The 423,196-nt window shown below is 39.3% G+C and overlaps 23 protein-coding genes, 2 long non-coding RNA genes and 1 pseudogene across 50 annotated transcripts; 13 read left to right on the top strand and 13 right to left on the bottom strand.

Moving 5' to 3' along the window:
- Positions 1-9,861: 9,861 nt before the first annotated feature.
- On the top strand, positions 9,862-27,020 carry LOC117983552 (transient receptor potential channel pyrexia-like; annotated as a pseudogene).
- On the bottom strand, positions 15,369-19,493 carry LOC117983550 (dynein light chain roadblock-type 2-like). Its single transcript, XM_034970131.2, has 4 exons — positions 19,301-19,493; positions 18,440-18,518; positions 15,709-15,809; positions 15,369-15,476 (listed from the first exon to the last, which is right to left on the bottom strand). Exons 1-4 carry the CDS (start codon positions 19,322-19,324, stop codon positions 15,369-15,371), a joined length of 312 nt encoding a protein of 103 aa, XP_034826022.1. The 5' UTR covers positions 19,325-19,493.
- A 3,883-nt stretch (positions 27,021-30,903) lies between the features above and the next one.
- On the top strand, positions 30,904-35,893 carry LOC117983936 (dynein light chain roadblock-type 1-like). Of its 2 annotated transcripts, XM_034970579.2 has the most exons (6): positions 31,252-31,268; positions 32,402-32,520; positions 33,064-33,178; positions 33,353-33,440; positions 35,200-35,300; positions 35,649-35,893. In XM_034970579.2, exons 3-6 carry the CDS (start codon positions 33,122-33,124, stop codon positions 35,805-35,807), a joined length of 405 nt encoding a protein of 134 aa, XP_034826470.1. In that variant the 5' UTR covers positions 31,252-31,268; positions 32,402-32,520; positions 33,064-33,121; the 3' UTR covers positions 35,808-35,893. The 2 variants fall into 2 exon arrangements, with proteins under 2 accessions (XP_034826469.2, XP_034826470.1); XM_034970578.2 differs by lacking the exons at positions 33,064-33,178; positions 33,353-33,440; positions 35,200-35,300; positions 35,649-35,893 and adding exons at positions 30,904-30,945; positions 31,660-31,760; positions 34,239-34,294 and having other exon boundaries at positions 31,187-31,268.
- Positions 35,894-36,509: 616 nt separating this feature from the next.
- Positions 36,510-47,149, top strand: LOC117983547 (KH domain-containing, RNA-binding, signal transduction-associated protein 2-like). Of its 9 annotated transcripts, none has more exons than XM_069499924.1 (9): positions 36,510-36,841; positions 37,537-37,661; positions 38,657-38,766; positions 39,594-39,805; positions 41,600-41,656; positions 42,332-42,472; positions 44,403-44,602; positions 45,313-45,553; positions 46,528-47,149. In XM_069499924.1, the coding sequence occupies exons 1-8, from the start codon at positions 36,631-36,633 to the stop codon at positions 45,526-45,528; spliced, it is 1,272 nt and encodes a 423-aa protein (XP_069356025.1). In that variant the 5' UTR covers positions 36,510-36,630; the 3' UTR covers positions 45,529-45,553; positions 46,528-47,149. The 9 variants fall into 9 exon arrangements, with proteins under 9 accessions (XP_069356025.1, XP_034826015.1, XP_034826014.1 ...); XM_034970124.2 differs by having other exon boundaries at positions 45,313-45,538; XM_034970123.2 differs by having other exon boundaries at positions 45,313-45,524.
- Positions 47,150-49,387: 2,238 nt separating this feature from the next.
- Positions 49,388-52,271, bottom strand: LOC117983551 (dynein light chain roadblock-type 2-like). Its single transcript, XM_034970132.2, has 4 exons — positions 52,152-52,271; positions 52,006-52,084; positions 51,797-51,897; positions 49,388-50,204 (listed from the first exon to the last, which is right to left on the bottom strand). The coding sequence occupies exons 1-4, from the start codon at positions 52,152-52,154 to the stop codon at positions 50,094-50,096; spliced, it is 294 nt and encodes a 97-aa protein (XP_034826023.1). The 5' UTR covers positions 52,155-52,271; the 3' UTR covers positions 49,388-50,093.
- Positions 52,272-52,772: 501 nt separating this feature from the next.
- Positions 52,773-62,066, top strand: LOC117983544 (SH3 domain-binding protein 5-like). The gene is made up of 9 exons (XM_034970121.2): positions 52,773-52,990; positions 53,759-53,950; positions 54,693-54,878; positions 55,455-55,576; positions 58,136-58,317; positions 59,095-59,270; positions 59,425-59,644; positions 60,273-60,420; positions 61,027-62,066. The coding sequence occupies exons 1-9, from the start codon at positions 52,940-52,942 to the stop codon at positions 61,154-61,156; spliced, it is 1,407 nt and encodes a 468-aa protein (XP_034826012.1). The 5' UTR covers positions 52,773-52,939; the 3' UTR covers positions 61,157-62,066.
- Positions 62,067-68,686: 6,620 nt separating this feature from the next.
- LOC117983548 (proton-coupled zinc antiporter SLC30A2-like) lies at positions 68,687-96,387 on the bottom strand. Of its 2 annotated transcripts, none has more exons than XM_034970129.2 (10): positions 96,050-96,387; positions 82,652-82,780; positions 81,351-81,513; positions 78,920-79,111; positions 78,155-78,329; positions 77,476-77,569; positions 77,010-77,134; positions 74,654-74,769; positions 73,689-73,869; positions 68,687-73,382 (listed from the first exon to the last, which is right to left on the bottom strand). In XM_034970129.2, the coding sequence occupies exons 1-9, from the start codon at positions 96,179-96,181 to the stop codon at positions 73,721-73,723; spliced, it is 1,275 nt and encodes a 424-aa protein (XP_034826020.1). In that variant the 5' UTR covers positions 96,182-96,387; the 3' UTR covers positions 68,687-73,382; positions 73,689-73,720. The 2 variants fall into 2 exon arrangements, with proteins under 2 accessions (XP_034826020.1, XP_069355885.1); XM_069499784.1 differs by lacking the exon at positions 96,050-96,387 and adding an exon at positions 91,905-92,040.
- A 2,395-nt stretch (positions 96,388-98,782) lies between these two features.
- On the bottom strand, positions 98,783-110,480 carry Sac1 (Sac1 phosphatase). 2 transcript variants are annotated; one of them, XM_069499765.1, is made up of 15 exons: positions 110,466-110,480; positions 110,316-110,433; positions 109,869-109,963; positions 108,414-108,532; positions 107,727-107,819; positions 107,163-107,294; positions 106,533-106,641; positions 106,117-106,232; positions 105,125-105,349; positions 104,525-104,692; positions 103,884-104,090; positions 103,298-103,465; positions 102,746-102,847; positions 101,956-102,092; positions 98,783-101,356 (listed from the first exon to the last, which is right to left on the bottom strand). In XM_069499765.1, exons 2-15 carry the CDS (start codon positions 110,351-110,353, stop codon positions 101,272-101,274), a joined length of 1,794 nt encoding a protein of 597 aa, XP_069355866.1. In that variant the 5' UTR covers positions 110,354-110,433; positions 110,466-110,480; the 3' UTR covers positions 98,783-101,271. The 2 variants fall into 2 exon arrangements, with proteins under 2 accessions (XP_069355866.1, XP_034826009.1); XM_034970118.2 differs by lacking the exon at positions 110,466-110,480.
- LOC138402599 (uncharacterized) lies at positions 106,668-162,064 on the top strand. Its single transcript, XR_011236957.1, has 2 exons — positions 106,668-106,708; positions 158,878-162,064. It is a non-coding gene; the product is annotated as an uncharacterized lncRNA (long non-coding RNA).
- Rs1 (Dead-box helicase Rs1) lies at positions 110,867-124,337 on the top strand. The gene is made up of 15 exons (XM_034970117.2): positions 110,867-111,111; positions 112,085-112,171; positions 113,838-113,976; positions 114,281-114,381; positions 114,646-114,832; positions 115,559-115,707; positions 117,721-117,804; positions 118,280-118,407; positions 118,961-119,158; positions 120,642-120,786; positions 121,109-121,291; positions 121,756-121,936; positions 122,626-122,820; positions 123,307-123,458; positions 123,978-124,337. The coding sequence occupies exons 1-15, from the start codon at positions 111,019-111,021 to the stop codon at positions 124,311-124,313; spliced, it is 2,358 nt and encodes a 785-aa protein (XP_034826008.1). The 5' UTR covers positions 110,867-111,018; the 3' UTR covers positions 124,314-124,337.
- LOC117983939 (uncharacterized) lies at positions 125,170-162,064 on the top strand. 5 transcript variants are annotated; one of them, XM_069499732.1, is made up of 18 exons: positions 125,170-125,680; positions 127,815-128,321; positions 129,149-129,265; positions 139,898-140,113; positions 140,717-140,778; positions 141,518-141,715; positions 142,172-142,269; positions 142,654-142,801; positions 143,216-143,349; positions 152,159-152,324; positions 152,870-152,986; positions 153,340-153,485; positions 154,098-154,251; positions 154,644-154,838; positions 154,945-155,070; positions 155,589-155,684; positions 156,062-156,280; positions 157,023-162,064. In XM_069499732.1, exons 1-18 carry the CDS (start codon positions 125,524-125,526, stop codon positions 157,146-157,148), a joined length of 2,982 nt encoding a protein of 993 aa, XP_069355833.1. In that variant the 5' UTR covers positions 125,170-125,523; the 3' UTR covers positions 157,149-162,064. The 5 variants fall into 5 exon arrangements, 4 of the variants coding, with proteins under 4 accessions (XP_069355833.1, XP_069355834.1, XP_069355835.1 ...); XM_069499733.1 differs by lacking the exon at positions 129,149-129,265; XR_011236943.1 differs by lacking the exons at positions 152,870-152,986; positions 153,340-153,485; positions 154,098-154,251; ... (3 more) ...; positions 156,062-156,280; positions 157,023-162,064 and adding exons at positions 146,095-146,224; positions 147,060-147,203; positions 147,512-147,754; ... (1 more) ...; positions 149,130-149,168; positions 151,875-151,898 and having other exon boundaries at positions 152,159-152,217.
- Positions 162,065-162,771: 707 nt separating this feature from the next.
- On the bottom strand, positions 162,772-173,362 carry Mtpbeta (mitochondrial trifunctional protein beta subunit). The gene is made up of 11 exons (XM_034970119.2): positions 173,149-173,362; positions 171,878-172,049; positions 171,363-171,550; positions 170,757-170,944; positions 170,151-170,325; positions 169,644-169,774; positions 168,056-168,157; positions 167,460-167,573; positions 166,388-166,462; positions 164,953-165,030; positions 162,772-163,788 (listed from the first exon to the last, which is right to left on the bottom strand). The coding sequence occupies exons 1-11, from the start codon at positions 173,210-173,212 to the stop codon at positions 163,654-163,656; spliced, it is 1,422 nt and encodes a 473-aa protein (XP_034826010.1). The 5' UTR covers positions 173,213-173,362; the 3' UTR covers positions 162,772-163,653.
- Positions 173,363-174,009: 647 nt separating this feature from the next.
- LOC117983941 (vitellogenin receptor Yl-like) lies at positions 174,010-205,850 on the top strand. The gene is made up of 36 exons (XM_069499820.1): positions 174,010-174,165; positions 174,740-174,936; positions 175,190-175,356; positions 176,080-176,194; positions 176,727-176,900; positions 179,322-179,576; positions 180,411-180,508; positions 181,935-182,042; positions 182,672-182,856; positions 183,348-183,540; positions 184,254-184,416; positions 185,011-185,160; positions 185,837-185,986; positions 187,430-187,555; positions 188,223-188,367; positions 189,462-189,571; positions 190,423-190,515; positions 190,905-191,066; positions 191,913-192,251; positions 192,669-192,779; positions 193,408-193,585; positions 194,012-194,097; positions 194,326-194,468; positions 195,754-195,830; positions 198,097-198,278; positions 198,546-198,695; positions 199,173-199,374; positions 199,931-200,080; positions 200,809-200,923; positions 201,901-202,026; positions 202,406-202,632; positions 203,013-203,340; positions 203,837-203,988; positions 204,055-204,144; positions 204,793-204,874; positions 205,463-205,850. The coding sequence occupies exons 2-36, from the start codon at positions 174,741-174,743 to the stop codon at positions 205,574-205,576; spliced, it is 5,442 nt and encodes a 1,813-aa protein (XP_069355921.1). The 5' UTR covers positions 174,010-174,165; position 174,740; the 3' UTR covers positions 205,577-205,850.
- LOC138402586 (uncharacterized) lies at positions 186,380-403,577 on the bottom strand. Its single transcript, XM_069499767.1, has 2 exons — positions 400,395-403,577; positions 186,380-186,389 (listed from the first exon to the last, which is right to left on the bottom strand). Exon 1 carries the CDS (start codon positions 402,688-402,690, stop codon positions 401,026-401,028), a length of 1,665 nt encoding a protein of 554 aa, XP_069355868.1. The 5' UTR covers positions 402,691-403,577; the 3' UTR covers positions 186,380-186,389; positions 400,395-401,025.
- Rpt6 (26S proteasome regulatory subunit Rpt6) lies at positions 206,535-207,972 on the bottom strand. The gene has a single exon (XM_034970130.2). The coding sequence runs from the start codon at positions 207,816-207,818 to the stop codon at positions 206,610-206,612; it is 1,209 nt and encodes a 402-aa protein (XP_034826021.1). The 5' UTR covers positions 207,819-207,972; the 3' UTR covers positions 206,535-206,609.
- LOC117983546 (MTOR-associated protein MEAK7) lies at positions 208,327-229,549 on the top strand. 5 transcript variants are annotated; one of them, XM_069499777.1, is made up of 12 exons: positions 208,327-208,411; positions 210,205-210,367; positions 218,988-219,120; positions 219,610-219,701; positions 220,812-221,008; positions 221,491-221,627; positions 222,156-222,302; positions 222,846-223,072; positions 223,621-223,715; positions 224,692-224,782; positions 227,834-227,946; positions 228,364-229,549. In XM_069499777.1, exons 2-11 carry the CDS (start codon positions 210,206-210,208, stop codon positions 227,942-227,944), a joined length of 1,392 nt encoding a protein of 463 aa, XP_069355878.1. In that variant the 5' UTR covers positions 208,327-208,411; position 210,205; the 3' UTR covers positions 227,945-227,946; positions 228,364-229,549. The 5 variants fall into 5 exon arrangements, with proteins under 5 accessions (XP_069355878.1, XP_069355876.1, XP_069355879.1 ...); XM_069499775.1 differs by lacking the exon at positions 208,327-208,411 and adding an exon at positions 208,567-208,742; XM_069499778.1 differs by lacking the exon at positions 208,327-208,411 and adding an exon at positions 208,569-208,742 and having other exon boundaries at positions 210,205-210,334.
- Positions 233,454-237,041, bottom strand: LOC117983942 (protein escargot). The gene is made up of 4 exons (XM_034970584.2): positions 236,895-237,041; positions 235,264-235,894; positions 234,236-234,401; positions 233,454-233,589 (listed from the first exon to the last, which is right to left on the bottom strand). Exons 1-4 carry the CDS (start codon positions 236,976-236,978, stop codon positions 233,454-233,456), a joined length of 1,017 nt encoding a protein of 338 aa, XP_034826475.2. The 5' UTR covers positions 236,979-237,041.
- LOC117983540 (NACHT and WD repeat domain-containing protein 2) lies at positions 238,463-283,873 on the top strand. Of its 2 annotated transcripts, none has more exons than XM_034970115.2 (25): positions 238,463-238,697; positions 261,090-261,256; positions 261,734-261,922; positions 263,707-263,874; positions 264,441-264,591; positions 265,331-265,487; positions 266,025-266,174; positions 266,598-266,779; positions 267,301-267,393; positions 267,769-267,897; positions 268,467-268,572; positions 269,109-269,271; positions 269,708-269,916; positions 270,243-270,501; positions 270,633-270,811; positions 270,934-271,010; positions 271,538-272,086; positions 272,390-272,507; positions 273,136-273,265; positions 273,965-274,037; positions 274,720-274,856; positions 275,318-275,518; positions 275,674-275,808; positions 276,252-276,428; positions 276,779-283,873. In XM_034970115.2, the coding sequence occupies exons 1-25, from the start codon at positions 238,630-238,632 to the stop codon at positions 276,838-276,840; spliced, it is 4,029 nt and encodes a 1,342-aa protein (XP_034826006.1). In that variant the 5' UTR covers positions 238,463-238,629; the 3' UTR covers positions 276,841-283,873. The 2 variants fall into 2 exon arrangements, with proteins under 2 accessions (XP_034826006.1, XP_034826007.1); XM_034970116.2 differs by having other exon boundaries at positions 261,111-261,256.
- Positions 284,287-286,356, bottom strand: LOC117984069 (cytochrome c oxidase subunit 6C-like). Its single transcript, XM_034970719.2, has 3 exons — positions 286,229-286,356; positions 285,282-285,451; positions 284,287-284,434 (listed from the first exon to the last, which is right to left on the bottom strand). The coding sequence occupies exons 2-3, from the start codon at positions 285,449-285,451 to the stop codon at positions 284,371-284,373; spliced, it is 234 nt and encodes a 77-aa protein (XP_034826610.1). The 5' UTR covers positions 286,229-286,356; the 3' UTR covers positions 284,287-284,370.
- On the bottom strand, positions 287,304-309,064 carry LOC117984067 (uncharacterized). The gene is made up of 11 exons (XM_034970717.2): positions 308,845-309,064; positions 308,313-308,378; positions 303,347-303,521; positions 302,347-302,542; positions 301,606-301,866; positions 301,029-301,312; positions 300,523-300,728; positions 299,877-300,051; positions 297,492-299,610; positions 294,257-295,876; positions 287,304-293,563 (listed from the first exon to the last, which is right to left on the bottom strand). The coding sequence occupies exons 3-11, from the start codon at positions 303,518-303,520 to the stop codon at positions 293,496-293,498; spliced, it is 5,103 nt and encodes a 1,700-aa protein (XP_034826608.1). The 5' UTR covers position 303,521; positions 308,313-308,378; positions 308,845-309,064; the 3' UTR covers positions 287,304-293,495.
- LOC117984068 (coiled-coil domain-containing protein 102A-like) lies at positions 311,669-316,238 on the top strand. 5 transcript variants are annotated; one of them, XM_069499504.1, is made up of 2 exons: positions 311,669-311,805; positions 313,000-316,238. In XM_069499504.1, exon 2 carries the CDS (start codon positions 313,018-313,020, stop codon positions 314,155-314,157), a length of 1,140 nt encoding a protein of 379 aa, XP_069355605.1. In that variant the 5' UTR covers positions 311,669-311,805; positions 313,000-313,017; the 3' UTR covers positions 314,158-316,238. The 5 variants fall into 5 exon arrangements, with proteins under 5 accessions (XP_069355605.1, XP_069355606.1, XP_069355608.1 ...); XM_069499505.1 differs by having other exon boundaries at positions 311,717-311,871; XM_069499507.1 differs by lacking the exon at positions 311,669-311,805 and adding an exon at positions 311,901-311,922.
- Positions 317,557-324,505, bottom strand: LOC117983943 (snRNA-activating protein complex subunit 1-like). The gene is made up of 8 exons (XM_069499515.1): positions 324,322-324,505; positions 323,551-323,707; positions 322,661-322,754; positions 321,736-321,979; positions 320,720-320,851; positions 319,910-320,035; positions 319,272-319,410; positions 317,557-318,841 (listed from the first exon to the last, which is right to left on the bottom strand). Exons 1-8 carry the CDS (start codon positions 324,326-324,328, stop codon positions 318,070-318,072), a joined length of 1,671 nt encoding a protein of 556 aa, XP_069355616.1. The 5' UTR covers positions 324,329-324,505; the 3' UTR covers positions 317,557-318,069.
- On the bottom strand, positions 325,300-331,147 carry LOC117983664 (cytochrome c oxidase subunit 5B, mitochondrial-like). The gene is made up of 4 exons (XM_034970282.2): positions 330,986-331,147; positions 328,286-328,459; positions 326,230-326,273; positions 325,300-325,600 (listed from the first exon to the last, which is right to left on the bottom strand). The coding sequence occupies exons 1-4, from the start codon at positions 331,068-331,070 to the stop codon at positions 325,538-325,540; spliced, it is 366 nt and encodes a 121-aa protein (XP_034826173.1). The 5' UTR covers positions 331,071-331,147; the 3' UTR covers positions 325,300-325,537.
- On the bottom strand, positions 331,956-334,430 carry LOC117983665 (uncharacterized). Of its 2 annotated transcripts, XR_011236950.1 has the most exons (4): positions 334,157-334,428; positions 333,755-333,892; positions 333,334-333,498; positions 331,956-332,908 (listed from the first exon to the last, which is right to left on the bottom strand). XR_011236950.1 is itself a non-coding variant. In XM_069499817.1 (3 exons), exons 1-3 carry the CDS (start codon positions 334,280-334,282, stop codon positions 333,418-333,420), a joined length of 345 nt encoding a protein of 114 aa, XP_069355918.1. In that variant the 5' UTR covers positions 334,283-334,430; the 3' UTR covers positions 332,916-333,417. The 2 variants fall into 2 exon arrangements, 1 of the variants encoding a protein (XP_069355918.1); XM_069499817.1 differs by lacking the exon at positions 331,956-332,908 and having other exon boundaries at positions 332,916-333,498; positions 334,157-334,430.
- Positions 335,856-410,715, top strand: LOC117983944 (uncharacterized). Its single transcript, XM_069499825.1, has 13 exons — positions 335,856-336,085; positions 359,332-359,541; positions 360,951-361,138; positions 361,834-361,929; positions 380,270-380,419; positions 389,580-389,675; positions 392,494-392,607; positions 393,569-393,732; positions 393,996-394,203; positions 398,240-398,398; positions 405,308-405,378; positions 405,898-406,071; positions 407,277-410,715. The coding sequence occupies exons 2-13, from the start codon at positions 359,370-359,372 to the stop codon at positions 407,461-407,463; spliced, it is 1,779 nt and encodes a 592-aa protein (XP_069355926.1). The 5' UTR covers positions 335,856-336,085; positions 359,332-359,369; the 3' UTR covers positions 407,464-410,715.
- Positions 410,716-412,794: 2,079 nt separating this feature from the next.
- On the top strand, positions 412,795-413,791 carry LOC138402595 (uncharacterized). The gene is made up of 2 exons (XR_011236953.1): positions 412,795-413,147; positions 413,279-413,791. It is a non-coding gene; the product is annotated as an uncharacterized lncRNA (long non-coding RNA).
- Positions 413,792-423,196: the final 9,405 nt, after the last annotated feature.

The raw sequence follows: 423,196 nt of genomic DNA on the forward strand, positions 1-423,196 counted from the left end.
TTAATAAATTCTAACTTGAATTTCTCGAATCTCTCCTTCAAGGAAGAAATAACACAAAAGTAGCATATAAAATAAGCCTATTTAATATATTTTGTAACAAGAACATTTCGTGTTTGAAAGAAAATGTAAACTTCGCAAGAAAATAAAACAATCAATCTTCCCTTGTTTGTTTCTGCTTTGTCTTTTAACAACCCTTCTAAAGCTGTTCGCATATTTACTATCAGTGGCATTGAAAGATCCCTTAAAGGCGCATGAACCACTTCCAATCTTTTCTCTTCTTATTAATTTAAAGACTAGCGCTTGACTGCACTCAGACCTACTGGCAAACGATGATGCAGCCTAAGATCGGGCGCGCTTGCCTAGAAATGCCTATTAGGAACTCTTGACTTGAAGATACACACATTAAAATTGGAAAGGAATTCTTATGCTGGAAGGGCGTTTCATATCCAAGCGGTTCGAATTAGAAACGAGGGGGTGAATCGCTTCGAACACGTATTCCGCCCATCATAGAAAATAAGAAAGACAGCTGATGCAACTTGTAATAATTCTTCGCTGCATCTGTTGTTGCCATTTTTACTTTTATTTCGCCTCAAGCGTAGTATAATTGGGTCCTTTGCAAAACATTTGATGCCCCATTATGTGATACTTATAACGAATTAGCCCAGCGTGCGCGGCACCCTGAACTACAGTACGCGGCAGAAAATAATGTAAGTTCATCGACCTTTAAAATGAGATTTCGGCTGTATATAGAGCGTTGTACTTATACCTATGTGACGTTTTGTCGGTCTCAACAACAGAGACAATGCTCTACAAAACTGCTATCTCTTTCATAAGGTACATTATTTTCTGCCGCGTACTGTCCTAGGTACATTTTGTCTTATGAGGTCGACGGGAACATAATATGGTGTAAACTTGCTATATCATGTGACGTGTCATTTTCCTGTATGCCTTAACTGTTTACCGATATTGTCGCGTACTCGTGTCAGCTGCAACGGTCACACATCGCATGGCTTTGTGATGCTAGCAATCCTACAGTATGAATAGTAGCTACAGGCGGCTAGCAGTGGGCGTAGAGAATTCAGACATACGACTCTTGCGCCTCTTTTGCGTACTAATATACGATCAGCTTTACAAACGTCTTGCAAGTTTCCCTCTATTTTGTTGAATCGTTTCTTCCAATTAAATTGATCCTTGTCTACGTTGTACCCTATTTGTAGGAAGGAATTTTCGGTGCCTCTTTAGTCTTTTACCTATAACAAGCTGTATCCCGCGACTTCGTTACAAACGTAGGCACCTAGTAGCATAAGATACACTAGTAGTCCTACATGAAGTAAGTAAATGAGTTTTGATTTAGATTTTTTCGAATTTCAGGAAATCCTTTCGTAGATGTTACTAAGATAATTTACATGCGAAATCTCAATTTTCTAGACCAAAACCTCTCACTAGACAAAATCTGTTTATTTCTAGCTTATTTTCCCAGTATTTTTCAATTATTTTTATTGTAAATGTTAAAACTTAAAGCTAACCTTATCTACCTCATTACTGTATAAATCATACCCGGTGGAATACTGTGCCAAGAATACTAGCTGCATTTCCACGCTGGCCAGCCAGGTTGATTCTTTACGCAAAAAATTAGCAAACCCTCTGTCACCAGATGACGCTAACCGCGATTAAATGTCTCGTAAAAAAATATAAAACTGAGATAAAAATGAAATAAATAAGTACTTAGTTTGACCTTTAACACAAATGTCAATGGTATTCAGTCCACAATATGTAAATCCTAAAAGTTCTGAGAAGATTCCCGAGCTGAACAGGTGAAGAATGGCCAAGTGAATTTAATGGAATAGTTTTGAATAGCTGAATTCCCAATATGTCGCAGTTAACTCGATTTCTGTAATCCGTTTATCTGTTACAAACACGACTCAATAGAAGCGTCGACTTTGTGATTCAATAACTTCAACCTAGAATGTTCCTGGAACGTAATTACCCAGTATGGTTAGGTACATTCTAATTCAATTGGCAAGGGGTCAATAAATTATTATTAAAGCCAATAAATACTAGTAGATTAATACTAGCATTTCACAAACAGCATGTGAAAAATCACGTGAATTTTTTTTTAGACAGATACAAGTTAGCCCTTGACTGCATCTCACCTGGTGGTAAGTGATGATGCAGTCTAAGATGGAAGCGGTCTAACCTGGAAGGCAGTAGCGTGCAGGTCATAGAGGCATAAATGCACTGCTTACCCCAGTTGTAAGCTCAATGCATATTTTGCATTATGACCTGCCAGTAAACAGGATCCTACCTAACTAATGCCTACCCTGGCTTCAAACCCTGTGCACGCCACTGCGTGGAAGGGGTATGGCAGTTTTCCTTTGGTTTCTACACGGCATCGTACCGGAACGCTAAATCGCTTGGCGGCACGGATTTGTCGGTAGGGTAGTAACTAGCCCCGGCCTCCCACCAGACAAAAGTCTTTTCATTTGTGCACTAAAAAAAATATATGTACTAAAAATGCTGTCGAAAAAATACGACTGTAATATGGAACCCTCTGTGCGCGAGTCCGAGTCGCACTTGGCCGGTTTTTATACGATGTAGGTGTAAATGTACTAAAACAGGTAAGTATCTAAGAAAATTTTAAATGTAAATGGAGAAAAAGCCCCTCAAACGAACCTATCTTTCGCTATGGATTCGACTTTCCCTTCACCTTGCGTATCAATCTTTTAGGTACGTGAAGGGAAGAGCACGTGTTCAGAATTGAATATTCAGAGTCATTCTGAGCTCCCATAATTTTCAGCCGTCTTCAAAAAAGGAGAATATTTTTCAATGTAAAATTCTCAACTCGACGTGATTTTTTATAGGGCTTTTTAGGTACATAAATCTACGCGAAGTCGCGGGCATCTTCTAGTAGGTAAGTACCTAATCCATACTAATATTATAAATGCGAAAGTGTGTCTGTCTGTCTGTCTGCTAGCTTTTCACGGCACATTCGTTCAACCGATTTTGATGACATTTGGTACAGAGATAGCTTGCATCCCGGGGAAGGACATACGCTACTCTTTATCATCATTATATCTAGTACTAGATGATGCCCGCGACTTCGTTCGCGTGGATTTAGGTTTTATGAAATCCCGTGGGAACTCTTCAACTTTCCGGGATAAAAAGTAGCCTATGACCTTCCCCGGTTTATAAGCTAACTCTGTACCAAATTTCATCAAAATCGGTTGAACGGTTGGGCCGTGAAAAGCTAGCAGAGAGACAGACACACTTTCGCATTTATAATATTAAAGTATGGATATGGATTTATCTCAATCAAAATAGGGCAAAGTCGTACCGGTTACTTTAAATTTATCTTAAACACCAGTAAAATAGAATAATTTTTCCCAACAAGTTCGAAAAGAGCGATGCAGGAGTCGAATAATTTACACCCGCGCTACCTACGGTGTTCCAGCTGAGACCGAATAGAGAATTCTTAACGTGTTCGCAAATTCCGGAACACAGGAACACGTATCCAACAAAAACCGCAGTCAGCCAGAGAGGTGCCATCTACTAGAGGTAGTAATGTCCCGAAAACGATGATCACGAAAGCTATGAATAAGTATAGAAAGAAAAAAAGAAAGAAAGAAAAACGTTTATTTTTAAAGCTGTGCCATACATTATCAGTTAGACCTACTTAGTTATGTTATACCGGCGCCGCTAATACTTGAGCAGTTAAGTCAAAAGACCTCAAGCAGAAGAAGCGCCGGAATAAACTATGTCATGTGGGGCACAACCCGAAAAAAAGGTACCGACTCAGCATAAATGCTATATGTCTTGTACAAGTACAAAAAATATACAGCGCTGGTTTTCAGTAGGAACCCCGATTTGGGTGGCGCCACGGAATCCTTTTTAATTGTACTATACACATTCACTATTCTTTTAATTGTACTTTGTTTTTAATATCACATTTATTATTCTAATACAAGTTAACCCTTGACTGCAATCTCATCTGGTGGTAAATGATGATACAGGACGCACCCGCTCCCACCTGGGCCGCAGGCCGCCTCTGATGTATGACACCTACATCTCTATGGTCTATATAACTCAGCTTTAAAAGAGCCAAAGCTTTTACCAGGAGCTTTAAAAGCGGTATTAAATTGCTTTAAGAGCAAATAAACTGGATTCTAACACGATGCGGGCGCATTGTTTTAATTGAGACTCTAAATCTCGTGATACTGTTTAGGAGATTTGTCCAGAATTCAGCTGACCAAACGTACTTAACTATTATTGTTTCCCTGAATAGGGGTGGAGTTATCAAACTGGTTCATTGCAAACAAAGTTTCTGTAATGCATACATAATAATTATATGTCTGTCTGCTAGTGTTTCACGGCCCATCTTTTTCAACCCCTGTTTAACCGATTAGGATGTAATTTAGTACAAAGATAGCTTGCATCCAAGGGACGGAACTTATGCTAATTTTTATCCCGGAAAATCGAACTGCCTACGGGCTTTAAAAACCTAAATCCAAGTGGATTAATTCGCGGGCATCGTCTGTTTGGTAGAGAGATAGCTTGCATCCCGGAAATGGATATATAGGCAATTTTTTATCCCAGAAAATCAAAGAGCTCCTATGGGATTTTTAAAAACGTAATCACACAATGACTAGTGGCCATACTATATATAACGAAAATTTAATAACGTATTGAAATGTCACAAAAAAAGTCTAAGGAAGAAATATATCTCTCTGCAGGATAAGTCTTGTCTGACCGCCGACGATTAGCGAGAAACGAGTTGAATTAAAAACTAGAAACCAGTTGGCGAGCAACGAGAAGCGACCATGTGGATTTGGGGTAGTTAAGTTACTGGGCTACACAAAGAATTCAACCTCAAGAGTACGCATATATTGCATGATAATAAAATCGTAAAATGTTGGCGGGGGACAGGGGAGAATGCTTTATTGTGATTGGTGGACTCAAAAGTCACGTAATCAAGACAATGTGCAGAATGAGGCTACTGAACGGGCGTGGGCCGACTTTTATGCTAAGCAACTGCCTAAGCTTGACGATTGGGGGTGTCCGGCTATTAGGTGGTGGGCTGTGCTGGGCTACAAGCGAGTGTGCGAGTGCGACAAGCAATTACTCGCACAGGTCGATCGGATACTCAGCCGAGAGTCGAGACATACCTACATTTAACTCCTGCATTAATTCCTGCGCAAACTGTGCGAGTGTCTCGATCGCCAAGAGAGCGTGGCTTAACGAATTTTTTTTGATACCTCTTATCGCTGCGACAAACTAATGGAGGGAGAGTTCTTCACACTCAGCAAACTATTACTATAAAATCAAATCAAAAATTTATTTATTTCATGTAGGACAACTTGTGTCTCATATGCTATGTATGCGACTCTATCACTCTACCCGGCTCCCGGCGATTGTCTTAAACCTGCATCAATCATTAATACAATCTCAATTGTTCTGATTGGCTGAATTTGAGCGATTCTTGTTGCAACAATGCATTGTGGCCAATAGTGAGCGAGCATTAACCAATCAGAGATGATTGCGATCGTGACATTGTAGCTGTCAAACAACCGCGGTAGGGCCACTGATTATATTTCATCTCTCTTTGACACGGAGTCATACACCGATTGTACGTTTCTTGTGCGAGAAAATAGTAGATATAGTCGCTTCTTCGTCAGCGGTGGGCCAAGTACCTTAGATTCTATTTTTCATTCAACATTCAATATCAATCGCTTAGACACGTGGTTGGCGGAGGCTCGTGCTCGGAATTCAATATTCTACTTGACTACTATAGAGCTATACGTTAAGGCTTTTCAATTTCCACAAGAATTTTCGTATCTCTTTTACTTTACGTATTTAGGATTTTCACATGTTTCCTATACCTACAGGACCAGTGTATTTCTTCGCACGGGTGGACTTACTGTAGGCAGAATATATTATACCTTTGCCTTAGACTCAATCGGTTTTATAAAATCATAAAAACTGATTCCCATAGTTGCCGCCTGTGGACCCTGTGGTTCTTTCTCTCTGATCCGTCAAGATGTAAGCCTCCAATTTTTTCTGTACCTACCTACTTAATATCGTTTGCTAAATTATTTTAATAAATATTTCTGGACATTTTATTTATTTATTCAAACGTAATAGGTATTGAATATTTTTCTTTATTTTTTACTAGATGATTTAGGTTTTTAAAAGTCCTATGGGAACTCTTTGGTTTTCAGGGACTAAAAGTAGGCTATGTTCATCTCTGGGATGCAAGATATCTCTGTACCTGTTAAAATCAGTAAATAATATTAGTATGGATATAGAAACAGAACTCCTTCATAGGAAGAGGACCTATAAAGGTACCTTTTTTTCTTTTCAGGCACGGAATCCTAAAAATGGCTGTGCAATACAATGCAATGTCCAGGACTAATTGCGAGACTAATTGCACCCTACTGAGGGATACAATATAAGTCTCAGTAATTCACAAACGTCGGGTCCAATTAACCAATTTCGCAGTGTAACCCAACCCTGGGGTATTATGACATGTCCACGTGAGGCATCCCGTTTTAAAATGCACCGAGAAAAAGCCGAGCATGCAATATTTACTAGATGTCTCGCCTCTGTACATAAATTCAAGCGCAAAATTTCTAAGCTACCATCGGCGCTATGTTTTATTGAAAGAAGTACAGATATAAAGACAGTTTTACACTGACTGCCAAGGTCTAAGAATATTATTATTTTAAAATAACTTAGAAACTTTTAGAAAACACATGCAAACTGTGGAATCAACTCCCTTCGGCGGTGTTCCCATTAGATTACAACATGGGGTTGTTCAAGGGGCGGACCAACAAATTCCTGAAAGGCCAGCAACGCATTGATGGTTCCTGGACGGCGGTAATCATTTCAACATCAGGTGACCCGCCTGCTGGTTTGATTAATTATTAGAGGTTATAATTAGTGGTTAGATTAATTAGTAAGTATACAAAAATGGTAGAAGTTGACTTGCTGCAAGTGTTTACATAGTGTAAAATCTGACTGCAAGAAATTACGGAAGTTACTTGTCAGTGCTCACGCTTACGATCTGACGCTTGTCTTGGATTATAAAAGCTCGACCCACAATTAGAATATTTAAAATTATTTTAAGCTACATTTTCGTGAAATTAAACAATTCTACAGCAACATCCGTGGCCGGGCTGCCATATTATTGGTTGGAAAGTACTTAAATATAACAATATTATGTTAACATTTCAAGAGGACCAAATTCGGTAACGTCGATGAATAGATTTTAAAGCTCGTAAAATAATAATCCCATAGAATGGTACGAAATGGGTGGTCGGCAAATAGGGTTATTCATTGTGCGTAGGAGACCTCCTTGCCTAAAATAATATTGTCCGTAGGTAACTATGTGGTATCTGCGATGCCTTTCAATAGTAGGTAGGTAGATATTATCTAATTATGTAACGGCGTATTCAACATAGGATCTAACGTTATTCGGTTACCTTTAGATGGTTACCAGGTCTGCTTATAGTCTGAACATTCATACAAACCCATAGGTGTAGATGAGCCAATAATTAATGATTATCCCAAAGGATTAGCAAGCTGATACGGCAAAATCATCATTCTCTCTAACAGTATCAATTAAACTTAACTACTGGTGCAATGTTTATGCACCTTCGGGTAAAACGACACCTAGGAGCATGCTTTAAAGCATGGTGGCCTCTGTGAGAGGCGTGTTCTGGACTGGAGAACGCGTACCGGCAAACACCGTCTGGGACAAGCCTGAGATGTACTGGGAAAGTGGCTAGACAAAGAAGCCTCTGTCTTCTTTGTCTTGTACAGTACGTGGCCAAAAGTAATGTACACCGGCCTTTAGAATGACATGACACGGCTTTGTAGAGCGTTGTCTCTGTCACTCATACCTATATGACGTATTGTCGGTCTCAACGACAGTTCTGTAGGTATGTAGTGGCGTGATATAGGAAAGTATACCTACTTCAGCTGTCATCATACGTACTTATAAAAAACTAGCTAATGCTCGCGACTTCGTCCGCGTGGACTACACAAATTTCAAACCCCTATTTCACCCCCTTAGGGGTTGAATTTTCAAAAATCCTTTCTTAGCGGATGCCTACGTCATAATAGCTATCTACATGCCAAATTTTAGCCCGATCTGTCCAGTAGTTTGAGCTGTGCGCTGATAGATCAGTCAGTCAGTCAGTCACCTTTTCCTTTTATATATTTAGAAAAATGTTAGGTCAATGTACAAGGTTTCTAAGCCTCATGAGATATGTAGGTAATTGCAAATAAGTCCACCGCTAGGTCAGTTTATTCCTTGTGACTTCGAGGTCCGGGCTCCGAGAATTTCACATCTTTATTTACACGTTGAAATAAAGCCTTTCTACCTTTTGTGTACACCACAGAACTCTTGAATAGGGTAACCTAGGAGAAAGAGATGTTTGCTATTTCTTATACCCGGAAAAGCATGTTGCCGGTTTTTAGCTATTTTTAAGGTTCCGTACCTCAAAAGGAAAAAAGTTATAGGATCACTTTGTTGTCTGTCTGTCCATCTGTCCGTCTGTCTGTCGTGTCTGAAAATCTATAGGGAACTTCCCGTTAATCTAGAATCATGAAATTTGGCAGGTAGGTAGGTCTTATAACACAAGTAAAGGAATAAATACGAAAACCGCGGATTTGTGGTTACATCATACAAAAAAAATTAATTTTAATTTATTTTAAATTTAATTTTAAAAAAATTCACGGTTTTCACGGATATTAGGGTTCCTTTTCCCTTTTGAGGTACGGAATCCTAAAAACTATATTGTAACACAACATTAATCATAATCAATTGTATCATACCCCTTCTTCGCGTTGTCTTATCTATAGATAACACCGTCTTAACATAGACTTCAAAACATAACAGATATGACAAAACGATATAATTATATTATTATATGGGTCATCATCTCAACCCATCACCGGCCCACTACTGTGAACGACTTTATTCTCAGAATGAAAAATTCTCAGAAAGAAGGATTTATTCCACCACGCTGGTCAAGTGCTGATTGGCAGACTTAATACGTCTTTGAGTACATTATGGAAACTCTCAGGCAAGCAGGTTTTCTTGTGCTGTTTTCCTTCCCCGTTAAAGCAAGTGATATTCAATTGCTTAAAACATAATTCCAAAAAGTAGAAGTGTGTGCTGGGATCGAACCCAGGGCCCCCAAAAAAGAGGCCAAGGTCTTAACCACTAGGCTATCATCGCTTTTACACGGTGATAACATAGATCCCTTACGTGATTAAGATGAATCACGTAAGGGATCTGCCTATGTTTGATTATGACTTTATCTAAAAAGCTGGATTAATTTTATCGTCAATTGATGCATTTATATTGAACTTTATTAAACACTAACTTATGCCCGTGACTTTGTCCGCGTGGACTGCACAAATTTCAAACCCCTTAGAGGTTGAATTTTCAAAAATCCTTTCTTAGCGGATGCCTACGTCATAATAGATTTCAGCCCGATCCGTCCAGTAGTTTGAGCTGTGTGTTGATAGATCAGTCAGTCAGTCAGTCAGTCACCTTTTAGTTTTATATAATATATTTAGATTCAATTAAATTATAATGTGCCGCCTTGCTCGACTTGGTGGTGGCACTCCCGTGCCACCAGATTTTAATTTGACCGCATCTAAACATTATGAATTCTATGTACGCAAATGTCTATAAGGCAAACTATTTCAAGAATTGATAACCCTAATCATTACTTATATGTATACTTAGTTTAAAACATATTTTCACGTTTTCTTGTAAAAGTGTATTCGAATAAAAAAGATTTTTATTTTATTATTTTATTTTGATGACACTGCGTGGTGGATTACTATGAGTAAATAAAACAGTGCAGTGCAGTGATGCCTAGAAAAATAGGTATGTGACTGTGCATTGTAGATTGTAGTACATAAAAATGCCTAAATCTAGAGGTAGGTGTACCTACTTTTGAAGCCCGATTATAACTTCGTGACAACCCGCGATCGCCTTCAAACAATAATCTACAATAGGGTCTTAGACTATCGTAATAAAATGATGTGATTTTTTTGTATAGCGGTAGTTTATGGGGCTCGAATTCATTATTAAAGAGAAATCACGGTTCGATCCCGGGTACGAACCTCTTGTTTTTCGGAGCTATGTTCATTCGAAGCAATTAAGTATCACTTGCTTTAACGGTGAAGGAAAATATTGAAACAGGAACAGCACAACGACAGAACAACAGGAAACCTGCATGACTGAGAATTTTACATAATGCTCTCAAAGGTGCGTGAAATCTGCCAAGCCGCACTGAGCCAGCATGGCCGAAAACCTTCTCATTCTGAGAGGAGACTCGTGCTCAGTACCCAGTGGGTCGGCACTCGGCAGATGGGTTGATGATGATGATGATAATATTAGGTACTAGATGATGCCCGCGACTTCATCCGCGTGGATTTAGGTTTTTTAGAATCCCGTGGAAACTTTTTGATTTTCCGGTATCAAAAGTAGCCTATGTCCTTTCCCGGGATGCAAGCTATCTCTGTAAAGTGTAAATAATATCAAATTCATCGAAATCGGTTATACGGGATGGACTGTGAAAAGCTAGCAGACAGACCGAGACAGACAGGACAAACACACTTTTGCATTTATGAGTATGACATTATTATGGATGTGTACCTACCTTAATATTTTGTGTAAAATGTTAATAAATGGAACCAAATAGATATGGTCATGCATCACTGGATACTACCTAAATGACCTTCGACTCGGTTGTTAGCACAATCTCAACTGCTTACCATAACATTGTTTATCTTTCCTTATAGTCACAAGTCTGTTACACTGTTGTATCTACTAAAATCTTAACCTAAATACAGTTTCCTCTGTTTAAAATAGCATAAAACAACAAAAAAAAACATTAGTGCACGCGATTTTCTACACAAGTTTGAATTTAAGTAACAAATAAACACATTTGATGCTGATTAAACTTTTACCCCAACATGTTCACATATAAACGTTTTAAATGTTATCAAAAAAGTGCAAGTGGAATGTTAAACAGTGGCGAATTAATTTATAACTACCCAAAGTTACCAAAGTGTTTTATTTAAATGTCGAAGAAATCTATATATTATAATGCGTTATTTTTAAAAGGTACGTACATAAAATGTCTAAATATAGGTGTTATGTAAAAAGCCAAGTTCTGACTCATTCACTGACTAACTCATCAACGCCCAGCCCAACCTTTGAACCTAGAATGCTGTTTTGCATAGAGGTTCCCTTTATTATAATGTGGATAAGGAATAAGGCTGGATATTGGTAATTCCCACGGGAGCAAAATCGCGGGCGGTCGGTAGTAAAATAATATACCTAACGCATAATAAAATATTCACTAACCCATCACCAGCCCATTACTGAACACAGGTCTCTCAGAATCAGTAGAGTTTAGACCATAGTCTAAGACGCTGGTCAAGTATGGATTGGCAGACTTTCCGCCGTACTCAGAGTCGCAAATCGTTACTTAAGATTGAGTTAAAACGAGACAGATTTATGTGAGAGATAGGTATAGCTCTGTCTCGTTTTAACTAAACTTTAATAACGATTAAGCGACTCTGAGTACGGCTGTTAGACACTATTTTGAAAACATTAAGTGTAGTAAGTCGAGAGTCGAGATTCGTCAAGGAAATTAAAACCCATAGGGTACTTCCCGTTGACCTAGATTGATGAAATATAGCAATACATATTAGCACACGTGAAGAGAAACATTTTAAAACCGTGATTTTGTGGTTACACCATAAAAAAGTGTCATTTCTTGTACGATGGTATGAACCCTTTATGTGAAAACCCGACTCGAACTTGACGGATTTTAAATGTGTCAGGAGTAGGGTTTCTACAACTATGTAAAAAAATATAAAAACACTTTCTCTCATCCGGCTATACTCACGTGTTTAGTCGACGTTAACCCGACTAGTTTCGAACCCATCCGGAGTCCTTTTTCAAAGGGAGTCAGTTCAAGCACGCGTCGCGGTTAAGACTGCCCTGCGATGCGACAAACATCGACTAAACACGTGAGTATAGCCGGATGAAAGATATTACGTACAGTGGAATTCACCTACGATAGTTTAAACACTAAAACACTTTCAGATGTAGAACAAGCGATTCCCGAAGAAGACGAAAATGCAACACTCCTGTCTCAACACAATAACAGGCAACTGCGATCGCCCAGGCCGAGAAAACCTGTTCTTAAAAATAACGGAACCACACCGTAAGTTACGTTCCTTATCGACAAAATAGAAGATTAACTTACTACTTACTATTGGAATATGATCTCGTATCAGTAGGTATTATTGTAAATGCGAATGTGTGTTTGTTTGTTGGTTTGTCCTTCAATCACGTCGCAACGGTGCAACGGATTGACGTGATTTTTTGCATGGGTATAGATAAAGACCTTGAGAGTGACATAGGCTACTTTGTATCCCGGAAAATCAAAGAGTTCCCACGGTTTTAAAAACCTAATTCCACGCGGACGAAGTCGCTGGCATCAGCTAGTAAACTAAAAATTTTAGATCCCAGACCTGAGACAATTTAGAAAATATAAATTTCTAAATTCTGCTGGTAATAGGACCCGGAATGTCCCACTTATAAGACCACAGGCGCTAACCACTGCGCCCGGGAGGCCGCCAAATCAATCAAGGATTCTTGTTTTATTACCTTCACTCTTATGATTTCAGTGCACCTCCCGCATACACACCACTCCAAATACAGCCAATCGGGTCATCATCGACAATCTACACACCAGACTCGACGCCAGCGCCCGACTCCGCAGAGTGGTCTAAGAGATGGCGACGCAACGACCGCCGACTGGGCCGCCTGAACACCGAACTGCTTGAAGCTATTGAGGCCCATAATGTGGAAGAAGTAGATAGGTGAGTGTCCATTAAAACCCAGGGAAAACAATCGAATCATCATATACACTATACCTACACTACACAACACCAGAATCAATGCCTGCGCCTCATTTAGCAGAATGGTCTAGGAGATGACAACAAACAAGTTATGATAGGGGTCACCTAGTGCAAGCTTTGTGAAAGAACCTGATTGCCCACCGCATTTAGGCTTCAAAAGCTCAAAAGTTAAGGAGCGAACTGTAATTCGAATTAACGACGCGAAATGCCTTCTTCTAGCACGTCAGAAGAGAAAGAAGGAACGGATAACATCCTTTTTGTTTAAATTACCTCACGTAACTTGGAACCCGAAACATTCAAAGACGATAAAAAAGAGTATTGCGAATGCAGTTGACCCAAAAAGTTTTCAGTCACCCACCTTTCAGTCACTAAAATATTATGACTATTGTTCTAGATTACTCCAAGCCGGCGCTAACCCCAACGCAACATGCCGTCAGGACCTGGTATCAGCCTGCCACATGGCAGCCATGCTGGGAGGAGACTCATTGGAGCTTCTCCTCAAATTCGGCGCAGAGAAGTGCCGGCAAGACAGGCTCGGCCGCTCGCCGCTACATCTGGCTGCATTTGCGGGGGAATGCCAGACAAATGGCCATTTTACTGGATTTTCCGGAAGGGTAAATTGTACTGTCATCTTGAAAGCGACCTGAGATCTTAACACTTATTTTCATACCTTTTTTCTTTGTTAGTTGGTAGGTAGAGTACGCGACATGTCGAGATGACAATTGGAGAGGTAACGCCCCGCACACCCGCACAGCACCCGCGCTAATCTGGTGCGTGCGAGCGCGGGTGATGTGTGGGTGTGCGGAGCATCCCCCCGCGTCATACCCCGATTGCCATCTCAACCTGTCGCGTACTATACCTCCTTAGATTTATTTCGCAATCTAGCTCCACTAAAAAGAATGCCAGGATGTTGAAGTGCCATTGTAATAAAAAACACTGTACGGTAAGGTAATATAACAGATACTAAGTTCCTACTCAGAGAATTCCCTAGAGAATTTTTAATTCTGAAACCCATACTAATATTATAAATGCGAAAGTGTGTCTGTCTGTCTGTCTGTCTGTCTGTCTGCTAGTTAAACCGATTTGAATAGGGATAGCTTATATCCCGGGGAAGGACATAGGCTACTTCTGATCCCGGAAAATTAAAGAGATCCGACGGGATTTTAAAAACCTAAATCCACGCGGACGAAGTCGCGGGCATTATCTAGTTCTTTATATTTTGCAGAATCACTTTTTACAATAAGATGTTAGTACATAATATATTGCAAGGTTGCTAGTTCTATTTGCTATAGGTACTTAACTAATTGTATTTTTCTGAAAGGTGTGTGAAGTCTGCCAATCCGCACTTGACCAGCGTAATAGACTTTGGCCTAAACCCTTCTCATTCTGAGAGAAGACCTATGCTCAGTAATAGGTCGGCCACTAGAGTCGGACACTAAATGAAAGTTTAATTACTGTATTACATAAGGTGATCTATAATATAAAAATGAATCATTAAATGTGTTGGTCATCGCAAATCTCGAGAACAGCTGAACCGATTTCGCTAATTCTTTTTTTATAATATTCCTTGAAGTACGAGGATGGTTCTTACGGAGAGAAAATTTTAATTCAATCTCCCCCTCAATTTTCTAAACTCCACCCGAGCGAAGCCGGGGCGGTTCAGCTAGTATTTTATAACAACCAATTGCCAGAGGTATTATTTTCGCAACCAAGATTTCTTCGAAGTAATCGGAAAAACAATAGCCTAGCTCAGCTTTAAGGCTCAATTCATCGCCAATAATCGAATTGGTATTGTGAAAAACAATACCAATGCGAAAGAAAGTACAAATCTTCATGATTTATTACGTAATCCTAAGTAAGCAAAAAGTTAAACGAAATATATTTTTCTTTGGCTATTTATCAATGATATGATATTATGGCGAAGAAAGATGATTTTTTTTGGAGAACACAAGCCCAGTCACGTAGTTTTTGTAAGAATATAAAAGAAGTGAAAAAGTTACATTGTAATATTATACGGTCCATATCGCAATCCATACTATAATATTATAAATGCGAAAGTGTGTCTGTCTGTCTGTCTGTCAGCTAGCTTTTCACGGCCTATGCGTTCAACCGATTTTGACGTAATTTGGTACAGAGATAGCTTGCATCCCGGGGAAGGACATAGGCTACTTTTATCCTGGAAAATCAAAGAGTCCCTGCAGGGTTTTAAAAACCTAAATCCACGCGGATGAAGTCGTGGGCATCATCTAGTCTAGTATTATATAAAGCGCTCAATCGTACGGACGGACGGACGGACAGTGGAGTTAGTAATAAGGTCCTGCTGGCACCCTCCGGGTACGGGACCCTGAAAAATAAACGATTCTTTTTCCTACTACAATTTTCTGTCATTTAATTTTAAAATATTAAGAAATCTAAGTTTTCCTCATAACGACAATCAAATGAAATTCATGGTCTGGTGCCACCACAGCTTCAGACTTCTTGCTGACGAGGCGCAGCACCACCAGCTCGTCTGTGACATCCTGAAAGGTTAAAAACTATAATACTTTACCTTTTTTTAACTTTTTTTCGACAAAAACTTTTAAGGCACACTTATCAACACAAGTATTCGCCGGGAACTGCCATCTTTGTGGTATAGTCTATAGTGGCTAGTGCTGACTTAATTCGGTCAAAAACTGTAGCTAAAACAGACACTGACCATTTCAAAACGCGTCCGCTTCATTGCGTATCTCCTATACATCAAAAAATTCTTACTATTTCTTTTAAAGCATTAGATGCATGATGCGACAAGTTTCTCATGTGTGTGGAATAGGTCGCTGCTGTCAAGCTGTCCAACGTTGTGGTCTCCGGAAAACCTGTAACAAAGTTACCTACTCCTTAAAACGGCGTATCCTACTGTAGAGGTGATATACCAGCTGTATTCGCTGCTCACGTGTTGTTGGCCGCAAATAATACTAAGGAATATACCTAAGTGCGCTGCGTGTCTAATGTTTGGAACGAGATTTGCTAAAGTAAGAGTGAATAAAATAGTAAACCTTCAAAGCAAGAGAGTGGATAGGCATCTATTAGGCGGTAACCTAGACCTCATCATTGCTTTTTTAAGCATGATTGTCGTCGAACGCAAGCCTGATAAAAAATACACAGTTGCAGCAAGAATACCACATATTTGGCCAATCACAACCATGGCAAATGTAGCAATCACCACTTTCGTGCTAAGGAGGCAGCACCGCACTTTATTGACACGGAAACCTTATTTTATCCAACGTTTAACGGTTTTGTTAGTCTATGGTTTTACTCACGTACTAAGCATGTCTATTTAACCGACTTTAAAAAAGGAGGTTCTGTATTTTTATAAGTGCTTAAGTGGACAAGAAAAACCCAATTTCTTTTGTGCAGGTAGGTTTCTTATGCAGTTACTTGTGAAGACACCCGTTTTTACTTGTCTGACATAGAAAGGTCAGTCAGAAAACATTGGAAATCTGTAGTTGCTTTTTCTAGAATGCATCCAAGGTATTAAAAAAATATCTAGACTACTATTTATTCAAGGAAAACTTCCCGGTTAAGTCTTAAAAGATAAATTCCTTGATAGGTACATTATGAAACGCGAAGTCCCATTTTATTTCACAGTTGTACAACAGATAACCGACGAACAGACGGTGCCAGATGCTCACTCCCGTCTGTAGCTGCTGTAGCGCGGGAAATGACTGTCATAATTTCTTGGGAGACAGTTTATTGCTGCAACTATTCGTATTATGGATAATGTAGCTCTTTGTTGACCGGCGAGTCATTTTATCTCTGACCACCGTGAAGTAAAAAAGTTAAGTACATACTAAGATTACACTTCAAGGTAGAATCTTTTGTAAGATCTTTTTGAACCAGTGGGAAATTAGCTGTGAACAGACGGAAAACTCTTGGAAATTCACGATTTAGCATTCCTACAATCTATAAAAACATGTTCTAACTGACTGATTGGCTGATCTGTCAACGCACAGCACAAACTACTAGGATTAGAAACTTGAAATTTTGATAGTACCTACTTAGGTTTCTTTTATAACGTAGGCGCTCAGGTTTTTAGAACAGTTTGTATGAAAATTCGTTATGTTTTAAGTTAGGTAAATCTTGAAAGTTATAGTTCAAGTTATAATTATCGACGACCTCCCTGGCGCAGTGGTAAGCGCTGTGTAATTCTTATTAGTGGGAGGTCCCGGGTTGATACCGGCAGGGGGTTGGAATATTACAATTTCTCAATTTCTGGTCTGGTCAGGTGGGAGGCTGCGGCAGTGGCTAGTTACCACCCTACAGGCAAAGCCGTGCCGCCAAGCGATGAAGCGTTCCGGTACGATGCCGTGTAGAAATCAAAGGTGTAGTATGGGTTTAATAAAAACAGCCATACCCCTTCCAGATTAGCCCACTTCAATCTTAGACTACATCATTCACCAGATGAGATTGCAGACAAGGGCTAACTTGTATCCGAATAAAAAAAATAAAAAATAGAAGGTAGGTAGGTAGTAGGTACATTAGCTTTCGGTTAAAAATGAAGAAATGTTTCAGGATCAAAATCTGGAACAGGACATTTCAGAGTCATCGCCCGCAGTACGGAGAGCAATCCGACTCGACAACATGCCCTAACGTCCCAAGCCAAGAGTGGCAGGCCTTAGCCAGCGTGATACCGGCTTAAACACCATCACCGGGGCGCTAAGTTACCCTGCGTCCCACCCGGGTCAAAAGGCCACGCGTCGAGGCCCGTATCTCCGTCTGTACCCGTAGTATAAGATTTTACGTCTCACCAAACGTTGCTAGAATTCGAGAGTCGAAATACTTCCGCGTTATAGTAAACTGGATCTTAAAAGCCTTGTTTTAAAGCTCAAGTTTGTCTACACATCTACAGCCAGCGCTCCAAGCGGAAACGTTGCGAAATTAAAGTCAGTGGCATTGAATTTTTGACTTCAATTCAAGGCCCTTTAGGTCCATTTTACTTTGATGTTATTTTGTTTCGATTCTCGAATTCTAGCAACGTTTGGTGAGACGTAAAGTCTTATACTACAGGTACTGGTCTTAGGCTAACGGAGAAGACTCGCACAACATATTTCAGGATTTCTGAAAATTCCACTCCCAAGGGATTTTCTGCAAATCTTCAAGGGCGAAGCAAAGGCAGTACTTATTATACCAAACCTTCATAACCAAAGTATGGAATCAATATTTGCTCCCCTCTTGAAAACTTGTAAAGCCATTCGCGCACATTAATTTAAAACATTAATTTAATGAGAAAAAATTTACAATGAACCAAAAGCTTAATTTGCTATAATCCGCTGAAATAGGTCGAATAGGACCTACTTATATAGGATAGGAGGAATATGAGTATAGGTGGAATAGGTTCGACCTATTTCAGCGGATTATAGCAAATTAAGCTTTTGGTTCATTGTATATCATGGACTTCCGCAAAGTAACGCCTGCTTCTATACAACGAGAAAAAATCTGTCAATACCTTCACGGTTGACAATAATAGTTCCTACAACGTTTCCATTTTCATTAATTCGGGTCATAGTGTTGGTAGCGAGGGGGCCCTGAAATAATTCATTTATTAGGTAATTTATCTATATATACAAAATTCAAAGTCCTGACTGACTGACTGACTTATATATCAACGCACAGCCTAAACCACTTTTCCTAGAGACATGAAATTTGGAGGATGTGTTCTATGTATTTACATAGAACACATCCAGTAGCTGTATCCTCCACTAAGAAAGGATTTTTCAAAATTCTACCCCCAAGTGGGTTAAATGGGGGTTTGAAATTTGTGTAGTCCACGCGTATAAGCTAGTTTTATCAAATATCAAAATTAAAGTAAGTAACAACTACTTATTTTTCATCTCATTAGCTCGGAAAGACTTTTTTTCCCCTTCGAGCGTGGAAAATTTCTAGGCTAGAAAAGGTTTGGGAAATTCGCTGATCTTGTGTATTATCGTGTGTAGGTACCTACCTAACTTTTTTCTTAAGTGTTAGGATGCCTGTCCACTAAAGTGGTGCGGAGTAGAGATGTGTTGAGCAAACCAATCAGATTGTCAGTAAATAACATGATTTTATTGTGACATCTGACAAAACTCTGATTGGTCAACTATACCCATCTCCGCTCCGCTCCGCTTCAATCATCGATGTATCAATAGACAAGCACCCTAACACGGCTTCTCGGCACTTTTTAAATGCGTTTAAAAACCAATAAATAAAAACGCCTACGCGTATTGTAGTATAATTAAAAGTGGAAAATAAAATGAAAGGGGCCAATAATGTTTTACAATTTAAAATTTACGACACCACTAAACCGAGCCACTCTCTCTGAAGTACTAACCATAAAATTCTGGGCTATTTCCATGATTTACCACCAACGGCCCTACTGCAGGACTTATAAAACGACAGCTTTATTAAATTCCACGTCTTAACAACCTCACTAAAGCACCCCAGTATGCTAATTTATTATAATAAAATAATTATAATACTGCTTCTGTTCGCACGAACCATATCAAAACAAATACAAAACAAGCTGACACTGGTTTGTTAACATCTGCCAATAAGTAATTTTATTCTCTATCTCAAAATTTTTCAAAAGAGAAAGCATAGAGCACGAAGATTTCTTAAATGATTGGCCTTGTATAGGTCCCGCAAATTGCTGTTGCGCTGGAACCATGTCTCATTAACATCGAAATGACGACATTTGACGTATATTTAAGTAAAAATCTTTGGTAAAAATATACCTACCATCAGTTCGAAACTTCAGTCTAGTGCTGATGTCACTAAAATGGCGGCCACGCGCATTAGCTATTTGCGGGACTTACTTGACCTACACTAATTATTTATTGAACTGGCATACATAAGGTAGTTGTAAATCTTATCATCATAATATTATGAACTCATCGCCATTAGGTCATAGTCCACCACGCTGGCTAAGTGCCAATTGGCAGACTTCACACACCTGTGAGAACATTATAGAAAACTCTCAGGCTTTCAGGTTTTCCCACGATGTTTTCCTTCACCGTTAAAATAATAATTAATTGCATAAATCGCACAGAAATCCTAAAAGTTAGAGATGCGCAGTGACGTGCAGGTCATAGAGGCATAAATGCACTGCTTACCTTAGTCCTAATAGCTCAATGCTTATTTTTTATTAAAACTGAATAGGTATAAAATGCATACCCCGGCTTGAGCACGCCACTGGAGATGTGTGCCTAGGATCGAACCTCAGACCCCCGGAATAGGCTTTATTGCAAATTTGCAAACCCCAAGGGTGATTTTCCCAAATAACTTATACAGATTTTTAACATTTAAAGCTTGTAACCTTAATGTCGATTTGCTTACTAACTTCAGAAACATATTATGACTTTCGTAATGCTTTCATATAACCTTTCTAATGGTTCCACATTCCTAATATTCACAATCTCTTGACCTCGTTCATTTTGGTACAATAAAAATTATGTAAAATAAATATTTCTCTCATGTAAAACATGTACCTAAACAATAAATCACAAGCGAACCAGATTACACGAACTCGTAACCCTGGTTGTGATTCTTCCCACGCTCGGCGGCATACGAAATTATCTCACACCGACCTTCCCTTTTCCTAAACTGCCATTGCTCTCTAGAGACGTACCTATGTCGCTTCGCCGATGACTGAAATTTTAGGACATTCATCTCTGTAGCATCTAGAGATGTATCACTACTTTAGATACGAATAAAACTATATTTGAGCCATTACAAACGTGCGAACTGAGTCATAAATCAGTAAGATGTGAAAATGCTGCAGAAGTCGTTATCGATAAAGAGATGCCGTTCGGATGCCGGGAGCAGTAGCTATGACAGATCCTTTTTTAGGGTTCCGTACTTAAAAAGAAAAAAGGAACCCTTATTGGATCACTTTGTTGTCTGTCCATCTGTCTGTCCATCTGTCTGTCTGTCTATCTGTCCTTCTGTCCATCGTGTCTGTCAAGAAAACCTATAGGGTACTTCCCGTTGACCTAAAATCTTGAAATTTGGTAGATAGGTAGTTTTATAGCACAAGTAAAGGAATAAATGCTAAAACCGTGAATTCGTGGTTTTTAATTTAATAACAGCACCATCTATATAGATAGCGATGTTGTCTAGGCTATTTATCTTATGCCACCACATTGTGATACTGTGAACAAGAATTAAAAAAAAATAACTTCTTTTATAAACATACCAGAAGTGACAGACGCACAGGCTTATCGAGAGTTTACCTTTTATAATAACTTAACTGCAACATCACTTGATTAGGGCCCAATTGCTATTGAGACCACTCAATCAAAATATGGCGACCTAAACACAAAAAGCATTTAATAGTCGGTCGAGTCTTACGTCGGAACAAGACTAACTCAAAAACCATCAACCACCCGTATTTATACACTCGACTCAAGATGGCTGCCTCGCCACGCAATAGGTCATGCGACTTCCATTTCAAAAGGCGCCAAATACAAAAACGATAACACTTTTATCAGATATCCAACGAAGGGTGGCCAACGACGACATGTCCTCCGACGCGGAGGAAGACGTGAAGAAGATCAGCCAGTTGAGCAAGGAGATGGTGAACGTGCGGTGTAACGTGGTGGGTGTCGAAACCGTCCTACCCAAGACTTGGAGTGACAACATTGATCACGACTGCATGGATATCGAAGGGACTGTAAGTGATGATTTTAAATGCTTTTTTTTTTAATTTATTAGTCCTGCTGCAAATTGACCTGCTGGCAGGTGATGATGCAGCCTAAATTGGAGCGCGCTTGCCTATAAGATGCCTATTCACTCTTTACTTGAAGGTACATATAAAAGTAGGTTTAAGTTTAAAAGTGGAGGTGTAAACTGATGGTGGATGGGCGATCAAAAGACTTTATATCTTTTAGCTGCCTTTGCTCCAAGCTGGCTGGACGCCACTCCACGTGGCAGCTTCATGCGCTCGTCGCCACTGCACGAGACTCCTGCTGGCTGCTGGGGCCAACCCTAATATGGAGGACGAGATGGGCCGAACGCCACTTGACGTAGCCGGCTCAGGATACTACTATGGCCAGGATATTAACAGCAAAAAGTAAGAATGAAACTATACAAATGAGTTTAAGCTTATTTCGTGGCTTAACGACATATTGTATTGTATAAATCGGGTACGTAGTACATACCACCATTAATAATAATTAGTCCCACGATACTAAATAAATTCATATACTTACCTCAAAAAAATCAGTTAAATTACTCACCTTAATTATTTTACGGTTAAAAGCTGTAACAACTAGGTAGAACGTTACGTTAATAAATAATTTAGTCTATCTTATGCCGAAATAAAGTCATGCAGGTCAAGTCATCGGTAATGGTACCTAATATTCAAAATGAAATTGGATTATTAGGTACCATTACCGATTTCGACGGGTACAGTGATACCTTGCATCCCAGGGACGGACAAGTTTTTAAGTAGATTAGAGTTTTAAAAGATTATCTTATACATCTCGATTCTACAGATTCTGCAATATTAAATTCAGAATTTTCCAACAGTCTCGGACGTCCATAATTATCCATTACTATCCATTATTCTTTCTCAATAGAATAGAACTGACGCAAATCAAGAGATTTGCGTCAGTTCTATTCTATTTATGAGTTTTGAGCGTCTCGAAATAGTTATTACCTTCGAAATAAAAAGGCTACTTTTTTCCACGTAAAATTAAAGAGTTCTCACGGGATTTGTAAAAAAAAACGAAACTTACATGGACTAAGTCGCGGGCATCATCCATTAAAATTTAATATGCTACTCCATTTTTAGTTTTACAGACGTGGTCAAACGGCTAGTCACCGCTGGTGCTCAATATTACAGCATGAAGAGTTGTGGAATGAACCTAGACACTCCTTTACATACAGCTGTAGAACTGTCTAACATGGATTGTATCAATCAACTGCTGGAAGCTGGAGCGTCTATTGCTTGTCTGAACTCTCAAGGGCTTACGCCTCTGCATGTATGCGTTAATAAAGAGCTTGAACAAACTCTCAAAGTATGTATATCTTTCCACTTTTAATAATAGATAGTTTATTTTTTATTTAGATAAAAGTTAGCCCTTGACTGCAACCTCACCTGATGGTAAGTGACGATGAAGTCTAAGATGGAAGCGGGCTAACCTGGAAGGCAGGTTTTATTAAACCCATGCCCCTTTGGTTTCTACACGGCATCGCACCGGAACGCTAAATTGCTTGGCCAGTAGGGTGATAACTAGCCATAGCCGAAGCCTCCCACCAGACCAGACCAGAAATTTAGAAATAATAAAATTCCAAATCCCTGCCAGGAATCGAACCCAGGACCTTCCACTAATAAGACCACAGCGCTTACCACTGCGCTAGGGAGGTCATCAAGTTGGTAAGTGAATAGGTGAATAGGCATCTTACTAGGCAAGTGCGCTTCATCTTAGACTGCATCATAACTTGCCAGCAGGTCTGGTTGCAACCAAGTGCTAGTCTCTAATATATTTTTAAAAACGATAGAGAATAGTTACAACAACTTTAAGTTAAAGCCTAGCGCTTGGCTGCAATCAGACCTGGCAAGTGATAATGCAGCTAAGATGAAGCGCGCTTGCCTAGAAAATGCCTATTTACTCTCAAATTGAAGCTATATTAAAATTTGAGAGGAAAACTGATGCCGGGAGGGCTTCATAATAGGCTACTTGACAATTTTTTTAAGTTGGTCTTAAATGGTTAATATTTGTCCTATTATATCAAAAAAATTAACACTATATTTTTTTGCGCCCTAAAAACCGTAAAACTTTAATTTAAAAAAATATTTTTCTTAGACAGGTGAAAACACTGTCGGCCATGTTTGGCCGATAGATTATCTGTGCTCTGACGTCATGCATTTGTAAACAACAGTATAACCATCGGCCAAACATGGCCGACAGTGTTTTCCAAACATGGCCGACAGTGTTTTCACCTGTCTAAGAAAAATATTTTTTTAAATTAAAGTTTTACGGTTTTTAGGGCGCAAAAAAATATAGTGTTAATTTTTTTGATATAATAGGACAAATATTAACCATTTAAGACCAACTTAAAAAAATTGTCAAGTAGCCTATTAAACTTAACTATTAATACGGTTTCATTATTACAGATCTTAGCTAATTATCCATATAAAGATGCGGATCCGTTAAGAGCTATGGTAGATGTTAAGGATAAAGATGGCTTCACAGTATTGCAGGCAGCTGTCAAAGCTGCTTGGGTTGCGGGAGTATGCATTGCTTTGGAAGCAGGAGCAGATGTCACTATAAGGGTAATTTATAAAACTAAACCATACAATATAGCTAGAAATGAATCAATATGTCGTTACTTAATACGGTTAATTTCAGGCAAATGATGGTGAAACACCGATGCACTGTGCAGCAGCCCTAGGTAATTTGGATGTACTTAATGAAATTTTAAGTGTAACCAAACAAAAAGATTACATAGACTGTCAGAATAAAGAAGGAGAAACGCCCTTGTTTAAAGCAGTTTTATTTGGAAATTTAAATTGTGTAGAAGTACTTCTCAATGAAGGTGCGTCGATAAAATTAACTATGCCAGGAGATGTAACTGTTCTGCATATAGCAGCTGAATTTGGTGACGTAAAAGTCTTAAAATACTTATTAGAATACGACGATGGTATCGCAGAAGATATGATAAATAATTTAACAACAGCAGACCGAAGGGGTTTAGGTCCGATACATTTAGCAGTTTTAAATCATCGCGTCGACTGTGTCCAATATTTACTATCAAAAGGTGCAGATGTAAGATTGAGAACAACGGATAGCCCTTTTAAATCATCTACACCGTTACATATAGCAGCGTTAAAAAACTTCGAGGCTGTAGCTAAAGTGATTCTGATTAATGACAGGACAACTATGCATGAAGTAAACAACATGGGTTGGTATCCTTTACACACGGCTGGTCATCATGGCAGTAGAGATGTCATATCGCTCCTTTTACAAGAAGGAGCGGATTTATCAGCGTATACAGATGGTCCTAAAAAGTTCAGAAAGTCGGCTATGGACATGATCATTAATAATATTTCGAAACCTACGGGTTTCATGGAAAAAGTGTTCGATGCCTACATATCATCGAATTCTCAAAATTTTCAAGATTCAAAATGTGAAGTGACTGTGGATTACAGAATATTAATGCCAACAATTTGTGAAATGGAACAGATGAAAGTTATAGAAGCTCTCATAAAAACGGGTAATAGATTTGGCCAACTGAAACTGCTGGTCCACCCTTTAGTTGAAAGTTTCTTATATCTAAAGTGGAAGGCTTTACTACCATTCTTCTACACTATAATTGCTGTTTATGCTCTTTTTGTTGGTTCCTTAACAATTTTTACTATTTCGGTTTTCTTCTACAAAGACACTCAAGACAATCCACCTGCAATATTAAACCCAAATTTTTGGGGTTATTTTATTTATTTTACAATTTTTTTAATAATTCTACAGGTAAGTCAAGAAACAGTAAGAAATCCTATACATTTGTACTTTGGTATAGTTTTTCAAAACTCATTTTAATTTCAGGAAATCCTCTTCTACATGAACGTAAAGAGCATAAGATATTTCTTACAACTTGAGACTTGGATCAAATTCTGGTCAATAGCCCTGGCAGCGATTCTACCACTAACAGTTGCTATTGATACATCAATAGAAACAACCGAATGGCCCAGACATGTTGCAACTTGTGCTTTACTATGTTCCTGGATAGAACTCATGTTTCTATTGTCTAGATTTCCAAATTGGGGTTACTACGTCCTCATGTTTGGAAAAGTGGCTTCCAATGTTGTTAAGGTAATAAGTGCCTCCCTTAATAAATTGTTTTCTTTTTTTAATTTTCATCTTTTTTATTTAGTTATGTGTATTATTTGCAGATTCTCTTAACCTTTGCGTTTTTGGTCGTTGGATTCTCTCTCAGCTTCATGATACAGTTTCGTTCTGAGATACCATTCGATGGACCCTGGGCGGCCTTTGTCAAAACAATGGTCATGATGACTTCAGAGTTCGATTATTCTGCGTTATTCGACAAAGAACATTCCCGGGAACTCGCAACCTCATTGGTTATAGTTCGTCTAATATTTCTCGTCTTTCTAATTTTAGCTGCGATTGTCCTTATGAATCTAATGGTCGGTGTTGCCGTCAATGATATCAATGACTTAGAAGTCTTAGGAAATATACGGAGACTGGTTAAGCAGGTGGAATTCCTGAGTACACTTGATAACTTGGTTTACAATAAATTTTTCACTATGATACTACCTAGACGTGTGAATAACCGTATCAAAAGTAAAAGAAATGTAACAGGAGTTATAACATTCTGCCCTGGTATATCAAGATTTCGTTTCCATAAATCTTTACCTTCTTACTTAAAGAACGCAATCATAGACAAGGCCAATGCACAAAAGAAGCAACTTGAAGAAGAATTTCATTTGGAAGCTTTCAGAACAAAAATTGATGAGATGCATGAAGTAATCACGAAGAGGATAATCGGAGAAGTTGAAAAAGTGTATGAAAATAAAAAAGAGCAACAGTCAATACAAAAGATTAAATTTGAAGACATAATGAAACGTCTTAACAGTTTAGATGAAAACTTAACACAAGTCAAAGGAGAGGCTGAGACTCACGTAGAAGACACAAAATCTATAGATGAATTAAATGTTAAAATGGACCAAATGTCCTTAGATATAGAAACTATCAAACAGTTCTTAAGTAGATTGGAAAGTAAACTTGGTAGTTTATAAAAAAAAGTACATACTTAAAATCAGAAACTTGTGTATTATTATTATACGTAGAAAATAAACCTATCTTTGAATGACTTAGTGCAGGTAGCTACATACCTACAAAATAGTCAATCCTTGCTTAAACATTTATCTCGATTCTGCAGATTCTGCAATGTTAAATTCAAAACTTTCCAAGATTCTCGGACGTTCATATATTATTCTTCAACTTAGCTGCGTCAGTTCTATTCTATTCATGCTACTTGAGCGTCTTGAAATAGTTATTAGTTATGAAATAAAAAGGTTTTTAAACTTTTAATTCTATATTCATCATCATCAACCTATCGCCAGCTCACTACAGAGCACGGGCCTCCTCTCAGAGTAAGGAGGGTTTTGGCCATAGTCTACCACGCCTGACCATGTGCATTTGGTAGACTTCACACACCTTTGAGAACATTATGAAGAACTCTCAGGCCTGCAGGTTTCCTCACGATGTTTTCCTTCACCGTTAAGGCAACTGATATATAATTACTTAAAACGCACATAACTCCGAAAAGTTAGAGGTGCGTGCCCGGGATCGAACCCCCGACTTCCGACTAGAAGGCGGACGTCCTCGCCACTAGGCTATCACAGTTTTTAATTCTATATTACGTACGTAATATTCAAAGTTGTAATTGCGCTGCTGCAGCTTTTCCGTAACTATAAATTACGACATTATTTTCAAGAAATAATTTTTCAAGATAGAATTAGTGAGAACTCATCTAAATATATAAAAGGAAAAGGTGACTGACTGACTGACTGACTGACATCAACTGATCTATCAACGCACAGCTCAAACTACTGGACGGACCGGGCTGAAATTTGGCATGCAGATAGCTATTATGACGTAGGCATCCGCTAAGAAAGGATTTTTGAAAATTCAAACCCATAAGGAGGTGAAATAGGGGTTTGAGATTTGTGTAGGCCACGCGGACGAAGTCGTGGGCATCAGCTAGTGGACTATATTTCTTTTTTGAGGCAATCGTGTAAATAGGCTCTTACGGCTACGATTGGGCGGAGAACTTGCGATATCTAACTTCTCTAAGTCCGTGCAGACACTGTCAAGTTTCAAACATATCTCGACGAGAAAGTCATTCCAACCGCCATCTTTTACGCGTAATGGGCCAAACTTTATAGTAGCCGTAAACGGCGAGATCGCCCGCATCTGTAAACATCTCGAACCTCGAACATAAAATAGCATTAATTGCGTAAGTACTGAGCGGGAACTATTAACAGATTATGCTCCTCAAATGCCACTGGATCAGGAATTATTTTTATTCACAAGCAAAATAATAATTAATATAATCCGCTAGAACCAGATTTAAATTAGTACCCTTATTATAAATGTGAAAGTGTGCTTGTTTGTTGGTTTGTCCTTTAATCACGTCGCAACGGTGCAACGGATTGGAGTGATTTTTTGCATGGGTATAGATAAAGACCTGGAGAGTGACATAGGCTATGGCTATAGGCTTTTTATCCCGGAAAATCAAATAGTTCCCACGGGATTTTTGAAAAACCTTATTCCACGCGGATGAAGTCGCGGGCTAGCTTGTGAATAAATTAAATTATTACGGTCCAATTTACGTTTAGTGAATCTACCACTGCACTGGTTCGAAATATCCTTTGTATCAAAAAAACTAAAAAGATACTCAGTGGTTGCTCTTTTTAAAAACATGTCGGGTTGAAAGATATCCAATAAGCCATGTAGAAGGATTTCTGTTGTAATCATTAAATTATTTTATTGCTGATTTTCCTGCATGTTAAATAGGGAGCACGGTGCGTCACACTTTGATATAGTACGCGACAGGTTGAGATGGTAATCGGGGTATGAGGCGCTATCCCGCGCTGGGTTAGCGCGGGGGCTGTGCAGGGTGCGGGTGTGCGAGGCGTCCCCACCCCGATTGCTATGTCGACCTGTCGCGCATTAGGTATAGGTACAAAACACACTCATAATAATTAATAACCTATTATAAACGTAGATCATTAAAAAAAATTTTGCTCTAAAATTTACATGATTATGTACAACCAAAATGATTAATTATTGTACCTAATCCAAAATTCTTCATGGAATGGCCTTTTAACCTCTATCAATCGTGAAAATGTATTAATGTTAATAGTTATAACATAAATACCTAACTAAACCAAATCCTAAATCAAAATGTTTCTCGGCCAAATTCAACCCAAACTTAAATAGTGATTATATTTTGTGCCACCCACCAGCGTGAATAAAAGCAGAAGTTTTTTAATTAATATTCGTTTGCTTTTAATCGCACTTTGGCTCGGAAACTCGTCACTACGCTTTAAGCTTCGCAAATTGCGACCCACACTGGACGTGGCCATTTAAAGGTGATTGCATACCTCGAAACGATACCCAAGTGCCGCCAGAGCCAAACGAATGCACGAAATGCACCAAAATCACGCTAATATTGCAACATATTGTGGCTGCCTATAGTAAGCGACAGGTCGAGATGGTAATCGGGGTGGGGACGCCCCGCACACCACCCAGCCTCCGCGCTAACCCGGTGCAGGATGGTAAATGATTTAATAATAATCTAAAATGCAAGAAAAGCGCCGCGCCGCCCCGGAATAGAATTGTATCTGTCATGTGTGGCATAGTCCAAAATAATAATTTCGTGCGCTTTTTGTGCTTGCGGTTCTTGCGCATATACTCGTATGTGCGATGTTCTTTCATAATGTTCCAATTATTTTATAAAAGTAATTAAAACTCGTGTCGGAACTGACATCAAGCAATTGTAGAATCGAACGAAAAATGGGCGAGCGTGAGATTTTCGGCTTGTTTTTATTGCAAGGATGAAGTTAAAGTTAATTTACACGACGAACAATATAAAAGTGTCATTTGTCTCCTGTTTATTTTTCTACCTACACTACAATTTGTATTAATTGGCTGACTTTTTCCAATGACTTCTACTGAGTAACTTCACGTAGCCTACGTACAGTTACGCAATGCTGTGCGTATTTCTTCAATTATTTAGGTCATCATCAAACCATCGTTGGACAGTGCACGAGTCACAAAATGAGAAGGTTTTGGATCTGTACCCATGCTTGCCAAGTGTGGATTAACAGGCTTCATACGCCTTTGACACTATTAAGGTGAACTCACAGGCGCATGCAGGTTTCCTCACAATGGTTTCCTTCACGGTTAAAGCAAGACGTGATATTTAATTGCTTAAAACTCACGTAAAATTAAACCCTAATTCCCCAAAATAGCGTAACGTGTTAATTCCAAACCAATAGGTACAACAGTCTACTATATTTTTAAATTGTTAAAACAGTTTGATCACTCTTTTGAAAAAGCAAATTTAATTATAAAGAGTGCTCTGAGTTGAGTCGCCTACTTCAAAAAATAAACAACAAAGTGAATAAAAAGCTTCGAAAAATTGACTTTCAACACTTGCACGATAGTTTTTAGTTTTTATTGGCTGTCCTTGTTTTTGTAATAGATGGTAGGTATCGCATCTGAGATCCATTACTGTAAGTGCTATGCTTCGAATATTCTGTGGCACGGTTTAAGTAAATTTGAATTTTGTGCTTGCTTTTCTCAGTAGAACCTGAACTCAACTCAAATTAAAATATTTCTTCCAAAGTCCGAGGTAGAGTTTTAACCTTGTTTTAACAGTATTTTAACAGGCAAAGCGCTTAGTCTGCGGTCCGCAGGCGGTCCGGGTGGGAGCGGGTGCGTCCTGTGGGGCAATCAGTATGTAAAACAAACTCTTCTTTAAAAGAAACTGTTAGGAAGATGCGGGGACGCGTCCTGATCGAGAGCGTGTAGGAGAGTATGGTATCGCGCCCGCTGACGGCCTTTTGTGAGAGATATAGCTCTGTCTCGTTTTAACTCTATCTTAGGTCTAAGCTAAGTCAGAGTTCGCTCTATAGATCTCACCCTTACTCTAAAGCCTTACTCATTTTACAGTTGAGTCGGATTGGAGTTGGCGTCGAGTTTGGGCAACTAAAGTAAACTGCGGCGCAGGTAGGTTTGACGTAGTATTTTATTTACACACATACTTTATTTTCAGACTATATGGTACAATTTTTACACTGTTTTTTGAAACCAACCTGATTTTTTATAACGTATATATACTTACTGACAATTTTAATTTAATATACCTTATATTTTTAGAAATATTTAATTTTTACTTACAATGGATGATTGCAAAAAGATAATTTCTAAATGGGAAATGCCAAGTGTGAGTAGAAGAAAAATGAATGAAAGTGCAAACAAGTGCTACGAAGTGTCGTAGCACACGTAGGAAGTGTCCTAGCGTAGCATGGTGCTACTAAAACATGGTACGTCGTAACCATGTCGTAGCGCCCTAGCTCACGTCCAAACTCCAAAGACGCCACAATGTACTCTGATATTTAACAGGTTTCCCCGCGATGCGAGGTAGTTTCTCCGTTTTTATAGTATACCCAGGTGTTTAATTACAGGAATTCGACGAGCCTACAGCTGATTCAGTGGCTCGCATAGAAAACAACTCAAATGTATTGGGAATCATGTTTTTCCGCCAAAGTATGTACTTAACCTGTGTATTAACATTAAGTAGATATCGTGAATTATCGATTCATGAAAACTGCAGCTTAAAATGCTATAGCTTGATGCACTCCTTTTGGAAAAATTATTTTGACTAAAGCCACCAGTACCCTTATTATAAATGCGAAAGTGTTTGTTTGTTTGCTGGTTTGTTGGCTTGTCCTTCAATCACGTCGCAACGGATCCACGTGATTTTTTGCATGGGTATAGTTAAAAGCCTGGATAGTGACTTAGGCTACTTTATATCCCGGAAAATCAAAGAGTTCCCGCGGGAATTTGAAAACATAAATCCACGCGAACGAAGTCGCCAAAATCAGCTAGTCAAAAACGACTGCTCCACTCCACTCCCTAAAACATCACATTTTAACAGATCTTGTGGAAATGTGCACGGCCCCAGAGAACATGGCGCAGACATTGTCAACCAACCTGCCAGCACTATCATCTACCGTCCAACAAGCCATTGGAGAAATTGTAACTGATATTATTATTTCTAGGATTCCGTACCTCAAAAGGAAAAACGGAATCCTTATAGGATCACTTTGTTGTCTGTCTCAAGAAACCTACAGGGTACTTTCCGTTGCCCTAGAATCATGAAATTTGGCAGGTAGGTAGGTCTTATATTAGACAGAAGGGGAAAAATCTGAAAACCGTGAATTTGTGGTTACATCACACAAAAAAAATTAAATTGTGGAAATGTGTGTGTAAATGTACTAATAATTAGTGTTTTCAATTTTCAAAGTCAGATAACTATATCAAGTGGGGTATCATATGAAAGGGCTTCACTTCTGCATTCTAGAACAGATTTTTATTTATTTTGTGCACCCTCGGTGCGCGAGCCTGACTCGCACTTGGCCGGTTTTTTATAGACACTAAACAAACCCTATAGTAGGTACCCGGCAGTAAATATCGAGCTTTGGAAAGAAAATAAATATCGACAGTTTATCGGTATCTATCGGTATTTATCAGCAGAACATCGTCTTTGCTGTTGAAACTGAAAAGTTAAGCGATAAAACGTCACATTGGTATAAAGTGACAGAGACGAAGCTCTACAAATCCGAAGATCCTGATCATCTCTTTCTTGATTTGATGTTTGATATTTGGTACCTTGACAGGACGTACTAGACGAGTTGGTCGCGTACCGTGTCTTGACCAACAAGATTGAAATCTTAGTGGTCGTGGATCAGCTCTTCGCCGCTTGCGTCGTGCAGAAACACCGTAATAAGAAACATAGGTAGGTAATATGAGAAATAAGTGCTTACTTACTATATTATTTAATTACTAGTTGTAACCAGGGATGTTACGGGAGTGGTTATATCAGAACCGAATTTGGAACCGGAGTTTTTAATTTGGTTATATCGGAACCGGAATCGGATGCGGAGGCAGCAGATAAGATGTGATGGCGGGTCATAGAAAATAAAATTACACACATTTAATCATCAGTTATTTCTAACTAAGTATCAGTTCAAAACATAATACAGATAGGTGTATACTGTATAGGTACCTGTAAAATAAAAATCGAATCTTAAAATCTTAAACAGTACCTACCTACTAGTAGTGAAGCTAAGCATCATCAGCATATTCGACCTCCGATATATGTAACTTCCGATTAAAATTTATTGGAAACGAAATCGGAACCCAAGGTGCAAAATCAATCAGAAGTTCCGACCTTTCGGAATCGGAATCGAACGTCCGTAACGTCTTTAGTTTAAACTAATAATAGTAATAGAATCACTTGGCTGTTTAACCAAAAAAATTAACTATAATGTTTTTACAGATAATTATATCTACCTAGCAGCTAAATACTTATATCAATTGTACAATACAACTTTGCTATGAAGATATTAACAAATCTATTGAAGGATTCACACGATGAGTGGCTCGTTCAAACTGTAAGATTTGTATTTTATTAAACTTTTTTGTGCTTTTCCTTATGAAAGTTAGGTTATCTAAGTGAATTCAGTGAATATAATAAATGGATACTGATTTATTCCTGCCCTTGATTGTTAATTCTTGGATTTGTAAGATAATGATACGTAGTTAATTAAATTAATACAACCTTACAGACAGCGTCTCTGAACAAGGTCAACCCTGTAGTTGACAGAATTATGGAGGACGACTCCGTTGAAGGGGTCATCATGACTAATAAAGAAGGTTTTTTTTATATCTATTTTCTATATAAAAAAATGAGTTGTGTTTGTGCTATGCGTTGCTAAACCATTGATCAGATTGTGATGAAACTTTGATAGGGTGCTCTGAGGACGCCCGATAGGGTTTCTGGTACAAAAAATCTGCACTGATGATGCAGGGGGTACACGTACAGCACTCCTAAACCATAGGGATTCAGGAATTGTTTCTGGTGAAATAATAAAAATTATGTTTCACTACACATCTCAACAACAAGCTCATGCGTCATTACTATTTCTATAACTGTTCAAATTTCTGTGATCTTAGCCACTTTTAGGGTTCCGTACTCGAAGGGCGCTAACGGGACCCTATACTAAGCCTCCGCTGTCCGTCCGTCCGTCCCATGAACCCTACCTACTTAGTAAATATACTTAGAGTTGAAATTTTCACAGAATGTGTTTTCTATTGCTGTTATAACGAGAAATAAAAAAAAAACATAATGGCTGACTTGAAAATTAAAGTGTTATTTCTTGTAGGTGGCTACGAGTGCGAGTCCGACTCGCAATTGATCAGATGTTTTTTTTTTCTATTTAAAAGCCACAATTTACTCAAAATCTTAATATGATTAATTTTACTAGGTAGGTACCTACCTAAAAAAAAGGTGATAAACTACTGATTTGCAATATTCCTACCTAGACATAACTCAGTAGTTATGGAATCTTTCCAAAAATTACATAAAAGTGTTGCTTCGAATTAGCTTTGACTTTAATAACAATTAGGTAGTTGGTAGAAGAAATCTCTCCTTAATCATAATTATTGTCACAGAGTTCGTGAACAACTATCGTCCCATTGAAACTTTTGTTTTTCCGCGGGAGAATAGGTAAGTACAGTACGCAGCCGAAAGTAATGTACATCGACCTTTAGAAGGAGATAGCAGATTTGTAGAGCGTTGTCCCTGTCGTTGAGACCGACCTAACGTCATATAGGTATGAGTGACAGAGGCAACGCTCTACAAAACCGAAATGTTATTCTAAAGGCCGATGTACATTACTTTCTGCAGCGTAATATACCTACTAACTTTTTAATGAAATTGCCAAACATCTTCCAAGTTTGCTTGCTTCCATCTTAGACTGCATTATCACTTACCACCAGGTGAGATCGCAGTCAATGACTATCTTGTATCGGAATAAAACAAATTAAATCGGTCAAGTGGGACTCGGACTCGCACATGAAGGGTTCTGTACCATCGTACTAGTTTTTTTTTTTTTGTGATGCAACCACAAATTTACGATTTCCGGATTTTTCCTTTCCTATTTTTGCTATGAGACAGTGCTACCTGCCAAACATGATTCTAGGTCAACGAAAAGTACCCTATAAGTTTTGATACCCTTGACCGGTCTTGACAGACACGACAGACGGACAGACAACGAAGAATGGTCCTATAGATGTTCCTTTTTTTCTCTGGAGATACGGAACCCTAAAAATTACTCAAATAATATTGGGGATTTCTTGGGATGATGCATTTGTTCTTCAGCTCATCTAATCTAGTTGGCTAGTTAATATGGTTATAATAATAGCTAGTTACCACTCTACCGGCAAGGCCTTGCTGCCAAGCGATTTAGCGTTCCGGTACGATGCCGTGTAGAAACCAAAGGGTTTAATAAAAACTGATACCCCTTCCAGGTTAGCCCGCTTCCATCTTATACTGCATCATCACTTACCACCCCACCAGATGAGATTGCAGTCAAGGGCTAACTTGTATCATATTTTTTTTAATCTGTTTCAGGAGCGCCAGTGCTTACCAACATGAACGTGGTCGGCGCCACCCACTACGGCTTTGCGATGCGACGCCTCGGCTACATGACACACCTCAGCGTCACAGAGATTGTAATCTATTTGTTCTTACAATATGCGGCATAAAATAATGTACAGTGCGACAAGGCTTTCTTGGCGCGCAACGAAAATCCGAACTAACGTTGCCGTCAAGTGTTCTCTTAAGGATATCTTTCCACCAGAGATGTGCTATACAGCTATGCTGCGAAGATGTGAAATCTACGCTAGAAAAATATGTAGGTAACCGTTTTCATCAATACTAAGCTATGTACTTGTGCGAGGAAGATGCGCTATACCATGCTATACACATTAATATAATTGGAATTTGGAGGGGAAAACTGATGCTGGAAGGGTAGAGGGATACTTGTTGTATTGTCTTATTAAAATAATAATATTTTACAGGACCCATTCGACGAAGTGTTAGTTTTAAGAATAAAAACGAAAAAATTGGAAGTGATGGTGGTGCCCTACTCAGAATTCAACATCCTAGTACTGCAGCACGCAAGAGCCAGTAAGAAAATGCCTAATCGTACAAAACAAAATGAAAAAAAGACAAAATGATCAGAAAGTAAAGAACTATATTTTAGTTGTAGGTACCTACAGTTGATCCTAATTTTGTATTTGCTTTATTTTAAAAATAAATAATAATGAACAAACCAAGAAATTATTTACTAAATAATGCCCGCGACTTCGTCCGCGTGGATTTAGGTTTTTAAAAATAACGTGGGAACTCTTTGATGTTACTCTCCGTCCTTTCAACTATCTCTACGCCAAAAATCAAGTCGATTGGTTGCTTAGTTAGGGTGTGAAGGAAGGATAAACAAACAAACACACTTTCGCTTTTATAATATTATAGAATAGATTTACTGTTTTTTTCTAATACATATAAATTAAATGATGTATTCCGTCGTCTGAATCTAGTACTATTATCTCTTCTGTGTATGAATATTATAATGAATTAATTTAGCTGTAATATTCAATATTCCTGAATTCAACGTCCTATATTACAAAGTACTCTGTGGTCCAACCCTAGATTGTGGCACACAAAATGACGCACGCACACATCCAAGGTTGAACCAATATTGTGACAATTGTTTGTCCATTATTCGCACCAATGTTTGGCAATAGTTGCCAAGCAATTGGTCTCAATGTTGGTTCTTGTTAATAATATTTTTAATTCTGGCAATAATTTAATTTAAAATGACCAATCACATCGCGTCAGATATGCGTCGGAAGTTCCGCCATATTTGCGCTTTCCTCTATTGACTCTATGACATTTCGGCGTCACCCGGCTGACTGACGCCAACAGTGTAATTTTAATTATTTAGGTGAATATTTGCAGTGGTATCGATATTTATAAGAATTTAGTGAATAAAGTACAAATATGGCAGACAAATACGATAAAAACGGATACAACAGCAGCGATTTCAAAAGAAACGCTGGTCAAGAAGCGCCAGACGAACACCTAGAACAAGATGGCGAGGAGGGGGCAAAAATTAATGAAAAAGCCGGCGAATACATTCGGGAACTGTTGAGCGAGAAAATTAAACTCAACGCTGGAAAATTTCCAGTGTCGACCAGACTTATTGACCAGGGTACGTTCAAATTTACCTCCATGTATTTATGCACTTATCGATAACGTCAAAAGATGTCTTGCTAAAAAAAACTATTAAAAACAGAAATAATAAATGTTTTGTTACACAAAATCATAATAATCATATTGCTCAGTAGGTCCCATATTTCATCCCCAAAACAAGTAAAGGTACTTAGCGAAGCTATTTCCCGCGTGCTTATGTGACATGGTGGTGAAACATGCATCAAGTTGATTTTCTTAAAACCTAGGAATTCGCTATGTGATAAATATGCTTGCTTGACTGAAATGCAAAGGTCTAATCTCAAGTCGCATTATTGTCTATCAAAAGAATCCTTAACTTGGAAGTTTATATCAAGTTAAAATAATGAGGTCACTGAACTTATTTTCTGACCTTCGTGGTGTTATGGTGACAGGTGTATATTGTAGGGGAAGTGGGGCAGATAGATGCAAGGGGCACGTTTACACCAAAGATATATGTCTCTACTATAGAGTGCGTACCCACTATTTTGATATTATAGCGGTAATATTCACTGAAAAGAGTTTCATTTGCACTTTACATATTATTATCTGTAATTTCTAGTTGAAGGAATCACGAAAGCATGGGTTAGTGAGGCAATTGGCTAGTATAATATCTATCTAAACAATTCTATTAAATCTAATCGAATTAAACAAAATATTTTTCATATTTTGTTGTAGAAGTAGCAAAAGTACAGGCAACAGGCAGGATACCAGCCAGAGACCTGAAATATGTGGACGTGTACAGGGAGAAACCTGTCAAAGTTGCTGTCAAAGTACTGGTGCCCATTAAAGAACACCCTAAGGTATAAAACTATTTCTTAACATTTATCTGTACCTATACTGTATAAAATTCAAAGTCCTGACTGACATATATATCAACGCACAGCCGAATGCTGGTCCTAGGGACATGAAATTTGGAGGGTGTGTTCTTTGTGCGAGACTAGGTGTCCACTAATAAAGGATTTTTCGAAATTCCACCCTTTTGTGGGTTAAATGGGGGTTTGAAATTTATGTAGTCCATGCAGATGAGCAGAAGCTAGTTTATAATCTATACACTTTACTATTATATAAAGAGGTAATGTTGTTAAGTTTGTTTGTAGGGGGTAATCTTTGGAACTACTGAACCGATTTTAAAAATTCTTTCACCAGTAGAAAGCTACATTATTCCTGAGTGACATAGGCTATATGAGATCTTTAAATACCTAAATCAACTATTTTATTTTAAAAGGAAAACTGACTGACTGGCATATCAACTTGCTACTCAAACACTGAAACTAGAAGAGATGCCATTCGGAATAGAATTAAAATTTTATTGATTCTGTCTAAAAAAGCTGTGGTAGCATAATGGTTAAGGCGTCCGCCTTCAAGTCAGGGATTCGATCCCGGGTATGCACTTCTAACTTTTTGGATTTACATGCGTTTTTAAGTCATTAAAATATCACTTGATTTAACGGTGAAGGAAAACATCGTGAGGAAACCGGCATGCCTGAGAGTTCTCCATGATGTTGAAGAACTCGGCCGTGTGAAGTCTGCCAGTCTGCACTTGGCTAGTTTCTCTCAGAACGAGGAGGGTCTAGGTTAGTTAGGACATAGTCTACCACACTGGTAAAGTGCAGACTTCAAAGTTCACACACATTTAAGAACAAAAGAAAATTATGAAGAAGTCTCAAACTTACAACAAAAATTGCCTAAAACGCTCATTACTCTGAAAAGATATTAAGTCATTTTCCACTACAATAGTTAAACAGCATAATATGTAAAAGCATGAACTGTACTAACATAGTTAATTTTGTTCCAGGTGAACTTCATAGGCAAGTTGATGGGCCCCAAGGGCACCACCATGAAGCAGCTGCAGGAAGAGACCATGTGCAAGATGGCAGTGCTGGGCAGGGGCTCCATAAGGGACAGGTTAGTTCCAATAACTTGTAAGTCCAATTTTATTTAATTGAATTTTTTTCCAAGGATTATACACAACACAATATGACCTGTTGCTTGTACATTCTTCTATAGGTAATGATTTCACAACTTGTTTTTATATAAGTCACTAGCTTATGCTTGCGATTTCGTCCGCGTGGACTACACAAATTTCAAACCCCTATTTCACCCCCTCAGGGATGGAATTTTCAAAAATCCTTTGTTAGCGGATGGCTTTGTTATAATAGCTATCAGCATGCCAAATTTCAGCCGGATCCGTCCAGTAGTTTGAGCTGTGCGTTGATATATCAGTCAGTCAGTCAGTCACTTTTTCGTTTTATATAATTAGACTAGCTTATGCTCGCGATTTCGTCCGCGTGAACTACACAAATTTTAAACCCATATTTCACCCCCTTAGGGGTTGAATTTTCAAAAATCCTTTCCTAGAGGATGCCTACGTTATGATAGCTATCTGCTTGCCAAATTTCAGCCTGATCCGTCCAGTAGTTTGAGCTGTGCGTTTATAGATCAGTCAGTCAGTCGCTTTTTCCTTTTATATATTTAGATAATATATACTAACTTATAGACTACTATCCACGTGGACAAAGTTACAGGTATCATTAGTCATGGCTAGTATTCCTCTTTTTCCGCCAAATAAGCATTAAGCTTATGAGGCCTGTGTTAGGAGAAGGCACAACTGTGGTGCAATGGCTAAGACTTAAACTGTCAACCTTTGGGATAAAAAGGTTCTGGGATACTACCACATTATCCCCTGATGATGATTACCATTATCTTTGGACCATTATCATTATCCATTTCAGACAAAAAGAAGAAGAATTGAGGAATTCACTGGACCCCAAGCACGCTCACCTGATAGACGAGCTGCATGTAGAGATTTCAGCATTAGCGCCACCTGCCGAGGCGCATGCGAGGATCGCATATGCACTGGCAGAGGTCAAGAAATACCTCATACCAGACCCTGCTGATATGATGCGACCTCCTCCGCATATGCATCGCGAGATTATGGAGAGAGGTAATAATTTACTTAATAGTCATCATCAACCCATCGCCGGCGCACTACTGAAGTACAGGTCTCATCAAGATGAGAAATGCTTAGGCTATAGTCTGCCACACTGGCACATTGAGACCTCACACACCTTTGAGAACATTATGGAGAACTCTCAGGCACTTCTTCACCATCAAAGCAAGTGATTAGCTCTGAAAAGTTAGAAGTGCATGCCCAGGATTAACCCCCAACCTCTAGTATCTACTACAAGCGAAATAATTGTATATATACCAGTCGGTATTATCCCTCCCCACACCCCACAGGATAGCTCTGTCTAGATTATATTTTCAGTCATTCAGACTCCATCAACAGTCTAAACTATTTCTTTAGATTGTAGTACTGAAAGATCATTCGATAACTCCGCGTCAATGGTTCATATAAAATGACTGCTCACTGTGTACTTGCGGAGTAAATTATTTATCACTTGGTGGTTGAAGTGAGCCACAACTGCCTTCTTTCTGTACCGGAAAGAGATTTTTAATACTTTTTACACTTCCAGGTATACCCCTGCATGTTTTATTTGCCTAATAATAGTTATACTCATTAGTTTACTTTAACATCTTCATTATTAATTTAGTTTACATTATTTATTTTCATCTTTGGTTAATTACTATTATAGAACTTTTGAGGGGCCAAAAATAATTCTATACCCAACTATAGGCCCTCAAACTTATGTGTATGTCCATCTAAATGCATAACAAAAACTGGACAAATCAAAATATACTGTGTTATAAAAACTATCAAACTGCCATTTATTAAATACAAATTTAAACTAAACAACATATAAAAAGTAACTTATAAACTAAACTCAAGAAACTAGTAATCACAAGGAAATGTAGTTTCACTCAAAGACAGTGAAGAATATGGTGTACTAAGTGATCAAATATTGGTAAAATTTAACCTAGTGTACAGCATAATAGAAACAGTAGGTGAGATTTTGAAAATGCAAATTCTTCACCAGACTTGGCGACACAACGACGACAACTACTACAATCGCCCCAACAGGGCAACAACGCCACACTTAAGATAATACAGGAAAAAAACTACACTTAACACTAAAATTATCAAAAAAATAAATTCTTCAACAACAATAAAGTATGGGTGAAGATAGTAAGCACAGGGTAATCAAAACAATAAGATTATAAATGGATGTTGAAGAATATGTGAACTAAGTAATTAAATGGGTGTACAGAGTAATCAAAGCACAATGGTAAAGTTACACTGGCAAATTTGGTGACGAAGAACATGAGGTAAACTTAGTAATCAAAGTGGTGTACAGAGTAATCGAAGAACAGTAGTTAGGCTAGATTGACCTATCTATTGGGTGATAAGGATAAACAAAGTAATGAAATGGGTGACCACATAATCAAATACACTGTAGTTAGGTACCTACTTTGAATAACTTATTTGATTTTGAAAATGGAGTGTATGAAGTAACCAAATGGATGACCAAGTAATCAAATGGGTGTACAAAGTAAACAAATGGGTGTACAACGTAATCAAATGGGTGTACGACGTAATCAAGTGGATTAATTACCACGCAATCAAATGTGTGTGTACAAGTAATCAAATGGGTGTACAAAGTAATCAAACGGGTGACCAAATAATCAATTAGGTGTATAAAGTAATCAAATGGGTGACGAAATAATGAAATGGGTGTATAAAGTAATCAAATAGGTGACCAAGTAATAAAAGGGGTGTACAAAGTGATCAATGCACAGTAGCTAGGCAAAATTGAAACAGTGCCACTTTTTCCGCCAGATTTTGGGACACCGCGCCGGCCCCTCCTACAAACGCCCTCCCAGGGCCACGCAGCACGTAAGCTCACACTAATTAATAAAATTGATCACACTATTACAAACTAATCTACGTACATATATCATGTCATTGAATTGTTACAAAATGAAAGCTAAAATCGAAATACATATCGAAAATTGCAAACGCGGCAGAAATCTAACCCAAATCAGAAACAAAAATAAAAATTTCGGAAAGGTCTTCCTCCGACCTTTGTTTGAGTCATCAAGAAGTTGATAAATAAAATAAGAACACTGCTATCTTACGCTAAAATGTATTATTGTATCAATAGGGAATATGCGTGTAGTGCACAAATATTTTTTCCCTACTTTTATCCTGGCAAATCAAAGAATTCCCACCCTACCCTATTGACTGATTGAGAATGAATGCAGTGCAGTGATAAAGTGTGGACAGTTCTGGTACAGAATCTTTAAAATAAACTGAAATGAAGGTTCCAATGTATTTCTATCCTTTCCATAATACTCCCTGCGGAAAAGGATAGCACTAGATTTGGACCTGTCAATTCAGTTTTGAGATTGTGTAAAATAGAATAATTAGCCACTACAGGCTGACAAGAAGGTTTATATACACCCGGCGTGTAAGTTCAATTATTCAATCCGATATGTATTTCGACTTTAAAATTCCCTTCGAACTTTTAGAAAACTAATAGTCGACTGAATGGGCGCATTTGTCCGCCAGATTCGAGGCCCGAAAGTCCGCCAGATACAGGGGCGGAGCGATGGGCCCTTCTCGAAACGCCCCAGAGCAAGAACGTGGTGTACCGCGCTTGCACCGTCACAAAACGCTCCTATTCCTACCAGAACCCCGTAGTTAGTGCAGGTGCGCCCTTGACTTGACACTTTTACTTGAACGAATTAATGACTGGACACGTTTTGCTTCAAAACACGGGCAAGTGCGAGTCGGACTCGCACACAAAGGGTTCCGTACCGTCGTACAAGATATACTTAACACTTTAATGTAGAACACTGCAAGTTAATGACGGACTGCGCCACCTATAAGTTTCTTGACGACACGACAGACAGACAGACAACAAAGTGATTCTATAAGTTTTCCTTTTGAGGTACGAATGAAATGATTTTCAAGCCCCGCAGAATTTGTTCCCGTTCCCGTTCCTGTTCTCAGAATTTCCCTTGGGGAATTAGAGACCCAAATTACAGTTGAACCAAATTAAAAAGTGAGTATTTTTAAGATGGATGGTGTATGATATGAATAGCCGCTGTCAAACTGCATTTTTTTTATTTATTTTTTATTTTATTGTAAAAGGCCCCTAAATTAAGATAAAATTGTACTCAAAAGCAAAATATTAACTATAGGTTGCTAGAAATTTTACAATTTCGTCATTATTTTCGGGTTTTTATTATCTCCAGACAATGTTTTGACAGTCATTGTGCGTTGGTTAGTGGTAAATGCGAAAATGGTTGAATAACGTGTCCTGTAGTTAATTCGTTCAAGCCCTTTAAAAACGAACACGACACTGGGGGACCATTCTTCAACTAAATACTTTTTCACATAAACCAGGGACCAAAATTCACTCACGAACACATACACTAAAAAGCCTGCAAATTGGCTTATATTGAAAAAAAAATTCATTCATATACTTATACAAATTAAATAATTTAACTGCTATAACACACCAATGACATTCAAAATTTTATTGTTGTTTCCTAATTTCGTTTTTATTTTATTTTTTGTTGATTTTAATTTTAAAATAATTAACAAACACTACTATGTTTTAAACTATGATAATTTTAAAATACAGATGACTGTGAATGCCATTTCTTAAATGATGTCTAAGGATATCCATTTGTTATAGGAGATAGAGGTTATTGAAAAATTCTCTTCCTGCAAGTTTCACACAATCATAAAATAAATAACCTTACACAACTAACCACCAAACACTACAATGGTAAAATTACTTGAACAGGCCACCAAATGTTTGAATGAAATCAAGAAAAAACAGGTTACCTCTTTTCTAAATTTTGGTTGTACATAAATCTCAAAAATAAACTGACGACTTGAATTATTTATTAGTGCTACTTTAAGACCTGCCAATTTATTTTATAAGTTTATGTACAACAAGGATAGTTGAATCCAATTATCCTTTAAAATGTGATCTTGGGGAGCACATTGAGCCATCTATCCTTGGATAAAACACCTGATAATAATTATATTAAACCTGAATCAAAAGCCACAGTATCTGGGAGCCTACTACATTATTATTGAGAACTGCCTCGTTGGTGTGGTAGTCAGCTTCTTATCATTGCAGATCATGAGCTTCTGTGTTTGAGTTTTGGATTGGGTCAAAATAAATTGGGTTTTTCTGATAAGAAATTCTCATTAGCAACCCGGAATTGGAAGTTAGCATTGTTGCACTTTTGTGCATCAAAGAGTATGTAAAGCCGTCGCTCCTGCGCCTAATTTTTCTTCGGATCATGTCGGATTGAGAGTAAGGGAATAGAGAGTGCACCTTTGTTTGAGCACACACTTGTGCACTATATGTCCTGCGCATTGGTCAATGTACGTTTTGATTAGCATGGGCAACTACAGATGACGATTGACGAGGGCCTGGGTGCAATCCCCAGGTTGGGCCAAAAATTGTTAGGTACAGGGTTTCCTCAAGAAAGAATTGAGTTGACTGCCGCCGTGGCCGACACTCGGTCAGGTAGACATTATCCCAAGAAAATCTCTTCCATTACGTGATTGAGTCACGACCCTATAAAATGAAGAATACGACGCTATTATGGCACAGGTTTTGTTCCAGACGCGCCCCCGCATGCGCCGCAGCGGCCACCGCGCCCGCCCACTGTTCCCCGCATGCCGCCGCAGGGCATGCGCGGCATGCCGCCTAAGACCAAGGTGCTCAGCATTCTTGACAGGGCACGCTCCGCCATGGAGACGTCCTACCCGTACGAAGACCCGTACGCGGCGCCGGAACCGCATGTCAGACAGGTGATCTTGTCATTTCTATAGGTTTCTAATAATCTCAGTGCCGTTTATTAACAGACTTCGGCTGCCAATTTGAGGTATGTAATTGTTTGCCGTTTTGTTTTTGTACACAAATCGCCAAACTGAATTAGATGAAAAGCAACTAATCCCACTAGCCACTTCCCACCTGTCATTCATGTCACATTGATTGTTGGATAGAAGCAGGCATACCTCTGCGGAACTCCATAATATTATACAGGGAACTACAAGCTACCAATCTATATGGTACAAGGTGCAGTATGCGATATGTATAGTACACGTCAGGTCGAGATAGCAATCGGGAAATTAACGCCCCGCACGTCACTCGCGCTCGCCCGCACCGGGTAAGCGCGGGGGGCTGTGCTGGTGTGCGTCGCCCCGACTCATACCCCGATTGTCATCTCGACCTGCCGCAGACTATACCGTCTGTTCTCCCACTACTACTAAAGAAGCAGGAAAGGCAAGCAATACTCCACCATACACCACCACACATGTTCCAGAATACATTCTACATTACGTTTCATTCCAACAATGAAGCATCGTCAGGACATGTAGTGCATTGTGGAGTGAATTTATTCCTCAGTTGCAGTTATTTTGCAATTAAGAATCGGCCTTAAATTATATATCCACTCAGATATGGAAATAGTCCTGCTGATGTTTTTGCTGTGCTTGAATTTGTTCTCTACAATTTCCAGGGGCCGCGTGGTCCCCCGCGCGCGCCTGAGCCGGACTACTACAGCTACGAGCGTGGCCAGGACCGCTTCTACGAGGACGATTCGAGCTATTACAAGGACGAGCAGCGTGAATACAAGGCCTCGGCCCGCGACGTGGGGACCCGCCGCCCGGGCCCCGGGCCCTCGCACGCGCGCCACTACCAGCGCGCCTCGCCCTACCAGCGCGCGCCCAAGTAGTACCCAGACCGTTCGTATTTTACTAGTGCGTCGATCGGACACGGTTCAAGCTTTTAACGTACTAAACTTTGAAATTAACGCGGTTGAAGTTTTAAAAAATTGAGTAATATATTCCGTTCCCTCCCAATCTGATTATGACTAAAGAAAACGGATTGCATAAAAAATTAAGTCACTAAAAACTTATAAGTTTCGCGATTGCAAGGCCTCCGCGCACTACGTAGGGGCTCGCTGACACGCGTACCAGCGCGCGCCCGGCAAGGGAGCCCTGCGAGTACAAGGCCTTAAGCGCGCGACGCGACATAGGGACTCTTCGACGCACGTACCGTTCACGTCCAACTAGTACCCGGACCGTTGAAATAGTGCGTCGATCGGGCACGGTTCATTTTTCGACGTACTAAACTTTAAAATTAACACAGTTGAAGTTTAAAAAATTTAGAGAACTGTATTTCCATAAGTAGTTCCCTGATAATCTGATTATGACTGGGGGAAATAGATTTTATGAAAAAAACATGCATAGGAAAAAAATAGAGTCACTAATACTTAGAATTTAAAAACTAATAAAAAAACGTTTGAAGAATGTGCAAATAGCTTGGTAATCTCAATTTAAAATTTCGTACCCTTTTACATTTAAAAAATATTTAAAATCAAGTTGAGCTCAAGTTCATAAATAAATTAAAATGATTAAAAAAAATCCATGAGTTAACTATTGAGATGAGTTGAGATAACTATTTGTTAATATAAGAACATTAATAAGACTAATTTATTGATAGATTTATTTTGTGTGAAACAAAATAAGTCACTTTTGCTTTCTAATCAACAACTAAAAATATTAACATTGATTTTTTCGAGTCAAAAGTCCGATTCGAGGCACAGATTTGATTTGCTTCTTTTATTATGTTCACTTTACTTTTGTTTTATTTGCCATTTTCTTAAGTTACAAATTTCAATGGTTTTTTTAGTGATATTTAAGTTTTTTAACAAAACTGTGTCAATTTTCAGGCCAGCCACACCTCAGAAGAAACGCTCTCAGTAAGTAGCCGGTGAGTAAAAATTACTCAAAATAAATCAGAAAACTGTAATCAAACTAAAAAATTGGAGACAAATACCTGCAGCAAAAAGAAGATTCCAAACTTATGTAATTTAAATATAGAACGAGTTTATAGCATTTAAAAACCCATTGGCACCATACCAATAAAATATGTACTAACTTATAAATCTGCACCATTACTAGAATAATAAAACGCAAACAATTAAAAAAAAATTGTAATATCAATTTTTCTCACCGAAGGAATGAGAGCCATAAACTATAAATGTATGCAACTATGCAATATTCTAATTCTAATATCTTATAATCCTAGAATGGTAGTTATATTAAAGAACAAAAATTATTTTGAAAAAATCGTCTGTAATCTTAAGATCAGTAACTATAAAATGGAATTTTAAAAAGTGACTATTCCTACATGTTTTGATTTAGGTATAAAAACGAAAAAAGCTTAGTTTATAATTAAATATAGTTTCTTAAATATGTAAAACTTAACTTGAGATGGTTTCTTTATTTCGAAACTTTAATAATGTACGACAAACTTTGTGTGTCTTAGAAATAAATAAAATCAAAAACTAATTACGAATTTTAATTACCAAAGTACTGACAAATGGTAAAGGGGAGTCTCTCCAGTGATTCATAAAAAGACTTTATGCCCTATAGATATAACTTTATGAGGAAAAATAAATTATTTTTCCAGTGCAATATCCCCCAAACCCTATTTGAGTAGGGATGTTACAACATAATTTGATTAGAGACTTTCTTTTATTAACAAATTCTGTTTGGTATAAGGTCCTTACTTCATCTGTTAAAACAAAATTATTGCCTGTCCTACCTACGCCGTATACACATTCAAATGAAATAATTAAAAATACAATATAATGGGTACATGACTACTAAAACTGTACTTGACGTACAAACAAATTAAATGTTACAACTTAAATAAGACTTAAAATTATAACACAATAGGAGATCCGGTTCGAAGGACCATGTAATTTCAGTACACCTGTGCTACTACGGTCAAAATAAAGATACGAAAAATGGCGATTTCCAATAGTGTGGAATACCCGTGAATAAAATAACGAATATCGATTCATAAACTTAATAACAAACTGTCTTAGCGGGCGGTAAATGCACTGCTAAAGCCATTTACATTACAAGCACGGAACGACTTCGTTTATATTTGCATTATTAAGTCATTAATCATGTACCCTATTATAGATATTTAAACCTGCATAGGACACAAAAAATGGCAATTTCTCAAGTTTTTTCCCAAAGTGAGACTATTAATAAGCGGATTTGCATCCTTAAATTAATACCGTAAAAGAATCTTAAATTGCACCTTGTCTACATTTTTGATGCATTATCAAACATTAGTATGAATTTGTTATGATTTTCCCCTTAAAAATTTTAAGAGCAAATCTACCGCATGAACGAAAAGGTAATTAGAAGAAAGATCCTTTTTGGTAAACCAAGCCAATCTTAATAAAAATAAAAGAGTAAAAGCATGAAATGATATTATATTGGCTGATTTTAAAAAGGTAGCGCAATAATATGAAATTAAAGACTGAAGAGTTGAAGTTTAACCATTAAAGAATAAGTTAACAAAATTAAGAAACAACGAAAATGGGACGTCGCCGAAGAATAATGGACTGTAAAGAAAAGGTACAGGGTAAGTTCTTAAAAGAAATAGTAAGGTAATAAAAATACGAAAAAATCGGAATGCCTAAGGAAAATTGTTATCATAAATGTTGCTGTATAGTACTTACCAGTAATAAAATACATAAACTTCGGTACAATTTTTTTTTGCAAAATAAAGGTAAACCAGAAGTCGTATATGCAAAGCTGAAATTAAAACCGATGCAAAACTCGTGTTAATGGTGCTAGAGAAAAACAAAATCTAAAACTATAAAATAAAGCCTGAAACGAAAAATACAACATGGACATCTAGTACCTCAAACATACTGTTTTTGAACAAAATCAAAAGCAATCGCCGATCAGTTTACCTAAGGTACTATGTTTCTTCAAATAAACTTGTGATAGTAATTAAGGATGACAATCTTAAGGAATGCAACTTTTTTCAAATTACTTAACACTATTTTGTGTGTAAGATGAAATTATTGAGAAAACACTGAACTGATTTGTATGGAAAACACTGAACCGATTGCAATTTTAAAAAAATAGGGTAGATAGATAAAACTTTGCACTAACTTAATGAAATTCTTGAAATTTTCAGCTCCAGCTTCTCTAGTAATGGTAAGTAAATATCTTGTGTTCAATGATTATTTGACTATTATAATAGAATAAGCCTATTGGTGAAACACCCACAGATCAAAGAATAATCTTGGTAACAAGGGTGCACAAGTTTACATACTGGGCACCAAGATGCACCTAACGGCCAGGATCTCGCGGACTAATAGCCCAAGTCCATTTATGTCTTATGTAAGACTGACTGGAACAAGTGCGCGAAAATCAATTTTTCGCGTGACTCCTATTATAGGTATACCGTTTCACCGAGACGGCTCGTGAGGTAGGGCACGGGTTACGGAAGGGTACCTTTGACGTAAATATCAAGGATTTAAACTTCCTGTCACCAACTCGCACCCTAGCCGAGGATCCATCTCAGTCAAGCGGTACACCGTAGTTTATGTTAAAGATATGTCTTACTACACCGGCCATTTGCATTACTCCAAACTTTTACTTTTCACTAATAGTCAAATATTCTATAGGTACTTTTTAATATTCTATCTATATCATATGCGAACTGAATAAAAAATTATTAAAATTTTGTGGTTTTATTTAAAAAATGGGGAATTCTGATTTAAATTAAAGAGGTACAAACTTTTTGTGCATAGATGTTTTATTGATTTTTTTCTTATAAATAAATGATCAGTTATTAGTGTAAAATATAACTGCTACATTGTGAAGAACTTAATACTAAGAGCTATTTTCTATTTTTGCAGAACAATAAAGTATGTCAGGTGTACTAAGGCTGAGATTTATAGAGCCCTAGCTTATGCCAGCGACTTCGTCCACGTGGACTTCACAAATTCGAACCCCTATTTTATCCCCTTAGGGATTGAATTTTCATGCAGATGTCTACGTCATAATAGCTATCTGCATGCTAAATTTCAGCCCGATCCATCCAGTACTTTGAGCTGTGCGTTGATAGATCAGTCAGTCAGTCACCTTTTCGTTTTTACATATTTAGATGCTTTAGCTTTGCTCAGACTTAAGATATAGATCTGTCTCGTTTAAACTCAAGTCTTAAGAATCCGCAGTCTCTCTAGATCTCAGCCTAAGTTGTATTTTAGAACTACAAAAAATACCTATTAGTTTAATAAATGTTTGAAAGACATTCTAATTTTTTTCTATACATATATTGCATTTAAATTAAATAGATCACAAGCTTTAATATACTACCTAAAAATGGGAACAAAAAAAATTATAGCACATATTTAACAAGTAGCGATTAGATGATTAATTAATTATCCTTATGAATAATAAAATATGAATACATGGACTAGTCTGAAGTATTCTGTATGACTATCAGAATAAATTCACGATCTGGTGCAATCAATATCTCGTGTCTCCTGCTTCTCACTCTCAGGAATGACAGCTCATTTGTGGAATCCTGAAAATTAGAATAACTTCAACAATGGTATTAATTACACTCTAAACTTATCTAAATAGGTCTCAATCTAGTGCTATACTTTTCCACAGGTAGCCTTATGAAAGGGATAGCAATATACAGGGTGTAACCAGAACGCTAGCAAAAACGAAGGCAGGTGATAGTACTGATGATAACTGATATACCACAAAACGCGCGATATTTTTTTAATCGGTACTCTTATTATAAATGCGAAAGTGTGTTTGTTTGTTGGTTTGTCCTTCAATCACGGTGCAACGGATTGACGTGATTTTTTACATGGGTATAGATAAAGACAGGCTACTTTTTATCCCGGAAAATCAAAGAGTTCCTCCCACGGGATTTTTAAAAACCTAGGACGAGGTCGCGGGCATCAGCTAGTATCCTATATTTTGTAAAAGTTCACGATGCAAATAATACATCTGACTGTCAACGGTAAACCAACGTTGCGTAAGTAGGCCATTGGGAGTCATGCCACATCGTAGGTGGGGCATTGACCCCAGTTTTAAACGCTATACATTGCGGGTTTGTAAAATACTAAATCACTTAAACAACAAAATGAGGCAAATGGTTATTGGTATTGGATTGTGTTTAGGTAGTATAAATTTTTGCTAGCTTTCTGGTTACACCCCGTATCTAGATCCGTCATTAGTTAAGACTTAAGAGGCGTACAACATAATTAGCCAAACTTAACTATAGGGTAAGGGTACCTGCCCACTGAAAGTGGAGTGATGTGTTTAGCAGACCAATCTGTTTATTGAGATACCTTTCACAGTACCTAAATCAAACAGGTTTAACAAAAATATTGGGTTTAAATGAAAATGGATTGCTGGTTTATTCTGGATATTTTCATCTGCACCATCAGGTATTGAAGGCTTGAAGGACAGATTGTAAGTAAGTACCTTTTTATAAATATTTAAGTAATTTAATGTTGAAGTATGGGCAAAGGCTTTTACTGAGAAGAGCTATGGACCAGAAAAACTGATTTAAATCCAGATATAAGGTGTGCAAAAGAAAAGTTGATACATAAAAATTTATTGCATACTAGGTACCTGACCCACTCATGCTCCCGAATGTATAAAGGCTGGTGCTTCTAATACCCACCTATCGCTATTTCAGTTTGACAAAAAAAAATAGAATGGATACAGTTTCTGACCTTTCACTTGACTCTTGCTCAGCAGTAAGTGTGAGTGATAAGTTGTTGTTACCCTATCTGTAGGATATGTATAGAACCATGCTCAGTTGGTTCGAATTTCTGAAGGTTCTTAGTGGGAGGTCAGATTATAAAGAAATCCTATAGAACTCAAGTTTCCAGATAAAGAATTTATATTTTATATGGTTAATTGTACAATTAAACTTAGTGCATCACATACACCTAGACCCAAAAAGACAAAACTAGCTATTAAAAGTACTTATAGGGCTTCCATTACATAGATATAGGTACATACCTACTGTATCAAATCTGTTAAGTAAAACCAGAAATGCATGTGAATTACTGAAGCTAGTGTTATGTAAAATAAATACAATAGCATTTGTAATCAATGTTTTTCCTAAATTATATTGTAATTGTAAATTACCATTTCGCGTACTACATTCCTCGCTTTCTCTGTGAGCTGACCAATGAGACCCGCGTACAACACCGATGTAGCATTATCTAATGAACTTTTTATGGGAATGCCTGAAAGGAAACAATCACTTAATGTACCGACACTAAATAACTGTATTAACAAATAATTTATAGCCAAGTGAACTGTTTCCAAACCAATAAATAAAACATCGATCAAACCTTCATGGTTTACGATGACGACACCCATAACACCTTTGTGTGCTTGTATTCTTTTAATAGTTTCCTCGACTTCTGTTGCCTAAAACACGTAATTATTAAACACAAGTTCACAGAAATCAACAAATTATGCCATTGTTACTGTTTACCATCTCGTTATTTTATTTTCAAAAGTTTATGTGAAATTGTGAATCACACTGCTGCCGTGCACTTGTGCACTTCTTTTTGGTTTTTTGACAATTGTCAACTGTCAACGTCATCAATTGACATTTTGGACATTTCAACTTCCAAGCACAGACAATAAACTACAGAGAATTAAGGACAATTTTTACAGTTCCGTACAAAATTGGTAAAAATGGAACCCATGTGCGATTTAAAAATTAACATCAAACCCTCCCCCCGCCCCCTTATATCAAAGTTTGCCAATCGAAAAATCTGAAATAATTATCGTCAATAACTATACAGTATACATATATTATTACAGGAAAAGTAAAACCAACGCTCTAACTAGTCAGCATAGTTCTTTTGATATTATCAATAAAACTCTACAAACAAAGTTTTGCAGTTCGTTATACAAAAGTGATTCGTTTTACTTCTGTAGTCTGTACTACGGAACCCTTGGTGCGCGAGTCTGACTCTTACTTGGCCAGTTTTTTATTTTTCCCTATGGTAGCACCAATTTTGAATCTATAAAATATTGATATTTGTCACCTGTCACTTTGTTTTTACCATAGATGCCATAGATAAAACAATTAAGTTTTTGGTCTGGTCGCAAGTGGAAAAAAGCTATGCTTTGTGTTTAATTTTTACGCTTTTAAAATTCGCGTTTTAGCGATGGCGATACGATGTTCAGCTAAACAAAAGCAATAAAACTTAATTTATAGCTTTACTTTGAATATAAATTTGGTTAAAATGTGTAACAACATTTGAGAGGACCATGAGCGAAGGCGCCGCAGAATGTACGGAAAAGCTAGATCCCAGGGTCCAGGTAAAGATAATAATCAATATAAAAGACATGCGATTCGAACAATTAGCTTTTTTATATGTATGCGGTTGTCATCGCGGATATTATGCTCGAACACGGCAGAACTATCCACTACTTTTTACAGAAAACATGCTTTGTTAAAAAAAAACTAATTTGATTTTGTACCTAGACTTATTTACCGCTATTTGAATAGCCATCAACTATCACTAAAAACAACAATATTCTAAAACAAATCTTCGATAAGGATAACTTAAAAAGCTTCAGAAAAAAAATCTTTTTATTCAAAGTTTTTTTTTGTTACAATTTACATAGCACTTTCTGAAAAAAAAATTATTATAAAACTAGCTTCTTCGTACCGCCTAACAGTCGATTCTTTTTCAGGATTTTTTTAAAATTTTTCTCTCCGTAAGAACCATCCCCATACTTCAAGAAATATTATGAAAAAAGAATTAGCGAAATCGGTTCAGTCTCTCGAGATTTGCGATTCAAGCAGAGCAACACATTCAGCGATTCATTTTTATACATAGAGATAGAAAAAGTCATAATATCCTTCCTTGCTTGCTGCATTTACAAAGGACAAAATTCATGAACATAAATTAAAAATTTAGATTTTGGAATTCTACAAACAAACGTTTATTAAAGCCGCGCGCCATAAAACAAAATTGAATTGAATTGAACTATGTAGTAGCTAATGTAAGTTTGTCAGTAAAATTACTAATAAAAGATACTTAATTGGAATACATAGGTAATAATTTAATTTGTCTCACTTAGATTGAGCTAGAGCGCCTGAACACAGCAACAGATGAAATCAACCGCCTTGAAGTTGAACTGGATGAAGCCCGGCTTGCTTTCCGTCGGCTCCTGGCTGAGGGCCACCTGAGGATACAGCAGCTCACCAAGAAGCTTGGGACAAGTGTGCACAAAGCACGGCCATATTATGAAGCTAGATTCAGGGCCAATATTGTAAGTAGATTTCTTTGATGCTTGAAAGAATAATTTAATAAGCTTGTACTTTTTTTTAAATAGAGATAGTGAACAAGCGGGCCACCCAACGCTAAGTGATTACCGCCGCCCATGAACATTTGCAGCACCAGAGGAACCGCTGATGCTTTGCCGGCCTTTTAGGAATTTGTTGGTCCACTTCTTGAATAACCCCAAGTTGTAATCTAGTGGGAACACCGCCGATGGGAGTTGGTTCCACAGTTTGCATGTGTGTGGAAAGAAGGATCTGGCACAGCGGACGGTTGAAGTGCACCAGACACCCAGGTGGTGAGGGTGAAATTCCTTACGGCGCGCGGTGCGGTTGTAGAAAAACTACTTACTTAAAATTTCACAAAACTAATATGGTAAGAAGTAGAGAAAATCAGTATGAATGTTTCTATCAAATAAATTCAATTTTTAAATAATGTATATCATCATCATTAACCCATTTTTGGCTCTCTCCTTTCAGAGTCAGAGGAGTTTGGCCAAAGTCTACCACTGCCAAGTAGGAATTGACAGGCCTCACACACTTTTGAGACCGTTATAGAAATCTCTCAGGCATGCAGGTATCCTCACGATGTTTTCCTTCACCGTTAAAGCAGTGATATTTAATTGCTTAAAATGCACATAACTTGAAAATAATTAAAAGTGTGTGCCCGGGAAACTCGGCCCCCTGACTCTGAGGCCAACATTTTGTTCTAATTTCTCCAAAATTTTATTCTAGACCTCACAAGAGCTTCATACAGCAAACCTCGCATACGACAAAGCGAACAGCGCCCACGCGGCGGCGCGAGAGATGGTCTACCTGGCAGAGCAAGGGCTGGCAAGACTGGCCGAGGGCTCCGGTGGGCTCACGCTGGACCCTGCCTGGCAGGAGATGCTCAACCATGCCACACATCGCGTCAACCAGGTGAATACTGCAGCTCACTGCTTCATAAACCACACAGCATGTGACAAAAAAAAAATCAATTAATATATGCTCAGTTTATTGTTAGTTTTTAGTTTAGATATACCTATTAGATACAACATTGTACATACTACTAGCAGTAATGAAAACAATAAAGCATATTTATTATTATTATTATATTTTTTCAGAAACTAGTGAATAACAAAGCATAGAAATATTCTGTATACTCCATTGTAGTATAAAGAAATCTCTACCGTGGTGGATGATGTATATACGTTAGTTTTAGTTGACTCGCTCGGCTCAAATCAGCTGGTGCATGCGGTCGTTCAACTCTGTGTTCAAACTTGCAGGATTTAAAAAATATTTTTTGGTCTAAAAATAAAAATGATCGAAATAGATTCTATTACTGATTCTCAACAAACTACTTTCAGGTTTTGGGTATACTAAAACTAAAATTGTATATACTCTACCGCACATTAATCTTCAATTTGATTTTACTCCATAACTGTCACATTTATGCGCCAAGTACTGTCGTTTCTGTCGAGTGTTCCACGATTCACCACTTGTCTGGTTGCAAAGGCGGAGTCGGAGCGCGCGTCGGCCACGGTGACGCAGCGCTCGAAGGCGGCGGCGCACCGCGCGGCCGCCGCGCTCGTGCAGCAGCTACAAAACGGCCTCAAGCGACACATCACCAAGTCCAGGTCCGTTTTTTTACTTTATAGGCTTGCTCTTGACTACAATCATACCTAAGACCCATTACGCACAGTCTACTAGTCGCCCGGTGTCGTCGACGGTGACCGTGATAATCTGTAAGTTATATGAAACTCGTCGTGTGTATACGCACACGCAGTCTGCGCGACTTCGTGCGCTTACACGCGACTTCCATATAAATTACAGATTCTAAGAGTCGCCGGGCGACCAGTCGACCTTAATTGACCGACCTTATTCGACCGTAATGGGTCTAAAGGTAGGAGATGTGCAGCCTAGCCAGGTAAAGCACGCCTGCCTAAAAAGTGCCTCTTCACTTCTTCTTTTGAAGGTATCAATACTAAAGTTATCAATATTATACTACAGTCCACATGGATTGTGATTTAAACTGCTTCATGTTAAAGTATAGCAATAAAAGCAATACTGTATAATATGATATTCATTATCGCTGCATAATATACTGAACCCTTCGACCTGGCAGCATTTATAAAATAACTAACCGGCCGTAAGCGCACGACGTAATTCATTACATGACAGCAGTAGGGCCATTGTCTAAAACCTGCATCAATCATTATTACAATCTCAATTGTTCTGATTGGCTGAATTTGTGCGATTGTTGTTGCAACAATGCATTGTGGCCAATAGTGAGCGAGCATTAACCAATCAGAGATGATTGCGATGGTGACATTGTAGCTGTCAAACAACCGCGGTAGGGCCACCTGCGGGGCGATTGTCTAAAACCTGCATCAATCATTATTACAATCTCAATTGTTCCGATTGGCTGAATTAGTGCGATTCTTGTTGCAACAAGAATCGCACAAATTCAGCCAATCAGAACCGCCCTGCTGGTCGATTTCGTAAAACCTGCATCAATCATTATTACAATCTCAATTGATGTGATTGGCTGAATTTGTGCGATTCTTGTTGCAACAATGCATTGTAGCCATTAGTGAGCGAGCGTCAACCAATTAGAGGTGATTGCGATCGTGACATTGTAGCTGTCATTCAACCGCAATCGAGCAGCTGGTCTAAAGGCGGAAACAAAGTATGGGCTGTGTCCGTAAGCCGTGACTGATAGGTGTGCACACTGCACAGACGTTTGGGATGTGGCTTGCGAGATATTCCCCTGATGCCCAAGCACTCAAGGTTACGTCCACAACTTTACGTCTAACAGTTTGCACAGTTCAGTGTACTGTGTATTATCCAGTGGGCCTACCGCGGTAGTTTGACAGCTACAGTGTGACGATCGCAATCACCTCCGATTGGTTGACGCTCGCTCTCTATTGGCTACAATGCATTGTTGCAAGAAGAATCGCACAAATTCAGCCAATCAGAACAATTGAGATTGTAATAATGATTGATGCAGGTTTTAGACAATCACCCTACAGATATCTTTAAGCCGCGGTTTACAGATGCGTCTGTTAGTCTCGGCTTAGATTTGCTTCCGCCTTTATCCTGCCATAATGCAGCAAGATTTATAACAAAAAATCATTTTAAAATGCCATGTTGTGCTGCGCCCATCTGTAAGACGAGACAATCTAATATGAATAACTTCATGCAATGTCATATAACTACAATTTTTTCAACTGGCGTCCACAAATTCGTCAAACTTAATTGTTAATTTTCTCATCTTCTAGTTTCTGCATATTTTCCCCTCATTTCTTAGTAGTGTAGTAGTAGAGCTTGTAATCTATCTAACATGTACATATCGTCCGCCGACTTCGCTTGTTTAGTTGCACTTATCTCTTTCAGGCACGCCGCCGCTCGCCGCATCACTTTTGGTAGATAATTTTTCTTTTATTAGTATTTATACTATACTATTATTTTGCCTCTTTTGTAAATGACTAGAAATTTGCATGCTCGCTACCTCATTGTATTAAGAACATATTAAGAAACACATAAAGCTTAAAACACAATCTACAACATATTTTGTTAAATAAGGAACTCTGAAGCATGAAACCCTAAAGCACACGACACCGCTTCACAGTGTGAATACCTATAGTATAAAGTATACTATACAGTTCCTTGTTGACTGAGTGGAGTAAGATCTCTCGGGTGAACTTGTCCGTTTGTCTACCCATCTGTCAGAGCCTCATAACTTCTAAAGAATGAATATATAGATACTTCAAATACACAAATGATATGTAAATTAATATTCCCAACTAAAATTAGTCAAATATAAACAAAATTAATCCCTGCGAAAAAGAGAGAGAGAGAGAGAGATCGCCTGTAGTGTAATTTGTCCCTGCAATTTTTTTTTGACATAATTTGCTAACACAGAAAATTTAAACGAAGTAGGTCCGAATTCTTAGGACATGAGGTCTTAGTGTGAATTTGTAATATTGGATAATGGATTACTAATTTTAGAAGCTGCGTAGGATATTAATATGTCCATTTCTTTCAGGCTTAATCTAACCCAAACTTATTTTTCTCAACTAAGTATCATGCATGATGAAATTAACGCACTTTTGATATATGAAACTTGTAAATATTAACCCTCTTTGTAAGCTTTTTGGTCCTTCGAGCCGGATAAGGTGAAAGTATTTTTTTAGGCCGTACTTCGAGGAGAAGGCTCGTATAAACTCAGCGCTGGAAGCCCAAAAGGCTCGAATCCAAACCCTGGAGGAACAAGTATCTGATGCCAAGCAGAAATACTCGTCTGCTCTCAGGAACTTGGAGAGGATATCTGATGAAATACACCGACATCGGTCGAGAAGACAGTCTACTAGGAATGGTGAGCTATCTTCAAATAAATATAATTGCTTACTTTGCTCGAGTTTTAAAGGTCTACTGGTAAAGCCGTACCGCCAAGCGAATTAGCGTTCCGGTATAAGTCCCGCTAAGTGCTAATGCGCGTGGCTGCCATTTCAGTGACGTCAGCACTAGACTGAAGTTTCGAGCTGATGGTATATTTTTATTTCGGCTGACGTCAAAATGACGTTATTTCGATGCATGGTTCCAGCGCAATAGCAATTTGAGGGACTTATACTATGTTACATTGTGACCAATGTGATATGTTGCATCCTGTGCTATTTCGTTTGCGCCTAGTTTGTATCAAAAATCTTTTTTCATTTCATTTATTCATTTGCTGACTATTAGGTATAAAAGCAATTATCTAAATATATAAAAGGAAAAGGTGACTGACTGACTGAATGACTGACTGACTGACTGACTGACTGACTGACTGACTGACTGACTGACTGACTGACTGACTGATCTATCAACGCACAGCTCAAACTACTGGACGGGTCGGGCTGAAATTTGGCATGCAGATAGTTATTATGATGTAGGCATCCGCTAAGAAAGGATTTTTAAAAATTCAACCCCTAAGAGGGTGAAACAGGGGTTTGAAATTTGAGTAGTCCACGCGGACGAAGTCGCGAGCATAAGCTAGTTGCTATTATAAAACTTGATAATGCCTTTTTTGGTTGCGCGTACAAAAAACTTTATTTAAGCGTCAAAATAAATAAATTATTTTGGAATTACAGTTACACCTGTTTATTGATTTTAGATGTAGATCGTTCAACGATCACGGACACCGCGAGCGACTCCAACACTAGCGAGGCTCTAGAAGAGCTCTGTGCACATCACAACCATGAAAACGTGCGCGAGTGGTTGCGACGGGCTGACAGAAGCGATCCTGACACTTGGACCGAGATCGACCTGGACTATTCCAGTCCGGAGGAGGTGAGGTTTTCATCATGGGGAATGGGGATTGTCCGGCTAGGCTTTGTAAAGTTTCGTTTCATTTCCATAATGAGTGAAGACAAACAGTATTTCAGAATATAATTTTCAATGCTGTTTTTGTCTTCCAGTGTTAATTTTGTAATATATTTCTCAGATAAGTTTCGAAAAATGCTCCCTTCGACCCCGATCAACCCCAGAAAAATCATCACCCCCAAGTCCCATGGAAACCAAAGTATCAGCGGCTTCCCCGAGGCGCATCATCAGGACTGGAGACAGAAGCGCGGCCATACGAGCTGAACTAGAGAGAGGAAGACGACAGAGTCTGGATGCCTTGCTTCATGACACAGGAGAAAAGGTCAAGGAGATGTTCCAGGGTAAGTTTATGACTTGAATAAAAGGATGCTGTTCCAGGGAAAGTTCTACTTGATATCACAGCTTCAGAAACTTTAAAAAGTTGACAGCTGTGGTTTCAATTCAAACTATAGTTGCTACAACAGCAAATTCGTGAAAGCTTATCATCTTTTCCAAGATTATTCAACGTTTTAATGAAAAAAACCATCCTAATGCGATTCAGGCTCGCAGAGGATTCCGTACTACAGTCGTATTTTTTCGACATTTTGCACGATAATTCTAAAACTAAGATGCATAAAAATAATTAAAAATCTGTTTTAGAATGCACAGGTGAAGACATTTCATATGATACCCCACTTGATATAGTTATCTGACTTCGAAAATTAATTATTAGTTCATGACCACAATTTTTTTTTTTTTGTGTGATGCAACCCTAATTTCACGGTTTCAGATTTTTTCCCTTTATGTCTGTTATAAGACCTGCCAAATTTCATGATTCTAAGTCAACGGGAAGTACCCTGTAGGCTTTGACAGACCGACAGACAAACAAAGTGATCCTATAAGGATTTCGTTTTTCCTTTTGAGGTACGGAACCCTAAAAAGGAATGAAACATTAATAAGTTTTCTACATGGTAACATGTATTTTGCCAGGTCTATCGCTGTTCGGCGAGCGGCGCGGCTCGGGCTCCGCCCCGCGGACGCCGCGGAGGTCTTCGCCCCGCTCTCGGAGGTCTCCTGCACCCGACGGCGCTTCATCTACGTCTGACGAGAGATACTCTGATACTGACAGTTTAACGAGGTCAGTACTCTTGTAGTTGTCTAAGTACCTACCCACATTTTAAAATTTTAACAACAGTTCCCCTTTTAACGATCACAAAAAACCCAATTATATTGACAAAAAAATAGTCCTAGAGCTGAGAATTTCAAAAATTAAAATAGTTTTTATGACTGAATTTCATTTATGAAACACTAGCTTATGCTCGCGTCTTTATCCACGTGAACTACATAAATTTCAAATCCCTATTTCACACCCTTAGGGGTTGAATTTTCAAAAATCCTTTCTTAGCGGATGCCTACGTCATAATAGCTATCAGCATGCCAAATTTCAGCCCGATCCGTCCAGTAGTTTGAGTTGTGCGTTGATAGATCAGTCAGTCAGTCAGTCAATCAGCTTTTCCTTTTATATATTTAGATTGACAGACATAGCGTACAGCAAGACGGATGTGGGCCGCAACGCAGCAATGGATCGACGTGATGTTTTAGATGAATAATATGATTATAGAACTAAAGAGTGTTATTGAGGCTTTTTTTGCCCTAGAAAACCAACATTTTAAAAACCAATATACCACACGAAGTAGCAAACATCATCTAGCTATAAGATATAACGTATAAAAAATTGTTCCAGTATGGAAATGCTGACCGACGACCAGATAGCATCGCTGATGTTGGACGCGCAGCTGGAGGCCGTGTGTGAGCGTCTCGCCGGCGTCGTGCGCATACCGCGCTCCCCGCACTCGCCCGAAGCTCGATATTGAACCTTAACGTCATATGTTTAAGGTACAATTCACTAGGAAGTTGTTTGAAGGTTGTTTTGGTCATCTGCAGCTAGATATTGAACCTTAACTGCTTATTTTTAAGGTAAAATTTACTATGAAAAAGTTTGAAAGTCATTTTAATCAGTTGAACCTTTGGTTTTGGATATTGAACCTTAGATACTTATGTTTAAGGTACAATTTACTATGAAATTGTATGAAGATCGTTTTGGTAGTCTGAAGCTAGATAATAATAATAATTTTTACTTTTTTACTTGAATAAATATTTTTTATTCAAGTAAACTTTCACAAGTGCTTTCGAATCGTCGGATGCATCTACCACTGGTTCGGAATGCCTTTCCTACCGAGAAGAACCAGCAAGAAACTCGGCGGTTGATTTTTCAAATATTTGATATACCATGCCATGCCATGTATAAAAAAGTGTGTGCAGTCCTGTGCGTTGCTGGAACGAGCTGCAGGTCAAATCCACGCTCTTTTATCATTTAGATAATCTTCAATTGTGTAATACGCTTTTTTTTCAGGAGCATACTTTTAATAGATTTTTTAAACTTGTGTAAAGGCAATTCCAAATTCCACGACCCCAGGCTCTTAATTTAAAAGAAAATTAACTGTAATATATAATCATTAGGAAATAAATTATATTGTATTAAGTTCTCCGTGCGGTTTACTATAGATAGCTAACTCTTGCCATAGTTGAGTAAACTACACCATTTTGGTTCAATTAGGGATAAATGTGAATAATGTTATAATTTACCACAAAATAATGCTCATTAATTTTCTATTTAGGCACTGAGTTATGTGTACGGATGTACTTTTTTATTTTACAAAATATTAAGAAAATTTTACGTACTGAATTCCTGCTTCTAGTTCCATAAAGAGAGTTATAAGTAAATGAAAGGACACTTAAATTAAAATTTATATTCAAGGTATGATTCCGAACCACGCTGCACGCAGCAGCGCTGCCGCAACAGTGCTGTCGCAACAGTGCTGTCACCAGCTGTCACAGTCCTGTCGCGGCACTACTGGTCCCCATACAATCTCTATAAGCTTATATGACATTACATTGCTGGTGACAGCACTGTTGCGGCAGCGCTGCTGCGTGCAGCGTGGTTCGGAATCATACCTTAATGAAAAACTAATATGAAAATTTGGGATACTTTGAGTTTTCCCTCATTTTGGTGAATAAAAAGATACAAAATTAGTTTTATTATTATAATATTAGACAAATTAATTATAATTGAAAGGAATTGAGCGCTTATATTAATTACAATAAGATTCACATTAGCTTTTACACTAGCTTAGAAGATCACTTGCAATAAAATGATAATAAAACTGTCTGTGCGTCTGTGTTTAGATTTGCTAAGTGCTTTAGGATTAATAGGCCTATATACTAATACTATTAGTAGAAAACGTAATGTGACAATAGTTATATCGGAGAACTGACGACTGTATCCACGGAATGAAAAAAATATAGCGCTGTCTCTGTTACGCAATCCCATACAAATGATAGAGACAAAAATCTCAGTGGCGTTAACCATTTTGAGTCGCCAACCAACCACAAACATATTTTCAAAAAACATTCGAAATTCTTTTAGTAAACATAGTTTCGTTTGTGATTGGTCGGTGACTCAAAATGGGTACCGCCCATTGAGGTTTTTGTCTCTTTCATCTGTATGGGATTACGTAACAGAGAGCGCTATACTAACTTTTTTTTGCGGATAGAGTGTAATAACATGCTAAGCTTTCGCACATTTATCATTTTTTACTTTAGTGTGCCGTTGTCATAATAAATTAAAAATTAAAAAATAATCACAATATTTTTAGAGCAGTATTATTACTTTACTTTTGTACATTTAACAAATTCTAATTTTATATTACTTTAAGTTGAATATATAATCCATATACTAATATTATAAATGCGAAAGTGTGTCTGTCTGTCTATCTGTCTTCTAGCCTTTCACGGCCCATCCGTTCAACTGATTTTGATGAAATTTGGTACAGCGATAGCTTGCATCCCGGGGAAGGACATAGGCTTTTTATCCCGGCAAATCAAAGAGTTCCCACTGGATTTTTAAAAACCTAAATCCACGCGTCGCGGTAATCATCTAGTTAAAAATAAAACCTTGTGATTTTGTCAAATGAAATCTTTAACTCCCTAAAAATAACTAAAATTACTAATTTCTTGACTAAATTGCCGAAATCTTTTAACTCTCATATTGTATAAAATTTGGTTGATTGTCTTCCAAGAAATCCCTAATTATCCTTGTTAACTTTTCATATATTTAAAATTACAAAATCTCTAATTTAGAATAATTACGAGTAAGACGTTGCAACTTAGCATCTGGACTGAAGAACTTATCGCCTAAAATTGTCGTATGGTAACAATAAAATTTTAAGTCGTTAATTATATTTAGTGTTTATTTTCCGCTCTTTTTTAACAATCTTTTAAAAAAGATGCATATTTAGTTTAGAGAAAGACATATCTATGCCATTGTACAGACTATTCAGCTCCAATATTAGTCATTAAACATTTATAGTACAGTACCCGGCAAGTAATATTGTACAATCGACCTTTAGAAAGAGAGGTATCGTGGAGCGTTGTCTCTATCGTTGAGAGCGACAAAACGTCACATAGGTATGAGTGACAGAGACAACGCTCTAGGAAGCCGAAATCTCTTTCTAAAGGTACTGTAATTTAGTGAGTATTCAAAAATGAAGAGGGCATTGGCATGCCCAAAGAATATTACTATTTTAATGCGTTAAGTTTTAGGCATTAGTTCCTTGGTTTCGGATGCTAATTTACCAATTGTATTTTAAGTCAATTCATCGATTTTCTCCACATTAATTACTACACATTACTACACATTAACTTAAAACCATTATAAGAATCTAATAAACCATCTTACCTATTAATGTGTCAGTCAACAAGGCAGTGCTAACCTTTTCACACTTGTTGTAAAACGTCGTATTTTTTTACCAACACAAAATAATTTTAGCACGTAGCATAATAAATTAATAATTAAATCAATAAAATTGTCTCGTGTAAAAAGAAAGCAGTTGTAAAAAAATTACTCCTCACACGCCATTATAAATTTGTGTCAAATATCATCATATCAAAAGTATGGGTCAGATCCATAGAGTAAATGGCGCGCGAGAAGTCATTTTGTACGGACTATATCTAATAATTATAGAGAGATACATGAACATGAATACTACACGGCAAGAAATATTGTACATCGACCTTTAGAATGAGATTTCGGCCTTATGGAGCGTTGTCTCTGTCACTCATGCTAATGTGACGTTTTGTTGATCTCAACGACAGAGACAACGCTCTACAAAACCGCTGTCTCTTTCTAAAGGTCGATGTACAATATTTTCTGCCTCGTCCTGTAGTTGTTCTATTTCATGATGATTGATGATAATTTATCATTGGATAAGTATAATTTTCTCGTTATGATAAGAAGTCGATTGTTAACTAGTAAAATGAATAGCTAGGTGGCTAGAACGTTCGTTCGTAAGGATTTTGCTTAAATACGCTTTAGATTGTGCTCGCACAAAGGTATTGTGATGCAGTGACGTACTTTTAGATTATATCAAGCTGATAATAAATGTAGTAGGTAATGAATGATAATGTATTCTCTTCTGTTGTCCTCTTAACTAAAAGGACAGTGTCTAAGGCTGAGATCAGGACGATATTGCCTACACCATGTATATGATACCTCGAATAAACATTATTCTATTCTATAGATCTATAGAGCGCACTTTGACTTTGCTCAGACTTAAGATTGAGTTAAAACGAGACAGATTTATGTGAGAGATATAGCTTTGTCTCGTTTTAACTCTGTCTTAAGTATAAGTTAAGTCAGAGTGCGCTCTATAGACCTCACCCTAAATCTAGTGATATCCTTTTCCGTAAAGAGCATTGTGAAAGAGATAGCCATAGGTTTGACCTGTCAGTTTAGTTTAGAGATTGTGGACAACAGAATCAGCCACGATGATAAATTAATTTAGCACTATCAGTAAAAAAAAGTTCACAATGCAATTAGTCGATTAACAATCCATGACAAAAAGGGTTTTGTAAACTACTCTTTTACTTTTTAGTAGGTACCTATTTTATTTTTAAGTTAAAGCTAAGGGCTAGCTAAACTGCTAATTTATATTAAAAAATATAATATTTTTAATTTAAATTTTAACCGTTCTTTACTTCAAAATAAATCAAAACTTCCGTGTCAGCCGCCCCTGATTCCGCATACGCAAAAAAATTGTGACGTTTCATAATAAGGTATAGTCCGCGACAAGTTGAGATGGCAATCGGGGTGTGATGCGGGGGGCGCCCCGCGCACCAGCACGTCAACCGCACCGGGTTAACGCGGGGGCTGTGTGGGTGTGCGGGGCGTTCCCTCCGCGATTGCCATTTCGACCTGTCGCGTACTATAGAGTAGACATCACAAAATGCTGTTAAATGTTACCCAGTGTATTCAAAGAGCACCCACCATGTTATGAGCTTCAACAATTGGGTATTTGACTGCAATTTTTTTATTACTTTATTATAAACTAGAATAAAAATAATTACGTAAATTGAAAAAACTAATTAAATCGACCAAATAACAAAAAGTTATAAGCATTTAAATATTTCTGATTAGACAGAGATAGCGAGTTTGACGTCACACCTACTAATGCCATAGTAGCTTCGTGCGGTTTCATACAAATTTTCGTTTTGCGAGAAAGGGATAGAAGACCCTCCCACTCCAAAATTAAAATGCCTGTAACTTTATAAATCTTAGTTGGATTTTAATATTTTTTTCAGTGAACGTCATTATTTTTATCCTAGTTTATAATAAAGTAATAATATTTATCAAACTCAAAAATAGGCAAATACCCAATTGAACACTTAATACTGTAGTATAAGCAAAACATATCTAATATATATTTAATAAATAGAACTTTTAAGAGCAGAACATTAAGAATTTTTATATTTTATCTCAAAATTTGGTGAATCAGACAGCATTATTATTATACAGTTTGTTATGAGTCTCATTTTTTAGGTTTTCCTACTTTATGATTGCAATAATTTTATAATTGCAATAGTGAGCTTCGATTTAAGTTCTAATACTCATTTTTATAATTACCTAATTATTTTTATGTTGACTTTCTAATAATTTTATTTATAATTTACTTCATAATTTATACCTACTTATTAAAACTTAGTCTGTTGGAAGAAAAAAATTATAAGTATTGTATAACGTCTTATTTTTGCAAATTATTTTAACCATTTTTCTTTTACATAATATGCTATTTTAATATACCTACAGTGTATTTATTAAGTACCTAAATATTATTTATATTTTTGTTATTTTTTTTATCATGCAATAACAATAATTGATTGTGCCCTACGTTTAATTTTTAACTATCATAAATATAGCTTTAAAAAGTTATTTGTTTTGGGCGTTGTGATATTATCTGTACAAACGTTAGCCATAACACAGAGTCGTCAAGCTAATGATAGACGTACAAACTTTATGAAACTATGTAAACATATAATATATGTATACAGCTATACTATGTATACAGCTGTAACGCATATAAATGAATACAGTACGCGACAGAAAGTAATGCATCGACCTTTAGAAGGAGATAGCAGATTTGTAGAGCGTAACGTCATATAGGTGTGAGTGACAGACAACGCTCTACAAAGCCGAAATATCATTCTAAGGCCGATGTACATTACTTTTTGCCGCGTACTGTACGTTCCTGCGGTAGAGGAGCGGTGCGGGCGGGGTGTGATGATGTGGCGGTTGCCACAGATGCAACTAGATGGCGCTGTTCAATCGATGACGTAGTCCCGAACAAATGTACCGCCGACAGAACTCGCACTAACGGAGTTTTCTACAATCTGGACTATATATAGAAGTTTCAAGATACAACCGTAGGCCCAGCTGGCGCTACCGAGCACAACCAACCGCTCGGTGGGAGTTCTCCCTTTGGTACGGTCGAGCCTGCACAATGCACATCGCTCCCGTACAATGACGTGACGCGAGAGCTCAGTGATCTGTCAACTTGTAACTGTCACCCTCCCGCACCGCTCGCTCCACTATCGCAGGAGCCTACTTAGTTATGCGTTATTACCTATACCTAAGCATGGTCATAACATAAATTCTAATTTCTAGTACGACCTATAAGTTTGCGCGTTTATTATTAGCATTCCAATGTGTACATATTGTGTTGAATGACTTGCCTTCAGATGAATAAATGTAGTTATGAATATATTGTTTTATTAATTTAACAGTTCTTATAATTTATTGATTACTAGCCGATACCCGCGATTTGCTCGATTACGCTAGAATGACAGCAAAATGTCACGATCGCAATCACCTCTGATTAGTTGACGCTCGCTCACTACAATGCATTGTTGCAACAAGAATTGCACAAATTCAGCCAATCACTACAATTGAGATTGTAATAATTATTGATACAGGTTTTATAAAATCGACCTACAGGTCTGACTACACCCATGCAAAAAATCACGTCAATCCGTAGCGACGTGATTGAAGGACAAACCAACAAACAAACACTTTCGAATTTATAATAAGGGTACCTACTGATTATTGGACTGTGGGCCAGCGCGTGTCAGACCTTCGGTATTTTATAAAAGCTGAAAGTTTCCTCTGCGTATTGTCGCCAACACGAGGAACGATCAGTGACTATGAAGTCTGGATAATGGTGGATTTGGGAGATAACAGGTAATAAATATATAAAAAGGCCCTTTCTTCTTCTTCCTGCGTCGCTCCCTCAATTTTGAGGATCGTGGCTCCCTTTTGATATAATCTTTGCTACGATGTTTTTCCATTTTCCTCTGTTTCGCGCCGCGTGGATTGCAACGCGCAAAAAGGCCCTTTATCGTGTTGCATATTAACAATTATAGGAAAGGTCCCCGGGACAAGATGATACACCTTGGAATAAAATGGTGTCTTACCTAATAAAAAAATTACATGACCTGGTGTCCTATCACTAAGATACAGATTTTATAGTAGAAGCTGGCGTCATCATCATGATCAACCCATCGCCGTCTCACTACAGAGCACGGGTCTCTCAGAGTGAGAGGGGTTTGGCCATAGTCTACCACGCTGGCCACGTGCAGATTGGTGGACTTCACACACCTTTGAGAACATTATGGAGAACTCTCAGGCATGCAGGTTTCCTCACGATGTTTTCCTTCACCGTTAAAGCGTGTGATATTTAATTAAGCTGGCGTACCTATACTTAATATCTGGTTCTATGGCTGAAATCTACAGAGCGCACTTTGACTTCGCTCAGACTTAAGATTGAGTTAAAACGAGACATTTATGTGAGAGATATAGCTCTGTCTCGTTTTAACTCTGTCTTAAGTCTAAGCTAAGTCAGAGTGCGCTCTATAGATCTCACCCTTTGAGTATCTTTGTTAAAGCCGGCCTAGCTTCATACTGGAACGAGAGAAGAGGGAAATCTTTAGTCGATCAAATAAAATTCCGTAAAAATATTTTACAATTATATTTTCAGTAGGTAGGTACATAGGTTACAACAGAATGCGTACACGGACGGCAAACACATCAACAGTCATACATATTGCACAGCAAAACAACTACAAACTACCTAAATCGAGCGCCATAGTAAAAAATTATACAATTTCAAAAAATAGATTTTTGGTTTTGCAATTTGGCTGAGAGCAGAAGCAAAAAGCGTAGAGATAAACCAAGTTCTAATGATTACCTGATTCTATATTAGACATGCTACTTATATTTTAAATTATAAAATAGCGCATAATAAGAACAAATAAGTATTTTACGCTTTGCAAATATTCGCGAACTAAAAATTTACAATAGACGCGCGCAAGTATTTTCTTAGAACATCTCTACGCTTATTGCAATTAAAGTTTAAACTCGCGATTTAATAATATAACGACCATTATTGCTACCTTAGCCACAAGTACTAAATAAAACTGGTTTAATAATCTTACAAAATACAATGAAAGTTTGACGACTAAATTTTAGAATATTCGCATCTCTTTCTTACCAATGTAATTCAAAGAAAGGGACGAAAACCCTATTTTAGTTTACAAGTGTCAAAACTTAACTTTAAAGCCTGACCAGAAAAATAAAACACCTCGCCTACTCATACTCTAAATTTAGTTCAGAGAATGACATCAATTCGACGTTAGTGAGGTTTTTTCTCTTCAAATCTAGCGCTAACTGTACGAAGTTTAAAGATCTTCGCACATTACACAGACTCGACGCCGACTCGACTCACAGTAAAGCATGGAAATATTAGCTTTATATCATGTGCCTTACGGTGGCGATTTCAACATTGAAGTTTGTAAATGTGTACAACGGCGTGGACCACGCGTTATACACTTCTTTCAATAAAATATTGAAAGTTCCACCGTAACACAATATAATAAAGCTTACATTTTCATGCTTTACTGTGAGTCGAGTCAGAGTGGAGCCGGCGTCGAGTCTGTGTAGTGTGTGAACACCTTTATAGTGGGAACAACAAAACTCTAAACACTACTACAAACAAAACAGGGCTATTTCCAAGCTATCACAATAAATTCACTATTTTGAGCACGTAATTGAATATTTTACAATATAATAGTTAATGATAGTAATTTGTTTGTGCACAAAACTTTAACCTGTGAAAATGTCTATAAAAGCGTACACACTTATAAAAGCTAGAACACCTTTATATAAGTTTTCGCTAGAAGTTCGAAGTATGTACAAGGATCTTTTTTTGTGTTTTGACGTCCTCTCTGGAGGAGTGGTGAGCGCTGTGGTCTTTGTAAGTGGGAGGTCCTGGGTTCGATTCCTGGCAGGGGCAATTTAGGATTTTCTAAAATAGACTCTGGTCTGATTGGAAGCTATAGCCGTGGTTAGTTACCACCGTACCGGCAAAGCCGTGCCGCCAAGCGATTAAGCGTTTTTGTACGATACCGTGTATAACTATAAACCAATGAGGGGCATGGGTTTAATAAAACTGACATTTTTTTATTCCGATAACCTCTTCCAAGTTAGCCCCCTTCCATCTCAGACTGCATCATCACTTACCACCAGGTGAATTCGCAGTCAAGGGCTAAGTTGTATTAGTATTAAACAAACTTCTGTGAGGTTATGTTTTGTATACTCGCAATCAAATTACCATCATTATCTTACACTTATAACAATTACTTAAAATCTATTATTCTAATTTCTAACATTAATTTTCTTTGGAAACTAAAAAAGCATCTAATAGTTTTTTTTACATTTTATAAATAATTTAAAAAAATACTTATTATGCAAAACAATTGTCGCTTATTCACAGTAAAATAACTTAAATGATGTCACTTAAACTTATTATATTCACAATAAATTACAATAAAAGTTAAATATTTCCAATGCATTATATTGTAATTTACAAGAAAACTTTCTATTGCACTTCTTCTAACGCATATAACGTAAGTGTAAAGCAAGTATTTGACGCACAACTTTGATCTATATAAATATTTTTTGTATGAGCATATTGAGGAATCAAAATAATAATTTATCTTTGGCGGTAAAAGTTTTATGTACCTATATAAATCGAAATTTATTTTTCTAGGAGAGTTTAAACACTTGAATAACAAAGAAAAAAATAGAATAAAGTTGATTATTTAACGAGTTAAAATAAATTCACCTATATGTAATAAAAACTTAACCCTTCCATATTTTAGGTTTTACAAATATTTAAAATTTTACAATCCCACAACCTTGATACTAAACGAAATGACAGGTCTAACTAAACCTAGTGGTATATCCTTTTCTACAAAGAGCATTATGAAAGGGACAGCAATCATGTTTAGAGCTGTCGTTTTAGTTTAGTTTAAAGATTGTGCACAACAAAGTCGACCACAATAGTTTTAACTTAACAAGGTTTATTATTAGGGAAGTAAGTTGTTATGGTTTTTAAAATCTATTTATTATTATACTAATTAAATTTGCATTTCGCACAGAATTCTTCTAAAATAACCATTACATGATCCACCATCACGACTGTCAAAATTGTGCGTTTTATTTATTTTTACAATTAATAACTTTAATACTTATGTCGAACATTTCTAAGGCTGTTTTTCTTTTCACGCTGATTGTCTTTTGTTAGTTTTAAGAGTAATAACCATTTTAAATTATCGATTAAACTAAAAAGCACGTCAAAGCAATGTGGCGTCACATCCTAGTATTTCATAGAAGCTAAGCGCGTGTTTTGACGTTTGATAAAAATACTTTTGACTAGATGTCAAATACCGGATTTAGATAGATCTTCACCGTTAAAGCAAGTTGCTTCAAATGCACATAACTCCGAAAAGAAAGAGATAGCAATCTCGAGAACGAATCCTGCCCCCCCCCCCCCCCTTCCTCCCGAATTTAAGCCGACCATTAAAGCTTCATATAGTAATGCAAACATATTGGCCTGTCAGCGCCGACCGTCAACGTGAGAAGAAAGCAATCTATCCCTAATAGTGCGCTTACAGGGCAATTGGTTTTACTTTTAAGCAATTGTCGTTCGGCAACATGTATGGATCAATCATTTCGCATGACATTGCTGAAATTTTCAGGTATTGGGTATTGCAGCGAATTGCTTCATGTGGTCAAGACGTCATAATTGACCAAATTGCCTGGAATTGCGAAATTTCAATTGCCCGTGTGCGCGTACCTTTATACATAGTTTGTATTAGACTAGCGTAATGCGCGTCAACAAGTGTTCAGTCAAATATCAAAGCTTTTTTAATAATTCGAATAGAATACTTACATTTTTCACACTACTAATATAATTGGGTATTTGACTCCAATTTTTTTATTACCTTATTATAAACTAGGATAAAAATAATGACGTAAACTGAAAAACTAATTAAATCGATCAAATAACAAAAAAGTTATAAGCATTTAAATATTTTTGATTGAGAGATAGCGATATAGCATTTTGACGTCACACCTTACTAATGCCATAGTAGCTTCGTGCGGTTTCATACAAATTTTTGTTTTGCGAGAAAGGGATAGAAGACCCTCCCACTCCAAAATTAAAATGCCTGTAACTTTGTAAATCTTTGTTGGATTTTAATTTTTTTTTCAGCGTAGGTCATTATTTTTATCCTAGTTTATAATAAAGTAATAATATTTATCAAATGCAAAAGTAGGAAAATACCCAATTCAAACTATACAATCTTAATACACGATAATATAATAATACATTTAATTCGTCCAATATATTAATACATTTTATTATTTTAAACATTTATACAGTCCAACACTTTGGCACTTTCTTAATACTATTTTTTCTATTATGAGCTTTAATAAATTAAAATGTCTTTTGTACAACAACCTCTCGAAAGGAAAAATAAAACTTTTACTATACATACATAATATATAGTCGTAATAAAACAATTAACCCCATTGCCTCCCCCTCCCATCCCTTAAATGAATAGTCCATTCCATATAAGTCAATTATTTAAATCATTACCCCTCCACAAATTAAAAAAGTCCCTTCCATATTATAAACAAACTACCCTATTGCCCTTCAATTAATTGAATAGTCCATTTTATTTAAGTAAATTGATTATTGAAGTCATTACCCCTCAATAAATTAAAAAAGTTTCTCCCATATAAACCAATAAGTACCCTATTGCCCTTCCATTAATTGAATAGTCCATTCTATATACGGCCATTACTCACTACCCATCCTTAAATTGAATAGTCCCTTTCAATATAAGGCTGAGATCTATAGAGCACACTTTGACTTTGCTCAGACTTAAGATTGAGTTAAAACGAGACCGATTTATGTAAGAGATGTAGCTCTGCCTCGTTTTAACTCTGTCTTAAGTCTAAGCAAAGTCAGAGTGCGCTCTATAGATCTCACCCTAAGACTTCATCACTAATTCTAAACACCTAATACATTTACAATTATTAAACTAATACTTTTTGGAATGTTGCGTACAATACAAGTCTAATTAATATTATTTATTATCTTACATTTTGTCAACAAAACTCATTATCATCACCATCATCACCTTCCATCGTTAAACATAATACTAACACATAAATAAATAGTTAAGTCGCGGCTACTCTAGAATATCACCTCGGTTTCGTGTTGCATTTCATACGCTCTATATTTTTGTCAATTAGTTTGCGATGTCTGTTCTGTCATGGCTCAGCCGCGTTAAATCCACAATCTGAAATATAATTTTATTTTTTAGTGAAATTATTTGCAACCAGTTATTTCCTTTAACTAGGAAGAGGGATCAGACGTAGTAAAATATGATGATATACAAGGAAAACCCGAAGGTTTAATAAAATTAATATTATGCTAAACAATGAACAATGCACTTTGGTGGAAAGGAATGAGCAATTTTTTTATTAATTAAACTTTATACCGGAGGAATATGTGTATTAAAAATTGTAAAAAAGATAAAGGAGAAATAATGCAAGAGCGCAGCGAGCGTAAAATTTTATTTGGTTAATTATTGAATTGAGCGTACTTGGGCGGCTAGCGGGTGAGCGTGCGCAGGTGTCAGGGCGCGGCGGAGGGCTGGCGACAGTCCACGCAGCTGGCCATGCAGTGCGAGTATCTCTCCAGCTGGAACACGCCACTCGCGGCGCCGTACTGGCGCGCCAGGCGCTGGCAGCTCGCCAGCACTGCCTCCCAGTCTGCTAGCTCGTCTGTACGAACAATATCTTTTATGAACAACAGAGTACAACAACCCTCCTAATAAAACATTAATTTGCTTGAAAATTTCTATTTTCTTGTGCCTCTCCACTATTTGGAGGTTAGCCATCGTCTCGTCATAAATTTCCTTTCCTTTGGCAAACGAAAAAGATGTACTACGTTGGCTATCTCGGACCAATCTCGGATGTTTCTATGACACGACTTCCAGTCGTGTAGTCGTAAGTAAGTCGTAGCATAGGAACATCCGAGAATGAACCGAGATAGGGAATGGTGCAAGAATCTATCGACGCCTCTTTTCCTCAATTTTGCCCATCATGATGGTCTAAAGGACACACTATCGGTCATGTTTGAGAACATGTCCCTGATAACTGACCTTTTTGCGATCAATGGTCAAAATAAAAATAAAACGTTTTTTGTAAATCTCCCCGATAATTTAACGGGATGGACTATTCAGCTTTTGAAAAATCTATAATGACCATAAATAATCATTAACCAATGAGGGCACTAGCCGAATAGTCCTTCTAATAAAATAGAACTAGATATTAATTTAATACAATTAGAATACAATTTACAGATCTCGCGGAATCTTATTCAATGAACCATATTCAATTTTTGAATAGTCCATTTTGAATAAATTAATAAATGAATCCCTTTATTCATTATTATCCTTCGATAAATTGAATACATCTTTCCATATAAACTGTTGGAGAACTCTTAATTTCTGTCAACCAACCATCAGAAATTGACGTAGTTTCTACCATATAAGAATGTACTTACCTATGGCGACGTGGGCTGTGAGAACAGTGTGGTGCGTGGACAAGGCCCACGCGTGGACAGAGTGCACATGCCTCACTCCATTCAGAGCTGATAAAGCGGATACACATTCACGATACCTGTAATGTTATAAAATTAAAGCATTTTGTCTCTCGTGTCTTCCACAATGACACTATTATAATACGAGTACCAATGTTCAGATCATGAAGTAGAAATCGAATGGAGAGTTCACTTCCAATACTTGAAGCAAATACCTACTTATCGCGATCCCACTTCGACTAACAAACTAGAGCGAGAAATCGGACTCCGGGGTGCGACCTCTTACTCTCGTTTGGCAGTTGAAGTGGGATAACTATAATTAGGGTTAGCTTCAAGTAGGTATTGTGAGTATGCAATTGTTCTATGCGGCGTTCGATAAATAATAACAATTCATCATGTGTGTGTGTGTGTGTGTGCGTGTGGCGTATTTGAGTGTGTATATCGTATGTGGTGTTATTAGGAACACATAAATTATTAGGTTCACATGTTATTTTGAGTGAAACCTGGAGTGTATAATAAATTCATTATGTGTGTGTATTCATTATGTGTGTGTATGTGTGTGTGCGTGTGCGTGTGTGTGTGAGCGCGCGTGCGTGTGGCATATTTGTGTGTGTGTATGTGATTGATGTGGTATGTGTGTGTGTGTGATGTTGTGTTTATTCCGTGTTGGGGTGGAGTGTAGATAACTAGATATGGAGGAATGGGGTGTGAGTTAGAGGTGTCAAAAAATAATGTACCTAATAAATTTATTAAATATATAAATGTATTCAAGATATTCGTTTTTAGATTAAAACAAAATTGAATACAATATATAATAAGTAGTGAAAATTTGAGAAAATCCTTCCTAAAAAATAACTCAGGCGTTCGATCTTTGATACGCCGCGCGCGGCGCGACCGAGCGACGATATTAGAATAAAATATATTAGGTAGGTACAGCTGAATACAAATATCGTCGCGATTCGACGGTGAATAATTATTAGATCGAATTTTCGTATTGGCCTGTTACATGTTGACTGTGATGATACGAGTATGCGGCTAGTATTTTTATCATTTTGTTTGTTTCGTAATAAATTTTGAATGCAGTTTTATTTATTTGTGAACTTGAGTGTCGATAAATATTTAATGCGAATAATTGTAATGTAGATTAGGCAAAATAATGTAGATTAGGTACATTTTTGTGTTGTGATAGATTTGTGTCGCGCGTTAATAATACCTATTATAGTAGATTTGTTCTTTTTGGAAATACTTGCGTCATTTTATAAATCGTATGAGAAAATGTTTTTCAAAGTGTAGGTATTATCATACATTTAAGTATTATAGGTAATAGGTTAGGTACGTGAAGTGGTATTGTTCTTTTTAGAAATCATCATCATCATTTTATAATTCGTATGATAATAAATATGTAGAAATGTATGATAATAAATATAGTAGTTACCTACAAAAAAGATTTTTTTATAGGTAACTAGGTAAACTTACCTACCTATTGTATTGTAGGTATCTACTTGACATTGCTTTATCGTTCTACTTGTTTTTATTTTTACATACATAGGTAGGTACTAGGTACTGTATTCCGCGACAGGTTGAGATGGCAATCGGGGTATGAGGCGGGGGTGACACCCCGCACACCCGCACGTCACCCTCGCTCGCCCGCACTGGGTTAGCACAGGGGCCGTGCGGGTGTGCGGGGCATTCCCTCCCCGATTGCCATTTCGACCTGTCGCGAAGGTATGCATTGGGTACCTATTAAGAGTAAAATTTAAAATTTAAATCAATCGAGTTAAATACAAGCTATACCCTAGTTCTCGACCTTATTGACGGTTATGAGAAAGTTGTTTTTTGTCATATTCTTGTTCAGTACCTAGGTATCATTCATAGATTGTTAAAATGTTGTTCCCTATGTCAATAAGGTCGGAAATCGCTTGCACCCATTTATCTGCTTGCGCCTCATGGTGAAATCGGTGCAAGCAAATCTCGACCTTATTGACGGTTATGAGAAAGTTGTTTTTTGTCATATTCTTGCTCAGTATAATTCATAGACTGCTAAAATGCTGTTTTCTGACGTATGTCAATAAGGTCGAAAATCGATTGCACCCATTTTTCTGCTTGCGCCTCACGGTTCAAGCAATTTTTTTTTTTTGTAACAAAATAATGTAACGTTAATAATTATTAAATATTTGTCTGTAACACGTGATAATGTCTGTAACACGTGATAATATTGTGATACACACATGAACCTGTATTTGACACCTCTAGTGTGAGTGTGTGAAGGGGTGTGGACATGGAGGAATGGGGTGTGTGTGTGGAGGGGTGTGTGTTTTACCTAAAGTTATTAGGAACGGCCTGCATAAGCATAGAGAGCGCGTCGCGCACCACGCGCGCCGACGTCAGCAGCACCAGCACGCTGAATATGAACGTGCAGATCGGGTCTATCACCTTCGCCTCCGGCTACAACACAAACGACAACTAATATACTATGACTATTATTTCTCTACTTAGTACTAAAGACTATGTTGTTCTGCATAAAGATGAATGTATGTAAAAAAAAATGTAAAAAACTATACCTAAATATACTAAATGTATAAATCCAGACAGACAGAGAAAACTTAAGATGCTTTAAAATATATGAGGCAACTTTAGTTCTTTGAACCAAAGTCTAGAAATTCTTCACAGGTTTCATTAGAACCTTTCAGCAGAATGTTTCAGACCACTAAAACAATGCATTAGGCACATCGTCGGCGCTCGTTGGGTATCCGCTAGTCTAGTACAAAATAGATAGGAAATCTTACGTATATTTTGATGAGTATGGCAGCGAGTAGAACCCCACAGCTCTGTATGAGGTCGCCGATCACGTGGATCAGGGCTGCGCGGAGATTTATATTTCTGAAAATGTTTGTCTTGTTAAAGTTAAAGCTTTTTTCTTATTTAGGAGTGCTCTCCGTGCTCGCTCTAAGGCTGAGATCTATAGAGCGCACTTTAACTTTGCTCAGACTTAAGATTGAGTTAAAACGAGACAGGTTTAATGTGAGAGATATAGGTCTGTCTCGTTTTAACTCTGTCTTAACTCTAAGCTAAGTCAGAGTACGCTCTATAGATCTTACCCTAAATCGAGCGTAAGAGCATGCTTATGAGATCAACATTTACGGGCGGGACATACCTACTCAAGAGCGAAATGCGTAATTAAGGCCAAGTCCTTCATGCCGCAATCGTTTTTGGGCAGCGCGCCGTTTTTGGTCTGCTTATGGCCGAAGTGCCGGAGTGACTCTAAGGATGAGATCTATAGAGCGCACTTTGACTTTGCTCAGACTTAAGTTTCAGTTAAAACGAGACAGATTTATGTGAGTGATATACATGTCTCGTTTTAACTATGTCTTAAGTCAAACCAAACAGGCTCTATAGATTTCAGGCTAAGCTTTCTCACAAGGCCCATAGATGCTATTTTCCCAAAAGCCCTTGCTATTCACTGACCTAGCAGTGGATCCAGCAACATGCGTGTCGGCAGCGGCGAGATCCTTCATGCCGTAGTCGCCGTTGGCCAGAGCGCCGTTGGCCTGCTTGTGGTCGCGTCGCCGGAACAGGCGGAAGCCGCGCTGCTCGCTGTGCGCGTGCGAGCACGCCGCGCCGCCGTGCGAGTGGTAGTGCGCTGGACCACAAGAAATTTAATCCATACTAATATTATTATAAATGCGAAAGTGTGTCTGTCTGGCTGCTAGCCTTTCACGGCCCATCCGTTCAACTGATTTTGACGAAATTTGGTACAGAGATAGCTTGCATCCCGGGGAAGGACATAGGCTACTTTTTATCCCGGGAAATTAAAGAGTACCCTGGGGATTTTTAAAAACCTAAATCCACGCGGACGAAGTCGCGGGCAATGTCTAGTATTATATAAGCTTAGTTTAAAGGTCTCGGCATACGTAACGTGCACGGGATGGGAGTCGGGATAGGAAGATTTCTTGAACTACTATTGGAACTCGAAAACGGACGGGACGGAGCGTTCTAGTTATCCAATAGGTTCAAAAAATTCTCCCGTCCCGTCCCGTGGCACGTTACTTATGCCGAGGCCTTTAAATAGGGGCAGCGGCGAGTGTAAAATAAATGACGGGTTTTACCTTACTTAATACTAAAAAAAGACTTAAAACTATAGTACTTTTATTAAATACGCTGTGGATGTATGCCTAAGCGCAGGAGTTCTACCTACCTACTGTTCATAGACTATATAAGCACTTGTCTTACAGATGTCCGAGGCGCACCCGTGCAGCACCAGCGCCAGCACCACGTTGAAGACGACGCCGCAGCCGGACACCAGCATCATCATGTCGGGCTCGATGTCGTAGTCGCCCGTGCGTATGCGCGTTGCGGCCACGTACACGAACACGCCCGTCAACGCCCATATCAGCAGCACCGACGTCATCGCGCCCAAAACCTCTGACGACAACATTCAACTGTATCACTGTACTTTGTACGGGGGATTTGACCATTCAAATCTAAATATAAAAGGATTGACTGGCTGACTGATCTATCAACGCACAGCTCAAACTACTGGAGGGATCGGTCTGAAATTTGGCATGCATCCTATAGCTATTATGACGTAGACATCCGCTAAGAAATGATTTTTGAAAATTCAACCTCTAAGAGGGTAAAATAGGGATTTGAAATTTGTGCAGTCCACGCGGTCAAGCATTTTTTTAAAATTGTATTGCATGCTATTTAGTCGATGAGAAAATTTGTCGTAACATAAACAGAAATATGTATTATATATTGTAATTTGTAAGGTAAAAATTGTCCTTCACACGCAGAACAATATGAAGTCGCTTCATATTGTAAGAACGCTTATCCTAGCAAATCTCCGAGTATTGCTGCTAAACAGGAAATGATAATTTTACATTAGTAGGTATCATTACTGACGATTAACTTAATTTGCATCATTCTCGTATACGAATTGTATAATAATGTAACTGGGTTTATTTAAAGTTCAAATTGTTTGTCTAAATCTCTATATATAAAAATGAATCGCTGAATGTGTTGCTGATCGCAAATCTCGAGCACAGCTGAACCGATTTCGCTAATTATTTTTCATAACATTAGTTGAAATACGGGGATGGTTCTTACGGAAAGAGAATTTAAAAAAAAAACCTGAAAAAGAATCGACTGTTAGGCGGTACGAAGTTCGCCGGGGCAGCTAGTAATATATAAAAGGAAAAATGCACAGCTCAAACTACTGGACGGATCGGGCTAAACTTTGTCATGCAGATATCTACCTATTATGACGTGGACATGCGCTAGGAAAATATTTCCATAGGCTATTTTATATCCCGGAAAATCAAAAAGTACCTACGGGATTTTTAAAAACCTAAATCCACGCGGACGAAGTCGCGGGCATTATCTAGTATGTAACTTATATTCAGACTTCTCTTTCTGCCTCGATCGCAATCACCTCTGATTGGTTGACGCTCGCTCACTATTGGCTAGAATGCATTGTTGCAACGAGAATCACACAAATTCAGCCAATCACAACAATTGAAATTGCAATAATGATTGATACAGGTCTTACGAAATCGACCTAAGGGTTATCATTTGCTTGTGCAAGTAACACGAACACGACTATATACAGTGCGACAAGGCTATCTTGGCGCGTGGTGAAAATCGGAACTAAGGTTGCCGTCAAGTGTCCCCTTTGTTTTTGTTTGAATATTCTAAGCCTTTGTTCTCCAACAGCGCCCCCCTGTCAATGTCATTCAAGTGCCAAGAGAGCCTTGTCGCACTGTAGTATAGTTAACAACCCACGCTTTAGACTTTGAAAAAGTCTTTGGAGTCCTTCCTTGATAATATCGCGGCATATATTTTTATTGTTCTTATCCTGTTCTTATCAGTCAATAAAGGAGATCTAACACGATATAGCTATCACAAATACCGCAACGTAGGTACACACTAAACAGTAGGTGATTATTGATAAACAATCAATAGGTACCGATAACACGTGTGCAGTGTGTACGCATTACATAATCTCGCGTCTCGTGGCTGGCGGAGGATTAAGCAGTAAGCTATTTAAACTAGCTGAGAAATGTGAGCTAGTAATGGTGACAGGCTTCTATGCTTGATCGGTCACACATTGCGACACGTGCCATGGCCCACAAGCAAGGCATTTAAAAGTTACCACTGTTATAGTACCACCAGTTATGGTATAAGTTTGACTGCTTTGTCTGTTTTGAAGACTATCAGCTCTTTTCATGGATCTTTCTTTAAGTGTAATTTATCCTTTCTCGTGCTTAGCATGTGTGCTGTGTCGCAACACATATCATCATCATGGTCAACCGATACAAGTCCACTGCTCTCTCTCTCTCACACACACACACACACACACACACGCACATACACACACACACAAACGCGCGCATCTGACACAGGTCTCTTGTAGAGACTTCTACCTGCGACTCGATTGACGTCTGTCCACCTAGTGGGGTTCTTCTGGTACGTAATCGCCATTCTAACACCTTGAAACTCCAACGTCTATCAACTATGCGCCCTGCCCATTGCCACTTCAGCTTCGCAATCCGTTTAACTATGTCGATTAATTTGGTTCTCCTACGGATCTCCATCACCGATATACTTACTCAAGCGGAATTTACTGGTCTTGTACTTATCTTAATCGTTGGTGATAGCTTACCAGCTCTTCGGTATCCGTAGGACATGTTGGCAGTGGGAGGTCGGGCGGCGCAGCGGAACGCGAGCAGGGCAAGTGCGAAACCACCGCAGTCGCTCAGCATGTGCGCCGCGTCGCTCATCACAGATATACTGCCCGCCAAGTAGCCGCCCACGATCTCGCATATCTGGAAATTTACAAGATCTTGTCAAGTCCATTTCTACTAGAGACCTGAAAGAGTAAGGACGTACTACTCTTAAGCTGCATTTCTACTAGGAATGTGCACGGATGCAGCGACATGGATAAACTCATTGAAATCAATTTACCACTACAGCTAAAGCTGATTACGATTGACAGGAGTGAGGGCACATGGTCGTTGGAACATGTCGTTACCATGAAACGCCACATCTAGTGGAATATTTATATCACTGAAGTAGGTAAATTCAAGCTAGGCATGGCATGTCGCCTGTTGTTTAGCTCACTGGCTAGACAACACCGATTAACTAAACAAAAAGACGACACAGCGTCGACGAGCGATCAATGCCCCTGATACATCCACGTGCCAATGGCTCCTCGAGACTAAATTCATCGAACTATCTCGGAAAAACGACATCTAAGTAGGTACATGTCTGAACTGAACAGAATAGACGATCGAAGCTTGGCAGACAACCAATTATTCAATGCTATTGTCGTCTAGATAAATCTGTTCCGTAAAATTCACATCCAGGATAGTTGTCCAGTGGAGTTGTGGATTTTTAGTTGGGGTAAAGGAAAGATTGTATCCATAATACATTCTGACTCTTACAATGCAAATCTCTGAGCAGAAGGAGGAAGCCTGACTCTTGAGAAAAACATCTCCCGCCCTATAGATGATAAGCTTGCCGCCGTGCGTAGTGCTTTTAGCATATCTCGGGTAAGGTATCTATGTCCATACATATATCAAGTGGGGTATTATATGAAAGGGCTTCACTTGTGCATTCTAAAACTGATTTTTATATATTTTTATGCATAATAGTTTTTGATTTATCGTGCAAAAAGTCAAAAAAATACGACTACAGTACGGAACCCTCAGTGCGCGAGTCTGACTCGCACTTGGCCGGTTTTTTTAAACCAAAGTAAGCCTTTGACTGCAATCTCATCTGGTGGTAAGTGCAGTCTAAGATGGAAATGGACTAACTTGTAACAGGTATGGAACAACTCCCATGAGTTTTATTAACCCCACATCACATCGGTTTCTACACGGCATCGTGCCTTAACGCAAATTCGGTTGGCGGCACGACTTTGCCGGTTTGTGGACGTCTATTCGGTGATCAAGGAATACTTACCATAAAAATGGCACATAGTACTAGCGCTGCCAGCAGCTGAGGCACTGCACTGGGCGGCTCCGGTCTCTTCCAGTGGCAGTGCTCGTCCGACTCACTAGCTGGCGCCACCGACACTTCCGTGTAACTCTCCTGAAACAAGGAAAAGGACTTATTATTTCATATTGTAGCGGTCTCCTGCACCTACAAGTACTAACGCGATAGGTCGAAATGGCAGTCGGGGTAGGAACGTCCCGCACACACGCACAGCCCCCGCGCTATCCCCGTGCGGGATAACTCGTGTGACGTGCGGGAGTGCGAGGCATCCCCCCCCCCCCCGCCTCTAACCCCGATTGCCATCTCGACCAGTCGCGTATATAGATCGAAAATCACACACGAAGGATCGGGGATCTTCACAGAACAGAGTTTTATGCCGCATGTGTCTAGCGGCTCCCAGCTATTCGCTTGAGATCGTCAGTTTAGCTAGAGGAGGGTCTTGGCTGGCCTTTCTTGTATCGCCATTCAAACACCTTGGGATCCCAATCGGTACTTCGTGCTACGTGTCCCGTCCATAGCCACGTAAGCTTCGCTACTCTTTGAGCTGTGTCAATTACTCTGGTTCTCCTACGAATCTCTTCATTGGTGATTTGATCGTATAGGGATACTCTGGATTGCTCTTTTCACACGGGCTTTAGGCTCTAATAGGGCCTGATAAAAAAACTAGGCGACCATGTTTCGGAGCCGTTAGTCATCTTCACTGCATATGCACATGTCAACATGCACTGTACGAAGACGTGGAAGCATGATGATGACTTGTTTTCTTAATTGCTGAAATAACTGATGGAAATTTATCCAGCATCATAAAAATCAGAATAAAATTCGATCAAAGTGCCAAAAGTGGACGCATTTCATCTTCCAGCCCAGCGAAGCGTGGATAATATCGCGTGGAGAATAATTTGCTATGGCTCCTTCGATATTCATAATAAGCAACACGGTTATGGGTGTATAGTGCCTGGTAGTTAATCCGTGATGGTAATGCATTCGATATTGCCATGGTTTATTTATTAAAGTGGTCGTTATCAATCTTCCATAATATATGAAAATGAATCACTAAATGTGTTGGTCATCGTAAAACTCGAGAACAGCTCAACCGATTTCGCTAATTCTTTTTTTATAATATTTCTTGAAGTACGAGGATAGTTCTTACGGAGAGAAAAATTTAAAAATTTGAATCTACTGTTAGGCAGAACGAAGTTCGCCAGGGCCGAGGGCAGCTAGTACTTAATAAGTATACCTATAAAAATAATTATCAGTACCCTTATTATAAATGCGAAAGTGTGTTTGTTTGTTGGTTTGTCCTTCAATCACGTCGCAACGGTGCAACGGATTGACGTTATTTTTTTCATGGGTATATTGATAAAGACCCGGAAAGTGACATAGGTTACTTTTTATCCCGAAAAATCAAAGAGTTCCCACGGGATTTTTAAAAAACTTAGTTCCACGCGGACGAAGTCGCGGGCATCAGCTAGTAATTTTCAACGCTCGAAATTCAATTTTAGTTATTCCGTCTCTAAGATAAAAACATGATAAAAGAACTCACCTGTCAACCCTATCTCAGGGAATGATAAGAATACAAATTCTGGTCATTCAAAGAGCTCCTTATCTGATTCTTGTACCTACAGCTATTCTACAAAGGGAAGGTCGGGCAAGATAAGGGACTGCTCCCTCACGGAGTTGTTCGTAAATCGTAGTCATTAATCACAGAGATTTGGTGACCCTAACGGACCCTTTAGACCATGTTGCCAAAAGGAAAAGGGCCGAAAAGATCATTTAGAAAAAAATGTTTATTGAAGACCGTTTTGGGCAAATTCTTTAGCGAAAAAAGGTACGAGTACATATTACTTATTACATGGTGTTCACACTTGAGAACCAGATAAGGAAATAGGCACCAACGAACATCTCCAATAAGTTGTAACATAAAATTCACACACCGGAGCTTTCGAAATTAGGCCGCCAAGGCCTTCGAAAGAAAAACATAATACAATAAGTCGATGTAATGTTCCGTAAGAGTTAAGACAGTTACAATAACTACTCGAGCGTTAAAGTTTACCGATAGAATATAGTCGGTAGTCCGACCGGTAAATGTTTGAGACCAACAGGACATGACATAGCAAGCTTTACGCGCGGTCGACGTAAAACTAAACTGAGCCTTTTTAAGTTTTTGCTCTGACATTCTTACTCCAGAAGCCCTACTTCTGGTAGAAATCTCTTAGAAAGATAAGTTGTCCTTGTGTATAATGTGTATGCCCTTTCAATGGTTATGGTTTAATTATAAGTTTTGGTACAAAATAAATCACTACCCATATTATAAATGCGAAAGTGTGTTTGTTTGTTCTGCCGTGTAAATACAAAACACTGTATCTTAGACAAAACCTTAAAACACAGTTTCTCAAAAACGGTTTGTCTAAGATACAGTGTTTTGGATTTACACGGCAGTGTTGGTTTGTTGGTTTGTTGATTTGTCTGTTTGAAGGGGTATGGCAGTTTTTATTAAACCGATATACCCCTTTGGTTTCTACACGGCATCGTACCGGAACGCTAAATCGTTTGGCGGCATGGCTTTGCCGGTGGTGGTAACTAGCCACAGCCGAAGCCTCCCACCAGACCAGACCAGAAATTTAAAAATTACAAAATTCCAAGCCCCTGCCGGGAATCGAACTCGGGACCTCCCACTAGTATGTAGAATTGTATCTGTCCAGTAGTATGAGCTATGCGTTGATAGATCAGTCAGTCAATTAGCGTTTTAGGCCCGGTTTCTATAAGCAAAAAACGATTTGCTTTTCTTACGAATACTACAATATAAGCTGTGATATAGCCTAGTGGTTAGGACGTCCGCCTTCTAATCGGAGGTCGGAGTTTCGATCCCGGGCACGCACCTCTAACTTTTCGGAGTTATGTGCGTTTTAAGTAATTAAATATCACTTGCTTTAACGGTGAAGGGAAACATCGTGATGAAACCTGCATGCCTAAGAGTTCTCCATAATGTTCTCAAAGGTGTGTGAAGTCTACCAATCGGCACATGGCCAGCGTGGTAGACTGGGCCAAAACCCTTCTCACTCTGAGAGGAGACCCGTGCTCTGTAATGAGCCGGCGGCGATGGGTTGATCATGAAGATGACCACCATTTTCCACGAGGCGTAAGGCAATACAGTTAAACGTTTGTAAAACCTATGTAAAACGTTTCATGCACCTGATGACAACACTGCATGCCACTGGGCATAGACCCTGTTCGTCATCCATAGTTTGAAAACTAAGCACATAACGAAGATTTGCCGCGGTCCGCAGTGCATAGTAATTTATGTAACCACAAAGTCCTTTGTATTACGGAGCAATTCTATTGTATTACAATCAATACATCAGCGCCGGCAGTTGTACGAGACGTGTTCGTATTCCCAATCGATTCTGAATAGTTTGAGATGTTAGTATCTAATATTTTATCTTGATGAAGTAATGTATTGACTATAACTCAAAGTAGGTACAAGTATGATTTGATAGTATTGTCATCCTATAGCCAATTTGGCTATAGGACGTAGGTACGTACCTAGTACCTACACGCAAAACTAAACAAATATTAAAAAACCGGCCAAGGGCGAGTCAGGCTCGCACACTGTGGGTTCCGTACTACAGCGGTATTTTTCCACATTTTGCACGATAATTCAAAAACTATGATGCATAAAAATAAATAAAAATCAGTTTTAGAATGCACAAGTAAAGCCCTTTCATATGACACCCCACTTGATATAGTTATCTTACTTCGAATATTGAAAATACTAATTATTAGTTCATGACCACAATTAATTTTTTTGTGTGTGATCTAACCCTAAATTCACGGTTTTCAGATTTTTCTCCTAAAGCCAGCTATAAGACCCACCTACCTGCTAAATTTCATGTTTCTAGGTCAACGGGAAGTACCCTGTAGGTTTCTTGACAGACCGACAGACAGACAGACAACAAAGTGATCCTATAAGGGTTCCGTTTTTCCTTTTGAGGTACGGAACCCTAAAAACCGACTTCCAAAACCACTACAAAGTAAAAAATAACTTTTGTTTCTACACGTGTATGTATGTTGAAGTCGGTCCGAGCTTTATACTTTGATTTCTAGTTTCTGTTATTATGCTCACTCGACTTCATTGATCCTCAAACGTATCCCTGCTTCCCTGGGCAAAGGACTCTTAAAGAGCGGAAACTGCCGAGACGCGCAATAAACTAAATGGAGTTTCTATTTAAAAGTATGATAACGAAGTAAGGCCTTGTATGTTATTCATTTTAACATAATAGTAACTTAAGTACCTTATTCATACAGATGGTATTGACCTACTATTTTATCAACCTACAGTCTTAAGAATAGCAATAGATACAAGGAATTACGGATAGAGCCTTTTTGCTAAGAATTTTGTACTTATTGCCTAGCGACCGCCCATTATATTGTTCGCGAAAATAATACGTAAATCCTCTTTATCCCCTATTAAAATAAATAAATAAACTTTTATTTCAGGCATAAGTACACCCATAATTGTGTGTTAGTAGGTACAGAAACAATTCCTTAACCTATGTTAGTACCTACTTATTACTAGCTTAAACTTAACTTAACAACTAATTCTACTACTATTAAAACTAATCCTATTTATAACGCCCGAGGGAGTCTCTTTGCGCCTATGTGCGCACCACTCCAGCACCTCCAGAGAGGGCTGTCCAATTTCATGGACAATGCGCTGAGGAGAGTGTTGGTACTCCTCAACAGCCTGCTCATCATGGACGCGGTACGCTTGCGCATGATCGCGTAGAAATCATCCACGCGAGCATCCGCAAACATTGTCGACGCACTGCAGTGTGGAGGCTTCCTCAACACCGCCCTCAGCACATTGTTGTATTGAACGCGCAGGGCACTGCACGTATAAAATGACTGGCAGTAAACCCTAAATAAGGTCAGCTTTACCCGTCCAGTACATCGCACAAATCTGCGGGCCAACATTTTTCCTCGGACCGACAGAGCCCGGCGCTCACGTTCCATGTCACTGTCGTCCCTCAGGCTGTCGGTTACTACATGTCCGAGATACTTGAACTCAGTCACTTGCTTCAGGGGATTACCACATTACACTATTACGTGAAAATTTCAAAAATCCGGGCTTATTCCTTGTCTACATTATAAAGGGAACAACTATACGTACAACTTTCTAGATTTCGGTTCTGTTCGGGCTGGACGTTGATGAGTAAGTAAGTGAGTCCGGGTTTTTTAAGGTTCCGAACCCGAAGGGTGCGAATGGGACCCTATCACTAAGCCTCCATTGTCCGTCCGTCTGTCTGTCAGTGGGCTGTAGCCTGTATCTCATGAACCAAATTAGAGAGTTTAAAGTTTCACATGTGTATTTCTATTGCCGCTATAACAAAAAATAATAAAAATTCCAAAATGGCCGCCATTTTTTTTTTCAAAAGTAGTTAGTATTTCTTAGTACGGAACCCTTCGTATGCACCTCCGACTGGCACTTGACCGATTTTTATAATTAGTATGAAGTGTAATTTATAATCTCTAGAATATAGGTGCACAACATAGATATAGGTCAAGCGAACAAAATTTTCACGGTTTTGGAACGAAATAAATCAGCACCACCTCTGAGATACTAATGAACGACCCGTTTGAAATCCAAACGTCACTGAGGTCGCATTGGTGCTAAGGCACCACTGAGTCGGTGCCATTTTGTTTGTTCAATAGCCCTGTCCATACGAAGTAATATATAAGTCAATGGTGCACAATTATTATGGCACATTGTAGGTAGGTACAGTCGCAAACGAACTTTATTGGAAATCGTTAGTTTACACTTTATGGGCGATGGCGGGTGTTGCAACTTGCAATGTATTGACTGAGGGATGACGTCACGTGGAGTAGCCTTCGCTGGACTTGGAAAAACTAGTAGCGCTACTATGTGAACAAATACCTACACTAGTTACAAGGTTTACAGTAAGCTAGTCTAGTTATCTCACGTTTACACGTATGATATTAGTTTTCACAGTAAATATAATAGGTATACAGTGGGATGACGCCCTAAATGTTTACATTCGAACCGGTTTTAAGCCCGGTTTCCACGTAACCGGAGCGAGCTGCGAGAGGAGATATTTCCATCATAAAGTTCCTCATAATGTTCTCAAAGGTGTGTGAATCCTGAGCCAGCGTGGCAGACTATTGCCGAAACCCTTTTCACTCTGAGAGGAGATCCGTGCTCAGCAGTGGGCCGCCGATGAGTTGATCATGATGAAGTGATATAAAATTGGTAGGTACTCGTACTAAAATGTGAACCAGGCAATGTTTCTCCAACCGGTAGTTCGTTGTGATAAGCTCATTAAAATAATGCGTTACACATAAACCCTACAATTATAATATCTATCTACTGTATAATGGGTAATATACTAACTATAGTACGCGACAGGTCGAGATGACAATCGGGGTATAAGGTGGGGGGACGCCCCGCACACTCGCATGTCACCCGCGCTCGCCCGCACCTTGTTAGCGCGGGGGCTGTGCAGGTGTGCGGGGCGTTCCCATTCCGATTGCCATCTCGACCTGTGGCGTACTATACGTATATATAATGTTAGTAGGTAGGTATTATTCTGAAAGCTGAGATAGCCTAGTGGCTAGGACGTCCGCCTTCTAATCGGAGATCGGGGGTTCGATCCCGGGCACGCACCTCTAACTTTTCTGAGTTATGTGCGTTTAAATTAATTAAATATCACTTGCTTTACCGGTGAAGGAAAACATCGTGAGGAAACCTGCATGCCTGAGAGTTCTCCATAATGTTCTCAAAGGTGTGTGAAGTCTACCAATCCGCACATGGCCAGCGTGGTAGACTATGGCCCAAACCCTTCTCAGTCTGAGGGGAGACCCGTGCTCTGTAGTGAGCCGGCGATGGGTTGATCATAATGATGAGGTATTATTCACTTTCCTCAAATTGGGACAAAAGCGGGTTATAAAATTGGTAACTTTATGGGTGGGTAATTGGAATTTTCCATCTGAATAAGGCTTACCGGCCAATTTAAGTTCGAATTTTCCGTCTACCCTCGCCAGTTTAATTTGCCGCGCCTTTGTGTTGCGCAACATCCAGTCTGCCAAGTGCGGCTAAAAAACTAGACTGAAAGAGCTAAATTGGACAGTCCTACGATAATTAAAGTTAGGTACCTACGTTATACGAGATATTTCTGTAATTAGAGAAGTGAGTAGAAAGAGTTCTCTTTTCATTGCTTTGACTGACGGATACCTAAAGTCTAACACTGGGCATACATGATCCAGTTTGCCGTCAAGTTTGCAGCGGGCTTGAAGCGGCGTCCAGTCTCATCTGATAGTCTCATCTCAGAACTTATAGCCATACACCGTCACATGCACACTGATAACCATACTCCGTCAAGTTTACTGGACGCCGCTTCAAGTCCGCTGCAAACTTGACGGTAAACTTGATAATGTATGGCCAGCGTAACGCGACTGATGCAGACAATAAGGACGCATTAGGCAATATTACTAGATGATGCCCGCGACTTCGTCCGCGTGGAATTAGGTTTTTAAAATCCCGTGGGAACTCTTTAATTTTTCGGGATAAAAAGTAGCATAATATGTCTTTCCCCGGGATATAAGCTAACTCTGGACCAAATTTCATCCAAATCGGTTGAACGGTTGGGCCGCGAAAAGCTAGCAGACAGACAGACAGACAGACAGACACACTTTCGCATTTATAATATTAGTATTGGTTCAAATATGGTATGTTATACCAATAATAACCAGTCTTAACATAATATTATTTTAAAAGAGGGTAGGTAGTGGAAGATTATAATCTAGTTACGTACACAGACAGTTGGTGGTGTTTGTCAAAATATGCAAGCTTTTAGTCTACATCGATCCTTACATCGATGCTAGTATTTAATGAATATTAGCATTTAATGGTTATAGTGTCCTGCTTTTCGTTACTATACTATGGTCACTCTATATTTGACATGTTAATTAACGAGATGCAGGTTAACAACCCCACGTGGAGTTGCGCGTACATAATATGATTTGCAATTAATAATGTGAGCATACAAAGACTACAGCATACCATACAACGCTTATTGTAGGTAGAGGTACTATTCATCCATACTAATATATTCATCATGATCAACCCATCACCGGCTCACTACAGAGTACTACTAATATCATGAATGCGAAATTGTGTCTGTCTGTCAGTCTGTCCGTCCGTTTGTATATCTGCTAGCCTTTCACGGCCCATTCATTCAACCGATTTTGACAAAATTTGGTACAGCGATAGCTTGCATCCCGGAGAAGGACATAGACTACTTTTTATGTCGGAAAACCAAAGAGTTTCCACGGGATTATTAAAAACCTAAAACCACGCGGACGCAGTCTCAGGCATCATCTAGTTGTTAATATTATATCAGCGTCCTTTGTACTCTAGTTACCTATTTACTCGTACGTAAAAATGTTCAAAGTAAACTCATAATCGGCTTTTGCATAAAGCTATTAGATACGGAAGACTCGCGAAACGCGTATCGTAAGCTTATTACAAGCACCTTGGAAGTTCTCTCAAGGGACTCGTTCTGTTGAGTGGAATTGACATAGGGTTGGAAAAGTAAGGTGGCAAGGCAAGGAATTAATTTAAGTAGTGGAGACAAAAAAAATTATAGCCCGACTTGACGGGGTCCAAAACATCACAACCAAAATTTTACACACTGAAGTTTGTAAAATTTTACCTTTCAAAATGAAATCGGTTGATATCGGATAGGCCGTGAAAGGCTAACAGACAGACAGACACACTTTCGCATTTATAATATTGTTATGGAGTATGGATATGGATTATTGTGTAAATAAAAAAAGAAGACATACGCGTCTTCAGTAAAGACTTTGGAATTGTCCGAGATAACGGGTATAAAGTCCCGCAAATTGGTAATGCGCGTGGCTGCCGTTTTAATGACGTCATTTCGATGGTAATGAGACATGGTTCCAGCGCAATTTGCGGGACTTATAATAAAGGATTCACAGTTGAGAAACCAGATAGGTTAGAATAGCTTTAGGTTTTAAGCTCATTTCACACTATGGGATATAAATTATATTGTAGTCCGGTCCAAATAGACATTCAGACTCAGATAATATAATTTATATCCCGTAGTGTTAAATAAGCTTCATTTTGTGACGTGTTTGAGAACAAGTAAATCGTTTGAAATTAAAAGTAACAAGCACTCACTTGCAATGGCTTCATGTTGGCAAAAAATCAAAATTCCCAAGCACTCAACACAATTTATGACAATACAATACTCAATCAATATACACTGACCTACTGTTGGTCGCGCTTTGCCCAACGGAACTGAACTGTTGCACTATTCATGCGACAGCGTAGTTGGACCACGATGACTTTGCATAACGGTTCGAAATGTGACGGTAGACAAAAAAAGATTGCAACAACCGAAGTTTTTTTGTATTGTCACTTGAAAAACGAAGTTCGATCAAATATATTCAAAAGAAATAGCACGAAAGAAAAGAGTTGAACCACCAGCCAACCAGAACGAGTGGTTTTTTCCGCAGTTAAACAACTTGAACTTACTATTAATGTACTAAGGTCCCGGTAGCATCACAGGTTACGTTACGGATTAAACTTTGACCGCCAATATACTTAAGTTAGTAATATATTAAGCTGTGATAGCCTAGTGGTTAGGACGTCCGCCTTCTAATCGGAGGTCGGGGGTTCGATCCCGGGCACGCACCTCTAACTTTTCGGAGTTATGTGCGTTTTAAGTAATTAAATATCACTTGCTTTAACGGTGAAGGAAAACATCGTGAGGAAACCTGCATGCCTGAAAGTTCTTCATAATGTTCTCAAAGGTGTGTGAAGTCTACCAATCCGCACATGGCCAGCGTGGTAGACTATGGCCAAACCCTTCTCACTCTGAGAGGAGACCTGTGCTCTGCAGTGAGCCGGCGATGGGTTGATCATGCATGCAGTAATATATAAGTTCCATTCCGCGAGTCATTAATCATACGTCCATGAGGAAGGATGCTGAGACTAGTCGAACTTGTTGCCGCCATACGTATTAGGCTCCTGCTTCCGTCGCTCTCTCATCATTACTGAGCGTCGTGACTCTTCGTTTCTGACAACACCCTCTTGATTTTTTGCCAACCTCCCTGGCGCAGTGGTAAGCACTATGGCGTTGTCTCTGGCCGTGGCTAGATACCGTCCTACCGGCAAAGCCGTACCTCCAAGCGATTTAGCGTTCCGGTACGATGTCGTGTAGAAACCGATCAAGGATATATATGGCTTTAATGAAACTGCCGTACCCCTTCCTAATTAGCCCGCTTCCTTCTTAGACATCAACATCACTTACTTACCATTAGGTGATATCGCAGTCAAGGGCTAACTTGTATCAGAATAAAAAATAAAATGATAATATTTCTCCGCCGAGTAATAAGCACAGTAGGTAGATGTCAAGTCAAGTGCTTCCTTCACGGTCCCTCTAACGTCTTGAGCTACGTCTGCGTGGCCTTCTATGCATGTCGCATCTGTCTGGCTAAGTTGCATGACGCCATCAAGCGGTGTCATACAAACCTGACAGTGTATGGCTTCATATATGCATGACGTCATGCAAACTTGACCGGTAAACAGTAAACTGTTAATCGTGTTGGCTAATGGCTAGTGTAAGCATGAGCTTTACTATGTTTGTGACATCTTTCCTGGATATGTAACCGAAGTACTGAACTCTTTAAAGGACTCTTTAGATACCTATATCGGCACCGACGCAGCTACGCTAGAGCTGAGATCACCTATCTTACAAAGTTGTCGCTCGGCGCCAATATTAAGAGATTTTGCAATGAAAACTTGTTTCAATAACGCAATTAGATGACGTAACGTTACGTCCGTGGCAACTGGCAGGGCACATTCTTACGTTTTTGTTTGTCGTAAAAGTACAGCTAAGTGAGAGCAACTGGTAGGTATTATTTTCCACACCACATAAACAACCATGAGCAGTAATATATTAAAGTTGTTGATTATATTATAACTATTATAAGTAACTACCTGCTTAGCACGCACAGGGTATGCTTAAGTTCCTATGTGTTTATGACCTATGTAACTTATCAATCAATAACAGATCAATAAAGTGCATAAGTATCTTTTATCAGTACCCTTATTATAAATGGGAAAGTGTGTTTGTTTGTTGGTTTGTCCTTCAATCACGTCACAACGGTGCAACGGATTAACGTGATTTTTTGCATGAGTATAGATAAAGACCTGAAGAGTGACATAGGGTACTTTTTATCCCGGAAAATCAAAGAGTTCCAACTGGATTTAAAAAAAAAACGAATTCCACGCGGACAACGTCGCGGGCATCAGCTAGTGCACGCATATTCTCGTAATGCAAAGATTAAGGATAAGTTTAGGCTGGTATCCCTAATCTACTTTGTTACTCTAATGCGGCAAGTCTAAATAAGGTATGTAAGTACATATCATTAATTTCTACATGAATGAGAATTTTCTTCACAAAGTTTATACAGACATGGTTAGTTATCACTTACTGGCAAAGCCATGCCGCCAAGTGATGAGTGTTGGCTGAGGCATGTATAAGTACCTAGTATATCACATAGCTGTGATAGCCTAGTGGTTAGGACATCCGCCTTCTGATCGGAGGTAGGGGGTTCGATCCCGGGCACGCACGTCTAACTTTTCGGAGTTATGTGCGTTTTAAGTAATTAAATATCACTTGCTTTAACGGTGAAGGAAAACATCGTGAGGAAACCGGCTTGCCTAAGAATTCTCCATAATGTTCTCAAAGGTGTGTGAAGTCTACCAATCCGCACATGGCCAGCGTGGTAGACTATGGCCAAAACCTTTCTCTCTGAGAGGAGACCTGTGCTCTGTAGTGAGCCGGAGATGAGTTGATCATGATGATGATGTGGCAGAGTACAAGTCATAAGGGTTATTTGAATAAACAATTTACATAGCATGTCAATTAGTTATCTTAAAATGTAAAATTATTCTACATAGTTAGGTGTAATGTTGTACTATTTGTGTAGGTACATATTATGAAGTTATCAATGTAAACTTGCAGAGATAAATTCCTCCCTGCATGCTCTCATGTCGTGCAGCGAGTAACATATTATTTTAGCACCATTTTCTTTATTTTATTATTTTATTTGGAAAACCAACAGCTTAAATTAACATATTATAATCTTAAAAATTAAATAACTAGAAGCTAATAATAGGTTCTCACAGGTAGAAATTTTTAATGTGTACTAGAACTAAAAATCCCCCATGAATTCGTCCATGTGGTAACTTCACTTTAAAAATCCTGTGTGAACTCTATTATTTTCTGGGATAAAAACTAGCCTATATATCTTTGTTCAAGATACTAGCTACGTCTGCACAAAATGGATTGTGCCTGCAACTTTATCTATAATGGTGATGGATTTAGGTTTTTAAAAATCCAGTGAGAACTCTTTAATTTTCCAGGACAAGAACTAGTTTATGTCCCGTCCCCAGGATGCAGGCTACCTCTGCACCAAACTTTACCAAAATTGGTTAAATGGATGGACCATGAAAAGCTAGTAAACAGACATATAGATACACTTTCGCATTTGTAGTATTAGTATGGATATGGATTTCACTTTTTTGGTAGGACTTTATAGTGATACCATCATCATCATCATCATCAACCGATAGATGTCCACTGCTGGACATAGGTCTCTTGTAGGGACTTCCACACGCCACAGTCTTGCTCCACCTGAATCAAGCAGCTCCCTGCGACTCGTCTGATGTTTTGACTCGTCCACCTAGTGGGGGTCTTCCAAAGCTGCATCTTCCCTTGCAAGGTCACCATTCCAGCACCTTGGGACCTCAATTTCTATCGGTTTTCCGAACTATGTACATTACCCATTGCCACTTCTGCTGCTCAACCCGTTGAGCTATGTCGTTTACTTTAGTTCTCCTTTGACAGATTGGACCTACCCAACTGGATTGTGTTCTAGGTATATACTCATCTACAATTTCGAGTATAAGGATGTGGTCTCATGTTATTGCATAGTAATGCTAATCATTTCTTTATTACTAAACAGACATGCATTAGATGTAATCTGTCTTTACATATTTACCTACTTAGAAATTACTAGCAGCTACTTACCTACTGTTCTGGCACTGAGGCAATTTTCTTTCATGAAGTTATACTTTTCATGAAAAGTACACAAATAAAAACATTTCGTTTTTAACTGTACTTAGAAACAGATAGGGTAGTTACAGAAACAAACAAGCAGACAAATATTTGGATAACAAATTAGCAACAACAATAGGTACCTCTCAAAAGCTATTTAGATTTAAAAACAAATAATTATTATATTCGCACTCACTTCTGATAACAAAGGAGCCCTATCTAAATGCTCCGAAGATGCGAAGGCTGACTCGAAATACGCCCCTCGACTCCGAGACTCGTATCTGGACCCTCCTTCATCCCACATTCGAGCTTCAAGTTCATCAGACATTCTGGCGCTTAGTCGCACTTGGCACTTTTCAGTATTTACCGCATTTCTATCACAATAAACACTAAAGATTAGTATATAGCTGTAATCTTCATTAACATTTTAATGTATATGTGCTATGTAGTGGAAATTCGTTCTATTTTTATATCAAAAATATTATTATCAAATAAATTAAGCGCGAACAGTCAGCTTAACCACCTCCAACGAAAGAAAACGCACTACTAAAAAAAATGAATGGGAAGAAAATTGAAAATCCCTTTTGCGTTCGAAAATATATGACGTTAAGTTAATATAAAACAATTTCTATAAAAAGAATCATGTAATAGATACATATTGTGTACTCATGCTACGAAGTAGTCTTATATTAATAACATTTAATTGTTTTCTTAATTAATAATCTACCATAAGATAAAATTCAATTTAATTTTTTGTTTTCAAAATCGCATGGAAGTCGTAAATTCTTAAACGAATATTCATTGACAGCACTGTTTTTTCTGTAGTTGGCTTTGGATTCCAGCTTTTTGAATCCACACCCCACTATAACCAACCATAGATAATACAATGCAAGCATGGATATTATGTTCTTGCATTTTAATAAAATCAAAATAATACAATTATCGTTTTTTATTTTAAAAAGTAAGTTGTATGTCACCCGACAAAAGTAAAGCTCCTTAGGAGGATCTCGGTAGATCACGGGTAGATACTATCTTATCTATGGTAGATACAAAATAGTAGTACCTACATGGAAGTTCTTTGTACAAAATATCTTGATTCTTGACATCGATGATTGCATCCGAAGTATTATTACTTCCTACATCCATGCTATAATATTTTACGTTCACGTACCCGTGTTCCCGTTCACACACACAAAAATGCCCACTACCCAAGTCCCAAAGACCTCATAACATGCAATAGACGTTTCACACCACATTCGTTCGTTTCACTTTTTGCGTGCATGTAAAGCATGTGTAAAGATCCCTATCTTATCCCAAATGCCCGCTATGAAGCTTCGTTTGAATTATTATTAATTGTATCCCTTAAAATGAAAATCCTTTACTTGAAAAATATTTATTTGGACCTCCTGTGTATACCGACAATGTTCCAGATATTCGCATCCGCATCCGCGGATGTCAAAATATATAATTTTATTGAAATAAAACCAGACATAAAATTAAACATTTAATTATATTTATAAGATAAACAATCGTTGGACAACATTCGCAGGTCATAGTACAAACACATTAGCATAAACTTACACATTGATATGAAAAAATAAATTAATTTTAAAAAGACAAATACACAACAAAGTGACATCTTTGCAGAAACAACATTGTTTTTGTTAACAAATAGTAGATTCCATCTATCCATATTATATTTGGATCCTCCACCTTCCTCATCTACCCACTTTCCGCCATCTTTAATTTTTTAAACAAAACATGGCTACTCTTCTTACAGACCATTATCTGATTAAGACATCATGGCCCGCTGGGTCGCGTCACCGTGGTATCTTGAGCTATCTACCAAACAAGAAACACCAGAGCAGACACTAGAATCGTCAGTTTCAAAATGGACGTCAAAGAGTTAAAACACTGCTTTTACTACACATACAACGTACGACATCCCTAGTAACGCAACCGGTGGTCGATTGAGCCAAATAGCTATACATATTAGTGATAGCGCCACCAGCAGGTGATCTCAGCCGCCGCCACCAAATTGGTTGCGCAACCAAGCGGACACCAAGTGAGGTACCTACCCTCCATAGAGTTGCTAGCGCGACTGGTTCCGCCGCTACTCGTTTCCTAATTTGATAATGGTCTATAAAAATAACGACTACCCCTGAACAATGTTTTTCCTACAGATATCACAAACAAATGCCGGCTCGAGCGTCGTCTACCATTCGCTTCTAAAATTTATTCACCCAAATGAAATTAGAATGCGTATAAAGCAAAAAAAATACATATTAAATTAATTTTAACACTATTTCATAAGGCTGGAATTCAGAACAATAAAGCCAATTAAATTAAAAAAAAATAAGTTCTAAGAATTCATTCAAGCGAAAAGCCCATTATTTTGAATAAATAACACATTCCAACGAAATGAAGATACAGAATGCGTTCCGAAAGTGTAGAATTAGCTGCAACCACAGAATTCCAAGGGAATAGTAATGAATAATATCTGCTTTCGTGGCGTCACCCGGTTCAGGGTACCAGCTGAAAATCAGCGCTGTATGTTATTGTGCAACAAGGCATACATCATAATGCTGAGCTGGGACCCTTTTTCGGGTTATGCCACACATGACAGTTTGTTACGACGTTTCTTTTGCTTGAAGCGCGTTGGGCTTATGCTCAGGTGGAAGAAGCGCCGAAATAACCAGCTCTTAGTTTTAAGATGTGATGTGTGGCACAATTTGTAAATAAACGTATTTTCTTTCTTTCTTTATTTCTAGCAACTCATACAAAAATAATCCAGACGAACATAATCGTCTAATTCAGTTGTACACAATCACTAAACTAAATTTGTATTTCTCAATCTGGTGCTATGCTTTTCCGCAAAGAGCATTATAAAAGGGATGACAATACATATGACCCGTCATTTTAGTTGTCTGTCAAAAATATGTCTGTTTTCGTGCACTGATGTTTCACTACACATCTAGACGATAACAAGCTTTTATACCACTTCTATTTTGCATTCTGTGATCGGAACTAAGCGTTTACACCGCGCCTCATATGATACTCTAATTTCATTTGTATGAAACCATGAATCTATGATATACCTATGGATATAGCACTCTTAATGCCTACTTAACGCTATCCCACTTCGACTGCCCAGGCGAGAGCGAGAGATCGTACACCACTGGGGACCGACCTCTCGCTCTAATCTAAGTCGAAGTAGGATAGCGATAAGTATAAGTCCCGCAAATTGCTAATGCGCGTGGCCGCCATTTTAGTGACGTCAGCACTGTTTGGAGCTGATAGTATATTTTTATTTACCGTCAAAATGACGTCATTTCGATGTTAATGAGACACAGTTCCCGCGCAATAGCAATTTGCGGGACTTATAGATATTTACTTCAGGTAGATATTAGCAGCGTCTGATCCACCTTTTTTATACATTCATGTATAAACCACTATCCCAATATTAGCTATACACTTCACTTCACTCTTCACAATACAAAGATTTAATTCAAAACATTGACTATAATTTATAATTTAGATATAACAAAGTTAAACGCGAAAGTGACTTTTTAACTCACTTTATGCCATTTGATTCACTTTTTGACATTTATAGCTAATTTTGTTTCACACAATCTCTAAACTCAAAGCACAGGTCCAAATCTAGTGCTATCCTTATCCGCAGCAAGCATTATGAAAGGGATAGCAATAAATGTAGACCTGTTATTTTAGTTTTCAGATAGCGTAAAACAAAATTACCTCCAATACCGACCTTATGTGGTAAGAAATAAGGTCCATATTTCCAAAGATGATTTAAAGTGATACACTATCAAAAAGTGAGTCAAATGATAAGTATGCAAAATGGAATGACTTTCAAAACATTTCTTTTTATCATAATAAAAAGCAACAAGTCAGAAAAATATGCCCCTATATTATTATCTTACAAATTACAATACGAAGCATTCGTTGATAGGATGAATATGAAAATGCACTCTAAATCCTGAGGTATAAGGTTCACATTCATAGAATATGTAAAAAAAGTTTTTTTATTACTGTCTCACCTTATAGTAAGTGATGATGCAGTCTAGTATGAAAGAGAGATAGCGTGGAAAAGGTATGGCAGTTTTATTGAACCTCTGATTGTTTAACTACATGGCATCGTACCAGAACGCTAAATCGCTTGACGGTCATTTATGTCGGTAGAGTGGTAACTAGCTACGACCGAAGCCTCCAGGCTAAACCTGAGCTAATTTGGAAACTTTACAGTTTACCACAAAAAAAAACAACAACAACTGACAGTTTAACCATACAAGCACTTAAACACACATTAGTTAAACTTGTTTTATTTTTTGTAGTAAGACGGAAAAAAATTCAAATTACTCCAGCGGGGAGTCAAACCCCGGACCTCCCACTTAGACCATTGCGTCATCTGGCTTGAATCTCAAGACTTATGTTACATATTCATGTAAAGTACTACCACTTTTGTAAGTCGACAAAGTTCATTTGGGCAGAAAAGCACAACCTAACGCCGACTAAAACCGAATGTACACCAATGAAATGTAGACCTTATTGCTTGACGTTAAGATTTTAAACACAAGAACAACAGAGGCTCATGCTATCTCGCTCATAATTCGCGCGTACAAATAATGGCGCGTACGCAACAACTAGTAGCGGACGGAAAAATAAGATTTCTGCGCAGGTACATCGGCGTTACCTATAAAAGTGGTAGCACTGTACATGCGATTTGTTCAATAACAACATTGATAATTTTCTTCATAAGATGGAATTACACAAATATTATAATCTGATAAAGTTCTAAAAGTACAGTATGTAGTTAATAATTATTAAATTATATTGTAGCAAAATATTTGATTCAGAAAAATATGCAAAAATGTAGTTGGCATCTTTATATTACATATAAAATGACTCTAGCGAATATTCTTAGTAGATTAAAGTAGAGATGAATTTGAAAAAGATTACGACGTATCGATCAGCTCTGAATAAACTAGGTGTTGCAGGAATGTTTTTGAAAAGATGTTTTTGATTGGTAACTTCTTTCCGCGGATAGGGTATGGAAGATGCCTCTTGCTTAAAAGGTATTTAGGTTGTACGTGGCAGGAAACACGGACGCCGGAAGGGCATTCCACACTCTCTTTAAAAGAGCAACCGCCGAGATTCTTGCTGGTTCTTCTCGGTACGAACGACATTCCGAACCAGTGGTAAATTAAACTAGTTGACGATTCAAAAGCACTTGTAAAAGTTTATTTGAATAAAAATCTACTCTATTCTATTCTACACCTCAGCGGTTCGTATCAGAGACGTTCGTGTGATTGCCAGTTACTGTGAAGAGTGTGGTGAGTGGTTTAGTGTGGAGTGGAGGGGAGACGAGGGGTCAGACGACGACTACGAGCGGCACGTGGATCATAAAGGCGACGGCGGCACGCCACGGCTCGTGGCCAGGCCGCCGCCGTCCAGTCGAGGCCAGTCCACGAACTCCGTGCCGTGTCTGCGTACACACAGAAAAATACATTTCTTTTATATTGTTACCATTATTCACACAAAATAAAATAACTCCCGTGTAATAATAATAACCGTGGGAACTCTGATTCCCTGGTTTATAAAGTTGCCTTTGTCAAGTTTTGGGATGCAAGCTACTCCTGTACCAAATTTCATATAAATCGGTTAAATGGATGGGTCTTGAAGAATGCCATGGGAACTCTTTGATTTTCCGGGGTAAAAGTAGCCTATGTCCTTCCCTGGGATGTAATGTTGGGCCGTGAAAAGCTGGCAGACAGACAGACAGACACGTTTGCATTTATAATATTTGAATTTATTCATACTAGGGTGTGAGATAAAGCCTGGTCTCCACCTATGCGGAGAGCAGAGGAGATCTGTTCAGTCAACTAATCAGATTCATAATAAATTACGTGAAAAAATTATCACGTGATTTTTTTTAAATCGAGCTTGTTAAACTACATGTTTGTAAAGATATTAAAGATTTTATTTATTTATTTATTATTTATTTAAATCTGATTGGCCGACCGCACACATCTCCTGTCCGCTCCGCTTAGGTGGAGATCGGGCCTAAGCGTGTCTGCCAATCACCTGAATATAAAGGTGAGCGTGGCTCCGACGGCCGCGCCCCAGAACATAAGATACAGCAGCACTTCTGTGGAGCTGCGCGAAGGGAGCGCGGCACTCGCGCAGAACATCGACACCGCCACCAGCAGCACCGATGGGAACTGACCAACAAACACACAGGTTTACTACATTTCTTTTTAGTGTTCCGTCACCAACGTCCACTTAAAATATGGACACTGACAGTTTGCCTCGTCCACAAAGTAAAAATCGAGCAAGCGAGCTATGTTCGTATGTATGTCGTTCTGGATTTTTCCCTGAGAATGATACCAGAAAAAAAAACCAGAACGAGGAAATTCGCAGAAGAACAAAAGTGACCGACATAGCTCAAAGGATTAGCAAGCTGAAGTGGCAATGGGCAGGTCATCTCCACACAGGACTCCACACTTTCAACTGTCTTGTCTGCCCTACCCCTAATATTTTTGTAAAGTGCGAAGCCAGAAGCTCGTAAAGGAGGACTTGAATGAGAGCCGAGTGGAGCAAAGGGAGAAGGTGGCGAAGTGAGCCCGTCACCTCCATAGCGGAACGAAGATCGAGAAGGTAGCAACAAGGACTTCAGGGACAAAATCAGCAAAAATGAAATATAAGAGAGCTATAACTATATTATTATTTGCTTAAAAATGGTCCCAACTTTAAAATTATTATACTAAAATATAAAAAGATTCTTTTTAATTAAAATTATTCGTTTTTTTCTACACTTCTGATATTTTTTCATAAAATTCATATTTTTTTAATAAAATGCTGTCCAATAACTCACTGTAATATATTTCCAGTCACGATCTCGCCGCAGAGGACACAGCACGGTGTTGCCTTCACCGTCCACTACCACGTATTTGCCTAGAAACAAGTCGATGGCATCCTGAAAATATAATATTATATTTAGAGCCTCCATAGATCAAAGGTTAAAGGAGTGGACTGAAAACCGAAAGGTTCGTCCCCGCCTGTTGCACTATTGTCGTACCTACTCCTAGCACAATCTTGACACTTAGTTGGAGAGGAAAGGGTAATATTAGTCACTAGCTTGTTTGCGACTTCGTCCGCGTGGACTACACAAATTTCAAACCACTACTTCACCCCCTTAGGGGTTGAATTTTCAAAAATCCTTTTTAGCGGATGCCTATGTCATAATAACTATCTGCATGCCAAATTTCAGCCCGATCCATCCAGTAGTTTGAGCTGTGCGTTGATAGATCAGTCAGTCAGTCAGTCACTTTTTCCTTTTATATAATTAGATTTAACATGGCTAATATTCATTAAAAAAACTATTATTTAAGACAGAAATATGTCTTTGGTATGTCATCGACTATACCTGACGGAAGCCGTCGCTGAAGTTGTTCTTGTAGTATCGCGTGAGAGAGTTGATCCCATCCCTGAGCAGGCCCAGGCGAGTGCGCTTGCCCGTGCGAGTGAAGTCGGTTTTCAGCGCGCCAGTGCCCGAGTATTGCACCGAAATCATATCAGCGTGGTCTGCCCATACCTATGCCAAACAAAAATAATGAAACCCAAGCATCAATGTTATCCATACTAATATTATAAATGCGAAAGTATGTCTGTCTGCTAGCTTTGCACGGCCCATCCGTTTAACCGATTTTGAAGAAATTTGGTATAGAGATAGCTTGCATCCCGGGGAAGGACATTCGGCTACTTTTGATCCCGAAAAATTAAAGAGTGCCCACGGGATTTTTAAAAACCTAAATCCACGCGAAGTCGCGGGCATCATCTAGAGTTTAATTAATTAATTAATTATTTTAATTAATTAATTAATATAAATAAAATATAATAATTTTTAAAAAACGGAACACCAGCAGTGAAGAAGGAAGTAGAAACCCATAAGAGTGAGACCATAATTCTCTCCCCGGAATAAATGATCTGTATTTCAATTTGAAAAAACTTACAGTGTTAAACAAATTGTCTAAATGCGGATGCTGCTCGTCTCCCGAGCTGACCGCGAGCAGCTTCAGCACGGCCAGCAGCTGCCTCTTGGCGAGTAAGCTCTGGACCACATTGGTGCGATCCAGGCAGTCCACGCAGTTGGTTCGGAACACGCCGCTCTGACGGAGCAGCACTGTGCCGCCTCGGGACAGGAAGTAGCCGAATTCAGTCTAGGAAGATATTAAAATGTGTTACAAAATAGTATTACAAACAAATTCAGGTATCGCAAAACGCCCGACAGACGCACAGCTTATACACATTTTTCAGTGAAAGTAATTTTCACCGGACTGAAAAATCCGGTACGATCCGGTTTTGACCGGTCTGATCCGGTTCGATTTTTCCATTTTAATGGCCGGCAGCGAAGCGTCCGTAAAAAGCTTTACTTGAAAACTCAATGCGAGCGTAGCTAGCGCAAAATGTACGTAGAGAGAGCGTAATTACTGAAATATATTTTTTCCCACTCTGGCAATTGAATTGTTATGATATGATTCATGCTAACCAATAAACTGCAAAGCTATACCTTTCACATCACGCTACAATTCAATGTTTTAACGCGGCGAAAAAGAAAAGGAAGATCTTGGTTCATGATCGAACAAGTCCATACCTGTTCATGCGCTATTCGATCGATGAGCACGTTGAGTCTATCGTATCTCATGCCGCGGCACTCCGCATGAAAATCAAAGGGTTCGTAGCGCACTGCGGGCAAAGCGGCCGCCGCCACGGCCGCCCTGTAGCCGCGCTCCAAGTCCTCTTCTTTGCCGTGCTGGTCGATCTGTGCAAAATTTTAAAATATTTTTTTTAAATAATAAACTACTATAAACGGTTAGAGCACACATGAATTATTGAAATATGTCCGACTAGATTCGAACCCTGTATGCCATGCCTACATTACATCGATGTAACGTTGACCAGCTGGAATCGTCATGAGAAAGAAACACATCCCTCCAACTTAAGCCTCCCTCCCCACTCACAATGCGCCTTACGCGCCCGTTCCGCATCTAGTATGCTTCATGCCGCGCTGCGAAATTCTGGCCATGATTAAGGATCATGGATGGAGGACTAAATAAATAAATGTATTCTTCTAAGGAACGGAAACCTCGTAGCGCGAATACGACTTGTTTTAATAACATTTCAACTTTCCTACCACTATATACGACTCATCGATCTCTTTAGTTTGACAACCATGTCATCAACTGAAACTTACCAAATTCAGGAGCACTTGATTCCCATATCTCTGCAACTGGTCCCTCAGATGCCTGGTGTAGGCCGCGACGTGATCTTCGGGTGATAACGCGACGGCGGGCTTGTACTTGAGGTTAGGGTACTGGCTCCAGTATAGAGGGATGGACCCTCTGGTTTGGACGAAGGAGGATTTCTCGCCACCCCGCTCGACTATTTGTTCGGTTTCCACAAAGTTTGCTACATTGCCCTGTGATTGCGAAGATTATTTTATTATCAGTTTTTCATGTAAATCAATATTTAAAATATAAATTGTGGAATTTTATTTTGGCTGATAAAGATTTATATGGGAGCATGGTCTTTTGATTCAAATGACAATAAGGGCCAAGGAATTGGTCTTGTGCTAGTCTACACTTTAAATGTAAAGATATAGAAAAAGATCACGAAGGCACAAGGCAGAATTTAAACCTGTATTTTTTTTACTATTTTAGCCCAAATGCCCAAAATATTCGGGAATTTTACAAGTATACTAATTAGTAATTGTATTGTTCAAACTTCAACCGTTGAACAGTGAAACCACTTTTATAAGTCGTATCGGCAAAATAATTCGTTTGCGCAGAAAAGTGCAACCTAACGCCGCGCGAGCGCAACCTAAACCCAAGAATGTATGCCAATGAAATACAGACACAAAGTCTGATTGTCTAAAACCTGCATCAATCATTATTACAATCTCAATTGTTCTGATTGGCTGAATTTGTGCGATTCTTGTTGCAACAATGAGCAACAATGCATTGTGGCCAATAGTGAGCGAGCATTAACCAATCAGAGATGATTGCGATCGTGACATTGTAGCTGTCAAACAACCGCGGTAGGGCCCCTTATTGCTTGACGTTAAGATTTTAAACACAAGAACACCTTTTCTTTTTCCTCTCTTTATTTTCTTTTGGGGGTTTAGTCATAGGGTAACTATGTCACCCCAGTAAGTTAGGAATCGGGACTCAACCTTGTAAAACCAACCTGTGCGTCAATCCCACGTACAAACAGCCTGGTACCAGCTCTGTCCACACTGCGCCGAGACACAAGCGACCACGACAACTGGTGGCCGTTTACTGTCACCCGGTTTATTGCTACAACTGAGCATATTGGTTAAGAAAATTGTTATTCGCGTATAGAGAGCGCAGAGCTAATACCTGCGCAGTGGGCGATCTATCGTACATTAGGTAGTATGAACAATGGTGATAGTATCTACATCTAGTATATGCCCGTGCCTTGGTTCATTCAGGCATTTCGTTTTGCGAGTAACTTGTTATTTTTTTAAGTGCATAGAACTAAGCCACCCGGAAATTCTTTTACCCCTGTTCAATGACTGTTCAGTGAAATAACATAGAAATTGCAAAAGAATTGTATGGATGACAAAATGTGCAAAAGGATACATCCTTCAATGATGGGAAGCGCAAATCTGGAGAACTGGTGGTGCAAGTACTCCTTGAGGAGGTGGCCGTTCCACAGGAAACGGGAGTCCGCGCGACTCGCTAGCGACATCTAACAAAGAAAGAAACGTTTATTTAGAAACTAGATGATGCCCGCGACTTCGTCCTCGTGGATTTAGGTTTTTTAAAATCCCGTGGAAACTCTTTGATTTTCCAGGATAAAAGTAGCCTATGTCCTTCCCGCACGACGCACTCAGCAGCACCATGTCATCTGCATAACTTAAATTATTGACGCAAACGCCGTCAACATGGCAACCGACACGCTGCTTGCTGTGTGCGATGATCAAATTCATCCATATACAGGTTAAATAGAGTTGGAGACGTTAACCCACCTTGCCTGACACCACATTCGAGCTGATATGAATCCGACATTGCCCCCGCCCAGCGAACATTGTTTGACTGATGCGCATACCAATATTGAAACATATTGACAAGTTCGTGTGGTAATTCTACACGCTTAAGTTTTTCCCACAGTAGATAATACGCCACCATGTCAAAAGCCTTGGATAAGTCGAGGAAGCACGCATACACTGGTGTCTTGCAGTCTGTGTAATATATATTATAAAACCTTACCTTGTGAAAATCTGGTGGAACAGAGTGCAACCTCTGCATGGAGTGAGAGAGGTCGTAGCCGTATGAGAAATATATTCCGGGCGTGTCCAGCGCCGCGCGGAGCAACCGCTCATATGTGTTGTTGTCTTCAATCTGTAAACAAGTAACTTAAATAATGCAAGCCACCAAAATTTTGGCCTGCACGAATATAATATACATGGAATATTAATTATCAAAACCCGGGTATCTTTAAAACAAAAGTGAATAGGCATCTTCTAGGTAAACGTGGGACATCTTAGGCCTCATCATCAATTTCTATCAGGTGTGCTTTTGGACAAGTGTTTGCCTATAATTAATAAAAAAATCTGCCTCAGTGATAAAATTACAAATTGATGACTTTTAGGTACATTTCAAAATCCACAGTGCTAAAATGGCACTGGGCTTTCTCACACCAGAAAGTGCAGGCTTGCGAACGTGTAGCAGTCCCTGGAAAAGACCTATGTTCACTGCTAATAAAGAATTGTATTTATCAGTTAATGATGATGATGAATATATCTGTGATGTCATATATAATAATAACTTCACCTGTTTATTGGTAAGATGGTTAGTGGAACGTGAGTATGGTATTATATCAGTGCCTGCTAGTTGGAATACATCCTGACCATTTATTTTACCAATCTGGAAATAAATAAAAATTTGAAAATTTTATTATATGTATACTATATTTATTATGTTTGGTCTGTAGCATCTAAGGCCAAAGATTTATTACTCAGGTCTTGATATCTAAATTTATAAAAGGCAAAGCTTACTGACTGACTGATCTATTAACGCAATGCTCAAACTATTGGATAGATCAGGCTGAAATTTGGTGGTGGCGGTGGAGTGTTCGATACACACAAAATTAAAAATTAAAAGAGCAACCGCCGAGTTTCTCGCTGGTTCTTCTCGGTAGGAACAGCAGTCTGAACCAGTGGTAAATTAAAACTACCCGACAATTCAAAAGCACTTGTAAAAAGTTTACTTGAATAAAACATATTCTATTTTATTCTACAGTGCAAATTCAGGCAAAGAAAACGAATTAAACAAGTAGAGAATTTAAGGCAAAAGCTGAACGATTAGATTTTGTAATATATATCATAGAAATATTAGAAACAAACATAATATCCAACATATTTTTTACGTAAGTATATCAAAAAGATAATGAGTAACATGTCATATGATCCCTTACAAAAATAACAAGTTGAGTAAACAATTATTAAAATATAAACATACCAATATCCTATACTTTGCTACAACTAGATACATTCCAGATATAAGTTTGATGGAGCCTAGAAACCCACACACTGGTTTGTATGCATTTGCTGGTATTGGTATCTTCACTGTTTTTATATCTGAAAAATATTAACTGTAAGAGATATAGACTATCTTATCCTACCCAAAACTAGAACAAATTATGGCAGAAAAACCCTTACCTATCAGGGAGCTAAACTTTATAACCAAATACCTGCACATATAAAAAATGTACACTCATTCAATGCATTTAAAACTGAATTAGCAGCTCACATTATGAGTAATGCGAATCACTTCGACAAATGAATTGAATGAGTACCTAAATGGCAAATATTTGTAAACTTTATTTTTAGAATTAAGTTCTCATGTAAGTGACTTTGTCTTTATGAGAATAAACGTCTTTAAACCTAAACCTGACTATGGGTAGAGGTATGTGGTATACCTATATAATATTGCTAATGCGCGTAACCGACATTTTAGTGACGTCAGCACTAGACTGAAGTTTCGAGCTGATGGTATATTTATATTTCGGCTGACGTCAAAATGACGTCATTTTGATGTTAATGAGACATGGTTCCTGTGCAATAGCAATTTGCGGGACTTATAACAAAAATTATAATTATTGATTTGATTGATTCATATAAAAATACTTCAATGACTCATCCATAAGAACATTTAACAGGAATAATTGTCACATAGGTGGGTCTAGAAACATAGATAGCTTTTGAATTACACATTTATGTGTGACTGGCATATTTTTGCTGTAAACATTGCGCTTGATAAATTATTTAACATGACAAATGAGTATGAAGTACCAAATAGTTAGTGCCACAGATTATTTCAGTCTTACTACTTTAAATGATATGCTACTTAAATAGACTCATTGATATAATATAGTGCAATTCAGTTCAGCTCACACAGCACTGTAGACTAAAATCTAACAAACACCTCTCTTTCTATCATATAAACTCTTATCTCTACTCTTGTAAGGAGTTAATGAAAGGTTGCAATACCAGAAGTATATTTCTCAGTTCACATGACCAATTGAGTCTGGCCTGGTTATAGATAGTTTAAAAACAGGTTAAGTATGAATCAGACTCACACATGAAGGTTTCACACCATCCTACAAAATATCTTAAACCAGTATAGTAAAAATTGACACGTTAATGCTGGACAACACAATCTTGATGTGATTTGATAAACTAATTATTTCGGGAACACAAATCTACTTTTTTATGATGGTACCACAAATTCACAGTTTTCGGATTTTTTCTTTTACATGTGCTATAAAACATTGCTATCTGTCAAATTTCATGATTCTAGGTTAACGGGAAGTACCACATAGGTTTCTTAACAGACAGACAACAAAGGTTCTTTTTTTCATTTTGAGGTGCAGAACCCTAAAAATAACAGAAGGATTGTCCAGACATTAAGTACCTTTGACTGAAGCCTCCGCAGTGATTCTGTCAATGACCAAAACCTCTGTCGGATTGATGGTTGGTTCAAAATAAAATTTATCAGCTGTTGTGTACCTGGAACAATAATTATTATTGTTTTTGATGTTTCTTTCTTTTTAGACATTTTTCAGTGTTGAACTAGTGGTAGTCAGTACAATAATAGTACTTAATAATAATTGGATACAACAAAATTGGTAGGTATTCTATAAGTATGTAGGTATTTAAACTTAGGAATGTAAATATCTATGTCATTTATTTAATTTGATTAGAAAATTATGTACTAAAGTAGAAATTTAAAGTAATTTTCTACTTGAGTATCTAAAACTTCAGAAATATGGTTAAAACATAAACTAGGAAACACCTGTTAATTTTGACAGCATAGCTGATTACACTGTAATTAAATCAGTGTTAAATAATTATTACTTACAGTTTGATATCATCGTGTATTAATAGTTGTTCAGCCATTTTCACTGAGTTTCCCCTATTAAATACTGAATTACTTAAATCATAGCATTTACAGACAGTGGTTTCTGTTTCTGTGTAACCTGAAAATCACAGATTAATAGGGCTGAAAATGCTGAAAATTGGAACAAATTACCAAAACCACAAAATCCCTAATCAAATGACAAAATGACATTGATCGGTGACATTGATTTTGATTCATCTGTCATCAACAGTGAAGTAGGTATCTGTGGCAAAAAGTAAATGAATATTTTGTGAGTTGTAAATAAAACCGTTTCGATGTTTATTGAACGAACTTTAAACTCAGTTTACGGGTTTGTGAATTGTGAGCTTTATTTTAGGTTTTACGTTTTTTTTATTTTAATAAAAACATAAAAGCAAAATATTTTACATTATTATAGTGTGCCTCATTACTGAATTTCTGAACGTTAACTATAATGTCATAGTCACATTGATATTTGTGTGAAACATGTGCACGGACCAACCAGACCAATAACATATAGGAATTAGGATACATGTGTTTTTGAAAGCTAAGCTAACCTAAAAAAACTTTTCAAAACCGGGATTTTTAGTATTGAATTTTGTGTGTAATGTTTATATTTTTAAGGCAGTGAAAAAGTAAAACTTGAAACTTTTTAAATCTTATCAGTGTACAAATTATAATAGTGATGGAGGTGGAAGGATATCCAGGGTTGATAAAAACAATCACTGATGACCAAGAAGTTGAGGATTTCTCGGAAGAATCCGACGTGGAAGAGGATGTATGCTTACAGAAAATTGTTACAAATTAAAAAAAAATCTTTTGCTTTATGGTTTTTTGGGGACCACCCGCAAAGCCCCCAGTTGAATTTTCAAAAAATCCTTTCTTAGCGGATGTCTATGTCATAATAGCTATCTGCATGCCAAATTTCAGCCTGATCCGTCCAGTGGTTTGAGCTGTGCATTGATAGATCAGTCAGTCAGTCAGCTTTTCCTTGTTTATTGTTATAAATTATTAGTTTTCACTAGCACTTGTTTTAGCCTAAGTGTATCTTAATTTTTATAGTAAAAAATATGAATATAATTGCTACCTCTTACTTATATCTCCTTTTGTAAGCTTCTATGAACTATTATTCAGATCTTAACAATCAAGCTTTAATGTCTATTCATTGCATTTCTTTAGAATGTGTTGTTGAAGATGATATTTATATAAATGATGTCCAGTAAAACGTTACAGTCTCTTTGTAGACAGAGAAGGTCAAATGCTATCAAATGATATGTGAACACCTATGGGCGAAAAGGGCTTAGTTTTTCAGTTATTGATTTTCATTCAGAAAAAATATGTATTTGTTTTCTTTCTTTATAATTTAATTTAAAAAAAGTAAGGCATATTGCCAACTTTTTATTAAGTTTTTAGAAACTTAATCATCCTTAATCAACATACAAAAAATAGTTTGTTCTTTGTATAAAAATACATATTTTTTCTGGAAAACACAAAACGATCAATAACTCAAAAACAAGCCCTTTTTGCCCATAGGTGTTTACAGGTCATTTGATGGCATTTGACCTTCTTTACAACGTCTTAAAAAGATGTCACATAATAAATATCAAACATATGCCCCTTTTCCCTGCTTCAAAATGTTGCTGATTTTAAATACTATATAAAAAACAATAATTTAAAACAAAATTATCAAAATCAGAGCTGTTTCTGAGGACTTCTGACTCCACTATAAATCATCTCAAATTATTTTCCAGTATCAACCAACAAAACAAAAAGTGAAAAGGAAAGCTGATTTTGATCCAAAATTTAAATTTGTTGGTTCAGTTGAAGAATACAACAAGGTGAGTAAAAAAACCAATATTATTTTTATATCTATACTCTTCATCATCATCACCATCATTGTTGACTTGTAGATGTCCAGACAGAGGTCTATTTTAGAGACCTCTACATGCACACAGTCTAGTGCCTGATTATTCCACCAGCTCCCTGCAAATACTTTGATGAAGTCTGTCCACCTAGTGGACGGATCTGTAACTAATCGTAGCTTTAGTTTTAAGTTAACGTAACTAAAAATATCACAATTAATACAATCACAGGTTTAAACATTATTTTAAAAAAATGATTTAAAATTATCACCACTATCATCTGTAATTCGACCATCAAAAAGAGTACCTACAATAGTACTTACTTTAAATAAATGATTTAAATTAATTGAATTGAATCTTTAACTGTATAATCAGCATTGACTGAGAGTCTAGTATAAAAGATTTTTCTTCTAGCGATTATAAATTTAGAAAACACCAAAAGAATTGCCACCATTATGTGTCTAAATAATGTGAAAACTTAAAACTACTGCATGTGGGTCACATTCATTAGACTCTCATACATTTTGTATCATCTATCTTACTCAAGAATGGATTTAATATTTCACTAGCTTTTTACGCAACTTTGTTAATGTGATATAATAATATATTATATCCTATAACGCTCAGAGGTAATGTAGCTATCTATCAGCAAAGATAATATATTAAACAAGTACAGATCGCTAACTCTCTATTTAAAATTGTAACTAGTTCAAGACTATTACTAGATGGCGTCACTTGGTTCGTATGAAATATATTTTTTATGGATTTGACGAAATATCATATTTTACTTGTCTGGTTCATCAAATTTATTTATATTTAGTAACAAAATACAAAATTTTCACAACATCACCATCGGAAAAAGTTAATTCTTAATTTTAATTATTGACTCATTGAACTTTACGATATCCATAGCATTTTGCTTTGGATAGCTGAAGTAGTATTACAAATTTCCAGTAGATGGCGTAACAAAATGACTTGTTACTTGAAAATAAAATTATTATTTTGCCTTTGGATTGGTGACGGTTGAATTTGACGGTGTGTTACAATTTTCTGAGTGCTTTTATTTCTTTTCCCTATTTCGTTTGTGAATTGTTTCTGCTATATGGACTCCGAGATTCTGCTAACCCGATTACTTGTGCTTGCTCCTGGATTTTTGATGATGCCAAACTGCTGACCTACGCTTGATAGCGGACCCTTTGATGATTGCCTGTGATTTTGGATTTCGTTTATTATTTGAGTAAAATTTGAGTTGGCTCTAAATAAAATTGAGTTTCATCAGCTGTTCGATATATGCCACTAAATAAATTCGATAACTCACATTTTAGCTTGCACAATAATGCCATCACACTATAAGGAGTTGACCTACAAGGTACCGGCGACTTAAAGGAGTTTTACGCAAGCTTTAAATGAATGTATGACGTTAGCGATCTTACTTGTATATATTATCTTTGCTATCAGTGAAAGAATTTTCAGAATTGGATCATTAGTTCTGAAAATTACTCTTTTAGTATACAAGCTCACAAACTAACTACCTCTTTATTAGTATAAAATAGAAGATGGAATATGAATGTAACTTCAATAGTTATAATAATATTGAAGTCAGGACTTTCGATTTACTAATGAATTGTCTAATATCTTTTAGAACCCATGGGATGACCTACAGAAATATGTGCGAAGAAATGTGAAGAGAACCCTAGACCAAAAGATTGAGCAAAAACGAGCGGAGGCCAAAGTTAAGGGGAATGTTGATGTGGACACAGATTCAGAGGCTGAAACTAAAGGTTTTGCTCCACTATAAATCATCATCATCATCATCATCATCAACTGATAGACATCCACTGCTGGACATAGGTCTCTTATAGGGACTTCTACATGCCATGGACTTGCGCCGCCTGAATCCAGCGGCTCCCTGCGACTCGTCCGATGTCGTCCGTCCACCTAATTCGAACTGGCTAGACTGGACAAATGGTTACCTTTTATTCAAAGCATCTTGTATCATTGAGATGATGATGCAGAATATAGAATTCTATTATTTCTTGTGTAGTAAAGATTTTTTTTTACAATATACTTCCATTTATGTTCTAGATAATGAAGTGGATGAATTGGAAATATCTGACGATGAGCTGAAGAAGGATGAAATCAAAACTAAAGCGAAGAAATTGACAAAAAAGCAAAAACTTAAAGAGGTATTTATCAATTTAGCTATTTAAACTCAGCATGAGTTAAAACAGCACTTTGTCTATATGTTATATCTATAGAAATTGTTATTGTATAATGCACAAAAATGACTTCTCACGCGCTTCAATTTAGCTGTAGTATGATTTTAGTTCTTATTTTAAAGGTGAACCCATAGAGATTACATCAAAAGGTGGTGAACCATACTTTTAACATGACAGTTGACTATACTATTTTTTAAATTGCACTGCACAAAACATTCAAATTTCTTTTAGGATTTAGAAGATGAAGACACCAAAATAGAATATGACGCAAATTTCTTTGAGGAGCCACCACCGTACGATGAGCAGGCATCGTTCTATATGATGAACCTGTCCAGACCTATGCTGAAGGCGATAGGCAGCCTCAACTACGTGCACCCCACACCAGTGCAGGCTGCCACTATACCTATAGCTTTGTTAGGTATGTAACACCATTCATTTATCCAATATCAATTTTTTTTTACAAAGAAATAGCCCTGAGGTATCACACCTATCAGAAGTGATGCTTTTTACCAGCTTTTTCTATTTCATACGGTCTCGCACAGTTATATACAGAAAAAATTTGCCACATTTGTTAGTTTAATCTATAAAAGGAAAAGCTGACTGACTGACTGACTGATTGATCTATCAACGCACAGCTCCAAGTACTGGACGGATAGGACTGAAATTTGGCATGAGATAGCTATTATGTTAGGAAAGAAAGGATGAGAAGGGATGTTTGAAAATTCAACCCCTAAGGGGGTGAAATAGGGATTTGTAATTTGTATAGTCCATGCGGACGAAGTTGCGGGAGTAAGCTAATCAGTACCCTTATTACAAATGCGAAAGTGTGTTTGTTTGTTGGTTTGTTGATTTGTCCTTCAATCACGTCGCAACGGTGCAACGGATTGACGTGATTTTTTGCATGGGTATAGATAAAGACCCGGAGAGACATATGCTTCTTTTTATCCCGGAAAATCAAAGAGTTCCCACGAGATTTTTAAAAAACCTGATTCCTGATGAAGACGAAGTCGCGGGCATCAGCTAGTTTGTTAATATAATTAAAAAATCTTTTAATTGTTGTTGTTGTTTATTGTGTGGCTTTTAGTAGTTTATTATTAGGAGTAAAGTCTTCTTTCTTGACATTGTCTTTCCTTTTCCCACCCAGGGAAGGATATATGCGCGTGCGCAGCGACTGGCACGGGTAAGACAGCCGCCTACATGCTGCCCATACTGGAGCGACTGCTGTACAAGGCGGGCGGGGAGAGAATCACTCGCGTACTAGTGCTAGTGCCCACGCGTGAATTAGGTGCTCAGGTATAAGCCATTTTAAAATTAAAGCTCGTGATTTTTTTATTTATACTTTACTTTAGTGGACTGAAAACCGAAAGGTCGACGGTTCAAACCCCGCCCGTTGCACTATTGTCGTACCTACTCCTACCACAAGCTTGGCGCTTAGTTGGAGAGGAAAGGGAAATATTAGTCATTTAACATGGCTTTAAAAACAACAAAACAAAGGAGAAAACGGGTTCTGTACCTCCGAAGGAAAACAGGAACCTTATCCTATAAGGATCACGTAGTTATCTGTCTGTCAAGAAAAGGGAATCAAAACCTATAGGGTACTTTCCGATGACCTATAATCATAAAATTTGACATGTAGGTAGGTTTTATAGCCCAAGTAAAAACGAAAAAAACCCGAAAACCATGAATTTAGGGTTACATCACAAAAAAAATTAGAATCTGTCCCTGAACAAAGATTAGTTTACTTAAATCACATGTACACGGCGCTGTCCGTCATTAACTTGGAGATGGTACGGAACCATTCGTGTGCGAGTCCAACTCGCGCTTGACCGGTTTTGTAACTAATCTCACTTAAAAAAACATGGCAAAATCAGTCATATTATGAGATGATGTTAATTTTTTTGTAATCTCACCTAATCTGCTGACTATGCCAGGAGTGTGATGAGACTCCGATGTACGTAATTTGCTACATGCCCCGCTCTAATGCATAAACGTAACATCCACGCTCTTAATCCCAGTGCTCTACCTGGAGGCCACAAGTATTGGCACGGGACTATAAAATAGGCTAGTTGACACTTTTTTTAAGTAGGTCTTAAATGGTTAATATTTGTCCTATTAGATCAAAAAAATTAACACTATATTTTTTTGCGCCCTAAAAACCGTAAAACTTTAATTTAAAAATATATTTTTCTTAGACAGGTGAAAACACTGTCGGCCATGTTTGGCCGATAGATTATCTGTGCTCTGACGTCATGCATTTGTAAACAACAGCATAACCTCCCAAAGTTTAATAAACATGACTTCTATACTAGTTTACATGAAAAATATAGTAATTATCGTTATTGAATCATCCGAGAATGTAAAAAACGCATCGATAAAGACCACAGGAAAGTTGTGGACTAGAGTGCCCAGTGAAATAAATATACGTAACACGCGAAGACTTGCTTAAAGGGATCCTATATGACTAACGACTTCAACCCAAATTTATTATTGCAAAGATCACTTTGTTGTAAGTCTTACTTAATAACTTATTCAGTTTATAAAGAGAAAACGATATTTTTTCACGTTTACTATGAGTTTTCAGAAATATATAAAAACTAGCTTATGCTCGTGACTTCGTCCGCGTGGACTTCATAAATTTCAAACCCCCATTTAACTCACTCAGGGGTGGAATTTCAAAAAATCCTTTCCTAGTGGATAGCTTCTCTTTACCTACAAAGAACACACAGACCAAATTTCATGTATCTAGGACCAGTTGTTTAGATGTTTAGGCTGTGTGTTGATATATAAGTTAGTCAGGACTTTAAATTTTATATATATGGATACTACGTTAGTCCCCGCGTGACATAGGGATGACATTTCTTTGTTTACATATTTAATGACGTCACATCATGGCTGACAGCGTTTTCTGCGTTTCAAATAAAAATAAAAACTGTATTTTTTTAAATTGGATTTATATATCCATCCTGCGTTTTTAATAATTGTTATTGATATATTTCGTTGTCTTAAGCAAAATACTATAATAAATAATCATTTATTGGACGAAATTAGATATGAGTCAAGTAGCCCATTGTTTCCAATCACAATGGATCGGAAAGGCTCGAAGAACAGGCAGTTCAACCTGCATAACCCCAAAAAAGATATCTCCTAATTTGCCCAACGAAAATATATCGGCAATCTATTTTCAGGGATATACACAGGAAATTCAACCTTCATAACCCCAAAGAAGATCTCTCCTAATTTGCCCAACGAAAATATATATAGGCAACCAATTTTTTTCAATTTTCAAAAGATTCAATTTTTTCTCAGGTTCATTCAGTGACGAGACAACTATCGCAATTTACATCTGTTACCATCGGTTTGTCTGTAGGAGGTCTAGATGTGAAATACCAGGTATGTAACATTTGGGAGATTTAAAAAAAATATATTTATCACAAAGTTCAACATGTTTTAAACTTTGAAAAAATTAAATATTATGTTTTTGTGCAAAATCGGATAGTAAAAATGGGACTAATTAGCGTTTAAACTTTTTATCCCGGAAAATCAACGAGTTCCCATGAGATCCAGGCGAACGAAGTCGTGGGCATCAGCTAGTCTATACATGTAAAAGAAAAAGCTGACTGACTGACTGAATGATCTATTAACGCACAGCTCAATTTATTGAACGGATCGGGCTGAAATTTGGCTTGCAGAATAATAGCTATATTATGACGTAGACATCAGCTAAAAAAGGAGATTTAAAAATTCAATCCTTAAAGTTAAAAATTAAAAATTATTATTATACCAGTAAAAAATTTGTGTAGTCCACGCGAACGAAGTCGCGAGCATAAAGCTAGTTAGTTATATTTATAAAAAATGTTCCTCCCAGGAAAGTGTGTTACGTCACAACCCGGACATCGTGATAGCGACCCCGGGTCGTCTGATAGACCACATCAGGAACACGCCGTCCTTTGGCTTGCACTCCATTGAGGTGCTGGTTTTGGATGAAGCCGACAGGTCAGTCAACATTTACAGTTTTATGTTCCACTGATGATTGATGATATTGGGGCCGATTCTCTTGTACACAATCTCTAAACTAAACTAAATTAACAGGTTTAAATCTAGTGCAACATTATGAAAGGGGTAGCAATAGATTTAGACGTGTCATTTTAGTTTAGTTTAGAGATTGTGTACTAGAGAATCGGGCCCAATATCATGAAAACTGGGTTACACACTTATTATGTATTGTTTGGTAGAAGGCTTCGGCCGTGGTTAAATCGCAGTCAAGGGTTAACTTGTAATCAATAAAAAAAATGTACAGGTGGTGGGATGATATTCCACATATTTGCACCAGATTCACCTTTTCAGCCACCATAAGAACTTCTTGACTCTTTCGACTTCGATTGGGTTTTTTAAAAATAAAAATGGCGAGCTAACGAGCAGGTGGGTCACCTGGTGTTAAGTGATTACCGCCCCATGAACATTTGCAGTACTTAATTGTGAGTATTTGTTATTCATGAGCTTAATGCAAAGTGTAGACATTATTGAGAGAGTACACTTTCATCACTAGAATGCTGGACGAATACTTCGCGGAACAGATGAAAGAGATAATCCGGCAGTGCTCTCCCAAACGACAGACGATGCTCTTCTCTGCGACCATGAGCGACGAAGTCAAGGACTTGGCGGCCGTATCTCTCAACAAGCCAGTCAAACTGTTCCTCGACTCCAACAAGGATGTTGCCTTCAATCTGAGGCAGGAGTTCGTCAGGTGAGTTATATATAGTTGTACCTATTTGGGGGTCCTTAATAAAAGTATATAGCATATCTGAGTAGGCAGTAGGGGACAATCCTTCACCTCCCATGGCCCCACCAACCTCTCGGTTATATGGGCCGAATTGCGGGAGGGTGCCCGTTCGGTACTTGCTCTTGGCATTTTCCCGGGGCGCCTTCTTGACTCCTTACAAATTATTTTGTCTCTTTCTTGTTCCTTATGCTCACTCTCCCCCCTTGGGGGCTAGACGTCACTAACACAGCTGTGATCTCCGCTGCTGCTCCTCCGTGGTGCCGGCCTGGCACCTGTACTCTCCGAGCTGCTTCGCCTCTTATGCCAATGGTGCGCGAATTCCCGTAGCCGGTTGTAGTTCCCCGCCGATGAGACGAGGTCCGTGTAGAAGACGGGCCCCGCTTCCCCGCGTACGATCCCATCCAACATCGTCACTCGCAAGTCCTCATAAAGGGGACACGTGGACAGGCGGTAGGGGAAACTAAGCGTTTGCTCTCAGCTAATCATCATCATCATCATCAGCCTGTGGACGTCCACTGTTGGACATAAGCCTTTCCTAAACAGCGCCACCACAACCGGTCCTCAGCCTTCCTCATCCAGCCACTTCCCGCCAGCCTCTTTATATCGTCGGCCCATCGTGCTGGAGGGCGTCCCACATTATGCTTGCTTAAACGCGGTCTCCACTCAAGGCCTTTCCGGCTCCAACGGCCATCGCCTCTACGACAGGCATGACCTACCCACCGCCACTTCAGCTTGCTAATAGTTCAGGCTATGTATGTAGTTCTCCTGCGGATCTCCTCATTTCGAATCTTATCTCTTAGGGATCGTAACATAGCCTTCTCCATAGCTCGCTAAGCGACTTTGAATTTGTGAACAAGGCAGTTTGTCAGTGTCCACGTTTCAGCACCACAGGTGAGGAAATACTCTCAGCTAATACTATGAAAATATCGTTGCATTTAGAGTAAAAGGTCATCGTGTGCCAAATTAAAGCTAAAGTCACATTGTTCTCCACTTCGCTTGTGCTTTTTCTTCAAAATCATTGCATGGTGCCTAATGCACCATACAGAATTCTGTATTCTCGCTCTTACTGAAGTGTTAAGTTTTATTTTATTTGATCAACCCATCGCCGGCTCACTACAGAGAACGGGTCTCCTCTCAGAGTGAGAAAGGTTTTGGCCATAATCTACCACGCTGGCCATGTGCGGATTGATAGACTTGACACATCGTTGAGAACATCATGGAGAACTCTCAGGCATACAGGTTTCTTCACGATGTTTTCCTTTACCGTTAAAGCAAGTGATATTTTAATTACTTAAAAACGCACATAACTCCGAAAAGTTAGAAGTGCGTGCCCGGGATCGAACCCCCGACTTCCGATTGAAAGGCGGACGTCCTAACCACTAGGCTACCACAGCTTGCTAAGTGCTAAGTAATAAAATCTAATATTAATCAATGTAAAATGTCGTAGGATCCGCAAAGAGCGCGAGTCCGATCGCGAGGCCATCTTGGCGGCGCTCGTGTGTCGCACGTTCAGAGATAGAGCGGTCATATTCGTGCAGACCAAGAAGCAGGCTCATCGGCTCCACGTGGCTTTGGGGTTGTTGGGCGTTAAGGTAAGTATCAACCACAACATAAATCACCATCATCATTATCAACCGATAGACGTCCTTTGCTCGATATAGAGCTCTTTTAGGGACTTCCACACGCCACGGTCTTGCTCTGCCGCCACCCAGCGGCTCCCTGCAACTCGTTGTGTTGTCTGTCCACCTAGGGGGGCGGGGGCGGGGGGGGGGGCTTTGAACGCTACGCATTCCGGTGCGAGGTCGCCATAACGGTTTTTTTTTAATAAATCCTATCACTATGATGCGTAAACGAATATGACGAAAGAATTGACTATGGCTCACATTTGCGATATATTTTATATATTTGTAACAGGTAGCAGAATTGCACGGCGCTTTAAACCAGCCACAACGTCTAGACTCCCTCAAGCGGTTCAAGGACGAACTAGTCGATGTACTAGTAGCTACAGACGTTGCCGCCAGAGGTCTAGATATACCCGGTGTGAAGACTGTGCTTAACTTCACCCTGCCCGCCACTTTGGAACACTATATTCATAGGGTGAGTTGAACTTTAGTACGTTGACATAAAGTTTATTTTAGCGTAAAAAATGATGTAAAAAGTAACTAGTCGATGTACTAGTAGCTACAGACGTCGCCGCCAGAGGTCTTGACATACCCGGTGTGAAGACTGTGCTTAACTTCACCCTGCCCGCCACTTTGGAACACTACATTCATAGGGTGAGTTGAACTTTAGTACGTTGACATAAGGTTTATTTAAGCGTGAAAAAATGATGTAAAAAGGAACTAGTCGATGTACTAGTGGCTACGAACGTTGCCGCTAGAGGTCTAGACAGATCTATCATCCAGTGTATGGACACTGTGTCTCCTCTTCTCCTCCGCGCCGTCTGTTTGACTACAGTCTGACGATCGTAATCACCTATGCGTGGCTGGCATTCTCTCGCAGTCTTGCAGCAAAACAAAGATAGTATGTAAAGGGGATGTTACCCTTATCCGTGTCTGTAGGTGGGCAGAACAGCGCGCGCAGGCCGCGCCGGTGTGTCCGTGTCTCTAGCGGGCGAGGCGGAACGCGCGCTGGTCAAAGCCATCGTGCGGCGCGCCAAGCGACCCGTCAAGTCGCGCCAGGTGCCGCCCGACATCGTCGCCAAGTACAGGGAGAAGCTGAACAGGCTGGAGTCCGAGATTGGTAAGATTCACATCCATACTAAAATTAGAAATGCGAAAGTGTGTCTGTATGTCTGCTAGCTTTTCGCGGCTTATCCGTTTAAACGGACAGTGGTACTAATTCTGAGCACAACCTAATTTTCGCAGTAGTCGAGTATTCGCATCCTCTTCTTACTAATGTAATTTGAAAAGGACAGACGCAGTTTGACAGTTTTAAATTGAATTTTTAGATGGTAAAACCCGTGATTTTAGCGCACAGTCGCGAGCCTACTGTTTAAATTTGTAGCGTGCACTAAAATTTAGAGTCTTTAAATGTAAAGTTCATGTTCTGTCCCTTTTTAGCATTGTTGTTTAGCAAAAAAAAAAAAAAAGATGTAATCGGGCCATTTCTGGCCTGCATTTTTTTTCATAATATCACTTCAATAAACTGACCGGATGTCGATTATTCCGGTCGGACATCCGGTCAACATAGTCAGTTCACATATCGAATCCACTAAAGGTCGGTTACTGGTTATGGACAGGTCGAGATGACGCTGGGGAGGGAACGCCCCGCAAATCCGGACAGCCCCCGCGTTAAGCCAGTGCGGGTTAGCGCGGGTCACGTACGGGTGTGTGGGGTGTCCCCCCGCCTCATACCTCGATTGCCATCTCACATCTCGACAGCAATATATTGCGTATCAAATTTAAGCTGTCACATTATAATATTCACAGCGACAATCCTGGACGAGGAATACGCGGAGAAGCAACTAAAGAAAATGGAGAAACAGACAACCAAGTTGGAAAGCGCCATCAAGAAGGATGACGGGCCCAAGGTGGAGGTGCAGCGGCCGCACGATTGGTTCCAGACTCCTAAGCAGAAGAGGGAAGAGAAAGAACGGTTGGCGTTGACACTGCATCCTGGGAAAGGTCTATATCAAGCTCAATACATGATTCACATTCTTTGCCCTCAGCTTTGAATTTTCCAAAGCCTAGCTGGGACTCGAACTCGGGACTGCTACTTATAATAAACACGATTACTGAACCAGAAAGATCTTATAGTAGTTCAGCGAAATTTATTTCTGTTAAATTATTATTTTTATAATTTTTAGGGTTTCGTACCTGAGAAGAAAAAAGAACCCATTTATTATAGGATAATTTCGTTGTCAATCTGTCCGTCTGTCGTGTCTGTCAAGGGTAGGGTGTCTGTAATAGGGTACTTCCCGTTGACCTAGAATCGTGAAATTTGGCAGGTAGCAATGTCCTAATAGCAAAAGAGAAGGAAAAAATCCGAAAATTGAGAATTTGTGGTTACATCACAAAAAGATTAAAAAGTGTTATTTCTCGGACGATGGTACGTAACCCTTACATGGTGCGAGTCCGACTCGCACTTGACTATTTTTTTTTGTTTTGTAGTGGATAAATGCCAAAAGGGAAAAGGCAAGAAACGCAAGCACGGCGACGACTCGGACGACGACGACGATACTAAGAAGAAGAAGAAGAAGAAGCAAACTAAACACACGCCCAAAGACTCGGCGGAAGAACGAGTCAGGCGGGAAATGGAAAAGGTACTTATGTATTGCGAACTACTTGATACTAGTTCACATGTGAAAAGAAATCTTCTTTGATTATTTCACTTGAGAACAGCTTGACTTGGTTCGTATTTTTGGATGAAAATCTCTTCTCATTTTCTTCATTAGCAAATTGCATCCATGTGAAGCAGGGGCGGGTCGCTAGTGAAATAATATATTTATTACACTGATATGAACATAATAATATACAAGTTCTCTGGAAAAGTTGTGCCACATTAAATGTCAGTTATTTTTTATGTCGATTCGAAGCGCTTTACCGAGATAAATTACGTAAAGTAGACACTAGGGAAAAAATACCAAAAACAACTCAATGAACTCGTGTGTTCATTCCGGTTTATCTAACGGTGTCTGCAAGTGTCTCTCAGCCATCTGCCGTAGATATGAATACTAGTGCTTTTGCTATGTCTGCCACGCTGAGCATGCTGACCTTTACTCTCAAGCAATCACCCAAATCGCGCCTAAAGATGTTTTACTTTAATAATATTCTTTTATCAGGTGTCACTTCTACAATCAAGAATGGCTAAACGTAACAAGAAGCAACGCAGGATACGCGCCGTTGAAGACGACGACGACCGTCCGGCGAGAAGTGCCAACAAAAACTCCAACAAAGCCAGGAAGAAACAAACTAACTTTGCAAGCGACCTCACCGATACTTCCAGAACCTCCACTAAACGTTTGAGATACGAGGCCAATAGGGTACAGAAAGGCAAGCCCTTACAAAGAGGCAAGCCTATGCAAAAGGGCCGAGGCAAGGCTATCAAGGGAAAGCCAAAAGGCAAGACGTTTGGTAAACCGCAAGCGTCTAAACAAGGACCACGTCGAAAAAACTAAAATAAAATTTTATTGAATATGTGACTTGTGTTTTTTATTGAATTTATAATCAGTATCGAAAAAATATTGTTTTTTACAATACTAAATGCGAAAAGGGTGTCTGTTGGTTTGTCCTTCAATCACGCCGCAACGGATTGAAGTGATTTCTGTTTTCTTGCATGTCCATATTGTACACCGGAGAGCTCCCGGAGAGTGACATATGCTACTTTTTAATATCCCGGAAAATCAGAAGCTCGCGCGGTGTTTAAAAACCTAAACCAAGACAATCGATATAGAAAGTAATAGTTCAGAATTATGAAAAATGTACATTAATCTAAATCCTTATTATAAATGCGAAAGTGTGTTTGTTTGTCCTTCAATCATGTCGGAACGGTGCAACGGATTGACGTGATTTTTTTGCATGTACCTAGATAAAGACGGAGACTGACATAGGCTATATACTTTTTATCCCGGAAATTCCCCGGGATTTTAAAAAAAACTAATTCCATGCGGACGAAGTCGCGGGCATCAGCTAGTTTGAAATATATTTCTAGCTAGACGTCATAATACTGAAACTTTTTCCTGATGTTCCTTGTTTTTACTTTTGTTCTATTTAGCCTAGTTCGGTGGTTCAGGGTGGTTCGGACCGCGATTTCATACAATTTGACAAATATTTGTTACAAAGCTTGACTCATCTAAGGCTGACCCGACCCACCAACATTGGCAATTGGACCAAAATCTACGCCAAGGCTTATGTTGATAGTGTGTATTTTACGTTAACCTCAGACAAAAAATGCCCTAGTGAACCATAAACCAACGTCATACATACCATAAAGTATAAACCATAGTCATCGACTAGACTAGAAAAAAGTTTGGCGTCGTCTGAGCGGATGTTGTTTATGACCGACATTTTCCTGTGAAAATAGTACTTTTGTTGGACTTGAATTGTATGTAACTTCGGTATTTTACCAATTATCATACAATATTTTGCGTTATTCAGAATAAAAATATGCTCTCACGAAAAGGAAATACAAAACTATGCTGTTGTTGAATGATCTGAGGACATTTTTAGACTAAGTTTTTTTTCGTTGCCAATATAGCGGGAAATCTACGTTGTGACGCGCACAAACTCTCTTAATTTGTAGCAAAGGCTGGTGAAGTGTCGTAACATATTGTTATGTGGTTATTTACGCTCTGACAGTGGATCTTGGTGGTATATTTAGATTTGACAATGTCAGACGAAATGGCGGTTGGTGATAAGGGACCAAGTGAAGAAAATAAAGTTGGTGACGAAGACGCGGAGATGGAGACGACAGCTTCCGTGGCGGCCTCGGAGCCTCCCATAGAAACCGCAGGGGCCGAGCCTCAGCCATCTGCTCCTGTGGAAGGTATTGTGACTTTCACATAACCTCTTATCTCTGTGTTGACATACATTCAATAAAATTCTTACTGGCACAAATTTTTCCAAATTTTCTTGTTAATGTGCTTTAAAATCACTATTTTTAACGAAATCGGTACATATCATTGCCTGTTTTAATTGATTGAACACATATTTTCATGGGTAGGACAGTAAAATACATGAGATTGTTAATGCATTATGCATTTCTATTGAATAGCAAAATGTTGCTTACAACATTTTGTTTTAAAATATTTTTCTTAAAATTAAATATCATTTGTGTATAAATCTATTACACTTTGGCTATTGCGAGTTGATAATACAAAAATATTTGATCTCGCATCAAGCGAAAGTATTTGAGTTTTTATGGTGATTCAGCCTCTTTTTTTGTTTTGTTGGATTTTATTTCTAATACTTATGTATAGTAAAGCTGTGCAAATGATATTTTTTGTTTGTACGTTTCCATCATGCCAAAGAGATAAAATTATTTGAAGCAGTATGGTATGCTCAAACCAACTAATCTGGTCTAAAGTTGCAACATGGTGGTTTGCACAGGTCATAGACTAAGGATTAAACACAAACCCAGCTGAGATCTGGGTTCAACAATGCACAGCCTATGCCTCATAGTAAACCGTAATTGGAAAAGAACTTACACTTCTGTATTATTACAGTGAAAGATGAAAGTTTTTACTTATCAAAAGCGTTGAAGATTCAATAGCTCTTCTTTGAGTTGGTTTGGTATTGGCCCTTAGCCCTATTTAATACTATTATAACATTTTATCACTAAACACAGGTTGGGGTATATATCTACTCTCATGCCTGTGTACAAGATAAATATATATAAAAGCCAAAAAGAAATATAATACACTTACATATACATAAAAATATATAAACTTACATACACGTTACATAAATAAATATTATTATTATTCTGATCATCTCTGAGCCACATGTAACAAGGGAAATAATAGGATTCATGTTATGATGATTTTGAATTATCTGTATTCCAAGTTTCCATCTTAGACTGAGATTGTAGTCAAGGGCTAACTTGTAATGGCATAAAATTAAATAAAAAATTCAACCCAATCGCATGCAATCACTGCAGTGCTGCGAAAGATAAAGATTGGGCTATCACTACCCGTTAACTTAACAAACTTTTTTAAACTACCCATTGTCTTGCTCATTTCATTAGAACTTCACAAATATTAAGGAATTCAAAATCATTTAGGCGAAGGCTTAATGTTCAATAAATATTGTAATTCACGTCTTTTTAGCGTTTAAACTACCGTAAGTGATTTCCATTCTAAATAATATCTGTCCCGGCTGTACTCACGTGTTTAGTCGACGTTAGCACGTCTATTTATTCCATATCCTGATATTTAAGGCCGGCAACGCATCAGCGGTTCCTCTGGCGCTGCAAATGTTCATGGGTGGCGGTAAGCAATTAACAGACCTGCTAGCTCGTTTGCTCGCTATTAAAAAAAATGAGCGTGAAAACCTAAGTATTGACGGATCGCAATATAGATCACAGGATTTCTAGATTTCCAAATTCCATATTGTTATTCCATGGATTGTACTAAATATTGAACATGTAGCCTGCGCCTTATATTAATTGTGGTTAAGAAAATAAGATCAAATATAACAGTGTTATTAGTAGAGCAGTAGTAGCTCTTATTTTAGTAGTTAGTATGCAACAAGATGGCGAGCTGTTGAAATTAAGTAGGAAGACTTCACTTCACAAAATTTTCTAGAAATGAACAACTTTTCAGGGTGTGGTCCTTAAAAGCTTCATAGTTGGGTTCGTGCCCTTCCAAAGAGGCAGGAAAAGAATATATTAATCCCAAAAAATTGTTCCCAGAGATTTTTAAAAGCTTAAATTTAAACAAATGGTCATGGGTAAATAAATCTAGTATCTAAATCTACAACTTTCCTTGGAAGGGCATGGACAGCGCCATGTATGATGCTTCTAAGGAACACACCCTGGAAAGTTCACTATTGGCAATCCATCTAAAGGCATGAGTATAATTTTTGCAAAGCGTACTACGTACAAACTATGAACTTTCAGCTCTTCTAATTATGCTATGCAAAACAAAATAAACAGAAACTAACCTCTCAATTCTTTATAGAGCCACTGTCTCCCGATGCAGAGGATGATCCTCCAGAAACCATTGCGGCTATCAGAGAAGAACTGGGAATCAAAGATGACAGTGTACCCCAAAGCGACAAAATTGTAGTAAAAAATGACACTGACACAAAACATAAGATTGAACTGGTACATGAAATCACAGTGGAACATAAAAGTGACGAAGAAGTACAAGACAACGACATATACACAGATGATGTGTTTAAACAAGACAATGACGTCCAAGCTATACTTGAGGATGAGGGAAAGAGTATAGTCCACGTGGAAAACACTGAAGTTGAGGCCAAGACAGCTGATGAGGAAGAAGTTACAAGTAAGGTAGATGATCAGGTAGAAAAAGAGGTACAAGATGACAATATCCCTCCCATAGAAGCTTCTAGAGGCATGAAGCGTAGAGCTTCTGCTGCATTCAGTGATGATGGCATGGAAGAGTTTAAGGGCTTTGATAACTGTGAGCCAAGCAGCCTGGCCGACTATAGTCGCATTGTTGGTAAGTGTATAATCTTTATTTAATCTTAGCATTATTCCACCAATTTAGTGTTAAGTAACTAAGAAAAAAAACACAAATTAATGCTTGGGCTGTACTAAAAACGAATAGGTGAAATGAAAGTTACAGTTACAGTAAAAGTAAATAAAACAAGTAAAGTTACTTTATTTCTCCAGTAAAATTTTTAGCTATAAATATCTTACACAATCTGTAATGCCCGCTCTTCACTTGCGCGCAAATCGGAGCACAAAAGCACATTAACCATTCGTGAAAGGCAGGAAACGCTCATCCACACTTGTTCACGCCGTGCACGGCCTTTCGCGCTGCCATTCGCTCGCGAATGAAGAGCTGACATAAGAATGTAAACATATAAATGTGACATATAAATGTGACATATAAATGTAACATGTGACATATAAATGTTTTTCTGCTTTTAGTAATAAACAAATTTTTGATAAAATTATCCCATCTATGACACACAAAACTCACAATAATTTGGTCTGACTTTCTTATAAACAAAATAAGACTAGGTATAGCGCAAAATAGAGGAGGCTTCTGAGGTAGTGAGCTCTCGCGTCACGTCATCACACCCCTCCCGCACCGCTCAACTGCCGCAGGAATCTACTCAATTATGCGTTATGACTTTAGTTTACATTTTTATACCTACTGCACAGAGAAAATCTTAAACTCATATTTATGTAAACAAAAGTTTAGTGTCAAATGTTCATTTCATGTATAACATCCTGCACAGACTACTATATTACACTGAAAAATCTTACTCATATGTAAACAGAAGTTATAGTGTAAAATGTAAATTTCATGCATATCAGAAGAGGAGAGAAGGGTAAAGCGCAGGCCCTCTGTGTCCAGTGAGTCTGGCGAGGACGGGTTCAAAGGTTTCGACCTGATCCAACACAGCAACTTGACTGGTTACTGTCAAGTCTTAGGTAAGACTTAACAGTTAAGTGGGCACCATGCTTGTTTTTGAGGTTCTGTGGGGTGTGTTTTGTAGAGGTTTTAGAGGACTGAATCTATCAGACTTAAAAAATCGGCCAAAGCTTCTAGCTGACGCCCGCGACTTCCGTGTGGATTTAGGTTCTTAACAATCCCGTGGGAACCCTTTGGTTTTCCGGAATAAAAAGTAGCCTATGTCACTCTCCAGGTCTTTGACTATACACATGCAAGTCAATCCGTTGCTCTGTTGCGCGCGCAAAACAAGTAGTCCAATCTGAAGTTGCAACATAGCAGATTACAAAGGTCATAGAATAAGGATTAAATAATAAATAGACAAGCCAAACTGATATCTGTTTTTGTACACTTCACAGTCATAAGCCTCGTGTTCAGATTGGAATACTTGTTTTGTGCACACTATTCATTATCAATCTAACAAATGTCTCATCTCATCTTTACACCAGGAATTATTCTGTAAACTGCACCTCTACTAATAAAATAACACTTGTCTAACATTGTATATTGATTTAAAGTTTATTTGTACATTATTTAACTAATATGAGACGTGCTGTAAGGGTGGTAAATTGGTCGGAATAGAAATATACCCGGATACGGAATAATCTACCACCTTACAAAGATTAGAGGAAAAAAAAATAATTTACTTGATCTATCTACCTAGTAAAGAATAGAAGCTAGCCGTCGACTCCCTTGTAATGTATATGAGGTGTTATAAATGAAATTTGCTAGATGTTAGGCAAAATTGTTTTTAATGTAACTTTTACCGGGGTCGCTTAATACATAGTGATGGCTAATAATGCTTAGTTATTCTAGCTTAATGCCAAGACTTAATTTAGATACATTAGAATGCCTTAGGTAGATAGTACATAAAATCTATGTTTTAAATTTAAGATGCCATTGGCATGGAATAGACAATGACACAGTAAAATTCATAAAATTGTTTCAAAATAAAAGCTCAGTAGTAAAGACAGGGTTCTTACTGTACACATACACTAAGAAGGTTCACTAAACGGTTCCAGGATACAAACATTTGCTTACTTGTAGGTGCGAAGACTGCAAGGTAGCTGGACGGCATCGGCCAAGATCCAAAACTCAATTTATTTGATTCTTCACAACCGAAATGTTTCATTACAAAGATTTTCACCAAGTCTTATCCATAGAAATTAAGTTGTCAACGTGAATGTGCAAAAGAAATAAATACGAAAACCGAAAACGTAAACGTAAAACTAAAACGTAAAACTGAAGCTAAACGTAAAACGTAAACGTAAATCGTAAACGTAAACCCTGTAACAAAGAAAAACAAGATTATAATTTGTGCTGTGTGAAAATTTCGACACGTGGAATTTTCCCGATCAAACACAACTCACCTATTGAACTCCTGGCCACCAATGGTTTTCAGAAGTCCACCCACAACCCATTTTCCTCATTTATTTGGGAAGATAAAATAACTGGAACTGGAATGAAATCATAAAATTAGGATTTTCTCTAACCAAACCGCCATTTTGTCGAATCCACATTACTTGATTTTTCACTCACCATAATTGATGAAACATTGAAAATACGTTAGGATGACTAAATTTATCACTATTGTATTTTCCCAGGCGAAGCCATGGGCGAAAAGAGTGAGATTTTCCTGGAACGAAAAAAATTCGTCTTCACATGTTGACTCCAGGAAAATTCTAAATCTCACCTATCGGTGTTGCCAGACGCAAACCGAGTGTGGCCGCTCTCATTTAGTTTGATCATGAAGCCAATTCATTTTTGAATATTTGCGGAACCTAAGGATATATTATAAGAACCGTTTTGTTAATGACTTAACAATAAACAAATGATATTATGGTTTTATTTAATTATTTTGTTTTATTTTTACGACAATTGACAACGAAGCAAACGCCATCTATTGTGGCTCGAATGAACTCTGAACATCGACCCACGCGTAGTTCTGCACCTTGATGCTAGGTGGCACCAACATACTTTGAACAAAATAGATTTTAATTAAAAGCGAAACGCTAATTAGTAGTTCAAAATTTACAACGTCACAATACTTCCCCTCCTACGAAAAGGTTCAACAGGTTGAACCACGCTGCCCTCAGCGTCATCCAACAACTACTAACAATTTGCCTGAAACAAACAAACAAAAAAAACACAGAAGTTACGCGTGAACGCACATCTACTACTAACAAGGAAAATTGTCTAACAAAATAAATATACTGAAAACAGTGTAAGGTTTTATACATTATACTTAACTACACAACCCTAACTTCTAAAAAGAATATATACAAAACTTCATGGTGTCTAAGACACTTGAGTGGAAACATCTTGGCATCATTCTTCAGCTGACTGATAGAATGCGTCTAGGCCTACGGTGGTTCACTCTTTTAAACTACCATCTTAATATTTGTTACTCAACAAATACGGAAAAACTGGTTGTGAACGGGTCCATCTGATATGGCAACCGTTCTCTATCCCATTCGGAAAAATAAAACCGAATCAAAATCGGAATATGAGAAAAAAAAAACGAAATAACTCTCCTAGAAAATAGATCTCGGAACAGAATCGGAAAAATAACAGAAATGATCCATTATCTAGAAGGAAAACGAAAACAAAACACAAAACCCCCCCTTTTCGTTATCCCCAAAGTACGATATTTGCATTTTTACTTTCTCAACCGGTTGGTCTACCACAAGCATTCCAATCATCACATATTCATCCCTACATACATCCACTACATTCATCCTCAACTGAACCATGGTAATGTTACTGTTAATTCAGAACATCACTACACTCATACAAATTCCTAATTGAATATTGATAACTTAAATATTCAAACAGTTTAGACCAAACTAAGTAATGGCAAATATCTACTTCTTAATATCCTTAATATGCCAAGTGCCTATTGGGTGGTTGTCAGCTACTCTAACTAGTTCGTAAACCAAAGGTGACAAAACCTTGACAACCCTGCACTTTTCATACTTAGGTGCCAGCTTAGCTGCGAAAAAATTTGTAGCGTCGCTTTGTGGATAGGTCTTTTTCCACACTATATCCCCAACAGAATAGCTTGCAGACCTACGCCTTAAGTTGTAATGCGTTGCATACTCTGCATGAGCCTGAAACAAATTTCTCCTAACCTGACCAAATATGTCCTCCAAAGTTCCAAACTTTCCTGCGTATTCCTCCCTTGGAATTCCGGCCTCGTACTCCTTATCCGTGTCCTTATAGAAGGAACCATTTAAAACCGGTTCTCTAGCGTGGACAAGGAAGAACGGGGAGAATCCAGTGGATTCATTAACCGCACTGTTTATGGCGAACTGGACCTTGTACAGGTTTTCGTCCCAGGACCTGTGGTTATCTTTCACAAAAGCGGCTACAGCAGTCATAACAACCTTATTGTACCTCTCAACAAGGTTAACTTGCGGAGTGTACAGTGGTGTGTAGTGTAATTTCGGAATATTATAACGCTTAATGAGATTACGGAATTCAGATCCTGTAAATTGGGACCCATTGTCCACAATCACAGTCTCTGGAACACTATGGTTCAAAAATACAAAATTCTCTAGCGCTTTAACAACAGCGGCACCTGTGGCACGCCGTAACGGAAACAACATTGTATATTTCGAAAAACAACACGTCACCACAAAAAGAAATGTAAATCCTGATTTAGACCTAGGCAAAGGTCCGACTAAATCAGCCGAAATGACCTGAAAAGGTCTCTCGCAGACTTTAGGCTTCCCAAGCAGACCTGGAGTGGCTGATGTCGTGTGTTTATACGCAGAGCAAGTATCACAATTCTTAACGTACTCAACCACGTCCTTATACATACCACGCCAAAAATATCTGAGGGATAATCTGCGATGAGTTTTGAACACACCAAAATGACCTGCAGTTGCATCTGCATGGTTTTGTTGCATAATTCTAAGGATGTCGTTCTTGTGGACTACCTCTTTCCAGTCGAACTCACTGAGAAGCTGGTATTTACATTTACTGTAACGATATAGTTTATCGTTCAAAATACAAAAATTCGGAAAATTTGCTGGATTGATTTTACAGCCATTAAATGTTTTGTCATACCAGTCATCTACCAAAACTTGTTGACTAGAGTTATCATTACGATCACCAACTACATCTACGTGTATGAGTCTCGACAAGGTATCCGGAACTACATTATCACAACCCTTCCTATGTTCGATAACAAAATTATACTGTGATAATCTACAACCCCATCTGGCGAGTCGTCCTGAGGGATTTTCTAAATTTAAGAACCACTTTAGGGATGCATGGTCTGTGATAATTGTGACTGGCTTGGAACCAAAATAAGCCTGAAATTTCTCCACTGCAAAAATCACAGCTAGAGCCTCGCGTTCCGTCGCGCTGTAATTCCTTTCGTTTTTATTTAGGCTCCTACTGACATACGCAATGGGATGATCGCAACCATCGGTTTCTTGCGTTAGCATACCGCCAACACCATATGCAGAAGCATCACAATGTATTTTGAATGGTTTTTCAAAATTCGGTACCGCAAGAACAGGTGCGGTTACCAACGCATTCTTCAATGTATTAAATGCTACCTCTGCCTGTTCGCTCCACTCAAATTTAGGTGCGTTCTTTCCTTTACTCGTTAGTCTATTGAGTGGTGCAGCGATGGTTGAAAAATTTCTAATAAAGCGCCTGTACCAAGAACAAGTGCCTAGGAAAATCTTTACCTCCTGTGCAGTTTTTGGGGTCGGAAAGTTCAAAACTGCGGCAACTTTTCCAGGATCTGTGCGTAAACCAAATTCATCCACTATATACCCTAAATATTTCAAAGAGTTTCTAAAAAAATTACATTTTTCAAAATTTATGGATAGTTGAGCCATTTTTAGTTTATCCAGAACTCTGTTTAATAAAATTAAATGGGTTTCAAAATCAGCAGAACAAATAACAATATCATCTATATAACAAAATACTATTCCATTTTCAATATCACTACAAAAATTTTGATTAAATAACTGGTCCATTAACCTCTGCTGTCGTGCTGGTGCACCGCATAGGCCAAACGGCATGACTTTAAATTTGAATAACCCTCTACCAGGAACTGTAAAACTGGTTTTTTCCTGAGAGTCGTTAGCTAACGGAATTTGCCAGAAACTTGAACTTAAATCAATCGATGATAAAAACCTTGCCTCTTTCAAGCTATCTAGAATTTGTGGAATGTACGGTATTGAGTATGAATCCCCCTTTGTCACTGAATTTAATTTCCTGCAATCTAGGCAAAATCTCCAGTCTCCATTTGCCTTTTTCACTAAAATTGCTGGGTTATTCCAAGGGCTTTCACTCGGAGTAACTACGTCCATTTCCAGCATCCTATCTAACTCTTTACTTAAAGCTTCCTTCTTTTCGGGAGAAAGTGGATATTGTTTTATTTTTATTGGCAAGGCATCACCGGTGTCAATAACATGTTCAATTAATTTTGTTCTACCCAATCCAATTTTCTCTGAAGAAATATCTAAAAATTTATTTACTACAGATTGGGCTAATTCTTTCTGTTGAGATGATAAGTTTTCAAAAGAAGTGATGGTATGAATTTGTTCATTGTCAATCGCACAAATATTGTAAAATTGAGAAGGTGCCTTAATTAATTCTAAATTATCAAAAATGCCAGGGGCTAACTGAAATGTTTTCCAAAAGTCACAGCCAAAAATAACATCCGCTATTATAGAGGGTACTACAAAAAATTTTATTATGTGAGTTACGGAATTATAAGTAATCGGAATACACATATAACCCATGCAATCAAGTTTGTCTCCATTTGCCACTGAAAATGTGGTATCAATACTGCTATGCAATTTATAACCGAATCTCAAAAAAACCTTGTGCGCCTGGTTACCCAAAATTGACGCGCAAGCACCGGAATCTAGTAAACCTGTAATCTCAAAACCGTCAACAAAAACCTTTAAATGTGGCCTAAAGTCTCGTTTATCCACTGAATACAGAACTGTGTCAGGTAAAAGGGATGTTTTGTTGTTAATGACCAAGTTATTTACTTGTGTCTCTGCACAGTTCTTACTAATTAGTTTTTTGAATTTTTGTCCGGAGCGGGTTTACTAATCGCCTTTTTACTACAACTTGGACATGTCTTTACTGTAAAGTTCTGACGTCCACACGAAAAACATCTAATAAATTTCGGAACTGTCCTGCAAAATTTAAAGGAATGGTTACCCTTGCCGCACTTGTAACATAGTTGTTTATTTGTTTTCGTAAAATTAGTGCCTTTACTTGTATCAACCTTAGGTGCAGGTGTGACTGAAAGTGTGTTTATCTGTTTTGTCACTTGTTTGTAAGCAAACTCTGAACTTAAAGTTGCCTTACTGTTAGTAGGCTCAGAAAATAAGGCGGAACGCTGCCTCGCAGCCTCTAGTTTGCGACACTTTTCCTTCAACATTGCGACAGACTTAATGTCAACAAGAGCTAATTGTTCTGAGTAAAAAGGGCGAATATTATGTAATAAAATTTGTAACTTTTGTTCTTCGGAAAGTGGTGTTGACAACCTTGAAAACATGCAAAACATTACAGCGAAATAGATAGACACAGGTTCTTCAGAGCCTTGTGTTCTTGCTCGAATTTCACCTAGCAACCTGTAGTCATAATCTACTGCATCAAATTCCTCTAAAAATAAGGTTTTCAATTCTGACCAAGACGAAACTTGACATTTGTTGCCTCTGTACCATAACAATGCTCGGCCTGTAAAAAGATGAAATGCAGAAACAAATAATTTTCCATCTGAAACGCCATAAGATCTTTTATATTCCTCAACGCGTTCGATGAAACTGCGAGGATCACCCTGTCCGTTGAAATTTAACTTCCACTTGGCAACATTTTTATCACCAGTGCAGTCAACGGCGGTACTCTCGGAATCCAGTGATTCGTCGTGAGACGACTCATTGTCAGCATCTAATCTGGAAATCAAACTCTGCAACTTTGTATGTAATTCACTCTTCCTACTTATTAAGCTGAGTTCGGAACACTGTATTCTCAAAATTCTAAAGTACAAATGTGAAGCTAAAGCTTTAGACCTACAGAGGGCATGTCTATCTTTAGTGTCAGAACACTTTTTTAATAAATCTTCTAAGTCTTGAAGTTTTTAGTAATAACCCCTAACTCACTTTCAGAAGAGAAATCTGTCTCTAAAATTGATTCAGAAGGAATTTCCTGAATTAATTGTTTTAACTGTTTCTTTAAACCTAGCACTGTAGGTGCTGGAGTTTCGGAACGAATGGATACCTCATAACACAATTCGTCCTTCAAAAGTGAATGAAACTGGGCAAAAGTCTGTTCCATTGTGTTAAGTCAAAACACATTTAACAAAATATCGAGCTTGTGTAACTGTCTATGTTTAGCCTTATACCAATTGGTTAAACACAAACACAAAAGAAGTTATTTAAACTATTAAATATACACAAGCAAAATACACAACAAAAACAATATTCTTAAGTCTATCCTAACCTATTTTATCAATTATGTTCCTATTCCAAAATATTGTTAATAATACAAGCACATATTATTACTATAGTAAACAAAATATAACAAAATAAAACTTCCCAAAATTGAATAAATGATTGTAAGGTGCAGTATCACCTTTATGAGTACACAGTGTGTTACAACCTTTACAATTACAAAAGTAAACAGGCAACAAAGTTGCAATGAACTCTGACTAGCATATTATCTTTCAAAAAAAACAAAGAGATTGTGCAATGGTTTGATGGCTGTTACTTTACACTTTTAACACATAACCTAAAATACAACAAAATCTGTTTCTAAATGTCACTTTAAACTACCAGCATTCACTTAAACTTAACATGTTTTGTGTGTGAAGTAGCTTTTATCATAACCTTAACACAGCTCTAAACAAAATTTCAACAAAATAATGAAGTATCAAGTCAGTGAAAAAAAATTGTTCATAACTTCATACTTGAACTTAATGTAATCTCTGAATATAGTTTATATATTTAGTTTCACAAGTTGTAACTCTTAGTATTTATAAATGTATGTGTGTAACTAGTTAACAGGACATAGCGTTTCAAAACTTTAATTATACTAAGTTACCGGAATTTTCAAACATAAGATGTACTTACTATTGAAAGCAATACCCAACAACAACTCAGTTAAGCAATGTTTATTACTAAACTGAAGGCAAACATTCACTTATACACCTCCAAGGTAAGTCAAATAACATAATTGAACGGCATAAACACCATTTATAATGTGTTATTTAAATAAGAAACAACCACTGTTGGACTATACTCAGAAAATTACTTAAACTATCAAACAAAATTTCTAACTATTAGTTATTATTTAGTTAGTTAACCATAAAAAACAGCTTAGTGCTCTTTGCAATGTGTCACTACTTAGAAAATTGTACAATCAGCGGAGTACATTTCATAAAATTCACAAAATTTCTCAAAATATACTGAAATAACTATATAAAAAAACGTTCGGGCGCCATTTGTAAGGGTGGTAAATTGGTCGGAATAGAAATATACCCGGATACGGAATAATCTACCACCTTACAAAGATTAGAGGAAAAAAAAATAATTTACTTGATCTATCTACCTAGTAAAGAATAGAAGCTAGCCGTCGACTCCCTTGTAATGTATATGAGGTGTTATAAATGAAATTTGCTAGATGTTAGGCAAAATTGTTTTTAATGTAACTTTTACCGGGGTCGCTTAATACATAGTGATGGCTAATAATGCTTAGTTATTCTAGCTTAATGCCAAGACTTAATTTAGATACATTAGAATGCCTTAGGTAGATAGTACATAAAATCTATGTTTTAAATTTAAGATGCCATTGGCATGGAATAGACAATGACACAGTAAAATTCATAAAATTGTTTCAAAATAAAAGCTCAGTAGTAAAGACAGGGTTCTTACTGTACACATACACTAAGAAGGTTCACTAAACGGTTCCAGGATACAAACATTTGCTTACTTGTAGGTGCGAAGACTGCAAGGTAGCTGGACGGCATCGGCCAAGATCCAAAACTCAATTTATTTGATTCTTCACAACCGAAATGTTTCATTACAAAGATTTTCACCAAGTCTTATCCATAGAAATTAAGTTGTCAACGTGAATGTGCAAAAGAAATAAATACGAAAACCGAAAACGTAAACGTAAAACTAAAACGTAAAACTGAAGCTAAACGTAAAACGTAAACGTAAATCGTAAACGTAAACCCTGTAACAAAGAAAAACAAGATTATAATTTGTGCTGTGTGAAAATTTCGACACGTGGAATTTTCCCGATCAAACACAACTCACCTATTGAACTCCTGGCCACCAATGGTTTTCAGAAGTCCACCCACAACCCATTTTCCTCATTTATTTGGGAAGATAAAATAACTGGAACTGGAATGAAATCATAAAATTAGGATTTTCTCTAACCAAACCGCCATTTTGTCGAATCCACATTACTTGATTTTTCACTCACCATAATTGATGAAACATTGAAAATACGTTAGGATGACTAAATTTATCACTATTGTATTTTCCCAGGCGAAGCCATGGGCGAAAAGAGTGAGATTTTCCTGGAACGAAAAAAATTCGTCTTCACATGTTGACTCCAGGAAAATTCTAAATCTCACCTATCGGTGTTGCCAGACGCAAACCGAGTGTGGCCGCTCTCATTTAGTTTGATCATGAAGCCAATTCATTTTTGAATATTTGCGGAACCTAAGGATATATTATAAGAACCGTTTTGTTAATGACTTAACAATAAACAAATGATATTATGGTTTTATTTAATTATTTTGTTTTATTTTTACGACAATTGACAACGAAGCAAACGCCATCTATTGTGGCTCGAATGAACTCTGAACATCGACCCACGCGTAGTTCTGCACCTTGATGCTAGGTGGCACCAACATACTTTGAACAAAATAGATTTTAATTAAAAGCGAAACGCTAATTAGTAGTTCAAAATTTACAACGTCACAGTGCATGTAGGTAGTCGAAGAGATTTTGATGTTATAATTATTGTTATAGCTTCATCATAGCATTTCAGCACCACCTAGCATTTTCCGTGGTAGATTCACTTGACGACTTGTAAAAGATTGTTTAAATAAACAATCTTTCTATTTCTATTAAAGATGGATTAGGCAAAGATGAAACGATCTTCTTGGTGGGTTTTACATCTCACACATATCTGTAGCAGTGGTGTGCAGGTCATTGAGGCATAAAAGCAAGCTAACCTGCCCTAGATGTAATAAATTATTGCAAATTTTTTATTATGACCTATCTGTGAATAAGTATGGTATCTATAGATATCCTCCTGTGGTAGTGGAGCGGTGCGGGAGTGTGACAGTTGTCACAATTTGGCGAATCACTGAGCTGTCGTGTCACGTTATCACACCCCTCCTGCACCGTTCCACTACCGCAGGATCCTACTAGTTATGCGTTATGCCAGTAATTGCTTACCCAGTCCTGTGGAATCCTGTAGATTCCACTATCACATCTGTGGCTATCCATCCTCAGTCCTTCCACTTTTGTGATATAAAGGTTGCCTTGTAGAAAACTACAATAAATGTCAGTTAGTTAAATACTATGTCAGTTAGTTAATAAAGGGATTATTCACAGAACGTCTAGAAGCGGAGGTGTCTGCAGCTGTGAAGACGTACAAACCGTTGAAGACGGTAATGGCCGCGCCTACGCCTCGCGCCAGCAAACGCGCGCGCCAAGACATGGGGCGAGCCAAATGGTCAGGTCCTCTGGAGGAAGAGGTCTCTGCCTTCGTGAAGAGCTTCTTCGACGAGGGCGTCGTTAAAGCGGGCAAGAGGCAACGTCAGGGCACTGGTGAGTTTCGCAGTTTAGTTCTAAGTTAACGTAACTAAAATTATCACCACTATCATTTGTAATCCCGAACATCAAAAAGAGTACCTACAATAGTACTTTTGTAATTTTACCTTAATTTGAATTGAATTGAACTAAAGCTTTTCCGTTGATAAGATAAGCTGACAGACTGACTGAACTGGAATAGAACAGAGGCTGGATCGCATTGGATTGCAATGGACTGCTGGTCTAAACTAGACCAGACAAAATTAAATTACTTTCAACAAAAAATTGATACTTTCGGCTCGGTTTTAGTCCGTTTGAAAGTGTCAATTTTTCAGCATCTCAAAAAGATAACCAAGTATGATAACTTGGTTATGGAACTGTGCGAGACTCATGGCAAGCTCAATGGGTGTGAGGTAGCCATTTTAGTACCTTGGACCCCAACATCTATCGGTTATTTGAACTATATGTGCCCTGCTCATTGTCACAACAAGTTGAGATATTATGTTGGTTCCTCTAGTTCTCCTACAAATATCCTCATTTCTAATATGTTCACATGAGAAATTAAAATAAGTAACATGGTTCATCGTAATTTTTAATTAATAGGTTTTTTAATTATTATAGATAGCTCGAGACCATCGTCAGCTCTGTCATCGAGATCGGACGAAGCGGCGACGACCCCTGATGTAAGAAATCTTTATTTTTAAAATCTCTTGTGCTAGCTCACCAAACCCATAGAGGGTCCATAGCCTTAAACAGTCTGTCTTAAGCCTTACTTGTGGCCAATCCGGGGGGTGATTACGTAAAATATTGCAATAGCGACAGCAACGCTACAGCAGTAGCAATACTCTAGTTCATTTCCTGTCCCTCTTCCTCTTCTTATTTTGTAATGTGGCTATTGCTGTCTCTCTCTAGCCGGACGTTTGACAGCAATGATCGCGAGAGTTACGCCTGTCGCAAGATACGTAATCACCCCGCCGGTCTTCCGAGGCTGTGCAGGAATAGAATAGAATAGAATGTTTATTTATTCATGTAAACTTTTTACAAGTGCTTATGAATAGTCAGGTAGTTTTAATTTACCACTGGTTCGGAACGCCGTTCCCACCGAGAAGAACCAGCAAGAAACTCGGCGGTTTTTTTTTTTAAATTTTAAATTTACAATGTTATTATACCGTACTATCAGTCAGGTTAAGTCGTCATCAGGTTATCGTCAGGTTTTTGCGAGTTTGGTCACTCCTTTGAAGTAGTTTGAACCTTTATGCTTGTATTATATGACATTCAAGGTATTTCTGTCAACGTCGAGGCGCGTAAAAGCACGTGCTTTTCGTTGTCTAATATCAATCAACTTTTCAAAAGTATAAATTTTAATAAAGCCAGATTGAATGTATCATATTAACCAGCAGTGTTGTCCATTGCGTATGTCAGGGGTCGTCATCCGCGGCCCGCGCGGCGCGGCGCCCGACCGCCGAGATGTCGTCGCCGCTGTTGCGTGTGCCGCTGGAGCGCGGCTGGAAGCGCGAGCTGGTGTACCGCGCCGCGCAGTCCACGGCCGACCCGCCCCGCCGCAACGCCGACATCTACTACTACACGCCGCAGGGCAAGAAGCTGCGCTCCACCAGAGAGGTATGTTGTTCAGGTGCAAACTGCCATCTTAGCCGGGGTGTTGCCGGCGGACCTGGAAGTGATTCGTGCTACCAGGGTAGACGCGATGCGTAGGACCACGGCCAAAGATAGATCAATTCAGGTTATGTGGTCTCACAGGTTCTTATAGGCCATGGGCCGCTTTATTTATCGAATATGTTCAAAGATTCAAAGATTCTTTATTTGCGGAAACATTTTACAATGAGATGTTATTACATAATATTGTCCAGTAGAATTGTTTCGCCTTACATATAGGCATGCAAAATAATGAGTAAAACCTAGTAAAACAATAACTATAAATAATTTGACACACATTGTCTTTGTATATGGTAAAATTCAAAAACAAGTGTTCTATGACACTAGTTGGTGAACACCAAAATGAATGTATATAAACCAAAAGAGACTACATTCGTTTATAGTATGTATTATTTGTTTTAGGTCTCTGAACACTTATCTGGCACTGGCTTAACGATAGAGAACTTCTCATTCTTCAAAGAGCCACTAGGACTAGATGATCCCGACAAGGAAATTATACGGTAAGTGAAAAATTGTTAAGAAATGTTCAAATAAGTACCTAAATAAAATAAATGCTTGATCTATAAATGAATGATTTTCGGATTTTTATATATAAAAAATAAGTCGACGTTAGCCCGACTAGTTTCAAAACCATCCGGGGTCCTTTTTCGAGGGAGTCAGTTCGCGCACGCGTCGTGTTTGAGACTGCGTGCCGCTGCCCGCAGAGCCCGTTGTGAGGGTGGCTGAGGTGGGGAGGGGAGACAGCTGCAGATTGTCTCCCAACAGTTCTTGCTGATCTTCATCAGCAACGCTTCCGATTAACGATTTAAACGCTAAAATAAAAAATAAGGCATGAAAGTGTTGTATGGAAATGTGTCCCATTGCAATGAAAACTTTTGTCCCAGGGATGCGAAAGTGAACCGGCGCGTGGAGTCCCCGGTGCCGGCCGCGGCGCCGCCCGCAGTGGAAGGCAAGAGGACGCCGAAGCCCAAACCGCCCAAGGGGGCCAGCCCTGAACCCGCCACTCCTAAGTCTCCGCCTGCTAAGATTAAAGTAAGCCTACAAGAAACACGAGACATATTGAATCTCACATGCTGTTTTAATATTTATTAGTCTAGCTAGCTGCCCCGGCGAATTTCGTACCGCCTAACAGTCGATTCTTTTTCAGGATATTTCTTAAAAAAAAATCTCTCCATAAGAACCATCCCCATACTTCAAGGAATATTATAAAAAAAAGAATTAGCGAAATCGGTTCAGCTGTTCTCGAGATTTGCGATCAGCAACACATTTAGCGATTCATTTTATATATAGAGTGTTACATGATTTTGTATCCTTCCTTCAAATTCGATGTGTATGCAACCTACATCGATTTATTGAGGAGTTGCATCTTATGTTACAGTTAATGTTAACATAGTTACGATCAAACTATGAACTCATACATATTAACAAAGAATCATTTTATTGAAGGTAAAATCTATGGGTTCCCGGCTAAGCTCCAACGGGACAACGCCAAAGACTACAAAAAAGCCGCAGCCGCAACCGCAGACGCAACCCGCCACGCCTGCGGATAACAATAACACAGCCGCGTGGAAGAAACCCAGGTGACTACTATACTAGTGCTGATTCATTATAGTATAATTATAGTTATTCCCTAAACTTACCTCAACATTTTTTATGTTTATGATAGTGCTTTTTAAATACATATCAAAAATTGCAGAACTGGCAGGATTGTAACCTGCGTCTGTGGTCGAAGGCGCTCTGGGCGCAATACCCAGGGGAGACGCTAGCTCGAATTGGGTATTTGACTCCAATTTTATTATATTATTATAAACTAGGATAGAAATAATGACGTAAACTAAAAAAAAATTTTACAAAAAAAATAAAAACCGACTTCGTTACATAAACACTAAAAATTGAAAAATAATTTAATTTATTACCGAATATATTATGTATACAAGAGTTAATATAGTTCCCTAATAATACTTTTTGGTGCCGGTGCCAATTAGCTTTAGCTGCGCGAATCGTCTAGACTTCATATTTTTATGGGACTCCACAATGGCACCTCATTGGCACCGACCCCAAAAAATATTATTATGGAACTATATTAACTCTTGCATACATAATATATTAAATTATTTTTCAATTTTTAGTGTTTATGTAACGAAGTCGGTTTTTATTTTTTTTGTAAAAAAATTTTATTTCACAATTTTTAGTGGCCCCATGAAATTATGCTATGACTGGTTAAAAATCTACTGTTTACTAAGCTATTACACTGATCGCGAGCAATTTACTCTTATCCGTTGAGGAGTTCCAGTATCTATCTTCGAAGATGTTCATCAGATCTTCACCAAATTGAAATGGGACCAACTTTGAAGTATACCCTTTCAAACAAAAATAGAATTTTCAAAATCGGTCCAGGCGTTTTTGAGTAATCGGGGAACATACATAAAAAAAAAAAAAAAAAAAAAAAAAGATTCCGACGCATTGAGAACCTCCTCCTTTTTTTGAAGTCGGTTAAAAACTAATTGAATCGATCAAATAACAAAAAAGTTATAAGCATTTAAATATTTCTGATTAGACAGAGATAGCGATATAAAATTTTGACGTCACACCGTACTAATGCCATAGTAGCTTCGTGCGGTTTCATACAAATTTTCGTTTTGCGAGAAAGGGATAGAAGACCCTCCCACTCCAAAATTAAAATGCCTGAAACGTTGTAAATCTTTGTTGGATTTTAATATTTTTTTCAGCGTACGTCATTATTCTTATCCTAGTTTATAATAAAGTAATAATATTTATCAAATTCAAAAGTAGGAAAATATCCAATTCTGCCGTTTCCGTGAGTTTTGATATGTATTTAAAATTATTTACCTAAACTGAATTAACAGGACTAAAATTAGTGTCATCCTTGTCACATAATCACCTGTGGAAAAGGATGGGGACACTTTATTACCCCTGTTAGTTTAGTTGATATATTTTTTGTTACGATGTTGTTGAGATAAAATATGGAACAATTCAATACATTTTGATACAACAGAGTTGACGAAATACATCAAAAAATTCCAAAATTATTTTACATTCTCAACAATATCGTAATTTAAAGGACTTTTATATTTAACATTTATTACTGAGTGGTACACGGCATATTGTTCTTATTTATAATTTAAATTGCGGAGAAATTTTATAAAATATTCTGCAAGATTTGCAGTCTAATAATAGCGCCATCGTTCTCACAATATTCCTGAAGAAAACGGCAGCGATATCTTTAGTTCCGTCAATTTGATTGGATAGCTTTTTTGGTGTTTTAGTTGAGAATAAAATATGCATCTATTTAATGACATCATTTTTATACAACAGAATTTAAAAAACACTTCAAAAAATTACTAATAAATTCTAGAAACACCTTTTTTATTCTTGACTACCCTAATTTAAAGTTTTTCATTGGCTTCTATATTACATTTATTGAGTGGTACATGGCATATTATTGCTATAATTTATAATCATATCGCGGAAGAAGTAAATTTTTATGCGTATTTCGTAAGCTATGCGATTTTTCTATTTTTTACATAACATAGTTTTTTACGATTGTGTATTTTGATAATACATGTTAATTATTTGAGTACGTAAGTGAAAAATTAAATACGTATATTTTAGGATGTGAAATAACTTTAAAAAATGCGTTTTATTTATAATTAATTATATTACTTTGTAATACTTATAAAATAAGTAATGTTCAATGGGGTTCTGTGGGAAAAAAATGATTTTAGCGAGCATTGGTGTCCTTCATCTTTTTTGACATTTCGGAACCTAGATTAATGTCTCCATGTCCTCCTGGGACTTGACCTAAGGGTATCTGTGTACTAAAATAACTTTGCACACGGTAGTGAAACGAGGAATGCCTTAAGTGCCTGATAAAGACATGTGTTAATCTGTTGAATGTTTTAGGCTTGTTATGTTCAAATCAGAGCTAAAGTGTTCATAACAGACGCGCGGCAGTGTCTTATCTATATATATATAATGAAAAGCTGACTGACTGACTGATCTATCAACGCACAGCTCAAACTACTGGATGGGTTGGGCTAAAATTTGGCATGCAGATAGCTACTCGTATTATGACGTAGACGTCCGCTAAGACAGGATTTTTGAAAATTCTACCTCCAAGGGGGTAAAATAGATGTTTGAAATTTGTGTAGTCCATGCGGACAAAGTCGCGGGAATAAGCTAGTAATAAATATTCATGACGCATCTATGTAGGTCGCCAGACCAGATGTTATTTCACGTCCTAAAAGCGAAGTGTGGTATTCGTGGTGTCGTAATGGAGGGGTAATTGTCCGGACGGCAATTAGCCCTCCGGTGCGGGTACTGAGCGCCGCGGCGCAGGTAACACTGTGGTCCGGCAGGGGCCCGCCGCCGCTGCAGCCGCGCCCCGCGCCGCCGCCCGCGCCGCAAGCTGCAGCCGCACGGGACGCCCTCCAGGTGACTACCACTCCTATGCTGGTAACATTTTGAAAATCCCGTGGGAACTGTTTGAAAATCAAAAAGTTCTCATGGAAAGATTCCTATGTCCCCAGGATGAAAGCTATCTCTGTGCCTGTCAAGATAGGTTCAGCGACTGAGCCGTGAAAAAATTACAAAAAGACAATAATTATACAGAGCTACTTTTGAAATCCAAATCCATGAAATACTAATAATTTTAGATTAATGTACTTACATCGCGATATACAAGGTGTAACCAGAACGCTAGCAAAAACTTAGGGAGTTATACTATCTAAACACAAAATGCCAATAACCATTTGCCTTATCTTGTAATTTTAGTAATTTAGTATTTTTTAAACCCGCAATGTATAGCGTGCAAAACTTGAGTCAATGCCCCGCCTACGACGTGGCATTGACACCGAGTGGCCTATTTACATAATGTTTGTGTGAAGTTAATTCGCACTTGGCCAACTATAGTGGCCAGCGGGGGACTTTGACCAAACCTAGTCAAGTCTCATTCTAAGTTTGCTGTGGGCTCTTCTCAGAACTAGGCGCGTTTCGAACCCTCGTAGCTTTAGTTTTAAGTTTACGTAATAATTATCACCACTATATCATCTTGCAAATCCAACAACTGGCAATCAAAAAAAGTCGAAAAAAAAAACCGGGCCGAATTGAGAACCACCTTCTTCTTGGAAGTCGGTTAAAAAGTGTGCAACAGTACCTACATTGAATAAATTATTTGATTTGATTTGAGGAGACCTGTGGTTAGTAATGAGCTGGCATTGGGTTGATGATGATGATGAAACTATTCGTTGGTAATGTGTATCGCCTACAGCTAGGTCGTCAGGTGCAGCAGCCGTGCTCGCTGACGTGCGGGCGCGGCGTGCCCACGCTGGCGTGCGCCGCGTGCCTGTGCCTCTACCATCCGCCGTGCGTTGGCTTCGTGTGCATCCCGCCGCCGGACAGATTCATGTGCAAGGTAACTTTCTACCTGACAGCTCTTTTACTCTAAGCATGAAATGGGATCCACAGGCAAAACTGATCTCAGAGGGCGCCACAAGAGGTCCGACCAATGTCAAATTAAAATCAACATTGTTGGTTTTGTTTGTTTGCTTGTTGTCGGGATAAATTAGCAGTGTGGATCCCTATTGATAAAGCGTACTTTGACTTTTCGAGACTTGGTCGCTAACTCTGGGCCTCATCGTCGTTTCGTCTCCTATTTATTTGTTCTCATTAAATAAGGATGCTCTACGAGATGTCAAGCAATTTTTCCTTTTATTTTTGCAGAATTGTCGTAAATCATCATCACCGCCTCTCGAACCGCCTCCTCTCGTACACAAATCTGGAGTAACACCGAGCGTACACCATCCGCAAGTGCCGAACATGCCCGCCAACACATCGGCCAACATGTCTGCCAACATATCCGCAAACACGTCCACTCCACGGCGACTGCCCGTGCCCGTACCCGTACCCGTACCAGTGCCCGCTAAAGTGCCGAAAAGTGACAAGCGTGTGCTTTTGAGAATGAAGGTACACGTTGCATTATAATGTAAACTAGCTTATGCTCGCGACTTTGTCCGCGTGGACTACACAAATTTCAAACCCCTATTTCACCCCCTTAGGGGTTGAATTTTCAAAAATCCTTTCTTAGCGGATGCCTACGTCATAATAGCTATCTGCATGCCAAATTTCAGCCCGATCCGTCCAGTAGTTTGAGCTGTGCATTGATAGATCAGTCAGTCACCTTTTCCTTTTATATATTTAAAAAACGGGTACGTACCACGATTCATACGATGATTTTGAGACATCGATTTGAATTAATTAAAAATATATATAGTGCACATTTTTAAAACGCCGAAGTTTTTTCGGCACTAACTAAACAGGACTAGCTTTTTGTTTTTTTTCAGGGTTTTTGCTTCATAAAATTAAGTACGATCCCGACTGTATTATTGACTATAATACCACACGAGTAGATATATAGACCAGAGGGGAAACTTCATACTAGCGGCTGGCTGTAGGTTCACTCACTCATAGCGCAGCTCACGCACACCACAACGTGTCACGGACGCTCCGCTTGCCATCGAACTGGGCGCAAAAGGAGCGTCCGTGACACGTCGTGGTATGCGTGAGCTAGTGTGAAGTTTCCCCTCTGGTCTATAATATCTACTCGTGTGATAATACTATGTATTTTCAATTTTATGTCATCAGGTGGCGGGTGGCGGACCAGACGGCGAAAGAGTATGGGCAGTCGCCAAACCATCGACTCCCACGACATCTACCCCCGTTGCCCCTGCCCCCGCCCCGGCGCCCCCTCCCCCCGTCGCCCCGACCCCTCCGGTCCCGATGCTAGTGCCCGCGTTGCCGGCGGCGCCCCCGCCCGCGCCGGCGCCCCTGCCGGTGTGCAGGCCGTCGCTCCCGCAGTCGCTGGCCATACTGAATGGGAGGCGGTTCATCGTGGTGTCGAGAGCTTTGCACCGGTAACGTATTGCCATCCTACCGTCCTATATCTCGAAGGCGATTAACTTGCAAAATGTAGTTTATCCGGGTTCGGTTCCCGAAGGGTACCAACAGGACCCTATCGTCCGTTTGTCTGTCTATCGGCGGGCTGAATCTCGTGAACTGTAATAATAATAATAAATGTTTATTTGTTCCAATTACAATTTTGCTTAAGATTACCCTCGACCCCTAAACTAGGTTGATCCGTGTCATGGGGGTCAGTTTCGTCCCAGATGTGCAATTATATATGTGTATAGTTGAAATTTTCACAGAATGTGTATTTCTGTTGCCGCTATAACAACAAATAATAAAAATTTCAAAATGACTACCATAAAAATTCAACTTTGAGCGACCACGCAGAGCACTCTTATTAAGAAGCTTCGCCTCAAAAGCGTTTTTCGTTTCACAGATGACAGCAGAATTTCCGTGGTGATACGAGCGCAGCATCGTAAGAAACAAATAACTATATTATCACAATTATTTATAGTTTCTTTTAGTTTTTCTGATTAAAATTTCAAAATTATTTTTTGGCCCGTGTGAGCTTCTTTACGTAGATTAATATTTGAATTTGTGCCGAATTTACGCCGCATGCAGCGTTTACACTCATTGGTGTGGACACAGTTTTTTAATTATTTTATGTAAATAAGAGCACTATTATTATCTTCGTTATAAGTTATTCCAAGGTATTTAACCGATAGTTTAATTCCACAATATTTTTCCTACATATTCCATTGTAAGCAAAAGTCCTACAAAGACTTCTTAGGTGTTAGTTGGGTAGTTGGTGTGAATTAGTCGTTAATCTCTGTTTTGTTATTTTGAGTTGCTACTTTAGGCCTGGTATACACTAAAGTGAAGATGTGTTTAATTGTTAAGCAGACCAATCATATTATTGATAGGTAATGTAATTAACACTATCAATAATTTGATTGGCCTGCTAAACGTATCTCCGCTCTGCTTAAAGATGTACTTTTAAATCGAGCGTCAGTGACGCCGCGTCGATGACGCCACAGATAAATGTACTATGCAGATGTAAGGAACGTCACTAGGCCGGTCTCGTAAGATCCATTTTGGATCGCGATCCAGGATCGACGTGGATCGCACTCCTCCGATCCAGCTTTAAACTTGCGATCTTGCCGCGCCGCTCAACATAGCTCCAGCCGGATCAAGTCAGCCGCAGATCCGTTGCGGCAAGAAGCGCGTGCTTCAACACGTGCGTTTAGTTCGCGCGTGGCAAGTGCACACTGAACGCGCTGCCTGCTGATCGTCTAATGAAGACCCAGCTAATCGAGCGCTGCGCCACAAGATGCTGGGCGTCAGTCAGTGTCACTCGAATAGCGTAGTGTATAGCGTGCAAAACTTGGGTCAATGCCCCGCCTACGACGCGGCATTGACACCGAGTGGCCTATTTACATAATGTTTGTGTGAAGTTAATTCGCACTTGGCCAACTATAGTGGCCAGCGGGAGACTTTGACCAAACCCGTCTCATTCTAAGTTTGCTGTGGGCTCTTCTCAGACCTGGGCGCGTTTGGAACCCTCGTAGCTTTATTTTTAAGTTCGCGTAAAAATGATCCCCACTATATCATCATCTTACAAATGTAACAACTGACCATCAAAAACTGTAATTTATTTTATCTATTTTGTATAAAACATTTGATTTTGCTTCGACGTTCCCTACATTTGCATAGTGCATTAATCTGCCGTTCTGGCGCGACTTGCAGCGTACTGACGTCACAGACGCTGGACTCGAAAGTTCAGCTTTAGTTAATACCCAGTTTTAGGCGTCCATCGGACAATAGATTCTGTATCAGTCAATTCCGTCAATCATGAGTGATGAATGAATGATGGAGGTATTTGTGATGCAAATGTCAGCAATAAACGGTAGGACGTAGGTTATTAATTGTCAATCACAAAGACTGTAAGCAAAATAGCTGCGCGATTGTGGTAGAATGACAGCTACAATGTCACGATCGCAATCACTTCTGATTGGTCGACGTTCGCTCACTATTGACTACAATGCAGTGTTGCAACAAGAATAGCACAATTTCAGCCAATCACAACAATTGAAATTGTAATAATGATTGATGCAGGTTTTAACAAATCCACTGACTACAAAACCTGTCGTGTTATGGACGCCTAAACTATAGGCCGCGATTACACCTGTAAGTTTTACTCGCGTAAGTAGCGTTTGTAATTAATTAACACAAAAAAAAAAAATTAACACTAATGTAAATGTACTTATAAGAGTGTTTACATTAGTAAAATTGTCGTAAGCTAATTACGTAAGTAAAACTTACAAATATATCCGTGGCCATAGAGCGGTTATATTGAAATTAGCTTTCGTAATTAATTGACACTTATGTAAATGTACTTATAAGAGTGTTTACATTAGTAAATTTATCGTAAGTTAATCATGTAAGCTACTTACGTGAGTAAAACTTACAGGTATAACGATTATGTTGAAATGTGACCGGGACACATTATTATGCAACATTACTTATGCATGTGATAGTTTCAATAAGTTAATAACTTGGATGGATATATGTAGATAACAGGGCTGAACACTTATGGACCTCTCGCACTACGCGGCCACGGCCACGGCCAGTAGTCGCAGCGGCCAGGTAAAGCTGGCCAGTCGTTGAAGCCAAGTGTGCGATGCGTAATGGGTATGCGCAGTACGTAAATGCCTGGACGTTGCGGCCAACGGTAGTGCGCGAGGTTCCTTAAGCGTAGTTATCTAGAGCCATGCCACTAGGGGTAGTGCTCTATGTCACATTTACTGGTTAACGTACGTGCGTTAAGACTCCTTACAACAGTAGTATGCTATGAAAAGTTCGTAGTCGCCGGCGATGGCTGGCGGGTGGCTCGTTTACGCAGGCCCTTACGCTGGCCATACACGATCTTAACCGGTCAAGTTTGCAGTGGACTTGATGGCTATCAGTTGACTGGACGCCGCTTTAAGTCCGCTGCAAAGTTGACGGTAAACTTGATCGTGTATGGCCAGCGTTACATCCATGTATAAAATATAACCATATAAATCAATTGTAAGTGATTATTACCAGTTGTCTATACTTATAAATTTCGTATATTATGTTCCATGTTATGCAAAAATAAAACATATCCGTATGGGTTTACTTTTTTATTTCTTTTCTCTAGAGATCGTTCTGGAGGGAATCCGAGGTAAGATTTTATTTTTATTTTATTGTTTTAGCGGTTTACTTGTTATAGGTAAGTTGTCACGATTGTTTAGGCGTGCAGACTGTATAGGTAAGGTGTGTTTTGTATATTTGTGTTATGAAAAGCTGTATAATATGCCGTGTACCACTCAATTTTTGAAGCAAAATATTTTTTTAAGGAACACGTCTGCCTATAGATGTAGAATATGGACGTTATAGAGGAATGTATGTAGGTGTAGGTAAATGTTAATCTAACGTGTGCAGCGAAGGAGTGAAAACCCTGCGCAGTCGCATCGCCAACGGCGCGGCGTCGCCCCCTGCGCCCCTGCAGTCCCCGCGCCGCCGCGGCCGCCCCAAAGTCGACGACACCGACCATTTCACGGCCTTTCACAGTAAAGCGCAGGAGCACAACTATAACATTGCAGTACAGGTACGATTCTTTACCAGTGACTAAATTCCGTAGGACATTTTAGTCCTGCACATGAAACAGTTGCCATTTGCAAAAGTTTCTACACATGGCAACTTTTTCACGTACCGGTGAAGCGCGTCAGACGCAACTGAATCGATCTACGCCTCAAATACTGTATCACAGACTTTATTACACGACGGCCGTTTAAAAGGAGTAAAATATTGTCAGGGTTCATGTATGTACCTATGTGAGTTTTTTTTTATTCCAGCATAAGTTTTAAATGCCTAAACAGATTTGGATTTATAGGGTAGGTTACATCCTCCCCAGTAATTCTGGCTATAACTATAACGGTGTAAACTGACAGAAAGTTCTCGGACGTAAGCTTCTGATATTGCCAGAGTGTGTACAGAGACAGAAAGTGTTCTGCCAGACAATTTCTGATAACAATTGAGTGCGGTAACTGCCTCAGTTGTTGAGAACTACGAAATTATAGACAGTCATATATTTGTAACGATTTTAGAAAGATTTGTGCAGAAATTGTAATGTTTGTATAAATTGGTGGTCAGATCTTTCAGTACCTGGGCATGCGCGACCTGGCGCGCAGCGCGCGCGTGTGCAAGCTGTGGCAGACGCTCGCCGCCGCGCCCGCGCTTTGGAGACATGTGCGGATGAAGAACTCGCACGTGAGTGCACCTATACTATCTTTTCATAACGTCTATCGGTTTTTCGAACTGTGCCCTGCCTATTGCCACTGGAATTGGGTATTTGCCTGTGTCAAAAATAAATTATTTCTCAGTGATTATTAAATAGAGGGTCTTCCAAAATATGTAAAATCCACGTCCTTTGTTAGTTTTAAGTGTAAAAACCATTTTAAATTATCGATTCAACTAAAAAAAGTACGTCAAATTATTGTGACGTCACATTTCATTATTTCATAGTAGCTCGCATACCAAGCGCGCGTTTTGACGTTTGATAAAAAGTTACTGATTTGACTAGTTGTCAAATACCGAATTTAGATAATATAATTCCGTCCCAGGTTAGCGACTGGGCAGGCCTGTGCACCGCGCTGAAGCGCCACGGCACGCGCTGGCTGGACCTGCGCAAGATGCTGTTACCGCCAAACGATGCTCTCTTCTGGGACCACTTCGCGCAACACATTGGTGCCGTCGACACGCTCGAGAGGTGAGTATTCGTGAATGAGTGGTGCCCACAGAAATCCTTATAATAAGGCACTAGAAATGCTGTGTACGCGTGATCTTGATGCGGACGTCGCAAGTGCAACGATGTGTGAGGTAAGCGAACGGATGATGCGGCGCATTTGCAACCTTAACGCGCTAATCCTACGACTTAATTATGTCTGCACAGCATTGAGCGTAAATGTATTTGCGTGATTGCGTATAACTGTGTTTGTGTATGAAGTAAGGCAGCGACATTCGTTCTGTATAGTTCGAAGTGGTACACAGCAGTTCTGATGCATTATTATTAGGATTTCTGTGATGGGGCCCTTGTAATGGGCTTCCGAGATGGTCAAGCAGCTTGACGTCAAGGACGTAGATTTTTGCTTGACCGTTTACAAAGTTTAGCTTAATACTTGAGGATGCATTTATTTGCTTTGCTTGACGCGACTTTAGGACAGTGTTCGAGATATGAAAAAGTGTCGTTGGCATGATCAAGCTACTTGCGACCGTCAAACAGCTTAATCAAGCAAGACAAAACTACGTGCTTGACTGTCTCGGAAGCCCTTAAGGGTCAAGATCTTTATACATGACGCCAAGTGTGGTTTTGCTCGTGCAGGTTAGAGCTGTGCCGCTGCCCCGCGCGCGCGGTGCAGGCGGCGTGCGAGAGGCTGCCCGGCCTGCGCGCGCTGGCGGCGCCCGCCATCCGCGACGCGCGCCTCGACCCCTCGCCCCTCGCCCTCCTGCCCAGACTAGAGCTGCTACGACTCAAGGTTAGTTGCGGTATTCTACAGGATATAATTCGGAAAGTATGCTCGAGAACTTTTTGACCTGGTTCATCCTTCGCCTTCTACTATTACCACAAGGCATCGCCAAGGTCTGCCCCCGTGCGTAGTTGAAATTCCACGGACACGTACGAAGCGATTTGTCTCCTCGTTTCTAATTGGAACCTGAAGGATATGGAACGCCCTTCCAGCATCAGATTTCCCCTCCACTTTTAATATAGGTTAAGTCAAGAGTGAATAGGCATCTTCTAGGCAAGTGCCCTCTATCTAGGCTGCATCATCACTTGCCAGCAAGTCTGGTTGAAGCTAAGCACTAGCCGCTGTTGGTGCGAGAAACCAGAATCTGTGCATCTTCCCTAAACCGGCTCTTACTGTTTCAGAGTTTGGCCGGTCTCTCCCTCACACGCGACCTGCGGCCGCTCGCGGCGCTCACTCGCCTGCAGCACCTGTCGCTCACGTCCATCAAGGAGCTGGGCTGGTGCGCCTGCGAGGTGGTCGGCCAGCTCGAGCAGCTGGAGTCCTTGGAGCTGGGCGAGTGTTCGTTCGGCGGATCGTTCGCCGCGGCACTGGGCAAGGTATCGTCTCTCACACGCCGACTCGTGCTCACTGGAGCTGGGCTGGTGTTGTCCCTCTGTCCCCTGGCGCCTGGTGCGTGGTGTTGTAGCGTGTCCTCTGTTGCAGCTGGTGAAGCTGCGGCGGCTGCGGCTGGAGCGTGGCGTGGCGCACTGCGCGGCGCCCGCGCTGCTGCGCGCGCTGGCGGCGCTGCCCAAGCTCACGAGGCTCGAACTGGTCAACTTCGACGTCAAGGTGAGATGTGATGCAGACATCAACATCATGATCCGGACTTAGTAATAAACTGAAGAACGTGTTGAGACACCTAAATTATGTAGCTACTGAAACGCTAATTCATTAATATCTACTTATATTAGGAATATCTAAATATATAAAAGGAAAAGGTGACTGACTGACTGACTGACTGATCTATCAACGCACAGCTCACTACTGGACGGATCGGGCTGAAATTTGGTGTGCAGATAGCCATTATGACGTAGGCATCCGCTAGGAAAGGATTTTTAAAAATTCAATCCCTAAAGGGGTAAAACAGTGGTTTGAAAGTGTAGTGTGTAGACGCGGACGAAGTAGCGGGCATAAGCCAGTATTTATTAATTAAAAAAGATCTATATACACATTTTCACTCACACACATATACTCACACACATACACAAATGCTATTTTTCGATTGCTTATTTCTAATACATATTTTGTGTATACATATTTAGATTTTTTCTCGCTTGGTGTAAAATACCGTATTGTATTGTTCGCAGGTCGGCTTCGACGACGCGCTCGCCGAGTGCACAAACATCCAGAGACTGCTCATCATCCCCACATACGTGTCACAGTCCGCCACCACTAACAAGCAGGCACGTAAATACTAATATTGTAAATGCGAAAGTGTGTCTGTCTGCTAGCTTTTTGCCCACGGCCGTTTTTGACGAAATTTGGAAGATAGCTTGCATCCCAAGGATCGCATAAATTACTTTTTGCCCTGAAAAATCATAGAGATTTGTCCCGGAAAATCAAAGAGAATTGTCTCGGAAAATCAGAGATTTGTCCCGGAAAATCGAAGATTTGTCTCCGAAAATCAAAGAGATCCCGCGGGATTCAAATCCATTTGATGAAGTCGCGGGTATCTAGTGTACGAGATAGCTCGTACACTAGAGCCCTGGGACTCACAATTTGTACGCAAAAGCACGTAGCCTTAAGCGTATAATTTTACATAAGTTAATGTAATTGACAGGTGCTAAGCGGCGTGCTGAGACTAAAGGAGACACTCACTCACCTGATGTGGGGCGTCACCATCGAGCTGCTGCGCGTCACGGAACTATTCATAGACCAATGCGAGGCCGGCGAGGGCGAGAGCAAGCGGCGCGACGTGGGCGAGTGCATCCCCGTGCTGAAGCCCGTGCCCGGCTGCAGGCTGCCCGACGACCATCGCACCGTCGCCGGACCGCCGCAGGTAACAGACGCGCATCGACGTTCATCATCATCAACCGATAGACGTTCACTGCTTGACATAAGTCTCTTGTACGGACTTTTTCACACGCCACGCCAGCGGCCGCTTGCGACTCGTTTGATGTCGTTTGTCCACCTAGTGGGGAGTCTAATACGAGATCGCCATTCTAGCACCTTGGGACCCCAATGTTTATCGGTTTTTCGAACTATGTGCCCGGCTCATTGCCACTAGTTTCGCAACCTGCTAAGCTATGCCGGTTACTCTAGTTCTACGGATCTCCTCATTTCTGACTCGATCATGTAGAGAAACTACAAACACCTTTTCAGCTCTCTTCAACATCCGCTGAGAGTGACTCTGAGCTTACTTATGAAGCCCATATTACTAAATTGTTAAATAATAAGCTAACTCATAGCTGTGATAGCCTAGTGGTTAGGATGTCCGCCTTCTAATCGGGGAACAGAAGATCAAAATAAGGAGGTCGGGGGTTCGATTCCGGGCACGGACCTCTAACTTTTCGGAGTTATGTGCATTTTTAAGTAATAAAATATCACTTGCTTTAACGGTGAAGGAAAACATCGTGAGGAAACCTGCATGCCTGAGAGTTCTCCATAATGTTCTAATCTGCCCATGACCAGCGTGGTAGACTATGGCCAAACCTTTCTCACTCTGAGAGGAGACCCGTGCTCTGCAGTGAGCCGGAAATGGGTTGATCATGAAGCTAACTTAATGTTGTGTTCGGTTGCAGGTGGAGATCTTGCCCATACCGACGCTACAGCGCCTGCTGTCGGCACAGCTGCCCAATACCAAGCTCAAGCTGCTGCGCATCCCCTTCCATGCCACCTGGCGCCAGTCGCTGGCGGACTTCCAGTAGCACCCACTCCATCTTGTACGCTACCTCCGCCTACCGCCTACGCGTTACCAACAGCTTGACAGAAGATGATGATGGGCTTGGATTTATGCCCATTTTGACCATCATTCTTTAAAAACTTGAAGTTGTGCACGATTACGCGCATCGACGCAGTATCCGCTCAGTCGGTCTTGTAACTCAAAAACGGCCCATAACCTACCGTATACGGAGACAGGTTATGGGCCCAGACTTCTAAATAAAAAATAAATTTAATACCGGTACAGCATTTCGCCGAATTGTTAGCATGTTACTCAAAAACTTGCCTCAGCTCATAACCTACCCTATAGGGCGGTAGGTTATAGGCCCAGACTTCTAAATAAAAATAAATTTAATATCGGTACAGCATTTCGCCGAATTGTTAGCTTGTTACCCAACAACGTGCCTCGGCTCATAATCTACCCTATCCGGTAGGTTTAGCCCGGACTTCAAAATAAGAAGAGGTTTGATGCCGATAAAGCATTTTGCCGATTTGTTAGCTACTCAACATCCAGAAATGAAAACACCCCTACGTACATGTTGCGAATACGTCTACTTGTGCAATACCGCGCACGGCGCTTCACTAGTCTTCTGCGTTTATACAAGTTGTATAAAGTAAATAAGCGTGAGCTTAATGAAATTATTTTGAACTAGATGATGCAAGCGACTTCGTTTGTGTGGATTTAGGTTTTTGAAATCGCGTTGCACTGTCGCGACGTGATTGAAGGACTAATAAACATTTCGCATTTATAATATGGATAGTGATTTCGTGATCCGTTTTGCACCGCGTCGTTTGCCGCTCAAGCAAAAGCCAGCCCTTTGAAAACATTACACGTGAAAAATATACCACAGAATATGTAATGGTAATAGTACCTTACTGGTACAGAAGGCTCACTTCCCAAAGACGTTTAAATAAATACTCTTGTTACGATGCAATAAAGGGCAATTGAGCTCGCGCAGCACTGCGGTTTATAGTTACATACATGAAATTTGACACATGAAGCTAAAATGGCGCTTGAGGAGTTAAATTGTACGTGTACCTATTCACTCATTATACCTACTTGAAGCAGATGTGGTCCGACCTCTCGCTCTAATTTGGTAGTCGAAGTGGTATAGGGATAATTATTATGCATCCAAAATGTCATTATTTTAAAGATGAACCGTACTTTTGACATTACAGTTGACCCATAGAGTTAAAATGGCACGTGAGAAGTCATTTTGTATGGACTATATTACAATTGACGAAATTTCGGTGCCGTAGCCTCCCACCAGACCAGACCAGAAATTTAGAAATTATAAAATTCCAAATCCCTGCCAGGAATCGAACCTACACTCAATGATGCTTTCGAGTGTAGTAAAACTTCAACTTAGTTCTTGTGTGTTTACGAAATAACCAATTCGCAAATATAAAAACCCGAGGGTGTTCGATAGTGTTAAGACGTAGTGAGAGAGAAATATTTTATCCAATAACCCGATTCATATGAAGTAACTATATTAATTACTGTTTAATGATATCTAATTATTATTCTAGATTTATTCTCGTTGTAAGGCTGTAAATATTATCTATGTCTAGTGATCAGTGCCTAGATTTTGATTTTTGTCTCGTTTATTTTCAAAATGACTTTCTTTCGTTTTTATCATGTATGTATTCATTATGTTGTATCATGTATAATTGAAATGACATTTATATAAGAAACTGTGAAAGAAATGGTTTTAGGTTTTTTAAAATCCCGTGGGAACTCTTTGATGTTCCTGGATAAAAAGTAGCCTATGTCCTTTCCCGGGATGTAAGCTAACTCCGTACCAAATTTCATCAAAATTGGTTAAACTGTTGGGCCGTGAAAAGCTAGAAGACAGACAGACACACTTTCGCAGTTATAATATTAGTATGGATTATTTTATGCATGCACTACGGAGAGGACACTCCATAGCATGCACTAAATTACTATACAATCATAACAATTGTCTTAGAAAACTAAACGTCTGCACTAAAGTACGATACAAAAGCATTGAACCTGCGCAGTGGGCGATTTATCGATCCACTAGCAGCTGGCTGACGCCAACGATTTCGTCCACGTGGCTATAGGGTTTTTCGAAGTCCCACGGATTTTCTAGGCCAAAGTGTCACCAACTCCGTACTACTCTATCCACGGAAACTAAAATACAGGCTCGTTTGTGATTGGTTGATCACTCAATATGACGTCCACTGACTTGTGTTCGTCATCTGTATCTGATAACGTATTAAGCGTTATATTAACTTCTCCCCGTGGATAGAGTGTACAGTACGCGGCAGAAAGTAATGTACATCGACATATAGAAGGCGATAGCAGATTTGTAGAGCGTTGTCCCTGTCATTGAGACCGACAAAACGTCATATAGGTACGAGTGACAGAGACAACGCTCTACAAAGCCGAATTTTCATTCTAATGGCCGATGCTTTCTGCTGCGTACTGTACATTTGTCTAGTGTTGGCCAACTACGTAATAAAATTGGTAATCAATATGTTGGACAATTTCTGTTTGTATATAACGCGTCCAAAGTAAAAAAATGAAACCGTGTCCGCCATATTATAGAATGTAATAGAATAGAATAATGTTTATTCGAGGTATCATATAGGTGGTACATGGTGTAGGCAATATCGTCCTGTACAGCAGTGCAACATCTCAAACAGGTAGGCCACTCAGCTTGTATTGAGACGTAGGCACCTCAGACACAAACCTCAATACCAAATATCTGAGGTACCAGACGCCCCAACGCTGATATTGTGATGTTCTTGCTCTAAAATAATATTTTCGATGGATTTGCCCTACAAATTCAATTGGAAATTTGTCCTACAAAATCCATTGAAAAAAATTTGAATCGAAATATTATATTTGTAGCTAGGACGTGACAATATGGCGGACACGATTTTCCTTTCTTATTTTGGAGGCGGTGCAGTTTTGTTGCATTTTGGTTTGAATTAAAGAAAAATAAAATTATGTTTGTAAATTTCGCTAACAAATTCCGAAATAAGATAGTAGTAAAATGTATAAGTACATTTTATTTCACTTCAGATATTCTTTATAATTTGTGGGTAGACAGATTTAACTAGAATCTAGATACAAAGCGGACGCCAAATTATAATTAGAAAAATAATGTGGCTAATTCCGTTGTCCACAATCTCTAAACTAAACTAAAATGACACGTCTAAATCTATTGCTATGCCTTTCATAATGTTGCTTGCGGAAAAGGCTAGCATTAGATTTAGATTTGTTAATTTAGTTTGGTTCAAGAGATTGTGTACAAGAGAATCGGCCCCATTGAAGAGCTATTTATAGCACCAATTTGTTTTGTAAAGTTTTTCCTGCCTACCCTACACTACATACACCATCAACTTTAGAATACAGGTATAATTCCGAACCACGCTGCACGCAGCAGTGCTGTCACAGTCCTGTCGCGGAACTACTGGTCCCCATACAATCTCTATAAGCTTATATGACATTACATTCCGAGCTAGGCAGCAATGTTCCGCTACATTGCTGCCGCGACATTGCTGCCTAGCTCGGAATGTAATGTCATATTATAAGCTTATAAAGATTGTATGGGGACCAGAAGGGCCGCGACAGGACTGTGACAGCTGGTGACAGCACTGTTGCGGCAGCGCTGCTGCGTGCAGCGTGGTTCGGAATTATACCTTACATGTAACACAAATTACTATTACGTATAAGTGACCTAAATTTTAATAGAACGGTTACACTTTCGTTTGATCTCGATTGGGCTAGTACATGTAGAACTTTGTTCAACTTTAAAAATAACTGATTTGGATTACCAAAGTATTCATTTAAAAATAACTCATTTGAGTTGCAAATGTATCATCGAGAGTGTAGCCCTCCAAAATGATTAATATTAGGCTTAGATGTTAAAATCTTTAATTTTTCACATATAGGGCCCGCGCAGACGACGGACTATTGTCCGCGGAGGACAGAATTTGATTACCTTAAGAAAATCAACGCACACAATGGACTAAGTACGTCGAAAAATCGTAGTAACAGATGACGGATTTTTGTCCTCCGCGGACAATAGTCCCTCGTCTGTGTAGGCCTTTAGTAGATTTTATAGGAAAATATGTTGCGATTGTTCTATAAAGGTCAGCGCAGACCGACCGGAGCACTACGCTCGTATGTTTGAGCACAATTCCTCAGACAATTTGATCCCATTACAATACGAGTAAAACTATGAAAGCTCGGTATTTGCAATGCAAAAGCATGATCGCACTGATCGCTGCCTGCATGTCGAAATTGTTTCGATGTAGCTGATGCCCGTGACTTTGACCATGTGGATGTAGGTTTTTAAAAATCCCGTGAGAACTCTTTGATTTGCCGAGCCTATAAGTCACGCAAAAAAATCATGTCGATCCGCTGCGCACCGTTCCGTTGCGTTGCGGCGTGATTAAAGGACAAACCACAAACACACACTCGTATTTATAATATTCGTAGTGATTGGAGGACTATTAAAACTTAGATGGAGGAGATCTGCGGAGGTCTGCGCTGACCCTAATTAAACAATATGGAACACCAATGTATGGCGAAACTGTGACTAATTATAATAATAAAGATATATTATATAATTAAGGTGGAATTCACATATTTTGAAGGCGTATAAAATTGATATATGTACATGATTTTGAGTACACTCTTTGTTATGTTAGAAAGCATAGCTTTTTTTAGACGCTGGTCTATTGTTTATAATCTCCTTTTAAAAGATGCTTGGTGTATTTTTATTGTAGTTACTAGTTGAACGGCCGCGGGGCTCGCTTGTGTAAAAATTGTGCATAATTTGTATCGGCGCCCCGACGCGGTCCTAAATTAGGTTAATATAAATACTTGATAGTATTGGCGACTTAATAAAACGTTGCCTTGTAATAATTCAGTTGTTTTATTTTGTAACCTTTGTTGTTGTAATTGATATTTAGCTACAATAGTATTAAACTATAGGGTCTATAGGTATTAACTGAGACTGACTCTTGAGGTAGGGCGTGGCTTGCAAGAGCACAGACGAAGGGCAGTCTTCGGGGTACTCCTCTTTCCGTCAAGATAGATCGGTTACAACTACATCAAATAACGCACACGAGGGGTTACAGTTCCCCCGAATAGCAGAGTACATTCACAGGCCGAAGCGATTTATTTTGCTAGGATTACGTACACAAGAAACAGAGATGCCTCTTAAAACGCACTAATTCATGGACCTATTTTTTTTCTCGTACGTCCATTGGGAAAAAAATGTGTAGCTGGGATGACGTATTCCTGGCAAAATGCGTTTTTTTCAAATATCTACTTATTGGTTGGACGCACAAATTTAAAACTTTCACGCACAATTACACGACGTTACGCACTAAAAATCTATCCAACTCAAATCCAGAAATTCAACATTATTTTGCTGGGATTACGCACACATCGGGGTATGAGGCAGGGGGACGCCCGCGCCGAATTAGCGCGGGGACTGTGCGGGTGTGTGGGGTGTTTCCTCTCCGATTGCCATATCAACCTGACGCATACTATACACTAGATTGTTTACATGTTTGACCTAAGGAAAAAACCTATTACAATGGGAAAAATAAATGAAACTAAACAAATTCGTAACAAACTTTATTGACGGCAATAATGTTACAAAAATACATACTTTTTCTTATTAACTAAGTAGGTAGGATATACACAAATATTCTATCGAGTTACAACAGTACAAGTAATAATAAATTACTTTATATTTTAACCACTTATAAAAAGTGAGCCTTTTATTTTATTAATAAAGTTAGCATTTTTAAATAATCAGTTATAAGTAAGAGTTTAATTTGACTTAATTACTTGATCGAAAATAAACGGGTTGAAATCCTGATAGATTCACATCTACATTATTCAATTGAGAGAGGATAAATTAATTTTTCAGAATTAAATTTTAAAAATTAACGCTTTCATTTCTAAAAATTGAACACTCAATTAATAGTAAGTAAAGTGTGTCAGTGTTGCAAAAATATTTTCAAAAGTACCTCAAATTTACAAAAGCAAATAAACATTCTTATTTATTTTTGCTTTAGAATTTTTTTTTGACTTTTAGCAGTAATCAGATTTCTTTATAAATAATCTTTATTTTAAATAAATCTTATGCCTACAATATGATTTCTATGAGCTTACAAGTTGGTACGCTCAGTTGGGCTACGATCCCACAAACCTACAAGTTGGTACAGTGGGTGTCGCTCAGTTAGGCTTTGATCCTGTAAGCGTACAAGTTGGTACAGTTGCTTACGCTCAGTTAGTTGGGTACAAGTTGGTAATTGGTATGCTACAAGTAAGGATAAGTAGTTACAGTTGGACTGTTCCTATAAGGTGCTCCGCTTACGTCCGACTTTTTGTAGGTTCGATAATAATCGGGCGTCGATTTTTTTCATACATTTTTTTGTCGAAGAATATGGGTCGTGGGCGGAGCACCTAAGCAAACAAGTCGGTAAAGTGGGTGTCGCTCAGTTGGGCGTGGCGTCGGGATGCCTCTCGAGCAGCATGGCGACGCCCTGGCCGCCGGCCGCGCACGCGCTGATGACGCCGATCTGCCCGTCCTCGCGCACCAGCCGGTTGGCCGTGTGCATCGCGAGCCGCACCTGCCCAACGATACTTCAAGTGAATCTTTGTTACACAGATCGCAAAACAAGTAGTTCAATCTTTAAGCGAGGTTTTGATTAGCAACAAAACTTGCAGAAGTTGACTTCCCCAAGCTATTTCTACCGTGTAAACAATCACTTCCGCAAGTTTTGTAACTTGCTGGACTTGCCGCAAGTCACAAATGTATGTACATGAACAATATTGCTCGTAGTGTAAACGATTATGCAAGTACTTGCGGAATAACTTGCAAGAAGTTCTTGCTAGTCTAAACCTCGCTTAAGATGGGCCATGGCGGTTTGGCAGGTCATGGACTAAGGACTAGAGTGCGGGGACGAGGGACTATTGTCCGTGTAGGACAAAAGTCCCTCATCGTTCACATCGCACACACACACACAAAGCGGTGTCTTCTGACACAGGAGTAGTTCTCCTACTCCTAAAAGAAGACTCCAACCTCTTAGAGCTACCAAACACTTAAGTTATCAGAAATAAACTATTTCATTTTATTATAGACACTAGCTGACTCGGCGAACTTCGTACCGCCTAACAGTCCATTCTTTATTTTTTTAATGCTTATAATTTTTTAAATATTTCTCTCCGTAAGAACCATCCCCGTACTTCAAGGAATATTATAAAAAAAGAATTAGCGAAATCGGTTCCGCTGTTCTCGAGATTTGCGATCAGCAACACATTCAGCGATTCATTTTTATATAATAGAGATAGAAAGTGTTCAGTAAAGCCAGTTGTTTTTCAGGATTTTCAGCTAGCAATACAAGCCACTCTCGCGCCGAACACCGGACTATCCTGATTGGTGGATAGCACTGATATATTCGCATCACACGTCATAAGTGATGCATTAACGGTCCGTTGCAAGTCACCGTGCGTCACGGTCGTACAGACATACAGAGTTCTTCCCACGCCGTGCGTAAAATATACAACTACAAAAACATTCGAATCCCACGTTTTACCCCACCGGTGGACAATTGTGCTGTGCCGTGCCCATCCCTTTGTGTGCTGGTGATTTTTGGACGTTCCAAATCAAGCGGTAAGTGGTAGTTTTGTAAGTTGTAGATTTTGGGAAACTCTGAGCAACTGAACACCCTTTTTCCTAATTTTGATAATTATAACAGGTCCTTCGATAGCTCTCCAACAGAAAGATAACTTACGCCGGTGGCAGCGAACGGGTGTCCGATGGACAGGGAGCCTCCCCAGTTGTTCCACTTGCTCATGTCCGGTGAGCCCACCTACCAAACAAAACTTATTTATCACTCTTACACCTTTCCAAAATTCATTATTTACGACTTCTTAGGGTTCTGTACCTCAAAAAGAAAAAGGAACCCTTATAGGATCACTTTGTTGTCTGTCTATCTGTCGTGTCTGTCAACAAAACCTATAGGGTACTTCCCGTTGAACTAGATTCATGAAATTTGGCAGTTAGGTATGTCTTATAGCACAAGTACCACTATTCCAGCTATACTTCTTGCATTTCACGAAAGCCACTGACTCATGCTTGTGTTTAAGTCGTATCGGTATTCGGTATACGTAAGGTACACTAAATGTGTGCGTTTAACAGCGCTTGCTCGTGTACGGGAGCGGTGTGCAGGCTCGACCGCACCAAAGGGGAGATCTCCCACCGAGCGGTTGGTTGTGCTCGGTAGCGCCAGCTGGGCCGACGGTTGTATCTTGAAACTTCTATATATAGTCCAGATTGCAGAACACTCTGTTAGTGCACTCGCACTAACAGAGTGTTCTGCAATCTGGACTATACAAATGTACCGCCGACAGTACTCACTGTCGGCGGTACATTTGTTCGGGACTATGTCATCGATTGAACAGCGCCATCTAGTTTATATTGTGGCAACCGCCACACTCGCGACGGATTGGTCCGACGTGCACGCACACTTACGCGCTGTCCGTGTATTCGACATTACCACAAGTAAAGTTCACTAGCCTTCGTGAATTGCAAGAACTGTGCCTAGCTACCTAGCTACCATCCTGGAGACGGACTAGGCTACTTTTTATCGTGAAAATCAAAAGAGTTCCATGGAATTTTTAAAAAATCTTAGTCCAAATGAATGAAGTCGCAGAACTCATGATACAAGCGACTTCGTTTGCATGGATTTAGGTTTTTAAAAATCCCGCGGGAACTCTTTGATTTTCCGGGATAAAAAGTAGCCTATGTCTTTTTCTGGGATGTAAACTAACTATGTTCCAAATTTCATCAACATTGGTTGAACTGTTCGGCCATGAAAGGCTAGCAGAAAAACAGACAGACACATTTTCGCATTTATAATATTAGTGAGGATTCCTATGACGATTTAAAAGCACTAGTACAAGTTTATGTGAATAGAAATCTATTCTATTTTATTCTAACAAAGTAACAGTTACCACAAGTAAAGTTCAAGCGTTCAAAGTTCAAGAGCCTCGATAGCTCAACGGTAAAGGAGCGGACTGAAAACCGAAAGGTCGCCGGTTCAAACCCCACCCGTTGCACTATTGTCGTACCTACTCCTAGCACAAGCTTTACACTTAATTGGAGGGGAAAGGGGAATATTAGTGAGGAATTAACTTTGCTATTCTTTATAATAATAAAAAAGTTACCTTCGCTTGGCGGCCAAGGTAAGTTTGTGCGAACCAGTCAGAGTCCAACGCCTTCAAGTTGGCCAAGATTTGACCCTGCAACAATTAAGATATTATCATTTCTAACTACATATTCTATAGCATTATTTCGAAAAATGTTACGTCTCAAACAGTGCCAATTAGACAATGTATAATTTCGTAATCAATAAGTATCCTGAACCTTTTATAATAAAATCCCGCAAACTATTTTGGACTTACCTTTACACAAGTTTAAAAAATCTATTAAAAGTATGCTCCTGAAAAAAGCATATTACACAAAGATTATCTAATTGATAAAAGAGCGTGGATTTGACCTGCAGCTCGTTCCAGCAACGCACAAGACTGCAAATACTTTTTAGGGTTCCGTACTTCAAAAGGAAAAACGGAACCCTTATAGGATCACTTTGTTGTCTGTCTGTCTGTCCGTCTGTCTGTCAAGAAACCTACAGGGTACTTCCCGTTGACCTAGAATCATGAAATTTGGCAGGTAGGTAGATCTTATAGCTGACATTTGGGGAAAATTCTGAAAACCGTGAATTTAGGGTTAGATCACACAAAAAAAATTAAATTGTGGTCATGAACTAATAATAGTAAAACTAGTAATAGTATTTTCAACTTTCGAAGTGAGTGACAATATCAAGTGGGGTATCATATGAAAGGTCTTCACCTGTACATCCTAAAACAGATTTTTATTTCTTTTTATGCATCATAGTTTTTGAATTATCGTGCAAAATGTCGAAAAAATACGACAATAGTACGGAACCCTCATTGCGCGAGCCTGACTCGCACTTGGCTGGTTTTTTGGCATAATATTGTATATCAAATATTTGAAAACAGCAATCGCAGAGTAGAACCAGTGGTAGATGCATCCGACGATTCGAAAGCGCTTTTGAAAGTTTACTTAAATAAAAAATATTTATTATTATAACCACTGACCTCTGAATGATGAACATTATTTTCTGCCGCGTACTGTTGTACAATGTACATACTTAAAAGAACCCTGAAAACATTATTTTCCTATTTTTGGGCAGTTGTGTGAAAAGACTGGACTCACAGCGAAGGCCTCGTGTATCTCCCAGGAGTCCACGTCGCTCAGCTTGAGGCCGGCCTTGTCCAGGATCTTGGGGATGCCGTATGCGGGCCCCAGCAGCAGCTGGTCCACGGGGTCCTAGGAATAGGAACTTGTTTAATCACTACCCATATTATCACTACCTACTACCTCAGAATAAATACCTTTAGAAGTAGCCTTATTCTGAATTTTACTGTTAAAGCGAGATAGCTAAATACATTTAAGCTCTTAATAGAACGTGACAAACGATTATGTTTTGTCCTTATCATGACGCTGAATTTTACAACCACTAAAGATGAAAAATAATACCTATATCTATATGATCTATGCTTTAATGTTTAGGTCGTGTCAAGAGTAAGAGCTAGCGTGCACTGCAATTTTCCTTACGTTTTCTTCCCCCCAAAATCTGTGAACTATAATAGAAGTAATTATTTAATTTCGCATCCGATTTAAATTTAAAAATTTAAAGCATAGATGATATAGATATAGATTTTTCATCTTTAGTGGTGGAAGTTTTCAGCGCCATCTATGAAAATTTTCTCGAACGTTGCCTGGAAACCTATTCATTATATTTTTGTTACCTGAGCGACGTAGGTGAAGTCCCGCAGATAGGCCTTCGGCTTGAGCCCCAACTCCTTGGCCTTGGACTCCGCCATCACCAGGCAAGCCGACGCGCCGTCCGTCTACAAGCAAATTTACTATTTTACATATTGTACATATTACTGTTTTACTTTCATTACATCTATAAAGGCTAAGATATATAGAGCGCACTTTGACTTTACTTAGAGTTAAGACACTGTTAAAACGAGACAGCTTTATACCGCCGTCATAAATCTGTCTCGTTTCAATTGAAACTTAAGTCTAAGTAAGTTCAGAGTGCGCTCTATAGATTTCAACCTTACACTTTTAGAAATCCCCAAATTGCCCCAAACAGAAATCAAACCCAGGGTCTCCCGCTTGTAAGGCAAAGCACTCATTTATTAAAATTGGTGGTAAGTGATGATGTAGTCTAAGATGGAAGCGGGCTAACCTGGAAGGAGTATGGCAGTTTTTATTAAACCCGTGCCCCTTTGGTTTCTACACGGCATCGTACTGGAACACTAAATCGCTTGGCGGCAAGGCTTTGCCGGTAGGGTAGTAACTAGCCACGGCCGTAGCCTTCCACCAGACCAGACCAGAAATTGAGAAATTGTAAAATTCCAAACCCCTGCCAGGAATCGAACCCGGGACCTCCCACTAATAAGACCACAGTGCTTACCGCTGCGCCAGGGAGGTCGTCAAAATGTCCAATGTCCAGCAGTGGTTGCATACAGACAGACAGATTTGATGGCTTCCTTTCAATCTCTAAAGTCAAGACAAATAAAACGGTTTGAATATTTTTGTATGGAGCCTGGTTTACCGAATAGTCTGCCATCAGTACCCTTATTATAAATGCGAAAGTGTGTTTGTTTGTTGGCTTGTCCTTCAATCGTCGCAACGGTCTAACGGATCAACGTAATTTTTTGCATGGGTATAGTTAATAGTAAGGTGGAGAGTGACATAGGCTACATTTTATCCCGGGAAATCAAATAGTTCCCACGTGGTTTTTTTTAAACCTAAATCCACGAGTACGAAGTCGCGGGCATCAGCTGTTTTTAGCAAAATAGCAGCCACACATAAAACATGTATTAATCAATAGCTGGCATCAATACAAACAAGTACTGTATATGTCAAGTTTCCGTGATTAGCTATCACACTGTGGCCCTACCGCGGTTGTTTGACAGCTACAATGTGACGATCGCAATCATCTCTGATTGGTTAATGCTCGCTCACTATTGGCCACAATGCATTGTTGCTCATTGTTCCAACAAGAATCGCACAAATTCAGCCAATCAGAACAATTGAGATTGTAATAATGATTGATGCAGGTTTTAGACAATCGCCCCGCTGATGACGCCACCAGCTGCTCGATTGCGGTAGAATGACAGCTACACTGTCACGATCGCAATCACCTCTGATTGGTTGACACTCTCTCACTATTGGCTACAATGCTGCAACAAGAATCGCACGAATTCAGCCAATCACAACAATTTAAATTGTAATAATGATTGATGCAGGTTTTACGAAATCGACCTACGTAAAACTTTGATCGTTTATAACTCGGAAATGAAACACTTTGGAGGCACTCACCAAGAAAGAAGCGTTAGCGGCGGTGACGGTGCCGTGCGGCTTGATGAAGGCGGGCCGCAGCTTGGCCAGTTGCTCCGGCGTGGACACGCGGATGCCGTTGTCCTTCTCCACCAGCCCGTCCTTGCCTTCCACTGTACAGAAAAGCTTGCGTGTATTCCATGCGTACATCCTCAGATATCCTCCGTCATTCAGCGGGCGATGGAGAGCGATATGCTTGGAGTTTCTCTATGTAATCAAATCAGAAATGAGGAGATCCGTAGGAGAACTAGAGTAAGCGACATAGCTCAACGGGTTGCGAAGCTGAAGTGGCAATGGGCAGGGCACATAGTTCGTAAAACCGATAGACGTTGGGGTCTCAAGGTACTGGAATGGCGACCTCGCACCGGAAGACGCAACGTTGGAAGACCCACCCACTAGGTGGACGGACGACATCAGACGAGTCGCAGGGAGCCGCTGGATTCAGGCGGCGCAAGACTGGCGGCTGACTGACTGAGGGAGATAGCTAACCTTTGACGGGGATGAGGTCTGTGAAGTAGCCCTTCTGCTGCGCCTGGTGCGCCTTGGTGTGGGACTGCAGCGCGTAGTCGTCTTGCTCCTTGCGCGAGGCGCTAAACGCGGCGGCGAGGCGGTCCGCGCTGTGCCCCATCGTCTCGCCTGAAGAGAACTCCGCCACCGCCGGCAACTGAGGAGTCAAGTAACATATACCCACGTGTATGCCTTAAAAAACAAAAATTTACCTGAAAGGTAAAGATATTCAATCTTCTAGTTCTGATACATTTTTAGGGTTCCGCACCTCAAATGGAAAAACGGAACCCTTATTGGATCACTTTGTTGTCTGACTGTCTGTCAAGAAACCTACAGGGTACTTCCCGTTGATCTAGAATCATGAAATTTGGTAGGTAGGTGGTAGGTCTTATAGCAGACATTCGGGGAAAAATCTGAAAACTGTGAAGTTGTGTATCATATGAAAGGTCTTCACCTGTGCATTCTAAAACAGATTTTTATGCATCATAGTTTTTGAATTATCGTGCAAAATGTCGAAAAAATACGACTGTAGTACGGAACCCTCGCTGCGCGAGCCTGACTCGCACTTGGCCGGTTTTTTGGGCCTACCTCCGGAGCAAAGTAGTCAGGTCTAATGCTGGCCAGCAGCGAGAGCCTCTGGCCAGGCGTCTTGGCTCGGTTGAGTCGGAGCAGAAGCGCCCTCATCTTGCGCGAGTGTCGGATGGGCACATCGGACATGAACTCCACTCCGCCCGCCACGATGATGTCGTACGCCCCAGCGGCTATCATACCAATGCCTGCAAACAACAAAAAAATTCAAGTCTGTCAAGTCAGAAGCAAGAAAATCGCAAAGATAGATTAGGTACATAATGGTACTAATTCTCTTCTCCTTTCTCCTCTTCTTACTAATGCATTTAGAAAGGGACAGATACAGTTTGACAGTTTGAAGTTTAATTTAGAGCTGTCAAACCTCGTGACTTTAGCTGCCAGCCTATTGTTTAAAGTAGCGTGCACTAAAAAGAATCTTTAAAGGTAAATTCATGTTCCGTCCCTTTTTAGCAATATTAAAAAGAAAAAGATGCATATAGTCTAAATTTAGTTTGAAGAAAGACAAGAGAATTGGCGCCAATATTGTCCTTCTGAGTAGGCTCGTGGCCCAATGTACGTCTTCACTTGCTGATGATGGTGCCTACGCTATACGGTCTCCACACTTACCAGTGGTGATGGCTTGGTTGGACGATATGCACGCCATGGTGACAGTGTGCGCCGGCGTGCGGTCGCTGAACCCGGCCGCCAGGGCCGCCTCCCGCCCGATGTTCGACGTCTTGACCTCTTGGATGACAGTGCCATACACTATGTAGTCTATTAGCTCTTTTTGTATGCCAGTTTTTTGCAGTAGACCCCTGCAAAGTAAAAAATTAAAGTTAAACAAAACAAATAAATAGATTTTGATTATTTTTTTAGTTTTTATTTAAATTAATTTAGCCTACTTGTAACTTTTTACAGTGCATATCTGCCAATTTTTTGCTGCTTAAGTATCATTGACTCAAACTTAGCCCTCAGCAAAGATTAGTATACAGCAATGTATCTGTAGACTGTATGTGTTGTAAATTCTAATTCTCACTGGCATTATCAATTTTGGAAAGTTGTAGTGACGAACAGACATGAAAGGTCAAGATTCTCTTTATGTGACTGAGCCAGCAAGTATTATACTTACTACATTTACTTACAGCAATGAGTGTCTGGCAAGTTCGTGGGGCATCATCTTGGCATAGTCGGTAAAGGATACAAGAAAGGGTGTCCTGACTCCATCCACCAGCACCACATTTTTACCAGTGCGATCTGGAAGGGTCTTCTTTTGGTGTAAGGCTGCACCCACACTGAGGGCTCGCCGGGCGGAGTCTGACGATACAGGGAAAATAAAGATACTTTAATACAAGTGATACAGGGAATTCAGGGTACTGCACAACTCTAAATAAAAAAGAAGACCTGTGATATTATGCCCAATGAGAGGCAACATCTTAGGCATCCAGCAATTCTTAACTTATATTATTATACCTACCTATTTATTATTAATCAGACATTGAAATTTTACATCATGTATGATTTCATATTTGAATTTTTGATAAATATCAGTACCCTTATTATAAATGCGAAAGTGTGTTTTGTTTGTTGGTTGGCCTTCAATCACATCGCAATGGTGCAACAGATTGACGTGATTTTTGGCATGTGTATAGATAAAGACCTGGAGAGTGACATAGGCTACTTTTTATCCCGAAAAATCAAAGAGTTCCCACTGGATTTTTAAAAAACCGAATTCCACGCGAACGAAGTCGCGGCGTCAGCTAGTAAATTATAAATCTTAATTTGTAATATTTATATGTTGTAATAACCTAGTGATTAAGAAGGCCTCCTAATCGAAAGTTGGAGGTTCGCTCCCGTGCAGTTGGCACGCACCTCTAACTTTTCGGAATTATATGCGTTTTAAGTACCTAATTAAATATCACTTGCTTTAACAGTGAAGGAAAACATCGTGAGGAAACCTACATGCCTAAGAGTTCCCCATAATGTTCTCAAAGGTGTGTGAAGTCTGCCAATTTGCACTTGGCAAGCATATGGCCCTAACTCTTCTCATTCTGAGAGGAGACCCGTGGTCTGTAGTGAACCAGTTATGGGTTGATCATGATGATGATGATGATACACTGTAAAGCATGCTAATAGTGAAAATATTTACGTATTATAGTGGACAAAGTCCAATTTGGTATTATTTAATATTGTTTATTAAATAATTGTACCAATGCCAACTTTCCAAGTCCAAAGTTTACTTCCCTACAAGTAGGTAATTACCTACTTCGTTCATAAACAATTGCTTCAAAGTTTAAATTGTAATAAATTGGATCGAATTTTACCACCCATATTTAAACTCTATCAGAATTCAAAAAAAGAATTACCTAGTGTATCTATAAAACTTACGAAAACTAAAAGATATTAATAAAAATACCGAATTTAGCGGTGGAAGTAGGGCGAGCCGCTTTTATGAAGGATTTCGCGACTTGTGATGCCATGACTCCTCTCAAAGTAATGCCGGCTTACACTGAAGTAAATAATTGAACTTTATTAAAATAATAAATTAAATTCTTTACATAAATCAAGGCAAAAATCTAAATTGAAAACTTTATGTGAAAAAAGGTTGGACTCTGATCTGTCAGTGACGTCAGTGACAGTTGACAGTAGGTCGATGCAAAACCCCGCAAAACCATCAATTACTAATATGAGTGCAAATTGTTTTGATTAGTAGAATTAATGGTATTCCTTATGCAACAATGCATTGTAGCCAATAGTGAGTAAGCATCAACCAATCAGAGGTGATTGATATCGTGATATTGTAATAATTGACAAAACGTGTGCTATCACTGACAGTTAACCAACCTTTGACATTTATTATGTCGTTCGGAAATCCTGTTCCATAACAGTGAGATCGGGTAACTTTAGAAACACGAAAACATTATCATTGAATTTAAAATGGTAATTAACTAACTAGTTAGAACTAGAAACTTGCCAACTATAAAGTAAGTTCACTAGCCAAGCAGATTACCAAAATACATATTTTAATACTTAATGTGAATCTCATGTTTAGCTTAACTATATTTTCTAAAGTTAACTGTTTTCCATGAACATATTATGTTAACAACAAAATAAAATTCTTTGAAAACAATATGATTATAAAATAATAATAATAATAATTAGATTTTAAATGCACTACAAAGAATAGTAAAACTTGATTGAAACTTTTGGAAATATTTTATAGATTAATTTTTCCATAGATTTTCTAGATTATAATTATTTTAAAAGTGGGTAGGTAGCTGAAGATTTCGATCCTTTTCCGGCTGGACACGTAACTGCAAAAGCCAGACTTGCCTAGAAAGTAACTAAATTATTTTAAAGTAAAGCCACGTAAACGTTTCTAATTTATTATTCAATTTAATTTAAATGAAGTGCCAATTATAGATAAACTAAGGTAAGCATTTTTATCATATTTTGTGGTCTATTGTACTGTACACGTGTCCTGCAGATTCATTTTAATTCATGTAAATTTGTATGTTTTGTTAATATTTTCAACATATTTTTAGTAACTCACTTTCATGTGTACTTTAAATGACAAATTTAAACAAAAAAACTATTTTCAAGATAATCTCACACGGGTCTAGGTCTGCCTATACGCTCCGGATCGCTAACATTAGATTTTATTTTTGCTTAAAAAGCTCTTACGATCTCTCGCTCGTACATATGTCGTTTCCAAGTTCAATCCCAACTACCTACCTACCTTTTATAATTACTAAAAACTTGTTACTAATTTTTTGAACATTATTGCAATTCATCCACTTGGATATAGTTAGTTTGAAATATCCCGTAGGAACTTTTTGATTTTACGGAATGCAGTTTGCATCTCTGTGTAAAATTTCATGAAAATTGGTTAAATAAATAGGCCGTGAAAATGTTCTTACCTAATGACCGGACGCCTCGATAAACAGACTGCCACACTTTCGCATTTGTAATATTAGTATGGATGATCAGCTTGTATTTCTTTGTAGGATGACGCTCTCAGTAGTGATTTTTATCTCGTGGCTCACCATGTGTTCGGCGCAATTCGTCGACGAGATGCAGACTTACGAGTCGGAGTGTCTCGTGGAGGGAGCCTTTACCTGCTTGGCGGGAGGTTGCGTGCCGCAGGAGAAGTACTGCGACGGGAACTACGATTGTGAAGATGGAAGCGATGAGAATTTTTGCGGTAAGTTGATAAATAAGGTCACAGGGAGCCGCTGGATTCAGGTGGCGCAAGACCGTGTCGTGTGTAAGTCCCTACATACAAGAGACTTATGTCCACACTAATGAGGTGCAACCGTAACGACCGTGCGACTGCAACCGTGCGGTTTCGTACACTCGAGTCGTCGATACACTCGGATGCTAGCTCACGTTGTGTATTAATGGACTAATTAAGTCACATGTTTCGTAATATACTTAAGTACTATTATTTGTTTCAGTAAACCACCGTCCCGACGAACAGTACTGCAACGACACACACCAGTTCCTATGCGCTGACAGTCGCAAGTGTCTGCCCAGCGCTTGGGTATGCAACGATGAGATCGACTGTTCAGACGGCAGCGACGAGGCTAACTGTCCGACTGCAGTTGTTGTGGATGTTGCAAACGTAAGAACATTTTGACTATCATCATCATTGTTCCGACGTAGGTACAGTATTGCAACGATATACACCTGCTGCGCGATTGCGGCAGAATAACATCTACAATGTCACGATCACACGACTGAAAACCGAAAGGTCGACGGTTCAAACCTCGCCCGTTGCACTATTGTCGTACCTACTCCTAGCACAAGCTTGACGCTTAGTTGGAGAGGTAAAGGGAATATTAGTCATTTAACATAGCTAATATTCTTTTTAAAAAAAAAAAAAAAAAATGTCACGATCACAATCACCTCTGATCGGTGGACGCTCGCTCACTATTGGCTACAGCCTACAATGCATTGTTGCAACAAGAGCCGCACAAATTCAGCCAATCAGAACAATAATTGAGATTGTAATAATGATTGCTGCTGGTTTTTCGAAATTGACTTACAGTCATCGACATAGGAATACGTTGTACTACGTAGTAGTACTTGCAAATTGTTTGCCTACAGTTCATGTGCACTGACAGGTGCAAGTGTCTGCCACTTGCGGCTGTCAGTGCAGAGGAACTGGGTGTATACTTGTATAGCGCTTAGGTGTGCAACGCAAATGCGTTTGGAGCTTCATAATAATTCAAAGTTTTAATTAAAGCTATCAATTTTAAAACAAAAATGACCTTCCCACTGTTCCATTTAGTTACTTGATGATAGTTTGGGCTAAGTATGTCTAAATAATCTTTTATTATTTTAGCCGGTGTGCAAAGGATTCCAATGTGATGGCAAAAGGTGTATTTCGAAACTGTGGACGTGCGACGGCTATTACGATTGTAATGACAAAACCGATGAAGATGTCAATCACACCTGTCGTAAGTTCTACATATTGTGCATGGACCATTATAGCTGTTATCTGTTGAGTTATTGCAAACATCCGAACTGAGTCATAAACATTACGATTAAAGGGTTATGATAATGACAATGCTGCAGAACTCTGGGAGTCGTTATAGGAATTAGTGATATAACGAATATTCGCATTAACATTTGCGGATATTCGCACATTTTTGCACATTCGCATTCGCATTCGTACCGCCTGACAGTCGATTCAATTTTTTAAATTTTTTTCTTCGTAAGAACCATCCTCGTACTTCAAGGAATATTATAAAAAAAGAATTAGTGAAATCGGTTCAGCTGTTCTCGAGATTTGCGATCAGTGATATACTTATGAAAATGTCCACACTCCACACTTATTTTATTTTCATGCAATGCACGCGCGTTCATGTTCTATTTTTAAACTTTCAAAAAAGTCCTTTTTCACGCCCAACCAGCAAAGCTAAAACTTTTTCACGGTTTATGGAAACGATTTTACGCCCAAAAGCTGCCACGTACTCTTATTATTTTCAGGCCATGCACAACATAATACCTTGCACGACTTTGACCTGCGCGATGTATCAAACTGTGCGTACAGGGGAAGATATACTTGTCCAGACAAGTCATATTGCTTGTCACAGGAACACATGTGCGATGGAATGAACGACTGCAAGGACGGTGGTGACGAGGGCGCGTTTTGTAAGCATTGTGAGTAATAAAACACTAAAGTTACGTTCTGTTCTGTAGATACCTATGTAATTTAATATAATATCCTTCATCTGTATTAAATGCGAGTGGCAAAAGTGTGTCTCAAACTGAAAAGTGATAAAACTTTGTTATAGCTGAGCTCGTTTCCTTTAAAAAAAATCTGTATCCTGTTTTCTGTATTTTCAGTACATTTAACTAGTTATTTAGTGATACGGTAAAGAAATAAAAATAAATCTAGAACTTTGCTTAGGTATCTATTTTCTTTGCCTATTTATACCAAGAAAATAGTAGGTACTCTGTGAATATCATAATATAAGGGCCCAAATTATCCTAATGTGCCCAGGGCCTACAATAGGTTAAAGACGGCCATGGGTACATCTCTAGACTAGTAGGTATAATATAGTGATCTGTGACAAATTACTTGTTATTGGTCTGTGCCACTGCCGACTGCGTGGTGTTTTGTCAGTCTATATTACTTTACAACATAGAGTAAAGTAATACTGCTTTACAAGTTTACTTACTCTATGGTGATTCGTGTTTTGGTTTTGTGTTTTGAACTTTTATTTCCTTTTGAAATTATTGTTTTAAGCGTGGTGGTGATTATTTCTCACTCTTGTTATACATGCAGTTTTGTGCTTTTTCGAAGTATCTCACAAATAATTGAGTGTTAAGAACTTAAAATTTAACGCCTTTGTTTTATTTCTAAATAACATTAAACTTTGCATAAACATAATGCCTCGTCCTCATCGGTACACTTTATCGGAATACAATGACATGGTCCAAATTTACGAGGAATGCCAGCAAGACGCGAAGGCAGCGCTAAAAACATACAAGGACAAGTATGGCGCTACTCGAAAGTGTCCTGGAAGCGTGCACATTATTCAACAAGCACTACAAAAGGTGCGAAAACCCCCGCAGCACGACAGCGATGCTTCTGATCAATCAGAACCGATGCAGAGCGATGATTCAGGAGACGATTGGTTGGATGAGCTAAGTGGTGACGACGTCCCGAACGTATTTTGTTCGCGAAAGAAGGCTGGCTGGCCTAAGGTTGGTAAAGTTACAAAAACTGTGCAAACATCGTCCTCACGACTTCCAAAAGCCCAAATAATGACCAGTAATAATCCAACTAGAGAAAAGTTTTGCCATTGGATACTTAATAAGGTATCTGAAGACCCCAACTTTCTTTCCAATATTATGTGGACGGGCGAGAGTAACTTTACAGTCAACCATGTCCAGCCTGCAGCAAACCGATACTATTGGGGTCATGCTCCACCAACTGTATGGCCAGAAGATTCAGCTCCTACTTACGTGCACGTCTGGGCCGCAATTCACCAAAACGAAGTGATCGGGCCCATATTTATAAATGGAAATTTAAATGCAACAAAGTTCTTGGATTTACTTAGCGGCCCTGTTGATGACTATGTAGATCAGCTACCATTAGATGCGAGGAAGCTGTTGTGGGTTCAATTAAATGGGCTGCCAGCGCATTCCGCCCCTGCAGTGAGGAAACGAATGATGGAGATGTTTGGAGAACAGTGGATAGGTCGTTACGGTCCATGCAAATGGCCAGCCAAGTCCGCGGACCTGTCTCCCCTAGAACTGTTCCTTTGGAAGTTTATTAAAGATGAAACATACGCCAAACGAACGAAGGATTGTGCAGAGGAACTCAAAAAAAGAATCATGGCCGCCTTTGATAAGTTGAAAAAGTTGATAGTGAAAAGTGACTTTCTGAATAAAGAAAGAAATAAAGTCTTGAAAAAATACAAGATTAGCATTGGACAGCAGGATTAAGAAAGAGACATTAAAAAAACGAAACTAATTGCATTGCTGCAGCTGTAAATAATTACACTTCCATTCATGATCAAAAAAACTTTGTTTGCTTTAATTTTTCTTTAATTTTTTTGTATTCTAAGTAATTTGAATAAGAATGAAAAAGTTGAAATGTTTATTGTAAGTCTTTAATTTTGGAATCCTCAATGACACTCCTCATGGGCTGGAATTTAGAAGGTAGTTTTTTAAAATCTACTATTAATTAATAATTACAACCTGGGTATCTTTAAAGCGAGTGAATGGGTACCTGTTAGGTAAACGCGTCCCAACTTAGGCCACATCATCACTTTCCATCAGATGTGATGGTGGTCAAGCGTTTGCCTATAATGAATTTAAAAAAAAGATTCGCCATAAAGTACTCTAGTTATCCTACATGATGCTGGAACACCCTTCCAGCATTAATTTTCCCCTCCAATTACAATATGGGTACCTTCAAGTCAAGAGTGAATAGGCATCTTCTAGGCAAGCGCGCTCCATCTTGGGCTGTATCATCACTTGCCGCCAGGTCTGATTGCTGCCAAGCGCTAGTCTATAAATTAAAAAGAACTGAAATAAATAAAGTTTGATTTTTGATTTGTACTATTTCAGGGCATACCATGTGCGACAACTTTACATGTCCTCAAAACACATACTGCAGGCGTCAAACTACTGGTGCTACCTGCATCTGTGAAGACAATTACATGAGATACAACTCCACGAGCAAACTGTGTGAAGAGACCGACACCTGTGCAGGAGAAAAGCCCGTGTGCTCACACATGTGCGTGAGCAAAGGGGACCACTACAAGTGTGTGTGTGATCATGGCTACATACATGACATGATGGAATATTTGTGCTTTGCACCAGGTAAGTCTTTCTTCTTTCCTTCTTGAATCAATTTCTGCTGCATACATCTATGGAGTCTACCGATGGCCGATGGGGCAGACGTGTTCTGGAGTGGAGACCGCGTATCAGCAGGCGCAGTGTGGGACGACCTCCAACCCGCTGGACTGACGACCTTAAGAAGATAGCGGGAAGTGGGTGGATGAGGAAGGCGAAATCAAAAACGATTACGCATAAAAATTATTAAAAACCAGATGATGCCCGCGACTTCGTCCGCGTGGATTTAGCTTTTTAAAAATCCTGTGGGAACTCTTCAATTTTCCGGGATGAAAAGTAGCTTATGTCCTTCCCCGGGATGTAAGCTATCTCTGTACCAATTTTCGTTAAAATCGATTGAACGGTTGAGCCGTGAAAAGCTAGCAGACAGACAGACAGACAGACACACTTTCGCATTTATAATATTAAGTATGGATTTGTTTTAGAATGTACAAGTATAGGCCCTTTCATATGATACCTACTTTGAAAATTGAAAATACTAATTTTTGACAATGAACACATTTTAATTTTATTTCTATGATTGAACCACAAATTCACGGTTTTCGTAATTTTTTCCTTACCTGTGCTATAAGACATAGGATCAGGAAAGTCAAGTACGTAGGTCGGTACTTGCCTTTCATGATTCTATGTAAACGGGAAGTACCTACCCTATAGGTTTCTTGATAGACACGACAGACAGACAGACAATGAAGTTATCCTAAGTGTTCCTTTTTTCCTTTTGAGGTATGGAATCCTAAAAATGTTAGAAAAGCACACGTGCTTGCATAAATCATTAGGTATTTTTATTTTTCCCTGTTTTAGATCCAGAAGCCCTTTTATTCTTCAACACGCGCAATGATATCAGATATGTGTCGGTTAAATCGAAACACCAAGTCATCGCAGTAACAGGAGTCAAACAGGTATGAAATGCGACACATTTTCTTCTTCTTCTTCTTCGCTCTGGGCTGGTTTCTGCACTTAAACGTTTCCGTCTGTTGTGCGTGCATTGCCCCTCCGCAATGAAGTCTTCAAATGCGACACATTTGAAACAAACCTGAATTAAATCACTACCCATCTATACTAATATTATAAAGAGGTAATGTCGTTAAGTTTGTTTGTAGGCGGTAATCTCTGGAACTACTGAACCTATTTTGAAAATTCTTTCACCAATAGAAAGCTACATTATTCCTGAGTGACATAGGCTATATTATATACACGCGGGCGAAGCCGCGGGGACCAGCTAGTATATTATAAATGCGAAAGTGTGTTTGTTTGTTTATTGGATTGTTGGTTTGTCCTTCAATCACGTCGCAACGGAGCCACGGATCGACGTGATTTTTTGCAAAGGTATAGTTAAAAACCTGGAGAGTGACAGAGTTAGCTTACGTCCCGAGCATAGGCTTCTTTTTAAATTTTAAAGTTTTTTATTTAGTTAGGTAACTAAACTTTAATATTTCTCATTCTATTCAGTTCTATCATTAGAACAAGGTTTCTTTCCTATCAGTTTGTTGTAATCTAACTCCTCAATACATAATCCTCCCAAAATATTATATAGGTACCTACCTACATATAAGTCCCGCAAATTGCTAATGCGCGTGCCGCCAGTTTAGTGACGTCAGCACTAGACTGAAGTTTCGAGCTGATGGTACATTTTTATTTCGGCTGACGTCAAAATGACGTCATTTCGATGTTAATGAGACATGGTTCCAGCGCAATTGCAATTTGCGGGACTTATACCTACATTTAATTTTATTTCGGACGCCATTTTGGATTAGATTTTTTCTTTAGTGTACCTATTGGTATTCTTAAACCTGTTCATTTGATACCCATGTTGAAGGGATAGAAAAAAGTAACCCGCCATTTTGTGGTGGTTGGCCATCTTGGATTTGAACGTTTTTCATAGTGTACAGTATTCTACTAGCTAAGCCATCATAAGTAGATAAATATCATATTTTGATACCCATAAAATTTATGTAGGTAGTTTGAAAAAAAAGCCTCAATAGCTCAACGGTTAAAGGAGTAGACTGAAAACCGAAAGTTCGGCAGTTGAAACTCCGCCCGTTGCACTATTGTCGTACCTACTCCAAGCACAAGCTTGACGCTTAGTTGGAGGGGAAAGGGGAATATTAGTCATTTAACATGGCTAATATTCTTTTAAAATAAATTAGCTTTATGATTGGGTTGAACAAAACTGTGTGATCCGCGATTTTGTGGCGGCGGCCATCTTAGATTTACAACGATACGGAATATACACAATTGTATTTTCATCAGAACTACAGAAATCGGTTAAACGTACAGACACGTTTTATAATATTGGTATGAATAATATTAAATTCTGTCGTGCAGGCCCACTCGGTGTCTTACGACGGCTCCTACCTGTATTGGGTGGAGACTGCGCAAGGGCATCAGGCTATAATGAGGGCGAGACTAGATGATGTTAAGGACTCTAAACAGGTAAAATTATAATATGGAAGGTTATAGAAAAACAGTTTTTTAATTTTTTTAATGACTAAAACATACTAGACAAACTAGTACATACAACCCGTCGGAAATATCTGAGAACCTGGCTTAGTGACGTCTTGAAACGCGCTTGCGTTGGCACCGGTACCGGATAGGCGAAAACGGACGAGCTGCGGGGTAGCGCGAGGGGAAACGCAATCGAGCGAGGTGCTCAGATATTTCCGACGAGTTGTATTATATCCTATTCATATAGTGCTAATTACAATACCCAAATTCTACACTAAACTGTAATTTTGTTTTGTTTTAAAGCTGTCAATTTATTGACAGGTCTAAAACCAATGCCCCCTTTTTTAACAGGGATAACATGCAAATAGTACTCGATTAGGCTGTTCTTTTTTACGGTAGATTAAGATGTGTCAATTTAGTTTAATCTAGGATTTGCCAGAATTTATCAGAATTAACGCCGTGAATACTAACTGGTTTCTAATTGTTTCATAGAAAAAAAGCTAGTTAATGGAGTGTTTTGGATGAAAGGCATTCAGAACCAATGGTAGATGCATCCGACGATTCGAAAGTACTTGTGAAAGTTTACTTGAATAAAAAAGATATATTATTATTACCAGGTTATAGCAGCTCTAGGCCTAGAAGACCCAGGCGACATAGCAATAGACTACCTAGCGGACAACATATACTTCGGTGACGCGAAACGCGGCGTCATATCGGCGTGTCGCTCAGATGGGTCGGTGTGCACCACGCTGCGTACTGACGCCAGGCATCCGCGGTTCGTCACCCTGGACCCGAGGCAAGGGTGAGTGAAGTGACAGCGAAACATTATTGAACAGACAAGTTATATATATTTAGGTTCAGTATATTATTATATAGTATAGTAAAATGTATTGTGTGCCTTGGGAAAATATTACCCAGAGTGTGTCTCAGTATTAGTTCAATGTAAATTGCAAGTTTACCTCTCTTACAGAGAATTACTTACTTGATTTTATTTTATTTTATTCGTTTTTGTTCTGATTGCCGAGGAGACTCTGTGGCCATCGAGGTGCTAAAAAAATGCTAATTTACGATACATTTGACAGCGCATTTTTTGCGCAAAATTTCAGCCAGCGCGCAAATGCAGCCAGTATTCTTGGCACCGTTCCACCCGGGCATGATTTGTACAGTAACTAAATAAGGCTAGCTTTAAGTTTGATTTTAACATTAAAAAAAATACACTGGAAAGAATATATTATGTGGAATGTTTGTTCCAATAGTTGTTCAAACATTTACCCAATGTTTTTTCTGTTGTAGCAAAATGTACTGGGTGGATTGGTACGACCGGGAGGTAATCATGCAGGCCAACATGGACGGCTCGGGCGCTTCAGTGCTGGTCGACAACTTGAGCTCCGTGGCCACCGGCTTGGCGTTGGACGCGCCCAACGGAAGATTGTATTACGTGGATCAAACTATCAAAGTTGTCAGACTCGACGATAAGAGGGTTTATGTGAGTCGAATTATTTATTTTTTAACCGACTTCCAAAAAGGAGGCGGTTCTCAATTCGGCCCGTTTCTTTTTTTTTATGCATGTACCTACCTACATCGATTTTTTTGAGGTTTCTGGACCGATTTGCAAAATTATTTTTTTCTCCTGAACGTTTTATATGCAGTTTGTGATTCTGTGCCACTTGGGTCAAATAGTCTTTTTTTATTTTCGTCAGTTCGTCAGCATTGATTTAGATTAAAACTTACGAATAAAAAAATCTACAAAGTACCTATCTAGGGATAATCATTTAATGTGCTAGGAAGAATCGTGGGTTTTCTCTGAATAAAAAGTTTACTATGCCTATTATCTAGAATGCAAGTTGTATACACCTAACAAAAGCAAGCTAAGCATTGTTTATGAAGTGCGCTGCATATTTGATTTTTGTCTCGCTCATTCATATGGATGCAATGCCCTGTCAGTGTGGTGCGTTTCATTGCCTTCGGGACATAATGTCATCTAGCTTCAAAGGTTTTTTATAAATAAAATAGCAAGCAAACGAGCAGGCGGGTCACCTGATACCGATTACCGGCGCCCATGAACATTTGCAGCACCAGACGAACCGCCAATGCATTGCCCGGAATTTCAGGAATTGTTTGATGTTTGTTTGATGATGTTTGCAAAAATGAGCAGGCAATTTTCGTGACGGCTATAATTCGCACCACGCACTTTTTTAGTCTTTCTTCGAGGAGCCTTTCCACCATCCATACTCGCTGGCCGTGTTCGAGAGCACGGTGTTCTGGAGCGACTTCACGTCCAACACGATACAAACGGCCGACAAGATCCACGGCACCAACATCAAGCGAAACATTCTGCTCGGATTGGACGTGCCGGTATTCGGTGAGTAAACCAGTAGAGTTTCTTCGAGGAGCCTTTCCACCATCCATACTCGCTGGCCGTGTTCGAGAGCACGGTGTTCTGGAGCGACTTCACGTCCAACACGATACAGACGGCCGACAAGATCCACGGCACCAACATCAAGCGAAACATTCTGCTCGGATTGGACGTGCCGGTATTCGGTGAGTAAACCAGTAGAGTTTCTTCGAGGAGCCTTTCCACCATCCATACTCGCTGGCAGTGTTCGAGAGCACGGTGTTCTGGAGCGACTTCACGTCCAACACGATACAGACGGCCGACAAGATCCACGGCACCAACATCAAGCGAAACATTCTGCTCGGATTGGACGTGCCGGTATTCGGTGAGTAAACTATTAGTTTCTTCTCAGTAGGAACGGCATCCCGAACCGTAACAGCTTTTTTGACAATTCTAAAGTACTTGTAAAAGTTTATTTTATTTAAACAAAGTGATCCTATAAGGGTTCCCTTCTTCCTTTTGAGGTACGGAATCCTAAAAATACCTCTCTATTCTATTCTTTAGACTGCCTGCATGACATATGTATACTCAGCCAGTATAATTGAATTTTGTTGGTTATAGACATGCACATCTATCATCCATCTCTGATGAACAAGACCGCAAGCAACCCTTGCTCCAAGCACGACTGCACTCTCTGCCTGCTCGCCTCCAACACGAGCCACGTCTGCGCCTGCCCCGACGATATGCAGATGGTTGACGGTCGCTGCCAACGTGAGTTCTGAACATACTCTTGCTCCATACAAGATTACATTCTGTTTCTCAGTATTCCCAATAAGTCAGATTTGAGTCGAATACCAGGAACGATACAGAAGTTGTGATCATTATTGTGATAATCACGAGGATTCCGGTGACACAGCGCTAGTAGCATAGATAAGCACGTGTTTTTTATGGCTTTGTGAAAGTTTTTGAGTGTGTGTGAGTGTGAATGAGTAACACTAATTCTCACTCACACTGTGTGGATGTGCATGGATGGTGCCGGTGTGGCAATAGTATAGTACGTGACAGGTCGTGATGGCAATCGGGGAGGACGCCCCGCACACCCGCGCTAACCCGGTGCGGGCGAGCGCGAAGGACTTGCGTGTGTGCGGGACGTCCCCCGCCTCATACCCCGATTGCCATCTCGACCTGTCGCGTACTTTAAATATGAATTCATTTCTCGAGCTATATGATACACACAACATTATGTTATTATAAGTCCCGCAAATTGCTAATGCCCGTGGCCGCCATTTTAGTGACATCAGCACTAGACTGAAGTTTCGAGCTGATGTATATTTTTACTTAAATATACGTCAAATGACGTCAAGATGACGTCATTTCGATGTTAATGAGACATGGTTCCAGCGCAATAGCAATTGACGGGACTTACACAAAGTATACATTTTCACAGATATCCCAGGCTATCGGCCCCAGTACCTCATAGTGGGATCAGGTTCGACGTTCACCCGGGTGTACTACAACCGTATCGGCAACCCCGAGACCCACGGCACCAACCTCGACATCGGCAGGGTACAAGCTATGGCTTATGACTCCATTAGAGGTAAGTTTTTCTAGAAGTAATAGCATCAGGCACTTTATTAAAACTCCAGAATCCAATAACCAATTTATTACAAAACCATTTTACAAGCCCACCATACAATAATAAACCCCGAACTACCTATCAAAACCATCGATCTAGCTCTGGCCATAGACTAAGTAATCTGGCGGGCTGTCAATCCATAATGTCCCTAAACTAATCTATTACAACAGTTTTGGTTCTATTATAAATACTATCTGTCCCGGCTTACTCACGTGTGTAGTCGACGTTAGCCCGACTAGTTACTAGACGTTAGCTAGACTTACTCACGTGTGTAGACGACGTTAGCTAGACTAGTAGACAACGGGCTCTACGGGCAGCGGCACGTGCGTCCCGCAGTCAAAACCGCGGCGCGTGCGCGGACGGACTCCCTTGAAAAAGGACCCCGGATGGGTTCGAAACTAGTCGGGCTAACGTCGACTACACACGTGAGTAAGCCGGGACAGATAGTATTTATAATGGAAATCACTCACGGTAGTTTAAACGCTAAAATAGTTTTGGTTCTCATTATTCAGTCAAAATTATTGGGTTATTCTTAGTTAAAAAAAAGAAAGGTAAGAAATTTGTAGTAGTCTGGAGTTGGCAAGTTGGTGACGCCCTGTGCATCGCAATCCGCAGAGCACCTAAAGCTGTTAGGTCCTGTACGCCGAGGCAGATTATCCCTAAGGCAAACTAGAGGCACGTGCCTAGGGGCACGAGGTTACGACGGGGCGCGTGCGATCCTGTAGACTGTAGAGTTCCATTACCTGGGGGGCGATTATGTATCTCGCGACATGCGTAAATCTCGCGATCATTGCTGTCAAACGTTAGAGAGATACAGCAATAGCCACAAAGCAAAATAAGAAGAAGAGAGACAGCAAATGAACTGTCAGATTGCTACTGCTGTCGCGTTGCTGTCGCTACTGCAACTTTTTACGTAATCACCCTGCGGGCCTACCTAATTATCCCTACTAAGTACTAAGTAATCTTATCTTGGAGTTACCGAAACTGCCTCTTCTTTAATATAGCGAAGTGTCACGTGATGTTCTTCATTCGTTCACATAAATAGTATAATCACCAACAACCAGCAACGCAATGATACGATTCCTCGTTCTTTTGAAATTAGTTAGTAAAAATTTTAATATGGCTGTTAGAGGGGCGCCTATGAGGTGCTTGCATAGGGCGCTCTCGACATTTAATCCGCCTCTGCCTGCACGGCTGCATCATATCTCTCTACAGTCTTGTTGGATTGTTGTCCCACCGGGCTATGAGAGTGGGGGAATCGTCCTGTGTTTGTATAGTGTGTACATACTTGTGTACTTCAATACCTCCTCTGAAATTGGGTAGCCTCCATTGGAATTGGCTGCCGTGGTCGAAATTTGATGAGGACATTTATGTTTTATTGTTTATTTTGCCTTATCTTTCCAGACGCCCTGTACGTGTACGACAGTCAGCGCAAAGCCATCAGCCATATCAATATGAGTGACTTTACGCTGGGAGTCACTGAGCTCCTGCTGTATAAGGGATTGGAAAACGTCGTCGATATGGATTATGGTGAGTCCTCCCTAGTCCTGTTCTGGTCACTGTTTAGGATTGCAGGCGGTTCAGATTGCCTACAGCTTCTGCGGGTTCAGGAACACTCACCGACCTTGTTTTCCTGGTTCATGGCGCTCCAGCGTTGGGATTATCCAGGATTAATAAATTAAAAGCACAACAGCTTTAAAACACGTCCATTTTATTTCAGTCCCAGTGATGAGAGAGCGAGAGAGGAGATATAATTTACAGATTATATACAATCATGTAGACACAAAGTTTAGTTATGTTAGAATACTAAACAGTCACTTATAAGTATGTTATTTCGACGAGGAAACCAACAGAGGAATTTGGCTAGGTGGGGCAGCTTTTGGGAAACTGAGTCGTCTTATCGTTAATTCTTCAACGCCTTTAGATGAAAGTATTTAACCAATTTGACCTTCCAGTCCTCATATATGATGCTAAAACATGGACACTGACTAACAGTGTCATCCATAAATTCAAAATTACTCAGCGAGCTATGAAGAGGGCTATGTTAAGATTTTCTCTGGGAGATGAGATCCGAAATGCTGATAATGTTGATGACAACATTAACATTGATGTTATAAGGCCGGCTTTTGGTCAAGATTAAAGCAGTCCAACTTCTGTATGCCCGTACTAGTATTTTATATTCTGTGTCATTGTTTAGATTTCGTGTCGGACACTCTATACGTGTTGGACGCTGGTCGGCGCGTCATAGAGGTGGTGTCGCTGCGGAACAAGCATGCTGCGCTCTTGTACACCTTCAGAGACCAGGAGATCCCGCTCAGCTTCTGTGTCATGTCGGACTATGGGTGAGCTTGCAGATATTCTATTACAGTTCTTGCAATTCACGAAGGCAAGTGGACTTACGTCGGATATACGGGCATTGCGTAAGTGTGCGTGCATGTCGGACCAACCAGTCGCGAGCAAACGCTCTCAAACGCACACATTCAGTGTACGTTTCTTATACCGATACGACTTAAACACAAGCATGAGCCACTCGCCTTCGTTAATTGCAAGAACTGTACTGTTAAATTGTACAGGATCTCCAATTTTCCCCCTTTTTTGTCACAAGACAGTGGCTTATCGGAGAAATGCTGCAGTGAGCTGGCATCTTCTCAAGATGGAAATCATTAAGAGCCCGCTTTCATCAAAGCGACAACTCGTTGGCATGTGAGCCTAATATAGTGCTGTTTCCATAGATGATGGAAAAAACGTTATCTTTACGGTGTTGGGGTGAGGTGAGGTTAGAGGGTTACGCACTTCGCCCCGAGACAGGCAGAGTGAATGAATTTTGCTTTAGATACAAGATTTTGTAGTCAAAAACGGAAAGTGAAAATTTCAAATCGACGTTTGGGATCACGCCTATTTTTGATAAAAGAAATATTTTTTTAAAACAAACTAAAAACTTGAAATGATGATGAAGTAAAGTGTGACATGAAGTTGTTAATTTTCCAATTTTATTCAAGTTTCTTATACACGTAGTTTATTTACCCACGAAATTGCCGCAAAATTTGCCCTAAAACAGAGATTTTTTCAAGGGCCACAACTTTTGAAATAAATACAATTTTACTATATTAATTGTTTTAAGACATAGATAATGAAGAGATTAATCAATATATGGCTTAATTATAGATCTAGAACAACAAAGAGTATAGAATAATAGGCGTAATACGTTTGTATGGGGACGCGTGTAAAGTGCCCCGTAAACGTTTAAACATGTTTGTCAAACACGCTATCAATCAAATTTGCTAAACATATAGTTTGTTTGACAAAAGCATTAATAAAGCGACCGCAGACGTTCAAATAATTTGACAAGCACGCAATATTTGACAAACATGTTTGACCGTTTACCCCCGGGGGGCACTTAAGAAGGGCCACCTTAAATACTATACTTAATTCACAGGCGAATGCTGGTGGCAGTTTTGGAGAGCGAGGAAAACAATAGGGTCCACATCGACAGTATGGGACTGGATGGCTCCAACAGGGAGCATCTACTGGTGAACAATGTTGTGGGTGAGTAGAAAATACTGGACTTTTCAAATTTATAGTTCTTAATGCATTTTTTAAGTAAAAGTACATTGCCTTCAGTGTTTTTTTGTCATAATAAAAAATTGGTAAGCATTACTTTTTATTACCTCTATGAGCTGCACCCCAATGCTTGTGAGGTAGGACAGGTTGCGATTGGATTTCTTGAATCACCTTCCCTCAACTCGCGCCCTAGCCCCTACCTTGCGAGCCGTCTCAGTGAAACGGCGTACCTATAGCGTCATCATCATCATGATCTGCAATGAACCAAAAACTTAATTTGCTGTAATCTGCTGAAATAGGTCGAATCTGTATGATGCAACATGCAGCATACGAAATGCACCGCCCGCCCTCCCACTGCTAACCATGCAGGAAAAGCAGCCACTCGGCAAGCAATACGCACCACCACCACGCAGCACCACACAAATCCCAAAACACACTCGACGCACGTTTCGCCTCGACACCGGAGCATCCTCAGGGGATGTAGACCTTACAATGCACAATTGCAAAACATCATCATACATCATCATGATCAATACATCGCCGGCTCACTACATAGCATGAGTCTCCTCTTAGAGTGAGAAGGATTTTGGTCATAGTCTACCACGCTGGCCACGTGCGGATTGGTGTCTACCAACACCTTTGAAAACATTATGGAGAACTCTCAAGCATGCAGGTTTCCTTCACCGTTAAAGCAAGTGATATTTAATTAATTAAAACGCACATAACTCCGCAAAGTAAGAGGTGCGTGCCCGGGATCGAACCTCCGACCTCCGATTAGAAGGCGGACGTCCTAACCACCAGGACCTATAGCGTAACAGTCTTTAAATGTATCGCAGGACCAAACGTCCGGCTGCGGTACTCGCCAGAGATGAACGTCGTGTACGTCGCAGACGATGGGAACAGCGTCATTGATGTCATCCATCCTGAAGGTAACACACATATAAATTAATTTTTATACAAAATGATTGTGTTTTGTGAACATTTATAGTGAGAATACACAGGAATAAGGTTTTTTATCCAGTACGAGTAAAAATTAAAAAAAAACTTTTTTTGACGAAGATTATAAATATTATAGGTTTTTATTACAATTCTATAAGAGAAGAAACATATTTTTTATATCTAATTTACAATTAATTTAGTTTTTAGTTTTAGTTTCAATGGTTTAAGTAAATTTTTAAGATGTTCACTTTTAGATTAGTATCTTTTAGTTAGTATTTAACATTAGACATAGTTTATTTATTAATAAAATTAAATATTTACAAAGTAAAAAAAATTGTGTTGTAATATGTAGTAGTTATAACATTAATTTGTGTTTCAGGCACAGGAAGAGAGATGTTCAGTGAGGTGCTGACTCGCGTGGCTAGCTTGGCAGTGAGCGACACGCGCGTGTTCTGGACGGACAGACGCTCTGCCCGCCTCTACTGGGCCAACGTGCACGAAGCTGCCCGCAACGTGCACCAGACACGTCGGATGGAGCTCTGTGAGTAGTTCTCCTGACCAAACTGGGGTCAAAGCAGGCAGTCTCAACGGAGACTTACCAGCTCTTCAGGAAATAGTGTACACTGTCTATTCCTCTACTTTTGAATTCTGATGTGATGGCAATACGACGCAATCGCAGAGAGATCAGGCGCAAGAGGCTCTTTGCACGGCGTTGTAACATCGCGAGCTTTTTACTCTGGGTACGCTGCTGACATTTTTTTAATGGAAACCCCTAGTGGGTAATTTTTTGCCTAGTGCCGGTCTCAGGGCCTGACGAATTGACGATGCCATGGCCGAATAAGCGGATGCTATTCGGCCATTATACATTTACAGGAGAGGAGCACGTTCAACATACAATATACGCTATTCAACAGCTAAGTTTCATTCTGTAAAGTGGTTAATTTAAGTATTTTTTCACAGCTACATTGCCAAATTCAACTACACATTCTAGCAACCACCTTCCACCTCTGAATCCAAGAACCTCTACCATCAGCATAAATGTCTGTCCACCCTGTTCTCACATTACTATGTGTTATCCCTCCATTTGCTTCATAATACTAATTTATCCATCATGTAGACATATGTATCGTGGTCCCTTGGCTTCCTCAACTATTTAGCAGCTCTATTTCAGCGTTTAAACTATCGTGAGTGATTTCCATTATATATAATATCTCTCACCCGGCTATACTCACGTGTTTAGTCGACGTTGGCCCGACTAGTTTCGAACCCATCCGGGGTCCTTTTTCAAAGGGAGTCAGTTCGCGCACACGCCGCGCGCGCTGCTGCCCGCACACACAGATTATTTCGTTTAATTTGGTCAGCATTTAATTTTTTTGTTTTTTTGCAGCAATATTCCCAAACGAAACCCACCTGCATGTCCTAACAACCACCCTCCCCCCAGACTCCAAAAACCCCTACCGTCAGCACAAATGTTTCCAACCACCCACCCCGTGCTCCCACATATGCGTCCAATCCCCCCATTTGCCTCACAACACTAATGTGTCCACCATGGGGTATACCTGCCGGTGTCCCCCCGGCTTCCTCACGTTCGACCGTTGCATGGAGTTTTTGGAGTGCCACAGGGATGAGTTCTTCTGCCATAGGAGTGTGGAATGTTTCCCGGCGAACAAGAAATGTGATGGTGTGAAGGACTGCAAGTTTGGGGAGGACGAAGAACGATGTGGAGGTAACACATATTTAAAATGACAATGGTAGTGATTCTGAGCACACCTAAATTTTAGAGTATTCGTATCCTCTTCTAACTAATGTAATATGAAAAGGACAGACACAGTTTGACAGTTTTAAATTTTATTTAGAGCTGTCAAACCGCGTGACTTTAGCTGCCAGTCACGAGCCTTAAGTGTTTGTTTATTGGTTTGTCCTTCAATCACGTCACAACGGAGCAACGGATCGACGTGATTTTATGCATGGGTACAGTTTTAAAGACCTGGAGAGTTACATAGGCAGGCTACTTTTTATCCCGGAAAATCAAAGAATTCCCACAGGATTTTTTAAAATGTAAATCCACACGTACGAAGTCGCGGGCATCAGCAAGTAATAAATAACTGAGGATGTTTCACTATTATATGTTTGTCGTTTGCAGATACACAACAATACACAACACAAAGTCCGCCAACGTGTCCGACAGATAAGACCAATTGCCATGGCACATGCATTCCGAAAAATCATGCGTGCAACGATGATATTACGTTAAGTAAGTTCTGTGATCACACATCTTACAGTTAATAAATATATCGTGCACTTGTGATCAAATGTAAATACAGATTTTTTCAAAACAAGAGTTTATAAGCTCTGAATGACAAGTATTTTGACAAATTTTCTCATAATTTTCGTCAGTGTTTGAAAAATTTAAATTTATATGCACAGTCGATTCAAATTTTTAAAAAAATTCTCTCCGTAAGAACGATCCTCGTACTTCAAGGAATATTATATATATAATAAATATTATATATATAATAAATATTAAAGGTATATTATATATATAAGAATTAGCGAAATCGGTTCAGCTGTTCTCGAGATTTGCGATGAGCAACACATTGATTCATTTTTATATTATAAAGATAGGTGATACAGGATACGCCATAAAAAGTTTCAAGCCGCTTGATTCGCCAATCACCAATTGATAGATCGAATAGCAAACTATCTAGTTATTTTGGAATACTATCATGACATTTATTGAAAGTGTGCGCCAGATTGCGTCAGCTTATGCCCGCTTTACACAGTGAATCTATGATGGATCTTTGAAAAAATAAATAAAATAAAAACCACCTTTGCTACCCTAAGCATTATCCCTTTGTGTAAGTAAGTAAGTTATATTGCAGAATCCGTCGTCCCGGAATTCAAACCACTACAATGTGATCCTGAAGAGTTCCGATGCTCGGACAACTCGGTATGCATCGAGCGCTCACTAACATGCGACGGCCATGCTGACTGCGTTGACCGCTCCGATGAACATCCCGACGCGTGTAACGTCCGATCCTGTTTCGACACCGAATTCATGTAAGTTTAACTCTATCATCTTCATTTCAGCTTGTGGACGTCCACTGTTGGGAATTGGACCTTTCGTACCATACCGTAATTACCATACTTGATCTTTGGACGAGTAATGTCCTCGTCCAGTCACTTTATCCATCACCCTCTATACTAAAACATCTTCATTCTAGAACTTTCTGACTCATGGAAGTAGGTCTTATTTCGAAATTATTTTCAAGGTTTCTTCTAACATACCCCTTTTCATAACCACTGAACTGAAACTTGTTACCGACATCGAGAGCTCACAGAAATGCAACGGCCATTCTGACTGCGTGACGGCTCCGATGAATATCCTGATGCTTGGAACATCAGATCCTGTTTCCACAAATCCACACAAAATTATCTCAAAATCAAGCCAAATAAATGAGATAAACATTCGTAATTTTCTGTCAGGTGTGCAACGGGCTCTTGTATCCCGATTTCATGGCAATGCGATAACAATGAAGATTGCGCTGATGGCTCAGATGAGGTTGGTTGTGGTAAGTTCAAAATTTCTGAATAAATTATTGAAACAGTTTGATAAACCTCCCATACTTAGATGTACATAAAACGCTGGATAAATGCAAAAATGTGTCTTATTTTATTACATTTTCCCGACTCAATCGATGCTCATCCTGGAGACGTGTATAGGATACTTTAATTCCAGTTAAACAGTTATTTTCTGACACTCATAAGGTCATTGATCACGTGCATATTTCTTATTGCAGAGAGCAAAGCCTGCCCCTCGGGCTCGTTCCCGTGCGGCAACGGCTCGTGCGTGCCCGTGTACGTGCGTTGCGACGGCAAGGCCGACTGCGCAGACCACGCCGACGAGCAGGGCTGCGACTTGTCCGACTTCATCGAGGTTTCCGTGAGTACTGAACTGTGGAGTGTGAAGGCTCGTTCCCGTGCGGCAACGGCTCGTGCGTGCCGGTGTACGTGCGCTGCGACGACAAGGCCGACTGCGCAGACCACGCCGACGAGCAGGGCTGCGACTTGTCCGACTTCATCGAGGTTTCCGTGAGTACTGAACTGTGGAGTGTGAAGGCTCGTTCCCGTGCGGCAACGGCTCGTGCGTGCCGGTGTACGTGCGCTGCGACGGCAAGGCCGACTGCGCAGACCACGCCGACGAGCAGGGCTGCGACTTGTCCGACTTCATCGAGGTTTCCGTGAGTACTGAACTGTGGAGTGTGAAGGCTCGTTCCCGTGCGGCAACGGCTCGTGCGTGCCGGTGTACGTGCGCTGCGACGGCAAGGCCGACTGCGCAGACCACGCCGACGAGCAGGGCTGCGACTTGTCCGACTTCATCGAGGTTTCCGTGAGTACTGAACTGTGGAGTGTGAAGGCTCGTTCCCGTGCGGCAACGGCTCGTGCGTGCCGGTGTACGTGCCCTGCAACGGCAATCATTGACCGACTTGGAGCAACATTGATCAGCCAGCTCAATCGACAAGATATATGCTGTTGCAACTATTTCTTCGTGATGTAGGTATAGTCCGCGACAAGTTGAGATGGTGATGGGGGTATGAGGCGGGGGGACGTCGCGGACACCCGCACGTCAACCTCGCTTTTAGCTTTATACTTACATTTCGTACCAAGAAACATCAATGGATCTGCAACGCTGCCGCGCGCCGTCAGACGTTTTTCAAAGAACTTTTCTAGCGATTGGAATCTTATTAACCGACTTCCAAAAAGGAGGTGGTTCTCAATTCGGCTCGTTTTTTTTTTACCTTTTAGGGTTCCGTACCTCAAAAGGAAAAATGGAACCCTTATAGGATCACTTTGTTGTCTGTCTGTCTGTCAAGAAACCTACAGGGACTTTCTGTTGACCTAGAATCATGAAATTTGGCAGGTAGGTAGTAGATCTTATAGCTGACATTTGGGAAAAAATCTCAAAACCGTAAATTTAGGGTTAGATCACACAAAAAAAAAATTGTGGTCATGAACTAATAATTAGTATTTTCAATTTTCTAAGTAAGAAAGGTCTCCACCTGTGCATTCTAAAACAGATTTTTATTTATTTTTATGAATCATATAGTTTTTGAATTATCGTGCAAAATGTGGAAAAAATACGACTGTAGTACGGAACCCTCATTGCGCGAGCCTGACTCGCACTTGGCCGGTTTTTTGTATAGTAAAGTGAATGGTGTTTTAAACAGGAGCACGTGATAACTTGTCCGCCGTGGGAGCGCCCTTGCGAACATAATAAGTCACTGTGTCTACCGCTGACGGCTCGGTTTGATTCTTACTTTTTTGTTTGTGTTGTGTTTTTTTATTGTCTGTGTATTTAATTAACCAACAGGTCAATGGACTAACTAAACTTTAGAATAATAATTAGGTAGAGTTAAGCAGTTAAAAAAAAATTAAAACCTATATATATTATAAAAGGAAAAGGTGAGTGAGTGACTGACTGACTTGATATATCAACGCACAGCTCAAACTACTGGACGGATCGGGCTGAAATTTGGCATGCAGATAGATAGCTATTATAACGTAGACATCCGCTAAGAATTTTTTTTTTAAATTCAACCCGTAAGGGCTTGAAATTTGTGTAGTCCACGCAGACGAAGTCGCGAGCATAAGCTAGTATTACAATAAAACTTAAAGCTAGCCTTCCTAATTACCATACAAATCATGTCCGCGTGGAATGGTGCCAAGAATACTGGCTGCATTTCCGCGCTGAACAGCCAGGCTGATCCGCTGTGCAAAAAATGAGCCAACCTTTCTGTCACCAGATGAGGCTGTTTCGTATTTTTAGAAAAGCCTTAAAGGACTGGTATACAGGGCTGTAAAATAAATTTAAAAAACTTAGACCATTTAGTTTATGACACCGAAAATAGTTTAAAACAATTAGTCCAATGAGAAGTTGCAACTTACGCAGGTTATAGACTAAGGTTTTTTCAATGCACAGTCATAAGCCTCGTGTTCAGATTGGAATTCTTGTTTTGTGTGCATTAAAAAAAAGGTTTTTTGTGTGTGGTGAAAAATATAGTAAATATAGTTATATATAGTACGGTTAGTACCTAGTTAAGAATGGTGGTGATTTCATCTTGTAGTGGTGTGAACTAACATTACTTATGGACTAAGAGCTAGCGCCTGCCAGGCCTTCGTAATTTTATAAAAGCTGAAAGCTTCTCTGCGTATTGTCCCCAACACAGGTGGAACGTTTGTTTACGTTTCTGGCAATGCATGAAGTGATTTTTAATACTATTCCGAAGGAAATATATATTAAAAAAAATTACTTTATACTTTGACGCAAGATTCTTTACACCTTTATCTCCCAAAGCCACCATGATCCAAACAAACGTTCCTCCCTATGTTGGGGACAATACGCAGAGAAACTTTCAGCTTTTATAAAATAACGAAGGTCTGGCACGCGCTGGCTCTCTCTCCTTTACCTGCATACCTAATAATGTAGATTTTTTCGTGTTGAGGGTTGTGGACCTAAATGTGGGAGCTCTCGTAATTGTCAGCAGGGTCTATTTATCAGTTTATAATTTTTACATTGGCTCTGGTCTGCTCTGATCTACATACCTGCTTACTGCAACCCTGATATTCCGGAGGGGCTCTAAAGATGGTTTTTTAAAAAGAATATTAGCCATGTTAAATGACTACCTAATATTCCCCTTTCCTCTCCACCTAAGCGTCAAGCTTGTGCTAGGAGTAGGTACGACAATAGTTCAACGGACGGGGTTTGAACCGTCGACCTTTCGGCTTTCAGTCCACTCCTTTACCCGTTGAGCTATTGAGGCTCAGAGTCACAGACATGTTGTATAGTGTATACCTGAGAGATATATACAATATCTGTGAGTCCGTAAAAATGACTTCTCACGCGCCGTTTTAACTTTGTGTGTCAAATTTCATGTCAAAGGTGAACCGTACTTTTTACATGACAGTTAAAATGGCGCGAGGAGTCATTTTTTACGCATTATAATATACTTAGTATGCGATTGAGAGTGAATAACTATTGTCGCTGCAATCTTCAATTCGCTTCTTTACTGGCACGGGTTATATCAATTGTTCTAATTCTATCTGAAGTTGCAATGAGAACATTAGACGTTGGGGTCCCAAGGTGCGACCTCGTATCGGAAAGCGCAGTGTTTGAAACCCCTTCATTAGGTGGACAGCGACATCAAAGGAGTCGCAGGAAGTCCCTACAAGCGACCTATGTCCTTTAACGCCTCAATAGCTCAACGATTAACAAACTGACTGAATTCCGAAAGGTAGGCAGTTCAAACCCAGCCCGTTGCACTATTGTCGTACCTACTAACACAAGCTTTATTTTTATTTTATTTATTTTTCATGTAGCACAATTGTAGTTACAAAGTAATAATAAACTAAGTTACAACTTACATTGGTAATGCTTATCTCTAAACAGAGATTTCTTCCAGCTTCCCATTCAAGGTTGTGAGTAGATTATGTTTAGTTGGAGGGGAAAGGGGAATATTAGTCATAATAGACATGCATTCTTTGAAGAAAATGATGATGATACCGATCCTTAGATGCAACGGCAAGGTGGACTGTCCCGGCGGCACAGACGAGGCCGGCTGCGACTTCCGCTGCGTCGGCAAAGGCAGGTTCGCCTGCAAGCAAGAGGATAAGTGCATCAGAATGTCGCACGTCTGCAACGGACGCAAGGACTGCGCCGACGGCTCCGACGAGACTATTGAAGCTTGTATCGAAGGTACAGTATCAGCTTAACATACGCTCGGGTGTCTAAACGCCAGGAAATATCAGGAAAAAATAAATTATTTGTTTTTTTTTTTAAAAGTTTTATTTTAGGTAGAGGAGGAGGAGGGAGGGAGCTAACCTCGGGCAACTCCCCCGCCCCCCCCGAATGCTAGTTCGATCTCTTAACAACTAGGCTTTCATCGCTTTTCAAAGAAATCAAGATCAGTTTAAATTATTCTAAATGGTATTTTAAATTATAACAAGCTGATTTGGTGAACAGTGAACAAAACCGTACCCCTACGCCCGTTCCACGTCACTGAAAACTGCGGCGATGGCTATCGATGTGACAGCGGCCAGTGCCTGGAGTGGAGACAAGTGTGTGACAATACTACTGATTGTGTCGATGGCTCCGATGAGGGCAAGCTATGTGGTAAGTTTCTTCTTATTCTGTCTCTTTTCCTCAGCAGTACTAGCTATTGATCTGATAGCGGTCGATGTGTAGAGGGATCACAAGTGTGTGACAATACTACTGATTGCGTCGATGGCTCCGATGAGGGCAAGCTATGTGGTAAGACTCTCTCACTCTTTACCTTTTCGACCTGGTTCCTCCTTCATCTTTCCACTATCGTACCGCAAGGCATTGTGAAGGTCTGCACCCGTACGTGGTTGACATTCCATGGACACGTACAAAGCGATTTGCCTCCTCGTTTCTGATTCGAATATGGAAACCCTTTTCAGCATCAGTTTTCCCCTAGACATATCTTCCAATCAACAGTGGATAGGAATCTTCTAGGCATAAACACTCCATTTAAGGCTGCATCATCACTTGCCAGCGGGTTTGATTGCAGCCTAGTTCTACTCTAAAATTTTAAAAGGAGCCATATGTTTCATATCGATTTTGTTTTAGGCGAGCCATGTATGTATGGTATATGCCAACACATGTGCCATGTGACTCCGCGCGGACATCACTGCTCGTGCGCTTACGGGTACGTGGCACAGGGGAGGACGTGCCGCGACGTGGACGAGTGTACCCGACGCCCGTGCTCGCACGTGTGCCACAATGTGCCCGGCTCGTTTGTGTGCGCGTGCCACAGGGGGTACGCTCTGAGGTGAGTAACCTTTGCCTTTGTGGAAAGAGTTGGCTGACTCCCACTCCCACTTCACTTTCGAAAGTACATAAATCTGAATACATACAATAAAAGGCAAAGCTGACTGACTGACTGACTAATCTATCAACGCACAGCTCAAACTACCTACTGAACGCATCGGGCTGAAACTTGGCATGCAGATAGCTGTTATATGGCGTTATCATCCGCTGACAAAGGATTTTTGAAAATTCAACCCCTAAGGGGGGAAATAGGGGTTTGAAATTTGTGTAGTCCACGCGGACAAAGTCACGACCATAAATATATAAAGGGAAAAGCTGACTGACTGATTGATCTATCAACGCACAGCACAAACTAAGTACTTTATTATGACGTTGACATCCACCACATCCACTAAGAAAGGATTTTTGAAAATTCAAATTCAGGGGTTTGAAATTTGCACAGATATGCATCTAGCGTAGCCCCTTCAGTCCCTCTCGCTCAAGCAGAGGTACTTGTGAAATGCTATTCCGCCTATTTTACATTCGCTTCGGCTATTGTACCCCTTGTTTCTCTCCAGGCCTGACCGTCGCTCGTGCAAGGCCGTCCGCGGCAGGCTGTCCATCATCTACACAGCTGGCAGTTCGATCTGGTCCCTCACCAACCACTTACACTACGTGCGGTTCCACAGCGACGGAGGAACCTTCAGCGATCTCGATATTGATGTCAGGTGAGACATGTCTTCAAAAATGCTTACCTCCTAATGCGTATGGTCCTATAATCTATCTAAATATATGAAAGGAAAAGGTGACTGACTGGCTGATCTATCAACGTACAGCTCAAACTACTGGACGGATCGGGCTGAAATTTGGCATACAGATTGCTATTATGACATCGGCATCCACTAAGAAAGGATTTTCGAAGACTCCACCCCCTAAGGGGGTAAAATGAGGGTTTGAAATTTGTGTAGTCCACGCGGACGAAGTCGCGAGCATAATATAATCTAGCATCAGATTTAAAAAACTACGAACTGAGCAGATTTATTAAAAAAAATCAAATAGTCCGTGGCAGGTAGAGATGGCAATCGGGGTGTGAGGCGGAGGGCCGCCGCCCCGCACGCCCGCACGTCACCCGTGCTCGCCCGTACAGTACGCAGTAGAAACGAATGTACATCGACCTTTAGAAGGAGATAGCAAATTAGTAGAGCGCTGTCCCTGTCGTTGAGGCCGACAAAACGTCCCATAGGTATTAGTGATAGACAACGCTCTACAATGCCGAAATGTCATTCTAAAGGCCGATGTACATTACTTTCTGCGGCTAATTATACCGGGTTAGCACGGGGGGTGAGCGGTTATGCAGGGTGTTCCCTCCCCGATTACCATGATTGCTCATCTACTTGAACTCTCGGTTTAAAATTATCATTGTTTAGAATAATAATAAAAAATTCTGATTGTGTAGAAACAAAAAGGTGTATGTCACATCGAGTCAGGCGAACAAACTTTTCCAGTACGACTTGCTATCCGGACAGGACTCGACAGCGGATAGCATTACCAACATTGGAATACCTAGCAAGGTGAGGGATTTTTGTGATTCCCTAATTCGCTAATTCTTTTTTCATAATATTCCTTGAAATACGGGGCTGGTTCTTACGGAGAGAAATTTTTTAAAAAATTCTGAAAAAGAATCGACTGTTAGGCGGTACGAAGTTCGCCGGGGCGGCTAGTTTAAAATAAATCTCGTTGTAATTTTGAGACTTAATTTTAAACGTTTTTTATGTAAGTTAACGTAGTAAGTAAAGTTAATAACATTGTAAATTGTAAAATTAAAATTAAAAAGAGCAACCGCCGAGTTTCTTGCTGGTTCTTCTCGGTAGGAACGGCATTCCGAACCAGTGGTAAATTAAAACTACCCGACTATTCGAAAGCGCTTGTAAAAAGTCTACTTGAATAAAAAACATATTCTGTTCTATTCTAACTTCTTAACTGTAACCTTCCGTTCCCACTTGTCGTTTGTTGATTGATATTCCAGTTACACAAAATCGGTTTCCGTTATATTCAATGTACTCTGTGGTTTCCGTCAAGTAAGAACTACTTATGATTAATTAAAATATCACTTGCTTTAACGGTGAAGGAAAACATCGTGAAGGAACCTGCATGCCTGAGACTTCTCCATAACTGTAATATCAATTTGAATGTTCGCAAATTAAAGCCGGGTCCAGATATTATGTATCAAGTCATGAAAAAGGAGCCAAAATTATTCCGGTTCCTTCCTTCTTCATGTATTGGAGCCTCCCTGAAAAGTAATTTAATTGAATTTCTAATTCAATATTCGGTTTTGGGTCAACATTCTACACCAAATACCAAAATTTCAGGTTTGTAAATTGTATCTTATTTCGTCTACGAGCTAGAGACCCGTGACACACGGAGAGACAGAGTGACATTAATAGGACTCCGTTTTTACCCTTTGCGTACGGTAATTTTTTCTTTGTTTTGCCTGGCTTGGTTTCCGCAACTCTAAAAAGAAGTTTAATAAATTCCTCTGGTGGTTTAGCTGGCCTTGGATTGGGTGACTGGGAACGTGTACTTTGCGGACGCCAGCGTGGCGGCCGGCTGTGTGCGAGTGTGCAATTTCCAAGCGAAGCGCTGCGCCACGCTTCAGAAACTAGCCTCGGATAAGGTGAGACAAGTGTTTGTTCACGTATACAGGATGTAACCAGAACGCGAGCAAAAACCGAGACAGGTGATAGTACATACTAAAGATTACTGATATATTGATACCACAAAAAAATGCGAAAAAAAATATAAAGAAATCACAATTTAATGTTTTTTGTGTGATGTAACCACAAACTCACGGTTTACAGATTTTTCCCCTAATGTCTGCTATAAGACCTACCTACCTGCCAAATTTCATTATTCTAGGTTAACGCGGAGTACCCTGTAGGTTTTTTGACAGACCGACAGAGAGACAGACAACAAAGTGATCCTATAGGGTTCCGTTTTTCCTTTTGAGGTACGGAACCCTAAAAAAACTAAAAATCGTTGAATTTGCCCCCCAGGTCACTGCGTTGGCCATAGACCCGGCGAACCGTGTAATGTTCTACTGTGTCAGTGGAGCCGACGGCGCCTCAGTGCGCTGGGCGTCACTCTCTGGCAGAAACGCCTCAGAGCTGGTCTCCGTCAGTAGCTGCTCCGCGCTGACCGTGAACTCCTTCAGCCGGGTCCTGTACATCGCGTCTGAACACCCGTCGAGTATACTGCAATTCAGCTATCATGACAAAAGCCCGTAAGTATCCCTTATCCCACGCTATATGAAGTCAACACAACATGTCAGACTTCCACTCGCTTCTGACATCTGTCAACGCATTAGTGGAGTCAATAAAGCCTTTTCGTCGGAAGCCCTCAGAAACAGCTTCGATATCGTTTTTATTTGATTTTTGTTTTTTATATATTTTTAGCACCTATTTTATCTCCTTAGGGGTTGAATCTTCAAAAACCTTTCTTAGCGGATCTCTGCGTCATAATGACTATCTGCATGCCAAATTTAAGCCCGATCCGTTCAGTAGTTCTTGGGCTGTGCGTTGATAGAGCAGTCAGTCAGGTTTTCCTTTTATTTATCTTCTTTCACACCAATCTACATGAATACAATTTTATGATTTATTCCAGGAAAATAGTTATTCCCTTCACCGACAAACCAAACTTGGCTTCACCTCGTGACATGGCGTTATTCGAAGACCACATTTACTTCCTGAACAACATCCACCTGAGCCGTTGTCCACTCTTCGGTCGCACAATTTGCGAAGTTTATGATCACGTCAATGCGACCAACTTTGCCATACGACACCAAAGCGTGCAGAGAGACGATATCGTGAACGATTGCGAGGCAAATGTTTGTTCGAATGTTTGCGTGTTGGGACGAAGCGGAGCGGAGTGCGTTTGTCACGATGGGAGTATTTCGAGCGACGGAACGTGCCCATTGGTGAAGACGAGTGAGGTAAGATCCCTCTACGTTGTATTTCACATTACTGAAGGTTTTACTCCGTGTAATAATGGTAGGGATGCCTGTTGGTGAAGACGAGTGGGGTAAGATCTTTAACCCCTCATTGCTGAGGGTAGTCCATTAGAAGTATGGGTTTCAGACTGCCAGGTCCAAAACCGTTGTCTGTGCCCACTTTGCTCTCAAGACTTGCGACAGACGGTCAAAACCCCGTTTACTTCCTGAACAATATCGACATAAGCCGTTGTCCGCTCTTCGGTCGCACAATTTGTGAAAATCACGATCACGTCAATGCGACCAACTTTTCCATTCGTTACCAAAGCGTGCAGAGAGACGATACTACAAACGATTGCGAAGCAAATGTTTGTTCAAATCAGACAAAGCGGAGCGGAGTGAGTTTTGTTGCAATCCATATGTCATCACCGGCAGGTAGCAATACGCTCTGTTCGAAGACTTTGGTCTTCAAGCATTGAGAAAGCTTTTTTACTTCCAGCTGGCCTTATTCAACGGCTGGACGTACCAAGAGTACAAGAATCATTCTGTGTCGTACGCGATGGTCGCAGTGGTGCTACTTCTGGTCGCGCTCTACCTGTGCGTGCTTGTGTACTGCCACTTGCTGAAGAAGAAGAGAACGGACTATATGCAGTGAGTATAGTTCTACCACAGAACATGTACTACAGGCATAGCGCATAACCATTTTGTTTGTTACAGAGTAAGATACAAGAACACATCGGAAGGTGTTGCGCACAGCTCGACCCCCTTCATGGAGATCGCCGACACTGCTGGCTTTAACACTGGAAAGTAAGAAATATTTTTGCACCAAAATCCTATAGGACTACTTTAGGTTAAGGGATGATTTATGCCAGCACGTGGCGGGCGCGGATGAGGCACGGATTCAAAACATCACGATCATTTTATATGGAGCAGTTGGCACACGGTAGCATAAATCATCCCTGAAGTGTCCAGTATGACCTGTAAAGAATAAAATAGTTTTTTTAAATTCAAACTATATTCCGCGACAGGTCGAGATGGCAATCGGGAAGAAAACGCCCCGCACACCCGCTGCGCTACCCGGTGTGGGGAGCGCGGGTGTGCGGGGCGTCCCCCCCCTCAAACTCCGATCTAAACCCGTCGCGGACTAAACATGATGCCCGCGACTTCATCTGGATTAGGTTTTTAGAAATTCCGTGTCTATGTCACTCTCCAGGTCTTTAAATTTACCCATGCAAATATCACGTCAATCCTTTGTGATGTGTTAAAGGGTTGACCAACAAACAAACACACTTTTGCATTTATTATGTAATTTCTTTTTTTCAAATAAAAATAGCAAGCTGAGGAGCAGGCGACCCACCTGATGTTATCAGAGGAACCGCCCCTTGAAAAACCCTATTGTAATTTAATGGTAACACCGCCGAAGGGAGTTGACTCCACATTTCTTTATTGTTACAGTGGTACAGCTCATGAGTTCGTGAACCCGCTGCAGTTTGTGAGGAACCATTGGCAGGAGTCCTTTTATATGAAAAAACCTATTGTAAGTTATTTCACAAATCTTTGCTTTCAGCTTCGCCTTCGAATTGGTGCCAATTGCATATGCGTTGGCTGGCCTCTTGCATTTGACTCAATATGTCCTAAAAACTGGCAGAATATGCATAAGGCTTGGTTTCCACCTAAACAGAGCGGAGAGATGTGTTCAGTTCAGTAAAATTTGAAAAGTTATCACTTAATCTTAAACTGACACCAAACCTGAGAACACATCTCTCGGCTTAGGTGGAAACCGGGACTAAGGTATGGAATCTGAATCCTAGCCACACTAGTTGCTAACAATTTTGGTGGGCAAGTTTTTTTTTCAAGAACTATTTTAAGAACAGAAGGTATCACCAAAAAATTTTTCAAGTCAAGCTTTTTACATTCAGATGGTAGGTAGGTACCCTGAAAATTTCATCATAATCTTTATCCACCATTAGACATGCACTGCAAGTCTCTGAAGCCTCTAAGTAGGGACATCCACACGCCAAAATCAAAATAACAGACCAAAGTTTTATAAATATATTATGTATTTATGTAGGTATTTAAATTATTATGTAAAGTTAACAAATTTTATTAAAATTTTCTATCACAGGGTACAGCTGGTCTCATGTTCGACACACAGCCAGACCTCTCCGATACAGAATCCGATTTGGATGTGAGAGAATCCAAAAGAATTCTTAATAATAATAATTTAAGTCTAATGTAATTATTAATTGTTATGGAGTGTTGAATTTATTTTTTAACATTTATTTTTTGAAATTTTAATGTTTAATTTATATGAATGAATTGTATTACTTATTTATTTTTAATAATAATAGTTCAAAGTAAAATGTATTGAATGCAACATGCATTTATTATTAGTAATAATAGTTATTGCTGTGCCTTTCATAGAAGTTATTATGTTGAAGCATAATGAAAGAAACTAGTTCTATTATTTTTGTTATGTAATATGTGAATTTGAATATAATGTTATTTTTGAACTATTTGTTTTATTTTTCACTAATCCTTGAACTGTTGTTTTAGCCTGGCTCCTGAGAACAAAGTTAATATTATCCATACTAATACTCTAAATGTGAAAGTGTGACTGTCTGCTAGCTTTAATGGCAGATATCTCTATTCTCTGGCCTCCTCTCTAGTCATCCAGCTTTTTGTCAACTAACTATAAATGTTACAGGTATTAAGGCATTGATTAGCGTTTTATATCAATACTAGATTAGAATATTGGTATATAATGCTAGTTAAAATCCTGTAGGAACTAACTTTCAACTGTAAAGAACCTCCTCCTTTTTTTGAAGTCGGTTAAAAATAAGCCCACGCCTGTCGGCTCCTGGGAGGTATCTGTGCACTAAATAATAATCACAACTTTGTCCATGTGGCTTTAGCTTTTTAAAAATCGTGGGAACTGACTTTGGGATAAAAAGTAGCATATGTCCTTCCCAGGGATGCAAGCTATCTCTGTACCTAATTCTGATAAAATTGTTAAGCAGATGGGCCATGTAAAAGCTAGCAGATGGTCATACTTCAGTATTTATAACATTAGTATGGATTAGAATTTTGTCAAAATTCATTGCATTTTACATCCCAAAGCATGGGGTGCTGTGCCATGTTTGACTTTAATTAAAATGGATATACCTAGAAAGAACTCTAAAATGAAACAAGACTCATAATAATAAGACCACATTTTATTAATTTCTATTACATTAAAATTAAGCATTAAGAAAAAAATATAAAAGCAAAAGTTACTTCCACAATTTCTTGATGGACATATTCTTTTCGGAATCTTTCTGCATCACCTTGGCGACTGCCATCTCAAAGTCTTCCTGAGTGACGTGGACCCTGCGCTCTCTCAGGGCATACATGCCAGCCTCCGTGCACACACCCTTGACTTCTGCACCAGATGCGCCAGGCATGAGCTCTGCAATCTTCCTCAAATTGATGCCTCTAGTAAGGTTCATCTTCCGAGAGTGAATTTTCAAAATGTCCAATCGAGCTTCCTCATTTGGTGGAGGGAACTCGATCTTCCTGTCGATACGACCTGGTCTCAACAATGCTGGGTCTAGAATATCAATACGATTGGTGGCCATGATGACTTTAATGTTCTTTGTAGCTTCAAACCCATCCAGCTGATTGAGAAGCTCCAACATAGTTCTCTGCACCTCGGAGTCTCCCCCGCTGCCCGATTCAATACGAGATGATCCAATAGAATCAATTTCATCCATGAAAATTATAGATGGTGCATGCTCTCGAGCCATTACGAAGAGTTCTCGCACCATACGACTTCCTTCTCCGATGAACTTCTGTACTAATTCTGAACCAGAGACACGGATGAAAGTGCATTCAGTGTGGTGAGCGACGGCACGCGCTAACAAAGTCTTACCAGTGCCTGGTGGTCCATACAAGAGTACACCTTTAGGTTGTGCAATACCTAAAGCATCAAACAGCTCAGGATGTTTAACAGGCAGTTCAATGACCTCTTTGATCTCTTTAATTTGCTTATCCAAGCCTCCTACCATTTCGTAAGTTGAATCCGGAACCTTCTCTACCATCATAAGAGAGACGAGGGGGTCGACTTTGTTTGGCAGGATTTTGTGGAGTGTGTAGCTTTCGTTGCGGAGTGCGACGCGGCAGTTGGCCGTGACATCGTTGATATCGACGTTTTTGTCCAGATCTACAACAAACTTGCCTTCGGGGTGCACCTTGACTAGCACCTTCTTCTTGTCCATCGGCTTCACAACCTCGCCGACGTAGGAGCCCTGTTCCTGCAGAAGTTGCAGCTCCTCGCGCAACATACGCACTTTAGCGTTAAGTTCGTTTCTTTGTGCTTGAAGACGTCGAAGATTTTGGGACTTTTCAGCAACGATGAGTTGCAACTCTTCGATTTTTGTTGTGTAGTACGGCCGAAAGCCTTCGCCCTTTACGGAATCTACCTCCATTTTAGTGAGCGTCATCTTGGTATATTTTGTTGCATTCAATATTTAAATGATAAATTGATACGTATTCACAATCAAATAAAATTTCTTGCACTTGCGCCACTTTGCTTGGCCACTTGGTTTTTTTTTTCAACGACACCGACAAAAGGTTTTTAATTTTTTTGACAAATGTCAAAACTTTTCCAAGTCATGGTGGCTAGGGTGGCAAGGCTAAAAGCTAAAACCTTCCCAAAATATCATCTTCAACAATGTGATTGTTCTGGAATCTTAGCCTTGTCGCATAATAGTCTATGTCGCAACAAGTTTCGTCAAGAAGTTTCAATAACAAGTTTCGTCATCAAGTTTCAAAAACAAATTTCTGCAACAAGCTTCTGAACAAGTTTCATCAACAAGTGTTCGCAACAAGTTTCGTCAACAACATTCCACAACAAGTTTCGTCAACAAGTTTCAACACGTTTCGTTAACAAGTTTCAATAACAAATTTCAACAACAAGTTTCGTCAAAGAGTTTCCGCAACAAGTTAAAAGAAGTTCAGCACTTCAGCCGTTCCGAACAAAGATTGGCCCGTTCAAACACAGACAAAAATTTTAAAAACTTGTGATTCTGTTACGGTACCTACATTTTTCAAATAACCATACCTATTATGAGCTTAATATGAAGTACTAAGTAGTTAGTTACGCATTGTGAGTTTGTTAAACATTTTATTGGTTTTGATAGCGTAAACACAGTTCAAATATTTACAATTCACCCGGGATGGTTTATTTCCAAGTCGAAATTACGAGAGACAAGGCCATGCAGACGAGCCGCCCATCAACTTCCAAGTTCTTTGGTGGCTGGCTAGACTGTAGCACGAGTGTTTCGTAGCTTTTATTTCTGGTCGGTGTTTCGTAGAGTCTCGTAGACTGTGCTCGTAGACTTCGAACAGAGTGCACCGTGAACAAGGTATTGTTATCAGTGACAACAAAAAGTAAATAAAAAAAAAATTTGATAGGTAACCTCACCTTGGAGGGCATAATCAATGGAATCATTTTGTCAACAAATTGAATGTTGATTCATTAAATGTTAATAAAATAACGTAAATTCGTGTGCTTCATTATTTAAAGAAACCACGTGTTACGTGCTGTGATAGTTAACTTAAGATACTTAGTAATATAGTAAAAAAATTACAAAGAAAATGTCATAAAAAGTAAAACAATTTAAAAAACAAGTTTTGTGAGAAAAACAGGTACCTAGTATTTTTATGATTTTCGTTCATACTTTGTGCGTAAAAGTTGTAATAGTTTCTAGAGTGCAGTGCACAGAATACATTTACTCCAATTATTTATTTTATGGGTAGGTAGTGTTTCCTTAAAGGCTATAGTAGGTAATAAAAAGGTCGCATAGTTGTCTGTAATACAAACAAGTGGCCGTGATACTCAGGTGATACTATACTCGTGACACTGAATCATACATATTGATGAGTTTTTAAATTAAAAGATTAGTTTAACTGGTACAATAGTTTTTTAATAATGCTTTTGTCTGTGTGACTTAATTACCATTATGTTATGTTTTCAGTCTATATTCGAATCCCATTATTAAGTCAAAAATTACATGGTTAGATACCCTTTACATATAGAAACAATCACACACAATTATTACAAAACAGTCTAAGTACAACCGAATGGAAAAACCGGCCTAGTGCGAGTCAGGCTCGTGCAATGAGGATTCCGTACTACAGTCGTATTTTTTCGACATTTTGCACGATAATTCAAAAACTATGATGCATAAAAATCTATTTTAGAATGTACAGGTGAAGACCGTTCATATGATACCCCACTTGATATAGTTATCTTACTTCGAAAATTGAAAATACTAGTTATTAGTCCATGACCACAATTTAATGTTTTTTTGTGTGATCCAACCCTAAATTCACGGTTTTCAGATTTTTCCCCGAATGTTTGCTATAAGAACTACCTACCTGCCAAATTTCATGATTCTAGGTCAACGGGAAGTACCCTGTAGGTTTCTTGACAGACCGACAGACAGACAGACAGACAACAAAGTGATCCTATAAGGGTTCCGTTTTTCCTTTTGAGGTACGGAACCCTAAAAATGTGTGTAATCCATCCATATTAATATTATAAATGCAAAAGTGTGTCCGTCTGTCTGTTTGCTAGTTTTCATGGCCCATACATTTAACCGATTTGATAAAATTTGGTACAGAGATAGTTTGCATCCTAGGGATGGAGATATACTTTTATTCTGGAAACTAAAAGAGTTCCCTTGGGATTTATAAAAACCTAAATCCACCCAGATGAAGTCATGGACACCATCCAGTAATTAATAATTTCAAAGGCATTTTTAAGCTTTACATGACATATTTAATACAGTTTTGATTTAATAACTACCTCTATTATTATTATAGAATGGGCAACACCAGCAAAAAGCTGGCGGCAAAATGTACTCTCCTCACAAAAGAAGAGCCAAAGTATGTAGCGGCAACATTCAGAGCGGCCAGCAAGAACTCTGAGCGCATCCGGGAGGAGGACCTCATCGTGAGTGGCAAAGTAGACCCAGTATCATTAGAAGTTCGTTCATTTTATGTTCATTTTTATGTTTTAGTTTCCTTTGAGCTTGTTGCGGTGACTGCTTTCTATTACGTAGTTTTAGATGACTTAGATTAAGTAAAATTCCATACTAAATGAGTAATATTGTAAATGTGAAATGTGTGTGTGTCTGTCTGTCTGTCACCTTTTCATGACTCGGTTGCTGAATGTGTTGATGAATTTTGGCACAGAAAAATGCCTAGTTAAAAATTTGAAATTAGATTTTGAATAAATGTCAAAAATTGATTTGAACCTGCATTACCATGAGTTGGATCACAGTTCAAAGCTTTGTCACTAATTCAAGCTCATTATCACTTTTATATTATGTTGTATTTGTTTCATAAGTTTCTTACTTTACTTTTTAAGTAATTTTTTTTTTGATTCTTTATGTAGTCCTTTGTTTTTTAAGTATTTATTACATTTTTGTCATATATTTATGTTCTGTGCTCACTTCACCACATTATCTTTTGTGATTAACTTAAGTTGGAGTATGTGGGTATTTTTAGAAAGGCTCGCGACTGGCAGCTAAAGTCACGAGTCAGTTGTGTTCAGAATCAGTACCATTGTAAGCATTTAAATATCACTTGCTGACTGACGCTGACTTTATACACGGCATAATATTGTGCCTATATCAAATCTTTGAAAAGAGCAACTGCCGAGTTTCTTGCTGGTTCTTCTCGGTAAGAAAGCCATTCTGGACCAATGGTACTTAGATGCATTTTACGGTTCAAAGGTACTTGTAAAAGTTTATTTGAATCACTACCCATATTATGATAAATGCGAAAGTGTGTTTGTTTATTGGTTTATTGGTTTGTCCTTCAATCACGTCGCAACGGAGCAACGGGTCGACGTGATTTTTTGCATGGCTATAGATTAAGACCTGGAGAATGACATAGGCTACTTTACATCTCGGTGATTCAAAGAGTTCCCGCGGGATTTTTAAAAACCTGAATCCACGTGTACAAAGTTGCGGGCATCAGCTAGTAAAAAAATATTTTTATTCTAAAAGAAGTTAGAACTGTTCGTGTATAAGAGGCTTAACAGGTATACGTATAAGCGCCAAAGCACGCATTGCTGTCGCTAAATGCGGAATGCGGAGTTTCATGAAAGACGCAATTAGCCCCGTAGAACAGCTATTATTGGTTCCAGTAATAAACAAACTAACTTTACTCAAATGTTTATTGTTGGATAAACTAGATGTTGTTCTGTGTGCAGTCGTTAAGGTGACGCAGTACGCAGTAGTAAGGTATATAGAGGGTCTATATAGATATTCAACTCTACAGATCAGTATAGGTACCCTTATTATAAATGCGAAAGTGTGTTTGTTGTTGGTTTATTGGTTTGTTGGTTTGTCTTTCAATCACGTCGCAACGGAGCAACGGATCGACGTGATTATTTGCATGGGTATAGTTTAAAGCCTGGAGAGTGACATAGGCTACTTTTTATCCCGGGAAATCAAAGAGTTCCCACGGGATTTTTAAAGACCTAAATCCACGCGGTCGTCGCGGGCATCATCTAGTCTTATATAAATTTTCACATTCACATTTTTCACATTTGTACTACTGTAACGTAAGATTTTCATCCCTACATTGTCGATATATTTTCGTCTATACACACAAAACGCTTTGCGTCTAACCCCCAAACTCGAAAACTCAAAGCATTATTCAAAATGGGTACACTTTTTGATTGTCAATTATTAATTTGTAAGAAAGTGATAATTAATTACGTAAACTTAAAACTACGACGGTTCTAAACGCGTCCCTGGTCTGAGAAGGAGCCCACTCAGCCGGGTACTTATTCTTTTTATTATCACCATTTTTCAATATCACTTAAACTTATAACCTATTCGAATATTGGATGTATTTCTATCCTATCAATAAAATTGGTCAACGCTAACCGAAACTCAATCAACACGAGTCGAAGTCGTAATTCTGAGAAGTTGTTTGTTACTTTTGATTTACGACTCGCTAAATCGATGTTGAGGTGTATCGAATTTTACACGAGCATTTACACTTTTTGATTGTCAATCATTAATTTGTAAGAAAGTGATAATTAATTACGTTAACTTAAAATTAAAGCTACGACGGTTCTAAACGCGTCCCTGGTCTGAGAAGGAGCCCACTCAGCCTATCATCAAAATTGGTCAACGCTAACCGAAACTCAATCAACACGAGTCGAAGTCGTAATTCTGAGAAATTGTTTATTACTTTCGATTTACGATTCGCTAAATCGATGTTGAGGTGTAAACCTGGTTTTAAAATAAACTGCACGAATGGTATGGGTAATTTGCTTTTAAAATTGGTATTTGCCATTTGCATTTGCAATTTCGATTAGTTAACAAGAAGTAAACATGTAGCTCTGATAGCCTAATGGTTAGGACGTCCGCCTTTTAATCGGAGGTCGGGGATTCGATCCCGGGCACGCACCTCTAACTTTTCGGAGCTATGTGCGTTTTAAATAATTAAATATCATTTGCTTTAACGGTGAAGGAAAACATCGTGAGGAAACCTGCATGCCTGAGAGTTCTCCATAAAATATGTGTATGAAGTCTAACAATCCGCACATGGCCAGTGTGGTAGACTATGGCCAAAACCCTTCTCACTCTGAGAGGAGACCTGTGCTCTGTAGTGAGCTGGTGATGGGTTGATCATGATGATGAAACATGTAGCAGAATAGTCAGATCGCCGATCTGTCTATTTCTTAAAAGCGGTTAACTGCAAGTAGTAGTTTCGAGGTATGATGTGCACATTGAAAAAATTATGCGCTCACTGCGCTCACTAAATAAAGTATTTCTCTCTCCTAGTTTCTCCTTAAAAATAAGTCCTAGTTACGCTCATAATGTTTCGATATTTCCGACAAATTATAAGCTTTTACCTAATTAACAGCTCACAGTTAAATAATAATTAAATATCCATTTTTACACAATCATAAAGTGTGTCAGGTCATTAGGGATAGACTACTTTGCAGTGGCCACTCCTATCTAACCTTGACCAGTGACTACTATACATACCTTATATATACCTAGTCAGTTTTATTAGTTTCTATCAGTAGGTATGTTAATGGTATCATTTTAATCTAATCAAGATATCCTGAATATCAAATGTAGATAGGCTGAATAAGTCAATGTTTTATTAACCAACGCATCAAAAAATTTAAATATCATTTTGCAAGCTATAAAGAAGCCTATGTTAGAAGTTTCTCTGAAGGATTAGATTCGAAATGAACAGAATCGCAGGAGAAGCAATGTCACTGATGTAGTATACCAGCAAGTTGACGTGCCAGTTTGCAAGCGCTTGCACTGTTTTAGTTTGGTGATATTTTTTTAAATTTATAGACTAATGCTTGGCTGCAATCAGACTTGCTGGCAAGTGATGATGCAGCCTAAGAAGGAGCGCGCTTGCCTAGAAGATGCCTATTCACTCTTGACTTGAAGGGGAAAACTGATATCAGAAGGCCTATTCACTCTTGACTTGAAGAGGAAAACTGATATCAGAAGGCCTATTCACTCTTGACTTGAAGAGGAAAAATGATATCAGAAGGCTTATTCACTCTTGACTTGAAAGGAAAAACTGATGCCAGAAGGGCGTTCCATATCCTAGCGGTTTGAATTTGAAATGAGAAGGAATATCGCTTCGTACGTGTCCGTGGAATTTCGACTTCGTACGGGTAACAACAATCAAATTAATTAACCGCAAAACCAGGAATAAACCATTTTGCAACTGGAACATAACTCAATTTCACAAACGTGTGTGACTTTGGCACTAACGACCTGGCTACATTGTTTGGGCAGCAATCGGTCCCATATATACATCGATGGTCCCATATACCTAAATCACTCGCAAACGAGTAAACAATCCTTACAACTGTGAATTGCGCTGCGCAGTTTGGTACTAGCTAGGAAAAATTGGCACGTGTTGGGGTTGAGTGATTTAAATAAATTTAAAATATTTAAAATATTATTATGTCATCATGTCAAAATTATTAATTACTAACTGATGCCTGCGACTTCGTTCGCGTGGATTTAGGTTTTTTTTAATCCCGTTGGAACTCGTTGATTTTCTAGGATAAAAAGTACATCTCTATACCTACCCATGCAAATAATCACGTCAATCCGTTGCACCGTTGCGACGTGATTAAAGGACAAACAAACACACTTTCGCATTTATAATAAGGGTACTGATTCAAATATCTATACATTATTTAAAATTTCAATTGTCATTTAAAAAGTCATCAACATTATAATATAATAACAATAAAACATTGAACTTCGAGTTCCAACTCTTTCTTGATGCTGCAGAGTACAGCACTCCTTAACCATATGGAGTCAGGAACTGCTGATACTATTGTAGATATCGAGTATTACTACCCATATACACAAAAGTGATGCTTGTTTGGTAGTTTGTTAGCGTCCATTAACCTTTCTGTGAATCCTACGGAATTTAACAAAAAACCGGCGAAGTGCGAGTCAGGCTCGCGCAACGAGGATTCCATACTAAAGTCGTATTTTTTCGACATTCTGCACGATAATTCAAAAAATATGATGCATAAAAATAAATAAAAATCTGTTTTAGAATGCACAGGTGAAGACCTTTCATATGATACCCCACTAGATATAGTTATCTTATTTCGAAAATTGAAAATACTAATTAGTATTAGTTAAGTAGAAGTTTTAGTTCATGACCAGAATTTAATTTTTTTTGTGTGATGTAACCACAAATTCACGGTTTTCAGATTTTTCCCCAAATGTCTGCTATAAGACCTGCCAAATTTCATGATTCTAGGTCTACGGGAAGTACCCTGTAGGTTTTTTGACAGACCGGCAAACAGACAGACAACTAAGTGATCCTATAAGGGTTCCGTTTTTCCTTTTGAGTTACGGAACCCTTAAAATGTATATTCTGTTTTAAAAGTAACGATTAGTTAATGTAAACAGTTTTCAATTAAGACGTTTCAACTGCAGACAGGGTACAGCTCACCACAATTACCATCAAGCGCATACAATGCTAAATCACTAATGGAAACATAAATTATTGAGGCCGGTGTAAACACGAGCTTCGGTTTGGGGAATACTGTTTGTTTTCTTCTCGAACAATGGCTAGAAAAATGTTTGGCTAGGTAGCCAAACATTTCATAGCGTTGGGCCATGGAATAAGCGATTCTTTGTAAGCGCTTCGTATTGGAATGAAGAGAAAACAAATCGAAATACAAAAATGGAATCGGAATGTCCTTCCAAAAATAATGACAGAAGTTGGATGAAAAATAATAATTAGAAAAAGCAAACTAAATTGATAAACAATTTATTATATCGTAATTTAATGATTCAGTTTATTCTGCAGAAAAGATCGAGTTGATTTTCGAAAGATCGACTTCAAACCATTGTTTTTCTCGCGGGCAGCAGCTAGTTTATCTATATCTTTGTCCCTTGTATTTTTCTCCCCTTTCTGGGAAAAACGTTTACGAACACGCGGATCTCCGCGTGCCTCGCGCTTCGGATCCACTCTCAAACACTCCCTGGTCCTCGACCACGGTGCCAAGCTGTTCCGCCTCTTATGCCATATAGTATAGTTTACTAGGCCAGTGGCCGCCGCCGGATGACGTCACTGAAACAAGATGGCATGTTTCTGATTTCTGATTCGAACCGCTAAGATTTGGAACACCCTTCCAGCATCAGTTTTCCCCTCCAATTATAATATGGGTACCTTCAAGTCAAGAGTGAATAGGCATCTTCTAGACAAGCGCGCTCCATCTTAGGCTGCATCATCACTTGCCACCAGGTCTGATTGCAGTCAAGCGCTAGTCTATAAATTAAAAAAAAAATGTTTTCCTATAGAACGTAATTATTCCACCGGAAACCAGAGCTTTATAAAATCCAAAGAAAGAAGTGAGTGCTGAGGACTGATCCCGTATTTCGTGGCCAAACTCTGATACAATGCAGCTAATCTATTGTTATGGACTAAGAGTGAAGGAAACCATGCTCAGCGCGTAAATATTGGAGATCGCTATGAAATATGGCGCGCAGTTTTTATATGGATTTTTCCAGTAAATAAGAATAGAGTGTACTACAGTTATTTTGGAAGTAAATTTAACATAGTCAGGTGGAAAATATTCCCGAAAACATTTTTTTTTAATTAGATATGCCAACGATAAATTGTAACAACATTCACAATAATTAAAAACAGGTCACAAACAATTCTAGTACTACTACAATCATCAATTATAGGCATATACAGCATTACGTAGGTCTCTGGTTCAAATTGAATTACCAATAAGATACATCTCCAACTTTTGCAATCTTTTAACATTAACAACTAACTAATTGATACAACTATTATCTACCTACATCTAAATTAACATATACAAAACATGTGGAATATTATAGAAGAATGTGAAAGATTTGCTCTTATTAGCCATTTTAATCATGACTAATACTCCCCTTTTCCCTCCAAATAAAGCGTAAAGCTTCTGCTAGGAGTGGGTAGGCACAAAGAAAAATTATTCGGTTGACACAAACACAACACACAAAGTTCTTTACAAGATCAACTCAAATATTCACTAATTTTATTTTAATTGTACTTAATTATAATTTAATTGTAATTTAATATACTTAATTGTACAATTTATTATAATACAAATTATATTAGAGCGTCCTTACGCCGCTTTTTGACAAAGTCGAAGATCACACTCATAATAATCAGTTAATCACGCATAATATAAATTTGGTATGACGTGACATCAACACTAAATAAAGATAATTTCATAGTTATATATGCAACTCTTGTATAAAGAGGGGCATTAAAACACGAAAGTCGGTTTATCACACGAGGCGATGCAATGCCGAGCGTGATAATAGTATGACTTGAGTGTTTTAATACCTAGTTATCAACAGTTGCATACAAGACTTTATCTACACCCATAATATTATGAATCCTCTATAAAAAATTCTGAAACAGTTAGCTTATTGCCAACATTAAAACACCCAATATCTTAATAACCATTAAAGCATTCAAACGAGTGTTATAATGTTGTACTGAATTTCATTATAACACTCCTGTGAAAAAGAAACAGCGCTATACTGCTGGCATAAATCTGTCTCGTTATGCCAGCAGTATAGCGCTGTCTCTTTTATAGAGGATTTAAAGTATGGGCGTAGATAAAATAATTAAATTAGCCCGTTTAAAATATCCTCACGACAGTAACCCATGAGCCTCCATATATGGTCCAACTATAATGAATACAATATATACTTATGTACCAGGAAAACAGAAATGTAAAGAAGATTTATTGGTCGTATATTTTAATAGGCTCTGCAATTTTTGCTTATCGAACTTTATATACTTAGATCGACACGATCTTTAACGATCAAAAGAGGAAGAGGTTCTTTTAAATTACCTGCAATTTGGACATGCTTATTAACATCGATATTAATGACGATATAAATACGAAGTAATATATAAGTCTATGCTTATTAAGTACTAGGTAATGCCCGCGACTTCGTACGAGTAGATTTAGGTTTAAAAAATCCCGTGGGAACTCTTTGATTTTCCAGGATAATAAGTAGCCTATGTTACACTTCAGCTCTAAGCTTCACAATTCATTACGAGAGTTCTTTGATGAAAAAATTGGCAGGTAAAGCTGTGATAGCCTAGTGGTTAGGACGTCCGCCTTCTAATCGAAGGTCGGGGGTTCGATCCCGGGCACGCACCTCTACTTTTCGGACCTATGTGCTTTTAAGTAATTATAAGTATCACTTGCTTTAACGGTAAAGGAAAACATCGTGAGGAAACCTGCATGCCTGAGAGTTCTCCATAATTTTCTCAAAGGTGTGTGAAGTCTACCAATCCGCACATGGCCAGAGTGGTAGACTATGGCCAAACCCTTCTCACTCTGAAAGGAGACCCATGCTCTGAAGTGAACCGGCGATGGGTTGATCATAATGATGATGATGACGTGTAAAAAAATAAAAAGTACTAAGTACATATATCGATATAAATGACAAGATATGCCCAAGCGAACAAAATTTTTCACGGTTTTGGAACCAAATAAATCAGCGCCACCCTCTTAGATACTAATGAACGACCCGTTTGAAATCCAGACGTCACTGAGGTTGCATTGGTGCTAAATCACCAATGAGTCGGTGCCATTTTGTTTGTTAAATGACTCTGTCCATATTGGTTCAAAATCTCTAGCTTAGAATAGAATAGAATTGAATAGATTATTTTTCCGACCCAAATGTCGACCAATAGAATTGCACCATTCGACGTCACGTGGTACAACCTACATGGTATTATACTGATAATTTTTTGAAAATTTTCTCTGGTAGTTGAAGTCCACACGTCAAACTGACAGGTTGAATTCAATTGTGAAAATTGGAGTGAAAAGCTCTTGTGGTATTATAAGTGAATGTTTTTTTATTCAAGTAAACTTTTTAAAAGTGCTTATGAATAGTCAGGTTTAATTTACCACTGGTTCGGAATGCCGTTCCTACCGAGAAGAACCAGCAAGAAACTCGGCGGTTGCTCTTTTTAATTTTTCAATTTACAATGTTATTACACCGTACTATACAAGCCATTGCAGCCCCGTGCAATGTATGTTATGTTTGTAGAAATTCTGGGGTCCGCAAATAGACCCGCGGCTGGCGCAGTACCTTACCAACTTCCTGTTCGGCTCGGGCCCGCAGAAGTCGGCCACGGTGGACTTCAATCGGTTCGCGGAGCTCTACGTATACAATGTACGAGGTATGCTCATTGCTCCCCCAACTATGTTTATATTGCAGGAAAGAGCTATTCCTTTAATTTATAAGAACGCTGCTAGCCATCCGAGAGTCGCGGTGCTCAGAATCAGTACAATTGGTACTGATTCTGAGCACAACCTAATTTTAGAGTATTCGCATCCTCTTCTTACTAATGTAATATAAAAAGGACAGACGCAGTTTGACAGTTTTAAATTTAATTTTTAGATGGTAAAACCCGTGATATTAGCGCACAGTCGCGAGCCTACTGTTTAAATTTGTAGCGTGCACTAATATTTAGAGTCTTTAAATGTAAAATTCATGTTCTGTCCCTTTTTAGCATGGTTAAAAAGAAAAGGATGCAGATACTCTAAATTTAGTTTAGAAAAAGACAACGGAATCGGTGCCAATATAACTATTCATCCGACAGTACGAGTCTTGCGGTCGTATAGGTATATTCCACTTTGATCTTTTTGATTATTTTCTGATGTTTCAGGTACAGTGGAAGAAAGGATGATAGTGATATACAACTGTCTCGGTATGGATTATAACGAAGACGTGGAACTGCCATATCAGCTGTTAAAAGAGGTATTTGTTATATTGATTTACTTGTTCAGACTCGATTTATAGGGCTACGTACCCATCCGTCCGTCTGTCTGTCAGCGTGTTGTATCTCATGAACTGATAGGCGGTAGCGGTAGGTAGAGAGCTCAAATATTCACAGAGTGTGTATTGCCACTATAACAAAAAACAATAAAAATTCCAATATGGCTGCCGTGAAAAAATATGACGTAATACAGTAGTATATCTTGTACGATAGAACCGTAGACTGAATAAAAAGCTAGACTAAAGTACTGTGTAACCGCGACTGAGATAGCGATAGCCCGACGTAACTAATAATAACACGACAATTACCATTGTTTAGTAGTCAATATTTGTATTAACTGATCAACATGATTTGTATTAAACGTTTTTTATGTGAAAACGAGTAATTAACTAATGAGAAATACAATGATGCCACAAATTCTCAAAGTTTGTTTTGCAACTAAAGTTGTATTCCTTGAAAAAAATCGTCTGCGTCTCTGTTTATCACATTCTTCTTATCTATCGTAACTTTTATCTGTACTCTCTTTTTAGTGTGAATGAGAAAGCAAACGTTCCTTTGTCTAGATTTTTTACTCCGTCTACTGATAGAACGGAACCCTTCGTGTGTGAGTCCGACTCGCACTTGACTGGTTTTTTGTGCAATGTGCGTGACCTGGCGGGACGTAAGACAGAACGGACTGTGTATATAGGCATCTTAGGCTGAGATCTATAGAGCGCACTCTGACTTTGCTTAGACTTCTCTCTCTCTCTCTCTCCGGTCGTTCCTTCATTGCTGGAGATCGTGGTCCTGGCAAACTTCCCTCGAATGGATTATCTGTTTACACCGGCTTCTGTTGGTGGCCATTTTCACTATGTGATAAAATCCACACCTGCTAGATCCCTTTAACTGGTCCGACCACCTAGTTGGTGAGCGGCCTCTCGCTCTTTTGCCCTCCTTTTTTCCTTTGCTTAGACTTAAGACAGTTAAAACGAGACAGAGCTATATCCGTCACATAAATCTGTCTCGTTTTAACTCAATCTTAAGTTTGAGCAAAGTCAAAGTGCGCTCTATAGATTTCAGCATAAGTTTCAATCCTAAATTAATCATTTCAGTATTGCGAAAGCATAGTATCAACATATATAAAGATGGTGAAAACGTCTTCGTCCAAACGTGTTAGAACATGGCAGGACAAGGGGTTCAGGGCTAGCGCGTCCAACGTGCAGGCGCTAGGCGAGGCCGTAGCCGCCACCGTCGGCGGGGACTTGGACTCGCCGCAGCATCATTGTACTGCTGCACAGTTGACTAAATGGTATGTTCTTCCTTATAGTCTGTAGTAGTATTGCTGAGGGTCGTGACTCCTTCACATTAATCACAAAATGGCAGGACTTCTCTTGGGATAATAGTGCGGTGGGTTCCCAGATCCTTCCACATACAACACAAATTTCAAACCCCTATTTCACCCTCTTAGGAGTCGAATTTAAAAAAAATCCTTTCTTAGCGGATGCCTACGTCATAATAGCTATCTGCATGCCAAAACCCTGAGCTGTGCATTGATAGATCAGTCAGTCAGTCAGTCAGTTTTTCCTTTTATATATATAGGAATATATGCAGATAGATATACGTTTTAATTTTGTCCCAAATCGCCTAATTGGTTAAACTATGTATTGCGTCATTGTCCATATCATGTCCATCAGGTTTGATCGTGGTCAAGCGTGCGCCTATAATGAATAAATAAAATAAAATAATATATATATATATATATATATATATATATATATATATTGTTTGCAGGTTACAAGGCAACGTCCTTCTCAAGCAACTGGCTGAGCTGGTGTACGTGAACCTGTACGGCATCAACAAAAAAGCAGGAGACGAGAGTCCCACGCCTCTACCACCCGCGGCGCCATCTTTGCTTCCCGCTTCTGATGGTACCTAACACTTTTTTTTAAATCAATACTCCTTTGTTGAACACACATGAGACCATGACAGAGCTTATTCCAGCGCTTCTCTTGCTTGAGGTCTTTGGCTATAATGCTCAAGTATTGACTCTTTCATGACTCAGCTACTGCATTCAGAAAAAACTCTTCGATCATTTAACGGTGGGTTGATCTTATAAGTAACTATTGGCTGACTTGAAAATATGTAGTTTAAAATAAATTACTGACCTGTTAATTTATAATTATATTTATATAGCTTTAATTAATGCTATTGCTAAATGCTAAGTATTAGTCATAATATTAAGTTTACTTGGCATAATAATCGAAAATGTTGTGTACACTTATTATCGACTAGCTGAATGCCCGCGACTTCGTCTGCGTGGAATAAGGTTTTGAAAAATCCCGTGGGAACTCTTTGATTTTCCGGGATAAAAAGTAGCCTATGTCTACCAAACCACTAGACTGGAAACATTTCACATTAAATCCGAGTCAAAAACTACCTTTTTAACTTTGTTCCAGGTCTAGAAGCAATGCCAGACTATCCCGCGTTCATAGATCTATCTCACATCGTCTGGATAAACAGCCATCTGCCCCGGCAGTACCAGCACAAGTGGCGGTTCCTCTTCTCCACCAACATACACGGAGAATCATTCTCCACCATGACCGGTTAGTTTCGTGGGGTTCGGAGGGGTTTCCGTGGGGTTCGGAGAGGTTTTTAGGGTTCCGTACTTCAAAAGGAAAACGGAACCCTTATAGGATCACTTTGTTGTTTGTCTGCCTGTCTGTCTGTCTGTCGGTCTGTCAAGAAACCTACAGGGTACTTACCGTTGACCTAGAATCATGAAATTTGGCAGGTAGGTAGGTCTTACAGCAGACATTCGGGGAAAAATCTAAAAACCATGAATTTGTGGTTACATCACACAAAAAAAAATTAAATTGTGGTCATGAACAAAGATTGCTATTTTCAACTTTCAAAGTAAGATTACTATACCAAGTGGGGTATCATATGATAGGGCTTTACTTGTACATTCTAAAACAGATTTTATTTATTTTTAAGCATAATAGTTTTTGATTTATCGTGCAAAATGTCGATATAATACGAATGTAGTACGGAACACTTAGTTAGTGCGCGAGTTAACTTGCACTTGGCCGGTTTTTAATATTAGTATGGATTTTCACTATAGGTTTTTCTCTTGCTATATCCCCTAGGTAGAGTCATAGACCAGGGTCCCTCAGTGATAATCCTGGAGGATTCATCAGGCTACATATTCGGGGGCTTCGCCACCGCGTCGTGGAGCTTCGGGCCCAACTTCACAGGCACCGACGACTCCTTCCTCTTCACGTGCGCGCCCAAAATGAGGGTGTACCCCGCCACCAACTATAACGACCATTACCAGTACCTCAACCATCATACGAAGACGCTGCCCAATGGGTTGGTAAGTCATCATCATCATCATAATCATCAACCGATAGACGTCCACTGCTAGACATAGGTCTTTTGCAGTGGCGTGCAGGTCATAGAGGCATAAATGCACTGCTTACCCCAATTGTAATAGCTCAATGCATATTTTTCAATATGACCTGCATGTAAACAGGTTCCTACTAACTAATGCCTACCCTGGCTTCGAACACTGTGCACGCCACTGGTCTTTTGTCTTGCGCCGCCTGAATCCAGCGACTCCCTGCGACTCGTCTGATGTCGTCCGTCCACCTAGTGGGGGGTCTTCCAACACTGCGTCTTCCGGTGCGAGGTCGCCATTCCAGCACCTTGGGACCCCAACGTCTATCGGTTTTACGAACTATGTGCCCTGCCCATTGTCACTTCAGCTTCGAAACCCGTTGAGCTATGTCGGTTAGTCTAGTTCTCCTACGGATCTCCTCATTTTTAATTTGATCAGCTCTATATGCAGGCACACAAATGTATTTACAAACGTAAAATTCTAAAATATGATGTTATTGTTCAGTGCACCCTTTGCTTCCCCAGCTCATGGGAGGTCAGTTCCAGTTCGGCGGCATCTGGGTCAGCGCGGAACCCTTCGGCGAAGGAGCCTCGGCGGAGTCCTGCAGCACCTTCCGAGGGTAAGGCGAGTATTAGTTTTTACGGGTTGATTCCTGCGATTTTGTCTGTGTCATATTTCTGCTATCCTGTATAAGTCCCGCAAATTGTTATTTCGCTGGAACCATGTCTCATTAACATCGAAATGAGTCATTTTGACGTCATTTGACGTATATTTAAGTAAAAATATACTATCAGCTCGAAACTTTAGTCTAGTGTTGACGTCACTAAAATGGCGACCATGCGCATTAGCAATTTGCGGGGCTTAAAAAGTTACTGTTTTGCGATAAAAAGAATCATATTACCTCTACAAAGTGTTTACTGTCTTTCTTCAATATTGGTTGAGTTGTTTGAGATGAAACAGTGACAGACCGACATTATTGAAAGGAGGAACGAAAAACGTTTATTTTTTTTGATTTTGTGCCACACATCACATACCCAAGAGTTGGTTATCGGCCCTTCTTACATTACGATACTTACAGACGACTAGTACCCTACGCGAGTCTCGAAGATGAGTCGCTGAGGAGTATCTCACATACTGTATGGTGATTCGCACAACTCGCTACCGGTATCCTACGCGTCTGCTACTAGTCTCGCGATACCCACCTTGTCGTCGCTCGCGCGTTGCGTCTCCTACGATTCTCGGCAAAATGGCGGATCAGCAGTTCGACATTAAAGTTCGAATTCTTTGTTTTTAGTAGCATAATGTACGAAGTTCAAGTAGCGAACATGTATTCTACTAGCATGCGACTGCGGCATCGTCTCTTGCGAGTATCACAATGTATGAAGGGCCATCCTGGGGATTCCTCCATTTGCATTTGCTTGCCCATAAAAATACGAGCACGCATTTAGAATATGACGAAGAAATTTTATTATATATTGTACGGCAATCGAATCTTTAAGATAGAAAAACGAAGCCTTTATTGCTACAAGAATTTTTTACAGGCAATCTTTGGTGAAAATGTACTTGAATTTATTATATAATTTGATATCTGCTAGGTACCGCCGCCTCAGCAAAGAGCCTACATTCCGTATCCGGAATCTGGAAGTTTGGGGAGTTGGAGACAAGCCGGCCCTAGATAAAGATGAGGTAAGATACCTACTAACAGTAATTCATATTATACTAACTAATCGGTGATTTAAACTAGTTTCGTAGAGATAAAACCTCCAATAATCTAAAATCCCTCGTCTACAACAAGAAACTCTTTTGGTTTATGACTCCTTGGTACTTTTTCAGTAAAACTAAAGAAATGGAGATATTTAACTAAAAAAACTGATAGGACCAAATCTTCATCTCTGAAAATTGACAGAAGAAGGGTTTCCTTCTGACAAATCTTCTTGTCCTGTACATAGTTAATTTAAATTCACTGTTCATGATTTATGTACAATCGAATAACTAATAAAAAGAATACCCGGCTAAGTTTGTTGTGTGCTCTTCTCAGACCTGGGCGCGTTTGGAACCCTCGTAGCTTTAGTTTTCATTCCCAGAGGCCTACAATGTCGGAACGCAAGAGCGTGCTAGACACGCGTAGGTTTGAACGCCAGTTTATGCAGCTGCTGAGCAAACAGACCGCGAGCGATGGACTCGTACTAAGGGACAGCTCTGTTTTATGATTGCCTAATAGTTTATAAGTTAAAACAGTAGAAATAAGGACAAAATAATCTTCAGAGAGGCTTGTGAAACGATTTTTTTTATATTATGTGGGCTTGCGCTTAACGACATCTCTTGAGAAACAGAGCAATGATGAGGTCTAGGTGAGCGCGCTTGGCTAGAAAGTGGATGACACTTCTTGTCCTGAAAGTTGTTAATTTAGTTCACTGTTCACGATTTATGTACAATCGAATTACCATCGAGATCTGGTTGAGATTCTTTCTAAGCGACTTTATGGGTTTTAAATAAGTTTAAATACATATCAAAAATTGCGTAACCGGCAGGAATCGAACCTGCATCTTCTGGGTTCGCGCCCGATGCCTTGACCACTCGGCCACGGTCTCGCTTACTGCCAGTGACGAAATTCGTGATACGTATGTTAACTCAGTACTGAAGCGACTGTTTATGGGTTTTCTCCAATAATTTCTACAATTTGTCCTACCATCTCCTAATATCCTCATCCCCCTTGAATCCCAGAGGCCTACAGTGTCGGAACGCAAGAGCGTGCTAGACACGCGTAAGTCGGAGCGTCAGTTTCTGGAGATGCTGGGCAAACAGCCCGCGAGCGATGGACTGAGGGACGGCTCTGATTTATGAGTACCTGGTACTTTGAAGTGTATTTCTACAAATATTCGTAATAAACCCTTGTCGTAGTATAAATATTATTTAGTTAGTAATAGTCCCGCAAATTGCTATTGCGCTGGATCCATGTCTCATTAACATCGAAATGACGTCATTTGACGTATATTTAAGTAAAAATATACCATCAGCTCGAAACTTCAGTCTAGTGCTGACGTCACTAAAATTACAGCCACGCCCATTAGCAATTTGCGGGACATTAGAAAAGAACAGCAACATCCATATTCGCAAACATTACTTCCATGTAAACTGATAAGTTAGATGTTTTTCAGTGTGTTAGGTATTTTTGTTGTGCGTGCGCATAGCATTGAATTACTATGCGTGCGCTGTGATTGGTCAACGTTTTATGCAACTTCCTGAACAACAAACCAACCAACAAATTTGTTGGGCGCACCAACAAAAATTTCTGAAAGGCCGGCAATGCATTGGTTCCTCTGGTACTGCAAATGTTCATGGGCGGCGGTAATCACTAAACATCAGTTTGCTCGCCATTTTTATTAAAAAGAACTTGTATAAACTATATAGTAGTTCTGCTTTCCAAAACCAAAAAGTAGAGTCTTGACTTATCATAAGTAGCAAATGCGGTCCTAATAAATAAATTCATTTTACTCGTACGTTATACAATGTAGAAAGGGAAAGTAAAAGGCAAAGAAACTAGAGTTATATTTGATTAGTACATCAAAGATAACTCTAGTTTCTTGTATTAGTATTCTTGAACAAATTAATTAATTTTGCACTTGAAGATCTTTTGAAACGAAGAAGCAGACAACCTGTAGCTATTTTTAATATAGGCTAGATAGAGTAGGCTCCTGCGGTACGGGAGGGTGACGGTGTTACATTATGTGTCCTAAACTTGTCTATGACAATATTAGTCTATAGTATAACGATAATAAAAGAAAGCCCTTGTCTATGGCAGGCGACGGGACAGGACGACGACCTATTTCATTTACTATCCCTAATGGGCAGATTACACCTACCGAGTACAGTGGCGAGTCAGTGTCCTCGGCCGAGTACTCGGTTGGTATAAACACTTTAAAGAGTGCAATTTCGCCGCAATTTCTCAGCCACAGCACTGTCTCGGCCGAGTGACATTTTACTGTCTCGCTTCACTACTCGGTAGGTGTAATCTGCCCATAACTTTTAATAAAACTAACCCTCTAACAAATAAACCTGGAATAGCGGTGGAATAGTTATACTCTGTTTTGTCTTTCTCTCTCATCAGTAATTTGACATTTGAAGGAAAAAACAAAACAGAGTATAACTATTACGCCGCTATTCCAGGTTTATTTGTTAGAGGGTAAAAGTATAACAGACAGTTGTCACAAGTTGACGAATCACTGAGCTCTCGCGTCACGTCGCGTCGTCACACCCCTCTCGCACCGCTCCACTACCGCAGGAACCTCCTCAGTTATATGTGTTATGCCTGTAGTAGGTACAATCAAAAGTAGAATTACTTTACATAATATCAGTGTAATACGTTTAAAACACTTTTGGTACTCTATCCGCTGAAAGAAGTTAGTAGAGCGTTCTTTCCCATACAAGTGATAGAGACAAAAAATGACAGTGGGCGTTAACCAATTTGAGACACCAACCAATCATAAACATTTTTTTTAAACATTCGCAATTAAATTGGAAAATGTTTTCAAAAAACATTTGCAATTCAATTAGTTTTGTTTGTCAATTGGTTGGTGACTCAAACTGGTTCGCGCCCACTGAGATTTTTGTCTCTATCATGTGTATAGGATTACGTAACAGAGAGAGCGCTATACTAACTTCTTTCCGCGAATAGAGTATAACATTAAACAAGTTGATTTGATCGTTTCTTTGGCTTAAATGTTTTATGATCTGCAGGACGAACGCGACATGAGCATATTGGATACGAACCCTGACGCGAAGGCGATCCTCGAGATGGCGGGCCGCACGCGGCATAGTGAGGGCCTCCGAGAGGAGCCGCCGTTATAAACGTGAGTATAAGTCCCACAAATTGCTATTGCGCTGGAACCATGACGTCAGCCGAAATAAAAATATACCATCAGCTCGAAACTTCAGTCTAGTGCTGACGTCACTAAAATGGCGGCCACACGCATTAGAAATTTGCGTCACTTATAACAACATTTTCTACTAACTCATTAGCTTTTCTAGATAAATATTGCATGAAAAATTATTGAAGTAAAATTATTCACAGTATTTAGTATCTACCGAGTATTACATTTTCCGCCACGATTTTTGGATTCCCGTTGGAATTTCATTCCGAACCAGTGGTAAATTAAAACTACCCGACGAATCGAAAGCGCTTGTAAAAAGTCTACTTGAATAAAAACATATTCTATTCTATTCTATTTGAAATGCATTTCCTTTAATTATACTTTTCGTGTTTTCAGATAAATACGAGACTGCAAGGTATTGTAGTACAAGCACAATATCAATTACAACATGCGTTATGGTGCGAAAGTTAACAAGTCTTCTCTTTCGCACATGACTAGTCATTCGATATTGAAAAGAAATTAATGTCCAAATAGAGAGAGAGAGAGAGATCCAGCGCGTGCCAGACCTTCCTTATTTTATAAACGCTGAAAGTTTCTCTGCGTATTGTACCCAACACTAGTTTGGATGTTTGTTTGGATTATGGTGGCTTTGGGAGATAACAGGTAATAAAGGTGTAAAAAAAATCTTACGTCAAAGTATAAATAAAAGTATAAAACAGTACAATAAAAACAGTATAATAAAAAGTATAAACAAAAGTATAAAGTCTAATTTTTTCATGTTTTCTTCGGAGTAGTATTAGAAATCACGTCATGCATTGCCAAACACTTAGTCTGAGATCTATAGAGCGCACTTTGACTTTGCTCAGACTTAAGATTCAGTTAACACGAGACAGATTTATGCTAGAGATATACGTTCTCGTATCTCGTTTTAACTCTGTCTTAAGTCTAAGCAAAGTCAGAGTGCGCTCTATAGATTTCACGCTTAGTGTCGTGGGAACCCCAGACACCCGTAAACGTTAATAATTTATTAAACTAAAGGTGTCGGGCAGGGGGTTGCCACCATACTAAATGTCTGGCAATCCACGACATGATTTATAATACTACTCTGAAAAAGATTAAGATTTTTTACATCTTTATTATTACCTGTTATCTCCCAAAGCCATCATGATCCAAACAAACGTTCCTTCCAGTGTTAGGGACAATAGGCAGAGAAACTTTCAGCTTCTATAAAATAAGAAAGGTCTGGCACGCGCTGGCTCTTGAGCCAAAATATAATATAGTGTAAAATATTTATTTAAACTATTTATTTATTGTTGTACAATGGATGTAAATGTACAATATAAAATGGATATTGTACATAACTAATGTATGTTACCACTACAGTTCAAATAATGCTTAATTTTTATTTATTTAAAATCATTTTATTTCATTTTTTTCACCTTATTCTTAAAGGTCTTAGGGTAAATATAATGAACTTAATTTTTTTTAATCTGTATAATTTAGTGAATCTGTTTAAATTTTAAAAAATAAGATTCGTTTAGCGGCGGTTACGCACTAATCCGATCCGAGTCCGTGAAAATACGTTCCTTTTTGTTTTGTATGGGAGCCTATGATATAGGTATGTCGTAGATAATCGCTGGTATTCTCACGGATGACGGATAGAACTCTGATGACGGAAGTGCAGTTCGTAATTGCCGTTATACAGTCAAATTGGGTAACATTTGAGTCAAATGATATAATATGGATGATGACTTCTAGTCAAATCAGCGACTTTTTATGAAACGTCAAAACGCTCGCTCAGTACGGGAGCTTGTATGAAATACATAGATGTTACGTCATAAACATTTCACGTACTTTTAATTAAAGCGATGATTTAAAGTTAGCAAACTTAAAACTAGCAGCAGATGTGGATTTTAAAAATTTTGGACGACCGTCTATTTAATACTTAGGTAGGTACTATTTTGTGAATGTACTAGTCGTAGGTACGCGTTATAAGTGTATACGTGATATGAATATCCAAAACTTAAGTGCCAAGGGATATCAAACCTTATTTGTATGTAATAAGTAGGTAGTGAATATTGTAATTACTTATTTGTTTTTCGCACAAATTTCGATGTCATGTCGCACATTCCTTCATTGTTTAATAACATTAACTACTTACTGTATTGGCTGGCAACACTTTTGATATCATTTGTTTTTTTAAATTCAGATACAAGTTAAAACTTGTCTGGAATTTCACCTGGCGGTAAGTGATGGTGCAATCTAAAATGTAAGCGGACCAACCTGGAAGGAGTATGGCAGTTTTTATTGAACCCATACCCCTTTGGTTTCTACACGGCATCGTACCAAAACGCTAAATCACTAGGCGGCACGGCTTTGCCGGTAGGGTGGTAACTAGCCACGACCGAAGCCTCCCATGAAGCTTATGAAATTTCAAACCCCTGCCGTGAATCGAACCCGGGACCGCCCACTAACAAGACCACAGCGCTTACCACTGCGCCAAGGAAGTTGTTAATAATTCATGATAGCTTTTTTACTCAAATATCTTTCGTTCGTGTGTGTGCGTCCGTGCGTGCTTGTGTGTGTACTGTCATGAAATTGAAAGTGTTAGTACTATATTTGATGTGTTTCGACTAATACCATATGTGACCAAAATGTAATTAGATACTTATTTATTTAACATAATCAACAGACATAATTATTGTGACGGAAATGAAATGAATCTATAATATTTTGATTTCGAATATATTTTTTGCTAATATCAAGTTTGACAAAGTGATATTATATTATATAAAGGTTTCTTGACAGACAGACAGACAGACAAAGTGATCCTATATAAGGGTTCCGTTTTTCCTTTTGAGGTACGGAACCCTAAAAATCATTAAGGATTCGAGTGAAATCACATCTACTAAAAATATTTAAGTAGACACCTATATCTTATTTGTGCCTTTTTAGTCTAGAATCTATAATATCTTAATCTAGGCTATGATTTTTTTCCTTGTATTTTATATGTAGCACAACCGTGTCAATGTGTTTTTCTTATTTAATTTTAACTTCTAACATTTGTTACCTATTAACTTTTCCGAAATAGTTAAGGTGACTGTCCATTGCCGCGCACGGACACGCTACGTGTGTTTACGTTCTATCACAATGTAGGCAGTAGGTATAAACGCAAGCGCATCACGTCCATAGACGGAGTAGCTTTTTTTAGCAAATTAAAATCAGGTCTTTATACACTATATACACTAGCTGATCCGCCTGTCTTCGCTCGTGTGAAATTTAATATATGCTATGAACACATAATATAGTCTGTGGCTTTTGGATAAAGTAGCTTTATAATGATGCAAGGATTATTAAAATCAGTTCACTAGTTTCAGTGTTTATCGATTACAAACAAACAAATCTTTCCTCTTCATAATATTACTTTCTTTTTCTCTATATTGTTACGATTTTCGGGTACAAATAAAAAAATAGTATAGATATAATTGAAATTGATATATGATTATGAAAATGCCGCGCGAGGTGCCAGCCTGCTCGTCCATATAGGTAACCGTGCACTAGCCACCACTCAGCGCGCCTCATTCATCTCCACTTACCGTCACTCGGCGTGCTCGATTTTCGCTGGCTATAACTCCTTACGCCACTATAATGACTGTACACCTCAATGGAATGCATTTCTCCCGTTCGCTCGCTACGTCTTTCGCATTCCCTCTCGCTCGCGTCGCGAATCGTGATGTCATCAATATTGTGCCGGAGTACGCCATATTGTATCCGTGCCGTGCACAGCGACGTGTGCAGCAATGGATTGGTGGCTTTATTCGAAATAATTGATAATAGAGAATTAAAATTGTTTTCTAATAAGTACCTATAGGTACTTAATTAAATTAAACATTCGATGTTTTGCTGTGATTAATAAAATAAATACTTATACATGAATGTAAATAAACGTATTTAAATTGTAAAATATAGTTTTATTTTCAAACCCACCTGGACTTTAAGTTATAGAACCAAAAAATTTAAATTAAACCACAAAAATTTTCAAGAACACCTTTTTATTTGTAAACTAAAATGTAATGTGCTATCTTAATTCTAGATAAACATTCTGCATACGTAAGTAATAGTAATATGTCTTAACATTATTATTTTGTAAATCTGTCCCCCATATTACCCATACTAATATTCTAAATACGAAATCTGTCTGTCTGTCTGTCTGCTAGCTTTTCACGGCGCATCCGTTTAACCAATTTTGACGATTTTTGTTACAAAGGATAGCATGCACTCCGGGGAAGGATATAATGCTACTTTTTTAAAGAGTTCCCACGGGATTTTCAAAGAAGCTGCGGACATCTTTTCTTTGGTACAGATTGGTATAGAGATGGTAATTTGGTGCATCTCAGAGAGATATAGACTACTTTTTATCGCGGAAAATCAAAGAGTTTCCACGAGATTTTTAAAAACTCCGAAACCTACGTGGGCAATGTCGCGGGCATCATCTAGTCCTCTTTAAAAAGTTATCCCCACATTATCAACCAAATCATAAGTGTAAGTCGAAACGAAACCGCTTAATTTATCCCCATATTGTCCCCTACTACATAATTATATCCTCAGACTATCTGTTATCTTCTTCCCGATAGACAAGTCAATGGGGCCGTCCTCCCAGGGCTGGGCAGGGTCGGTCTTCGCAGACCTGTTGTGGCATATGAACCCGTATAGTGGAACTGGGGGTGCTTCGGCGGTAGAATCGCAGGCTACGTGATTTCTTGTGTGCATCCTAGTTGAGATTTTTTTAAATTAAATCTTTGTTTAAAGTAAGCAAATCAAATCACCATGTAGTCCCGTTGTCCCCGTTAGCCGTATACGCCGCCGCCGTAGCCCCGCTAACGGGGACATCGGGATTTGAATAAAATTATTAAAAACTTATCCCTTTGTCTGTCCTGTTTAACGGGGCAACGGTATTTAAATAAATTGTAGAAAATCTATCGCGTTATCCCCGTTCTCTATTCCCCTTCAACGGGTATTGCGGTAGATGAATAAAAATCACCAGACACCAACCAATCACAAACATTTTCAAAAAACATTCGAAATTCAATTCGAAAATGTTTTCTAAAACATTCAAAATTCAATTAGAAAACAGTTTCGTTTGTGATTGGTTGGTGACTCTGGTTAGCGCCCACTGAGATTTTTGTCTATCGTATTTTGTATGGGATTACGTAACAGAGAGAGCGCTATATAAACTTCTTTCCGCGGATAGTGTTTAATAACAAAAATGGATACCGAACCTCTTCCATTCTTGGAAGTGAAAATCACTACCCATTTTATAGATGCGGAAGTGTAACTATTTATTTGTTGGTTTGTCCATCTATCACGTCGAGACTGATTAATGAGCAACAAACAGTTCGACGTGAATTTTTGACATGGGTATAGCAAAAGACCTAGAGAGTGACATAGACTAACTATAATGATATAGTGTGTGTTCTGAATGCAAGTTACTTGTATTTGCGGCAAGCGTCTGCGCGGTGTCGCTCCAGGTAGCGGTGCTGGCTGAACGCCTTCCCACACTGGTTGCAGCGCCACTGCCACGAGTGGTGGCCACGGGTCCGCTGGTGCGCGCGCAGGTTGGAGCTGGAAACCAAATGCGTTCAGTTTACATCACAATGCTAGTGATGCAGTCATCAATGGCAGGTGACAGGTCATGTATGTCGTAGAACCGACGGCCGATGGGGCAGACGTGTTCTGGAGTGGAGACCGCGTACCGGTAAGCGCAGTGTGGGACGACCTCCAGCCCGCTGGACCGATGACCTAAAAAGTGTTGGGGAGCGTATGGATGAGGAAGGCGGAGGACCGTGTTTGGTGGCGCGCTCTTGGAAAGGCCTATGTCCAGCAGTGGATGCAAACAGGCTGATGGATTGGATTGGCTAGTAATACGAACCCAACCCAAGCCTTATTTACTCTACCCGAGTCTATACTCATCGACCAGCAATGGTCCTGCCACATTGCGGAGAAGGGACGCTCTCCGGTGTGCAGACGCGGGTGGTCTTTAGCACCCAAGAACGTTCGAAACCTTAACCCTACCTGAGACTACTCACCGATCAACCCTCCACCTCCCATGGCTTCACCGACCTCTCAGTTATATGGTTCGAATCGTGGGAGAGAGTCCAGGGGCGCCTTCTTAACTGCCTATAAGTTAGGTACCTACATATTTTATATCACTTCCTTGTCCCTTTTGTCTGAACTCTCCCCTTTGGAATCTATATAAGTACCTACTCACCGATCGGCAAAGGTCCTGCCACATTGCGGGTGCGGGCAGGGGAAGGGACGCTCCCCTGTGTGCAGACGCAGGTGGCCTTTCAGCACCCAGGGGCGATCGAAAGCTTTACCACAGTACGAGCAGAGATGGTTGAGACGAGCGCGGCGATCCCAATCTTGTCTAGAATCTGGTACAAGGAAGAGGAAACCTGAGGAGTCAACCTTTTTTATTACAAAAGGAAAACATACAGCACATTCATGAAACTAAAGCTAGCTAAATCATACATCTAAGGTGGGAGTCCATTTCTAGTAGCGAATACGATCAGGCGTGTGCCTACCATGACGAGATGGGTCCAATCCCTGCTATCAAGCCTTGTTTTATGTGCATTTCTTGATAGCAGAGACGAACCCACCGCACTTATATTGGAATTGGTAATTGGGGGAACCTTTGCATTATGTGTGTTTTTGAAGATCTTTGTGGTTTTTTTTGTTTCGTGGCCTGGAGAACAACGTTATCAACTGCCAAAAATCCTGGAGTTGATCGAGATACCTACTCGTATAAGTCCCGCGAATTGCTATTGCGCTGGAACCATCTCATTAACATCGAAATGACGTCATTTTGACGTCAGCCGAAATAAAAATGTACCATCAGCTGGAAACTTCAATCTAGGCTGACGTCACTGAAATGGCGGCCACGCGCATTAGCAGTTTGCGGGCCTTATAACAACACAAATTACATAACAACCTCTATTTGAACGAAACCTAGTACGAGTATCTTCGCATACCTACTATATTTATGTTGTAGAACTACTGAGTTATTTTCTTCAAGATCAGCATACAGATTACCACCTTTATTTCTTGCGGGAAATAGGAATAAAAGCAAAGTACGTAGCGCCTTCAAGTCTTTTCTCTATAAAACCGATAAGAGTAGAAACATACTTTATTACCTACTTAAAACCTAACTCAACGAGACGTGATACATAATATGGTTAGAATCATAATAAAAGTGTATGCGTAATGTGTGTCTGCCTCAATAATAATTTTGCTTACCTTTCTCCAATTCAGTAAGAACTCTAATTTCCTCCAAATCAATCGGCGCTACATCCTTATCAAAAGACTCCTTGCAAACCAGCAGTTCTTTGTTAAGTTTCTCGTTCGCATTGTTTTTCACCAAACTTTTTAACTTCTCCGCGATTTTATGAATTTCCAACCCTTTATTAACAGGTTTCAATGGCTCTCTATTCTTTATTTCTTCGATAATCGGTGCCAGAGGTTCCTTTTTCAAATCCTTTTTTATCTGTGCCTTTATTTTTATTTCATCATCTGTATTTAAACATGGCGGTTGGTCGGAGACCTTGTTTTTCTTTTGAGCTTGCGTTTCTGTGAACTCATTTCTTTCAGTTTTTGCCTCGTTAGATCTTAGGTTGTAATGGAATTTATTATGATTTTCTTTTTTTACAGCTCTTTTGCAAACTTCTGGGGAGCTTATTGGTTTTTCACTTTCTGAAGCGTAGTCATAGTTTTCGGTGTCTACGAAATGTTTGAGGAATTGGCTTTTTTTCAGCAATTGAAGGTAGAAGCGGGTGGCAATGGGAACTTTGTCGTGGAAAACCGTTTCGTTAAGTTTCAGTAAGTTTCTTTGCTTCTTGACTGGTTTCGGAGCACGCCCCAGTCTAATGTCCTCTGAAAATTAAATCTTATGAAATATACTTAAATATATACTTAATTTCGTTTTTTTTTTGTTTGCTTGAAAGATAAACAAATCGCAGAAACCTCGGAAAAACGTGTAAGTCACGCAACTTTGTTGGCCCGCACTTTAGACTTTCTGGAGTTAGGTTTATCACACGTATTCTGATTTCATTGTAAGAAGAACCGCGTATCGTGCGTCTCTTAAGCATTTCAGCGAAGTTAATTGTTTACATTTTAAATAAACTAAAGTACAGGTAGTATTAAGCAAGCGTAGTGTGGGACGCCCTCCAGCACGATGGATCGACGATATAAACAGGATACGGGACGGGGACGATATAAATAGGTCATACACAGAAAATCTATAGGTATTCATCATCATCATCAGCCTGTGGACATCCACTGTTGGACATAGGCCTTCCCTAAAGAGCGCCACCACACCCCGGTCCTCAGCCTTTCTCATCCAGTCACTTCCCGCCAGCCTCTTTATATCTATAGGTATTAGTTTGAGTTGTACGTTGATATGTCAGTCAGCCAGTTAATTCTTTTATATTAAAAAGCTTCTCAGAAGGAGAAGGGCCACAAGCCACAGTCTACTGCGCTGGTAAAGTGCAGATTGGCACACTTTTTGAGAACATTACGGAGAACTCTCAGGCATGCAGATTTCCTCACGATGTTTTTCTAGCACATAACTCCGAAAAGTTATAGGGAAGATCGAAACCCGACCTTCCGAATAGAAGGCTGACCATTTAACCAATAGGCTATCAACTACCTTTCTAGATTAACAACTTTGCATATGTACCTAGTGATCAACTAAATTATGTCTGTCGAAATACGGAAAATGAGTGGGAAAACGTGGCAATTTTTCAGGAAAATAGAAGCCAATTATTAGCTTAGGGAATGAAACCTTTGCAGCAGTATTTTAAATATAAAAATTACGTACTAATCATTTAAATACCATAAAGTCTAGATATTTTACATTAATACAAAACTACGTTATTCAAAGTGTTACAAACACCTGTTTCATGTATGAAACTTCCTCGCAGGGGCCGAATAGACTTCATGTAGCATCTAGGCATTGTATTTAATGGAATGAAATGTTTTAAACTATTGAAAATAGGTGAAAAATTTAATAAATTCCAAGTACATTATCACTTTACTGTAAGACACTTGCTATTCGACATACTTAATTTGACATTAGAACATTTTGTTTTTATGAATTCCAAGTTTGAATTCCGGCGATAGTCACCTCAACTGCCAGTGTGTCCTGCATAGAGGATTTATAATTTTTGTAATTACCTACCATGAAAGAAAATTCAATGTTTAATAACTTTTCCCCCCATCGATTTTGAATTAAATATTTATGTATACAGAAAATTATCTTTGATCTATTTAAAACTATTTTGGTTCATGTCCGCAACTTTTCGCAAAGGGTCCAAACTCCAAAATGTCCGATCACCTTTAAATATTTTAATTAGATACTTATTACTTTTTTAACTGAATAGTGGTACAAATAAGCCGGTGTTAAATAGATAATTAATATTTATTATTTATTTATTGGTACCAAACATGTGATATAGTATTTTAATGGTGAAGTAAAACATCCTCAGGAAACCTAAGGTTCATTCATGTTTGAGAGGTTTCCATGATATTCTCAAAGGTGTGTGAACTGTGAAGTCTGCCAATCTACACTTGGCTAGCGTGGTGGACTATGGCCTAAAACCTACTCATTCTGAGAGGAAACCCGTCCTCAGTAGTGGGCCGGTTGCGGTTGCGATGATGACGAAACATCGTCATGATATAGTGAGTATAGTGACGCAGCGTGAACAGTTATTCAATAAAAAGAAACTCGTAACTATGTTGTAATTAATGCCTTATGGTAACAACCTGTCGTCTCGACGTCATATCAGTTAAAAATATAAAAAATAAACTTCGTCATAAAGCTTTCAACGATTGGCGGGCGGGAAGAGGAGACTGTACCCTTAGTGTGAGTTTGAAGATCTTGCTAACGTTGATCGATTTCGACCATCGAAATACAATGATGTCAGAGTGAAATGGGTTTTTGTGGGGTTTTTTAAAATAAAAATAGCGAGCAAACTAGTAGGCGGGTTACCTGATGTTAAGTGATTACAGCCGCCCATGAACATTTGCAGCACCAGAGAAACCGGTGCCAATGCGTTGCCGGCCTTTCTAGGATTTGTCTTATCTTAACTCTGGACTCTGGACGGGTTCGGAGCTAATCACGCGAGTCTAGCCGTAAGATATATATTTATACCTAGCTTATGCTCGCGACTTCGTCCGCTTGGATTATACTTTCGAACCCTTATTTTACACCCTTAGGGGTTGAATTTTTCAAAAATCCTTTCTTCAAAAAGCTCTATCCGCATGCCGATCCGAAATATCACTTGCTTTCTACTTAGTCTTTCGATACTCGGATCTATCAAGGTATTCGAGGTGTACTCGTAGTAAACCCGCCGAAAAGCGTGGAAATGACGCGCGCGCGGAAACCCTGCGTGCCCAGTGGGGGGAAGAAAACCGGCATCGATTATTCGCGGCCGAGACCGCGTCGGGGTCGGACGTGTTCTCCGACGGATACTCGCGCTCATCTCGCACCGGGCGATGCTAAACAACAGGGCGTTACGCGTGTGCTTTTGTTTTCATATAGTACGTCGTGTGTAGTGTGATACTCAGACCTATGCGGTGATACCGAGGTCTGCTGCAGGCGACGCCATGGGCAATTCTTGTAGCTCAGGGCAGGCCCACAAAGATAAAGATAGCATTTCGCAGCATTCGGAAGAGTGAGTACCTACTTAGCCACCTCTCAGATGAATCTTAACGCGTGAAGGTCACACCACAATAGAGACAGGACGGACTGGAAAATGTTGTTGTTGTAATTACTGTTAGGAAGATAAGCGCAGCTGTGATCACAATAAATCAATAAATTGACAAGGCTCGCCTACAGGTTGTGAGGGATCAAATTGGACCAAACATGGATGAACTTTCTTACGTCAGTCTAATCATTTACCAACATATTCCATAATATTATGGCAATACTGATGTACCTACACTTTTATAAAGTTATGGTGATAGTAATATTAAACGGCAACTTAACTAAGGCGTAGGGATCCAAACGCGCCCTGGTCCGAGAAGAAGCCCACAAGCTCAACGTTCTTTTTATTATAATCATTTCACAATAGCACTACTGATAGTACTGTGTAACTATAGTAACTTAATAACTGGGTAGCAAAGCTGTTAAAAAAATTCGTACCAAGCTTTCTTGATAAAGTTCCTTTTAAAAATTCAGGTTTTTGTCTATAATATTGAATAGGTTGGATCCTACGCGTAGATCTACGTCTAATGTGTAAATTCTAATTTGTTTTATTACTATTTGCTGATGTTCGATATATATTTTAAAGTATAACATTATATTTTAAAGTTCTTTAAAGAGATTAGGTCCAGTATAGTAGTAGGACCTACCTACCTAGGAAGTAAATTTTATTTATTAGGTAAGTAGGGACTACAGACCCACACAAAAATATAATATTTCTAGCTTAGGTAAGTACTATTACGGGATGATATACCTACCTATATAAGTTGCATACAGCATATACCTACCTAGGAGATGATGGTAAGATCCTTACACTTCCCAACTTCCGTCTGTTTCCTCTAAACTACTGAGGTTGGGTATTCATGGGGCAGATGAGCTGACAACGCAGCTCTTCTCGTGAATCGCCCGGCTCATTTGCTCGCATTTACCCTATAGGTTTTGGTTCCCTTGACGGGTCTTGAGTCTTGACAGACCTGACGACGAAGTGATCCCCCCAGAATCACGAATCAGACTTTAATTTTTATTCAGCCAATAGACACGCTTCCTCTGGCTAAAATTAATATTTTATTGCTTTTTAATAAATACATAGGTATCCTTACCTAATTTTTATGTCTAAAATATAATATAGATAGTAATTTCGCTACCCGTCTGGAAGTCCAGCAGCGATGGCGCCATTAGAAATAGATCCGCAGAAATAAAAGTGAAATATTATGTCAACGCGTGAATTTCATCCGGCGCGTCTCTGGACGGCCGCTATACAAAACAAGAATCTACGTTCGCGCATTTAGGGCTGTCATCTTTAGAGCGTCTCTGCTATGCCCCGGCATTCTTTGGAATGCTCCGGCTGCTGCTGGATGCTGAAGCAAGGCTAGTGCGCCCGTACCCCGTGCTTAGAGCTTTAGCTTAGAGTGATTCATAATCACCGCTGCGGCTTGCCTAAGGACGTCGCGGCATGCCTAAAGGTAGTATGCGCTTGCATGTATCGTGCCGTGCCGCCAGTGGGCGCTGCGCTTTCAACTTGCGTTAGACGCATGCCCTAATATCCAGACGCTGGGCAATGCATGTATGCATCCCTCCCCTCCCGCGAAACGGGCAAGGTAGGGAGGTACCTATGTGGGACTCGCTACCCGAGAGGCGATCAGAATACCCACTAAACCCAACGGCGCTCCTGCGCGCGTCGCGTGGCGACTGGGTCACGGGAACACCGAAGCATTTCTACCACACTCAGCTAGCGACATCCAGCGAGGCGGACCCTCCACCAGGGATCTATTCATCAGTTCACTGCACGTCCAAGGTGCACCCGTGCACCTCCCGACCCGGGCGGGGTCCCAACGGGCGACAGCTGACAGGTCGCCCGGAGTTCTCGCTAAGGCGGCAGGCAGCGATCGTGCACATGACGCCTGCGCCTCGTCCTTCGGAGACGGAGAGGGTCCGCTTTTGCGTCGGTCTCCCGCTGTCGGTTCGCCGTCTCCTTCTAGGTCATCACCTCCTCGCAGAAGGAGGCGACGGCGTTTCAAGACCCTCTGCTGCTCACCATGGCGTGAACGACGGCGGGCAGCGAGAGATCGGGCTCCACTTGAGTCACGAGTGCGGAGTCTTCCGCGTGGCCGCACTCGTGATGCATCAAACCCTGTGGTGCACGCAATAACGCATAGGTACACTCTCTTGCATCCTCTTTCTTGTTTGTAAGGCATACGCAACACGCGCAACTTTAATATTTCAATTATTAATTATTACTATTTTATTTATTTATTCAGATACAAGTGAGCCCTTGACTGCAATCTCAACTGGTGGTAAGTGATGATGCAATCTAAGATGGATGCGGGCTAACTTGGAAGGGGTATGGCAGTTTTTATTAAACCCATACCACCCTTTGGTTCCTACACGGCATTGCCGGTAGGGTGGTAACTAGCCACGGCCGAAGCCTCCCACCAGTCCAGACCATGCGTAGACTCATGCGCTATTGCATGCACCTCTACGCTAGTTGAAAGTGCACTGTTCTGTCAGTTAGACCTTTATTTTCTCAAGAAAGTAAAGACGTAGCAAGTAGCAACCCTACGTGCGATGTTCCTTATGTAGCACGTGGTTAGAATGCGTGAACAAATGAGTAGGTACGAAATAGTATTAGTACGAGTACATTGTAATTAAATGTACACTCCTCTGAGACTCGATGATGGACAGCTAAGGTGACTCATGGACTGTCCATGTTGTTTTGAGGTACTTGTTACTACGAGTATGTTTTTATTTGACTTGTTTTGTAGATATAGTAGTCTTCTAGAGCTAGGTTTTTTTTTATACATTATAGGCGCATGCTTGACCACGATCACACCTAATAGGAAGTGATGATGTGGCCTAAGATGGGACGCGTTTGCCTAGAAGGTGCCTATTCACTCTTGTTTTAAAGATACCCGGATTATAATTGGCAGGAAACACTGATCTAGGAAGAGTATTCCAGACCCTAGGTATGCGTTTAAGGAATGATGACGGAAAGCGTTTCGTACGCGAAGATGGAATGTTGACGACATAGGGGTGGAAGGGGTAGCTAATAGGTATAGAGCCTCGATAGCTCAACGGTTAAAGGAGCGGGCTGAAAACCGAAAGGTCGCCGGTTCAAATCCCACCCGTTGCACTATTGTCGTTTTAAAAAAACCTAAATCCACGTGGACGAAGTAGCGGGCATCAGCTAGTCTCTACATAGTATGAAATAAAGTCGCTTCCCGCTGTCTGTATGTATGAACGCGTAGATCTTTTAAACTACGCAACGGATTTTAATGCGGTTTTCACCAATAGAAAGAGTGATTCAAGAGGAAGGTATGGTTTAATATTGGTTTTTGTTAATTTGTTGAAATAATATGACGAATATTTGAACAAAATGTCGGAAGAAATCAAGCTTCCATCGAAAATCATCAAAATCGGTTGAACAGATGGGTCGTGAAAAGCTAGCAGACAGACAGACACACTGTCGCATATATAAATTAGTATGGAAGTATGGATTATTTTTTAATCACTCCTCACTGACACCACTTTAGTATTTACATTGCACCCATGCGAAGCCGGGGCGGGTCGCTAGTTTATGATAATATGTAACGAGTAGTAAATAAAAATAATGTGAGGCCTACACTATTATAAAAGGGAATAAGAACGTAGATACGGCTTTTAAAGCGATTGTGTCTATTATTACGAGTGATATAAGTGTATGACTTCATAAAAGCCTTGTCACTATCAATCATACTAGTGTAGCGTTTAATATGTTCCTATACCTAGCCTAATAGTTAAGACGTCGGCCTTCTATTCAGGAGGTCACGGGTTCGATTCCAGACACGCACCTTTAACTTTTCGGAGTTAAGTGTATGTTTTAACACTTTTAACTATAATAATCGGTAGTGAAGAAAAACATCGTGAGAAACAAAAATAACATTTGCCGCAGTGTTGCCAGACTCTAAAAACCTTAAAATATACACTCTCAGCTTTCAGTAGACTGAATCTTATCGAATATCTTTACTGTATCTACCTGCCTAGACCAGCAGCACACTTCTCAGCCCTCAAAAAGATTGAATCGACTGGGTTCGGAAAAACCGATAGCCGTTGGAGTCCCAAAATGCTATCTGAATGACGACCTCACTGACACTGGAAAGTGCAGCGTTGGAAGACCTCCACTAGGTGGACAGACGATATCAAAACAAGCGCAGAGAGCCGCTGGCGCATAACCTTCGAGTGTGTAAGTCCCTACAACAGTATGTCCAGCGGTGGACGTATATCGGTTGATGATGATGATGAGGGTACGGCACAGTAAGTAATTCCAGTGATTACCATAGTAAATAGAGCGATTGAAGTTAATAGGACCGGCCGTAAGACTACCACGCTATATGCCTCACAGTCGTTCCACTCATTTTCCATAATTGAAATTGAACGCTTTATTTCTGGACTCATATTATTATTTTACATCAATGACGATTTAGCTCTCACAGCTGTTTATTTTACTCGTAATAAACTAGCTGACTCGTTGCGACTTTGGGTCTAACTTTGAGAGTTTACGTAGGTACATCATTTTTTTAGATTAGATGTCAGAAACTTTCAAACTTCTAAGACTCTGCAGGCTAAGTACATACTCTTTTGTGCTCTGTCATGTTCTCTGGCAAGTGGCAATGGCAGCTACATACTCAACCTTGAAACGCAAGTTGAAAGCGCACCAGCGCACCAACAATAATGTGCAACGGTTGGGATATGAGCTTATAGAATTGGCTATAGATCTTTGGGGGTTGCCACTGGCAACAAATCTTTGAGCTTTAAGCTGGCATCAAAATTGCAGATCATCCGATTGGAGTTATCTTACACCCTCAATCTTATCTTAAACTGTAATGGAGTCATTGAGATTTGCTATAATGTAACAATCATCACTATATTTTGCAGATTCGCACTCGAGCGTGCCAACGAGATGTCGCTGAAAAGATATTTTGGCGCCAAAATTAATTCCTTTGAACTCAATACAGATACAGGCATAAAACACGATCTAAAACTGTCCCTACGGCTACGCTGGTACCTATTTGTCCACAACTTCGTCCGCGTAAAAACTCGAATTCTTTTGAATTGAATTTGTTCAAAATTTGTGTATTTTATTTTTATTTTGTGGGGTCTCAACATCCATGCATGGGGTGTTGCATCATTTGCAGTTCCTTGGACAAGACTGTAGAATTCGGAAATCCTGTCAAGAAATGAAAAGTTTTACTCTCTTTTTCTCTTTACTGTAAATTTTTTTGGTACAAATAAAATCAGTACCCTTTTTATAAATGCGAAAGTGTGTTTGTTTGTTGGTTTGTCCTTCAATCATGTCGCAACGGATTGACGTGATTTTTTGCATGGGTATAGTCAAAGACCTGGAGAGTGACATAGGCTACTTTTTATTCCGGAAAATCAAAGAGATCCCACGGGGTTTTTGAAAACCTAAATCCACGCCCACAAAGTCGCGGGCATTAGCTAGTAAAAAAAGTCTGTGTTCTGCAGAGGACGTCCATCAGTTAAAAGGTCGACTCGTATAATGTGGCAATCCGCAATAAAATTTAGAAACGCACCAAAGTTTCGTGCTGTATGACGGTTTTCTAAAAACTAAAAACCAGTCAAGTGCGAGTCGGACCCGCGCACGAGTGGTTCAGTACAGCGGGGCTTAGTAATAGGGTCCCTTTTGGCGCCCTTCGGGTAAGGAATCCTAAAAGACCCCTTTTCTACAAAAACAAAGCCATTATTAACTTGGACCCACATATTTTTAAATATAAATAGAACCATTTTGCCACGCTGATTAAATCTCTTCCCAAAACAGTGACCCAAATATTAAAGCCTTTCAGTAGTGAGGAAATATTTTAAAATCCCCAAAAAACAAGCTATTTCGCTATGCTGGAACACTGCCAGCTTCTCCGTCGGTGATTCAATTAAATTATTTGTTTGTATTGCCACGCAATACTTCTTTAATGTTTATTGCCGAATTTATTGATGTGGCATTTTGATCTGCAATTATTTTTTACGGTTTTAGGGGCGTTAAGTTGATCCAACATTCAAACGTATGCACAATGCAAGATGATTTACTTATGAAATTCACACTTGTCCTCTTAAATTTCGATAGAAATCATGGAAGTGGAACACGGGCTACTCGCCCTATCAGATACTTACCTACCTATCTATATGACGGGTACCTTCGACCTTTCGGTTTTCAGTCCACTCCTTTACCCGTTGAGCTATTGAGGTTCATACTTTATATAGGTATACGTACCAATAACAATACGCTACATACATCGTTAACTGGCTAATAGTACTCGGCATAGTGGTCGTGACGTCACGAGCACGTCTGCCATTGAGTGGCTCTTCGCACGTCCAATTTACCAGCGCCGCAACAAATAGATGGCAACAGCCAAGTAATGAGTAATGACGATTATGTAAGACCCTCGCGGTTCTCGTACGTAGGCATGTCTATAATGAGAGTACGGTGTATGACGTTAGCGGATAGTAGTCTCTTTTGTTTTTGTGTTCTAAAACATGTCTTTTTAGAAATACTGAGCAAACGAGCCAGCGGGTGAGTCCCGCGGGTCACCTGAGTGATTACCACCGCTCAGGAAGTAGGAACATTTGCTCGGAGAGCATATGTAAATCCATTGATGATACGGTGCCGTGGTTCTAAGCCTACCTTCGACGCTCGTATCTTAAATATCCTATCAACGTTATCCTATAACGTAGTTGGTGACTGGTGTGGTGTAAAATGTCTTACTAAACACAATGGCAGCTCGCGTCCTGTCGACTGGCACGATACCACACGACTGCACACGACAGTAAGGGAACTTCTAACAAAATGTCGAGGCTTCGACATCACTGGCAGGCGTCAATTTTTGTATTTTATTTATTAAAGAAGAATATTTACAGTTTGCGACAAGTTTGGTGCATTAATAAACTTAAAATAAGTTTTTCCGTAAACCAGGTAGCCCTAAAGTAGCCGCTCCCTATTTTTCTTTGATTTTACGTCATCATTAGCCTAATATTTGGCATATCGACTATAGTCGATTCAGGATCAAATCGAGAGTTCCCTCAATCTAGTTCACTCTTGACGATAGGGGCACTATTCACGAATGCGCCCGTACGAATATGTAAATTAAAAATATATGTAAACTAGCTGATGCCCGCGACTTCGTCGCGTCGTTCGTTTTTTAAAATTCCCGTGGGAAGTCTTTGATTTTCCGGGATAAAAAGTCTATGTCACTCTCCAGCAATCTATACCTACCCATGCGAAAAATCACGTCAATCGGTTGCACCGTTGCGACGTGATTGAAGGACAAACCAACAAACCAAGAAACAAACACACTTTCGCATTTATAATAAGGGATAAAGTGTTTTTCAAGCACTCTCCTTTCAAATAGGATATTTCAAAAATATATAGCACTATTGTTCTAACAGTGCAGTGTTCCGTGGCGGTGGACCGTGGACTGTGGACTGTGGACGGTGGATAGTGGACAGTGGGCAGTGGGCAGTGTCCACACGTAAACTAAAACATACCAGCGTGCGTCATTGCGGAACTAGGTCGCCGCCACTGGACGACTCTTTGTATATTCTGGACGACACTCATATCGTAGATAATATCTACCTTGTAGAGTACGAGACGCACATACCTTTGCGATTTAATAAGTTAGAAACTACGGATAAATAAATAAGTACTTAGAGAAAAGTAGGAACTTAGTATTAACCTAGATAGCAGGGGTGAAAAATGGTAAAATTGAAATATGGTAGGTCGGATTTATAGTACAAGTTTAAGGAAAAAATCCAAAAGCCTGGCCATGAATTTGTGGTTACTGTATACTTAACAAAAAAAAATTAATGTGTAAATGACACATACTAATTAGTATTTTCAATTTTCAAAGTAAGATAACTATAACAAGTGGGGTATCTAATGAAAGGGCTTTACCTGTGCATTCTAAAACATAATTCTATTTATTTTTATGCATAGTTTTTGATTTGTCGTGCAAAATGTCGATAAAAAATACCCGAGTACGGAACCCTCATTGCGCGAGTCTGGTCGCACTTTGCCGGTTTTTATTTTCTATTTAGGTTTTTTCTACGTACCTTAATGAAACCAATTTCAAACCTATTTAGCAATATTGAACTGTTGTATGGAAATTAATTTTTCTTGGCAACATTTAGATTAGATACAAAGTACTGAAACGAATTCGCCGCCAAAATTCAGTATTTATGAGGTCACAACTATAATTTGATTACAAAATAAACATACTTTCATTACATATTATAGATATAATAATATAATAAATAGTCTCAGAAATTGCGCGACGCAGCGCGACACGACGATTGTGTCCTAGGGTAGGTACGCGGGTCCTAGCTAGAAGCCTTTCGTTAAACTGTGCTAGAAGCACAGAATACGTAGCTACCTGACGCAAAGAGAAAGCTTACTCCGCAAAAGTGTTTTAATAAATAGCGACTCTTGTTACGACATCATCATATACTCCTAGTGCAGTGCAGTGCAGGCAAACACTCTTCCACTCAGCCAACGATGCAGCCAACAGTGAATGGTTGCTATCTTCCTATATCAATGAGTTTTTTATTTATTTTTTATTTGGAAGATATAATAAGAACAGATAATTCTATTAAATAAACTTAAATCTAAATTAAAAGAAGATTAAAACGTAGGATTAGTTTTGTCATCTAAAGCCTCGCTGCGTGGTCTCGATGAGGTTTTAAATATTTTTTTTACTTTTAATTTAATATTTTTTTAGTTTTAATTTAGATTTAAGTTTATTTAATAGAATTGTCTGTTCTTATTATACCTTTTGATTTCAACTATCAACCGATAGACGTCCACTGCTAGACATAGGTCTCTTGTAAGGACTTCCACATCTGACTGTCTATCTAATCTGTCTGTCTGTCTGCTAGCTTTTCACGGCCCATCCGTTCAACCAATTTTGATGAATTTACAAACTTTTATCCCGGAAAATCAAAGAGTTCCCACGGAATTTTAAGAAACTAATTCCACGCGGATGAAGTCGCGGGCATCAGCTAGTGTATTATAAATCGAACACGAGCACGCGCGCGTCCCGTGTGACGTCTTGCCGCGAAGTAACGTCGCGCTTTGTTTGTCTAAGCCTCAACTAGACTTGGCATTTGGCCCTATCGTGGGATAAATGTGACTAGGGATATTATTAATAATTTAATCAGTAGTTCTCTTCTGTCAATGGACTATTATTCATTGATAATTAGGTAAGATGATATAGTGATTTGGCCATACTTAGTGACCTGTATGTCGTTTTAAATTAATAATAAGTATTATGCCCGCCCTATAGTTTATATCGGGAGCATGCTATGATATAGTCATGTGGTGTTGAGTTGTTCCAACAAAATATATAAGTAGCTATACAAATAAAATTAAATTGCAGTGTAGTGTCTATCTGTGATTTCAAAATATTCATTATTTATGAAAAAAAAAAACTATTGCAAAATGTCGAAAATATACGACTGTATGGAACTCGCGGTGCGTAAGTCTGACTAGCACTTTTTTAATAACTTAACTGAAGGAGATGTTCACGTCATAATGATAATATAACAAAGGCCGTGCGAAGTATGACGTCACTCGAGACACTGGGTGAGTGGGTCACGCAGCCATTGCGTGCCACTGCCCAGACAAAGAGACCATTGCGCACGATTCGCACCAACACCATCTGAAGGATACACTTTATGGAAATCTCTAAACTCTTTGGACATACAGTACCTATATTTTGCGATCTATTCTAGAGGAGGTACCCTGTAGACCGCTGCTTTGTTTTGTCATTGATTCTTTGATCTATATCTTTTATCCAGATATCCAGTATATTTTGATTCAAGAGCCCATGAATGCCAGATGTACGTCATAGTAATTTTTTATCTGATTTTTTTATAAAGAAAATATTACAATAGAACTTAAAGCTAGCCTTATCTAATTAATGTACAAATCATGCCCGCGTGGAATGGTGCCAAACCTGAAATCTTGCTGAATTTTATGCACCTTTACCCACTTATCAGGTACCAGATATTTGTCAAAGTCGTCCCGTTACTCTAGCCAGGAATCCAAGTCGGCTGGGCTGCGTTCGGGAAGCTTCGAGAGATGTCTTCTCGTCCGAAATCGTTTGACTCTGAGCTTTCTTATAAAGCCCATGCCCCATAGTTAGTGAGCATGTCTCGGATCCATAAATGTAATCACTGGCAACACGCACTCTTCGACGACGCCTTCCATTGCGTCGCCTAAATCCAGCGGCTTTCTGCGACTCGTGTGAGGTCGTCTGTCCCCCTCGTGGGGAGCCTGCCAACTGCCTGATTCCAGCATCTTATCGCACCGTCTGCGTCTATCAGATCTTCAGACTACAAAGCTTGAAGTTACTTACCAAAACGATGGCACTTGGCAGTCTATTTTTACGACGCTTCGCTACGCTTCCCCGCTGTAGGTAATTACTGCGCGTCACTACGGGCGCATTCCTCGGGGCGGCTCGCGAGTCGCGACCCACTTACCCGGTGACGCACGGGTGACGTCACAACCCATGCCACGCACACAGATAAACGGCTAGACTCCTTATCAATCCATACTTCCATAACTTAATATTATAAGTAAATGCAAAACAAAAGCGTTGCTGTTGTCTGCTTGTCTTCACAGAGTACCGTATACGGATAGGTAGACCTAGGCCAGTGTTTCCCATTTGCCGGGTCGCGACCCGGTACCGGGCCATCAAAATAAAATCCCGGGTCACAACATTCCCGCATTGTTTTAAAAATATTACCAACTATCGATAATATTACTATTAATAAATGTATATTATTTTACCTAATGGAACCAGCTTGGGTCTAAGAGTTTTAAGTGGGCCACGAAGAGGCAATGTAAAAATTACCAGGCCATGGCAGAACAATATTTGGGAAACACTGACCTAGGCTATTATTTTTATCCAGTAAAGTCGAACAGTTCCCTTGAGATTTTTAAAAAACATAAATCCATGCGAACTAAGTCGCGGGTTTCATCTACCTAAAGTCAAGTCTGAGATCTTAAGTTGCTACTGATACGCGAATTAATAGTAAAAACTATGATAATACCTACCGCCAAATATAGGTAGAATAGTTACTAGTGACGTATGCTGACGTCATGATTGCCACTAGGTCTAAATATAAACGACTAGTCTAGGTAGGTACTAAGTTGCTACTGGTACGCTATTAAGTAGGTAGGTACATACATAATAGTATAAATTTAAGTAGGCTGCCAAATATAGGTAGCACTTACCTGGTGACGTATATGTGACGTCACGACTAACGCCACAGCAAAAACGTTTGCCATTGAGGCCGATTCTCTTGTACACAATCTCTAAACTAAACTAAATTAACAGGTCTGAATCTAGTGCCATCCTTTTCCGCAAGCAACATTATGAAAGGGATAGCAATAGATTAGGCGTGACATTTTAGTTTAGTTTAGAGATTGTGTACAATGGAATTAGCCACATTGTTCGCTCAGAATATCTTCTTTAAGCTAAGTGACTGAGCTTTCATAAGAAAGCTCACAGTCACTCAGCGGGCGATGGAGAGAGCTATGCTTGGAGTTTCTCTACGTGATCAAATCAGGAATGAGGAGATCCGTAGGAGAACTTGAGTAACCGACACAGCTCAACGGGTTACGAAGCTGAAGTGGCAATGGGCAGGGCACATAGTTCGTACAACCGATAAACGTTGGGGTCCCAAGGTGCTGGAATGGCGACCTCGCACCGGAAGACGCAGCGTTGGAAGACCCCCCACTAGGTGGACGGACGACATCAGACGACTCGCAGGGAGCCCCTGGATCAAGGCGGCGCAAGACCGTGGCGTGTGGAAGTCCCTACACGAGACCAATGTCCTGCAGACAGCGGAGTGGACGTCTATTGGTTGATGATGATGATGATCTTCTTTAAGTAAATGACGTTTCTGTAATATTATTGTTCTATGCAAATAAACCAATCGAGTGCAAGTCGTACTAGCACGCAAAGGGTTCCGTACACAGAAATCCTAATAATAATAATAAATTCTAAATTCTAAATATAAGTCCCGCAAATTGCTAATGCGCGTTGCCACAATTTTAGTGATGTCAGCACTAGACTGAAGTTTCGAGCTGATGGTAACTTTTATTTCGGCTAACGTCAAAATGACGTCATTTCGACCATAATGAGACATGGTTCCAGCGCAATAGCAATTTGCGGGACTACAAGATAATATACCTAACTAACACTTTTATGTAGAACACTGCAAGTTAATCACGGACAGTACCGTCTACATGTGATTTAGTAAACTAATTATATTTTCGTGAACATATTTTAATTTTCCTTTGTTTGTCCACGCTACATAAATGGCATTACCATAATGTGTACCATGGGTCGTGACGTCACACATTTGCGTCACCGAATAAGTAGGTTGCGAACAGCCCCCTATGAGTTTTAAAATAAAATTATTCATGAAAATGTGCTCGAAATTGCGCGACCGGCAAAACGCGCACGGATTTCAGCTCAAATTACTGTGTTGTATGCAAATGTAAGGCATCACTATAGTTCGCGACAGGTCAAGATGGCAACCAGGGTATGAGTCGTGGGGATACGACAGCGTGGGGGCTGTGCGGGTGTGCGGGGCGTCCGCACTTTGATTGCCATCTCGACGTACTGTAGATGTCCTCTCTAGGCGTGGAAGTTTGTCCATATGGAACGTGACCACTATCATGACTACACTATTCGGGATACAGCGAATGTTTTGTGGTTGACGAATTTTTGAATAAGCTTAGTAAAAAAGCCGGCTGGCAGACGTGACATTCTGTGACAGCGAATATTCCTCCCTGTGGTGTATTGGATATCCTGAAAGACGAAGAGTTCCTGCGGGATTTAAAACCTCGCGCCAGACGGGCCAGGCGGGCTAACGTCGACTAAACACGTGAGTAAAGCCGGGTGTTGAGATATTTATTACCGCTTTACAACTAGGTGTCATGCCAAAGATTAATGATGCGATTCGTCATTAGTTGCCGCTTCGCACTCGGATCGCTGGTGACTTTGATGCGATGCCAGCTGTTCCCACCAACAGTGTTGCTCTGTCGGGTAGCCGGCATCATCATCAAGCCATCGCCGACTCACTACTGAGCACAGGTCTCCTCTCAAAATGATAAGGGGTTTTCCATAGTCCACCACGCTAACCAAGTGCGGATTGGCTGACTTCACATTGTAGGTTTCCACACAATGTTTTCCTTCACCGGCAAATCAAGTGATATTAGAGGTGCATGCCCGGGTTCAATCCCTGGACCCCAGACTAGGTGACTGACGTCTTAGCCACTAGACTACAAAACATACCATAGATTAATGATGCGATTCGTCATTACCATTAGTTGTCGCGCCGCCGCATTCGCACCTGATCGGATCGCTGCTTACTTTGATGCGATGCCAGCTGTTCCCGCACACAGTGTTGCTCTTTTTTTTTTTAAGAATATTAGCCATGTTAAATGACTAATATTCCCCTTTCCTCTCCAACTAAGCGTCAGGCTTGTGCTAGGAGTAGGTACGACAATAGTGCAACGGTCGGGATTTGAACCGTCGACCTTTCGGTTTTCAGTCCACTCCTATACCGGTTGAGCTATTGAGGCTCTGAATACTCTGCCGGGTATCCGGCATCATCATCAACCCATCGCCAGCTCACTACTGAGCATGAGTCTCCTCTCAGAATGAGAAGGCCACAGTCTACACTCTAACATCCGCAAGTGCGAATTGGAAGACTTCACACACCTTTGAGAGCATTATGGATATGTAGTACTCGCGGACATGAGGGTTTCCTCACGACCGACGTTTTCCTTCACCGTTAAAGGAAGTTATTGTTTAACCTCACATGACTCCGGTGCGTGTCTGGGTTCGGACGCCGGACCACTATCACCACTTTATACAACAAAAGCTTGACGAGAGGGTTCGTTGGTTTCAGCGGACACTCTCTCGAGAGATCCTGTGTTGTTTATAAGTGCAAGCTGTGAGAATAGTGTTGTTAGCAGTTATTATAGTAAAACTAAGAGAATGATTAAAGTGATTATTTATGAGTAACATGGTAGCATCAATTCCGAGAGCCTTCATCGCAATCCTACGTAGGGTGAAGCTTATACAAAGTATCATATCAAAGATAATGATGCGATCGTCATTAGTTGGCGTGCTGCGTCGCACCTGCGCTGCGGGGTGATTCGCTAACTCAGTGTTCAACACTGAATGATAGCCAACAAGCTCATTTGACATTCATTTTTAATCCATTGAAAGTTTCTACGAAAAACATTTTAACTTCACTCAGTGAAGCAGCAATGTAGAACCAACCAATGTCAAATGAGTTTGGATTGCCAGCTGCAGCCGCATACAGTGTTGCTCTGCCGGGTATAAAGTCCCGCAAATTGCTATTGCGCTGGAACCATGTCTCATTAACATCGAAATGACGTCATTTTGACGTCAGCTGAAAAAAAATATACCATCAGCTGGAAACTTCAGTCTAGTGCTGACGGCACTAAAATGGCGGCCACGCGCATTAGCAATTTGCGGGACTTAAACCGCAAACAGAGAGCCATCTCATTCATTATTTGTGATTAATCTGGCACATTCGTTTACATGCTGAATTACATGGATAACTACCTGTTGGTCTACGACGTAGCACTCACTCACTGACGTAAGGCTCACTCTGCAAAGACGTATAAATGAATAGTGACTCTCTCTACCTCGCAATAAAGTGCAATTCGCATTGCACTGTGTAAAAGCAAACAAGCTAAATAATTAAAAAAAACCGACCAAGTGCGAGTCAGGCTCGCGCAATGCAGGTTCCGTACTACAGTCGTATTTTTTCGACATTTTGCACGATAATTCAAAAACTGTGATGCATAAAAATAAATAAAAATCTGTTTTAGAATGTACAGGTGAATACCTTTCATATGATACCCCACTTGATATAGTCACTCACATCGAAAGTTGAAAATACTAATTATTAGTTCATGACCACAATTTAATTTTTTTTTGTGTGATCTAACCCTAAATTCACGGTTTTCAGATTTTTCCCCAAATGTCAGCTATAAGATCTACCTACCTGCCAAATTTCATGATTCTAGGTCAACGGGAAGTACCCTGTAGGTTTCTTGACAGACAGACAACAAAGTGATCCTATAAGGGTTCCGTTTTTCCTTTTGAGGTACGGAACCCTAAAAACTGGTCAAATGCGAGTCGGACTCGCACACTATGGGTTCCGTACCATCGTACAAGAACCGGTCTTCGGATTTTTGCTATAAGACATTGGCTAGAAGGTTGCTAGAACTTGCTACTTGCCAAATTTTATCATTTTGGAAGAGCCTCTATTTAATAATCACTGAGAAATTATTTACTTTTGATGTAGTCTAATACCCAATTAAACTTCCGTTTCATTGTTTGTCATTCTGCTCAGTCAAACCCTGACCGCGCGTTACGTCGCAGTTAAAAATAACAGCGCGATGAAAACATATTGTGTCACCAAATGCTTGCGTTAGGTATGCGCTATTTATCTATTTATAATGCTTCGCTTTGGCTACGCCTGTCACCTATAGATACTTCACAGTACAGTGCCGAGTCACCTAATTATTAAATTAATGGATGATATAGTCCGTACAAAATTACTTTTCACGCGCCATTTTAACTCTATGGGTCATTGTCATGTCAAAAGTATGGTTCACCTCACACCTGTAAAATATAAGGACTAAAATCGTACTTTTGACATGATATTAGACACAAAAGGTTAAAATGACGCGTGAAAACTGAAAAGTCATTTTTTAGCATTATCTCTATCTCTATATATGTATATAAAAATGAATCGCTGAGTGTGTTGCTGATCGCAAATCTCGAGAACAGCTGAACCGATTTCGCTAATTCTTCTTTCATAATATTCCTTGAAGTACGGGGATGGTTCTTACGGAGATAAAAATTAAAAAAAACCGGCCAAGTGCGAGTCAGGCTCGCGCAATGAGGGTTACGTACTACAGTCGTATTTTTTCGACATTTTGCACGATAATTCAAAAACTATGATGCATAAAAATAAATAAAAATCTGTTTTAGAATGTACAGGTGAAGACCTTTCATATGATACTCCACTTGATATAGTCACTCACTTCGAAAGTTGAAAATACTAATTATTAGTTCATGACCACATTTTTTTTTTGTGTGTGATCTAACCCTATATTCACGGTTTTTAGATTTTTACCCAAATGTCAGCTATAAGATTTACCTACCTGCCAAATTTCATGATTCTAGGTCAACGGGAAGTACCCTGTAGGTTTCTTGACAGACAGACAGACAGACAACAAAGTGATCCTATAAGGGTTCCGTTCTTCCTTTTGAGGTATGGAACCCTAAAAATCCTGAAAAAAATCGACTGTTAGGCGATACAAAGTTCGCCGGGGCATCTAGTAACTGATAAATGATAAATCTTGTTACAATAGTCATAAATTACTGGTCTAAGAGATTTTTTGACAAACCACAGTCTCATATATTTGTTTCTAGAACATGTGTCTACAGAATTTCATTGAGTTGATCAAATGAAAAACGGGCCGAATTGAGTACCACCTCCTTTTTGGTAGTTAAAAACTAAATTATACGTTATACGTTAAAAAAACGTTTGTATGGAAAGCGCTGGGGAGCGCGCTAGGGTGTTTAGCCTTAAGGCTAGCGAATCGCCATGATTAATGAATAATGATAATAGAATGACTAATAAATTATCCTTTGCCCTCAAGCTAATTACCTATACGTAGAGTATGTATAATTGCGCTGGAGGGCAATAACTCACGCAACTGTTGACCCGGGAAATATATCTACGTACGGCGACCGACGCGCCCTTACACGGCACTTAACTCGGAGATAAACGGTTAAGAAATAAATGTTACGTGATAGTTAGATTTCAATGTGGTCTTCAGTAGTCTAAATATACGAGTGTAAAGGGAAAAGGTTACTGACTGACTATCAACGCACGCTCAAACTACTGGATGGATCGGGCTGAAATTTGGCATGCAGATAGCTATTATGACGTAGGCATCCGCTAAGAAAGGATTTTAGAAAATTCAACCCCTAAGGAGGTGAAATAGGGCTTTGAAATTTGTGTAGCCCACGCCGACGAAGTCACGACCATATGCTAGTAGGTATACTATAAAACATTTTACGGGTTAAGAGCCGTGAGGGCCGGGCCACCGGTCAGCCCTTCGTAATTATTTGTTTTATAAAAGCTCAAAGTTTCTATGAAATTACTATGAAATTTGGATCATGCTGGCTTTGGCAGATAAATGCAGCACCATGATCCAAACTTTGTAGTCGCTAATCGTTCCTCTCTGTGTTGGGGACAATGCGCAGAGAAACATGCAGCTTTTATAAAATAACGAAGCTCTGGCCCTCACAGGCTCTTTTTCGAGGAAGACTTACTTATATTCATTACACAATTCTATGTTCTTCAATCAGTAAGAACACAATATATTTCGTGAGTAGGTACAGCTATAAATTCAAACAAGGACCGAGTCTCCAAAGTCAATATTGGTATTCCGGGACTCTCTCGCGACTTGTATTAAATTTATCTTTGCCAAACTTTATCTAAGTATATTTTCATAGAAAATAGGCACTAAAATATTCGAACTGGGGATTCTTTACTTTTCTATTATTTTATTATCTTTATCTTTAACACATTGGAGACAAAGTTAAAGGTTAAAAGTGTACCTACCTACTTTGAAAAATCACTTTACTTTAATAAAATAACACTAGAATATGGATGACCCAAAATGCTTTGATGTTTAATATTATGCCATCTACTTAGAACCTTTACAACTTTTTATTTTTGTAATGTACTTTTGCTTTTATACCTCTCAACTTTATCTCGTTTTTTAGGGTTCCGTACCTCAAAAGGAAAAACGGAACCCTTATAGGATCTCTTTGTTGTCTGTCTGTCTGTCAAAAAACCTATAGGGTAGGTACTTCCCGTTGACTTAGAATCATGAAATTTGGCAGGTAGGTAGGTCTTATAGCAGACACGAGGGGAAAAATCTGGAAACCGAGATTTTATGGTTAAATCACCAGAAGAAAAAAAGTGTGTTCATAATTGTTCATATTGCTGTTTTCAACTTGTTATAACAAGTGGGGTATCATAATATGAAAGGGCTTTACTTGGACATTCTAAAACAGATTTTTATATATTTTTAGGCATAATAATTTGTGATTTTGCACGATAAATAGTGCAGAATGTCGATAAAATACAATTTTAATACGGAACCCTCGGTGCGCGAGTTGACTCGCATTTGGCCGGTTTTTTATTTTGTAGACTTCTGTATTGATCCGTCAGTTCCAAAGAAATAATACCCTAAGTTTGTTTGTAATAAATGTACTGAACTAGGTGCTGAGTTTGTTGTGGCCTCTTCTCAGACCTGGGCGCGTTTGGAACCCTCGTAGCCTTAAGTTTACGTAATTTTACCATTACATCATTCTCTTACAAATTCAACAACTGACGACAAAAAGTGTAATGGTTACCGATTTTGAATAAAGTCTTTGAGTTTTAGTAAGTAACTACGTCAGGTCGGTCTGTTTGTAAAGACTGCCAGTCTGCCAGTGGTTTAAATGTGTTTGGACCAAGGAACATGTTGAAAAAGAAGTACTTAGCTGTATTTCTACTATAAGGGCAACACTTTGCAAAGAATAAATATTACGATAGTATTCGAAGTAGGTGTACGGGTACAGCCATTTCTACTCGCATTTATTGCAAATTTATTTCCGTAAATAAAAATAAAATCTCCGTAGAGTTTTGCAAAGCATACTTACTTGCCTATTAGGTATGTATTTTCTCTAAGTAAAAGTGTATTGGAACAAACGCAGCAAGACTCCTCGCTACCAGAAGCAATGTATTTTAGCTCTAAGTAAAGCTTTCTAGGTTGAAATACCTTCCGTGTTTGCCGTTGTTTTATCGCAGTCTATTTTTCTGTTGGGAGAGTACATACTTAATCTGTTTTATTAAACTCGGGGGCTAACACGGAAGTTGTGATTATTATCTTATTGCGATTATGAATCGAATTGTTGTAGTGTAGGTAACTAGCGAGATAATAAGTTCCAAATGTGGAAGTAAGTTTCAAATAAGTAAAGTAGGTACGTGGCCGAAAGTGATGAACATCGTCAGGTTTGTAGAGCGTTGTCTCTGTCACTCATACCCACATGACGTTTTGTCGGTTTCAACGACCGAGACAGGGCTCTACAAATCTGCTATCTCCGATCTAAAGACCGATGTTCATCACTTTTGGCCACGTACTGTACTTAATGCTTTTAAATAGTCTTTGCTGAAAAATAAAATGATAGAAAATGTTCCCAGGTCAACTTTTTATTTATTTATTATGAGCAAAAGTTTTCAGCTATGAGCAGCTTACCGAGCTAGCAACAAAGCGGCTCAAATATTTGAAAGCTCGTTGTTTAGGGTTGTTACTTGTTAGGCAGTTGATTTTTGTTGAATAACTTAAAGCATTATAGTCTGTGATTATAGTCGTATATTTTTTTGTATTTAAGTAATGATAGATACAGTAGCCGGCAAGAAATATTGTACACCGACCTTTAGAATGAGATTTCGGCTTTGTAGAGCCTTGTCTGTGTATACCTGTACCTTTATTTTTTCTTGTACCTTTATTTGTATTTAAATTTATTATTAATCATCTAGTTAGTGTAAGTGGCACTGCCGTTCTAATTAGATATAAAATAAATAAATAAATAAATACCTACCTATGTGACGTTTTGTCGGTCTCAACTTCAAAGACGACGCTCTACGAAACCGCTGTCTCTTTCTAAAGGTTGATGTACAATATTTCATGTCGGGTACTGTACATCCATATTATTATAAATGCGAAAGATTGTCTGTCTGCCAGTTTTTTGCGGTCCATCCGGTTAAACGATTTTGACGAAATGTACAGACAAATAACTTGCATACCGGCGAAGGTTATGGGCTTCTTTCAAATGTGTTTTTTTTAAACTTTTTAGTTAGTTTTTTGGCAAGGCAGTCGTGTTTTTAATTTATGACTTTTGACCTTGTTGCACAGTGCGCATTGCGCACATTTTGCTATATTTTTTATTTTTATAGTTAAGTAAATACAGCTAATTGTATAAAGTAAATAGACAATAATAGAAGGAAAATAAAGTTAATAACAAATTTATTAATTAGCTAGTAACAATTTACATAAAGAAAACAAAACCTCGACCGGGGAGAAAAAAATATAGAGAAAAAGTAGTAAAATGAAAAAAACAATAATGGGGAGAAAACAAAATATTTAATGACGATGATTACGATATTTTATAGGTACGTTACGAATTTAAGTTTAAACGGTTTCGCGTATTATTCGTATGTATGCCGTCGAAGGACATTTAATTAAGCGGCCGGCGGCGAACATGGAGGCAGCCCTGCTGTATCTGGGTCGAGTCTACGCGGCTGACGTCACGGTGACGTCAGTGCCCCTCCCCCGGCCACGCCTGTGCCTGAATATTTACTCTGTGTGTTTGTGTACGCTGTGTACACTACACTGTGGCTATAGGACTATGCTTTTGTTTGTATTGTGTGGTATAGGCGTTAGAAGGTTTATTCAGTTTTTAGGATTTCATATTATACCTAACCTATGTACCTTCTTACGTAGTAGACATAGGCAGCTGTCCGACCACCGACGATTAGCGACGAGTTGAGCGAAAAACTAGAAACAGTTAAGTTGATAGGTTACGAGAAGCGAGTGTGTAGTTGGGATAGTTTTGCTGCTGGGCTAGTTTGTGAGTGCGACGGGCGAGGGGGTACCTACTTAGTCATTAATTAATTTTTTATTAAGTAATTAATTAATCAGAACACTCGCGCAAACTGTGCGAGTGCGGAGTGTTCTGACCGCCAAGAGAGCGTTTTTCTCTGACGCGGACGAAGTCGCGGGCAAAATCTAGTAATAATATAAACGTTCGTTTGCGCTAGAACTTATGCTGAGGTAAAAGCTAAAATATTATTCCACATCCACCTTCTTTGATCAAAGCATTTTTGACATTCCGTCGGGAGGAAACAAATTATCGGAATTCTGGGATCAAGGCGGAAGAATCTCACGCCGTGTTGAGAAAATTGGTAATGATTTCACATTTCCGAAAATTTTACCTCAGGCTATAATTTATATAGAACTAGCTGACCCGGCGAACTTCGTACCGCCTAACAGTCGATTCTTTATTTTTTATTTTTTTAGTACTTACAATTTTTTAAACTTTTCTCCGTAAGAACCATCCTATTATAAAAAAGAATTAGCGAAATCGGTTCAGCTGTTCCCGAGATTTGCAATCAGCAACACATTTAGCGATTCATTTTTATATATAGAGATTTATTATACAACTAGATGATGCCCGCTACTTCATCCTCGCAGATATAGATTTTTTTAATCCCGTGGAAACTCGTGGGAATTTTGTGGAATTTTCCGGGATAAAAAGTAGCATATGCCGGTCTCCAGGGTGCAAGCTCTCTCTGTACAAAACAGATGATATCTGCGACTTTGTCCCCGTGGATTTATGTGTTTTTAAGAATCCCGCAGGCCGCGAGAACTCTTTGATGTTCCGGGACAAAAAGTAGCTTATTGTCCTTGGGATATAAGTTATCTCTGTACCAGCTTTCGTCAAAAACGGTTAAGCAGATGAGTCGTAAAAAGTTAGCAGACAGACAGATAGACAGACAGACTTCTGCATTTATAATATTAGTAGGTATGGACATGGTTTTATAAAATGGACATTAAAAATAATATATTATCTTTAACTTGAACATTTTAATATGAGAGCTACGGCGTAGAGCCATTGTAGACGCGGCGTAGAACTGACTTAATCTGAATCGTAGCTGGTTGTGTTAAGGTTGAAAATGACTTATTAACACAGCGTAGACCAAACTACTGCGCTCGCAAGTCTCCATCATATCCAATATCACTCTGAAATCTAAAGGCAATTTGTATTGAACAATCCAAATGCTATGCTTACAAGCAGCCATCGCAGGAGTTGCCATGCTAAATGTAGTCGTGGCCCGTTAAGTTAAGGTTGAAAATGGCTTACCAAACTGCTGCGCTCGCAGGTCCCCATCCTCCCCATCATACCCAGGTCACTCTGAATACAATCCTAAGACCTAATCCCTTTTGTTAAGGTTGAAAATGGCATATTAACATAGTGTAGACCAAACTGCTGGGCTTGCAGGTCCTCGTCCTACAGAGTCACGAAGCCCTCGATACACGCGAGCGCTGAGCAGCCCCCGCAGGAGTTGTCATGCTAAATTTAGTCGTAGCCCGTTAAGTTAAGGTTGAAAATGGCTTATTAACACAGCGTAGACCAAACTGCTGCGCTCGCAGGTCCCCGTCCTACCGAGTCACCAAGCCCTCGATAGACGCGAGCGCTGAGCAGCCGCCGCAGGAGCTGCCGGAGCCAGTACCTTCCTTCAAGGACAAGAAGCCACAGCTCAAGGGGCCACGCCCGCCTGTCGGATCTAGTGTTTCAGGTAATGAAACTATCTATTATACGAAAAAAAAACCTCGCCTTTTCTTTTTCATTTTATTGGCTGTAACGTTATCCAGGTCTCAGCCACAAATCAGCGCTCTGCATTGTATCCACATTTGCGCGTAAGATAATCAATGATTCAGGGCATTAGGCTTAGGTACCTTAGCGTAGGGATATTATAAGTGTTTGTTTGTGGAACCACTGTAGAATCAAAGCTTTTCCTTCCACCTCCAGGTATTTCTGCAAATGGGTTCAGATTTCCAGGACGACTATTCAAGGGGCATATTGGCATTTTCTCTGGTGCTGCAGACGTTTTTGGGTGGTGCGTGGTCTCCTAGACATCAAATGATCCATTCGTTTCTTCAATATCTATTTAAAAATAAATTCCGAAACTCAGTTACAATTTTAGTAAATGTAAGGCGACTTATCGAAAAACTTATGCCCTTCCCAAAAATGCCATCATCGCCGTCAATTCCAGATTCCATTTCTCTATCATCGCCGGTGGCTTGCGCGTCTCCCCGCGAAGATGTGGTGGGTCTCCCGATGCCTGCCAACGTGGCAGAGTTGCCGGAAGAGCACCGCTCCTACTTGCTCGGCAGGATCACCGGCCAGCGGACCAGGAGGCGACGCGCGATGGTCATCTACGTGTGTGCTGCGGATTCACAGGGTAAGGTTGTCTCTATTCACTGACCGATGCCTGCCAACGTGGCAGACTTGCCAGAAGAGCACCGCTCCTACTTGCTTGGCAGGATCACACGACAGTGGGGATCACCAGTTTGTTTTTATAACAATTATGTTTGCAGTATCACTAAGTTTACTGTGACAGCCTTGTGGTTATGACGTCAAACTTCTAGTCGGGTGGTCCGAGGTTCGATCCTGGACACGCATCTCTAACTTTTCAGCGCTATTAGCAATAAAATATTATTTGCTTTAACGGTGAAGGAAAAACATCGTGGGCAAACCTGCATGCCTTAGAGTTCCCCATAATGTTTTCAAAGTTGTAAGAAGGTGTCAATCCGCACTTGGCCGTGTGGTAGAATATAGGCAATTCTGAGAATGGACAATTTCCTAAATTGTTGACCTAATCGATTGAAGGTAAAGAAAAGGTATACAGGTTGTAACCAGAACGGTAGCAAAAACTCAGCGTTATTGTTATACTACCTAAACATAATCCAATACCAATAATCATTTTGTAGTTTTAGTGATTTAGTATTTTTTAAACCCGCAATGTATACGCGTGCAAAACTCGGGTCAATGCCCCGCTTACGACGCGGCATTGACTCCGACTGACCTACTAACGTAACGTTCGTTGACCTCTGGCGTCAGTCAGGTGTTTTATTTGCGTGCATTTGACCTGCAGCTCGTTCCGGCGACGCACAAGACTGCAAATACTATTTTATACATGGCATAATCTTGTACCTATATCAAATATTTGAAAAGAGCAACCGCCGAGTTTCTTGCTGGTTCTTCTCGGTAGGAAAGGCATTCCGAACCAGTGGTAGATGCATCCAACTATTCGAAAGTACTTTTAAAAGTTTATTCGAATAAATTTTTTTTTTTAATTTAATATATCGTAAACTTTTACAAAATAATAGGATTTTTTTAATTATTTTTTCGCGGTTTTTTTAATGATATCATCAGTAAATATCAGTACTATCATCTGTCTTCGTTTTTGCCAGCGTTCTGGTTACAGCCTGTGTTCTACTGCGCCACAACGCACACGTAGACAAAATCTGACGATACTTCAGATAAGTTGGTTATTGCGTTTGATGAGGCTATCAGCTATAATGGAGCTTTTATCTTTACATGTACGGCAGTGATAATGATTGATTTATTAGGTACTCCATGTAGACATAATAAGTCAATTACAATACACTACAAACCAAGAGATTCTGAAATCGGTATTAATGCCCATTCATCAAAATTTGAGGTAAGGACGTGATTTTTTATCCCAGGTCTCCAGGTTATGTTGAAGGCTAGGTATCAACGAAGGTATATACCAATCGGCGTTTTAAAGGTGTTTAAGCAATTAATGGACGTAACGTCGAACTATAATAGTCCATATCAAGGTTACTCATAGAGCATTTATACAATACATACATAAGTAAAGTAAAGTAAAGTTTATGTAAGTACATACTTGGCGATCTACTGGTCCCCAGTGTCCCTTTAGGAGTCCATGTTTTGGCTATTCAGTGTTGAATATCACTATCCATAATATAAATGCGTGTGTTTGTTTGTTGGTTTGACCCTCTACGGTTGGTTGTTGCTAGCAACGGATCGACGTGATTTTAACATGGTTATACTTAAAGACCTGGAGAGTAACATAGGCTAATTTTTATACCAGAAAATTAAAGCGTTCCTGTAGGATTTAAAAAAAAACTAAATCCTCGGGAAGAAGTCGTGTACATCAGCTAGAAGCTAATATAATGTACAGGACTGTTCTGTCAACAGACTGCTGCGCGGAGAAGGGGGCACTACACTGCGGAGTTGCCGCACGTCTGCGGGTTCGCGCCAGGAAGCGTGGCTGGCGAGTGCACATAGCGGACCTGCACTGGCGCTCGCCTCTAGAACAGCAACGTGACCATCGGTTCCCTGTACTGTGCGTCTCTGAGCTAGCACGTGAGTATCTGGAACCTTTCATGTGCGTTTCATAAGAGGCGGAGCGGCTAAGAACAGGCTGTGGAGCAGCTAAGACGTATAGCGGCGACGACAGAGAAGAGGACGCGGAGAGGAGGAAGTGAGAAGGAAGACAAGACGCGTGCTCAGCCAGCCAAGGCGCTCAATGCGCTCAATCAAGAAAGATGCAGTTTCAACTTCTGCAGATTCCACAATTTATATTGCATTCAAAAATTTGTATTTACAGGCCAAATGTAAGCCGTGATAGCCTAAGCATGAAGCGTGATAGGTCTAGACGTCCACCTCCTATTCGGGAGGTTGGGGGTTCGATTCCAGGCATGCACCTCTAACTTTTCGGAGTTATGTGCGTTTTAAGCAATTAAATATCACTTAATTTAACGTGAAGGAAAACATTGTGCGGTGGTTGAGATTTCCATAATGTCTGCCAATTCGTACTTGGCCAGCGTGTATTATGGCAAAAGCCATTCTGAGAATTCGTGCTCTGTAGTGAGCTGGTGATGGGTTGATCATGATGATGATGGCTTAATGACCTAATCTAATCGTTTTAGGTCAGTCAGAGTTAGGAGCCGTGGTCCCAGTGCTGTTTCTAAACTCGAACCTCGGCACGCCGCTGCTGCCTCACACCCTGGAATGTGCCGACTTCAAAGCGGCCCTCGAAGCCGCTGAAGACGAAAATGACAAGAGCTTGCTAAATAAATGGTAAGATTAATGGTAAAACGCTGATGGTTTTTCCAACTTTTGACCAATTATGACCAACTTTGTGACAAACCTAAAAAAATACTTGCTTCGCTGCTATAAATACACAAAGATAATCATGGCTTTCACCTAAAGCCGTTTATATGCATGTCTTGTATCACTAATCACCTTCACCTTGGCTCGAAAGCCAAGCTCTTCCAAGGGTTTCCTGGCCTTTGCAAGCTTCGTCGATAGGAGCAATCAGTCCAGTGATATACCGAGATGGTAATGAGGTACCGGGGTATGAGGCGGGGGGACGCCCGCACGTTACCCGCGCTCACCCGCACTGGGTTAGCGCGGGGGATATGTAGGGTGTTTGCTCCCCGATTGCTATCTCGACCTATCGCGTACTATATCTAACTTAATTACGCTCTATTATCTAGCTTAATTATGCCATTCACGGCAAAGTCCATATTTGCGCTGAAAAAATGCCGAAAAGAATATCCGCTCGCAACTTTCACTGGTTTGCAAAAATGGCCTGACCCCTCGTTTTCCCATAAAAAAAAACGCGACATTTCGTTCCCAGGTACGTTGTATTACCAATAACCCAAAGATATTCTTGGTTTTTGACACCAAAAGCAAGTCACTCATGCATGTCTTGTGAGTTGTGGTAAGGGATATATCAGCAATTGGCTTATCCAAGGTTTTGTAGGTCCTTACAAGCATTGTCGCATACAAAAACCCCCCCAAATTTCGTCAACAGGTACAGTCTAGATGGCAGTACAACCCCGCCCTGCTACCGGCTAGTGCGCGGCGCGCCGGCTCGCTGGAGACGGGAGATGGCGCGGGCGTTGAGCGTGCTCGTGCGAACCCTACCGCAGGAAGCTTGCGATGCCTACCTCACCACCGTGTTAGAACAGGTAAATAATGTTCTCCAGACCGATATCGGCCACGGCAGCCAATTTTAATGGAGACTAGTCAACTACGCAGGAGGAATTATTGTGCACACATGCAGGTGTACTTAGTTTCATATTACCAGTCGTGTAGAATATCATTCGCAGGACAACAGCTCTCCGAGACCGCCATGGGTTTATTACCGTCTTGGCCAGCTTTTCAACACCGAGCTGCTACTGAGAATTTATTACAGAAAACATTAGAATTTTTCAAATCAGACATAAAATCGGGACCTCATGATCTGCGGAAAAACTGATTTCAGCTTCACTGTACCGTGGATAGCTGATTCGACCAAATTCCTCGTGGGAATCGAAAAGGGTTTTCTAGTGTAATACCTATTATATCTATGGACTGGTGATCTTTTGTGACTAGTAACGATCCGCTTCACAAGCGGCACAGGATCATTTTCGGTGGAAATCTTTACCAGTAACAGCTTTCGTCCAGCAGTAGACATCTATGGGTTGAAACGACGACAACGATTATTATGAGATGTGATCTTTCAGGAAGTCCAACACACGGTCCTGATGAGCTCGGAGGCGGCTCGTCGCTGCGTGTGGGTGTGTCGAGCAGGCGCGGCGACGGACGCCGACGCTGACGCAGACCACCAACGCGAGCTACAGCGGAGGCTGACCAACTTGCAGAAGGATCTCAAGGTGATATAGCAATATGTTTCTGCAGGAAGTAGCTCCTGTTGAGCTTGAAGTCGGCACGTCACTGCGTGTGGGTGTGTTACAGTAACTTTAAGGTGAACTTGATCAAAGACCGTTCTTGAAGATTGAGCATTTTTGATGCAGCCAAAGATATCAGTCGATCGCTGTCACTGTTGGGGCTGCGTAGCTAAAAATCTTTACATTGGATTTCAAAATAATCAATTTAAGGAGAAAGTAAGTCAAATTCTATGGAAGGCTTTACTTGAAACAATGTGATGTCAATCGCATAATGGAAACAACTGGACATTTTATGAATTCTGTAGCTTCCCAAATCCCAACATATTATTATATCAAGGTAGGGGGCAGCGATAGGGGATAATATTTGAAAGACCTAAAATCCTAAATAACTCCATAACTTTCTTCCAGCTCCACCTTAGTGAACGCAACATAATCCGAGCAAGCATTCGTGGGCGTCCAAACAACGGGTTCAGCGATGATGAGTACACTAGTGGCGTGAAGACTGCGCTAGGCGAGCGGCTGGAGGCGCTGTTCGACGCGCTTGTGAGCGAAGCGGAGACGCCTGCTGGATATTGCGGGATTCCCACAAGGTACACCATACGACAATGAAACACAATCTGTTGCAGTCAGTTATAGAAGCGTTAAGATATAACTGCCTCGATGGTCTTGTGGCTAGCAATTATTCGTGAGCCGATAATGAGGTCCTAGGTTCGAGTCCTGGATTGGACCAAAAAGTGTTTGGATTTTTCTGTCAAAAATTCTAAAAAATTAAAAACTAAAAATTCTCAACAGTAGTTAGCATGGAATTAATAAGTTAGTGGTGTTATTATACCCTCGTGCCTCGGAAAGTACGTAAAGGATTCTCTACGCTCGAATTGCTGTCCCATCGGACTATGTGAAGGAATAGAACTTGCGTTTGCGTTATGCGCACAAACTTGTTCACTACTGTGAAGTTGGCTAGGCTCCTCCTAAGATCGTTATATACTTTCTCAGTTTCAACTTTCAACCATTTCATTTCTCAAGATTGTACCTGCATTTTATTGACTAAATAAATCATTCATTCATTTATTCAGTCAAGACTTTACCCACTCACTGTTTTGTTTTCTTGCAGCCTCTTCGATGAAGTAAGTGACCACCTCGCGTTTTGTCAGAAAGTGACTCAGTGCACCTCCAACAGAGAAATCACTCTAAACGAGCTCAAAACGTAAGTTATCTCTCACCAAGATAAGGCATTATTTATTTCATGTCTGCACCTCTTACGCCTCATGCTGCTTTTACGGCTCCAGCAGCTCTTATTTATACAGTGTTATGTAAATTTATTTACGGTATAGATTAATTTCCTAGTTTAGTTGGTTGTTACTAACTCCGGCTTCGCACGGGAGAGTAACTGTGAACTGCCAATTTTTGGATTGTGCCTTTTTTGTTTTGAATGTGCTATAAGTAAGTATACGTAGGAAAGATAACGTTCTCCGGATCACCGCTGAACAATCAACTGCATATAAATGATGCAAAACTTTTAGTCGTCCTATTAGCTAGAATAGTTATCCGACTAGTGTCTAAGTGTTTGTCATTTGCGCAGCTATATCCGTGGGGAGAGTTCTGTGCCTCTCGCGCTGCTGGGCGGCGCGGGGTGCGGCAAGGCCACGCTGCTGGCGCGCGCGGCAGTGCTCGCGCCTTCAGTGTTGCCAGATGTCGTGCTCATATTGAGGTGAGGTGAGGGTTTTTACTACTGAGAGGGGTAACATCACGATCAACCCATCGCTGTCTACGGGTCTCCTCTCAGAATGATGATAGGGTTATCATATATCATATCGCTTTGCATGACGTTTCAAGGTCTACTTAGAAAGAACCGTAGACGTGGCTGGGCCAGTCGTAATGGGCGTTTTCACATTGTACGGCAACAATACAGCACCGCCATTGGCAAAGCAGTACAGTTCCCAGCAAATAATTTAAATGCAGTACAGTGTAATCATGCAGTAACCATTTATACGCCTCTTTGGCAAACCGTAAGGGGCGCGAGGGAATTTCTACCGCGCGTGAGAACGCCATTGGTTTATCAGTCGTCTCTTGTTTTCGCAATACTCCAACTTCCCTTCACTACGACACTTGCACATTGCACGCCGGGCACTATAGCAGAAAGTTGAATATTGTAAAAAATCATAAACGCTTATAAATACTGGACTAGAAAGTCCAGCCACGACCCTGGCACTCCACGTTTTTGCGAATATAAACATTACCCAATAAGTAATAAGTACTAAAATGCAATCATTTCCCTAGGTTCGTAGGCCTGACGCCGCAATCAAGCAGTTCGCACCAGCTTCTTAAGTCCATCGTGGACCAACTACACGTACTCCACACCGGCACCGTATTCCGGGGACGTAATGTACGCACAACCATACATACATACAAGTACTTTTACTCATTAAGCTTTTCATTAGTAATTTACAATATCTCGCTGCAGTTGCAGGCCATGAACCATGTTTTGAGTGAAGGTCACGTCAAGCATGCGCCATGGATAATATAATCCGTGGAGACATCACGCTCACGCTCTTATTAGATAGCAAATGACTCGTGTAAAGTTATCACAGTTCACACTATAAACCATTAGAGCATGCTGCATGAGTTCTGGTCTGTTTTGCAGCTATAAATAACGAGTTGTGGTGGTGTAAAGAAACTAGATGTCGCCACATGGTCTTCCACCTCTCGCCATAGATCCTAAATCGCGCTAACGATGTTTTTTCTACTACTATACAGGTTCCAAGAAACAACGGTCGAAGCAACTGTTGACAGCCCAGGAAAAGTTTTTCCCATTGTTATGGTTGAACGCATCATTAAAAAAAACGATAACTCTTTCAGAGAGAGACCCAATTCGTTACCATTGTCCTGGAGTTTATTCCATGCCTTTCATTCTTCCACCAGGAGGCTAGCACGTTATCATCAGCTCTAGCACGACTCCTAGCAGCACTGGGCAGAGCGCGGCCTGTGCTGCTGTGCATAGCGGGAGCCGACGCACTGCGAGGGGCGAGGTGGCTACCCTCGCGACTCCCAGAGAACGTCAAGATGATTGTCACAGTGACGGAAGGTTGGTATTACTCGTATTGAAAGCCACGTAAAAAAGTAGAGCGAAGCAAGCGCAAATTCTCTGCGTACCACCTGCGCAATCGTTATCAATTTCATTTATAAGTTTCGATGACTAGCCTGCTCAAATGTGTCAATGTATTCGACCAACTTGAAGCCTGCATTGGCTCCCCAGCAACACTCCTGAAGTTCTTTCAGACAGGGGTGGCCTGCTGGGATTCTCGACTGAGCTTGGCTGGCTGGAGCGATTCAGCGAAGAGTAGCACAGACGATCTCAACTTCAAGGACGAACAACGTTTATGGACGGAAACAGACCTATAGGGAAGGAGAAGAATTTTTGATCTGCTTCGTAAAACGCTTGAACTATCGTGATGAAGGATCTCTCTAACTATAATCTCACCAATGATAAGAATTTGAATGTAATTTCCCAATTTTTACAGAAAAAGACGAACCATCTAGTTCAGCAATAATGGCAGTTCTGTCATCAGAAGACGGTCCCAAAGTAGTTCGAGCGCCTCCAGTAGGGCCCGAAGAAGCAAAAGCAGTATTAGCGGCATGTGCTGCCACCTATAGTAAAACTGGCGCAGCCTCGCCGCCTGAGGAAGCTGTGAAGGCAGTCCAAAAGTGCACTTTACCTCTTTATGCTAAGGTATATTTTTTAGTCCCTTTTGTTTTATTTTAACAAGCCTTTCAAGGCCCTGAAGAAGCTAAGACTTCATCAGCAATCTATATATAAATATAGAGCTGTGTTATTTATAGTAAAGCGGGGCGGACTTACCGTTTGAGGAGACTGTGAAAACAGTTTAAAAGTGAACCTTACTAAGTTATGAGGTGATACATTTTGCTCTGCATCTTTAATTTTAATGTTTGGGATTTTAGACAATACCACACACTGTTGAGCTACTAAAGCTTCAAAATTTTGAACTCCAAACAGATATCGAATTTTGATAGATCGAATTAATCTTGTCTTTGCAGATTTTAGCGTGGCAAATCTCCCTATCAGCAGAAACGTTCACCGAGCAATCTGAACCAGAGACGGCGCCTGAACTTGTTATTTGCGTAGATCTGGAAGGTCAACTGGAACAGATACTGATCACCACAGAAGCGGCCCTGGGGATGGAGAGAGTGAGGGCCTGCTTGTCCTTGCTCACGGCGGCCAGAAGAGGACTGGATGATACGGAGATACTGGATCTCTTGGCTCATGATGATTTGTTTAGGAGCGAGGAGACCTACTGTGCGTACTTTTAGAATTTTTACTGTGCTAATTAATTGAAGTTCCATTAAGTGTTTTTAGATTTGATTACGTCTTAACCACAAGATTACCAAGACTACATTCTAATTTACTCATGGTTCATTTTGTTTCAGTTCCATGGGCGCCAGGAGCGCTCCTATGGCCTCAGTTGGGGGCTCTATTAGCCCCCTGGCTGCGCTGGGACTCGCGAGGAGCAGCGCGTTGGCGGGACGCAGCGCTGGCGGTCACTGCCACGGACAGATACGCGTCACATGTGCACGCCGCCAGGCAGACCCTTGTCGAATACTATGAGGTAACAAGGGGCACTTGACAGTCTTTTATGGGCCTTTTTAGCCCGATCGAGCTAAGAAAGACAACGGCGTAATATCTAAAAGTTCGATTCAAAGTCAAACATCCTGTGGTTTTATATTTCAGGGTACATGGTTCGTAGAAAACGACCCGAAGATGACCGGGCGATTAGTGTCACAGGAGAACAAATTTTCTGATGAATGGTAAGTCGTTTTTAAGTTGTATTAACTTATACTTAGTTTATGGGTTTGAAAAAAGCTTTAAATCACGCAGTTATCTGTGCCCATATCCAACCTTATATCATACAGATTTTGTGAATACAAAATTGTGGTAGGTACAGCTTATAACTCTTGTCGTGCATGAGTGCATCTTCAACCCTTTTTTTAACGCAGGGGGAAATCTTCACATCGCTCCCTCCCTTGCTCCGTCTTGCGCCTCGATGATCGCGATGGTGTATGGCAGTTTATGCCTCAGCAAACTGCCATCACATGAGATGGTAACGTGAACGGCTGGTCCCCCACTCCAGACGCTCGCAACCGTGAGGTTCTTTCCCCCTGGGCCTAAATGATGAACTCATCACCACTTTGGCGTTTACCTCTCCGAGAAGAATCGACTCGCTCTTGAACCAGCTCAGTGGCCTCTTTCTTAACCGTTGCGGTTTCACAGAAAGAACGCGTCACATTTGCCAAACTTACTGACTTTACTCTTTAAACATTTCCATTATTTTCAGTTACAACACAAGAAAGTTCGACGAGCTACCATTCCAGCACTACCACCTTCTAAAAGAAGATCCAGAAGCCTTCTCCCTCAAGCCATACTTCACCCAACTAAGTTGGATCCACGACAAACTCGCCGCGACAGACTGTGGCCTGTTTCTCGAAGACATAGCTTTAGTTCACATAGATCCGTTACCAGAACACTTATACATCCTTAAAGAAGTCTTCGAAGTCCATTCGTATGCTTTAGATTATGACCATAGACAATTCTTCGGGCTTCTAAGAACAACTATGGAGAAAAGACATCGTGATGGAATTGACATAGACAGTGATATAGTCCAAGAATGGATGAAGGAAGTTTTCGAACCGCCTGTACCAACCTTCTATCCGACAAATGAAGAGTTCTGGAAGGTTATAGAGATTAGAGAGAAACGGGATTTGTCTATGGTGGAGGAGTTTGATAGCAAGTCTTATAATTTAATAGTGAGGTTCGATACACGGGGTAAATTTGTGGCGACGGTATCTACGGAAAGGGAGGAGATTTGTGTTTGGGATGTCGTGAGGTGAGTCTAGAATTTTCTACACCATCTAGGATTTTTGATTACTTAATTTACGAAAAGTGTTCATCTTTTATTTGCTATAAATTCTATACAATTCTAAAGCCGGAAACATGTACAGTAATTACGAGTCACAGCATCGAAAAACTTTACTAATAACCTAGGAAAGACTTTTTGAGCACCAAATGACTTTGCTTATAAGTACTGCGGTGAGGAAGTTTATCACGTAAAAATAAAGCTGCTCAATAGAAAAATAAGCTTAAGTAATTAATTATTTCAATGAAAGTAATAAAAGTAATAATTTTTCAGGTGTAAGTTAGTTAGAAAAATTGTGGGAATAACACATCCAATAAACCTAGTCCCGATCGATGAGTGTCGGTGTGTGGTGCTGTGCAGGAGAGAACTGAAGGTGTACGATCTGGACCAGGTATGAACTTCCACTAAAAATACATGATTTTTTATTATTGCCGGATAGGCTTGTGCCTGACGACAATCATGGTTTAAAGAAAGGATTGATGAGTTGAAGTGCGTTTGCCTAGAAGATGTCTATTAACTATTGTCTTGGAAGGTACCTACCTAAGTTAAGTACATGGCAGGGAGCACGGACGCCGGAACGGAAGGGTATTCCAAACCTTGGAGGATTGTATCAGAAACGTTGAGCAAAAACGTTTCGTGCGAATAGATCTTGTGGGGATTCTGACTTTTCGGAAAGTAGCATATATGTCCGTCTTCGAGATCCAAATTTCTTTAGGTGACTTGGCCGTGGAAAGGTTTCGCATTTATATAATACTTATTGTTAAGATTTCAGAAGAAATCTATATATATAAAAGGAAAAGCTGACTGACTGACTAACTAACTGATATCACAAAAGTCAAATCTCAAAGTACTGGACGTATCGGGTTGAAATTTTTTATGCAGATAGCTGTTAGGACGCAGCCATCCGCTAAAAAAGGATTTTTGAAAATTCAATTTCTAAAGAGGTAAAACAGGGGTTTAAAATTTGTGCAGTCCACGCGGACATAAGCTAGTATAATATATGATGCTTATGCTTTCAGGGTAAATTCGTAGTAGCACTTAAAGGTGTGATGAATCAAAAGATGCCATACTACGGCCTCCACGACCCTAAGCACCTTGTGGCGCTCTCCAGGAACCGAATGTACGTCAACCTCATGAATATAGAAACTGGTGAGCTTATATTTTATTAAAGTAAAAACTTCTTTAGTTGCTTTATGGCTTATTGGCTAACACTCGCATACTGGCTACAATGCATTGGTGCATCTTGAATACAGCCAACCACAACAATATGGGATTTTACATCAAGCGAAAAAAATCTAAAAATGTGTAAACAAGATAGTATTAGCAATAAGAAATAAGCAATAAGAAAAATGTTATTTTCAGTTTATTAAATTATATAATGAATTTTATAGATTCCACTTTTTTTATCTGTTTTACAAATATCCAAAACGCGTGATACCGTAGCCGCCATGTTAATTCCGACTGTGACGTCACATGGATTTAAATTGTAATGTATTTCACTAAAGAAAACACAGTTGCTTACCAATCCGTGTGACGTCATGACAGCTCATGAACCTAAAAGGTGGCGACTAGCGTTTTCACGGCGAAATTTCACATGCAAAATGTAAATGCGTTTTCATTGCACTTATCGATCGAATAAATTTTATGTAAATTTTTGGTACCTTGTTTATTACCACTTTAGGATCAAATTAAGACACTTTTCAAAAAGCTTAAAATACCCTATTGAGATTGTAATGATTGATGCAGTTTTTTCCCGAATCAATGTGATTAACCAAAATGTTTTTGAAATATTATGTAGAGTAATTCTTTTAGATTACCTATTATGAAACTTAATATATTTTTTTTCAGGTGACTGTGTGACGACGTTTAAAGCTGGCGAAGACAGGTTCCTAAACTCACTACTAGTTTCTGGCGACGGAAGGTACGTAGACTTTACTTCGATTTATTCTCTAAGGCTGAGATCTTTCGAACAAACTTTGACTTTGCTCAGACTTTGCTCAAAAGACACGGTTAAAACGAGACAGCGTTATATCGCTGTTATAAATCTGTCTAGTTTTAACGAAAACTTAAGTCTGGGCAAATCAAAGTGCCTTCAATTGATCTCAGCCACAGTTGGCGAGTTACCTAGTCTTAGGAACTTCTAACGAAACGTCGAGGCTTCGACGTCACGGGCAGGCGTCGAGTGTTAGTACATTTTGACGCAGGCCAATGTAGCCCTATTTTTCTATGATTTTATGGCACCATAGCCTAATATTTGACATATCATCGATTGAGGATCAAACCTAGAGTTCCCTGACTCTAGTTCACTGTGTCTCAGCCCAAGACATTTTGACGATCAGTTTTATTTTCAACTAGCTGATGCCCGCGACTTCATACGCGTGGATTTGGGTTTTAAAAATCCCGTGGGAACTCTTTGATTTTCCGGGATAAAAAGTAGCCTATGTAACTCTTCAGGTCTTAATTATACCCATGCAAAAAATCACGTCGATCCGTTGCTCCGTTGCGACGTAATTGAAGGACAAACCAACAAACCAGCAAACAAACACACTTTCGCTTATATAATAGGGGTAGTGACTAGATAAAATGAGTTAATTATTTTACAGAGTATTAGTCTGCGGCGATGAGACTCAGAAGCCGTTTCCGTTGCTCGTGTGGTCGCTGACCTCAAGAAAACTGCTGTATGACCTCAGAATACCTCATCACGATTTTATCACCTCAAAGGCCGCTATTACTTATGAAGGTATGTATACCTATTACCTACTTCCAACAAAAAGCATAAAATTTAAAGACTAAAGAAATAGGGAAAAAATCTGGTTACAAGGACCAAAAAATAGTTCTTTGAACCAGGAATTCTGGTTTGTTTTAATACGACTTGCATCGTCCTCTATTTTTTATTACACGCCACAACTATAATGATACTGAGTTGTTACAAAACAAGTAGGTAAGTAATAATAAAAGAAAATACTGATCTGGTTCGAAGGACTAAAAAAATGGTCCTTCGAGCCGGTAAAACATTCTAATATTAACTGCAGCATTATGTTTTCAGCTTTGGTTGTATAAACTCTGATAGTCTTAAGTTAATTCAGGTATAAATAGTGTGTAAAATCAAGAGCTGAAATTTGTCAATGGAAGAACGCCATATCTGTGCGAACGTGGTGCGAACAAAATACCGAATCACAAAATAAACATGTTTTCATCCAGGTTCCTACGTCTGCGTGGTGTCGCGCGAACTAGACGAGCCTAGTCCTAACTTCATCGTAGTCTACGACCTCCAGTCGGGCACTCTGTTCAAGAAGTGGAAGCCTGGCTGCGATACCGTAGCCCTGGCGATCAGCTCCGTGGATGGGTGCGTCGTCTCTGGGCTTGCTGATACTAGGATACTGGTCTGGGACTTAGTTACCGGTAAGTTGATTTATTGATGATGAGATGATATTCCCCAAAATAGAAGCACTCATTTTTGACTTATAACCTGAAGAGCCACTAATATAGATTTGAGGAAACATCTGGGACTAAAACTTCTATTTTCCAGTGGATAACTGACTGTATTATCTTTCCAGGTAACTGTAGATTGACTCTGCGAGGTCACGTAGCAGCACCATCTCTTTTGCGATTGTCAAAGTCGGGCGGAGTGCTTTTGTCCACAGATCACACGTGCAAGGACCTCTCCGTGAGATTATGGGATCTGCATACTGGTAACTAACATTCACTTGACCATATTTCAATTACTAGCAAACCAGCCCCCAACTTGCTCCAGTCGAGTGGAATTAGAAATTCTAAATTCTGCGGATTCGTACGAAGCGATTTGCCTCCTCCTTTTTAATTCGTATTGGTAGGATATGGAACTCCCTTCCAGCATCAGTTTTCCCATCCTATTTTAACATAGATACCCTCAATAAGAGTGAATAGGCATCGTCAAGGGCAAGCGCGCTCCATCTTACGCTGCATCATCACTTGCCAGCAGGTCTGATTACAACCAAGTGCTAGTCTATAAATAAAAAGAAAAATGGAAATTCTTTCTAAGTGGATATCTACATTATAGATAGAATTGTACATCTTGCATACCCTCAAGCTTCTAGACCCAGATCTCATTTTTTCTGTACCTACTTGAAATAGTCTGTATTATATTATATTCCAGGAAAACTAATAGCAGTGTACACACCGCCGGAGAGAATAACATCCTGCGAGGTTCTTCTCGGCGGGTCAGTGATAGCCTTAGCCTTGGAGAACTATAAGGAGATACTGTGCGTCAAACTGCACGGCCCCTCCGTGGAGTCAGTTAAAAACGGGAAGGAATGCGAGTATGATGAGACAGGCAAGTATTCTTAAAAATGAATACTAAATGTGTTGATCATCGCAAATCTCGAGAACAGCTGAACCGATTTCGCTAATTCTTTTTTTATAATATTCCTTGAAGTACAAGGATGGTTCTTACGAAGAGAAAAAAATAATTCAACCTCCCCCTCAATTTTCTAAACTCCACCCGAGCGAAGCCGCTAGTATTATTAAGTAGCTAAATCTCTATGACTTTAAAACACTTCGATAAAAGATGGCAGCCTTAAAACAGCTGTTCTGATTGGCGGCTATTAAATACTAATAAGGTCTGCGTTGCGCTTAAAGAAGTTTTAATAAAGTTTATATTGTAATAAATCTGTATGTTACCAGGGTACGGCCACGAAGAGAACGACGGGAAGACGTTCGACGTGCGAGGCACAGAGCACACCTGATAAAGCGCCGGAGCTCTAACTATCACTCGCTAGCAATAATCTGTGGTTACGTGTCATTATTCATTAATTAACATAGACGAATAGTTCATATTGCGTTCGTCGCTTTTGATACAAAACATTTTAAAAATTATACCTTCTATACTCTATAATGACCTTTACTAATAAAAAACCCACCACTCAAACCTGGTTACTACCTAGGTATATAATCTATTTTTCTTTGACTTAAAGATCTGTACTCTATCCAAGGAAAGAAGTTAGTATAGAGCTCTCTGTGTTACATAATCCCATACAAATGACACAGACAAAAATCTCAGTCGGCCTCCAGTCGGCGTTAACCATTTTGACTCACCGACCAATCACAAACATGTTTTTAAAAAAACATTTGAAATCCATTCGAAAACATAGTTTATCTTGTGATTGTGTGACGGCTCGTGGGGTAGGGTGCGGTTGCATGGGGGTGACAATATTGAAATCTTTAATTTTTTCGTCAACTGTTACCCTCCCGCTACCCGCGCCCTACACCTGACCTACTTACCGTCTCAGTGAAACGATATACACAAAAATACATATACTCGTATGTAATACCTTGATACAAAAGTTTATTTTTTATTTACCTAGGTACCTAATATTTCAATTATTTTTTCGTAATAAATGATTTATTAGAATGTTTTGTGTAAAAAGCGACGTAATTTCGATCGATACAAACATAAATGTAAGGTAACAATTTAAATGGTAATATTATGCATTGTGTGCTGGTAACACAATGGTGTTATGATTTAAGGGGCGGGCCTCAAAGTTTTGTTATTGGGGGCGCCACTAGATCCCAATTTTTAGTCAGATTAAAAGCATGTTTCATAACCACCAAATAAATTTTATCTGACGAATAAATTTGTCAGTCTTTGTTTTTAGAATCTGTCAAAATGTCAAATTTATTCATTAGACAAATTTTATTTAGCACTTGTGAAACACGACTTTATGAAGCTTAAAGGTGATTTTGTTAAAATAGCCCTGGCGATACTACTTTTTCAATTAAGTATCACCTGACTAAGCAATATTTAGCCACTATCACTAGTTCACTAATTCTATTGTAAACAATATCTTAACTTACATGATAGGCTTAAACATTCATTCTTTTCATAATGCTCTCTGCGGAAAAGGGTAGCACTGGATTTACGCCTGTCAATTTAGTTATTTCAGGTATTATGTACAGCAAAACTAGCCACATATATTAACTAATAATATTTTAGGCAAGTGATCGACGGGCATAAATTACTTACGAAAATTTACAAATAAAAAATCAAAGCCAGTGATTGCGAAATTAATAAGGGTTTTGGATATTAGTACCGTAGTATTGGTGTCAAAAACCCTTTATCTGGCTATGCCGTTGTGGTGGTTTTGCTAATTCTAAAAAAAACCAAGGTCCTGTTTCACAACCGCCAGATAAACTTTATCTAACGAATAACAGATATTATGATAGTTTTTGTAATTATTGAAAATCTGTCAAACTGTTAAATTTGTTCGTTAGGACAAGTTTATCTGGCGGTTATGAAACCAGGAGGTTAGGCCATAAGGAGAGCTTGTTTTTTTTTTATTGTTATTGATATTTACACAAAGCACAAACTAGTGGCGCTCTTTGTTAAGTTTTAAACTTAATGTAAAAATGATTGCATCAAGTTAGTATTTATTCAATACGCTTATTTTTTATTTTATTTTTGATCAAAACACAAAGACATTTTAAAGTTTTCTTGAACAATATAAATAAATACATTATGATATCATTTGGCGGTTCTTACTTGTGACTAAATTTTATCGATCTGATTACTTACCTACTTTAAATAGGTACCTAGTTACTTCTACTTGAAATAGGTTTTATAAGTTAGTAGCTAGGTATATGAAAATCTATTACAAAGGAGTAGACTTTAGTTAGGTAGGTAATTTCGAGTTACAATGGAGTTTTCTTTCATTTCACCCAATAATACATACCCAAAACACGTCATTTTGAAATACTGTATCTACCTATGCTGAAGTCTAAGCTTTAATATTATGATCGCAAGCCAATTCGAGATATCGTGTACGAGACTTCCCATGCTGCAATTGTTTTTAAATTTGGTCATGCGTGAGAGTCGCTTTTTTTCATTGCTCAATTATTATTTATTTATTTCTTTTTGAGGCCTAGAGGGTACAAAGCTACTTGATCAATGTTCCACGCCTATGTCAGTTTGTAGCATTTTTCTTTTATAGGAAAAATATAGATAAAAAATAATTTGTTTTAAGAATCGTTTGCATGCATTATATTTTGTGAATGTGAACGTGGTTTGCCATTTATTTATTTTTATGTTTTTATTAACTATCACAACAATGGGGCCGATTCTCTTGTACACAATCTCTAAACTAAACTTAAATGACACGTCTAAATCTATTGCTATCCCTGTCATAATGTTGCTTGCCGAAAAGGATAGCACTAGATTTAGACGTGTTAATTTAGTTTAGTTTAGAAATTGTGTACAAGAGAATCGACCCCATTAACAGATTTATTCGTTAAAATAGAAAGTCAATTTTAGGGTTAGTTCAACTAAAAAATGAACGCAATAACATACCAAGTGACACCTACCGATAAAATTAAAAAATATTATGGCCTTTTTTGCTTAATTCCCTTTTAAAAACACAAAAATATTCGTAATATTGTCTCGTCCAAATTCTTATAAGATGATTTTTGTAGCTTTGGCTAACTTGTCTCACAACTTCGTGGTATTCGTAACTGTTTGTAAGTGAAGTTAGCAGGAGTTCCTCAAGGTCTATTAACATTTGGTGGAGGCAATAAGTCAAAGTAACCCATAACTTTATAACTATCTCAACTCTCAAGGCCATTGCATAATGACTTGGCCTTAACAACGGAAAAATGCTACAAACTTCTAATGCATCTATTTTAGTTTAGCTGAATTAGGGCCGATTTTTCAATCGTCAAAATAATTATATTTGACAGAGGAATTTTGTAGTTTTGATGTTTGCTATATAGGTAATCTGTCAAAATATTGAATTTATGTCAGTTAAAGTTTATTTGACGATTTAAAAAATCAGCCTTTAAAAGATAAATCGCTTCTCGAAAAAACGCGTAAACGACGTGTTATATGTTCTTACGATAAAACCGTGATAAGGCAATGTGAAAAAACCGCATTCAAATTGGTTAAGCCAGAAGGAAGATAAGTATAACGGATCAAGGACGGAACCTATTGAAAATCTCCTTTTTTAGAATTTTTGAAGTCGGTTAAAAATTACTTTGTACTGTAGGTATGTACTTAGAATATCTAAAACCCCGGATTACAGCACGTCGCTTACGCGTTTCTCCAAACGCTCGTGTATTTTAATTTTTACTGCCACCTGAAAAAATTCTTAGGAAACCCTAGAAAACCTTTAAGATTAAGGTATTAATAGAAATTGAAACAAATAATTGCGCCCAAATAAGAATTATCAAATACTAATTATAATTATTATTAAAAAAAATTAAAAAAAAACGTTAATGTTTTTGATCTATTACGCTTATTAATTAAATTGTAATAATAATTATCAATTGTATTAATTAATTCTCTGTAATGTTAATGTACCTATTTACCTAAATAATGTATTATAGAGAATTGTCGGTTAAAGCTGGCCGCACACTCGGTTCGAGCTGCAAGTCTGAACGTATCCAGCTAAGAGCTCCTGAGACGCCCCCCGATTGTGTAAGAATAACCATTTCATAACTATCGCAATCGTCAAGAAATTCTGCCCTTTGATTGGTTGATTCGCTGTTTACAATGGTTATTCTTACACAATTGGCGGACTGGTCTAGCCGCTTGAGGTCAAGCAAGTGTATAGATCTCAACCTATATAGGTAAGTGCGGAAGCACTTAAATAGGTTGAGATCTATAGAGCGTACTTAGACTTTTCTCAGACTTAAGATTGAGTTAAAACGAGACAGATTTATGTGAGAGATATAGCTCTGTCTCGTTTTAACTCCGTCTTAAGTCTAAGCTAAGTCAGAGTGCGCTCTATAGATCTCATCCTAAGGGTGAGGATTTAAGGATTTTTGCTCGAGTCATTTTGACCGTTTACAAAGTTTGCTTGATGCTTGTGTCATCTGTGCTTACCCGCTGCTTGATTGCGGTAAAACTGCATCAATCATAATTACAATCGCAATCGTTATGATTGGCTGAATTTATGGTATTCTTGTTGTAACATTACATTGTAGCCAATAGTTAGCGAGTGATTAGCGAGCATTAACCAATCAGAGATGATTGCGACCGTGACATTGTAGCTGTCATTCTACCGCAATCGAGCCGCGTGCGGGCGAGCGCCGGTGACGTGCGGGTGTGCCTCATACCCCGATTGCCATCTCAAACTGTGGCGGACTGTACATGCTTGTCATAAAGGCGCCTGACCGTCTCGGAAGCTCTGTATGCATACTGATTTGGTAACTCAGTGTATCGAACGATGAATCATAGCCACCGAACTCATTTGACATTGGTTGGTTCTAACTCGTCATTTACATTTTCAATCTAGCTATTAGTAGGTATGAAATTTTACATCTCACCAACTTTAATAAAATTCGAACATCGAAACAATTTAAAGATTCATGAGTTAAAATAATAAATTCAGTACCACCGATTTTAATTTCGCAACGATTCCGCTGCGAGCGCTCGCTGTATATGCATGGACAAACTTGAGCTTTAAAGCAACGACGTTAAGCACTATTTTACTTTAACGCATAAGTATACCGAGATGCTCGAATTGAGATGACTATGTCAAAAATAAATTCACAATTAGTGTAGGTAACAGTGTTTGGTGGGATGTAATATCTTAAAGAGCTCAGTGGGTGACTCGATAACTCGGTGATCAACACTGAATGATAGCCACCGAGCTTATTTGGCATTTATTTTTAATCCGTTGTACAAAAAACACTCACTGAAGCAGCAACGAAGAACCAACCAATGTCAAAATATGAGCTCGGTGGCTATCATTGAGTGTTGAACACTGAGTTAGCTTCTATACCTATTCTGAATTCTATGGTATTCTATGGTAGGTACCGCCTAACCTTCGCACCAAATGTCTACATTACCTAAATACATATTTAGTTTTTTTACGCTTAACTAATATAAGACTACCTTTACAAATGTTATGAATTTCTTATTAGTTTGGTCATATTTTTTAAAATTTTCCTCGTTATAAATTGCCTCAATAAAAGCCGAAAAGTATATTCTTAAGTATAAAGTTGATCGCAGATTGCCGCAAGAACCAAAACGCTTTATTCTGTACTGAAAATGCGAGTGACTTCAACAGAACTTCTCCGGGTCGCCCGATGCGACTGACTCTTATTTTTATTGAATTATGTAGTTGCATTTTCAGTACTGAAAAATACACGTCTGCGGCTCGGCTCCTAATATACAATCAGCTAAAGACAGCGTTATTAAATATGGCCAATTTATCCTTAGATTTAAGCACACTGTCTTTAAACGCACTTCATTAATTTAGTATAGGTACTCATAATATTATAGCTAACAGCTGTTTTGAAAGAGACATTGGTAAAGACGTAAATACATCTCTGTGTTGTTGTGTGTCGTGACTCGTGAGTGACGCGAGAGAAGGCTATCGCAGTCCTAGAACATGCAACAAGTATTTAATTTTTCATTAGTATATTTTATCTATTTACTTACCTAATTGTAGATCGCACAAAAACGATTATATCATTCGGTACCTTTAATGTTTTGTTACGCTTAGCAATTTTCTACTCAATGATTTTTTATGCGATTTATTTTTGATCGTTAAGTGATACACAAAAAAATCTTATCATAAAAAGACCAACTTTTCTAAAAATATTGAATGTCTTGTCTTTCCTCTGCATTTTTGTTATACTTATATTTAAGTAAATGTAAGTCCTACGTACCTACCTAAAGTCCTTTAAAATAATTAATTTCCTTAATTTCTAAAGGTGCAAACACACTATCGTGTTGCGGTGTGTTGTGGTCCGAGTCTTACATTTTATATGAAGACGTGTACGTGGACGTGTGAGGTATACTAGTCCGTTATGAGTTTTGGCGTACGGGCGCGGACCAATCAGGCCAACGCCTACAGGTACACACCACACCAAAATACAATTCCCTGTGTCTGCACCTTATTGCGAAAAAGTGTGGACGGCATTTTCCGAAAAATAGTCTAATTATGGAGTTCATAAGATTTTGACAGTTTACCTAAAAGTCTACTAACGTGGCGTTAGGCTGAAGGAACATTGCAATAAGATGATGCGACGCATTATTTTCAGTGTGGCAAAGAAAACTGAACTTCATTTTCGCTGTCTAATGTGCCTACAGCCCCATATATCGATTTGTAGCTAGATTATGCCCGCCACTTCGTACGCGTGGACTACAAAAATTTCAAACCCTTATTCTACCCTCTAGGGTTCAATATTAAAAAATCGTTTCTTAGCGGATGTCTGCGTCATAATAACTATCTGCAGCCTGTCCCTCCAGTAGATTGACATGTGCGTTGATAGATGTCAATCAGTGGGTCACCTTTGCGATATATATATTTAGAAGAACCTAAGAACCAATTTAATAGAACAAAAAAAGGCGCACGGCGACGCGTGCTTTCGGGCCGAGTTTTCAATTAGTAAACACACAGTGGATGTAAAATTCGGTTATAGTAAGATCTTTAATGATCTTTCGCTTTGGCTCTGCCGCAATGTGCCTTGAGCTTAATGCGTAAGTATGTACCTAGGTGTGCAAGTTTGAAGTTCGGAAAATGCCCGGAATAGCTTCGTATTTCTTCGTTCGTAGTAATAAGTGTATGTAGTTCCAACAGGCTGGTCCCTGTATTGATATTCTTTACCTCATAAGTACCCAATATTTTACCATTGCGTAAGAATAAATTTAAAAATTAAAATTACGTGTAAATTACTACCGTGGCGATGTATTCAATTGAATTGTTAAAATTATTTATGTATTCCGGAATGATACGTATGATAAATCGATGTCCTGATTAAAATTATCTTAATAATATACGTTTTGTGTTTCATTTCCGTTCCATAATCCATGACGCATGACGCATTCCATAACGCTGGCCATACACGATCAAGTGGTTAAATTGATCGTGCATGGTAATGCGGCGTCCAGCCATACACCGTCAAGTATGTATGCCATCATGCACATTGATAGCCATACACTATCAAGTTTACTGGGCTCCGCTTCAAGTCCACTGCAAACTTGATCGTGTTCTGATCGTGTGATCTTGAAGTTTGGCGAGATAGAAAATGCACATATGATATTAAGTAAATTAAAAAAAAGTACTGGCATAACCGTGTCGTGTGGTGTCGTGATACCACAGAGACAATCAGAGGGCTGATTGCAATAATTGTGATCATCATCATCATCATTCCTATTTGAGTCCTGATTTTACTCGTAAGTTAAACCACAATTAATTTTGTAGCTTTTTTATTTTAAATTATTATACATACATTATTACAGCAAATAATACAACTACCTAACAGCCAAGATTAATTTAACAGGATTGGAACAGACCCTTCTTGCGCATCTCTTCGAACTCCTTCTCAGCATCGTATGTCCTGAAATAAAACAAAATAATTTACTATACATTATTTGTAGGCAATTATTATAATAAAACCTTATTATCGATCGTCTATGATAGACGTAGGTGGAGGTCATTGTCAAACTCGGCGCTGGAACCATGTCCCATTAACATCGATATGATTTCATTTTGACGTCAACAGAAATAAAAATATACCATCAGCTCGAAACTTCAGTCTAGTGCTGACGTCACTAAAATGGCGGCCACGCGTATTAGCAATTTGCGGGACTTATACAAGAAATAACACTTTAATTATTTACCAAAAAAACATGTATACATCATTTACTACATTGTTACTTCCTAGTTAGTTTCCCTTTACTTGTGCTATAAGACATTGCTACCTGCCAAATTGCATGATTCTAGGACCTAGGTGAGCAGGAAGTACCCTATTACCCTATAGGTTTTGATTTCCATTGCAGTCTTGACAAACACGGTAGACAGACAACAAAACGATCCTATTTCTAAAGAGCTTCCGACACGGTCAAGCACGTAGATTTTTTGCTTGATTCAAGCATTTTACAAAGTTTGCTTGATGCTTCAGTCAAGCATTTACGTGCTTGACGCGTGATTGATACGATTTTATATTTCTGCTTGACACGACGTTCGGACAGTGTTTGATGTATGTGCCTGATCTTTGAAGTAACTTGATCAAGCAAAAAAGTGGTTAGTCGACGTTAGCCAGACTAGTTTAGCTCAACTGCGATGCGCGCACTGACTCTTTGAAAAGAGACCCCGGATGGGTTCGAAACTAGTCGGGCTAACGTTAACTAAACATGTGAGTATAGCCGGGTGTAACATATGTATAATAAAGAAGAAAGCCTTGCCTGTAGAACTCAGCATATCGCTTCTTGCGTGGGTTGCTGACCAGCTGCTTGGTGAGGAAGCCCGCGAAGCCAGCCAGTGCCAGGGAAATGATCAGGTTCCGCTTGATCACAGTGTTCAGCAGCCCTCGCATCTCGGGCTTGGCGATCGTCGACACTGCCTTGTCGGCCATCTTTAATAACACATTGATCATTTCTTTCAATACATTTAAAAACAAAACTCCGGACTCAGTGACTCACCAATGCCCAACCTTTGGAACTAAGAAACTAAAATTTTGCACTGAGGTTCTCAGTTTTCAACCAACCCCTAAGGGGGTAAAATAGGGGTTTGAAATTTGTGTAGTCCACTCCACATAAGCTAGTCTCCAATAAATGGTTTTAAAATGCCACTCATGTGAGTCCGGAGCAGATCAGCTAGTGCTATGAATAAGAATTTCGTTCTCAAGGTGTTTTATGTCTTAAAACACTCAACATTAAAAATTCTTAACATAAAAAAAAAGATCTTTGTGGACAGAGTTTGTTCTATTGATTAAATATACTTTTATTATAATACAAGACTTTTTAAAATTAAAGAAAAGGGTGTGATAATATTTTAATTCCTAGGACTCAGTCAATAAAAGGATAGGTAGAATAATAATATGTAAGTTACTAGACTAGGTTATGTTTTCTTATCAGATTACGAAGTTGAAACGTACATTTTCTTTAACATGAACATTGTTTTCTGGATCAAATTTTTGAGCACTCTTTTGTGCATGTTATTAACAGTGAATTAAGCTTTCCATCAATCTAATTTTAAAGTAAAAACATTTGCTTACTATGACGATAATAATGACGTAATTACATAACACTGTAACGAATGTAAAATCGAAATAACTAAGTCTAGGATTCCTAAAAACTGTAAAAAATAACCTTAACATGCATAAAACTAAATCCCATCGTAAAATACTTACATTTTTGGATAGCTTTTAGTATTTAAAATCAAGGTGGTCTCAAAATCACAGCAAGTGTTTCAGAAAGTACGTTTTCGTTGAATTAGGAATCTATACGTCATTTTGACAGTTCACAAAATATTTTCATTGGCTGTTATAATATCAATTGAAAATTTTGACCAATAAAAAAGCAGAAGTATGTTTTAATCATACACTTTTTTCCGGCTCTGGATGGTTTTTCACATCTTTAAATCAATAAATGGTTCTCGTTAAGTACGTATATATTATCTATTATCAAAATATTCTAATGGATTACACATACTTTTAGATAGATAGGTAATCAACACACAGCAGGGACCTCCTCTTTTCATCTGCTAACTTAGTTTCTCGCCTTATCCTAACTAACCAAGTTCAACATGTTTACCTAATAACTAATGATAGCAGATATTATCGCGAAATTAGGTACAGAGCTAGCTTACATCCCAGGGAAGGACATAGGCTACTTTTTATCCCGGAAAATTAAAGATCCCATGGTAATTTTTAAAAATCCAAATCCACGCGAAGTCGCAGCCATCATCTAGTTATTCTAGTTTATTATAAGTACTTTATTACTTTACAATTTACTTAATCAAGCTTTACTACTTTGAACATTGAAAGCATGAGATGTTATTGTACAGTTTACTTAGTTATATAGGTTTTGACGATTTGAAGAAAATATAAACAAACATAATTTTTTTATTCATTTATTAATAAACTAACTTTACAAATTTAATAATAGCAGAACAATAATATTCCTTATTTCTTTTCATTCATAATAATATGATAATAATTCACCATGACTTCATCGTACTTTATGAATATAATTATATGATTTAAAAAATAATGAACGACAGGGAAAGCAACTTACAGAAAAATAATGCACATTTAAAAATATAGTTGCAACTTCATGAATCCGGCAGCAACAAAATGTACAGGCTTTATCATTGACCTAAGCGCCGCGGCGCAAGGCCGCGTGGGCCACGCAGCGCACGGCCACGTGGCCCACGCGGGCCACGCATGCGGCTTCTAACAACACGAACTAGAAAAAATATTACAATAACGTAAAGTGAAATTTTATTGTATCAATTCTTTATCTATTCACTATTTCTGCGATCTATTTACAGTTTTATTAAATGTTTACATACCAAAACTATATGCTATCTCATGTGTGGTGTGACCCCTAAACCTATATTTATAGTGTTTAAACTATTTGTATTTCTCTTTTTATAGATACATATAAATGTTTAATATAGATATTTTTATCGGCATAAATTACTATCATTAGTCGAAAATAAAACAAAAACTAAAGGATAACTATACACCCAATATACACAACTAATTTTTGAGGAGTCCATTGACTATATTATATTTATATGGTACAATAAGCTTGCGAGTCATACTTTATATTACAGTACAAGGCTTCGTATGCCTACAGGAGCTTATACACAGCAGGGCAACTCCCTATATACAACGCGACATATCCGCAACTCCAAAAAAAGATTAAAAAAAAAACAATTAGGTACTTAACATGTAACATATTATATTAATTTTCCCGCCTATACACAAAAATGTACAAGAGATTATACATCGGGATATCCCGATACTTTCAACTAATAATTTAAAAAGAAAACCTCATGATTTGCAAACATATAAAAGCATGTGTACAAGACGGCTTCGCTCGGCCCCGAAGACTCGTCGCAGGGCGCAGACCCTAAACACTAAAATACGTAGTCACACACAGCTCCATACCACGGCACACGTTTTAGGGCACAATTTATCAGGCAATGTTCTTTATATTTAATTATAAAATATTCAATATACAATAAATACTACGTACAATCTAAATATTTTGTATTGTAGCACTACCACTGTCCGACCTAATAAAGTTGAACATTGTTTAATTAGGGTCAGCACAGACGAGCGTATAAGTAGGCGAGCATGCCAGAGCGGTCGCATCGTATCACAGAAAATATTAAAGATCGTTTCTAAATAGATATAATAAGGATGTTGCCTATTTTTTTTTATTACGGTTTAATCAGTCGATTTTCTAGTTCTAATAATTGGGTATTTGACTATAACAAAAATAAATTATTTCTCAGTGATTATTAAATAGAGGGTCTTCCAAAATACGAACAACCCACGTCCTTTGTTAGTTTTAAGTGTAAACATTTTAAATTATCGATTAAACTAAAAAGTACGTCATTATGATGTGACGTCACATTCCAGTATTTCATAGAATCTCGCATACTAAGCGCGCGTTTTGACGTTTGATAAAAAGTCACTGATTTGACTAGCTGTCAAATACCGTTGGGAACAGTGTGTGGCCAGTAGGAAAACATTTTAAAGAATCCCCTACCAGGTATTGTTTTATAGATAGGACATGGAAACATCTGCAAGTCTTATTAAGAGCCGATAAGCCGCTAAGTAGATATCTGTCACAAAAGTGCTTGACCATGCTCGTGCACTTTTACGCTCTGTGCTGATAGGATAAAAAGGGAATTTTGAAAAACTATACATGTGCAAACACCGCAATTATTTGATGCAAATTCTAATATACTAATAAAAATGTTAAGGCAGTCGAGGGTATATTGATCTCTATAAAAAGATACCAGAAATGTCACATCCACAAATTATTGCTTTGAATTTTATCCTTTCAGACATAGGAACCGCAAATAAAATTAGTAGAAAACACTATGATAATGCTATAACTATACAAACTCTAATAGAATAAAATGATCATAATTTGTCAGAGAAATGTCAATGAATTCCGCAATATAATAATAATAATATGTGAAATTGAATTGCAAATGGGACATGTTACAAAGATAGAAGCAACATATTGATTACTGTACTCTATCCACCCAAAGAACTGAGTATAGCGCTCACTCTGTTACATAATGCCATACAAATGACAGAGACAAAAATCTCAGTGGGCGTTCACCACTTTGAGGCACCAAACATTCGAAATAGGATCTTTGACTATGGTAATAAAATGATGTGATATTTTTGAATTAAAAAAAATCACGATTTTTATTTATTTTAACATGAACGTCACGAGACGTTCGGAAGATGATTAGTGACGTCCAATCCATAAGACAAATATTTTTAAATTTTTAATATAATTTCTGCGGGAAAATATTTTGAATTTTAAAAACTTAAAAAATTTAAAAATATTTGTAGCTTGCTTGTGCCTTGTGTAGTCTTGTGACGTCATTAATCGCCTTCTACACAGCTTGACGTTCGTAATAATTAATTATGTTAAAAATAACGAAAAATCATTTTTTTTTAAATATTTTCTTTAAAATTATTGATATTTTCTTTTAATTATAGCCCCATAAACTAACTATACAAAACATTACATCATTTTATTACTACAGTTCAAGTCCAAGACCCTATTCATTTCGAAAACCTAAGTTTCGTTTGTGATTGGTTGGTGCCTCAAAATGGTTAACGTCCACTGAGATTTTTGGCTGTCATTTGTATGGGATTAATTGCGTGACAGAGAAAGCCGTATACTAACTTCTTTCTATGGATAGAGTATATAAAAATTGCAAAGTGAACCTTCAAGTTGAGATTAAAACTACTAACATCTACTTAGGCAACTAATTTTTTTTATTAAATCAATTCAGTATGTACAGTGCAAAGAAAAAGCTAGCCTACAAGTCTAATATAGGATCACTGGTTCGCGATAATGTACGTCTGTCACGAAGGTCGGCGAGAAACGCGCTCGAATAACTGGATAGTATAGTTCTTGCAACTCACGAGCGCGCGTGAACTTTACTTGTGGTTACGTCGTATACGTACACTTTGCCATGTGTGAGTGCCTGTCGGACCAATCAGTCGCGAGCAAGCGCTCGCAAACGCAAGTTACGCTGATATGAAGCTACAATATCAAATTACCATCGTAAAATCCATTAAAACACTTTCTGACCAACTGAGTTGTTCACATATGGAATAAATTGCCTAAGGATGTGGTTATGTCAAGTTCTGTTAACCAGTTCAAGAATAGATTAGGCAAACATTTGGAAAACTCGAAGCACTTCTGATATAGACTCATCAGCGAAAGCTGCTTAGTCTATTAAAAATAATAATAAAAAGGGCGCGAAAATATCTCGGCCAATCATAGCGCGCGTCCGTCCGCTATTGGTCGTTGCCTGTGCGCTTTGTTTCTTATGCGCGAATTATGGGCGAAGGCACGAGTCTCTGTTGTTCTTGTGTTTAAAATCTTAACATCAAGCAATGTCTGTATTTCCTTGGTGTACATTCGGTTTGAGCCGCTGTTAGATTGCACTTTTCTGCGTAAACGAATTTTGCCGCTGCGACTTATTATATAAGTGTTAGTACTGTACGTTGAGGCCGACAAAACGTCACATAGGTATGAGTGACAGAGACAACGCTCTACAAAGCCGAAATTTCTAAAGGCCGATATACATTACTTTCTGCCGCGTACTGTACTTTACTTGTACAGATAGAGCCTCAATAGCTCAACGGGTAAAGGAGTGGACTGAAAACCAAAAGGTGGACGGTTTAAACCCCGCCCGTTGCACTATTGTCGGACCTACTCCTAGCACAAGCTTGACGCTCTGTTGGAGAGGAATGGGGAATATTAGTCATTTAACATTGCTAATATTCTTTAAAAAAAAAAGATATACTACTTAAACACGAGCAAGCGCCACGCCGCTCTCGTGAAGTGCAAGAACTATAATCGAATTAATATACGGGGTGATAAAATAAAAATTAGTTTAGTATACTGGAAGCCCAAACAGACAAACTGTTGAAACACTCAGTCACGATTATTATTATTATCAGTTCACTAAGAAATTATTCAAGTATCATGTCATATTTAAATTACAATTATTGGTCGTGAATTTACTTACTTACAAAAACGCTAACGCTACATCGTTTTAGCGGCGTGCTTCGCTCGGGAAGTGGCCGTCTCGTCGAACGATTTAAGCTCCCGTCCATATCTAGGTATACTCTATCCACGGAAAGAAGTTAGTACATGGCTCTCTCTGTTACGTAATCCCATACAAATGACAGAGACAAAAGTTTCAGTGGACGTTAACTAATTTGAGCCACCACAGACATGTTTTCAAAAAACATTCGAAATTCAATTCGAAAATGTTTTTAAGAAACATTCGAACTTCAATCCGAAAACATAGTTTCGTTTGTGATTGGTTGGTATCTCAAAATGGTTAAAACCCACTAAAATTTATACGGTATTAGCGACCCGAGCCGGCTTCGCATAGGTGGAAGGTGATTATACTAGGTATACCTATAAACCTTCCTCTTGAATTCACTATCTATTGGTGAAAACCGCATTAAAATCCGTTTCGTAGCTGTAAAGATCTACGCGTGCATACACACAGACAGCGGGAAGCGACTTTATTTTATACTATGTAGAGATGGGATTACGTAACAGAGAGAGCCCTATACTAACTTACTTACCGTGGATAGAGTGTATAGACATTTTACGTAGCAGACACAGACAAAAAATATTTCGCCATACATTATTTTTTATTATTTTTATTATTTCCATTATTATCTACGAATCCATTCACATCTAGCGAACGTTAGCGTCGCTACGCTATCGCGCAAACACGGACCGGCACAGCTTGGGCGCAAGTTAAAATTATATAAATCATTTTTTTAGAACATGCTGTATAATAAAATTGCGTTTGTGTGAGTACTATGAACGTGCCAGCTTTTATTAACCGACCTGTAACGTACAATAATGATAAATTCATCGAATTAGTTCGAAATTATAAATTCATTGGTTGGTAAATCACGTTAAACGGTAAAAATGACACATGGAAAAAATACCCAAGAAAAACTCATTGTGTCTGATGGCAGCAGATAAATCAGAAGATTTGTCTGATGGCATCTGTGTGTGCCTGTCAGTCATCTGTTGGTGGATATGAATAATAGTGATTTTGCTGTGTCTGCCACGCTACACACTACATGTCTGCCACGCTACATGCTGGGTCATGTGAATGGACCTTAACACGTCCAAAGTTCGAAATGCAAGACAACAGGAGCGAACATCCGAGACGACAATACGGATTACAACTACAACCGTAGACGGAGTAAAAAATCTAGACAAAGGAACGTTTGCTTTCTCATTCACACTAAAAAGAGAGCACAAATAAAGTTACTAATGTGATAAACAGAGACGCAGCTAACCTATTTTTTGTCCCTTACTGTGTAACCGATTTTTTTTCAAGGAATAAAACTTTAGTTGCATAACAAACTTTGAGAATTCGTGGCGTCATTGTATTTCTCATTAGTTATTTACTTGTTTTCACATAAAAAACGTTTAATGCAAATATTGTTGAGCAGTTTACACAAATATTGACTACTAAACAATGGTAATTGTCGTGTTATTGATCGTTACGTCGTGCTATCGCTATCTGACACGCGGTTACACAGTACTTTAGTCTAGCTTTTTTAATCAGTCTACGACTACAGCGCAGTTCCCCGATCACGACGCTACGATTTACGTGCAAAAACGTATGAAAATATCTTTTAAAACTTTATGCATTTATTTTTTTATATCTCTCGGGTATTTATCCTATTATAACAATGTGCCTATAAGACGAGTGCTCTTTTGTACAATATTGATACACCTCTATGCTAAACTAAGGCTCCGCGCTCGGCTCGCGACTCCTATGTCGAGTCTAGCCCTATGGTAAATAAGACGCTCTTAAAAATACTCGATAGAAGAAATAAACTTACGATTAAATAAAACGTCGAGTGCTTTATATAGTGAATGGTAACATGATTTGTTCACTAAGTTTAAAAAAGTTCTAAAAAACGTCTCATGCCCGGTCGAGTTAAAGTTGGTGGTACATCAGGAACTCGTGAACACCTCGACGCGTAACATCTATCGCCTACCCCGCGCCGATCGACTATTTTAATATAAAAAAGCACACATTAAAAACTCTGTTAAAATTCCTCAAAGGATACCTTTTTCACATTATTGCACAATATTCCAAACTTTTCAATTTTATTTTACAAACTCGTGAGATTCATAAAATTTTAAAATTCCACAAAAATTTGCACACAAAAGCACTTGGTTCCTGATAACCACATCACTGTTCTCAGTCGGCGGCCGAGGGGCGAGGGACCATAGTGCGTACACTCGACTACGGAGCTGGCGACACTGCGGGAGGAGGGCGGGTCATTCGAGCGGGAGCAGCAGCGGCAGCGGCAGCGGCGAGGGCGCGGCACAGCCCGCGCGGCGCCGCCGTCACTTGCCGTCGCGCGACACGCGCCGTCGCCGCACCGCCCCCGCGCTCGGTGTGCCACCTTCACCCACTGGAAAAATGTAATTCTGCTACACCTTTCTCCAAAAAATTCTAGACAGCTCGGAGAAATTGTTCGAAATACATGAAGATGAGAACCTCCTCATTTTTGGAAGGCAGTTAAAAATACGTCCCTTGGGGCTTCTTTTAATTAGAATCTAAATCATAATCCGGATCACTTCTTTTGTTTTTTGCCATTAATCCTTTTAAATTATTTTGACGTCATAACGTCTACTGTCAGGTTTCAATTTACAAATTGGTTCAAGGTTAACCTTGAAAAAGTATTTGAATAGCCTATTATTTATCCTAAGCTAGTGACGTTAGACATGGTCGTTAACTATGGGCCCCATAAGAAAGCTCAGAGTCAATCAGAGGGCGATGGAGAGAGATATGCTTGGAGTTTCTCTACATGATCAAATCAGAAATGTGGAGATCCGTAGGAGAATTACTAGAGTAACCGACATAGCTCAACAGATTGGAAGCTGAAGTGGCAATGGGCAGGGCACATAGTTCGTAAAACCGATAGATGTTGGGGTCTCAAGATGCTGGAATGGCGACCTCGCACCGTTAGAAGTCCCCCCATTAGGTGGACGAACGACATCAGACGAGTCGCAGGGAGCCGCTGGATTCAAGCGGCGCAAGACCGTGGCGTGTGGAAGAAGTAAATAGCTAAAATATGTGGATCAACAATAAAGGGTGAACTTACCAGCACTCCTGGTTTTCCGCCTCACGGGTGTGCTGTTCGGAGGGGCGGGCGCCGCCGGCGCCGGCGTGGACCCGTGCCGCACCGATCTTCTCGTCCCCACGCCTTCCGCGCCCTTCGGCACCTTTACCCCAGGCTTTACCGCTTTCACCCCCTTCCCCCGAACCTTGCATATCAACGGCTCGTCGCTATCACTATCCGACTCCTTCTTAACCTTCCCGCCCGTAACAACAGCCGCTATCAACGTTTTCTGGTCGAGCCGTCTTGGCTTCTTCTTCAGTCTACCTGGCGATACGCCTTCCTCGCAACTGATGGTCGATGCGCATGAGCTCTCAGACTCCCGCCTCTTACGTTTACCGCCAGGCGGAGGTTTCGTCGGCGCACTGACGGCGTTAACCGTCCTAGGACTGATCTTATCCACGGACCCACTCCGAAGACAATTTCTGGGCTGTTGCAACGCCGGCGAATCCGATCGCTCGACTTTGTTTAGCCCTGGACTGAGCCGAGGCGTTTTCGGCCCGTCCGCCGGGCTGTTCATTTTGCTACTCGACCTCGTGCGGACGCTACTCCGCGCCACCCTCTCCAACGCAGAAGGGGACGGGGACTCTGGCCTCTTCCCGACGTAGTCCGGCGTGGGAATCTCTATTAGCAATTGCTCTAGTAAGCTCTTATCGGGAAAGTCCGCCTTGAGCGGTAACCTCTCGATCTTCGGCTCCTGCTTCTTCGCTTCACCGACTCCATCTTTCGATTCGCCGTTTTCCGAAACGACACACGATTTGTCCTCTTTCGCCTCCAGAGAATCGTTTGCACAAACTTTTTCCTGGTTGGAGTAGGTGAAAAGCGGCGGGGAAACTCTGCTCGGTAGATGATCAAAGTCGTCCACTCCTTTTTCCTTCTTGGGTGACATCGTCGACTCGTCCTTACGGCTGTCGTCGTTTTGAGCAATATTGGATTCTAGTTTGGTTTCGGATGACTTTGACTCAGTTTTCAGTTCATTCTTGGTGTCTCGGTCTATACACTGTGTGGATTTGTTCTCATCCCTGAGGATGGGCGTGGGCTCCCTCTTGACTTCTTTGGTTAGTGAGCTGGCTGCGGGCGGGCGGCGCGGCGCGTCGTCGCCGTTGACATGGTCGGCGTGCATCTTGGCCAGCTCGGCCTCGATGTCGCCCATGTCGTCAAGGTCGGGCGGCACCGGCTCGTAGTGCGGCTGGGTAGCAGCTAAGGATAATCTCTCTAAAAGTTCGTCGGAGGGGGGCGGTTGGTCTATTACGCCTATTATCCTCTGCACTGAGGTTGGGCTGGTCGACCGTGGCATGTCGAGGCGTTCTTTTCTCTGCGGGCCGGGCGGGGACTGGCTCGCCTGGTTGGGCGACTTCTCCGACAACGCGTCCATGGACTCGATCCCCGAGTCCTCGCCCTGGGCTTGCGAGTTGGGCGACCGGTTGCCGAACTTGTCGGGCTCGGGCCTGGCGGTCCGCTCGGCCACCAGTTTGCAGTAGGTCTTGTCCTTGGGCCGGTCTTTGCGACGCGGCGATATGGCGCCGACACGTTGGGCGGCGGCGGGCGGCGGGGAGTCGACGCGAGAGCCGCCTATCGTGCCTACGTTTGTCGAACCAGGGGGATCTGGAACGCAAACAAACGTACTCATGAAAAGTTGACTCATTTGCTTCTACGTCATATCGATCTGGCATCGATTCAAGCCGTGACCTTGGATTAGCGAGACCGACACCGAAAATCAAAATTATTTAGCCTCAGCCTTCCACATATTTTACGATCAATCTGGTCAAGGTTACAGTTCAATTGGATGCCAGATTATTTTCTTGATTGGCTTTTAAATTTAAAGGATTTTTTCGTAAAATTATATATGCTAAAAATGTGATTTCTAAACTTACATCAAAGTATGAAATATATGAGTTTGATAAAAGACTTAAAACATCTAAAAATGCTGATTTTGGAGATAAACTGATAAATCTAAGTTAATTTACTGTATTTGAAGCCTAATATAATAGTCAAAATAAAATAATGATTAGTGTAAAATCAAATAAATTTATTTTGTGTTATGAATATACAGTATCTACATAATTTCTAAATATTTCTACATGCAATCTGTTCTATACATGATAAAAATAACTATTCATTTATTTAACTTTTTAAATAACAAGTATAAAAAATATAAAATTATTATGTCCAATATTATTATGTAAAATAAAAATAAAATTACAATTTCATTTTGTACTTTTTAACATACTTTCCTATTATTTCCTATATTTTAACCACATTTACTTCCAATAAAAATATTTATATTGTCTTATAAACAAAATTAATAGAATGATGCATATAACTTATATTCTATGGAGCTGTACATAAAATATCTCTTACATCTTCACATTAATATCATTCGGTATGTTAAAATTTTGAGACAAAATGCTGCTCTTGTGATTAGTCTGTGAACTTACAATATGTGTGACCTAAGTAGTTCATTGTGATTAGTCTGTGAACTTATAATATGTGTGACCTAAGTAGTTCATTGTGATTAGTCTGTGAACTTATAATATGTGTGACCTAAGTAGTTCATTGTGTTTAGTCTGTGAACTTATATGTGTGACCTAAGTAGTTCATTGTGTTTAGTCTGTGAACTTATAATATGTGTGACCTAAGTAGTTCATTGTGGACGGCGCTAAACGCTGTTCATTAGACTTTCTCAAGTCACAATATTATTCTATAGCTTATGGGACCTAGACCCATTTATCTGTTAATTATGTAGTTTTATTTTTACATTATCCAATTTTGAAATAATAATATTTATTATTACAGTATATACTTGTATTTTTTTGTATTATTTATTGCACATAAATACATAAATTTTTAGATTGCATATTTTTGCAGATTTAAGTCATGATAAATGTTACTAAAGTCTGGTTTAGGTCACGCAGCGCTATAAAGATATCTTATGTACAGCCACAGTGTAAATAAATAAATATAATATTTATTTATTTATGTACAACTTATGTCTATAATTTTAAGCCTTTTTCATGGTTTTACGACATATTGTAATGTAGAAAACAGGTACATACCACGATTAATTTGGTGACTTTTATATGTTGATATATCGACTCAGTTGCACGAGTTGTGGCCAAGATGGGAGTCAGTCCAAAAACTCACCAAATGAATCATCACATGTCCCCATTTTCTACAATACAATATGTTATTATCTATGCCTGCAAGTCGACATACGTACCTGGACAGGAACTATGGCTCGTTTTTCTCTTCTTCTCTGAAGCGATCAGTCCGTTAGGAGATACTATTGCACTATCCGCAAGTGTCCGTTTGAGTTTACTCTCGTCGCGATCGAACTTGTCATCGTCGACACTGAGCGTCCGTTCCAGACCCTTGTGACACTTCAACAACCGACTGTCCAATTCACTAGCACCAGATTTCACTTCACCATAGTCCGTGTCCAACACTGTCTTTACCTCACTGGACTTCAAGCTATCACATTTAACACCCTCCTTGTCCGCTTTGGGCATAGGTAACTTTTTCTTAGCTTCATGGTTATTGATCATCTCTCTGTAGCCTTCATTCTGGGCATATTTGCCCTCCTTTTCTAGCAAGTCATTTCTCCATTCCTTGTCCCTTTCCTTCTCCATGGATTTCCCACTCTCGCTCAGGAGCTTGGACTTCTTCTTCATAACACCCTGCACCTTGTTGTTGAGTAACTTGTAGTCCTGCGACTTGGTTACTATGTGAGCATTCTTTGACAATGTCTTCATCCTGTACACAACGTTGTTATCCCCCGCCACCTCTGCCTTCATCTCCCCCTCACCATAATGGTTGTTTAGCTTCATGTTCTTAATGTGTAAATACTCATCAGTCTTTGAGTTTTCAGTGCTATCTCCCGACTTCGACGCGAGACTCTCCTCCGAGTCTCGCCTGTGGACCTTTTCGTCCGACTCCAGAGATTTCCTGATTTTAATCTTCTTCAAATTGAGCTCGCCCGGGCCGAACTTTTTCTTTTCCTTCTTGGAGTTTTTGATCACCGCCGAATTCCGCCCTCGAAGGCTGATATGTAAAGGGGGTACCCTGAGCTCTCCTTCTATAGGTTTCTCGCCCTTTGCCGGCTGGTTGATGAAGCTCACGTCAGCCTTGTATACAGGCTGCACGATGGGCTCGTTTTTGTCCAGCTTCAGCCTCAATTTGATTGACTCCTTCTCTCCAGAAGGCGACTGAGGCGCTTCAGGCGCGGGAGTGGCAGGTTTCGCGACGTGTGGTCGCGGTAAGGCAACTTTGGTAGACTTTCCGTCCCTCACTATCTTTTCTTTCAAAATAGCGGGCTTTTCTTTCGCCCCACTCGTTCTCGGCTTGCCGCCCTTCTGCGCCAGCAGTTTATCATCCTTCTCTTTTTTGATAACTTTGTTTTTCGCCTTTAAGTCCTCCTCTTTTTTGCTGTCGTCCTCGACTACTTTCGCGATCCCGAATATCTCTGGTGTCGTTTCGGTGCCCGTTTCCTTGACTTTGCACTGGGCGACAGTGACCTCCTCGACTTTCTTTTCTTGCTCTTTGGGAGGCGGCGGCGGGTCATCGTCCCGCATTAAGGTTTTGATCAGGTACTGCTTGCTTTGCTCCTCGATTTCCTGCGCCGAGGCTTGAGAGCCCACTGTGTTCGTAGCCACGGAGGCGGCGCGCACCGGCAGCCTCAACGGTGGCGGCATGCTCGAAGACAGGCTCGGGCTCCGATCCGTCATTCGGTCGGAAGTCGAAGTAGTCGAAGAAGAATATGTTGCATTGGGAGGAGATTTAAACGGCGGATGCTGCGTGTTAGCTGTCGTGTGGTTTGGGGAGTTGACGTGGAATTTCGGGGTCTGCGGCGGCACGGGGGGCGGTGGCATGAACGCGGTCTCTGAATTCGCTTCGAAGGGCTCCGCGGGTTTTGAAGGCACATCACTATTCACGTTCACGTTGGTCTGACTCGTAGAGGAAGTCCCCTGACTGGTAGAGGGACTAGCCTCCGGGTTGTAGGGGCCATTGAGGGTTGGCGGGTACTGGACGCCGGTGATTTCCTGGAGGAGGGAGTCAGGGGTGGACTCGTTCTGGTTGTGCAGGGAGTCTTGGCCTGTGTCGTAGAGGAGGTCTAGCTTGGAGTTGGCATCGAGGTCGGATATGGCGGAGAGGGCGGTGTCGTCCAGATGCAGGTCGCCGCCCAGGGTCGGCAGCAGCTGGTCGAGGTCACAGTTATCAGGCAGGTCAGGGATGGAGAGACCCAACGTGTCCCGGTAGGGCTCGTTCCAATCAGGCTGCGACGCCGCTCGGGAAGCTGCTCGCTGCCGCGCATTATACTGCTGTTGATACCTCTGAAATTCCTGGAAAGTAATAAAAACCAAAATGAAACCTAATCTGAAAGACAATCTTAACTCCTGCACACCTCTCTTTTAGTCCATGGGCCTTGAATTAACATTGCTAAGAATCGTGTCCTGAGCGCAAATAAATAATTTGGGGTGTAGTAGTGTGTTATGTTTGCTTCTACCGATTCAACATAACCCCTTGAATCAACATTGCACAGGATCATGTACTAAGCACAAACAATTCAAGCAGAGTTAAGTTGTTTCTCAATCTATTAATTTTATACCTGAAAACTAGACTGCGTTTTCTGGTCCATCGACGTGGGCGGGGGCGGCAGCAGAGCCTGCAGGTCCTCAGGGGTGACCCTCGTTGGGGGTGGGCGGGGTCTAGGCAGCACCTGGCGGTACGGAGGTGGCGGAGGCGCGGAGAACGTCTCCGTCGCGTATGAGGAGGAGGGAAACCTTAAAGAAAGAGACAAATATAATTTAGTTCTTCCATACTAAATACAACTGTGCAGCCATAAATGCCTTTATGAGATTAGCCTGTGTCCATCTTCACTTAACATCTGATATTATCAGCCAACATACATCCACTCTTGGATATAAGCTTCTTTCTGCTTTTTAAACTTAATAAATTTATGATTGTTTATGAAAAGGAATGGAAAAAGAAAGATGATAAAAGATGAAAATAAATAAATGAATACAGTTATAAAGTTGTTGTAAACTATGAGTGTGAATACACACAAATTAATTCTGAATCGACGTTCTTATTTAGACCAGAGATAGTAGTGGATAAGATAGGCATTCACAGTGAGAGATGGCTGAGATAAACGGCTGCTTCTGACATACTCATGATAGCCTTGAAGAGTTCAGAGTTCAGGTATTCCGATATTGGGGACGAAAAGAAAACCCGGAAACTGGCTGAATACTAACCTGGCTCGACCCACGACTGTGGCATTGGGCGCTGGAGTCCGGTACTGCACTGGTTGCGTGGGCCTCGGGGGGAACGCTCGGCGTATGAAGGGCGCGGGGCGGGGCGGCGGCCGGGGCGAGGGGGGCGCGGAGGGCACGCTAGGGCGAGGGGTCGTGGCCCGACCGCCACGGTACTCGAACGGCGCTCGTCCCACTGCAAGCTCCACCTTGTAAACAAAGGTTACATTAATTAAGATTTTACCTAAATTTTGTTCTTCAATGTGGCGCATATATTATTGATGCGAAACATTAATATGTTTCGCATGAATGATATAAGATATACATATATGCAATTTGCGTGTGTTCTTTGAGCGAAAAAAATAATTTCTACCCTTTTCTAACTTCAAATTAAACAAAGAAGGCTGCCAAACGCGAACACATTTCGCGTAACCATCTACACTATTGTTTCACCGCGTTCGCTGGGTTTTATAGCGCGAGTGCAGGGCGAACAGACGGTGAACACTCACCTGTGAGTCTTCAAGGCGGTCCAGTTTCGCAGGATGCGGCGCCGGCTTCGGCCTTGGTTGCGGCGCGGGGGCGTCATTCTGCAGCAGATTCACCAGCAGGGGAGATGACATGGCGACCGTGGGGGCCGCTGAGGGCGTCGGCGTCGTGGGGGCTGGGGACGCTGCTGGGGACGGCGGGGGCGCGGGGTACGGCGGCGGGGGGCCCGTGTATGCGGACGTGGAGGGCCGCACGAACTGCGAGTCCGACGTTCCGGGTCGGAGCGTACTGGCGCAAGCGCTTATTCCTGTAAGTAAGAATTTCGCATACAATAAATACTGGTTTCAAAAACTTCGAATAAACAATATCTTGTGATGACATGTGGAGTTGAAATGTGGATACTAACAATTTGTTAAAAGTTAAAACTCGCTCAGCATGCTATGATGTGGGCTATGTTGGGCGTATCACTGAGGGACAAGATCTGTGTGTGAATACCCGTGGGTCATGCTGACAAGCGGAACTCGCAGCAGTCGCTGGTGGGAGTGGAAATGTTCTGCGGGATCTCGAGATGTGCGTCAGACGATCATGTCAGCAACGTACCTAGCGTGTTCTCCTTGCGATGTATGACCCGCGCCTGGGTCATGCTGCCGAAGGGGAACTCGCAGCGGTCGCTGGTGGGCGTGGGAATGTTCTGCGGGATCTTGCCGTCCATGGGGCACACTGTGTTGGGCGACTTGAAGCTGTTCTGCGGCGGCGGCTCGGGCGCGGCGCTGGTGGACGCACCGTCATCGGCCAGCAGGCGCCCGATGCCGCCCAAGCCGGCCAGCAGCTCGCTCGACTGGCTTCGTGATGGTCCCGCATCTGGAGTGTCACCCGACCCATTTATGTATAGTGCGTAAATGTTGAGGAAGGACTCCCCATAAAAAAATATGGCCAGTCCTTTCTAAAAATTCGCATTATAAGTGCCTTAACCAAGGCCCCACACCTATAAGATGTCAAAAATCATCACAAATAAAATCTTACATTTTTCCTTAAAATAAAATTCATTATGACCTATTAATTGTCTAGTTTTTGTAGCTATTGAGTTTTCACAATATAATTAAATACAAACAAAAAACCATTGTGAGGAAACCTGCATGCCTGAGAGTTCTCCATAATATTTTCAAAAACATGTGAAGTCTGACAATCTACTCTGGGCCAGCATGCACTCTATGGCCCAAAGTATAAAAACCCTTCTCATTCTGAGGAGACCCGTGGTTAGTAGTGGGGCGGCGACGGGTCGATCATGATGATGGATAGGAATCGCTTATACGACCACAATTTCAATAGCACCGTACTCACCATCAGGCGCGGTGTTGATGCGCAGCTCGGTGCCGTGCTGCAGGCGCAGCGATACGGCCGCGTCGCCATCCAACTGCACGGACAAGATGCCGAGCGCGCGCAGCTGCGGCGCGCCCGCCGCCGCCAGCTGCCGCAGCCGAGCCGCCGCCGCGCGCGGCACCGACAGCGTCACGCGCACCGAGTTCCACGGCTCCACCTGCACCATCACAAACACTGTTTAGATGATAACTTAGATGACAAACAACACCAGGTATCTAGTCAACGTCAAAGTCAAGTTATTTTATTCAGAATAGGTAACATTTTACTCTTACTGATAGTCAAAATTGTCAATTTGTAAGATGGTGACAGTTAATTACGTACTTAAAACTAAAGCTACGAGGGTTCCAATAGGGTCAAAGGGTCGAGATGTCAATCGGGGTGGGGACGCCCCGCACACCCGCATAGCCCCCGTGCTTTCCCAGTGTGGAATAGCGCGAGTTACGTGCGGGTGTGCGGGGCGTCTGCGTCCCCCCGCCTCATACCCCAATTGCCATCTCGACCTGCCGCGTACTATACTTATGAGTACCAACTAAAAGAAGTTTTGGTTTTCTACAATTGTTGTGTCTGTAAGTTTGTAATTTACAGACTAAGCCATCGTCAGCAACTTGTAGGCACTTCCACGCACTACGCTCTGGCGCCGCTTGAATCCTTGCATCTCGTTTGATGTTGTCTGTCCACTGATGTGTCATCAATCACCATGTTCATTTTGAGATTGTGCGAGTGAGACGAAGAAGGCACGCAAGTCGCGCAGCAGGCAGCGGTGTGCGGGAAGGGCGGCGCGCCCGCGCATGTCACTGATACGGGTCTCGTACGAATCGTGACTCGTGTCGTCATTCACCCTGTTCACTTTGAACGTATACGAGTCAGGCTTGGGACTCGAGGAAGTGTGATTCGCGCAGATGGCCCTCGCATGTCACACATGACCACTAAGGGTCACGGGTCAGGTCGCTGTGTCACTCACCTTGTTCACTTTGAGCGTATGCGGGTGCGGCTCGGCAAGGAGGGCGCGCAGCTCGCGTAGCAGGCCACGGAGACGCGCAGGGAAACGCGGGTCGCGCAGGTCGCCCTCACACGTCACCACCACGCCGCACGTGCCGCCGCCCGCCGAGCCTAGCCCGTCGCTATCCGCTGCCATACTGGAAAACATCCAACATTAGGCGTGCTAAAAATTGACGACTTTTGTATAGTGCGCGACAGGTTGAAATGGTAGTCGTGGTATGAGGCGGGAGGATGCCCCGCACACCCGCACGTCACCCGCGCTCGCCCACACCGGGTTAGCGCGGGAGCTGTTTGGGTGTGCGGGTCTTCCCTCCCGGATTGCCATTTCAACCTGTCGCATACTATAATCTCTATATATAAAAATGAATCGGTAAATGTGTTGCTGATCGCAAATCTCGAGAACAGCTGAACCGATTTCGCTAGTTCTTTTTTATAATATTCTTTGAAGTACGAGGATGGTTCTTACGGAGAGATAAATTTAAAAAATTGCCTGAAAAAGAAATCGAAGTTCGCCGGGCCAGCTAGTTTATTATACAGAAACTCTAAGCTAAATTTATGACTGTCTAATATCTACCCAAAGCTGTCAGTTTGGCTGAACATCCCTATGGGTTGGTAACAATGAGTTATCCAGGGAACTTCGGCGGAGGCTCAAAAGCTGTAGTATAATATGTGAAAGTGCTATTTACAGTAGCGTAGTTAGTAGTTTGTGTAGTTCCACACGGACGAAGTCGAGAGCAGAAGCTAGTTACTTATTATTTATTAATTTTTTATTTGCATAATGTGTGTAGGTACATAAGATGTTAAATCTAAGAAACAGTCCAGCACATTAGCCATGTTGGCATACAAATATAGTTGACAGTTGAGATTATTGAGTGTAAGAGACTAAATATTACATTATTACATGCAATAAAAGCAGTGTAATTACTAATTTGAAGTTTCTCGGACCTCCTGATCTTGGATTTGAACTAAGCTATGAACATAAATCATTTGTTTGATCATTTATTTTTATCAAACAATCCCCTGTGGAAGCCTAGATAGGTACTGCCTAGAAAAAACCGGCCAAGTGCGAGTCAGACTCGCGCACCGAGGGTTCCGTACTACAGTAGTATATTTTCGACATTTTACATGAAAAATCAAAAATATTCTTTAAAAAACATTGCATAAAATTATGTTTTAGAATGTATAGGGAAAGCCCTTTTATATGTTACCCCACTTAGTATATTTAGCTCACTTTGAAAATTGAAAATCAGTACCCTTATCCCAGTATTATTGGTTTGTTGGTTTGTCCTTCAATCACGTCTCAACGGTGCAACGGATTGACGTAATATTTTGCATGGGTATAGATAAAGACCTGGAGAGTGACATAGGCTACTTTTTATCCTGGAAAATCAAAGAGTTCCCATGGGATTTCTAAAAACCTAATTCCACGTGGACAAAGTCGCGGGCATCAGCTAGTACTAATTACAATTAGTATTTTCAATTTTTAAAATTAAAATCTGTACATGAACAAATAATTATTTCTTCATGTGCAGTATTTTTTTATTTTGTACTATTATAGAACTGACCAAAGGAGATATTAATACAGGGGAGATATTAATGTTGGTTTTTGAATTTTATTTTTTTTCTAGCTCATGCTCGCGACTTCGTCCACGTGGACTACACAAATTTCAAACCCCTGTTTCACCCTTTAAGGGTTGAATTTTTAAAAATCCTCTCTTAGCGGATTCCTACATCATAATAGCTATCTGCATGCCAAATTTCAGCCCGATTCGTCCACTAGTTTGAGCTGTGCGTTGATAGATCAGTCAGTCACCTTTTCTTTTATATATTTACACTAGCTTCTGCCCGCGCGTGGCCTACAGGAAACAAATGGCATTTTTTTATTCAGAAATAAACATTATAACATCATGACGCTACACATATTTTTATCTACACTGGACAGTAAGTTCTGTACGAGACAGAGGAGAGAAGGCCAGGGGAGATGATTTTCTGTCAAAAATCTGGTACAAATGTCTAAGTATTTGTATTTGTATTTCGCGGGTTTAAAAAATTAAACTTAAGGGTTTAATTTTTTAAGTTGCTCATATTATAACTTATAGCTGTTGAAAACTGAAAAGTGTAATTATTACTAATTAAAAATAAAGTTGATCTTTACACTACCACTGTGATTTGTTTCAAAAAACAACATTAATGTCTCTCCCCTGTATTAATATTTGCCCTGGTACAGTTGTATAATAGTAAAGGAGAAACAAGGAAAAAACAAAACTCGATTTAACCCGAGTTAAAATTCACGTAACTCGGTTTGAACTCGAGTTACGTAACTCGAGTTAATTAGATGGAAGAGTTAATGTTTTTTTTTTTAATTTTTACCAATTTATTCCCTCACCGAAGTCGGACTTATGTTTCTATCTTCGACGGTAACACTTGGATGCTTATTTTTAATGTGGTTTAATAATGTGGTAGTATTTCCATTATATTTGAAAGAATCTGAGCACTGTTTACACGTAACACGTCCACTCACTGGCGATTCAAATACATCCCAAACCAAGGATTTTGTTTTAGAACGGATTGACGTGATTTTTTGCATGGGTATAGATAAAGACCTGGAGAGTGACATAGGCTACTTTTTATACCGGAAAATCAAAGAGTTCCCACCGAATTTTTAAAAACCTAATTCCACGCGGACAAAGTCGCGGGCATCAGCTAGTGATAAATAATTATTATAATAATTATAATCAATTGGGTGAAGTTCAAGCTTTGTGTGTCAAGTTTAATGGTAGTGTCAATCAAATTTATTTGCTAGGTACTTAACCAAAACAAAACATAATTTTAATTATTTATAGCAACAAATAAATCAAACAGAACAAACAATATTCATATTTCTGATTGTTTATGTTTTTAGCACTTTTCGTTAAGCAAAATTGCTCAGCATGGCAGGACTCAAAATTAAATCTCCTTTTTTTACAAACAATATGGCTAATTCTATTGCACACAATCTCTTAACTTAATAGACAGTTCTAAATGTAGTGTTATATCTATGTCCAATAAGAGCATTTATAGGCAAATTTTTAATTACACAACACATTTTGTAAAATAATGATACCATATTTAAGATGACAGTGATGCATGTAGTTCAGTTGTGTCATGTGAATGAGTCAATGAACAAGTTCCTGCTTCTCTATTTTACATTGAGCTCACACAAGCAGAGTAAAAAGGAAGCATTATAAAACTAGTAAATAATTACCAAAATAATTACCTAGAGGTAAGTAAGATTAGTATAATAGTGCTTTAAAAAAGGGTTTTAGGATAATATGATTTACGTACATATATATTTTATTGAGTAATTAGGTTGTCTAAGATGTTATTAAACAATTTACAGCAGGTGATTGAGTTATTTCCATGATTTTGTACCATTGAACCATCGACTCTCAATGTTAGACACCTTTCTAAAGTTACCTACTGTACCAACTCAGTTGGTGATTTTTTGGCCACCCGCACTATTTAATTTTCATAAAATCTGGTAGCATTGGAAACGTTAAAAAATGTTGATTAATTAAAAATTCGACTATGGGATAGGGATTAAACAATACATTTTAGTTGTACACAAAATTCTAAGCTACAATGATAGAGTGAAAAGTATTACAGAGCTCAATGTTCTCAGCAGGAAAAGATTGCATTTTGGAACTTATCAATTTAATTAAGAGATTTATATAGTCTGTAACACCAAAAACATAATGCCATAAGGCATTTTGTAAATAAGCAGTGTTATTGAAGGACTTTTACCATTTACATAGTGAATGTGTCATCAACATGTACCTAAATACTCAAGAATTTTTTGATAATATTAAAACTGAGTAATTATATTTTTCTCTATATATAAAAATGAATCGCTGAATGTGTTGCTGATGGCAAATCTCGAGAACAGCTGAACCGATTTCACTAATTCTTTTTTTATAATATTCCTTGAAGTACGAGGATGGTTCTCAAGGAGAGAAAAATTTAAAAAATGGCAAGTATTAAAAAAAAAAAGAATCGACCGTTAGACGGTACGAAGTTCGCCGGGTCAGCTAGTTTAAAATAAATATCATTATCATTATGTTTTAAGTGGCAATATTTATAAAAAGTAACCAATTTAAGATTAATTTGACTAATATTATTCTGATATGTACACAATCTCAAAATTGAAGTAAAATCTGATGCTAGGTATCCTTTTCCACAGGGAGCATCATAAAAGGGATAAATATGTATAAATGTATTATTATCTATAAATTAGTTCAGTTTAGAGATTGTGTACAACAGAACTATCCATAATGTCAAGGAATGTTGTTGAACTCAATAAAGAAATTATGATGGTAATTATCTTATTCTCATTTTTTAAGGAAATAATTTATAGTTAATGTGTAGTGAAGATGACAGCTTGCCTTTATCAGTATATAAATAATGATGATATTAACTAAAAAATCATAAGTTTAAACCATCCCTGCATACACTTGAGTTTTAAAATAATGTTTATGCAAATCTGATCTCACAGTAACTAATTGAGCCCAATATAAGACTAATAGCATTTAATGACTAATTGTTCTAATAGTTATAGATACATTTGGCTGAATATATGATCAATTGAAAGAGTGTCAGAGTGTTTTTGAGGGCCATAATAATCCTGTCAAATGTTTCGAGTACAGAATATTTCCTATTAAACTGCAAGGTCGAAAAAACAGCGTCGCATGTTACACAACTTTTTATTACGTATTTCAGTGTTTTGATCGCGAGTGCACGATTTAGCAAATGTGTACGGTCGGGCGCCGCACGGGGCACGTCCGCCGCCGCCGGTCGACCAAATGTCATCGGCCACTATGTCCATTTTGTTCACAACATAGGTACCACCACACTCGACTGAATGTAAATAAACGAAATAAATAAAGACTCACCTATCATACAATGTCACATTACGCTCAATAACACACAATTTCTAGTCTCTCGTGTTCCAAATCATCCTGGAAAATCAAGCGCAACATTACAATCCGGCTACGCAAGGCAATATCAGTCCTATGGTCACCGACTGTCCACTACTGCCAAAACATATGATATGCCACTAATGCTTCGCCCCAGGTTCGCCTGGGGCACTGTCCAAAGTTTTCTTTCGAATTTTCACATGGGATCACCCAACTACGAACACGCGAGTTTCTTTACGATTCAAAACCACAGATTTATATTTCAGTGACGCAAAGCTCATATATCAAGAGCAGCAGCCATTTTGAAATGTACGGGGAGTGCAGTCACGGCATGGAACATTAGTAAATTCCGCCCGTTCCCGTGTCTTGCGTCGTTTTAAACTCAACTCGTTGTGAAATAAACTTTATGCAGGTTCCATTTTCACACTTTAGGTCACAGAACTTCACTTCATTTTCTTATTGAAACTATCCAAAACAACCTATGCGACATCCGACAATTCCAGCTTACCCCATTTGCATGACACACATAGAATTCGAAATAAACACTCGTAACACATTAAAACGTACATAAAACGTGTCACGCCGAATCATAAGAAGTTAAAGCATCGCATTAGTATAACAGTCCATTAGAAAAATCGCTAAAAAGATTAGTATATATTTTACAAATAGTTATTCGGTACGAACAATAACAACGGACGCCATTTGCAATTTTCAACTTGACATGCGCATTGACTCGCAGTAGACAAACATACGTGACATAGCTTTAGCAAGACGTACATTAAAAAAAAAATTAACTAAAAGAATGGAAGAAAATAATTTCATTTCTTCAGATTTATTACCCTATTCATGGCTTTTTTAGAAAATAGAAATTATAAATTATTTTTCTATGACAAAAAAATTAAGCAATAAAGTTTTTGGACTATCTTACAAAGTCACCCATTTAAACTTTCATGCTCTACTGCAACCTTTACGTGATTGGTGCAAAAAGTAATCTCCATGTTTTTATAATAATTTAGATTAATTTAATTGGCTGCCGCCATTAAACGTGAGGACTGAGGACACGAATCACTTCCTGTTCAAACTTCAATGTACCTATAGAGACACAGTCATTATAATTCTGAGATAGAGACGGTAAGCTTCAATGTTTTCTAATTAGGTACTTAAAAAATATTATTTACTTCATATCCAGCATACAATACCTAATATTTTCAATAAAAAAATTACATAATTTTTATTGACTTTACGGTTATGAATTTTTCTTTTATTCTGTTAGTGTATGAAAGGGTAATTTCCCCAAAAGCAATCTTATTAGTCTGGCAGGGAAAAGAGGGAATCCGTGGCTAGTAACATAGCACGCGGCAGCAAATAATGTACACATCGGATTTTAGAACGACAATTAATTAGCTTTGTAGAGCGTTGTCTCTGTCACTCATACCTATATGAGTTATGCTGACGATTTGTCGGTCGCAACGACAGAGACTATGCAAAACAGCTATCCCTTCTAGAGGTCGATGTACATTATTTTCGGCCGCGTACTGTATGACTGTACTACTCTTTGGCTAGATAATTGTACACTGTACTCTATGGTGGTCAGTGGTCACCACTTAAATACTCTAAGGTGGTCATCCACTGGTCACCGTTTTGACATTTCATTCAGACTAGAGATCATTCATCCAAGGCTCAGATCCAAGGTATACAAGTCGATGTCTTTACTAAATAACTATTTCGCCTTACAATTTAGGTAGGTAACTAGTTACTAGCTAACGCACTGTAGCCGTAAGGTACTCCTTTATCAAAGAGTGTCCTTTATACAGTGTCAGGGCGTTTGTGCACTCATCAGTGATTTAACGGATCCGTTAAAAAAAATACGAATCTAATACATCATGACGGCCACTTCGAAGCACCAACCAGAAAAAAAAGCTTCGAAGAATCACGGACATGACCCGAATATGGATGAGTGCACAAACGCTCTTACCTATTTTAAATCTGTCTTCTTTCAAACGATCTATAAATTAATAATAAAACCAAAATAAAAATCCTTTTTATTGTACATAAGTAGTTATAATTTCCAAACCAAATCTAAATTCTAATTTTTACTAATATGCTGTTTTTAAAGATTCCTTTGGTACAGATTGAAATAAGCCTTTTCTAGCCATTTCGTCACCCCATTCTTCAAGTTCAGCTCTCCTGCAAAGAAATAATTATGGATTTACTAATAGTTTAAAATTTTTATTGAATTCTTCTAAACCATACTAGTCAAGTTTAGAAAATGCGCAAATGTATGTCTGTCAGTTACATTCCTTATGGATTACATTTTCAGTCATGTGCTTAACCGATCTTTTACAGCTTGTATCCTAGAGGTACATGGCAGAAACCGAAATCCACGCAGACAAAGTCGGGGGCATCATTTAGTTGTAAATGTTTTACTTCACTGCATCAATTTTAATTTTTACAATTTATGAAACAGTGTTTTCAGAAAAACCATTGCGTAACCATGTGAGCGGACTTGTTCTTAAGCAGCTGTATTTTTATTACCTACTCTGTGTTCTTGAAATAGGTTCTTTAGTCTAAGGTGAGCGCCTGAGACAATGACAGCTTGACAGCAGCTTGACAGCCGCTCGGAATTACCATAGATAAAATATATTTCAAATCGATTTTCAAATGTTAGGTAATTCAATTTATTCGTAATCGTTAATTTCGTTTTGCGGAAGGATTAAGGATTATCTCATGAAAACCCTTACTATTATGGGAAGGAGTCATGACTTTCAGCAATGTGGAATACGATGCAGAGAGAGAAACTATTTCTTGAATAATTTTAATTAATTTAACTTGTACCAAAAACATTTAACTACAATAAAGAGATCAAAAGTGGACAGGTAAGCACTTATCTCTATGAGAAAATTTCTCATAGAGTTAATCTCTACCAAGTACCAGTGAGTAGTGACCCTTGGCAGTGCGAGAGGTTGTAGAGGGAGTAAAATAGGTACAAAAAGAAGATAGAAAGCTATTTATTTATCTACTTTTACAAAGCTTTATAACTTCACAAGTTTATTTAAAACTGCAAACATAACGAGAAATATTAGGTAAGCAGTTTTAAACTAGGTAGGTACCTGGATTGATTAAAAACTTTTAAAAACTATCATTCCAACTTTCAAGACATAATTCTTTTTTTTATTGAAAGAAGAAAATAAGCTATATTTTGATTTTCTTTTCCCCATCGAGTAGTAGAGATAGCATCGATATATTTTACGAATCATCTTATTCGATTTTGAAAACCATTTATCGAAATCGAAATCGGATTGTAATTTGTATTTCAGATATATAATGTACTCTGTGTTTCAGATTTTAGATTCAGAAATTCGATAGTAATTATTGTTGCTCTTTTTATTGTTTACAAGTTCAGCGAAAAAATAAAGCAAATAGCAAAAAAATTATCAAAGTGCTAGTATAATGTGTTAAACTTTATTAGGTATGTTAAGTTTAACATTTTCTAGATTATCTATCTCAGAAGCAGAACACGTCTTGTTAACTTTAGGTAAATTATTATTAATGTTTGGGGCAGTGATGTGAACTATTTTATATCAATGTTAGTGAGTAATTTTCCATAATCATAATGCATTTGGTTAGGTAGTAATGTATATTTATGAACTCAGCATGTGTGGAATTTCAGAAAATCCTGAGTCTACATTTTAAGAGAAAATCAAAATGTTTAATCTGAATACCCTATATACATCCTCCTCTATGATCTGAAGTAGACCCAGGTCGGTCTCCGAGCTGCCGAGTGCTCTGGATTCCCTTCTATCTCATAAGAGAGAGAGAGAGAGAGAAGGCATTTTAAAGGAGTTTAAGTGAGAAAGAGAGGCATTTTTTAAACTTGTGTTACAGTGCTGTGTGAGTTAAATTGCAGATTATTGCGTCAACAAAAGTCGCTATTACATCATTGCGGAGCCTTCTTAATAATGATAGTATTTTGCGGGGGACCCTGGAGGGTTAAGGTATTAAGAGACACAAGGTGTATCTTAAGCACATAGTTGTATTCAGTAGTATGAAATCGATACTTACGCATAAAACTCCCTGTATGCCGCCTTTCTTGGCATTCCAATGAAAAAGTACACACAGGAACCAGCAATGGCACATAAAAGCGCTGCTTGCCACAGATTTCGGACTGTCTGCATATGATGCAAGCCCTTCATAACCGGCTTGACATGGCAGGGCGGCGGTGGGGGCGCAGGCGGACATACTTGCGGACACACCTCTGGGCTGGGCGGGGGACAGCTCATACTGGAAATATACTTTTTTTAAATTCACTAGGCAAACGACCACAATCACACCTGATGGAACGTGATGATGTGGCCTAAGATTCATATAGGATAGGCAGTCCTATTCTCCACATTGAAGTCTCCAAACGCTGCATCTTGAATGATACATTCTTGAGACTTGACTATATCTGTAATGCTAATATTATGATGGAAAAGTAACTTCTCAACCTTCTTCATTTAACCATGTTTCCAGTATTTAGTAAGACTTACTTATTCATAATTTACTTAAGAGAGTTTCTGGATGTCAAGCGGAAAATTGTATAATTATTATTTGGCTGAAAAAAAAAAAAGAAAAGCAAGCAATGTAGCAAGTCCTTAACTGACATTAAAATTTTTGGTTCCAGTGTCCCCATAAATGAAACATGGCACAGAGTTCGCACGGAGGCAGCCACCGACGCAGTCGTGACCACGACGGCAGCGCGATGCGGTACACCAACACAGACTGGGAGGCGAAGGAGGCGCTCTACCAACGCGAGCTCGACGAGGCACGGGCCAGGGCTACGCAAATGGAGAAAACCATGCGCTGGTGGTCTGACTGCACCGCCAACTGGAGAGAAAAGTGGAGCAAGGTACGTAACGAACGAAACAAAGCTAGGGACGAAGCCAAACAGTTCAAAAACAAAGTTGACGTGCTCACCAAAGAACTAGTGGTATTGAGAACAGAGAAAACCGATCTAGAACACCAATTAGTCGAGCTGAAGAAGGATAACGAAAAGCTACTGAGCATAGGTGAGAGCAGGATAGTATCCGGTGATTTATCTGCGGAAGACGGCGTCGAATTGAGGAGAAAAGGGATAGGGTATGTTTCACCAAACGAGCCGCCAACAAGACAAAGAGCTTCATTGGACTCCCACAAATTCGCGAACGTCGACAATGTCCTCGCAAATAAATTAGGCGAAATGAGACTGAGGTTAGATGAAACGTTCAAAAATCTACAAAGCGAAAAAGATCAGAAAGCCTTTCTACTTACAAAAGTTGAATCCCTCACAGCTGAATTACACAACACCAAAATGGAGTTAACACACAATGACCGAACTTTGGGTTCTGATTCTAGTCACAGTGAAGTTGAGAGGCTGCAAAATGAGCTGCAAGACGAAATAGCTGCAAAGCAAGTGTTAGAGGAAAAAATCGCAGAGTACAAAATGGAAGTAGAGAGGCTCAAATCAGAAAACAACATCCAATGGAGCAAACGGGAGCTTCTAGAAACTGAAAACATAGCAATACTTCGCGAAAACAAGAAACTTTATAGCCAAGTCTGTGAACTTAGAGAGCAGATACATAAACTTAATAGAATGTCTGATGGAAGCGCGTACGGGGTACCCTTCAACGATCATAATAGACTGGATTCTAACGTCCTATACGTTAGGAAAACCAGCGTTAGTCCAAGATCACACGAATCTAGTAACGGTTCCTCCGAAGCTAATTTAGCGCATTACGAAACTAAAACGAACACGTCGGGCGAAGACGACGAACTTGCGATAGTGGAAAGAAACGAAAATTAACAAATAAGTAGACTTACTTTTAAATAAAATAAGTAGATGTCTGAATAAAATCAACTCAATTATTAAGTTTGAAGTTGTCTTCAAATATGATTTTGTCAAAAAAAGAAAGTAAAAAATAGGTTTCAAAGAAAGCCAACAGAATTAATAAAAAACTTATATAGTCTAATGCCCGGTTACAAAATGATAGAACAGAGTACAAAATGGAACGTGCGATTTTTTAAATATTTCGCAGCGAATATTATTGAATGCCTATTCCGATTCCTATAATCACATTCCGCAAATATATAATAGGTATAATAAACTATTATCCTTTTAAAAACTGTACCTAACATTCTTAACATTGAAAACTTCTACTAGAGTTTTGACTCTAAAATATTTACATAAATTACATTGACTTGAATAAATGGCACTAACATTTTCTATCGAATTATCAACGCCAAGTTTTTAAGTTAACTTAAAGAATAATTTTGTATAACCCGTCGGAAATATCTGGAACCTGGCTTAATGACGTCATGCAACGTGCTTGCGTTAGCAACGGTACTGGTAGAACGGTAATGTTATTTATTATACTCTTTGGGTACTGGATAGGCCAAAATGGCAAGCTGCAGGAAAGCGCGAGGTGAAGTGCATTCCAGCGAGGTGCTCAGATATTTCCGACGGGTTGTAGATCAAAACATCTAATACAATATTGTGTATAAAATATAAATGTTAGTGGTTGTTAACAATTGTGATAGTTTAGTTTTAATATGTGTGTAATGTGTAATTGTAGTACAGAAAATTATATAGGTAGGTAAAAGTACCTAACGAAAAATCTTTTGATCTGAATTTTATGTGTAGGTGGAAAGAAAGAAATTGTTTGTGGACACATTTTTTGTTTATTTAGATATAATAATAATTGAGTAATACTTTTTTCCAAATGGCAGTAAATTAAGTAATATGGTTTCAGTTAGTTTTTTTTTTTTTAATTTTACTCATGATTTTCATTTTGTTTTATTTTTCTTTTGTCACAAATAATTTAATGAATATGTTTAAAAATAAATATAGTAGCTACAGTAGGTAGCCGGCAAGAAATATTGTACATCGACCTTCTTCTTTTCTTCTCTATCTATGGCTCTTTGTTACATCGACCTTTAGAATGAGATTTCGGCTTTGTAGAGCGTTGTCTCCGTCACTCGTACCTATGTGACGTTTTGTCGGTCTCTACGATAGACAACGCTATGAAACCGCTATCTTTTAAAGGTCTATATACAATATTTTCTGCCGAATATTGTAAAAATTCCTTCTTCAAAATTTGTTAACTTAATATTATTGTGATAAGTGATAAGAAAACTGATAACAAAACTATTATCATAATATTTTTTCTCTTATTATTAATTTGAACAATACTGATTAGATGTTTAGCTACTGTCGCATAAGTTTTTGAGACTATCTCTTGACCTAACATTCTATGGTGATATTATTTTCACAATTAAGTTTAATTAGTTAGTAAAAATAAATTATATGTAAGGCCTAACGGACACCAAACAAAAAAATGTATTCATAGATGTGTATATTTTTAGTATTTTAAGAATCTATTTATTTAGCTTGACTTGCCCGATTTAGGTTTTAAGTTGATTCTTCAGGGAAATAATAATTTGACTATTATAGTACGCGGAAGAAAATATTGTACGTCGACCTTTAGAAGGTGATATCAGTTTCGTTGAGCGTTGTCTCTGTCATTGAGACCGACAAAACGTCACATAGGTATGAGAGACAGAGACAAAACACTCTACGATGCCGAAATCTCATTCTAAAGGTTGATGATGTACAATATTTCTTGCCGGGTATTGAACGAAGCTAAGAGTATAAAATATAGCTTCGAATTTGCTTGAACGTCCTTGTACGAAGACCTAGGCCATATGAGAGTATCGCATCGTCCTAGATTTTCAGGACATTCCTTATATGATTATTTCAAAGTTATTTTCTTTAAATAACGAATTTTTTACATTGGAACATAGGAATATTAATTAAAAATATTATGTGCACATTTATACTGTTTTATTAGCATTCGTTATGATGGAATAAAGATATAGAAGCATATATTTTATTGTTTCCTTTTTCATTCAGCTATTCTTCTCCAAGTACCCTAACGATATGGTTGTCTCCTAAACAGTTTTAAATCCTTTCGGAATGACGCTTCGGAATGCGTGTAGATGTGATAGCCTAGTGGTTAGGACGTCCGCCTTCTAATCGCAGGTCAGGGGTTCGATCCCGGGCACGCACCTCTTAACTTTTCGAAGTTATTTGCGTTTTAAGTAATTAAATATCACTTGCTTTAACGGTGAAGGAAAACATCGTGAGGAAACCTGCATACCTGAGAGTTCTCTCCATAATGTTCTCAAAGGTGTGTGAAGTCTACCAATCCGCACATGGCCAGCGTGGTAGACTATGGCCAAACCCTTCTCACTCTGAGAGGAGACCCGTGCTCTGCAGTGAGCCGGCGATGGGTTGATCATGATGAACGATGCTTCGCTTTGACTCGGCCAATGTGCCTTGATCCCTCAGACTAAGAATCAAGACTTGGCATCAAAATAATCTAATACCGTGTTAGAGCAAGCTAAGTGTATAGAAAAGCTCTGAAGAGTGATAAAGACAAGAACACAGTTTTTTGTCTTTGTCATAGTTTAGCTTTTCTTTTCTTTAACAAACCTCTGTAATAGTAATTTGTTTCGAATATTAGGAGTTTTAATTTAGTTTTCTATTTTAAATTTGGTATTGTTGTGTAGAAGCCATTTATGGTGCATTGCTGTGTGATTGGCTGTAACAGTTGTAGCGAACGCAAATTATGAAACACCTTTCATACGAAGTATGATTTCTTTTGTTGTTTTGTCCCTTTGTCAGACGCGTATACACGCGTCTCCTGTCTCCTGGATTCTTAGTCTGAGTCGGCTGCCTTAACATGCGCCCCGCGAGACAATTTTGTCTACGCATTATCTCGTGTTTTTTCATACAAATAAGACGAGTAAATGCGTAGACAAAATTTTCTCGTGGTGCGCATGTTAGGTGTGCTGAGCCCCATCAAATCACAGATATGTCCAGATTTGCAACTAGCGTGGCCCCCTCAGTCCCTCTCGCTCAAGCAGATTTCCTTACTTGTGAAATGTCATTCCTTCTACACTTCACGTTGTTTGCCAAATACTCACGTACAAATACATTTTGGCAAACAAAAAAAAAGTGGCCACGGTGATAGGGACAAAACATAATCATTTTGTCACGTTCTAATAAGAGGTTAAATGCATTTAGCTATCTTGCTCTAACAGCAAGTGTCACAATATGGCTACTTCTAATAGTCCTTGTTCTGAGCATGAAATACTGTGCGAGATGTGATTGCCAAAAATAAAAAAACAATATTTTCATGTCTTTAATTTATTCACACACAATATTTATTATTCACTTCTTATTAGTAATAAGTTTACATACGGAATAATATTTTATTACCTTCCTTCTTATTCAATAACAGCACTATATTGTTTCAACTAATCACCGATGCTCTAATTGAAATGTATAATAACCAGACAATCATTATTAACTTTTTTCAACTTTATCATTGGCGACAACCGTTGCCTATGGACTTTTTGTTTCGACCGACGACGTTTCTGATCCCTCTTCCTTTTTAGGGTTCCGTACCTCAAAAGGAAAAACGGAACCCTTATAGGATCACTTTGTTGTCTGTCTGGCGGTCTGTCAAGAAACCTACAGGGTACTTCCCGTTGCCATTCGGGGGAACATCTGAAAACCGTGAATTTGTGGTTACATCACACAAAAAAAAAACTAATAATCAGTATTTTCAATTTTCGAAGTAAGATAACTATATCAAGTGGGGTATCATATAAAAGGTCTTTCCCTGTGCATAGTAAGCCAACATAATCATTATTAACTTTTTTCAACTTGATCTTCATCAAAATTAGCGATTGGCAACAACCCTTGCTTTTGGAACCTAGACTTTATATCTCGTCGTTTCTGATCCCTCTTCCCTATTATCCTTAGAGGCAGTCCATCCTTCGACATGGCGAAGTCATCTTTTCGACCCTTCTTATATGTTTTGAGGAAATTTATCCGAGATTTTATTGATAGTTGCTCATCCTCGTCGCTATTAGGAGTTTTAGGAGTTTTAGTCTTTTTAGTGGTTCTAGGGGTCCTAGGCCTCGGAGTGATCACAACGGGACTAGTAGTTTTAGAGGATTCAATTTTCTTTCTTTTAGGTTTTGTGTGATCTATGATTTCGATTTCTATATCCGGTCCAAAATCTCCAGTTCTCAATATCAGAGGTAGTGATTCCACGTTGAAACCTATGCTTTCTTCATATTGACGTTCGTCATTTTCTTGTTTTTTAATTTCTTGGCTGTTTTCATTATCATTATCATCGTCATCAGTATTTCTGTTTTCATTGTTTCCATCCTCATTATCATCGTCATCAGTATCATCAGGAACCTGATTGAACTCAAGAAGCAAGTCTGGATCATCAGCATCATCATCAGAGTTATCAGAGAAATCAATTATTGGGTTGGGCTTTCTTCTGGGTTTCGCTTCGGTTTTTATTTTTTTAGGTGATGTTGTGATAGGTCGGGTGCGAGAACCAGATTTGATTTTGCCGGTCGGTTTTTTGAGATCCCTGCTGCTTGCCGGGGCGGTCTTCGATTTTTTTCTGCAACAAAATTTGAAATTTCTTAATATGATAGTATATCTAGGAGGACTACGCATTGTGTAAGCTAACATTGTATAAAATTTCATCAAAATCGGTTGAAAGGTTGGGCAGTGAAAAGCAAGCAGACAGACAGACACACTTTCGCATTTATAATATTAATATGGACTAGCTAGCTTATGCCCGCGAATTCGTCCGCGTGGACTACACGAATTTTACCACACAATTTTACCCCCTTATGGGTTGAATTTACAAAAATCCTTTCGTAGCGGATGTCTAAGTCATAATAGTTCTGCGTGCCAAATTTCAGCCTGATCCATCCAGTAACTATTAAGCTGTGCGTTAATAGATCAGTCAGTCAGTCACCTTTTCCTTTTATAGATATAGATATTCATGATTTGCATTTCAGTATGGAACCCTAAAACTGACTTACCTGTTCTCAGCACTAGTGAGATGGTTCATGGGATCCACCGCATTGGACATGGCCTTAGCCTTTATGGCCTGCACAGTTGTCAACCGATCTTCTGACATCTTCCTCTCTTCTTTATCATCATCTTCTTCTTCCTCTGAAACTGAGATTGAATAAATGACATTTTCTCCCACTTTCTTCTACATTGGTTCATTGTAGGCTATACTATATCCACGAAAAGAAGTTACTATAGCACACTCTCTGTTACGTCATCCCATACTTACATACTAACTAGATGATGCTTGCGGCTTCGTCCGCGTGGATTTAGGTTTATAAAAATCTCTTGGGAGCTCTTTGATTTTCAAGGATAAAAAGTAGCCTATGTCCTTCCTTGGGATGCAAGCTATATAGCTGTACCAAATTTCGTCAAAATCGGTTGAACGGATGGGCCGTGAAAGGCAAGCAGACAGACAGACAGACACACTTTCGCATTTATAATATTAGTATGGAAGTATGGATTATTGAGACAAAATTTGAATTGAATCGTCAACTAGTTTAATTTACTACTGGTTCGGAATGCAGTTCATACTGAGAAGAACCAGCAAGAAACTCTGCGGTTGCTCTTTTCAAGAGATCAATTTACAATATAATCAAGTATTCACCATTTTCCTGGTCATAGTCACAGCCGTCCTCAATTACGCCCATGACCAGCTTGCGAAGAGACGAGTTGAGTTGGTTCGCCAAGCGCTCGTTGATGTACTGGAGGCTTGAGTCTTCACGGCTGTCGCCTGGCGGACAAAACATGTATTGTTGCGAGCGAAGCGAGCTTCAATTTTTGTACTTTTACAGAGCAAATGCTCTGTAAATACAGAAAAAATTAGAACGAGAGACAGAAACAGAACGAGTGTGTTGTAGTGAGAGTGTGACCGTCGTCACAATTGCAAGCAGTTGGCGTTCCTCATTCGTACGAAGAAAATAAATCCGCAATCATACATCAATTGGATACAGCATAGCAGCAATTGGATACGAACCCAAGCATTGACTACTCACGTCAATCTCACTAGATGGCAGCACGGGTATCATCCTCGAAATGAAAGGAGAACAAGGAGAAACCTGAATCGCACCTCCCGAAGTTTTCTGCGATCTGCACTATACACGCTGAAATTTTAGCGTTACTGAGCAAAACCAACCGCTCAGTGGAAGATCTCCCACGCCCACCGGTCGCACTCCTAGCTTGTCTGCACTAGTCTAACCTAAAGAGTTAGAGAGAGAGAGGGAAGAAAGACATTTCTCTTACTGAATAGCGCTGCTTTGGCATGCATATACTGCCGCGTCATGGTGCCAGAATCACTGATGTTGTCCAGCTGCTCATTCTGCCGGTAGAACACTCCCACCGGTCGCAAACCTAGCTTGTCTGCACTAGTCTAACCTAAAGAGTTAGAGAGAGAGAGGGAAGAAAGACATTCTCTTACTGAATAGCGCTGCTTTGGCGTGCATATACTGCCGCGTCATGGTGCCAGAATCCCTGATGTTGTCCAGCTCCTCATTCTGCCGGTAGAACACGCCCACCGGTCGCACTCCTAGGCTGTCTATACTTGTATAACCTACACAAAACAAAAGTAATTTCATTTTAGCGTTTTTTTTTATTATAAAATACTAGCTGATGTCCGCGATTTCATTCGCGTGGATTCCAGTTTTTGAAAATCCTTGGGAACTCTTTTCGAGGATAAAAAGTAGCCTATGTCACTCTCTAGGTCTCTATAACCATTAACCATGCTAAAAATTACGTCGATTCATTGCTCCATTGCGACGTGATTGAAGGACAAAGCAATAAACCCTCAAACCAACAAACAAACACACTTTCACAAACGCATTTATAATGTGGGTAGTGCTATAAAGTCCACTTCGTTTTCCAACGCTGCGTTTTCTAGCGCGAAGTCGCTCTTTTAGCACCCTGGGACCACAATGTATATCGGTTTTTCGACCTATATGTTGTCAGTTTTTTTTTTCAGCAAGAGGCACTTTTCATTTTCTACGTGATCGTCGTACATAGAGATAGTCCAAAGTCCAGAGGTGGTCAAACAAAGTGACTTTCATCAAAATACAACACCGATTTTATTTTACAGAGTTCTAGGGCGCCTCGGTATAGTGAAATGAGTAATAATAAAAACTTTTCCGCTCCATTGTTCGCTACTATAATTTTCGCTGTTGTCGCATAACAAAGCTTTGACGTCCGCCATGTCTGACAGTTGACGTACGAATGAGCTATGCTTGATCAAATGATCATGTCGAGGCGAACGTCGCGCGCCTCAAGCAAAAAAATATAAAATCGCACCAATCACGCGTCAAGCACGTAAATGCTTGACTCAAGCACTAAGCAGACATTGCAAACGGTCAAAATGCTTGACTCAAGCAAAAATCTACGTGCTTGACTGTCTCTAACCCTTGGCAAACTGGGAAGGGCTGTAGCTGATATGGAGATATGTACCTTCTAAATACTTCCTCAGAACCCCCTCCATGCCTCGCGGTCGTTCGTCCGCGTGGTACTGAGTCCACTTGGTCAGCACCTCGCCCAATACATACAACACGTCCAGTCTTCGCTCGCGTCGCGCCACCGTCTCTATCCTGTTCACAGCTCGCACGTCGCTGGGAACTAGTCTTAGACTGGCGAACCCTTGGAAGGGCTGTAGATTTAGCAGACTGTACACTAAGAAGAGTCCTGTTACGGATTCCTGAAAAGATTTTTTTCAGGATTTCAAACTTTATCTTGGTTTTGTAATACAGTAAATAATTAAACAAGGTCTCTGGCGCAATAGTGAGCACTGTGGTCTTGGGTTCGATTTGTAATATGTACGAATTGTCAGTAAACGTAGCATGTTTATATTAGCTGTAACATAAAAATGCAACTCCTCAATATATCGAAGTAGGTTGCCTGCACATCGGATTGAAAGAGAGGTGATGCAAAATTATGTGGGTTAGGTAGTTAAGCAATATGATTAAGACAATAGTATGTAAGATTTCTTTATTGGTATTGTTAGCCCATAAGTTTTGTAGATCATAAGCCGGCTCTGAGTAAACATCTTTCACGGTTGCCGCATGTTATTATTACCTACGGTCTCAACATACTTCAGATTCCCGGCAGGAGCGATTTGGGAATTTATAATTCTAAATTGTCTCCAGTCTGGTCTGGTGAGAGGCTTTGGCCGTGGTTAGTAGTAGTTACCACCCTATCGGCAAAGCCGTGACTCTAAGTGATTTAGCGTTCTGCTCAGGAGTATGGATTTCATAAAATTTTCATACCCCTTCTAAGTTAGCCTGCTTCCATCTTAGACTGCATCATCACTTACCACCAGGTGAGATCACAGTCAAGGGCTAACTTGTACCGAAATAAAAATAATAAACTAATTTGTTACCTCATAATAACTTGTGTCTTTGACCATGTAATGTTTGGCTATGTGAATCAATTCCTCAGATAATTCCGCAATTTCTGCACTTGACATTCTGCCTCTATAAACAGAACAAGTTGTTAATGAATCACTTTTATGAACGAGTTGACCTAATAGAAATTAGTTGTTATTTTGTTGTTACTATAGAATTATGAATGAGGCACAGTACTACTACTTTTATAAGTCGAATTGGCAAAATACTGATAGCTCAATTTCACAAAATGTTCATAATATTCCAAGTTATAACATTCTTAGATAACTCCATGATCTATTTTTGAAAACCGTATGAAAATCTGTACAGTAGTTGTTGAGATTAGCCCGAACAAACATAAACACAAAGTAGAGACCGAGACAGAGAGAGAAGCAGGACTTTAATTTATATGTAGTGACTAGATATGCATGTGACTTCGTCCGCGAGGATTAAACAAATTTCGAACCCCTATTTTACCCCTCTTAGGAGTTGAATTTTCGAAAATCCTTTCTTAGCAGATGTCTATGTCATAATTGCTATCTGCATGCCAAATTTCAGCCCGATCTGTCCAGTAGTTTGAGTTGTGCGTTGATAGATCAGTCAGTCAGTCAATCTAAATATATAAAAGCAAAATACCACTCAATCACTCACTGACTGGCTGGCTGACTAATCACGAAATCTCAGGAACTATAAAGCCTACAAACTTGAAATTTGGAAGGTAGGTTCCTCCTAGGACGTAGGTCTCAGCTAAGAAACGGTTTTGAAAAATTCCCTCCTTTTATATATTTAGATAAAGTACCTTTACAGAGCAGTGCCAGTGCGCCTCTGGCTCCACACAAGCCTTATCATTTGAAAAGAACCTTAGATTTAAATGGAAAAGACTTACTCATACAACAAATCGAAGTTCATTTCCTTCCATAGTTTGGCAAACTCCTTAAAGTCCAGGGGTTTAAGCTGCAGGCACCGGTTCACTATCTCATCACAGTCATTTGAGAACCCATCTGCTATGTGCACTTGGTAAATTGGCAGAGAGGACCCGTCACCTGAAAGGAAACATCACACTAATATTATAAAGGCGAAAATTTGTATGTTTGTTACTCTTTCACTTTCCGGCTGTTCGATCTGATGTTAGCTCTAACGTTATTGAAGCACAGAACAAACAAACACACACTTTCACATTTATAATAATACCAGATGATGCCAGAGATTTTGTATGGATTTAGGTATTTAAAAATCCCTTTGATTTTTCAGGATAAAAGCAGTCTATGTCCTTCCCTGGGATGTAAGCTAACTCTGCACCAAATTCCATTTAAGTCTGTTAAACTGCTGGGCTGTGAAAAGCTAGCAGACAGACAGACAGACACTTTCGCATTTATAATATTAGTATCATCGATGTATAATTAGTATAGATATGGATGAGTAGGTAGTTTTTTTAAGATACATTTTTGAATATTACATTACTGACTATTCCGGTGCATCAAAAACCTGATCAGGTTTGTCCGTGCATCGGCTATTATTATCTTCGCCTTGATACGTGAAAACACGTAACTTTAGACTTACACGTTTGATATATATAAAAGCTAGTCAATGCGCTCCAAGTTAAATGAGAACAGGCATTTTACTCTAAATTATTAATACTATTTTGTGAAAAACTTACGCGGCATTTTACAAACAGAAAAATACTTGATTCCTGGTTTTCACTGATGTTTGCTAATGAAATTCAACGAAGCTTAAATATAATTTGTTCTTGGTAATTTAAAAATAAAGATTTTGAGAAATCTTGATTTTCATGTTACAAAAGCTGTAGCTATATTTTGAATTTGTGATTTCAGTCACCTACTTTACCGTCCACAAAAAGGAAAGACTTCAAATGTCAGTGTCACTGTCATGTTGACAGTTGATCGCTCAGCGCCATAGAGTAGAGTGTGAGTAGAGTTGATTAGTATCTATTTATAAGTTGGTATAATTCGTAGACTGATTAAATCCGTCTACGGTATTAATTTAAAGCTTACAAAACCTTTAAAATGGTACCACTTTCATTAATCTTCACCAGTCATTTAGTTCTTAACATTCGCTCCGTAGCATTATCACAAGCAGGTGATTCCATAGTTTTGCTCGCGAGTGTAGTCTTTGCCTCAGAGATGCAAGCTTTCTTCATCCCACGCCACGCCGACGAAGTTACAGGCTGTTTTGTTTGGGATTCCCAAACAAAATAGCCAGCAAGTTCGTCGGCGTGGGTGTAAAGTCCTTTTCATGAAAGAAGTCCCCTAGACGCAGCGCTGTAATCGCGTGACATAATGCCATTGTAAACAATCTTTAAATTGCATTAAGCTAGTTAAAAACTCACAAAAATCTACCACAACAAACGAACTTGATAAAATGATAACATCGACGAACGACATGGCCGACAATCACCGCCATCATAGTTCCAAAAATCACCGCGGGACTTCTTTCATGAAAAGGACTTTACGTATTAGTATCCATCCAGGGTAATTATTCATCCAAGGTACCTACAGTGCGACAAGGCTCTTTTGGCACTTGAATGACATTGACAGGGGGGCGCTGTTGCAGAGACTCATGAGGTTTTGGGTCAATAGGTTGATCAACCTATTGACCTAAAAATAAAATTCGAACAAGATTTTTAAGAATTTTAATTTTATCTACATAAAATAAATCCCGTTAACAGATAACACAACACTGCGGGTAACGAATCGAATGAAACACTTGATGAATGCTTACAATTATTTAATTAACGTCGATCCTTCGACGCATCACTTAGGAACGTATGGAATTTTTAGCTTTAGCGTTCACATACGAGAATGCTGTTAATATAATCACTACTAAACTGTAAAACTAAGTAGAAACGGCGTTGTTTAGAGGGGCGTCTTCTCGATTAATTTGTACCAGTGTCCGCACTCGCAGCGGCGGGGGTGGTCCTGGAAATCCAAAATAAAATGAGTTAATCTCTACAACAAAGTAAAACAAAGTCGCTTCCCGCCGTCTGTCCTTTTATACGCTTAGATCTTTTAAACTACGCAACAGATTTTAATGCGGTTTTCGTCAATAGAGTGATTTAAGTGGAAGGATTATTGTTTATACATCATCATCTTCATCAACCGATAGACGTCCACTGCTGGACATAGGTCTCTTGTAAGGACTTCCACACGCCGCCTGAATCCAGCGGCTCCTTGCGACTCGTCTGATGACGTCCGTCCATCTAGTTGGGGTCTTCGACACCGGAAATAGCGGGTGCACGCGATTGGTTGATCAGTCGGCGCGAGTGCACGTGATTGGTTGATACGTCGACTTTCGCTTCCCGGATTCGCCAACTTTCTCCCACTACACTGCTTCAGGTCTAAGTTGTTTGCTGGGCATTATATCCCAACGCTATTCAACTGTGGCTCAAAATGAAAATTGATGCAAATTTATTGCAATTACAATATACCTTACATATTTTAGCGTTTAAACTACCGTGAGTGATTTCAATTATAAGCATTATAAGCGTGAGTAAGCCGGGACAGATCGTATCTTACATATTTATTGTAATAGAATATAAAATCATTACCTTATGTACCCAAAGCCAGTTAATTGATGTGGCGTGTTCTTCACCTGCAAACAGACAAATAAGTACATGTCAATATATCATCAATCATCTAAATATATAAAAGGAAAAGGTGACTGACTGACTGACTGACTGACCGATCTATCAACGCACAGCTCCAACTACTGGATGGATCGGGATGAAATTTGGCATGCAGATAGTTATTATGACGTAGGCATCCGCTAAGAAAGGATTTTTGAAAATTCACCCCCTAAGGGGGATGATAGGGCTTTGAAATTTGTGTAGTCTACGCGGACGAAGTCGCGAGCATAAGCTAGAAAATAATAAATGATCATAATAATATATTGATGTTACTGTTTCCATGAATAACAAAAAGAGTAAATAGTCAGACGAAGTGGTGGATTCAAACCTTCATCAAACATAATATCATTATTCATATTCTGTCTGTATATATAAACCTGTCCTGACTGACTGACTGACTGACATATATCAACGCACAGACTAAACCGCTGCTCCTAGAGACATAAAATTTGGAGGGTGTGTTCTTTGTAAAGAGTAGGTATCCACTAACAAAGGAATTTTCGAAATTCCACCCCTAATTGGGTTAAATGTGGGTTTGAAAATTAGACAGTGAGAGACAGAGAGAGAGTTAGAGCCCCAATAGCTCAACGTAGAGGAGTGGACTGAAAGGTCGACAGTTCAAACCCCGACCGTTGCACTATTGTCGTACCTACTCCTAGCACATCAGCTAGTCTAATATAAATGCGAAAATGTGTCCGTCTTCTTTTCCCTGCTCAACCACTAAATTGATCTTAATATTTGGCACAGAGCTAGCTTGCATATCGGAGACAGACAGGATCATGACATCATGATCAACCCATAGCCGGCTCACAACAGAGCACGGGTCTCCTATCAGAGTGAGAAGGCCAATTCAGAAGGGACGTTTTGGCCATAGTCTACCATTCTGGCCATGTGCGGATCGGTAGACTTCACACACCTTTGAGATCATTATGGAGAACTCTCAGGCATGCAGGTTTCCTTATAACGTTTTCCTTCACTGTTAAAGCAAGTGATAACTCTGAAAAGTTAGAGGTGCGTGCCCGGGATCAAACCCCCGACCTCCAATTAGAAGGCGGACGTCCTAACCACTAGGCTATTACAGCTTACAGACAGACAGGATACTTCACTTAAAATCTGGGTTCCAAGGAATTTTTAAAAGCCAGTCAGCCAAACAGCTCCATGTGCCTATTCTGTATCTCAATAGCTTATTAACATTAAAGTTAAAATTAGCAGCTTTAACTGTCAAGTGAGTGCAGGAGACAGGCGGGGTGATTACGTATCTCGCGACATGCTTGCGACAGTGGTAAATGTCGCTATCATTGCTGTCAAACGTCCGGCTAGAGAGAGACAGCAATAGCCACAAAGCAAAATAAGAAGAGAGACAGCAAATGAACTGTCGTATTGCTACTGCTGTCGCGTTGCTGTCGCTACTGCAACGTTTCACATAATCACCCCATGGACCTGCCCCAAGTCCGATCTCTTGCTCTAATTTGTTATTTTGTCAAAATCGGTTGAGCCGTTGAGTAGTTGTGAGCAGACGCAGGAATGGACATACTGTACAGTAGGATGATTTCGTAAAACCTGCATCAATCATTATTACAATCTCAATTGTTGTGATTGGCTGCATTTGTGCTATTCTTGTTGCAACAATGCATTGTAGCCAATAGTGAGCGAGCGTCAACTAAACAGAGATGATTGCGATTGTGACATTGTCACTGTCATTCTACCGCAACGTGGCCCTACCGCGGTTGTTTGACAGCTACAATGTCACGATCGCAATCATCTCTGATTGGTTAATGCTCGCTCACTATTGGCTACAATGCATTGTTGCAACAAGAATAGCACATATTCAGCCAATCAAAGCAATTGAGATTGTAATAATGATTGATGCAGGTTTTAGACAATCGCCCTACAGATATACAGGTCCAACAAATAACCCTTCTTTTGGGCTTCTCCACAGTTGAGAAAAGATAATATGGTATGGCAATGATCAACCTACATATGCATCCTACAATACGCGCGTCGAAACACGAGGGTACGAGTGTGGGGCTGTCGCGCGTGCCGGCGGCCTTCTTCAGCACCTTCATGTTGAAGGGGTCGTCATTGCCTGACTCTAGCGCGAGCAATTCTTTCTTTTCTAGACCCGTCGCGTGCTCTAGGGGGTCTGGCATCACTGCAAATAAATAAAGATACAATAATTAATAGACTACTAAAAAAAATAATGTTGCCAAAGGATATTATTTTTAGGCTGGAGTTACAAATAAAATTATATTATTGATGTAGTTATGCCCATTATTGGTTTTTAGGGTTCTGTACCTCAAAAGGAAAAAAGGAACCTTTATAGGATCACTTTGTTGTCTGTCTGTTCGTCTGTTGTTCAAGAAAACCTATAGGATACTTTCCGTTGACAATCGAGGTATGAGGCAGGGTATGCCCTGTACACCCACACATCACCAGCGCTATCCCGCACCTGGTTAGCGCAGGGTCTGTGCGGGTGTGCGAGGCATCCCTGCCCTGATTGCCATCTCGACCTGTCGCTAACTACAGGTCTTATAGCACAAGTAGAGGAAAAAATCCGAAAACCGTGAATTTGTTGTTGTTGAATCAGAAAAAAAAATTGTATTTACAACTTTCAAAGTAAGATTACTATACCAAGTGGGGTATCATGGGGGTACGCTGTGAGGGACGAGGGTGTTAGCAGGAGTTAATTGGCTGGTGCAGTGCAGGTGGTTTAAGCTTGTGCATCTTGTCTTCCAGATATAATGAAGTACATATTTAAAAACGAAACTGTCCTATATTATTCTATGGATTAGTTAATCTTACTAAAACACTTTCTTTATTCTATTTTTTGTAGTAGGCTCCCTTTGAATGATGTCTTTTCTTCTTACTTAAAATAAGTACAGTGAACAAAAACAAGTACCTAGTCCAATCTAAAGTATAAGTTTGTACAGGTCATAGACTAAGGATTTAATACACAAGCTTGGTTAAGATCTGTTTTTATGCAATGCAATTATTACAGTCATCTTGTGTTCTGCTGCTCGATTGCGGTAATTGCGGTAGAATGACAGCTACAATGTCACAATCGCAATCACCTCTGATTGGTTGACGCTCGCTCACTATTGGCTACAATGCATTGTTGCAACAAGAATAGCAAAAATTCAGCCAATCACAACAATTGAAATCGTAATAATGATTGATGCAGGTTTTACGAAATCAACCTACAGATTGGACTACTTATTTTGTATGCACTATAGCAGGTAATCAATTTAACTTGTAAAGAGTAGCAGTTTTAAAATGACCTAGTTTGAAGGTCAGTGGGGCGGACCCCCGCCCGGGTTTATTTTACATAACAAGACTAAGAAATCAATAACTTAGACTAAATAGAATAAGTAATAAAATGATTCAAAGATGGCTTTAATGTTACAAAACTAAAGGAGATAACCTAAAGTGGTAGGTACTGATCTGATGATTAATTAACTGAACAGATTTTTTGGTTATGGGATAATGAACTGAACTTGATAATGACATACTCATTATATAGTTTTTCTAGTTTTTAGTTCTAAGAATTCTATAATAAATGGGAACTGGACTAGACTGTTAAATCATAGTTACTACTGGGAAAGTGTAAGTTGGAAATAGGGTAAATTAAATTCATCCAAGATTAAATTTACCAGGAATGGCTAAATTTGTCAACACATACACACACATTGCATGCAAAAATATTTATTTATTACAGATAAGGAAGAGCAGAGCTATCAGGTTTTTCAACCTAACTTCAGGGTTCCAGACATTGTGGAACAACTTGGTTTTAATATCAATACATTTCATATCTTTTCAATAATTTATTTATTTATTTTATTTTTCATGTACCAAAATTGTAGTTACAAAGTAATAATAAATTAAGTTACATTGGAAATGCTTATCTCTAAACAGAGATTTCTTCCAGCTTCCCATTCAAGGTTGTGAGTAAGGCGTATATAGAATTAGTGGAATAGGTCTATGGTACTAGAATCTAATAAACTACATAAATATCTTATAATAAATACCCAAATCAACTTATATACAATAATAATACTTATAATAAATAATTATATGCATAATATATGAAAAATATAAATACATATAATATATAAAATACTCTATTGTAATGATAGGTAATGTACTGCTTCACTCTGTATTTGAATGAGTGTACTGAGTGGCAGTTCTCTCTGACATTTTCAGGAAGTGAGTTACAAAGTATAATATAATGTATGGCTACAAAGCAGACAACTTAAATTTCTTATCACAAGGAATTTGTACTAAGTAGATAAGATATAACCTATAATTCAATAAATTATCCTTATATTAGTAGTCCTGTAAAGTACTTGTACTACTAATACGATGAGATTTGATGGTAACTAACATTTTTACACGATTTATAGTAATGGAAAGCTTGATATTGTTTCAATATTTTGTTATTTGCGAAATTCAATCGATAAAATGTGCGATACTTATTACGACATAACAATGCCATGGAACTACATTTAATAAAGAAACTCTAGATATCAATACGATAAAACTGATCCTTGGTAGTAGGAAGATGGTTTAAAAATAAAATATTAATGTTTTTATGGAAAATAAAGGGATACTTTTGACATTACGTAACGTAAGAATGACAGCTGAGGCAAGGTGTTTTACTTGGTTTTTATGGCGTACTTACTTTTGTCTGCAAATCCCCGTCGAGCGGTGGATAGAACACTTCGGAGAGCATTTACGCGTACAATTTGTCTACACAAGGAAGCCATTTTCACTTATTTTTCACTAGACCGCTTCTCACGATAGCAAGTGGATTTTAAGTTTTTCATAGAGTTGCCAAGTGCAAAATCGGTAAAGTATCTACCGGTTTATGAAAGTAGCGGTTTTTAATCAAAATTAATAAGTACTTTAATTTTAATAGGTACAATAATATATTGTCATGATTAAGAAAACTTTGATAAAATTTTTAATAAAATAAAATAGCCTTCTAAAATAATAATATCTAAAGCAAATGGTTACCTATATTATGCAAAAAAATAATACCATGACTAGAATACAAATTTAGCAGCACTGTACTCCGCGAAAACCCCATGTACAATGTACATAGTACTCTGTGGTAAATATTAATAATTCGCCACAGTGTACTATGTATAAATGATACTAACAGAGTACAGCGCTGCTGACTCCGAAATCCCATTTCAATATTTTTAACCGACTTCAAAAAAAGGAGGAGGTTCTCAATTCGTCGGAATCTTTTTTTTTTTCATGAGATTCTGGTCCACCTATACCTATCGTATTGTAGTTGGTGGCAACTTCCGTGACAACTTGACTGTGGAAGAAAATGTGAACCACGACCTCTATTAATACAATAAGATTAGTAGAGGTCACCGGTGTGGATGAAATGCCACTTGAGGAATGAATTAAAACTAATTCTTCATATAAAATAAATTATCATTATTTAAATTATTACAATTATTATCATTTAATGATAATAGATTTTAATGATAATAGATTATAATTAATAGACTAAAATCTTCTATTAATTAAATGTGCGCATCATATTGTGGTAATATAATAGCTGAGCCTTTTCATTAATAGAAGATGCGGAATTTTCGATAGGTTAAAATAATACAATCTTTAAAAATTGAATATAACTTTAATTAAATATGTTTTACGTTATGAGATGATACTAATTACAGGACTAAATATAGATATGATATTAGAGTAATAGTTTCAGAAAAGTTTGACACTGTCCTAGCCTTTTTACCTTATTACACCTTCGTCGTTTAAGTTTAAGCACCACGTACCTAAGTCAAAATTGGGATCATTGTAGGTAAGCGAAAAACTTGATGCTCCATGGGTTGTCAGCAAAATATCTCTTAGTGTCTTGTTTCTGACTGCCCAATACGACGCATTACCAGAGTCTCTGGTAAATGACTTTGTAATGTTAAAACCGACAAAAATGACAAAAGATTTATAGATAGGTGGTGTTAGAACTTAGCGACACATTTTCGAGAGATAAATTATTAATATTTGAGTAAAGGTGCATAATATGAATAGCTACTATGTGCAAAAATTCTAGTATTTATCTAAAACGTAGGTACAGGGTATTTATAAAAAACAATGTGTTGTGCTATTTAAGTGCCTTTAAACTGACAGCCATACTCAGAGTCGCTTAATCGTTACTTAAGATTGAGTTTTACACGAGACAGCGCTATATGTCTCACATAAATCTGTCTCGTTTAAACTCAATCTTAAGTAACGATTAGTGACTCTGAGTGCAGCAGTGAGTGGATAATTGTAACGATAGGAAAATACTTTTAACAAGCAGATACCTAGAAACTAGAAATAAAGTTAACAACAAAGTTATAGTCTAACAATATTTTAATAAATACGAGAAACCGGTACATCAAATGCTATCGCTATTATTTACTACTAGTAACGTACCGACGTCCGTTACTAGTAGAAATATTTACTATTTTATGAAAACATATTTTTGCACCTTGTTGACAATCACCAAGTTTTAGTAAAATAATGGTTTTTGACGAGAGTTTGTAATTACTTTCTTCATTAACGCGTTTCCACTATACCTGATTGTGATCAGGAGCTAAAATGAATACACATGTTTTTTAATTTTATATTTATTTTAACATTAAATAATATTACTAAAGGGAAACCATTTGAGTTTTATCTGTTAAGACGACTTAGTGGATAGTGCAATAATAAATTAACCGTTGATAAGCTTGATATTGATAGCAAATTCTACCTCATCATATCACATTTTGAAAACTCGTCACTGACACGTACGAAGCGATTGGCTTCCTCGTTTCTAATCTGAACCGCTAGAATATAAAACACCCTTCCAGCATCATGATACCCCTCCACTTTTAATATGGGTACCTTTAAGTCAAGAGTGTATAGGCATCTTCTAGGCAAGCCCGCTCCATCTTAGGCTGTGTCATCTTGCAGTCGAGTGCTAGTCTATAAATAAGAAAAAATTCAAAACTTTGATTCGTTGTGAAAAATACTTACGAGAAACATAAATGCAAGTTTTCGACGTATTTTATTTATCTTATTCACGCATAAGATAAATGATGATATCACAGTTAAAGGAAATCAGTTTCTCGTTCGACCACTTCTTTGGACAAAACAGCCTTTGAATGAATTAAGTCGAACATCAATTTCACCTTCTTCAAGCTGAAAATTAACGGGGATTCACTTTATTCAAATCTCTTCTTATTAAATCCGATCACAACCATTATAGTTACGGAAGAGGCCTCGTCACGAAACTTGAAATTATACCTACAGTAGATTATTATAAAGTATTCATCACATTAAGTGCAATGTGTAGACTCTTCGCAAGCAGTATTTCGTACTCTATCCAGCAAAACCCCAGCCTCTCAAATAACCTCGCACTTTTTCAACTTTCGTGGCAAGTGGTGTTATATTTTACCAGATCTGATGAATATATCTCTCGGTAACATGACGGTGAAACACATTCTCGAACACATCTCATTTGCGCTAATCCAGTCATTTGATTACATGCGCTGCTTTGTTCACATGCTGTTTCAAATTCATGAAATGTCATTTCCTGCAAAGTTACAAAGTTTTATAACTACATAACTCAAAGATAAGGAAGAAGGTACCTACTTACAGCAAAGTTTTTTTGCAGCAAGATGGTATGTTTAGGCGGTAAACAAAACTACTGTGTCATCCTGAATCTCAGTAAAGTTGCTTTGTGGAATCAGATCGGTTTTTAAGAAGTACTTATAGTCCTTTACTCAAGAAGTTCAAACACTTAAAAAACGAGCATAATATCCACTGAATAAAAATCAACACAAACTGATAAACGTACATTTTTAGGCGAATCCTTGTATTGATATTCTTTAAACGTAAAGGTTGTACCAGTTTTATCACTTAAACAACTGTCGTACAATCCTAAAATTAATAACCAGGTTACTGATGCTGTTATCCGTAACATTTTATTGTTTTAATAGTCGTCGTTTTCATCAAAGATACCTAGGTACTCGTTTTTGTTGAGGTTCTGAAAATCAATATCACTACCTAACTACTTGTTGCTTTACCGATTTGTTAGTGCGCATGTCCAATCCTCAGTTTTCAGAAGTATTTAAAGATGTCTATAATTGTTACCAATTAAAAAAGAATTAACTAGTTGCGGATTAAAATATTCAAAAAGTGAAAATTCTTGTTATACTTTTAAAATATTATGTAGGATCACGAGACTAATAATTAATCGATGTAATTGTAGGATAGTCACAATTTTGAATTATTATTTTCGGGTATTGTAATAAGTCAATGAGCAATACTTATTTATGTAGAAATAATAATAATGATAATAATAGTAAAAATAAATACTTGGACCTGGCTCACGAGATTACCGCCATGTGGAGTGTTGACTCAACGATTATTGTACCGATAGCTGTATCAGTCCATGGTCTTATTGCGAATAGTTTCGACCAACATCTTAAGAAACTATCGCTTAGTTGTTGGATCAAGGGTAAGATACAGAAGGCAGTGGTTCTTAAGACGGCACGCATTATTTTATTTTATTTTTTGTTGTTGTTCCTGTTACTTTAATTTTTGTTGTTCCTGTTATTTTAATTTCTGTTGTTTCTGTTATTCTATCGTTTGTTGTTTCTGTTACTTTATATTCTGTTGTTTATTTTATTTTATTTTTTGTTGTTCCTGTTATTTGATTTTCTGTTACTGTTACTTTAATTTTTTTGTTGCTTCTGTTATTTTATTGTTTGTTGTTTTTTTTTTAAATATGATAAAAATGAGAAAAAGAAATAAATGAGAGAGGTAAAGATAATAGTAATATTTATTAAAATTTACTAGAATATAAAGGTTATATAAATCGGTAAATCTTTTTTAAATAATCGGTATTTGCATGATTATCATCCCTACAAGTTAGAGAAAAAAAAGCTGACGAAATGTCATTTTGTAATTTGTACCCCACTTTTAAAGTGCTGCCAGAAGTGTAGGAAATTAGTACTTTTTGGTTCATAATATTTTATTAATAATTTATATCAGTCATCATCGTATCTTCGTACGATGCCTGAGCTTCAAGCCCTCAAAAAACGAGTGTAATGTTCTGAGTGTTCATGTATGTATTGTATGTATGTAAGTTTCTTTATTCCACCACAACTTAAAAGCTTGAACATATTTGGATGTATCGTTTAAATCTTTATGTAATCGCGAGTGACACTGGCAACAAATTTTATAGCAAAAAAATCAATACATTGCATGGCATCCATGTTTTAATTATTTTAAGACTACTTGTTTTCGTACCTTTTTCAAATAGTTAACTAACCAACTAACTAGGTATTTAAATATATTATTATTTCCATCAAATTCTGCAAATTTTGCATTCTCAGTTCAAATATTTTTTTAAAAAGTTTTTGCATTTAAGTTATTGGCGCAGTATTGTAGTCGTGACTTTTTAAAGCCTTTCGTAACTTTTCAATCTCGTTTGCTTGGTAGGATTTGTCACATATCGTCTGGCAATGCTGAGTTTGTCAAAAGTCAAAACGTCAAACTCCCATCAAAAGTGTTTTGAAACTGTGGAGACGAATTTGTGAAATAAATCTTCAATATTTCCTGTCTTTCTTTGTTGTTTGGTTGTTACGTTGTGTAATTTTTAGTTTTTGAATATATTCCCTTACATTATCGTGTTTTTAAAGTGCTGTGTAGTGTCCAAACCAACATAACTTGGATTATCCAACCCCAGTGTTCCGAACGAGTTCACAATTCATCAAAATAGGTATGTACATATATGTAATATTTAATTTTCAATCATTATTATGAATTAATCTTTTTTAGATTTTTTTTAGTATCGATAGATATCAGCAACAGGAAATAACCTTGAATTTGAAATTTTTTGAATTTTCTTCATAGTTACCTTTATATTGTATTTTCAACATTAGAGTCTTCCTAATTGGTAGAGCTACCTAGTTATTTATTATTGTTTTAGCGTAAAAGCTTACTTTCCTTCATTTTATTGTTATCTATCTTTTTGCATTGCATTGGTTCATATTTTAAATTATTGCCATTTTTATTCTATTAATTAATAATTTCAAATAATTGTAATATTAACACACTCAGTCTTTCATTAAAATGGTAATAGTTCCTAAAGCATAATTGAAAACCCAACTGTTCCTAAAAGCCTAAAGAAGATAATAACTAGTGAGTATTGACCCTATGCCTTAGTGCATTCTCAGTGCAGATGTACTGAACAAACCCCTCATATTGAAAAATAAACTTTATTGCAATGCAATAGAGTCTACTTTACTATAATAACACTACATTACATTAGTCATGTACAGTGAAGGAATGTTTGTTTTGCAAATCTAAACTTAAAAGCAAAGGTTTTAATTTGGTTTTCAATTGGCAATGAAGCAATTTCGCAATGTTGCAGTTTTTTCCTTACATTTGTGAGGATGTAATTTATTTATTTTATAGAGACAAACAGTTACAAATTACAATTACATAAATAGTTAGTATATATATGTATATGCTACTGTTCAAATAATTATATTATAAGGTTTTTTTTTAAATTGGAATAAATAAGTAGGAAGCTGACAGAAGAATTCAGCTGGGCTGGGCAGCATTTTCAAAGCTACGACAGGTCTTCGAATCGTCGATACCGCAAAGCCTTAAGACTAAGGTCTTCAACGAGTGTGTCCTACCTGTGATGATGTATGGAGCGGAAACGTGGACACTGACAGTTGGCCTCGTCCACAAACTAAAAGTCGCTCAGCGTGCTATGGAGCGAGCTATGTTGGGTATCACTCTCAGGGATAAAATCCGGAACGAGGAAATTCGCAGAAGAACAAAAGCGACCGACATAGCTCAAAGGATTAGCGCGCTGAAGTGGCAATGGGCAGGCCATGTCTGTCGCAGAACCAATGGCCGATGGGGCAGACGTGTTCTGGAGTGGAGACCGCGTACCGGTAAGCGCAGTGTAGGATGACCCCCCGCCCGCTGGACCGATGACCTGAAGAAGGTGGTGGGGAGCGGTTGGATGAGGAAGGCGGAGGACCGTGTTTGGTCGCGCGCTCTTGGAAAGGCCTATGTCCAGCAGTGGACGCAAACAGGCTGATGGATGGATGGATGGAACTAGGCATTATGTTTAATTAGTTACTTAGTAATACTCCAGTCACTTATCTTTGATTATAAGCGCAAATGTTGCTTCTACAAGCTTTTACGGTACAGTTGCGGATTACCGCAACATCAATATTAATTATTTATTTAAGGTAAGCACACATTTACCAGCACCGTACAGTGCGACAAGGCTATCTTGGCACGTGGCGAAAATAGGAACTAACGTTGCCGTCAAGTATCCAATTTGTTCTTGTTTGAATACTTTAAGCCTTTGTCCTCTAACAGCTCCCTCTGTCAATGTCATTCAAGTGCCAAGAGAGCCTTGTAGCGCTGTAACCTACGTACGCGCTGAATTTTTTTTTAATCAACTACCGTCATGCGTCGCTGTTTACGACGTGTTTACCAGCGTGACGTTTACGAAGGGTTAAACTAAAGCTAAACGCGCGTGAAATTCAATTATTTAAAACAAGCGAGTAGCGACTGCTGCGAATTCGTAGGGATCTCTATTTTTTTTAAATCAAATATAGCCTATGCCACTCAGTAATCATGTAGCTTTCTACTGGTGAAAGAATTTTCAAAATCGGTTCTGTAGTTCCAGAGATTTTTTGAGATTTGAAGTGTCAATTTTTTTTTGAGATTGATTTGCTACAAACAAACTTTAACTCTTTATAATATTAGTATAGATGAGTAAGTACCACCACGTCATATCACCTCTGTAAAAGATGGCCGCCTCAAAACAGCTGATTTGTTTGGCGACCCATTTACGGTGGAAGTGACTTATGAACTTGCGTTCGAAAAAAGATATGAGTTATGTCTGAGTTATTTGTCGTGCTTACATAGAAGTTTTACTACTTAATAAATAAAATTAACGCACGTAATGAATGACGCCATCATTGAATTCGTTGCCTGCGGTGCGTACGGGGCTTACAAATGTGCGACCACTTTTACTCTCACAGTTTTGATAACCCCATAACCATACATTAATTAATATGATTAATGGGACCCGTATTTCCCTGCAATAGGGTTCACAAGTGCATTTCATGAAGTATGTAGGTACCTAATTAGGTAAAATACATTTATTATTTCATGAAGTAAATCTTCTTAAATATATAAAAGGTTTGACTGACTGTTTGAACTATCAACGCACAACTCAAACTACTGGACCGATTTAGCTGAAATTTAGCATGCAGATATGATGTAGACATCCGCTAAGAAAGGACTTTTGAAAATACAACTCCTAAGGGGGTATGATAAGGGTTTGAAATTTGTATAGTCCACGCGAACGAAGTCGGATTAAGCTAGCATTATGTAAGTCTGTACCTATCTAATGCTTAGAACACAAGCAGTCAGCAAAGTTAAAATAAACATGGGTTTAATGTTTGTTTTTAAAATCTAATGATTAGTTTAATTAAGGCAATCAATAATGATCTTGGCTAACACTTTGGATTAGGAGAGATTTGATTCTGTACAAAATTAAACAAGTGAAATAATTTGACTGCACTAAAAACTGGCCAAGTGCGAGTCAGGCTCGCGCAACGAGGCTTCCGTACTACGGTCGTATTTTTTCGACATCTTGCACGATAATTCTAAAACTATGATGCTTAAAAATCTGTTTTAGAATGTACAGGTGAAGACCTTTCATATGACACCCCACTTGATATAGTTATCTTACTTCGAAAATTGAAAATACTAATTATTAGTTCATGACCACAATTTTTTTTTGTGTATTGTAACCACAAATTCACGCTTATTAGATTTTTCCCCGAATGTCAGCTATAAGTACCTGCCAAATTTCATGATTCTAAGTCAACGGGAAGTACCCTGTAGGTTTCTTGACAAACCGACAGACAGACAGACAACAAAGTAATACTATAAGGGTTCCGTTTTTCCTTTTGAGATACGGAACCCTAAAAATTAAGTTGTCCATTTCAAACCTTCAAGGCAAGAGGGAATAGAGATAGATAAGTGCTGTGGTCTTATTAGTGGGAGCTCCCAGGTTCGATTCCTGGCAGGGATTTGGACTTTATAATTTCTAAATTTCTGGTCTGGTCTGGTGTGAGGCTACGGCCGTGGCTAGTTACCATACCTGCAAAGAAAACAAACAAACAAACTTTCGCATTTTAATATGATTAATGAATAGTGATACCTGATAAATGAAAGTAATCTACTTTTATTCAAATTCCACGTAAAGTTTCAAATAAATATTCTATTCACAAAAAATCGATAGGCAACCTTGCAGTTTTCTCTGAACTAGAAATTCAATTGGCCACCAATAAAATATGTATCAGCATTGATCGTCTAACTTGCTCCACGCTTTAATATAGCCTTAACCTTAGAACTTGGGTGATTGTAGACTGTCTACTGTCGCCTTTTCTTTTTACTGCATAGAATAAAAAGTAGCGGACCTAACACAGAACCCTGCGGAACACCCCTAGGAACAGGAGCGATCGCTGAGCTGCACTTTCTGCCATCCACAATTTGTAGAGATAGTACATCTCTACGAATTGTGTCCGGTTAGAAAGGTAACTACCGAACCATTTAACAGCATCAATATGAAATCCGTAATAAGTTAGTTTAGATAACAATAGTGCAATATTGATGCTGTCAAAAGCCCGAGAAAAATCGAGGAGTACCAGCTAAGTACACATCCCAGAATCCTGCGCTGTTAGAATGTTATCCGTAACATCCAAAAGTGCTGTCACGGTACCACGACCTGCCCTAAATCCGGACTGATATTCAGGCCATATCTGGTTTTTTCAAGATAGGCGGCTGACACGTGTGAATATACAGTTTTTTCTGATATTTTAGAAAAACACGACAAAACGCTAATTGGCCTAAGATCCTTTGGCGAGACAGGATCGGGAGTTTTAGGAAAACTGGGACACTTGGGAAAACAGATGTTACTAATGAAGTGTTAATGATTGCCTTTTCAGTACATGAGCATCTGATTTTCAGCAGATGTTCTTCTACTGTAGGCTGTAGCGGAGATGTCTGTTTTTAGGGTTCCGTACGTCATAAGGAAAAAAGGAACCCTTATAGGATCACTTCGTTTTCTGTCTGTCGTGCAAAAAATCGGCCAAGTGCGAGTCTGACTCGTGCACCGAGAGTTCCGTACTGGAGTATTTTGTTCGACATTTTGCACCATAAATCAAAAACTATGATTCATAAAAATAAGTAAAAATCTGTTGTAGAATCCACAGGTGGAAGCCCTCTCATATTATACCCCACTTGATATAGTTATCTTACTTTGATAATTGAAAATATTAATTTATTAGTTCATGACCACAATTCTTTTTGTGTGATGTAACCACAAATTCACGGTTTTCAGATTGTTCCCCGCCATTTCCTGCCAAATTTCATGATTCTAGGTCAACGGGAAGTACCCTGTAGGTTTCTTGACAGACAGACAGACGGACAGACAGACAACAAAGTGATCCTATAATGGTTCCGTTTTTACTTTTGAGGTACTGAACCTTAGGGAAACAAGTGGAAAACCAAACTTAAGGGATATAAGCAAAGATAGTGCAAAGTTTGAGCTGTGCGTTGATAGATCAGTCAGTCAGTCGGTCACCTTTTCCTTTTATATATTTAGAAGATATCGCTTAACTTACTACAATGTAGCCTCAGCCTTGCGAATACCACGCGCGTCAGTGCACATGTACCGAATGCACTCCAAAGAATCAACTTTATTGTATCGAGCAACAGGCTTGTGGACAGGACATAGGAGTTGAGAAGGCTGTGCTTGTCACTCTGAAAACTCACACACTCACACTGGAAACTCCTATCTTCTCTAAATCGTCTGAAGCGACTACTCGACGACTCACTCTATCTAGACTCTAGATAGAGTGAGTAGAGACAAATGCTTCCATGTTAAGTAGATAATGGTACTGATTCTGAGCACCACTAAATTTTCGGAGAGCATTCGCATCCTCTTCTTACTAATATAATATGAAAAGGACATACATAGTTTGACAGTTTTAACTTTCACTTAGAGCCGTCAAACCTCGTGACTTTAGCTGCCAGTCGCGAGCTTATTGTTTAAATTTGTAGCGTGCACTAAAATTTAGTCTTTAAATGTAGCTCTTTTTTAGCAATATTAAAAACAAGAGGATGCAGATACTCTAAATTTAGTTTAGCGAAAAACAACAGAATCAGCACCAATACTCTTTTGGCCAAATGGTCAAACACTTTTAGCAACGAAACGTTGCGTTATTATAATATCGCCTCCCCATCGTCGGCGGAGTTGGTTGGTTTTCCTAACAATGCGATGAAAATTAAAAACAACGATTTAAATTAAAAGGAACCTTTGTTCATTGTACATAGATTTCAACTTCGCTTGTTTTGAAATGATTAAATCCACTTTCGTTGGTCCATAGTAAAGTCTCCAACCCTCGAGGCATGCCATTATTAAAGGCTCTATAAAAGCAAGTTACACATACTTGCTCTCACATCGTAAACACTTTATAATCACGATATAGTGATAAAGCCGTTTGTTGACGTAGGCCCCTATTGTGTTATAGTAGTAAACAGTAATTTAATCACTAGGGTTTACTTAGGATTTACAATCACTTTCTTTCTACGTGTCCAACACTGTCTCTAGAAAAAAAAGGTACACGATATTTTAGCGTTTAAACTATCACGGGTGATTTCCATTATACATGTCTCACACCTGTACTCACACGCGGCTTTCTAGTACCGCGGAAGATACGAGAAATGATCGAAATTAGTCGCCACCCGAATTTCAATCGTGACAATGGATGGATGCCTCAGCGTGGAAACCGCTTTTTGACGCTAAGACAATGGCATCAGTTGTGGGACGGGACACCATTAGCTCCGCTTGCCTGGATTACGGTGACGGCTCCAGCGATATAGATCAGCAAGAATTGCCGGGAGCCGATCTTCAAGCTTCCTCAGCCTTTTCTAACTGAGTCCCCGTGAAAAGGGACCCCGAATGGGTTCGAAACTAGTCGGGCTAACGTCGACTAAACACGTTAGTAAATCTGGATGTGAGACATGTATATGGTACAAGATACCATCATCATAGCCTAATATTTGACATAATATTACATATATTGTCGATTCAGGATCAAACCGAGAATCCCTCAATTTAGTTCACGCTGCTTCGGTGCCCTGGCTAGCCACTGACGAAACGTCTGTTTGGAATGCTTCCAAATGGAATACTTCCGAATGGAAGTACTCCAGATTAAAGGCACATTGATTATACTTCCATTTGGACGTACGCGCCGTCACTTCGAACTTCGTCTGTATGTGTGTAGGTCTGCTAGCTTTTCACGGCCCAAAAGTTTAACCGATTTTAATGAAATTCGGTACAGACTTAGTTTACATCCCAGGAACGGACATAGGCTACGTTTTACCCCGGAAAATCGAAGAGTTCTCACGGGATAATCAAAGGCCCATCGGTTTGGCCGATTTATATGAAATTTTGTACAGAGGTAGCTTGCGTTCCGCCGCTGTATACCGCCGTCAACGCCTGATCATAAACTGAGATGAAAAAAAAATGGACGCATTTTTCCCATTCACAGGCAAGTGTTTCACATTCACGAAACGATTTTGGAAGACGTCTACTCCATTTGGATAGATGGACTTATCGTCAGGACTTTAACTCGCAGGTCAATTTGGGTTTGGCATATGAATCATTCGGTGACAGCCGAAATTTTTCCGTACACAATGATGATGTATCATGAATCAAATTGATGGAAACTATCCAGGCTAAACAAAAGTGAAACTGTACGTGGGACGTGGGTATATTCACTTTTGTTGATTGCTCACGCTCCAACGAACTGGCAAATAAGCAATTATGAACTAGGCAGAGTGAACTAGAGTGACGTCAAATCAAAGAAAAATAGGGCTACCTGCGTCAAATGTACCTACTAAAATTTGACGCCTGCCAGTGACGTCGAAGCCTCGACGTTTTGTTAGAAGTTTCCTAACTGTCGCGGACTGACTTAGGCATATTGAAGGCACTGTTAGGTATAGTACGCGACAGGTCGAGATGGCAATCGGGGTGGAGACGCCCATACACGCATCCGAACAGCCCCCGCGCTAACCTGGTGCGGATGCGTGAGGTAGTGCCTGCGTCAGCCACCGCTCTACCCCTTAATGCTTTCTGTTTTACCATTGTTAGGTTTCCGCACCCAAAGGGTACCAATAGGACCCTATTATATTATAGATGTACGTCCGTCCGTCTGTCAGTCAGTCCGTCTCTCTGTCAGCGGGCTATATCTCGTGTCGAAGCTAGCCAATCGCCTCTATAATAGGAAGTGCTCTGAAGATTTGTTTGATCTCATTCCACCCTCCTTTTTCTACAGCCGCACCGCACGTCACCGTAAACAATTTCACCCTCACCTCCTGGATGTCTGGTGCACTTCGACCGCCCGTTGTGCCAGATCCTATTTTCCAGACATGCAAACTGTGGAATCAACTCCCTTCGGCGGTGTTCCCATTAGCTTACAACACGGGGTTATTCAAGGGATGGACTAACAAAATTACTGAAAGGCCGGCAACGCAAATGTTCATGGGCGGCGGTAATCACTTAACAGGTGACCCGCCTGATCGTTTGCTCGGCATTTATATTAAAAAAAAAAATTTAGGAGTCTGGCAGGATTTTTTTTTTTTAAAAAGAATATTAGCCATTTTTAAATGACTAATATTCCCCTTTCCTCGACAATAGTGCAACGGGCGGGATTTGAACCGTCGACCTTTCGGTTTTCAGTCCACTCCTATACCGGTTGTGCTATTGAGGCTCAATTAGGCTATTAGTTGGACACTTTCCGTATTAACTAAATTACATCCTATGAAATATTCCGTATTGCTTTATATCTGTTCTTATCATTGTTTAAATTAAAATTTACTTAAAATAAGTTTGTTTACTTATTCTTTGATAGGTGTAATAATATGTTTATGTGTTGTTTATGCTGTTGTTGACGACAGCTCTGCAGTCATTACGCGCATCGGGGTCATAGGTTGTTAGTGGCAGATGGCAGATGGCAGATGGCAGATGTGTAGAGTAGGTATGTCTACTTTTTTAATGCCTTTACTTTTTAAGAGAGATGTGTTTGTGCTGTTGTTGATGGCAGATCTGCAGTCATCATCATCATCATCATCATCATCAACCGATAGACGTCCACTGTTGGACCTAAGCCTCTTGTAGGGACTTCCACACGCTACGGTCTTGCGCCGGCGCCGCCTGAATCCAGTGGCTCCCTGCGACTCGTCTGATGTCGTCCTTTCACCTAGTGGGGGGTCTTCCAACGCTACGTCTTCCGGTGCGAGGTCGCCCTTCCAGCACCTTGAGACCCCAACGTCTATCGGTTTTACGAACTATGTGCCCTGCCCATTACCACTTCAGCTTCGCAACCCGTTGAGCTATGTCGGTTACTCTAGTTCTCCTACGGATCTCCTCATTTCTGATTTGATCACGTAGAGAAACACCTAGCATAGCTCTCTCCATCGCCCGCTGAGTGACTCTGAGCTTTCTTATGAGGTCCATAGTTAGCGACCATGTCTCGGATCCATATGTCATCACTGGCAACACGCACTGTTCGAAGACTTTGGTCTTCAAGCACTGAGGAATTTTGGACAAGAAGAAATCTCGAAGCTTCCTGAACGCTGCCCAACCGAGTTGGGTTCGGCGACTGACCTCTTTCTCGAAATTGGACCTACCCAACTGGATTGTGTGTCCTAGTTCTGCAGTAATTACGCGCATTGGGGTCATAGGTTGTTAGTGGCAGATGGCAGATGAGTAGGTATATGTCTACTTTTTTAATGCCTTTACTTTTTAAGATAGCTTACTGAGCATCACGTATGTGGGTCAAACACTTGGCATAAAGCTATTTCTCGTATATAAAACTATCTAGGTTAGGTAGGCACCTATCCAGGCATAAATGCACTGCTTACCCCAGTTGTAATAGCTTAGTGCTTATTTTTCATTATGGCCTGCCAGTAAACAGGTTCCTACCTAACTAATGCCTACCCTGGCCTCAAACCCTGTGCACGCCACTGCACCTATCTAATCTATTGAAGTTCTACTCTTGTGGCAACGCACATCAATTAATTGTAACTGACCCAAGTCTGTAACTGGATGGATGACCGACTTTGATTCCTGCGCGTGATCTCTTTCTGGTCGTGTCATTTGTTCCGTACTACAGTTGTACTTTTTTGCCATTTTGCACGATAAATGCAAACTAATAAAATGCATAAAAATAAATAAAAATCTGTTTTAGACTGTACAGGTAAATCCCTTTCATATGATCCCCCCCCCCCTTGGTATAGTTAATTTACTTTGAAAATTGAATATACTAATTATTTGTTCATGATCACAGTCATTTTAATTTTTTTTTGCGACGTTACACAGTAATTCACGGTTTTCAGATTTTTATCCTAATGTCTGCTATAAGGCTTTACCTACCTTTGATTCTAGGTCAACGGGAAGTATACCCTATAGATTTTCTTGACAGACACGACGGACAGACAGACAACAAACTGATCCTCTAAGAGTTCCTATTTTCCTTTTGAGGTACGGAACCTTAAAAAGCAAATAATTCCGTTTGCCATAGTATACATGCTTGCCATATTTTAGTCTAAATATTATATAAAAGGAAAAGATGCCGACTGACTGAATGACTGACTGATCTATCAACGCACAGCTCAAACTACTGGATGGATCGGGCTGAAATTTGGCATGCAGACAGCTATTATGACGTAGGCATCCGCTAAGGCAGCATTTTTGAAAATTCACTATCGAAGGGGGTGAAATAGGGGTTCGAAATTTGTGTAGTCCACGCGGACGAAGTCGCGAGCATGAGGTCTACCTTATGCTCGCGACTTCGTCCGCGTCAAATAGGTTTGATCTCAGATGCCAACAGTACGAAGTAGTACTTAGAAATTCTTTGGCCAACAGATCGGGCAAGTGGTCGCGTTGCCAGCATTTGCCATGTTCCGTAGAAAGTAGTGACGCAACGTCTATGGGCGACTTATGCAAGCACACGGAATGGTACATAGAGAAATGATACTTACTGGGTATATTTAGAACTAATCGATTTAGCGTGTATACTGTACATCATCATCATCATCATGATCAACCCATTGCCGGCCCACTACTAAGTACGGGTCTCCTCTCGGAATGAGAAGGGTTTAGGGCCTAAACTTTAGGCCATAGTCGAAACGCTAGCCTAGTGCAGATCGGCAGACTTTACACACCTTTGAGAACATTTTGGAGAATTCTCAGGCATGCACTTCCTGTGATTAAATTAAGTAAATCTCCAATCAAGTTTTTGAATTTGTTTTAAACAACTCGCGTCAGTGTTTAATGTTATTATTAGGGTCAACTCACACTGACGCAGAGTCGGAGCGACGCGACGCGTCATGTTTTTTCGCCTACAGCATATTCATTTATATTGTTCTATTATTTAATTACGTGCTATGTAAATATGAAAGCGCGCGTTGACGCGCGCATTCGCGCTTCGCCGCGCGGCTGGAGTCGAGTGGATTCGCGAGTCGCCGCGAGTACTCGGGCGCAGTGACGCGTCAGACGCCGACCACATAAGGAAAATATACGACGATTTAATACAGAAATATGAATGAAACGAGCATTGTCGCGCACAGACGCGCGTCGCCGCGCGAAGGCGCGCGTTGCGCTGCAAAACATGCCGCGTCGCGTCGCTTCGACTCTGCGCCAGTGTGAGTTGACCCTTACAGTGTAAAATTTATTATTTTTGGTTACAAAAAATGTAGGATATAAAACTAAGTAGGTACTTAACAGTTTATCGACACTTACTTACGTGTATCAGTAAGTTACCAGATTAGATAAAGTACATAAACATAATATTTATCCGGATAAAAGCCACGATCTAATCCGCGGTTTGCCTACCTACGGTTGCGATTTGCGCGAAGGTGGGTATTGAATTGGTTTGGCACTTAGGCATATTATGTTTTGCGACGAATTTCTTATCTCAATCACAAAATAACAAGTACTTTGCGACTCTATCTTGAATTATATTGAAATTTGATGTATTTACGTACTTTGTGACTCTATCTTGAATTATATTGATATTTGATTTGATGTATTTACGTACTTTGTGACTCTATCTTGAATTATATTGATATTTGATGTATTTACGTACTTTGTGACTCTATCTTGAATTATATTGATATTTGATGAATTTACGTACTTTTTATCTTGAATCTTTTTCATGACCGACAAGGGAAATGAGGCGCATCGCTGTACTAAATTTCGTCAAAATCGGTTGAACGGAAGGGCCGTGAAAGGCTAGCAGACAGACAGACAGACAAACGGATAGACAGACAGACAGACACACTTTCGCATTTATAATATTAGTATGGACTAGGATAAAAATAATGACGTATACTGAAATTTTTTTTAAAATCCAACAAAGATTTACAAAGTTACAGGCATTTTAATTTTGGAGTGGGACTTCTATACCTTTCTCACAAAACGAAAATTTGTATGAAATATTTAAATGCTTATAACTTTTTTGTTATTTGATGGATTTAATTAGTTTTTCAGTTTACCTCATTATTTTTATTCTAGTTTATAATAAAGTAATAAAAAAATTGGAGTCAAATACCCAATTTGGCCAGTTAAAGCCATCGCAAGATTTGCACGAACTTGAATCATTTGCCGAATCCCGATAGTGGAGTTCGTGGAGCCCACACGAAACCGGACCGGACAGTTAACAGACGAATAATCTTGTTTCATAATCGAGCACTTATTTCCGATCAGCTGATGCATACATAACGTCGTCGTACTAAATATAAAAGGACAAAGACTATATTATGCTCAAACTGAATAAATATACATACTGAATCGTACTTTTTCATGTATTGTGTCGACTCGCCCCGGCTTCGCTCGAGTGAATTTTTTCAAAATCGGTGAGGGGGTGGAATTTTCGATAATTCTGAAACACATTTTTGCCCAAAAGCCCAGTCAGTACCTATTTTTATTGATCATCATCATGATCAACCCATCGCCGGCTCACTACAGAGAACGGGTCTACCACGCTGGTCATGTGCGGAATGGTAAACTTCACACGACTTTGAGAACATTATGGAGAACTCTCAGGCATGCAGGTTTCCTCACGATGTTTTCCTTCGCCGTTAAAGTGAGTGAGATTTAATTATAACTAGGTACTTAAAACGCGCATAACTCCGAAAAGTTAGAGGTGCGTGCCCGGGATCGAACTCCCGACCTCCGATTAGATGTCCTAATCACTAGGCTATCACTATCACTATCAAAAATTACTGTCTTTCAAACAACCTTTCATCCCCTATGCCCTCTCAGGGGTGGAATTTCCAAGAATACTTTCTTAGTGAGCACCTACGTCATGAAAGGAAAAGATTTCAATCCCAGCGGTTTAGGCTGTGCATTGATAGATAGATCAGTCAGTCAGTCAAAACAAGTCTTTTATAGATGTAGATTAGCTCGTCTCTAGTAACTATTATGGCATAAATGACAGTCGACAGTATAAACTCGTTCGGTACAAACATGTGTTTGGTTAGTTTTATTTATTTTTATTAAAGTCTAGTACATGAACATCACTATAGACAATGAAAAAATTTTAGTATATTTTTTTTGTATATTTGGGTTCTTTATAGTGTAAACTGTAAACAGAACAGATACCTCTTGAGAAACCAGTTCTTTATAGTGTCGCGTTTGTTGTGATCACGGAGTAGTGAAATGTGATCGTGAATCACATCACCCATGGAATTTGCTGACCATTCAATGTACATAAATAAACAGACTGTCACAATTTACACCTATCATTAAAAATAATAATAAGGTTCTTCAAATGTTGACGACGACATGAAGCTTTTAAAAAATAAAGAAAAGGGATCTTTATAGTGTTGACAGTGCTTTTGTTATAACACATTAAAAAATATTATCGAATTATTTAAATCAGCCTATATATATTAATCATTGTATAAAACTTTGATTTCAATATAGGTGTGCATATTATTTTTATCTCTATAATGTACAGAAGACATTTTGACTGGCCGAATGTTTTATCACACATGTGTAAATAAACGGATAGTGCTGCCGTTTTGATAACAAACATACCTACCTAAGAGTTGTTAAGGAAATTATATTTCGCGACCTCATTTAGTTCACTCTGTCATTACTTTGTTATCAGATGTGCGAAAATCTACTTTACTGCGCGATTTAATATTATTTTGACGCGTTCGAAATTTAAATTACAAATGAAATATTGAACTAAGTACATTGTGTTCGGAATTCGAATTCCATAAATAAAAACAATGGAATAGGTAAATTACAACAAAGACAAAGTTTGGATGTGTTTGAACTTTGAGTTTTTAAATAGTAAATGAGTTTAAGTAGTACTTGTGATTTCTGAACTATAGGAAGAAACGAAATACATAGGTAGTGCTCGGAGTCGGATACTTTTGGCAACTTTTCCACTTTGTGACTCTACAATTGGATATCTACCTACCTGATACAATAATATACGGCTGAACAATGTGCTTCTGTGAGTACTATATTGATTATCTACTTCGTGAAACTATTATTTAAGGAGCTGGTAATATGTATTGTTTCTCTACGTGATCAAATCAGAAATGAGGAGATCCGTAGGGGAACTAGAGTAACCGCAATAGCTCAACGCTTTGCGAAGCTGAAGTGGCAATAAGCAGGCCACATTGTTCGTAAAACCGATAGACGTGGGGGTCAGAAGGTGCTGGAATGGCGACCTCGCACCGGAAGACGCAGAGTTGGAAGACCCCCCTTTTAGATGGACGGACAACATCAGACGAGTCGCAGGGAGCCGCTGGATTTAGGCGGCGCAAGACCGAGTGCCGTGGCGTGTGGAAGTCCCTACAAGAGACCTATGTCCAGCAGTGGACGTCTATCGGTTGATGATGATGATGATGTAATTATACGCACACAAATTGAAGCTTTTGTTAGTCTGTGCGTAGTATACTATTGGGCTGTGCACCTCTTGAATATTTTATAATATTCTTGATAGGATGAATAAATCAACTTTAACAATACGTTTTATAGTAGGGGAGCCCAAAAGGCTAAATAGGGATTTACTCGAGCGTCGTGGGGACCTATTGGGTTGTGAAATTAGATGCTAAGAAGACAAAAAGGTTATATGATATTGTATGCCCTTTCACTGGTGGGGAGAGCGTGTAGGTACATAATATGTTTTCAAAAATGAAAAAAAAATTGTCACAAAGAAATACTCGAGTGCTTCAGATATTAATAATGTATGCGCCCTACGTGTTTCTTTTATCTGAAAAATATTAATCTGCCGGTTTGCATGGTGGAGGTGGCCGTACGAAGGTGTAGAAGGGGGCACTCCATCTTAGGCTGCATCATCACTTGCCACCAGGTCTAATTGCAGCCAAGCGCGTGTCTATAAATTTAAGAAAAAAAGAAAATAGAACCAAAAATATTTATCGAGCGGGTCAGATATTGAGTAGGGGTGTTAAGTGAATCCTCGAGTAGCTCCTATTTTAAAAGACTGACGATTTGGACGAAACCAAACTCTCCCATTTCCTTATGTTACGCTCAAATTGTCAGATTATCTTCTTTTTAATTTGCTTTATGGCTTTCAGTAGACTGTCAGATTATTGAAATGCACACTTTTCTGCAACTAATTAACTTACCTTGCCTTAATCTGACGCGCTCGAGTAAATCCCAAAATCCCCGCTTGGGCTCCCCTACCATTATCAATCAGCTATTCAGTATTCTACTTCATCAAAGAGGTACCTATCTATCAACTGGGTAAAATAAATAAAACCGACCAAGTGCGAGTCAGACTCGCGCACTGAAGGTTCCGTGCTACAATCTTATTTTATCGACATTTTGCACGATAAATCAAAAAATATTATGCCTAAAAATATTTAAAAATCTGTTTTAGAATGTACAAGTAAAGTCCTTTCTTATAATACCCGGCTTGGTATAGTAATCTTACTTTGAAAGTTGAAAATAGCAATATTTGTTCATGAACACATTTTAATTTCTTTCTTATGATGTAACCACAAATTCACGGTTTTCAGATTTTTCGCCGAATGTCCTGCCATAAGTCCTACTTTCCTGCCAAATTTCATGATTCTAGGTCTACGGGAAGTTCGGGGGGTGACTCTAGTCGTAGGTAGGTAGTTATTGGGTTGGAAGTGAGAAGGAACCACAATGGCACCGATTCCGTCGTCTTTCTCTAAACCAAATTTAGAGTATCTGCATCCTTTTCTTTTTAACAATGCTAAAAAGGGACAGAACATGAACTTTACATTTAAAGACTCTAAATTGTAGTGCACGCTACAAATTTAAACAGTAGGCTCGCGACTGTAAAAATAAAATTTAAAACTGTCACACTGCGTCTGTCCTTTTCATATTAAATTAGTAAGAAGAGGATGCGAATACTATAAAATTAGGTTGTGCTCAGAATCAATACCAATAATATCGCGTTATTTATTGACCTTTGATCTCTGAACTTTGCGCGAGATAAAATAAAAATTTTTTACAAAAAAAATAAAAACCGACTTCGTTACACAAACACTAAAAATTGAAAAATAATTTAATTTATTACCGAATATATTATGTATACAAGAGTTAATATAGTTCCATAATAATACTTTTTGGTGCCGGTGCCAATTAGCTTTAGCTGCGCGAATCGTCTAGACTTCATATTTTTATGGGACTCCACAATGGCACCTCATTGGCACCGACCCCAAAAAATATTATTATGGAACTATATTAACTCTTGTATACATAATATATTCGGTAATAAATTAAATTATTTTTCAATTTTTAGTGTTTGTGTAACGAAGTCGGTTTTTATTTTTTTTGTAAAAAATTTTTATTTCACAATTTTTAGTGGCCCCATGGAATTATGCTATGACTGGTTAAAAATCTATTGTTTACTAAGCTATTACACTGATCGCGAGCAATTTACTCTTATCCGTTGAGGAGTTCCAGTATCTATCTTCGAAGATGTTCATCAGATCTTCACCAAATTTAAATGGGACCAACTTTGAAGTATACCCTTTCAAACAAAAAAAGAATTTTCAAAATCGGTCCAGGCGTTTTCGAGTAATCGGGGAACATACATAAAAAATAAAAAAAAAAAAAAAAAAAAAAAAAAAAAAAAAAGATTCCGACGAATTGAGAACCTCCTCCTTTTTTTGAAGTCGGTTAAAAAACACATTTTGCACCAGTTTCCTAACCTTTTTTCCTGGCCCAGTTATTTTTATGGATGTCCTTCTGGACAGATGATTTTTTGTAACCTATTTTTAACCGATTATATTCTGATTGAAAAACTTAGTTGTGACCAAACCCGCTGCTTGATTGCGGTAGAATGACAGCTACAATGTCATGATCGCAATCACGATTGGTTGACGCTCGCTTACTATTGGCTATAATGCATTGTTGCAACAAGAATCGCACAGATTCAGTCAATCATAACAATTGAGATTGTAATAATGATTAATGCAGGTTTTTCGAAATCGACCTACTGGTCAAAAGTGTCCCACATACCTAATTATTTTAGCTTAACCATTCTGTTGACCAATTTTCATTTAATGTTTGCATTGCAATTATTGTCATAATTATTTTGTTGAAGAGGAACTCGTTTTACACTTCATAACCTATAACGTGCAAATCTTGTAATCTGTCAAAGAATTTACTCGATTTTCTGCCTGCTCAGTGTCTAACACTGAATGATAAGCCACCGAGCTCAAATTTTGACATTTTATTTAAAATCCATTGAAGGTTCTCTACGAAACGTTATTTTCACATCACTCAGTGAAGCAGCAATGTAGAACCAACTTATGTCAAATGAGCTCGATGGCTATCTTTCAGTGTTAGACACTGAGTTAGCGAATCACCGCTGCAGGCAATGAGGAAGTTTCAGGGCGAACGTTCCATAAAATTTTCATAGATGGCGCTGTGTACTGCATTCACTAAAAACAAAAATTATACCTATATCTATAATATGATTTAGCCAGAATGTCAGCATTTTCGTTGCCAACTATTCCAGCAAGCTCTGGTACCTAGCGTAGAACCACCCGGTATTGGGCCAGGGTGTCTCTGCAGTTTTCAACCAGTCTTGAGTTAACAACCTCAAAGGACAGAGCTGAAAGAGCTGCCTGGCTGTCCGTATGTTTTATTGACGTTGTTGTTTTGCAGGATGTTTTTACGTACAAATTATTATAGCGTATACCTTCGCTCGGAAATTATTTTTCGTTTTTAGTGGGTGCAATAAACAGCGCCATCTATGAAAATTTTATGGAACGTTCGCCCTGAAACTTCCTCATTGAGATGGCAATCAGGATATGAGGCGCTTCGCACCCTCGCAAGTCACCCGCGCTCGCCCGCACCGGATTAGCGCGGGGACTGTGCGGGTGTGCGCGGCGATCCCTCCCCGATTGCCATCTCGACCTGTCGCCGACTGTAGCGGTACGTTAGGGAGTCAGGGACTAAACCATTGGCAATTGACCCAGCCTTGACATCGATCTGTTTGTATGTAAACATCGCTTCATATAGCCAATAGCCATGTGGAGCAGAAGAGCTGTGTGTTTGCGACACGCTTATCTATTATTTAGCCTTAAACTATAAAGTACTAGCTGACCCGGCTCTGTCTCGTTTTAACTAAACTTAAGTAACTATTAAGCGACTCTGAGTGCGGCAGTTAGTGTTTTAACGTCACTGGATACGATTATTTCACGTGAGATTAAAATTATTCGCATATTGTGCCTGCAGTCGAGTCATTCGTTCGCGAATTCTGCTGGAGTCGAGTCATTCGTTCGCGAATTCTGCTGCAGTCACGGTTTGTGCCAGGCCTTAAATGCGTCGGGGTCGCCTGCTATAGATAATTTTAGAAGGTACATAGGAGTGCATCGACCCTCGCACCGTTGCGTAAACAGATGCCATGCGGATGAGATAATTATTGCATTGGGCCACGTATAATTAAACTTTTGCATGCTCTTTCATTGCATATTAGCTAGACCATAATATAAGAGAACTATTTTAGCGTTTAAACTACCGTGAGTGATTTCCATTCTAAATACTATCTGTCCCGGCTTTACTCACGTGTGTAGTCGACGTTAGCCCGACTAGTTTCGAACCCATACGGGGTCCTTTTTCATACGGGGTCGGGGGCGGCGCGTGCGCGAACGGACTCCCTTGAAAAAGGACCCCGTATGGGTTCGAGTATTTAGAATAAGAGAACTAGCTTGTGCCCGCGACATCGTCCGCGTGGAATAATTTCAAACATCTGTTTTACCCCCTTAGGGGTTGAATTTTGAAAAATCCTTTTTTAGCGAATGCCTACGTCATAATAGCTATCTGCATGCCAAATTTCAACTTAAGTAACGATTAAGCGACTCTGAGTACGGTTGTAAGTACGCTGCCCTAAATGAGTTGTCAAAATATGACTGTTGGTACTAGGTACCTCAATTTAACATTCATAACATGCGTGGCTTATGTACCTACTACCTACACGCTTTTCAGAATATCCTTGGTGTTGTATGGTGTTGTACTCGCAGACACGTGTTGTTATGATACAACAGCTGCCACGTGTTCCATTCATGTAAACTACAATGTAATGCGCGCCAGTTTTTAAACGAATTCAATAATCTATTAGTAGAGTATACTAATTAGGATATGGAACGCCCTACCGGCGTCAGTTTTCCCCTCTACTTCTATATATATATAAAAGGAAAAGGTGACTGACTGACTGACTGACTGACTGACTGACTGACTGAGTGATCTATCAAACTACTGGACGGATCGGGCTGAAATTTGGCATGCAGATAGCTATTATGACGTAGGCATCCGATTTTTGAAAATTCAACCCCTAAAGGGGTGAAGTAGGGGTTTGAAATTTGTGTAGTCCACGCGAACGAAGTCGCGAGCATAAACTAATTTAATATAAGTTTACAGTACGCGGCCGAATAGCCTCAATAGCTCAACGGCTAAAGGTGTGGACTGAAATTCGAAAGGTCGCCGGTTCAAACCCCACCCATTGCACTATTGTCGTACCTACTCCTAGCACAAGCTTCACGCTTAATTGGAGAGGAAAGGGGAATGTTAGTCAAGGGCCATGGCTAATATTCTTTTTAAAAAAAAGTAGGTACGCGGCCGAAAGTAATGAACATCGATCTTTAGAATGATATTTCGGCTTCGTAGAGCGTTGTCTCTGTCACTCATACATACGCGTATATGACGTTTTGTCAGTCTCAACGACAAAGACAGTTCTCTACAAATCTGCTATCTTCTTCTAAAGTCGCGTATAGTAGGTACCTTCAAGTCAAGAGTGAATAGGCAACTTCTAGGCAAGCGCGCTCCATCTTATTTGATTCACCTAGAGACTCTAGGCAAATCGAATTCCCCCATAAATTTACTGTCAAAATTACGAGACTTGAGAGTACAGATAGTGAAAATTGTAACATTATTGTACTTAACCAAAATAATTCAAATGGTATCTGACCCGTTTTATATTACTGTAATTTTTGCTTTCGAAAGTAGTATTTAGCTCAAATTGGTATTAAAGAAATCCAACCAATGCTATCCAAAGAACACGTGCGTTGTAATCTATTAAATTAGATTAATGTAATGAATGACACATCAACGATAAAATAATTGAATTTTCACAACACAAATCGAGTCTAAAAAACCGGCCAAGAGCGACTCGCGCACTGAGGTTTCCGTACTACAATCGCATTTTATCGACATTTTGCACGATAAATCAAAAACTATGATTCATAAAAGTAAATAAAAATCTGTCTCAGAATCTACAGGTGAAGCTCTTTCATATGATACCGCACTTGACGTAGTTATCTTACTTTGATAATTGAAAATACTAATTATTAGTTCACGACCACAATTTAATTTTATTTGTGTAATGTAACCACAAATTCACGGTTTCAGATCTTTCCCCTAATGCCAGCTATAAGACCCACCTACCTGCCAAATTTCATGATTCTAGGTCAACGGGAAGTACCGTATAGGTTTTCTTGACAGACCAACAGACAGACAACAAAGTGATCTTATAAGGGTTCCTTTTTCCTTTTGAGGTACGGAACCCTAAAAATCAGGGGTTTCGAGCTTCTTGTCCTACTTTATAGATTTAAGAGATGGCAACCCTGATCACAACAAATACTCTTATTGTACCTAAGCAAAAAATAAAATGAGTATATAAAAACCGGATTTCCGATTAAATACGAGGCAAATTACTTGTCACGGCCAAGTTTATCGACTAATGGTAACGCAAACACGGATAAATATTGCCAAAATTATACGTAAACCATTGACAAACGAGTTTTTAATCTCATGCTTTATTTATACCTAATGGGTTTTGTGATGTTTACTTCATAACTCCATACAAGCACAAGCGGATTGCCAATCTCAATAGCTCAAACGGTAAAGGAGTGGACTGAAAACCGAAAGGTCGACGGTTCAAACCCCGCCCGTTGCACTATTGTCGTACCTACCCTTAGCACAAGTTTGACGCTTAGTTGGAGAGGAGAGGGGGATATTAGTCATTTTAACATGGCATATTCTTTAAAAAAAAATAATCGGTGCCTCGATGCCAAAATGCTGGCCAAAGAGGAATGAAAGACGTCCATTATCGCAGGAGGAGTGAAATAATTAATATTAGTTTATGCTCGCGACTTCGTCCGCGTGGACTACACAAATTTCAAACCCCTATTTTATTCCCTTACGGGTTGCTTTTTAAAAATCCTTTCTTAGCGGATGTGTACGTCATAATAGCTATCTGCATGCCAAATACCATACCAAAATACTATACTAAGTGGGGTATCTAATGAAATGGCTTTACCTGTATATTCTAAAACAGATTTTTATTTATTTTTAAGCATAATAGTTTTTGATTTATCGTGCAAAATGACAAAAAAATACGGCATTAGTACGGGAACCCACGGTGCGCGAGTCTAACTTGCACTTGGCCGGGTTTTCAGCACAAAATCCGCGAATCCACATCTGTCAGATGTTGTTTTCTTCACAAATTGGAATTCTCTGGTCTGGTCTGGTGCGAATCTTTGGCAGTAGCTACCACACTACTGACAAAGCCGTGCCGTCAAGTTGTTTAGCGTTCCGGTACGATGCCGTGTAGAAACCACAGGGTTTAATAAAAATTGTCATACTCCCGTATCCCGGTTAGCCCGCTTCACTCTCATCACTTACCACCAGGTGAGATTGCAGTCAAGGGCTAACTTGTATACCCCAAGTCATGATAGAGACTTGTTTGGTGAATAGGTAATGAATAATGATCTAAGATGCAACGCTAGTCTGGCTGATGCTGTGATGCAACTATTTTTTGCAATGGCGACAGGTTTTGTGCTCGCGCACGTTTTTATCTGATGATTAATGACGGATTATTTAAAATAGATTGCATTATTCTTGACTTGACCTACGTTTTTTTTTTCAATTTATCGTTTTTGTGTTGCAACTTGCAAATCACTTAAATCTGAATTAGTTTTCACTTCATACCATAAGGTCCATCTGCTTAACCGATTTGTATGAAATTTGATACAGAGGTAGCTTACGTCCCGGAAATTGACATAAGTAACTTTTATCCCGGAAAATCAAAGAGTCCCCGCGGGATTTTTAAAAACCTAAATCTACATGGATGAAGTCGCGGGCATCATCTAGTACCTAATATTTGATAGATGTCGATTTAGAATCAAACCGAGAGTTCCCTCACTCTATAGTACGCTCGACAAGTGGAGATGCCATCCGGGGAGGGGACGCGTGGTCCCCCCTCCTAGTATCCCGATTCCCATCTCAACCTGTCGCGGACTATAGTTCATTCTTGTCACGATCGCTAAATGTTAACTCGAGCAATAGAATTCTCCTACTGTCCTGTAATTCTCCATAACTTTTTGGGTTCAGTTGATTCTTCTCCAGCGAATAAATTGGCTCATCCCCCGGAGTCCGAACGCCTTCTTTTACTCGTGCTGCCTCCAATGCTGTTGTGGACAAAACGTGTACTAATCAGCGTTATTGATATGTATAAATAACTATAAACAATATTTTATCAAGCCATTTTCCTTATCAGCTCATTATAGATTCAAACAAACCGTGTCGACGTAGTTTGGTCACACGAGTAGATATATAGACCAGAGGGGAAGCTTCATACTAGCGGCTGGCTGTAGGTTCATTCACTCAAGCGCAACTCACGCACACCACAACCTGGCACGGACGCTCCGTTTGCCGCCGTTTGCCATCGAACTGGGCGCAAACGGAGTGTCCGTGACATGTCGTGGTGTGCGTGAGCTAGTGTGAAGCTTCCCCTCTGGTCTATAATATCTACTCGTGTGGTTTGGTCCCCACGTGACAGTCTGTCATGTGACATTTGCGAACAGCGTACGTAGATGATCCTTTCGTACAGTGCGACGAGGCTACGTTAGCGCGTGGCGAAAATCGGAACTAAAGTTGCCGTCAAGTGTCCGCTTTGTTCTTGTTTGAATATTCTAAGTCTTTGTTTTCCAACAGTGCCCCCCTGTCAATGTCATTCAATTGCCAAGAGAGCCTTGTCGCACTGTATTTTGTGTGTGACACTACGCGTAGCACAGTTCACGACAGTTTAGGGAACTTCTAACAAAACGTCCAGGCTTCGACGTCTCTTGTATGTAGGCGTCTAATGTTACCTACATTTGAGACTAAGTAGCCAATGAAACGACTTTTTTTCACAGACTACATCTACTTACCAAGTTTCGGAGAAAAGTGGCTGTGACATACGGACGGACAGACAGACAGACAGACAGACATGATGAATCTATAAGGGTTCCGTTTTTTGCCATTCGGCTATGGAACCCTAAAAACGCATTGAATTGAGAACCTGCTCTCTTTGGGAAGTCGGTTAAAAACTTGCATCTTCTTTGCAGCATCCGCAAGCGGCGGTCGCCGTCGCTAGCAGTGCAGCATGCGTTCCCTGCTGGCGTACTACGCTGACGCGGTGATGTCTGCGGCAGCGCGCGGCGCCGGCTGCGCGCGCGAGTGCAGCGGCCACGGCGACTGCATGAACGGCACCTGCCTCTGCGAGATCCGGTACACGGGCGACGAGTGTGCTGGTCACAATATGCCGTACCATGCCTGTGAGTGTCTTACTCGATACCTCGATAACCTCGATATTTTTTATATAAGTCCCGCAAATTGCTATTGCGCTGGAACCATGTCTCATTATCATCGAAATGACGTCATTTTGACGTGAGCCGAAATAAATATATACCATCAGCTTGAAACTTCAGTCTAGTGCTGACGTCACTAAAATGGCGGCCGCGCGCATTAGCAATTTGTGGGACTTATACCTGTGTCTCTAGATTCCATTCCACGTTTCAATGGCGAAGTAAATTTTACCCGTTTGGTACAACTGAGTGCCATAAAAACAAGGTTTGAATAGATTTTTTTATACTCCAAGGAAATTCTTATACCTTGACTCCAAATTCTAAGCCAACAGATATTTAATTTCATTGAGAATCGTCATCATCATAATCATCAACATTAACCCATAGACGTCCGACATAGGTCTCTTGTAGGGACTTCCACACGCCACGGTCTTGCGCCGCCTGAATCCAGCTGAAGAATGTTCTTCAGTAATTTATGAAAAGATGAACTGAAACTTTCATTGTCAAATGCCTAAACGCTTTCTCTTTTATATAATAATTAAAAAAAATAGAAAAAGAAAATTTTATAGAAAAATAGTTGGATACCTTGGTGTTGCTGGACTATATTTGAGTTGGTATTCAACCATAATAATTATTAATTTCGATATTCAATTAGTTGTTTGTATGCTTAGAAGCAATGTTCGACCTTAACCTGCGTCCTGCGTTTTATCAGTTGTACAGACAGACGTAAACAACATCAGCTATTGTTTGGTGTTTTGAAAGTGTATTGTGCGCCAAATAGGATATGATGACCCGGGGTTCAAATGCATTGACTTATAGGCATAATGTAATCATACGTTAAGTGTCTATAATGTTGCGAATATATCATCTTAATATTTTTTTTTACTCGGATACAAGTTGTAGTAAAAAAAGTCCTGTCAACACCATCCAACAAAATCCTACATTTTGTGATGTCAGGAGATATCAGACAATTTTATAATTGTTAATGGAAAGGAAATAATACATAATCTACTCGTAATGAATATTATAATGATACCACCTTATACTTTATCACTTCAACAATTCCACTTTACACTAATTCAGTATTGAGCTTCACGTTTGATGTCCAAAAATCAACTGCCGGAGTGGGCCTCTTCAAGTACCCTTTCTTCGTAAACGTTTCTAATTGGTCGAGAGAGTCGCCCCGCTGCGGTCAGTTGTGACAAATCAAGTACTAATTTAACAATAACTAATTATATTATTACATTATTCTTATTCATATGTTTCTATTTATATTCTTATTAGTATCCTTATTCATACTTATCATAGACATCTTAAACAACAGTTAAATACGAACAGTGATTCAGTCGTGTTGCTGACAATCCTCATTTCTATTCCAGGTATCGGCGGGCTATTCCTGCTGGTGGCGTTCGTGTGCGCGATGCAGCTGACGATATGCATCGTGTCGGAGTACAGAAGGCTGAAGGCGCCCACCTTCCTGCGCGCCTGTAAAGTCACCACGCAGAAGATGCTGTACCTCATCGCGTTCCTGGCCTCCCTCATCCGCGGTGCCTACTTCGTGTCACCGGTACGGAACTTACAATTATATGCTCAGAATAATCAACTCTTTTAACTTTGGGTAACTAAGCAATGTCCAACCCCTTATATCGTCCAACCATTTGAGTCTTTGGCGACCTGGAGCCCTTTTAACTTCCTGCGAGCCTGTAAAGTCACCACGCAGAAAATGCTGTAACTCATCGCGTTCCTGGCCTCCCTCATCTGCGGTGCCTACTTCGTGTCACCGATACGGATCTTAAAATTATATGCTCAGAACTAGCTTATGCTCGCAACTTCGTCCGCGTGGACTACAATTTCAACCCCCTATTTTACCCATAAGCTAGTTTTTGATATGGATATTATCAAAAAACTTTAAAATTTTCTGATACGAATCGGGTAAAATGCCCTTCCTGCGTTTGTTTCCTGCCACATTAACTTAAGTAAGCACCTTTAAAGCAAGAGGGAATAAGCATCTTCGAGGCAATATCTAAATATACAAAAAGAAAAGGCGACTGACTGACTGATCTATCAACGCACAACTCAAACTACCGGACGGATCGAGCTGAAATTAAGCATGCAGATAGCTATTATGATGTAAGCATCCACAAACAAAGGATTTTTTAAAATTCAATCGCTAAGTGAAAATATAGGGGTTTGAAATTGACTCGATTATTTCTAATCCCCAAAATAAAAATGAATATACAACGTGGTGTACCTTCTCCACAGAATGCATTTCACGAGGGCTGGGCGACGAGTCTCCTGTCAGCGTACTACCCGCTCATGATGTCCGGCTCTTCGCTCATCGTGTGCTTCTGGGCAGAGGTGAGTTACTTCCTTTATGTTATTTCTTTGCGTCTTCATTGCTGAGAGTTGTGACCGCTTTCCATTAGTCATATTATGATGGTGTCGGGGACTTCGATGGCTCTCATGATTGGTTCAGTAAATAAAACTTTGTTGTAAGAATAATAGAACTTAATTAGAATTAAATTAATATACAGATGTACAATAGGGTGTCACCACTGACTGAACTGAATTTAGACACTGACGCGTGCGAGCACATTTCTAATCGAATTGGCGGGGTTCACATAATGTCTGCACACGGCACCTGGTGCACTGTGTGTGCACCAGGTGCCGTGTGCAGCACACACGCATTCTTCCTAGCGGCGCGAACAAATGGTTTTTTGGGATTTGTGGATTCCCAGATCCTTCCGCATAATTTTTAAGAAAACGAGATTTCGACTTGCAAGGCGGAAACAAGTAAATATTGTGACACAATCTCTAAACTAAACTAAAATGGTACGTAAATCTTTTACTATCCCTTTCATAATGCTGCTTGCAGAAAAGAATAGATTTAGACCCGTTAATTTAGTTTAGTTTAGAGATTGTGTACAAGAGAAACGGCCCCATTATCGTACTTATACAGCATTCCAATAGGATTGATGCAAAAAGATAACAAATATGGCGGAAATATGGCGGTACTGATCACGTGACTTCATTTTGACATGACCTCTAGTGATGGGCTATTGCGGAACCATATTGGGAATGGACGGTTGAACGAATTAACTCTGATGTAAATAATTATTAGTTTACTGTTTACCCATATTTTAAAATTAAATAATTTATAATATTTTAAAAACCCTTGAAAAATGTCTAATAAAATAACATTTAATTTAATGTGCGACAAAGCAAGTATTTTTTGGTACCATTTTCGCAGTTGTCCTTTTATGTATATAGTGTGGAATCGACCCTTACTATAATTAAAATATAAAGAACAGTCATTGCATTTACTAATTAGCCAGTCTCTACTCTCGACCCAAATGAATTTGGCAATTGACCAGTTTTTATGCAATGTCATGTAATGATTAGCGCTACAAAATGCAAAGCGTTCAACACGTAAATAGAGTAATAAAGGTAGATACAGGAACGTTTGCTTTCTCATTCACATTAAAAAGAGAGCACAGATAAAGTTACTAATGTGATAAACAGAGACGCAGCTAACCTATTTTTTGTCCCTTATCGTGTGACTGGTTTTTTCAAGAATACATACAAACAACTCACATACAACTTACAAGGCATGCAACTTTAGTTGCGAAACAAACTTTGAGAAATTCGTGGCGTAATTGTATTTCTCATGAGTTATTTACTTGTTTTCACATAAAAAACGTTTAATACAAATATTGTTGATCAGTTCATACAAATATTGACTACTTAACAATGGTAATAATTGTCGTGTTATTCATCGTTACGTCGTGCTATCGCTATGTCATACGCGGTTACACAGTACTTAAATCTACCTATTATTCTATCTACGGTTCAACACGAGTATCTTTGTTATTGGGTTAGGAAACGGTTTTTACTTTTTATACTATCTGTATGGTTTTCAATTTTCATCGTTACAACGCCATCTATCTGATACCTTGGAAGTTAATACGCGACACATTTTTAAGACACGTGCGTAGGATACATTTTATGTATTGATTAACCTCTTAAAAGTTTAGAGTCCATCCGCTAGATGTCGCTAGTATAATGAAGGCGTTCTTGACAATGAGTTTTAATAGGTATTTGAATTTTTGAAATGTATTTAAAATTATTTAGAATGAGTTTTAACTTTTAAGATTGACGAGGTAACATACAAAAGCTACATAAAGCATTCGGACTTTTATTTATTTATTTTTCAATGACCAGTTAGCCCTTGATTGAAACCTTACAGTACGCGGCCGAAAGTGATGAACATCGGCCTTTAGAATGACATTTCATCTTTGTAGAGCGTTGTCTCTGTCACTCACACCCATATGACGCTTTCTCGGTTTCAACGACCGAGACAAAGCTCTACAAATCTGCTGTCTCCTTGATGGAAGCGGGTCATTTTTTAATCACGCTTGATTTCGGTGAAAATCATCGTGCCTTTTTCATACAATGTTAGGTGAAAAGCAAATAGGTTACCCACGTGCGCCGGCAATTTCTATCGAGCGTACTGCGCCTACGCGCTCCGTCTTCGGCTTTTCGCTACCAATTGATCTCAGCTCAGCTACTCTCCCTGATACGGTGAGGGGTGGTGGGGTTGATTCCTGGGCAGGGGCAATTTGGGAATTTATAATTTCCGAATTGTCTCTGGTCTATTCAAAATTCAAATGATTTATTCAAAATAAATTACTCATTTTGATAGTCAGATGTTGGGATTTGTGAGATATAGTGGTGATAATTATTACGCAAACTTAAAACTAAAGCTACAAGGGTTCCAAACGCGCCCAGGTCTGAGAAGAGCCCACAACAAACTCAGCCGGGTATTCTTTTTATTATCACCACTTTACAAAATCACTTAAACTTATTAGAACTATCACGAAGCCGTTAAGCAACTCTTTCCCAAGCTTGCTTATCATTTAAATAATCCTGGCCTAATATTCTAGTGGGAGGCTAGTTACCACCCTACCGGTAAAGCCGTGCCGCCATGCAGAGGCGTCTCTAGCCCTTGTGGCGCCCGTGTGCAACCAGTACCCTGGCGCCCTCTAGTCTAGTAGGAGCAGGGTCCAAATGGAATACTAACAGTTATATTTTCAAACGGAAATTCGGATGCAAATTGTGCAATTTTAAATGATGATTTTAAGTGATGACGGCGTCGGCCATAACACGAGCGCAGGGTCTTTGAGAGCGCCGGCATCGACGCATCTTTGGAGATGTCGCATTAGAGGGCGCTCGGCGCCCCCTTAGACCCGGCGCCCGTGTGCGCCGCACACCCTGCACCATAGGTAAAGACGCCTCTGCCGCCATGCGATTTAGCGTTCCGGTACGATGCCGCGTAGAAACTGACGAGCCAGGACCTCCCAGTTGTTAAACCACAGGGCGTACCACTGCGCCAGGGAGGTCGTCAAAATACAAAGAGTAGGTACAGTACGCGGCAGAAAGTAATGTACATCAACCTTTAGAAGGAGATAGCGGATTTGTAGAGAACTGTCGCTCTCGTTGAAACGTACAAAACGTCATATAGGTAAGTGACAGAGACAACGCTCTACAAAACAGAAATGTCATTCTAAAGGCCAATGTACATTACTTTCTGCTGCGTACTGTATACCTACCTACACAGTGGTCGAGCGAGATGAGATATGCTTCCGAGAAATTGAATATTGTACATGAATCCGCGATTATTTCATATGACGGAACAAATAAAACAACCTCGCATTCCGACGGACCCGGTTTTATTAAACTTTTTTTAACTGGCTTTACGGCTCTGGGTTCTAGCTCTTTTGAACCTTTTGTACTAGCTGATGCCCGCGACTTCGTCCGCGTCGTTTAAGTTTTTAAAACTCGTACGAACTCTTTGATTTTTCGGGATAAAAAGTAGCCTATGTCACTCTCCGTCTTAAACTATACCCATGCAAACAATCACGTCGATCCGTTGCTCCGTTGCATCGTGATTGAAGGACAAACCAACAAACCCACAAACAAACACACTTTCCATTAATAATATGGGTAGTGAGGTCTTGCATCTCGGAAATTGTATGAAAGGATACCTAAAGAGGTAGATACCTACCTTTCATCAGAATCGGCTACAACGGATGGGCCATGACAAGGTAACAGACAGACATGTTCGGATTTATACTTGATATTAGTATGAATAGTATGTTTCAAAATAAACAATAAGCAAAACGTCTGGGGTTCAATGGCTGGATTTTTAAGTTTATGTTTTTGTTAGTATAGCTCAGTAAGATTTTGTTCTTTTTATAAGATTCGGTTTCAGCTCTAACTGAGCTCTAAGCTCTCTTGAATTCTGCTACCAACGCAACATTATAGACTAGTGAATGGGTCATTGATTAAAAAAAACCGGCCAAGTGCGAGTCAGGCTCGCGCAATGAGGGTTCCGTACTACAGTCGTATTTTTTACATTTTGCACGATAATGTGCAAAATGTCGAAAAAATACGACTGTAGCGCGAGCCTGACTCGCACTTGGCCGGTTTTTTTTAATCAAAAAAAATGATGCACAAAAATAAATAAAAATCTGTTTTAGAATGTACAGGTGATGACCTTTCATATGATACCCCACTTGATATAGTTATCTCACTTCGAAAATTGAAAATACTAATTTTTATTTCATGACTACAATTTAATTTTTTTCTGTGTTGTAACCACAAATTCACGGTTTTCGGATTTATTCTTTTACTTGTGCTATAAGACCTACCTACCTACCAAATTTCATGATTCTAGGTCAACGGGAAGTACCCTATAGGTTTTCTTGACATACACGACGGACTGACGGACAGACAGACTTCAAAGTAATCCTATAAGGGTTCCTTTTTTCCTTTTGAGGTACGGAACTCTAAAAAATTATACTCTGAAAAATCAAGATAAGTAATTTGTCAACAATGCTTTGCTAATCATGATAATTATAATTTGTAAATGTACTGCGCAGTATTATATTATATCGAATAAATAAATCTAATTCTAATAATAAAGAGTAATGCGCAGTGAACAATCGAAAGACAATAGTGCGCAGACGTCAAACATAATTATGCTGTCCTTTGGCCTTAATACGACTAGAATTATTATCAAACCCACTTATGAGTATAAGTCCTGAAAATTGCTAATGCACGTGGCTGCCATTTCAACCCCTACGGGCTTACGGGGGTGAAAAAGAGGGTTGAAATTTGTGTAGTACACGCGGACGAAGTCGCGAGCATAAGCTAGTTATTATCAAATGAGCTCGGTGGCTATTATTCAGTGTTGGACACCAAGGCTGAGATCTATAGAGCGCACTTTGAATTTGCTCAGACTTAAGACACTGTTAAAAGGAGACAGCGTTATACCACCGGCATAAATTTGTCTCGTTTCAACTGAAACTTAAGTCTTACGTTTTAGTCCCCCCCCCACCCCCCGCGCTGGAACCATGTCTCATTAACATCGAAATGACGTAAGCCGAAATAAAAATATAGATACCATCAGCTCGAAACTTCAGTCTAGTGCTGACATTACTAAAATGGCGGCAACGCGCATTAGCAATTTGCGAGGCAATTTATATAACAATAACGCTAGCGTTCTGGTTACACCCTGTATGTGCGAACCCAGCTTTAAGATTATAAAGTTATCCTTCTGTATTTATTTATAATCTCTATTTTGGGTCAACTATATGCTGAGCTAGATCGGCATGTCGTAGATTAATTGCTTACTATAAAATCAGTTACATATAAAGATGGGCGTTATTGGCTATTTCTGGCAACGGTTAATCAACAGTTATTTAGTTGCAATACCAATATTGATAACCGTTGCCGAATATCGGTATTAGAGTTGTGTTTCAACTAATTTAATATGCGCAACGCGCAGCGGTTTCCGTAGTAGTAACTAAGCTAGCTGCCGTATCAATACCGTCTGTATAGCTAGCGCGCGCATATTCACTAAAATAAAACCAATTTTACTTTCATGAATATCGTGAAGTAATCACAACCTTAAGTTCATAGCAGCAAAGTTTAATTATAATGATCATTGACATAGGTCAAACTATAGTGGACGCCTGCACGAATAGTTTGACACAATCCAGTTAACCAAAAACATTTCACGAAGATTGATAAACCAAAGAGGACCTTATCTCTATTAATCTAAGGCTAACTGTATTAAAATTGATAGATCAAAGTGTAATGGACAAGTACTTGTACAGTTAAGCCTTAGCTTAATAGAGATAAGGTCGGCTTTGGTTTATCAAGTTCTTAGTTACTAAGCCGGTAGCCAATAACCGCTCCTTCTCAGCTTTCAGTGAAAAAAAGAAAGAGAAGGCATAATTATTGCGTTTCTAGTTACCAAAAAACCAAACAATGCATTGTCAGTTGCCAGTTGGCAGCGTTGCGTTGTCAGGTGGTTCGTCATAGATGTTAGCTGATAACCGTTGTTAGCTACGACAATAACGCTATGGTACGCTATAGGCACGGCAGCGGTTTTCAGTTAAGTTAAGCTATAGCGGACACATGTCTAGTTACATAACATTGCTTATAATATGTCCCTATATGTTTAAGGTAAAAACTACTACATTTAGACTACAGTTTAGTAGCTTATGTATATGTTGGTACTGATTCTGATGGCTATTAAATTTTAGAGTATTCACATATTTTTATATGGTAAATACGTAATATTATAAATGAGAAAGTGTGTCTGTCTGCCTTTCTGTCTGTCTGTCTGTCTGTCCGCGTGGAATTAGGTTTTTAAAAATCCCGTGGGAACTCTTTGATTTACCGGGATAAAAAGTAGCCTATGTCACTCTCCAGGTCTTTATCTATAACCGTTGCACCGTTGCAACGTGATTGAAGGAGAAACCAATAAACCAACAAACAAACACACTTTTTAACATTTATAATAAGGGTACTGATCATGATTGTGATATTATATATATATATATATATATATATATATATAATATCACAATATAGTACATATATATATATATATATATATATATATATATGTACTATATTTGACAAGACCGAATCCAAATATAGCAATAAAAAATATATATCACGTATATTTTTTATGTGATAAGTATTGTATGTTTATATTCTCTGCTCAGTGATTGTATGGGTATAAAACCCTTTTTTTGCTTAAAGTTTATTTTCATACATTTTTGACGGCCCCAAAAATAAAAAAGTTTCAAAACAGCAAAATCATCAAAATAAGAAAAATCATTCTAATTATAATATTTTGTGAGGTAGTTTTTCCCGTTTAAATTTTCCATTGAGTTTTGCAGCAAATCGAATATTAAAAATCTGTAAACATTGATTCCGGCTATATATTCAGAGCACGTTTTCATAAACGTACGCCCCACTTTTTCGTTTTAAATCCTACAAGTATTATCGTAGCCAACTATAATTATTTAATATCTTTAGTCCGTTTTAAAAACGTGATATTTGAAAAAAAATACAAAACATTTATTTCTATTATCTTTTATATATATTCAAGTAAAAGAAAAATCCGAAAACCGTGAATTTGTGTTTGTGTCACAAAAAGAAATTAAAATGTGTTCTCGAAAATATTAGTTTACTAAATCACATAAATCATGATGATGATATCTTGTACGATGGTACGGAACCCTTCGTGTGCAAGTCCGACTCGCAATTGACCAGTTTTTAATCATAATATTACGACGTGACAATAATATTTAATCCCATTGTTATAAACTCTCACTGTGCACCTCACTAGGGGGCGCTACACATGAATACGGTATTTGACAACTAGTCGCGAGCATAAGCTAGTATATATAGAAGGAAAAGCTGACTGACTGATTTATCAACGTACAGCTCAAACTACTGGACGGATCGGGCTGAAATTTGGCATACAGATAGCTATTATACCGTAGACGTCCACTAAGAAAGGATTTTTGAAAATTCAACACCTAAAGGGGGTAAAATCTTCTTCCTCACCTTATCCCACGTTACGTGGGGTTGGCACCTAAGGGGGTAAAATACGGGTTTGAAATTGGTGTTATCCACGCGGACGAAGTCGCGGGCATAAGCTAAGTCAGTAGGGTCAGTACCCTTATTATAAATGCGAAGTGTGTTTGTTTGTTAATTTGTCCTTCAATCACGTCGCAGCGAATCGACGTGATTTTTTGCATAAAAGGTCTGGAGGGGTACTGGACATAGGCTACTTTTTATCCCGGAAAATCAGAGTTCCCACGAGAATTTTAAAAATCTAAATCCGCGTGAACAAAGTCGCGGGCATCAGCTAGTCTCTATATATATAAAAATGAATCGCTGAATGTGTTGCTGATCGCAAATCTCGAGAACAGCTGAACCGATTTCGCTAATTCTTTTTTCATAATATTCCCTGAAGTACGAGAATGGCTGTTACGGAGAGAAAATATTAAAAAAAATCCTGAAAAAGAATCGACTGTTAGGCGTACCATAGTTCGCCGGGGCAGCTAGTTACTTACACATATAATTATATATTAAAAAAAAAAAAGAATATTAGCCATGTTAAATGACTAATATTCCCCTTTTCTCTCCAACTAAGCGACAGGCTTGTGCTAGGAGTAGGTACGACAATAGTGCAACGGGCGGGGTTTGAACCGTCGATCTTTCGGTTTTCAGTCCACTCCTTTACCCGTTGAGCTATTGAGGCTCTAACTCAAACACTCGGAACAACCCTGTCGTATACAGTTCGCCGTATGGGCAGTTCACACGCTCGCCAAATCATAACCATAGTTCGCGTCGAAACGCGTCCCGCGCGAACGTGTATCGCCAAAATTATATAATTTGAATATCAAATTAAAACGAATTTCGCGATCGATTTTTTTTAAATACTAGCTGCCCTGGCAAACTTCGTTCCGCCTAACAGTCGATTCAATTTTTTTTTAAGAAAGAAAAAAGAATTAGCGGAATCGGTTCAGCTGTTCTCGAGATTTGCGATGAGCAACACATTTAGTGATTCATTTTTATATTATAGAAATAAAGAAATAACGATGGAAAAAATATTTGATGAGCCGTGTTATAAAATTGACTTTTTGGGTTAAGTTTGTGCGTGAATTTTTGTGCGTATTTCTTTAGATCGATATGATAATATAGATTTTTCGATCCGAATGATATGGAATTCTAGACTGGCTTTTTAAAGGTAAATTATATTAGAATAAGATATTTTATTATTTTTATTAGGTTTTATTATAAGGCTTTATTTAATGACTCGTGTCTGAAATTGATCTTTGTGTTGATTTTTTTTTGTGCGTGTATATCCGTGCGTATTTTTTAGATCTATATAATAATTTTTAAGAACCTTATATGGAATTTTAGACAGGCTTTTTAAAGGACCCCCGCTTAAAAAACTCTGGATAAAATGACGAGGCCTACATACATTAATCTATCGAATTTCGGCATATTGCGCTTTTGGTCTTTAAGTCCTGACGAGACCAAAGGGCCAAGGGCATGCTAGCACCATTTCCGTCATATTTGAAACGTATTTGGCCTTATAGACACTTTAAACGAGTTCGTTATGTAGGTAGCAAAACAAAAACAATTTTATTTATAATAAAAAACCGGTCAAGTGTGAGTCGATCTCGCACACAAAGGGTTTCGTGCCATCGTACAAGAAATAACACTTTTTTTTTTTGTGATGTAACTACTAATTCACAGTTTTCGGATTTGTTTAGTTGTGCTATAAGACATTACTATCTGCCAAATTTCATGAATTTAGGTCAACGTACCTACCCTGTAGGTTTTGATTTCCTCGAATTGACAGACACGAGTGACAGACAGACAGACAACGAAGTGATCTTATAAGGGTTCCTTTTGAGGCACGGAACCCTAAAAATTCTTTAGTCAGTACCGGCACTGCATTACGCGATCTGTGACGGATCGGTGTTGGATATAAAAGCCGTTATGTGCAAAAAATATTTTTTGAGTTATCAGCGAAAACGTAGTTTCAAAAACGAAATGTTTGGTTTTTAGTTACTTTTTAATTTGTTCCTACGAAACATTATTTTTTAGAAACGTTCGTTTTTGAAAATTTGCACGTTTTTTGGCGAAAACTCAAAAACATTTTTGCACTTAACGATTTTCTATTAATAATACTAGGTACAGGCGCTGTGATTTTTTTTAAGTTTGTGGCTAAACGCTTATAAACGTTAATTAAAAATTTCAGGAATTTATTACCTACGTTTGTTTTTGATTGATTCTCGTAAAACTGTTTAATTGAATTTCTTATCAGATGGTTGTCCGTCAGTACCTAGTTGCTAGTTAAATGCTTGTTTTCCAGTTTCAAACAACAACAATTATTGCGTAAATTCGCCCAGAAATCACAGAACAATCGCTGTAAATCGGTATAAACCAAAAAAAAAATTAAGTTTTCAATTCAGATTTTTTTAAAGTCGATAATTATCTGGAAAAATACTGAGACCTGATGAGAAGGTATGTACTCACCCATTTTTTATTGTTAGATGCATTTAGGTAGTGTACCTAAAATGATTGTTCGAACTCAATTCATTAAATTAAGCATTAAAGGATCTTTGAAAACCTTAAAGGTGTATGCCCGAGTAACGATGCAAGATGAGACAATTAGGAAAAGATCTGCCGAACCTCATGTAAAGCCCGCTGTTCACTCGTCCGCCATTAGTGGCATGAAAGTCCGTAAACCAACGACCTCTATAAACTAAGCACTATATATGAGACATTCCCAGGGTTGAGCCAAGAACCGAGATGGGTCAGGGTTAAGGAGTTGGGGCTTGGAGTTAAATCATGAAGTCCTTGCTTGGTACCTACAACATTAATTCACCATCAACAGTTCTTAAACATCAGTGCTAAACATGCAGAAAAAAGCAGCCACCAGGCAAGCAATACACACCACCACCACGCAGCACCACACAAATCCCAGAACACACTCGACGCACGTTTCGCCCCGACACCTGTTTAGCAGTGGGAGGGTGGGCGGTGCATTTCGCATGCTGCATGTTGCACCATACAGATTCGAATTGTTTAAGCGGATTGCTGCAAATTAAGCTTTTGGTTCATTGTATATCATGGACTTCCGCAAAGTAACGCCTGCTTCTACCTATACAACATTTAGTCAAGGTCCGATTTTTGGCGCTTGCATAGTATAATTTTTTTTAAACAAGCATGGTCCGATTTTTAGGGTTTGCTCCCAATGTCCGATCAGCTAAAATCTGCAGGCAATTTAATGTAAATCTGCCCGATTTGACAGATTGTTCAAGGTGCCGCCGCCCGGCCGGTCCAAATAGAGACATACCTTTTGACATAATGATTAAGGCCAACTTATGTTAATGTTTAAGGTTATGTAGTTTTATAATCTAGTTTCGCATTGTTTTTGTTAAATGATGCTAAATGGGTGTCTATGTTTAATAACATACCTAAGTTTGTCGAAAGGTTAACCGGATAACCGTTTATTACCTTGTATGAGGCTCCCACGCTGAGTGATAATATTTGGACACTTTTTTAAAGGACTTTCATAAAGGAGGTTCTCAATTCGGTCGTTTTTTTTTTAATGTATGTACATCGATTTTTTCGAGGTTTCTGGATCCAACTCCTTAATCCTGATGTTGCAGGGTTACTGCCCGCCTAACTTGTATTAGTATTATAGGTACTGTTGAAACTTAGTAAATAGATGTATTCTGTGAACCGCATTAAGATTTTCAAACAAAAATAGAAAAAAACAATAAATTTTGGGGGTTCTCCCCATACTTAGAACTGAAACTCAAATTTTTTTTTCATCAAATCCATACGTGTGGGGTATCTATGGATCGGTCTTCAAAAATGATACCTATTGAAGTTTCTTATATCATTTTTTCTAAACTGAATAGTTTGCGCGAGAGGCACTTCCAAAGTGGTAAAATGTGTCTGAGCCCCCCTCACTTACAAAGATATTTATATTAATTTTAAGAATACATTTGGGTGTATTTAAATATGACGTCATATTCCCTTTAAATATATTATTCAAAAAAAATCCGTCAGCGCACGCGGATGGAAGATATAATTTGTTATTTGCTACATGTTAAAGAGACGACCTTAATTTATATGCACGTTAATTTTAAAACATAGGTTAAGTAGGTAGTCAGATTAATTTAAAAGACACGGTGCATCGTAGGTCGTGGTTTCGGTTAAAGTAACTACGGCCCTGATAATAGTCTATTGTGAAGGTTAACTCAAAGTATTTATACTTACCTTTATTGGATTCATTTACATTTTTCGGAAGGCAAAGAATAGATACGTTCGAAATGTGGTGCTGGAGGCGGATGCTACGGATTTCGTGGACTGCCAAGCGCACAAACGTGTCTATCTTTTCGCAACTCGGAATCACTGCTCGACTCTCCCCCATAATATGTTACCAACGATTGCTCTCATATTTTGGCCACATCATACGGCGGGGGGACGACAGCTTAGAAAAGCTCATAGTGACGGGCAACACTGAGGGCAAAATACCTAGACGCCGCTCACCAACTAGGCGGTCCGACCAGCTAAAGGAGTCCAGCAGGTGTGGATTTTATCACATTGTGAAAATGACCACCGACAGAAGCCGATGGAAACAGATAATCTATTCGAGGGCAGTTTGCCAGGACCACGATCTTCAGCAATGAAGGAACGACCGGAGAGAGAGAGATCGGATTCATACGTTTAACTTTGTGATAGATCAGTGTGAAACCAAGAGATAGATGTCTAATGCATTAAATACACTAGGCTGGGGCGGGGCCAGGACTGTAACACAATACGGTATTCGACAACTAGTCAATTCAGTAACTTTTTATAAAACGTCAAAACGCGCACCTAGTATGCGATATTCAGCGGAACATTTCGCACCAAGTATGCGAAATGTTCCGCTACAGTGCTGCTGTGACATTGCTGCATAGCTCGGAATGTAATCTCATATTATAAGCTTATAGAGATTGTATGGGGACCAGTAGTGCCGCGACAGCACTGTTGCGGCAGCACTGCTGCGTGCAGCGTGGTTCGGAACCTTACGGACTAAAATGTTTGTATAATCATTGTACATAATAGTTGTTCAGTGGGCATATCATAATGGCAGATAACTGGCAAAGTTATAATTATATACCCTCTTTTTTAAATATACCCTTCAGGGGTTTATTATACCTATTAAGTAAAATATTTGTTTCGCACTGTCACATGCATTTACCAAGTCTGATATGATCTATGCAGTTACAAAACAATCGAAATAATTGATGTACAAACATAAGCGCTGTAATTCTATGACTATTATAAGCCATAAAAAATATATTTTCTTGAAATCGTATTCAGTTCTCCAGGATCAAACAAGCAAGTAAGTCGAAATCAAAATTTCATAGTGAAAAATTTATTTAAATAATATAAGCAGGAATAAAAAACTACTTATTATTATTAAACTTACTTTCAAATCATCAACTACCAAGTCGGAATGCTTCCTCCGAATATGCAAAGATATGGTAAAAATCTGTACAATAAATCCTTAATTTTAATTAATTATTAAATAAATAAAAATTTAGGTCACATAAACAATACACAAAAAAGAAAAATACGAAAGATATTAAAAACTACAAAATTTAAAACTAAACACCAATATGATCCTTGTTGGTCGAAATAAAAACATTTTTTTTTTTTTTTTTTATTTTTTTTTTTAAAAACTACGAGCTAGAAAATACAAACAAAAAAAAATTATTTCATGAGCGAGCCAAAGGGGCTTACTGCCTCCAAAGTTTTATTGTATAAAAAATATAACCAACTGTGCAAAAGCCTTATAAACCTTTTAAATTTTAACTCAGCCGTAGGCATGTAAAAGTAAACCCAAAACAGAACAAGGGCTCAGTTCTGTTTTGGATTCAGGATTTAAAGACAAGTATCTACCTATACTTGATATAGGTAGATACCTATATCTATTGATTTATTTGATCTACTTGTATTGCTCGTGATCAGGACCGAATATTAGTATGAGATTAAATTAATATTAATTGTTTTTGATGTTGAAATGCAAATATTGCACAAACTACATAATTTACTACCATAATAAATGTCTTTTTTCCAACGAATTTACATTTTAACAAGATCGTTTTATAAATGTTTTATCAAGAATATTGAATAGGTACCTACCTAAATCATACTCGGAATGTAGTTTTTACAATTTCCGTATATTTACACTCAAAATTAATAATAATAATCAATCCTATCTGTAATCTGTCGATAGGTTACTTAGCAACGTTGTTATTTGTCAAAAAATGTATGGTATTTTTTGACAATCAACAACTTCGCCAAGTAAAGGCGGAAAATGGGCGGAAACAAATTATAGGACGCGGCTGATGGACGCAGTTGACAGCCGTGACTAACGGCGGTTGCGCACTCATCCGATCCGAGTCCGTGAAAATACGTTCCTTTTTGTTTTGTATGGTAGCTTATGACATATGTCGTAGACATTTCTTATATCCGTATTTTTACGGATTCGGATCAGGTGGGTGCGTGATCGCTGAATCAATTCTGATCGGGAAACAAATTATCGGAAGTGGCTAACAGGCCCGATTTACAGGTACATAATATCTGGATAATACATAGTATACTGACCTGTGCAAACTATCGGACGTAAGTCGTAGACGTAACCTTGAGCGCTCGGACGTCCGAAAGATTGTTCGCAAGCCGCGTTCCAAACGACTGTGCAAGTATACTGACCTGTGCAAACCATCGGACGTAACCTCGAGCGCTCGGACGTCCGAGAAATTGTTCGCAAGCCGCGTTCCAAACGACTGTGTACACTGCATACTTATCACCCGCGACTTACGGATGCGTCCCATAGTTTCTTCACGCTCAACTTATTGATAGATTACAGATAAATTGATATAATTAATCATATAATGGGTAATTAATGTGTGTAATTAATCATATCCGTTCATTTAGTTAAATGTAGAGCACTTAATACGCAACATATTCGTGATTTGCCCAATTTGTAAAAATATTATTTAACAAACCGTATTGCTTATTAATTAATATCGTTTGATGATTAATTAATTACAGGTTTAATTAATTGTGCAAGATGTTTTGTTTTATGATAAAAGCAGGACAAGGTTTTTGTGCGTATAGCGATCAGCAAAATTTTTTAAAGCTTTGGAGATCAACACGTGAAATGTAAAATTCTCATGTCTAGTTTTAGAGGACGTGTGGCGTAATTTCGACTTGTGATAGCGCATGTCAGTCGATTGCGATTTTTTAAAATTTTAAATTTGTTATTAAATAAAAAATTAAGAGAATGTTTAAAAAGTGACACGGCGAACCTTGAAGGTACAATGTGTGTTATGATTTATCAATACTAATATTATAAAGACGTAAAGTTTGTAAGTTTGTTTCTAGGAAGTAATCTCTGGAACTACTGAACGGATTTTAAAAATTCCTTATCCAGTAGAAACCTACATTATTGATGCAAGGTATCTCTGCACCAAATTAAGAAAAAACATTTAAACGGTATTCTTTAAAAATCTCGTGGGATAACCACGATTTAGGATTCCATTCCTTACAGCATCAGGGTTGAGGAGTTGGGTCTTTGAGTTCAACGATAGTCTTTACTCGGTAGGTACCTACCTCCAATAGTAATTTATAACAGACAGCTTCTAAATCCCATCAGTTTTGATGGTCAGGATGGATTGAGGAGTTGGAATCCAAATTTTTTATGGGACAATGTGGCTAATTCCATTGTACATAATCTCTAACCTAAACTAAAATAACACGCCTAAATCTATTGCTATCCCTTTCATAATGCTGCTCGCGGAAAAGGATGGCATTAGATTTAGATCTGTTAATTTAGTTTAGTTTAGAGATTGTGTTCAAGAGAATCGGCCCCATTGTCGCAAAGTTTTTCTATCGATATAAAAAAAAAATGCAAATCGGTTCAGTAATAATAATCGTTAACCCTATGGTTCGGTTTCCACCTAAGTAGAGCAGAGAGAAGTCAACCACTTGTATGTACTTAATCCAATATGTATACATTGTATAGAGTGCCGTCCATGTAATGGAAATGTTTACTAATCTTGCTTTGAATTTAAATACTAAATTTTCAATTGTAATGAGCATTGAAGCATCCTATTACATTATTTATTGATTTAAAGGTACATTTTTTTTTTTTTTTTTTTTTTTTTTTGTCGTAAAGCACTGTCACCAGTACTTTACTACCATTACAATCTAGCCTATGAAAGAGGCTAATAAGCAATATTATATTAACCTAAACTTATAAACGTACTTATACCTAAGAATCTGTCCATTGACTTAGCTTAGTTTATAGTTAAGATACCTTATTGGAAGACACTTTGTTCTTGTGTTCTTTAAATTGCACTAGCACTATGCTTTCACTTTGTTCGTGTGATCTTTTATTTGCACTAGCACTACACTTTCACTATAACTACACTAGCTCAAAAGGCTTAGTCCTCTTAAGTCTACGTATTAGGTCTGTGTTGTCGAGGAGCTGGATAAAGGTACATAAGGATGCATAATTCACTTTTAAGGCATAAATGTATTTGCGCTGCGCTGCGCGATGCGGCAGCCAGCGCCTTGCTCCATACAAACTCATATAAACTTTATTTGTGTGATCACTCAAGTGCGATGGCATCTTTAGGGTCAAGGCCCGGTTTAGACCTAAGCGGAGCGGAGCGATGTGCTCCGTCGACCAATAAGGTTCTTAATAGTGTTAGCGACATTGCTTTGCCTACAGTTGAATTTAAAAAAATAATTACGAGGAGATTTAAAATGGCGGCCATAAGAGCCGGAGCTATTGATTTGAAGCAGGGAAAATTAGAATTTATAATTATGTCTTGAAGAAGTTAATAGTTTAGAACTAAGATTGAAGTTTATTAAGTATTGTCTAAATGGAATAAAGTCAGTTCCTATAAGTTGAGGATATTTTTATTAATAGATAATGTGAAAAATTGTAGATACACGTCATCTTTTAAAAATCTGATTGGTCGCCTGAACACATCTCCGCTTAGGTGGATACCAGGCCTAATTCGAATTATCGTCATCATCATTATATCAACCGAATAGACGTCCACTGCTGGATATATACTTAGGTCTTTTGTTGGGACTTCGGCACGACTTCGACTTCAAATTATTGGGTACTTAAATTCAGAGTATTCGATATTTACCTACCTGTCTTTTTTTGCTTTTTCTAGCTTGCCTGAAATCTCTTTTAGTTCGCTTTGTAGTGATAAGCTGCAGCCTATTGTGCAGTATTTTGCCTATCATGCTTATGCCCGCAACGCGTCGTAGAAAGCACCCGTTTACAACTTCAATCCCATTTCGCCTTAATTAGTGGCATTAAAAAGCTTAACCCTCGCGCGTGTTTAGGCTGAAAGATAGTCTCTTAATATATTACCATTTAAATCATGAGAATGATAAAATTCAACTAGTTATCACCTTGGCCCAAATAACAGCAAATGTAGGCAGATTTACATATCGTGAGTGTACAATTTATTTAATTATTATTTGTAGTAAGTTAAATTATTAGTATTAGTAAGTGCTAGAAGTAGCGAAGTAACGTAACTAGGTAGTAGGTTTTAGTTATTATTTTATTAATAACTAGACTTATCGTGGCCATCATTCTTTGGCTACAAAAAACTATTTTTTTTAATTCGTATGAAATATAATATTTACTTTGTGAGTTATTACAGTTTAAAAAATTTCTTTTGCTTTTCAAAAAAAAATTGCTGACGCTAAAAATATCATTTATTAAATATGTTTAAACTAACTGATGTCCGCGACTTCGTCAGTGTGGATTTACATTTTTCAAAATGCCACGGGAACTCTTTGATTTTCCGGGATAAAAAGTTGCCTATGTGTTAATCCAGGGTATAATCTATCTCCATTCCAAATTTCATCAAAATCCGTTCTGCTGTTTTTGCGTGATTGAGTAACAAACATCCAAATATCCAAACATCCACACATCCAAATACCCAAACATCCACACTTTCACATTGATAATATTATTAGGATTAGGATTAGGATTAAAAAATAATATGGTTACTCATCACAGCTTATCTAGGTATGTTAAAGAATTCAATTTATAAACATAACACGAACACATCATAATAAACTTAACCGTTCATAATTATGCGTAAACATTTTATATTGTGGTTCTAATTATTCATGAGCTCACTGTTATCAAAACAACTAATTATTTATATAATATCTATAATATGATTATAATAAGAAGTTCCTAAACGGCCTAAGAACGAAATGGCAGTTATCTGAAACGTATTGTATACCTTGTTCAGGAAGTCGAGCTAATATAGAGCGCTGTTTCTCGCACAATAATATTTATAAAAGTGAAAAGGACGTACCTACCATAATCGTGATTAGTCAGTGGGTATGACCATTCATTAAAAATATAAGGGTGCATTTATATTGCTCACTACAAATAGTACAATTATAGAAATGTTCAACTTACGGGGGTGACATAGTGACCTATGACTAAACCCCAAAAAAAAAGAGAAAAAAAATACAAATACACGTGTATCTGCTAGAAGGAAAATTAGTAAAAAATTTGCGTGAAAATTGTGACAATCACACTGGTATAGTGATTGGTACTAGTTTATGTTGGACATAATATGCACTTGGCCAATATTATGTTGGTTTAAGTATGTTGGCTTTTACGTTGGCCCAACGTCACACAAGGGTCTCAATAAAAATATTGCGTAGTATTTACCAAATGTTTGTCATTTGCCCTCAGGTATTCCACCTTCGAGACATACGCTGGGAGAGACAGAGGTTCCTCTCGAAGTCATTCCTGGCGTTTGTGACCTTCAACCTCATCAGCTACTCGCTGCTGGCGGCCGAGGTGCTCACGACCAACGTTGCAAGTACTTCGCCTAAACAGAAGGTAAGATTTCCTCATTCGTTTATCAGCATTAGGTCATTATGGCTTCGTCTTTTGCTTGGCCAGTTTTATAGCATAGGAATTAGGAAGCCTTGCTTGGCCCAGCAGATAGCATCAGAGCAGAGAGCATAGTTACCAGAGCAACTTCTTCTAGACCGGTTTCCGTAGCTAGACCATTCTGTCTGCTGTGCATTCCCTTCTCTTCCCTTCTCGTTGGGTTGATCATTCCAGCCATTCAAGATTATTTCAGCTGATCGATTGCGGAAAGACTGCTTCAATCATTATTATAATCTCAATTGTTGTGATCGGCTGAATTTATGGTATCCTTGCTGCAACAATGCATTGTAGCCAAAAGTGAGCGAGCGTCAACCAATCAGAGGCGATTGTGATCGTAACGTTGTAGCTGTCATTATACCGTAATCGAGCCCAGCATCTTCTACCAGGCCGGTTTCTAGACTTAGACTGTTCCGTCTACTATATACCCTTCTCCGCGCTGGATAGGTCAATCCAGCCTTCCAAGATCTTTCTATCATAATACTTACGTCCATGGGTTTTGTCAATATTTTAATTTTTACCTCCGTGATACCAGTAGGGAGAGACAGAGCCCAGAAATTCTTCTCCAATCTTTTCTTCATGTTCGTAAGTCACGAGCAACGTTGCCAACACATTTCCTCAACAGAAGGTATCCTTAGCCAAAGAAGATACTATTTTTCCTCGATCTTTCAGCACTTGGTCATCAGAACTTCATCTTCTCACTTACTTCGTTTCCGCACTTCAAATGGTTCCGCCTTTTCTTTGAGCCCTTTTCAAGTTGCGTTGGTCACTCCAGCCATCTAAGCAATCTAAAAACTTAGAAGGCCGCCCAAATCACATAATATAAGACAAAAGTAGGTTGCGGTGGGTAAAAACCAAGCGCAGGAAAGGTCCTACGAGTATCCTCTACGGAAATTTTCACGATCTCTGAAGATCTTGTTTCAAGCCTCAAAATGCCCACTGTTATAGTAAAACTAGCTTCTGCCCGCGGCTTCGCCCACGTGGCATACAGGAAACTAATGGCACTTTTTTATTCAGAAACAACAGAAACAAACATTATAACATCAGGACGCGCACCCTGCACCAGCACCGAATAACACATATAACCTGCCAACCCCCATTTCATCCCTTTTCTCATAGTCGTTTCTTAGCTGACACCTAACCTCAAGAAAAAACCTATTTTCCAAATTTCAAGTAATTAATATCAATAATAATAATTAAAACTGTCCCATACAAACTTTCATCCCCTATTTTACCACACTTATGGGCAAATTTTCCAAAAATCCTGAAACACGTATTTCTTCATTTGTGACAGAAAACCCAAATACCAATTTTCATGCAAATAACTTGAAAAATGACGGACTTTCATACAAACTTCCATCCCCCATTTAACCCACTTAGAGGTGGAATTTCGAAAAATCCGTTCTTAATGGATACCTACTCTTTACAAAGAATATACCCTCCAAATTTCATGTCTTTAGGACCAGCGGTTTAGGCTGTGCGTTGATATATATGTCAGTCAGTCAGTCAGTCAGTCAGTCGGGACTTTGAATTTTATATATATAGATTGTGGGAGATTTTTTTAAGCATTTAACTTCAAGAAACCAGTTAATCAAGGCTGGAATTTTTCAACGTTTTTGTTGTCCGGAAATCTGCCTAATTTAAAACTTTGTATACCTTTTAATTTTTTCTGTAATCTTTTGTTTTCGCTATGATTCATTTTTAGGGTTCCGTACCTCAAAAGGAAAAACGGAAACCTTATAGGTTCACTTTGTTGTCTGTCTATCAAGAAACCTAGGTAGGTAGGTCTTATAGCATACATACAGGAGACATAAGGGAGAAAATCTGAAAACTGAATTTGTGGTTACATTGCACAAAAAAAATTAAATTGTGGTCATGAACTAATGTGATTTCAATTTTCAAAGTAAGATAACTATATCAAGAGGGGTATCATATGAAAGGGCTTCACTTTTGCATTCTAAAATAGATTTTTATTTATTTTTATGCATTATAGTTTTTGAATTATCGTGCAAAATGTTAAAAAAATACGACTGTAGTACGGAACCCTCGGTGCGCGAGCCTGACTCGCACTTGACCGATTTTTAAAATCAAAATCAAGACCATCAATTGACGCCGATCTTTGAGGGCGCCATACAAAAAATTGCCAAGGGCCCGACATCGTGTTTGACTATAAAATGTAATTAAATTAATTAACATTTGTTCATCATTTTACGAGCTATAAGTTTTAAAAAAAATATTTCGTAACATTTCCGCCTGTAGGTAACTTTAACTGTTTATGATATTATTATGTTATTATGATAATTATGAGGCCGGATTGTCTTCTCTGCGTCATTCGTAGCTCTATGGGAACTCCTGGCAGAAGTGACAAATTACTTAATTTAGCTCAAATAGAATGTGTGTCACTCACTAGTCACTGCGCCTTGATATGACCATTTATTTAATCTGCTGATGCTCGCGACATTGTGAGCATGGACTTCTTTTAAAAATCACTTGGATACTCTTTGGTTCATCAATTTAGCCTTGCCAAGGTAACATACAGATAGACAAACAAAATCACTTTCTACCTCTGTTGTCGCACTTGTAGTTGCCGCCTTTTGAACGAAAGTCACGTGATCTTCGTGATCGTGAAAAATAGAAAAAAAAAAACAATAAATTTTGGGGGTTCCCGGTTCCCCATACTTAGAACTGAAATTCATTTTGTTTTTCATCAAACCCATACGTGTGGGGTATCTATGGATAGGTCTTCAAAAATGATAATGAGGTTTCTAATATCATTTTATCTAAACTGAATAGTTTGCGCGAGAGACACTTTTAAAGTGGCAAAATGTGTGCCCCCTGTAACTTCTAAAATAAGAGAATGACAAAACTAAAAAAATATATGACGTACATTACCATGCAAACTTCCACCGAAAATTGGTTTGAACGAGATCTAGTAAGTAGTTTTTGATTTATCGTGCAAAATGTTGAAAAAATACGATTGTACTACGGAACCCTCAGTGCGCGAGTCTGATTCGCACTTGGCCGGTTTTTCTTTTCTTTTTAATTTTGGTCTTTTCTTACTTGCAGTCTATATTATACAGAGCATCTACCCTAAATGCTTAAAACGTGCCTGATAGTTCTCCATAAAGTTCTCCGCCAATCTGCATTTGGCTAGTATGGTGGTCTATACCCTAAACCCTTCTCATTCTGTGGAGACACTTGAGATGGTGATGATGATGAAAGTTAAATATTGGCGTCAATGCATATAAAAATATAGGTATGACTAAAAAAGATCAAAAGTTTGCTAATCCAGATTCCAGACATCAAAGAAGTTAAGGTGTTCGAACCCGATAAGTGGCGATACATGATTTTACATGCATTGCTTGTTATCAGCTAAGATAGCCCTTCAAAGGCGACGCACCGATGCACCGCCAGGCGCCAAGGTCATATTCCATTGATTTGAAACAAAGAAATCAAGCAATTGCGCCTGCCAAGTGCCAACTGTACCTACACTCACTAGTTAGATATTTTTATGCATATTGAGTTTTTAGTGTTCCGTACCTCAAAACGGAACCCTTACACTATAAGGGTTCCGTTTTTCTTTTTTACAGACAACAAAGTGATCCTATAAGGCTTATGCCTTAACAAGGTAACATACAGAGAGGTAAGGTATATGCTTATGGCTTATGTCTGTCTGTCATTCTGTCAAGAAACCTACAGGGTACCTATACTTCCCGTAGAGCTAGAATCATGAAATTTGGCAGGTAGGTAGGCTTATAGCTGACATTAGGGGATTTTGTTGGGACATTTGTTTTGTGGTTACATTCCACAAAAAAAATTAAATTGTGGTCATAAAATCATAATTAGGATTTTCTATTTTCGAAGTAAGATAACTATATTATCAAGTGGGGTATCATATGAAAGGGCTTCATTAGTGCATTCTAAAACAGATTTTTATTTATTTTTATGCATCATAGTTTTTGAATTATCGTGCAAAATGTCGAAAAAAATACGACAAGTACGGAACCCTCGTTGCGCGAGCCTGATTCGCACTTGGCCGGTTTTTTTATTCCATCACAAGTTATAGATAGTTCAATCTACGAAGACGCGCCCCACTATTTTTCGTGCGGGGACACCACGGGTGCGGGGAGTGATCTCTACATGATTTATCTTCTTGTGCGTGTACCCACATCGCTGATCGGTGCGTCGACTATACGATAGAACTCACAGTCTCAGCACGTAGCATATAGCATAATAACCGATTGGGACAAAGAGTGGGGCGCGTCATCGTGGATAGAACTATCTATAACCCTTACCCCCGTTCCCACTTGCCGTTTGTCTTAATCGCTTGATGTTCCAGTGGTACATTTTAACACAAAATCGTGGTTTCCTACAAGTGTGACAAGCTTCATATAAAATGTTCTGTCACTGGAACATCCGATTTAAATCCGGGTCCGAAAAACGACAAGTGGGAACGGGGGTTAAGACTGCCATCTCACCGTAGTAAGTCTTGATGTAGTCTGGCTTCGCCACCTCCCCCCTTCGCTACACTCGGCCTCGTAGGTTCGCTTCATGATTTACGTCTCACCAACGTTGCTAGAATTCGAGTCGAAACACAATAACGTCAAAATGGACCTAACAGTAAAGTAAAATGGACCTAAATAGCCTTGAATTAAAGTCAGAAATTCAATGCCACTGATTTTAATTTCGCAACGTTTCCGCTTGGAGCGCTGACTGTAGATGTGTAGACAAACTTGAGCTTTAAAACAAGGCATCTAAGATCCAGTTCACTATAACTCGGAAGTGTTTTGACACTCGAATACTATCAACGTTGGTGAGACAAAATCTCGTACTAAGCATGCAGAACCTTATTTGCGAGCTTCTGCTTCGCGCCTTTAAAAAACAATAGGGGTAACAAAGACAAGGTTGTGTGTAGTCGGGGTGGCTAGATTTATTTTTGGGCAACTTAGTTAAGTAAAATCCGTGCAAAGTCAAAGTACGCGCTCTATAGATCTCAGCCTTACTTCTGACCAAGCCATAGAGCGTGCAAAAACAAATAACCTCTACAACTAGTCAAATAAAAGGTGTGATTTAACAGTTAAACTCAGCAAAGGCAAACGTTTGTTGTCAATAAAAAATATAGACTGGGCTTTGCGTATTCAAATTACATGTGTCAAGAATTAAAATCCCTATCGATGACTCCGTTTCGTAAACATAGCTAAGAACCAGCTATTTAAATAGGTGCATCCGTTTGAGAAAAACTGCCCGTTTTTTATGCGTGATGTGAATGTCTTCCCAAAAAAGGGGAGAAAGACTCGAGGGACAAGAAAAGAGATAAACTTGTTGGGAGTCAACCTGGCGCCCCTGGGAAACACGCTCAGAGCAAGTACCAGCGCCAGCGGGGTGATTTCGTATCTCGCGACAGGCTTGCGGCAGGCGTAAATCTCGTGATCATTGCTGTCAAACGTCCGGCTAGAGAGAGACAACAATAACCACAAAGCAAAATAAGAAGAAGAAGAAGAGAGACGGCAAATTAACTGTCGCGTTGCTGTCGCTACTGCAACGTTTTACGTAATCACCCCGCGGGAGGCACATCCGCGATTCGGCCCATATTACCGAGAGGTTGGTGGGGGCCATGGGAGGTGGAAGATTGTTGTCCCTTTCTTAGAGCCGGCCTTGATTAATCATAAGGTAAAAAACAGACAAACAAACAAACATGACTCATGATCGTGACTTACAAAACCCGATCATTCGTTGCTTGTAAAGTAAATATTTTCTTTCAAATTCTAGAATCTCAAATTAACATAATATTACATTAGGTCCTTACCATATGAAATTGGCATTTTGTAAGGAAGGAACATAAAGTCGATTTTTTTCAATATAACATATGTATTTATTTAATCAAAGTATGTACCATTGCTATCTATGCACTTTTGCCATCTCATCTCATAGGTAGTTCATTGATCCCTTTACTAAAAAAAACCATTCGGACGGGAATCAATCAAATCAAAATCTTTGAAGGTGCTTTGGAGTGCCCCATCGGAGTTGAATTTTTTCCCTTGCAAGAAGTTATCCAAATTTCGATTAAAATGGTAATCTGTTGGAGCAAGGTCTGGGGACTCCGGTGGATGTCAGACATTCCAATTAAAGCTCATCTAATTTGGTAGCTGTCAGTTGTGCAGTATGTGGTCTAGCGTTCTCCTGAAGCAGCAGTGGCCTAGAGGGATTGACCAGCCTCGGTTGTTTAGCAGCTAGCTTTTCCGTCATGGTTTGCAGTTGCTGACAATAGCCATCTGCCGTAATCGTCTGGCCAGATTTAAGAAAGCTGTAGTGAACGATACCGGCACTAGTCCACCAAACGCTCACAAGTAATTTTTTATGAGTAAATTTTCGCTTGGGGCAGGAATTGGCTGGTTCACCAGGGTTCAGCCATTGCGATGAGCGTTTCCGTTTATCGTAAAGGATCCACTTTTCGTTACAGGTAATGATTCGATTTAAAATCCCTTCATTATTGTGCCGGTTGAGTAATGTAATCCAGCAGTCGACGCGCGTTTGTCGGTTTGCTGCACTCAATTTATGAGGTACCCACATACCCACATTTCAAGCTTTTTCACCTTCCCAATTTGCTTCAAGTAGATTAAAACTGTTTTATCACTAACACCGCAGCCTGCAGTTAGTTTGGACGTATAATAAGCCTTCAATTCTTTATCATCAACTTTGGTCTCCGGCCGTCCACGGGGCTTGTTCTGCAGGTCGAAATTTCTAGAATGAAAAAGTTGGAACCAAAAACGCACTGTGTTTTCTTTTGCGACACCGCCGCCATACGCATCATTAATCCTTCAAGCCGTTTCTGCAGCACTGGTGTCACGATGGAACTCGTACTCGTAAATAACGCGTTATTTTAAGTTTTACATTATGGACGAAAAAACAAATGAATAAAGGGTTTCAAAACACAAAAGCATGAGTAAATAGCTGTATTTTGAAATTGGAATTCTTAATCAAAGAGGAGATATTTGAGATCAAAGTGGCCAGTACGACAAAACACCTATTTCATATGTAAGGACCTAATATTAGTTCACCATTATGCGGTTTGTAGGAAATAACACCTATATGTTACAAATGTATCTGCGAAACCCCATTCGAATCCGTTTCTCAAAATTTGAAGACAGAGACGCAAATGTTTACTCAGGATCTATTCGTTGTATGACAAAAACAAGCATGTTAGTTGTGTTATTAAAATTCATGACCAAACACTATGGTGTAGCACAAGGCATACTCAATGCGCCACCCGTATTCCTGACTTTCATTACACGATTGCCCAAAAAAAGTGTTTGTTTCCAAGGTTCATGTATGTGAGTTTCTTTATTTCACCATAACTTTTGAATGCCTTAAAACAAATCTGGATGTATTTTTTGTTTTTTTAATTTGGATCGCTAAACTGGCTACAATTCGTAAACTTAAATACCTAACTAACTATTATATTATTACATATATCGGAATTGAGCCTACTCGAAGCGACCACAGCATGCATAAAAAGAAACAGAAACTACAAAATAGACGTATTAAAACTATGTGAATACATGAAAAAAACCCGCAACAATATTACAATAAATAAAAAGATGATCTTAACAATACTTAGTGATGGAATAATAAATGAGTGGATGGAATAAAACGAAGCTTAGAATAACAAGAACGAAGTTAATATGTAGGTATATAAAATTACAAGTTAGTGAAACAACTAGGTACTGACATGGTTTTTAAAAGAGGCCAAAGAACTATTAAATATTTCGCACTTGTTTCTGTGAGAATTTATGAGAGTGCAGATGCGACGAACAGGCGCATGTTGGCCTGCCCTGGTGCGGCAAAATGGTAGATGAAAAGGTTTCCGGTTTTGCAGACGACTGCAAAAACGTGGTATGCAAAACTTTAGACGCTCCAAAATTTCTGGTGAGTCAATGAGTCCGGATGTATGGGATATCGTTAGAATCCTTACATCATCCCGAATGACACTGGCTATATTTTTTTTGAAAAATGGCGGCCTACGGTTCCATTTTCAAATGTGATTTTTTTTACTTTTTATTTCGTTTTTTGACTGGGCAGTCGTACTTTTTTTTAAAGTTCCGTACCTCAAAAGGAAAAACGGAACTCTCATAAGATCATTTTGTTGTCTGTCTGTCTGACTGTCCGTCAAGAAACCTACAGGGTACTTCCCGTTGACCTAGAATCATGAAATTTGGCAGGTAGGTAGGTGTTGTAGCAGACATTGGGGAAAAATCTGAAAACCGTGAATTTGTGGTTACATCACACAAAAAAAAATTAAATGGTGGTCATGAACTAATAACTAGTATTTTCAATTTTCTAAGTAAGATAACTATATCAAGTGGGGTATCATATGAAAGGTCTCCACCTGTGCAATCTAAAACAGATTTTTATTTATTTTTATGCATCGTAGTTTTTGATTTATCGTGCAAAATGTCGAAAAAATACGACTGTACTACGGAACCCTCGGTGCGCGAGTCATCCAACCCATTGATGAAAAAAAAAGTTTTGAGTGTTGGAGGGATAGGTCCTATGGATAGGTCTTCAAAAATGATGTTGAGGTTTCTAATATCATTTTTTTCTAAACTGAATAGTTTGCGCGAGAGACACTTCCAAAGTGGTAAAAAGTGTGTCCCTCCCCCTGTAACTTCTAAAATAAGAGAATGATAAAACTAAAAAAATATATGATGTACATTACCATGCAAACTTCCACCGAAAATTAGTTTTAACGAGATCTAGTAAGTAGTTTTTGATTTATCGTGCAAAATGTCGATAAAATACGATTGTAGTACGGAACCCTCAGTGCGCGAGTCTGATTCGCACTTGGCCAGTTTATATTTAGATTTTCGTCGTATTAGCACAATAACTATTGTTATACGCAGTGTTATATTACGATTCAAACTTAAATGCGCCCCTGAAGTTTGCGCACGACGTTGCGCACCACACACATTTTGGGTGTCCGGGGAAGCGGGGAGGGTAACTGCGCACGTCTCGCAACTTCACGCAGACGCATTTAAGTTTGAATAGTACTGTACTTAAAGTTTGTCGAGTATGTAATCTTAAAGATGATGTTTGTTTTTGTTTGTTCCAGAACTTCTACCAGCACGTGTTCAACGGCTGCTACGCGGTGCTGTTCTTCATTGTGGTCGTATTCTTCCTCATTTACGGGGTCGAAGTGTATTTCAAGGTACTTAACATTTTTAATCTGAATTTATTTCGTATTTTATTCTGTTGATGAGTTTTTAGAAATTAAGCAAAAGAATTAGAATGAATATGATTAAGTTATTAATATTATTGACTGACATTTATATCTTTGACACAATATGATATTCTTATCTGATGTACTGCCTACTTTGTCAAAACATTTGTACGTCAGGGTTTCCTGACTGGATATGTTGGCAACTCTCTATTGTAAACACCTTGTCTTCCTATATTCACACAAATAAATTATTTCGTTTCATTTCAAAAATAATATTACAGAAATTTGATATTATTAAGAGCTGATTTTTAGGGTTCCGTACCAGAACAGGACCCTAAAAATTTGCTTCGCTCCGCTAACTAAATTCTCCGCTGTCCGTCCGTCCTTTTGTCCTTCCGTCCGTCTATCCGTCCATTTGTCTATCTATCAGCAGGCTGTATATCTTGATTTTAGTAGAGTTGACATTTTGACAGAGTGTGTGTTATTGCCGCTGTAGCAAAAATAATAAAAATTTCTAAACGTCTGCCATGTAAATTTTTTTTAATACATTGTGTTACATCTTGTACGGATATTGATACGGAACCCTTCATGTGAGAGTCCGACTCGCACTTGACAGGTTTTTATTAGATAAGTAAAAGAATGTCGATGTTGTAAGAAAAGAGTTTCCGGTTATGTACTTATTATAATATATATTATTGTGTAGTTAGTATGCACCTCTGTAAGCTTGCTAATGAAATCGATTAACATTTACATACGACGTCCATAGAATTTATTATACAATCTGTATTATTGAAAATGGATTTATCACAATTGAATTATATCAACAATATCCTGTTGGCACCCTTCGGGTACGGAACTCTAAAAACAGCCCGAAAAAATTTACAATTTAAACTTAAAATTGATTGGCAGATGTTTGACATCTGTGTGTTATTTACGAGGATAGCTTTAATAAAAACTTAAAACTGTAGTAGTAACTATATTTCGATGTTTTTCTTTTGAAATCAACAATTTATTAGGTTATCATTTTAAATAATGACTTTTGTTGCCTTCAAGATAATTAAAAGTAATTTATTAATGCTTAGCATGAATTTAAAAACAAGTAAAATTTTGGTAAAATAGCATACTTTGTAAAAATGCTCATGTAATCGCACTGTATTTTATCGATAACGATACCGTAATCGACATCGAATCGTATCCTTCTATCAAACGTTCTGAATTGCACGACAAAAAAAATTCGATACGAGATCGATACCAAATCGTATCGACACGGTATGTTATCGAAGGGTTCTGAATCGGCCTGCTGATGGGGACAAACTATACTGATGGGATACTACTAGGGGCTCAATTTGAATGCCATAAGCCTACTTTGTCGTATTAGTATAATTGCGAAAAACCAAATTAAATTTGAATTTAGCGGGCCGACCGTGTCTTCCACCTTAAACGATGTTTTATTTTCCTTGAGAATTTTCCTATGCTTGCAATATTTGGAATTAACTTATCGCAGTTTTTATGAGGAAGGAAAATTGGAAAATATTATTACTTAGTATAACCATTTTCAATTATTTTAAAAGGTGTTGTGTTCAAAACAATTGGCAACAATAGATTCCTATATGGAAACAATCAAATGTAATGTCGATTTTGCCCCTTTTGTGGTTTCTAAGGCCACGTTAATGCCCCATTGTCGGGATAATGGATGTGTGGGGGCTATAGGGTACTCAAATATTGTAAAGGAATGTAAGCCTTATCGTAATGGATTAGGATTGGTTTTATGTTTGTATTTTGAATTGTTTTTAGATGGCGGTTTTAATGATTCCTTGGTTACTTTTGATGTTTGATACAATGAGACAAAAGCGGTTTTGTTCGATGTTCTATTGTATTTTTTTTATTTCATTGATGATCTTGAACTTCACTACATCATTATACCCTTATTATAAATGCGAAAGTATAAATAAATAAGTAAATAAATAAATCATTTATTGTTTCACCAAAATTTACAGCCAAGATTAGGTTAAGCCACTGATTTTGTTTGGGTTTTTTGTTGGTTTGTTGGTGTATCGGTTTGTTGGTTTGTCCTTCAATCACGTTGCAACGGAGAACAGAACCTGATTTTTGGTATGGGTATAGTTAAAGACCTAGAGAGTGACATAGGCTACTTTTATCCCGGAAAATGAAAGAGTACCCAAGGGATTTTTAAAACCTAAATCCACGCGATCGAAGTCGCGGACATCACCTAGTTTTTAATAAGTTAGTGGCATGATTCCACCCTATAAACGAATGTGTAAGCTTTGCCTATCTGAAGTTTTATAGCCCATATTATACAATTCGAGCAGTCCTACTTGACTGTCATGAAATCAGTCACAAGTAGCTGCATCTCAATCTAGCCTCTGCCACAATTCGCTGCCACTATTTCAGTCACTTCGATTTGCCGATCAAGCATGACTACTCAAATTGTGAGAAGCAGCCACACCTGCCACCAAAGTCTAGATAGCTCAACGGTTAAAGGAGCGGACTGAAAACCGAAAGGTCGCCGGTTCAAACCCCGCCCGTTGCACTATTGTCGTACCTACTCCTAGCACAAGCTTTTCGCTTAATTGAAGGGGAAAGAGGAATATTAGTCAGCATGATAAACTTGGCTAATATTCTTTAAAAAAAAACAAAAAAACAAGACCAGAGCCAATAAGAAATTATGCCCATTTGAACCTACACGGAGTCGAACCCGAAATCTCCCACTTATAAGGTCACAGTGTTTACCACTGCGTCAGGGAAGGCGTCAAAATTTATTTTTATGTATTTCTACTTGTTCTAGCTTCGCGGAGAATTCCTCAAAGAGACTAAAGTGTGCACCATAGTATCACCACGGCCTGGCCCTTCCACTGCTGCAGAAGGTGACGATGTACAGGATACCCTCGTTACGAAGCAGGTAAGACATCCACAAAATATCCTCCTTTCCTCTAGACCTTGCACCGGAAAGCGCATCGTTGGAAGACCTTCCACTAGGTAAACAGACGTCAAACGAGTCTCAGGGAGCCGCTGGATTCAGGCAGCGCAAGACCGGGCGTGTGGAAGTTCCTATACTCTTGTATTCCTATACGCCCAATGTCCAACAGTAGACGTCTATCGGTTGATAATGATGATGATGAAAATATCTGATCAATGATGGAAAAAATGTTTTGCCTAAAAATGCGACCCGAAAGGGACTAAATCGGGCTCTGAAAAACATCGGATGAAATTGACATTTAGGAATACAACCCAACTCTTACAGACCAAACCACCAAATTAAGAAGTACCAGATGCACCTAGCGTACCTACCAAAATGTGATTATCATTTTGAACTAATCGTTCGTCGTCTTAACCGATAGAGGTATACTGCTGGACGCAGACCTCTTACCAGGATTTCCACCTCACACGACATTGAGCCACTTGTGTCCAACAGCCTCAATTGCTCGCTTAAGATCGTCTGAAAAACCCTCTTCCAAATTAATATATTTGGGCAGTAAAAAAATTGTTTAGAGTATGTGGTTGACATTAGGTAAATCTACTGAAAATCTGGAGTTTTCTTCAATCAATCAGCCTGTTTGCGTCCACTGCTGGACATAGGCCTTCCCAAGAGCACGCCACCACACACGATCCTCCGCCTCCTCATCCACGGCGACCGGGAACTGGGGGCCTTTGTGTGTTGGCGTTGTTCATTGGGAGTATTGCCCATACTGACCACGCTGGGCAGGCGGGTTGGTCAGCGCAGGGCTAGGCTTTTCGCATCAAAGACGCTGTTTTCTGTCTGACGGAGTTTTCTTATTTTTTATAATTATTGCGTGATAGGCTTGCGCTTGACCACAATCATACAAGCATGTACAAGAACGTCCACCCATAACTTGTTTCAGGGCATCCAGACAGACCTCGCTTCAGATGGCAGCGTGGACCCCCGGTCAGTGAATCATTCCCAGTTACACCAGTCGCGCCTGGGCCTGGTGAGCCAGGCGTTGATGCTCATCCTCATCGTGGGATTCCTAGCTTCAGAAACCCTCAGCGAGTTCTGGAAAGCCAAGTAAGTGCTATGCCTAGAAGATTCTTACAAGGCATCCAAATAGATTTAGAATTGTTTTATATTTCTTGAAATTCTTTCGGAATCATGTTATAAAATATTGTTGTCGGGTTTTTAATGCACTAGGCTGTCAGAAGATACTATCTGAGATAAATAAATTATTTCTGAGTTTAGCTCAAACATCTACCTCAAGAACCATTTCAGTTCAACACAGTTCAACAAACAAAAGTTCAATAACAGAAATCTTTTTTCTTTGGTTACCTTAGAGTACCAGTGGGATCGCGCAATTGGCACGATCTAGTGTTCCGTATAGTGGAGATCGGCGTCGCGCTATGGTTCCCCTGCGTGCTGTGGAACTGCATGGCGCCCGAGCGGCTCTGGTTGCTCAACCCGCGGCGGCTGCTCGCGCGCCAGCTCGACGACGCGCGCCTCGCGGACCTGCTCGCGCCGCACCGACCTGCCAACGATGCCAAGGTAGTAGTGGAGATCGGCGTCGCGCTATGGTTCCCCTGCGTGCTGTGGAACTGCATGGCGCCCGAGCGGCTCTGGTTGCTCAACCCGCGGCGGCTGCTCGCGCGCCAGCTCGACGACGCGCGCCTCGCGGACCTGCTCTCGCCGCACCGACCTGCCAACGATGTCAAGGTAGTAGTGGAGATCGGCGTCGCGCTATGGTTCCCCTGCATGATGTGGAACTGCATGGCGCCCGAGCGGCTCTGGTTGCACAACCCGCGGCGGCTGCTCGCGCGCCAGCTCGACGACGCGCGCCTCGCGGACCTGCTCTCGCCGCACCGACCTGCCAACGATGTCAAGGTAGTAGTGGAGATCGGCGTCGCGCTATGGTTCCCCTGCATGATGTGGAACTGCATGGCGCCCGAGCGGCTCTGGTTGCACAACCCGCGGCGGCTGCTCGCGCGCCAGCTCGACGACGCGCGCCTCGCGGACCTGCTCTCGCCGCACCGACCTGCCAACGATGTCAAGGTAGTAGTGGAGATCGGCGTCGCGCTATGGTTCCCCTGCGTGATGTGGAACTGCATGGCGCCCGAGCGGCTCTGGTTGCTCAACCCGCGGCGGCTTTATGTGCTAAAAAAATATTGTTGGTACATCATCCATCATAACCAACTGCTGAGACAGTATTAATATCATGTTGGGGGATTTTGGGGTTATTCAGTATTGTGTTCAATAGAATAGATAATAACTACGGAAAAGTTTATAGATGGTAAAAGCTGTGAAAGTGAAAATAGACATTAATAGTTACAATAATTCGCATAGAGCTAAAAATTGCTAAGAACTTTAGGAACACCATTATAAATTAATTGTGAAATGTCCCCATCGATCCTACGTTTGCAAAAAATATATATTCAAGATCAATGTTTTCAATAAAGGGGTTTTTGCATTTTTATTACACTTTTTTGTCTAAGAATCAAATGTGTTACGGCTCAGTGGTGTATTATAGAGGTAATTGACATGCATATTATGAAGAACATCTTTTTTAACTTTTTGAATCGTTATATCTCAGAGATGGCTATTCTTAGGGGGAAGAGAATAAGAACATTTTTTATAGATAATTGTATGATCTGCAATTTTTGTCTGATTTATTTTTATGCTAAAACTTACCGTTTAGCAAAAAGCCCATTTTTGTGAACTTAGAACCTTGAAAAATTTTTTTTTGTGAATGTGGGATCGATGGGGACTTTTCACAATTCTTTTATAACGGTGTCTCAACATTTATACCAATTTTTAGCTGTATGCGAATTATTGTAACATTATCACTATTTTTTGAGCTATTGACCGGGTTACCGGTTACCAACTTGACTGAGATAAATAGCAACCATTGTTTTTTTGTAGGTCAACACTGACTAATGAATGATAATGACTGAATGATAGGTATAATATATATATTTACACTTATATATATATTATTATTTATATTTATATATTATAACAGTTTGTTCATATTATTATCAGTAATTAATCGGTCAACAGCATTCTGACATATAAACAATTATTGTAAAGATTCTTTCATATTTTTTTTGTAAGACACTATTTTGGATCAGAGAAACATTTGTTAGACCATTGCCATAGCACTATATCGACAACTCTAAGGGTGAGATCTATAGAGCGCACTCTGACTTAGCTTAGTCTTAAGACAGAGTTAAAACGAGACAGAGCTATATCACTCACATAAATCTGTCTCGTTTTAACTCAATCTTAAGTCTAAGCAAAGTCAAAGTGCGCTCTATAGATCTCAGCCTAAGATAATTATGTCTTACAATGTTTTTATAGTGTGAAGCAGTCTTAGTTCAGAAAACATTTATTTCCTTATTCTTTATTAAGTCTAGACATTTCCAAGCGGCGTGTGTAATTGTGTAGTTTGCAGAATATAGCACCATTTTTATTTTAGTTCTAAAGATGGAAGTTAGGTCGTTATACGTGATGTGTTGAAGTGATATTTAAATCTTAGGATTTTAAAGCAATGAAATAAATGGGACGTTATTTTGGGTCATAATTTGTGACGTTGGAATTTCTTCACGCTTTACAGTTTATGTGGTTGCGACCTCTTCATTTCGGGTCATAATTTTTCGTTGGAACCTTTTCATTTCGGGTCATAATTTGTATCGTTGGAATCACGGTTTACAGTTTATGTGGTTGCGACCTCTTCATTTCGGGTCATAATTTTTCGTTGGGACCTTTTCATTTCGGGTCATAATTTGTATCGTTGGAACTTCTTCACTTTGGGTCATAGTATTGTCCGTGTCCGTCTTCAGCTTTCATGCTTTTGTCCTGTGTTTGAAAAAAAAACAATGTTTTGCTTACTATTTCTGTTCACATCTTTTGTCACAGTCTATAGTCACACTACAGAATATAAAAACGTGGAATCCATTAGTTGGGTGGAGCCTAGCTTATGTTGCAAATACCGCTTACGAAGATTTTGGAACTTTTTTCTAATGCACCGTGATAATAAGCTCGCAGATAAGTCTCCAGGTTTGAGACCATTTTGGGTCATTTTTGAAAACGTTTTTCTAAAATGGGTCATGGTTCCTATGTTAATATTTCTAATAGATTTTTGTGTTCTAGTGAGGCATGTTATATCTACTGCTGCCTCCAGTTTGAGTAGTAATTACTTACATGGACTATATTTATAGGATATCTTGAAAAGTTTTTCTTTCAATGTCATTTTCCCCAACTCAAACTATTCTTTCTTGAAATAATTTTTTACAAACAATTTTGTTTTGTTTATTGTGAATATATCTTTGGATCATTATAAAGTCCTTGCCTCATTGGTAAAAGGAAGTTCGAAACGGTGCAAACATGTACGCCGATCTGACTCCCCAGATCCTGGCGCAGTTTGCCCGACTGTCTTGGCGCGAGAAGGCTCTATTGGTTCTTGGGATCATGCACCATTGGAGGTTTTCTATTCGGAGTTTTTTATACGCCATGTCCCTTTATACAAAGCCTGTGAAATCTATTGCCGGGTCTCGTGTTAATTTGGTGAGTGTGGATTTTAATATTTTAGCCTTTTTTTTACTGTATAATTTATTACTTAGGGCTGGTTTTCTACCAGGTTCGTCCAATGAGGTATAGAGAGGGATGTCAGTGAAACCTACCAATGGAATCACTGCATCTTGATACTCGGCTCTCTGATCCCTTTTCCACCAGAACTAAAATGAGCTATGGGTTTAAAATGCAACGATTCTGTTCAGTTCCTTGTCACTAAATCTTACAATAATCTGACGTGAAGGTAGCCTAAGCAAAAATTGTGGCGTTACGTAGTCTTTAATCATGTTAAAGATTTTAGCAGTTTAGCAGATATCTGCAGTTATTTAGGAAATAAGGGCTTGGTTTTATTGAGACGTTTATCTTATACTGGAGTGACGTTATTGCTCAGTTGACCGTTTAATGACTGACATACTAACCTTTATAGTAGCAAATCTGGCATGATACAATTTGGAACATGTTCTCTTTAGACTGGAGAAAAGATTTTTCGAAATTGAACGGAAGTGAAATGGGGTTAAGTAAATGGATTTGCTGTTTATCAACTTGAAACTTTAAATTACACAAAGATTAATATTCAACGGTTTGAAGAAGTGAAGTGGCTTTTAAAATTAGTATAATTAATACCTGCGCCAATAAATAAACAAAAACATATATAAATCGAAGTGGTTTACTTATTAATATATCAGGTATTTCAAGCGAGCAAGAAGGCATGATTAGAGCCTTTATTAATAAACTAGCTTATGCTCGCGACTTCGTCCGCGTGGATAAAACAAATTTCAAATCCCTATTTCACCCCCTTAGGGGTTGAATTTTCCAAATTTCAGCCCGATCCGTCTAGTAGTTTGATCTGTGCGTTGATAGTCAGTCGATCAGTCAGTCAATCGTTTTATATATTTAGAAGAAGAAGTAGAAGATAATAAAAATAAAAGTTTAAAGATCATTTATTTATTGGCGCGAGTTGTACCCGAGTATTTTGGTCTCAGTTCCTTCTAATAAAACGGGAAACGTTTTCCAGAATGTGGAGACGGACTCTCTGGTGGGGAGCGTGGGTTCGAGTCGCGACTGCTGGATCTGCTACGACAGCGCGCGGCAGGAGCCGCTCATCACGCCGTGCCGGTGCACTGGGGACGTGGCCGCCGTGCATCATGACTGCCTGAGGAGGTGGCTCGTGGAGGTGAGCAGACAGGCCACAGCTTAGTTGGAGTAACTCGTGGGTCTAGTGGGCAGCGTGGGTTCGACTCGCGTGCTGGATCTGCTACGACAGCGCGCGGCAGGAGCCGCTCATCACGCCGTGCCGGTGCACTGGGGACGTGGCCGCCGTGCATCATGACTGCCTGAGGAGGTGGCTCGTGGAGGTGAGCAGACAGGCCACAGCTTAGTTGGAGTAACTCGTGGGTCTAGTGGGCAGCGTGGGTTCGAGTCGCGACTGCTGGATCTGCTACGACAACGCGCGGCAGGAGCCGCTCATCACGCCGTGCCGGTGCACTGGGGACGTGGCCGCCGTGCATCATGACTGCCTGAGGAGGTGGCTCGTGGAGGTGAGCAGACAGGCTACAGCTTAGTTGGAGTAACTCGTGGGTCTAGTGGGCAGCGTGGGTTCGACTCGCGTGCTGGATCTGCTACGACAGCGCGCGGCAGGAGCCGCTCATCACGCCGTGCCGGTGCACTGGGGACGTGGCCGCCGTGCATCATGACTGCCTGAGGAGGTGGCTCGTGGAGGTGAGCAGACAGGCCACAGCTTAGTTGGAGTAACTCGTGGGTCTAGTGGGCAGCGTGGGTTCGACTCGCGTGCTGGATCTGCTACGACAGCGCGCGGCAGGAGCCGCTCATCACGCCGTGCCGGTGCACTGGGGACGTGGCCGCCGTGCATCATGACTGCCTGAGGAGGTGGCTCGTGGAGGTGAGCAGACAGGCCACAGCTTAGTTGGAGTAACTCGTGGGTCTAGTGGGCAGCGTGGGTTCGACTCGCGTGCTGGATCTGCTACGACAGCGCGCGGCAGGAGCCGCTCATCACGCCGTGCCGGTGCACTGGGGACGTGGCCGCCGTGCATCATGACTGCCTGAGGAGGTGGCTCGTGGAGGTGAGCAGACAGGCCACAGCTTAGTTGGAGTAACTCGTGGGTCTAGTGGGCAGCGTGGGTTCGACTCGCGTGCTGGATCTGCTACGACAGCGCGCGGCAGGAGCCGCTCATCACGCCGTGCCGGTGCACTGGGGACGTGGCCGCCGTGCATCATGACTGCCTGAGGAGGTGGCTCGTGGAGGTGAGCAGACAGGCCACAGCTTAGTTGGAGTAACTCGTGGGTCTAGTGGGCAGCGTGGGTTCGACTCGCGTGCTGGATCTGCTACGACAGCGCGCGGCAGGAGCCGCTCATCACGCCGTGCCGGTGCACTGGGGACGTGGCCGCCGTGCATCATGACTGCCTGAGGAGGTGGCTCGTGGAGGTGAGCAGACAGGCCACAGCTTAGTTGGAGTAACTCGTGGGTCTAGTGGGCAGCGTGGGTTCGACTCGCGTGCTGGATCTGCTACGACAGCGCGCGGCAGGAGCCGCTCATCACGCCGTGCCGGTGCACTGGGGACGTGGCCGCCGTGCATCATGACTGCCTGAGGAGGTGGCTCGTGGAGGTGAGCAGACAGGCCACAGCTTAGTTGGAGTAACTCGTGGGTCTAGTGGGCAGCGTGGGTTCGACTCGCGTGCTGGATCTGCTACGACAGCGCGCGGCAGGAGCCGCTCATCACGCCGTGCCGGTGCACTGGGGACGTGGCCGCCGTGCATCATGACTGCCTGAGGAGGTGGCTCGTGGAGGTGAGCAGACAGGCTACAGCTTAGTTGGAGTAACTCGTGGGTCTAGTGGGAAGCGTGGGTTCGAGTCGCGACTGCTGGATCTGCTACGACAACGCGCGGCAGGAGCCGCTCATCACACCTGTAACGTAGCAAAGGAGGTTGGGGTTGGCAACGTCCTTACTACGTACATGAGATAGGAATCATACCTGACTTCGACTGATCGGGAGGTCTTTAAAGCAAACACGAATCGCACACAAAAACATAATCATTTATTTACTTCTAATTGTTAAGATTACCTTTTACAACAGTTAATCTACATGACCGCTTTTGTTCGGCTACTAAGGAATGATGATTTATATAATTCTACAACATACAATTCTATATACGGAGGGAAGATTTCTTAAACACGGACATCGGTACGCGGGTACCGGCGGCGGGTCTATAACGCAGATCGCGTCGCGGACGGCGGAGGGGAGCGAGACGCGCGGGGGGAACGGACGGTAGCTGCGGCCGGCAGGCTGAAGGCCTGGACGGTGCTGGATGCTACCGGAGTCTCTCAACCTCTTCACCCGGCCGAGCAGCGAGGGTAATCACACCGGCCGTAGTGGGCGAAGGCGCCGAGAGACTGTCGTGAACTCGTGGACGTTGCCCTATTTATAGTCTGGGGGGCGTGGCCTACTCGGTGGTGTGATCGCTCGGCGGCGGTCGGCGGCGGTCGGTGGTGTGTTCGGTCGCGGCGCCTCCGAGATGCTTCCCCAGCGCGTTGTTCCCAGGCTGCCTGTGACTTCCTCGTCACACTCCCCTCCTCCGCTGGAAGATTTTTTCCTGTAAGGAAAAAATCACTGGATCAACAGGAAACGGGAAAAAATCTCTGAAAAAAAAATCTTCTTTTATGAGGGTAGTTCATCCCTCTTTTCTCTTATTGCTCGTGGACACTCTGTCCATGTTTTCGGTCATTGATATTAAAATCTACTAGATGTGCTTCTTGCCATCGTTCGGTATCGGGTAATGTCGTATCTATGCTATACTGACATCATTATCTACGTTCGACGTTGAAATCCGGTTGTTATTGTAGGTATACTTGTTCGCTGTTAAGCCGACTAATGGAATATTTCCAGGTCTTTTATATTTGCGGTGTGTACGGAACTTCTCCAAAGATCGGTCGGAAGAGTATTCGGCGTATCGGTTCTGGTCGGTATCGGATTTATTAATATAGTTTTGTCGGTGTTCCCTCCAATTATAATTTAAACCTATTTTTTGATTACGCGGAACATTTGCTTTCTCCCGGGTTTGACTCTTAACTACGTATTTATTTATGTTTTCTTGACTATTCGTCTCCTTATGATTACGTGTTTGCCGGATTATTTTTATCGGTTTCAAGCCATGCGAGCTTGAATTTATTTTCTCGGAGTTTTCGGATTTTACGGTACGGACGGTTTGATATTTTATTTGTTGTTCGGGTAGTCGGATCGCTTTATTCTGAACCGCTGGCTTTTGTGTACTAGGGTTGTCACGTAGGGGTTTTTTCCACACTATGGTGAGTCCTAGTCTGTGTAAAAGGTCCATTCCTATGATCATCGCTGTTGTCGATGGCAGATAGGTAACTTCATGCATCAAGTTTTGTCCATTTACTTCCAGTTCGATGTTGACTAACTTATCGGTATTTATTTCCGATCCATCGGCTAATCCTATTTTGTTTTGTTTTTCCGTTATCCCTTTTACATTTCCCTTAATTCGGTCCATAATTTCTTTGTTTATGAACGTACTCGTTGAGCCTGTATCCACTAGTGCACTAAATGTTTTCCCATATATTTTGGCGTTGACAAATATTCTGTTGTCCCCATTCCCCTGGGTGTTCGCCGTGTATGCCTCTGGTTTTGTTTTGCTGCTGTCTCCCGTTTTCTTACAGCAATTCCGTGTTAGCTTCCCCAGTAGCCCACACTGACTGCAGAAAATAATTTGTTTGCCTCTGCACTCTTGAGAACTGTGATTTTTCTTGCCACATTTCCAGCAGCAGGCTTGTGGGTCGTAATTCGGATATATTAATCTTTTTTCAGCTCTGGGTTCTATTTCTTTTGGGGATTCGGCATTTATTTCGGTTAGGCTCAATTGGATTTCACTGTGTCCATGATCGGACATCGGTCTGTCGGGTGAGTTGTACTTATCCTGGTTTGAAGTAATTTTCTCATATTCGGTTGCTAGTTCGATCAGTTCCCTCAATGTGCTGAAGTCTTTACTTTTTATGTACAATTTATAATTTGGGTTCATATTATCGTAGATCCTATCTAACTGATCTGCTGATTTCATTTTTCCGTATCGCCTCATTAAGGTTTTCAGGTCGGTCAAGTAATCTATAAAGTTTTCTCGGTGCTTTTGTCTTCTATTTATTATGGTTTCCAGCAGGTTTCTCTCGTAATCTCTCGGAAAATAATATAATTTGAAATTGTCTGTAAAATCTTTCCAGCTTTTCCAGTCTAGCTTATTATTTCGGTACCATAGAGAAGCTCTTCCACTTAAGCATCTAGGTATTAGGTGTATGATCTTGTTTCTATCAACTCCTAATGTTTCGGTGAGTTCTTCGATTCTTTCGAGGAATTCTACTGCATCTCCGGTTGTGTCGAATTGTATATTCCATCGGGTTACAGCCTTGTCAAATTCTTTCAAATAATTTTCGTTGCTCATGATGCAGTACTTAAAATTTTTGCTTTTTCGGTCGGATAATCGGATTTTTCGAATTGAGTTTTAAACGGATTTTTTGATTTCTGCCGAACGGATTCACAGATTGTCGCGTTTCTAAGTCCTTAGTCAAAATGATTCGATGTAGGATTGCGACTTAAGTCTGGTTTTCTATCGGATCGGTATCGGAACGAACGTGTCGTATCGGTGTCGTATTAGTATCGGATCGTCGCGTCTATTGTCCCCCTTTCAGATAGACGGTTACGACTGTTACGTACTACGGTACGGTAAAATTTATTTTGGTGAGTACGGTACGGTAACTTTGGTTTTTATGCGTTCCCCTCTGGTCTGTTTCGTAAGATCGTTTTTCGGTTATTGTCTGTCTATTTAGAGTGTACTTCAAGTTTTCTTAGATACAGACGGGTCAGATATTTGCACTCGCAGTCGACACGAGGGTAATCGCACCGACTTATCTGCGAGAACTTGTATCTGTTTTATTTTTCAACACCGCGGGTGTGTCTCTTATTAAATGTGGTGTGTTTTCTTATTGAACGCGGTTCGGATACGCACTCTCACCTTCGCGCAGCGAGGGTAATCACACCGAATGTGAGGGTTTGTATCCGTCTTTATTTCGTGTAAATACGATCTTGTCTTTGTGTAAGTTACACGCGGGTCAGATATTCACTCTCACATGCGAGCAGCGAGGGTAATCACACCGCCTGTGAGGGTTTGTATCTGTAATATTTCGTAAAAATACGATCTTGTCTTTGTGTAAGTTACACGCGGGTCAGATATTCACTCTCACATGCGAGCAGCGAGGGTAATCACACCGCCTGTGAGGGTTTGTATCTGTAATATTACGAAAAAATATACGGGTGTAACGAAATTGTCAGGTTCCCTATGTCTTCGGTACGGATTTTTTTATTTTTAACGGATGCGGCGCGAGTTTCTTTACGCGGCGCGGAACCCGGACGGTGGGTTATTTACGTGGGCGCCAATGTAACGTAGCAAGGAGGTTGGGGTTGGCAACGTCCTTACTACGTACATGAGATAGGAATCATACCTGACTTCGACTGATCGGGAGGTCTTTAAAGCAAACACGAATCGCACACAAAAACATAATCATTTATTTACTTCTAATTGTTAAGATTACCTTTTACAACAGTTAATCTACATGACCGCTTTTGTTCGGCTACTAAGGAATGATGATTTATATAATTCTACAACATACAATTCTATATACGGAGGGAAGATTTCTTAAACACGGACATCGGTACGCGGGTACCGGCGGCGGGTCTATAACGCAGATCGCGTCGCGGACGGCGGAGGGGAGCGAGACGCGCGGGGGGAACGGACGGTAGCTGCGGCCGGCAGGCTGAAGGCCTGGACGGTGCTGGATGCTACCGGAGTCTCTCAACCTCTTCACCCGGCCGAGCAGCGAGGGTAATCACACCGGCCGTAGTGGGCGAAGGCGCCGAGAGACTGTCGTGAACTCGTGGACGTTGCCCTATTTATAGTCTGGGGGGCGTGGCCTACTCGGTGGTGTGATCGCTCGGCGGCGGTCGGCGGCGGTCGGTGGTGTGTTCGGTCGCGGCGCCTCCGAGATGCTTCCCCAGCGCGTTGTTCCCAGGCTGCCTGTGACTTCCTCGTCACACACCTTGCCATGCATTCAGGCAGTCATGATGCATGACGTGGCCGCCGTGCATCATGACTGCCTGAGGAGGTGGCTCGTGGAGGTGGGTAAACAAACTGTAGGGGACATCGCCCTCGGCGACTCTTTGTAGCGATACAGTCGCCCGTATCTCGAACGTGATACGGAATCGTGGACAAAGGTACACACGGCAGTGACGCATCGCTACTGTATCGAGACCTTTTTGCGGCTGTATTATTACTGTATTGTGACCTTTTTGCGTCTGTATCGCGACCTTTTTGCGGCTTTATCGCTGCAAAAATTTGCGGTGGGCTGTCTCCCTAAGAGCTCATAATACTAGGGGCCTCCTTGGTCTATCTCTCTGCATCGTTTTCCTCATCGCTGAGATGATCCTTGCTACAGGTCACCTTTTCTCGTATAAAGCTGTTCCATTTGGATCTGCCCCCCAATTGTGTAAGAAAAACTTATTCATCGTTATCGTAATTGATAGCAAATTCTGCCCCTTTATTGGCTGTGAAAAAATGTAAACAGCGAATCAACCAATCAAAGGGCAGAATTTGCTGTCTCGTCGTCTCGTGGGCTGATTTGGATCTGTCTTTGGCACTTTGGAGACGTAGACGGCAACGTGGATGCATAGGGCTATGTCCTCGTGGCCTTCAACCTTGCCAATGCCTGCCAAATGGCAGGAAATATTATACATCGACCGTTTGAATGAGATTTCGGCTTTGTAGAGATTTGCCTTTGCACTCATACCTATGTGACGTTTTGTCGGTCTCAACGACAGAGACAACGTTCTACAAAACCGCTATCTCTTTCTAAAGGTCGATGTACTATATTTCCTGCCGGGTACTGTATTCACATTTGTACAATACAATATCTCCTGCGAAGTTGGCTAGTTTCCCGTTTTTTTGTATGATTTTTTTTCTATTTGATATGAAATCAATAAGTAAGTAGCCCTTTTTCTATTTGCAGTGTTCCACAAACTCTGACGGCTTAAAATGCAAGGTCTGCAACACCCCATACATCGTACAGGAGACCAACAAGTAAGTAAGACACAACATACACGTCATGTAGCCCGCCACAGATCCTGAATCGCGCTAACGAAGTTATCTCTAAAATAAAATATGTAGTTTTATTTAAAAGTAAAATAAGTAGTGCATATTATTATCATCATCATCATCACCATCAACATCATCAACCATGGGTCTCAGAATGAGAAGAGTTTGACCATAGTCTATCACGCTGACCAAGTACAGTTGGGACTTCATACCTCCTATACTCCTTTGGCAGGATCACATATTGTTAGCTAGCATAATATTGGGAATTATTTGTAAGGAGTAAAATTGTAAAAGTCATATTTTATTATTGTAAACAAAAATTAATAAAATTGAAATTGAATATACCTTTAAGAACATTATGGAGAACATGCAACAGCATGCAGGTTTCCACGTTAAAGTGAGTGATATTTAATTACTTAAATATCACAAAGTAAGTAGCTTTGATTGCTTAAAACTTCATCTACTCACGAACAATAATAAAATGAAACGTGTGTTTGTGTACAGAGTGGAATGGGAGCGTGGGTTCACGTGCGCGCACTGGGTACGCACGGTGCTGGGCGTGGCTTGCGTGTGCGGCGCGGCGGGCGCGGCGTGGGCGCTCGTGCAGCTGTTCCCTTCGCCCGTGCCGAGGCTGCTCGCTGCGGGGACTGCGCTCATCATCTGCTACGTCGCGCTACAGTGAGTATACGAGATTTTTGCAGCAATGTTCCGGTACATTGCTGCCGCGACATTGCTGCCTAGCTCGGAATGTAATCTCATATAAGCTTATAGAGATTGTATGGGGACCGGTAGTGCCGCGACAGCACTGCTGCGTGCAGCATGGTTTGGTATCATACCTTAAGTTTTAAGTTTTCAATGTCTGCTTGATGCTTCAGTCAAGCATTTACGTGTTGTTTCTGCGTTTCTCTCAAGTCATGTCTGATTGCCATCTCCTGCGTGTCGCCTGGCGACTGTATTGTATTTTGTATTTATTTCGATTTAGACTCATTACAAGCGCTTACGAAAGTCAGATCGGCATAGAACAATACAATAATAAAATGATTGTACAAAATATGGCATATTATAATCTAGATAATACTAGTTAAAGATGGCATAAAAATAATTAAGTTACTCAAGCACCTTGTCGTATTTTGTAATAAAATGTCATAAATGCACTATAAGAAAAGAAAAAGATAGGTACTCAAGCGAGTACATAATCTTCATGTCAACATAATAATAAAATGTAATCAAATGTTATATTACAAGTACACAAGTACATATTTATTATCCTAGCTCGTTGAATAGCGTGTGCAGTGCTATATTTTCCATGCGCTTTTATCATCAAAATAATCATTAATTTTGTAATAACTTTTTTTAATCAAAATTTATTTTATTTTATTTTTAATATGCCTATCAGAAAGGTCGGTTATATCCTTTGGAATCCCGTTGTAAAAGCTGGGTCACGGGAACACTGAACCTATCAACCGCGACCCCCACTCGCTAGGTCGCCCCACCGCATGTCCGACCCGGGGATTCAACGGGCGACAACTGTAGACCGACCGGTCGGAGCTGCCGTCATGCACTGTGCAGTCCAGAGGGACACGCGAAGAAACCTCCCCTCTGCAAGGTCATTAGTCGTAGCCAACAATATCCCCGAAGAGAGATTATTAGCCATGTTATCGGGGTGCACCAGCCCCAATACTGCTCTTCCCCTCGGACGCATCCAAAAGGGACCAGCAGCACCCAGGCACACTGGGAGGTTACCTGGCTGGCACCCCAGACAAGCCATCTCCTAAGCAAGTGCTCTTCAACCATCATTCCTTTTTACTAGCCATGATTATCAAGCGCAAGACCTATCTTAAATTAAAAAAAATTGAAACATTATAAGATACATCTATTTGCAGATTCCTGGCAAAGGACACAGCGACAGCCCTCCAAAGAGCTAAGGTCTCCTCCCTCCGTATCCTCACGGAATCGACCGACGCGTCAGCGACTGACCAGACTCAGTTGTCCACCATCAGCAGAACTGTCACCGTCGAGATAGCTTCGAAGACTGTCCTGGAGCAAGCGTTGAAGGGAGATGTCAAATAAAGTGATTTAAAGAGGACAAAAGTGAATGAAAAGTGTAAAAAGGACACAAGTGAACAAAAGGTGAAAAGGAAATTGAACTGATTATTGATCACTATAACTTTTAAAATGGAATTCGCCGTTAATTTCACCTAAGACAGACCAGGCCATGAAGGAAATTTAGTACAATCATTTAAAAAGATAAAAGTGAAAGTAATAAAAGTAAATGTCAAATAAAGTTATTTAAAAAAGGGGCAGTATAAAACCAATCGGAAGTGTTTTGAGAAAATGGAACCATATAAAAGTGAAAAGTGTCTTTAAAAAGTGAAAGGACAAAATCAAAAGTGAAGTGAGAGTAAATAGTATTTTCAATAGAGACTTTGATGACGAAAGAAAACGATTACAAAACTTTTTGCCATATTTGTGGTTTTATGTATGATCATATAAATTTTGGTCCTTACAGAAGCTTATACATATTATATAGCTATAATTTTTCGTAGATTTAATATTAAATACCAATAATACAATATTAAACATTAAAAAAAATGTGAATTTATTGAGATCCTTAGTAAATATTACAATATTGTTGCTAATTCTGTTGTAAACAATCTCTTAGGTGGACTAAATAGGGTATTGGACTGTAGTAATGATAATGATAATTAAAGTTTTTACTGTCAGGCATGAAAACCCATAGAACACATCAAACGTAACTATAAAATAAACATTACATTAGAAGGCATACACATACAATACACATTACATTAACTTAAGACTAACTCATGAGAGACAACTCAAAACCGGCCAAGTGCGAGTCAGGCTCGCGCAATGAGGGTTCCGTACTACAGTTGTATTTTTTAGACATTTTGCACGCTAATTCAAAAACTATGGATGAATTAAAAAAAAAACCTGTTTTAGAATGTACAGGTGAAGACCTTTCATATGATACCCCACTTGATATAGTTATCTCACTTCGAAAGTTGAAAATACTAATTATTAGTTCATGACCACAATTAATTTTTTTTGTGTGATCTAACCCTAAATTCACGGTTTTCAGATTTTTCCCCAAATGTCAGCTATAAGATGTACCTACCTGCCAAATTTCATGATTCTAGTTCAACGGGAAGTACCCTGTAGGTTTCTTGACAGACAGACAGACAACAAAGTGATCCTATAAGGGTTCCGTTTTTCTTTTTGAGGTACGGAACCCTAAAAATCATGATTTTTATTCAGTTTTAACATTTTTAGTTATTAACGTCACGCTGCAACGAAAAGCGGTGAATGACGTCACAATGCGTAAACGACAAATATTTTTCAATTTTTTAGCACTAATTACAGACATAATCGAAATTACTCTATTTTTATGTTAAAAAATTAAAAAATATGTGTCGTTTACGGATTGTGACGTCATTATTCGCTTTCCGTACAGCGTGACGTTGATAATTAATTATGTTAAAAATAATTTCAAATAAGTCACGATTTTTTTTTAAATTATTCTCTTCAATAATGAAGCCCCATAAACTACTGTTGTACAAAAATCACATCATTTTATTACTACAGTCCAAAACCGGCAGGTCTAAATATATTGCTATCCCTGTCATAATGCTCCCTCTGGAAAAGGATAGCAATAGATTTAGACCTGCCAATTTAGTTTAGATAGAATTAGCCTCGTTGTGTGTTGTGAAAGTGAATTGTTTTAGTACAAAGATGGTTATGTCAATTGGGTATTTGACGCCAATTTTTTATTACTTTATTATAAACTAGGATAAAAATAATGACGTAAACTGAAAAAAACTAACTAAGTCGATCGAATAACAAAAAGTTATGAGCATTTAAATATTTCTGATTAGACAGAGATAGCGATATAGAATTTTGACGTCACACCTTACTAATGCCATAGTAGCTTCGTGCGGTTTCGTACAAATTTTCGTTTTGCGAGAAAGGGATAGAAGACCCTCCCACTCCAAAATTGAAATGCCTGTAACTTTGTAAATCTTTGTTGGATTTTAATTAATATTTTTTTCAGCGTACGTCATTTTTTTTTATCCTAGTTTATAATAAAGTAATAATATTTATCAAATTCAAAAGTAGGAAAATACCCAATTGTGATTACTGATACGTATAGAGGAAGCCATTTTAAATATTAATCTATGTATTAGTATGGGAACATAATATTATTGAAACGCGATCCAACCAGTTGACTCGGATCAACCAAAATAGGAAAGGGGAATATTAGCCATGTTAAATGACTAATATTCCCCTTTCCTCTCCAACTAAGCGTCAGGCTTGTGCTAGGAGTAGGTACGACAATTATAGTGCAACGGGCGGGGTTTGAACCGTCGACCTTTCGGTTTTCAGTCCACTCTTTTACCGGTTGAGCTATTGAGGCTCTTAAATTCAATTAAAAATCTATCAGAATTAAAATTTTATCTAAATATATAAAAGGAAAAGGCTGACTGACTGACTGACTGATCTATCAATGCACAGGTCAAACTACTGGACGGATTGGGCTGAAATTTGGCATGCAGATAGATATTATGACGTAGGCATCCGCTAAAAAGGGTTTTTGAAAATTCGACCCCTAAGTGGGTGAAATAAGGGTTTGAAATTTGTGTAATCCACATGGATGAAGTCACGAGCATAAGCTAGTTACCAAATCATTATAAAAGCGTGTCTGCCTATCTGTTTGTTTGTTCAGAATTCTCGGGTAAGGTTGGGTCGCGTGTAATAAGTATCTTTCTACTATTATCGTAGAAATTCGACTGGAATGTTCTTAATTCGATGTAGTATTCTCTTCTACTATGTAGTAGAACTTCTAGTTCTAGATTAATAAAACGTTGCCAAATTGTTAAGACGCCAATTTATCGATTGTGAAAATAAAGTATAGTTCGTACAAAATGAGTTCTAACGCGCCATTTTGTGTCAACTGTCATGTCAAAAGTACGGTTCACCCATACGGGCGATTTCGTAAAACCTGCATCAATCATTACAATCTCAATTGTTGTGATTGGCTGAATTTGTGCGATTCTTGTTGCTACAATGCATTGTAGCCAATAGTGAGCGAGCGTCAACCAATCAGAGGTGATTGTGATCGTGACATTGTGGCTGTCATTCTACCGCAATCGCGCAGACCGACTAAAATCGTACTTTGACATGACAGTTGACATGTAACGTTAAAATGGCGCGTGAGAACCCATTTTGTACGCATATAAATAGAAAGTATGGCAACTACGTAATGGTGTATCCTTGTATTAATAATATATCAATGTTGTATATTTATTGAATGTTTTTTCTTTTCTTTTTTATAGACAAGGTTCAGACCGTCAATAAATAATACCGAGTAAAGATTCAGTCAATCACTACTAAGTAATATTTTAAATGTGAAAGCGTATTGGTTTGTCCTTCAATCACGTCGCTACAGAGTAACGGGTTGATGTAATGTTTGCATAGATATATGCAGTTAAAGACCTGGAGAGTGACATAGGCTATTTTTATCTCGGAAATTCAATGAGTTCCCACGAGTTTTTTAAAAACCTAAATCCACGCGTACAAAGTCGCGGGCATCAGCTAGTAATTAATAATTTATATATATAAAAGGAAAAGGTGACTGACTGACTGACTGACTGACTGACTGACTGACTGACTGATCTATCAACGCACAGCTCAAACTACTGGACGGATCGGGCTGAAATTTGGCATGCAGATAGCTATTATGACGTAGGCATCCGCTAAGAAAGGATTTTTGAAAATTCAACTCCTAAGGGGGTGAAATAGGGTTTTGAAATTTTGTAGTCCACGCGGACGAAGTCGCGAGCATAAGCTAGTTTATTACGGTTGCTTTTCTAATCGGTGCTAGAGTCGATTCGAGTTAGAAGCTTTCTCTTTTTTTTAGGGTTCCGTACCCCAAAAGGAAAAACGGGACCCTTATAGGATCACTTTATTGTCTGTCTGTCAAGAAACCTACACGGTACTTCCCGTTGGAGAGCATGTCATAAAAGCCTAAGTTGAACTACATGAAACAATGTTTGTATTTGTTTTTTTAATGAATATTAGCCATGTTAATTATGACCAATATTCCCCTTTCCTCTCCAACTAAGCGTAAAGCTTGTGCTAGGAGGAGTACGTACCTACGTACAATAGTGCAAGGGTGGGGTGGGGTTTGAACCTCCGACCTCTCGGAATTCAGTCCGCTCCTTAACCGTTGAGCTATTGAGGCTTTTGAGTATATGGATACTAGCTGTTGCCCGCAACTTCATCCGCGTCTCACTGGGTCTGTCTTTTCCCGTAGATTTTCCAAAAAAAAAATCATCTTGATTGCATCATCACTTACCACTAGACGAGATTACAGTCAAGGGCTAACTTGTATCTGAATAGATAAATAAAAAATCTTTTATACAAACCTTTTCCTGGCAATAACGAAATTCATGTCGGTGATTCATTTTTATTTATATGGATAAATATTGATACCGGCGGGGTGATAACGTTTCTCGGGACAGGCGTAAATCTCGCGAACATTGCTGTCAAACGTCCGGCTAGAGAGAGACAGCAATAGCCACAAAGCACAATAACAAGAAGAAGAAAAGAGACAGCACATGAACTGTCGCGTTGCTGTCGCTACTGCAACGTTTCACGTAATCACCCCGCGGTTCCGCGATATTGTATCGCGATATTTATTGATTGTCTGATCCTTGCCGTAACAACGCTCAGCACACTCAATGTGTTATGTACATAGTGGCACCGATTCCGTTGTCTTTCTCTAAACTAAATTTAGAGTATCTGCATCCTTTTCTTTTTAACAATGCTAAAAAGGGACAGAACATAAACTTTACATATAGACTCTAAATTTTAGTGCACGATACAAATAGGCTACTTGACAATTTTTTTAAGTTGGTCTTAAATGGTTAATATTTGTCCTATTATATCAAAAAAATTAACACTATATTTTTTTGCGCCCTAAAAACCGTAAAACTTTAATTTAAAAAAATATTTTTCTTAGACAGGTGAAAACACTGTCGGCCATGTTTGGCCGATAGATTATCTGTGCTCTGACGTCATGCATTTGTAAACAACAGTATAACCCTGTGGTTATACTGTTGTTTACAAATGCATTTGTAAACAACAGTATAACCCTGTGGTTATACTGTTGTTTACAAATGCATGACGTCAGAGCACAGATAATCTATCGGCCAAACATGGCCGACAGTGTTTTCACCTGTCTAAGAAAAATATTTTTTTAAATTAAAGTTTTACGGTTTTTAGGGCGCAAAAAAATATAGTGTTAATTTTTTTGATATAATAGGACAAATATTAACCATTTAAGACCAACTTAAAAAAATTGTCAAGTAGCCTATTTAAACAGTAGGCTCGCGACTGTGCGCTAAAATCACGGGTTTTTACCATCTAAAAATTAAATTTAAAACTGTCATACTGCGTCTGTCCTTTTCACATTACATTAGTAAGAAGAGGATGCGAATACTCTAAAATTAGGTTGTGCTCAGAATCAGTACCATTGAGTCTTTATATTTAAGGCTTTAATATATTTTGTGCAAAGTTCGGAGCAAATTATTTGGGTATTATATACTTATATGCCGCAAAATGCGCGCAAGCTCGCAAATTATCGCGTTTTTTCCATCGTACTTCACTACCATACCTACATTTATTATTGGAGATAAAGTTCAAAGATAAAGTAGGTATCTTGTGTACATCTTAGGGTGAGATCTATAGAGCGCACTCTGACTTAGCTTAGACAGAGTTTAAACGAGACAGAGCTATATCTCTCACATAAATCTGTCTCTTTTTAACTCAATCTTTACTCTGAGTAAAGTCAAAGTGCGTTCTATAGATCTCAGCCTTAGACAAGACGTTTCGTTTCTACGACAGAATACCTTGAGCCTAATAGAGACAGAACTTGTGAGGACCAGACCTTCGATATTTTATAAAAGCTGAAAGTTTCCATACGCATTGTCCGCAACACAGAGGTTGCATTCCTCTCTGTGTTGGAGACAATGCGCAACGTCGCCCTCACGTGCTCTTAGTCCATATGTCCTTTGAAAATAAAATCTAAAAATAGGTCTCTTGTATGTAAGTCTGTCTGAGTCCTGAGATTTATAGAGCTTGCCTACCTACTTTGACTTAGCTAAGTCTGAGCAAAGTCAAAGTGAGTCTGAGTTCTATAGATCTCAACGTAATTCTGTCTCGTTTTTTAAAACTAATTTTTCGATGGAACGCGAGCGGCCCGATTGGAGATCGGTTGAATAAAAAAAAGCAACTTGTAATATCGATTTTAAAATTGTATTATGAAACGATTTGATATAATTGAAAAATAGAAAATATTAATAAACACCTGACATTGAAAGTTGATCTTTTTCATTTACTTGCAAACCCCCCCATTTTGTATTATGCGTACAAAATGATATCTCACGCGCCATTTCAACTTTGTGTCATTTGTCAGGTCAAAAGTACGATTTTATAAGGTGAACTGTACCTACTTTTGACATGACAGTTGACCCATAGAGTTCAAATGGCGCTTGAGAAGTCATTTTGTACCGAATTATGATTTAGGACTGATCAGATTAAATAGTTAATCATGCCTAGATCTTTATTGCAGTAGAAATAGTTGATGCACGATTTAAAAAAAAATTATAGAACATATATATTATACATATATAACAAAAAGAATAGAAACAATATTAAAAACAGACAATAATTTAGAAAATCTTACTATAACTGTCTGAAAATAAATATAATAAAAACTATCAAGATAAGTCTGAAATACAATTAATCATGATCAAGCCATCGCCGGGCTACCACGCTGGTCAAGTGCGGTTTGTCAGACTTTTGAGAACATTATGGAGAACTCTCAGGCATGCAGGTTTCTTCACGTATTTTCCTTCACTGCATAGCGCATAAGGAGAGTAGCTCTTAATTGCTTAAAACGCACATATAACTCCGGAAAGCTAGTGATGCGTGACCGGGATCGAACCCCAGACCTGCCGCCTAGAAAGCCGGACGTCTTAACCAGTAGGCTATCACGGACTATATCCCCGAGATGTAATCCAATTCTGTAGGTACCAAATTTCATCAAAATTATTTAATTGAACAGATGGACCGTGAAAAGCTAGCAGACAGACAAACAGACACACTTTTGCAATAATAATGAGTAGGTATATGATTAGACCATTAATGGCGCCGCTTCTGTTGTCTTTCTCTAAACTCTGCATCTTTTTCTTTTTAATATTGCTAAAAAAGGACGGAATATGAATTTTAGTGCACGCTACAATTTTAAACAGGCTCGTGACTGGCAGCTAAAGTCACGAGATTTGACGGCTCTAAATTAAATTTAAAAAACTGTCTGACTGTGTCTGTCCTTTTCATATTACATTAGTAAGAAGAGGATGTGAATGCTCTAAAAAATAGTTGTGCTCAGAATCAGACTACCTACCAGTGTTTCTGCCAGTCGCAAGCCTATTGTTTAAATTTGTAGCGTACTAAAATTTAGAGTCTTTAATTAATGTAAAATTCATGTTTGATGTTCTGTCCTTTTTTAGCAATATTAAAAAGAAAAAGATGCAGATACTCTAAATTTTGTTTAGAGAAAGACTACAGAATCGGCGCCAGTACCATTGTAATTTTTAGGCTTCAATTTTACTGGGGACATGCAGTTTTCACTTTTCATACACTACGTGTGTTGTTCATTGATTTTCCGTTTTTGGCTTTTGGCCAGTCACTTAGCAGCCAAGGACGTAGATTTTGCACATTATTATGGAAACTTATTATCTGGTCTGGTAGGTGGCTTCGGCCGTGGCTAGTTACCACCCTACCGGCAAAGCCGTGCCGTCAAGCGATTTAGCGTGCACGATGCCGTGAAACCAACGGGGTATGGGTTTAATAAAAACTGCCATACCCCTTTCAGATTTTCCTTCGATAGACTTAGGGATCCCAAGGAATGGTGACCTCGCACCGAAAAGCGTAGCGTTAGAAGATGCATGGTGGACAGACGACATCAAACGAGTCGCAGGGAGCCGCTGGATACAGGCGGCGCAAGACCATAGCGCGTGGAAGTCCCTACAAGAGACCTATGTCCAGCAGTGGACGTCTATCGGTTGATGATGATGATGATGATGATGAAGAGACGTACCAATTACAATGCACGAGTTTAACATCAAATAAAAGTGCGCTTAAAGTTTTTGTTATTAGACCATTAAGGCGAGTCACCGAGACGGGCAGCGCGGCTTTGAAGTAAACCGCTTGGCAACGTTCAAATTCTGTGTTTCAAACGTTAAATTTGAATTTAATAAATTAAAGAAGTCCTGTTGAAAACCAAAATTTTGCAGGTTCTTTGTAGTACTTAAAGACAAATATTTCCATATAAAAATTATTTGCCAAGTCAGAAATTTAAGTATTAAATAATTCGTTTTAGACTTTTATTTCGGCTTATTTCAAGATTTTATTTGATCGAGTGAAGTACTTCCTATTGTGTATCAAAGTAGCACATTCTTTAGACAATGTCTTTAGGTATATTGTATATTTTTAGCAAGGCCATTATTTAATAGTAAACACCTAAAACATTTGATCTAGCAAACCAGTTTTTTCCGCTTAGACCTTATATTACTAAGACTCCGCCGTCTGTCCGTCCGTCCGTCCGTCTGTCAGCGGGCTGTATCTCGTGAACTGTATGCACCTAGGTAGAGCGTTGAAATTTTCGCAGTATGATTGTGTATTTTCTAGTTCCGTTATAACAAGAAATAATAAAACTTGAGACCTGCCACCATGAATAGGTATAAAAAAAACTAATACCTAAGTGTTATTTAGTACGATGGTACGAAATCCTTCGTGTGCGAGTCCTACTCGCACTTGACCGATTTTTAGGCTGTATAGCTGATGCCCGCGACTTCGTTCGCGTGGAATTAGGTTTTAAAAATCCTGTGGGAACTCTTTGATTTTCCGGGATAAAAAGTAGCCTATGTCACTCTCCAGGTCTTTACCTATAGCGATGCAAAAAATCACGTCAATCCGTGGCACTGTTGCGACGTGAATGAAGGACAAACCAATAAACCAACAAACAAACATCACTTTCGCATTCATAATAAGGGTAGGTACTGATTGGTGTGGCATGCAGTTTTCATACTCTTCCTTACCGAGTGTATCCTACGTAGGTATTGGTTCATTGATTTTCCGTATTTGGCTTTTGGCCAGGCTTTACTCCGCCAAGGTCGTAGGTTTCGCACATTATCGCGGATGCGCTGACCTGTTTTGTGAAACTTTTGCGTTTCAGTTCGTTGCGTTCAGGGGTGTTAGTGGAAATATAAAATTTACGAAATTACGAATGGGTAGAAGAGAAGGTTAGCTTAGTTCGTCCGAGGCTCGATCTCGGCACCACTAACTTTTCGGAGTCTAATAATTTGAAATATCCCATTCAAGCAAGTGATTATAATTGATATCTATTAATTAATTACTTAGAATGCACATGAACTCCGAAAATGTTTGAGGTAGGTACCTATAGATACGTACCCAGGATCGAACCTCGTACTCCCACAAATAGATTGCCGACGTCTTACTAACGAGGCCTCGCTTTTTCATATGTTGTGTTGTTATTTATATGAAGCCAGGATTGGACCCTTTAGTTTCCTATAGGTACCTAAGTAGGTTTGTTGAAGACTTCAATTGCAACGTCATGTTCAATTGAAAAGCACGCCAATTGAACAATAGACTCTAACCCTTGGCCACTCTTGATTGTAGATCTAAGAGGTAGGCTAATTGACTGATGCAGCGCTTCTGAAACTGTAAACGTACAGTAACGTGGCAAAAAATAATGTACATCAGCCTTTAGAATGACTTTACGGCTAGCAGAGCGTCGTCTCTGTCACTCATACCTATATGACGTTTTGTCGGTCTCAACGACAGAGACAATGCTCTATAAATCCTCTATCTCCTAAAGGTCGATGTACCTACATTATTTTCTGCCGCGTACCTACTGTATATATCTCTGTGTCGTATCCCTCATGCTGAGAATCGTGTGACTCTAGATCCAGATTTCGACTCTTAGATCAAAGATTATTTTTTCCATATGTTAGTGATCCAGGACCAATCCGATTTGCGGTCCCCAATGCACGGAGCAAAGCTGAATTCGGAACTCCAAAGTCGGTCACCCATCCATCAGTTACTTGATATAGCAAGCGCCCCGTGCGCGCGGACGGCACGCTGTGTGAAGACAAATTATTGTATGGCGCTCTCCCAAGCGCACCAGTTTTGTTCCATATTTTACCCCCTTAGGGGTAGAATTTTCAACATCCTTTTTTAGCGGTTGTCTACGTTATACTTAATAGCTATCTGCATGCCAAATTGCGCGTTGATAGATTAGTCAGTCAGTCACCTTTCTCATCTAAAACGTTCGTTTAAAAACATACAGTGCTTTTCTTTATATCGGGTTGAGAATCGCTGATGTAGACAATTAGTTTAACACGAGTTTAACTGGGCAGATGCGCGGTCAAGCGCGAAAGGTAATAGAATTAGAGGTTACCTATTTATATAACTACCTAAGTACTCGCTATTTAAATCCTGTGAAAGTCGATTCTATCATCATCATTGGCAATACGCAAAACTGATAGACGTCGGGGTCCCAAGGTGCTAAAATGGCGAACTCGGAACTCGTTGGAACTTGGAAGGCCCCTACTGGTGGACAGATGACAGCAAGCGAGTCGACGACCTCCCTGGCGCAGTGGTAAGCGCTGCGGTCTTATTAGGGTTCGATTTCCGGCAGGGTTTGGAATTTCATATTTTCTAAATTTCCCTACTGGCCGTGCCGCCTAGCGATTTAGCGTTCCTTTGCGATGCCGTCTAGAAACCAAAGGTGTATGGGTTTAATAAAATCTGCCATACTTCTTCTAGGTTAGCTTGCTTCCATGTTATACTTACCAGGTAAGACTGCAGTCAACGGCTAACTTTATCGGAATAAAAAAAAAACTACACACACACACCCACACACACACACAGACACACATACACTCACACATACACACACACATACATATGTTGTGAACTACTAGGTATTTTTACTAGTTAATTGACTTTTATATTTTCATATTATTATATTATTGTAAAGCTTGTTTAAATTATCAAACGTACTGTTATAAATTTATAATTAATATCTATTTCAGTAATCTGTAAAAAATTGTAATCCTATTTGGCCTTATTTTCAGTCTGTTATTATGTAAAATTATATTGTATATATCGCTCTTGATTGCAAAAAACTAATAAAATAAAATAAAATAAAATAAAAGTGGAGTCGTTGCATTCAGTGGGCTCTAGACCGTGGCGTGTGGATGACTCTACAAAAGACTTATGTCCAGCCGTGGACGTCTATCACTTGACTAGGATTATGATATTTTAACCGACGTCCAAAAAGGAGGTGATTATCAATTTAACCAGTTTTTAGGGTTCCGTACCCAAGGGGTACCTACTATGCCTTCACAGATGTATTTCGTGAAGCGTAGAGTTGAAAAGCGACGGCAATGCTCGGTAATGAGTCGCGCTTTGTGGTCGCGTCACCTCAAATTCTAGCTTAAATCTTACACTTGTCTACTGCCTAGAATGTAGATCTACCCTCGCCTCGTAGCTTCACCGAGCGGAAATACTAAAAATAGCAAACAACACAAAGGTCGCGCCAAATGCATTCTGAGAAAGCTTTCAAATGCCAACTTGCATGCGCTTTGCAATGCAATTTCTTTATTAGTGCAAGGTGCCCACGAAGGAAAAATAACTCGAAGACGATTTCACAAGTTTATTTGTCGATTTTCATAAAGGTACGGACAGACGTGCTCATTACTAGCACGAAAGCATGCTTTTATTGAGCAAGTGCTCATTAGTAGCACGTGTGTCATGTAATGAGCATGCTTATTTATAGCATGCTCATAAATCAACCGACGTTTGATTTTCGAGCATGCTACCTGAGGCGCGGGTAGAAGGGGGCGTGCTCCGAGCGCGTCTGAACAGGGTTTGCTTATTAGCATGTACTCAGTACAACATACAACATATAACTCTACAGTTTATTTAAGCATGCTTATTGCTGGCAAATGTGAACAGTTGCATGAGCATGCTAACATTAAGCTAGCATAAAAGCACGCTTTTTTTTAGCACGTCTGTCCGTACCTTTACAGAACTACCTGCCTATTAGGCCACACGGCTTTTATATCGATAATCATGAATGAACTCTATATTAATCGAAATGACGTGAAGTTACCTTCGTTCATTCCTTAAGATTCGTTTGCAAAGTATCTTAATTAAAGTCATTATTATGTTACCAAACAAATATATGTAATACTACTTTGATAAATAATTTTAGTAATTTTAACGATTAGCAAGCTTAGTAAGTAAGTTACTTTAAATAGATATGCAATTTAGGGATGTGTATTGTCAACAACATTTGATTGAATGAATCACATAAGGTTTAGGTTGCAATATTCTTCATTCAATCAAATGTTTCCTTCGTATCATATTTAATGCGTTCTTTAATTATGGCCATAGTATTTAACTCATTACAAATTTTAATATTTATAACATGATTTCTAACATTAGCTACTAGCTGATGCCCGCGACTTCGTCTGCGTGGATTTAGGTTTTTTAAAGTCCCGTGGGAACTCTTTGGTTTTCCGGGATAAAAAGTAGCCTATGTCACTCTCCAAGTCTTAAACTATACCTACCCATGCAAAAAATCACGACGATCCGTTGCTCCGTTGCGACGTGATTGAAGGACAAACCAACAAACCAATAAACCAACAAATGCATTTATAATAGGGGTAGTGATAAAATTTCCAAACTCCTGCCGGAAATCGAACCCGGGATCTCACACTAACAAGACCACAAGCGCTTACCACTGCGCCAGGGAGGTCGTCAGTCTAATTTCGTGTTAGCGTTCGATGGGCAAACAATTGAATTATAGGATTGTGTTTCGAGTAATTTCGAAAATTTTCCATTATGTCGATTGACTGGCCACGTGGCACAGTTCACGACAGTTAGGAAACTTGTAAAAAACGCCGAGACTTCACCTACACTCAGATATGCCATATATAATACGTAACACATTTTATTTCAAGTAAACAGGTACCTACTAAAAACACAAATCACGTCATCATTACGTGCACATCGTAAATATTATTGACAGAAAAGTGCGGAACATAATGATGACGTCATGTCCATATTTATCAAAATGAAAAATGGCTAAGTAATACTTTTTAGGGTTCCGTACCCGAAGATCCGTTTCCGTGCCAACGGGACCAACCACTGAGCCTCCGCAGCTGTCCGTCCGTCCGTCTGTCAGGTTGTCCGTTGTATTTCAGAAACCGTAATAATAGGTAGAGAACAGAAATTTGCTCAGAGTATTTCCGCTATAATAAACAGACAGACAGACAACAAACTGATCCTATAAGGGTTCCGTTTTTCCTTTTGAGGTACGGAACCCTAAAAATAGTAGTAGTAAGTAATGAAAAGAAAATCAAAATGGTTGCCACGAAAAAAAAGTGTCATTTCTTATACGATGGTACGGATTACGGAACCCTTCGTGTGCAAGTCCGATTCACATTTGACCGGTTTTTTATTCGGATAAAATACAAATTAAATGGTTTGATTAGCAGTCTAAGATAAAGCTTTATGACAGTTTTTAGGGTTCTAAACTAGGCCAAAACTCTTCTCACTCTGAGAACCCATACTTTACTAGCTTATGCCCGCGACTTCGTCCGCGTGAAATTTCAAATCCCTATTTTAGCCCCTTATAGGGTTGAATTTACAAAAATCGTTTCTTGCGGTTATATCTATTACGACGTAATAGCTGCATGCCTTTCAGCCCGATCCGTCCAGTAGTTTGAGCTGCGCATTGATAGATCAGTCAGTCAGTCAGTCAGCATTTCCTTTTATTATATATACTGGATGACGCCCGCGACTTCGTCTGCGTGGATTTAGGATTTTTTAAAATCCCGTGGAACTCTTTGATTTTCCGGGATAAGCCACCTTCCCCGGGATATAAGCTAATTCCGTACCAAATTTCATCAAAATCGGTTGAACGGTTGGGCAGTGAAAAGCTAGCAGACAGACAGACACACTTTCGCATTTATAATAAGTATTAAGTATGGATTTAGATATAAACAAAAAATATGCGACTGATATTATTCAGAGAGCTTTACGAGAGAAAATCTGCCATCATACATTAAAAAAAAAATTAGGTAGGTCGCTTCCTCCATTAAGCCGTTTCCGTTTACGATTTTATTAAATCTTTCAGCGGGAGGCTCTGGTTGGACAAACAGCGTGTTAGGTACCGTAGCGTAGCGGTAGGTATTGATTTTTCCTATATTACACAACTTTTATGAAGCCTTCCTTACTAAAATAAAAATGAAAAACAAAATATAAGTATACCTAACACTAATTAAATTGGGTGTTTTAATATCGACAGATTACTAAAATAAGTATATATTTTTTTTAATATTTTAATTGAAAATGTGTTATGTAAAGAACCTAGTTTTGCGACTAGACCGTACGAAGGTTAACGAGTTTTACCGAAAGTATACGAGGAAGAAAGAAATGGTCGAGGGTTTTCGCGCGCATGCTCCACCCTAGGTTGAATCAGCCTGACGTCATCGAGTTTAGGGATGTGAATATCATCCCTTATAGTCTACGATAATACCTATATTTTTAAGTTAAATTCATTATGCATTGATTTTATAATAATATAGGATATAATATAGGAATCTGTCAATACAACTAGTATCAACTAGTTGTATTGACAGATTCCTATATTTTAAACTAGCTGATGCCCGCGACTTCGTCCGCTTGGAATCAGGTTTTAAAAAAATCCCATGAGAACTCTTTGATTTTCCGGGATAAAAAGTAACCTATGCCACTCTCCAGGTCTTTATCTATACCCATGCAAAAAACACGTCAATCCGTTGCACCGTTGCGACGTGATTTAAGGACAAACCAACAAACAAACACACTTTCGCATTTATAATAAATAATATGCAAATGATGCAAATAAATGTAAAATAAATTACTGCCAATATGTGGTAAAGAAATTCCTACTAAACTGAATTATAATAACCTGGTAAAAGAGTAATTTACCACCCCGTGGTAAACTAATTTGACTCTTTTGAAATGTCAACAAATTATTATAAGTCCCGCAAATTGCTAATGCGCGTGGTCGCCATTTTAGTGACATCAGCACTAGACTGAAGTTTCGAGCTGATAGTATATTTTAATTTCGGCTGACGTCAAAATGACGTCATTTCGATGTTGATGAGATATGGTTCCAGCGCAATAGCAATTTGCGGGACTTATAACAAGGTGTACTTTTCCAAAGTACCTAGACTTTGTAACATTATCCTCTGCAGTGTTAGGTATAATTACCTACCAAGTAAATATGTATCAAATTCTGATCTCAGATTTATATGAAAGAAATATGCTGACGCTGTAACGTTGCATGATCTTGTTATTGTTATAGGCTTTATCTGTTTCATAATATGAACGACGTTAATTAATCGTTATGTTGTATTACACCAATATATTTTGCTAGTTAAATATTAGTTTTTAGATCCATTTTAGACCCATTCATCTTTTTCATGGGTAACGTTAGGATCAAAATCAATCGTTATGGAAGATATTGGATAGTATTTCTTTAGGTGCGACTTGAGAATAGTAATTTTTATGAACGAAAGTAACGTTAACGTTATTTCCGTCCTTACTAATGGCATAATTTTATTGGCTGCCAAACAGAACA

Source organism: Maniola hyperantus, chromosome 7 (assembly GCF_902806685.2).
Source record: "Maniola hyperantus chromosome 7, iAphHyp1.2, whole genome shotgun sequence".
NCBI lineage: Eukaryota > Metazoa > Arthropoda > Insecta > Lepidoptera > Nymphalidae > Maniola > Maniola hyperantus.

Bases quoted from the DNA above. Each gene is read 5' to 3' on its own strand.
- LOC117983550 (XM_034970131.2), bottom strand. From the start codon at position 19,324: ATGGAAATAGCCCAGAATTTTATG. The intron at 18,519-19,300 runs GTTAGTACTTCA...GAATTATTTCAG, and splicing joins AAATAGCCCAGAATTTTATG to GGCCCCCTCGCTACCAACAC. The intron at 15,810-18,439 runs GTATTGACAGAT...ACTTTGTTACAG, and splicing joins TATTATTGTCAACCGTGAAG to GTTTTCCGGAGACCACAACG.
- LOC117983936 (XM_034970579.2), top strand. From the start codon at position 33,122: ATGAAGATATTAACAAATCTATTGAAGGATTCACACGATGAGTGGCTC. The intron at 33,441-35,199 runs GTTTTTTTTATA...AATCTGTTTCAG, and splicing joins CATCATGACTAATAAAGAAG to GAGCGCCAGTGCTTACCAAC. The intron at 35,301-35,648 runs GTAATCTATTTG...AATATTTTACAG, and splicing joins ACCTCAGCGTCACAGAGATT to GACCCATTCGACGAAGTGTT.
- LOC117983547 (XM_034970123.2), top strand. From the start codon at position 36,631: ATGGCAGACAAATACGATAAAAACGGATACAACAGCAGCGATTTCAAA. The intron at 36,842-37,536 runs GTACGTTCAAAT...ATTTTGTTGTAG, and splicing joins GACCAGACTTATTGACCAGG to AAGTAGCAAAAGTACAGGCA. The intron at 41,657-42,331 runs GTAAGCTCACAC...TTTGTCCGCCAG, and splicing joins CTCCCAGGGCCACGCAGCAC to ATTCGAGGCCCGAAAGTCCG.
- LOC117983551 (XM_034970132.2), bottom strand. The intron at 51,898-52,005 runs GTTTGATCGATG...GTTTCCTTTCAG, and splicing joins CGTCATCGTAAACCATGAAG to GCATTCCCATAAAAAGTTCA. The intron at 50,205-51,796 runs GTAATTTACAAT...TCTAATTTTCAG, and splicing joins GGAATGTAGTACGCGAAATG to GATTCCACAAATGAGCTGTC.
- LOC117983544 (XM_034970121.2), top strand. From the start codon at position 52,940: ATGAGCGAAGGCGCCGCAGAATGTACGGAAAAGCTAGATCCCAGGGTC. The intron at 53,951-54,692 runs GTAAGTAGATTT...ATTTTATTCTAG, and splicing joins CTAGATTCAGGGCCAATATT to ACCTCACAAGAGCTTCATAC. The intron at 59,645-60,272 runs GTAAGTTTATGA...GTATTTTGCCAG, and splicing joins GGTCAAGGAGATGTTCCAGG to GTCTATCGCTGTTCGGCGAG.
- LOC117983548 (XM_034970129.2), bottom strand. From the start codon at position 96,181: ATGTCTGATGAACTTGAAGCTCGAATGTGGGATGAAGGAGGGTCCAGA. The intron at 82,781-96,049 runs GTGAGTGCGAAT...TCCTTGTTTCAG, and splicing joins GGGCTCCTTTGTTATCAGAA to GAGAGTTACACGGAAGTGTC. The intron at 78,330-78,919 runs GTAAGACAAGTG...CTTGTGGTCCAG, and splicing joins CGGGTGCGCCTCGGACATCT to CGCACTACCACTCGCACGGC.
- Sac1 (XM_069499765.1), bottom strand. From the start codon at position 110,353: ATGGCTGAACAACTATTAATACACGATGATATCAAACT. The intron at 104,693-105,124 runs GTAAGTTTCAGT...AATTTTGCACAG, and splicing joins ATCAAGTGCTCCTGAATTTG to ATCGACCAGCACGGCAAAGA. The intron at 102,848-103,297 runs GTATAGTCGATG...TTATATTTTCAG, and splicing joins TCAGCGACGGCTTCCGTCAG to GATGCCATCGACTTGTTTCT.
- Rs1 (XM_034970117.2), top strand. From the start codon at position 111,019: ATGGAGGTGGAAGGATATCCAGGGTTGATAAAAACAATCACTGATGAC. The intron at 111,112-112,084 runs GTATGCTTACAG...ATTATTTTCCAG, and splicing joins AATCCGACGTGGAAGAGGAT to TATCAACCAACAAAACAAAA. The intron at 114,833-115,558 runs GTATGTAACACC...TTTCCCACCCAG, and splicing joins TATACCTATAGCTTTGTTAG to GGAAGGATATATGCGCGTGC.
- LOC117983939 (XM_069499732.1), top strand. From the start codon at position 125,524: ATGTCAGACGAAATGGCGGTTGGTGATAAGGGACCAAGTGAAGAAAAT. The intron at 142,802-143,215 runs GTAAGCCTACAA...ATTTTATTGAAG, and splicing joins CTCCGCCTGCTAAGATTAAA to GTAAAATCTATGGGTTCCCG. The intron at 154,839-154,944 runs GTATCGTCTCTC...CCTCTGTTGCAG, and splicing joins TCGCCGCGGCACTGGGCAAG to CTGGTGAAGCTGCGGCGGCT.
- Mtpbeta (XM_034970119.2), bottom strand. From the start codon at position 173,212: ATGGCATCACAAGTCGCGAAATCCTTCATAAAAGCGGCTCGCCCTACT. The intron at 171,551-171,877 runs GTAAGTAAATGT...TTTACTTTGCAG, and splicing joins CTTGCCAGACACTCATTGCT to GGGTCTACTGCAAAAAACTG. The intron at 166,463-167,459 runs GTGAGTCCAGTC...TAATTGTTGCAG, and splicing joins AGATACACGAGGCCTTCGCT to GGTCAAATCTTGGCCAACTT.
- LOC117983941 (XM_069499820.1), top strand. From the start codon at position 174,741: ATGACGCTCTCAGTAGTGATTTTTATCTCGTGGCTCACCATGTGTTCG. The intron at 190,516-190,904 runs GTAACACACATA...TTTGTGTTTCAG, and splicing joins TGATGTCATCCATCCTGAAG to GCACAGGAAGAGAGATGTTC. The intron at 204,145-204,792 runs GTAAGAAATATT...TTATTGTTACAG, and splicing joins GCTGGCTTTAACACTGGAAA to TGGTACAGCTCATGAGTTCG.
- Rpt6 (XM_034970130.2), bottom strand. From the start codon at position 207,818: ATGACGCTCACTAAAATGGAGGTAGATTCCGTAAAGGGCGAAGGCTTT.
- LOC117983546 (XM_069499777.1), top strand. From the start codon at position 210,206: ATGGGCAACACCAGCAAAAAGCTGGCGGCAAAATGTACTCTCCTCACA. The intron at 221,009-221,490 runs GTATGTTCTTCC...TATTGTTTGCAG, and splicing joins GCTGCACAGTTGACTAAATG to GTTACAAGGCAACGTCCTTC. The intron at 223,073-223,620 runs GTAAGTCATCAT...TTGCTTCCCCAG, and splicing joins AGACGCTGCCCAATGGGTTG to CTCATGGGAGGTCAGTTCCA.
- LOC117983942 (XM_034970584.2), bottom strand. From the start codon at position 236,978: ATGCCTAGATGCTACATGAAGTCTATTCGGCCCCTGCGAGGAAGTTTC. The intron at 234,402-235,263 runs GTAAGCAAAATT...TCCTTGTACCAG, and splicing joins TCTTACTGAATTGGAGAAAG to ATTCTAGACAAGATTGGGAT. The intron at 233,590-234,235 runs GTGAGTAGGTAC...TTTGGTTTCCAG, and splicing joins GGCAGGACCTTTGCCGATCG to CTCCAACCTGCGCGCGCACC.
- LOC117983540 (XM_034970115.2), top strand. From the start codon at position 238,630: ATGGGCAATTCTTGTAGCTCAGGGCAGGCCCACAAAGATAAAGATAGC. The intron at 238,698-261,089 runs GTGAGTACCTAC...AACACAGCGTAG, and splicing joins ATTTCGCAGCATTCGGAAGA to ACCAAACTGCTGCGCTCGCA. The intron at 269,917-270,242 runs GTATATTTTTTA...TTGTCTTTGCAG, and splicing joins CTTTACCTCTTTATGCTAAG to ATTTTAGCGTGGCAAATCTC.
- LOC117984069 (XM_034970719.2), bottom strand. From the start codon at position 285,451: ATGGCCGACAAGGCAGTGTCGACGATCGCCAAGCCCGAGATGCGAGGG. The intron at 284,435-285,281 runs GCAAGGCTTTCT...GTTTTATTTCAG, and splicing joins CGATATGCTGAGTTCTACAG to GACATACGATGCTGAGAAGG.
- LOC117984067 (XM_034970717.2), bottom strand. From the start codon at position 303,520: ATGGCAGCGGATAGCGACGGGCTAGGCTCGGCGGGCGGCGGCACGTGC. The intron at 301,867-302,346 runs GTGAGTACGGTG...GTGACACTCCAG, and splicing joins CATCAACACCGCGCCTGATG to ATGCGGGACCATCACGAAGC. The intron at 295,877-297,491 runs GTACGTATGTCG...TTTGCGTTCCAG, and splicing joins GAGCCATAGTTCCTGTCCAG to ATCCCCCTGGTTCGACAAAC.
- LOC117984068 (XM_069499504.1), top strand. From the start codon at position 313,018: ATGGCACAGAGTTCGCACGGAGGCAGCCACCGACGCAGTCGTGACCAC.
- LOC117983943 (XM_069499515.1), bottom strand. The intron at 321,980-322,660 runs GTAACAAATTAG...AAATCTTTTCAG, and splicing joins AAGACACAAGTTATTATGAG to GAATCCGTAACAGGACTCTT. The intron at 320,852-321,735 runs GTACATATCTCC...TGTTTTGTGTAG, and splicing joins TCTGAGGAAGTATTTAGAAG to GTTATACAAGTATAGACAGC.
- LOC117983664 (XM_034970282.2), bottom strand. From the start codon at position 331,070: ATGGCTTCCTTGTGTAGACAAATTGTACGCGTAAATGCTCTCCGAAGT. The intron at 328,460-330,985 runs GTAAGTACGCCA...ATTTATTTGCAG, and splicing joins ACGGGGATTTGCAGACAAAA to TGATGCCAGACCCCCTAGAG. The intron at 326,274-328,285 runs GTAGGTTGATCA...GTCTGTTTGCAG, and splicing joins GCGTATTGTAGGATGCATAT to GTGAAGAACACGCCACATCA.
- LOC117983665 (XM_069499817.1), bottom strand. From the start codon at position 334,282: ATGTTACGGATAACAGCATCAGTAACCTGGTTATTAATTTTAGGATTG. The intron at 333,893-334,156 runs GTACGTTTATCA...GTAACTTTGCAG, and splicing joins ACAAGGATTCGCCTAAAAAT to GAAATGACATTTCATGAATT. The intron at 333,499-333,754 runs GTAAAATATAAC...GTTAATTTTCAG, and splicing joins AGATATATTCATCAGATCTG to CTTGAAGAAGGTGAAATTGA.
- LOC117983944 (XM_069499825.1), top strand. From the start codon at position 359,370: ATGCGTTCCCTGCTGGCGTACTACGCTGACGCGGTGATGTCTGCGGCA. The intron at 393,733-393,995 runs GTAAGTGCTATG...TGGTTACCTTAG, and splicing joins AGCGAGTTCTGGAAAGCCAA to AGTACCAGTGGGATCGCGCA. The intron at 394,204-398,239 runs GTAGTAGTGGAG...AACGTTTTCCAG, and splicing joins GACCTGCCAACGATGCCAAG to AATGTGGAGACGGACTCTCT.
- LOC138402586 (XM_069499767.1), bottom strand. From the start codon at position 402,690: ATGAGCAACGAAAATTATTTGAAAGAATTTGACAAGGCTGTAACCCGA.